Source organism: Pseudorca crassidens, chromosome 13 (genome assembly GCF_039906515.1).
Source record: "Pseudorca crassidens isolate mPseCra1 chromosome 13, mPseCra1.hap1, whole genome shotgun sequence".
Taxonomy (NCBI): Eukaryota; Metazoa; Chordata; class Mammalia; order Artiodactyla; family Delphinidae; genus Pseudorca; species Pseudorca crassidens.
The window spans coordinates 37,605,086-38,086,381 of NC_090308.1; the positions used below are offsets into that span (position 1 = coordinate 37,605,086).

General features: G+C 35.9%; 1 protein-coding gene and 1 long non-coding RNA gene across 18 annotated transcripts; one reads left to right on the top strand and one right to left on the bottom strand.

Moving 5' to 3' along the window:
- Positions 1–55,967: 55,967 nt before the first annotated feature.
- TRDN (triadin) lies at positions 55,968–429,046 on the top strand. 17 transcript variants are annotated; one of them, XM_067702203.1, is made up of 42 exons: positions 55,980–56,404; positions 109,072–109,281; positions 134,582–134,743; positions 135,788–135,820; positions 152,457–152,516; positions 162,319–162,372; positions 165,791–165,850; positions 174,148–174,330; positions 180,247–180,306; positions 218,101–218,178; positions 236,054–236,113; positions 237,198–237,257; positions 280,413–280,466; positions 285,202–285,231; positions 294,666–294,695; positions 295,420–295,437; positions 298,636–298,668; positions 298,787–298,813; positions 303,631–303,657; positions 312,759–312,806; positions 325,605–325,652; positions 331,782–331,814; positions 341,490–341,540; positions 347,075–347,125; positions 358,145–358,183; positions 379,380–379,406; positions 379,838–379,867; positions 381,437–381,466; positions 383,118–383,144; positions 383,530–383,562; positions 385,289–385,336; positions 386,589–386,606; positions 388,631–388,675; positions 390,381–390,401; positions 392,479–392,505; positions 393,244–393,282; positions 393,898–393,933; positions 394,668–394,712; positions 397,474–397,497; positions 421,394–421,435; positions 423,259–423,294; positions 426,110–429,046. In XM_067702203.1, the coding sequence occupies exons 1-42, from the start codon at positions 56,383–56,385 to the stop codon at positions 426,247–426,249; spliced, it is 2,199 nt and encodes a 732-aa protein (XP_067558304.1). In that variant the 5' UTR covers positions 55,980–56,382; the 3' UTR covers positions 426,250–429,046. The 17 variants fall into 17 exon arrangements, with proteins under 17 accessions (XP_067558312.1, XP_067558315.1, XP_067558311.1 ...); XM_067702204.1 differs by having other exon boundaries at positions 397,477–397,497; positions 423,256–423,294; XM_067702205.1 differs by having other exon boundaries at positions 397,477–397,497.
- Positions 211,499–235,400, bottom strand: LOC137204575 (uncharacterized). The gene is made up of 3 exons (XR_010933725.1): positions 235,266–235,400; positions 214,497–214,557; positions 211,499–211,604 (listed from the first exon to the last, which is right to left on the bottom strand). It is a non-coding gene; the product is annotated as an uncharacterized lncRNA (long non-coding RNA).
- Positions 429,047–481,296: the final 52,250 nt, after the last annotated feature.

The window sequence follows — 481,296 nt, forward strand, 5'->3', positions numbered from 1 at the left end:
CTGATATCTCAAGCAAAAACGTCATATTTGGAAGACAAAACTGTATGTGCTAATGGTATATTTCTTCATTTTTTCATTTATTTCTTTTTTCTTACATTTTTAGCTTGATGAAAAATTTTTACAAAGTCACCTAACAAATGGAACTGTAACTTACGTAACACAATTTTATTCAGCTGATTTGATGCATTATTGAATTTTATTTTTTATTATGTTTCATACTGTTACAAATACTCTCTTTTCAAAACGTCAGACTGTGAATAAAGGGCTAAGGGTGGTGAAGAGCAGGAAAATAAAAGGTTTTAATAGATGGGCAAAGGTGTGTGTGTGTGTGTGTGTTGTGTGTGTGTGTGTGTCTGTGTGTGTACACTACTGTTTCATTGCATTAAAGAGTGTAATTAATTTAGAATTAAAAGTTCTATTCTGGGAGAGTCATCTCAAATTGACCTGTTCGGAAGAGTTGATTTTCCAGAATTGAAAAGTCAATATTTGTCCTCAGTGTCCTCTCTTATGAGTGAATTTAAAAATTAGTCATCTTGCCTTCCTGCATAAGGCAAAATAATTCTGCATTTTTTTCCAAGAATGAGGTTGCTGTTCTGGGTTTTTTTCTTTTGCAGATTTTAAACAATATTTGTCCTTTATCTTTTTATACTTAATAATGTCCACCAATTTAGAAATATCTCTATTGTTGAAACAAAGAATATTTGTGCAATGTCCTTTCTGCATGTCCTTCCGAAACAATAGGCACTAACCTCCCATTACTCTGGCAATGCAAACCTTTCTATTCATTTTCTCCTTTGGTTTTGTTTCTGATTATGTTTAATGTAAACCTTCTATGACCTTTTCTAGAGGCCTCTCAGGCCTAATACTATTGGCAGTGATTTTTCTTACCCTTAATTGTGCTCTTGACTTTGGTTTAGTTTGTCCCTCTCTGCTCCAAGCTTCAAGGTTTATTATTGCAAAGTATTTATCCATCTGCTGGTCACTTTTTTTCACACTTTGCATAGGCATTCATAAAAACATCTCTAGTTATGCTCTGACTTTTGTTCTTTTTCTCTCTGGGTCTTAGTCTGGAAGGAGAAATGGACTGTAATCTTTCCATTATTTTTGGAGTGGGAAGCAATAAATGTTCCTTTTACCACCTCTGTAATCCATCTAAAATACTTTACCCTCAATCGCACTTAAACTCTCCTTATTTTTTAGCTGGTATTAAGGAAGTACTACTCATTTTCATTGATTTCTTTCTCTCTTTGCCCTGACAGCCCTTCTTTCTCTCTATTTTCTCCTCCATCAGTTATATATAATTATATCTTTTTCTTCCTTCTTTTCATTAAAGTCCCTTTCTCCCTCCATTGTTTTTAGATCTCAGAGGTATATCTTTCCTTGTCATTACCTTTGCATAGGCTTCCACTGAACCTAATTTGGGAGTTCTAAGCTCTTCCTGCACGCTGGAATTACCTGGGAACTTAAAAGACCATACCAATTTCTGGTACCATACCCAACCAAATAAATCTGAATCTCTGGGGGTGGATTTAAAAGCTTCTCAAATGATTTTAATGTGCAGCTAAGAATGAGAGCCTTTGATGTACTATTCTTAGCCAGTTTGTTTTCACTTGTTTTCCTGTTTCAAGTAAGGGAAATCATTGAGGATATCCTTTCAATGCTTTTTATTTTGCTGGTGATAAAACCAAAGAGCATTTGCAAACAGTACTGAAATCTCCACCCAAACATATATGACATTTAAGTGTTACATCATATTTTCTGTCACTTAATTAAAACTAGATAAGGCAGGAAAAGCAGAGGAGAAGATAAGGTGAAAAAAGATAAGTAAGTGGTAGGAGGAGGAGTAGGCTGGGAGACACATAGAAAGTAAGAGGAGGATGCAAGCGTGCCTGAAAGTGATAATATCACCTGGGATTGCTTGTTGCATATGTAGATTCCATCTGTTCCTAACAGACAGGATCAGCGACTCTGGGGGGCCTGGGCATCTCTACTTTAATCATTTTGAGATGATTCTATGCCTCCTGAAGTTTGAGAACAATAATAATGGTTAACAAAAGAATTGAAATGTAAATTTAAATTCTGAATCCCTCTAGAAGTTATCACTCCTACTTTTTAAACACTTTATACCATTAATAAACTGCAGACATGAAAAAATTCACTGAAGGTTGGTTTCTATACAGCAGAAATGCTGTGTATAGGTAAGTGACGGGCAGATGAATAGGTTTGCTTGTGGTTGTACATAGTACCATATTTTGCAGTATTCCCCAAATTTGTAAGATCACAGGATTACCTGGACCACTCATTTAAAATTTAGATTTCTGAACCCCTCAATGGGCTCAAAATGAAGATTTTAGTAGGTCGAGTGTGGACTCCAGGAGTGTGTGTGTGTCCCTACAAGTTCCATCAGTGATTACTGAGGTAAGGCAAATCTAGAAAACATTGATCTTGGGCAATTTCAGAAAAACTGGGAAGATCCCTTTGAGCATTAAATAGATTTAAACCTGTTTTTTAGTGCCAGAAACTCTTATATAAAAGGTCATTCATTCAATAGTTAGATATAAAGTATAGATAACTGGTATCAGATTACATACAAACACTACAAAGACATGTTATGCTTTCTTTGGACTTGTGCTTGGCTAAATGGATTAGCTTCAACAGCCAGATCGATGTTCTGGGTGAGATGAAGAACTGACTATGGGCTTTGGGTAACTGGATGGGGAATATTGACAGTCCAGCTTCATTTTCAGGGGACTGTGTGGAGGAAGCAGAAAAGCTATCTCCCTGCCGTGCTTTCAGCTTGAGTCTGTAATATGTTTCGCTATGTGGAGGCCCAGCGTTCTGCCAGCCTCTCCTCTGCTCCTCTCCCAGCACCCACATGCCTAAGAAGCCCTCTCCAGACAGGGAGTTCACTTCCTCTAGACTGCGGGTCTGATTGTTTAGCCTGGGGATGAATGCAACTCCTAACAGCCAGGGTTTCATATGTGAGGAAGGAGAGGAAATACTGCTTGGCCTACCAGTTTTGCTGTGGATAGTGCAGTTATTAATTGCTCAGATGACTGTACTCGAAAGCCAGTTCTCTTTCCACTTGTACTCTTAACTATGAACATCTTTGAATCTGCTCTTACTGTGAACATTTCTAATGGTTTCCTCCTGAGCATCATTTAAGCTTATGGGTTCTTCTACTCTTATCAACCCAATGCCATTTAATTTTCTCTCTTCTAAGAATATTTCCTAATTTATTTGATGTTGGTTACATCCTCTATTGATTGTAAATACTTTCTGTGATTTTAAGGGATTAGGATGAGAGGAAGGGCAGAGAAAAATAAAACCAAAATTGATCAAATACTGTATTAGTCAATAAGAGAAAGGAAACAAACCCACAGACTTCTGATTAATTTAAGCTGAAGTGAAACCTATTGAGAAGATATTAGGAAGCTTGCAGAATTGCCCTAAATCCTGCAGAACCAGTTTCAGAAATCTCCATTGCATCTTGTGCTCTAGAATCCAAAGAGGCTAAGAAAATGAAAATCGGATACTTTGAGCTTCGATAGTGGGAAGATGGCACTAAAAGCTTTTTCAAACTCTTATAGTCTATCAGTCACCTTGTAGATTTACCTTCCTCTGTGCAAACATAGACTAACTTTCCAGGGACGCACTCGTTACCACCTTAAAAAAATCCTTGTATATTTAAACTTGCTTTGTGGCAACTGGCTGATCTTCAACGGTAAATCACTCCACTATCTGTTTTTCAGATTTTATTCCCAGGTTGCCAGACTTTGCTGGATAAACTCTCAAAATTATGCTGACTGAAAATTCATGCTAACGTAATTCTGAGTCATGAATTTGTCCATGTTTTTTCCCTTGACCTTCCTTTCTTTCTCTTCATTCTTTGTCCCCATAAGCTGTAGCGTAAATGATGGAGCAGGAAACTGCAATGGGAAGGTCTGATTTTAACTCTAGGTTCTGTTAGTTATTAGTTGTGTGATTTAGGGAAGGACTCTTCATTTCATTCTGTCCCACTCTTCATTTCATTCTGTCCCATTTTTGTCTGTGACATGGGGATAATACTTAAATTACAGGATGCTTGTGATGATTAAAAGAGGTATTGAAATTAGCTTCCAACCTACACTGTGCTCACATATGGTAGCTATGATATACTTAAAATGCAAAGCAATCCAAAAATCTTTATTAAAAATACTTACTTGCTGATTTTGTTCTGTGGACGTTCATTTCCAGCTCTTCCTGGACAAACAGTTTGAAATCTCCACTGACACCTCAAACTAAAATTATCTGTAACAAGTCACCTCATTTTCTACCAAAACTTCTCTTCTTCATGACTTAGGGTAATACTAGTTAGTTAAAAGAGATTCTTCAGTATTACATCACCTTGTTATTTCATTCCCATCAAACTTGTATCATGACATTTTTAAACATCTTTCCCTCCACTTCACTTTGACCAAGGGCATAATATTGTGTCCCGTCCGTTTGGTGCTACCAAGCAGAAGCTAGGAACCTTGTTTTGTGTACTAATTCACCACTCAAGATATGCTACAATCCCTGGAATAAGCAGAAAAATCTAAGTAATCCAGGCTACCTAATCACTTTATTAATTTATTTTTAATTTCAATAAATCCTACAATTCAACTCACAAGCCCATTTGATTATATTTACGTAACAAATATTTTTATATCTCGGAACAGATAATAGATCATTTTACTTGTGTTTTCTTCATATCATTATTGGAATATCCATCTTATATTGCTTCATTCTAATAACTGTATCTAAATTCTGTGATCTTTATTATTAAAGGCTCTCTGCTCTCTGGTGCTGACATTACTGTACACTTGCAGAAGACCCCTCTACCCCTTGGGATCCTTGCTTCAGTATGCTAAATTGTATTAAATGTCTGATACTTCCTCCCTAAAATCCTCTCATTAAAATCAGAAGGAATGATTCTTATAAACCAACTATAGAAGCAGGATTTGCTTTTCTCGTGTTCATGACTGAGAGGTGAAAAATTCTGCTGCAATGTAGTGTTTAGAGTTTTCTCTTGTGAGAGTGCAGATGGAAGATGCAGCTGCTTTGCTTCAAATCAATTTCCTCCCATTGGTCTTCTGTTATTCCTTTTCCTGGAGAAATTTCTTGTTTTCTAACAGTGTATTTTTCCACGCAATCTAAATTATTTTTGTACAATCAATTCTTGAGTTTTAATTTTAACACTTAGTTTTCATACCTTCGACATTAGCATTTAGCCAAGAATGGAGGTAACTTGTTAGGTCAGGGACACAGAATCACTGAGATCCATCTGGTTTGTGTCACAGACTTCCGTATAACGTTTAAGAGAACATACAGTATTTTTACTTCTCCTACTAAAAGTGAGACCACATGTATTTTAAAGTAATTATTTGGTTAAAAAATAAGTGTAAGGGCAGAAGAGATGGTAAAGGTCAGAAGGAGCCTGGGCTTCAATGATGTAATAGCACCAGCAGTGAGCGGCCATCAGTCTCAGGCTCTTGGTACCTGGGGTCAACCAGTCAGGCTACAAATATGTATTGTTTCTAGGTGTTGGAGATACAGAAATAAAACAGACTGAGCTCTCTTTCCAAGCTGCTTAACTAATTGAAGGGAACATATAGTGAACCTGAAAATAAATAAGATGATTTCAGGTACTGAAAAGTATTACGAAGAAGATAAATAATAATAGGGAATGATGCTTTAGCTAGGATGATCAGGAATGGCCTCTCCGACAAGGTACAACTAAGAGTTTGAATAATGGGAAATGGGTAGCTGCGTGAAGATCTGGGAGAGAGAAGTCCAGGTAGGAAGAACAGCAAATCCAAAAGCCCTGATCCAGGAAACAGCATGATGTGTTCCAAAGATGAGGGAAAGGGCCAGTGGCTGGAGAGAAGTAGGTAAGGAAGAGTGTGGAAGGGCATGAGGCCAGAAAAATGGCTATGAAAAGATCACAGAGGACCTGGTAGGACATGACACAGAGTTCAGATTTTTATTGAATAGTAATTGGTAGCCACTGCAGTTTAAAAAAAGGTAGTGAAATGATATAATTTATACTTTAGAAAGATCATTCAGGCTGCTGTGTGGCAGACATACTCTGGGGACAAGAATAGTCAAGAAGATCAGTAAGTGGTGCTACTGAAATCCAGGGAGAAATGATGAAGGTACGGACCAGAGAAATAGTAGCAAAGATAGTGGGGAACCACATATGTGGAATCTATTCAGAGGAAGAGCTGACAGGACATACTGATGGGTAGAAAATAGAGTGTACAAGAAAAGAATCACGACTATTCACCTCTCTTTCCTCACTTTTTTTTTCAGAAGTATTATATTAAATATAGAGAAGTAGCTTTTTCTTTCCTCCTCCCTACTTTTCATTTCTTCCCTAACTGGTTCCATGACCTGTTTTCTTAGCTTTGTTTTTGGACATCACAGTACAAGAATTCAAAATTTTTTTAAAAAGCAAGTTAAAAAAAACATGCTTTTTGTACTATCAGCAAAGAAAACCATTTGTGTTTATCAACATTTTTTCTCCTTGAAAGCTTATTTTGGCTCTCCTCTTCCACAGTGAATGAATAATGAAGCTTGAGGACAGAACAGTTGCATGCGTAGCATCTCCTATCTACACTGACATTTCTAATATTAAGACTGGAGGTAGGATATTACATTCCTTTTTCAAGTGAAAGCTAATTGTTGGCTTGAGGCTAAGAAAACTACACGAGAAATAATAATGGCGATTATATTTTGTGTGCTTGCTTTGTGCCTGGCATGGTTATTCATGCTTTATGTATGTTAACTAATTTAACCCCAAACAATACTATGATGTATTTTAGAGATGAGAAACTGAGGCACTGAGGTGGAGAAACTTCCCCAAGGTCACAGAGTTAACACATGATAGAGCTGGTAATCAGTTCCAGGCAGCCAACTCTAGAGGCTGTGTACTTTAGCACTCTGTATTGACATCCCTTCTCATCTTGGTGCAGTTTTAGAAATCATGCAAGAATGGCTACTATTTCTACACCTCTGTAATGGTAAGGAGACAAGCAGCACAGCCTCTTAATCTTTGAGACAAGAGGAAAAACCCCAAATGCTCATTGACCTCTCATGATGGATAATATAGCTAATTGTACATGCTGGCCTTCCTAGTGTCTCTAAAAATAAGTTTATTCTAATTCTCTAGCATAAAAAAACTCCTCAACAAATATTCTGAAAATGTAAATCTGAGTTCTGGGTGTAGGAAGTGACACTTCCTACACCCAGACTTTTGGTATGTTATCACCTTTGGTAGACTTTTGGTATGTTATCACCTTAAAATTTCACTACACATCTCATAATATAAGTAGTATTATCCTGGGGTTATGAATGGGATTCAAAAAATATGAATTTGCCTTGAGTCATCAAACAATGAACTTCAGAGTTAAAATGACTACTTTGTATACATCTAAATCCCCATGCACTTTCCAAAACAATGTGCTATGTTAGTAGTTAATTATAAGAGACCAAACACTCACCCAGTTTCAAATATCATACTTAAATGATACTGTGTTTAACTGATGTAAAATAATACTTCAGTAATACTTTGAAGCCAATAATTTTGGTGTAAAAACATCTGTGAGAATAGGGTTATTCCTTTGGGTTTTTTTTTTTCCCATTTATATTAAACCTTGTAATAAGAAACTTGAATGGTTCTTTCAAAACAAGACCACAGTAGCATAAAATGATATAAAAGCATGAAATCATTGTTCTGAAGACAGAAAACCACAGAAACAATACATGATCTACCATCTTTCATGATTCATCAATCTAGAGTTCTATTTTTACCTTTTTGTCCACTCTGATCTCTGATATGTATGTTTTCTTTCCACATGACTGATTTTTCTATATTTCATCCCATAATTTTGTTCTATGGAATTTTCTTTGATTGAGTGGCTTTTGTTTTGTGTATGTGTGTTTTCATTGCAAAGATAGAGCCCTGCAGTAATCATAAACTGATAAATCTAGTTTAATCCTACTGAAAATGGAATTTCCCAAAGACTTGGAAAATAACTTTAACCCAAAAGAATGAGTGTTCTGTATCTGAGGACAAAGAAAAATCATACAGTGGTGAAATGTGAAGCTGAACTAGAACTAGACAGAAGGCAGCTTCAGACAGGACTCTGCAAGGTGTGCTGCTTAACTGGTCTCACCATTTTGACCATTAGATTCTTAATTTCAATTGACCAGTTGGGTTAAGTACATCAGATCCAGACATCAACATAACTCAGTATTTTATAAAATAAAAATAACAATTAGAAATAAACTAACACTTTAGATTGAAAAAGTATATATAGTTTATATATAATTTGTTTTATATATTAGTTTTATATAGGACCCCTTGTTCCAAGTTTGGAATGCTCTAGCCTGTCCCGGTTTGGCCCTAATATATAGGTAATTCAAGCTTTCTCTGCCACCACCCTGATATGTGCCTGGTGATTCCCACAGTATTTCTGAGCATCCTGGGATGTGATTGGAAAATAATGACATCTTAAGACACAGAGAACCAATCAAGTTGTTACTTACTCATACTATAGCTGAGTGAAATTTCAAGGCTCTGGTAGCTCCCTGGTTCCACTGTGTGACAGGCAGCTGGGTCAGACTAGTTGTTTCCGTGTTTGGGAACGTTAAGTGGTTTCTCTGGATGCACACAGCTCCTGGGAACTTGAACACTGACTCCTCAGAGAATTCTCCTGATCTATGATCTCTGCCACTTTTTCATCCACAGACTGAATTTAGGATGGCTTTCAGAGATGGGGCCAAATTATCAGAATCCTACAATTTTTCCTGTCCTCTTTACCCAGATCTCTTCTGTATTCCTTCTCTTCCAGGTCTTCCTGGAATGTGTCCCAGCCTTCTCTGCAGAAATGGTGTTCCAATGCTTTCTCAAAGAGCCACTTTAAATTACATTACTCTCTCAATTCTGCTCTGACTTTCCAGCCCCTAACCAACTTCTCCAAAAACCCTTTTTATGCCTTAAAGAAGAAAGGAAAAAACGTCTGTAAGGTTTTCTACTTCATATACATGAACTACATATTTTAGTAGTTTTAATCTTAATTTCTAATTCTTCATTAGAAGGAGGTAAAAGATGGGCCGAGTTTTCCTAAGGACACTTTTTAATACATTTAATCTGGTAGCTCTTGTGGAATTGGCAAATAATTGTCATATAACCTGAATTTTATGGTAGAATTATCATATAATAAATGCACATATGTAAGTTATACAATTTGGTGAGTTTTGACAAATACAGGCACCCATGAATTCATTACCACAATCAAGTGAACATTTTGTCACCCTCCCCAAACTTTCCTCTACTTCCAATTCCGAGGGAACTACTGATCTAATTTCTGTCACTCTAGGTAGTTTACATCTTCTAGTATCTTATGAAAGTTAGCCATGCACTATATACTCTTTTTTGTCTAGCTTCTTTCAATGAGCATGATGATTTTGAGATTCGTCCACATTGTTGCATGTATCAATATAGCTAGTTCTTTTATTTCTGAGTAGTATTCCACTGAATGAATATACCACAATTTGTTTATCTGTTTACCTATTGATGGATATTTGGGTCATTTCCAGTTTGGGACTATTTCAAATAAAGCTTCGTGAACATTAATGCACAAGTTTTTGTATGAACCTATATTTATACAGTAGGTTTATTTTTAACTTTTCAAGAAACTGACAGACTATTTTCCAAAGTTCCTGTGACAGTTTGCATTCTGACCACAAGTGCCTAAGAATTTCAGTCTTCACTGGCTGAATGGATACAAAAACAAGACCCGTATATATGCTGTCTACAAGAGACCCACTTCAGACCTAGGGACACATACAGACTGAAAGTGAGGGGATGGAAAAAGATATTCCATGCAAATGGAAATCAAAAGAAAGCTGGAGTAGTAATTCTCATATCAGACAAAATAGACTTTAAAATCAAGACTATTACAAGAGACAAAGAAGAACACTACATAATGATCAAGAGATCAATCCAAGAAGAAGATATAACAATTGTAAATATTTATGCACCCAATACAGGAGCACCTCAATACTTAAGTCAAATGCTGACAGCCATAAAAGGGGAAATTGGCAGTAACACAATCATAGTAGGGGACTTTAACACCCCACTTTCACCAATGGACAGATCATCCAAATTGAAAATAAATAAGGAGACTCAAGCTTTAAATGATACATTAAACAAGATGGACTTAATTATATTTAAAGGACATTCCATCCAAAAACAACAGAATATACTTTCTTCTCAAGTGCTCATGGAACATTCTCCAGGATAGATCATATCTTGGGTCACAAATCAAGCCTTGGTAAATTTAAGAAAATTGAAATTTTATCAAGTATCTTTTCTGATCACAACGCTATGAGACTAGATATCAATTACAGGAAAAAATCTGTAAAAAATTCAAACACATGGAGGCTAAACAATACATTACTAAATAACCAAGAGATCACTGAAGAAATCAAAGAGGAAATCAAAAAATACCTAGAAGCAAATGACAATGAAAACATGACAACCCAAGACTTATGGGATGCAGTAAAAGCAGTTCTATGAAGGAAGTTTATAGCAATACAATCCTACCTCAAGAAACAAGAAACATCTCAAATAAACAACCTAAACTTACACCTAAAACAATTAGAGAAAGAAGAACAAAAAAACCCCAAAGTTAGCAGAAGGAAGGAAATCATAAAGATCAGATCAGAAAGAAATGAAATGAGGGAAATAATAGCAAAGTTCAATAACACTAAAAGCTGGTTCTTTGAGAAGATAAACAAAATTCATAAACCATTAGCCAGACTCATCAAGAAAAAAAGTGAGAAGACTCAAATCAATAGAATTAGAAATGAAAAAGGGGAAATAACAACTGACACTGCAGAAATGCAAAGGATCATGAGAGATTACTACAAGCAACTATATGCCAATAAAATGGACAACCTAGAAGAAATGGACAAATCCTTGGAAAAGCACAACCTTCCAAGACTGAACCAGGAAGAAATAGAAAATATAAGCAGACCAATCACAAGCACTGAAACTGAAACTGTGATTAAAAATTTTCCAACAAACAAAAGCCCAGGACCAGATGGCTTCTTCTCCTGGTTAGAGACAATGAGTACAATTGATGGACAGAGACTTGATAAGAGGTAGAACATCTTGGACATCACCTTGTGGTCTGTGTTCTGAATTCCTTAGAATAAACTTTGGAGAAAAAGAGGATTGGACAAAAGTGTACAACTAGAGTTGTTGGAAACCAAGAACAGGAGCTAAATGTGCCATCAAGGAAGATTTAAGTGGGATATAGGCCCTGGGAACCAAGAAGCAGGATTAATAAGACACCACAGAAAGAGAATAAGCAGAGAACCAGTCGAAAGCAAATACCTGGAATATTGATCATGGAACTGCTTTGTGTTTTTAGGGCAGTATATGGAAGGAACAGTATTTAAAGTAGCAAGATAGACACTATAACTTATAGTTATTGAGTGCTCACTCCACATGCCAGATACTGCCCTAAGCACATAAAATGTGTGGTTCTGAAGTGTTTTAATCGATAGATTTCAAGGTAACCTTCAGGCTATCTGTTGCAAGTATCACAAGCTTGTGAAACCCTCCATGCTTTGTGACTCTCACTCTTTCCTTTCTAAGAGGTCTCATAAGTTTTATGAGCACATATTTACCTTTGGCCCTTTTGACAATATTGAAGCTTGCAAATGCAAAATTCTATATTGGATTTGACCTGGGTAAGGTGTCTTTCACTATACAACAGTCACATACGTTCTTACACTTTCTCTGCATCATTCCTAAGCTGAAGACAATTTAAAGTTTTACTATTTTAAAAATATTTTATGCCAATTTTCTAAGAAAGCTTATTTAGAACTGAAGTGATCTTCCTTAATGGAAAAATGCTGGGAAATGCTGGGAAAGAACTGCTCTGGACCTCAGTGAAATTTATGAATACATAGAGATTCAAGAAAACCTCTTCAGCAGCAGTGCAGTATCTGAATTTTCACTAAGCATGTCTACAGCTGTATTTTCTTGGTATTTAGAATTGCTTTGGTTGATGAATTGAGAACGCAAGTTGGCAATATCTTCTCTAGGGTTTAGTTCTTTGAAACTATTTACACAGAAACAAAGGAGAGTGCTAAAAAACCACACTGTTTTGGTTCCTGTTTAAATTTTTAGATATTTTCAGAAGATCCACTTCCACTCTGAGTTCTGAAGAGAGGAGAGTATTGTATCATGATTAAGAGTATGGAATTTGCAGTCAAATTTGGGACTGCATCTGCTTGAATTTTTTTTTTTTTAGCTTAGCAATTATTTTAATTGCACTAGATTTCAAAAATTTATAAAATAAATTTTGATTTTACTTACTCTTTATATGGATGGTGGTCAAATTTCATAATTTTCCCTTGTAAGTAAAATGATAAAAACTATTAATAATGATAAAAACTATTAAATAACTATTAATAATAATAGTTATGATTAAGCTTACTTATCAATTACTATGTATATATTACTATGTATATAAAATGTATTTTCAACCTCACTACAGCAGAGTTACCTGGGCGTCACTGTGAAAGAACGAAATTAGGCTCAAGAGGAAAAGAAAAGAAAGAAAGAAACGTGCCCAGATTGATAGAGCTCATAGATGGAACCGGGACATGGAATGAAGCTGTTTGATTTCGTGTCATTTGCTATAGCGTCTTCTTCATTGACTTGGGCATATAGTAAGCAGGCAGAAGTAGATTTACCAAGAAGCTAAGAAAGCTAAGCTTCAGGGACCCTCAATTGCATGGACTGCTTTCAAAGCTCTGTCCCTAAACCTGTATTTATACCTTTGCATTTCTTTTCTTGCAAATCGTTCCACAAATCATGCAAGTTTTTGGCCTCACTAAACCTGGATCTGCCTCAGCTAGGCGTTCAATAAATGTTAACTCTTATTATTGTAAGCATTCACTTACTATTATAATAATCCCACTTACTACTTATTATAATATTCATGGAGTTTGCTTGTGCTGATGTTGTAACTTCCCAGATACTCATCTCTTTTCTGCTTCTTGTTTGCCAGCCCCATGTACCTTCTGTTGATTCTTTGTTTACCCAGTATTCTCCATAAGTCTCTCCTAGCTATACACTAACTTAAACAGAGATATATACATAAAAGGCTTTGTCAAATGTGAGTTGCAAAACATATATGAGTTTTTATTCCTGCTGTCAGTAGGCACATGCTTTTGAGAAGTGAGCAGACATTCTGGAGAAATAGGTCCTCTAGTTGCCTTTTTCATTTCACCCCTCACTGCTTCTACAGTCTACTATTTGTGATACGAAATAAAACACTTAGTGTTCTATGGATTTAACATGACCTTGAAATCTATATAATTTCCATGATAAAAACATTGAACATCATTATCATGACAGTAATTATACCAGAAAAGGATTATTGCTTCAGTCACAGGCTTAGTGTATAGCCTACATTAATGATGTTATTTGATAATTATAAAACCTTGTGAGTTTAGAATTTTATTCCCAAATTACAGCTAAGGAAAACAATGTCTTGGAGAGATTAAACGACTTGTCCAAAGTCACAAAGTAGATGGTAGAGACAAGACTGGAACTCAGATCTGTGACCCCAAAGCTCTTGATCTAACCTCTACTCTCTCTGGGTTCCGTCTACCCAGCATTGCTCAGACCACTAGCACCTTGGTTCAGCTACATTAAGTATGGGTATAAGTAGTAAATTGATTCATGGGGGGGAAAAAACCTCAAAAAACTGAAATCTTTATGTCTGAAGTATTCAGACAAATCATGGAGTTAATTATATATTCTAAAATTATGCAAAGGATCTTTTTAGCTGTGAATTAATCAATGTTAATCACTTGAAAAATAGATTTTAAGTTCTTTTTTTTTTCTTAGAGATGTGTCAGAGTAGTTGAAATTCTCTTAGTAGGCTTCCTTTTTAAAAATTACTCTTTTTTTTCCTGGAAGATGAAGACTACTTGAGTTATTTTGGTGTTGAGCAACAGTCACAGTAGGTGATTAAATTAGAGGCAGGTGTAAACCCCCAAGAGTTACCAGGGCTCTGTTTTCTGATCCCTGGGTTATGGATCAGCAGTAAATTTCTGACACTTCAATCCCTTTCTTTTGTGTAAGGGCAAAAGATACTAATTTGACCTGCTATTTAGAAAGAGGAGTCAATAAAGAAATAGAATGAATATTGGATGAGGAAGATATGGTTCCTCCTCTTATTTGAATTCGAAAGCAACACATTCTCAGCTGTGGGTATTTCAAGTGCACCAGTTAAGAAAAATGCAAATAGAGCAAATGAAATGGCAATCCTCTTTTCTTATCAGCAAACAGTAAACCTAGTAACTGTCTGTTCTTTTTCAAAAGACCTTAATCTAGTGATATTAAGTAAAGTTTCTGAAGGTTCTCTAGTGAATGAAGCTCGTTCCAATTTGTTATTTACCTTCTTAGTTTTCTAAAAACAACGGAACTGCAAGAATACCATTATAACATGGGGGAAACGCTCCAAACCCATCGTGAAAGGGATATTTAACTCCTGAACTACAGGACATCTCAAGTTGTTATCATTTATTTATTTTTAGGTATGGTTAGAGATGTATTTTCAATCTGCTCCATGGATATATATTTTTTCCTCCTAACTAATATATCAAAGTACTATTTGTAACCTGAAAATTCTTAAAATTTATTGCTTATAGTCATCTGATGGTTTTTGACAAGTCTATGATTTTTCCTTTTCACTTCCAAATACTGCATTAATTTGTTCTTGTAAAAGATGTTCTTAAATGTAAATCTTTGTTTCTTTTTGATGGTTTTTGCATTCTATGATTCTTAATTTCAGCAGCTTTATATGGTTTGAAAGGCAGATTGATACTCAGATATGGTGTGATTTCTCCACAGAGAAAAGGATATGTGGTGGCTTATTTAAATCCCCTGGTTTCATCTTACTTTCTTAGCTTCCCAAGTGTCTCCATCCCTGAGTTCAAACAGACTGACTAGATATGCCTCTTGCTGAACTGGCAGATACTCTGTCTCAAGCACATTGTGATTTTTGAGGTTTCACAGAATATTTGCAAGCAACGGTAGCAGACAGATCATGTGGGCTAATTTTTTTTTTTTAAATGTATGATTTTGGCTAAGGAATATGTGCAGTCAAGCATACATCTCAGTAGAAAGTTACTGCCAGTCAAAAGGAACAGGTATATTGGTTCATGATTTTAGTACTTTTCTATGTATGAGAAGATGCAAGAAATCCAGGTTCATTAAATTTTTTCCTGAAATTTATTTAACTGTCTAAGGAGCCTATTTTGCCTGTTTTCCCAAAGCACAGAGTACCTTATCCTGTTCTTCATCCTGAATTCCTTTCGGGGTATACTGTAGGTCAGGGACTGCAGTGGGTAATGACTTAATCCTTGTAGAGCTAGCCAGATGGTAGGCAATATTCTTTGTCTTACAGCATTTTGCAAGGTACGTTGATTCCTTCCTCCAGTTGACTTCAACTTTGCTTCCTCTATCTGTTGTGGCAGGTGTCCTCCTCATAGTTTATATAGTTCCATAACCATTCAAAAGCCCCACTCCTAATATAGAACCCTCCTTGCTATATAAATAATTCTAGAATTTGTAGTCAAGCTATGCACTGCAATTGATTTCTCCTAGAGACAACTTGGCAGCCAGGACTTTTCAAATGTCCACATTCTTCACTCATCTCCAGGGAATCCTAGTGAGTAAACTTTTCTCAATTTCTTTACAAAATAAATAACCATCGAACATGTTGTCTTAGAAAAGTCAGTGTTTTCCAATATTTTGAATAGACCTTTTACATTGCAGAAATCCAATGATAAAGAAACAGTAAACTAGAGACCCACAATGTGGTGTGATTTAAAATTTTAATACTTTTTCTGATTTATGTCAAAATACATTGCATGTCAAAAGACCAGCTTCTGGATTGTGTTACTTTTATCACGATGAAAAATGCCATTAAATGAGTCATTGAAAATTAAGTAATGAAATTATTTGACATACGAAAGAAAATTTTAAAACAGTAGTTTTTCTTCTAGCTGTCACAACTCATTTAGATACCAATTGTCCGCAATTCCAGATCTCTGAGTTGAAATGTCAGCAAATGGCTGCCTGTGGTGGGGAAAATGTCTCTAAGTTGAATATGAATATTAATTGCCAGAGCTGTATCAAGAAAGACTTATGATTGGTTTATTCTTTTATTAGGATTAAAACTATGCACAGACATTGGAGAACTTGGCAGAAATAAAGTCCCCAATTCAAATCATCCCCAAGAATATTTTAAGTGTGATACTACTCTGAAAAATTTTTCCTTGCCCATATGTTACATGACATACGCTCCATAAAGTTTCCCAATACACTCCTTGAGACATCAGTATGTCAGGAAGAAGGGGGAAAAGCTAGAAGAGAAGTACTCACTTCTTCAAATTGACCTGCCTTTGTCACTATGTCACAGTCTTATTATCTCAGACACAGGCTATTATGTGTTTAAAATGGTATTTTGGGGGCATAGTTTTGTAGAAGAAAACTACTGTAGTGTTTGAGAATGTGGTCTTGACACATTTTGCCAAGCTCTTTTGTAACTATTATGGGCTACTGAGATACCCAAAGGATAGGCCTTGAGACAGAGGTACTTGAATTTCTTACAATAAAAAATACTAGCTCTATTAGTTAAATAAAGATATGGAAAGTATTACACATATACACAAAAAGGGATAAATATACCTTCATAAGCTTTTTAAAAATAATAAAATAGGAAAAATATGAGATTATAGAAATAGAGGCTAAGCTAGTTTTAGAAATTTTCATATTTTATGATATAAATTAATTGAATACCTAGATGAAAATAGTTTGCTTTTATTTTCAAGCATAGAAAAGCATTTGAGATAATCATACTTATTTTTTATTGTGAAATGAGTGATTAATATATGTAAACTACATAATGTTGGATTTTCACAGTATGCATTTAAATCTTTTATCAGATGATTACAATTCCAAGCTGGCTGTCGAGGGCATTATTTCACATTGGAAAAAATATTCCCTTTTCAGAAACAAACATTTCACATTTACAAGGGAAATAGAATATTCTTTAGTACTAACGTTTCCTCCTCCTATCTTACCCTAACTCCAGAAAGCAGTAAATTTTATTAGCTACCAATAGTTCAAGATAAAAGAAAACTGTCTCTGTTGCTTTGTCTCTCTCTTTTTCTATGTAGCACCCAAGGGTCTTACACCAGACCTACCCTCCAAAACATAAGACCATTAGAGAGTTTTGCCTGAATCCTTTCTTCCTTGACACAAGGATAAATGGAGGTTCGAATATACTGGAAGGTCAGTTGGGATATGGTTGTAGTGGGTTGAAAGATGGCCCCCCATGGATGTCAGATCCTAATCACTGGAACCTGTGACTGTTTCCTTATATGGTAACGTGCTTTTGCAGATACGATTAAATTAAGGAATTTGAGATAAGTAATTATAGATTATACAGCTAGGCCCTAAATGCAATCACATGTTTCCTAAAAGTGATGCAGGGGGAGATTGATACATACATGGAAGGAAAGGTGAAATGCAGATGGAGGCAGTGAATGGAGTGATATAACCGTAAGTCAGAGAATGTGGGCTTCCACTAGCAGCTGGAAGAGCCTCCGGAAGGGGCCTGCCCTGCCAACATTTGTTTTGGTTTAGTGGAATTGATTTGGGACTATTATCCTCCAGAATGGTGAGAGAATGAATTTATGTGGTTTCAGGTTACCAAGTTTGTGGCCATTTGTTACTGCAATCTCAGGAAACTAATATACTTGCCATCAGTCAAAATATGGTATAATAAATATATCATGAGCTCATATTTTACTAATCAAACTTCTGAAAGCAATCTACTGTTATTCAGAATTTCTTTTGAAACTCTTTGCCAGTAAGATAGAGAAATGAACAAGAAAATAGAATATTACATGATTAAAATGTACCAAAATGTGATTCCTTTAGAATGTTACATTAGCGATATGGGAATAGCCATCTCAAAATAAATAAAGTAAGGCTACTACTAGAGTCTACTATAAAATTACATAAATATCATATCATCTAGACCAATTTAACTTATCATTCATCATAAGTTCTTGGATTACATAGAAAAAAAAGCTTTATCTTTTCATAGCATAAAATATATGTATTCAAGATTGTAATTTTAGACATAATCTTCAAAACAGTAAAAAATAGTATAATTTATCTCCTCCAGTATATATTCTCAATAAGTTATCTGAAATAAACCGGATTTCCAAATAATTTTTAAAAATAACTTTATAGTTTCTTTAAAAGAGATCTGCTGGTGGCGCAGTGGTTGAGAGTCCGCCTGCCGATGCAGGGGACACGGGTTCGTGCCCCGGTCCGGGAAGATCCCACATGCCGCGGAGCGGCTGGGCCAGTGAACCATGGCCGCTGAGCCTGCGCGTCCGGAGCCTGTGCTCCGCAACGGGAGAGGCCACAACAGTGAGAGGCCCGCGTACCGCAAAAAAAAGAGATCTGGCAGAAAGATAATGAGAATTTTATTTATAAATGTACAAATTTTAAAAACATTTATAGCGTATACATCATTTTTTGAAAGATGTTACACAAAATAATATTTGGTGAGGTAAGTTGATAATAATTATTAAAATACTTAAAGAAAAATATCAGTTACAGTAGAATTGTGAAACTGAATAAATAACACTAGAATAAAATTCCATTCAGCTTTTATCAAACCTAATCTTTAATAGTTTTAAGAATTTTGGATATAAATCTTTGCTTTGGCTCAGACCGTGTTTTAATATATTGAAGATTTGATTGATATGAAATGATGGGGTGAGAAAAAAAATACAAAATTCATTATCATACCAGAATATTTACTGCATTCACAAATACAGAGACTTCAAAATAAAGTACTACTAAATGGGATTAATTGGTTTATTACAAGAATAATTATACATGAACAAAATATTTTGCTAGAAATTCTCAGATGATTTCATTCTAAATGAGAAAAAAATGTTAAGAAATAAATGAAAGTTAAAAACCATAAATATACAACTTTGGGGAAAAAAGAAACAGTTAAAAAATGAAAGGAATAATCACTATAATTATTCTTCAAGAAAATATCAACTAAAACAACATCTCTTCTAATTTATCCTAGCAAGTTAGCTATAATTTTTGCCTTTTAATTGCAAAGACTCAGTGACAGCAAGTGTGTCATGAGATACTTATGGGAATATCATTTAGAACATACTCTGCTTATGGGAATATCATTTAGAACAACATATTTGGAAAGTTATTTGGCAATAGTTCTTAAGAATAATAAAATATGTATATCCTTTGACCCAATAATTCTAGAAATCTCTCCTAAGAGAATAATTTAAAATGTAGATGCTTTTTGCTCAAAGACATTCATCACAGCATTATTTGAAATATTTGAACTGTGGAAATAGTTTTATGTGTTCTAAACAGGGAGATAGGTATAGTATATCACATTCTTTTTTTTTTTTCTTTTTTTGGTAGTTGTTGGGTGTGGTGTATGAATTAAAATTTGCATTTGGTAGAACAAAATGAATAGTTGGGGTAAAGATATGGATATTACCAAAAGAGAAATCAATGTATAACAGCAGAAAGAGTCCATAAATGTACTATAGGAATTAGCTAAGAGAATAAGTCACTAAAATATGTAGTTGGTTAAAGAAAGGCCCCCTTCCTAATAGGTTCACTTCCTAATTCCCAGAACCTGTGGAAATTACCTTTATGGCAAAAGGTTCTTTGCAGATGTGATTAAGGATCTTGAGGTGGGGGGTTATCTTGGATTATGCAGAAGGACCAGTCTAATCACAGAGGTCATTATAAGAGGGATGTGAAAGGAGTCACAGAGAAGAAGATACAGGATCACAGAAAAAAATGTTTAGAATGATGTGCTTTGGAGATGGAGGAGGACCCCCAAGTCCAGGGAAAAAGCCCCTAAAAACTGATAAAGGCAAGGAAACAAATTCTCCTCTCAAAACTTCTGGAAGGAGCAGCTCTACTGACTTCTTGACTTTAACCCCTAAGAACTGATTTTGGAATTCTGTCCCCCAGAACTGTAGAAAAATAATTTTTGTTGTTTTAAGCCTCCAAGTTTGTAGTAATTTGTTATAGGAATAATAGGAAACTAATACAACATATACCCAAGCATGTCAGTGAAGTCTTAAATATGAAGATTTCTACTCTTCTAACCATCTCTCCTCTCACACAGGAATATCCTGGGATAACTGAGTATGTGTAAAATTAATATTTTTTTAAAGAATTCTTTGGGGAGATCATCAGTATTCTGTTTACAAAATATGTGTAATAATGTCTTAGAAAGTCAGGAAGCAGTAGGAAGCGTGAGGGATATCTTGTATAGAAGTCTTTGGGGAACCTCTGAGAATGTGAATAAGCTAAGTCTAGTAGCATAAAGTACTCTTGTAGGCTTTCTGGATTAGGTATTGAATAAATAACTGCTTAAAATGTATAAATATTTTCATTACTTTCATGAGCCCTCAAATAGCCTAGAAAGTGCCTAGAAACTAAACAATTCATTAATTGGACTGTTTACAAATCCATGAAAAATATGATTATAAGGTAATTATATAAATCATTATTCTACTTTACTAAATCATTATTAACATTAAGTGAAAATGCAAGAGACAAAATTATATGTACAAATGATCTCAACTAAATTATAAACATGTATAGATGAAAGACTAAATGGAAAATGTAACAGTAATTCTCTCTGAGGATTGAGATTATCAGTGACCTGCTTGGCTCCCTAATTATGTACTATTTCTCACATTATCTAAAATTAGTATGAGTTTTAAGAGTCAGAAATTATGATTCAGTAAAGCATTTAAAAAATAATTTAGTTTAATTTGTGCTGCAAATTTCTATATATATACTTGCTTTACAATTAATATTTATATTGAGACTGAAGATAATTACAGAATTTATTTTATTTTATTTTATTTACTTTTTTTTTTTTAATTTTTTATTTTTTTGCAGTACGCGGGCCTCTCACTGTTGTGGCCTCTCCCGTTGCGGAGCACAGGCTCCGGACGCACAGGCTTAGTGGCCATGGCTCACAGGCCTAGTCGCTCCGTGGCATGTGGGATCTTCCCAGACTGGGGCACGAACCCGTGTCCCCTGCATCGGCAGGCGGACTCTCAACCACTGCTCCACCAGAGAAGCCCCAAAATTCATTTTATTAAACAATTTCCATGAAATCAACTTTATAGCCACAAACAATGGACATGTTAGTAGTCCATATCTAAAGAAAGTTGAGATCACAGGCATCTGAAAAGAAAGTATACAGCAAAATTTTAATAATTAAAATGTACTAAATTCCTGTGTGCCAGATGGTAGAGTTTAAGTATTTCATATAGTCACTTGTTTAATCCTTAGGACAATCCTATAACTGTCACTACCCTTATTTAGCAAATGAGGAAATTGAGGGGCAGAGAGGTTAAGTAATTTATTGAAGGTTTATACAGCACATTAATGATAGAGTCAGGATTCAAACTCTGGCAGTGTAACTGTAGCGATGCATTTTAACCGCCCGTACCTCTTAACTCTAAAATCTTTGCAAATACAATTTAGAGCAAAAATTTAGAAAAATATTTTTTTTCAATTATGAAATTTTATGATGTACATTAATTTTTGGTGCTTTTGTTTGCATATAAAGTATATAAGAATTGTACAAGAGTTGGTTTTGTTCTTGTCAGTAATAAATTATATAAATCCTATATACATATTTTATATGTACATACATACAAACATACACATAATACATTTGTTGTATCTGCTTTTGGCTATTGGTCATCATTTCATAGCAAATGTCATAAAAATATTCTGCATGCACAAATATTCTGCAGAGGTAGAAATATCCTGCAAGCTCCACCTGTTTTGTGAACTAATTCTGTACATGAGTGTGTCCCTGGGGCAACTTTACCCATGCAGTGCAAATCAGTTTCTCAGCCCAAGAATTTTTTTTTTTTTTTTTGAAAAAGCTTTATCTTAAAAGATGCCTTTGGACCTAGCTGAGGTCCCATAATAGATAAGACACAGAACGAGCTGGAAATGCACTTGAGGCTCTGCCCCCAGATCATCACAGCTGGAGGGTGGTTCTTGGTTCTGACTCCTCTGTCTTGATGGACTGTCCAGTCTGTGTGGGCTTCATTGGCCCCTAGACAATGGGGATGCTTCACTCTGTGTCTTTGATCTTGAGAATATTCTCTGCATGGCTGAGTTGCTGGTTCTGAGCTAAGCTAAAGCAAAAGCAATCTTTTTTTTTAATTTTTATTTATTTTTATACAACAGGTTCTTATTAGTTATCTCTTTTATAGATATTAGTGTATATATATCAATCCCAGTCTCCCAATTCATCCTACCACCTGCCCCCCTGCTATCCCCCCTTGGTGTCCATAGGTTTGTTCTCTACATCTGTGTCTCTATTTCTGCCTTGCAAACCGGTTCATCTGTACCATTTTTCTAGATTCCACATATATGCATTAATATACGATATTTGTTTTTCTCTTTCTGACTTACTTCACTCTGTATGACAGTCTCTAGGTCCATCCCACGTCTCTACAAATGACCCAATTTCATTCCTTTTTATGGCTGAATAATATTCCATTGTATATATGTACCACATCTTCATTATCCATTCGTCTGTCGATGGACATTTAGGTTGCTTCCATGACCTTGCTATTGTAAATAGTGCTGCAGTGACCATTGGGGTGCATGTGTCTTTTTGAATTATGGTCTTCTCTGGGTATATGCCGAGTAGTGGGATTGCTGGGTCATATGGTAATTCTATTGTTAGTTTTTTAAGGAACCGCCATACTGTTCTCCTTAGTGGCTGTATCAATTTACATTCCCACCAACAGTGCAAGAGGACCTAAGAATTTGAGATTGGAACTCAGTATACATGAGAATTTAAAATCTAAGAACATGTTGGGCCTTTTGAGGCTACTGTACTTAGAAAACCAGATACCATCAATCTGCTGGCAGAGAAAGAATCAAGATGTGAGTGTGCAGAGAACCAGAGATCAGAGGCGTTTGGGAAGCAGATGGGCTGAGAGTTCTGCACTGACAATTCCTCCAAACTTGCCCTCTCCCTCCACCTTAAACAGACCTCTGCTTTCTGCTCTAGACTCTCAGAAAGTGACTTAAAATCTTTCGGATAAATACTGCTCTTTCAAGCTGTGTGGCGTTCTCGTTGCTTGCATCTAAATGATCCCAGATTGAAACAATTATATTTTGGATAAGAAATGTTTATTTTAAAGAACTATAAAAAGAATTTGAAATAATTCTGTCTTGCCAGCAATCTTGAGAATTCTACATTCTGTTTTAAACTGTTTTAACAAAAAATTAAATAATATGTCTAAAGATACCTTAGAGGGGTTTTCTGTTGGCTAGTTCTTATTAAGGAAAGTCATAGGTATATGTTTTGTTTTTAGTACATTTTAACATGTATGTAACAGATAATGAATGGTATTTTCACACATTTTTTTGAGAGGGGGTGGATTTAGAAGTGCTTTCATTGATGTTATTTTTGAGTGTAATGAAAGGTTTTGTGTCATAAGGGAAACCTGATTTAAAAGATAGATTTTGTTTTTTAGACCTAAGGTTATTTGAGAAGTAGTTTAATACATTTTTATGTACTATATATAAACCTTATTATAGAGGTATAACATTTAGGAATTAAAATTGAAAGAATTTATTTGCTTTATAATGTCCTCTGTAGTTTTCACATCAGAAAATTACATTCATATAGAAAATTAGGAAAATATTAGAAATAAAATGAAAGTCATATATATCCCATTCACAGAGAGATGAGTTTATTTTAAATAATTATTATTTTAGTTATTTAATGTATTTCCCATCAGCCTTTATTCCTAAGTAAATGTGTAATCTATTTAATAAATACTGGTATTGTAGAAATTGTTTTAATCATGCTTCTTTTTCACTTAATATAATTGTGAATGCTTTCTCATATTATTATTTTTTCCTGTACCACATATGTTATTAAAACTTCTTAAAGATTCAGTTCTACAAATGCATATAGTTTTGAACATTTATTTGGTCCAAAACTGGTATTAATGCTTCAATTAACATCACTATATATGAAGAACCATCAACATAAGATACTTTGCTTTTAACTGCTTCCACTGTAATTTTTGTTGTTGTTTTGGCAAGTTTTGTTTTGCTAAAGATTGGGAATGTGTATATCAGAATCCTTTGTCTTATATCATCTAATCCTAGAAAAATTCATACCTATTTTAGACCACTGTAATGTTTAATATTTTCCTGAAAATCATGCCATAATGAACATTTACAAAATTTGGCATGGGTTTCTATTTATTTTTATATTTAAAAATATGTTTATTCCCTTACCAGTAAGTGTCAAATGCTGTCATCTGGTACAATTTATGGTAGGCTTTAAGATCCTCCTGACCAGATACCCTAATGTTTGCCAAGTAAAAAGATAAGATTAACCATAGTCTACAATTAAAATGAATCTTTTATAAGTATCAGATTACTTTAAAAATAGGCTAAAACATATGGAAAATCACAATGCATCTAATCCATTCAGTTGCATTTTATATATGAAACATTGGGACTGTGTATGATAACAAAATAAACTATTGCATGTGAAAAATTAAATTGATATTAGAACCCTAGTGCCTAAGTTTGGCTTACCTCTTCCTTTTCGTTTCTTGGAAAAGATGATTCAGTCAGATAAGTTTTATTGTGTAGCTATAAACTGAATGTCTTGAGTTTAATTGATAGTCTTATGGACTATCAAAGGGAAAGTTGCATGAGCAAAATTGGAGAGAATCTGAGAGGTGCCTGACATACCTTTATATTTTAAATAATTTAAGTAGTATTTGATGATAATAGACAATCTATAGGACATTCAATACAGGGAATGAATTAAGTTACCTATACTACCATTGAGTACTTTGATCAGGAAAGTATTCAGTGGCACTTGTTGGAAGTGCTATGGTATTGGCAAGTGATACATTTACTTTTAAACCTGGAACTCAAAAATGGAAACGAATGTTCTACTAAAACAAAGATTGTTAAATGATTTACCCATACTACTGGGTATGCTAAATTATTGATCTTAGGTTGCTCAGGCTAGAAAAAAAGAGCTGTAGCATCGCATATCCATTTTTGTTAAGAAATAAAGCAAGTACCTAGCAATTCATAATGGACTGGAAAGAAGAAAATCTTTTCATGCACTTCAATTCATAATGATCCAGTATTTAAAATAAATTTTGGTGAAAGACTATGATCTTAGCAACTGGCCTCAGAAGAGAATGATATCCAATTGCAAAACAAAAGGGAACTCAATGTTGATAATATACTGAAAATGACCAGCAAACAAAGGCAAAGAAAAAGGACTAGGAGTCCAAATTGAACCAGAGTAGCAAGCCCTGATGCACTTTGGTTAACAACTATCATCTAGTTATTAGTAAAGGAGAATAGAAGTTTATATCAGAATTCCATTAAAGAATATTTATGCTGATTTGTAGATGCATAATTTTGTAAAATATTTATATACAGAATTATATGTGTGCAAGTGTGTATACACACACATACGCAGCTCCGTAATTTACTTTGCTAAAAAACGTGGAATGTATAAAACCAGAGTTTTGTTTCACTCATTATCAAGATTTATTTGTCATTTTCATAAAAACTACAAGTTAAGGAAATATTCCAAGCCTTGTTATATCTGAGAGTTGAGCTGCTTGAAACCCACCTTAGTGAGAAAATCAAGATTCCAATGTCCAGAGCAAGCAATACTTGTTAAGCTGCAAATTGTGAAGAGTGCTATATTATGGCAATTGACTCATTAACAAGAACTGTGTGTTCCATGAGAATGGTGAACATTCATTGTTTTTGATCATGCAATGGCCTTCTCCCTTTTATCAGGAGCTGCATCCCCATATAATTTTGGGGTCTTTATTGTAAGCAGTCTGTGCCCTGTTCTTTCCAAGCATGGCAGACAACTAACCAAAGCCTGGACAAATGGCACTTGTGTTCTGTGACTTCAACTTTTGATTGGAGAGACATAAGCATATGAAAAGAAGTCAGAGCGCATTCATTCTAACCACAGTCAGAGTTCAGGAATGTATGTATTGTAATCAATGTATGTATTGAAAGTCAGTATGCTGACTTTCAATAGCACTGGCATAAAGATGTTAGGGAGTTACTGTCAGAATTATAGATTTTATATCACTCTAATACTAAGCGTGCATTCAATGCCTGACTGTTAATTAGGTAGCCTTCAGGAAAATGAACTATTCAAAGAAGAAAATAGTAACAACACAGAAAAATGGAGACATGATTAACAAATCCCTAGTTTCAAGGCATTTAAAAATGTTAAATATTTCCTGCCAATTGACATTTTAGTTCAAGAACACTGGAAAGACCCATTATGCAAGCAGATGTTCTGAGCTGGTAACTTTGTAAAAAGTTAATAGGTAAGAAGAGGAAATTTTACTCACTCAGATTACTTATTAACATTAATGGACAGATTCAAATAATCTTTGTATGATTCTTATAGTTTCAAGTGTTCCTTTTCTCTTCTAAAATAATTCCCCAACTTATCTATTATGTTAGCTAGCTATTTGTGGTATCTTTAATACTTTGAAAACATTTTTTCTGCCTATTGTGGACTATGAACAACAAAGTGGAGTCACTTATGTCAAAGGGATCAAAAATGAAGCTAGAAGGCCATTAGGGAGACGGAGCTTACACACATCCACCAGTGGATGCAATATAAACTTTTGACCTGGTCATCCTCAGCCATCTGGAACTCATTTTCTTTACTGCCTAGAAACTGCAGCTTAGCAACCAGTCTGCTACTGACAAGTGAGAGTATGCCTGCCAGCACCAATTGTAGTTCTGTAAATGTAACCTCCTATGTAATTTCTCCTGAATGTTTTTGTCTGTTGTCTTTATAAACCTCTGTCATTTTCTACACCCTTCAGAGCATATTTGAGGTGCTTTTTGAATGGTCCCATCTTAATTGCAATTCTTAAGACCCCAAATAAATTCTTTTTTCTTATTAACAGTTTTCTGTATTTTTAGTTGACAATACATGGTGTCAGAAGTGGGATACAAAACAACCTGTGTAGTCTCTGCCTCCCTCCCAACCCTGCCTCCAACCTCTGACAACTCCACGGATTCAAGTAAGGTATCTACAATAATCCATTGTTCCCTGTCATTTCCTTGGTGGCCCCAGATTGTGGAATGAACCCTCTGTCTTGGTAGAGGCTCTACTTTATTTGGGTGTCCTCTGTGCTGGCTTCTGTTTTTGGAACTTTGTTTCCCATTTTGGCCTGGTGATTAATTACTCTTGGAAAAAGGAAAGTTCACTCTCTAAGGGTAGGGCTGTGGAGCAGCCTCCTTCTGGAACTCCTGCTGGTTTTACGTATAAGCACTATGGGCCCTCGTCCTATGAGTATTTGTCTCACTGTACTGTAGTATCCAGAATGATTTACAATTAAATTGTCCAAGTTAGGCCTCCTTGAAATTCCTTAATTAGTTTATCTGCATAGACAATTAGAAAAAAGTGTAAGACAAAGCAGCCTGAATGGGAAGCTTATTTCAGTTGGCATTTTGAGCCCTCAAAACAAGTTGCAATTCCAAAATTGCTTCCCTCCAGTATATTAATTCCAAATGATCTGAGGCTAATTCTGAATCGTCTCAGTGACTGACTAAACTAAAAGAAACTTCTAAATGTTCTCCTAATGCCCCCCTGCTGCTACTTTCTACTCCTGCCAGTGCTGCACCTGCCTTGCTCCTCTAAGCCCCTTCCCCCTCTGACCTTCTCTTGCCAGACTTCCCTTTTATAACTCCTATCCAGATGATTCTGAAGCCAGTCTAGACTCTCCTGCCCTAACCAAGCCAGTCTACAGCCCTAACCAGAGTCACCAACTTGTTTCTTACATTGCCTGGACTAAAGCTGAACTCCTTGTAATTGTTAAGGACTTCCTAAGCCCCAAGGAAGATCCAGTGGGTTTTTGCACAGGAATTCCTTCTTACGGTTCGGACTTATGAGCCAGGATTTTCTGATCTTTATCAACTTATCCACATATTAGTAGGGAAGGTCTTGCTAAAAAATGGATTTTGTTAGGTGGTGGGGATGAACCAAATATTTTTACCTGTAAGGGACAAACTGCTATGCACGAGCCTCTAAATTAACAAAACAGCTTCATGATAAAATTTCCGAAGCCTTCTCTCAAATTATTGACTGAAAAAAAATCCAAAAGTTATCCAAAAACCTGATGAATCCGTCTTTATTATAATACAATTGAGAAAGGCTTTAAACACTATTCTGGCATAGATAAAATTAATGATAAAACCTCAACACTTTTAAATTCTGCCCTTGAATGTTTATAGGAAGATCTTGGACAACAAGTTAGAAAATTATACCTTAATTGGGCCACCGTGCAACCTCATGATTTAGTAAACTATGTTGAACTGCTCTCCTACACTTGATCTTAGCCAAAAGGCCAAGAAGCGATTGAACTGCTCTCCTGAGCTATTCAGAATGATACAAAAAAGAAAGCTGAAAAAGCTTGAAATGCTCAAGTTCAGGCAACCCAAATAATGCATTTACAACTACAACTTTCTGCTAAATCAAACCCTCATTGTCCCCAAAATAAATGACAAATAAAGGAGGTTTGCAGTTACTGTAAAAGTCTCAGCCAATGGAAAAAAGACTGTTTTAAATTTAAACAATTACTGGAAAATCAATAGCCTAGAAATGACAGGCATTCTCACAAGTTCCTACCTGGCTGTTCTCAACAATAGGGCTTCTCCCAGGACAAGGGGGAGTTTCCCCATGCTCCTAACAAATTCTTTGGGAAAAATTGACTTAACCATTGGGAATGAGGTTACTAAGACCTTAGTAAATACAGGGGCCACCTTGTCAGTTCTTAACCCCATCAACCTGTCTGTTCCCCTTCCTTGGAATACTGAAACTGTGAAAATGGTGGCAGTATCTAACAAACCAGTGACTGTTTTCAAGTCTCTTCCAGTCCCTTTTCAATTAGAGACTATTGAAGGGACTCATCCATTTCTCTTAGTCCCTTCTGTCCCCATCCATCTATTGGAGAGAGATTTCTTAGAGGCTCATAAAGCCTACATTTCCTTCTTCCAAAAGGGGGAAATATTTTTACATATTGAAGGAGACCCCGATTCTCACAATTCTCCAGGTGACTCATCTATTAAAATTCCAGTTTTCTTAGTCTCTATGGCTGATTCTAACCCTCTCTTAGATACCATCCTTGATGATCTGGTCTAAGAATGCTATTGACATTGGTTACATTTACTCTGTAACACCCATAAAGATTCAGGTAGATGAAAGAAAGCCTCTGCTAAATATTCACCAGTATCCCATGAATGCAGAAGCTATTCAAGGATTCAAACCCATAATTAAAGAATATATTAAACAAGGTTTGATTGTTCCACGTACAAGCTGTTTTACCACTCTCATCCTCTCTTAAGTTTGTTCAGGACTTAAGAGCCATTAACACAGTTATACCCCGATGCCCAGTTGTGTCAAATCCTCATATCCTACTTTCAGCCATACCTCCAAAGAGCACAACCTTTACAGTGATAGACCTCCATAGTGCCTTCTTTAGCTTCCCTGTTGACCCCGAGAGTCAATACTTGTTTGCCTTTACCTGGGAAAACCAACAATTCACTTGGACTGTTATACCTCAAGGCTACACTGAAAGCCCAACTTATTTTTTGCAAATTTTAAAGGCTGATACTGCTGATGTCACCATCCCTCAAAAATCTCCCCTTTTATAATATGTGGATGATCTTCTTCTCTGCTCTCCTTCAGAGGAAGCATCCTTGGAGGATAGCCTCCATTACCTCTGAGAACTAGCAAAAAAGGACAGAAGTTGTCAGAAAAAACTCCACTTTTGTAAACATAAAGTCAAATATTTAGGCCATTTAATTACTGAGCAAGATCTCCTTTTAGATCCAGATATGATTCAGAGTACTTGAACTTTTCCTTGCCCCAAAACCAAAAGATAACTCAGAGTTTTTTTAGGACTGGCAGGACACTGTAGAAACTGCATCTCCAATTTTTCTGCCATGGCTCAGCCCTTATACTCCCTCCTTATGGCTGATCAGACCAAACCTCTTATTTGGACAAAAGAAATTCAAGGAGCTTCTACCTTATTAAAGGCAGCCTTCATTACCCATCTGCCTTAGGTCACCCTAATTAACAACTGCCCTTTTTTCTTTTTTGTCCATGAAAGAAAAGGAAATACCCTCAGTGTACTTACTCAGTGCCATGGGGACCACCATAAACCTATAGGATATTACAGTCAACAAATAAACCCAGTAGCTAAAGGTCTTCTGTCTTGCATGAGAGCCATTGTGGCCACTGCCAATTTATTGCAACATGTAGAAGAAATTGTAATGGGGTCTCCACTGACCATTTATGTACCTTACTGCATGGAAGTCTTGCTTAATTCTCACCACACTCAGCATCTTTCCACTAGCAGACTAACCTCCTGTGAATTCTTCTACTGTTTCCTTTTAATGTGACTATGCCCCACTGCAATACCCTGAATCCCACTACCCTTCTACACTCTCCAGTGGATGAAGCCCCTCATGACTGATGCTGACTGACCAACTCCTGATGATATGCAGGAGAAGCCTCTTGAAAACACTGAACTGATCTAGTTTACTGATGGTTCCTATTTAAAAGGTAGTAGTCAAGACTGTGGTACTGGGACAAAAACAGAAATATAGATCAATGGAACAAGATAGAAAGCCCGGAGATAAACCCACCCACATCTGGTCACCTTATATTTGACAAAGGAGGCAAGAATATACAATGGAGAAAGAACAGCCTCTTCAATAAGTGGTGTTGGGGCTTCCCTGGTGGCACAGTGGTTGAGAGTCCGCCTGCCAATGCAGGGGACACGGATTCATGCCCCGGTCTGGGAAGATCCCACGTGCCACAGAGCGGCTGGGCCCGTGAGCCATGGCCTCTGAGCCTGCGTGTCCGGAGCCTGTGCTCCGCAACGGGAGAGGCCACAACAGTGAGAGGCCCGCATACCACAAAAAAAAAAAAAAAAAAAGTGGTGCTGGGAAAACTGGACAGCTATATGTAAAAGAATGAAATTAGAGCACTTCCTAACACCATACACAAAAATAAACTCAAAATGGATTAAAAACCTAAATGTAAGGCCAGACACTGTGAAACTCTTAGAGGAAAACATAGGAAGAACACTGTTTGACATAAATCACAGCAAGATCTTTTTTGACCCATTTCCTAGAGTAATGGAAATAAAAACAAAAATAAACAAATGGGACCTAATGAAACTTAAAAGCTTTTGCACAGCAAAGGAAACCATAAACAAGATGAAAAGACAACCCTCAGAATGGGAGAAAATATTTGCAAATGAAACAACAGACAAAGGACTAATCTCCAAAATATGTAAACAGCTTATGCAGCTCAATATAAAAAAAAAAAGAACCCAATCAAAAAATGGACAGAAGACCTAAATAGCCATTTCTCCAAAGAAAACATACAGATGGCCAAAAGTACATGAAAAGCTGCTCAACATCACTAATTATTAGAGAAATGCAAATCAAAACTACAATGATGTATCACCTCACACTGGTTAGAATGGGCATCATCAGAAAATCTACAAACAATAAATGCTGGAGAGGGTGTGGAGAAAAGGGGACCCTCTTGCACTGTTGGTAGGAATGTAAATTGATACAGCCACTATGGAGAACAGTATGGAGGTTCCTCAAAAAACTAAAAATAGAATTACCATATTATCCAGCAATCCCACTCCTGGGTATATATCTGGGGAAAAACATGGTTCAAAAGGATACATGCATCCCAATGTTCACTGTAGCTCTGTTTAAAATAGCCAAGACATGGAAACAACCTTAAATGTCCATCGACAGACAAATGGATAAAGAAGATGTGGCACATATATACAATGGAATATTACTCAGCCATTAAAAGGAACAAAATTGGGTCATTTGTAGAGATGTGAATGGACCTAGAGACTGTCATACAGAGTGAAGTAAGTCAGAAAGAGAAAAACAAAATCATATATTAACGCACATATGTGGAATCTAGAAAAATGGTACAGATGAACTGGTTTGCAAGGCAGTAATAGAGACACAGATATACGGAACAAATGGACACCAAGTGGGGGAAGGGGAGGAAGGATGAATTAGAAGATTGTGACTGACATATATACACTAATATGTATAAAGTAGATAACCAATGAGAACCTGCTGTATAGCACATAGGGAACTCCACTGTACAATAGAAACTAACACAACATTGTAAAACAACTGTAACCCAATTAAAAAAAAAGAAATAAATGAGAAAATATGTGCATAAATGGTTTACCAATTTGACTCCTATGAATTAAATTTCCAGTTTATTTCTTACTACTCACATCCTTTATAGGACTATCAATTCCTTTCTTCTTTGACATGACTATGTTGAAGTTTCTTGTGCCTGTGTAACTTTTTATATAAATCAAAAAAACAGAGTTGAATTGAAAGAGACTTATCAGGAGTCAGAGATTCTCTACTTCAAATAGTGGCATGGCCTTGTGCAAATGACTTCTTATATCTGGGCCTCTGAAGTGACATCAGATAACAGTGCTACCTGCCTCTTTAAGACTATTTTGAAGGCCAACCTAAATAATGTGTAGAAAAGCTTTTAAAACAATAACGTACACAAATAAAATATTTTAAAAAATAAAAAATAAAAGATGAGTCTGGTTGCTGCTGAGCCAGCTATTCTATAGTATTTTTAACTGAAGTCACTGAGGCTGACACCACACCAGAAGCTACTTCTGCACAACATGTAGAACCTTATGCATTAATTTGAGTTTTATTTATAGCAAAAGATAAAACTATTAATATATATACTGACAGTAGGTATACTTTTGGTGTTGCCCATGATTTTGGCACACTTTGGAAACAAAGAGGTTTCTACCTCCTGAGGACAGAAACTCACAACAGTTCTTATGTGGTAAGACTCTTAGATGCCATGCAACTGCCTAAATCCTTGGCAGTAATTAAAACTCATGGACAGTTTTAAAAATTAAAACTCAACAGACATGGAGGAAAGTAAAGGAAGCCATTTGGCTGACACTGCTGCCAAAATAACATTCCTCCAAAAGTCCAAAATCATAACTTGTTTACCTGTAAATTCAGAATATGAATTAATTACTAAAATATTAGAAGCAAAACAACTCTCCATTTGGAAAGATTGAAAAAATTGGATCAAACAAGATTTTACACATGACTCCAAGAGAAACCTTTGGTTAGGACCAAATGGTAGACCTGTTCTCCATAAATGTTTGTAAAAATTTATCCTAGAATATATTCCTAATCTGATTCACTGGAACACTAATATGATGGTTCAATGGGGAAAACATTTTTTTTTTCCAGTTGAAAGAACATAGTTTTGTATTTTCACAAAAAATAAAACACCTCACCTTGGTTCCCAGTACAGAGAGAGAAACCACTGTAAACCGTCTCTTAAAAGGGCTTGCCACATATACCAAAGTTGTCAAGTTTGTCCCAAACGTAACCCAGGAAAACCCATCCAACTTCCATGGGTTATTTTTCCTTATCCTCCAGACCTTTTGAGGTGTGACAAATGGATTTTATCCAGTTGCCACCATCTCAGGGTTATAAATATGTATTGGTAATGATTTGTATGTTTTCTCATTGGATGGAAGATTTTCCTTGTCACAAAGCCATGGCCACAGCAGTAATTAAAGTCTTACTGGGAAAAGTTATTCCCACTTGAGGAATACCCTCTGAACTCCACAGTGAAAGAGGTTCCCATTTTACTGGACAAGTGAGTCAATCAGTTTGTAAAATTTTGCCTTCTTTACAACATTTCCATGTGCCTACCATCTCCAGTCGTCAGGACTGGTGGAACACCCTAATGGAATTATAAAAGTTCAATTAGCCAAATTTGTTGAGTCATTTAAGCTGTCTTGGCCTCGAGCACTGCCTTTAGTTTTACTTAACCTGAGATATATTCCCTTTGGGAAAATTAGGTTAACACCATTTGAAACCTTTACTGGCAGACCCATGAGATTAGATGAAGGTGTGTATGAATTTGTTAAAAGGAAACCTCTTACCCTACTATATGGAACTTATCAAGGCCTTAAAGTTAACTCACAGCTTATAGAGCAATCTTTCCACACTGTGCTCCTGGGAGATAAAGACATACAGCATCATGGTCTCCAACCTGGAGGCTATGTCTATTGGAAATGACATCTTCATAAAGATGCCCTCCAACCTTGTTGGAAGGGACTTTACCAGGTATTGTTAACTAACTCTTGCACCACTAAACCAAGGGACCTTGACTCATAGATTCATGTTTTTCATTTAAAGAAGGTGCCACCTCCTACTTGGACTTCACAGTCATGTAGAGGCCTGAAACTAAAATTAACCAGACAAAAGCCAGGATAATGAAGCAGATGATATCTGTTGTGGATAGCTTTCCCAAGATTTGGGACTAGGACTGTATAATCCTTCTTTTTATTTCCCTCTTTCCACATACCAATGCTTTTGATTCGAATGTTTTTCTCCTATGGGCACAGTCATATTCGAATTTAGAAAATGAATCCAACTGTTGAATTTGTGGACAATTGCTCTTGTTCAGTACTTCTGGGCTACCTTGGTTAGTGTCTCCACTATAAGGATGCAACTGATGAGCTTTAGGATGTTTCATTTTAGAGGAAAGAAATGCCAGTGGAACTTCAGAAACTGGAGCTATCACTTTGGAACCCATATGAATGGCCCATCAACCAAACCTTAAATGACTCTGGACATCGGTATTTGTTTTCTCTTAGGGTTACCAAGGTCCAATCTCAGGGAAGAACTAAACCAGAATTGAAAAATGTCATGTTTTATATTTTAGGGGATACCATTCCCCAATATAAGGCAAGTTCATATGGTTAACTCTGGGTTATGGACATCTAAATACCAAAGCCCCTTTATGTTGGGAACAGTTTAACCATATAAAAATGAACTCATTGAATAATGCCTGACGCCTTGGATGGGCACCACATGTTTCTTAATACATATTGCTGGAAAGACCAATATTATATGATGATGGTTTGGATATGAGATGTGAGAGAAAGAGAAGATTCAAAGATGACATGCTAAGTTTTTAGTGTGAGCAACTTGGTAATTGGTGTGCTATTTATTAAATTGGAAAAACTGAAGGAGGAATGGGGTTGGTGGTAAGGATTGAGAATTTGTTTTACATGGCTTAAGTTTGAGATGCTTTTTAAACGTCTAAATAGGTTCAAGTGTTGGGAGAGTGAGAATAAAATAAATTGGTGCTAAAGATGTAAATTTGGGAGCTATCAGAAAATAGGTGGTATCTAAACCCTTAAGATTTGTTGACATCACTTAAGGAATAAGAAAAGAGAAGTTTAATCATTCAGCTCTGGATGCTTCCAAAATTCTCATTCAAATAGAGGTGATAGAGTGGGAAATTGATGCTGATAAGGTAGGAGCAAATCTAAAGATGTGTGGAGTTCTGGAATGCAAGTAAAAAAAAGAATTTCGAGAAAGAGAGAATGATCAACATGTGTCAAATGCTGCAGAGGGATCAAGGAAAATGAGGACTGAGAATTATTCATTGATACTTGGCAAGGTGTAAATCATGAGTGTTTTCACAGGGAAAATTTTTATGGAGTGGTGAGGATGAAACCTTATTGGAAGGAATTAAAAAGAGAGAATGAGAAGTAAGATAAGTCAGAATATTCAACTCTTTGGAATTTTGCCAGCCTGTTAACTGCCTTCTACTTTACATTAACATTTACTTTATTCCTTACTTTACTTTCAGTCCACCATATGATCACAGTTTCCAACCAGTTTTAATTAGCTTGCTATCTTGCGTTTTCATTTGAATCCTCAAAAACCCCCAAATCTTGTCCAATATAACTACCATTTTTTATTTCTATATTCAGGCAGATGAGCCCTACTGAAGGAAGCCACAGACTTAACATACGCTGGTGCCTTGAAAAATTCATATCATCAATACCATCATTCTCCCTGTGTTCTTCTGGTTATTTTTCTCTCCTATTCCACACATGTATAATTTACTTGGTCTACACATATTCTTTCCTTTCATAATCCTCTCATGAGAAACAAGTGTCCCTTCTCATAATTCATCTGTCTCAGTCTTACATAGCCATTCCTTCCACCTCCTCAATAATCTTGCCCCATTAATTAGTTTTGCCTATATCTTCAAAACCACTCTCCTCACTGGTTCTCTTCTATCAGCATCTAAATATTCTAAGTTACTTTCCAACATAAACGAAATATTTCACCATCTCTCTTTCTACTCCAATCTTTCACTTGCCTCACAACAATGGCTAAATTTCTTTAAAGTATTTTCTCCACTCATTATTTTCTCCACTCATTATGGCCGTATTTTGCCTCCCATTTCCTAGTCAGGTTTCTGGAATCACTTCCTGGAACCCACTTTCATTTTCACCACTCCATTAAAACGTTCTTGTGATTGTAACCAGCAACTTTACTAAATACCATGGGCACTTTGGAAACCTAATCTAATTTGAGATCTTCCCTACCACTTGACACTGTTGAATAGTTACTCTTAGTGAAATGTTCTCCTTCATTGGCTCTTGTAATTCACACAGTTTGTTTTCTGCCTATCTTTCTGACTGCTCTAACTAGACATCATAACTGGCCCTTTCTCCTTTAAAAAAAAAAATGTATTACATATTGGTGTTTTATAGGGTTCCACCTGAGTTTGCCTTCTTTTATCCCTTTGTTTACTATTGCTGTATGACCTCAGCAACTCCCATGACTTTATCACTTCTAGGCCACCTCACAAATGCATCTTCCCAGACATGTACATCCAATAGCCCCCTTGGCTCCACTTGGCTGTTCCTCTGACAAATTAAGCTCAACAAGAACATTGAAACCTGCCTCTCCTCCAAGGTCCTCTGTCAGTTACTGAAGCCACCATGCATCCAAATGCTTAGTAAGGAAAATTGGGTAAAAAATACTCCCATTGTTCATTCTCACGCCTATTTAACCAAGTCCTATTGTTTCTATAACAACTTTGAATCTCCTGGTTTATCCAATTCCACCCATCCCCTGTGGATCTACCCCAGTTGAAGAATGCTGTTATCTCTCCCCGGGATTTCTTCAACAGCTCTCCAACTCAATTCCCGGCTTTCAGTCTCAACCTTCCCACTTATTTGTCATGCAAATATGATGCCATTACTCTGTGTTTCACTGTCTTTCATTTTTTTCTTGATAAATGTCAAACCTCTTTGAGCTTTATATATTCAGTTTAATTGGGGGGAGGGGCTGGGATTGGCTTTTCCCCTTCATCTCTTATTCTTCCAGAATCTGGCTATATCTTACTTATCTTTGAAATATTAGCTAAGATGTCATTATTTCCTGGGTATTTCTCACTTCTCAAAATTTGAATTTATTCCCTTTGTAGCATGTATCATAGTGAATTGCGTAACTCATATATGATGAGTTTCTTTAGGCTGTTTACAATGAAGTTACAGTAACATTAATATACATTTCTTGTTTCTGCCCAACACTTGTACCCATAGAAACTCTCCTGCTCATTCTTCTCTCATAAATGAGTCAGTGCATCAATCAGCAAATATTTTTTGGAAGACCCACTGTGAGAACAGGCAATACTTGAAGCTCTAGGAATACAGAAGTGAAGAAAATGGAATGCCTACAGGATTATGGGACACTCAATAAGCACACAGACATGTGCATAATTTCAGGTACAGCTGAATGGTAAGAGCAGTCAAACAAGAAAATGAGAGGGTGTTATTTTAGTTTAGGGTATTGTGAATTGAAGCCTGAATGGTGAGGAGAGGGCAACCATACAATGATTTGGAGGAAGAGAATTCCAAGCCAAAAGAACACACTAGTATCTTGGCATGAGAACAAGGCAGGCATATTTGAAGGCAGAAAGGAAACTCTCATGACAGCAGCATTAGTCATAGGGGTAAAAAAGAGGTGTACAGAGAGGTATTCAGGCCCTGTCATGCAGAGACTTATAGTCAGGGAAAGAATTTGGACTTTATTCTGGTTGCAGTGAGAAACCATCAAGGGCTTTGGGCTGGACAGCGATCTAGTTTGATCCAGTTCATTAGTTTCTGTGGGGTAAGGGGAACCCCATGTTCTCACACACTAACCTCTCCCATATAGTCAATGTGTGGGTAAAACTCTAAGTCTTTGTGAGCCTTCAAAATGAAACAGCTGAAAGACTTTGAATTTCTAATCACTTCTCAAAAACGGACTCTTTTTTTGTTATATGTTAATGGACTCCTGCCCTCTAGGAGTGCATGTGGGGTAAAGACACAGGGAACCTCACAGGTTTCACCAGTGTTAGTCTAGTGCTTCTTCACAGGCCCTCATCGCTTTGAAGCTGGAACTGTGACTTGTTCAACATTTTATCCCCAGGCCTAGCACAGTACCTGAATAGGACTCAACTACTCTTCGCTGAAGGAAGGAGAATCTATGGAAGTAGAATGGTGGGAAATTTTAATGTCTCTCCATAGGACTCTTGGATCTTCATGGTGGTTCATATTTGTATGCCCCAGTGACCATCACCCATTTCCTGGAAAGAGTGGTCACAGCTCATTACAGTCTCCCAACATTCAGGACAAATTACCATATCTCCTTGGAAGATGTGAGCTTTCATTTTCTGAACGAAAACTAGGTAACTACTTGCTTTTGTTTGTATGTCCTTAGATCTCATTGCAGGGAAGAAAAAAAAACACCAAACCTAGAACTAATTAAAATGAACTTGAAGATTGGATGTTTTTCAAGATTGGATGTTTTTTCATTTGCATTTAGAAAAGCGAGTGACAGGATCTAGTGTTATAGGATAGGATGATGATTGACAGTAATGAGTAACAATTCGGAAAAGAGAAACATATTGCTAGAGTCACAAAACCTCTTATGTCCCAAACGTTTTCCTTCTTTTAAAAATTGGCCCTTTTTGCATTATCTTTTTTTGTAAGAAGAGTTGTAGCTGCCATTCTTAGCTCAGTTTCTTTTGCATTCATGCTTATGAAAAATCAGAACTGCAAAGCACAAAAGCTCTACATTTATATGTTCAGATGGATGAAAGGCTGAAATCCCAAACACAGAAAGATATTGACAGCTCTGACAGACCCATCTCTGGCTTTAACAGTCAAAGATGGTTGCATGGAAACACTAACAGTCAAAGATAACTCCTTTTGTTACAGAAAAATAATGAGGAGGAGATGAATTAAAAGGCTCTGGGGCCCAACTGAGTATCACCAAGATTTTTCTAAAGTTTTGGACCTGACATTTTGTCTACTAATTTTCATTCTAAAATTTTTCAAAATGAGCCTCAGAGAAATTTGCTTCACAGATTGCTAATTTAAGTTTAGAATAGAAAACTGTGACTTTTTCACAATGGTACTTTAAAACATTTAATTATAATTTTTCCTGCTGTGATTGATACCCTGAGTCTTACCTTAACTCTGTCACCACCTTTCTAGATGGAGTGCAGAGAGTTTCAAATCAGCTTTTCAGTTCACTTTCTCAACTCTACTCCCATCATTGTCATAGAGAGAGTATTTCTGCAACAGAACTCTCATTTTTTTGCAGTGATACTTTATGCCATAGTTTGATTAAAACAGAAAGCAGGATGGCTAAAGACTTAACGGCAATTTTTAAGATTCTGGATGTAGGCTCAGAGTTATAGTTCTGTGAAACCATCAAACTGACTATTTAGAAAAGATTTTTAAAAGTGATTATTTAATGGAATTTTTTATGTTCCAGTGAGATATATTGGTAGCCTATAGCAAGCTTTGTTTCTCAAAAAGTTTGACTTGTTTGAAAAAAATGGACATTGTCACAGCTTAAGGATTGAAATTCAGCAGAACTCATTTCCCCATATCTATAAATAACTGTTTATTGAAATCTACTCTCTTACAAATTCTATTTCCTTTCTACCTACAAAGCTCTGCCTGAAAAGTGCCCATCTTTCATTAATATTCATTGGAATTATTTAGTTCCCTAATTTTTTTTTCTATTTCTTTCTCTGTTCTCAAAGCATACTGTTGCACCTTGAGGGAACTAAGAGTCATTAATTTTTGAGCTACCTTTGAAATTTAAGCTGCTTTGTGCACTTTCCCCAAACTGATTCTGTGACTTGTTTTTTATTGGCTCAAACTGAGCTTACTTCAACAGAAAACAACAGTCTAAATGATGACATTTGTTTAATGAGTTAGCATTTCAGAAGGTAAATAAAACCTGACACCACGTGCTCCCCACACTGGCCCTCATTCTTATAAAAAAGAGCCTGAAAAATTGTACAGTTCTAAGCTGCTTTTAAAGTGTAGCAACGTACTGTGGTATAATTTTCAAATTAATTGATATAAATCTGTATTTTTAATTCAACTATGTTTATCAGATATTAAGTTTACTTGATCTGACCCTCACAGGAGTCCTAGAGTAGCGTGAATTACAGTAGTGAGACGGAATCATTTGAGTGCGAGAACTCTAGGAGGTTTTATTGGCTGCTTGGCATATCCCACACAACAGGAATCACACTTAAGAAAAGAGAGGTTTCATGACAATTTTGTAAGGTCCCCAATTATACTGATTTCCCTAATCTTCTACCTTTAATTATATCTGTCCTCTGAACACAATAATCACAATTATGTGGAGGGCATATGCTCAGTAGAAGGAGTCAGAGCTAATATCACCCATGGGAGATCACCGGCTGTCACGATCTGACTGCCTTCGCTTACTCTTGCAAACCGGCAGGTGGAGTGTAGTTCTGTCTCTAAGAGCATGGCTTCTGAGTTTGAACTGGGTTCGAACTCAGGCTTTACCATAGGTTGCCTGGATGACCTTGGGAAAATAAATACTTTCCTCTGTGCCACAGGTTCCTTCTTAGTAAAATAAGGGATAATTATGGAGTCTACCTCATAGAGTTTTTTTTAAAAATTATTTTATTTATTTATTTATTTTTGGCTGCGTTGGGTCTTTGTTGCTGCGCGCGGGCAGCGAGCGGGGGTCTACTCTTGTTGCGGTGCACGGACTTCTCATTGCGGTGGCTTCTCTTGTTGAAGAGCACGGGCTCTAGGCACACAGGCTTCAGTAGTCGTGGCACACGGGCTCAGTAGTTGTGGCTCGTGGGCTCTAGAGCGCAGTCTCAGTGGTTGTGGTGCACGGGCTTAGTTGCTCCATGGCATGTGGGATCTTCCCGGGCCAGGGCTCGAACCCGTGTCCCCTACATGAGCAGACGGATTCTCAACCACTGCGCCACCAGGGAAGCCCCCTCATAGAGTTCTGTGTGGACTAGATCAGTTAATATAGGTCAAAGCACAAAACAGTGCCTGGTCTGTATTGATCCTGTCTTCATATTTGTTCTTTGTTATTGATCTTTTTTTTTTTTTTTTTTTTGCGGTACGCGGGCCTCTCACTGTTGTGGCATCTCCCGTTGCGGAGCACAGGCTCCGGACACGCAGGCTCAGCGGCCATGGCTCACGGGCCCAGCCGCTCCGCGGCATGTGGGATCTTCCCGGACCGGGGCATGAACCCGTGTCCCCTGCATCGGCAGGTGGACTCTCAACCACTGCGCCGCCAGGGAAGCCCTATTGATCCTTTTGATATTTCATTCATCCTGAATTTTTTGCATTGATACTACTTCTTTAATACATTAAAAGATTATTTACTTACAGTTAGTGAGTTTTTTGCCCTCCCTTAAAGTTTGCACCCAAGGTGAGTGCCTTGCTCATCTCATCCTAATCCTGGTCCTGTCCTTAAATCATTACCATTACTAGCTTTCTTGATGCCCCTGGTCCAGTTTGAAAAATTCTCATTTATTTTGTTTTAAATATTGTAATTATTATACAACCACTATGGAAAACAGTATGGAGTTTCCTTAAGAAACTAAAAATAGAACTACCATATGACCCAGCAATCCCACTAGTGGGCATATACCCTGAGAAAAGCATAATTCAAAAAGACACATGCACCCCAATGTTCATTGCAGCACTGTTTACAATAGCCAGGGCATGGAAGCAACCTAAATGTCCATCGACAGAGGAATGGGTAAAGAAGGTGTGTGGGGCTTCCCTCGTGGCGCAGTGGTTGAGAGTCTGCCTGCCGATGCAGGGGACACGGGTTCGTGCCCCGGTCCGGGAAGATCCCACATGCCGTGGAGCAGCTGGGCCCGTGAGACATGGCCACTGAGCCTGCACGTCCAGAGCCTGTGCTCTGCAACGGGAGATGCCACAACAGTGAGAGGCCCGCATACCGCAAAAAAAAAAAAAGGTGTGTGTACATGTGTACAAAGGAATATTACTCAGCCCTAAAAAGGAATGAAATTGGGTCATCTGTAGAGACGTGGATGGACCTAGAGAGTGTCATACAGAGTGAAGTAAGTCAGAAAGAAAAACAAAGCATTGTATATTAATGCATATATGTGGAATCTAGAAAAATGGTATAGATGATGATGTTATTTGCAAAGCAGAAATAGAGACACAGACGTAGAGAACAAATGTATGGATACCAAGGGGGAAGGAAGGCCTGGGAGGAATTGGGAGATGGGGTTGACATATATACACTATTGATACTATGTATAAAATAGACAACTAATGAGAATATACTGTATAGCACAGGGAACTCTACTTAATGCACTGTGGAGACCTAAATGGGAAGGAAATCCAAAAGAGAGGGATATATGTATATGTATAGCTGATTCATTTTGCTATACAGTAGAAACCAACACAACATTGTAAAGCAACTATACTGCAATAAAATTAATAAAAATATTTTAATTATAAAATACATAGTACATGTAGAAAAAATATATATGTGATTTAACACAAAGCAAATAAATGCTCATGCAGTGATCACCCAGATCAAAAAATAGAGCATTTTCAGCATCTCATACCCCACCCCTCATTGTCCATAGTAATCCTTTTCTCTTTCTAAAAGATAGACTCCTTCTAAATGGCAATTGCTTCCTTGATTTATTTGATAGTTGTCCACCTAAGCATGCATTCTCAAGTGTTATAATTTACACTTGCCTATTTTTTAAATTTATACAAATAGAATGATGCCCATATGCTATGTAGTCTTTCCTGTCTGGCTTCTTTTACTCAACGTTAGGCTATGAAATTTATTCATGTTGTTGCACATAGTTGTAGTTTGTTCAGTTTCTTTACTGAACAGTAATCCAGTGTATAAATATACCACAATTTTTCCATTCTACTGTTCATGAGTATTGGGTTTGTTTTCAGTGTTTGGCTATTACTAACAATACTGCTAGGACCACTTTTATAGAAATCTCTTGTGGCACATATGGTGCATGTGTTTGCATTTATATTGGGTATGTGCTTCAGAGTAGAATTATTAATAATACTTCTTTGCCAAAGTGACTTTATAGGTTTTTAGCTATTAAACTCACTTGTTAATTCTAATAGTTTATCTGCAGACTATTGTATATTTTCTATGTGCACAATCATGTCAGTGATGATTAATGACAGCTACATTTCTTCCTTTCAAATCTTTTAACATTATATTATTTATTTCCTTATTATTTATTATATGCTCCAGTACAATATTAAATAGAAATGTCTGTGTTTTATTCCCACTTTTGCAAGGAAAACTTTCAACATTTCACAGTTAGATGAGTTGGTTGCTGTAGGTTTTGTGTAATGGTCATTTGTTACATTAAAGAAGATTCTTATTATAAACACCCACACATACATGAAAGAATATTGTATTACATAAAATAATTTTTCTATATTTATTGAGATGGTCATATACTTTTTCTCCTTTATTTGGTTACAAATTATATCAATGATTTTCAAATGTTAAACCAAATTTATATTCCTGGAATCAATCCAAATGGGATATAGATGTATTATCCTTTTATATATTGCTGGGATGGTTTCTTAATTTTTGTTTAGAATTTTCACATCTATATTTATAAAGAAATTGGCTAACTTGTAATTTTTCTTTCTTGTAATGTTCATGTCTGGTTTGATATCATGGTTATCATGAAATTTTTTTATACATAAAAGTCACCTGTTAGTCTCAGCTGATGCATCTTTTAAGGTAAACTTTCTAGTCTTCTGTTGCTATATTTAAAACTATTTTTCCATTTTTATCTCTGGTTTTACTGATGTGCCTGAGAGTGGTTTATTTACTTTTTTTTCAGGAAATAACTTTTTATTTCATATTGAAGTATAGTTGATTAACAATGTGGCGTTAGTTTCAGGTGTACAGCAAAGTGATTCAGTTACATATACATGTATCTATTCTTTTTCAAATTCTTTTCCCATTTAGGTAGTTACATAATATTGAGCAGAGTTCCCTGTGCTATATACTAGGTCCTGTTACTCAGCCATTAAAGAGAGTGGTTTATTTGCATTCATTCTGCCTGAGGTTCTTCAAGCTTCTTGAATTTATGGCTTGATGACATTCTTCAAATTTGGAAAGTTATCAGTCATTATCTTTTATAATATTATCTGTCTTTTGAGAATTCCATTTGTACACCTGATAGACATTCTCTCAATCATCAATGTCTTATACACCATCATTTATGTTTTCCAGTCTTTTCTCCAGACTTCAGCCTTTGGCTGTGCCTAATCTGCTCTAAAACCTATCAAATGAGTCCTTAGTTTCAGTTACTGTGTTTTTTCAGTTCTATGATTTCCATTTTTATAGTTATTGGTTCTCTTTCAAAATTCTCCATCTTGTCTTTTATCTCCTTGAAAATAGTAAACACAATTATCTTAAAATCAATATCTGATATCTCTAATATCAGAGGATTTTGTAGACTTTTACTGATGCCTGTTGTTTCTGCTTCTGCTGGTTCGTGCTGTCTTCTGTCTCTTTGCCTGGATATTTTTAACTGTGTCTTCCAACTATCTTTGCAAACACTTGGTAGAAATAATCTACGCCCTAGGATATTACTTTCTTCCAGAAAGGATTTATTACTTATTATTACTTTGGCCAGGTATCTTGGGGAAATAGCTTTTCAGAATTATCTTAATATAATTTTTAGATTTAATATTATATGAGGCTGAGCTGCAGTCCCTGTGGAAGACTATTTTGGATTCACCCTTTGGTGAATTTTGGATTCACAGGTACTGCCTTTCAGTGAGGGGTGTTCATCAAGTCTATTTTCTTTCGTGAGAGCCTGTGCTCCAAATCTCTGTTTTCCTAGTGCCTGAAGACTGTCAAAAGTGGAGCTCAGCCTAAGCTTCAGTTACCCCTTCTGAAATAACACATAACCTCAAGGAAAGAGACGCTCATAAGCTGAGCCTCCATCCTCACTGTATTATACCAATCTTCATTGTTTTATTAGTTCTAAAATATAAGCTTTTAAAAATACTTCGTCCAGCTTTTCTTGTTGTCTTGGTGGGAGAATTGGTACAAATTACCTCATCTGACATTACTAGAAGTGGAATTACTTTTCATATATAAACCCATTATACCAGATAAGGAAGAAAACCACTGAAACTGAATCCAATTTCTTGAGGCATGTTTGTTTAACAGTAATATTCTAGTTCAATTAGGGAAGCCTTTTGACAAACATAAAACCATTCAAAATAATCCAAGCTTAAAAGGTTCAAGTAAATATTGGGAAAGAGATGTCATTTTATATTTTTAACCCAAGTTCATTTTCAGTTCTATTTCAATCCTTATATTATTTCCATTATTACTCATACCAAGGCCCTGACACTATGCTAGGTATTAGAGATACGATATGACTATGTGAGCAAGATAGACAGAGCCCTTGCTCTAATGAACCTTAGAGAAAAGTGGAGAAGACACCTAGGATAAAATGAGGTAATCTGTGAAAAGCACTCAGCACAGTTCTTGCTGTATAATACATGTTCAAATACTATTTCTATTAATACACACAGTCTTTTCCCAACAACCTGCAGTTCCTAGGCCTCTGTGGGCATCTCCTACTGGGTGGAATTTTTGGGGTAAGCAATGGTGTGCAAATAGATGAGGCAGTGGGGGCTTTATAGATAGTCCTGGGGTTTTTTTTTGTTTTTTTGTTTTTTTTTACGTGGGCCTCTCACTGTTGTGGCCTCTCCCGTTGCGGAGCACAGGCTCTGGTCGCGCAGGCTCAGCGGCCATGGTTCACGGGCCCAGGTCCTCTGCGGCATGTGGGATCTTCCCAAACCGGGGCACGAACCCGTGTCCTCTGCGTCGGCAGGCGGACTCTCAACCACTGCACTACCAGGGAAGCCCAATAGTCCTGTTTTCTTGAGGAAGCTTACTGGGACATAAAATGATGGTAATGACAAGAAAAGGGATAGTAAAAGCATGCATTTTGGAGTAAGGAGGAGAAAACTTTTGGAAAAAATAATGAGAAGTAAGAAGGACACCCAAAACTCCTCCAGGCCTTGAGGTCCAAGAGAAGATCCTGTGCCTACTTGACAGGCTGTGTGAGAAAAGGTGTCTTCAAAGGAAAACCAATCCTTGAGAAAGCACAAAGGTAAAGGGAATACAGAGAAGAGGATGAGGATTTTGCTAAGGAGAGACTACAATCCTAAGATGGTATGATGGCACCATTAGTGTGTTATTTTCAAGGAAAATGGAAACAACAAATTAGTCCTTCTTCCCTTCCAAAGTATGCAAGATATTCTGGACCAGGGACAAACTACGTTACTTCTTTTCATTTTAAGGAGGTTATTCTCTTCCCATCATTATATATTGAGTATAGATTATTTAAATTTATTATTTAACTTTAGACTCATAATTATTAAAAAACATATATAGACCAGGTTAAGATATTTCTCATCACCTGGAGATGAATCAAGTGACATGCTTTTTTTTGTTTAGAGGAAGAGGTGGGTGTATTTTTACTTGTACATGGGATAGTTGTATTGGTATACATATCTGGGAAGAAGTATGTATGACTCTGTGTGTGTGTGTGTGTGTGTGTGTGTGTGTGTGTGTGTGTTTGCAGTCATAGTCATGAGCAAGAGGAGACATTTATTTTGTTCAGCTTAGTATTCCTCACTGTCTTCTGACAATAGCATCTTCCTCCTTGGGCAACTGCTCCTCTGTGTCCCCACCCCTCCCATATCCTGGAGGCTTCTGATGAGGCTGCCAATTATTGTACTGAGCCACTCCAACCACAAAAGATTGCTTTGGGGCAATCAAAGTGTCCCATTCTCCTGGTCACAAAGATTAATTGAGGATGTGATTAAGCCAGACCAATAAGAGCCCTTCCCTATAATATTTATGTACACACATTGGGAAAAGACAACTGTCTCTCTTCTGGGGTCATAATCTTGATTGATCTGAGTGAAGTGGGGACTATTTGCAGCCATGCCCATGTGGAAAATGCCCCTTCAATCACATGAGAGTGAAGTAAATATGTATTTAAGAACAGAACTGAAAAATGGAGAAAGTATTGGTGATACTGTTACATTCCTGGATTCCAAGATATGTAAGACCATCCACCTCTTTTTCTGGATTCAGAATAGACAGAGGAAATTAGGATTTATGGTAAATGGGGCTCTAGTTCAAATCCCAAAAGGCTAGATATGGAAAAAAACCTGGATAAGGAATATGTAGGTAGCTCTGGGCTGAGAGGACAACTGGATCCTAGTTCAGGTTTTCAGTAATAAAATATGTGAATGTAAACAAGTTATTTAGTCTTTCCAACACTCAGTTCTCTCCTCTGTAAAATGATAAAATTAGCTTCAGCTATTTCTAAGATCCTTAAAACTACAAACTTGCATGTCCTACACACCACTAAACTAATCACATTTTGAAATAAGTGCCCTGCCTGTGAATAGCTGCTTAATAATTTTTTTCTTATAATAACATTTTTTTCTTTTCCATTCCTTTGCTTTTAAGCTTTCTGTTAAAAATAAAAAGTATGATGCTACTAGATTAATCCAGTGGAATGTAAATGCAATCAGTGACTAAATCAAACGTGTCTGTAGTCCACAACATTTCCAAAGCAAAAACAAAATTATATATCCTTCTAATTTGAACCAGCTGAAGTAACTGCTGATTTTTATAGTTCCAATGAAATAGTGAATTGTCAGAATTGATTGTCTCTGCAGATTATAATGCTGAACACTTATGTACAGAAGCCCCTAAACCAAATTTAGAGGTTCTTGAAGTTTGGCATTGGAAATGCCCCTGTTTGTCCTTCCAGTGGGGTCTTAACCCTCTCAGTCCATCCCTCTGAATCCCTTGCCAAGCTCATGGCATGGCTATTAAGTTCATAAACGGGGCCAACTAGGAGAAACTGTAGTGGCTACATGGAATGCTGTATTGGAGAGGGTTACAGACTGTATCCAGGCTTGGGGGAAAAGATGCTCTGATAAATAAGCAGTGCTGCAAAATGGCACAATTGTCAAAAAATGTGGCTTTTCTGACTATGATGGATATGTGTCTTCCAATTGCTAACTTGATTTTGTATTCCAAATGTTATTTGCCTTTTAATAGAAAACTTTAAATTCAATTTTAAATGATAGGACTGAACCTTTGATTTGTATATAACAGGCTTCCCTACTGGGTGATACATTTTGGGACCAGGATACTTTCTATGTTATTCTTTTTTTTCTTTTTTTTTAAAGAAGATGTTGGGGGTAGGAGTTTATTAATTAATTAATTTATTTTTTGCTGTGTTGGGTCTTCGTTTCTGTGCGAGGGCTTTCTCTAGTTGTGGCAAGTGGGGGCCACTCTTCATCGCGGTGTGCGGGCCTCTCACTATCGCGGCCTCTCTTGTTGCGCAGCACAGGCTCCAGACGCGCAGGCTCAGTAGTTGTGGCTCATGGGCCTAGTTGCTCCGCGGCATGTGCGATCTTCCCAAACCAGGGCTCTAACCAGTGTCCCCTGCATTAGCAGGCAGATTCTCAACCACTGCGGCACCAGGGAAGCCCCTATGTTATTCTTTATATCTAGCCATATATTCAACTTACTGACTATGCCAAGACAGCATGAATTTATACCCCCGGTGTCTTTCACAACTCCAGTTTGTTCCCAGCATGAAATACCGCTTATATTGGTTTGAAATTCTATTCTAAACTTAGAGCCCATGATTTCTGTGTGGGGTGTAAAGTTGACAAAACACGTACTTTCTTCCTAATGCAAATCCTACATGTCTTGGTTTCCAGGTAGTCAGGCTGACACTGTTGGGGGCATGTAAGACAGAAAGTAACTCCTGTTAAATAAAAGGGTATGGAGTGAAGAAAGAGGAATGGATCTATTTTGTTAAATGGAATTATTAGAGGCACAGAGCAAATGGTTCTGTTTTGTTTTGAAGGAGATTAAGAATAAAAATAAAATATTTAAAATGAGAGTGAATGCACGTTAGGTCAAGGAAAGCTGACAATCTGCTGTTTGTGACAACATTTAATAATATTCAGATTAATTATAATATTGGAAATGGAAAACTCTGACTTCAAATGAATAATGAATAGCAAAACCAGACATGGCTCTGAGGTGAAATGTGATTTTCATGAGGATGGGAACATTTAACATTTATACAGCAGTTCATATTCTCAAAGTCATATATCAGTGACAGCTGTAAAATACATCTTTAATTTGAATTGATGAAATACTCTGCAGGGGCACATTTGGATGGTAGTACTCTCCCTTCCCCAAATAAAAAGAGAGAGAGAGAGAAGAGATTCGGATAAACAAATGCTTAAAAACTGCTTATCAAAATGGAAGTCAAATGCCCTGATATACAATCTTTTGAAATGATTTAATCTTGGTAGGTATGTCTTTGTAATTCATTCACATGAATATTCATAGTATGTCACAACTCTTCATGTATTTAGCAGTTCAGGGTAATACACATTCTGAATGCAAAAAGATTGATTTATAAACATGTACTGTAATCCTTAGACACTACTTAAAATAAAAGCCTTTTCAATCATGTATTTTCTCCCAAACTGTCATCTCTGTACTGCACTCCCCATATCCTTGCCTTGGCTTAACTGTAGCTAAAATTTTCCTTAAAGGCCACACTTGCCCACAGATTTCAGTCCAACTACCTACTTCTCTGCTCCAATGCTCAACTATTGACATGGCTCCAGAGAACTCAAAAATAGTCCTGTGGTGGAGATCCAATCCAAGGAATAGGGTTTTAGAAGGATGTCATGGGCAGCCCCAGTTCTACCCCCTTGCAGTTAGGTATGACCAAGAATTAGGTTCTCACCATGGAGTAGAAGCAGCAGTGCTCCATGCTACTTCCAGCCTTAACCCATATAGCCTTGCAAGCCTTTGCCAGCTGGAGTATCAAGAACCAGAACAATTATGGAAGCCACATAAAGATGACAGAGCTGCCATTATGGATGCCCCCTAACCTGGAACTGTTAACCTGAGAGAAATACGTTTTTATTTTTATTTTAGAGGAGGTGTATTTGGAACTCTTTTTGTTTTTCCCTTTTTGATTACACTAACTAATATAAATGGATTTGTTACTGCAAACTATGGTCTATAAACCTCGCTGGCCTCTCAGTAGAACACTGCACTTCTTAAGAAGCTGCCTCTCTCTTTACTTCTGCAGCCTTTTGAAACCTTTAGAACTTTCTTCAAGATGTCATTCTAACCTCTAACCCTTTGTTTCTCAGCAGATGATATTGGCTCACAGAGAAAATAATGCCATCAGGCATGAATTCCTTTCATTTTTCCCCTTTCATAAGTCAAAAATTATCCGTATTTGTCCCATTTTAATTATTTTTACTTTACCAAGAATTTTATTTCTTTTCAAAAGTACTGTCCACATTAGCTCTGACTTTACACTTCCATTTGCTTGAAGATTTTTCTGTATTCCTTATCTTCCCTCTCTCCTAGATCATTAATCACTCCTCCCTCATTCCTGTATTCCTTCCTTTAAAGGAAAATATGATTGAAGCTTTTTGATGTTAAAAAAAACTCCTACTGTACCTAGTGTCCCCCTCTAATTCCTAATCCATTTCACTCCTTTGCTTTTTATATAAGCTTCTTTGAAGTATATTCTAGATTCTCTTTTCATTTTATGATTTCTCATTTGCCCCACATTCTGTAATCTGGCTTCTATTTCTAAGGCTCGTTTGAAATGGTCTTAAGGAAGCTGTAATCATCACTGTTGTTGACCAGTATTTCTAAAAGGTAAATTTGATTATTTCATGTTCTTGCTTCAAATACTTCAGTGTCATACTAAATTAGAGTTAAGTCCAAAAATCTTAGTATGGCTTATAAGACACTTAAGTATCTGGCTCTTTTTTATTCTCTTGTTTTTTCTTGTGGAGCTCCCTTCTAAGTACCCTGTGAAGGGATTACTGAAGTATTTAAAGTTCATTATGTTTAAACCTTTATAATATTTTTGGAGTTGTTCCCTCTTCTTGGAAAGTATTGATATGTCCTCAATTGATCATTTATTTAAATAATTTCTTACACTTTAAGACCCAATTCTAGTATTTCTTACTCTTAAAGCCTTTCCTGTTGCATTGAAACTCCTTTTCTGTCATCCAATGCAGTGTTTACTGTACTTGGAACTTACCAGTCTCATCATAATTTTTCGTATACCGTTTTTACTCTCCTACTAGACTGTGAGTTCCTTGAAGACAAAACCTTGTATTGCTTATCTTGATATCACTAGAACCTAGCCTAGTGCTGAGGACACAGTAAAGAGTGTGTGTGTGTGTGTGTGTGTGGAGAGAGAGAGAGAGAGAGAGTGCACAATGGAAGTAATGAGTTTGTTATTTCCTTACTTATAAGTAAGCTCGCAAAGTTAGTGACTCTAGTTGGTATTCAGTTGTGATATACAGGTATAACAGATTATATCATTGATAATGCAAAACATCAAAATGTAAAGAACGAGATGATGATATTGTGAATTTTTTCAAAATTAGCTAATAGAAATATCCATTTATATTATTTTTAGAGAAAAATTTGTATCTAAGAACTGATCAGCAAATAATTTATCTTTTATAAGAAAAGTATTGATGCTTTTATAAGAAAACAAAAAAAACATAAATCATAAATTGCTTTTGAATAGCAACCAGGACCACAGAGTGAAGGTCATGTGTGATAGACTACAGAGCAGCGAGCAGTAGTCTGAATTATGGACTCCACAGGGGCCACCTACTATGGGATGTTGTCAGTCCTCATAAAGAGGGCAGTGGTAGTGGACAGAAGCCAGCTCTTCAGAGAAAGGAGTCTTTAAGAACAAAGGAGCATCCATTGCCTTTCTCAATTGAAGACTGGATTGACGTAGGCAAATTTATGAGAGAAATGTTTGACAGAGCCAAATGTGTGTGAAGCCTGATATTGGAGACTCAGCTATTCATGAGTCAGGGTTAAAGAGAGGAAAGTTTTTTAATTGCACTGGAAGGCCTTTTGTCATTTGAAACGAGCTGGATTACACGGTTCCTAAATAATCAGTTGGTAAAGCCAAACCTATGGAATGGCTTTCAGCCTTTGGTTAAAGCAGCGAGCACAGGCCAGTTAGAGAAAGTAATGAGGACAGAAGGAGATTTTCCATGGCACAAACAGAACACAAAACAATTTAAAATAAAGTGAACAGCAAAGCTGAGATCAAGTAAGATTAATGAACTAATAGTTCAATTGAGGCTTTTCTTGTGATTCTGAAGACTGTTTATCAAGTGAGCTTCAGAGGAATTTCTAGGTCATGTGATGGGATTTCAAGGGCAGATGAAAGTAAATACAATCCAGTGGTCCCTAAGTTCACTTTCAATGATCCTAGTTTCTTCTATATTTGTTCATCCTAAAGTTTAATCCAGTATTTATTCTTTCCATACCTAGTTTTCGCTGTTTTTCTTCGCCTACAAAGTTAAAAGAAAGGATTTCTCTTTTGTATATTTCCCCTGAAAGGTACTTCAACCAAGGCAGTATAACAGTAGCTGCCCCCCTTTTTTCCCAAAAGCATTCTAGTTGGTTATTTATTTTTGTCTTCTATTAAAATGAACCCGAAAAAAAAAATGAACCCAAAAACTTAGACACACATAAAAGTTATACCTATCACTATTTTAAGATCCAAGGAATGAGCACTTTCTATCCTAATTAAATATCCATAAATTTACTCCCACTCAGTTTAAACATATAATATTGTACACATTTCTTACTGTTTTATTTCTGTTTAACACCAGTTTAGGTATAGGCTTTTCAAGTATAAGCTGTTCATGTCTGTAAATTAATAAACAGAAGATCTTGAGAAGTAACCCTAAAACTTCACTTTCTTTCAAAAATCCCTAGTCCTTGAAAAACAGGTGACTGATGATAAATAGCTATTTACCTCTATTTATATCTCTCCTCACTGCTCTATAAAAAACACAAATTGGCACTGAACAAAACAATGTAGTATGGTCTTAAAATAATTTTTTTAAAAATTTTGTTTTATTTTATGATTTTTTTTGGTGGAAACCAAAAATCATCAAAAAACTTCTTTCCTTGCCTCCTGAATATTTTTACATTCTGAAATTCAGTTTGGATGAAAATATCTTGTTCATAGTCAAATATAGAATATGTCTTACTGATTGTTAGTTTATGATAATAGTTGACAGAGCAGCCAGATTTTTTTTTTTAATGCTCTAAGAATGAATGTGTTTGGCTGCTAACTTGAATATTTAGAATATCTAGAGAAAATCACAAGGCGTGATGATCAGTATAATCAGGTTGGAGAAGCGGCTTGGACAAAATGAAACATTTTCTAGGAGAACAAGCTTTCATGGTTTGCCATTGACTTATAAAGACCAGGCCAGTTAATAATGCACACAGGAACAAGTGTCCCTATATGCAAAACCAGGATAAGCCTATCTGTGCTGATCCTACAGCAATGTGAAAGTACATCAGAAGCTATCACTGAGAAGAGAGAACCACCACTTTTAGGTCATGTTGAAAGATTCCAGTGAACTGGTGTTCCTTTAAAGTGAATACCTGTTTAAAATGAAGAAGACCAAAAAAATGAAGAAAGGCAAATGTATTATTTGTAATATTTTGTTCTTTGTCCTGAAGAATGAGATGTGTAGTCTTAGAAGAATGTCAGTTGCTTCACTTTGGAAAGCTTCTCAGAGTTCCATTTGAAACGCAAACACAGTTTATGAATTGGGTTTCAAATAATTTGAAAGAGTTCTAGTAACTTTTCTAAATGAGAAATATACTGATTTCTTAATGTCTAAGAAAATTCATAAACTCATCCAATAAATGGGTTAAAACTTGTTATCCTATAAACATGTTTAGCTAGAATGTTTTTACTCTTCGTTTTCCTTCTAGTCTGTATGACATGAAATTAGTGTTTGGGAATTTAAGAGTAACATCAATCACTGGTCTTGCTCTCTAGTCTTGTTTCAACTTTTTAATTTAAGTTCTTAATGAGTTACATAAGGAATTACTATTTCATCAGTTAACTACAGTGAAAGACTATGAAAGTGACTGCCAAATGGAGATTCAAAGCACAATGTTTTCTTCAAATTGGAAGCACTGTGGTGATATTGAATGGAGATGCCTTTGGGGGCAAAGTGAGGAGAGCTCTGCTTTTGGGGGCTCCTCATCCCCACCTTAAAAAGTAGGCACCAACCCAGGGCTCCAGGGGGTTGCTGCTAGGAGTTTGCATCTTTCCATCCATTGGTGGACCTAATTTTTCGTGGTCCTCCCTTTGCCTACAAATGGCATTGTCTGCAACAAAGTCTCACTTCTCTGGAAAGGTATCAGACTTGTAGTCAAAAGCCCCAAGCCCAGCCCTAGGTGTAGAATCTTGTATAAATCATGAGAGTTACCCGGAATTATTTCCTCTTTTGTGAATTAAGATTGCTTACTTCCTAACCCATTTATTCAGCTGGTATATGAGCACTTCCTGTTGTAGGAATTGTGGAAGCAGATACAGAGCTGCCAACACGTAGGCAAAGGAAATAGCTGTTGTAGCACTCTCCTGAGTCTCAAATATTAAAACAACATGTGTGACTTTGTTTTCTGATCTCTGAAGTACCATGCAAATTCAAGAGGTTCTGACAATCAAAGCCAGAAAGTTAAGGCTAAAAGTTTAAACCACAAACATTTGTTAGGTTGAATATGAGAGTAAAATAAAAGGTAAGTGTAGTCAACCCCTGATTATTCACAGATTGGCTAGAGTGTGTGATTATCAATGCCCTTTGATACTCCTCCTTCTGACTGCCAGCTATTGAATATTTCTCTGCTCATTAACACCTGTCTAGTAGTGGGAAGGTGAAATGCTAATCAGCCAATTTGGCTAATTGTTAGCTGCTATGATCCTTTTTATTTTATTTTTTTGAAGTTGAAATAGAGAAAAGTTGAAATCTTTTACTAAAATACGAGCTGTAGACTTCCAAACTTTATGCCACCTTCCCTTTCTTTTACTTCATAGATAAATTCAGGTACTTTGTTTTCATGAAAGTATTAAAAAGAATGAAGAATCTAGTAATTCATCAGTTCTCAAGTGTCAATATAACTTCACATTACATATTTCTTATTAGCCAGTGTTTGGACGATCTTAATCTCCTACAGGAAAGCCTTAGGATTTAATAGTTGCCACTTTAAGTGTAGCCCAATATAAATAACTGCACTTGCCAAATGGATTTAGACCAATAGGGAATCAACTTGGAGAAAATGACAAGACTACCCTCCCCTTTGCCTTGGGTAGACATTACAGGATCCTCCCCACACCAAATAAGGGGATGAGGAATGTTCTGAGCTTTAAGGGCACTAAGAATAAATTTGAGCTATCACGGATAAGATTACTTTCAACTCTTTATTTCGTGTTTTCTGACATAGACCCCCAAATCTGTAATTATCTTAGGGAAACTGTAGGGGCTTAGACGGTACTTTCTGGTTCCTTTGCCTTTTCTTGGCCTATCTCTCTTTGGGGCTGGAGAGCTGGTGTGTGTGTGTTTCCCTTAGAGTGCCAAAAAAAAAAAAAGTGCTAAGAGTCCTAGGGAGATGAAGCTATTTTTGTTCGAAGCTGATACTTCTGCCTGAGCCACAAGTGCTGCTTGGAAAGGGCTCAGGTTGTTTCCAGGGGGGAAGAACTCTGCAGAGAAGAGACAAAGTTCAACAGGACAACAAAGGAGCAGCAGAAACAGCCAGGAAAAGGAAGAGCCCTCACGCTTTCACACAGAGCCCCCTATCAGAGTTCTCCAAACCTAAATTATTCTGCAAAGGGCCACTTGACCGGAATTTTTGCCTGCCTTTTCCTTTCTCCAACCACCATGACTGAGATCACGGCTGAAGGTATTGCTAGCATTTTCCAATAGTATCAACTAGGAAAACAAAAAAGAAAAAGGTAGAAATTGACAGTCCCATTGATGGTCAATATGTCCTCTTAAAATGTTGCTTTTAGATAGTTATCTTGGTGGATGATTCTATATGGGATCAAAGAAATGGGTTTGGGAGCTGAGAGGCTGTCAGATGTGTGTGTTGGGGAGTGAAAAGAAGTTTCTCTGAAATTTTGCATGTGGAAACTGCTATTTGTGATGCCAAAGGCCCCACTAGTTAACAGTTGTCACCCATACCTCTATAAATAGCTATGGTCATGCAGTGTTAGGGCTGATATCTTACCTAGCAAAAATTACAAGGTTTGCACGCGAGGCTGGAGACCACGATGAACTTAAAATGTTGCATTTAATGTTGAAACTTAGAGAACTGATTTTGAGCATTTTGCTTTATGACATATCAAATTGGAGATCTTAAATTTGTTTTCCTTTCTAACTCGAGTGTATAAATATGCACACACACATATAAGATTTATATACCTAAAAATTGTGTGTGTATGTTGGTGGGTATTCAGAGACAAGGTTTGGAATTGCACAAAATCACTTTAAATCAGTATGGTTTTAAAAATAGAGTAATTAAGCTTTTGATTCTGATTCTTTTCATGCACTCATGTCTTTTACCTCTACATGATGAATCTATATTAAATATTTTCTGTTTTCATGCTTATTCTGAAAAGCTGTATGCTTTTCTGTTTTAAAGCTTATTCTGAAAAGGTATGTACCACACCTTAAAACATTTTTATTATTCGACCATGATAGCAATCATTTTGCCCAAATATAATATATGCAAAATATATGTACATATATAATTATATATATATTTTTTGCTATCTTTAAGACAACTAAAGAGTTTTGAATACAGGCACAATCCATTTCTAGCTGGGGTAAAAATTTGGGAGGTGGATCTAAAATTTGCTTCTGACAGCTGTAAGCAAATCAGACAGGTGGTGCTCTCCACAGCTTCCAAGTCTAATGCTGAGCTGGTTTGTTTTTAATCAGACAACTGAAAAAAGAGAATGTGTGGTTTTGGCTCTTTGGGTAGACATTAGTATGGGCATATGGTCATTTCACAGTTTAAGATTTTCAGTCACTACTTACAAAGAGAATTGTCTTACTTGCATCTTCCACTAAGAAATTTAGTCTAGTACCCCCAAATTAATAGAAATAATTACTGAGAGATTTCTATGTATCAGGTATTTTGCTCAGGACTTTATGTGTGTGTACTTATTGAAACCTCACAGAATTCAATTAAGTTAGCATTATTATCTCCATTTTGCAAAAATAGAAACTGTAACTCTGTTATTTGGAGACTTGCTCAAAACCACAGCATTGCCAAGATTAGAAGCCAGCTCCCTTAAATCTAGTTTGTGTTTTTTCATTTCTCTAAGAGGATATCAGGTTTCCTCTTTACCAATTTTAGTTCAGAATTTGCTAACTAAATATAAATAGCATTTTTTCTTATTCCTTAGATATGCTGCATCATGTGACCTTTAGATGGTCTTAAAGACAGCTATCTATAAAAATGTCTCACTTAGCCCTGCACAAGTTATTAAGATACCTGTGAATATGTTCCCTGCCTCTGCATGGGGCGTGAACTGCCAGCTGATTCGGGTCACTTGGCCAAAACATTTTTCACTTGCCTGTGGGTTACGCTCTGTAGACCTTCGCACTTGATTCATAAATGTTTTTACAGGAAAATTCCAGATTATGGAATAGAACTTATGTTTCTGTCTTCCCCCCGTGGAGAGTTTAAAGGGTGCTTGGAAGACCTCTTGTTGTCACCTCTAAAAAAAAATCATTGAATTAGTAATGAATTAAAAATGTAAAAACGCCATCTAGTTCCTAGGTGATGGGCATTTCCTACTCCCTGGTCTTAATAGTTCATAGGATATATGTCATCTGAACATCGCATTAGTTATGTACTTTTTTCCTTTTCTGGAATGATTTGTTAATCATATTTCTCAAATGATAATTAGACTGACAACTCAGATGAGCTTACCTTTTAAGGTTAGTACCACAGTCATTCTCTGTGTTCATCCAGAGTTTCCTGCATGCTGCTCTACTACACACCTTTCATTTTGTCTTCGTGATTCTTACTTTTTGTGCGCCAGCTACAATAGCCTTCTTTCAGTCTTTTATAAGAGGTGTACTTGGTACAAGTTGAGAGCCTTGGTACAAGTTGTTCCATCAACCTGGAATATTCTTTCCTCTCATCTGTTATATTTCTTTTGCTGCCACATTATTGAAATGTAAGCACTGCATCAGTAGCCTTAGACATATACTGATGATTCTTCTCATCCATTGATCACAAAGCAAGCAGACACCTTGTAGTACTTAAGACAGAGCTGGAGTAGCCCCTTAGAAAGCTTAAGTCCACTGTCCTCACCTCAATTTTTATAAAACTGAAGGTCATGAAGATTATACAACCCTCTCGTGGTCACTGATAATTGGGGGAGGTCTGAGGATACAGTTCATGTTTCTTGTGGTGCTTACTCAACTATAATGCACGGCATATCTGTAAACCTTACTGAGTTCCTCACATAGATTTTCAGTGCATATTCCAAGCTGGCTTACTTCATCTGACAGAAGAAAGGAAGTAATGTTAGATATGGAATTGTGTTTCAGGTACAGAGCAACAGATGAACTAAAATTAGAACAAAGTTGAACGCCAAAGGACTTTAGGGAAACAATATCTTTGATTCTAGCTATGATAAATTAATAATTATAATGATAATGACCACTGATATTTATTCAGAAGACGTTATATGTCAAATGTAACATGACCATTTAATCCTCAGGACAGCAAAATGAGATAGATACTTTTATTATTGCTATTTATGGAATAGGAAGCTGAGGTTTAGAGAGGTTAGAAATTTGCCTGAATTCACACAGCTATTTATGGTGTAGCTAGGATTCACACTCAGATCTCTGACTCCAGAGGCATGTTAAATACTTCCTTTTGCTGCGTGAGACTAATAGTCAGCCTGGTGTTAATTCAGAGGTTGGGAGGGACCTGTACTAGACCCCTGTTCTGGTTTGGCCCCTGCTACATTGGGTAGGTTAGATCAGGCCCCAGACTGGATCTGACTCAAACAGTGCTAAGGTTTAGAGTTATAAATAGCCTTCTGCCTTCTTTCCAGAGGCCCAGTTATTCCTAGACAAATGCCATAGTTAGCTTCCCCTTCTAAGGTTCATATGAACTTTCGACTACCAATTTCATCATCTATTTGACAGAATACATCACTATGTAAAAATACTTTTTGAGTAATTTTGATGACAATAAAGTTTAGTTAATTCTTAATAGCTTTGTGAAAAACATGGAGACTTTTAAAAAAGTTGGTAAAATAGATAATGTTTTCAAATTGCCAATTAACTAACACACAGTCAAATTATGTTTTACAATAACATTCATATAATTGTGTTCTCTGGGTCCAACTACCTCCAGAATATAGGAAAATACAAATTTTTCTGCAATAGATTCAAGTTGGTAGAGAGCCTATATACAATTAAATTAGCATTTACTAGAATAGGTAGTTAAAGGAAATTCTTTTTTTTTCAAGTTAGAGAAGTGATGTCAAACTCTCAACTTCTAAGCTGTTATACAACCTCAGGGTTCAGAAGGGTTATTGTACTATGTAAGGAATTCTTTCCTATTAGTTTAACCACATTTTACTGCTTCTGTCACAAACATTTGAGAGGGTTTGACGTTCAAAATTTAGAGCAAAAATGGTCATTTAGTTTATGCACTGCTCTGCTTTGCGTAAGAATACCCATCGTTGCTCTCAAGAAAAAAAAAATTTTTAAATTCACAGCCAGAATGTTTAATAACTATGCACACAAGTTAGATAACCCAGAGCAACAGATGATGAAATTAAGACCAGGAGAAGAGGCAACCTCCATATCTGTGTTTATCTTGCCAAAACCAGAAGTGGCTACTCTGGCCTAAGTGGAGATGACTTGGGGGTGGGGGAGGAGGAAGAGGATGAAGCACTAGATTCAAAGCTTAATCACTTCTGGGTTATGTTCTCCTGATCAAGAGAAGCAATGACCACATACAGAATATCATTTTTAGTCCCAGGAACACATTTTAAAATTGGCATTGACAAGCCAGTACATTCAGAAGAGGAGAACCATGATGGTAAGAGGCACAGTGAAATGAAAAGACTTGTGCTCAGGTCCTTTAAGATTGGATTTTCTCATTATGTAGCGATAGAGGGCAATGCAAAGACCCATGGGTAAAAGTCTGGAAGCCACAAAAAGGCAAAATGTTGGTGAAATATAAGGCAAAACATAACCAACCATTGAAATGATATCTAGGGCTTCCCTGGTGGTGCAGTGGTTAAGAATCCTCTTGGCAATGCAGGGCACATGGGTTCGAGCCCTGGTCCGGGAAGATCCCACATGGCGCGGAGGAACTAAGCCCGCGTGCCACAGCTACTGAAGCCTGCACTCCACAGTTACTGAAGCCCGCGCGTCTTGAGTCCATGCTCCGCAATGAAGAGTAGCCCCCTTTTGCCACCACTAGAGAAAGCCCACACACAGCAATGAAGACCCAACGCAGCCAAAAATAAAATAAATAAATTTATTTAAAAAAAAAAAGAAATGATATCTAGAACTGACTCTTCTGACTCAAAACAAAACAGGGAAAAAAGCAAAAGAAAAATAGAAAAGAAAACCAATGAAAGAAAAATAACACCGCCTTGGATTTTCAAGCAATAGAAGGATGAGGACTGTGTTACAAATTACACCATATTATGCAGTCAGCAAAATCCAGGCTATGGTAACCTCTACAGCACTAACAACCCAGTTCCTTCAAATAAGTTACTAGGAAGATAAGGAGATGCCAGGGAATCCTGTGGATGAAAAGAAACGTAAGAACAGAGCAACCCATTACAAGGTATAGAATTGTTAGATCATGATTCAAACAAACTTTAAAAAATCTATGAAAAGGGGGCTTCCCTGGTGGCGCAGTGGTTGAGAGTCCATCTGCCGATGCAGGGGACACCGGTTCGTGCCCCGGTCCAGGAAGATCCCACATGCTGCAGAGCAGCTGGGCCCGTGAGCCATGGCTGCTGAGCCTGCACGTCCGGAGCCTGTGCTCCACAACAGGAGAGGCCACAACAGTGAGAGTCCTGCGTACCGCAAAAAACAAAAAAAATCTATGAAATAATTGGAAATTTAATAGACTCTGGATGTTAGATGATATTAATAAATTATCATATTTATGGTGGGATAATAATCTTGTGGTTATATTTTATTTTATTTTTTTAATAGTCAGAATGATTTATTATCTTTTTGAAAAATACCAACATGTTCCAAAATAAGCATATATGTTTCTAACAAGCAAACACATTTTCAGTTTATTCATATTTTGTCAAGATTTGACAAGACTTCTTATTTGGCAGAATAAGTTCAAATAATGTCAAAAGAAGGATTTTAGCCAGATTCTTATATTCTTTTTTTTTTGAATTTTTGAATTTTATTCTATTTATTTTTTTATACAGCAGGTTCTTATTAGTTATCCATTTTATACATACTAGTGTATATATGTGGTTATATTTTAAAACTGCTTATTATTTGGACATACACGTACTCAAATATGGATGAGATGATATGCTTGAAATTTGCTTCTACAGAGTATGCCAGAGAATAAAGTAGATGAGGTGTGGGTGGGGTAGGATTGGCCAGGAATTGATTACATTGGGACTGATGATGGGTACATGGAGTTTCATTATAATTTTCTGTCTACTTCTGCAAATATTCAAGCTTCTCCATAATAATTAGAAAGGAAAAGAACAGAGCTGATGTAGTGAAGTAAATAACTTTAAGAAAAACAATTTTTGTAATGCATGTAAGGTCAGTGACTCTACTGGCCACCAAATTTATTCATAAGTGCAAATTACCCCCTAATTGAACAGTCTGTAGTTATTGAAATGGAAACCAAAAAATGCTCATATTAGACAGAGGGGTCCAGAAATCTACATTTCTACCAACAGACCAGGAAATAATGATTTTCAAATATGTTCATTATAATGTGGGAATCTGTTGCTTAGTTTCATAACATTTCTCAATATTATTAGTGACATTAATTAGAGAAATTAGTGAGCAACAGATCATTTTTGAGATGGTCCATGTGAAAACCTGAGGAAAAATTAAAAACCTAAGGAGTCAACATGATGCAAGAAAAATAATCCTAAAAATTGCTATGGTCAGGAACATCATGTTTATTAAGTGCCAACGTCTTGCAAAAATATGTCTTTTAAATATCACAGAAATTCTGAAAGGCTGAAAGGCAGATATTACATAAAACTGATCAGACCGACTCTAAACATCATCTTCTTTACTGGTCAAGTTGAATTTAGAAAAGAGAAGAAAGTGTGAAAAACAGTGACTTATATAGTTAATTAAAAATCAGAGAGAAAAAGTAGTGTGGAACTGAGGGAAGTCAGCATTAAAATAATTAAAGGCAGTGTGATAAAGTAGGAAGTGTGTGGAGTTTCAAGTCAGAAATCCTGTTTAAGCACTAGCTTCACTACTTAACCATAGGTTAAGTGGTCTGGGGCGGGGGGACATAAACTAGTTGGCTAACCTCGGTTAATAGTGAATAATATGACCAGAGGAAATTTTCCAACTTTTACACGGTCGTGCTAATTGGCAAATTATATATATATTTTTAGCTGTTCAAAGCATCCATGATGCAAAATAGGTAGTGAAAGTGGACAGAAAGTATATCTTTGTAGTGTTAGCTCTAGTTGGGTTTCATTACGAAGCTTTTCCGTATAGCTTTTCCTTTCCTTCCTTTTGTTATTATTTGTAATATTGACTCTTTCACCCTCCCCCCAGCCCATCTCTAAGCACACAGTACCCATGGAAAATGTTCTGTTAGCTTAAATACTTCTTAATTTTTTTCCTATTTATTTTTGGTCATCACTGGGACTGTAATTTAAAAATCATTCTACTTTTACAATACAAAAATGAATTGAGGCTATTCCAGCTATTATTCTAAAGGCTTAGGAATCCTTAGAGAGTTAAAGCCTCCAATGCTGTTTGCATTTTTAATCAGTTAACAATGTTAAAGATGAGAGAAACCTAAAATGGTACAACTAAGCAATTTTAAAATCATCTACATTGACCTTTGGGTTGAATATATCAGTTTGAAAGAAAATGCATAGATAGTTTAGATTTTCCAGCTAAGTTTTTGGTTTTATATTTACAGAGTTTAAAGCATTATTATTTTCTTTTCTTCCTTCAAATAAAAAGAAACGCTTTGGGGACATGCTTAATGTATTTTAAAAATGTATGTTATCTAAAGTAACACATTTAGAAAGAGCAAATTAGGGGGAAAACTTCATCTGGTGACTATGCATTAACATCATACAATAATTCCAAGTTTATGGAGTTTAGGTTCTATTCAACTTAAAAGTTCTAGGAAGATCCATCAAAGTTAAGTTTTTTGCTCTCCCCAGTTCCTATTTTCTCTGGATAATATGAATACCATGCATAATTTCTGATAGAAAGCACTTATTTGAATGTCACATAAAAATGTATTGCCCCAAGTGAGGGTTATGCAGAAATAGATGAACTTGCTCGTCCAAAATGATAGTATTTTCCATCTTCAAAGGAAGTTGAAAAGAATATCCTTGGCAAATGTGTAATGAATAAAGTCCTGCTTCTCTTTCTACAAGTTATGCTCTCTAAAGATCAAACATCTCCACATCTCCGTGCCCAAAGTCAAGCTGTCAAAGGCTCATGGAATTTATGATTTTGAGAGATCCTTTGGGATGTAAATGAGCTGTTTCCTCATAAACCACAGAGTCTGTCTCTCTTATAAAGTAGTTGAATGTTACATTTAAATATATATCATTTAGATAGTTTCTAACTTAGTTTCTGTGACAGGGGCTGCGGCATGTGGTCTTTCCTTAAACAACTTAAAGATACAATCTTTTAACCTAGAAGAACAAAGATAATTATTGTTTGGCAACCTGCTTTGTACAGGGGAAACTTGGTTTGTTTTTCACACAGCATGAGGCTAGAACTCACTAGACCTGTTTTATCCTTGCTACTCATTTGTTGCATCATTTCCTCTCCGTGACACAGGTTACTGAAACGTTGAAAAAAATTAAAGAAAGAAAGAGCTCTTAATATTTAAAATTTTGTTTTAAAAATGTTCGAGGGCATTAGTGAGCTTGCGGATGTGAAAGAATCAGTTTCCGCTTATTTATACTACTTTCAAAATACATTTTTAGCAAGATTTCCTTGGAAAATTTATTGTTGCCTTTTAAAATAAAATCATCATGTGATTAAGAGAATTTTCTGTTTGTGGTAGACATTTGATACAATGTCACAACAAAAATGGCAAATATTAAGTGACACTTTGACATTCAGCGCTAGAGCTATTATTTTTGTCTGTGGTTATTCTTATTTAACTTATGTATAATTGCCTGGGGGAAAAAGAGTGTACTATAAAATCTGTAAGTTACCATAGGATGGTAAAACTCCATGCTTATGAATTTAAATCTGTAGAAGTATTAGGGGTTGCATTTAGAGAAAAGCAAACAAAGTACATCCATTTGAAATATAACAAAATTTTAGACTCCGTGGTATTAACTATCAACCTATAAGTAGATGTATAAAGCAGTAGGTCATATCGAAAGCTCAGTTGTAGTTGATATTTTAGCACATATTACATACCAGGCTGAATGCCAGACAATGGGGACATGAAGAAGAATAACACAAGGTCGCTGACTCTAATATGGTAGATTAAAAAACAAGCAGGAAAGAGAAAAACTAAGAGTAGACAGATTTAAAAACATATGACTTCAGTAAGGATTTATGAATGATGAGTGTTTAATTTGGTTTAACAAAGTCATGCTATTGTTCATATATCTTATGATCAGTGAGCACACATTGAAACTTGCTGAAAATAACTTTAGAATGATAGTGTCCTGTTCTTGACTCTGATCATTTACAGTGCACATGCCGTTGTTGGGAAGGTGAAATGGCTGGCCAAGAGGTAAGGAGATCAGGAGTAGGTTTGCTCAATGTAGAGGTGAAGAAAAAAAGAAATGGGTGGTAGTTGAGAATTAGTGGTTTGCGGGATGAAACCCTAGGGTGACCAAGGTGTGGAGTTACCTGGCTAAGAAATTTGGTAAAAATCCCCTGTTTTTGTTAAGGGACCCTATTGCTATAGTATTGAAAAAGTTGGATGTCTCACGTGCCTGATTTATTTTAAACTAGTTGTTTATTTTGATCCCTGTTTTTTTGGGTTTTTTCTCACCTATTTAAGTGGTCTCCCACTGTTTGTATTTCCATTGTTGCTTTTGATCCTCAAACACTCCACTTTGAGCTTAGTTTGTATTTATGGAGCCCTATTTCCAGTTCACGAAGAAATAATGAGATAATGCTAACTGTGAGACAGGTATTCACTAAATAAGTTTCTTCAGGGTAATAATGAGAAATCAGCTGTAAAGAATTAATTCTGTGATCAGTGTTGTTCTAAGTACTATAAGAACTAGTGTTAATAGGCCGGTGGTCTTGTCAAGGTGTATTATAAGGCCAATGAATTAAACACTGAAGCGAGGCAAGAGGGTTTTAAAGATGCTAGGGAAAAGCTTTTTTCAAGGAAAGGATAAAGAGACATGATCCTTAGTCCGAGGTTCAGAAGCTGTGACCAGGAATTTTTAATCTAGATATAACTAGATTGAAGCAATAAGTTCACAGAACCCTTTAGAGACTTTGTTCATAGTGACTGGAAGAGTTGTATTAGAAATAATAATATAGTTTTGAAAGTTGCCAGATCATTTCGGCTATCTCTTGAATTAGGTAGACAGGTTTAACTATTAAGTTTCTGCCCAGTCTCTCTAGATTTGAAATGTCTTGTAGGTCTTGGCTAGAATGATTCTAGCATGGGTCCCTATCTTTGAGTGACACAGGCTGTCAGTACCCAGGTGTTTTGGAACAGGATATTTTATCTTTGTCCCATCACTCTGTTATTCAACTGTGGATGCAGAGGGGCAAAATTTCTTATATCTTGAAGGATGTTTATTCATTTAAGAAGTACTTACTTGTATATATTTGGGGTATCTTTGTTAGGTCTGAGGGTGAAATGTGAAATATATATAAATCTAGTGCTCAAGGAAAGATGAAATAATTGTATAAGTAACTATATGATACAAGTTCGGAAGTTCTAAGTTGCCTAAAGGAAGTACAGATAAAATTATAAATATAAAAATTGTGAGATAGATTTTTTGGTTTCTTCTTCAAATTTAAAGTAGACAATATTTACATATATGAAACAGCTAGAGAATAAATTAATAGATAACAAATAAACAAATTAGGGTTATGAGATATGATTATCCAGGAAATCTGAGAAGCAAGAGAATAGATGGATTTGGTTGACCAGGGACTGTTAAAAAGAAGTAGAATTTAACTTAAAACTTGAAAGATCTTTCTAAATGAAAGGACAGGAACATAAAAGAAAAGCAAATAATGAAGTTTTTCACCAAAATCCCTAGATGCTAATAGCCCCAGTTTCATTTATTTAACAAACAATTATTTGATATATTTTCATTAAATAAACATCTTGCCCTCATGATCTATGCTGGGGAATCAAAGCTGGAGAAGACACACTCTACTGACATTTGGGGCAGGAAAAGCCTCTCCCAGACTGCAGGACAATTACCATACAGTAGCACCCCTCACCATAATTTTGACTGAACAAACAATCCCAAACATTTTCCAACAGAGATGCTAAACCACACCCCAGTTAACAACAAACAAGAATCTAAGACAAAAGTGAGCAAAGGTGCTAATAGTTGTGAAGGAGCTAGCATCAGAGTACTCAATTATGAGAAATTCCTGGCTTAGTTATCTTCCAGTTTTATACAGAAGATTCTTTTTAGGTCAATATAAAGGATTTGCATTGCTAGGAATGTTTTCTTAATAGTCTTTAATCAGTTACCAACTAAGAGTTATTATATCAATATTAAAGATAGCCATCTTGTTCAATGATTAGAAAGTTATTTGGAATAGGATGAAATCCTTTCTGAAAAGGAATTATGTTTGGTTGCCTTGATTTGCTATTTGTAATTCTATAGTAGAAAGATAAAAACAGGATAATTTTAAGGAAGTGTGGGGCAAAGAGATTCACAAACTAAATGCAATAACACAATTTCCCCTTGAGAAAAATCAGTGAAAGGTGATGGCTTATTTTGTATGTCCTTGAGCTAATGAGTTGAGAAATGACAGCATAATTTGAGGAGAGGCACAGGTGGAAGCAGCTCTAATGGGTAAACTGAAAGTCAGTACTTTGCAAATTGCCTCATATAGTTTAACAGAAGCTAAATTATAAACTTGAGGGTGGATTGCATTTTTTTACCTGATAGTCACCCTACATCGTGGCATATTGAATTCTGAGTCTGCTTAGGGACCTCCGATGTGTTTTTAATCCTTTGCTACACTACCAAAAGGGCAAATGTGTCTTCTAATCATGTAGGAACTCACTTAAAATTATGTTGTTATGTAACACTGATCTAGAAGCCAAAATGCACAAGAGCACTATCTACAGGTGAATAAATAATTAGGTAACTGTGGCAATTTTTTTTAAACACCTTTATTAGAGTATAATTGCTTTACAATGGTGTGTTAGTTTCTGCTTTATAACAAAGTGAATCAGCTATACATATACATATATCCCCATATCTCCTCCCTCTTGCGACTCCCTCCCACCCTCCCTATCCCACCTCTCTAGGTGGTCACAAAGCACAGAGCTGATCTCCCTGTGCTATGCAGTTGTTTCCCACTAACTATCTATTTTACATTGGGTAGTGTATATTTGTCCATGCCACTCTCTCACTTCATCCCAGCTTCCCCTTCCCCCTCCCCGTGTCCTCAAGTCCATTCTCTACATCTGCGTCTTTATTCCTGTCCTGCCCCTACATTCTTCAGAACCATTTTTTTTCCTTTAGATTCCATATATATGTGTTGGCATATGGTATTCGTTTTTCTCTTTCTGACTTAATTTTTTGAAAAATATTGTTCCACTTGGTTTTCAAAAGACACGCCATCTCATCCATTCAGTGTGAAAAGAAATAACATGAGTCATCACAGTTTTTTAAATGTTTTTAATTTTTTCTTTAAAATTCTTTTGTAAAATATAGACATGGAAAGCTATAGACATAAAATATAGACATAAATCATATATGTTTATATAACATTTACTAAACATTAATGGAGTTGACATCCACAAAACCAACACCCATATCAGAAAACAATACTGCCATCACCTCTGAAGCATAGTCCAATCTGCCCACCAATAGACTGACTCTCACTGGCTTTGCTTCCCAGTCGAGACATCTATTTCTCCAGCCCTTCTCCCATAAGGAAAAACTATTCTTACTCTTTTAATAAAAATCTTCTTGCTTTGCTTTATAGTTTTATAACCTCCACATCTATAAACAATGCAATTTACTTCTGCCATGTTTGTACTTTGCATAAATGAAACCCCACAGCATGTGTTATTCTGTGTCTTGCTGCCTTAATTCAACACTGTTTGTATGACTCATCTGTTTTGTTGTATGTAGCTGTACTTTATGTTATTATTGCTGCACAGTATTCCATTGTATGAATGTCATAATTTATTTATCCATTGGAATTTTTTAAATTTGGTGCTTTTATGAGCAATACTGCTATGATCATTTCTCTTTTTTTAGTTTTATTATGCTATGGCTCTACTGACAATGTATATTTATTTCATGGCACTATGCTCTGTGATGAAAAGGTGAGTTAGGCATGAAGAAGATACCTTGTTCACTCAAATTGTGTAGCATGTGTATTATCATTTAGCTTATCAAATTCTATTATTATCTAATTGAAAAACATGGAGAAAGGATTACCTCAATGGGCATCTACTAGAAATGTCCCAGCTTGTTTTTCAGAAGAAATTGACCTAGTCCTATGAGATATATATGATGGGTATTTGGAGGAGCAGGGAGAGAATAAGTAGAATATAAGGACTTCTGAGAGATAAAGAAGTAATCCCCTAAAGATGATGTGGTACATATTTACAATGGAATACTACTCAACCATAAAAAAGAATGAAATAATTCCATCTGCAGCAACATGAATGCAACTAGAGATTATCATACAAAGTGAAGTAAGTCAGAAAGAGAAAGACAACTACCATATGATATCACTTATATGTGGAATCTAAAAGATGACACAAGTGAACCTATCTATGAAACTAATAGAATCAGGGATGTAGAGAATAGACCGGTGGTTGCCAAGGGGGAGGGGGGTGGGAGAGGGTAGGAGTGGGAGTTTGGGATTAGCAAATGCAAGCTGGTATATATAGAATGGATAAACAACAAGGTCTTACTGTATAGAACAGGGAACTATATTCAACATCCTGTGATAAGCTATAATGGAAAAGAATATGAAAAAGAATGTATATATATGTATAACTGAGTCACTTTGCTGTACAGCAGTAATTAACACAACATTGTAGTTCAACTATACTTCAATAAAAAATAAATTAAAATTTAAAAAAGAACTAATCCCCAGTTATCTGAGGCTGTATAAGCAGCAACTCAAGAATTATCATTTAGACCTGGCATAACCTGGCATAAAAAATATTCAAAAATATTTATTGAATATTATGTCTCCTCATTGCCAATCGTTGTGCTTGGAGCTGGGCTAGTAACAACAAAAAATAGTCCCTGTTTTCCCAGAGTTTATGCTGACGTAGAAAACTTACGTCTGATGACCAGAATACTCATCCTCACCAGGTTCTGCATGTTGATCTCCTTGCTGGCACGGGTGAGGATGATGAAATTCTTGCTGGTTGGGCTCCCTTTTTCTAGGATTCCTGGTACATTCCTATTCATGGACTCAAGCTTTAGTAAGTCTTTAATGACATTTATTCAGATATTGCTATTTTTCACATTCAGGCAAGACTTAAGTTTCCAGTTCTACTCTTCGTGCTTTTAGATCAGGACCTCCTGTCTTTAAAGGTAGTCTGCTTCAGAGATTTAATTTTATCCATTTCATGTTCATTTTGTCATCTGAAACTCTCAAAAATGCTTAAAAAGTGTACTGGTTGTGGCCAGGGAATTTAAACAACTTTCAATGTTTAAGATCCCCACACAATACTTTGCTCTACTAAGCAGGCCTGAGCGACACTTTGTATTGAGAAATGCTCACAAAATGTCTACTGATAAAGAGTAGAGAGAATATTAGTTATGGTATGCAAAATAATGGCCCTCAAAGATATCCATGCCCTAATCCCCAGAACTTGTGAACGTGTATTTAACAGGGCAAAAGGGAATTTGCAGGTGTGATTAAATTAGGGACCTGGAGATAAAGAGATTATCCTGTATTAGCTGGGCGGGTCTAATCTAATCATATGAGTCCTTGAAAGTGGAGAATCTTTCCTGGTTGTGGTCAGAGGGATATGTGATGTTAAGACTTGACCAGCCACTGTTGGCTTTCAAGTTGGAGGAAGAGGCCATGAGCCAAGGAATATGGTAGCCTGTAGAAGCCAGAGAGTGTAAGGAGATGAATTCTTCCTGAGAGCCTCTACAAAGGAATGTAGCCCTGCAAACACCTGGACTTTAGCCCCTGGAGACTCATGATGGACTTCTGTGACACAAAACCCTAAGATAATAAAGTTGTGTTATTTTAAGCCACTGAGTTTATGGTCATTTATTATGACAGCAGTAGAAACCTAATATACTGTGTTTATCTGATTACTGCAACTCTCTCTTATGCACTAAGAGACACATTTTCAGAAGGCTTATAAAAAACTGACATAGAATAACCGCAAATTTTTTCCACAAGAATTTTTTATAAAAGTCCCTTTTTAAATTAAAAAAATAGGTCTCCCTTTTGTATAAGAAACCTGAGGCTAAAAAGGAGCCCTCTTTCCAAGGTTACAGAACTCATTATTGGGACAATTAACAATTGTTAATGACTAACTGGCTTATTTCTGATAATGAATAACTGGCTTATTCTTTCTGTAGAAATGTATGCTGACTTTCCTTCCAATAAATGGAGTTTTCTAGTAAGTAATATTTTCCCTCTAATAATCAGCAAATATAGAGAGGCACTTCATTTTGGTTCATATTTTTCAGAAATGGATAATTGAAAATCTTAGGAAAGAGGGTTATAGTTTGTGCAATATTTATTTCTTCTTAAAATCTCTACAGTTAGTCTGCTTCCATTCAATTCTATGCCATTTATGAAACACAAAATATGGCTTTTTCTATAATCAGTAGCATTTGCATGTATGTATATTTAATTACCTATACACAATATGTAAGACATATTGTCCACACTGCCTTGAAAATTATAAAGTAAACTTCTTTAAAAAGTTCTCTTGGTTCTTAAATCAGGACACTTTGCCCTTTTTGGAATGGGTATTCTTCACCTTTCCAGGTTTGCACACACTAGGAAGCTACATTTTCCACTGGATAGAAAGCTGACACTGCTGCAGTAAAAAAAGAATCAGGTCAGAGATTAATTTCATGGAACCCACAGTCATGTCAGCTAAACATGATCTGTTTGAGGTAGGTGAAAGATGTGAGATTACTCCGCTTGCTGTCCAAACTAAAATAAACATGCCTTCCTTTTATATTCGGATTTTAAAACTTTCCTTCTTTCATTTGAGACTTCTAATGTATCCTTGCATAAAGTTTCTGCAGATTTTAAACTACTGACACAATCTTTGTGCTGAAACATCTTCCAAATAAAACCCATTAAAGAAAAGCGATCACATGGTGGGATTCAAGCAGATATTAAAAATGATGTAATTAAAGTTCTTGAAGTTGTAAAAGTTAGAAAAATAAAACTTGGAACTAAGTAAACAAAAGTTAGATTTGCGTGAAAACGAAGTTTTCCTTAGTTTGACCTGAATGTCCATTAAAGGGCAGAATGCTGGTGGTTGTATCTTTGTTGATAAATATTAAAGGACAAATTTTAGAAAGTAAAGAAAGCAACAGCAAAGCAAAGTTGTGAGAAACCATAAATACATAATATTTATACAGAATTTATACAGTATAAATTCATATGAATAAATACAAAGTGTACGTGTATTTATCTTATGATGCAGAGAATAAAATGTGAATTTAAAGTTTTAATTTTAATTAATATTGAGTTCCTAGTGTCTCATGAGACACTGTGCATGAAGCAGTAAGAGAAAGTATTTGGTAACTGTGTCATAAAAAATTATAATTTCATGATAGAGAGATGTTCTTTGATAAATGTATTTTAAAACATTTATTTTAAATATAATAGTAGCTTAAGTTCAGAAGCAAGTCATAATATTTTTATGTTAGAATAATTTTGTAAATACACCTCATTTTTCTAAATTTTTCATTTATCTTTGAATTAATATTAAAAGGGTCAACTTGAGGTTATTTAAAAAAATATCTAGGTATTGTCCCATGGTAACATTCGTATGTTCTTTGAATGGTGGAGAGTTTGAAGTGAAGGCACTTAAGCCAGTGCCTCCCAAACTTCAATGTGTGTATGAGTCACTTGAGGATCTTATTAAAAGGCTAATTCTGACTCAGTAGGGCTGGGGTGAGGCCTAAGAATATGCATTTCTAACATGCTCCAGATGATGAGGATGCTGCTTGTACATGGACCTCCGTTTGCATAAGAAGATCTAGAGTATTTTAAGGGATGATTAGAGAAAAACTACGCTTTTGGTTTTAGCATCTAATTTTCAGCTGAAGTGAATAAACCAATGGATATCCTGTGAGAGAAGACCAGAAGGAGAAAGAATTTTTTTAAATTTATTTTTTCTTTGACTCTTTAAAGAGTGCATATGAATCTTTATAAGAAGAAAGGTTCATAATGCTGGGTTACTTGTGTGCCGTACAACTCATATTTATTATCTGTATATAGTGCCAAATAGTTTCAAACCTGACAAATCTTAAAAAGAATTGTTTCACCCTTTAATGATATTTCTATGTTGTTAATGATGATTTAGATTTTACAAAGGGATACAAACGTTTATTTAGATGCTTTTTAACACTTAAAAATTAATAATTATTACCAATTTATATTTATTGAATATCACTGGGTGTTTGGCTTTAGGTTTCACACTTTTAAAAAGATTAGACATGTATCTCTTTATAATACACTGTAAGCTGTCTCTATGCTTACCTTTTTTAAAAGCGTTTCAATCAAACTGAATAAATGAGGTTATTAAGCAGATAAAATAGTTGATTAATAATGTTGATGACATTAATTGATTAGTGCTGAAAGAGATTATGTTTTCTCTTTAAGATGATAAGTTTTGAATTCCTTATAATAATTAGGAAACATAAAACTTGCAAATATATATTTAAATACATTTATTTAAATGAATGCTAGGAAATCTCTAAGTTTATTTCAATTGGAACTAAAAATGTTCCTGATATAAATGTAGATTGGGACTTTCTTCATGTAAATTCTGGCATCACTTGCCCATCCTCAAATCATGAGTCTTTTTTCTAGGACACATGTGTTGGCACCATATGAGCCTTAGATTTGTTCAGTGTCTGACATTTTCTAATACCTCCGTAAGTGAAGAATGATGCTGTTGCCTTTCATAGTTGTTTTAGGTCATTATTCACCAAATGTACCACTTTTCCTTGTTATTCAGTGCATCTAATTTTACCCTTATCCTGGATTCAGTTATTGATTTTATTTCTATGATGAGAAAGAAATACCATTATGATAAAATAGAATTGTAAGAAAGTAGAATTGAAACAGTTTTTAAGGTCATTTCAAGCAATTTCATGTTAAAATACAAGAGTTATTCTTGTTATAAAATTATGTGCCTGGAAACTACTTCAAGTCTTTCTCCTGTCCCTAAGCAGAAATATACTATAAGAAATGTCAAAGAAAATGAATATCTATCTTATAGTTAAATATTTTCATGCAAGGGTACTCAACATTTTCCTTAGCTATTTTTATAATAATACTTGTGTCAAGATGTCCTCACCTAAATCTCTCCTATTAAGATTTAACACAATTTCCTCTTCTATTTTTGAACTTGAAAATAGCAGGTCACCATTCTCTTTATAGTGACCCTTTGTCTTTTAGAACACTAATTTTACATTGTTCTCGGCTTTTTACTTAAGTTGGAAGAGCCAAGAAGAGAAAAAGATGTTTCTCCATATGCTGTACACTATTTTTCAGCCTTTTAGTCATATTAATTTCTAACCTGTAAATTTCAAATAAAACTATTTTTTGAGAAGGTGTAGATGTGATATTTCAAACATGTATTTACAGACAAAGCAAAGGCACTGACATAAAAATGAACACCCCAAGCCAATCAGAAGGAATGTCAGCCTTGATGATGTGTTTGTGCTTACTAACTACCAACTCTGTGTATTGAGAATGTTTGGTGAAAACACTGTATAAGATCAGAGAGTCATAGATTTAAACTCTTACTCTCCCTTGTACTCACAATGTGACTCATCTTTCTGAAGTGCAGTTTTCTTATCTACAACAGAAAGATAATAATGACAGTTTATAGGGTGTATACAAGCATAGCTCATTTTATTGAGCTTCACTTTATTGCCCTTTGCAAATTTGCATTTTTTTACAAATTGAAGATTTCTGGCATCCCTGCATCAAGCAAGTCTATCAGCACCATTTTACCAACAGCCTTTTCTCATGTCTTGTCTCTGTGTCACATTTTGGTAACTCTCACAATATTTCAATTTTTTTCATTATTAATATATTTGTTATGGTGATCTGTGATCAATAATCTTTGATGTTACTATTGTAATTATTGTGGGGCACCACAAATAGCACCTATTTAAGATGGCGAACTTAACTGATAAATATGTGTTCAGACTGCTCCACTGATCAGCTGTGCCCCAGTCTCTGAGACATAACAATATTGAAATTATGCCAATTAATAATGCTACAGTGGCCTCTAAGTGTTCAAGTGAAAGGAATGTCTCTCACATTAAAACAAAAGCTAGAAATGATTAAGCTTAGTGAGGAAGGCATATTAAATTCCAAGACAAGTGGAAATCTAGGCCTCTTGCACCAAACAGCCAAGTTGTGAATGCAAAGGAAAAGTTCTGGAAGGAAATTAAAAGTGCTACTCCAGTGAACACATGAATGATTGGAAAGCAAAACAGCCTTACTGCTGATATGGAGAAAGTTTTAGTGGTCTGGATAGAAGATCAAACTAGCCACAACATTCTATTAAGCCAAAGCCTAGTCCAGACCAAGGCGCTAACTTTCTTCAATTCTATGAAGGGTGAGAGAGGTAAGGAAGCTGCAGACGTCTGAAACTAGCAGAGGTTATTCATGAGGTTTAAGGGAAGAAGCCATCTCCATAACACAAAAGTGCAAGGGGAAGCAGCAAGTGTAGAAGTACTGCTGCTGTTGTCCAGAAGATCTAGTTAAGATAAATTCATGAAGGTGGCTACACTAAACAACAGATTCTCAGTGTAGACTAAACAGCCTTCTATTGGAGAAAGATGCCATCTAGAACTTTCATAGCTAGAGAGGATTAAGTTAATGCCTGGCTTCAAATCTTCAAAGGACTGGCTGACTCTCTTATTAGGGGCTAATGCAGCTGGTAACTTTAAGTTGAACCCAATGGTCATTTACCATTTTGAAAACCCTAGGTCCCTTAATAATTATGCTACCTCTACTCTACCTGTGCTCTATAAATGGAACGACAAAGCCTGGATGACAGCACATCTGTTACAACATGGTTTACTGGATATTTTAAGCCCACTGTTGAGAACTACTGCTCAGAAAAAAAAAAAAAAAACCTTTCAAAATATTACTGTTCATTGACAATGCACCTGTTCACCCAAGTGTAGAGAGACGGAGGAGATTAATGTTGTTTTCATGCCTGCTGACACAACATCCGTTCTGAAACCCATGGATCAGGGAGTCATTCTGACTTTCAAATCTTACGATTTAAGAAATACATTTCATAAGGCTATAGGTGCCACAGATATTTATTCCTCTGATGGATCTGGGCAAACTAAACTGAAAACCTTCTGGAAGGGATGGACCATTCTAAATGCAATTAAGAATATTTGTGATTCATGGAAATAGGTCAAAATATTAACATTAACAGGAGTTTGGAAGAATTGATTCCAACCTTCATGGATGACTTTGAGGGGTTCAGGACTTGAGTGGATAAAGTAACTACAGATGTGGTGAAAATAGCAAGAGAACTGGAATTAGAAGTGGAGCCTGAAGATGGGACTGAGTTGCTGCCATCTCATGATAAAAGTTGAATGAAAGGAGTTTCTTCTTACGGATGAGCAAAGAAAGTGGTCTTTTGAGATAGAATCTGCTCCTGGTGAAGATGCTATGAAGATTCTTGAAATGACAACACAGGATTTAGAGTGTTACACAAACTTAGTTGATAGAGCAGTGGCAGGGTTTGAGAGAATTAACTCCAATTTTGAAAGAAGTTCTGAGGGTAAATTCATCAAATAGCACTGCATGCTACAGAGAAATCATTTGTGAAAGATAGCACTAAGAGATTGGTCAAATTTCATTGTTGTGTATTTTGAGAAATTGCCACAGCCATTCCAGTCTCCAGCAACTACCACCCTGATCCATCAACAGCCATCAACATTGAGCCAAGACCTTCCACCATCAAAAATATTACGACTCGCTGAAGGCTCAGATGATGGTTAACATTTTTTAGCAATAAAGTCTTTTTAAATTAAGGTATGTACGTTGTTTTTTCAGACATAATGCTGTTGCATATTTAATAGACTTAGTGTAAACATAACTTTTATAGACACTGGGAAACCAAAAAATTCGTGTGACTTGCTTTATTGCAGTGGTCTGGAACTGAACCTTCAATATCTCTGAGATATGCCTGTATATGAAAGTGCCCAACACTGCCTGACACATACTAGGACAATATAAACATTAATTTATTTTCTCTTCTATCGATCAAGCAACTTTATGGGAGCTCCAAAGAGTCATACATCTGTGTTGGTGTATGTATGAATCATACACACATGCAATCAATAATATATAAAAATTATTTTGTTTCACTTTACTCAGCTAATAAAGATTATAATATTCCTCTAACTTATACAGATTACAGTAGGGACAGTTGTTTCATTGTTCTTTTCTTCCCCCCTCACATCTTGTGAATATAGTGTAACTTTTGTTCTTCTCAGTCTGGTTTTCTTGACAATTTTAAAATTATTGGCATTTTTTTCAGACTTAAAATTTACAGTAAAACCTACAATTATACATAAAGTTTTGACATTTCAATTTTCTTTCACATACTAATCTCATTTTCATATTTCACAAGAATTATGAAATTCCTAAAATAATTTAATTCTTCCAGCTCTAAGAACTTGTACAAATAACTAAGGTAAATTGCATCTTTCTAGGTTTAATTCAGCTTAGCAGGCCCTTGTTTTACTTTTCTGCTGCTGTGTAATAATATTACCACAATCAAAGTGGCTTAAATTATCATATACTTATTATCTCATAGTTTCTGTGTTAGGAGTCTGGGCATGATTTAGTTGGATCTTCTACTTCAAGGTCTCTCAGACATGCAATAAAAGTGTCAACAATAGCTGAGGTCTCATTTGAGGGTTAAATGGGGGAAGGATCTACTTCTAAACTCACAAGGTTATTGGCAGAATTCATTCCTTATGACTGCAGGACTGGCCTCAGTTTCTTGCTGGTTCCTGGAAGAACCTGTTGTCTGGAAGTTGCTGTCAATTCCTAGGTGCTGTTTTTATATCCTTGCCACATAGGACTCACAACATGACCACCAGCAAGAAAGACAGTCTCCTAGGCAAGTCAGGTGTCACAATCTTATGTAAGGTAGTAATGTACACATCCCTTCACTTTGCTGCCTCCTGTTGGTTAGAAGTTAGTTCCAGGTCATGTTTACACTCCACAGGAGATTATGCAAGGGCATGACTATCTGGAGATGGATATTACACAGGCCATCTTAGAATCTGTCTGCCACAGCCTCTGCAGTTCAGGATCTGCTCTTCAGTTGAATAAGTCAGAAAGCTGTTTATTAATCAGGCTTAGTTGAAAGACTTAAATCTTATGAGGCTGAGTTAAGACGTGAAATATGCTTTTGTTTAATTATCTATAAATGGTTTTGCTTTTCCAGGGACCATAATATTTGGATTCAGTTCATTTCAGTCCCTTCCAACATTTAGGTACATGGAAAATTTAATTAAAAGAAACTTTAGTGCTAGAAATAGGACAACGGAATTTTCACAGTTCCGAGGGATGTTTCACTCTGGAAATGTGAGATTCTCATGGATTAGGACTTGTACCACTAAAATACAGTTTCTACAGTGACCTAATTGTGAGGATTGGCCAGTTCTGTACAATTATGTAGCGCTGAATTAACTAGGAAAATTGTTTTCTTGCTCTACTTTTTCTGGTTACCACATCAAATGTTTCATGGGTCATTTCATCAACATTTTTATTTCAAAACATTTTCAAGTTGAAATCTGATTTCCTAGGTGTGTTTGGACTCCAGGAGTCCCACCTGGATGGTCAGGGGAGGGTGACAGTTTTTCTTTTGTCATATACTATGAAAAACCTTAGGGACTAGATTTTTAACCTTGTTCCCAGAAAGTCCCCATACTTGGGTAAAAAGAAAAAGTAGAATTTTGTGTCCTTGTTATGAATTAAATTCTACTCATCCCTCAGATTTTATCTCAGTTGTCCCTGTCTGTGATTATGTCTACATTATAGGGTCTTACAGCATTCATATATCTCCTCTGGAGCATTTATCACAGTTGCAATTTTCCATTTGTATGGTTATTTAATAGATGCCTCTGTTACTCACTAGTCTTGGCCCAATGAAGGCAGAGGCCGTAAGGAAATTTGCTCACTTCTTGATCCCAAGTACCTGGCAAAATGCTTGACACATAGTATGGCTACTGTGTGTCAATAAATCATTGCAGAGTGAGTGCATATGTGGGCATCTGGAACGACAGTTATCAGACTGAAAGCTCTCCCTATGCCACGTGAGTGATGTTATCAAGCTGCAGGAAGCAGCAGAGGGGCCCTGATTTGAAGCTGAAACCTGTGTTAAGGAGAAAGAGAATTCACAGTGACAATGGGCTCCTGGCTATGACTTAGCTATGGTGCTCTTTGATGTGCTCATTTTCAACTCTTTCTTATTTAACATTTTCAATACCTTGGCATTTACCAAGGTGTTGTTAGAAATGGCACTTGTTAAACTTTAGTATATTTTTGGATACCTTTAATAACTATTACATGTAAGGAAGCATTCTGTTAATAGACAGAATCAACCAGACAAATAAAACTTAAAGCTGTGTGTAAGAGCATTTACAGTTTTCACTTAACACTTTATTCTCCGGTTTGCAACATTAATTAATTGACTAATTGATTTTGTGACTTTAACTTATTGAAAGAAGTTTTTTTCATGATTTCTAGTATGAATTTTGCTCTTTCATTTCAAAGTTTCTTATATTTCATCTAGCCTTTGAACAATCATGTATTGAGCACCTCTTTTAAAACTAGATATTGTAGAATGTGATAGTGATAGAGATTAATGGGGAGAACAAACAGGAATTTTAATGTAGTATAATGAGAAATATGAACTTTATGTAAGAACGATTAAGATTTCTGCATATAATACCATGATAGCATATAAATGAGATACCAGCCCATAGTATAGCCAGAGACCAAAGTGGGAACATTGCCAGGAAAGGATTCCTTTAGAGGAGATGCTTGAGGAAAATCATAAAGAACCAATTACAAGTCAGCTGGGAGAAGAACAAAGGGGGAAGTGATTGATTTCCCAATTTTGCCTCATCTGTGTCTTATCAATTTTTTAAGCCTCTAATGTAATTAATAAAGTGTCAAACACTTTAATTATTTTGAAATAATACTTTGACATTGGCAGGATAAATTTCTTCTTTTTTAAATATACAAGTAATATATTTTCAGGTATAAAAGTAAGGAAATAAAGGTAATATTTTGAGTAATGTTTTGTAATTTGATTTCTTTCATAAAAATGTATTGAGCATCTTTTTCTTGCAGTAAATATTTTCATCAGCATTTGCTTGGCTGTATTGTGTTTCATTACATTGTTTATTTAGCCAGTCCTTTTATGTTGGGTATTTAAATTGCTTACATTTTTTTCATTGTTATAAACAATATGGAAATAGTAATATCTTTGCTCAGCATAATTCGTAATTAATCCCTTTGTTAATATTTAAATTACTGGTTCAAAGGTATGTGATTTTAAGCTTTTGATGTATATTGACACATTTTCCTCATTTAACCCAACTTTATTTTATTCTAATTTTTTGAGGGAAACTATTGTATTATAGATTTATTTCTTATCCCATTTTGTTCTAATATTTTCCAGGTTTTTAATTGAAGTATAGTTGATTTACAATATTCTATTAGTTTCAGGTATACAGCACAGTGATTTAGTATTTTTACAGCTCATACTCCATTAAAAGTTATTGCCAGATTATGGCTATAATTCCCTGTGCCATAAAATATATTCTTGTTGCTTATCTATTTTAAACATAGTAGTTTGTATCTCTTAATCCCATACCCCTAAGTTGCACCTCGTTCCCTCTCCCCTCTGGTAACCACTAGCTTGTTTTCTATATATGTGAGTTCATTTCTGTTATAATCATTTGTTTGTTTTATTTTTTAGATTTCACATATGAGTGATAACATACAGTATCTGTCTTTCTCTGTCTGACTTATTTCACTAAGCATAATGCGCTCTAGGTCCATCCTTGTTGTTGCACGTGGCAGAATTTCATTTTTTATGGCTGAGTAATATTCCATTGTGTGTGTGTGTGTATACAACATCTTCTTTATCCATTCATTTGTTGATGGGCACTTGGATTGCTTCCATGTCTTAGCTATTGTAAATAGTGCTGCTATGAACATTTGGGTGCATGTATCTTTTCAAATTAGTGTTTTCATTTTTTCCAGATATAGACCTAGGAGTGGAATTGCTAGATCATGTGGTAGTTTTATTTTTAGTTTTTTGAGGAACCACCATATTGTTTTCCATAGTGGCTGTACCAATTTACATTCCCACCAACAGTGTACAAGTGTTCCCTTTTCTCCACACCCTCTCCAGCATTTGTTATTTGTAGACTTTTTGATGATATCCATTCTGACTGGTGTGAGGTGATAACTTGTTGATTTGATTTCCATCTTTTCATGTGCCTGTTAGCCATCTGTATGTCTTCTTTGAAAAAATGTCTAACCGGGTCTTCTGCCGATTTTTTTTATTGAGTTGTATGTTTTTTTGATATTGAGTTATATGAGCTGTTTATATATTTTGGATATTAACTCCTTGTTGGTCATATCATTTGCAAATATTTTCTCCCATTCCATAAGTTGTCTTTTTGTTTTGTCAATGGTTTTCTTTGCCGTGAAAGATTTTAAGTTTAATTATGTCCCATTTGTTTATTTTTGCTCATATTTCTTTTGTCTTAGGAGACAGAGCCAAGAAAATATTGCTACAGTTTATGTCAAAGAGTGTTCTGCCTATGTTCTCTTCTGGGAATTTTATGGTTTCAGGTCTTATATTTAGGTCTTTAAAAGAACAATTTTTAAAATATAATTTTTTCTCTAAGCTTTCTACCCTGGAACTTTTTCTGAGAAGTTTTCTAAAGCTTTTCAAATTTGCATGTTTTAAAGTTTTATTTTAATATAAAATTATTTATTTTATTTTTGGCTGTGTTGGGTCTTCGTTGCTGCGCATGGGCTTTCTTTAGTTGCAGCGAGTGGGGGCTACTCTTCCTTGGGTGCACGGGCTTCTCATTGCCGTGGCTTCTCTTGCTGCAGTGCGTGGGCTCTAGGCGCGCAGGCTTCAGTAGTTGTGGCCCACCGGCTCTAGAGGACAGGCTCAGTAGTTGTGGCACACAGGCTTAGTTGCTCTGTGGCATGTGGGATCTTCCTGGACCAGGGCTCGAACCTGTGTCCCCTGCATTGGCAGGCGGATTCCCAACCACTGCGCCACCAGGGAAGCCCTCGAATTTGCATGTTTTAAAAAACATACTTTGATTCTTCATTATTCTGTGATAATCAAGTACACTAAATATAAGTTGTGTTAAGGAAGACAGAATATAAGAAATAACTCTTCACGTATTTCTGAGCACCAGTCCATAGATAATGTTTACACTAGTTAGAATTGGAAAAATGTAAGTATAGGGAAATCACCATTTACTAAATGCTTGAAACATGAAAGCAATGAAGTCTTGAAGGCCTGACCTAGTGATTCACCACTGGACGATACTCTCCCATGGATTCACTGGTATTTAGTGACAATAACCTAATGGTGAAAGTATTTATATGTCACTTAAGGGCTTTCCCTGACATTTTCATATAAGGTCCTTTTTGATAGTACTTGCAATGAACTAGTAAGATAGAATGGGTATTTTTATGTTGACTTTTTTTACAGACAAAACTGAAGCTCAGATTAGTTAAATGTCTGATTCAGTAAATAATGATGATAATGATAATAGTCCTATTTTGAGCATTTATGATGTACCTGATGCTGTGCTAACAACTTGCTAGATATTGTCTCGTTTAATCCTTGTAACAGCTCCATAAGATAGCTACTATTATTGTCATGATTTACACACCAGAAGCATGAATGTTGAAGAGGTGTGATGATTTGCCTAAATGGTAAAAGCTTGTGCTCTTAAATACTACATTTATCTCAGGCCATCATTATTTTCACTTGCAGTCAGTAAATTTGGGGGTATATTTTGGCATCTTATTGGCACTTACCTCTTTATAGTAAAAGCTATTTTGAAAGCATGGACCTGAATATGTCCCTAATGAAGTTAGATGTTTAGAACATATTGGGTTGGCCAAAAAGTTCCTCCAGGCTTTTCTGTAACATCTTACAGAAAAACTTGGACGAACTTTTTGGCCAACCCAATAATAGGCTGTGAAGTTGTCGAGCAACTTATCAGTAAACAAGAAATAGGATTCAATATTTTCTTAAAAAATAAAAATATTTTCAGGTTGTAAATCAGAATTTATGATATTGGTGTATAAACATCATTCATAAGATGTCATTTCTATATGGGAAGCATGTGATATTTTTGAGAATCTTGCTGAAACAAGACAAATATAATAGGATATTTGTGAATTCAAACACAATTCATGTAAAGAGAGATTGCAGGCTCTGTGGGAGACCACTGATGCTTGCTTGTCATAGCAGGTGGCCTTATCCTGAAACTACATTCCGTATATGTTGACATAATATTTTATAAATTAATATAATTTGTGTGTGGAGAGCAAGAATATGATAGCAGTTTTGAGTCCTTTTTGAGGTCCTTCTGATTTTCTCCATAGGCATATATCAACATTGACAGCCTAATTTATCTTTTACCAACAATAGGGAGTTTATATCCATCTAGCATGGATGCTCCTTGTATAAGTCCAGTTGAGTTAGTCTGTCAACCATATTTACTTTCTGATTTCCAAATTAGCAGGATTTGGAACCACATACCTTACAACAGAAGCAGAAATACATTAAAGAAAAATTCATGAGAATGAATCAGTTAAGTAATCTCTAATTAATATAATAATCCAATAGTACTATAACTGAAATAGTTTGTTTTTAAGAAGCCACTGGTGGCTGTTTCTAAAAACTTTGTGATGTTTGAAATTATTTTATAAGAAGAGAATTCTCCAGACCCTTTCAGTGGAGGCAGAGGCAGAGCACAAGCTTATCCAGTGCTGCCTGGGGCACTCCCAGAGACCCCAGTGTTCTAGTGCATCTTAGTGTCTGGTCTAGTATTTCGCAGTATGTGGCACATGTACCACTAATGGTACACAAGATGATTTTACATTACATAAAGATTAACATGTCTATTTTAATAGTCATACACTTATTACAATACTTATTAGAACCAATGTGGCTAGTACATCTAACTCATATTTTATAGACTTGATTGGCTAGATGAAGCTATATTCTTTGAAAAATTGGGTTACGCACGTAAAAATATTTGTAAATAATATTATAGATTATACATATTACAGAGATAATATTTCAATTAAGATAAAAATATATTATTTAATACATAGTGCATGGAGCTGGTTATATATCCAGCAGAATATCAGTGAACCCTCTGTTTATATTATATGCAAGAGTAAATTTCAGAATAACTAAAGACTTAAATATAAAAAATAAAAAAGGCTTGATCGAAAACCTAGAAAACTATATGTAAAGCCTAGTGGTGAGGAACTTCCTAACTAAGACTGAAAATCTAAAATTTACTTTTTAAAAAGATGGACATAGTCATATTCATATATATATAAATCTATGAGACAATAAATAATACCACAAACAAAGTAAAAAGGAAAACAAAAGCAAAGAGAAAAACATACTGTATTTAATAAAAGTCTAGATTTGGTCAGATGTGTGTATGCATTTGTGTAAAACTCATGTTTATGTGTGGATGGGTTATACAATTAAATTAAAATATTTTTCAGATATATAATAAGTAGTATTTGATTATGTTTAAAATAATAAAGCTTATATTTAAATTATTAAAATATTTCTTTTTCTGTTAACACTAAATGATTTCTTTTTTAAATGTCCCCTTTTTATCTTGCTTACATTATAAATACATTCAGCAAATTGCTTATTCATGGAAAACTTGGACATAAACTTAAGTTTGGTCACATTGACCTATGACCATGACCTTTGAAAGGATCTATTTTCCGTTAATGAGCTTTTACTGGGCTTTGTCTTTCACAGTGATAATTAGCCCATTCTCCCTGTGTCACCGAAAGTTAAAATTGAAAGTTTTACTCAATGACATTAACCATCAAAAATAAAATAGGAGGCTTAAAACATATTGTGGCATAAAAGTTTATTTAAACTAAGGTCAGAATTTACAATTACTTATTTCTTTAGAATGCAATCTTTTTTCTTTTTTATTAAGTAGGTTTTATTTTTACTGTCAGCATTAAATGGTTTTGAAGCATATAGTCTAAAGTATTATGTCAATCATTCCATGCTCTTTTCTAAAATATCAGCTTATTCCTCTCCAATATGTTCAAAGGAGTTTTGTACAGCATTGAAAAGAGTTTATATATACATACATATTTTTTGCATGACTTTAATAGAAATAGTGATTAAAATCTTTATTTTGATAAAGGGTCTTTTAGAATGAAACTGGAATAGAAAGCAGCATACTATCTGGCTACTTGGTTACGAGTCACAGTGATGGCATCTTACTGCTCAAATTTAAAACTTTGTAAACCAGCGGTCCCCAACCTTTCTGGCGCCAGGCACCGGTTTCATGGAAGACAGTTTTTCCACGGATGGGGTGCTGGGGGGTGGGGGTAATGGTTGGTTCAGGCGGTAATGCGAGCGCTGGGGAGCGACGGGGAGCAGCAGATGCAGCTTCACTCGCTTGCCCGCCGCTCGCCTCCTGCAGTGCGGCCCGGTTCCTAACAGGCCGCAGACTGGTAGCAGTCCGTGGACCGGGGATTGGGGACCCCTGTTGTAAACAAATCTAGTCAACAATGATATATACATTGCATCCCCTTATACGAGCACTGAAATATATGTGTATGTGTGTAAATGTTTGGCATATTCATTAATAATTATAAAACGCTAAAAGCTAAGATATGACCATTATTTTCTCCAAATAGTTATCAAGCTATTCTTGTGACTGTTAATGCATCATTTCCCCCAGCAAACCTGCTTCTTTTCCTCAATATTCTGTCTTGGTGACTGACACCATCTACCTACTTTCTAGAGCTAGAACTCTAATAACCAAATCATTGGCCTTCCCTCCCCTCTAATCCTCCCCTCCCCACGACTCTAACCACCAAAGCAGTCAAATCATGCAGATACTATTTCCTGAATATTTCTGAATTCCTTCCCTTTCTCTCCATTCCTCATACCATCCCCAGAGTTCAGCCTCTTTTCAAAGAAACCTGGATTTCTACAAAATTTTTCATTCAGTTTCTGGTGCTTGCCTCAAATCCTGTGCCCTGCTAACATAAACTTTGCAAAATGCCAGTATGATCAAGAGCCTTTTGTGTAGAATTCAGCTCTGACCTACAGTGTTATTTGTTATAAAGTACAGCTTCCTTATTCGGGCAGTCAGACATTGTAAATGTATTTTTTGCCTTCCTATCTCTGTCTTCTCTCTTCATTTTGCTATGAGTGCCTTTGCCTCCAGCTACACGAATAGAGCTGCAGTTTCTTAAGTATAGCCTCCTTTCATCCTCTAAGCTTTACACATGCTGTCCCTTTGCCTGGCTTAGGTGTCCTTCTCACACTAAGTTCTCACAGTGGCTTGTGTAAGACACCTTCCCACAGTTAGAAAGCAGAGGTGTGATTGTGGTGCCTTGTCTGTTTTCCTCAACACTCTCTAAGCAACGGAGGACAGGACTGGGTCTTGTCTGATTTTATCTCTAACACTTGATTCTCATGGTAAATGCTCAATATACATTTATCAAAAAAATGAAAGAGGAGGAAATTATGATAACTGCTCAACAGTTAACTTTGTTTAGCAATGTTCTGAGAACTCAGCAATTTACTTCAGATAGATGCAGTGTTTACTCTTTTGATAAAAGCATTAACTCTAGTCTCATTTTCTTTAATAAGATATAGAAGAATATCAGTAGGGTGGATACATTATTGCAGTTGATGAATTTAAGAAAATTAATACCGGATACATTTGAATTGATAACTTCAGTTCATTCCCAATGTTACTTTCAGAAATGTGTGCTTCAAGGTAAATATTTCTGAAAAGATCCAAATTTTTAAACAAAGTTGCAAAGTAGATACACAAGGGAGTTTCCAGTTACCATCTCAGCAAGGAGTTCAGAATCTGTGGAAGATGGACAATGGCAATAAGAAAAGTGTAAAAAATGTCAAATCTTTACAAATTAGGGAGAGCAGAGTCTAGATCCATCTTTTGTATTCTCATAACATAGAACAATGCCTGGAACAAAGTTAAGTGCTAAACAGACATTTGATGGAGGAATGTACGAATGAATAAACACAGAATATTGGGGGAATAATTGAATGAATGAGTGAACTAAGCTCATATTATAATATTAAGCTATGAGGTAAAATAAACCAAATATAATATCAAAGTAAGACAGCTTGACAAATCATGACAGACCTTAATACAGAAAGAAACAAGTATAAAAACAAAGAAAGAAATTTTGGAAGGAGGGAAATAGCTTTAAACATAGTTTATTATACTAAAATGTTAGTAGAAGATAAGATGTGGATTGAATTTGGTCTGAAAGACAAAATCAAGTGGTTACATTTTTCCTAACGGCCTCACAGATAAGACTAAATAAGGCTGTTCATTCCTAGTTCCAGATGTGTGTCTGTGATCTTAGTTTAGATTATGTTTACAATTCATGAAAAATCAAATTTGGACAGAAACACAAGCATGCTTCTTTTCTATAATACCTTTCTAATTTCTTTTGGGCTGACTCACCATACAAGAAAAAAAAAAGTCAAAATGCATAGGATTATGGTTGTGACTGGATTTCAATAGCCCCATGAGCTATCAATTTTGTTATACATTAGCCTTTCGAATAACAAAGATGTGAGTTCTAGATATCTGAAATTTAAATAAGAAGTGATGCTAAATTGAATAATACATCCTAAAGCCAAATTTTAATTTTGTATTGCTGTATAGTTTTATAAATTTAAATTGCATGCTTATTTTAAATATAATCACTGTCCTTTGGCTAAAGTAATAGTCTGAAGTCATTGTTATGGGAGAAATAATATAATGACTAAGTTTTGCCTTTGTTGCTGTTTTGAGACTTTTACCCTGGACTGTGGTCGCCAGTCCATAGGGCATATGGAAATCATGAGAGTCTTGTTTTGAAAGCTGCCCTTTCCAAAGTCTACCTTCATAAGTGCTGGGTGGGGGAAGTTTATAGTAAGTATTACGACTTTATGGAGCTCAGTTTCTCTTTGTTGCCAACAGCATCTTCATTCCTTTTCCTTCATTTGGCAATAGATTGACGCAGGGTAACTCCTGGAGTTAGCTGTGTTGGGGAAGGGCAATAGGTTTAGTTAAACTTGGACCTTTTCTTTTTATTCATACTGACCTTGAAAACATATTCAAATGTACTTTCACTTCACTAGAATATAGACAGCATGAGAGTAGGGACTGTATTACCAGCCCTTAGAACCAGTGCCTGACATATAGTTACCTCAGTAGATATTTGCTATTATTGTTGATACTCTAGTTCAAGCTGATAGAACTAAGTCTAACTATCTGTGTTCTAGTCTTGACACCACTGTTTTGCAGTACTTATCACATAATCTCTCTGAGCAACAGTTTTCTCTTCTCTCAGCTGAGAATGGGATTAGCTTCCCAGTCTCCCTCAGGAAGATCAGTTGATAATAATACATGTGAATTTGGCATTACAAATTCTGAAGTGTTGCACAAAATATGATATTGTTAGCCCAACAAACAAATAAGAACTTTTTGAATGGTTATTTATTACCTTCTGACCTACAGTTCCCCTGTCCATATTGACCAAGACTGGGACTGCCACAAGTTATGCCCTGCAGAAGAATACCAGGTCGAAGAAGCAAGAAAGGGTGTTATCAACCAAGGAACGCATAAGGCTGCAAATAAGAAAAGAGTTATTTGATAGTCTTAGGAATTGCGATTTGGGAAATACAGATCAGGTAAAACCAAGAGTGTTCTGGGGAAGAAAGAGTGAGGGGCTCATAAAGGCAAAAGCCACAAGGTTGTGAAAGTTGTCTGACAAGAATTACGATTGACTCTGATGCAAGAGAAGACATATTTGTCTTTAAGGGATAGATTATGATGAGTGATTTAGGGTAAGTGTCCATAAGTATCTGGAACACTGGGCAGATGTTCTGGATGCTTGCTTTAAGACCATAAGTGGACAAAGCTCAGATTCCATCCAGGCTGAGAAGTGCATAAGTCATACACTTCCTCAGTGGCCTCCGCGGGCCTCTCACTGCTGTGGCCCCTCCCATTGCGGAGCACAGGCTCCGGACGCGCAGGCTCAGCGGCCATGGCTCACGGGCCCAGCCGCTCCTGCGGCAGGTGGGATCCTCCCGGACCGGGGCACGAACCCGCGTCCCCTGCATCGGCAGGCGGACTCCCAACCACTGCGCCACCAGAGAAGCCCCTGGCTCCTTTTTAAAGAGCTCTCTTACCAATACCAACTCCATTTGGATTTTCCTTTCAAAGTATAAATCTAGCGTGTTCTCTGTTCAGTGTGCCCTGAGCTCTGGTGTAGCAGTTGTGAATGCTTAGAAGGGACACTTCTATTGATTAGCACAAATGTGTCATTTAGAGTAGCTGGGACCCTGGCCAAGACCACCATTCTTTGATTCTGTTACACTTGATTTAATGTTGAAGAAACGTAGTCCCTGTCATGATGAAACCTGCTTTCGAAGGTGCAGAAAGGACTGCAACTTTATTCTTAAATCCTTGTGGCTAGGCATGTAGCAAGGGTGAGCAGAAGTGTCAACGATGGTGTAACAAAGCATTATGTTGGTCTTAAAGAGCTGATCGATTTTGGCCCTTAGAAGTCAGAATTGCCAATGGCAATGCATGTTTTTACTTACACAATGAGAATTCTGTCTATGTTGTACATCCAGGAAATGTATAATTTTAGTACTAAGATCTTTATTAAAAGTCTATATACAAATATTTAATATTCATCATCTCAAATTTGATTATGCTATACTTCAAATAGCCTTTCATAGCCAGCCTTGTATACTAATGCAAATAAACTTTTCAAGTATGGTTAGCAAAGAGAGTGAGGAAAGGATAAGGAATCAAGTGGATGTAGCACAGTTTTTAAAAAATGTTTTCATATTTGGAACTTCTCAGTTGTGTTCGTTTTATTCAACTGATAAGTGCAGTACAAATAATAAATTATTTTAGTCTTAAAAAAAATTTATAAAGAGCCATAAATGCATATAATAATATCCAGTAGAAAAAATTGTGCTGAACTGAAAATTCTGCTCTCCAGAGTTTATATTTAGAAAGCAAAAAAGGGGCACTAGAGTTAGTTCTGTACTTATGAACACCTCCCAACAATACTTATAATTATCTGTGAACATGACGGTAGTTGCTCTCCTTCCTCAGCCATCTTCTTCACCACCAGACTTGTTAATATTTTTTACACAAAACTCTGTATTTTCTTCCCATCCCCATATGTATGTCTCCACCTAAACAAGACTCAGGATGCAAAAGAGCTGAGAACAGCTACCACCCTCCTATCCCCCCAATCTTTGTTTCCACCCCTCCCTCATTTTCCCATAACAAAGCCTCCTTGCCCTCTCCTTAGCCCCCACTGCTAGGACTCTCCACCCATTCACTCCATTGTTGACCCATTGTTGGCCCACTTTGTCTGATCCTAAATCCCTTCCCTGTCCCCCTCCTCACCCCCACTGGTGCCCTTTCCAGTAAAGCACTCCACTGTTCTGGGGTCCCTCCTCCTGGAGAGCTGCAGGCAGTGGCGGAGGTTCATCTGTGTTCATCCTGCAGACCCCTTGTGGGTTCAGGGGGAAGGGAAGGCATTGTTTCTTGACGTGGCAACAAGGCTTCAGACGCTGTGATAATCTGGTGATAAAGGAGCAGATGCAAAATGTGCCCTGGGAGCAATGGCCTGGGCCTGAGAACACAAAGGGCACAGAGGGGTTCATTCTCTCACACAGCACACGAGTTTGGAGCATCTCCAACGTAAAAAGCACCGTGAGGCGTTTGATATTCAGGTCGGCACATCAGTTCACTAATACTTACCCAGGGCTGGTCATTGCTCTGGGCACTAGAAGTAGACAAATGAATATGAGAAGCTTCAAGGAGCTTACATTCTAGTTGGAGACTCAGAAACATAAACAGGCAACTGCAATATAACATAGGTAGGTCTTAGATAAATGTACAAAGAGGGTGATCTGAAAGCATCCAGGAGGGACATTTAAGTCACCCTGGAAGTTGATATCTAAGGCTTTCTGAAAGATCTGAGGCTTAAACTGACTAGACCCTCATGTAGGTGATATACAAACACGTTAAAAAGCATGAGGATGTCTACAGTTTTATTTGTACAACAGTTCAGCTGCATAATATTAAAAAGGTTTTGATTGGCATACTGAGACCATAACCAACCTTCATAATATTCTTTAATTAAAATGGGGAAACACATTTGTGCTCCAAATAACCACCTTATGAAAAAATCCTTTGGGACCTAATGCCTGTTTAGAATAAAGAATAGCACCAAATTATGGCAGAGGTAAACAAAAACTGCAATACTGTGCTTTTTGTAATTGGTGGTGAATGCATTAAGAACATTATGGGTTTTTCATATGAATGAAAATGCATGATTTTATCCATTATGCATTCTGAACATTCATTGGAGAAATACTTTTCTGAATTGTTTACATCTCTTGGCTTTATTATAATGGTAGCTATGAATGAGTTGAACATCAGTTGTATACTTTGCAATGCAAAGTCTCTTCAAAGAAATGAACCTCTAAGCCTCCAGGGCTTACATTCTCAGTTATATAACCCCAATTACCATATACATGAAAAAGCGGTTTAATCTCAGTACTTCAGAATGCCATGTACAGAGCTAAAAGAGTGATGGAGCTGAAGTAATTTTCCTCCTAAGAGACATTTTAAGAAGCCATATTTTTATGGAAACATATTTATCACTATTATCAACAATACATTAAAATAAGGAAGGTTAGTTATAGAGGGAAAAGAGTAAGCTATTGTGCCTAACACTGTGCTAAAAACTCCATTCTTCATGACAATCCTGTGAGGTAGTTTTAATGATTTTGGTTTTATAGGTGAACACTAAAGTACAGTTGCCAGTAAAGACCAAAGCCAGGATTCAAAGCCAGCACTGTTCCATCTACACCCTACTTTTATGTCACTATGTCATATGCCTCCCCTATGCCTGATTAGTATTTTTTAAATGCTAGCTTAAATTGCTTCCTGATTTTAAAACCACTTAACATATATTTTTAAGTTCTTACTTTGTCAGTTACCCTCGTCAAAGAGAGGGGATTGGCGAACTTTTTCCATAAAGGGCCAGATAATAAATATTTTAGATTTGGTGGGCCAAATGGTCTAGGGTACAACTACTCCACTCTGCTACCTTAGCAGGAAATCATAGAAATAGACAAAAGACAACACACAAACAAATGGGTGTGGTTGTGTTCCAATAAAATTGAGTCCTGCAGAGGGAGTAGGGGGTAAGGTGGACAACTGGATAAAGTCATTTCTGTCTTAGGCTGCAGACTACTCACATTCACAGAGGAAAGAACAGACACAGTGTGTCCCAGGAATCACAGAAATTTTGGGTTGGCCATAGTATATAAATTGAAGGGATGAGTGATGGGAGACAGAGTTGCCTGAGACTTGGTGTGTGCGATTCTTTGTACTCATGCTTTTTGTCATTATTAAGGTTAGGGTAGATAACAGAGCCTCAAAGGTAGAGGTGACAGTGATATGATCTGTTGGTTTTGTGTCACCTGCATAAAAGCCCTTTTATTCCACTTAGGACTACGCTATAGGTCACATTCCCTTCATGGCACTTACTGAGCACTACAGTTAAGAGTATCACTTTTTCACTCTCAGCTGGTCTTGTTCATTGTAGGAAGGGAAGGGCGGTCCCTGATTTACATTTGCAGAGACTGACTGCCTTGTAGACAGGTGGAGTGACACCCAAGAGGTCCCTCAGTCACCTCTGCTCCAGTGCCCAGTTCATGCTCCATCCCCAACCTTTTGCTATTGACCTGTGGTATATTCTTTATGTCTTTAAAAAGATAATAATCTGACAAGTCCTTTTCTGATTACTCTCTCCTTTCAGAAGAACAAACACCATCTTTAAAAAAAGACAAAAAGAAAAAAAATTTAAAAAAAAAAAGACAAAAAGAATACTTAAATGCTTTTTAATTTCTCATTTAGGTTTGCAAATCTATTTATGGAAAGTCTCCTTAGCAGCTATTCAGTCTTTCATCACGATCCATTGCAGGGCAAATTGATTTTGTCCCATTCACTAATGGCTTGCTTTACAGGTCATAGAATCTGAGGATTATGTGACTATAGAAAGGGCCATATGAAAAATAATAAAATACTATTTCATAAGAGGCACGAGAATAATGAGTATTAAAAAAGACTTTTATTCATAAGGTCTGTGAGAAGTACAAATGAACAACTGAATAAATTAATAAGTGATTTCATTAAAATGTTCTGCTTTACATAATTAAGACAAACTTTATAGATTAATTTCAATTTCATGAGAAACAATTTGTAGGACACCAGGAAATGTTGCTATTTTGCTATAAACATTTTGGTAGTACTATGGAGTCTATGGGTTCAAAAATTGTCATTTTTATAAATAAGGAATGGTGGTTCTCACAGACTGTACCTTAACACTTTCTGTATTACATAGGCATATTCTGGGCTGGGATCATATTCTAGACTTATTTTTCTTGTTTGTTTGTTTTGGGTTTTGCAATTTTTAGGCCTTCTTGTTAGAGAATGGGATCTGATCATTTGGCAACTGAGAATTCTTCACGATTGAGTGATAAATTGAAAAGCTTTTTTTTTTTAATACTAAAGATATGTTATCTAAATAATACTAAAAAAGGTTCAAATCTATTTTTTGACCTTTCACTGTATGACTTTTAAGCTGTTTATTAACCTGAAAGGATTCCCCACATTGTGGGTACTGAGGGTGGTAGATTTTGTTGAGTAAATTTTCTTAGGATCAATCAGCAAATATTACAGCCAGGATTTTATTCTGCTTAATTGCATTTATGCTTCCGGCATTTTTAAATTATTGGAGCGAATGTTTTCTTTTTCTGGGATTGGTGAAGGAAGGGGTTATTCTTTGAAGAAACATTTTTACTGTAAATATTTTAATTTAGCAATCATTAAGTTTTTTATGACATGTTATAATTAAATCATACAAAGCCCATAATCAACAAGAAAGTTTTCTCTGAAAGCATAACATTCATACATGTTGATTCTTTTGGCAAAAAATAAAATGTGTAGTCTTTATTTACATTATAGTTTATGGATTAAGGCATAGAGGATAGAATTATTTAACAGTTAAATATCTGATTAAAAGGATCTAATATTTCAAGTTAGTGAAAAATGAATAATTTGGACAAGTAATTAAGTATCTGACCTAATTGCAGTTACTTTGGGTTTTGATGGTCTATCATTTCATTAAAATATGTAGATGGCATATGCTTGCCTAACCTACCATATTTGTGTGTGTGTGTATGTGTGTGTGCGTGCTTAGTTGTGCATACAAATTTCAAAATACATACACATACACATATTTTTTAATCTAACATTTCTATAACAGAAGAAAAACAATCAAGAACATTACTACCAGAAGCCATCACTTGAACAATTTCACAGTGACCTTTGGAACTTTGGAACATAAGTGCTCTTTTTGAGTCACTGTGGCTTCTGAAATGACTGAGTTTTCCACAGGAAATTTTATATATAAATAAAATTATATATATATATACATATATATATATACACACACATACATATGTATATCCAGAAAATCTGGCTTGTGTGAGTGTCTTTAATTTTATCTTTATTATTCTAGACTTATTTTGCTAGAATATCTTTAATTTCCCTGGAGCAGAGATGCTATATATGCCTAAAGCAACATAATTATGATCAGTTTTAGGACTAGGGTATTAACCATTATGATTTTCTCCTGAAAATTGCCTTAGCAAATTTTTTTGTGATCTGATTCTTTTTACAATCTGTGGAGTCTTTTTAGGAGGCACACTTCCTCAGAAGTAAGATGCAGAATAGAATTGATGCCATCTTTGAAGAACCTCCTTTAATACTGAATCAAAGGGTTTAATATTCATATTTGAATATTTAATGCTTTTTGTTATAAAATTAAAGAGGAAAGTGAGTTTTTTATGCAAGAAAAATGATCCCTAAATTGTTTCTCACCTCTCTTCTCTTCTACAACGGAGGGAGACATTGGATGGCAAGCATCTTGTAGAGCATAACTGTAGAGCTATGTTACTCAAGGGAAAGCTGCTTAGTAGTTTCTAAAAACGCATGCTATAGGGCAAACACAATTTTATAAAGCTTATTTTACCAAATTCGCTATGACTTGGTAATACTAATGCAGCTGTAATGCTTGAATAAGCTTAGTCAAATAAAGCCTATAAAAATGCTCACTCCACCGAAATAACTGCTCTGGGTGATCTAAGGTCAGAAATATGTGTCTGTCAATAGTAAAATCCTATTTGGATAAGCTTTTCAAATGATAGGTTAGGGAATTTCACTGTTCCATGTAATACTGACAGTTCCAACACCTAGAGTTGACCCTGGATTGACTCTGAGGGAAGTGGCTCCACTCTCCTAGTGCTTAACACCAAAACCAAAGTCAAGTGCACCTGACAGTAAATACCAAGTAGGTTCTTAGAGGACAGTGACCTAATTTTCCATTTATTTCTTACTCCTTGAGGTACTGAGGATATAATTTTATCTCCAGAATACTCGACAAAGTGACTGCTCTTCTGCTCAATAAAAACTGAAATGTTGATGGGTGTGAAGGGGCTAGAAGGAAAAAGTTCAACCATTCATCATTTTGTTTATCTGTTTGCTTTTTCAAATTGTTTTGTATCAGAACTTTAATTTCCCAGAGAAATTAGTTGCCAATGAGTGGCATCTTCTTCACATACAATTTAAGATCAATTTTAGGTCTATTTGGACAAACAATTCAGAGGATGAAGATGTTAGGGACTAAGCAATACATAATACTTTGAAAACTCCAATAATGAGTAGACTTCAGAAAACTGGTTCTCTTTAACGCCTCTGTTTCAGTTTCCTTTCATGTCATGTGTGCAGCTTTATCAGCTGTTTCAAAAACCCTATGTGCTCCTTAGAAGAAAGATTTGTATAAAGTATTATTTGTGTTTACCTAATTGCTTGCATTTTTGAAATATGGGCATGGATACCTTAATGTTCTTTTCAGAAATACATAAAAGAGCTTCAAGCTCATTTGGAAGTCTTTTGAAAGGCACAGGAAGCTGCTTTTTTCCCCCTATAGATTAGATGATTTAAAAAAAAAAACCACACAGCAAATCTTCTCTCTCTAAATTTTCAGGCTGCATTTTCTTCATGCAATATGTGTATTTTCTTCATGAGATATACAGACTTTGTTCAGAAAGATGAGGGTTTGAGCTAGATTATTCTGATCTGTCTAAACCTTTCAAATAGCTTAATGAAGATTTGGGTTCAAGTTAAACAAAATATAGTAATATCCTATTATAATGGTCTCCAATTCTAAGCATATATTTTTTCTCACAAAAATTCTTAAATATTTTACTTTATTAGATATTTAAAAATTCTAGACAGAAGAATGGATAAAGAAGATGTGGTACATATATATAATGGAATATTACTCAGCTATAAAAAAAGAACAAAATAATGTCATTTGCAGCAACATGGATGGACCTAGAGATTGTCATAATGAGTGAAGTAAGTCAGAGAAAGACAAATATCATATGATATCACTTATATCTAAAAAATGGTACAAATGAACTTATTTACAAAACAGAAATAGAGTCACAGATGTAGAGAACAAACTTATGGTTACGGGGGGGAAAGGGCAGGGAGGGAGGGATAAGTTGGGAGATTGGGAATGACACATACACACTACTATATATAAAATAGATAACTAATAAGGACCTACTGTATAGCACAGGGAACACTTCTCAATACTCTGTAATGACCTATATGGGAAAGAATCTTAAAAAAGAGTGGATATATGTATATATATAACTGATTCACTTTGCTGTACAGCAGAAACTAACATTTTAAATCAACTATACTGCAATAAAATTTTTTTAAAAATCTATGTGTCTGGGCTTCCCTGGTGGCGCAGTGGTTGAGAGTCTGCCTGCCGATGCAGGGGACGCAGGTTCATGCCCCGGTCTGGGAAGATCCCACATGCTGTGGAGCGGCTGGGCCCATGAGCCATGGCCGCTGAGCCTGCGGGTCCGGAACCTGCGCTCCTCAACGGGAGAGGCCACAGCAGTGAGAGGCCCGCGTACCGCAAAAAAAAAAAAAAAAAAAACTATGTGTCTGCTTTTAATCCAATTATGGCAATAGCATTAATTCTGGAGTGACTATAGAAAGTGTCAATTTATATTACTAATGAAAATAAAGGTATTTCATTATAAGTTTTATTTTAAAAACCCCTGGGGTACTCAATGAAATCAGTTATGTCCCTACTTAATGGTTATATACTCTAAAATATCCTTGTTCATATACATGTACATATGAAAATATTACTGAATATTATGAAAATATTACTGAATTATCACTACTTTTCCATCCAATGGATACAAATTTCCTTATAACTAGAAAGCACAAATCTAGTTTTATTTATATTTAAGTATATCAAAAATAAAGCAGGTTGATTCATGAAACAAATGCCTAAAAACTCACCCAGAGAAGTAAACTTGAAAGAAATTTAGGTCTTAGTCCTTGTGTTTCCTTAAATTTCCAGAAAGTAGCTGATACAACATGAGAAACCAATCATTTTATATGACTATAGTTTTAAGCAGAAACAATACATGAAGTCCTTATTATTATTACCGAGTACATTTATATGAAAAGAGTATGAATATGCAGTGTGCTCTTTTTGGTTTGGGGAGACTGTCACACTCTCTTAATGGAAATAAAGTAGAAGCTACTATGACACCAGAATGACAGGATTACTACTCCTTGTGGGGTAAAAGCAGCAGATGATTAATTCTCAAGGAAGAGTTAATTTCCATGAAAATGTCTGTAAGGAAAAGAAAGTAAAAAACACACATTAGGGCTTCCCTGGTGGCGCAGTGGTTGAGAGTCCGCCTGCCGATGCAGGGGACACGGGTTCGTGCCCCGGTCTGGGAAGATCCCACGTGCCGCGGGAGCGGCTGGGCCCGTGAGCCATGGCCGCTGAGCCTGCGCGTCCGGAGCCTGTGCTCCGCAACAGGAGAGGCCACAGCAGTGAGAGCCCCCCGTACCGCAAAAAAACAAACAAAAAAACAAAACAAACAAAAAAACACACATTAGAGCCAACAAATCATGGAAAGCTAATGATTTTGAAGCATTGAATTTAGAATTTTTTTCCAAATTGAAATAGCAGGTCATTACTCAGTCCTTTTCTATTTCACTGGGTTTGTAATTCAATGACAATGGGGCAATTTAGCAGGAAGACTGCTGGGGCTAGGTAAAAGCATTTCAATTATGTATATTTAGCGCAGGAAGAAAATGTGTCAACCCAAATGTAAAATACTAGAAAGTTAATTTCTCAAAAGAACTGAATATAGTTCATGGATCTTATGTCTGTCCTGTTCAAATCATATTTGCTAGGAACCAGTGTCTAACTTTTCTTTGCCTAAAACTGAATCCACAGAATTTGGGAGATTTTCTGTCAATTCCATACCCAAACTTCAAACTCAGAAAATCAGGCCCTAAAATGATTTATCTTCTTGCATGAGACTTTCTGGGTTCATGACGTCAGGATGGATTATTTTCCTAAAATGAATCTGATTGAATATGTCAAAACCATTGTCATAAAAAAAGTCACATCATGGGTCTTGTTAATTAATTTCCATCCCTAAACTACCCCACTATGTGTAGTACACACTGACATTTTGATTTGGGCTACTTGGGCATGTACTGGTAGTACGGCTCCATGGCCATGATTTCCTTTAATTTAGTATGAAAGATATAGCTCTATTAAAATAACTATGGTTATTACGCTTAAATATATTAATATTCTTTTGAGTAGTTTTTAAATAATCAGATGGAAACATGCATGCTACGGACTGAATTGTGTTCCCCCCCCCAAAGTCACATGTCAAAGCCCTGTTCCTCAGTGTGATGGTATTTGGAGATGAGGTCTTTGGGAGGTAATTAGGTTTAGGTTAGGTCATGGGGGTAGAGCCCTCCTTATAGAATTAGTTCCCTTATACCACGAGACAGTAGAGAGCTTACTGTGCTCTCTCTGCCATGTGAGGACACAGTGAGAAGACAGCCATCTGCAAGTCAGGAAGAGAGTCCTCACTAGAATCTGACCATGCTGGCACCCTGACTAAGACTTCCAGCCTCCAAAACTGTGAGAAAATAAATTTCTGTTGTTTAAGACACCCCATCTGTGGTCTGTGGTATTTTTTGACGGCAGCCCCAGCTGACTAAGAAAATGCACCGTCACGTGTAAATTGATCCTCAGCATTTTTATTCATCTGCACATTTATTCTGCCTAATCTGGTTGTAGAAACCTCTCCCGGTTGTTGCATCTTTTGGAGATTTATCAACCTTAATAATGTTCAAGATGCTAGTTTTAATTGCCTCATTAGAAAGGAACGTCTCTGCTTAATTATTGACATTATTTAGTAGATACATGCTTTTTTTAGTCAAAGAGATTGCACATCTTTTTCTGTGCCCCACTAGTCTTTTGTCCTCTGTGGAAGACTTAATTTTGTTGACCAGCTAAACTTCCCACTTCTTATGAGATGTACCTGAACAGATGTGTTTTTTTAACTTTAATTTTTATACAATTTTTAAAGATTATACTCCATTTATAGTTATTACAAAATATTGCTGTATTCCCTGTGTTGAACAAAACAACCTTGAGCCTATCTTACACCCAATAGTCTGTGCCTTCCACTCCCCTATCCCTACATTGCCCCTCTCCCCCTTCTTCCCACTGATGACGACTAGTTTCTTCTCTATATCTGCAAGTCTTCTTCTTTTATGCTATATTCACTAGTTTGTTGTATTTTTTAGATTCCACATATAAGTTATATCATACAGTATTTATCTTTCTCTGTCTGACTATTTCACTTAGCATAATGCCCTCCAAGTCCATCCATGTTGCTGCAAATGGCAAAATTTCTGAACAGATATGCTTTTACTTCTATCAGTAAACGTACATCTCAATTCAACATTTTATCATGTCATAAAAATATTTTTTCATTTGTATTTATTTTTCTGGATAGAAATCACTGCCTACCACACATCCTTCTATATGTAGAAATAGATGTTATTTAACATGACACTTTCTTTAGCTGATTCCCTTAGCAAAACTTATGAAGTTTTTCACATTTAATAAGTGTTTGTTGGGGCCTCGCTGTATAAAAAAGTGCTGTGCTAAGTTCTATGAAAGGGTAAATGACTTGCTTCCAACCTGGGGCTTTGTTGAAAACCAAAGAACTATACAAGAGTTGGGATAATTTCACCCATATCATTGTATTAATCAAAAAATGTTATAGAATCATAGGGAAGAACAGTAGTGTTCACTTCAAAAGAAGTGAGGCATTTGAGGCAATTCTTGAAAGAAAAGTTGGCTTTTAAAAGTGGAATTTCAGTAAGACCATTTTTTTTTTTAAAGAAAAAAAAGGAATTCATCAGAAATCCTTGCCCAAGTTAGATTAGTAAAACCCAATGTATTTTACCTGTAATGTGTTAAGAGTTCAATACATATTGTTTCAGAAAGTGAATTCTAGTTATGCACTTACCATTGCTTTTCACCTTTAAATTCAGATTACTATTTGTAGGAAAACAATTATCCTGAATGGGGAGTAACTGCTAAGTTGAAAATGAAAAGTTCAAAAGGTAGGGGAAACCTAGGCTTACCGGAACTAATACAAGAAGAGACATCTATTACTTGGCAGTAAGGAGTACTGGGAAGTGGCTAGCAGGTCACAGCGAGGGCCCACTGCCCAGGGAGGGAGATATCCTGCCTCTCACTCAACCAGAACACAAGTGAGCTCTTCCTAGAAGGAGTACTTCAATATTAGAATCTGACCTTGAAAACCCCCCAAAAAACTCATTTCGTTTACGACCAAGACAACACAGCCACTCAAAAAATAAGAGTGAGATCTGAGATTTTCTTTCAAAAATGAAAATAATTTTTTTTATAAAAAGGAATCTGGATATTTAGATCATTCTGACTGATCACCCCTCATGACAGAGATGAAGGAAAATAATTATTTACATTCCTAGCAGAAGCAAGAGCATCAGTCAGAACTTCTGATGGCTGGTAATGCAAACACAACCAAATTAAAGGAGTTTTTATATTCTCATATAACTGGAAGTCCAGAGATAAATCTGACTGTAAACACAGCTGGCTCCGTGAACCCACACAGTGGTATCTGGACTCTACCTCTTTCTATCTTGCAGCAGATTCTTCAACTGGTGGGCTAGAGGGCTACTGGTAGACCCCACCAGCTTGGTAAACCAAGCAGAAAGAGAGTATAACTCCAGTAGTTCCTAGAAAACTGAGGAGGACTCTGATTGCCCCATCCCTTCACAGTCTTAGGCAAGAGGGAATGTTCTAAGTGGTCAGGCTTGTCTTAAAGACCCATCCCTATGGTTGGGGGTTAGGGGAGTGTTCACTTTCTATCCCACTACTGGAAAAAGAAATTCACTTCCTGGAAGGGTAGAGGGAGCGAGTGGGTAGCAAGGAGTGCTAGATAACGCAAAATATAGGTGTATATCTCTTCATCTTTGCAGGTAGATTAGGTGGCCAAATCATCCTCTGAAATATTACAATAATCACATACCCTAAATCTGGGGAAAGAGATGGCAGTTTAGGGCTTTCATGATTGAAATTGGCAGGGGGTCCGTTTCCGGTTTAAGACAAAAGCAATTTTTACCTTGAAAGAGAGTGAATAGCTTTTCTTTAAGTGCTTAGAATCTGGATTCTTCTAAAAATTTCTCTAGGTTACTTCCTATGGTTTACCAATATTAGATACATATCAATTAGAATGTCTAGGATTATTTTGATAAAGATTGTTTTTGTGAGTTGTCATGATTTAACTTGCCTCTCAAAATCTATTTTCATTCAGTTTATACTATAAAAGCATAATTTAGTTGTCACAGATTTCTATGTATATGATACATAGACATTCTTTTTCTTTATTGTAGTGTAGTTGATTTACAATGTTGTGTTAGTTTCAGGTGTACAGCAAAGTGATTCAGTTATACATATACATATATCATCTTTTTAGATTCTTTTCTCATATAGGTTATCACATAATATTGAGTAGATTTCCCTGTGCTATACAGTAGATCCTTGTTGGTTAGCTATCTTTTTTTTATCATTTATTTTCATAAAGTTTATTTGTCCTTACAGAGGTTGACTTCCTAAAATCAAGTTTAGTCGTTTAGGTTTTCTCGTACAACAAGAAAAGAGCACTTGAAAAATTCTCAAAATGAAACTAATTTTTTTAAGTCTGTAAACTACTGTTTTGCCAGCATGGATTCATCACATCTGTCAGGGGAAATACAGCAATGGCAAAAGAGTATGTGATCCTAAAATGTAGCAGAAGCATCCTATTACCTGTTTATTCTGCATAGTTCACTACAAGTAAGGATTGCATCATATTAATAGGTTCATGTCTTTCCTGTAAAATAAAAATATTTTAGTGGCTGAGATAAAAAACTGTATAAAGAAAATTTCATTCCTCACTGATAATCTTATAACTTGCTACCTATAATTTATCTGATAAAAATGGTGTTGGCAATCTAAGCAAACAGCTATTGTAACAGCTGTGCTATCTTCTCACTATCTATCTTAAATATAGTAGTGTGTGTGTGTTCATCCCAAGCTTCTGATTCATCCCTCCCTGCCACGTTTCCCCTTTGGTAACTATAAGTTTGTTTTTGCTATTGATACACAGACATTCTTCAAACACTAGGATTAATAAAATATGCAATTTAAAAGGTGGATTCTTCACTTTTCAACTTTATTTGCTTAAAGATCTTTTCAGTAGAGTTTCTCCAAAATTCTTACTTATATGCATGTTTTCTGGAACACTTAAAAATATAGCAAAGGTCATTCTTGTGACTGGGAATTACATTCTTAATATAATTTTGAAATAACTTTTTTTTTCACTGATAGTATATACTGCCCTGCTCTCCTTTGCTCTCTAATTTTTGAAGAAAAAATTTAGTGTTAGAGTATTCTACAAACCACATTGCACAGTTAACTGTGAAATTCAAATTAATGCTTTTATGAAATGAATATGCAATATTTTATTTATACCATTCTAGAATATAGGTGTCTTCCTTGAGCATCCTAGAAGAGCCTGTATTGTATTATTCCCATAGGAATAATAATGGGCAAGTGGGCATGGCACTTTCCTCATCTGATTAATAAGGCATGATGAGGTTAAGTGAATTCTTTCAGGAGACTTATGATTTATTCTCCAATGCATAACCTGGCTGTGGTCTTTGGAGCTACTACATAAGCAGCCGTAATTTTACTTTATGGAGCAGAGTCTCTTGGCCCTTCAGCCAGATCCCCACTTCTTTTTTGTTTTGAACTATTTGTTTTTAACTTTTTATTTTATATTGGAGTATAGCCGATTAACAACGTTGTGATAGTTTCAGCTGCACAGCAAAGCGACTCAACCATACATATGGTACCTATACATACCTGCAACCATACATATGCAGGTATCCATTCTCCCCCAAACTCCCCTCTCATCCAGGCTGCCACATAACATTAAACAGAGTTCCCTGTGCTCTACAGTATGTCTTTGTTGGTTATCCATGTTAAATATAGCAGTGCAGATCCCCACTTCTTTTGAAGCTGATTCTGGCTACCTGGCAATCAAAATAATTTGTATGAAATCAAAACGAATGGAATGAAAAAGTAGGCATGGAAAGTACTGTCACATATCCTCGCTGCTCTGCTCCAGTTGTGAGACACCAACTTTCAAGAAACATCACCCAGGGCTTCCCTGGTGGCGCAGTGGTTGGGAATCCGCCTGCCAATGCAGGGGACACGGGTTCGAGCCCTGGTCCCGGAAGATCCCACATGCCGTGGAGCAACTAAGCCCGTGCACCACAACTACTGAGCCTGTGCTCTAGAGCCCGTGAGCCACAACTACTGAAGCCCGTGTGCCACAACTACTGAAGCCCACGTGCCTGGAGCCTGTGCTCTGCAACAAGAGAAGCCACCACAATGAGAAGCCTGCGCCCCGCAATGAGGAGTGGCCCCCGCTCACTGCACCTAGAGAGGGCCTGTGTGCAGCAGCAAAGACCCAATGCAGCCAAAAATTAAATAAATGAATAAATAAATTTATAAAAAATAAACATCACCCATATCAAATTTCTCGGTAATATTTACCTCTCATTTTTCCACCATATCAATAACTAGCTGTTTTCATCTCCAAAGTGCTTCTCAAATATTAAATAATCTCAGATTACACACTCTATTCTTTACATATATCTTGACCAGCTGTCAGAGAAGGCAATTTATTTCCCCTCAATTTTATTCTTCTTGGCACTGTGTGGCTTCTATAAGTAAATCTGAATGGAAATTGAAAGTTACAACCTAGTGTGTTTCCATAACAAAGGCAACACATAATTTTCCTTAAGCAGGGTAACCTTCAGGTTACTTTCAAATTGCTTATGGTTTTGCTGTTGGATACTCAGAATGTTTTCATCACCTTGGAATCTTGATTAATTCTTAAGTGGAATTTTTGAGGATGTGAGGATGAAAAAAAAATAGAAAAGATTTAAAAATTGTTTAGTGTTAACTTTGTCATTTTTATTTGTTTAAAATATTGTACCATAATTGTTTTGGCAGGACTGTAAGGTGAAATAAAATTTAGAATTTATATTAAAATCAGTTCTTTAAAAAATTAAAAGTCATATTTTAACTCTGAACTTGCATTACTTCCTGAATTTATATACTCTCTCAATTTCCTGGTAAAAAAGGGAAAAAATGTAGAAATTCTTATCCCATAAAAATTTTTCTTTTAAAAATGGGACCAGAATTCAACTAATTTTGTATCAAATCTCAGTAAGTTTATTTATTCAGTTTCAAGATACCAAGCAGGTGTGTATGTTATTGTCTGCAGAAATACTCTCTTACAGACAGTTCACTGAAGTGAATCTAAAGAGCAAAAGCAATTCTTCCCATGTTCTCTATATGGCGATAGTAGGAAGCCTTCCAGAAGTTAAAAAACTGGAGTTTAGCAACATATCAGCTTTCACGTGGGCCTCTCCTACACACTTATAATTCACTTACTGTCCTGCGAATCATTTGATTCACTTGTAGCCCCACTTGAGTCTTGAATCGCATTTCAAAGTATTTCTATCATTCATCCATTTTCAGAACTGCCATTAGAAGTGATGGGAATTTGGCACGAAATTCAGTGAGAGGATATGATATGAGTTCTTTCTAATTTTTCTTTCTTTGAGCACCACCTCAGGTACAAACTGAAATCTGTTTTTTAAAGTTATTTTTCCATCTTGGTATCATTTCAACTAAATTGAATTTTAGAGCTTGGGATATGTATTCACATAGATTTTCAGAGAAGAAAGGAGATTCATTGTTACTATTATTAATTTATACCTAAAGTTGTTTTAAAATTTTAATTAAATGATTTTACCACTGATGTTTCTCATCAGCTTTTTACTCTTAAAAATACATGCCTAGATTTACCATTGTCATCTAAAAATAGTTGTATTAGTTATGTTTGGTTATTATTAATACCTACTAATATATACACTAGAATGCATTTGATTTTCTTTTCCCTAGTCAGTCTAGAATTTTATGTCATTTATTTTATTTCTATATAGGGGAGGAAAGTACCATTTTATGGGTAAAGAAATGAAGCAAACTTTATTAACTAGAGTACTTAATTTTGCATGTGGTATTTTAATTTCTTCTGTCAACAACTAAAAATTGTCTTATGAACTGAATTTATACTTTAAGTACGCAGTGCACACATCTGTTTGAGGGTTCAAACTATTTTTGTACTTTAAAGAATTCAGTTACATATCTGATAACATTTGTACAATAACAAAATAAGTTTGTTATCAATCATCTCTCTTAATTTTGTTAATGGGGCAAAACAGGATCCATTAATATGAATAAATTACAGTATGTGTCCCTGTTTTCCTGTATTACAATAAATAAATTGATTAGGAAAGACATGGAGGAAGTCATAGCATTCTTTTTTTGGTTCCCTGAAACTGTCTTAGCCTAATGTATATGCTATTAAGTGGAAATAAATGTCTGCATTTATCGAGGAGTTAGTCCCTCAGCCTTTGTTTCTAAGTTTAATCTTGCACTTCTAGCCCTTCCTTATCATGATAGTAGTGGTTGTAGTCCTACCTGTAGAAGTAGTGGCCAAAGTAACGATGATAGTGATGATGATAATGGCGAAGATTATTCTAAGAGTAACTCCATTTAGGTGAAATTCATTTTGTAAAAAATGTCAAAGAAGTTTCCGGTTGGGAGTGGAAAAAGTTGTTTTTAATTTTTAATGTCAAAGAAGTTTGAAAATTTGCTTTTTTAAAAAAATTTAGGAATGTAATTTAGAGATAAAATTGAAAATATTTACTTATGTATATTAGAATGTGATTAATCAAAATTTTCTCTTCCCTGATATGTAATTCTTTAATTGTTGTAGACAAAGTAGCTCATATTTAAAGTATATGAAATATATTGTTAAGCTGTAATTTTGGCAAAAATATTTGGATTGTTAGGGGTATTTTTTCTCTTTAGTACTCAGTTATTTACTCCACATCTGTGTAATTTCTGGTTGGTCTTCAATTGTTCTTAAATGACACATGATATATTTGTTCCAAATAATCTCTAAGTTTCCTCTAGAGATAACTTTCTATGAGTCAAGGCTTGTCAATATAGTCATATATGCCTGCTCTCCATTGAGGGGACGCTTTCTAGTTATGCAAAGGCAGCAACTTTACAGAAGAAAAATGAGTTACAAAATTTTTAAATGTTTACTCTATACATAAAAATATCATAAAAAGGGCTTCCTTGGTGGCGCAGTGGTTGAGAGTCCGCCTGCCGATGCAGGGGACACGGGTTCGTTCCCCGGTCCGGGAAGATCCCACATGCTGCGGAGCGGCTGGGCCCATAAGCCATGGCCGCTGAGCCTGCACGACCGGAGCCTGTGCTCCGCAACGGGAGAGGCCACAACAGTGAGAAGCCGACGTACTGCAAAAAAAAAAAAAAAAGTCATAAAAAGAAAAAGTAAACAGTTGAAGGAAAAAAGTGCAACATAAGTTTAGATAAAGTGGTACTATCCTATATGTGTGTGTTTATTTATAAGCATATATGTATACACACATGCATACATGTAAGTACATTTACACGTAGACACACTCATATATGTATATGCACATATACAAAATATATACATATACATTATGTATATATGTATATGTGTACAAAACTTTATAAACCACCAGAAGGAGGTTTATAGAAAAATGAACAAAAAACTTCACAGGATAAGAAATATAAATGAAAAATAAACATATAAAAAAGCTTATCTCTAGCAATCAAAGAATTGCAAATGAAGTAGAATTTTCCTCCTGTGTGATTGAACATATTTTGAATACTGGTAGTACCCAGGGTTGTCAAGGATAAGGAAACAAATTATTTTTATTTTCAAAAATAAACTAATTTTCAAATATATACATATATTCTCAAAAGATATAAAAGTGATTATATTATTTGCCCAGAAATTCTATATTTAGGAAATTCTCCTTATACAAAAATCATTAATATGTGCTGAGAAAACTTCTGCCATGTCCCAGGGTAGAAAGCTGTTCAACTAAATTATGCGTAGCCATGGAATGACGTGCCATGCAGCCACTTAAGTGGTATTTTATGGAATATGTACAGCAAGAAATCATGTTTATTATATATTGCCTAGTAAAAAAAACTAACGGAGAGTGTGTTGATGACTTGTCAGAAATAAATAAAACATATTTATGTATTTACTTGCCTGTACAGAAAAGTAGGTATAAATAGAAAAATATGTCAACAGTTCTTTTTGCATGGTGAGAATACAAATAATTATCGATGGTCAATCTATTGTTTAATAAAAAACCCAAATAATTATCTATTTATTTATTTTGCTATTTTTTATATTTTTTGAATTTTCAGTCATGAACTGAAAGTGTAGACTTTTGTAAGCAGAAATAAAAAGTTTCTGGATATAATAAGATTTTCCAACATTAATCTCTTAGATCTTCTATGCCCCTTTCACAAATAAAAATTAATGGCTTTAATAGAGGGTCAATTATGCTGTTAAACCAGAATCCAAAAGAAATTTCATCCATTTGAACTATTTTATCACTGATTTTGTTTCTCTCCCAGAGGGGATATTTTTGCTTGTATTTAGACCTGACATATGAACCTAAATAAAAGAAAAAGGTTAAAAAGCAACTTGACCAAAAAAGCCATTGCCCTTGATGGTATTGGGTATATGAGGCAGTAAGGGACATGCAAAAATGATTGAAGATTATGACATAGTTTGTGGCCTGGCTGGCAGTACTTATGGAACTTGGGAGGCGAGGAATGCTGATTATGAGGGCCTATGTGTATCAGGGTGGAGGGTAAATGCTGAGAAAGTGAAATGTGGTAGCGGGCAGGGAGTTTGGCTCTACCACTAAAGAGGTGTATTCTGCCACAGAAAATACTATAAAAGAGCTATATATACCTATACAGTCTGTGTTTTGTGGGGAAGGGGTTTTTGTCATCAGTATTTGACATGAAATTCCAAATTGTAATTCTCCTTTTCCAATGTTCGATTAGGAAATGCATCTACGACCACAACTGTGATAGACAGCAAGAATGGATCTGTGCCCAAATCCCCTGGAAAAGTGATAAAGAGGACAGTCACAGAAGATATAGTGACAACATTCAGCTCCCCAGCAGCCTGGCTTCTGGTCATTGCTCTGATCATCACGTGGTCAGCTGTGGCCATTGTTATGTTTGACTTAGTGGATTACAGAAACTTTTCAGGTAAGATCCATGAAGTTTGGCTTTTCTTTTTTTTTCTTAATTAATCTTTATTGGAGTATAGCTACTTTGCAATGTTGTGTTAGTGTCTGCCGTACCGCAGAAGTTTGGCTTTTAAATGGAAAGAAACAGAGTTCTCTCCAGCTCTGGCTTTGTTTCTCTTCACCCTGCAAATAAACAAAGCATCCCACAAACATGCTTGAGGGCCACTAAGGGCTAGTTCCCATCTTCACATTTCCTTCTAATCTTTGCCTGTTCTCATAGACTTCAAATGAAACCTGATTTGAAGAGCTGAACAAAAGCTCAATGTTATAGTTTCATGAGGATAACAATTCCAAAGCTTGGTGGATATTTGGTTTGGGAATAGGGACTTTATCAATCATTAATAAAGGATAATTTGTGGATTTTACACTCGGCTATATAAAACCAAACCCAACCCAAATAAAACACTTTTGGACAAATGGAAAATTGTGTATTTTTAAGTCCCCCACTATCTGGCTCCAAGTTTCCTTCCCAGACATTCTCTTTGCTCCTCCCATTAAAACATCCTATTTTGATTTCCTAAAAATAAAGAATGTTAAAAGGAATTTCGAGGAATTACTTGTAATGCGATACTACGGCCAGCCATGTGTTCTTATAGATTCGCAGTGAAATAGGAATATCACAAGTGAGGAAATTTAGATTTTCATTATGGCCTATCCAATCTCTGAGTATATTGTTCATCTCTTTGTTCAAGGTCTTTCTGTTTTTTTAAAATTATATTTGTCTATTTCCACATCTGACATGCTCTATTGAGCATGTGAGTTCCTTGAGAGAAAGAATCGGTCAGGTGCTCAATAATTATTAAATGAATAGATGAATGAGTTTATGCTTATGCCTTTGTATCATAAGCAAAAACATTTTATTAGCTTCTTAATGTGCTCGTTCATATTTGCCCTGTGCACCCTGCAACCTACCTGTTCTTTCTTCAGTAAGAGTGGAATCGGTAGAACTCAGAAACTATAAATACTGTAAGTTGCATTCTATATACTGAGAGATCCTCTACTTCCCATTATGGTATTTTACTCATTCAACAATTATTGTCAAGTATCTACTACATATGCCAGGAAATGGCTATGTTAAAAGAAATGCAAGTATGAATAACACAAAGTCAAAAAACTGTATAGTTTGGGTTTATTGATATGGAGGTGTGACTGAGATAACTCTGCCCCCTGTACCGTTGGTAGCTGGGTTAAAGTGAGCATCATCTAACAGGTAGAGCTAAGTCTCATGATGTCAACCAAAGCAAAAGGGCTATTTATCCAGAGCCATAAACCTCTGCTTTAAGTAGGCAATAGTTTTGGTATATTGTGTAATGCAGACTCTTAAAAGAATATACAGTTGAAATGCCTATAATATAAAATATGACCTAGAATTTTAAGTGAAAAACAGTTGTTTACATTACTCCAGGAAATTTCATTTCCCTTGAGCCTATATTGACTGATATTTTTCATCTGTTCTTTTTTAGAATTTTATTCATTCAAATTTTAGAACCAAATATGGTCATATAATATAGTTCTTCAATTTTTACAGTAGATGTATTTTAAGAATTGTGTGTAAATCTAATATTTGTAAAGTTAATATTTTAATAAGTATACTAAATAAATTACTGATGAATTTGTTCTTAATTATTTGATAAAATGAGCAGCTACCTATAATTAAATTTTCAGATTAGATTACTTAAATGTAAGGCACATAGTCCACAGTAGAGCTTCCTTGGACCATTGTAATTAGTTACTATGGATAATGCCTATGTTCCTGGCATTTCATTTGATAGGGGAAAAATAACCTCTGTATTACTACTACTTCACTTCTTCTTTCAAGAAGTGTTTGCTAAGTACATCGTCTTTGTGAAGACTCCTCCTCCAGTTCTATATATTTATTAATGACCTAACCATCTATCCATTTCCTGCAAAAAGAAACCTGCAAGTCATCTGTTAAATCTGCTGGGCACCTGATCAGTTACCACACTGTATGCCAGCCAACCCTCTTATGCCTCATAAATTTGCTCCCTCCTCTTATTACCACAGTCTCCATTACTACACTTCAGACCTTGATTCTCTTTTGAGGGGGCTAATGCAGTTTCTTCTTGTCTGCCTCATCCAGGCCTCTCCCCTTTAACATTGCCCCCAAGGTATCTTCATAAAACATAAATTTCATTGAGTATTTCTGCCAAGTACAAATTCCTTGGCATGAAATTCAAGTCCTTGGCTTAGCCCTTTATTTTCATCTTGTAATTCCGCTCATGCACCCCGTTTTCCAGCCATACTTCCTGTTGCTCTCACCGGTTTTCTTTGCCTGGGAAAGCATACACTCTCACTCCTCCCTGCCTCTGCTCATACCATCCTTCCCTCGTTCCCTGATCCAGTATAGCAGAAAGTGTAAAAAAGTAGTTAAGAATGTGAACTCTGGTGCTGCATTTCCTTGCTATTAAATCCAGATCTTGCAACTTTATAGCCCTTGTGATATCAGAAAAGTCACTTAGTCTCTCTTTGCTTCAGTTTCATCATCTATACAATAGTACATATGTAATAAGATTAAGAGAATTATACAAATGAATATATTTGGAGTGTTTAGGACAGAACCTGGTTTATCACAAGTACTGTATACATTTTATTTTTTAAATTTTATTTATTTATTAATTTTTTAAACATCTTTATTGGACTGTAATTGCTTTACAATGGAGTATTAGTTTCTGCTTTATAATAAAGTGAATCAGCCATACATATACATATATCCCCGTATCCCCTCCCTCTTGCGTCTCCCTCCCACCCTCCCTATCCCACCCTTCTAAGTGGTCACAAAGCATCGAGCTGATCTCCCTATGCTATGCAGCTTCTTCCCACTAGCTATCTGTTTTACATTTGGTAGTGTATATATGTCAACGCCACGCTCTCACTTCATCCCAGCTTACCCTTCCCCCTCCCCGTGTCTTCAAGGCCATTCTCTACGTCTGTGTCTTTATTCCTGTCCTGCCCCTAGGTTCTTCAGACCCTTTTTTTTTTTTTTTTAGATTCCATATATGTGTGTTAGCATATGGTATTTGTTTTTCTCTTTCTGACTTACTTCACTCTGTATGACAGACTCTAGGTCCATCCACCTCACTACAAATAACTCAATTTCGTTTCTTTTTATGGCTGAGTAGTATTCCATTGTATATATGTGCCACATCTTCTTTATCCATTCATCTGTTGATGGACACTTAGGTTGCTTCCATGTCCTGGCTATTGTAAATAGAGCTGCAATGAACATTGTGATACATGACTCTTTTTGAATTATGGTTTTCTCAGGGTATATGCCCAGTAGTTGGATTGCTGGGTCGTATGGTAGTTCTATTTTTAGTTTTTTAAGGAACATCCATACTGTTCTCCATAGTGGCTGTATCAATTTACATTCCCACCAACAGTGCAAGAGGGTTCCCTTTTGTCCACACCCTCTCCAGCATTTATTGTTTGTAGATTTTTTGACGATGACCATTCTGACGGTGTGAGGTGATACCTCACTGTAGTTTTGATTTGCATTTCTCTAATGGTTAGTGATGTTGAGCATCCTTTCATGTGTTTGTTGGCAATCTGTATATCTTCTTTGGAGAAATGTCTGTTTAGGTCTTCTGCCATTTTTGGATTGGGTTGTTTGTTTATTTGATATTGAGCTGCATGAGCTGCTTGTAAATTTTGGAAATTAATCCTTTGTCAGTTGCTTCGTTTGCAAATATTTTCTCTCATTCTGAGGGTTGTCTTTTAGTCTTGTTTATGGTTTCCTTTGCTGTGCAAAAGCTTTTAAGTTTCATTAGGTCCCATTTGTTTATGTTTGGTTTTATTTCCATTTCTCTAGGAGGTGGGTCAAAAAGGATCTTGCTGTGATTTATGTCATAGAGTGTTTTACCTATGTTTTCCTCTAAGAGTTTTATAGTGTCTGGCCTTACATTTAGGTCTTTAATCCATTGTGAGTTTATTCTTGTGTATGGTGTTAAAGAGTGTTCTAATTTCATTCTTTTACATGTAGCTGTCCAGTTTTCTCAGCACCACTTATTGAAGAGGCTGTCTTTTCTCCATTGTATATTCTTGCTTCCTTTTTCAAAGATAAGGTGACCATATGTGTGTGGGTTAAGCTCTGGGCTTTCTATTCTATTCCGTTGATCTATATTTCTGTTTTTGTGCTAGTACCATACTGTCTTGATTACTGTAGCTTTATAGTATACTCTGAAATCCAGGAGCCTGATTCCTCCAGCTCTGTTTTTCTTTCTCAATATTACTTTGGCTATTTGGGGTCTTTTGTGTTTCCATACAAATTGTGAAATTTTTTGTTTTAGTTCTGTGAAAAATGCCATTGGTAGTTTGATAGTGATTGCACTGAATCTGTAGATTGCTTTGGGTAATATAGTCATTTTCACAATGTTGATTCTTCCAATCCAAGAACATGGTATATCTCTCCATCTGTTTGTATCATCTTTACTTTCTTTCGTCAGTGTCTTATAGTTTTCTGCATACATGTCTTTTGTCTCCTTTGGTAGGTTTATTCCTAAGTATTTTATTCTTTGTGTTGTAATGGTAAATGGGAGTGTTTCATTAATTTCTCTTTCAGATTTTCTATCATGAGTGTATAAGAATGCAAGAGATTTCTGTATATTAATTTTGTATCCTGATACTTTCCCAAATTCATTGATTAGCTCTAGTAGTATTCTGTAGCATCTTGAGGATTCACTATGTATAGTATCATGTCGTCTGCAAACAGTACCATCTTTACATCTTCTTTTCTGATTTGAATTCCTTTTATTTCTTTTTCTTCTCTGATTGCTGTGGTTAAAACTTCCAAAACTATGTTGAATAATAGTTATGAGAGTGGACGACCTTGTCTTGTTCCTGATCTTAGTGGAAATGGTTTCAGTTTTTCACCATTGAGAACGTTGTTGGCTGTGGGTTTGTCATATGTGGCCTTTATTATGTTGAAGTAAGTTCCCTCTCTGTGTACTTTTTGGAGGGTTTTTAATCATAAATGGGTGTTGAATTTTGTCAAACCTTTTTCTGCATCTATTGAGATGATCATATGGTTTTTATCCTTCAGTTTGTTAATATGGTTTATTACATTGATTGATTTGCGTATATTGAAGAATCCTTGCATTCCTGGGATACACCCCCACTTGATCATGGTGTATGATCCTTTTAATGTGCTGTTGGATTCTGTTTGCTAGTATTTTGTTGAGGATTTTTGCATTTATGTTCATCAGTGATATTGGCCTGTAGTTTTCTTTCCTTGTGACATCTTTGTCTGGTTTTGGTATGAGGGTGATGTGGCCTCATAGAAAGAGTTGGGGAGTGTTCCTCCCTCTGCTATATTTTGGAAGAGTTTGAGAAGGATAGGCGTTAGCTCTTCTCTCAATGTTTGATAGAATTTGTCTGTGAAGCCATTTGGTCCTGGACTTTTGTTTGTTGGAAGATTTTTTTCTTTTTTCTCTTTGCGGTATGTGGGCCTCTCACCCCTGTGGCCTCTCCCACTGCGGAGCACAGGCTCCGGACGCGCAGGCTCAGCGGCCATGGCTCACGGGCCCAGCCTCTCCGCAGCACGCGGGATCCTCCCGGACCGGGGCACGAACCCGCGTCCCCTGCATCGGCAGGCGGACTCCCAACCACTGTGCCACCAGGGAAGCCCTGTTGGAAGATTTTTAATCACAGGCTCAATTTCAGTGCTTGTGATTGGTCTGTTTATATTTTCTATTTCTTCCTGGTTCAGTCATGGAAGGTTGTGCTTTTTTTGTAAGAATTGGTCCATTTCTTCCAGGTTGTCCATTTTCTTGGCATATAGTTGCTTGTGGTAATCTCTCATGATCCTTTGTATTTCTGCAGTGTCAGTTGTTACTTCTCCTTTTTCATTTCTAATTCTATTGATATGAGTCTTCTCCTTTTTTTTCTTGATGAGTCTGGCTACAGGTTTATCAATTTCATTTATCTTCTCAAAGAACCAGCTTTTAGTTTTATTGATCTTTGCTATTGTTTCCTTCATTTCTTTTTCATTTATTTCTGATCTGATCTTTATGAATTCTTTCCTTCTGCTAACTTTGGGGCTTTTTTTGTTCTTCTCTGTCTAATTGCTTTAGGTGTAAGTTTAGGTTGTTTCTTTGAGATGTTACTTGTTTGTTGAGGTAGGATTTTATTGCTATAAACTTCCCTCTTAGAACTGCTTTTGCTGCATCCCATATGTTTTGGGTTGTCGTATTTTCATTGCCATTTGTTTCTAGGTATTTTTTGATTTCCTCTTTGATTTCTTCAGTGATCTCTTGGTTATTTAGTAGTGTATTCTTTAACCTCCATGTGTTTGTATTTTTTACAGATTTTTTTCCTGTAATTGATATGTAGTCTCATAGCGTTGTGGTCAGCAAAGTTACTTGATACAATTTCAATTTTCTTAATTTTACCAAGGCTTGATTTGTGACCCAAGATCTGGTCTATCCTGGAGAATGTTCCATGAGCACTTGAGAAGAAAGTGTATTCTGTTGTTTTTGGATGGAATGTCCTATAAATATCAATTAAGTTCTTGTTTAATGTATCGTTTAAAGCTTGTGTTTCCTTATTTATTTTCATTTTGGATGATCTGTCCATTGGTAAAAGTGGGGTGTTAAATCCCCTAATATGATTGTGTCACTGTCAATTTCCCCTTTTATGGCTGTTAGCATTTGCCTTATTTATTGAGGTGCTGCTATGTTGGGTGCATAAATATTTACAATTGTTATATCTTCTTCTTGGATGGATCCCTTGATTATTATATAGTGTCCTTCTTTGTCTCTTGTAATAGTCTTTTTTTAAAGTCTGTTTTGTCTGATATGATAGTTGCTACTCCAGCTTTCTTTAGATTTCCATTTGCATAGAATATCTTTTTCCATCCCCTCACTTTCAGTCTGTATGTGTCCCTAGGTCTGAAGTGGGTCTCTTATAGACAGCATATATACGGGTCTTGTTTTTGTATCCATTCAGCCGATCTATGTCTTTTGGTTGGAGCATTTAATCCATTGAAATTTAAGGTAGTTATCGATATGTATGTTCCTATTACCATTTTCTTAATTGTCTTGGGTTTGTTATTGTAGACCTTTTCTTTCTCTTGTGTTTCCTGCCTAAAGAAGTTCCTTTAGCATTTGTTGTAAAGCTGGTTTGGTGGTGCTGAATTCTCTTGGCTCTTGCTTGTCTGTAAAGGTTTTAATTTCTCCATCGAATCTGAATGAGATCCTTGCTGGGTAGAGTAATCTTCTTTGTAGGTTTTTCCCTTTCATCACGTTAAATATTCTTGCCAGTCCCTTCTGGCTTGCAGAGTTTCTGCTGAAAGATCAGCTGTTAACCTTATGGGGATTCCCTTTTGTGTTATTTGTTGTTTTTCCCTTGCTGCTTTTAATATTTTTTCTTTGTATTTAATTTTTGATATTTGATTAATATGTGTCTTGGAGTGTTTCTCATTGGATTTATCCTGTATGGGACTCTCTGCACTTCCTGCACTTGACTGACTCTTTCCTTTCCCATGTTAGGAAGTTTTCAACTATAATCTCATCAAATATTTTCTCAGTCCCTTTCTTTTTCTCTTCGTCTTCTAGGGCCCATATAATTCGAATGTTGGTTGTGTTTAGTGTTGCCCAAGAAGTCTCCGAGACTGTCCTCATTTCTTTTCTTCTTTTTTCTTTATTCTGCTCTGCGGTATTTATTTCTACTATTTTATATTCCAGGTCACTTATCCATTCTTCTGTCTCATTTATTCTGCTGTTGACTCCTTCTAGAGAACTTTTAATTTCATTTATTGTGTTGTTCATCATTGTTTGTTTGCTCTTTAGTTCTTCTAGGTCCTTGTTAAACTTTTCTTGTATTGTCTCCATTCTGTTTCCAAGATTTTGGATAATCTTTACTATCATTACTCTGAATTCTTTTTCAGGTTGACTGCCTATTTTCTCTTCATTTGTTTGGTCTGGTGGATTTTTACCTTGCTCCTTCATCTGCTGTGTGTTTCTCTCTGTCTTCTCATTTTGCTTAAATTATTGTGTTTGGGTTCTCCTTTTCGCAGGCTGCAGGTTCGTAATTCCCATTGTTTTTGGTGTCTTCCCCCAGTGGGTAAGGTTGGTTCAGTGGGTTGCGTAGGCTTCCTGGTGGAGGGGACTAGTGCCTGTGTTCTGGTGGATGAGGCTGGATCTTGTCTTTCTGGTGGGCAGATCCACGTCTGGTGGTGAGTTTTGGGGTGTCTGTGACCTTATTATGATTTTAGGTGGCCTCTCTGCTAATTGGTGGGGCTGTGTTCCTGTCTTGCTAGTTGTTTGGCATAGGGTGTCCAGCACTGGAGCATGCTGGTCATTGAGTGGAGCTGGGTGTTAGCATTGAGACAGAGATCTCCGGTAGAGCTTTTGCTGTTTGATGTTATGTGGATCTGGGAGGTCTCTGGTGGACCAATGTCCTGAACTTTGCTCTCCCACCTCAGAAGCACAGGCCTGACACCCCGCTGGAGCACCAAGACCCTGTCAGCCACAAAGCTCAGAAAAGGGAAAAAAAAGAAAGAATAAATAAATAAATAAAATAAAGTTATTAAAATAAAAAAATTAAAAAAATATTAAAAATAAAAAAATTCAAAAGTAATAAAAGAAAAGAAAGTAAGAAGGAAGAGAGCAGGCAAACCAAAAAACAAATTCACCAATGATAACAAGCGCTAAGAACTATACTGAAAAAAAAAAGGATGAAAAAAAAACAGAACCCTAGGGCAAATGGTAAAATCAAAGCTATACAGACAAAATCACACAAAGAAGCATGCACATACACACTCAGAAAAAAAGGAAAAAAAAATATATGTATATATTAAAAAAAAGGAAGAGAGCAACCAAATCAATAAACAAATTTACCAATGATAATAAACTCTAAATACTAAACTAAGATAAACGTAAGATCAGAAACAAATTAGATGAAGAAAGCAAACCCCAAGTGTACAGTTGCTCCCAAAGTCCACTGCCTCAATTTTGGGATGATTCGTTGTCTCTTCAGGTATTCCACAGATGCAACGTGCGTCAAGTTAGTGTGGAGATTTAATCTGCTGCTCCAGAGGCTACTGGGAGAGATTTCCCTTTCTCTTCTTTGTTCGCACAGCTCCCGGGGTTCAGCTCTGGATTTGGCCCCGCCTCTGTGTGTAGGTCGCCTGAGGACATCCGTTCCCTCCCAGACAGGACAGGGTTAAAGTAGCAGCTGATTGGGGCGCTCTGGCTCACTCGGGCCGGGGGGAGGGAGGGGTATGGAATGCGGGGCGAGCCTGTGGCAGCAGAGGCTGGAATGATGTTGCACCATCCTGAGGTGCGCCGTTTCTTCTCCCAGGGAAGTTGTCCCTGGATCACGGGACCCTGGCAGTGGCGGGCTGCTCAGGCTCGAGGGAGAGGAGGTGTGGATAGTTACCTGCGTTTGCACACAGCCTTCTTGGTGGCTGCAGCAGCAGCCTTAGCATTTCATTCCCAGCTCTGGTGTCTGTGCTGATAGCCACGGCTCACGCCCATCTCGAGCTCGTTTAGGCGGTACTCTCAATCCAGTCTCCTCGTGCACCCCGAAACAGTGGTCTCTTAGGCAGTTCCAGAATTTTTCCTGGACTCTCTCCCAGCTAGCTGTGGTGCAGTATCCCCTTCAGGCCGTATTCATGCAGCCAACCCAAGTCCTCTCCCTGGGATCCGACCTCCAAAGCCCGTGCCTCAGCTCCCAGCCCCCACCCATCCCGGCGGGTGAGCAGACAAGCCTCTCGGGCTGGTGAGTGCTAGTTGGCACCAATCCTCTGTGCGGGAATCTCTCCGCTTTGCCCTCTGCACCCCTGTTGCTGCTCTCTCCTCTGTGGCTCTGAAGCTTTCCCCCTGCCACCCACCCCCTGTCTCCACCAGTGAAGGGCCTTCCTAGTGTGTGGAAACCTTTCCTCCTTCACAGATCCCTCCCAGAGCTGCAGGTCCTGTCCCTATTCTTTTGTGTCTGTCTTTTCTTTTTTCTTTTGCCCTACCCAGGTACGTGGGGAGTTTCTTGCCTTTTGGGAGGTCTGAGGTCTTCTGCCAGCGTTCAGTAGGTGTTCTGTAGGTGTTGTTCCACATGTAGATGTATTTTTGATGTATTTGTAGGGAGGAAGATGATCTCCACGTCTTACTCCTCTGCCATCTTGAAGGTCTCCCCTGTATACATTTTAATATCACTAGTAAGAGATTCATTCCTCAGTTTTCTTGAAGGATGAATTCATCCCTTTTTTGTGAAAGAATTCCAGATTTCCTAAGAAAAATTCACTGTACCATGCTTTCATTTTCTTAGTCCCTTACAGGCACCTGTATTATCAGCAGTTAACACATTGTATTGTTAATATCTGTTTACTTGTCCATCTCACTCAAAAACTTAACCTTATTCAAGGAAGAAATTCTCTTATTCATCTCTGTACATGAGTGTCTGTCACATAGCAAGTTTTCTGCTATATATTGCTTAAAGGAATGAATAATGGTGATATTTTGATTTTGAAACAATTCCTTACCTTAGGAAGAAAGAAATATTTATCATAAAATTTTTATTTCATCCAGTCAAACAGGTTTTGACCCACTTTAAAAACTAATAAGTACATTTAATAAAATTAGAATGAAAAAAAATATGTTTATGAAATGATACTTGTCGGGCTTCCCTGGTGACGCAGTGGTTGAGAGTCCACCTGCCGATGCAGGGGACACGGGTTTGTGCCCCGGTCCGGGAAGATCCCACATGCCGTGGAGCGGCTGGGCCCGTGAGCCATGGCCACTGAGCCTGAGCATCTGGAGCCTGTGCTCCGCAACGGGAGAGGCCACAACAGTGAGAGGCCCGCGTACCGCAAAAAAAAAAAAAAAAAAATGATACTTGTCATATTTTGTAATGGTCATCTATGGCTGCATAGTAAATTACCAGAAAAGTAAGAGGTTTAAAAAAATAATAAACATCTATCACTCCACACAGTTTCTGTGGCTTAGGAATTTGGGAATGGCTTATGTCGGTGGTTCTGGCTTAGGGTATATCTTGATGTTGCAGTGAAGACCTCGGTTGGGGCTGCAGACATCTGAAATTTTTTTTCTGGGGTTGCGGACCAGTTGGCAAGATGTCTCACTCATTCAGCTTTTAAGTTAATGCTGGTGTGTGCTCACATCATGGCAACTGGCATCGCCTAGACTGAGTGACTCGAGAAAGAGCAAGGCAGAAGCCACAATGCCCCTTATGACCTACACTTTTAAATCCCACACTGCCATTTCTGCAAAATCCTTTAGGTCATAACAGGTCAACCCTATTCAGTGTTGGATGAGACTATACAATGGTAGGAATGCCCACAGGCAAGAATCACTGGGGGCCACTGTGATGGCTGGCTACCACATATTTTACTCTCAGAAAGTTATATTGCCAAGTTATGTATCTTAAGATAAATACTTAGATCTAAGGAAGTACCATTCAGTACTCTAATTGACAAAGAAAGATTGTAATTACAACAGGTGCAAAGAGAAAGATGGTGTGTTGGGATGGCTGGCAACCTGAAGCCATATTTCAGAAGACAAATATTCTCCAATGGATTTGAAATTTTAAAAAGTCTCAAAGCTAAAATTCTTCCAGACATATATATTAATTCTTCAAATAAGAAATTCAAATTAAAATTTGAATGATCAACTTCTAGAACCAAAAGAGTATAATAAATTCCAGGACATTATATAATTATAGCATAAAACCTGTATTAACCACTGGTTGAATGGGATACATCCACTTGTATTAAAATTCTGATTTCTTTTCTCCATTTATTAAGTTTTAACTTGCCTTTTTAATGTTTTTTTCACAGAAAAAATACCATTTGCTTCATTAAGAGTTTCAAAATGTAAATGATCCTCTTATGTTTCTAATGCTATTTTTAACTGATACATTTCAAACATTTACCAGGGATTAATATTATTACCATGATGAGCCTTTTGTACCACATAGTAGTCTTCGAAATATGTATCGTTAATGTTTAAAAAACAAGGTTGGTGGTACAAGAAAACATACTAGAAATAGTCGCTCTGAAAGCCAGAGAGAGCACCTGTCCTTGGGCTCTGACACTTGAGAAAAGTAGGTGAATGCTTCCAAGATATTAAAAAATGTTTACATAGAAATGAAAACCTATTTTCATAAGCAAGTACTATATGGGATTGAGAAGAATGATTCTCCTCTAGCCAATCTTCACAATTCCCTATTTTCTGAATTTGATCTGGTTGATCTGTATACAATCTACTTGTGAAGCACTAATAGAATTGGCTTATTTCAAAAGACTTGGGTTCACTCATATGCTTATTTCAGAAGACTTGGGTTCACTGATATCTCTATAACCTACAAGTTAGCATGACTAAGAAATTATATTTTCTTGTCTGTAAAATGGGGATGGCAGCTTGGTTTCTGGTCTGCAAAATTTGTGACTTTACTTCATCTTTTCAAATAAGACAAATTTTAGGACACAAAAATCAGATACTAGGAAAGAGATTCCACCTACCCTTCATTTCTTACTAAACATAATGTTAAAATACTATTCGAACAATGCTATGGTCTATCTGTCAGACTTTGATGAGAGTAGAGTCACTGTAAGTGATGTAAAATAGGGAATTTATTTTGTATGGCTTATGCATTCATGGGAGCTGATTAAGCAGTCTAGGTGAGGCTGTTGCAGTTTATCTGGTACAGGGTCAGAAGTCAGCAGAGTGGAAGATAGTGTAGAGGAGAAAAAATATCTTTTTCCTCTCCCCTTCTAAATTCTAGGCTGGGGCCCCTCTAACAAAAGACAAATTAATGAGGGAAAAGAGCTCATGTTTATTTAATATAAGCTTTATGGGACATAGGAGCCTTTCTTCATAAGGAAGTGAAGCCCTTAAGAGGCAGTTAAACCTGAGCATTTTTATGCTAGGTTTGGTGATAAGTGGAAAGCGGTGAAAAAATGTGACACGACGAAAAAGGGTCTGAGCTAAGTGTAGCAGATTGGGGGACACAGTAAGTCCTGTTCATTCAGATTCCTCTGTGCATTTGAGGATAAGGACATTCCTTTCCTCTGGGTGTAGGGAGGGCCTCTGTCACAGGAGGGCTTTATGACCTGCTTTAGGGGAGGGTCAGAAGGTTCTTCTTGCACATGCTATTTCTTCCATTCCTTCAGCTGAAAATATTCAATATGCTAAGGTGCCACATTTTGGGGTAGCATGTCCTGAACCCCATCACTGAAAAAGGCAGATGGAAAAAGAATAGGGGAGACAAAGGACAACCTGGAACCCTCATTTGACTCTCACCACCTCAAATTACGATGACGTGGGCGAGCTGCAATATAAGCTGGTGCCCTCCACCTGCTGAAGGAGATGCTGAAGGAGGAGGGCCAGTCATTGGGAACTGGAAGAGATGCAGCCTGCTGCTGTCACACATCAAGACCAGCCAGCATACCTGCCATAATGTGCATGAGAGGTGACAGCACCTGCCCTATATCAACCTTCAGAGAGTAAACAATGGCTATTACTTCTATTTTGCCTTCCAGAGCTTGTGCAAATTTCTCTTGTACCCAACTGTTACCTGGAACATTCATGTAAGGGAATTCTGGGAAATGTAATTCAAGTTTAGTGACTTGACAGCACACAAAACCACCCCATAGGATGACTATATAATTCATCATCCAAAACAGGACACTTGTGAGTGTGAAATGGAAAGCTATGAATATTTACCTCAGGACAGTAGGCAAAAACCAAGGTGTCTGATCACCTGGATACTATGTCTTCCGAAACCCCAAGTTGGGGTGGAGGGGCAGAGTAATGTTCATTCCTTAATAACTGAGCCTAGGCAGTCACAAAGGCTGCTAGAGGCATCGCCCCCAAGCTTCTGTAGACTCAGCCAGGAAGTCCTTCCAGAAAACGGTGGGGTGCTGTGATAGTTTAATGATTCTTTCAGGGTCAGAATTCGTGATCTTTTGTTGACATTCCTTACAGACTTCTTTGCCTTATTTACAAAGAGACAACTTTCTCTCTAAACAATAAATGCGAGCAAGTAGGATTTCTAAAGAAATGACTACAAACTTAGTTATTGGTGCGTGTTAATGATTTTCCTCTAGGTCAGAATGTACGTGAATAAATTGTAGTAATTTGTGGCTTTTCTTACCTAAAAACAAGGGTCATAATTTATTAGCATCTTCATCCATAAGAAGGGAAGATCATTATATGGCTGTACCAGGGGGTCTCAAAGCACGTTTAGTAATTCTTGCAGGCATTCCGCAAAATATACTTATTTCAAAACAATTTTGAAAGAATTAGATAAGATAATCTATGTAAAACATACCTGCCTGGCACATAGGAGGCACTCATTAAATGCAACTTGAATTTGAGTCTTATTACCAGGAAGTAAGATCAGTAATCTGAGAAGAGAGCAGCAAGAATATGATGGTCGGAAGCATCAATTTCTTATGAAAGTCTTGCAGACATCTCCTGATGTGCCTTTTAAATAGACTTTCTAATGAGGTGTGCCATTTATCTACTGCTCTTAAAAATTAATTTCCCTGATATTTTTTTTCCTCTGGCACTTAGCCCAGTAAAACAGGTGTACTGTTTGTCAGGCTATGAGTTTAGAGGAGCAAAGTGATTCAGGGAAGACCCAAAGTCAATCAGAATGTTTAAATTTAACATTTAATGTTATATATATATATGTATATATGTCTGTGTGTGTGTGTGTATATAGAAATGCCTGTGTGACTGCATATGTGTGAATATGTTATTACATTTTAGGAGACTTGGAAAACTGGGACACTAAATGCAACATTTTAGACTTTATCAGTTCTCATGTGTACTGAGTTTTCAAGAATAGCTGATATTTTTGTGCTTCTTATTCTGATTCAAGTCTTATCTCAAATCCTACATTTTCTGTTCAATGTCCCAGGCCTATTTGGTCTTCTTGGTCACTACATCTATAAGGATGCATTTCATTACCTAATTCCAATCTGCTTATAAACACCTCAAGGAAAGAGAAGTTTTTATAGTCCAATGGTTCCCAGATCCTAATCAGAGTTTGTTGATTCTTCATGAAATGAAGAAAAAGATAAAGAAAAATATATCCACTTTAAAGATGTGTCCTTAATTCTATTGTTCCTACGTTTTTGGTCGTAAAATTCTCTTTTGAAATGATGATAATGACAGATATTTCTTCTGTTACAGTTTTTAAATGACATTTTCTTACAAAATAAAAAGTTGGTAATTCGATGTTGGGCTCCAGGTTTTTGCTGGTGGCAGATTTCAAGGTCAAGAAATCCAACTTTGATACCAATGCTCTATACCACTCATTTGAACCTTAGCAAAGGAGACTTTATATTTATACATGTATCTAGATGGATACAATTATAAATCATACCGTACGTTAATACCCCACTTTTTGATGGTCCAGCTATTAAACATCTTTTAGTGCTGTGTTTGGATTCACTTCCTTAGAGAAACCTTTCCTGAACTTTCAGTGTAAATCAAGTCACTCTATCCTAATTCCCCATTATATCATTTACTCTTTACACACAGCACTTATTCCAAGTTACATACATTTGATTGTGTGTGGTTACTTATTTAATATCTTTCTTCTCTACTGATCTGTTAGGTTTGCAAAGAAAATGACTGTCTATTTTATTTGCTTGATTTTTCTAGTGCTTAGAAGTGTTTAGCACTGTGAGCTCAATAAACATTTGAATGAATGTTGAGATGAAAGAATGAATAAATAAGTAAATAAATAAAGGAAAAGGTGGTAGTGTTTTTTACACTCTGAATGCTAAGTAATGAGCAGTCGTTCTTTATAGTTTATGATGATTTTGATAGTGTTAAGATTTACTTTTTAAACCTCTATTTCTCTGATTGAACCTTAAGCGTCTCAAAGGTAGGATTGTCTCATTTATCTTAATATTCCTGTTAACCTGCTTATTGCCTGGCACACATTGTTTAGTAAAATTTGTATGAGCTTAACAGGAGTTATTTGCTAAGCATATACAGCAAGCAAACAAGCAAAACTACACAACAGTAATAATAAAAGAACACGTGGACTTCAAGACCCAAGTGAATTAGTTGAATGCAGGCGCTGGGGGCTAAAGTACTGGGTTGAAGTCCTGACTCCAATTAGTAGCTGTGTAACCTTGGGAACATGACTTCCCTGTGCCTCAGTTTCATTCTCTGTAGGCAATAAGAGTATCTGTTTCATATGGTTCTGTGAGCATTGAATGAGTTAATATATACAAAACATTTGGAATTTTGAATGGCACATAGTAATTGTTAGATAAATTGTAGTTAGTATTATTTTAATTTATTCTTCATGACTTTAAGCTTATTCAATGTTTCAGAAAGATGAATAGTCATATTTCAAAAAGATGAATTGACTACATGATTTCCAATTTTAAATATCATTTGAATATACATAGATTCTACCAATTACACAATAGTAATCCAATGATTAAAGTATTCTATTTTATTTTCACATTGAGGGAATGTTCTAGCCATTCTGAAATGGCTTATTATTTTTATATGATATAGTAAGAACATAATTCATGGCCCTACATGCTCCATTTTAACGTGGTTAAAAAAACTTTAAAATTATTTCTTTGAGGACTTCCCTGGTGGCACAGGGGTTAAGAATCCGCCTGCCAATGCAGGGCACAAGGGTTCGACCCCTGGTCCAGGAAGATCCCATATGCCCCGGAGCAACTAAGCCCATGCGCCACAACTACTGAGCCCACGTGCCATAACTACTGAAGCCTGTGCCTGGAGCCCATGCTCTGCAACAAGAGAAACCACTGCAATGAGAAGCCCTCGCACCACAATGAAGATTAGCCCCTGCTCTCCGCAACTAGAGAGAGCGCGTGCACAGCAACGAAGACCCAAAACAGCCAAAAATAAAAAATAAATAAATTTATTTTTAAAAAATTATTTTTTGGCTAACACTGAGCAATAGAATAACTAAAGAGAATATATAATATAGTCAAGAGTTTCCAAAACCAATCCTTGACTTGATGAAATACATGTTTATTCAGTACGTAGTCAGGATATGCTAACTGCTGTATGAATCCCAAATCTAATATCTTTCTTTTTCACTGGTCTGCTAAATTGATAACATAATGATCCAAGTAAGTCATCTAACTGGAGTACTATGATATTTTGACTGTTCTTGTGCTACCAGGAAATTAATCCTATTAGCTTGGAAACAAATCTATAGAAATCTATAAATCTACAGAAAACTTGCTTTCTCGTTCCTTGTTAATACATGTAACACTGGGATTGTATTTATACTTAAGATATACATTTTTAAGAGGAGGAAGGAAAGTTAATTTTTCAATTAATATAATAACATCCACACCATGATTATTAATAAAATTATAGTAAGACTCTTCCATTTTTATACAGATGCTTGACATGAATAAAAGAAGCCAAAAGTTGTTTGTGATTTTTGTTTCAGAATGTAAAATGCCCTTTATTTGACATGGGTCTAGCTCCAGCTAGCTGGAAATATTCCAGGCTTAAACACCTGCAACACAGTTTTGCCAGCAAAAAATTGGTTGATTGGGGTCATATTGAGAAAGAGAGGTGAAATGTACATTTATTTGCATTAATGCTTCTTATTGCCTCAAAAAGTAGCAGTTGAGGAACAGCAAAGGACAACTTAGAAACATATTTTGAAACTTTTAAATATTGAAATAGTCACACAATTAAAACTAAAGATGCTTGTGTTTAATTTCATTAGGGTTCCACACAAGTGCACATTTCTAAAATACTGAAGTTAGTTAATAGTAAAGATGAGTATGGGAAAATTTCAATTGAGAAAATGTTAAAAATCAGAAGGAAAATGCTCATGCCTCAGATGTTGAATGGCAAGGATTGGAGCTACACTATGACTATTCAAATGTAGATTAGAAAACTGACAGTCATTTCCTTGTGCAGTCAATAAAACAATTAGCTCACCAAAACTGCTTTTAAATCAGGATTCTAGTTTTTCTTTTCTTTAAATTCATCTAAATATCTAACATCTGCAAGGATTTTATTTTTTTCAAAATTGTAATTCAAATGGGTTTTATCTTTTAGAATCTGATGCATTTCAAGAGCTTTGTGTTCACCCTTCATTTTATTTTATTTTTTGTATGATTCTCACTGAAGGATGGAGAAGCCTGATCATTGCAATCTAATATGGGCAGTATCCGGAGATCAGAGGTAGGAGAGAGAGGGGAAGAACATAAGAGAGATGGAGAGAGAAAGAGAGAGAAAGAGAAAATGACAATGTTTTGGGAATCTGTGTTTATCTGGGATATTAAAAGATAAACTGAGGCATATCCAGAATTTTAAGAATATAAGCAAAAATTGATTTGTATCAGGCAGCACCAAACCCAAAATGCTTAGGGAGCACTCTGCTGACAGGAGTTCAGGAAAAACTTTTACAGAGAAGAGGCGGAAGCAAAGCAAGGAAATCATTTGATTGGCTACAGCTTAAGTGTTTGCCTTATTTGGGAAAGGCTAGCTGGCTCTTTGTGACTTGTTGTCCTAGGTTTGATTTCTTAACCTTGAGACACTTAAAGGCTTAGGTTTTGTTTGCTGTCAAAGGCTGCTAAGGTATTAGAGCCACCTCAGTCTAATGGCCTCCTTGTTTAATTAATTTAACAGAGAAGTACAAGTTATTGCTTCAGGAAGATCTTGTTTTATAAAAGGGCTTATCACTCTTAAAGAAATATGTGGGGGCTTCCCTGGTGGCGCAGTGATTGAGAGTCCATCTGCCGATGCAGGGGACATGGGTTCGTGCCCCAGTCTGGGAAGATCCCACATGCCGCGGAGCGGCTGGGCCCGTGAGCCATGGCCGCTGAACCTGTGCGTCCGGAGCCTGTGCTCCGCAACGGGAGAGGCCACAACAGTGAGAGGCCCGCGTACCGAAAAAAAAAAAAAAGAAATATGTGTGTCTGGGTGTGTATGAGAGGAAAGGGCCTCATGAAGGTATGCTTTCAATGTGGCTCCTTCCTGTATCTTCACAATCTCCCCTCTATTCCCTCCTTCCTTTCTACATGTTTATGTGTTTTCTAACTTGGAAAAACCAGCAAATTTCCCTCACCTCCCTATATCTCTATTTAGCTACAAACCTTTTTGTTTCTATCCCTCTAGCCAAGCCCCTCAAAGAGACAATCTGACACTATTCTATCACTCTGCTGAAGTGTCTCAAATACACACTTGACTTCTTAATGAAGAAAATCGAACAAATGAACAAAAGAACAACTTGCATGCTTAACATCTTCGTCTTGGTTAAACTTTTCAGCACTAGAACTGTTGACCAGCACTTGCTTATTAAAACCGTGTCCTCTTATGACTTTTATAACTCTTCTTTGACACCATGAGCTTCTTGCCCCTCTTAGACAATATCACCTCGTTCCATTGCTTTAGCTGCGATGACTTTGTGTTGCCCATACAAGTGATGAGTAAGCTGCCATCATACTTAGCCTGCTTATCTTTAATATCTGTCTCTTAATCTAATAACAGGATCAACCCTTCTCTAAAATGGCCAGATAGTCAGAAGCAGAGGCCAAAAACAGTGACACGGTTCAAAACAATTAAAGCATGCAAGATAAGTTTTAGGAAAATGCATTTTTCCCACCATGGGAGTCAGTAAGCTATTGTATTTTGAAAAAAAATCAGCTCATCAGCATTTTTATTTTCCCCTTAATTGACCTACTCACCCAGAAGTTTGCTTATAACTGACTTTCACACATAATGACTTCCCAGTCCATATCTTTAACCCTAATCTCTCTCCATTTTTCTAATTGTGTTGACATTCATTTGGAACATCAAACTCAAAATTCCTAACTGAGCTGGTTATATTGGGTTGGCCAAAAAGTTCGTTTGGGTTTTTCCATACAATGGTACAAAAACCCGAACGAACTTTTTGGCCAGCCCAATATTTCTTTCCAGGTCAGCCTCCTAGATTACAAATCCAGTTTCTTAAGTCAGAAAAGTGGGACTCCTCACATACTTTCCTCTTTCCCCACTACCCATGAACGTTCAGCGATCAAAAAGAACTCATTCTACTTTCCAAACATCTGTTGATTCTGTTCTATACTCTGTACCTTGTCTCTAGAACTCTTGCCTTGGTTTCCCCAAAATTGTTACACTAGCCATATATTTACTCTTTGCCTCTAATCTTGCCTCTTCCTCCTTTCTCATTCTGTGGCCAGATTACTGTAAATGCCAAATCTCATTTTATTATTCCCCTATTTAAAATTTTAGATGTCTTCCTTTAAATATAAATATGTATATGAAATAAATATATGAAATAATGAAAGTATAAGCCAAAATTAACAAAATTTAGGTAGCTGTCAAAAGAAGAGGACAGTATAGCGAGGGATTAGGATGGCAACAAAACTTTTCTTAATATGTGCTCTTAAATGGTTTTGACTTAGGGAACTTGTAAATGTCATTTTATAATTTAAAAAATTTTAAATAATTAAAATTAATCACTAAAATTTGAAAATGCCCTGAAGCAAATGAACCTAAATCTATATCAAGTTATTTGCATAACCAGAGAAAATAATTACTTTAAATAACTTTAAAACATACAATTCTGACTCTCTGTCCTTAGTATGATATAGTTCAATGAGGAAAAGAAATGAAAAGAGATCTAAAACTCTATTCACCGTTTTTATTGTTATTAGTAGTATTGCTGTCATTTTATTTGAAATTGTTATTGGTATACTGTAGGAAAAAATGAAGTAATTAATTAAGTTGATATCATTAAGAAATCAGATTTTCAACAGAAGAGAAGAAATGTGAGTTTAATAGCAAAAATGGTGTGTGAAAATTCCAGATTTTACTTGGAAATGTCAGTGTAAACACATGACTGAAATTTCATATTTCTTGGCCAAATCCAACTCAATGAGCACCCCTGCTGATCAAATTTTGGTCTCAAAATACCATTTCCCAATAAAAGGAGCTGTGATTCCTTCAAGAAGTGGCTGATTCCATACTTGGCAAAAGAAAGATACAAAACTTACTTTGGACATTTTTTTGTGCCTCAAACAAGAAACTATCAAACAAATTATGGAACAGACATGCATGTTGAAGTATTTATGGATCTGGGATTAAGTATTTAGGTATCTAGGATTTGCTTTAAAATATTTACTAAACTAGAAAAAAGAAAAGATAAATGTGGGAGAGAAGAAATATAAATAAAACTGGTAAAATGGTAACTATTGAAGCTAGGTGTCGTGGATTTGTATTGTGTCATTTTGGCTAGGATAAAACCATGTTTTCTAGAATTCCCTCCCCTGCATGGTTGTGGGTTTGTGTGAGACAGAAGGATCATTGTGTGAGAGATTTGAGAGGCAGAGGCAAGCATGACCAGGGAGGTCATTGCAGGGGACCAGGGGGCAGTTGCACACGCCTGTTGTCACTGATCCCTTGACTCACCTTGTTGGCATGGGACAACAGCTGCTCCTGCAGCGACCCCAGCACCTCCCAGAGCTTCCTTTGGCTTCTTCACTCCTGGCCTAGGTACATATTTAACTCCATGAGGAGGGTTTGGAGGTCTTAGGACTGATGCAGTTTCCAGTGTGTTCTCTCAACCCTCACAGGCTCCAGATTCCACTGCTTCCTTTACTTTTCGCCCATTTTTTCTTCCTGAGTACCTCTTATTTTGTCCTCAGGCCCCAACACCACAGACATAAGTAAAAATCTTTCATAGTGTGATGAATATTAGAAGTACCATGGGAATTTTATGAATCCAGCTTTTTATTTTGCCATATTCTGAGGAGTGTTCACTGAGGGTAAGGATAAAAGGTTACAGGGAATTTCAACCTCTGTATATGGTCTATGTTAAAAATCTAGTGGAAGGAAAATCTATGCAGAGACGCTTGATTTTGAAGTTAACTCATTTATGTAATTCAGGGCAGGTGATTACATACAACTATTTTTTAAGTTTTTATACTTTAAAAATATAATATCTGTTATTGAGTATGCCAATATCCTGGTACTCACTCATTTATAAAAGAAAGCATTTAAACATAGCAAAATGAGGACTTCCCAGGTGGCGCAGTGGTTGAGAGTCCGCCTGCCGATGCAGGGGACACGGGTTCATGCCCCGGTTCGGGAAGATCCCACATGCTGCGGAGCGGCTGGGCCCGTGAGCCGTGGCCGCTGAGCCTGCGCATCCGGAGCCTGTGCTCCACAATGGGAGAGGCCACAACAGTGAGAGGCCCGCGTACCGCAAAAAAAAACCCAAAATAAACTAATGCAAAAATCTGGGATGAACGAAATATCAAAATTTTAAATAAAGACAGAAGCATTGTTACTGATTTTTCCTTTTGTCTCTGGCTTCAGTATGGCATGGTTCAGCGCTAGGTAGGAGAGCTGCACTTGACTCAAGTTCTTTCATTTTTAGCCTTTGCCTTCCTCAGTGAGTCAGTCCTCATGGTTATAAGCTGCTATAGCAGTTCCAGGCTTTATATTCTCATGCAGCAAAGTCCTTGTTCCCCCTTTTAAAAGCAAGAAAAGCCCTCCCAGAATCTCTCATCAAACATCTTACTACAGAACCAATTGCAAATTCATGGTTTTGTTTGTTTGTTTGCTTTTTGATTGCAGTATTGCATAGTAGTTGAGTCATACCCTGGATGGTGCAAAATCTGGCTCCGTTACTTACTAGCTATGCAGCCTTAGGTATTTTATTTAACTTCCCTCTGTCTCAGTTTTCTTATATTTAAAATAGAGATGTCTACCTCATTGGGTTTTTGAAAGGAAAAAGTGAGTTAGTATACATAAAGTTCTTAGAATGGTACCTGGCAGGTAATATACACCCTAAAAGTGTTAGCTACTACCATTTTTATGATGATCCTTGTTTTAATGTATGTAATTTAACTCATGGAAACATGAAAGGTAGAGAAGTACAATTAAAAAAGAAAACATCTATAAAAGGTTTAGTTGCATTGTATAATATTATCCCCACTGTTATAATTTAGATGTGATGTCTTAGAGAAGGAATAAGAATTAACTTGAGGACTACTATCTTTTTAAAGATATATCTATATCCATATCTATATATGTTTTTAAAGTTGTTTTCCATGTGCCTGAAAATCAGAAGCTGGTCTCAAGGTAGCAAAATATTTTTTTCATGAAAATACCCTGGTTTGACTATCTTAGAACCAGGCAATATACATGTCTGCAAAGTGTATATATAGTGCATTTAAGCATAAGGATAATTAAACTGATATCTATTTTGTTGGATTTTATTGTTAAGTTCCTCAGTGAACACTTAGAAAGAAGAGGAATGGGGAAATGGTCTCAATCTATTCAGATTATAAAAATCCCATTTGCAATATTCTTCCATTAGATATAAAATATACTAGTGCTAAAAATGCCTTTAATGGTACCAGTCCAGTCCAGTTCCTTACATATAATTCTTTTAAAATTCTCAAATGCAATTATAAAATTCCACTTCATTTCCTTTCTCTAAGGTTTAATCTCACCTTTCAGACTACCATACCTTGCTCCCATGACACTCTCCAGAATGTAGTGAAATAAGGTCCAAAGAGTAAAGTTATGTTGTCACTGAATCATGGAGGTAGGTTTCCCTGAGACCAGTTGTAACTTGGCATCCTTGTGATGGGTCATGAATCCTCTGAAATTAAAAATTTCCCCAGAAATCTTATCTCTAATATTATTTGTCCCTCTCTATGGCATCTTACCCATCAACATAAAAATGGAACGTTCTTCCCACTTGAACAACATAAGCAATGGAAACCCCACTATGATTCTAGTCCTTCAACTATTGCCCAATCTCTGTCATTTTACAGTAAAATATACTTACTACCTCTAAATTCTTCCCATTTACTCTTGAATGTATTTCACTGAAATTGCCCTTTGAAGGTCACCAGTGACATCCTCATCATTAAATCTAAAGCTCTGTTCTCAGTCTTCATCTTTCTTGACCTATCAGCAACATTTGCCAACTGCTCACTTTATCCTCACAGAAACAATTTCTTGACTTGATATCTAGTACATTATACTCTCTTTTTTTCTGCCTCTCAATTAATCTCCCTCTGTGTCTCTTTGTCTCTGTCTGTCTGTCTTCTCTCCTCAGAAGCCATTGCTGGTTCTTCCTCATCTCTCTGACTTATCTCACTGTCTTTTAAATGTTGGTGTGTTCCTAGGTCCACTCCCTTAGTGATCATATTCAGTGTCATAGCTTTGAATGCTTTCTATTCTTTATTGAATTTCCAAGTTTCCGTCTTCAGCTAGAACTTCATTTTTGTAGAACATATTGAGCTATACAAATGTCTACATCTCCACATAGAGTTCCAATAGACAACTCAAGTTTAACAAGTTTAAAACTCAGCTACTTAAATATTCTGGGCAACAAACCCTGTTTCTCTCCAGTCCTCCCCATTTCAGTAAATGGTATTTTCATCCTTCCAGTTTCTCAAACCAAAAACCTTGAAGTTATTCCACACCCCTCTCTTTCTCTCACATCCAACAGCCATATTGTCAGTCTATACATTAATTCTATCTTTTAGATACACTCAGAATCTGATCACACCTCACCACACAAACTGGTACCACCCATATAGAAATCACCATCTTCTTTCCCTTGGATTATGGATTATTTCATTTGGCTTCTTACTGATCTCCCTGTTTCCAACCAGGCATTCTTTCAATCTTCAACATGGCAAATGTTGCATAAATCAAATCACTTTTTCCTCTGCTCAGACCTTCCAATGACTTCCTATCTCAATCAGAGTAAAAACCTAATTTTGGCATACTTAACCCTTAGAAAGTATAATATGTTGATATAATTCTAGTCCCTTAAGATGTCAAAGGGAGAAGAATCCCTGAAAAGCTTAGATTTTAAAATTAAGGAAAACATAAATCTAAAAATTTAATTACAGATTGATGAAAAATCAGGTGCAACTTAAACCATATTTCTAGATATATCACCTCTTCAATCAGATCTTAAAGGCTACCCTTAACCCTTCAGAGCAACTTTCATGTAACTAGAATGAGAATAACAACATATTGGAAATCCCTAATGTGTCTGTTTTCTTGCTTGCATTTTTATTATTTAATCTTTTGTTTCACAAACAGTTTATATCTCCTAGGATATAAGAAAGGGAAGATTTACAGACTTCAGTTTTTCCTAATTCTATCCATTGAAGTTACTAGAAGTAACTCAAATGTGTTAAAAGAATGAATCAGGAAAAGCAGCTTTTCTTAGTTTCTTTGGGAATGATTACAAAACTTCTCTTTGTTTTTAATTACTTTTAGCAAGCTCTATTTCCAAGATTGGCTCAGATCCTCTAAAACTTGTACATGATGCTGTGGAGGAAACCACGGACTGGGTCTATGGCTTCTTTTCTTTGTTGTCTGACATCATCTCGTCTGAGGGTGATGAAGAAGATGATGATGGAGACAAGGACACTGATAAAGGTACAAAGAGCATAGAAATATATCTAACTGCTAGGACCGATGATTGATACGCATTACAATAGTTTGCTTAAGTTTAAGCACACATGAGCACTTGGGTCAGGCTAAACCAAAATGAATACACGTCAGAGTGCAAATAGCCTATCAACAGGCTGCCAAACTCAGTAAATTGGTCTCTATATGGCTTTCATCTTATAGCTTATCTGCCATTATGGCAAAGATGTCAAATGCTGCATTAGAGTAGCATTATTGTAGAGAGGGACTTATTATATGATCCTACAGAACCACAATAGAAACACATTTATATGCTTCTTCAGGAACAAAAAATTGCTGCTATTTCCCAAATTTGAAAACTAAATATACGTATAAATACGTTATACATGTAATTCATATTTACAGTCAAATAGAGAAGGCAATCCTACTAAAATCACAATGAAAGTTAATTAATTGAATCAAATGGAGGTGTAGAATGGAGGGACACATTCTAAATGTCACAACAATTATGCAACGAAACTATTTACTCTCTAGAATGTATTGATGATCAAAAGGAAATAACAAACTTAAACCACATGTAAACTGCTATTGAGTGGATGTGAAAAGAACAAAGCGTTGTAATTCTGCTTTTTAGATGGCATTTTTAAGATCAGCCTTACTCATCAGAAATTACATATTCAGCCTTGACTACCAGGAAAGCTCTTATTATTTTAGTCCTTTCTGACTTTGTCTGAATTTGTATTCTTTGGCTCCTGTGAGAGGTCGAGATGAACAATAGAGGACTGAAATGAACATGATACACGAACTATAATGTATAATTTGGATCACTGCCACAATTTTATTGAACTCATAAAAGTGAAACTATCTCAAATAAATGTACATAGGCAAAGTGTATACTTAAAAATTGGAATTTGGAAGGCAAAGTAATATATGAACTACTATTATCAAAACTAATAGATGATTTTTTAAAAATGAATGAAAGAAAATGGGAAAATAGGCAATATTATGCTCTGCTGAAAGTTTTTCTAATTTACTGTTTTTGCCTTGGTTTAGGAGAAATAGAGGAGCCTCCCTTGAAAAAAAAAGGTTAGTTGTGTTGACCTTTGAAAAAAAGTATTTTTCTTTTATGGTAATGTTGATTTTCACCATAACTTAAATAGATTTTACTTTGTTACAGATAATTTATTTTTAATGTAGAGTTTCTGTTTAATGGTTAGATTAAGATTTATAGTTAAGAAAAGAAATACTCGATTCTTTCCAATGAAGCTAATCCCATCATTTTTAAGTTGATTATTTAATAAATACCTTCTTCAGTAGATGTGCAAATCAATCTACACACTGATCAATGTGAATTTGAATTGCAGGAATGAGGGGTGAGTTCTATAGTTTTCTAAATGGCCCAGAAGATGAGGATGCCCATGATCTTTATTATTCTCACTGTGGCCAAATATATAGATTTTAAATTTTTATTCTTTTTCTTATGTTATTGTCAGTATTATTTTTCAATTTTAGGTGATATCTATTGGACAGGGAGCTGAGATAGTGTGGAGGATAATAATCTTGAAGGCACAGGCATATGCAGTCAGTATGTACTATGTGTCATCCCAAAGCCGCAGAGTCATCTGGGTGTGCTTGGCTGTGGTTTACAGGGATTCCTTGAAGGAATAAGCAACGTCGTCAGTCACTGAATGGAATGATCATAAATCCAAAAGATGGGAGCAATATGACTGGGAAAAAGGGCAAACTGTGGGGCAAACTGTGGGGCAAAAGCCTCAGAGATTTTTACAGGAAGGGGTAGGAATTATGTCTAGAAGGAATAATAGGGAGCAAAGGATACCATCCTGAGGTATATTTGGTATGAGATAGAAACATAAAAGCCAGACTTAATACAGTTAGTTATTGCTGCACATGTTGGGCAATAGCTCTTGGGAGTATTTATTACAGAGGAGAACTTGCTGGCCTCTGTTGCTATCTCCCTAGACCTACTGTGAGCAAGCAATAGGATCCAAATTTGGAGCTTCGGCCTTGCCTGACAGATGATGATAACCTCACTGTTTGGGATAAAATCTACTTAGTGTATGTTAATTTGGAAAATTTGTATCTGTAACTTGCCCAGTAAAAGGTAAAGTAGTGAAACTCAAGTGTGGAACCGCCATTCAGAAATGAAAGTGTTTATGAAGCTATTGAGAGCAGAAAGGATGGGTTGCCCTACTCACAAATCCATGGTGAGAACCCAAGAATTCAAGACATTCTTAAGTCATCAAATCCAGGTATGGAGAATCTAGACTAGTTTATAAACTTCTTGAGGTAAAAAGCAGAGTCTTTTTATAGCTGATCTCCAATGGATACTGCCCAGAACATAGTCAAAGTTTAAGCTAATGAGTTACCAGTGATGGTCTGGAAATTACAGCTTTTATATATATTTATTCCATTTGGATATGGAAGAGTGAAAAACAAATATTTTCTTATTTATAAAATAAATTCTACAAGAATATCATATAAGATCATATTCTCCATAAATCAATATCTAGTATTTAATATAGAATCTGTTCATTGCTTTTTATTTGAATTTTCTGGTGGGATTATTTTAAAATTAAGTTTTATGAAATGATTAGCATAAATTGCAAATACACGCAAAACTGTTTAATTACTGTTTTTAAATTATTGTATTGCTTTACCAAATCAACAGAAAAACTATTAAATAGTTGTTTAAGATACTTTTAAAAAATGTCAGTAATGATCATTAGTTAAAGCAGTCTAAAGGATATATATATTTAAAACGATGTACACTAATGTCTAAAAGGAGAATTGACTAAAATCACCTGAATATATTTTCTTAATATTATTATTTACAGAGTTACATGAGAAAGTGGACATTTAAAGCAACATCTTATACATCCTACCTTGGGTACAGAGGCTGTAATAAACATTAGTTATAAAAGAAATATATTTAATTACAATTATTTTTTATTTAAAACCTTTTCTTTTGTAGAGTCATAGAAACAATGAATTTTAAATCAGTATGTGATATTTTACAAAGCATTTCTAATACATATTCTGCTTTTAAAAGTATATTTTTAATGTTATTATTAGGGAAGAGATTCCATGAGCTTATCTCTATCTGATGATGAATTATTTTATAAATTCTATATTTTAAAATTGTGGTTTAAGAAGTTTTTTAGGTTTTTTTTGATAATCTAGAATTATATCCTCTTAAAATATTTGATTTTCACCTGTCTAAATGAGTCTTTATTAGTCTCTTCATTAGTACTCTTTCCCATTCAGACACATTCAATGATATTTAGCCATTTTATATTACCTAATTATCAGGCTGTGACATTGTTTATTCGACTGTCCTGTATCTATATGAAGCATTTTATTTAAATGTGCTTAAAATGTTGGTTTCATTTGTCCAGTTATTGCTATTTTTACCAAAATAAAAATTTAGCTACCTTGTTATTTATGGGTGGAGTTTGCAGTTTTAATTTGGTATGGAATAACAGTACAGTCAAATAATCTCAGGGTTGCCTGGTTGATTATTAAACAGATTATTAATATGGTTGAAATTTTTGAATCTGTTCTTCTGTGGCTTATGGTGTTATATATAAATATAGCTTTAGGGTATTAAGTGTAGTACCTAGCGTCTTTACATTCTTCATGCATATTTACTTTTCAGCTTGTCAAAATTTTTAAATATTAAATTCTATTTCAAATACTCCGTGATGCAGGCTGAAGGCACTGAATCATTGTAAAATATTACATTTTTATTGTATAATTACTTAAAACATAACTATGAAAACCAATACCATTGTAAATTATATATTCTGGAACAATTCTTTGCTATGTAGGGTGGGTGTGCTTTGTTTACCTAGAATCAGCCTGTTGAGTAGCATTCTTCACACCAGGGTACCTATCATGGACATGTTAACACCACACTTTCCAAGGGATAAACGAGTGAGGATAGCATCAAAGGAATCAAATTACATTTGTATTCTTTCCTAAAATTGATCTGCCTGAGAACATATCCAAGGTTATCATAGTAATTCTTCTATGTTACGAGATAAAGAAGTGTCTTTCACACATCTTCACATTGCTAGAATGCCAACCAAAGAGACCAATAGGCCTTCCTGTCCTATCTTGCATATATCTGCTAAAGGAGAGGCATGGTGCTGATACTCAGGTGTTCTGTATCATGATGGGATGTTCTGAAGTCAGAGATAAGGTAGAGCGGGGAGATGGGAACAATGGCAAGTTTCATTTAATGGTTTTGCCTTTTATTTAGCTGAATAATGTGAAAGAGTGCATTGCTCTTGAGGGAGACTCCCTTGAGAGCAAAACAGAAAGAACATCCATAGGAAATACTGAAAGCTAAAAATGGCTTTTAAAAATTTAAATGTAAGCAGTTCTTTTCAGTTATTCTCAATATTTGTTCCTAGGAAGTGTCACTGGTTTGAAACTACTTTGAAACAATCAAAGCAGTGTAGGTTAGTGACACTAATTCTTTTAAATATAACTGAATATTTCTAAGGCAACCAGACTGTTAACGATGCATTGAATAAACCCATGGATGTCACATTTCTGATGCATTTCAGAATAATTCTGTATTGTTCAAAAAGAAATTTAAAACTTACCTTATGTAATTAATTATATTATGAAATACTTAATCTAACTGATGTCAAACCTTATCATATATCATTTAATATAAAATGTTTAATATTTTGTACCTCCTATTGACAAAAAATTAAATTATATACTATTTGCAGAACCATTTCACTATGTGTATGTATATATATATAGATGTTTGTATGTATATATATACATAATATATTATGTATCATTTATTCATTATATGTTTTTTATTATATGTATTTTCTACCTCCTACTAACAAAAGAAACCCCACAATATGCCAGCTGGCTGCTCAATAAATATATATATGTAAATGTATAGATTTAATATATATTCTACTTTGCCTATAAATTATAAAATTTTATCATGATATCTAACAAAATTATTGGAGTTATTTCTTTTATATTTGCAACTTTAAAAATTATTCCCAAAAGTAAAACATCAAAATTTGGTATCCCCCTAACATGTATATTTCAGGAATATCAAATTTTTAAAAATACTCCTAGCTCCATAAACAACTAAAAATTTTACTTATATGGTACCTGACATTAGTTCAAGTAAAATAATGTGCAGCAGAATATTGGTTTGTCTTGTTTTATAACTTATTGTAAAATAAACGTATTATATTAAATCCAAATAATTTAAATATGTTGCAAAATTTATTACTTTCATAATAATTTCCTCAAAATACACACTAAAATTTTTTTTAAACTGAAAAGCAAAATTATATTTTTTTGAAAAAGGGTAAGTTTGATTTACGTAAGAAGTTTGAAAACAAAGGCTGGCTTTGCCCATTAGTTAACATGGCAAACATTTTCAAAGTAAGTGAGCGGCAGCACCAAAGTTTAGATGAAATATACCTAAAGCAAGAATTACAATTGAAACATAAAGCAATATCATTTTATCCTAAATTATTACATTATACAATTTTTATTCAGTTATAATTAACATACAATATTATATTAGTTTCAGGTGTACAAAATAGTGATTCAGTATTTTTATGCATTATGAAATGTTCACTGCAGTAAAACCAATTACCATCCATCACTATACACAGTTGCTACAAAATTATGGACTATATTCCCTATGTGTACATTACATTCCTGTGATTTTTTGTTTTATGGCTGGAAGTTTATACTTTTTAATCCCTTTCATCTATTTCGTCTGGCCCTCTCCTCGCACCACCCCGGTAATCACCAGTTTGTTCTCTGTATCTCTTGGAATCTAAAAAATAAACAAACAAAACAAAGCAGCAACAACAAAAAACAAGCAACCAAATTAAAAAATGGGCAGAGGAGCTAAATAAACAGTGTATTTTAAAACGAAGTTAAAAATATATGTCTATTCAGCATAGGCAGCTTAGCATTTTTCTATTTCTTTTTCAAAAAAAAGATACTGGTTTCTCACAAACCTAATACGATTTTTCTTTCATAGTTCTGTATTAACATTCATGTGATGTGGACTTTCCAGATTATGTAAACATTCATAAAAGTATAATTTTTACTGGGGATAGAGCTTTTTAATTTTTTGTACTAACATTTCTAAGTGCAACGTAATGGATATACTTATCTCTTTTTACAGTTTATTCTTACTTAAACCTTAGTCTATAATAAGTCTGTATGTAAGAATAATCATTACAGCATTTATGTTCTTTGAAATATGTAATTTTAGGAGACAATAATAGTCTCTTAACAAGAAATTACATTTATAATGTCACTTTCTGACATCTAGCTTTAAAGTTAAGAAAGAATACTTTTAGTCCTTCGGACCCATACATACTCATTTTTTTGGGAAGGAAAAATTGATCTTCAATTTTGGGGACATGGTGGCCTTATGAGCTAAATTATCACTTGCCTTTGTGGAAAGAGCCAAAATCCCCTGTACATTATGTTGAATTTCCTTGCTTTCCAACTACTTGCTCTTTGAACTAAGGAACCATCTTGAAGTTTGAACAGGACCCAAATATGAAGGCTGATATTCTGTGAAATTGTTCCTGATGCATGCCAATGGCAGAGGAAGAAGCTCTTCTTTACTTAGAGCAAAACAAATTACATTCTCCTTATAATCGTGTTTTAAGATTTCCCTAAAGCTCCTGGGGTTGAAAAGAGCCCAGTAAATTTAAACTCAGTTCTTTCATTGTGTATTTTTCTCACTTTATTGAAATCCACATTAGCTCTTTGCAGTCAGGGTGAATAAGGAAGAACCAGGGAATCTGAGCTTCATAAATATTCAGGACTTTAGGATTAGGCCATTCAGAAGGTTGTATCACGTCACTGGGAGTAAGATAGATGGACATGTTTCTGTGCCAGAGATTTCATTACATCCATCTTTGTTGGCAGCTTCGGTGCCTTACCCCAGGCAGAACTTTAAGTGTCTGAAAAATACTGTGAGTGAAAAAAGGAGGGAGAATGGAAAGGTGACTAAACTTGTTAAAATTCGTAGCCTCAGAATACTGGTTACCAGGTTGGCCCTAGTAACACTGTTAAGTAGATACATTAATCTTTGGACTACTCCTCTAAATAAGTCTAGATTAAAACTCAGCTCCATAACTGCACTGCTGCATATTGCCCTCAGGCTGCTCAAGGAACTCACTGCTTTATCTTCTGGTTGTCTTTCCCAATATTGATCAGACCTGTGAGGACAAGGGGCAAAACGCAGAGAGAGCAGACAGTGAGGCTTGGTGATGGGATCAGAATGAAAAAGGCTGAGGAGAGATCTGATGAATGATCCAGAGACTTACTTCTCTAAGGAGTTGCAGCTGTAGTGAACCCTGGGCCCAAAAGAGCTCATTTCTATCAAGGCAAGCAAACTGGAACCACAGTGATGGAAATGATACTGGTAACACTGGAGCCTGAAGGAGCAAGCCGATGAAAGCAAGGGATTAAATTTTGGTGCCAACATCATGGAGAATAAAAAGGCTGAGACAGGACTTCCCTGGTGGCACAGTGGTTAAGAATCCGCCTGCTAACATAGGGGACGCGGGTTGGAGCTCTCGTCCAGGAAGATCCCACATGCCGCGGAGCAACTAAGCCTGTGTGCCACAACTATTGAGCCCGCGTGCCACAACTACTGAAGCCTGGCGTGCCTAGTGCCCATGCTCCGCAATAAGAGAAGCCGCCACGATGAGAAGCACATGCACCACAACAAAGAGTAGCCGCCCACTCTCCGCAACTAGAGAGAGCCCACGTGCAGCAACAAAGACCCAGCACAGCCAAAAATAAAATAAATTAAAAAAAAAAAAAGAAAGGCTGAGATAGCTCCACTCAGGCCCAACCATTTTAAGTAGCTCCTGTTGGAGCAAGAATAATCTCAGGGTTGCTGCATTCCTATCTGGAAATAAGATTCGGTGTGTAATTGAGAAGCCTGTGAATGAGAAACTGTTAGGTTTATATGTATTCCAGATTCTTTTCAACTCTGTATGTTCCGTTTTTCAAAATCACGAGAGTTTGGTCTCTTGTGGAAAAAAGTAAGTCCAGTTAAGACATCATTTGAATCTGATGCACGGAGTTGAGAATCACTGGTAATTTTTGTTTTGGTTTTTTTTTTTTTTTTTTTTTTTAACTACCTAACATGTAGAACAAAAGAAATAGAAATTTTGAACCCTTTCAAGTTAGGTGGAATAGCATATCCCACTTTTAACTCCTGTCCCAATATTTTTCTATAGAAATGAACATGATATTTGACTGTCAATATTTTATTATAGGCATAATTGTCAATTATATAATGTCAATTTATAGTTGATATATTTTATATAAACATCTATGGATAAGTTAAGGCAAAGTATTAAAAGTGCACAGTGTTTTAAATTTTATTATTATTTAGCTTTACAGTGTTCCAGAAAAACAATATTAAAAAACCCTAACTTATTGGCACCCATATTGATCACTGTAGGAAGAAATACTTTAAAAATGCATTGGTAACATGCTTTTAAGTTTCCTCCATGTCTTTTCATGGCTTGATAGTGTATTTCTTTTTAGTGCTGAGTAATATTCCATTGTCTGGAGGTACTACAATATATTTCTTCATTCACCTACTGAAGGACACCTCGGTTACTTCCAAGTTTTAGCAATTATGAATAAAGTTCCTTTAAACAAACAACAAAAAAAACCCTACTACCTTTTGTACAAGTGTTGCAGTTTACAATACCTTTCACGTACATTTTTAAATTTCCACAAATAGTAAAATTCTGCAACTTTCTCCAACATTTCTAATAGAAAGTAAAAAGGTTGAGAAATGCAACATTTTACTGTCCCAAATTTTCAACCACACTCATTTTAGTGTTTAAATCATTTGTGCGTCGTGTCTTAAAGAACTGGTGAGATACTATCTACCACAACTTTCTATATTGTGCAAGAGTTGATAGCTTATAATCTTGCTTAAACATTTATTTTTTAATTCAGTATATATTTATCGAGTGGTTAGTATATACCAATTATTATTGAAAATTTACTGTGGAACAAAATAGACATAGTTTTTGCCCTCATCAAATTTAGAATTTAGTGAGGGAGACAAGTAATAATAATAATAGCCAATATTTTATATGATGCTTATTAGATATCAGGTGCTGCTCTAAATCCTTTACATTTTAACTTATTTTAATCCTCATGTAAATCTATGTGGTAGGTACTATTATTAACTTCATTTTACAGATGAGGAAGTGAAGTTCACACAACTAGTAGGTATGAGAATTAAATTTGAATGAAGCAGATTGACTCAAGCATTAGTTATCTTAAACACTAAGCTGCATTTTAATACATGCCAGCGATGACAATATTTTTGTATAGATCTTTTAATAGCTTATGTATGTCTAGATTTTCTGAACGAAATGCATTTTTTTTTTTTTTTTGGCGGTACGCGGGCCTCTCACTGTTGTGGCCTCTCCCGTTGCAGAGCACAGGCTCCGGACGCGCAGGCTCAGCGGCCATGGCTCATGGGCCCAGCCGCTCCGCAGCATGTGGGATCTTCCCAGACCGGGGCACGAACCCGTGTCCCCTGCATCGGCAGGCGGACTCTCAACCACTGCGCCACCAGGGAAGCCCACGAAATGCATTTTTAATTACACTAGAATACTATTGATTTATGCCATCTTTTGTACGACAATTCAAATAATCATTTAATGACCATTGCAATCCAGAAATAATGAATACTCTAAATAATACTAGTTTTTTATTTTTTCTCAGCAAAACAATGCATTATTATATCTGCTTCTCTTGTTTCCCAGCACTTCACAAGTCTGGTGCTGAGACTAATACCTCTTCAGAGACATTGGACTCTAACCCAATTGCTTATTTGGCATTAGACTTTAGAAAAACAGCCTGATTTAGGAGGGTATATTTTTTGGTTATCACCGTTGAGTTATAAAGCATGAAAACCAGAGTTTAAATTCTTTGAGTTCCTTTAATTAAAAAAATGCATTAAATTGAGTTATTTGTAGTGAGGTGGATGGACCTAGAGTCTGTCATACAGAGTGAAGAAAGTCAGGAAGAGAAAAATAAATACAGTATACTAACACATATATATGGAATCTAAAAAAAAAAATGGTTCTGAAGGACCTAGGGGCAGGACGGGAATAAAGATGCAGACGTAGAGAATGGACTTGAGGACATGGAGAGGGGGAAGTGTTAGCTGGGATGAAGTGAGAGAGTGGCACTGACATGTATACACTACCAAATGTAAAACAGATAGCTAGTAGGAAGCAGGGGCATAGCACAGGGAGATCAACTCGGTGCTTTGTGACCACCTAGAGGGGTGGGGTAGGGAGGGTGGGAGGGAGATGCAAGAGGGAGAGGATATGGGGATATAAGTATACGTATAGCTGATTCACTTTGTTATACAGCAGAAACTAACACAACAATGTAAAGCAATTTTACTTCAATAAAGATGTTTAAAAAAATAATAAAATAAAGCCTAGCATGATGAAGTATTGGTTTTAGAATGGGAGATGAATAATAACAATAAGTATCTAAAAGGAGACTTCTACTCTTTTCTCCACTTCTCATATTCACATATACTTCCCTACAGATAATGAGAAAGGGGATAGGGGAAAACCAGGACTAGTGAAAGAAGTCAGAATACACTTCCCATCTTCTTTGGAAGTAACTTGCCCCTTCTCTTGAGTGCCCCTCATATCATAATGAACAGAGTAAACACTAGTGGAGTTATAGGTAAGGTTACCAATAACTCAGGAAAACAAAGGGATCCTTTTCATTGCTTCCTGACACATTGAGCTGTCACTCTTCATTTATTTTTCCCTTCTCCATTTATCAAAATTCAAATTGACCATTGTACCTTTAAGGACCTTGGACAGTCTCACACTTGGATTGAGATACTTTGACCTCTGTGCTTTCTAAGCCACAAAACAATCTTTGAGGTTTACTGTTACCAAAATGGCTTATCATTCCAACTAGAATCTGTTGCTGAGACTTATCATGTTCTCAGGTTGGACTCTAACCTATTGGCAAAGCACATACATTTGGAGGTAAATAATGACCACTTTGACCTTCTTTGTCCCTTGTATCCAGAATTGGTTCAGTTTAAGTGAACTGTTCTTAAAGAATGCAAAAGATTAAATGAAATTTAACCTACTATACATTACTGTTATGTTGCATAAGATAGAGGCATTTACCTGTCCATAGAAATTATTGAATAACTAGAAGATAGTATTAATATAAGAAATTTTATTTTTCTTTGAAGTTTGCCGAAAACCATAGGGTAATAAATTTCCACTTACTGACTTGACTCTTTTACATTTAATTTTCCATTCTTACACAAATAGTTCTTTGCGGGCAAGAATAATTGAGGGTAAAAAATTAGGCATCATCTGCTTATGAGAAAAATATCCTTCTGAAGTCTAAATTGGTATCATGCTGTTACTCAATTGGGCAGGAGCCTGAATGGTCATCATTTCCTGGCTAAAGTGTAAGGAGACAGAACTAGCACACTGTGTAGAGGCTACATTGGATTCTTTGGGCATCTGTTAGCCAGAGACAGTGACCATAGTGATGTAACACAATCCCCAAAGAAAATGTAATGTTGCAATAAAACATGCAGAGACATTTAATTTATCCTTAAGTTTGAATTGTAGGCGCAGAAAATTTTTCCTTCTTCCTGTCTAGGTTCTATGGCTGGTCTAATAATTAAATTGATATAAGACAGATTAACGGGAGAAAAATAAACATTGTTCATACATACGGGAGCCACATAAAAATATGAGACTTAAAGGGCAGCCAGGTAATTGAGACATATATAAATAACATCCTGAGCTAAGGAAAATAGGAGGGGTCTGAGTATACAAAAGGAAGGAAGGCTATTTCACAGGAAGGGAGAGTAGGCGTTTGGAAAACAAAGAGTGTCATGTTATGCAGATAAGTTTCTTGGTATCTCTGGTAATAGCTCTCTCCTTGGTACAGGACCCCTTTCCAATGTAAATTTAGGCGGTTGAGGGGAAGATTAACAGCTTTTCCTGCTGGGCTTTTTCTTTTTTTTTTTTTTTTTGCGGTACGCGGGCCTCTCACAGTTGTGGTCTCTCCCATTGCGGAGCACAGGCTCCGGACGCGCAGGCTCAGCGGCCATGGCTCACGGGCCTAGCCGCTCCGCGGCATGTGGGATCTTCCCAAACCGGGGCATGAACCCGTGTCCCCTGCATTGGCAGGCAGACTCTCAACCACTGCGCCACCAGGGAAGCCCCTGCTGGGCTTTGATTGCATTTAGCTGAAAAATAATCCTTATGCCAAAGAGATATATTTTGAGGTAGTGAAATCTGCTCCCTTTCAGAATCATCAGAAATAAATTTCTTTTGTCTTCTGTAAGCAAAGAAATGTATGTGTGTATGACTTTACAAGGTTAGCTGTGCTTGTCTGCACTTCCTGTACAGAGATACTAACAGTCTTCAAGTAATCATCAGTTAAAAATAGTTGATGATGTTCCTGCAAAACAACGTCTATGTAAGTCATTATATTTCATCATGAGCTGTAGAGATTTGTGTCTGTGTGTGTGTGTGTCTGTGTGTGTGTGTGTGTTTTAATCCACAACTCCCACTTATAAGAGATCTGAGGGGATCTGCCCAGAGCAGTGGGGCTGTCTTAGTTTACATAAAGCTGAAGTGCAGAATCAGGAAAATAGAAAGTTGGGACTATTCTTGAGACTGTGAAATTGAGCAGGACCCTGGGGGAACTTTCGAGGTACAAAAGCCCCAGCCCCCAAAATTCTGAAAGAGTAGAGGAATCTCAGCACGTGTTTCCTGCCAGGATCCTTGTACCGTGGTTTGTACCCAAAGCACAGAATCCCCAGTGCCTGCTTTTGTTGATGTCTATAGAAAATGCTGGCTGGTCTGGACACATTTGCCCCAAACTCCAACTGTGCATGAAAACTTCAGAATATTTTAAAAGTTCAAATTTATTTTCTCTTAGGAGCAGGAAGAAAATACTCCTTGAGAGGGTGTTAGCAAAGGAAGGTGAGGGTAGGGAGAACCTTAATTTGGATCCTCTTTTAGTTGAAATGCAACCTTTAAGAAACTTTTGACAACCATTGACCAGAACTTTATGTAAATTGCTTCCCTATATATCAGCTGTTTTTGGAAGAAAAACCCATCCACTTCTTAGAACTGTCTTGATTTTTCAGCAATTTAAACTATAATATAGTTCTGTGTAGAGAATGTCACTGTAGTTTTGGGTGTATATGTGTGTGGGTGCTGATAATTTTATATTTTCATTGGGAGTGGAAAAGGAAAACAATTCAAGGTGAAAAAATTATTCTTAAATATTCATTTTTATAAAACTTATTAAAGAATTTTGTTATAACAAAAAAATAAACACTCTGAAATATATTGTCATCATTTTTTATTTATTTTTATTGAAGTATAATTGATTTACAATGTTGTGTTAGTTTCAGGTATACAGCAGTGATTCTGCTGTATATACATGTATATACAGGTATATACATGTATATACATGTATATATATATATATATATATATATATATACATGTTCTTTTTCAGATTCTTTTTCCTTACAGGTTTTATAAACTATTGAGTATAGTTCCCCATGCTATACAGTAGTAGGTCCTTGTTGGTTATCTATTTTATATATAGTAGTGTGTATATTGTTAATCCCACAAGAAAAATCTCTAATAAACAACCTAACCTTACACCTGAAACAACTAGAGAAAGAAGAACAAACAAAACCTAAAGTTAGTAGTAGGAAAGAAATCATAAATATCAGAGCAGAAATAAATTGAGACGAGGAAAACAATAGAAAAACTGGTTCTTTGAAAAGACAAAATTGATAAACCTTTAGCCAAACTCATCAAGAAAAAAAGGGATAGGGCCCAAATCAGTAAAATCAGAAATGAGAAAGGAGAAGTTACGACCGACACCACAGAAATACAGAGGACCATAAGACACTACTATAAACAACTATATGCCAATAAAAGGGACAACCTAGAAGAAATGGACAAATTCTTAGAATGGTGCAATCTCCCAAGACTGAACCAGGAAGAAATAGAAAATATGAACAGACCAATTACAAGTACTGAAATTGAATCTGTGATTTAAAAACTCCCAACAAAAAAAAGCCCAGGACCAGATGGCTTCACAGGCGAATTCTATCAAACATTTTGAGAAGAGTTAACACCTTCCCTGTTGAAACTATTCCAAAAAATTGCAGAGGAAGGAATACTTCCAAATCATTCTGTGAGGCCATCATCACCCTGAAACCAAAACCAGACAAAGATACCACAAAAAAGAAAATTACAGGCCAATGTCACCAATGAACATAAAAATTATCATCATTTTTTAAAGTCTAATTCTCCTTTACTTTCATCTATTTTTATTTTTGCTTAAGTGAAACTTATTATGAAGTGTAACCAACATTCCTGGACTTACCTCCCACTTTAAGGTTACCTCCCTTTCGTGTATTTGGGGAAAAGTGGAGGGAATATGTTTCCCTCTTGCCTTTTCCTGAGTGGTGATCTGCATCCCAATCTTTTTGAGATTTGTCTTCTTTCACTTTATGTTTTTCCCCTCCAGGATGGATCCCTGCTCATTACAATTCTGGTCATAATCTAGAACTCATTCCCTTTTGGTCGGCTGCTGCTGGGTGCACAAGAGCTAAGGCTAAGGGGAACCCAGGTTTCTTCTACTACTGTTATTTTTTCTGTTCTCTGATGTGCAAGCTTTCACCTACCTTGCAGGAAACCCCATCATGAAACAACATGGATTGTCTAATTCCATAAATCACCACCTTGTCTAAACAGTGTATTTCCCCAGTTAAGTTAGGCTAGGAGGCTCTGACAGGATTACCCAGGCAGAATGGCCTTTTGAACCTAATCCTTCAGAAGATTCTAACTCGTGTCTGATCTTCCTGTATGAGTTCTAGAATCTCTCTTTTATTCCTCTGAGTACCCAGTGGATATCTGTGGAATATAAACACACACACACACACACACACACACACACACACACCTCTAAAGGAAAAATATTATTCTCAATGACATATTTAAGGCCTTTTTCAATCACAATAGATGTAACATTTCATATAAATTTTTAATTTAGAAAATTTCATCCCATTTCTATATTCAAATTAATCCCTAACAGGAGTAAGAAATTATTTCTTAAGGATGATTCCCTTAGCACATGCAAAGACTACTCTAAATCTTTGGCATTTTACTTACTTTATCAGGCTGAGTTATACAAGGCCCCAATCTTCTCCATAGCTTCTGTTTGTTTAAATAGGAGGGAGGAAGCAGAATGGTATTGGCAGGGGAGAATTCTGAGGGTTTTTTTAAATTAACTTGTAGAAGATTTAACCCTGTAGATGACCTGAAAAGGTCATTTGCCCACCCCTAGGACCAGACAAGTACTGTCTAAAACTAGTATAATGTGAGCCACATATGTATTTAAAATTTTTTGAGTAGCCACATTAAAAAAATGTAAAAAGAAGAATACAAAATTAATTTTAATAACATGTATTATTTAACCCCAAATATCAGTCAGGGCTTAACCAAAGAAGCAAAAGTAGGAAATTATACAGGTATATTAAGACATTTATTACAAGGAATTGGCCTGTGTGGTTGTGGGGACTGGCTGAGCCAATGAGAACCCATAGGACAGGCAGTCAAGAAGTGAAGATCATGGGTGAGCTGGAGCCCACGGGCATGGACCAATGCTGTCATCCACCCAAAGAATTTCTTCCCTCTCCCAGGAAACCTCAAACTTGTTTTTGAGACCTTCCAGTGGAGTCAGACAAGCCCACCCAGATGATCCAGAACCACCTTATTTAAAGCTAATGAACTAGGCATTTTAATTACATATGCAAAATACCTTCACAGCAACTTCTAGATTAGTGTTCATTTGAATGATTTGGGATAGTAGCCTAGCCAAGTTGACATATAAAAACCATCACACTCAATATGTCCAAAATAATATCATTCTATATGTAATTAATATAAAAATTATTAATGAGGTATTTTACATTCTTTTTAATATTAAGTCATCATAATTCATTATGTACTTACACTTATAGCACATCTCAATTTGGACTAACCACGTATCATGTCTTTAATATGTACACGTGTCTAGTGGACACTGCATTGGAAAATGTAGGTCTAGACAGTGACAAAGAGTGATTGGACTGTTGCTCTAAAGATACAAGTTCCCAACAGGAGTCATTTCACAATATCTAAAGACATTTTTTATAGTCATGACTGGGGATGGGGATGGGGGCTAGAAGCATCTAGTAAGTAGGGATGCTGCTAAATACTCTACAGTGCGCAGAGTAGCCCCACTCCACCTCCAAGTAACAATTTCCCCAATCTAAAAAGTCAATAATGCTAAGATGAAGAACCATGCTTTGGAGTAGGATTTGGAGACATAGGGAGGAGATTACTAATAATAATAATGAGGAGAAGGAGAGAAGCTGGAAGCTGGATGTTTCTAAGCCCTTGGGATATCTTTCCTGGTACCTTGAAGTCTTTTTTTCACAAATGTAATTGAATATCTTAACTCTTTTGTATCTCTATTGCCATTTTCAAGGTCAAGGATGAGATAAGGGTAGAGGAGTGGCCTTATAAATAGTATGACTGATTAATGGGGAAAATGAGGGGAGGAACTCTTCACAGTGGTGATTATCTCTTTAACTGGTGAATGAAAGTCAGTAACTGTCTTTTCTGAAGATATTTAGGATTTTCCTATAGTTGGTCTTGATTTTAGACTTCTAGAAAAATTATAAAAATGCAAATTCAAATCTACAAATGGAGAATTTAGAATATATACAGTAATTAGCACCATCTCAGACCATCTGTGGAATAAAGTTGTGATAAATAAATAAGTAAAACTCATTAACATTTTTCTAAGAAAAACCATGGTATTTAAGATTAAGTCACTTTTCAGAGGTAGTAATCATATTTGTAAACTCTAATCTCAAATTTACTTCTATCCAAATTAACTGCAACTTCAGAATTAACTTTATTTTCTAAGCCTTGGCAATGTATGTTTACTGAAACCAGCAGCAGATTGAATATATTTGTTAAAACCTGATATTTAGAAAAAATGTAACAACTAACATTCTATGAAATGTGTCATATCTTCATGCAGTAATTATTGGTTAAATGCAATGCCAAATTTTGATTATAGACATAGCTTAGAGTCAATACTTCTGAGATATATTTCCTATTAGATAGTTGTTACAGTTCATTTCACAAATTCTTAATTTAATATGTAAAAACTAAATCTTCCTAAATCTAAATGATATTTTTTACTAAGGAGTCTTAATATGCATTGAGAGTAATTGAAATAGAACATAATTATAATTTGTGATCAGATTCAGCACTGAAAACAGTGGCAACATTTATTGATTTAAGTTTTTAAGCTTTTTCAATAACTAAATTTTAGGTAACTCCAATTTTTTCCTTGTTTCAATAGATGAGGGATTTATGTGGCAGTATGTTACAATGACTCTTTCCTTTTAGATACCTTTAAATTTGTTGGCTAAAATAATTTAGACTTCATGCTGGAATTATAATGGTTAGGTCATAGCTATGATTTATATTTTGCACATTTTCAAAAAGAGTTTTTAAAAGTATATCCTATTTTTTCCTAGAAATACACAAAGAAAAGACTGAGAAGCAGGAGAAAACTGAAAGGAAAATACAAACTAAAGGTAAGTGTTAAATTTTGTGTTTATTCTTATTCTTATTCAGGATATATATTTTGTATATTTACATGAGAAAATGGAAAGTTTTCATATTTTGTGCTCTTTTGCTTTAATTGTTGATAGTGTTTAAGTAAGTTTACTTCTAAGTAAACCGCAGGTATAAATATATAATATTTAATTACTGGAATCAAAATAACTTCAAAATGTGTTACAATCTTTCAGTTATTTATTGATACAGTTGGCTTTTGCTTACTGAGATAGTACCACAAACATATTTTTTGACTTATTAGCAAACATTTTTCCTTCTTTAATCAGTTAATATAATAGATCAGAGTTCAATTTTTTTTAACTGGAATTTTTTTATGCCATGCTGTACCTTTAAAATCTTTGTCATAGAAATGCAGTCATTATACTATCTCACTGAAGACTGCTATGGCCCCAGAGCTTGCTTACTCAGCCTCAAGGGGTAGATGGACAGTGACAACATTATGATTAATATCCTTTTCAACTCAACTAAATCTAGTAACTGAAATCTTGCATTAGAGGGACATTACTAATGGCCAGCAATGTCTTGCTCATCTTACAAGCATCACTTTTCTAAGAGTGACCCATGTAGTCATAAAACTTAAAAAGAAAACTCACAGGAAGCACAAACATTCGATAGGACATGTTTCTAAATATGCCCAAGTTTCCCAATGGCCAGTCTCACGTGATACCGGGTGAGTTAAGACAAAAATTAAAGTCTCATTATTACTGTATTTGTGTGATAGAGCTGAAAATGAAAGAATTTTCCTAGGATAAAAATTGAACGTTGTCTAATATTTATTATGTCAAAAACTGACTAGTACAAAATTACCTGCACCAACATCAAAGTTGCCAGTAATAGTTTCAAATAATAGAAGTTCTAATTAACCTGAAATTATACCAATACATGAACCTACATTAAAATACCATGTTTTCTTTTTTAATATACTTCATGAACTTCCTTTTTGTGAAGAGCTCAAATCATTCTGCAGATATTATGTCTTTAATCCTAATATTTGAATTAGTTCCAGATTGGTCAGCCAATCCTTATACAACCAGGGACAATGAAGTTTACTCAACTGAAACCTATTTATATTTGTACTCAGGGAACTAATGTCTTATTTCTGTTCCTTTTCCCTTTTTTTTCGTTCTTAATTCCTTTGGTCAGGGAAATTGGACACAGCTCTTGGGTACGGATTGACTAAGCTAGCCATCACTGAACTGGTTATGTGTTTCTATCTGCTGGAGGTTAAACAGAAATTCAATTGGTTCCACATGATTGGGGAGTCTGCTGTTTTATCTTGCAGACTGTACTACTAATTTAATAGCAATGCTCCTGGAGTGGATGTTGTGATGCAGATGGTACCATTTGCGTTTTGGACTTGGCTCTATTAGAATCCTGCTGTTAAAAGACTGAGCAGTGGGCTGTAGAGAGGGTTTTTTAAACTAGTGAGTCTTGCATAATTAAAACAGTGCATTTGGCTGAAGTTTAAAATAAATTCCTCAAAGGCTGGGCTAGAGATTGGTACCTGAATATATTTCCTGAATAGATCAAATATAGTTTGGGAAAGTGAATGTTTCTCAAGAAAGAGAAAATGGAGCTTCAGCTGTTCAACAGTGAAATGGGCTTCAGAGATACTTTTTTCCACATTTTTTTGTGTGAATATGAACAAAAATTTCATTTTACTGCTTAGTTTCCTCATACAGGTAGAATAGAATAATGCCTGCTTTCTATTCCCAAGTAGTTCAGTGAAAATAAATGTGGTTTTATAGCTGTTCCTATGTCTAGATAAATACATGTTTTCTCTATGCCACATTCTGTCAGTTATGGTTATATATGATGGATAGTTAGGAATTTAAGTTGTTATCAAAGCATTTTGAACTCTTATAAGAAAAGATACACTATATCCAAGGTAATAGTAGCCCGAAATGATTATAGAGAAGCCAGCAAATATCAGAGTATAAAGAGATCTATTATGCAGAAGCTGATGTATTAACTTCTATCACACAAAATGTCTTCATCCTTCCGTATTCTTTGTCCTGAAAATTAACATCACGATTCACCCAAGTTATTCAAGCTAAAAAGCTAGGAGTCATTTTGGCCAGTAGTGGTACTCAATCCTGACTGGACTTTAGAATCATCTGGATAGGTTTAAAATATATATATATATATATTCATGTGTGGACTCCATCCTGGTTCCATTAATGTTTGGGAGGTAAGGCTAGAATTCAAGTCAACCTCTTCAGATGAGTAGCCATCTCATTAATATTCTCAATTAAGCACCTAGCCTGGAGTTCAAGTATATCCCACAGAGGTTCTCTTTGACCAACCAGTATGTTAACATAACTTATACCTGGATGTCTTTAGGTGGGACCTGCACCAATCTCCTCCACTCTCATCACTACTGGAGTAGACATTTATTTATCTGCTTTATCTCTGAAGGCATTTGAGTTCCAATCCCTGCCATAGACTTGTTGGTCTCTTTCAATACCAAAGTCCAATCCTGCATGGCCCTTTGTCATCCTCTCTCTTAATTATAATTTAGTCTATTCTCACCTCTCCTCTCCCATTACTATCCCCTCTACAGTCATCTCCCAATTAGGTTATGACAGTTACTTCTTAACTGATTTCCCTGCATTAACCCCTGAAAGCCATGCTAATCACGCTCCGGGCTTAAATCCATTTGTTGTTGTCACAGTGCTTTAGAGATAAAAGCCACACTGTCATGACATAAAAGGCCCTTATCATATGATCACTGATAGATAGCCAGTGGTCAGCTTTGTCCACTTTGCCACTTACCTTCCCTACTCTGCAAGCTCATCCACCTCCTGCATTCCCAGCTCTCCCCCTGCTCCCCTCACCACCTCACTCCACATCCCACCAACACCTCCCATGCCATAGGCAGGCTGAACTTTTGGGCAGCTCCTAAGCCAGCACTGCTGCTGTCTCATAACTCTGTGCTTTTATATACCTGTTCTCTCTGACCATCGGCCACTTGGCAGGCTTCTGCTCGTTTCTTTGATTCTCAGATGGAACATCTGTTCCTTCAATAGGCCTCCTTTGCTGTCCCTCACTCTGTGGGCATTCAGGTACTCCCTCCTTGCTACAGTTACATCCTTGCTTTCAGCCTTTAAAGCATTTTGACACCAAATTTTAATTGTGAGTATATTGATCTAGCTCACTGAGGGCAGGAACTGTGTTTGTCTTTTTATATGTTCTAGGTTGATGTTGACATTTACGATTGTGTGTTTCCTTATTCGTGAACAAAGAGATTCAGGCTCGGTGGTCTCTCAGCTTTCTATCAGCTCTGAATTTGTGTCCTTATATTAAATTAAAAATCATTCTAATATCTAGCAAAGTGCCAAACAGATGAAACACATTCAATGCATGTTGAAATAATTAATGAATGAATTAATAAAGCATTCATTTCCTCTATTTTGTTAATATTTACTTGATTCCTATGGAGAACTCTTCCTTTGACAATCTGTGTTTATTTTCAAGTGTATACAATTATGTGGCTTTAATTGGGCCATTGTACTGTCAAATTTATTTGGTCAGAGGCTGAAGAATTTGGCAGTGAGCTCCATATTAAAACAAAAGCTATCTGTAACATGTAATCATAAACACCCACAATAAATGTATAATAGTATAGGTTAAAGTAACACAGATTACTTTGGACAATTTGGAAAGTGCAAAAAAAGAAAGATACAAGCAAAACTCAGTTCTCCAGAGAAAAATAGTAATTTATTTTTTTACTTTCCTCTGCTTTTTCCCTCCATGTGGTTACTCTTTTATTGCATATTGTCTTGTTTCTTTTTCAATTGCAAATTCTATTGTTGGTTTCAGACACCGTTTAGGCTTCTATTTAACTATTAAACATGTCAGTATACTCATAGAACAGAGTAAACCAGAAAAGACTAGAACCTGGTGATAAACATATAACTAGATGAGAGAATTTTGTCTCTCTAGGATGGCTCCTAGCCAAAAGTAGGGCCTTTTAGGCATTCAGAGCAGTAGGTGTCTGCTACATCCACCTAGGTTATCAGGTGTTTCGCTGAAGAGCTGACCCCTCAGGCACAGTGAGGAAATTTACACAGCAGAGTGTGTGCTGATGAATGGCATGTAGTTGACATCTGAGTGGGCCAGTTGGTGGGAATGGGGGAGTGTCCTGGCAGACAGATGGTGTAAATAGAAAAACTTGCTATAGCTGTTAGGCAATAATACACGTTAATTTATTTATTGCACTTACTTTGTTCCAAACACCATACTGGGAACTAAGATGCCAACTCAGATGGCTAGGTCAGGGGTCAGTCCTCAAGGAACCAGGTGGGAACTTGGTTAAAGGAGCACAAGAGAAGCCCAGTGACTAGTGTTAGTGTTCGTTTCCTAGGGCTGTTGTAACAAAGTACCAAAAACTGGGAGGCTTAAAATAACAGAAATGTATTGTCTCACAGTTAGAGAGGCTAGAAGTCCAAAGTCAAGGTTTTAGCAGGGTTAGTTCCTTCAGAGGGCTGTGAGGGAGAATCTGCAGGCCTTTCCCAGCTTCAGGGGCGTTTGCTGGCATTCACTGGCTTGTAGATGAATCACTCCAGTCTCTGCCTTTCCCTTCAAATGGTGCTCTCCCTGCATCTCTGTCCCTTCTTGCTGTGCATATTTGTCTCTGTGTCCAAATTTCCCCTTTTCATAAGGACACCAGTCATATTGGATTAGGAGCCACCCTACTGACCTGATTTTAACGTGATTACCTCTTGTAAAGACCCTATTTCCAAATAAGATCACATTCTGAGGTACAGGAGGTTAGGACGTCGGCATATCTTTTCTCGCTAACGTAATTAAACCCATAACAGTATCACATGCACAAAGTCAGGGGAACATTTTTCAAAAGGGTTAATAGAGAACACTCATCCTGATTGACTGGTTTAGGATCCTTTCTGAGGGACAATTAAAGGACCGGAATCATAGGCTGGCAAAGGCATAGGGCTGAAGATGAGGCTCAAAAGCCAAAGAGGGCAGGACGTTAAAATGTGTCTAAATATCCTGGAGCCCTTTGTGAAAATGCTCTCAGAGCCCACAGGTTAATTTAGTTAGCCTGTGTTGTATAAATTTACTTCTGCCTCCTCTCAGCTGTACTTAATTTTCTCCGTAAAGTACAAAATATATTTTATTTTCTTCTTTGGCTGCTGTGAATGATAAACCTGTAAAATGAGAACGGAAGGCCCTATACAAAGCTATGTATCTCCTTCTGCATAGCGATTGTTTGCTTATGAGGAAATCATTATGGTTCTGACTATGGCCATGTAGCCCCAGGTGAAGGGGCAATTACCCATACAATTACATCAGACTTGAAAGTAAAACTAATCCTTTAGAATTAAAAAAATCTATTTTGTGATTGAAAGCATATGTATCAGATGAGCTTTGTAACTTTAGGTAATTTGCCTAATCTTCACTTTAATACATAAACAAATGTAATTTTATTATGAAAAAGAAGTGTGTGCATTATTGTAGGTTAGATTGTAGATAACATGCTTGGAGAATCTAGTCAGTACACTTCGGCTCATAAGAACAAGTCTGCCCAGGATGTGGGATGGACAAGGCAGCATAATCTTGTGGGGAGAGTACTAGTTTAGCAACATAATAACTGAATTCTTCTTCTACTCTGCCATGGACACTTATGTGGCTGTATTTTCTTATCAATGGACAAAGAACTTCAGGCTAATAGATCTCTTAGGTTCCTATCAGCTCTAAAATTGTGTACTTATATTAAAGTAAAAATGATAAATTCTTCCTTTAAGAAGAATGAATAATACAATCTTTGAGAATTTTCTCTACTCAAGAATGCTTTTCTACTGAGTTCATCATTATCATATAAAGTGTGTAGATCATTTTGTCTTAGCACAGAATGGAAATTCGACAAAAAAAGAAAAAAGAAACACAGAGATATACACTAACCAAGAGTACATCTGGCATTTTTGTTTAGTGGTGGCTAAAGGATAATTATTTTAAATGGTTTAAAATGAATATGTATCTTGCTCTTTCATAAAAAATGATGAATTGAAACGTGTGTATATGAATTTTATGAAACTGTTTAAAATGTTGACCTATTTAAAATTTATAGACCACTTCAGGGCTAATACCTCTCTCAACAGCAGTGCCAGAAATCTGAGAAACAGAGAAATTAATTAAAGGAAAAATCAGCAAAATCTATTACAGGTAGCTGTGCTCCCCAAAGTGTTTTCTAATGCAAAGGTGTAGTTGTTACGTGCTTATCTATCCAATTCCTTTTGCTTCATACACTCAAGCTTAGTCCAGTCCAATAGCTCTGGAGTCAAATACGAGGTTCCAGAGTTTCACTTAATTAAATTTTCTTGCTAACCATCAATTGAAGAATAGAGTAGCCTATACAAATCAGTACTTTAAAACTTTTGATGCCAACACTTTTGAGTTTTGAACTCAGAGCAGAGAGATCTGCAAAGGATTCTGACAACCTGGCCCCTAATGCCTGCTACTTGGCCCCTTGAGCGTGTTTTGCCCGTTAGGAACCCAGGGTCAGGCACACTCTGAGCTCTGATACACTTCAGAAAAGGACACAGAGCCCGCCTGGGGGGTTGCCAGGGCCAAGAGCTGTGAAAGCACAGAGCACAGCTGGCAGAGTACTGGAGAGAGAACATATGGGGAGGGTGAGACGTGCTTCAGAGTTGAGCTGAGCTGAGTGTTCTGGCCAGGGAAAGGTCAGAGTCTGGGCAAGTGCAGGAACAGCAGGGCCATGCCAACTCAGATGGCAAACATCAGGGCCATTCCAACTTGTGTATTCCATTTGTTTTTAATTATCAGCATGCCGAAGGGAATTTTGTTTTTTGTAAATAAGGATGACAAACAAAGTAAGCTCTAGCAGGTGCAACAAGCTTATTTTGTCCTGAGCTAAAACTATCCTAGCTAAGATGTAACTTACCAAACAGAGCTGGTGACGAGGAAGGTACTTTTTTCTCCTTTCATATGAAAACTTCTGTGAGTTCTAAGCAAAGAGATGCATGAGCAAATGTAATTGTTGCAGCAAATTATTTTTGTTTTAGAGGGATTATTAAGGCAGTTATTGATGGTGGCACTATTTTGATAAAAGCAATTTCAAAGCTTAGTGTTTGAGCTCAGTCTTGCCAAAGTTTGAAGTTTCCATCCAAGAAGCTTCAGTGGCTCCCTGCCATGTTGAACAGCTCCCTAGAGCATGTGGTTCCAGCTGCTTCACTAAGCAGTATTATGGTACCATTTCTGAGGAGGATAATGAAATTCCAGCATACAGCACTGTGTCTGTAAATCAAAACTTCGACTGCGAGGAACTGGATTTTTCCCCAGGGTAACAGGAATAAGGCATTAATATGCTAATTTGAGCCTGAATTCAGACCCCTTACTCTTCTGATTTTGTATTAATTCTCCCATTTATACCCATGCACACGTCAATCGGAAAATCCTTTAGTGGAATGGACAACCAGCTGTTGGAGGTGGCTGAGGTCTGGTCCTTCACAGAGGCAGAAACACAGATTAGGTTTTCTCCTGGGGGTCTTGCCAATCAGCTTTTCGAAAGCACAGCTTATCTCATGCAAACTTCCTTTCCCCTAGAGAAACTTTAAAAGAGGCTTTGTTTTTGCCAAGATTTTCTTTTGCTTTTCAGCTTAATTAATAGTGAGCCAAAAGAACCGAAGTAAGCTATCTGTGGCCATGTGTGAGTGCTGATGTCCTGCTCTTATTTTGTGAGATTTTTATATTGAACTTAGAAACTTAGAAAACCCAGAAGAACCATTGAATGCGGAAAGGAAAAATAATGTCTAGATGATCTACGATTTTTTTTTCTCTTCTGTTTCTCACTGGGTTTAAAGAAATTTTAACAAATTGTAAAATATTTAAATGATTGGAAGCAAGCAGTGTGTATTATATCCATACAAATCATCAGTAAATAGAATTGTACTAGAAGATGAAAATAGCTCTTCTTATAATATTTTAGAATTTCCCTTGTTCAAGAATATCTATTAAGAGTCCACTGTGAGTCAGACACCATGTGATGAGCCAGGATACAAAAATAAAACAATATGGCATAGCCCCTAAAGAGAGTTCACCTTCTTGGAAGTCAGATTTATGAACAATTGCTGTATTATTACTTAATGGATAAGATAGAATTATGCACATGGTGCAGTTGGCATATGGAATAAGTAGAGATCAACCAACCCTCTGCAGAGGAAGAGACATTTGAGCCAGGACTGAAAGGGTACATGGAACAGAGGAAATGTGGGTGTGGGAAATCTAAGTGAAGGCACAAGCAGACAGAGATGCAAAGGCATTAGGAGGGCATGTGGCATGTTTATGGAATCCCAAACATTTTGTTATAACTGGAATGTAAAGTTCAAGGGGAAATTCCTGGTAGGTAAGATTGGATTGATAAGCAAATGTCAGATCACTAAAACAATGAAATATTTTTATATTTGATATAGCACCTACCATGTGACAGATTACCATGCTAAGCAATGAGGGAGATACTAACACTTGTATCAGATCAATGGTATGATCAGATTTTCATGTTAGAAAGGCTACTCTGAGACTCAGAAAACTCAAAATATAAGTGTTCAAGACACTATTCAGGATATTAGTGTAATAACATTTATAATAATAATATGCCCAAGAAGGACATCATAGTCCCACTTTTGAAGTGGTCTCTTTCCCCTTTCTCCTTCCTACTCCCCTACTAGGTTAATTTCTTCTCATCTTTCACATCCTCAAATATCATTTCTACCAGCAGACCTTCCCCAAGCACACAGACTAGATTGGGTCTCATTTTATACATTGATATGCTACCCTGAATATTTTCTTCACAGCAATTATTCTAACTGCGATTAACTACCTTTGGGATTATTTGTTTAGTATCCATCATCCATTAGCTTGTTGACATCATAATGATAGGGATGAAGTCTGTCTTGCCTAGCGAAGTCTTTAGCACATAGCTGGTGCTCTTTCTATATTTTCATGTAAATAAATGATAAGTAGGGAGTGTAATATTGGATAGAAGAAGATGGGTAAAAGGAATATTTAATAGGTAGGATTGCAAAAGCTTGGCAAGTGGACAAAAATGAAAAATAAAAGATGAATCCTGGATGAGTCCCAAGTTTCTAGTTTGGATAATTGGAGGTACCACTGATAAGAGCTATGACTGAATTATGGGGGAAGATTATAACTTAAATTTGAGCCCTACTATATTAATTAATTGAATCATAGCTCATATTGAATTAAATTTTGTTTTCTTTGAAAGGGTTTGGTGTCATTCCAGTTTCATTCCAGTATATTTTCGAAACCTACTTGCATGGAAATCTCCTGTAGAAGATAAACATATACTATGTAGGTTGAGTGTTCTTTGCCTCAGGTTCAGAAGATTCTTTCTGTATTTTTGTCTTCACAGTTTTGGTGTTCCTCCAGTATTGAGCTGGGCTTCTTTGGCAGATAGCATAATACATTTTAAAACTTTTCCAATTCATTAAATTGAAGTTAAAGATTTGGAAAAGTTGAGGGGTAGTCTTTGCAATCAGACCTGGTTTTGGTATGAGTTTGTCCTTGGTTATGAAATAAAAATAGAAATTTAAAATATCTATAATTATTTTAACATTTAAACCTGTGTAAAACCTCATGCTAGTTAAAGAAAGATTTCCAAAGGCAGTAGATAAGTTTTTGACATCAAACACTGCCATTCAATCATCTTATCTTTTATTCTTTTTATTTAAATGAAAAATATTGTGTATTTCTTTCCAGTTACACACAAAGAGAAAGAAAAAGACAAAGAAAAAGGAAAACCTGAAAAGAAAGGTATGGAGTTATTCTTATTGTGGTTTTTACTCATTGGTCTGTCACCGTTTGACCATTTCTTCTTTGTGTCCAAACTTAGATGACCATGAATTAATTTTTAAAAATTGTATTATGATAATTTTCCTTAGAATTGAATGTGAAAAGAACAATTTCTTGGTTGAAGGAAATAAAATACTTAAGACTCTCAAACTGTTACCAATTTACTTTCTGGAAATGTATCAGTTTTTCCCCTGGCAATTCTGAGATTGCTTTAGCCAACAATGAGGATATTATTTCAGAAAATAATTGCCTATTTGATAGGTAAGGAAGTGTACTTTATTACCTTAACTTGCATTCTGTGATTATATATTAGACTGGACTTAAAACTGTTTTAGTTTTTATTTGTTTAGAATAAGCAATGCACACTCATTGTTTAACACATAAAGGTACCTTGCAAAAAGCTTTCTCCTGCCTTGCCCACACACTCTGATCCCATTCCTTATCTACCGACACATACACACAGTAAACCGCTTTTATGAGCTCTATGTGCATCTTTTCAGAAATTCATTATGCATTTAGAAGGCAATATACATTATTGTCTCTCCCTATTTTTACACAAAATTTAGTCCTATGTTCTGTCTTTATAACAATGTACCCTAGAGATCTTTCCATATCAGTAAATAGATATTTCCCTCATTCTTTTTAAAAAGCTGCATAGTATTTAAATAGAGATATTTTCTTCCACTATATCTTTTAATTGCTTGTTATTTGTAGATTGAGGGATCTGAATGTGATTTTTAGTGATACATATTTCTTGTATAACTCTTCACACTCACTGCCCATTTCTCCTGATGATACATGTATGTGTCATTTGGGTGTACATCACTGATCTGTTACGTTTACAAATATATTTCTTTTTTTTTTTTTTTTTTTTGCGGTATGTGGGCCTCTCACTGTTGTGGCCTCTCCCGTTGTGGAGCACAGGCTGCGGACGCGCAGGCTCAGCAGCCATGGCTCACGGGCCCAGCCGCTCCGCGGCATGTGGGATCTTCCCAGACCGGGGCACGAACCCACGTCCCCTGTATCAGCAGGCGGACTCTCAACCACTGTGCCACCAGGGAAGCCCTACAAATATATTTCTTATATAGTTAGTTTTGTAGTTAATGTAAGGGTTTCTATCTGTGTGAATAAACATGTGTGAGTGCATATGTGTGATATATGTATGTGTTTTAAGTTCTTAAGTTTTTATGGGGCTAGATATGATTATATTTTCTTTTGGTATTTTGTGCTCTTGAGTCTTCATCCAAGGATTAATTCAGTAATTACTAATATTCCTCAAGTTTAAAAAATTAGGCTTATATTTCACATTTAACTTTAATTCATCAAAAATCTATTTTAACATATGATGTAAAATAAAGTTCTAACTTAATTTGATTGCTCTTGTTTTAGAATGGATCACATCTAGGATATTTAGGCTAAATTTCAGCTGATTTATGTATCCACAATACACATAACCTACTGAGAAATTTTATTTTGTGAAACATTCCACTTAGCTAGAATGTTTTACAATGCTTAGGAATCAGATGAGTTGAAACATGCTTCATTCTTCCTTATTCTAAACTCACATTTGAAAATATGAATTACATAGTTGTTCTTTTATTAATGTTTATTTTGTGATAATATCCATGAATTTCAATACAGCCATCTTCTTTGTTCTAGAAACAGGTGTCCATTTCCTACCTGCTATTGACTTATATAGAATTATCGGCATCAGGTTCTGTGTACTCTGACTAAATGAAATAATCTGATATTTCTTGTGATTTCTTTCCATCTTTACAATGGCTAAATACTTTTCATTGAAAAATAATTGAGAATTTGTTGCCCCTAAATTATACATTTGAAGGAAATTTGTCCAAATTCAAAAGCAGAAACAAAACACTTGTGTCCTTTTATTTACTGTATACCAATTAAAGGAGTTTGCTTTTTATGAGCTAAGTTATACTGTAGCCCAATGACCTTGAGTGAATTGTGCCCTCCTTCAGCGAATATTGTCCAAACTGTTACTCATAACCCCAAATGGTAGTGGAGATGACTATGGGCCAGGCTGAGAGGTGGAAAGGCTGAAACCCTGGAGGGGAAGGAAACTGCTGTCTTGGTAACTCTGCAGCCGCCATGATCTCATGGACTTCAACTGGACATTGTGCCCTAAGCTTTCTATGAGGCTTACATCATCTTTCCAAAATTCTGGGGAAACCATTCATAGACTGTATTTTAAAAGAATAATTATTTAAATACATATTTTAAGCACATCATTTTCCTTTTATAATACAAGTAAAACTGATTGACATTAGTATTTGTATTATATAGTTAGAGAAATGAAAATAATTAGGGCTCCAATTTTTCACTCTAATAATTTGGCTCTTTCCTTAACCCAACTATTTTAATTAAAATCTCTTATCATTTAATTTTCCATAATTTCTTTAACTCTCATTATTATTCTCTAATAAATACTATGTAAATGTTGAAATATGTATGGTGATTTGGGAAACTACTAAACCGCGCAGTTTAATACATTTGAGATATGAGGATAACCTGCTCATACTGTTGTACTTCTCAGAACTCCTTTACTTAAACCATTAAGAGACACAAGATTTTACTAGTCTATATAAGTAAAATAGAAGTTGATAAAATAAATTTATATTGTTTTATAACCAATTATTGATTATTGTTATTAATCTATTACATAAACAACTAGAAGGTATAATGTTTCAGGTATCATGTGAAGTACCATTCAGTTAAGAAGTTGCACTCAATCAGTAATCTTTGATGGTTACCTTATAACCCATTAGTGGTTCTCAACCATAGGTGCTTCCCTTAGGAAGTATTTGGAAACATTTTGGTTGTTAAAATGTCATTGGAATGACGGGCATTTGGTAAGTGGGGACCAGGGAAGCTAAGCATTTTTTCAGTGCATAAGACAATCCCTCATACTGAGAAATTGTTCCCTAAAAGTCAATTGTGTCCTTGTTGAGACACAGTGTTCTTAATCAAAGCTGTAGTCCTGATAGTTATTTCTTTTAATTGTAAAGACAGTGCTTCCTCCTGATAAAATGATGTATCTTTCAACAAATTCTTATAAAATTACTCTCTCTGTTTGTCTTTCCTGAAAGCTGTTATTCTAAAATTCTACTTAGAATAATAACTTTAAACAGGAGGGTGAGACTAGCTTTCAAAATGCTTTCTAAGTCTTAATGCCAAGTCTTTTAAATTAAGTTTTATACAGTTTTTATTAAATTAATAATATTTTATTCCTGAATTGGGCCCATTAATGTCATCAATCTTCAAACTAGCTTATGATTTTGGTGGCTATAATACTGAAGTAAAGAAAATGCTTGAAATCTATTAAGAGTGTATACTAATATAAAATTTTCTGTTAAAGCAATTCACAAGGAAAAAATTGAGAAAAAAGAAAAACCAGAAACAAAGACAGTGGCAAAAGGTAAATTATACTTTTTACTTTAAAAGATTACATTTTGAGTAACAGGTAGCTGGATGATTGTACGCATTCACCATTTCCTTTACATAAAATTTAATTTGGCCTTACACTTAAAATTTAATATCTAAAAGAATAATAAAACTGAATACTTAAAATAATAGAGCATCTCCAAATGTGAGAAGAAAATGAAGAGCTTTCCCATATGTGGGGGGCAGAATTTTGGTCCCCATTACCTTCATCCCTTGGTGGCATCCCCTGAGCTAGGTTACATTACATGGTAAAAGGAGTTTGCAGAAGTAGTTAAGGTGGATCTAAAATACGGGGATTATCCTGAATTATCCAGGGCTCAGTGTAATCTCGCAAACCTTTAAAAACATAGAGATGGGGCAGAAGAGAAAGATTTGAAGTGTCAGAAGGACTTGGGCCCTCACTACTTGCTTGGAAATTGAGGGAGGTACATGGAAAGTGTGAGAAGGGAATGAATTCTGCCAACATGTTGAGTAAGTGTGGAAGCCAACTCTTCCCCAGAGTATCCAGTAAGAAATGCAGCCCAGCTGACAACTTGATTTTAGCACTGTGGACCCTAAGCAGAAAACCTATTTGAGCCACATTATGGCAAGACTTTTGAACCGTGGAAACCAGAAGATATTAAATGGTTGCTGGGTTAAGCAGCTAAATTTGTGGTAGTTACTATAACAAGAGGAAACCAGTGCAACATATCTGGTTTACAGTTTGGATCAGTATTACACCTTGAATTTAATTTTAGAACACTAAAATTAAGGATTTCTTTTTCCAAGAAGGATAATGCATCAACCTGATCAATATTTTAAGCATTGAGGGCCTTAACTGTCTTGATAATACACCAAAGAAAAAATCAGTTAGAATATCAATGTAATGTTATAAACTTTGGAAGATTACATCAACTAGTTTTTATTCTAAGTTTGTCTACAAATCGTTTGATGTTAGAAAAATACAGGTTCTGATAGTTCAGTCTTATCTACTAAATTCAAATTGCTTCCTCATATTTTATTTATATATATATTTTATTGAAGTATAGTTGATTTATAATATTGTATTAGTTTCAGATATACAGCAAAGCAATTCAGTCATAAATATATAAATATATTTTTCTGATTCTTTTCCATTATAGGTTATTATAAGATATTGACTATAGTTCCCTGTGCTATACTGTAAATCCTTGTTTATCTAGTTTTTATATAGAAAAGTATATCTATTAAATCCATACTCCTAATTTATCCATCCCCAACTTGCCCTTTAGTAACTATAAGTTTGTTTTCTATGACTGAGTCTGTTTTCTGTTTTATAAATAAGTTCATTTGTATTATTTTTTAGATTCCATATATAAATGTCATACAATATTTGTCTTTTTAATATTTTTATGTTTTAATTTTAATTAAAAAATTTAATGTTTTTTATAGAAGTATAGTTGATTTACAATATTATATTAGTTTCAGGTATACAACATAATGATTCAAAATTTTCATAGATTATATTCCATTTAAAATTATTATAAAATATTGGCTATATTCCTGTATTGTATCCATGTACCTTATTTACTTTACATGTAATGGGTTGTACCTCTTACTCCCCTACTCCTATCTTGCCCCTTTTCCCTTCACTCTCCCAACTGGTAAACTACTAACTTGTTCTCTATATCTGTGAGTGCCCCACGTTTTGTGTTTTTAATGTCATGTTTTACATTTTCATGCTTATACCTTAACCATTTATTGCAGTTATAGATGAATTCATGAGTTTTTTGTCTTTTAATCTTTGTACTAGCTTATTTAAGTGGTTGATCCACAGCCTTTACTATACATTTGCCTTTACTAGTGGGATTTTTCTTTTCCTATAGATTATTATTTCTTGTAGCTTTTTCTTTTCCACTTAGAGAAGACCCTTCAATGTTTCTTTTAGGGCCTATTTAGTCTTGATGAACTATTTTAGTTTTTGCTTTTCTGAGAAGTTCTTTATCTTCCTTCAGTTGTAAATGATAGTCTTGCTGGATAGAATATCCTAGGTTGTAGGTTTTTTACTTTCAGCACTTTAAATATATCAGGTCATTCTCTTCCGGCCTGCAAAGTTTCTGCAGAAAAATCATCTGATAGCCTTATAGGGATTCCCTTGTACGACTCTTTGTTTTTTTCTTGCTCTTTTAGAATTCTCTATCTTTAATATTTTCCATTTTAATTATGATATGTTTGGATGTTCATCTTCTTTGGGACCCTCTGTGCTTCCTGTACCTGGATATCTGTTTCCTTCTTCAGGTTCAGGAAGTTTTCAGCCATAATGTCCTCAAATACATTTTCGACCCCTTTCTCTCTTCTCCTGGGACCCCTATGATGTGAACACTGGGTTGTTCAATATTGTCTCAGAGGTCCCTTAAACTGTTCTCATTTTTTTAAATTGTTTTTCTTTTTGCTGTTCTGATTGGGTGATTTCCATTATTTTATTTTCCAGATCTCTTAAGCATTCTTCTGTATCACCTAGTCAGCTGTTAATTCCTTCTAGTGTGTTTTTCCTTTCAGTTATTATATTCTTCAGTTCTGATTGGTTCTTTTTTATATTTTCTAGTTCCTTGCTAAAATTATCATGGTGTTCATCTATTCTTTTCACTAATTCAGTTAGCATTCTTATTACTAGTGCTTTGAACTCTTTATCTGGTAATATTTATCTCTGATTCATTTGATGTTTTTTCAGAGTTTTTTTCTTGTTCCTTCATTTAAAACAAATTCCTCTCGCTTCTCAACTATCTCTATGAAATTAGGTGAAACAGTAACCTATCCCAGTCTTGAAGGGGTGTCTTTATGTGGGAGTGCCCCTATAGTCTGCATGTGCCAAGTGGCTTTGGTGGGAGGGCTGAATCTGACGTGAGCATGAGTCTCATCTTCCCCCATGTTGTGCAGGCAGCTCTCACCGTGGTAGGATGTGGAGCTGGAGGTGGAGGGTCTACGGCCAGAGCCAGGTGTGAGCCTGGGCTTCTCCTCTGTTCAGAGGCTAGCACCACCCTATTGGGGACTGGATCAGGTCCCAAGTTGCTGGAGGAGAAGCCCTGATGTTTGGGACCAAGCTGGCTCTGTTCCCTCTAAGTGTGTGCTCTCCCTGCTCTGGGCATTGGCACCTTCAGCACAGAGCAGAGCAGTGCTGCAGCAAGAGGGGCTGGAGTGTGTACTCAGCATTATTCAGGGTGCAGACTGGAGTGGTCCCAGCACCCCAGTCAGAATTCTGGTCCACTCCCCATCTGCTGCCTCCATAAGTGCCAGGAATGACTGCTGTCACCCAATTAAGATGAGCCGGCTCTATCCTTTATAACCATGCACTCTCCTCAGCTGTGGCAGCCTTTGCCCTAGGGTAGAACTGCACCACAGAGCAAACTTGGCTAGAGTGGGTGCTCAGCTTAGGCTGGGGCATGAGCTGGGGTAGTCGCTGGAAACCGGCTAGAATCTCAGACAGTTCAGTTTGCTTCCTCTGCTTTGTTTCAGGAGTAAGTGAGCATGTGTGTACTCTTCCAGAGCAGAGTTTAGGTTTCTTACAGCCCTGCTGTCAGTCCCACTGGTTTTCAAACCAGCTAAGGGGACTGGTACTCCTGGTGTCGGACCCGAGGACTGCGGTGACTGCTATGTGTTTCGAACTGCTCACTCCCTAGGGGGTTATCTGTAAGCCTAGTTAATCCTTCTCCTCTTCTGTGTCCCCTTCTAGAGGTACAGGTCACAACCTAATTGCTTCTCTTCCTACCTGATTTTGTGTGTATCTTTCTTAGAGGCTTGGTTGTAAAAAAGTCTTTCTGCCAGTCTCCAGTTCGTTTTCAGTGAGAATTGCTCCACATGTAGATGTACTTTTGATGTGTTCATGGGGGCAGGTGAGCTCTGTGTCCTCCTACTTGGCCATTTTATCTCCTGCTCCCTCCTCGTATTTTAAAATATAGGTTTTATGTGATCAGTATATTTTAGAAATCTAGTATATATTCAAGGGTCTAAGCATGTAGATAAAAATTGGAATGTATTTTCGAAATTTAATGTGTTTATCTACACAATGTAAAATAATTAGATATTTGAGGCAGATATATTTTTTACTAAATGTTTCCGTGAGGTAACCAAACATCATTTTATTGAAGTTAAGATGGATGAATTGAAACTTAAAGCTAGAAGGGATGTTAGAGATTATCCCAATTAATTACCTAACTTAACAGATGAAGAAATTTACTTCTGGGGAGAGAAAACAATTTGTCTAGATTATAAAGCTAGTATGTAATTGAACTAAGACAAAACCCCAAGTGAATATAAATCAAGTATTCTTTCCAAAGATAATTAAATAAAGTCCTTCAAGCATCCATTATTCCTTTAACAAATATTTACTTAATACTGTATTAATTATTTCTTTATGTGTAAAAAATTACCACAAATTTAGTGGCTGAAATCAACACACATATATTATCTCACAGTTTCTGTGGGCCAAGAATCTGGACATGGCTCAACTCAGTCTTCTGCTTTACAGTGTCTCACAAAACTGAGATCAATGTGTTAGACAGAGCTGCAGTCCCATCTGAAGTCTCAGCTGGGGAAGAACTATTTCCAAGTTCATTTAAATGACTGTTGGCAAGATTCAGTACTTCAAGGCCTGTTGCATGAGAGTCTCAGTTCTTCCTGGCTTTTGGCAGGAGACCATCCTCATTTCTTGCCACATGAGTCTCACCAATATTGCTGGCTTCATCAAACCAAGCAAGAGCAAATCAGCTAGCAAGAGAGCAAATTAGCTAGCAAGACAGGAATAACAATCTTATGTAAAGTAATCATGGAAGCCACATACTGTGGGTTAGCAGCAAATTCATAAGCCAGCCCATATTCAAGGGGAGAGGATTATACAAGGGTATGCATACCAGAAGGTGGGAATCATTAAGGGCCATCATGAGTCAGCCCAGCCTGCTGAAAATCACAAATACTTTAATAAGAATATAAGTGAGAGAGAGAGAAAGTTAAGCAACTGGTAGTTCCTTAATGAATGAGAGTTGAAATGGGTTATTTCCTAACTCCCAAAATGTATAGTATGTTAGTATGTTTATTGGGTAATGCGGTTTCCCTACTTTAAGACATTTTGATTCTGGTTCAGATGCTAACAGTTATTACTAATTCCAAAGTTGGATCAAATATGCTGATGTCATTCTTTTGGTTAGACCATTTGTTTTCCATTTGATAAAAGTCTTAAATTAAATGTCTCCCTAAACTGAGCTGGGTGATTTGAACATGACAATTCTTTTTGCTTTTTTGTTCCTAAATGAACTCCTAAGTGCAGATGTCACTTAAATTCTTTTTGAGAAAAATCAGGAAAAGTATTTGGTACAAAATTTAAGAACACCTACCCAGGTTGATAAAAATAAATATAAGTTGGGTGTTGCTTTAATTTTATGGTATTTTCCACATTATAGCCACATCATTGTTGAGTTCTCACCCATTTTTATTTAAATGTGAGGCAACATTATCTGTTTCAAAGATGAAGATCACTAAAAATGTCTAAAATAGATAGAGAAAAATTTGTTATTTTTATACTTAAAACCACTGATAAAAATGAATTTGTTTTTTAAAAAAAGAATTTGTTTTAGATGTAGTCTTGTGTTTAAGAAAATTACCTTTACTCATTTATAAATTATAATGGCACTAAAAGTAGATCTTAATTTCACATATCTTTAATTTCATAGTACAAAGCTAAGGTTAAATCAACTGCTACCTACAAGAAGTAGCTAGGTGCCATTTAGGGTAACCAAAATAATAATTTCACATATAAAAAGTATAAGCAAAAAAACAGTTGGCAAATTTTCCAGGTTGTTTCAAGCCCATTTCTAAACACATATTTACATATGTAATCTATATGTCAGTATGTTGTACACATGATCTGAACATAGTGAAACAATTACTGTTTTCTCTTCTTGATTGTTCATTCATAAACATGAACAAAATTGTTCATTCATAAACATTTATTCTTTGTTTTCTCTGAAAAAAGCACTGTGTTAGTTAGACATTATGTTGCTACAAAAATGAATAATATAGTTCCTATCCTCAAGTTGCTCTCAGTATGGTAGGGAAGACAGATATGTGAACAGCCATCTGTAATACAAGATAAATAGTAGGGAATAACGTGTACCTAAAAAAAAGTTGAGACAAATTTAATCTCGGGTGAAGAAATGATTAATTCCAATGGCAGAGTCATTTGCTGCATATGAATTGAGCACAAAGGGATTTTATATGTGTGTAAAATATGAAAAACATAGACAGTATAGCTTGGTAATATTTGACATGTGGAAAATACATGAGATATTTTTTAAAAAAGAAAGTAGCCTACTGGAGGAAGAAACTTTTGGAAAGATGCTATGAGAGGAGAAATGATGAAGCCAGATATCAGAGGGTTTTGTGCTTTTGTTTTGTTTTCATATTTTTTTAATTGGGTATCACAGGATTTTAGTCAGCTCTCCTCAGATAAGAACATTGTCCCGCCAATCTTCAGACCACTGGCAGCAGGCTCTGAGCCTAGGTCATGCTAGGCTCTCTGGAGGGGTTTGTTAGGTGAACATATGTGGATTGTATGACTCTGAGGTGCTGTTGGCCATCTCAGAGGAACTTTCTCTCCAAGCAGAAATGAATAAATATTTTGGTGTGGGGTCCTGGAATGATGTTGATTTAAAGTCATTTGCACAGAGCTGATGGTTTCAGTCATAGAAATGTATGTGTCCGCTGTAGGAAGGAGCAGAAAGCAGTAAAGGAAACTTAGAAAAGGTTTAAAGGAAGTAGAAGAAAATCCCCAGTTGACTGTAGTCACAGAAGCCACAAAGATGTTGGAAGTTTGTGGAGTAATTGGGTGATGCTTCTATGAGAGTTTTATGGTCAGTAACTTTGGGAAACAGTGGGTAGCATAATCTCCCTCCTTGAAGATTCTTAATGCACGTTAGCTTTGAGAAATTCCATAGTAAAGAAACCAGTTTAGCTTAAGTGTTTCCCAATTTATTTTGATAGAAATATCCCCTACCCCTAACACAGCATCAAGATTTCCCTGCGAAGTTTAACAGTGCTTTGGGAGGTGTGAGTCCATTCAGTTAAATGCAGCACCACAGGTGATATTGTGGTTTCACAAGCATCAAGCATTAGCATTTTCATTCTTCTCTTTGCAGGACTTCATAATATTATCTTGTCTTAGTCACAAATCCTAGCTTAGTGTACTAAAGTCAAGAGATTTGATTATAATATTTTCATCAGATTCTTCAACATGAGTCACAATAAAGGCTACCCATTACATGGGCAAATGACATTAGAGGGTCCAACACTATAGTAGACTTACTATGAAGTCTAGTGATTATGTGTGATCCCATAGAATAAATAATGTCCAATATGCAACTTCTATTACAAACACTTTCCACAAATGTGTACTATATTATTATTGCTTTTTTAAAATAATTGAAAGATTCGCAGACTGATTAGTTCACATTCCCAGTTCCCTTCCCCCCAATACATGTAATAATATCAGAATAAAATATGAATGTATAGAATATATGTATATGTATCATAATTCATATATATTCACATATATGCTAATTTATAGCACTTTCTGTTTTCTAGGATATATTTAAGGGCTTTAAAAGTCACCTGAATTATTATTTTTCAATTAAGATAAGCAGGAGCCAACATCTTAATTTTGCTCTCTTTCCATCGCTTTAAAGTCACATCATTAGAGACTGAATGTCTGAGCTATCCCTTAATGGATTTTATTGTTTTGTTTCTATTAGTCATTACCAGTGCAAATAATTTTACATTTGCCTTCATAATAGTTACCTTTAAAAAATATTGTGTTGACAATTCAGTTTCTTGAATGACTTTTAAGATATTTCAGTTGTGGACAAAAATGATCATATCGTTTTAAAAGGTCTCTTATTGGGCTCTTTGGTATGGACATGGCTTTTCATTGAACATGTCTATATATATACTTCCCTCCAGAATCCAAATGCTTCCTTGTTGATATACTTAGTTCCTGACTACCTAAAAAGTAATGTTTTCATGTACAAATTAAGAAAGAGTCCAACTTTCAAGTTAGTTACATTTTTTTAGTAATCTAACATGCCACTTCATAAACTATATAAAAATCAAATGATAGTCACAAGTATTTATGTCAGTGACACAATTGTTTTGTTTTTCTGTTCTCTTTCTTTTAAAAGTGTTCTTAACAACCAATGAAAGATGAAATGCTGCATTGGTTAAATATATATATATATATATAATTCAACTTTTCTTTAACTCATACAGAAGAGAAGAAAGCTAAGACTAGAGAAAAGACTGAAGAAAAGATTAAAAAGGAAGTGAAAGCTGCAAAACAGGAGAAGGTGAAGCAAACAGCTGCAAAAGTAAAAGAAGCACAGAAAACATCACCTAAGCCCAAAGAGAAGGACAAGAAAGATGCTGCAGTGGTGTCCAAGCATGAACAGAAAGGTAAACATTCAGAGGAGGTGGCCAGAGGTTCTAGGAGAGTATTGGGCAAGAAACAGATGCAGTGAAATTAAAAACTGAAAAAAGACCAAGATCAGACTTTACGTGGGAGTAAAAGACTTGTATAAGTGAATATACCTGAAAGGAAATACAATAATTTGGGAATTAAAATTTGTTTATAGAAATACTAAACTATGTTCACATACCTAAAGATGCATTTTGAAACATTTTTAAAAGAGGATTTGAGTTAGTATCTGAAGTTATTTAAAGGACACATACTCTGTCCTTTGTGTACTCTTTGAAGAACAGCAATGCAGGAAACTGACAATTCTCAAGGAGTTTATTAAGGGGTGTATGTTCAAATGATATACAATAAGTATCATAAAAAGTATCCACACATTCCTGTAGCTCTGCACGAGCATATAATTTAGAATATACATTGAATTATTAAATCCAGTTTGTCCAGTGACTAAATTTATCACCATAGAAAGCTCTGTATCTTACATATTGTGCTGCTTTTCAATAAGAGTGATGTAAAACTTAACATCCGTACTTCATAGAAATAGAGCATTTACATGGAGGTGGAATGTAAACCTGATATTCTTTAAAGAAAGGTACTTGTAAGCATAAAAGGGTGGAGTTTTAAGAGGTCAGCTGAGGGCTGTATTGTCACACATCTCTGGCCCTTGTTGAATCTTTCCTTCCCTAAATCCACTCCTGGTTCCAAGTTGCTACAGTCCTGAGCTTCCCCACACAGAATGTGGGATTTGCTCTGTATAGACTATTCCTATAAATGTTTTTTAGGGGTGTTGCAAAATAAAATTTGTCCTTATTCTGAGAGTTTTAATAATTTTATTTGAGGGCTAAAATTAAGGAATTGTTTCCATAAGATTTGCATTAAAGAAATTAAAAATATTGTTACTGAGTAAGCTATTTGGACAGTGAGACTGATAATTTTCCCCACTATAAGGTACAAACAAGATATGAAATTTGCAATCTATACTCTTTGTTTAAGATTCTACATACAGGTGAAATTATATGGCATTTGTCTTTGCAATTCACTCTTGTATATTATCTTTGAATCACTTTTTCCCCTGAATTCACAAGTAATATTTGGAAACATTTATTTATATGAGGGAAAAGGTGTATTTTTTGAAAATTATTTTAAAAAGGAAAAGAAGGAAGGAAAGAAGAAAGGAAGAGATTTTTTTTGTAGTAGTCCACAAAAATTTTAATTTAACTAATTTTCTTTTATTTTAAAGTAATACTGATATTTAAAGCATATGAGTGATTAAATCTTTGGAGCCCAAAAACCTTTCTTCAATTTTAAAGATGATTATATTGCCTTGAATCAATTAAAAATATTAATTATCATCTCTAACAAAGCTGTATGTTATTTATGCAATAATTTGAGTAGGAAAAATATAGTAAATAAAGAGAAAATATTTTGAATGGACTATTTTATTGTGATAGAAGACAGGAAAATTAATCTTCTGATTCACTTATATGCTTATTTAAAATTATTATCAAGATCCTAAAATACTTTGCATTTTAGATTGCCTTTTAAGAAAGAAAATAATCACACAAAAAAGAAAATAATCACATGAAACCAGATTAAACGTACCAAGCATATTTTTATTTTTTGTCCATAAATACAGTATGTAAAAATTCATTCCAGTTATATATGGGAGTACCAAAATACTTATCTAGCAACTAGGAATATGAGTACACTTTTGGATGTTCATTTTTACTATCTTAGTTATTTGGGGGCCATATTTTATTGATGAAGACACATCACTAAAGTATTTCCAAATAATATGTCTGGGTCACATATACTATATTTTATTCCTATCAGTAATCAGTATTGAAGATAGCATTATATTACCTTTCCATTTTCAATCTACTGTTTTCATTTTCATATCAAGAGCTATTTATCTATTAAAAGACATTCAGATATCACTTAGAGTTAAATAAAAGCACAAATGTGATTTTATCAGCTAAACAAATGCATTTGCTAAATTAAGGCTCTCTATTGAGATCTACCATCAATTAGATAAATGTATTATTAGGTAAATAATGAAAATGTTACCTCAAATAGCTGATCAGACACATAAATATGTCATTTTAAAAAATTTAAGCTATGATTTAACAGCATTTGTTTATAAAAAAACCTAATTGCATTATAGTTTTAACTCAAACATGATAAAGACATAGTGCTTTCTAAATAATCTACTTGTGAGGTGACTTTGATTTTGAGACTCTTGTATTGATGATTTAGTGAAATTGTTGTTGGTTCTCCTTTAGACAAAGGATTATTTATTTGCTTAGCTTAAGTTAGACCTAAAGAATTTGACATTCTTTTCCTATAGATTTCTAATAGTTCTTCTTAAATAAATTGCTTCTATAGGTCTTTTATTCACTGGACACAGATTTTTACATGCAGCAGTACACTTATTGGCAATTATTTTATTATATAGTATACATGCATATACATTCATATATGGTTATTTTTAACATTGTATATATAAACACTATTTCTACTAAAGCATCAGGAATAAGATTCATATATTTGTACGTGCCTACTGTAAACTTAAACACACTCTAATATATTACCTAATCTGGTTTTTATGGACCATTCTTAATCTGTTTAAAGTAGGGTAAGAAGGGTCAGCACGATCAAGTATTGCTCTCTGATTTTCTGATGGTCTCTGGCAAATTTGTGGGGAAGGAAAAAAATCAAACCTCCCCACTGCTATGCTCATTCTTTCTTTTCTTCCTTCTTATTTTTTTTTAACAACAGTTTGTGGCAAGCAGAGAAATTGTAGCTAATGTGAATCTGCCATAGAGCACCAGACCACATATGCCCCATTCTCATTAGAGGTTTTTTAAAATTTATTTTCTGTTAACATTCTACACCCTGAATGCATTTTCTCTCAGCTGCTACTCCACAGGGAATACCAATAAGGCAGCAGCTGAATGACATCCATCAGTGGTCCCTGAGGATCAGGAAGGGGAGAGATGGACAGCATGTGGTATTCCTAGAAAGATGTTCATTAGGGGAAAAAAGTAATAAGAAGTGGTGACGAGATATGAAATTACCTTATGTGAATTATTGTCACATAACAATGAAAGAATGATAGAACAGTTCAGATTTTCTTTAGGAAAAAAATGTCCTGTTTGAATATTTGAGTTGGATTTAAAGAAGCATTTCTTTAAAATGAACTTTCCAAAATCAGGAAGACTTGGTTTTGCTTTATCCTTAGACAGATGAAGCAGACACACTGGGGACTGCCCAACACATACCTGCCTAGAGTTCTTACACATTGTTAAGGTCAACACACAAGACAGGTGGAAATGGACATCCTAATTTAAAATATTTGAAAATTCTTAACTTTGGGAATTCCCTGGTGGTCCAGTGGTTAGGACTCCATGCTTCTACTGCAAGAGGCACGGGTACTATCCCTGGTGGGGGAATTAAGATCCTGCATGCCTGTGGTGCAGCCAAAAAAGAAAATTCTTAACTTTAAATTTTGTAAAAATACTCTCTATCTTCCTATTGATATGTTGGTGCCATTAGAATGCAACTTCACAGCATTATTTAAATATAAAAGAAACCTCCTACATGGTGTAACTCAATTTTCTAGATTAAAAATATTAACCTTGTTTGAGTTCTTAAGAGATTTTCTTTTTTAAATTGGAAACTTGTAGGACTACTGGTGCATTAATTAAACAAATGACTTTGGATCCAGAAAATATTGGTGTAAGAAATATAAGCATTTTACTTTGGTAATAATTTGGTAATAGCATCATTACACTCTTAGCATTCAGTTAAAGAAGAATCTCTGAAGCATGAAGATTTTAATTAATTCAATAAACTATTCCACATGTTATGTATATAAACATTCTATCACAGCTTGGGGCAGAGCACAATATTTCATTTTGGGGGATAGTCCAAACCCTTCAAATTTCAAGAAGTCCCTGCATTCTAAACTTCTAAGGTACATACTTTCTCCATTGCTGTTGCTGAGGGCTATGATACCACTAGAAATGTTGTGAGAAAAGAAATTTTGAGCAATTTTAGATCAATGATTCTGAAAGTGTGGTCTAATCTGATTCCTCTGAGGAGTCGGTCAAAAATGCATATTCCTAGGGTCCAGACCCATCGAATTGTAAGGTTTTTTTTTGCATGACTAGGCCAAAATATCTGCATTTTAACAAATTCCTCATCTTTTTGATATTTAAATTTCCCTTTGAGAACTACTTCTAGAGTTGTAGGAAGGGCACATCTAAAATGATCAGTCACATTAACTACGGAAACAAAGGAGAAAGCCTGCTGATTTTAGGAAGTCCTCCTTGCCCAACCTCAAGTTTGCCATTTAAGGGAAATACAGTTTTTCATCTTAGAGTCAAATGGCTCATTCTACAATTTTGCTAAGGAAAAGGTTTATGCCCAGAAAAGAGAAAATACTCTCTACCTTCATCTTCTCTCCTGTATCATAGGATTCCCAGGTCCTGGGATCAGAAACCCCTGTTATAACTGCCAGTACACTGAGGAGCAAATAAATTCTTGGGCTGATCCGAGAGCTAACTCCCTCCCACTCCCCACCTCACACGTGGGGAAGTGAGACCCAATTCAACAATCAAAATCCATGCAAATTTTTGAAACTTTATGAGTTTTGGCCTACTCATTAGGTACTAATGAAAAGAATTATATTTTTACACCTTCTGCAATAAGTACATTTTTTTCAAAGGTGGAGTCTCATAATAAAATGGATTACTCTAAAAATACTGTAAATACTCTAAAAACAATGAGGTTTACAAAAATCCTTGTGTGTGTATTTATATAATAACAGGTTTCGTTATTTCATAGGTTTGATATCCATAATTTAAAGCACTTAAGGGTATGTCATATTGTATAAATTCAATAAACTCTCTTGATCCTAAAGCTGCCTTTGGATTTATTGAATTAATAAGATGCCTATTTAGAAACATTTAACTGTAAATCATTTTGAACAAGATTCATTTAATAATCTGCAAGCTTTAAAGAAGATACGGTAAAGCTTATAGAATGATTCATCAACTGAAATTTGGATTGGAATGACCTCGGCAGAATCTAAAGTTATATGAAAATTTAAAGTTCAGTACAATGTCTTTAGTTTAGAAGGAAATGAAAAAACAAACTCCTGAAATAATTTTTGACAAAGTCTGCCTCAAAAGCTCAAATCCTATGCTGTTTCTCTTTTTTTTTTTTTTTTTTTTTTACTTTTTCCATGGACCATATACTAATCAAGATCATAAGATGATCTTCTAATAAAGATTACCCAATCAATTACCTTAAGAATCATGTTATTTAGTGCTGTAAGTCTGTTCTTCTGGATTTCCTCTTCTAATTGAAGAGAATCTCCACGTAGAAGACCCCTGACAGGTTGCAAAGGGGTTAGCCCTCCTGCTTGCCTTTTCAAGAAACATTCTGTGGCTTCATTTAGACAATGAGATGAAGGGTTGGGAGTGAATATTTGGTAAAACATTCCAAGTTGGAAACAATTTCCTCTTGTGAAACTTCTGTTTCATTACTGGAAGTATATATACAGACAATGAGAAAAATTGCTTAAATATGATGACTAATAATAAATTTGATGAAAAAGGTTTTGATTTTTAAAAACACTATAATATTACTCTGAACTAGTCTGTTTCAATTTTTAAGGTTATTCTTTTTGTATGGAATAAATGGAAACTTAAATTTATTATTTTTCCCGTGTGTTCATATATGTGCAAATTATTCCTTCACAGAAAATATTGTAGTAATTAAAATAGAATTATGCTACTTTGTTTGTTTTGTTAAGCCATCTTTCCCTAGGAAAAAGGAAAGGTGTCCATGACATTTTTTTCACTGCTTTTTTTTCTTTCTACTTTTGTCAGATCAGTATGCATTCTGTCGATATATGATTGACATATTTGCCCATGGGGATTTAAAACCAGGTATTCAAACAGTCCTTTTATTTGTCTCTTTTAATAGTCTGTTTCTAAGGTTGTCTGTTTTTTATGTACTAAACTGTTATGCTCATTTTTGAAAAACGTTGCATAATGCATGTGCAGATCTAGAATAAAACCAATGAAAACCAGAAGTAATAACTGGCATTAGGGCCTTTAATATTACTTGCTATGACTGCATGGCCTGTTGCAAATAAAGTCGGTTGAAAGCAAAACGTGCTAATATCTTTATATACAAAAAATGCTAATATCTTTAATAATATCTTAGAGTGAAGAGGTGAATCATCTTATTTTATTCTTGGTAAACTTAGAATAAAAGACATGTGACAATGAAAGCATTCTTCTTTTTTTGGTAGTGAACACAATTCATATTAAAATCCATCATATTTCAAATATTTAATCTTTTTTGATTTTCTCACTTGCATATGATCTTGGGTTAACCACTCCAGAGAACTACTATTGATGGAGATAGTCAACCCTGGAGTTAATAGTCAACACAGTGGGGAAGTATTTTTACTTAAAGGAATTTATCTATCATCTCTCCTGTCTTTACATGGTGCCTAGAGTGTAACAGGGGATTCTTACTAACATCTTAATTAAGAATTAATTTGATTGCTTGTACTCTGCCTTTTTCAGATTTAAAAACTGATAGTCTATGTTCATGTTTGGGGAAACATTTCTAGGAAGATGGTATTGTTAAGGTAGGAACTAATTTACATTAGAATAATTGAAGCTGATTGTTTAAAGCAAACTATATTTTGTTTTCTTAACTATTTTTATGGAAATCGTTCTAAAATGTACAATTATAATTCATGCATATAATGGCAAAAGGGCATGTTATATCTAAAATATATATATGACACATCTAGGTCCTGGAAAATTAGAAGATCGTGAGAACTTTGGCTCTCAGGAAAACTTAATTTTAGTAACTCATTCAAGTTAATTTCCTCCTCTTCCTCTACTTCTTTTTTTACTTTCTTATCCTTCTTTTTTAACTTTCTTATTGGGTTAGAAACTGAAATGAGAAAAACACTGAAAAGTAAAATTACTCATTTGGTAGAAATGATTAATATTAACGTATGTGTATAGTATCATAATAAAATTAGATGGAAGCATTGAGGAAGGTAGTTTAATATAGTGAAAAGAGAGGGCTTTGGACACAAATACAGATATAATTCTTGACCCCATCCCTTTCTAGCACTGGACCTTCAGCAAATCATTGAACCCCATCTGATCTTCAGCGTTCATACATTGGGATTACAGTAATAAACTTACAAAGTTGTTGATAAAGCATCTAATAGATGCACAACAAAGTGCTATTATAGCTTTATTCTCTAATTCATTTATTTCACCACAGCCCATCTGGGCGAGCATCCCACGTAAAGTGAACGTATCAACATTGACAGGTCCCTATCTCTATATACCATTAAGTCAGTTTTAGGTAGCAGGTTGTTGCCCATTTTTTCAGCTGTGATGGTTTAAGAAATTCATACTCTACACATATTTTGCTTTTTTAAGAGACCAGACTTGAAGATATCAATTAACTATTTACTTACACACAAGATGAATCTATGTTCTTGATGAGCATGAGTTTTTAAATTCCATCATCTGAAGAAAATAATGTGTTCTTTGTTGCACTTAAATTATTCATAGTAGCTACTAATTGATTATACAATACAGTTTCTAAGAGAACCACAGGGCACAGATAACCGTGCGTTATCACAGGCAGTGAGTTATGTTCACAGTTTTGGAGTCACAATGCCATTCGTTTCTTTCTGAAAATTCAACAATGGATTAAGTTCAGAAGGACCAGAAAAAACACCTCTGCATGAGTTAAGGAGAATTTTGCTGTTGTTGGGAGGAAGGAAACTTTCCTTTACCCTCCTAGGTTCTTCTAGCTGCTATAAGAATTGAATTGACATGAGAGAGCTTAACAGAAGAAAATCAAATTATTTCATAAGCATAGGAACCCTACACGAGACGGTCAGAGACAGAAAGGTACAATGAGGTATACATTGCTATCCTGAACTAAGAAATGAGTTAGGGGCCCGAGGCTCTCGAGGGCAGGAGCGTAATTCACAGGACAATTTTAAAAGGAGCAGATATTGGTCACTTAGGTGTTTGCCCTGCCATACAGATGGGGCCACTTACATAAAGTTCTGGTAATAACTTTTTTTTCTGGGAAAAATCTCCAATTTAAGTCCTTGTAGGTAGCTAAGGGAGGAGACGTAGTTTCTCTTGAACCTGTAGGATCTCTGTTGCCCTAGCTCAAAATAATCCATGTGCCAAAGTGGCACATCTTGGAGAGGTCTGTTCTGAACCCCCAGGGTTCCCTCCTTTGGAACTTCCCCAAGAAGTTTCACAGTTCAGAATCTGAGTTGATAGATTGCTCTATCTCATTGAACCACCCTCTTGGTCCTGAGAATAGGTCATCTCAGTGAAACAGTTGTGTCTCATTTCATGAGGCTCCTAAAGTTAGGCCTATTGTGAAAGCAATCAGATATTTAATAAGAGACAAGTATATAGAAAAAAAGAAAAATAATAGTGATTGGAGTAGACTATCGGCCCAGTTTCTGAATGCAAGCAGTTGAGAAAGTTTCTAAGCATCCAACTTGAGACATCTTCAGATGGAGTGGGGGCAGGTAGTGACAATCTGCTAGATTTTTTTCAGGTTTGCAGTTTGAATATGTCTAGCGATCTTTCTGATTGGCCATAGCAACAGGCATGAAGATTGTCAGTGCATGAGCTGTTATGGTGATTTCTGTGTTTATATCAAGTTGTCCAACTTTAGTTTGCATGGCTTTGGGAAAAGGGCAGTTTTAGTTCTCAATGATTCCAAATCAAAAGGGTGGAAGAAAAACTGGAAACCTTAGTTTGGAGAATTGTAGCCAAATATTGGTGAAAACTAGAAGAATTCAGGAGCAGTCAAGTTTACAGGTAGAAAATAAAACTTTAAAAGACAATGGACAGCAATAGAATCTAATAACCACAAAAGTGTGTCACTGAAACATAATTTTCCTCTCTAAAAATCCCCCTCATATCTATCAAATATAGACAAATTAAGACTAATCTGTTCGCAAAATAAGTCTAGTTTCAATAAACTTGGTCTGATTATTTACATAAGTACAGTAAGAATAGTGAGTGGTCATATAGACTCTTTTAAACTGCTTTGTTGGAACTTTTCATGAGAAATCTCTAGATTGAACTTTTAAAGGCCTCTTGAAGCCAGGATAGTCAAGCCAGGAAATTGTCATCAGCCTTCGCCTGAAATCAAATATAGATTTGGGTGAACTCCTCTCTTCTCAAGGTCCCCAAAATATCTTGAGATTCCTGCACTTGCCAGGAAGTGACCTTCCTTACTCACCCGGTGAGGCTGCTGACAACCCTGTAAGTAAAGCACCAGGCTGTTCCCAGGAGCTTTACTGGTTCCCTAAAGCAAATCTTAGCTCCTTCAAGTGGCCTGGTCCTATCTGAGTCTATGCATGTATCCCTCAAATATGAGACTCCAATCAAAGCCCTGGTAATATAACCAATGTTTTCAATTTCGTCCTGTTAGAAAGAGAAAAGATTCTTATTGAAGTTATGCAAATAACTATACTGCCATTAAAAAAAAAATCCTTAAAATGCTAAGAGTTCCCAAGTTCTGGAGCGATTAAGTAGGGAGAAAAAGATAAATGTTTTAATTCTGTTTATGATTTACCAACTTGCTGTAAGTCATAAGTAGCAAAGTTAAAAAATTCTTTATGTCTGGAAGACAAATGATTAAAAAACAGTAACATTTTAGACAAAAAATCATAAAAATTATAATCATATTCGTCAGCTCATTCAGTCTTATGTAATTAATTCATGCTCTGCTTGAGTCTAGTTGTTCCATTAGCTCTGTCAACCTTGCTTGATGATTGAGGGTGATAGGGATGGTGATAATTCCAAGAAGTTTACAAGGTTTTCACTAAGGCTCAAATGATTTGCCCAGTGAAGTGGACAAATCACTTGATCACCAGAGACTGTGAAAGGTATACCCCAAGTGAGAAACACATTTTCTAACGGTTTCTTTGCCACTGTGAAGGCATCAGCCTCGTACCAAGGGAAGGCTTCAACCCATCCTGAAAACATTATACGATAACAATAATACACTGATAACCCATACTAAGTTGCAGTTGAATGAAGTCCAGCTGCAGATGTTTAAAGGGTTCAGTGTGAGGAGGTCTGAGGCCTCTGACAGGTCAGACATTGCTGGTAGACTGTTTTCACAATTTCATAGAAGTCTCCCAAGCAATGTGTATTTACAATTTGAGTAATATTAAACGCACTATGGTGGGTGAAGGAATACAGAAACCAAAAAATGGGGTTTGCCACAGAGCCACAAAGGACCAAGTGGCCATTCTGAGTTTCCCGTAGCCCTAAATGTTTATATAATTTACAGCTATTGTTTACCCATTTTTACTTCTCTGATTCAGGAGCAACTATTAGCATGTACAAGGACATTGGAATGGCAAAATTCTGGCAAAAAGAGGTCTTTTTTTTACATTAACATTCTGTGGATTGGCAAATTTATGAATATATTTCATAATTTCTAAAGACGTATGCTACTTTATATACAATCCTTAGATAAAGCAGAAGACATGTTTACTAAGAAACCCAAACATCTTTAGTTTCTACATTATAAAAAGACAGAAGTAGATAAAACTATGTTGAGTAATTAATGCTCAATATTTTATCTTATTTGGAAATGATCTAGGTATTCAGTGAATTTCCATTATTTAACTTAATTTAGCAAAACTCTAAGGTTTCAAGTCACCAGAGAGATTTGGGAAACTATTTTAAGTAGATGTACCGTAAAACAATCATTGTTTAAAAGTTATCTAAAAATTCTTATTCATTTATATCCATTCAATACTTTTGTTCTTAACAATCATACTTAGATTACTCATGAAAATTTTAGGAAACATTAAAGCAATTAGCCATCATCTTCGGTTGTTTCTGTTGAAGTTGTTTGTCTGGCAAATTTAGTACAGAGGTAATATGACCTTATTTGACTTTTAGTAAACCTCAGTAGAACAAACGTATAATACTGTGCTTAATGCTGATAACTCTAAAGGCATGTCTGTATTAATTAAATGAGCAAACTTAAACTAGCTTTTATTTACCAAAAATTATCTAGCTCTCGTGAACCTGAAAAACATTTGGCTTAGTTTCTACTATATCTTTGAGACTATTCTTAAATAGCGCTTGTGTGTTTTTAAGCCAGTTAAATTGAGCTCATTTATAATTAATTTTGGTAATACCACTCAGAGGCAGAAAAATACCGTGTCTATAATATACATACATAAATATATATAAATAGACATAAAAGAGATACCTTATAGTTTTCATTAAAAGTGTTTTTTGAACCAGAATTTTGGGCAAGGGTGCTTATACAGCAATTTGTATTTTAAAAGCCCCCTTTCCATTTTTTAAAAAATTCAGTATTAAGAATTGGAGATGAAAAAAAAAAAAAAGAATTGGAGATGGTCTAGATAAGAGTTCCTAGAGAGATTACTAGCCTTTTGAGTTAAATAGCGGAGGTTTTGGGGATCTATGGAAAGGAATGGGTGGAATGTGAACTTCCTCTAGAACGGAATTTCCAGTTTTGCAAAGATTTGTAAGATTGTAGGCTGATCAACCATCCAACTACATCGTCCTCAATTTGCTTCTTTATATCAGGAAGACTTCTGACTATGATTTAAATCAAAAAATTTTTATGCTCTGCTCAGGCAATTTTGTTGGCATGTCCAATTAATATTGCTTGAAGGGTAGATTGTTTTACAAAACTAGGTAGGGGAAACATTCCCCAGTAAGATAAAATGACCATCCCCATAATACAATCAGGTAAAAGAGATGCAATTGTTTTGTATAAAGCCTGTTCAAATATATCAATTCCCCTGTAAAATTTTATCTTAATTCCATTAACTCTTACATTACTAATTATAGCCTCCATTAAGATTTCATGAGTAAGTTTTGGTTTTACAATATTGGGTGGGGGAAATTTTCCCAGCCAGGCATAATAATACTATTCCCATAAAGCATTCAGGTAAAGTTGGCATAATTTCTTTACATAAAGCTTTTTTAAAGATTCAATTTTTTATAATCCTGTCAACTCTTACATTTCTATATTCTTTCAATCTAAATGTAGCCTGAGTCAGAACTTCATCAGTGGGTATTGGTACCAGTTCGTAGGGTTACCATGTCAAGGGGTTCCTGGAAACTTCTATTTTCTATCCCCAGACCATTTTAGTCACTCTTCTGCAAAAGGCTTTGGGGCCCCAATGAGGGGTTAAGCCAAGGAATCCTGGCTCCTCTGTCAATCTTTAACTTAATTAACTGGCCTGTTGCCCCTAGTGATTGCTGATCACAATTCTCATAGTAATCGATGTCTTTCAGCTTTTCAGATTTCTCCAAACTGGGATAAATAGACGAACTTATTTGGATTTCTTTAATGTTGGTGGATGAACAGGGGGCCGCCTTGGCCACCCAGCCTTTGGTAGCGCTATATTAAAACCTTTATGGTAGGGCTTCCCTGGTGGCGCAGTGGTTGAGAGTCCGCCTGCCGATGCAAGGGACACGGGTTCGTGCCCCGGTCCAGGAAGATCCCACATGCCGCGGAGCGGTTGGGCCCATGAGCCATGGCCGCTCAGGCTGCACGTCCGGAGCCTGTGCTCCGCAACGGGAGAGGCCACAACAGTGAGAGAGGCCCGTGTACCGCAAAAAAAAAAAAACCTTTATTGTAACCCCATCAATGTCTGTTTTATTCGTCCTGATGCTGGATGGCTTTATTAAAGGTTCAGGGTCTTGTTCTACCTGTCCAAAAAGAATTTTGGACAAGGAATGCAATGGAAAACACACAGAGACTGAAGCATAAAGAAAAACAAAGAAGCAGTTTATTAAGAGGCGAAAGTATGCACTCTGAGAAGAATGTGGGTGTCCTCGCAAGTGAGGAGCGCCCCGCGGGTTTTCTGATTTCCCTTTTTATTCCATCTTAACCTTTGAATAGGCATGAGTTTTTTCTATTAGGTGCAGAATATTCATTGATGAGAAAGTTGAGGCGGGGCGATGATCACATCCATCCATTCTTGTGCACTGGGCTCCTGAAGCCACCACACGTGCATCCTGAGAGCTATTTTCCCTTAAGGTTTCCCTTACCAGTTGAGCGCCACCCTGGAACGTTGTATAGTGGTCATTTGAAGCCTGGACATTTTTACTGCACATGCTCGGTCTTGCTCTGCGGGTTTTGTGATCAGGGTTCCCTATTCAGATGTCACAAAGCTTAATCAGAATCTAATTTATGTTCTTGGGGCTGATGCCGTTCTTCCATGTTTCATGATCTCATTAAGTGCAAGACAATGAAGTGGCTTTGCCTTTTTGCCTAATGCCTATACATGAGTGTCACCGGAGAGTAGGTTCTTGTCTCATCACAGAAAGTATTCAGAGAGGAGACAGGAAAGTCGAGAAAGCAAAGCTAGGATTTATTTAAGCGATAGGATGCTCTCAAAGGAAGAGCAGACAGTATCAGTTGAGTAGCTGTGCTGTTTACAAGATGTATGGCTTCCTGTCATTTGGCCCCTGTCTGCTTTCTCTGTTTATATCTAGCTATCTGCCTTCTCTAACATTACCCCTTCAAGGAGTCTGGACCCTTAAAATCTTTTTTTTTTTTTTTTTGGCGGTACACGGGCCTCTCACTGTTGTGGCCTCTCCCGTTGCAGAGCACAGGCTCCGGTCATGCAGGCTCAGCGGCCATGGCTCACAGGCCCAGCTGCTCCGCGGCATGTGGGATCCTCCCGGACCGGGGCACAAACCCGTGTCCCCTGCATCGGCAGGCGGACTCTCAACCACTGCGCCACCAGGGAAGCCCCCTTAAAATTTTTTAAGGGGTAAAGCATTGGTCCATCTTCTGTAACTGCTTCAACCTGAGCATGGGCGTTGTCCCCTCTGCCTGTGGGTGCAGATCTCCTTGCTGTCGGTCAGAGATAGGGGTCTTGGGGATTTTACGGTGGTGGAGATAGAGTGGGGAGTAGAAGGAGGCAGCACCCTCATGCAGTGGATGTTGATAGTCCTCATCTTCGGGTGGGATGGGTTGAAATCCTTGTTGCATCATCATCTGAAGTGGAGTTTTCTGAAGCCATGGGTTTGTTTCCCTTGGTACCTCAGGTTTCGATACAGCAGTGTTAACAGGGAGAAATTGGAGTATATCTGAGTATAGTTATTAGTTATATTAAACATTAGTCCTGAATATTGTCTAATCCCTATGCTGGCTTTCTCTTGTGTATTGTTAACTATTATTGATATTATGCTTTTATTGTGAGTTTTAGTTTTCTTTATTCCAGTCACTAGGTTCTTCCACCAGACAGTGACATTCCCTACATATTGGATATTGGCAGTCTGGTTGGTGTCTGTTACCCAACTGTGATTACTGAAAACTAGAGTTTGATTGTAGTATGTTTCATTCAGCCATCGTAATTCTTGTCCCTGGATGCTAATACCAGTAAAACAGAGGCTAGCTTTGCCTAAAAGCTGAAATATCCTTCCGTCCGATTTGGAGGAGGGTTATCTGTTCCAGAGAGTTTGGCTTCCAGTTGGTTCCTGCCCCAGTCCTTCCTTCCTTACCACACTGGGTGGTAAATGAGAACCCAGCGTATTTTGCTGTCAGCCCCATCAGGTCCCTCAAGAGGTGGGGAGTCCTAAAAGAGACGTACGTAGGTCCTCTGGGGAGGTGTGGTTGTGGGGCAGATCCAGCAGTCAGATGAGTTAGTTCCTTTAGCAGTGACATTCATGGTGTCAGATAGTGGGTGTTTGTAAGCTGGAGCTGTGACGATGTGGATAACAAGGAGGACCATTAGGATAGAGTCATGACTTCCTGAGAAGCAAAAGAGCAGAGAAAAAGAGAGTTTACTGGACAGGGAGGGTATTGACACCTGGAAGGGAAGTTATTAGCCTCTTTTAAGGTGATTTTTACAGGACTGACAAACTTTGTTTTCCCTGGGGTTCCCTGAGCCCAGACCTGTGGATCTATAAGTTGTTTTTTGTTTTTTAATTTGGGGGAAGTATTTTGGGCTGGACTGTCCATAAGGCATAATCCAGCCTTTAAAAGGCCTTGGTTTTAATTTTTAGGGCAAATAAGACTGAGAGAAAATCCCTTCCCAATAAATAGGCTGGGGCATTTAGGCATGACAAGAAACTTGTGAGTTCCAAGGGTCCTTCCCCAGGTGCAAGTGAGAGGGGTGGTGAAGTGTTTTAGCCTTGGCCTACCTTCTACCCCAACAGCAAAGCAGGTTTTGGGGGCAAGGGGCCCAGTGTGAGAAGTCAGGACAGAGTAAGTGGCTCTCGTGTCCACTAGAAACTGGACAAACTGACCTGCCATGTCAGTGGTCACCCATGGTTCCTCCCGTGCGATGATGACTGTCTTCTCGGGAGCCTTGGGAGGTCCCAGGTCCTGTCAATCAACCACTGCCATGACCAGCATGGGGGAATTTCCTCGCTCCCTTTGGAGCTGGGGGCATTCCCTCTTCCAGTGGCCCATCTTCTTACAGAGTGGGCATGGCATCTTGGGTGGAGGCTGGGAACTGTTTCCCGGGTATTCCTTGCTCCAGTGTTTGAGGCTCCCATAGCTAAAACAGGCTCCCTTTCCTGGCGGAGGTCTTCTGGTACTTTTGGGGTGACCAGGAGGTGGTTAGGTCTTGTCGTGAGAGCTGCCAAAAGCCTGGCTTGCTGTCCTTCCCTTCTTAAGTCATGCTGTTCCTTCCTTTCCTCCTCAGCCTGGTCTCTATTGTTAAAGACACTGAAGGCCTTATCAATAAGAAGGTTGAGAGGGTTTGCGGCCCCATGGCAAGCTTTTGAAGCTTCTGATGGATGTCAGGGGCTGATTGGCTGGTGAAGTGGGTTGTAAATACAATGTGTCCCTCAAAAGGGTTTGGGTCTACATTCATATACCCTCTGAGGGCGTCTACCAATCGGGTCTGAAATAGGGCTGGATTTTCATCTTGGCCTTGGGTTATCTCCTTAACCTTACAATAGTTAACAGGTTTAATTATGCATCAATTCATCCCTTCAGTAAGGCAAAGGATTATGTGGTCCCTTCTAGTGATACCAGGCTGACCCGGCTGATAGTTCCAATTGGGTTCCCAGTTGGGATCCATTAGAGGTACTGCTGTCATGCTCACAGGGTGCTGATGAAGTTGGGCAACGTATAATCCATCAGCATGTTTGACCGTGTGCCCAAATATGGGGTCTTTTCCTCAGTGTGGCAGCAGTGGGAAAGGACAATATTTAGGTCCTTCCAGGTAAGATCAAAGGAGAGAGTCAGTCCCTGGAATTCTTTGGTGCACCGGCTGGGGTCCTCCTGGAATCTGCCCAAGTGAGTGAGGCACTGGTTGAGGTCAAAGAAAAAGAGGTGTAGACTCTGGTAATTCCCTGAGGCCTGCCTACTGCTTCCTGAAGGGGGCAAAGCAGCTCTGGCTGCACTTCTGGTACAGAAGGGTCAAGAAGCTTATAGGGCAGGTGAGGGGCTGAAGATGGTAAAAGAGTGCTGGGGCTTGGGTCGTCTGTCTGGGGCTTGTGTTCCTCCAGGGGTGCCACGAGAGAGGGCATTTGTACAGCCTGAAAGGCTCCCAGCTGGCAAGGTTCCCTAACGTAGGACTTGCATAGCTCCAGGTTCTCTCTTAGGGCCATAAAAGCCTGAACCTAAGGAACTTCTACCCATTTTCCCTGCCTTTTGCAACAATGTCTAACTGTAAGATGGTATTATAGTTGAGGCTTCTTCCATTCTCTGGCCAGGCCTCATCGTCCTCAGTGGGGCAAAGCTGTGTTACAAAAGAAAATGTGCTTTTTTTCTTTTAAAGCATCTAGAGGAAACTTGCCCCAGTGACTCAGAATGCACCTGAGGGGTGAGTCCTTGGGGATGGAGGTGTTTCCCATAGTTCCTTCAGGGAGAGAGTGCTCCTGTAACAAAGAGGAGCACTAGCCTTAGGAGGTCCCGTGGGGGCTCCCTAAGATAGGGCTGGTTCCAGGCCTCCCAGCCCACGCAGTCCATGGACCCTAGCCAAAATGGGGATTAGCTACCCCCGTTATGGCAGTCCTGCTGGGGCCTGTGTCCTATCCTGGCATCCTTGGTACCCAGGATGAGTAAGCCTTCCTTGAAGGCTTCTCTATAGATTTTTTTTTTTTTTTTTTTTTTTTTTGCGGTACTTGGGCCTCTCACTGTTGTGGCCTCTGCCGTTGCGGAGCACAGGCTCCGGACGCGCAGGCTCAGCGGCCATGGCTCATGGGCCCAGCCGCTCCGCGGCATGTGGGATCCTCCCAGACCGGGGCACGAACCCTGTCCCCTGCATCGGCAGGCGGACTCTCAACCACTGCGCCACCAGGGAAACCCCTTCTTTATAGATTTTAAGTACAATGATTAATCCCTGTGTTCCAGGGTACGTTCCCATGGAACAGACAGCCTCATTGTTCTAGGACCTATTTAGTCAGGGAACAATCCTTTCTCTCAAAGCGTGGTAAGTTTATGAAAATAGGCCCTGGGCCTTAAGGGAGGTGGTGTGTGAAAAGCTTCTCTTTTTTCTTCCTTTTTTTTTTTTTTTTTTTTTGCGGTATGCGGGCCTCTCATTGTTGTGGCCTCTCCAGTTGCGGAGCACAGGTTCCGGACGCGCAGGCTCAGTGGCCATGGCTCACGGGCCCAGCCGCTCCGCGGTATGTGGGATCTTCCTGGACTGGGGCACGAACCCGCGTCCCGTGCATCGGCAACCGGACTCTCAACCACTGCGTCACCAGGGAAGCCCTTCCCTTCCCTTTTGTGGGCAGCGCCCCTGGGTCTCAGTCCCGCCGCCCCCTCCATCCAGTGGGCCAGGGCGGAGTGGTGCAGGGCGGGATTCGGTGGCATCAGGCAGAGGCACTATATCTGCACTTAAGGGGACAGAGGGCCCGGCGGCCCTGTGAGGACACTCCCAGTCCATCAACCCAGAGGAGGAAAGCGCAATGGGGACACCGTATCCCCTGGGCGTGGCCGTGTGCGCTACCCACCCCTGGGCGAGGCCCCTGCCTCCCAGGGCGAGGCGGGGAGCGGGGGCAGGGACAGGCCCAGTTTAGGGGAGGGGGCGGAGCCCCGGGAGCGCGCACTGAGGCGGCGGCGAATGCTGGCCACCTGGACGTGCTCCCGTAAGCGCCGCCTGTGACACCCAGACCGCCTGTGGCCGAGGGAGCTCCCGAGGGGACTGCGGCACCGCCTCGGTGCGAACTCTCCTGCAGTGTGAGTGAGGCTGCATTTTATATCGCCACACAGTTGAACCCGAGGACCGTTAGTTAAATGGTGGATAAGGCAAACCCAGGGGGCAAAGCTCCTGTGTTTCGGGTCGCTAGCTGCCTGTGAGAAGGCCCGGAAACTTTTCCTGACTTGCCCTGCACAATGAGAAGTGCAAGACCTAGCGGTGAGGTTGGAAACTGCCTGGCAGATTTCTTTCCCCCCATTTCCGGCCGAGTATGGCGCAGAAGGAAAAATGGAAAGAGTGAGATAGGGAGGCAGAGACGGTAGGCGTAGGTGGACCGATAGTAATCCTGTAACGGGAGCCGCGGGGAGGGGGCGGTGTTATGCCTTTACCTGTGTGCCGAAAACCCTTGCGTGGCAATTGCCTCGAGGTGGGCGGACAGACCTATCCTCTCTCCAGTCCGTTCCACGTCTGACTCATCCTCTTGCGGGAGAATTCTCGTGGTGACTGTCCTAGTGGCTTTTAGAGCTGGACCTACGCGCACATCATGGCAGCAATGGTCTGAAAATGCGACAGACAGTGAGAGAGAGAGAGAGAGAGAGAGAGAGAAATGGCGGGAAGTCAGGCAGAGCCTCTCAAGCGCAAGGGAGGCAAGAGGCTGAGGCTTACCGAATTCTCCTGGCTGTTCCTCGCCAGAGATGTTACTGGAGGGTAGGTTTTGTCTCATCACAGAAAGAATTCAGAGGTGACAGGGAGGTCAAGAAAACAAAGCAAGGCTTTATTTAAGTGGTAGGATGCTTAAGATGCTCTCAAAGGGAGAGCTGGCAGTATCAGATGAGTAGCTTCTCTGAGCTTCTTTTGGCAAGCCGGTTCTGTGGGGTGTAGAAATGAAGGGGCAGAATATTCATTGGGGAGGGAGGGTTTGGGGGTCTTATTCCCTGATTTTCATTCCTGAGGGGAGGAGGGATTTTTTTCCTTATTTAATCTTGGTGGGGCGTGTTATGGCATTGGTGCATGATGGGAACTTCTTATCGGCAAGGCTAATTTTATTGTGATGAGAACATACTAAGCAAAAGGTTACCTTGGGATGCCAGAGAGTCCCGCCTTTTCCCACATTTCTTTGTGTGCCTCCAGGACACTTATCACCCCAAAATGTGTGGTTTCCTGTCAGTCTGAAGGTTCCTGCTTTTCTTTGTCTGCTCAAGGACCCCCACTGTTTATTATTTACAAGATGTATGGTTTCCTGCCATTTGGCCCATGTCCCCCTTTCTCTGTTCACATGTAGCTATCTGCCTTCTCTAACATGAGGAGCCTGTCCTTGGGCCCAGTCCTATCTTTCCTGCCTCAATCTCAGTTTTAATAACTATCTAAAGATTTCCACGTTGCAGGGATGAGTCCTGTGACGCTTCTCTTTCTGATTTCTCTTTGTTCCATCTCTTTCAATATTTGCTTTATTTACTTTATTTCTTAATAACTCTTTAAAAAATTTCACCTTGTTGGGAAGAGTCCCTTGACTCTCCCCTCAACCTCTTTTCATTATCTTGTTAATTAACATAATATTTTTATTAGCATCTGTAAGATCCATGAGGGAAAGCTGAGACAGCTTCTTGAAACTTTTTTTTTTTTTTAATTAGGGTAGTTCTTAAGGCTAGCCTTTATATTTCTTTGTATTCACTTTTTAATTTGGTCTTCCCATAGGTACCAATAAAACATCTGTTTATGATGACAGCTCTCTAAAAATTTACCAATTTAGAAGTTTTTCCAATTCAGAGGACCCATAATTGGCAAGTAGTATCTTAATAGTGATTGAAACCAATAAGTCTTTCTATGGTTTAACCATAGATGCAAGAGGTGTCCCCAAAGGAGAGTGCAAAGAGATGCAGCCCTCATAAGATCCAAAAAGTTCACTCCCAAAAATCATCTAAGAAAACAAAGATCTTTGTTGCACAGGCAGTAAGGATGATGTAGTGCCTGCACTAACAAAGCAACAAAGGTTGAGATGAAAATGGCTCCTTATGGACTGGGACCCTTATGATAAGCTCCCCTGAGAAGTGGCATGCCTGGACAAAGAGATGCTAGTCAAAGCCAAGGTTGATACCTGTACTTAGGACCAACTGGCTACAGCTGCTCTAAATCCTAGTCTGTTTGACTGACTGGCAAATGCATGTAGGCACATCCACCTTATATTGATAGATGGCAGAACCCAGAGAGACTATTCTCACTGGTCATAAAGCCAAATGAGCTCTCAGGACCGAGAATAAGACAAAAGGAGACAGATACAAATTAAAACAGCGCCCGTCTTTGGGAGGAAATGGATCAATAAAGTCAAGAGTTCTCTGCCAAATTTACTGGTCACCAAGTACAAGGAACTAGCTCTACAAATATTTTCTCCTGCTAATTAAATTTTTTTTTTTTTTTTTAAAAGAGTCTTACCATTTGTTAGATGTTTCAGGATCTCTCAGCTGCAGCAGCCTTGGAGCGAGCAGAGTCCAGCAAGGGAAGTTTATGTTACCAACTAAACCAACTGGGAAGAAGAAAACTTCCCTCTAGCCTTCTAGGTTCTAAAAATTAAATTGACATGAGACAGATTAACAGGGAGACATCAAATTTAATTTCATACATACAGGAATTACCTGCCCTGCCACACATACTCACACAAGAGGCTCAGAGACCTCACATACCGGAGAGTTCACAGACAGAAAGGTAAAATGAGCTATATATTGCCATCCTGAGCTAGGGAATGGGATAGGGGCCTGGGGCTCTCAAGGACAGGAGGGTAATTCACAGCACAATAAAAAGAAAAGCAGGTATTAGGTAATTAGATGTTTGTCCTGCCATACAGATAAGGACACTTAGATAAAAATGATCTCCTATAAATAACTCTTTTTCTGGGGAAAAAATCCCAATTTAAATCCCTATAGGTTGTTAAGGGAGGGGCAGTAGTTTTCTCTTGAGCCTATAGGATCTCTGTTGCCCTAGCTCAAAATAATCCACATGTCAAAGGGGCACATCTTGGGGAGGTCTGTTCTGAGCCTCCACACTACTAGCCATACAGAAGGTTCCCTTCTAAAGTCATATGTAAACATTCTTTAAACAGTCATGAGTTCAAATCTCTAGCACTATGTAATATTCAGACTCTTGAAAATAATTCCCAAGTGCCAGGGTTTTAGATTTCTTGATACCATTTATTGACTTTCTAGTTGCCTTCATAATTTATTTCATCTACCTACATTCATGATTTTGAAGGTTTGTTGCCATAATGTATAAGAAATTAAAGAATATGTAATCATTAAGATGCAAAAAAAAAAGAAAAAGAATGTGTACATCGGTATATCTTATCTGGGAGGGTGGAATGGAAGAAGTTAGAGAATGGAAACCTGTATGGTATGCCCATTGTTTCATATAAAAAATTATATAAAGCTTCATAAGTGTACAGAAGGAAAATTAATAATATTATTTTTGTTGGTGAGACAATACATAAGATGAAGTGAGAAAGCACTAAATATGGCTTGCATTTTGGAAAATAAGGAATCAGAAACAAGATTTAATCTGGGCATGTTAATTTAGAGAAAATGCAAGTGATAGACTTTGACTGACAATTACAGAATAAAACAATTCCTGCCAAGTTTATTGCTCTGCATGTATCCAGTATTTATAAAACATTTGTGCTGCCATCTGCTTCTGTTTGGGATTAGTGGAATACCTGTTATTATTTAGTTAGAGTTCATTATTAATTATTGGTAATGAGTTTTTAAACTACAACTTGATTTTACCCTCTGGGATGAAGTTTCCTTTTTTTTGGATAATATTGTCCCACCCTCAAAAGTAGCCCAAATTACAGTTCAGATTTGAAAAACCTTGTTAAATGTGCTAATGCCATGATGTCTCACATGTCGCTTTTTTTAAAAATTAATTAATTAATTAATTAATTTTTGGCTGCGTTGGGTCTTCGTTTCTGTGTGAGGGCTTTCTCCAGTTGCGGTGAGCGGGGGCCACTCTTCATCACGGTGCGCGGGCCTCTCACTATCGCGGCCTTGTTGCGGAGCACAGGCTCCAGACGCGCAGGCTCAGTAGTTGTGGCTGACGGGCCTAGTTGCTCCGCGGCATGTGGGATCTTCCCAGACCAGGGCTCGAACCCGTGTCCCCTGCATTGGCAGGCGGATTCTTAACCACTGCGCCACCAGGGAAGCCCTCACATGTTGCTTTTTTATCTCATCAAATAAAATACTTCTGACTAATATTGTCTTAAAATTTTTTAGCTATCTGAAGATGAACTGAATTGCTCTTTCTCTACAGTAAATATGCAGTATTCTATGGCCAGAAACAATCCCCACCTCAATTACAGGGACCATCTTAATTAGGCAGAATGAACTATAGGGATCAGATCATTTTGTTGTATCTAGTTAAAATTCTCTTATAGTGACACACACTATATTAAGTTGAAAAATTAAGAAAATTCTGTTTAAACCTGGAAAATTAGTGTATGCTACTAAGGCCAAAACTATGAGCAACTGGAGTAGACATATGTCTACAATGTGTAATTTTAGGGATATTATGGACATTGAAGAGCTCCTTTCTTCAAGAAATACTTTCTCTGCTGCCCTTCAATAACTAACAACCCCACCATTAGATCTCCTGAATGTGTAGATGTTCAATGTAATAGGATGCATTTTGAATAGCCCCTAACCTACTTTAGGGAGGAGGGAGGGGAAGAGGAAGAGAGGGAGAGACTGAGAGAGAAGGAGAAAGAGACAGATCCCGTCTTCACATGGGGGCTGTCCTGAAGCTGATGACCCCCACTTTTCCTCTAGGGCTAAAGTGTCTAGTTGTCATTTTCTTTCTTTTAATTTATTTTTTATTTTTCAATTTCTATTGAGTTATGATTAACCCACAATATTATTATATTAGTTTCAGGTGTGCACCTTAGAGATTGATATTTTTATACATTATGAAATGATCACCACAGTAAGTCCAGTTAGCATCCATCACCATACAAAGTTTTTGCAACACTTGACTATATTCCCTGTGTGTACATTACATCCCCATGACTTGCTTATTTTATGGCTGGAGATTTGTACCTCTTAATCCCCTTCACCTGTTTCGTCCATCCCCCAAACCCCTCCTCTCTGGCAACCACCAGTTTGTTCTCTGTATCTATGAGTTTGTTTCTGTTTTATTTTGTTTGTTCATTTGTTTTGTTTTTTATATTCCACATATAAGTGAAATCATGTGGTATTTGTTTTTCTCTTTCTGATTTATTTCACTTAGTATGATAACCTCCAGGTCCATCCATGTTGCCTCACATGGAAAGATTTCATACTTTTTTTTATGTCTGGGTAATATTCCATTGAATATATATATATATATATACACCACATCTTCTTTATCCATTCATCTATTGATGGATACTTAGGTTGCTTTCATATCTTGGCTATTGTAAATAGTGCTGCAGTGAACATAGGGGTGCATACATCTTCACAAATTAATAGTCTTATAAGAGAACTATTAAAACTGGTCAAAGCAGACTTTGGTGGCAACTCTGAGACTCAATTTACAGTGTCTTTTGTCTTTTTGTTTATTTTTATAAATTTATAGTACAGATGGTCAAGATAGAAGCCTTTAGATTTATTAATCTTTATCAACTTTCCAGTAACTCCAATTTCCTTTTCCATACTTTGTGGCTAAGCACATTTTTCTTAAGCGACAGCTTACTGATAGTTTCATTCATTTAGGTAGACTCTTAAAAAGAGACATCATGATTTTGCTAGGCATTTTCATACTCCCTCTTCATCAGCTTCCACTTGGGCCAAATAAATTGCATGCATTACCGGACAGAGTCAACGAAATTAAACAAGAGACACATTTCTAGGAGTAAGAAATCACATGGCTCACAGACCCCTTTATACTTACTATAGATAAAGAAATCAATTTAAATGTCCAGTACAAGGACCAGGGCTAGTGTGCTTTCGCTTAGTAATTTTAACACTTTTTTTCAGCTTTTCATCTCTGTAGCCATTATGATTAAGGTTCAATACAAGCTAAAGTTTATCCCTTAGAAATTATCCAACTATTGAAATTCCAGCTACTGTCTGACTTTTACTTGAGCCAAGAATTTATGTCAAGGTAATTTATTCTTTCTGTGTCATTTATTCTCTTAAAATTGAAGGTATTCACCTATCAAAATCTTTTCTGACTATAATAAGGTATTCTTTGGCAGCCCACATTCCAATTCTATGGGTTTTAAGTCCATAGCTAGAAAGAGCCTCAAGGAATAAGTTAGTACTCTCATTTTATTAAGATCCTTTTCTTGAACTTCAGTGGTGCTTAACTGCATTTTTGGTTTGATCCTGCTGAGAAGAGGTCAAATGTAATTGCGTTATAGTCACTGTTATTCAATGGTTTAATGTAGTGTATTTCAGAGCTCAATTGGCTGTATTGGAGAAGAGTAGGTAAAATTTAGCCTTGCTCTGCTCTTCTCCAAAAAATCCTGCTACTAAAAAACATACTCACTTTAGTTCCAAACATCTAATTATTTTCACAGAACAAAAGCTTTGGGAGTTTTGATGTTTACTCAGTAAGCATTTGTTGAATCCTCTCTATAAGCTGATAATCCAGAAAAGAGATAAGACATAGTACAAATAATTTTATAACTAAGGAAAACTTGATAGGTATGCAATAGAGGTTCAGAAAATGTACAAGCTAATCTCAGGATACTACAACAAATAGTTATCTCCACTTATCATTTGGACCTCTTAATGTTTTTAATAGTTTAAATCATTTAAAGATTGTTCACAGAAGTAAGATTAAAGGAATGGTGAAAATTGTGATAAAAATTTAAACATAGCAAAGTTAAATGTTTATTTGATCAATTACCTCGTTTTGAAGGTGTGTACACTCCGAATTGGAAACATCTTCCAAAAGGAACTAAAGCCACTCGTCAACTATCATGCATAAACCTACAATTTATCCACCTTGTAGATACCAGTTCCAGATTTCAAACACATCTTTAATAGACTCTAGGATGCTATTACTTCAAATTCTTTCAGAACTTGCATCACCAAAATGCAACAGCTGAATTTTTGAAATTTTTGATGGCTCATAATTTTGTTGAAAAGAAGATGTCATCTTGATTCCATAATTCTAAAACATTTTTATTATTAGATTTATAAACATTAATTGGAATGATAAATCCAATAATTGAAAAATTTATACATTATTAATCCTTCTGACTTCCTTAGCATTTGTACACTTAAAAAACATAAATTTTGGCACTCAGATTTTATAAAAGATGAATGAGTACTATAACATAACCTTTTAACGAAATGAGATGTTTCACGTTCTTGCCACAAATTATTGCATGATAAAGTCCCAGTTGAAGAACTAACCAGATGAGAATACCATATTCCCTTTTTGTCCTTTGAAATATATTGTTCACTCATTGATTGTTGGGTTTGAGAAAATTCATTGTCATGTGAAGTTTCATAGTTTAAAATTTCACTTGAACAGTCAATTTCAATTTCACCCTAATCATTAAGGTTTAGTGTATTGCTGTCTGTCTTTTTGCATTCATCTTCTGATTCACCCAATAAAATCTTTGTGTGTCAGTATTCTTCTCTTTGCAGTAATGGATGGAAAATAAAAACTCTAAATTCTAAACTGTATTAAATGAAACTAAAAGTAGACCATAAAAATGTCTCCAGGCTTTTATACCGTCTTGAATGATGATGCAAAACTTTAGTCAACACAATGAAAAAACTGAATGATGAGATAATGATGATTTATCTTACAACTACATCATCCTTCTGGACAATTCCATCATTATTCTATTTTCTTAAATTTTTTCTCCTTAGCATTGTTGGGAATAATTGACGAGTAATGATGAAATAATTCCTTAGTTGATGAAATAGAAAATGTTCAAGATATGAGAAAAATAAGATCATGAGTATCCCATAATGTGTGATTTTTAAACTGTCCAATGGTGCTACATGATAATTACAAGATAGAATGAGTTTTATTGTTTAAAAATTATTAATTTTAGGGCTTCCCTGGTGGCGCAGTGGTTGAGAATCTGCCTGGTAATGCAGGGACATGGGTTCGTGCCCTGGTCTGGGAGGATCCCACGTGCCGTGGAGCAACTAGGCCCATGAGCCACAACTACTGAGCCTGCACGTCTGGAGCCTGTGCTCTGCAACAAGAGAGGCTGCAATAGTGAGAGGCCCGCGCACCGCGATGCAGAGTGGCCCCCGCTTGCCACAGCTAGAGAAAGCCCTCACACAGAAACGAAGACCCAACACAGCAAAAATAAATAAATTAATTAATAAACTCCTACCCCCAACATCTTCTTAAAAAAATAAAATAAAATAAAAAATTAATTAATTTTAATTATTGTTTAAAAATAATCAATTATAGATCTTCTTTGGAAGCTCTATAAGAAAAAATAAGACAAGGAATATTAGTCTCTACAAATAGTGAGAATAGCTCAAAAAAGAAACAAAAAAACTAAGATTGGCTTCAGTGGACCCAGATAGTACACTGGGACCCAATGGAGAGAATGTAAAGGTGGGGGCCACACAAGCCAGGATTTAAATACTTTGCTGTGGAGTTTTGTTTTGGGTCTTTAGTCTGGAGAATTTCTTTGTAAAATTCATTTCTTAAGATTCTTAAAATGATAATGTATGTACATGTCCTTCCCCAAATTTTTTTGCTTTCTCTTTTACTATGGAAATTTACTGCAAAATGATAGTGCTCCTAGTGTGAAAGTTCAGAGAAAATCTTGTGGAAGAGGTAAAAATTGAAATGGACCTTGAGAAATTGGTAGGATATGCCTATATCAAGTTAAGGATAAAGACATTTAAGGCTAAAGCGATAATAATTAAGGCACAGAATCACAATATATTGAAATGTTGTTTTGTGATTGTCAATTCTTGAGTATTTACTTTTTGCTAAATCTTATTTAATCCTTATAAAACTTTGAGAGTCGTGTGTTATCATCCTTGTTTTACAGATGAGAGAACTGAGGCAGAGAGTTCAAGTGTTTTGTCCAGGTCATACACTGTGTGGACAAAGAATTTAAACCCAGGTCTGCCTAATTCTAAGGCCCTCAGGATTAAGATGAAATCTCTCAGCTTCCAAGACTTAGGGAACTGTCAGTGGTTCACTCTGATTGCACTTAGGGACCTAGAAAGAGAAACAAGATTGGAAATGTTGTGCAAGATGGTTCAGAGAATGAAATAGGAAGGACCAATTAGGGTAAGTCCGAGGAGAGGAAGTAAAGCTTGACCTTGGGAGGTAGTATGAAGGTAACTTAAGTTGATTTTAGAACTATCACAAAAGTAGACATATGGGATTTATTAATATTGATACCATAGAAAAGTAAAGTAAAAGCTTATTCAGAGATTGTTGGCCTGAAAACCCAAAAAGATGCCCTAAATAGGAAGTAAAGGAAGAGAGTGCCCTCTAGAGTGGGCAGAGCTGGAGAAGTAGGAGACTGAATTCACTTATTCTTTTTTTTTTGCGGTACGCGGGCCTCTCACTGTTGTGGCCTCTCCCGTTGCGGAGCACAGGCTCCGGACGCGCAGGCTTAGCGCCATGGCTCACGGGCCCAGCCGCTCCACGGCATGTGGGATCCCCCCGGACCCAGGCACGAACCTGCGTCCCCCGCATCGGCAGGCGGACTCCCAACCACTGCGCCACCAGGGAAGCCCTCACTTATTCTTAAAGTCACATGTGGTATTCAGTTGCAAAAGGGGAATAAGTGAAAATTCCAATCCAGATGTCATTTGATAAGCATCTGCTAAATACTAAGGTTCATTCTGTATACTTTCACATACTTTATTCATTTAATTCTCACAGAAAGCTCTGAAGTAGGCAGTTAGAGAATCAAGTGTGGAGCTTCCGGGAGAGGTCAGTGGTGGAGATGAGGTTGCCTGGAGACAGAGTGAAATAAGGCAAAGTACAAGCACTGAGTATCTTCTGCGTGCTCAGCAGTCCCAAACTGAGCACAATAAAGGACATAAGAATACTAAAGATGATCTCTCTTTTAACAAGTGGTGTGGATGAAAGAGAAGAAAGGAACTAATTAGTAGAAAAAAGTTTAAACTTGAGAGATTGCATAATACAGGCACTAAATGTTACAAGTTTCAGAGGAGAGACATCCGTGATTTCTGGTGTCAGGAGAGATAATGTGCATCTAGAACTTGAAAAATGGATATTATTTGACTAACTGCTGAAGAATACATAGGGCTTGCTTTGTGTATGAATGAAAGAGAAAATGAATGAGGACATAGGGCATGTGAAATTGATATGTTTACATGACAATGATATCAGACTGGATAGGGGATAAATTAAGATTAGAAACCATTGGGGCATAAAAAGTGATGTTTGTGGTGACAGATTACAGACACTTGGTCAATCAGGCACGGCTGATATCTGGCATGGAAGAGAATCTTTGAAAGATTTAAAGTAGAACAATGACACAAAACCAGTATTTGAGAGAGTGTGATCAGGCAGCCCTCTGCTTAAGGTATTGAAAACAAGAAAATTTGTGCAATAGTGCTAAAGTGTTGAGTCTAAAACATGGTTTGGAAGGAAGTTGGGGCATATTTCACAAGCCATTTTTTCATGGGGGTGGTGATGGGAACTGTGTGTAAGTGACTTAAGAAATTAATATTGCAACTCAAAATACTGCAAACTATCTTGACAATTTAAGTTCACGCAAGAGGTAGAAACTTAAATGAGGTCTAGATATAAATAAGAAAAGTGAAATATGTGTGACTGTTGGTCAAAACCACAGTGTATGAAGGAAAGTGCTAGAACCAGACCTGTTTATAACCTAACAGACAGTAATTGCTTCCTTTTCTTCTTTGGCTGATTTCTGTTGTTTTGCATTGTTTTATTTTGGTTCTTCAGAAGTAGCCATTTAATGCATGAACATTACAGGCAGTGAGAACAGGTGGTTAGGCATACAGACTCCAGAGCCAGACTGCATGGTTTCAAATCTAGGCCCTGACACTTGCTTGAAATTATAACTTTAGTCAAGTTAATCAATCTCTTTAAGTCTCCATTTCCTCCCCTGTCAAATGAGGTGGATAATGGGATTGTTGCAGAATACATGAGCAGATGGTCAAAGTGCACGGAAAGGCCAAAGCTTTCCAAGTGCTTAGTTTTTTAGAACCACATCAACAGCATACTACACCAATTTTGCCCATTCTAGTCATCTGATGTCTTCTATCCTTGGTTCTACTATCTATATAATGTGGGTAATAATACATAATTTATAGTGTTATATTGAGGTTCATATGAAAAAATCCTGCATTATATGCATTAATGAGTTTGGTTTAAGTGTCATCTAGATGAGTTCTACGAACCACGTTAGATTCTGTAGATATAGCAGTGAACAAGTATGCGTGATGCCTACTTCTCCTTTAAAATAGGATAATAGATATTACTTTATAGGGTAATAATGGAATAATTCATGCATAGACACATATACTTAGAACACTACCTGACTATAATACGTACTATTTAGATGTATAGTGGTAGCAGTGGTGCTCAAATACAGCAAAATTACGGTTTTCTACCCACCACTTCTTATTATCTTTCCGATTTATCGTATATTATTATCATCCTCTCCCTAGCAAGTCTTCCTTTACTGCCCTATATACACCTTCAAGAAACATTTTCCTTGAAATCCTTGTTGCCTCATACCTTGCCAGATACATGCTATGTTTATTGAATTGAATTCATGATGTATAATATTTATGTCACTAAAAAAAATTACTGATGATCATCCCAGAGCAGCCCTCTTTATTCATTCCTAGAAATAATCTTGTTATTTAGAAAGATGACAGGTTTCTAAGCATTGCAAATAGGCCTTGTGTAAAGATTCTTAAAGGAGTTATTGGTAGTATCTCTAGAGACGGAGGCTCAGAATTAACAAAGCTGGGTTTGCTGTGTGTGTCAGTAAACTGCAGGCAGCATATAGAATTACACAGAAGTGAGAAAAAAAGAGAGAGAGCCTACCCTTCATTATAGGCGTGCATAGTTCCTGGACTTGGCCCCATGAAAGGTGCCTTCTGATTATTTGAAGTATGGGGAATCTATTTAAGATAAATGTATCCAATTTTCATAGTTGTCTCAATCAATCCATTAAACATTCTAGTCATTATAAATAGCTAGAATGTGCAGAAATAGATACAAGCACTTCTGAGTGGCCATGATTTCTCTGATGCTGCTACTACTCTCTCAGTCAGCTTCATTGTGATAAAGGGCATTAGGTTTGGGGAGAAGGCCAGTAAATAAGAAGAATTCTCTCCCCACAGTATAATGTTCATATCACTTTACTTTCTCTTTGTACATGTAAGGAGAACAAACTGAAGACCTAACATTTCATTTTTCTTGCTTTCTCAGAATTTGTCTCCAGCCCTTTTGAAAGAGGTGTCAGATTCTAGAGGAATGTCTTTGCTGTGAGGGAACTTTCATTACAGTGTCGTTTTGGTCTGGCCTTGTCACTATTAATGGCATGGACCTGCTGTCAGATAAGAATAAATTCCTTCTCAGGTAGCCTACCGGGACTATTCAAAGCTTGTTCTAAAATAGTCTGAAAAGGAACAAATAATACAGAGTAATTTGAATTGCTGAATGAGAAGCAAGGAAAATTAGGGCTTAATCAAAGAATTATCAAACTAATTAGGTGTTATTTATTAATGTGTCATGTCTTTTAATAATCTTATCTGTCGTTTATATGCAAGAGTGCAGATTAAAAAAGCATTCTAGTGATTATGTAAATATATTCCCCTAGTGCTATTCTAAGGTTCATTTGGGTGGCCCAGAAGATAAAGAATAAGGAATTTAGGGCTTTCTAACCATTCAACTAAATGCATAGTTCTTAACCCTTTTCTTAAGCAAGTCTTATTTTATTTTTTAGTTTTAAAAGCAGCCCTATTTTAAACATAGAAATAAGTATGCCCCATGCCTATTTTGATATAACTAATTATAAACTAAGTAGTTTGATATAGCTACTTTCAGAGAGACCTAATTTGGTAAACAAATATTCCTTGTCCATAGCTTTTATTCCCGTATAGGATGTTTGTGCAAGATGAAGACAATAATGAATTTTGCAATATTAACATTAACGTTATAGGCTGAAGACTGTTCAACCAGTCACTCAGGATTTTTTGATCAGTTCTATGACTGCTATTCTAGCCTAATGTATTTTATGTTTTGGTTTTCTAAAATATTCTATGTTGAGGCACTAATACTGTTTATTCCCACATAGTAGTAATAATTATTCCACATTTGAAGATAATATGTTTTGCCTCTTTATCTCCTCCTCAGCATCCAAGTTGATATGCTGAAAGTCGTCCTGTCAGTCTCCCAGCAGTTACTGAACCCCTCGTATGTACTCATTGCTGGTGGTCGTAACATGAGTTTCAAAGTAGAAGGAGGTAACGATCTAGTCAGAAGTTATTACAAATAAAACAATGAACAGTGTAAAGAAGCTTGGGGAGAAAAGTGGAAGAAGGTACTAATTAAAGACTAAACCAAAAAAAAAAAAAAAGACTAAACGATATGATGCAGATTATACTCACTTATAAACACCTAGAGGAGAAAGAGCCACAGAGGCTGGAACAGGCTTGATAAAGGTGAGGTCCTAGTATTTCATCAATGTTTATCTTCAGCTTTATTCTGATTGTTATTATTAGTTGTTTACGATGAGTTTAGTATTTATCCTTATTTAGGTGGTCAATTTTTTCAGCCCAAGAGGGAAAAGGTAGTGATATAGTTAGGTATACTTTTTTTATTTACAATACCTAGTGAGAAATAAATACAGGAGAAGAACTGAACAAAGTAATGTCTCATGTAGTTGTTATCTATACCGCACTGTGTCCTTCCAGATTAGACCCCATTATACTTTAGTGTCTGTCCTTTGTCATGCACACTTAATTATTTATATTACATTTCTCAAATCCCCACTACTCTCTTTTATTCAATATTTCTGCTTTGTGGTTGACATGGTGCTCTCCTGAAGAAAAAACTGTCACCTATAAACCATTTTCTTTCCAACCACTCACATTGTTTAGGTAATGAGCACGTGTTTGGTAGACAAGGTTTGTAACAACTGGAATCTCTTAGAAATAGACATAGGAAAAGCACCAACACTCTCATATTGAAACATCCGGTGAAAAACAAACTGATGATTTAATCTTGTCTTATATGAGGTTACATAAGATGTAAACCTTTTCCATTTTCTATTATTCATGACAATGATTTCATTAATAATGATTTTTTCCCAGAGGAATATTTTTTGTGTAAATTATAAATAGCCTCCTGGCAGACACTGGATAAGCAGTGTGTATTTTTTTAAATGACAAAATAATATCAATTATACACAATTTAAAACAGGAAGAGAAGTTGGATGATTTCCAGATATGTCATTCGTTGAGAATGTATTTGTGAATTTAATTGTGGTGTTAAGCCTATTACATAATAATTATTAACATGTCTCCATTTTATCCTTTATCTATTAAGCACAAGCATTGAAATATTTAAACTTATGTTACCTGCCTGTAGTTGAAAAGATACGGAGTTTTATCATCTTTATTAAAGCACCCAGTAGAAAATTCTCCACTAAAACAAAATGTCAACCCCTTTTTTCTCTTCCTGAGGTAAATTCCAAAACCAGAAGATTCTTTATTAATTGACTCTAGGTTCTTCCTTAGGCTTTTCATATCTCTTTGAAATGCTTGTAACCATGGACTACTTTCATGTGTTAGAGACAATATGGGGGAAAAAAAGGAAAGAAATTTTCCTACAGGTGTACATAAAGAATAGGACAATGGCAGCATTCCGTCCCTTTGCCAAGTTCTGTGTAGTGTGGAAATAGCTATAGGGGGTGGTTGAAAGGTATCATACTGATTCTATTTTGTATGTATGAGATCTCTGTATAAAAGAGAAGCAACACTGTTTTTCAAATGCCATACAATAGCTTTAAAAAGTACCTCCCTGTATTTGAAGATAAGGAAATACACAATGAACCTTGAAAAACATGGCTTGCCTAGAGCTGAAGAAAAACTCAGGAAGTCATCCAGACATTATTCTGTGTCTAACCTTAAAAGAGTTTGGGGGACTATTAGAGATGGTGATGACAACATTGACGATAGAAAAGATTTACCACTTACTGAGAGTTAACAGTGTACCAGGCACTGTGCTAAGTGCTGCACATGGAATTCACTGAATTCTCACCAGAACCTAGGAGGTGGGTTTAAGTTTCCCACCTCATAGATGAGGAAATTGAACCTAGAGGAAGTTGCAGAATTTGTTCGGATAGATGCTTATTGTCTCTAGCACTATAGGGAGAATTATAAATATTTTTTGAAAAGGGAGGGTCACTGCTTCTTAGGTTTTCTTTTTCCCTTCCTTTTCTCTACTCTGTAATTTAAAACAAACTCACAATTTCTATTTCCATTATAGTGTAAATTTGACATGTACTCCTAAATCTTGCCAATACAACTGCCAAAGAAAGCAGGCAATCTGCTGCTAACTATTAGCTGCCTTTGTTGGTTTGTCAGTGAAGGGAATCTGGTATAGAAAGTGTAAGCAGAGTGGACTGTGACTCCATACTCAAGAGATCAGATGGCTTCTCACCAGAATTACTGGAGGAATCTTGGATTATGGTTTACTTTTAAATTTCCTGGGTGTCTATTAAGCTGGCCATAAGGCCTGAAAAAATATCATCCAATTCCATCATTACATTTTTAGGTGAATTTTATTCTTAGTGGTTAGAGTGACAGCAAATTGAGATGGAAGAGAACATAGAGTAGATTTATCTCTAAGGTTGTTGGTAGGTCCTGATGTTATTGAGAATGAAAACAACAGATTCTAGTAGTTTAGGAATTGAGTTAGCAATTGACTGTGCCAGCTATTCTCTGTCAATAACATCTTTGGTAGAATCCTCAAGTCAAACAACCATAAAAGATATGAGACGGAAGGAGACATTATTTATTTTCCATGTTTAGATAGTTTACAAAAATGTCAAGCCTTCTACCTCTTAAGAAGTGAATTTGTTATTCTACTTGAAAGTTATTTTAATGCATTTTGTAAATGTAATGATTTTGTCTTGGGAGCCATCTTTTCTCTTATTTTCTCAACTTTCTGTTTGCTACTCACAGTCCCAATGATCAATAATTTGTTGTGACTTGATTTGCAGTCTTTGAATAAATCAATAAAGTGTGTTGGATCTCTGAAAAGTAAAACCAAATATAAAACCTGAAGTATTAAATTTTGACTTGAGAGCTATGATATATTGAATGTACTCATATTTAGGGATATGACATGTTATAATGACCTGGTTGGTAGACAACAACCTTATTAGAACTGATACTTTTGTTTTAGTAGCAATGATCAATTAAATTAAGTGAATAATAGCTCATTATTCATTAGTCAGAAAGTTAGCATGTGATGGGGGTAGGGGCATGCTTAGGGATATAAATAAAACTTGAGATTTTTAACTCAAAATTTTATTGAAATTTTGTAATTTTTCTTAAAAATTATCCATTTTTAATTCTATTCAATTATGTCCTTAAAATTTTAAACATAATATTTTGAATATATGTCATGGAAAAATTGATTTCTAATAAGATAAGCCACTGTTATACTTCTGTCACTCAACTCACTTAGAGAATAGGCATCTCCATTTTGATAAAGAATGTTAAACATGTTTGACATTGGAGAACAGCATCTCAGAGACCTAATTTGAATTAATTGTAACTTTGAAAATTGAATTGACATAACTGATGGTCAAAAACATGTGTTAATTTGTATTTCAAATCATCTTCAAATGAAACAAGGATTAAAACATCCATTAAAAATATCATTACGCCATAATATAGGATACTGCACTTAAGATCTGTTTTCTTTTAATTATTATGAATGTCATTGACTATAGAATTCTAAAGCATAATATAACAACATAACATTTGTACTGAATTGAAATTGTTTAACATTATTCTAGATTTCATCATATATTTTGTTCATTGCTTGTCCTTCTTTGCTATCTCTAAAATAAATGCAGACAGAAAGACAACATGCTGCTGTGCAGAGCACTACATTGGGAATCCGCACTCATGGATCCTACTTATGTGTCACTTAGGTGAATTTAGCAAGTTGTTCATTTTCTTTGGGTTTCAGTGTTCTCAGTAAATTCTTGTTTCTTCTGGCACTAAAATCCTATTCAAGTTACATATGTAGGGACATAATTCTTTAAGCTTGAAGTATATACCACAATGGGTAATTTCATAGTCTTTCCACTTGAGGGTAACTGTAGATTCAGAATATATTGCAAGTGTTATATTTTGATTGAGCTGTTTAACTAGTGAAGCTACCTTTCTAAATCTTTGAACTTTCAGCTCAGTTTTTCCCACTAATCGTGGATAAAAGTGTTAATGTTTCACTTTCATTGAAAGATTGGTACTCATAAACAACTTGGTAAAGAGTCTCACAGAAAGAAAATGAATACTTTGGTCTGGAACTATAAATAATTGAAAAATAGAAAACCAAAAAATAAATAAGTAAAATTTTATTATTTTTAATATTTTGTTGAAACTATTTTGTACTCTACCAAGAGCTAAAAATACTGTGATTTGCTCTGTTCATATTCAAACACTCTAGAAACAGTATAACAGAGTAGCATTTAGCAACATTCATTTATTCATTCATTCATATAATCATTCATTTTCTCCTTTATTCATTTTCCTTTACCAAATATGTATTGTCATTCCAGATTCTGTTCTCAAGTTGCTGTAGTCGAATGAGGATAAAAAAAACAAAAACAGCAACAATAACAAAAAATCCCAGCACAGACTTGTAAATAAACAAATGTATTGAGAATCAGACAATAAAGTGTACACTGGGTACTCTGGGAGCATAAAGGTTGTGAAGGGAGTGGGTAGAGGGAATCAAAGAAGAGACGAAAGACATTTCATTGGATGACTCCATGGCAAGTAGGATATTTGCATCCTAAGTACATGAGACAGTTTTTATTTTTATAAATTGAGACTGCAGTCCATCTGATATGCCTCATTAATCTCTTTTCCTATCAGCTTTGGCCTTTGTACTAAAAGAAAAACATACAATTCATATTACCTATTTGTCTGTTTCTCCCATCTTTACTGTCTGCCTGTTGCCTCACCTTATGTATAAATATGATTTGCTCTGGGGTTGACAGAGATATAATTTGGATAGCTAGAAGGGACTATTTAGGAAAAGTGAAGAAATAGTAATTCTGAAAGTCTTGAAAACCTTCCACTAGACAGTCTATCTAGAATTGTCAAAATGAGGTCAGGTAACTAAATGTGCTACTTGAGGTCAATTTAGTACCTAATTAAATAGAACTTGACCACTGAAGAAAACTATGAGACTTTTCATCTTAGGAAGTGAATATTTAAAGATCTTCTAAGAGTTATGAGTCATTTATGCCAATAGATAAAATAATTAGCATTTATCTTCACCTTCCAAATAAATATTCAATAAATAGAAAAATGAAATGGAGTGAAAAACCTTTATCTTAAATGCTCTTGAAGCATGACCTTGGTTAGGCCACCTTTCCTTCTAGAGACCATTTTTTTCCACCTGAAACATTAGGGTGTTGGAATAGCTGATTTCAAAGATCTCTTCCACACCCCAAAACTCTATGGTTATGATTCTGTGCATTTATTTTTGTTAAGTCCCAGACATCAGGTATTCTGTCATAATCAAGGTACAAGGATAAATGGAACAATGATATGATCTTGAATCAATCTTATTTCCTTTCTTTAGTTGGCTTTTCCATGGAAGAATTATTTCTACCTTATAAATTGGAGATGAAGAAGAAAACATACTAATACTATCTTTATCACTTTTAATCAAGAGAATGTATGGGCCTTCCCTGGTGGCGCAGTGGTTGAGGGTCCGCCTGCCGATGCAAGGGACACGGGTTCGTGCCCCGGTCCGGGAGGATCCCACATGCTGCGGAGCGGCTGGGCCCGTGGGCCATGGCCGCTGAGCCTGCGCGTCCGGAGCCTGTGCTCCGCAACGGGAGAGGCCACAGCAGTGAGAGGCCCGTGTACCGCAGAAAAAAAAAAAAAAAAATGAAATATGTATTTGGCAACTATTCCTTGCTTTTCATCAAAGCGAATATGCAAATATATAATAACACATGAAAATATTAGGGAAGGTTTTTATCAGGATGCAAAGAAACCTTTCCAGTAGAAACATTTTGGCCTGGAGGATGCTCTTTGATCTAAGAACTTGAAGCTTATGGTGTTTTAAACACCCTATAGTAGGGTTGCATAGCCAATTTATACTAAAGAATCCATTTGCTTAAAATTTTTCTAAAATCATGAAAAACATCTTGAAAATTAATTACCAATATGATATATTTTTGCAATAATCCAACAAAGTAACTATGGCTTCAACTTCAGTGTCTTCTATATAAGTCCTCTGGCAAAATTGAAAACTACATAATTCAAGTGACAACAATGACTAAGTAATTAGTCCATAAACAGCATCTAGCTGAGTAAACAGGAAATTTCCTGCCCTTATCTGAGTATTACTTTTCTCATTCATTCCCAGATGCTCAAGCCAAATTGTCAGTCATCCTTGATTTCTTTCCCTCACTTACCATATCAAATTCATTTAAAAATCCTATTGGGTTTGTGTCAAAATGTACTCTGAGTCCATCCACTTATCTATAATTTCTATGTTTTTCATTGCCCATATCTTTAAAACTGCCACCCGTTACTCTAAATAGCATTCCTTATTACCCTTCCTTGATACATTTTTAATAGGATACTGATTTCCATTTTACTTATTTCGTTGATATTTTTTCTCTCTGCCCAGTAGAATCTCAGCTCCACAAAATAGGTGATTTTGTCTCTATTGGTCACTGCTATAACTCCATATCCTAGGAAAGTGCCTAGTACTGAGTAGGTACTCATGTACATTTTTTGCGCAAACAACTGAATCTCCACTGCAACCACCTAGACCAAGCTCATGTCATCTCTCACCTGGGTTATTTCAATAGTCACCAATTGATCTTCTGCTGCCTCTCACAAGCTTTCCTCTGCAAACATTGTGTCTCTTCACACAGCAGCCGATGATCTTTTAAAAACCTACATGTCGTACTAAAACACTTCAAAAGCTTACTGCTGCCCTTAGAACAAATCCAAACTCACTGGAACAGCCGAGAGTGCTCTAATATGAGCTTGCCTCTGCTTTCCAGCACCAATGACCTTTAAGCAAGCCAGGCTGGCTCCTAACTTGGGCATTTTGACTTGCCTTTCCCTGCCAAGAATCTTTCTATCGGACCTCTTCTGAGGTTTGCTTCTCTGTGTTCAAGTCAGAACTCAAGTGTCTCCCCCTTGGAGACAGAGCCACTTCATACATTACGCACTTGTCCTGCAGTTTGTATACTTACACAAAGGCCCCCTGCTCTTCTCTCCTCCTCAAGACTCGGACTGGAGCTGCAACTGACCAGGGTAAGAGCTGCCTCTTAATTTTGCACTAAGCAAGCCCTCCTGTTCAGACTTTGCCACCTTGGACAGCACATACCCAGAAAGGAGACTTTTTCTAATTCGCACAAATCTTCATAGGTTAGTGGAGTCCTGCTCAGTACTGACCCCATTCTTCCTTTTCTAACCAATTTAGTGTCATCTCTTTCCCACAGTCATTGTCTGCCTCACCACTCTGTTTTGATGTCCCTACCTTTCTGAGGTCAGAAATTATCTGTCTTGCTTGTTTATCGCCTGTCTCCCTTCATCTTTAATGTAAGCTCCATAACAACAGGGTCCTTCTTTGTCTTCCCTGTGGTCCCTCACTGATGTCATTTGTACAGTTATGCCCAGGAACACTCACAACAACCCAGCTGGAAGAGACATTACGGTTCTTGTTTTACCTTGAAACAACTGAGACCTCAGTTAAGTGATGATTGCCTGTTTACGTATACCCTTCACAAGATTGAGTACAAGGAATGCAAAGTGGGAGGTATAAAGATGCCTATGACTGGAGTAAAAACCTTGATCCATCCACCCCATACAAACTCCTGAACTTCAGATTCCTAATTCCTCATTTCATAGTCAGATTCGCGAGTCTGGGATTATTATATTAGTGGTGTCTTAGTTTTGTTTTAAATAAATAGGGTGGGAAAGGGAGGAGTGGTTGACGCTCTAAATTCCTCCGGTCCCTTCTCTCCATTTTGTAAGTGGTCCAAAAATCCAAGGGAGAGAAAGAGACACTCAGTAAGGAAACTTGAAGATCAACGTGTCCCTATTTTAATAAGGACGCTAGCACAATTACATGTATCAGCCTAAAATATAAACCATATTTTCATTTTATTTTAGTATTTGTTCAATGCTAAACTTTGAAAATATTATTCTATATGTTACAAAAAATGTCAGTCTAGGAACCTTGTGCCAATAAATAAAAGTAATACTATTGCTTTAACACACTTGACAATAATTTTCTTACTAAATTCAGATCTTCCCATTTTATGTTCAGTCACAGATTCACAAATGATTTAATGATGCTGACAGAATGAATTGGGATAGGAATTTGTAATTATTCATACTTTTTAATTTTTCAAGATGTAAATGAATTTTAACTCAGCAGTCATTTACTAGAGTGACACCTTCTCTGTCACGAGATCTATGGCCATTCATTGTTTGCAGCACAGGAGGCCTTTCAAAGAGTTTGTAGTCTTCTGGGTGAACTCAGTACCTCTAGGAAAATGCAGTGGAGGCCCAAGGTAAAATAACTTTCATGCATTAGCATAAAAAAACTCCTCAACATTTGTTTCAAGATTTAGTTGCTAGACTTTAGTTGCCTAGAAATGGTTTAGAACGAGGAAATCTCCTTTGATAAAAAACTGGGTAAATTAAACTTTAGTGTAGTGAATTGCTTTTTCCTTCACATTACCTGAATTCTGCTCACAGCCTCCTTCTTGACTTGAGATTCTGAGTAATTCCATTCATCTTTTCTAGCAAAGTAAAGAAAACATCTGTAACTTAGAATATTAGAAGGAATGCACACTGTATACTATCCCCAGTGGAATTTGACTAAACAATCATAACAACTTGGGTGACAAAAAACTCAGAACAGTAAAATATTGGCAGCTTACAAACATGCAATTCAGGTATTATGGAAATAAGCCAACCAAAATCAGTCAAGGAACAAAAAGCCATTCACTATGTTTGAATGTCAGAGGGGTTTTCGGGTAATAGCTTGTAAAATGAAGGGCACCTTTAGAGTTCCAATGTAAGTTTCAACAACCTGAATTCTCCCTTCAGAGAGTAACAATCTTCAGGAATTCCAAAGAAATATGTTCCTAATAAAATGATAAGCCTCTTTCCTGTAAATGAGTTCTGCTATTTCTGTCATGTTTAATTTTATCTGTTATGTCTTTGTTTTCTTACTTCAAAAGTCTGTTTCAAGTCCTCTTGTATAATTAGATGGAATATAAATTGTAAATACATTGTAGGAAAAAGAATATTCTGAGTATTTACTATGTGTTAGATGCTTCATCACTTAATCCTCACAACAGCCCTGAAAACTCTCCTTATTTTATAAAGGCCCATAAGGCTTGGGTACTTCATGAAATTTTCAAATTCACACAGATTGTAAGTGTTGGAGCTGAAACTCTCATATTTATCTATTTGACTACAACCATGTAGTCTTTATACTAAACAACATTGCTATCATTATAAAATTCTATTATTAATGTAACATTATATTCATATAAATTCATAAATTATTATATTCATATAATATTGTATATATTCATTCATATATCAAAATGGTCTCTGATTTCAATAGCATTCTCTGATTTCAATAGCATTCTCTAAAGGAAGGCTTTTCTGTAAGTCAGTACTGGAGAGTCATGTGTCATTCTCAAGTATGACATGCCTGATTTGTTTTGGTGACCCCTAGCAAAACAATAACTTTTCCTGAGCTAGTAATTCCCCTGCCAGGGCTACCTAGCACTGTCACTATGGAGGCAAATGGACATCTGGCTTTTTCTTTTTCTTGTGGTGTTACTTCCCGACTTCATCCACTGCGTCACCATCATGCAGTTAGCCATTTTAGGGAGTGTAATATCGCTGATTACAGCGAGAGAATTTCTCTACGACTGATTACAGTCGTAGAGAATTTCTGATATAAACTGGATATTTTACTTTATGCTGCAGAAGCACCAGTTTGATCGTTTTAATAGTTCTATGTATTTTGGCATCCAGGCCTTTTTTTCACCAGATACTCTCTGTCCGGAATCCCTCCCTCTATTCCTCCATTCTTTACCTGGGAATCTCCTTTTAGGCCTTTAAATGCGAGAATCTTTCTGTGACATCCCCTCTGTGTATATTATTTCCCATCTTCACACTGTATTATAATGATCTGTCTGTAAGTCTATTTTAGCCATTATATTGGGAACTTCTTATAGGCAGAGTTGGGGTTTAATGGTTCTTCAGTGCTGGGATATAATAAGTGCTCACTAAATTTAAAAAAAATATAAAATAATGACCTCATAGTTCCTCCAGGAAAATATAAGAATATTTTGTAGTCTAAATTATGAATTATTCCCTGGGGAAAGAATTGAATACATTTAAAAATAAATTCCTATATTGCTTATGAAGACTATGATTATACATCACTACTGTTCAAGAAAGTATTTGACAAGAGAGAAAGCAGTTTAGTTTGAACAGGCAGGATTCCATGAAGATACTTTTGAAAGCCTTAGTATTCAGAAACGATTTATATATATTCATGGTCACTTGTATTTTAAGCTTTAGTTATTTAATTGACTCCTTCCTCAATCTTTTGATAGATTCTCCCTAGGTTTTGCAAACTACAAAATACCATCCTATTTTAGAAACAGTTTTTCAAGAACAGCTCTCAAGAAAGATTTGGGAGTGAATTTCCCCAAGTATACATCCATTTGACTTACAAAGACGGTGGAAACTCAGGGTGGAAGCTCCATGCCTCTGTCTCTCTCCAGCTGCAGAACCCCTTATATGTGATGACCCCTTACATGTGATGACCCTTTGCCTGCCTTAGGAAGTCTGAGAGGAGCTTTCGGCACCTCAAATCCACTTCTTAGGAGCTGAGCACCTGAATCCCTGTTCACTTCAGTTTAAAACTGCAAAATGAAAATTATACCTACATCCTAAGCATCTTGTAAAAATTAAATGACAGTACATCAAAACTGTTTGGCATCGTTCTAGGCACATAGTAAGCAGTATATAAATGTTATCCAGGGAAAAACAATGTGGCTCAAACTCCTTTTTTAGTTTGCCCATCCTTACCTTTGCTTACTGAAAAAGGAAATTCCATGTTGCATTATGTTTCCATCAAATCTTTGCTTTCATGAGGAAAATAATTAATACTAATATGGATGGATACTTTTCTAGGTATATGGCCTGCATGTCATGGAACAATATGCTTTGCTTTTGTGCATACTTGAACATGCTCAAGAATCAACCTGGATGGGTCTAACAGCTAGAAGAAAGTCCTATGATGAGTGGAGACTAACCTCTTCTACTCAGCTTGACGGCCTGGGATTCCTCCCTTCTCGCCACCACAGACGGTGGTGTGTGTGTAACTCAGGTTGCTAATGCACAATTCACCAAAGCAAACTAATTTTGACAAATTATAAAAAAGGAAGACTTCCAGTAAGTAGGCAGGTCTGCTGACATTTGATAATATCTAGTTGTCAGTGAGATTTTAGAAGGTGCATATGCCCGCGTTGATTCTTGGACTTAAAAGAAACACACAGCAGGAGTTTATGGAATGAAAATGAATGATAAAACATTTTGTAAGCATTTCATATGAGATCATATGTTAGTTAATGTTTACAGTTCATGGCTGGGATGTTTTTGGTTAATTAAAGAAATCACTTGGGATAAGGAAGTACTCAGAAACGATTGTGGGTTTTTATGGTGCATAATAAGCCCAGAGACTTGAGGCAGGCTTTCAAGTTTCTATAAAACTGAATATATTTTCCCTTTGGCCCATTATTTACTTAACTGCAGGTCATTTATTTCGGCAGGAGAAAATGTACCTGTTCAATATCAAAAGGCCTATGAATTTTAACCTTCTTTCATTCCTTTATTATATCATTTGAGAATTTTTAGCTAAATGAAAAAAATGGTGATTTTTCTATATATTAGGATTCCTCTTAGCTTCTGTGATTTTAGTTTCCATAACTTGAAGTGCATATTGAAAATAAATTGCTTTATTTGATTGCATGTAGGTTTTCCATTAGTGAAGTCCAGTAGATGTATTTGACATTGTGTATACATCTAAGAAAAGAAATATTTTCAGAAATGGCTCTGAAGATAACTGAATCTTTGTATGTATCCACTTAAAGATCTCACCTAATAACAATTTTCTTATTGCATAATAATATGAATTATACTTTGGATTATGAATTATGCATGTTGGGGACAGATCTAGAGCTATTTTAGTTGTGCATATTAAATTTATTAACACTTTTTGTTCAATACCTACTCCTGCATTGTGTGCACAGGACAAAGCCCAGCCATACCACCTCCATTACCAACACAGCAAGCTTCTGGACCCACTTTGGCATCACCAGCTCTTGAAGGCAAGTATTTTATTTTATTTTTCGAAAGATCGTCTCTATTGTAGATAAAATAGAATATAGAGAAACAAAGCAAAATAGCAATAGCAGCAACAACAAAATCCATATTTTCTCAAATAGTTTTAGTATGTCTAAGCTACAGTTTACTCTTCCAAAAAATTACAATTTGCTCCTTTTTAGAACACCAAAAATTTCCTCCTAAGATTTTATATTGGTGACCATCACCTTCCAGAAGGATGACCTGCTTCATACCCTGGAAATCAAGCCAGAAAGTATAGGGACAAATGGACAAGGATATGCCTTGCAATTCCTGTACATAGAACTCAAGAAAATATCATATGATCATTATCAGGAATCATACACTCATGTAACCTATTCTCTCCTCTATACCTTATTTATCTTCTCTCCCCTAAACCCACTCCCAAATGAATCTCCAATAACTACGAGAAAACGGCTGAGATTTTCAGTTCATCTCATATATCCTCCAAACCCCTCCTATAAAGATGACCCAAGCCCCGTTGATAATTTCTTGTTTCTTAGAAAGATGGTGGTAACTCTGTGCCTTGGAAATAATATAGTGATTAACAGCCTGTGTTCTACAATCAAACAGATCTGGGTCCAAATTCTGGTTCTACCCTTTTCTACCTGGATGACCTTAATGTGATACCTAAACTTTCAGGCTCTTTATTAGTGAAATACTGATACTCATAATACTACCACAGAGAGGTGCTGTAAATGTAGAATAAAACTATAACAATTGCAATTTTTATTATTATATTTGATATTGATGAACTTAGAATTTCTTAAATGTATTTTATTGGCTTAACACAACTGTCCCCAAAGAATAGTTTGTAGATCACCAGCATTAAAATCAATTGTAAAGCTTGTTTAGAAAATGCATATTCCTGCCACATCTTAGATCTAGTGAATCAGATCTGGCAATTCAGAGAGGAAAATTTATATTTTTAACAAACTTTTTAGTTGAGCCTTGTACACATTAAATGTTAAGAAACTTTGATTTATATTTATGTGTAAAAATTATTACAAATCCAACCGTTTTACACCAAACATCTGAATTTGGTAGCCTGCTTCAAATAGTTTATTTATTTATAAATTAAATCTGAATGCCTTGGTAACAGATGCATTGTCTCATTGACCACAGACCCAACAATTGATTGGCTATACGTTTATATTTTGGGCAATACATTTATTTATATTACAGTCAGCAGCCAGGGAAGGATTTTAGAAGCTGAGCAGGTGAAGTTTTTCTAAGTTTATGTTATAATACCAGCATGTTCTATCTACTTTTCTGGCCAGATCCTGACCAAATTATGCCTGTGGCTGTGCTCTCTTCAACTCACATTTATTTAGAATATTATTATGTTGGCTTTACTTATATGCATTTCACATTTGACATTTCAAAACGCTTTGAAGTAGACATTATTAATGATTAGAAAATCTAAGCTTGCAGTTTTTTTTTTGCTAAACTAGTGAACAGCAGGACTGGGATTCTAGCCCTGAATTTCTAGTTCTATACCCAGAGATCCTTCTATCATATTACTGTGCAGACTTTGGAGTTAGAGGATTCTAACTTCATGTCTTCTGAGACATCAGCAACTTTGGTAAAATGAAGACATGACATTTTGTGCTTTAGATTCCATGCAGTTCTGTGATAGAAATATCGTGTTCTGATGTCAGTCAAGAGTACGCTAGCAATGTTTATCAAAATCTAATGTGCACACAAATAACCTGGGGATCTCTGACAATGCAGATTCCGATTTGGTTGGTCAAGGGTAGGGCCTTAGATTCTTCATTTTTACCCAGTTCCCAAGTGTTGCTGCTGCTACTGGTCCAGGAACTCATCTGTATAGTAAATCCCTAGTGATTTAGGAGGAAGGTGGAGAGCAATTGAATAATCCTAAAAATACTTTCAATTTAGTATTAGTTACCTAAATGACCTATTGTTGGCCAAATGTCCTTCAGAATGACTGGAATGACACACATGGAGAAATTCTGACTGCTAGTTGTCTGGGAAAAAGCAAAAGGTTTCAAGCCACATACCTAACTAAGCATTGTAGAAAGGCTCAAAAGAGAGCAAGAGAAATACCACTGGGAATTGGGGGAAAGGTTACATTATACTTGTAAATTGTAATAACCTATTATATAGTATGTAAAATATTTTGATTTGGTCAGCTACAAATTGAATGAATTAGCAGTTGCAAGTTTCAAATAAAAATCCCATACAATCTGCAGGTTAGTACTGTGTCAATACCAATCTGAAGAAAAGAATTTGTTTGGTTATTAGAGACCATGATTTAATGAAAAGTTCACGTAATGTCTCGCTCCAAGAGTCCAAATCAACAATGCTTCTTGAATATTTAAAGAACAGTCCAGATATAGTCCAAGGTTTGAAACTTTCGTCTCCCATCCGAGTCAGCTAAAGACACATTTATTTGCCCCACACGGGTCTTTTATTTATTGATTTTTGAATGTGATCATCTTAGATAGGGTGAGCTTCCCACTGTCTCCATTGGCTTTCACCCCTCCTTCTCCCATTCACTCACTTGGGTCCAGACTTACTTCGTGTGTGTGACAATTATGTAAAGACAGTTTCTTCTTAACATAATAATTTCTTAAATTCCTGATCAACCTTGGTGTCTTAGTCTGCAAGGGCTGCCATAGTAAAATACTACAGACTGGATGGCTTGAACAACAGAAGTTGATTTTCTTACAGTTCTGGAGGCTGGGAGTCTCAGCTCAGGGTGCCAACATGATTAGGTTCTAGTGAGATCATTTCCTGGCTTGTATATGGCCACCTTCTTGCTGTGTCCTCGTATAGCAGAGAGAGCACTCTGGTGTCTCTTCCTCTTCTCAGTAGAACACGAGTTCTGTTGGATCGGGACTCCACCCTTATGATCTCATTTAAGTTTAATCATCTTCTAATCCAGTTACATGGGGGTTAGGGCTTCAACATATGAATTTTGGAAGGACACAATTCAGTCCATAGCACTTGGTAACCTCTAAGCTTAGTTAATGTATAAGTAAAGCAACTTAAATATTTACCTCATATAATTTGTTTAGTTTAATAAGCTGTTTAAATATTTCTTTTCCAGTAATCAACGATTTTGCCTTTTTCATTTCTGTGATACCTGATTTTCCAACACCATAAATTCCCAACTTGCATCATCTTCTGTACATGCTTATAATTGATGAGTTAAATATTTAAAAAATTTTAGTATTAGTTACCTATTTTTCTTAACTGAACTCACATATCACTGAGCTTATACTGAAGGTAATAAGCTTCAAAAACTCTAAGTACTCTCATTATTGACTACCGACGTGTATCATTTATCTAGCTAGTAAGTAAATGACTTGGAAAAACTTTATAGTCGGAGAGAGAGAGGGAGAGATCAGAGTTATATTTCTTTTAGCATTTGGACTATAATAGCTTATGTGACTTGAGATAATTAGACAAAAAACTGACAAGTGACCATCTCACTGCCCAAATATTCACAGAACAAGAGATAGCCTATAAATAATAGTGTCACCTTTAAGTTTCATCAGATTTTAATTCTGTTGTTGTTGTGAGACAGACATAAATCAGGGAGCTCCAATTCCCCAATTTGAGGCAGATTTTGATAGATTATTCAAATATTTGACCCTAGTTTACCTCCTGGAAGAGATTCATAAAGCACCCTGTAGCAAATGTTTTGCCTATCAGTCTGTCACTTGGAAAAGAATGTGTCATTTGTTAAGTGGGACCCTTAGGTTCTATTGTTAATATTTAAAGAGCAGTTTTATTTACATTTCATCCTGGAGCCCAACACTACAGTTTAAGTAAATAACCTAACAGTGTTGCAGGATTACAAGGCTTTTGTCAGTAGTATCCACTTTTTATCTGCAGAAAGACACAGTCTGCCCTGAGAGTGCTGGTACTAAGCAGCTTCCCAAGGAGTCCACGTTATCAGGCAATGCTGAGATCATGGGCTTTGTCAGGGCTTGCAGATGTGCTGCCTGTGCCTTCATTAACATAATTGATTAGGAACTAGGACATATTTAGTATTAATCAAGCTGTTTTTAGTGAGGCTGATTACGCACAGTCCTTGATGCACTATTTTAGTCTGGAACTTCCTTAGGACCAAGTTGCAAGAAAATGGCATTATGTAAAAAGGAACTTACATGTGGCACTAACTTATGCCCTTTGATTTGAGGAATACAGTTATAACAGGTCAAAATGTGGGAACTTAAATGTATTTTGCATTTTAATGTTTTAAAGAAAAGGAGGGCTTATATATAGACTAGATTATTAAGTTTGCTCACAGGAGATTGGAAACAATTTAGGATTTTATCAGCATAAATCTAAAAAAAACATGGACTTTGTTATGGGTGAAAGCATTCTACACATCTCTGAAGCCCTTAAAAGCTTCCTTTGTGCTTTCATAGCACTTAAAACAATAAGTTTCTCACAACACTGGCTTCATTCTGTTAAGTATCTGTGCACTTCTTATCTTGGGTCACTTATCTAATGCCTGGAAGTTGTGTCTGGCCTTCCTAGAATTTCACTCCTCTCCGCATACCAGACACTTTGTACACTGTAATGAAATTCTATTGCTTTGAATCTTTGGGTATAAAGACTAATTGTATATTAAATCAGTTGTTTTCTTTGACTCCTACTACTGTATGTTTTAGAATATGTTTGGCGTTTGGCCAGGGAAATTGGCTACAATAGCATTGAAAAGATCTTGTATAATGACCACCCCAGGCAATCATTTTGGTCATTGTTGTCAATTTGCATTTTATTATGGACATAACTTAACTGGAACTAACTTAAATAGAGAGCCACCTTCAATATAATAGTAATTCTTACGATCTTTCACAACAGTGTTAAATTTTGTGACGAATTAATTCTTCTGTCTATTGTGAGCTCTCACTGGTCTTGAAAGGCTTTCAAGTTCCAAAGGCCACTATAGTTATCCATATATTCCACAAATGAGACAGATCTATGCCCCCTTCATCAAATGGTGCCTTATTATATTCACATCACAGGTGGTTTCAACCCTTAGCGTGAGAGCCCGTTTATCAGCAAATGTTTGTCAGAACTGTATTTCTTAGGAGAGATTAGTTCCTGACTGCTCTCCGAGAGTCCTCAGTGATTAAACAAGACAGCTTCCGGCAACATTTTCCATCCCCTCCCCAATCATCAAAAAAGCTGCTTCATTAAATCTTTGTATAAGTACGATTACTGGATATCATCCTGTTGTCCTGTAATCAACAACGCTGGAAAACTTTTCTTTCCTCCTAGTCAACACAACCCCCTCCCCCACTACCAAACACCACATTTTATGTTGTTGATTCCTGAAGAATTAAAGACTTCCATCCACATGTAATTACTGGACGTTCAATGTAAAATGGCCACACCTCATCTATTGTGGCAAAGATGTGGAAAGAAGAGGTTATGTGATCTCTTATTAGTTATATATCTTATACTTAATTACTTTTAATATTCCATTACAAACATATAGTTGGCATTAATGGAGCCAAATAAAGTAAGGTGAATGAATACTGTATACCCTATCATCTTCTTGAATAAACATGTAACTGGTACTAACTTAGTATTGCAGTCGTGAATAATATAAATGCCATCACCCAACAGTGGGCAAGAGAACTCTAGAGAGAAGACTAAAATCCCAGCTTCCAACTGCAACTTTGACACTAATCAGTTGTATTATCTTTGACAAATCGATTCACTTTTTAGGGCCTCCACTTCTTCACCTGTCAACTGTGGGGACTGAATTTAAATGGTCTTTTCTGCTTTCACACCCAGATATTTCAAGCTTATTTTTTTCAGGTTGGTGCATTAGTAGTAAGCTACATTAAGAGCAGAGTGAAGACTCCATGGCTTGGCACAGTGTTTAAATAGCTGCCACAGATGTGTGAGGAAGGTATGGCCATGGCTTAGATAGAGATGTCCCACTTGGGCCAACCAGGCATGTCCCTATGAAATGGATAATACTATGAAGCATTATTTTCTGGAGTTCAGAAGTGCGTGGTACAGATAATAAGGGCTATAAAAGTTAGGAGGAAGATGATATACGTGTGAAGCAAGGCTATGAGGTGAAATCACAAGATTTGCATTGGGCCATAAAGAGTAAGTTGGTAGGATTTGTGCAGAGGAGAAAGGAGCAATATAGGAGACTTACTACAAGATGATTTCTTACCGTAGGGTGCATTCGAGGACAGTGTTCTACAGGAGCTAGTAACGTTTTATTTACAGTTCTATTAAACTGAGAACTTTATTGTCTTAGCTCTTCATTGAGACATATCCTGAGAAGCAAAAAGCATAAAATAATAAAATTGAATTTTGGCCCAGGTTCTTATTCCATTAACTCTATAACACAGTTAATCTTGAACTTTAGGGCAATGCAATATTTTTCTTTGTTTTGAGGTGAAATAAACTCATATCCTTGGGCAATTTTTAATGGGATTGACCTTTAGTTATAAATTTTGATAATATAGATAAACCATACTACTTTTAGTACCTATTTTACTTAGAAAGTTGCTATGAGGAGTGAATGAAACAAGGTATATAGCAACTTAGCACAATTAGGTACTCAGCCATTAGCTACTATTATTATCATTATCATTTTTTTAATCAGGAAATTTCTCTTGTATATATAGTAAATCATTAATTTTTATGTTAATTCTTTATTGGTATCTGTAAAGATAATATGGTAATTTCATTAATGACATTAGTCAGTAAACGTGAAACTCTATATAATTTCTTAATATAGGACCCCAGTCATATCCTAAAGAATTTTGTACACACAACTGAATCATTTACACCTCCTCAGAGACTGCGTGAGCCTGCTGAAACAACTGAGCAGAGGGGTAGTATGATTAGATTTGCATTTTAGATCATTGTGTCAGCTATAGAAAGTATGGATGGTGAGGGGTGGGGCTTGGGGGTTTGGAGACAAGAAAAACTTAGGAGGCTACTGCTCATGGGGGAAAATTATGTGACTTTTCTCTTAAACAATCATATTTAACCCTCAAAACAATTCCAAGCAGTGAATATGATTTATATCATTTTACAGAGAAGATCAGAGGAATCAAGTAAATTGCCCAAGAAAACACAGTCCTAACAGTGGTATAATTGAAATTGGAATCCAGGTGTGTCACTCCCAGGATCAGTCTATTCCATTATCGTAGACTAGCAATAAAAGTTAGGGCTGAGCATAATTGCTAAAGCCTTATCTGACCTGGATAAATGAATGGCACTTAAGAATAAGAACAGGTTTGGGGAGATGATAATGAGTTCAGACTTGCTAGGTGCATCAGCGTCCCTGGACCATTCAAAATGGGTGATTAAGAGTATTTAATGAATGTAGTATTTATAAAGGTTTGAGCAGAGTTATGGTGAAGCACCCCAAGGCTAGCCAATGCAGGAAGCCTTTACCAGCCCTAGGCCTGAGGAGGCAGGGGAATAGAGTGGTTTATAAACCCCCAAACCTTGTAACTCTAGGAGAGAGATGCCCAATCAAAACTATGTCCTTTAGTAGAAGAACACATCATGAACAATCTGTAAAATGATATATATAATATTCTCAGTGAGCCAGGGTGGGTAATTGGAGAATACATGCCCAACTCTCTCTTTTTTTCCTGCTCTATTATCTCTTGATGTTGCTCCCATTGGCCAAACTAACCTGAATCCAGAGGTTGTGTTAATCCTTGGTTAACACAATCCATAAAGGTCAGGGTGGATATTGGACCTGGAGAGAAAATGAAGACCCTGCCACATGTCAGGCAGCATGTTGAGTGGGATTCACACAAGTGGTCATCTCCAGCAGACAACTGAAGATAGAAGTCTGGAGTTCACAAATGAGAGAGATGCAGAGGCTGAAGTCATAAGCTTATTCCAAGCATAGCATTTTCCTGAAGTATGTTATGGGGAATTCTAGTTCTATGATATTGTTAGTGAAAAAAATTTATAACATAATACTTTGGGTCCACATCATATTTTCTTTTTGGACAGTCACAATGTACACAAGTATGTTAAAAGAGCCGTGAAATTCTTGTCAGAAAACTGTTTAATTCTTTTTAAACTCAGTGGTCACAGAAACATTTCTTTTCCCAGTAATACTTATTGAGCTCCCAAGGAGCAATTGATCTTAAAAATACCCTGTATCATACAAATCTTAGTTTTGGATATAACTGAATGGCAGGTCAGTCATAAGTGTGAGTGAGGTTTAGTGCATCCAAGAAGGAAAATGTGGGGAACAACATTGTTTTAGTCAGAGTTCTCCAGAGGAACAGAGCCAATATGATGTATGTACACACACACATACACGCGTGTGCACACACACACACACACACACACACACACACAGCGGGGAGGGGAGGAGGGGGCAGGGGGAGAGAGAGAGTTATTTTAAGGAATTGGTTCACATGATCATGTGATTTCGAGGGCTGGCAAGTCTGAAATCTATAGGGCATGCCAGAGGCTGGAGACTCAGGGAAGAGTTGATACTGTATTCTCAAGTCCAAAGGCAGGCTAGAGGCAGAATTCCTTCTTCCTTAGAGGACCTCAGTCTTTTTTCTTAATGCCTTCAACTGATTGGTTAACTACTTTAGTCAGAGTCTACTGATTTAAATGTTAATCACATCTAAAAACTACCTTATAGCAACATCTAGACTGGTCTTTGACCAAGTGACTGTTAACTATGGCCTAGTCAAATTAACTGTCACAAACACCATCAGAAGACAGACTAGAAAACCAAGGATGAAAAGATGAGGGAGGAAAGGGAACAACAGGGCCAAGAGCCCCAGGGAGAAGAATAAGACAAAACTGGCCAGAAACCTTTCGGCTTGTCAATTAGAAGATCATGGTGACCTACTTCTGCCTCTAAGTTTTCTCTCTGCCACATATAAATGAGGGTATAGCAATCAGGAGTTCTGAACTAAAGATTCAATTGTTCATATTAGTTTTTTAACCTGAGACTCAGCTTCTTCAACTGTGAAGTTACATTTTTTGAAATAAATGATCTCAAAAGTTTGTTCCACCTCCAAAATTTTATCATGCTCGAGGCTTTTATTTCACTCATTTTTCCCCTCTACATATTTATTTCATTTCCTTTGGGGCTAATCACTACTTCTAGGGGAAAAATGAATCCTCTATTTTAGAGTCTTGAAATATTTCCAATATTTTGTTGTTTTTAAACTTTTTATTTTCAAATAATTTTAGATTTACAGAAGAGTTGTAAAGATAATATATAGAGTTCTAATACACTCTTCAGCAAGCTTCCTCTAATGTTAGGATTTTATAAAACCATGATTCACCTACCAAGACTAAGAGATTAACTTTGGTACACTAGTAACTAAACTACAAACTGTATTTAACTTTCACCTTTCAGTGATTTGTAAAAGTGTTTTTTTAATTATTTCTTACATGTGTGATGAGGACACAAATATTAACATAAGTATTCACAGCTTTTCTCCTCCACTTTATTGCCTAAGGAATATTCTAGGTATGCCTGGTCAGCTCCTGAGTGTTTATGTTCTGCTCAGGACTCAGGATATGCTGGGTGAGCCAAAAAATTGGAAGGGGCTCAAATAATTAATTAATTCATGTTTGAATAGGAAGGGTTATTACCCAGAAGAAAATATAAGATTTAGACAGTGAGAAAAAAGGTCAAGAGAAGGGAATAGGAGAGTCAGCATAGGCTGAAGTAAGTTTTTAGCGTGCCCTTGGGAGAGAGAAGCTTTTGGGAGGAAATGCTGTGATGGATTGGGAAGCTCCAGTAAGGAGAGAACCTTTAGAACATTTTGCTTTGGGTCATACAACATTAGCTATTTGAGAGACTTCAAAAAAGATTTAAACTTATCTTCAAACCTCCCTGGAATTTTAGACTCTCATTTCTTTTGATTGCAGCACTGTGCAGAGCTAGGCATGAGGTAACTCAGCTCTGGTGGGGGTAATAAATATGTTAGAACAAGGGTAATTCAGCTTAGAATCATGGAAAAGTAGATAAGTCTTAACAACTGGCTGTTGAGAAATTAGGGGGAAAAAAGAAACACAAAGACAAAAAGGTGGAAAAGTGTCAAGAAAAAGGAAAATGTAAAGAAATATATTCCACAGATTATGAACTATAAATACATTTTAGTAGACATTAAATATATTTCATTAGAAACTTGCATCTCCAAACTTAGAACTTTTCTCTCTTGTTATAATAGTCTCGATTTTCCATTATTGATTAAAAATAGTTTTGGGGGAAATCATTAGCTTTTTCCCATAATAAGAGAAAGAAGTTTTGTTTTTCTTCCCCTATACATCTGACAGTATGGCGAGGGATGTCTGTCTGATTTGACTGTCTAGTAGCAAGAAATTTTTATTCTGGAGATCAAGGGATGACAACCAAGAATCAGGGAAGGGTAAGGAGCTTTTTGTTGATCAGGGCCAGCTTCCTTCTTAAGAGATCTTTCATAACTTTCATGCTGGTATTAAAAATTAGGGTTTTTCCCCCTACATTTTGACAAAAGAGAAAGGGATGAGAAGTTTTGTGAATAAGAGTGAATGTGATTTTTAATAGCTTTCTTATTATGAAATTCTAGTTGGAACCCTCTTGTGCCAGCAAACTTTTCTCCTGAAGTATTTTATAAGAAAGAACCAGGTCCCTCCAAAGCTCTAGTTTACAAGTACCAGTTTTTCTTTATAAAACATTTATTTGCTATTTGTGTCAGCTTGACCTAAATGTTTCTATTATATAAGTTTATTAGAATTCCCAATGAAATTATTCATCCTCTCTAGAACCGATGAGAAAAGTGGCTACATCTTTAAAGCCAGATCGGTTTTATCCAAATGGAGTAAGGGGTCTTGGCAATTGTTCACATAATAAACAGTGACAGATATTTGTTTCAATTATGTGAGAATTTTGTGTAAAAATTTTTAATCTACTAGAATAGACCTTATACTAGGAAGAAGACAAAAATTGTGTTAATGGTTTGGTATAATTTATGAAAGATGAGGGAATTTATGTAGTCCATCATTTGAAATAAACCTGAATTCAATATATTAAAACAATTACAACTAGAAAAGTTGTACTCTTTGAATGGGCATTTATTTCCTTTATGAATATTGATATCTATTGGGCATATTTTTAAGATAAAAGTCTTCAATTAAGAATCAGACTTATAAATGTGCCCAATATACCAGTAACTTTGGGTAATTGAGTCTTTCTAATTTGTTTAGTAACTCAAACCCTAAATTCTCAAAGACCTGTTATAAAAATAGCCATATCTTTGAAATGATAGTTTAGAGTAATGTATATTTTGATTTTGAATGATAACCAACTTTTTCCCTAAATATCAATAATTTAGTCACAAAAAGGAAAAGCTCAATTTTCTGATGTTTCTATTCATTCTTGACATTTTAAATGCAACAAAGTACTTTTGCAATTCATTTCCAACTACAGAGAAATGTAGAAAAAGCATGTAGATAAAAATATGAAAAAAGTAATTATATGTAAATAATATGATTTTGAAAATGAACAGCTATTAGAAATGAATCTTATATTTATATTTTCCTTACCCTTGTAGAAAGACGCATTAGAAAAGTTTACAATAAAAGATCTTGAGCAAGCAATGGTTCTGCATAAAAAGTAAATTTTACTAGGGTTAGAAGAGTTTTTAGAAAATCTCCAAATGGCTGCAGCACCCAAAAAAGAAAAAATCCAAGAAAAACAAAATACAAAATGCTCTCTTTGGAGCTATGCAGAGATGAGTTGTGTGGATTGAGAGCTTCTCACTTGAGCGTAAAGGTCAATAAACTTTAATTGAGCATTTGCTTTCTGAAATGTAAAAGCACTGAGAGGAAAAATAAATACCGGAAAGAAAAAGAAGAGCTGTGGCCACCTTCATTTATATAAACTTAATCCATTCAAAAGTAATGCAGTCACTTATCTAAAAAGCTTTTATCATTTTTGAAAGGTTTGGGAGAAATCTACCTTATCCACTTTAAATATGAAGTTTAATTAACATAAGAAACTTTTTTTGCAATTTGAAATGTATCAAATAATCTTTCTCTTTGCATTCCCTTTTGCATACTAAATTCAGAAACAGAAAAAAATAGTCGTTATATCAGAGAACTTTGGCTTGAGAGAGCTGAAAGATAAGTGTCACAAAGAGAGGGTAGAAAATGGCACTTTTCTGTCTGTGCCTCAGTTCGTTTGCAATTTTTTGTTAGAATAAGTCTACCTCAAACTTCTTATTCCATGTTGTAGAGGAAAGATCAGAGTTTGCAGTGATCCTTAGTTTTAAATCCTTGTCTGTCACTTATGTGATTTGTGAAGTTGAGCAAGTTACTCATCTTTCCTGAGCCCATTTTCTCATGGGTTGAAGGATGTGTTGACTTTTATCTCAGAACTAAGTATATACTAATGCATGTAAGGTCATGTGCTGTATTCTGTTAATAACATTCTATTACAATATAATTTCCTATCACCTTAAAATCAGTGTGATTAAACCAAAACTAATACATTTTTTTTCTGCCTTGCTCTGATCACATAAAATAACTATTGAGATCACTTCTCCACAATCTTTTTTGAAACTTAAAGAACTGTATGTAGTCTGGTATCTTGAAAACGTTTGGATTTACACTGATTAGCTCTGGAGTTCTTTGGGACATTTACTTCATGAATGGTATTGTATCACTAAGAGTTGTCAGCCTTTATCTGCAGGACAGGACTGGGCACTCAGCAGGCACCTCAGTCCCTCCGGCCAGCATTGATAGTAACACTTGCCATACTCAGTTCAGAATTCACATACCGTTTTTCCCTGGAGCAGCTCTCACACTTTTTGCTCTTGGGTTTGGGCCTCTGCTGTCTCCCTTAGACTCCGACTTTAATGTCCCTAAGTCCATATTGTAATTGTAAACTTTATCCCTTCTTAGTCTCATACCTAAAATTCCTGGAAGGAATAGTTTAAAACTCTAGACCCTGGCAAAGGGTTTGACATAAGGTTAAATAAACATGTGTTGATTAAGTGAATAAATTGTTTATGTAAAAGTCTCTGGGAAGTCAGTGGAAGATGCTCTACAAGTTCTGGTTGTGAATTTTTTGTTGTTAGTAGCTGATAATGAGAAGAGCTGACTTCTAAGAATAATTCAGCATTCCCTAAAGGAAAAGTCAAGGCAAAGACTGGATTCAGGTTCTGAAAAACCAGTTTAGTTATGCCAGATAACTCAAGTGAAGTCCTTGAAGAGCTTTGCTGTTGTAGCAACGTAAGCACAATGTAAACTGAGGTACTCCCACCATGTTTCTATAATGTTACATTCTTTCAAGAGTCCCAAATAAAATTTAGAGGAAATTTTTGGGAAAAAAGAGGAAAACATGAAGAAGGATATTTGTACTGAATCCTTTTACTTTCTTAGTCTTCTTCATCGCAGTGTGATCAAAAAATCCAGTGGGGTACTTGGCTCCAACCAGTCAGCAACAGCCAAAGTTCCTCTTAAAACGTAATTTATCACAGTATAGTTACTCTGCTTGAAACCTCTCAGCAGCCTCCTACCTTACTCACAACAAAATGGAAAATTCATATCATGAACAAGAGTTTGTGTGATTGGCCCCTGCTACATCACTGGCCACCCCTCTTCTCACTCTCCTCCTGCATCCTCCGCTCCAGCCGCTCTGGTCTCCATGCTCTGCTTTGAATATAGCTCGAACGCTTCTCTTTCAAGGTCTTGGCAGATACTTTTCCTCTGCAGGAGAAGTCTTCTCCTCAATAGCCAAAACTCTTCTACTTTTTTTCAAGAATCTTTTCAAATGGTACTCATTCAGAAAGGCTTACTCCCGTTCCACCTTAAAAGAAAAAGCCACTTCTGATCTGCTCCCGCATGCTCTAATCCACTAAACCAAGCTTTATTTTTTTCTGACCCTTATTATCACTTGACATTATATACACATATATATGTATTCATATATCCATGTGTGCATATAAACATATTCATTTTTAAGGCTTAAAAATGGACTTTTCTCTAGCTTTAAAATTCTTTAAGCCATAGCAAAGCCAGAGAGTGTACAACAGCTATTTACAGATTTAAAGCTTTTTACGTTAACTGTTCTCAGAAAAATTAGGAAATAAATACTTCATTTGGGGAATAAAGGCATAGACAGGCGAAGAGGGACTTAACTACATTCTACTCATTCCCCTGACTTTTGTGGTTGAAGACAGAAGATTCCCTTACAGTTGCATTAGGCAAAAACTACTAATTATAGCAAAACTGAAACCGGAATCCACTTCATTCCAGCACAGTGCCCCTTCATAAACATGTTAATGCCTACTTGAGTATTTTTTTCTTAAAGTTTCACAATATAAAATATTCCTGATACAGCCTCCCTCAACACAGAAAAATAAGAATTAATGTGCATTTACTCAGATTAATAAATGTCACACTTAGAAAAATTACTGAAGAGTACATGTAGGCAGATTTTGATTGTTTCTAAAATATAGTAATAGCTAGTTATTGCTATCATTATTTTTTTTGAACATCCACTTTGGTCCGGGCACTTTTGCTCAGTTTCTTCACAATAATCCGGCAAGGTAGATTTTACTATTGCATTTTTTAAAAGAGGTAAATGAAATTCAGTGTGTCACAGCACATTGCCAATGTCACAACCAGAAGGGGTTAGAGACAGAATTCAGACCAAGGTCACCCATGCTAGCACCAGTGCTTTCTCTCTTGCTCCATTCCCCTCTGTAGATAACAATGGAGAACTCTGATAATCATTGGTGTAATTGAACTTATCTGTTTATGTGAAATTTTCCATGATCATACTGTGACTGGGGTTCCAGGCCAGCTTCTGCCACTCTTTACAAACAAGGTGACAGTGATGAGGTGTGCTAGAATGAGTTGTTATGAAGGGAACCTGACTAGGACCAAGAATACATCAACCCTGGCCAGAGTGAGTTAGAAGAAAAGCATGTAAATTTTGGATAATCTGTACAGTAGAAAGGCAAAAAGGGAAGGAACAAACATAAGATGAAAATGAAGCATTTGCATTTGTTTGCTCGGTTTGCTAGGAACAGGCATCTTCAAAAGCTTAACAATTATAATTAACTATTGTGGATTCTCTGGCTTTGAGATGGCATAAAAACATTTAAAAGCAAGAGAAAAGCCCATTGTAAGGGCTTAGAAAGTAAAAAGTAAGTCATTTAATTTTTCTTTCATCTGATGTTAATTTATGCAGAAGCTAATAACATATTTGTGGCTCAGAGCTGCTCATTGTGGAGAGGATTTCTCTCTCAGCCAGCCCTTCCTGTGATCCCTGCCAGATAGAGCCGTCATTTCCGGGCTTATGACACTTTTCTCAGAGAAAGGCAGTATGCTGATAAGTTCACACTCTGTAGACGCACTTAATTGTGAACCCTCTGAAAATCAATGATATAAAATGTCCTAACTCTTCTCTAGCTGTTACTAACAAAACAGCAAACAAATTGGAGGAGAGGATGAGGAGGAAATTGGATATGTGGGTGCACAGTCAAGTGGAAAGGGAGGAGTATTGTTGACTGTTGAAGGAGAAAAAAGTCAAGGGAAGGAGAGTTTTCATATAAGAAACATGGGTTACTTTTATATCCAAGTAGGATATAATTAAATTGTTGTGCCTTATATAAATGAAAAGCATCATTTCACTGCTGCCAAATCACCTAAAGAATAGACAGGCGTGCTTGAAGAAATGCATGAATCTTCAGAAGTTGATGTTTTAAAATGAATTAACCACGAATAAAGAAAGTCCCATAATGACGGCTTAAAAGTCTAATTCATAAAAATGTTATTAAAGTACATTATTTATACCTGCTTTTTGTGGATTTCTGTTCTTATTCATGACTCCTTCAGTGTATGGCCATAATCACAGGCAGAGTGTATAATGGAAGCATTAATCAGTCTGAACTAAGGCAAGAATACTGTATCACCACAATAAAGTCCCAGCTATATTAATATAAAGGGTAGAATTTATTACACAAGACAATTCTCTTTTAAAAAAATGAAAAGAATGTCTTCCATCTTCTGGCCTCAAATACCTGCTTTCCTTCTGAAGTTTAATATAAGATTAACTAATTGGCACGAACTTTTAAATGAAATATTTATTCATCTACATTATGAAACTTAGAGACTCGGATACTAAGTTGGATACTAAGTTGTGATCTTATCGTGGCTATGGCATTGATTTTTAATATAGGCTAAGAAATATTTACAATTAATCTGTATTTTAATTAACTCCTTTCCTAGCACATGACATCAAATGGTGATGTTTAGCAAATGCCAATTCAACTGTCTGGCATATGCATTTATTTAGATAAGATGGAAAAGTCCTTGCTACATAAAATTTCTCCTACAGAAGCTGAAAGTAATGATACTTAAATCAAAAGTATCTTTATTCAGAATTTTAAAGACGTTTTCCATATTTAATATGTATAAACCTTTAGGAAAAGGCAAAGTAGAATTCCATTTGTTTATTTCTAACTCTAGAACTATCAAAATCTAACTTCTTGACTTTCTATTTCTGACTGGATGAGCTGTAAATGTACACAGAGTGTGAAAGGTAAAGGACAGAGTGTGAATATATTTCTCCCTACAACACTAACTTATCTCTAGGAGTCATGAAAAGAGGTTCTTTGTAAATTACACTTCTGACACTGCAAGGAAGTGTTGGCTTTGATCTCATAGGTAAAAAATCTCTATACCTAAGGGAATGAATTAATTCCTATATTTAATAAGATGCCATCGTTAGTAGGCAACTTAAGCATTGATACTAGAAGTACACATTGAATTTCTTCAGCATAGTAACAATCTCATAATAGTTCTGGGTAATGAACATCTTTGAATGCCTGGCATTTTATACTTGAGTTGGAGAGACAAATGGCAAAGAGAAAAGTATTTCATATATAAGGTAAATCGCATTACTAACTGAAGATAAAAATCCGTCAGTTTCCAACATTAACTGTGCTTGTAGCTGCCTCAAACCTAACAGTACTGAATATTCCATTTCAACAACTGTGTACTTCTACATGACTTTGTTATTTAAAATGAGAACACTTACCAGAAAAATGTCCGGGGATGTCTAGTTGTTACATGGCTATTGCTGGGCAGCATTTGAAGTTCCCTCTGCCCCTCAGACCAAGGTTTTCTTAGATCTCTGAAACAGAAATCTTCCATAAAGAAGTCTAGAGTTACCACAAACTGTCAAACTGTTCTATGTGTCATCCAGACTTAACAGCAACCTCTGGGTGCAAATATAGTCTGAGCACACTGGTTGATATGGCCACTCAGAAAGGGCAGTGGAAGTTATGTCCCCAATATGGTGCCAGATAAATGTCACCAGAATCCAAATGTCTGTCGACAAGAGGCAGATCTGAAAAACAGTTAAATCAAAATAGATATTGTTAATGGCCTAATGTATTATTTCTAATGAAACTGAACATATGAAAAGAAAACAAAAAATAATTCTTTTAGCTTACCTGCAGCATTGTTTCTCAGAAATTATATTTTAATTTTCAACATTAATATCTTACTTTAGACAAACGTTTGGTTCAGAAAGCTCGAACTATCTTATTCATTTTTTGTAAACAGTATTAGCAGCCCACAATTTTATGCACTTACTGTGAGCCAGGCACTGTGCAGAATGCTTTGAAAACGTATCTAACTTTGAAGGAAGTACTGTTACTTTACAAATGAAGAAAATAAGGCTTAGTGAGATTAAATCACTTGCTCAAAGTCACAAAACTATCTGGAGGCAGAATTGACTTTAATGGTAATCCTTCATTCAAAACTTCATTTTCCTTTTGTACTAAATTTTCCTAAAGGAAATATTTTAAATTTCTTCTCTAGAAAAAGAAGAAGAAAAGAAGAAAGCTGAGAATAAAGTGACTTCTGAAACAAAAAAGAAAGGTAAGGAATTTAAAAGCTAACACATAAATTAATTAGTATCCATTTGTAATATTACTGGTAAAGCTACTGTTTTCTAGGAAAGAAATCCCCTTAACAATTTTATTGTCATTGTTACTAACAAATTTATATTTATATATTTATAAATATATTATATTTATATATTTAATCTGTTTGTTAGTATTCCAAAAAAGTAGAGATTGATAAATTTTTAAAGAAGATTCAAGCCTAAACACTTAAAAATTTGTTACTGATTATTTTTTTCTTTCTTAGGAGTGGTGCTCAATTCTACTTCATTACTTTACTTGATTACATATATGAATATGAAGTTTACTATCCAATTAATTTAGTTTAATAAAATTGTCTATCAAAAGAGCAAATTATTGGGCTTCCCTGGTGGCACAGTGGTTGAGAGTCCGCCTGCTGATGCAGGGGACACGGATTCGTGCCCCGGTCCGGGAAGATCCCACATGCCGCGGAGCGGCTGGGCCTGTGAGCCATGGCCGCTGAGCCTGCGTGTCTGTAGCCTGTGCTCCGCAACAGGAGAGGCCACAACAGTGAGAGCCCCACGTACCACAAAAAAATAAATAAATAAATAAATAAAATAAACTATTGAATGTATGGGAAAGAAAGTAGTTAGTTGGTTTGCCATGTTTTGTTCTTTTTTGAATGGTTATTTTCAAACAGCACATCTGAAGTCCCAAATGAGCCCAAGAGATTTCTCAGCTTCTGACATGCTTGCAGTGGCCTGATAGCCCAGGGAACATTCAATATATTCCTTTTAATGTCCTTTAGAAAAACTGTTGAATTGTATCATCATTAACAATGCCATCTAATGTTCATACTGTCATGAAATTTTTTTTTTTTTTTTTTTACCTTAGCAAAAATTTGCTCCTTCCCTGAAGGGATAGCACACCAAAACCAATGTTCTGTTACAAAGGTGCTAGTTCACTCATATTTGACATGACTATGACTCTAATGTAGAATCACTCTATACAAGGTGAATTGGATGTTAATGGCAGTAAAATGTGCCCTGAAATATATGATAATTAAACAGATGTTTATAATTTTCTCATTTTACTACCAGAAAAAGAAGATGTCAAAATGAAAACTGAGAAGGAAACTGCCATGGATGTAAAGAAAAAAGGTATTGTACTTTCTTTGCTTCCTTAGTCAGATTATGTTCAGGATGTTTGTTAATAAAGGAATCTTGGGGCAATGTAAACAAGTTGAATATAGGTACTTAAGTCTGTCCATGTCCAGGCTGTCAAAGCAAAACTTGCACTAGACAAAGTTAAACACGCAAGGCAGACTTTATTCAAGGCTATTGCAATAGGGGAGAGAGACCAGAACTCATTCTGAACTCAATTTCACTGAAACAAAAAGCAGAAGAGTTTTTAAGATCTGGAAAGGGGTGGGAGGATTGTAGGCCATCTGTGTTTGCTGACTGGCCTTACTCAAAAGAAGAGAAAACTTTCTCTTATTTTCATGTCAAGAGTGTAGTTTTACAACTTGGAGCAAGGCACCCAAGGGAGTTAGGTTCCTACCCTCCCACAGAAACTGGGAGATAGAAGTACTATCTTTCTTGATGATTACATTTCAAAGGGGCAGCTCCCAGGCCTCTGAGAAAGGCACACATGGGTTGTAAGACTGGCAGGAGGCTTTTAAGAAAATTTATATCTTGAAAGATCAGAGAGAGAATTTACAAGTACAAGTTTCCTAAAGTAAATGCTCTAAGAAAAGGGAGGTCAGGAGCCAAAGGACAAGAAGATGCCTGTCTAAGTTTGGTGAAGGTGAAGAGAACTTTAAGGCCATCTTTTTCAAGACATAATGAAATTGAGTTATACATGGTATAACTTCACTTTGCAAAGATAAGAAGCAAAGAATGCAAAGATAATAATGCATTCCATTAAGAAACAGCTTAGATTTTTGCCTTAAATTTAGTTCTGCTTTTACTCTTGTTCAAGCATGAATATCTGCTTTTATTCAAGTTAAGCTTAAATCTAGGTGAAAAGATATGTAGTTGTCTCAAGTATTATGGTTTGGTGATAAGTATTTTCACCCCAAATATTTCCTGCATTAGTGTCAGTGATGCTTGAAATTCCACCATTAGAGATATTCCATTCCTTTGAGTATGAAAGAATTGTCCTCTATTAAAATGCAAATCTCTTAGGGCCTGTGTGCGTGGGGTAACAAATGAATTCCTCTCAGCTATTAACACTTAAAGTGAATGAGACTTCTAGATCTTCCCTGTGTGATAATAAGCTGAAAACATTGTCATAGAAACTGAGTCAATAGGTAAGCTTAAATGAAGGTGAAGTTGAAGAGAGCTTCAAGGTAGGACATGGTGTGGAGAGGGCAGACTGGGCTGGATGCCATTAGTGAAAACTTCCCTTCCTAAGAAGTAATAGCATACGTTGGAAAAAAAATGTGGTGAAGGACGCTGAATAAGAAGGTCATAAGATGGCAAACTAGACATTGATTACTCTTAGTAAGTAGCAAATAGGAATTACAGGAAATCCCTACATCATGCTATAAGTGGGGTAAAAATATTGTAAAATACTGAGAGTTACATGATTGCATGGCTCATAAAATATCCAGGAAGAGACAGCCATGTGTTCTCTTGAGTTTGGGACTTGATTACTGATTACTTTGCATTGGAATTATTATTAATTTTATTATTGAACATTCATTTATTTTGTTTATTTAAAACATTCTTTATTCTCCTGGTGAAATATGTACCTTATCATAAGAAAGTGAAAACACAATTCTGACCACGTGATCATGCTGAGAAACTGGTTGCTTGGGTCATTGTATCTGTGACAGCTATATGATTGAGTGCTAAAGAGAAACAAGTTTTTCCTGGGCCATCAGTTTTACTAAAGTATTTGCAGAGGAAAGTTTTGAATTGTAATTGTCAAAGTATTTATCATAGGTGTGAAAATGCAAAATCATGAAAAATGCTTTTGGCAAAACACAATGATGTGTGTGTGGTGGTTGTTTTCATTTGAATTTTGTTTTTGAGGGGAAGGGCACAACACTTTTCTGTTCAGAGAGTGATGGGAAAATCTGATACTTCTCTGCTACTGGGAGACCTGTGATATTAGCCCAGCAGTCATGTCAGAGTGAGATTGTGCACCACTGGCAAGAGGAATGATTATGCCAATATCCCTTCCTGCAAGGCCAGTGCTTAGCCATTGAAGCAGAGACTGAACTGGGTGATTGCACAGCACATCAGGGGAGGGCTGCTCAGCAAGTGTTGAAAAACAAGCTTGTCCTTCTTGGAATCAGTTTTCAGTTTGTTTATATGTCATTTTTACTTTTAAATACACAAAACCATTGGCTCTTACAAATCAGTTCAAATTCCTGATTAAAATATGCATAAATTATTAGTTTGCAAGCTCTTAATTTCCAAATACTCAAAATTGTGTGTGTGTGTGTGTATGTGTGTGTGTGAGAGACAGAGAGATTCAATTAGTGTTGATTTCTAACTCATGTTTCTTTTTAGAGTTTAATAATTCTCCAACTATATTTTCATGTGAGAGCAATATGCTTTAGAAATAGCCAGTTTGAAACTTATTATGAAAGTAGTAAAAATTTCTAGAGGTTACGCGAGAAAATTGAGAATTACCTGAAATCTTGAGGAGCCGTGATACATATGTTATTTCTTCCTAAAGTAGTCAGAGGAATATGGCAGAACATCTGATATCATTACTGTAGTCCCAAATAGTAGCAAATTTACAAGACGTAAAATATGCCTAGATGCTTATTTAATATATGGGTTTTATCATGGCATTTTATTACATTTATAATAACTTTCATATTATTTATGATTATAGAACATATAATGTATCTATTTGTTATATTATTATTTTATTTTACTATATTTATATTTTATTATTATATAGGTGCAAATGAATCTAAGGCTTAAGTTCTAAGGTTTGATAAAAGAGCCTCTGCTGCATGAAACTTGTAAATCACACTTTGGTAGTGATCTGTTAGGGAAAATGTGGGTGGGGTTTTATAGGATATAAAATCGCCAGTCCATGAATTGAAATTGGGTAAGTGGTACACTGAGATTCATTATAATAATTTCTTGTTTGTATATATTTGAAATTGTCCATGGTGAAAAAAAAAGCCCAAATATGTCGTTTAAAAACATTGAGAGAAATGAAAAAAAAAAATCACCAAGATATTTTTACAATGTTATGCGGTATGTTTTACCCTGAAGAAATGCTATGAAAAAAAAAAGCAAACAAGAAAGGAAATAAAAACTTTTAAAAAACATGTTCCTATGTTTGTATCAGACTTCCGTGCTAGATATACAAACCACTCTAGATGATGTAAGCAGAGAGACTTCTGTACAGGGAACTGGATGCACACACAACTGTTGAAAGGGCTAGGAGGATTGATGTCAGGAGACTACACCATTATTGAGCACCCAGGACTATCCATTGGCCAGGAAGCTGCTTTGTTCTTTAAAGCTGCCTCCACACCTGCCTCTTTGCACCCACAGACTAGATACTGAAAATGTTGAGGCCAGCCTCAGCCACTTACTCCCATCAAAGCGACCTTGTTTGCTAAAGCATTCCTGCTTTTCAGTCTCCTATAGGTGCATCTAAATGATGAAATTAAACATGCTGGGAGTCTAGAAGACAGATTTTTGGCATTGCAATTTTTCCAACTGGAGGGAGGGTAGAATGGAAGTAGAAAGAGGCTATCCAAGGTATCTATAATAAAGACACTTTCAGAAACGTTTTAGAAGATAAAATTCATGTATGAAATGGTTTTGAAGACCTGAATTGTACAATGACTAAACCTATCTTTGAGTTCCCCTAAAAGTTGAAAAAGATGGCTCAATCAAGCAACATGATACAATTTGGCAATTTAAAGTGCTCAGAAGACACACAAATGTAGTTTATGTTGTTCTTTACCTAAACTGTAGCAGCATGATTTTTCCCCCAAGAATTAGCTAAATAAAAGTATAAATGATAAGAAGGATCCTGAAAAACCAGACTAGCTTTTCTGAAATAAGCTGCTAGAAAAGGACTAATTCACTCATTCATTTATTCTTGCATGCTTTCCTACGGGAAATAGTCACTAAATGCCTATTATATTGTGCTAGGGGGTGAGTACACTTAAAGGTCGATAAACCAACATAAGCCCTACTCTAACGAGACCTGCAGTTTGATACGGGAGGCACACAGTGACTAAGAAGACATAATGTCGACAACTCGGGGTAAGGGACACGGAGGAAACAAATTTGGGGCAATGACAATGGAAACAATAGGTGGGGACAGCGAGCTATTTAGATAGAAAGATTGTTACAGCAGGCTCTCTCAGAGACATTTAAATTGGAATTGGATGTATTGGAAGGATCCAGCCATTGGTGGGGACATCTTTGTGTGATGTGTGAATATGGTATGTGCATGTGTGTGTGGTATGTGTATATGTGTGATTTGTATGAGAAGACATACAAGGGGTCAGGATATGCAGGGACATGTGCAGGTGTTTGAATTTATTAAAATTGTAATGGGAAACTCTTGAAGGGTATCAGCAGTGGAGAAAATATTTTGATTTGTGTTTAATACAAGTATATTCTCATTTAGATAATTGTTTGGAGGGAGAAAAGAGAATAGGTGCACCAATGAAAATGTGGTGTCATTTATTGAAATAGCGAAGCCTATACGGGAACAGCTGTGATGGAAAAAATTCAGAGCTTCCTTTTGAGTGTGTTGTTTCAGGTGTATGTGATGCATCGTCCAAACTTTGTATCAGGAACTATTTTAGGTGCTTTACACATACTAACTCATTCAATCTTTATGATAAATCAGGAAATAAGCTATTGTAACCCTCATTATAAAATTGAGAGGTAGTAAATGTCAGGGCCAGGACATTAATCCACAGCCACATACTCTGAACAGTCAATTAGAGATGTGGTTCTGGAACTCAGAGGAGATTCTGAAGTGAATCCATAGAGAGAGTTATCCATATAGATCACAGTTATTGTTCTGGGAGTAGATGAGATCACCCAGAGAGATTGTGTCAGAAGAAAAAGAGAATAGAATACAGAATCAAGACCTGGGGAATTCCAACATCTAGACATTAGATAATGGAAAATCAAGTAAGAGGGGCTGAAAGGAATTGCTAGAGAGGTTAAAGGAAAAGCAAAGGAGTTTGGTAATAGAGACATTTCAGAAATGTATGTTTCAAGAAGCAAGAAGTTATCAACTTGGTGAATATTACTTAGAAGTTGTAATGTGAGGGCAGAAAAGACAAGCACAGAGAAGAGATAAAGCCAGATTGGAATGGAAATCCAAAAATGAGAAGAAAGTAGTGAATTTCTTTCTTTTTTGGTGTGTGTGTGGCTGTATAAGGAATAAAGAGTCTTTTTTGTTTAGTTTTGCTTTGGAAGGTGAATTTATGATAAACATAAACAGAATGTGAGAGATTGATGCTTAAAGGGATGAAGTATAAGTGGAAATGTAAGAGATAATTTAGAATTCATTGTTTGATGAGCTCATGGGGGAAAAAAATAATCTGCATTTTTCTGAGATAACAGCACAGACACTCCAACAGTAAAAAGTTGGTGTTTTCCAGTTATGAATAGGAATTCGTCTAGATCATCTTAGAAAGATATACAATATAAGATTAAGAGGCTGTTGTGATAAAACTAAAACTCCAATACTAAATACATTCTGAATTGAAAGGCTCAGTTTTAGAAAAAGATATATCTAAGTGTTGTTGATGTTCACTTAATGGCAAAAGGTAAGTTTGTGAATGTATTGTAGCAATGTGTTTAAAGAATCATTCATTCAGTTAAAATACCCCATGACAACTTTACATTAAAATATCTTTGTGGCGATAAGTTAACCAGATCAGATTAATCCAAGTATAAAGCTCATGAAGCTTGTGCTGTTTAAATGACACAATCATATCTATTACCATAGAATATTTTCAGTTACTGTATGGGGCAGATACTGTTAAATCCTGAACAAACTGAAACCTTTAGCTACTTGATTCTTCTATATAGGATCTTCTTTTGTCATTGAGAAATTGCAAAAAAATCCTTTATAGAGGCTTATAGCTTTGAACATATCATTAAATTCTATGCCTACCAGACATAGACTATCATCTGTTTTACTTTATAAAACTTTTGTAATAAGTTGTTCTAGCTACTAGAGCTCAAAGTAATTTACATGGCAGATTACAGACCATGAAAATACATTGATTTGTATTTAAAGGTAACTTTTTGAAATATTTATATGTACAGATATAATTGGCAAGATAATATATAGTATCTTTCATATGTGTTCATGGTTAAGTTTCAGTTTAAAAGAGTAAAATTCTGTTTTCCAAACTTGTATTTTGAGAAGATTATAGCTTTTTATTCTCATTCCATCTTTTTCTATTTGAAAAGCACTTGATTGTAGAAAGTTATCTTGTATTTGAATTTTGTACATAAGCATTTGGGCAAGATTTGACAAATGCATCAGCTTGTCATTATTTGTTAGACACTTTGAAATCTAGAATAATTTGGGGGGGATTCTACATATTCTGTGGTAATCTCCCAGTTAATATCAATTATAATATACAGGTACTTCACACACTTTTTACTGATATTGGGCAATTATATTAATGTATATTCTAGATGAAATTATTTAAAAAATTGTTCAACAGGTAAATAGTCGGGAATTTGGCACAAATAGGACCTAATCTACTTAGTAATTCCAAGCCTTGATTTCGGGGTGCTCCAAAATTACAGGGCAACGGTAGATTACTTTCAAGTTAGCTTTTAGTTCCCAGATAGACTAGACTGCAAGTCAGAGTTCAGATGATGGCAGCTTGACTATATTAAAAACATTTACAATGCTTGAATTTCTTTGAAGGCAAGAGAATCCATTTTCAAGTGTTTTTTAGTCATAGAAATCATGTAAGACAATAGTTGCTTATTCTTTTGAGGGTAAGTGATTTTGTAATGAAACAATACAGCAAAGTCGGCTGACTTGTTACTTACTATGATCCTTGATTACCTCTTATATCACATCTGGATTAGCCGGATAGAAGCTAAAATGCTTCAGAGATAGTAAAAGGGATTTAATGTCATAATGTGCTGTGGGATCTCTGAGATAATCCCCCATGTTCTAGCTTTGGGTTTGAACAATGAAAAAGTGTGTTTGGGCTCAATGCAGAAAGGACATAAAGGCATTTTGGTTTAAAAAAGAATTTTTAAATACATTTTAAAATTCAGAAAGGGAAAATGTTCATATTAAAAATTATTCAGGCCTGGAAAAAGTAAACTAGTATACAAAGTGACTATTTTAATAGTCTTTTTGATGCTTATTATGGAGAATCCAGACTGCCCTCTCACTGAAGACAGAAACAAAATCAGCCCTCATACTTGAGTATGAGGGAGTTGTGTTATGATTTGTGAAGTATTTTCAACAAGGAGGATTGAAATACATATGAGGAAGAATGAGTAAATAGACTATGACTATTTCTTCCCTGTATGCATCCATAATGATATTTAAGTATTTCCTGTACCCGTATTAGATAAATTATTTTAATTGCAGTTTATATTCAGAATGAAGTATTTTCTGGAAAAAAAAAGAAACAAAATAATTTAACGTTAAAGCAAAGTGGTCTTTTGCAAACACCATAAATTAAATTTTAATGAGAAGATTACACAGAGTGGTACAGGAAGTGAGATATTAGAAACAAGTTTTTCTTTTTTTAAAATTTTAATAGATGGGAGGATTTTGACCAATTTGTTGGGGAATTACATAGCCTGAGTTTCCCTTGTGGCCTGAGATATACATTTAAGCATATAGAAGCAAAATATCCAGTAATTTTTTTGTATTCTGTGTCCTAAAAGCCTCCAAGATTTTTCTTTCAGTAAAAGTAAAGCTTAAAAAATTTCCAAATAATATCTCCTTCAATTCCAGCCTCTCCTGGGATTCCAAAAGCGTATTTTAAAAATAATTTAGCAAATCGTGCCAATATGAATTCTTTTTATCAAGATATTTTAAAGTCATAGTAATAACAGTTAAATTTATCCACTGTGTTCTCATTTAATACTTACAACAACTCTTGAGGTAGGTATTACAATGCCCATTTTATAGAAAGGGAAACTCAGGATTGGAGCAGTTAAGTATCTTGGCCATGCTTACCAGTTAGTGATGGAGCAAAGTCAGTACGAAGTTCACCAAATAAAGCTCGCTGTCTTTAGCAACCTGCAAACGTTTTTTTTTTCCAACTCTAGGAAACGCCGATTGTAGATTGCCTTAGTGTCTTTTTCTTTTCTTTTCTTTTCTTTTTTCTTTTTTTTTTCCTAATTCCTTTGAGATCATATTGCAGACAGGGATAAGAAAGGAGGAAATAAAGAACATATACTATAAGTCTGATTCTCTTTTTTCTTGTAGAAATTATGCTTTCCTTCTTTCACTCAACAAATATTTAATAAGTGCATAACATTTGCAAGTAAATCTGCTAAATATTGGAGATAGGTCAGTATAAAAGACATGGCACTTGCTCTCAAAGACCTTAGAAAAGAGGCAAATAGACATTTATAATATACCATGTCCACTATCACAATAGAGCATGTACAAGGGCTCACACTAAGATCACGGCATGAGTCTAGAAATTGTGTCTCTTTTGGTAGATTGGTATCTGTTAGAAATTTAGAACAGGGATGCTACAGACTTATGTAATAAGGTATTTGACCTAGATGCATTTAACATAGTTTTAAACAGGCTGGAAACTGGAACTCATAAAATTTTAACAGTGCTTTATCACTGAAGATATTTGCTTTCACAAATGGCAGACCATCTAAAATAAGGAATTTGTTGGTTTATCCAAATACAGTTCTAGAGTAAAGTGTCTTCGAGTTCATTTGACTCAGGGGTCAAATGATATCATTAGGATGAGATTTATCTCTCCTCACTTTTAGACTCTGTTTCCTTGATATTGGCCCATGTGATTGCAAATTGGCCATATCAGATACTGCCTGCCCTACATCCTCTCTTATTCATGTCCTATGAGAAAAAGAATAGATTGGCTTCCTGAGAGCTCAAACAGAAAACCTGAATTGAGTCATATTGGTCCTTGTGGACCGGTTCCTGAGCTAACGTTTGTGGTGAGAGTAAAGGAATAATCTGATTGTCTTAGCTTAGGCCATAGGTCCTATCTTTTAAGCAGAACAATTAAATAAACTTTGTCCAACATATTTGGACTGAAATTGGAAGGGTGAAGTTGATTCCCTCGAAGTTAAATTAGTATAATAAAATCACAATAAAATGGAGTTGTTACTACATGGGAAAAAACCCCAACAACGTAAGAGTTCTTTTCAAGCAGTCATTTTTTAAAAATTTATTTACAGAATAGTATAAGGGACAACTTTTTTAGCTACCATCCATGGTGAAACTACTTAAGTATTTTAGAAAAGCAACTCAACATAGGATAAGGTAATATAATGTAGGCCCCCCAAAAGCAAATGAAATTGCAGATTTCATTAATCAAAATATTATGGTCCTGGGGCTTCCCTGGTGGCGCAGTGGTTGGGAGTCCCCCTGCCGATGCAGGGGATGCGGGTTCGTGCCCCGGTCCGGGAGGATCCCACATGCCGCGGAGCGGCTGGGCCCGTGAGCCATGGCCGCTGAGCCTGCGCGTCTGGAGCCTGTGCTCCGCAACGGGAGAGGCCACAACAGTGAGAGGCCCGCGTACTGCAAAAAAAAAAAATTACGGACTAGAGTGAAGAGTGAAATCTTTTCCACTATACCTTGTAGTTTTAGACTCTCACTTGGATGAGAGTCTTTAATTGAAGCAAATATTTTTTTAAATAAACCAGATTATATTCAGAAGGGAGTACTTTAGATATGTAGATATGTAATATGGAAATGAGAAACCAGGGTGGGCATCAACATGTTTATAACTTTGATGTACCCTCTTATTTAGGTGTACTTACTCTTTATTATCCCTGAGGGTTGGGACTTAATAGTTGAAATTAAAAGACACTATGGAATGGTCAAGATTATATAGGGAATCTTTTCAGTCAGTGAAGTCTACTATTCCAAGTGTTCAAGCAGAAGAGTGGGTATCTCTCTGAGATTTAATCCTATAAGAAGAATAATTATATTAAATTTAAGGAGACTTATAAGACTGTATTTTTCCAAAATTAAATATCAGGCTAAATGAAACTGATGTCTGGATTAACTTTTGAAATGAAGTCTTTTTATTATTGTGATTTTAATTTGGCCATTTGTCAAACTCCTAGCTGATTTAAAAAAAAAAAAAAAGACTTGTCAAGAGTTGATTCCAGAGTAAATGTTCACTGTCTTTAATTGTATATAACCTAAATTCACACTCTTTCTACTGTCTATCTACTGTAGCATAAAACATTATTCTGAATCTAATCAGAGCATGTTTTATTAATGTCTGAATAAACCCAGGACACTATGAGAAAAGGAAATAAAATATATAACATATATTGAAAAATGATTAATTGCCCTCAGGGTAAAGAAATACCTTGAAACATCTCAGAAGGAAAACTCCAATGACAATGAGCTTAAAGTAGAAGAGACAGTACAACAATTACTTATGATGCAAAAGTCAGGGAAAAAAGCTTTCAGACAGCAAAAGTTTTCAGGCTGGAAAATAAGAATTGTGATTATGTTTTAGGAAGTTTGTCTGTTACTTATGAAGGAGGCATGGAGGAGCATATATAATACTTCTGTAATCAAAAGAAGCTTTTTTTTGTTCCAGAAATGATTTCAGTTTCAGGAAAAAAGTGGAGCAATTATCTTAGTCAATTATAGTCCTGTTAGCTCTATTAATCTTAGAACATAAAGTCAAAAAGATGAACGAATGAAAAAACTAATGCTAAAATACATCAGAAGCAGAGGCAGATAAAAATAATTGTCCTGAAAGATACTATGGTGATGTAGAGGTGGGTAGGTACTCAAGTTATACAAATCAAAGGACAAATTAAAAAAAACCAAACATGGCATTGAACATGTGAAATAAGTTTATCAAAGAATAGATGAAATAGGCCCTCTTCTCCCTAAAAATAAGTATATTCACTAAATTTACATTTATATTACTAGGAATTTATATTACTTGTTATTATTGCTCTACTATTCCTCATATGCAGTGCCTTGGTGGACATTTTTCAAGTAAATAGAGTCTTCTGAAATGGCGCTGCCAAGTGATTCTGTTACTTTTTAGGAATAGAAACCTAAGAGTTCACTCTCTCCTTTCTGAGGCTACTATTTCCCTGTTCCCCTTTTTACAATTGTTCTTCACCTTTTCACCCTTCTCTATCAGCTGAATACCTTGCTTCCTCGTTCCCTTAGAAAATAAAAATTAGAAGACAGATCTCATGAGCTCTGACCATGGAATCCACTGACATTCTTCATTCATCTCCTTATGGCCTCTGCCTTCTTGGCTGAATACAATACAATACAATACAATACAATACAATACAATACAATACATTAAAATGTTCATACTTACAGGAACAATTTTTTCACTTGTGCACAATATGCTATTTCCGTCTGCTAACTCAGGGATGTGTCTCCAGCAATTCTTTCCTCTGCAAATTCATTTTGACTTCTTCTACTGGTCATTCCCAGTAGCCTACAACATGCTATAACATCTCTCTTTTTTTTTTTTTTTTTTTGCGGTACGCGGGCCTCTCACTGTTGTGGCCTCTCCTGTTGCGGAGCACAGGCTCCGGACGCGCAGGCCCAGCGGCCATGGCTCACGGGCCCAGCCGCTCCCGCGGCATGTGGGATCTTCCCAGACCGGGGCACGAACGCGTGTCCCCTGCATTGGCAGGCGGACTCTCAACCACTGCGCCACCAGGGAAGCCCTATAACATCTCTTATATATTAAAACACGCATCCTGTTGATGGCAGTTTGTCTCAGATTATTGTCCCATTTCTCAAATCCCCTTTAGAGCTAAACTCTTTATGGGTTTTCTACACTCTTCTTCCAGTCTTTCATGTACTCACTGTATTTAGGCTTTTGAACCCACACAATTCTTGTCAAGGGTGCTACTGACCTGCACAATACCATATCCAAATGTGAATTCTCAGTACTCAAGAGCATTTGACAGTTGATCCCTCTTTCTTTACTCAGCCTCTTGGACAATACTTTCTCCTTTTAACATTCTGGTCACTCTTTCTTGGTCTTCTTTGCTTGTTTCCTCCCTTTCTTTCTGGCATCTAAAAATGGAAGCAACCCAGGGCTCAATCCTATGTCTCTTTCTCTGCATTCACTTCCTATGTAACCTCATACAGTCCCATGGTTTTGATACCATCTTTAAGATAATGAGTCTCCAATGTATGTCTCCAGTTCTGATATCTCCCTAAACTCTACACTCATCTATCCACTTTCATATTCCGCATCCCCATTTAAATATCTATTAGACATCCCCAAATTAATATGGTTTATAAAAAACAAACTCAAATTTTCATATACACATACCCTAGAATGTGTTCCCTACACTCAGCTATCTTCCTCTTATCCATAAATGACCATATCATTCTTTTTTCTGCTTAGGCACAAATGTCTCTAATCACTAGTGACTCCTTTATTTCTCTTCCTCACCCTACTATTAAATCCTGTCACCTTCACCTTTGACGTAGAGGACCCTTTCTCACTATCTTTAAGAACTACGCTCATTCAGTTACCATCATCTCTTATTTCTGTAGGCAAGGTCATACTGTAACAACAATAACAACAACAACAGAAAACCTAAAATTTTCAGCAACTTTGACAAAGTTTATTTCTTGTTCATACTACATGGTCAAAAGGGGCTGAACACGTTATAGCTGTGGAGGCACGCAGGCCAATGGAGATCCTACCTCCCTCTGCTTCAAGCTTTATTGAGGCTTCCATCTCACTCAGAGTAAAATCTAAAGTCTCCACAGTGCTGTAAAAGGCTTCATGAACTGATGGCTGCTGATAACTCCAGGGCAGCCCTTTTGTGCAGCAAGGTCATTAACTTGAGGTTCTAACCACATGTTCTTGCCATTTCTAATCATTTGCTTTTTGAATAAATTTCTTTCATTTCCAACAGTTTCAGCATTTTGGTTTTATAAGTATGTGCAAATTTTAATTTGTGGTTTCAATTGAATTTTAGCTTCACTCAAGTTTTTGTCAAAAAGACAGCTACAATCAACATGTGATGTCTTTTAGCTAGCAAGTGGTTTTAATACAATCACAGACAGAAAGCCAGTTAATGTATGAGTTATTCTTCCTTACTTGTAGAGAGCCTGTAAAAATATAATGCAGATGAAAACAGCCACGATTTTAAACCTTTTCTTCTCACCCTGCTCATTTGGTGAATGATTCTCCCCTTTAATTTTGATCACATAGCTCAAATGAGGGTTCATATCATCATCACTGATGTACCTGCCACTCTACCCATGAGTGTGGATGCATGATCCAAGCTGAACCAGAGTCTTGTCCATGGACATTTTACAAAGGACAAAAGAAAGATGGTCTCTTCTTTTAAGGTGGTCAGCTTAGGTAGTGTGAGTCCAGGAAATGTCATTGGTTATGTTTACACCCTTGTTGTGACAGCCCATCTTGAAAATAATGCTGACACATAGAAGCAAAGGATGAAGGTAAAATTTTAATGGTATTTCAACCCTATGATCCACGTGTCCCTGGAAACAACCATCCCCTGACCTCCTGCCATTAGGTTATATCATTTAGTTAATTCCTCTGTTTGTCCGAGTTAGTTTATGCTGGGATTCTGTTATTTCCAACCTATATGTTCATTACCAAATGAAATTTCCATACAGATTTAGAATAGGTATAGCATTATAAAAGCTATCAAATCAAGCAGGTAGATAAATTGTATCAAGGATTTTGTGTTTGATGGATCTCAGGTTGCTGCATGAATTCTTATAAGAGGAAAATAATTTTTCTCTGGTATTTCTTAAGTGCTTGTTTTATGGTAGTCTGCTTTAGAGAGTGGAAAACAATATGTATATACTTAACCAGACTTAGAAAGGAAACTATATTTGTCTATTCAGCACTTGCTTGCCAGAAAACATCGTGTTGATGTAATTTAAATTGTTTCTTTTTAAAAGTAGGGGTGACTCTCATTTGTTTTATTTTATAAATAAAATAGAAAACAAACCCAAATGATTCTTTTAATTTTATTATGAGTTTAAACCTGCCTTTCTTTTTGATTTTCAACTTGAAAAGATGTCATTTTATAGCTGGAATATAAAATTAACAACATGTTTCTCTCTCCAAACTGTTAATAAACACAGTGAGTCAGCCCAAGACAAATTAGAGATAATACAACATCCCATAATGCTTTCACGTGTATTAGCTTCTCAAGTAACTGCAGTTAGAAAGAGTTCACTATCCTTTCTGTTACATAATAATCTGTACTTGATTCCTGTTACGTCTTTTTGCTATTTTTTTTTTCCTGGAAGCCCCTTGAAAACACATATCTTCTCTGTTATAATTTGCACTATCTATTATAGATCCAGGAGGTGTTAAAACCTATGATGATTGGCATTACTGAGGTAAACAAAGGAAATTAGAGGGGTTTGTAATCTAGAATTTAGCCTTAGGGAGTAAGTACTGAAAACATCAAATGCTTCTTTTGTTAGGTCTAAGTTTTGTTACATAACCTTGCACAATTTTATTCAACTATTTTATCTTAAATTACTCTTGTGTAAACTGTGAGCAATAATGATTTGCCATTACAACCTTCATGTGAAGATCATGGGGACTTGAATTATTTAATTATTTAAAAAATATTTGGAGTACCCACTATTTTGTGGGGAATATTTTAATTTTAATTTTGATTCATCATGAATTCAAACTAGTTTATAATTTATTGGATTACTTTCCTTGGGAGTCCAAGGGGAGGAATAAAGGATATTATCATGGCTTTCTCTCTTGATCTCTTTTTTTCCGTCTCTCAGCAGCTTATAGCTTACCTATAGTCTCATGTAATCTCTCTACACCTTGTTGCAAGATTATTTTTTGTAAGCTTAAGGCTTTAAACACTGAATCCCAAGGAAAATCATGTAACTCAAAATTCCCAGGGAATATACTGTTTGGCAAAACTTGGGTCACATGCTAGATGTGTGGGCAGAACTGGGTTATGTGTTTCCCTCTGGTGGCTGAGTTCCCCTGAAAGGGGCAATATAGGTTAGGTGGAAAGAAGATGGAGAAAAGTCCATATAAAGCATGGAGAGAGAGCAGAATGGGGAAGAAAGGGAAGTAAAATTGGGAAGCCAGGTACTGATTAAAAAGGAAGCTGATTATTAGCTTTGAGGGCATACCTAACTGACACTTCATTTAGCAGATAATGGAGAGCCACTGAAAGTGTAAAAACAAGGGATTGACATGATGATGTATGTGTATGTGTGTATACATAGCATACAAATATTAACCTGTCAGGTGGGAAAGACCAAGAGAAATACTAGTTGGAAAACGATCTTAATAAATACTATAGAGTTCAAATCTATTAAAATAGTGCTGGTGAGAGATAAGGGGGAACCTGACCCAACATGATGTATTCAGAGAAGATAGCCATTCAAAACACTATAAAGAAAAATGACACACTGTATGGCAACCAAGGTTCAGAGCAAGACAAAAAAGCCGTATCTGCTAAAACATTATTTTAGCAGATAATCTTCCCCAGAGAATTTTGAGATCTCTGTTATTTCCTCTCTTTTAACTGGAAGAAGAATATTGTAGTAGATGAATATAAAATAATTACAGGGAAATGGATTTCTTCTCGTTATGATGACTTTAAATAACACACTTGTTTTCATGTCAATAAGTTGGCTGTTTAAGTCAATTTTGTTAAATAATGTTTTGGGGAAACAAAGAATATTTCCCTTTTCTCGTTTGTTGACCACAATTAAAGTTCTTTTCATTAATTTTTAATGTGATTTCTTTGTTAATCAGGTTGCCTCTAAGCTAAAAAAAGAAAAGAAAAAAAAAAAAAAAGAATAGAGACCATATCTGTTTTGTTCAATACTGAACATGCAGAACCTAGAATAATGCCAGTATAAAGCAGATGCTGAATACATTTGTTCAATAAATAAAGGAAGCATCTTCTGTCAAAGAGAAGTATTTTTAGTTTTATTTCCTTTAAAAAGGATTTGCCTTCTGTCAGTGAGGCAAATCACTTTGTCTTTCTCTATTCACTTTTGCTCACAGTGGTCATGTAGAGAAAAGCTAAATATTGTATTCCCAGTCTCCTCTGCTGTATGTGGAGTCTTAATTAGCTTCTCAAACACATTGCAGATAAAGTCTATTAATCCTCTGACCTTCACTGAATTCAAAAGTTTTTGTGTTAATTGTTTTGAGAGAATAATAGACAGTTTTGCTGTTAGAAAAGTCATGGCATCTCCTCTGGAAAAACAGTAGAACCGGAAAGAAGGCTTGAAAGGATACTCGTATCTGAGCTGCTACCCTTTGCCATCATTACATGACAGAAGGAGAGTCACTTCTAAACTTTATGGAAACCATTTGTTTTCTTACAACTATAAAAACTGACTTTAAAAATGATTTGTCCAAAAGCAGCACAACAGGAATTAGGTTGCTTGAGATAGTTGTAATTTTATATATTAAAGCCATAAGAGAAGAGAAATTAACATTGATATCCACACATTATTATTGCTTGCATTATTGCCTTAAAACTTCAGGATTCCCCTTTATATATGAGATTGGCCCATTCACATCAACATTCATTTCTATTATAATGTTTTAACCACTCAGGTACTAAAGACAAACGGACGAAAATTACCACCCACGTTTTACAGATGAGCAAAGAGAATCACATATTCTTTTTTTTTTTTCAAGAGTAAAAGATCCTACTGCTTATACAAGAAGGGATCAGAACTTGAACTCTGTTCTGATTTCAAAACCGGGGTCAAAGCTTCAGTGATCGTCAGCAACTGGGAGCAAGGGGGTGCTTCAGGATCACTCAAGAGCAAGGTGACATACATATCAGTTTGCATCTGTTGTAATGGTATAGTTATTAATCACACTCCCTTTTATTCTCAGAAATATTCAGTATAGACAATTGCATCCCCATCTAGGCAGGTTTTTAAATCATACTTTCCCAGAGATTTAGATATGTTGAGCCCCAGACTCTATCACCCCCTGAGAAATTATGATTCAGCTGGCTTGGTATGGGGCCCATAGGTGATTCTAGGGTGATTCTGTGCTGCCATATCTATTAGTCTGCTCGGGCTACCGTAACAAAATACCATAGACTGGATGGCTTTAACAATATAAATTTATTTCTCACAGTGCTGGAGGTGATGAGGTAAGATCAAGGTGCCAGCAATGTAGATTTCATTCTGAGTCTTCTCCTGGCTTGCAGGCAGCCACCATCTCACTGTGTGCTTAACATGGCCTTTCCTTAGTGCATATACATGGAGAGAGAATGCTCTCTGGTGTCTCTTCTCATAAGAGCGCTAACCCCTTCAGATCAGGGTCCTAACCTCATGGCCTCATCTAACCCTGATTACCTCCCAAAAGCCCCATTTCCAAATATCAACATTTTGGGGGTTAGAGCTTCAACATAATGAATTTGGTGGGGGGAGGCATAAGCATCAGTCCATAACACCAAATAAAGAAAGCACTCATTAAGGCCCATGAAGGAAGTAGCCATGAGCAATGAAACAATACTCTCCTGGCAGTTGGAAGACTAAATGTGAGGTCTACTCCTGCCACTGGCTGCATGACCTTGAACAAGTCCCTCATCATTCCAGGCTTCTGCTTTTTCTTTTTAAACCAAGGAGTTGGAATAGCATCCATGGCTCTTGGTTGAGATTGGGGGTCAGCCTGGGGAAAGGAGTATCTTGGGAGAGGACACTCTGTCAAATGACACGAGATTTCAGTAGGCACCTCCGTGGAAGTTGGGCATGCATGAAGAGGTTTCTCTTTGACCATCACTGCTTTTAGAGTGTCAGTGTTGGTGATGGAAGAATGTCATCATCATCACTTACCTTGAAGCTGGAAAAAGAAAAATTTGAAAACTTGGGTAGATAATCCTTAATTTCTCTTTCTAAAGCTAAACGTTTTTTTAAACTTTATGACTGGATTTAGCAACTTCTTGATTAAATAACTTGTCTGTCAGCTGCTTGGTTTGACTACCCACAGACAAACAACGCACACAATATGTGGAACAATAGCTGAAGACATATTTGATGATGTGAGCACAAACTGATTTTTTTAGTCCCTTTCCTACTGAGCTGCTGGAAGACAATAGTGTGAGCATCCACCCTTCCTTGCCAGCTGGCTTGTATTCCTAGACCAGGAAAATAACTGCCACAATTACCCTACCCATTATGACAAGTTGCCTCTGGTCGAAATTATTACAGCATGTCCTTATTAGTGTCTGAACTCCACTTGTATTTGTGCATTACACCTACCCAGTCCTGGATGAGTAATTTTACTTGTGAGAGCCAAATAAGCAGAATGTAGAAATAGCCTTGGACAAAAATAGCTGCTGTTACAAACGTGATTTAAGGGCCGAAATGGTTCAGATCATCATCCTTGGTGTCTTTGTTTAACAGAGGTGGCTAGGAGGGGTTATTGGTCTCAGAGGTGGAATATAGCTGTTGCTCTGTTGGAAGAAAATTCGCTCCTCTGGCGACTTTTGTCCAGAAGGTAAATACTGTAATATGAGAAACTGGAGAGGCGGTATGTGCGATAGGCAAGTTCAGCATTGAAAGCTCTTGGCAGGATTTTTCTTTCTGCCCCTTGTCAGCTGTCCTTTAGCATAGGTTGAAGGCGAGCGCTTTGCCTTTGACATTGCACATTTAAATGCCAGCCTATGCAATTTACAGTACAAAAGGGCAAAGATACATGGGGGAATGAGGGAAAAAATCTTCTCTCTTCCCATTGGTTGACCTTTTGGTTCTGCTTTATATAGACATTAAAAGAACCCCTATGACCATATTTCCAATCTTCAAAACAATCACAAAAATAACTCCTCATGCAATGTTATTTATATACACTGCTCCTCCTAGCCTTCATGCATTAGAATATAAAGCCTAATTTTCATCCCTAAAGACAGCCATTCCTGACTCAGCTGAAAGTAAAATCAAATTGGATTCGGTGATGCTGGTGATGGGGTCAAAAAATTTAATATCTGTAAAAATGTGTAAAAATAAAACCACAATTGCATATATAGGAGTTTAGGCCAACAATACTTGCATCTGAAATGTATGCTTAACCTGCTTACCTCAGGTTAATTTAGAAATTTTCAAATTTTAAGAGATCAAAATGAAACAGGTATAAAAGAAAGTAAACCTGTTGATGGCATTGGTGCAAGGCAAATCTGCACTCTTGACAAATGATTTCTGTAATTCCTTCTAGATGTTCGTTCACTCATTCATTCGTTTATGTGTTCATTTATTGAGTCTTACCATGATAGTCAATCTTCTAGATGCTAGGCAGTAACAGTGAAAAGACCAAGCTGTTGCCCTTATAGAACTTCCCAGTCTAGTGAAGGAAACAGACAATAAGTGGTACGTGTTATAACATCTTTGAGTGATAAGTGCTAGGAAGAATTATGAGGGTAAGGGAATAGAGAGGAAGGTGCTATTTCCACAGGGTGGTTTGGAAGCCCTCTCTAGGGAGCTGCTATCAGAGCAGAGATTTGAATGAAGTGAAAGAGTGAGCTGAGCACAAGGCAGTGGAAAAAGTTCCATGTGAAAGAAAGAGTAACTGAAAATGTCCCAGAGATCAAGGGACTGTAAAAGATGCAGTGCGGCTGGAATGGCATGAGCAAGGAGGGAGCGATAAGAGGTAAAATCACCAAGCTGTGGAGATCTGGATTGTAAAGTTTTTTTTTGTTTTGTTTTGTTTTTTGCGGTACGCGGGCCTCTCACTGTCGTGGCCTCTCCCGTTGCGGAGCACAGGCTCCGGACCCGCAGGCTCAGCGGCCACGGCTCACGGGCCCAGCCGCTCCGCGGCATGTGGGATCCTCCCGGACCGGGGCACAAACCCACGTCCCCTGCATTGGCAGGCGGACTCCCAACCACTGCGCCACCAGGGAAGCCCTGGATTGTAAAGGTTTTTAATCCCAAGTCCAGTGGGGAGCTTTCAAAAGGTCTGAGTACAGATCAGTTTAAGCAATTACAAAAGTGAAAAAAAAAATGAGAAGGAATGATAAACATACTAGTCATGTCCTCTGTTGGCTAGAAAAGTCGTTTAATTTGCCTCTTGCTCTGTCCCCTTGCCTCTAGTGACACTGTAGTCCCTGAATTTTGCATACAAAATTCTTCTCTTCAGAAAAGGAAAAGGCTAGTGCCATCTGATGGCCACACTTGTGAACATCAGTCTCAGAGTATTTGCAAAAATGAAAGCCTTCAGGACTAAGGGTAAGGAAGCTTTCAGTAATACTCATCACCCTAGGTAAAGGTATCTACTGAGTACATATAAAACTAGAACGAATTTAGAAACTCTGCTAAAATAGTGGCTGATGCTATTCTGCGCTACCTGCAATCTTTTAGTTGAGTCCAACTGATAGTTATTTTTGTCTATATATGTAATTCCATTCACATAGTGGGTATTAGACAAATTCTTATTCAGTTGAAATGAATCTAATGTATATTCATCAGTGACATACCATCTCTCTTTCCTAAGTATATGACTATAATCCCCTTGAATCCAGCGAGAGACCATATCGTGTTCTATTTATTGTAGTAGTTATTGTTGGAGTGTGATTATTTGGCTAGCACGTGGATTTTTTTACATAGTGTTTACCTAATAAATGTAAATAAATATAACTAAATTTATAGGAAAGAAATAACTATGTTTTAATGTTACATAGAAGTTTATCTCAAGGGTTGTGGACTCAGGCTGCCTGGATAAAGGTCATCCATATGACCTTATGGGTAAAACTTAGTTTCCTCATCTGGAAAGACACTAACAGTTCTCACTTCATGAGGTTTTTGTGAAAATTAAATGAGAAAATGTAGGTCAGATGCCTAGTGCAGTATCTGGTATATTATAAGCAGTCAATACATAGTTCCTGTATTTATCATTATTATGAGTCTTATTTATTCTGCTTGACATTCTGAAGGTCAGATTCTGTTTCATGGAAAAGTTACGTATGAAAAAAGTAAGTAGCTCCTAAAGATGGTTTAGTTGGATCATTCAATACGCATTTGATTGAATACCTTCTTTGTAGTAAGCACTGTTCTGGCATGTCCAACAAACATGGGCTTTACTAAGAAGAATTGAAAACTCCATGACGGCAAGCTTCTGGGGGTTTAATCACTATGTTTCCAGAGCCTAGAGTGGCATCTGGCACAGAGTACATGCTCAGTACATATTTGCTGAATGAATGAATGAAAAAGAACTCCATAGATATTAAAACTCTCTAGTTTTACTTCTTAGTCGTGTAACTATTGAAAAAGGAACTTGATATAAATTAAGGTTTCTTGTACGTAGATGTATACAAAACTGGAATGTGCGCAAAATTATATTATTGTCATTATATTTTTGCTTAGGAGAAGGATATCAGTATTAATGCTATCCTGAGGTACTGGTTTTTCAGCAGTGATCAAAAGATTCTTGCATTACTAATTGGGAGAAGGATCCTTAAAGAGAGGAATTTTGGTACAACTATTATGCAGATTACTCAATTTGTTTATGTTGACTTTTTCCCTAATATGTACATGTGTATTAAAATGTAACTCACATGTATACTTTCTTATTTCCTATTCAGCCAAAACTCATCTCCGCAGCATATGTGCTCAAGGATTCATTTTTCTGAGACTTAAGAAAAGCTGATATTTGCATATACATTTACTATCTATTAATAATCTCAGGAAAGCATCAACTACTTGCTAATATTCAACATATGTCCATGGAAGTACCCTTTTAAACAGTGAACTTCAGACTATCAGAGCAATGTGAAAATTTTTATACTTTAACTCACATATTTTCCAAGTACTCCTGCAGATCCTGTACAGTGGTTTCTTATATAGTACTTATTCTGCATTTTAATCATGCTTCAGTGGTCTAGAATTTTTTAAAACTCTGAATAAAAAGGATCTTGTAACCTTAATGTTAACCTTGATCAATATTTCAGAAAGTATTAGGAAAGGATTATTTATTGTGACCTAGGGGAAGTGCTAATCACAAAGACCCAGCATGGGTTCACCAAAATCAAATAAGGCATGTAAAATTAACCTTAATTCTTTATCTGGTAGTGAACTGGAAGATTAGAGAGATTATGTACACTTGGTGAATGTGTAGCAAATCTTTTGAAAAGGTGCCTTGTGATATGTGATTAAAAGGGAGAGAATGGACTGAATACAAGGGACAGCTAGTAATCCTTTGGACTTCTACTTACCAACTCAATAATAAACAACTCTTCACCGGCAGAGATCTCTAGGGATGTGTAGAGACCTGCACCATTACTTGGGAGTTTCTGGATTTAGTTAATCCTTGATAAAAAAGGTCGAATTGTGGTACTATTACGTATTTCTTTATTTGTAGAAGGCTCATTCATGACTCATCAATGTTTTATGATACATTTGCTATCACAATAGGCCAGGACATCTTCAAAGTCAATAACATTTATAACAATTTTATGTGGAAGAATGCTTGCTGGGACCTATATTCACTTGCCAGCTGGCTATAGCAAACACTACTCTGTCTGTTGTTGAGTGCTTTCCGTACAGTGCCCTAGTTATTCTTGCAGAATTTACTTTTTTCAAGTCTGTGAAGTCATCAATTCAGTCGTATCAGAAAGAACTAATGCTTCTTTCTCAGTGCTTTAGTTACTCCTAAGTAATCTCAAGTCACAGCATTGTACTCTTAAAAGAAAATTCTCTCTTTTTCTTTTTTTTGTAATCAGTATTGTCTGGTACGTCACCAAGTTATTATTTCAGATATAGTCTCAATTAAAGTGGTGCCCATAGTTTGATGGTTTGATGTCAGAAAGTACAGGTATATACAGGTCTCTGCACTTGAAGCACTTCTGATAATCCCTTTAGGAACAAATGCAGAGTGGTGTGTCCAAGCTTCAACTCAGCACACTGTCCCCTCCCTCAGCTCTTGCTCCAAGACCGCTGATTTAGCAGCCTGGGGTGCTTATGTTATTGCCATTACTTCCACCAGCGCCCTTAGCACTGAGAATTTGTTGAACACTATGTGATAAAACCCTTAAAATGATGTTTTCAGAGTCTCATTGCATAGATTACAAACTTTGTAAAGATTTTTATTTTTTAAAACACATTCCTCCATGAAATACTATTTATTAACTCTTGATTTCTTAACTCTTTTACTCTTTTTTTCTGTGCTACTTTCTATGTAATGTGATTTTTTTATCCCCCAACCCCATCCCCCATCAAATAAACATACACAATGATATGTTTTAACTCAGAGAATTATTAAACATTTTAGACAATTTTTGCATTCTAGCCTACTGGAAGCAGTCAAATTTTAAATTAGCTAGTTACTAATATCACAATTATTATTTTTTCTTTATTTCTTATTTTTTTTTAATTTGTTTTTGGCTGCGCTGGGTCCTCGTTGCTGTGTGCGGGCTTTCTCTAGTTGTGACGAGCCGCGGCTACTCTTCCTTGCGGTGTGCAGGCTTCTCACTGCGGTGGCTTCTCTTGTTGTGGAGCACAGGCTCTAGGTGCGTGGGCTTCAGTAGTTGCGTGGGCTTCAGTAGTTGTGGCACGCGGGCTTCAGTAGTTGTGGCTCATGGGCTCTAGAGCGCAGGCTCAGTAGTTGTGGCGCACGGGCTTAGTTGCTCCACGGCATGTGGGATCTTCCCAGACCAGTGCTCGAACCCGTGTCACCTGCATTGGCAGGCGGATTCTTAATCGCTGAGCCACCAGGGAAGCCCTTTATTTCTTCTTATGGTTTTTCACATTATATAAACTTTAAAATCTTTTTCTGATTTATCGTTATAATTTAATTTTTTAAAAAATGGTATTATTTTACTTAAACTCCTAAAATTTTTACCACAAAATTTCCATTCATGGAAGTTATTAAAAGGTTTATGTTAGAGTTTTGTTAGTTTCTGGCTGAAGCCTTTTAAAAACAGCACATGATCTGTTAGTAAAGAGATGTAATCAATAATGATCAGATATTTTGCTCAAATATTAGGAGACCAAGAAGGATGTTTACAGCCTCACCAGGAAGCCTTACCACAATGACTGGGGGATTTGGAAACCTAGAAAGAAAAATGTGACGTTTCTCAAATTAGATAGTCTATGAGCACTGTTCAGCTAAACATTCTGTATTGATAGAAATGTTCCATATCCACATTGTTGAAAATGGTAGCTACTAGCCACATGCGTTTTCTAACTCTTGAAGTATGACTGGTGCTACTGAGAAGCTTAATTTTAAATTTTATTTAGTTTTATATTTGAATAGCCAAATGTGGCTAATGGTGCCCTGTTGGCCAGCACAGCTTACTCTTTTAGTTTACTAGATCCTTCCTTTACCCGCTCCCCACTCCTTTATTTATCTGAGAACCCAGACACAGAAAATAAATTGTAGTTTTACTTAACACAGGGGTCAGTTAGGATTCCTGTGCTTCCTAAGAGCTGGGTAAGTTTCCATGGAGTGCTGGTAATCTCACTCTTGGGGAAAAAAGTATAGCACTGAATTAGCATTTGTTCATTTCCATGGTGTAAACAATCCCACCATGACCATTTTGAAGCTACCAACATGAAATCACCCAGCTGGAGAAATTTCTAAAAATTTGACTAGTGGCTCTCACAAGCTTGTACGAACTGGCTCTAATGTACTTATGCCCTGTGAAAGTCCAAAGCCCTCCCACCTTTGCTTCAGAATCCCAGAGCTTTGTATGCTCAAGATCACCTCTGGCTGTGAGCCCTGCTCTTACTTAATTGGTTCAGTTAGTAGGTTGGCTTGTTAATCCTCTTGATTCTGTCCTTTATTCTCACCACCACTTGTCTTTAATTTGCACAAAATCCATTCACACAAACTATTTATGTAAAGAGTTGAATTTTAAAAAAAGGAGTTTATGGATGGTAGAGCATATGTGTGTGTGTGTGTGTGTGTGTGTGTGTGTGTGTATAATCAATGGTAACAAATACAGATTGAATATTGGCTATCTTTGCTATTTAATGCTCTCTGGATATTGTCTGTTGTCCTTTCCCAGGTAGTCACTAGCCTCAGGTCATCTCTCTGACTCCTTTCCGACTTTTTTTCCTCACTTGTCCTCACCCCCTTACTTTTGGATTGCCCCCAGGAATTCTAAAATTCTCATTGTCATTAAAAGCAGTTTAGGTCTTTCCAGTCTCCTAAACTCTCCTTTTAGCATCCAAACTCATCACTTTGCTTAAAGGGCCCCAGGATCAACCTTCCTTATAAAGCAGTTATTCATAAATTCAACAGTTATTTATTGAATACGGATAATGTGCCAGGCACTCTTCTGGTTGTAAATATCAAATCTGGCCCTCTATTACATTAGTAGTGAGTGTAATCATTGTCAAAATGCCTAGCACAGTGCTGAAATATGTTTGCATTCAATAGATATCATGTTATTATATATATTTTAAGCAAAATTTAGAATTATTTAGAAACATTAAGGGAAAGAAATAGAGGATGTGATCTTCAGAAATATTAAGCTTTTCATTTCTTTATTTCATCTGTTCCCCATAATTACACATCCTATTCCACCCCAAAGCCTTTTCAGTCATATTTATGACCCTCAGATGTATAGAGACAATGATGTAATCCACTATCGTAGCAAAGTTGTGCATTTTTAATTAATACAAGCATATCTTTCCATTGACCTGTATTTGTTTGTTGTTGTTGCTTCTGCTATAAATTTTCTAGCTGTACATTGTGGGTACACAGTAAATATGCACTGAAAACACTTTTGGTTTCAATGAATGAGAAACTACAATAAATGAAAAATACAGTAAGTGCCGTAGTCATGCTTAATAATATATTTTGGCTTATTTTTTTTCTTTGATCATTCTTTCAGCTTTTACTCTAATATTATTTGGTAAATTTTGCAAGTACATTGGGCAATATTTTATTGCCCCGATGCTAGGTGCTTGTGGCAGAAGAGGATATATACAGTGTTCTGTGTTAATACGCTTGCTCATCCACTCTGTCTCTCACACCTTCCCACTGTTTTAGGCCTCCGCAGCCTCTGTCCTAGTCCAGGCTGCCATTACCTTTAGTCTGGAACACTGTTTTATCCTTCTTGACTGGCTCTGCATAGCCTGTAATTTGCACCACATATTTTGCAGTGCGTGGATTCATAGCCTACACATCTGGTTATTTTACTTTCCACTTTAAACCTGCTGAAGCTTTACTTTGTCCTTAGGATAAAGTTCAAATTTAAGGGTGTCAGTGCCTCTCCTGCTCTGTGTCTAGTTTCATCTCTTGATAACTGCTTCGCCACACAAAATTCTCTCCAGTCATTTAAAGGCATTCCATTCTCTGTTACACTTTCTGTTCTTTCAGAGGCTTCTTTCTTTGTTGAAAACCTTATCTTCACCTCTCTGTCGCTTATGTTTTGAATAACTTTTATTCATATTAAAGTATCCAGTTATTATTTCCGTAAAATATCATCCCTTCCTGCCCCTCTGGATAGGAAGGTATTTTGTTCCAAGAGTTCCCACTAAGTCTTCATCTCTTACAATGGAACATAGTGCACAGCACTGGGTATTTAATCGTATCTCACCAGATCAGAGTCCTGTTTTTTTAAGTAGGTTTCTCTATTTTAACTGACAGAGCTGGGTACAACGTAAAATGAATATCATGCCTCTGTTCAAAATTAAGGAGAATTAATAAATGCTATCCATAACTAGGAGATTTTGTTTCTCAGCTGGTATTCAAAAGTGACTAGGAAGAAAGCATACATTTGCAAGTATCCATTATGTTCAAAGTATTGTGCTCAGTACTTTACATATGTCACCTCATTTAATCCTCACAGCATTTGAGGCTTTGAAAACCTAAGCATGCCCAAGGGTATAAAATACTAATTGGCAAAGCTGGGATTCAAAGCTTGACCTTTCTGAATACAATATTTATGTTCTTTTTACCAATTCGCATTACTTTTGAGGGTCTATGAAAGCTGAATTGCTGACTACTATCCATCTTGTTGGCTGAATTGAGGAATATTTATTAAAGAGCTTTGTAAACTGTAAATATTCTACACACGTACAAGGAGCTATGGGTATTCCTTAAGCATCTCTTAAATACATAACTAAGTGACTCTGCAGTATTAATAGTGTCATTAGTGTTAGAGAGAAGCAAAAAATATTTATTCTTTTTATTTCTAAGAGTAACATTGCCCAGTGTGTATTCCTCTGGGATACAGAGGAATGTTATATTAGAGAAGAGTTCTATCATCAAATATGTTTAGGAAACAATGAGCTTAAATTGGTTTCTCTACTGTAGAATTTCAGTGTGGAATATGTTGTCATTTTAAAATCTTAGAAAGGTAACATCTTTTCTGCATGCTTTTCAGAGTTCTTGACCCTGAACTCTTTTTGTGGGTAAGAGCATCTGTCAGAACTAGTATTCTATGGATCCCACTTGTAAATTAGTTGTAAAATTACTCATCAGAGAATGTTACTCTTAAAAATGTGTTCTGCCGTGTAAATTCAGACAAGGATTGTGGATGGCTATTTCTGAGATGGTAAGTATGGAAGTTAATTTATATATGTGGGTTGCAAAATAACTCATTAAGTTACCCCTCTAAGAAATAGATATGAGAGTTTCCCACTTTATATTAGATGATATAAAATATGACTTCTTATTCGTGTGCTTAATTAGTATTATGCATACTGAGATGCTTCAATTAAATTCAGAAACTTTGATGATTGAATATTGTGCATACAGTGTTGTGATGAACCAGATGAACAGCACAGAGCACATGGGAATTACATACTTACTATCTGCCGTCTTCTAAGCATTTTCAGAGTATTAGCTCCTGTCCTAATGTGAAACCAGGTACCATTTTTAATACATTTTAAAGATGAGGAGACCAAGCAAGAGAGCTATTGAATTATTTCCCAATGTCACACAACTAAAAATTGGTTGGGATTGGATTTGTAATTAGGCTGTGTGCCTCTAGGGCTTATGTTATTAACCCCTATGTGATACAATATTGCCACTTCCTTATTGATTTCTGATGGTGAAGTCTTTGTGGAAAAAATAATTTCTTTGTACAAAAGTGTACTTGTATTACTATAGTTTTCAAGATTTACAGCAGTTTTGAATGAAGTAATCACAAAAGGTAGCAGTCTTTTACCCTTCTTACAATTCATTTTTACCAAATAATTAATACTTTACCATGCTTCTCCCATGTTCTTTCATCCTTTAAAATAACATGTTTTTATTCAACAGATTTACTATTTTAGTCCATCATTTAGCTTGTGGGGGGTATATTATGCATATCCACAGAGAGGGGATGGCATGAGGGAAGAAAAATGATGCATTTGGAAAGTCTGTCCTCACGGCATGTGTAGATTCCGGAGAGAGACAGAAATGTATGTGAACAATGAAAGCACACATAGAAGGTATAGATGCCTTAAGAAAAGTCCTGGTGAGGTGCCATGCTGGCTCAAAGGACAGAGAGAGGACTTGCACTTGGGGGATCAGGGAAGTTTCCAGAAAATGATGGTATTTGAGGTTGGATGAAAAAGAGTACGCAGTTGGATGTGAAGATAAAGAGAGAAGCAGACAAGCACAAATAAAGGCATGGGGAGAGCCCCAGTGCTAATTTCATGTCCAGAGTTACTAAAACGTGCTGTATTCAGTTGGGTGTAAGCAGAAAGCAACTTTGTTCTTTCAGTGACTACCACTGCAAACCTCTCTTTAGACCTGCTTTTCTCTACCCCTTGGATGAAATCCGAAAAAGACCCTATATTTTTCCTGGTCATGCTCAGATAATAAAACAATGATCTTTTCCCCCAAGCATTTAAAACTTCCAAATCCAATGTAATATCAAAGCTCCCAACACCCATCCCAGTTAAAAAGTTTCCCATTGCTCAGCTTGAGCTTGCCCTGAGCTTGGAAGCCTGTAAGTGGGTGGGGTGTCCTGGGCTTCCTGTCCCTTCTCCTCACTCTGTTCCCAGGCAGCTGATTGCCATAACCTCCAGGGTAAGAGCAAAGGGGAGGGAGCAGGGATGAGGGATACAATCTAACTTGACTGGCTCAAGTATTACCTGAGTTTGGTGCCTTCTGTCCTAGTGTCAGATGTCCAAAACTGATTTGCACACCAAAGATAAGTTATACCATTGACAAGTTAATTTAATAATTCTAACACTAAAAAGCTTACTATAAAATTTTCATGTAATTGAAACAAATGCATGTTATTTTTAGGACTGTGCCTTTTTCATTTTATCTTTTTTGTGTAAAGGAATATACACATTTTAACTTTAGGAATCAGGGACATAGGGGTTAACTACCACCTGAAACCATCATGTAATTTAATTTTTAGAAAAGAATGCCAAGGCCTGCTCGAATGGGATTGGGAATGCCACAGTTTAAATTCTTTGCACATCAAATATATGTATTACTACCTTTAGATCTGTTTCATATCTAACCTGTTTTAAAAAAAATCTTAATTTAAAATCAACTATATGGCCCCAATTGTAGGATAACTTATGAACATTTGTGTGTGTAGCATGCTGTGTTCTGCATGCATTTCTTTGCTATTTGCCATTTGTTGAATTCATAGGTACCATTGTCCTTATCAATACACAAGAGAAACTCATTCTCTGTTTTCAGTTATTCCTAAAGTGTTAGCTCTCAGGAGAGACTCTGAAAGATTCTGTTCCTGTTTTTGAGCCCAGCAAGTTCCTTTTAACTGAGACAGTAATTTATAACACTGAATGTAAATGACATGGAATGATTTTTCTTAGACCAAATTAATTTGTTTCACTACTTTGACAATCTTCTAACATATAACAAAATCTAGATTTTTAAAAAATTGTCTTTAAATGATCTGATTCCAAAATTACTAAAATACATTAAAGACTTCAAATATTTAAAAAGAAAAATTCTGAGAACAATTCAAAGATTAAATTCACATAAAGGCAACCAAACTCAATAAAAGTAAATAAATTATAAATCCAAAGTTAACTAAAAAAAAAAAGAGTAGAACTAGATTTTATTCTTCTGTTTTTGGTTAATATACTTGTTACTATTATTTGAATATTTTATAAGGGTTGATATTTTAAATATTTGAAGAATTTTGGGGTAAATATATTCTCTATCAATATCATTGTTTTTGTTTATAATTAATATTCTTGTAATACAATATACTAATTTACCATGATACTGCAATATTAACACTATTTCTGTGCCCGAGATAAGTAATTAAAGGGCAGCCTTGGAATCCTTCTTTTCTGGTCTTCTTGTTATATGAAATAATGCATTTCTTTCTTGTTTAAGTCAAATAATATAGGATTTTCTATACATTACTCTATAGAAATTAGCTGTTAGTACTGCCATTGTTGTTATTTTTTTAAAACTCAGAACCGTTTGTATAAAAAGATTTGCTTATGTTTACATATGGCTATCAAGAAAAAAATGACATTATTTTGAAAAGAGTTGAAAAGGCTTTCTATGTTGGAAACATGCTGGACTAGGAATCCGAATATTTATGACTTAGCCTAGGCCTGCCTGCCTGTCTGATAGGGTTATGACATAGATCTAGTGAAATAATTTATGCAAAGGACTTTGGAAATTCTAAGGATGCATACAAATTAAAAATTTCATTCAAATACAGAATAGTTCAGAGTAAGATTTTCAGTATGTTGGTGAGGACTTTCTAGAACTTAATGTGTTATACAATCTTGATGTCTGTGAAATACAGTTTTGTTGAATATTTATGCAGAATATTCATAGGTTTTGTTTTTTTTGGTCTTCCATTATTCGATTTTGGCTTTTTGCTTGGTTTTAAAAATTTTCTGATTAAAATTTTAATCTGTACATTTGAAGTTATCTGATTTTCTAGAAAATTCAATAAATGAAGGATGAGGAATCAATAAAATTTTTAGAAATTTGAGTAGACATATATATTCCAAGGACTGATGTAAAAAGTCAAGTATGGTCACAAGATAAATCAGTATTTTAAACATTTCAGCACAAAATACTGAGGCACCACCACTAAGTTTCTGCTTACTGTTCAAGAGATAGAACATCCTTCTTGGTATTAGTCATCTAATGAGTGTTCTCTGGTTCTAGTGCTTGAATACTTGGGTTAGATTGCAATTAGTATGGGACCATTGGTGGAATGATCAACCTTCCTGTGATAGCATTTTGCAGTAGTTTGCCATGATATCAGTGTGTTTTTGAAACTAAATTGACTTTTAAAATTTCCCATCATCATGTGAGCTTGTTTGAGAGATATTTGATTATTTACTAGTCTCTGGTCTGAGGATTTACCATGGTAACCTCTATTGCATCCTTACTTTTGGCCTCCTCCCTCCAGCCTCATCGTATAGTACCGGAACTCATTCTGTCTGCTTTTGAGATTTCTTGTCAATGTTAAAGTTCTCAAAAAAAAAAAAAATATATATATATATATTTTGCATTACACGGGCCTCTCACTGTTGTGGCCTCTTCCATTGCGGAGCACAGGCTCCGGACGCGTAGGCTCAGCGGCCGTGGCTCACAGGCCTAGCCGCTCCGCGGCATGTGGGACCTTCCAGGACCGGGGCACGAACCCGTGTCCCCTGCATCGGCAGGCGGACTCTCAACCACTGCGCCACCAGGGAAGCCCTCTCAAAAATATTTCATGCTCCATAGTCAATTGTAGTTTCATTCTTAACATAGATTTTTCAAACTGTTCTTTGGTTTCTGAACTCAGATATGTACAGTAGCTCATATTTGTAAAATTTTCATTGCCTTCACATGGGTCATGTGGAATCCAGTCCATCTGTGAGATGCTGGGGATGGGCTACTTGGAAACCTTATAGTTCTAAGAGTGGATTTCAGTTCAGTCATTTGTTGGAAGAAGATTAATACCTTGCCTTTTACCAAAGTATGTGGGAAGGTGTTTTCATGTACTAGCACTCACTCATTTGCTCTCAAATACTTCTGTGCACATGGCTCCAGTAATTGAAATATTAACTCCCTTATTTGTGCATATGAGCGTGGATTTTGAATATTCAAAGGTAGAGACTGGCTGCTAAAGTAACCTATTATGCTTCATTGTATGGTCCCAGGGAAAGCAGTACATTTGCGCAATATGTGAAAGTGTGGGCTTCAGAGCAATGTCAGTCCTTAGTAACCTCAGCTTGTCATTTTGCTGTTAAGAGAACCTCTAGGCTTCCTGCTAAATATCAATTTAAGTTTAAGTCTGCATGCTTGACATTGGGGACTACTGTTCCTGAGAGGTGTGCATAATTCCCTTTAACATTGATGGAAAGGAGAGCACGACGTGGTGAAATATCCTTCTTGGGAGGACAACATTGTGAAGCTCATTTATTTCTCTAGATCGATTATGTGTGAACTGACAGTTAAAGCATTTGAACTCTTAGAGCTGTGACACAAATTTGTGCTAAAAAACAGATCATCACACATTACAATAAGTCCACAATCCCTAAAATTAGAATAAATAGGGACTGTTATCTATGACTCATTCAGTGACATTTCATCTCAAATATGTAGTGCATATTTTCCCATACATCCCAGAGGTAACAAACAGCAAATAATATCACCTTCATGTTTAAACAAACAACTGCATACTTTACATATTAGATTAGGGGAAAAAACCTCAAACATGTGGCAGCTATTATAGTACATAGCTTCAAAAATTAGATCACTTCATCCAAGTATTTTGTTCTTCATGAATGTTAGTAAACACCCAAGAAGGTTGAAATCTTCATATCAGATAGAAGAAAATAATCAAATATTGCTTTCTGGCTTTATTAGATCTGTTAACTATTTGCCAAATGGTCCTCTTTAGCTTTAGAGATAAAAAAGGTTGCCCTATAATCTTGATATATCAGAATACCTACATATAATATTTAATAGCACAATTTTATGCATTAGAAAACCTGAGTCATTTCAATAATAAATTTCATTTCTAATATCTTTTCCCATTTTTCCCTCAACTGTCATTGTTTTTTATCACAATTTACTGCTTGTATTCACATTTTTTTCAATTCTTCTCTCCAGTAGTTTTTTCTCTTTATCCTTTTCTCTCTCATATTTTTCCTTTTTAATAAAATTCCATTTTCAGCTAAATTGAATGTATTTTGAATTTGGACGTCTTCCTTGTACTCGTCATTGATCACAATATTACCCTTACAGGAAATAGTTGGGCGTTGTTGGCATTTCAATAGGGTAATTTTGATTTCCAGAGGAAGAGATGCCTTTCTCTCCACCATCTTGGGATCTTTCTACCTTAATAGCTTTCGCACCTCCCGGACTTTTTAATATTTTTCTCTCCATCAGGTATTTTTCTGCTCTCTTCAAATAAAATGGAGTTTCCTATTTTGAAAACAGCGTTTGCTTGATTCTCCTGCTACCTTCAAGCCACATTTTTTCTAGTGCCTTTTACAACACTTGTCAAATAAATGACTTACACCCTCCACCTCGATTTAGTCACCGCCCACCTTAAGCCCCTAAAGACAGATGTAGTGTAAACCCTGACAGTTGGCTTTTTTTTTTTTTTTTAAATGCCAGTGCCTGACTTAAGCTTTGGTTTCAGAGTCATCCACTTCAAACCACTTCCTAGATGGCTGTCTCAGATAGGCACCTTGACCACTTCCCAGATGGCGGTCTCGGATAGGCACCTTGACCACTTCCCAGATGGCTGTCTCAGATAGGCACCTAGACCACTTCCTAGATGGCTGTCTCAGATAGGCATCTTGCCCCAGCCCCCCACCTTCCATAGTCCAGGCTTTTTTTTTTTTAGAGATCTTGGTTTATTTTGATAACCGACCGCTTGGGCCGCTTGCTTTTTCTCTTCCCAGGCTTTAAACTCCCACTCTTACGTTTTTCATTCACCAGTAGTGAGTCTGCAAAACCCTAGGCCCAACCCTTGACCCCAACAAAGGCAGAACTCCAGGCCTGCTAGCTCTCTCTTTCTCTCCGTCTCCCCTCAAGAACTTGCTTTGTGGCCTCCAGGTGTGCCATGTAATTTCCAGGACCCGTAAGTAACCTCTTTTGTTTTTATTGCTGAGGGTGTCTTGCAATCATAATAAGAATACAAGGCCCTGTCCAGATACAACATAGGTTATTGATAGGCTGAGACCAGCACAGAACAATAGGCTTCCTACTATTTGCATCCCAATTCCAAAATCATGTTCAAAAATGTTGCCAGGGACTCTCTAGATATAAAAACAAACTCTCTTTGTGTTTAATCCTGAGGTTTATTTCTTCATTTTTTAAACATCCTCTTTCCTTGACCTTTGCTGAAATTAACATCTGAATTTTTCTTATACATTTTCAACCAATATTTTTCTCAAGCCAACTTGAGAAAGCCAACTTCTGTTTGTCCCTTGGAAAAACTGTTCCTTCTTCCTCTCATAATGTTAACTTAACCTCTATGTGGATGATGTGAGAATCTCCATATGTCTTCAAAGGCCATATTTTTTTCCCAATGTCTACTTAATATTTTCACTTGAAGTTACACCATTGTCTCAAACGCAATATGTATTTCTGTTATAAACTTCAAATAAATTATGTTAAAACAAATTCTGTTTATCAGGTCCTAAACCTGTCATATTTGAATAAACAGCCTTCTTTTTCCTCCTCTGTACATGTCAAACACATCTACAGAGGAGGAAAAAGAAAGCTGTTAAATGTCTAACTAATTATTTTCTTTCCACTTTCCATTCCATGAACACCTGCCTAGTTTTACACATTATCATTTTACAACTAGAGTATTTCAGTGACAATTTACCTGGTTTCTATGCTCCCAGAATAAGCCCTTTCTCTTGACAATCATGGAAAGTTTATCTCTTCGAAACATTGCTGTGTAACTCCCTTGCTCAAAAGTGTAATGGCTCTTAATGTTCTAAGAAAAAAGTACATCTCATTCACTGAGATTTCAAGGTTAGTTTTTTTGCCCATAATTTACTTTAAACAATTTAAAATTTTTCATTTTTACTTCTCATTAACACAAAGGGGACTCTTGCTCCCCAGCCAGATAGATGCATAATCCACGGGAATACTTAACCAGTCATTCACTTTGTAACTTTCTTTCCCTCACCCCTTTGTGGCTCTGTACTCTCCTTCAAGCCTTACCTATTTCCTGCCTCCTTTAAAATTGCCAAAATCCAAAACTCAGATTACTGTGCCCTTCATTTGGCATTTTTCCTGTAGTGTCCCTAACCAGACTGTGTGTGGAAATAGTCCTTACATTTAAGTATTGTGCCTGCCCCCAGTAAGCATGAATGCAAACAATACAGAAGCAAGAGTGAGTGATAGAACTCAGTAATTATTTGGAGAAGTATTTTCTCATTTAATAAAATTGAGTTGTGCAACCTTAAATTGTCTGTTAAACCTGAGGACAAAGTTTAGCTGAAAGCGTTTCTTAAAAAATATAACCCTGAATTCTTCCTTAGATTGCTTTGATTTAGGACTCTCTGTTAAGGATTCCTTCTTTTTGGAAATCATGCTAATTTTCCAGTGTAATAGATCTGCATTTTATAAACCTAGCCATTTTTTCAAGAAATGTAGATTCTCTTTGAAGCTGATTATAACATCTTCAGATTTTGGCATGTGCAGTATTATAGAGAAAAAAAAGACTCAGTGAGTCTGAACAGTTTTATGAGGATAATCGCTACCTATTTGGTTTAGAATTTCAGGCAGATAACAATGACTTTTTTAAACATTCTCCTAATCATTATTCATGTACCCATGCAAAAACATTGACTGGATGCCTTCTTAGTGCCAAGAATTGTGTGAGAGAATGAAAATAAACCATGCTTTGCTCTCAGTTTTTGCTTCCACTATCCTCATTTTTTTTTTTTTTACATTTTTATACGGTTACTTTTATGCTTAACAATTCTGTTTGTTTATAACATTCCCAAATTGGGTAATGAGATAAAAGGGGGCATGTGTGTGTTTCTTATTGTCTAGAAAAGTGAAAACCAGAATGGTAATATTCACAGACACTGTTTACTAATGTTAGAACAATAGGGGCTGGTGGTTTTTAAGGGCTGAATTAGATCATGATGCTCTATGGTATCATTTAGTGAGGAAATCACTCCTCATAGTATGTATAAGTTCTGAGTTAAGGGACCTACCAACAGCATATCACTTAATTTTTAAGACTGAAATTTTACTTGAAAAATATGGCTGAACAGCCAGAAATTTTGTTTTTTTGATATGTATGCATAATATACATAATAAAATAGCTTGTTTTCTAAAATAAACTCTTGACTCTTTAAATTTTATTTTGTTTCACTTAAAGAGCCCAAATCGATCTTAGATAAGGAAATAAATCACTCATATTGGGAATGCAATAATTTTTCCAAATCATAACATTTATTTCAATAAAAGTCAAGTTTCTACTTGAGTCCTAATTCTTCTAGGAAGCATGTTTCTCCTAAGAGAATCCATCCAGTTTGGTGGTTAAAATGCTTGCTTTTAAAACATGATCAAAGAAAAGGGGGTAATTATTTTATGGTAAGGGAGGACTACCAAGGTAAGCCTCAATAATAAAACTAAATAATCAAGAAATTTTCCATCAAAACATAGGTATTTTTTTTCAAATTCGCGTATCTTTGTTCATAGTCACGGATTTTGGAAAGGTGTTACAGAAGTAGAAAGGGACCTGAAGTGATCATCTGGGGCTGCCTCTTTGCTTTAAGCAGATACATTGAGGACCCCTCGAAAACAGATATCTATCTGGCAACCCCAGGAATGGGACCTCACATCTTCCCATGGTATCACATTACATTGTTTTATTAGCTGTATGGCAGAAGGCTTTTTCTTAATCTGACTGGAATCAGCCTTCCGTTTAACGTGCCAAATATTTTTTTTTCTTTGTTTTTGTTTTTGTTTTTTTTTTAACATCTTTATTGGAGTATAATTGCTTTACAATGGTGTGTTAGTTTCTGCTTTATAACAAAGTGAATCAGTCATACATAAACATATGTTCCCATATGTCTTCCCTGTTGCGTCTCCTTCCCTCCCACCCTCCCTATCCCACCCCTCCAGGCTGTCACAAAGCACCGAGCCAATATCCCTGTGCCATGCGGCTGCTTCCCACTAGCTATCTACCTTACTACGTTTGTTAGTGTGTATATGCCCATGACTCTCTTTCGCCCTGTCACAGCTCGCCCTTCCCCCTCCCCATAACCTCAAGTCCGTTCTCTAGGAGGTCTGTGTCTTTATTCCTGCTTTACCCCTAGGTTCTTCATGACATTTTTTTTTCTTAAATTCCATATATATGTGTTAGCATACGGTATTTGTCTTTTTCTTTCTGACTTACTTCACTCTGTATGACAGACTCTAGGTCTATCCACCTCATTACAAATAGTTCAATTTCGTTTCTTTTTATGGCTGAGTAATATTCCATTGTATATATGTGCCACATCTTCTTTATCCATTCATCCGATGACGGGCACTTAGGTTGTTTCCATCTCCGGGCTATTGTAAATAGAGCTGCAATGAACATTTTGGTACATGACTCTTTTTGAATTTTGGTTTTCTCAGGGTATATGCCCAGTAGTGGGATTGCTGGGTCATATGGTAGTTCTATTTGTAGTTTTTTAAGGAACCTCCATACTGTTCTCCATAGTGGCTGAACCAATTCACATTCCCACCAGCAGTGCAAGAGTGTTCCCTTTTCTCCACACCCTCTCCAGCATTTATTGTTTCTAGATATTTTGATGATGGCCATTCTGACTGGTGTGAGATGATATCTCATTGTAGTTTTGATTTGCATTTCTCTAATGATTAATGATGTTGAGCATTCTTTCATGTGTTTGTTGGCAGTCTGTATATCTTCTTTGGAGAAATGTCTATTTAGGTCTTCTGCCCATTTTTGGATTGGGTTGTTTGTTTTCTTGTTATTGAGCTGCATGAGCTGCTTGTAAATTTTGGAGATTAATCCTTTGTCGGTTGCTTCATTTGCAAATATTTTCTCCCATTCTGAGGGTTGTCTTTTGGTCTTGTTTATGGTTTCCTTTGCTGTGCAAAAGCTTTGGAGTTTCATTAGGTCCCATTTGTTTATTTTTGTTTTTATTTCCATTACTCTAGGAGGTGGGTCAGAAAGGATCTTGCTGTGATTTATGTCATAGAGTGTTCTGCCTCATGCCAAATATTTTTTAAAGTGAAAGGCCAAATCATGTCTCATTCATACTTTTCTTCTTATTAAAAAAAAAAAAAGTTTTCTTCTTTTAATTGTTTAAATAAATCTATACCTTGATCTTCAACTCTAAATTCTAAATTGTTAAATGTTTAAGAAACCTGCCATTCTTAGACATTCAGAGAGCTAGATGATGCCATGAGGGGAAATGCCCGTTACTCTAATTGTAAATATTCTCACTAATGTTTTCCAGTTTCTTTTCTCCCTAAGCTTACTTCTCTTCAAATAATATAGGAAAAATGTGATTCCATGTGTAGAAACTGTAGGTAGATTTTGACTTATATTTAATTAAAACATCAAAATTATTTTTTTCAAATTAAGAAATATTTAGAATAGTTTTTATGGAAAACATAGTCTGTGCTCTTAAAGATTAAGAAAAAAATCAGGAGAATATTTTAGCAAACCTTGAAGAATCTTTTTTTTTTCTGAATTAAACTCTATAATGCTATGATACTAAGTTAAAGGCTATTTAGATTCTAAAGCAAATAGTGTACAAAATACATTCCTCGATCAGAAGATTTTCTGGAAAAAAATAGTCTAGCTAAATTATGCTACCTATTGTAAGCAATGCTGCCAGCTTATTTAGATTCTTAACCTCTAGCAATAACAGATTATTTTGATAAATTATTCATATTTCTGCACTGTGCACCTTTTGCAGTTTGCATATCTGGCAGCAAATAGGCTCTCCTTTCAGGCTTCAGTCCTCTTGGTCAGACAGGATGGCCGAAGGCTGCTTCATGATTAATTTCATCTCAGTGGGGTTATTATCATACTGAAATTAGCAATGCCCCTGAAATATGCTTTCCTGGAGCTACAGGCACAAGAGGCTTAGTTAGTTTAAGAGCTTTTAACCGTATAGTAAGTTTTAGCTTAATTGTTAACCTTTCTCTATTTGGGGAGTATGTACACCTAAAAATAATACTGGATTTTACAAGACTAGAAAACAATAATTTAGAGCTTGATTTAGCAGCTCATTGGATTGCAGGATAATTTGTCATTAGTTTCTAGTATCTTATTTAAAAAGGATGTATACTTTTGAACAATCAAGGAGGTTTTTATATTGCTGGTTCAAAGTTTACTGCTGAATCAATAAATATTAATTTTTCTTCCGGTTTGTGTAAAAGTCATTCAACTTTTCTATATTTAGTTTTCTCACCTAAGAACAGTCTAAATGCCTTGTACCATTGCAGAATTAGCAAGAGATGGCTTTTAAAGAAATGTTTCCGGAAAATATTTTAAATTCAGTGATTTGGGGTTGGGAAGAACTGTAAGATTTCTTAGAAAATATTTAAAATGTAAGTGTGGTTCTCTACAATGCTATTATTGTTCATCTGCTGTCCGTTAGTCAAAGACCAATACTAGACACGCAGTGCAGCAATCTGCTTGCTGTTAAAGTTATGTGAACCCTACATTTGAAAACTCAGTGGATTCACACTTCACATTAAAAGAAGTCAGAGTATAAACAGAGTCCTGTAGATGAAAAGTTCATGATATTAAACTAATATTTAAACCTATATGCAAAAATTGATTTCTTAACAAAGTAGTTGCAGACTCAATATATTTTCAGTTTGTTAAGTCAGACTGTTTCATGCCTAAGGAATCAGAAGACACTAAAACATTTGGCTAATCTGATTCATGACAATTTGTTTATATAAATACAACATGTTTCAGGAAGCTAAGAATACTAACTATTCTGATAATTTCCTGCTAAAACATTCCCAGGAGACATATACTGACACTTAAATCTAGGTCCATCCTGTCTCTGATTTTGAGCTCCAAAATATTATTTATGGATTTCAGAATTATTATAAACTTCAGTTGAATTTTCTTATTGTCCTCTGTTCTTATTTAAATCACTATTTTATTTCAAAAATGTAACTATAAAAATTATCTAATAAAAAATTGAAAAAAGGAAAAATTATTTGATATAATAAAATTTTCATTTGGGCTGCGTGTAGTAGAGGCAGTGAGTAATACAGAGGAAATAAGACTGGCCATCACTTGATAATTTTTGAATGGGTGTTGAGAGCACCAATGAGGTTGGAGCTTATTATACATTCGTTATTTTGTTATATATTTGAAAATTTTCCTAGTAAAAGGTTGGTTTCATTTTCAGTTGGCAGTAATCAAAAGGAGAGAGAAAATTATGTATACTGAAAACTTGTTTGTAAAGATTTAATGTGTTTTCACTCGTGTAGTGTTTTTTTACCGCTCACTGCTGTGGCCTCTCCCGTTGCAGAGCACAGGTTCCGGACACGCAGGCTTAGCAGCCATGGCCCACGGGCCCAGCCGCTCTGCGGCATGTGGGGATCTTCCCAGACCGAGGCACGAACCCGTGTACCCTGCATCGGCAGGCGGACTCTCAACCGCTGCGCCACCAGGGAAGCCCTGTCTGGCCTTCTTAATGTACATTTATGGTCTCAGAGTTGCTTCCTTCTTAAAGCGTTGGTTTTGAAAATGGAAATACTGTACACTAGCAGATGTCAAATCTGATCACCTCTGCATGTGTCCTCAATAGATTAGAGGCTGACAGAGGAACAGAATGATCAATGGGAGAAGTTATTAATAAGGCCCTAAGAAAAGCTCTCCATAATTCACAATTGGGTATACCGGGTGGTCCAACAGAATCGTAGGCATGGAGAACTCATTTAGAATCAGTGGTCTAGGGATTCCCTGGTGGCGCAGTGGTTGAGAGTCCGCCTGCCGATGCAGGGGACACGGGTTCGTGCCCTGATCCGGGAAGATCCCACATGTCACGGAGCGGCTAGGCCCTTGAGCCATGGCCACTGAACCTATGCGTCCGGAGCCTGTGCTCCACAATGGGAGAAGCCACAGCAGTGAGAGGCCCGTGTACCGCAAAAAAAAAAAAAAAAAAAAAAAAAGAATCAGTGGTCTAAGAAGACATTAAAAAAAAAAAAAAAGAAAAGATGGGGGAAATTTGAGTATAAAAATGCTAAGGTACTTTACTGACAACTATTTTTAATTTTTTTTTTTTTTTAAATCAGAACTACTCTACAGTTCTCTGATATGTTGAGATCTTTAAGTAGTAAAACACCTAGGCAGTTTAGGGTACTTTTGATGATCTTTCCTATGTATTCTTGTATCCTTTCATCCACCTTTTCATTCACCAATTATTTATTAAATACCCACTAAATGCTAGTTATAGGGTAGAGTAATACTTAGAAATGTATTAGTTAGAATTCACTATGTGTAAATCTTGATTAATTCTGATTTGAGACCAACTATTCTAGATGTGACAAAGGTAGCACTAACATGATAGTTGCATGTTCCTCCAGGAATAAAAGAAATTAATAATAAAAAGATCATAGGTAGAATGGACTCAATTTAATTTTGACAAAAGATATTTTGTCTTAAGAAATAAATTTAGGAATAAAGTAAACCATATATGTGGATAAATAATATTTCTTTTATACAAAAACAGAATGAAAAATTACTATTTTTGTATCATGATTATAATACAAATGAATAATTATCTCACCAACAAGAGGTAAAGCATGAATTAGAAATTAAACCTCTGGTGTTTGGCCAATGAAACATTGATTCTTTGCTTATGATTCTTGGCCAAGTTATTCTGATGCAATCTTGTTATTTTATAATTCTAACTAGGATTATAATATTAACCTGTAATCAACATTTGATGATAATTAAATGAAAGATTATAATATATGTGTGTATCAACTACTACATTTACACCTAGCTTAGTACATACAAATAATAGGTCCTAAATAAATATGTGATAAATGAGCAAATAAAGATTAATACCTAAAACAAATGAGCAAATCTTCCTTCCCATGTTGTTAAATGATAATTCAATTATTGAAAACTTAGTAAAGACAATCATGAACGATTATTTAGTGAAATGTGAAATGATCCATTGCTTTAAAAATCTTTATTTCTCCTTTATTTTCATGCTAATTAATCAAATAATATATTTAAATGTCTATGGTATAAGTGAGGTTTTTTTGGTACCCCGTTTCTTTGAAGAGAACATTCTGAACAAAGAAAAAAAAAAAAGCCAACGCAACCCCCCTAAGGCAAGAGGGAAGAAAGATTCAAAATGAAACTTGCTCATACTCTCACAACACATATTGTTGTCCAGGGCCATGGTTATAGTTGATGGGCACCACAGCAGTGTAGGGAATGACATTTTAGGTCAAAAGCTTATCCTGGAATTTGGTTGTTCTGGGCTTTGTTCTCTTATTAGTTACTCAGTGACCTTCAGTGAGCCACTTTATTTATGTCTTAATGCTCCATGCATTTCAAAGGGCTAATCATACAGAAATAATATACAAAGAATTCTGAGATTTTCAAATTCAGGTGCTAAGGGCTTCCTCGGTGGTGCAGTGGTTGAGAATCTGCCTGCCAATGCAGGGGACAGGGGTTTGAGCCCTGGTCCAGGAAGATCCCACATGCCACAGAGCATCTAAGCCCATGCGCCACAACTCCTGAGCCTGCACTCTAGAACCTGCAAGCCACAACTACCGAGCCCATCTGCCACAACTACTGAAGCCTGCACACCTAGAGCCCGTGCTCAGTAACAAGAGAAGCCACCGCAATGAGAAGCCCACACATCGCAATGAAGAGTAGCCCCAGGTCACCCCAAGTAGAGAAGGCCCACGCGCAGCAACAAAGGCCCAATGCAGCCAAAAATAAATAAATAAATAAAATTTAAAAATCAAATTCAGGTGCTTAATGAATGCAAAGTATTCCATGGTCAGTTAACAGTGAAGCAAAATAGTTTTGGGAAACTTTATTTTATGATTTTATTTGGTTCAGTTACTTTATTTCTGTCTCGGTAAGCCTAATTCTCAGTGGTTCTCCTAATAATTGTGTTCATTTCTTAACAAAAATTCTGAGTGCCAAGGGCAGTGTTTTTATGTTTGTGTTTTTATAATTTTTCCTTTTTTTGTTGTTCTATATCCTTCTGAAATAGTACTTCATGGTAATTTATTTATGTCTCTTTTTTTTTTTTCCCATAAGATCCTGGCAAAGTCCCAGAAGCCAAACAAGGGACAATAAAAGTTGCAGCACAAGGTAGGCAACAAAACACTTAAAAATTCTATTGCTTTTAAAAAAAAACTTATAGTAGCACTTTATTGACAATAGCCAAAGCTGTTTATTGCAGAATAGCACCATCTGCTGGGTTATTATAGAAAACATTTTGTTGTTGCATGAAGATGCACATTTCAAGAATTTATTTAGTTATTGGAGAAAGTGCAACTGAGAGTAATGCCACATTTGCAGAGGAGACACTGAATGACCCAAGAATTCGTATCTCGACTCCAGGTTTGTCATTGAGCTTTTACTTGTACATCCAAAAATAAACCATAGATTAATTGATACATAGAAGATAATATGATGGACAGATAGAGATACACAAATATATAAAATTTCCAATGTTTTTAGTTATGCATTTAAATTTGTGTCATACTAGAAAATTCAGTCAGAATGTTATTAAATTAATACTACTTCATCTGTATATCGAGACTGCAAAAATCAGATATGACTACAAAGTAATTATCCTAGCTTTTATGAGCCATCTGAGAAAATTTGTTTTATCACTCACTAATATCTTTGGGACATCAAAAGTGGTTTTGTTTAAGAGAACTTTAGAAAGTATATTGATTCTTTAAATCATCGATTTGGGAAAAGTACTTCTTTAAAATAATTTTCCTGTAATGTTATTTTTAAACTATCACCTGAAATCACATCCTTTGAGAAAGCTACTCTAACTCCATTTTCCACTTTATAGAACACTCTTAGGAAAGAAAAAGTAAAATATTTACTGGAGAAAATCTTTATTTTTTCTCCTTTGCCACATTATACAGCATTGACCAATAAAGGAGATGCATTTAGGTGGTGGTACATTTGTTTCTGTTCAGAAGCCCCTTGTAGCAGACTTTGAGAAGTCTGCTGAGCACATGACATGATTCCATCTGATCCAAAATTTTCTGTTACATTTAATCCTGGACCCAACGACATACAGAATCATCCTAGTAAATATTGGTAAAATGGGTTGACTAGCCATTTGACCCAGTCATGTTGTTTATAAAGTATATGTGCTAGAATGGTTAAGAACTACGATACAAGGTTTTAGTTTTCATTTGATCATTGGGTTGATCAACAAAACTGATTCTTCTTTAGAAGAGTTCTCATCAGGAATGTCATTAATATTATGGGAGGTAGAAAAGCAGGGCAAATATTATCATCACTTTTGTGTTTTCTATTCATGAAAATGCAGCTCAGAGCGGATTCCTTAAGTGAATGACTACCTAGTTCAAGAATTATTGCAGTTAATGCATATATGTTCTCATAAAACACAATAGCCTGGCACAGTCTGTTTTAACTGAGGCTTCTGAAGGTCATGGTAGGTGTGGAACTATGACTCGAGGCAGGCACTTAGTGTTACTTCAGCCTCCTATTAGAGGAGTTTAGGGGAGAGAATTGAAGAGGCATTTGGAAATCTGCTTCAGATTTGAGCTCGGGGCCATGGGCTTTTACATTCCAAGTACATTGGATTAGGCAGACTCAGAACTTAATGCTTTCCGAATAAAGCATTTATTGTTGAGTGAATAATCAGGTAGAGTTTCGAAGACTTGTAAAACTATCCTTTTATGAGATTAGATGAAAGTGCTGATTGAGAACAGTGTACAAGGCAAGAGTTAGGGGCTATATATACATATGTTCACAATTTAAATTGTAATGACACATCAAAGCAGGGACACACCAAACAGGGATAAATGTCACTTGTGTTGTGCACATACTCAGTAGACCTTTCGTAGACAGGTTTTATAACACCACAGCTGCATAATTAAATTATGCATAGAAGTAATTAATATTTGCAAGTACTCCATGTGGAGACAGCTTAAACACAATGGCAATACTGCTATAGCAGAGACTGATAATTTTGATAGATACAGTGACAGAATTGACAGTGATGTTTATAGTGGGATAAAAGTTAGAGTATATCTCTTCATTTATTTATTTTTTTTACTTTTATAACAAAGGAACTATTTAAACCCTAATTTTATATAAATTATGTATATATGTACATATTAATTATAATTCAGATATAGCATTCTTTTTTGGAAGTACTTAAAAAATTATTTTAACAAAGAGTTTGGAGGCACTGAGAAGACGATGACATAAATGTCTTTATACTACAGGAGATTACAATTTGGAGATATGAGAAATTTAAGTAACAACACAAATTGAATATCTTGTAGTGCTGAATTGAATTGTAGAGATAATAAATGCCAAAGAATTAAGACAAAGTGATTTTCAGTAAGAGGGATTCCTCATGGATGAGGGGTGACTTGAGTTTGTAGCATGACTAAAAAATAAACTGGAAGAAAAAAAAGCATTGCTAGTAAGTGAATGACTTAAGTAGATATAAAGAGCGATAATTATGAAAGGTTGTTGTCATCATCAAGACATGAGACAATAACCTCAACTAGGATGGCGCAGATGACTTTAGAGAAATGTAAGTAAGGTGAACATTTTGAAGACATAATATTTGATAAACTGTACAGATGAAACAAAGAAAAAATAAAAATGGTACTGAGCTTTCGAGTGTTGGTGAATAGGATCATTATAATTGTCATAGTGATAAGTCCCAGGGGAAGGAAGGAGCTTCAGGGAAAAGAAGAGGATTCACTTTTGGGCAGGTTTATGTTGAGCAGACGGAATGTTATCCAGGCAATGATTTTTCTGTAGCCAGTTAGAACTTAGATGGGATATCAATCTAGTTAATAGATATTACACAATAAGTTGTGGTGCAGGAATGGAATATAGACCAAAATGGAGGAAGGAAGGAGAGAAATAAGGAATCATCTTTTTTTTTTTTTTCGGTACGCGGGCCTCTCACTGCTGTGGCCTCTCCCGTTGCGGAGCACAGCCTCCGGACGTGCAGGCTCAGCGGCCATGGCTCACGCGCCTAGCCGCTCCGCGGCATGTGGGATCTTCCCGGACCGGGGCACGAACCCGTGTCCCCTGCACCGGCAGGCGGACTCTCAACCACTGCGCCACCAGGGAAGCCCAGGAATCATTTTTTAATCAGTTAGTTGTAACAGCTAGGAAGACACCTGTTGAGAATGAAATGCTCCAGTGAGGACAGGAACCATAATGGAACTCGCCTTAAAAGATGGGTCTACATCAAATATTTCCTAAATCCCCATCTCAAGATACTGCAGTTGATGCTCTGGTGTGGTGCTGCCACTTATCTCTCATGATGTACCAGGGTATTGGATCTTACTCTGTGCATAAATCTAGGGATGTGCCTGTGGAGTCCTGTGGGTGGGTGGGTGTACATTTGGAAAGGGGGACAGTACACTGAGCCAGGAAGATGGTATTTCTATTTCCTTTCAACTACTGAGATGATTGTAGATTCACATGTTATCTTAGTTTGGGCTGCTATAACAATATCATGCGTGGCTTAAACAGTAAACTTATTTCTCATTTAAAAAAAAGATGGGTCTATATGCATCTGTGTTAGTGTATTTCGGTGTATTTTTTTTCCTTTTGGTCTCAAGGCAAACATAAAAGTATCCCATCTATTAGAGAACAAAAAGAACAAAATAACTAAAATATTAGCCATTGCAGTCTCAAGATTGCTTTGGAAATTCGGGGTCTTTTGTGGTTCCATATAAATTTTAGGATTATTTGTTCTAGTTCTATAAAAAATGTCATTGGCATTTTGATAGGGTTTGCATCAAATCTGTATATTGCTTTGTGTAGTATGGACATTTTTACAATATTAATTTTTCCAGTTCAAGAACATGGGGTATCTTTCCATTTCTTTGTATCATTTTCATATTGCTTTATCAGTGTTTTCTAGTTTTCAGAGTATAGGTCTTTCACCTCCTTGGTTAAGCTTATTCCTAGGTATTTTATTCTTTTTGATGCAATTTTAAACAGGATTGTTTTCTTGCTTTCTCTTTCGATAGTTCATTATTAGTGCATAGAAAAGCAACAGATTTCTGTATATTAATCCTGTATCCTGCAACTTTACTAAACTGCTTTATTAGTTCTAATAGTTTTTTGGTGGAGATTTCAGGGTTCATTACAGTCTCATTACAATGTGAAAAACAAGAGCTAAATAGTTAAGAATCACTCCCACTCAGTAAATCAGTCATCCAGCCATTGTAATCCAGTTAAATAGATTAGAGTCAGGTGAGCTGAATTGAGTGCCAGCAGTGGGACACATGAACAAAAATTACAAAACCATTATGGAAACAGTTGGACCCTGAAACCCTGGTTTTGATTAACTTCTGGGCCAGAATCCAGCTTGACAGATCACAGGGCTTTCCAGATGACAGTGAGTAAAACCCACCAACCTTCAACCACCCATCAACCTTCAATTATAAACTGGTATATAATTCTTCGGTAACTAGGCACAGATAATTTATGGACTCTATTTTTTGCGTAGATCTATTCCTTTTATTTTAGAAGTAATTGTGGTTTGGTCGGATATAACAATTACAAACCTAAAATGTAATTATGCTAAACACATACTTATTATTTTAACTTCTTGTCTGTGTAACAATATATTTTTATTCTCCTTTATTGGTTTTATGTTTATATCTGAATTAAAAGAAAAACTTTATATGAAATAATATTTTCAATTCTCTTGTTTCAGATTTGGATGAATTAATTTGTGCATTGATAACCACTAAGTTTATGAATATATGCACTACATCCTCATATTCTCAGTTTTCTGAGGAATGGCTATTTAATATGTTTTAACACTATTTTCTTTCCCTTATTTCAGCAACAACTAAAAAAGATGAAAAGAAGGAAGGTATGTTTTATGCAAAGTTCCACTGTGCTTTTTGTGTGAACAATTTACCAATAATCAGAGTTGAATTTTGACTGCCAGCTTGTCTGTGTTTACTTTGGAGCTATTATGTGCATACATTTTGTGTGAATGTGTTTTTTCTAGAACATCACTTCACACTAAAGGGTGAACTACTTTTTTAAAAAGTAATTTTAATCTAATATTTCTCAATATACAGGGGGTAAAACACAACCTCTCAAAATCCTGGGCCTCCTATTTCATTAGCAATTTTATCGAATTTCAAAAATACATAAAATACAGACCAATTTTCTCATATTGACTACTTATATCTCTGACACTGACAAGCAACTGATGTTATTTTGTTCTATTATGTTGAAAATAAATCATAGTCCATCACTTGCACTCCACGTCCTTTTGTCAGGATGTCTTGATACGGAGCCATTTATTCCCTGCTGTCAAAAAGAGACTGCACATGATGGACTTATACAGGCAAGAGAGACTTTATTCAAGACTATTGCGATAGGGGTCGAGTCTGTTTACAATAGGAGAAATTGAGCTCAACTCCGCTGAAACAAAAATGAGAGTTTTAAAGTTCTGGTATGAGCTCGTAGAAAAGCACTGGAGGATGTTGGTGGGTTTGGAGTGGGAGCTGGTCAATGTGATGAGGCCATCTGGGTTTTTTAATTTCCTATGAAATTAGGCTCCTACCCTTCCACAGAGACTGGGATATAGGACTGCTCTCTCCTTTGATGATTATGTTTCAAAGTGATGTCTTGCAGATCTTGAGAAAGATATTTCTGGTTGTAGAAGATTTATGTTTCAAAGGGACAGAGAAAGAATTTACAACTGCAAGTTTTCTAAAGTAAATGCTCTGCTAAAAGGGTGGTCAGGGGCCTATAGTCAAGAAGAAAACTGTCTAAATTTTATTCAAGTTGATGGGAATGTTAGGCCTTCTAAGTCACTGTGACTCTATTTAGAGATGTTTCTAATGCACAGCCTGACTACTCTTAGATAGGGTCTCTAGCTATCACTACTGTTTATTAATCTAGGCAATGGCATGTAGATATAAGCAATCACTTATGACTTTGAAAATGACAATTATATTCTAAATTAGTGTTCATATGATCTGAGAAAAAATAAGAAAACAAGTGTTATATTTTATATTTAGTATCATCAGAATTTTACATAGTCCTGATAGCTTGGGAGTCACATTCTGCTTCTGTTAAACAAGAATCTAAGAGTCAATAGATCTGAGAAGGAGAAAATATTTTAGTTGGTTATTACTTACCTAGGAGAGAAAAACATAGTATCATAAAAGTCAACTAATACATATCACTGTGTTTATTGTAAAGGCATAGAAATCAGTATTAATTCCCCATATACACATAGCAAATATTTCAGTGCATTTTGGAAATTATATCATTTATATGATCAACATTGTGGTGTGTATACAGAGACCTTACAAGAAAAAAGAGATAGTAAGTTCCTGATACAGCTTTTGACAGATAGTAAGTGCTCAAAGATGTTTATCTTCCCTCCATCCTTCCTTCTTCTGAATAAAGAACAATTTACCATTTGATTTAGGTAAAGGAGTAATAGGAACAGTTATTTTTCCACTCATTGGCATTCAAACCAAAGTATTAGAAGACTTCTGGGTATATGAAACAGTAGCCGTAGCCAATCACAATTCACAGCTATAAGCTTTATACGTATTTTTTTCCCCTCGTTGCTATGATTGGTTCTGTTTTTCCTGAATTATGTGGCTTTTTTCACTTTTCTGAAAAATTGTCCATATGCGATGGACAAGTTTTGGAAGAGCCTGGGGAGCCCAAGCAGAGCTTTGCCTTTGGAGACTCAAGTAATCCAGTGTACATCACCAGCTGTGAAATATATAAAACATATACTCCTGACTATTTCTTAATATTGTCATCACTATCATCATCATTATTATTAAATTGTCATTTCCAAAGGGTTTTATGGATTATCTCTCATCTCTTGTTTGGAAAACTTTTTTTTTTTTTGCGGTACGCGGGCCTCTCACTGTTGTGTCCTCTCCCGTCGCGGAGCACAGGCTCCGGACGCGCAGGCTCAGCGGCCATGGCTCACGGGCCCAGCCACTCCGCGCCATGTGGGATCTTCCCGGACCGGGTCATGAACCCGTGTCCCCTGCCCCAGCAGGCGGACTCTCAACCACTGCGCCACCAGGGAAGCCCTGGAAAACTTTTTAAATTGGTAAGATGATGATATTTAACGTAAAAACTATTCAGCGTAATTTTCATTGCTCTCAATGTATAGCAGGAGAATAGGCTTAATGGCCAGCTATTCTAGGCAGTGGCTTGATTTTACATTTCACGAGTTCGTATTTCCCTCTCTGTGTCTTCTGTTAAGCAAAGCAGAGGAGGTATATGGACTTAAGCTTCTTGGCTCTTGTTTCTTATTTTCAATGATCTCAGTAAAGATTATAGAAATCTTTTCCGTAGAGGCAGGAAGCACATTTTTCCTCAAATGAGGCAAGTTTAATACAAATCATCAGGTGGCATACAATTTGGATTTTCAGTATTTTATTTTACACAAAGTTTATTCACGTTCCACCTTTTTGGATATAGTCAAAGATACTAAAGGTTGACAACTTTCCTGAAAAAAAAGAGAATAAGGGGGGTTTCAGGGATTTAATTAGAATGCTCTTGAGAAGTTTTTGTGGTGAATTTTAAAATACAGAAATAAAAGTGCATATGAACTTCTTTATGATAAGCAGGCATCAGGCCACAAAGAACTTCTTGCATTAGTGAACTCTGAAGATTTGCTGTTCATATTAAGATCTTATTACAGCATGTCTCGTCAAATCTCTTTCACAAAACTTAGCAAGAGAGACCCTTGGCTCCATTGAGCTTTGCCCATCAAGTTCACTGTCGTTAGCAGTTTTGGTGTCAGAGCAAGCATATCTTAGCCTAAGTAGAGTAACGTTTCTGAATAAATGTTCAGCTGAGGTCCTTCTGTGAGAAGCCTTTTTCTACTGAAGTTGCCACTCTTTCTCCCTCGGCAGACACTTTCCTTGTGATTTATTAACACACGTTCCTACTGTCCATCAGGTTCCCAAAGTCAAAGTCCTAATCAAATTATATTTTTCTTTATAAACATATGCTTATTCCTTTATTTCTTCTTATAGAGTCATCCCATTCTCTTTGCAGACACCAGGACTCAAATTGTAGTGTAAACTTTGACTCCTGTGTTTCCTTTGCCACTAAAATTTAGTCCTCCGGAATTTTTAATTTGACTAAACTCTCTTGTCTAATCCATCCTAAAGTAATCAGAAAAGCTAATCTTCACTCACAGCCTCCATTCCTTCAGTTGCGACCTCACATCCTCATTTGTGACCTCATGTTGGTCTTACTAACCTTTTGCGTGAACCAGGGAAACGGTCTTGAAAATCAGAGGTTCTCAAGATGTGGTCAAGGACTACTGGAAGTACCTGAGGCCTTTTCAGTGGTTCTGCAAGATCAAAACTATATTGATAAAAATATGGATTTATCATTTCCTTCTCACTCTCATCCTCTTATGAGTGTGCACTAGAGTTTTCCAGAAGCTACACAGTGTGTGATATTGCAACAGAATGAATGCTTAAGGAGATATGCAAATCCAACTATCTTTGCCAGACATTAAGGAGATTCACAAAAGTGTAAAACAAAGTCCTTCATCTCATCATTTTTTTGGTATTGGAAAATATATTTGTCATAAAAAGTATATTTATGGTAACAGGTAACAGGTTTAAAATTTTTTGATTAATAAATATATATTTAAAAATATTATCAGCTTTATTTTTTAAAATTATAAATGTCATAGATAGAATAAAAGCTGTTTGGGGTCCTTTACAATTGTTAAGATTTTTATAGGAGGCCTTAGATAAAAACGTTTGAGTATCTCTGACCTAAATAATCATTCTGCCTGTAATGTTTTCCCTAAATATTTTCTTCCAAAATACTGAACTGACTTCATGAAACACTTTATGTCATTACCTATTTAAAATAGTCAGTGGCACCACACTGACCACAGAACATAGTCTACAAGCCTTAATCTGTAACTTAAGTCCCCACAGAGTGTTTCCTGACCTCCTGTCAAGCACATATCAAGGCAGAGTCAAAGCCAAGGACTGACAAATTCCACCAGTAAAAATACAATGATCTCTTTTGAAATTGAGACAGTTTATTACTTTCATGGCCAGCAAAAGCAAGGGTATCTAAAGGTGCCAGCTCTTCATTGTCCTTGTCCCACACACCAAAAATTCAACACACCAGATAATTCAGCACAAGTTAGGGACAGCTTTTTGCTGAGGACTCAAATCTGGACTACAGCCAGTGGTCTCCAGGTCTGTTCTCAAAGGGTTCTAGGCAGGAGAACCCAGGAGGTGATGAGAAGTTGTCTTATGACAACCTCCAGGAGAGACAGAGAGGCATGTGGAAGATGACCTCATAGAAAGTCCTCATAGGCCTCCCATCCCCTTAACGTTCTTGAAGGATCACAAGACATCCTGCCGGACTCAGAATTAGCTGTGGTTCAGATCTTTGCCTGAATGGCATATATGGCTAGTGCAAAGCCACCAGGGCACCGTGGTGGAACCTGTACCCTACTCTCCCACCCAGTTTCTTCCTTTGTATATTATGTGTTTCATCCATACTAAGTCACCTTCAATTTTACAGATACAATGTGCTGTCTAGCCATTGTCCCTTCTATTATCATAATAGATCTTACCCTTTCCTTTTCCTTCTATGAATACTCAGTGTTCTTAGGGCTCAAGATAAATTCTCTTCCCTCTAGGACAAGGGTCCCCAACCCCCCGGGGAACCAGGCCGCACAGCAGGAGGTGAGCAGCGAGCGAGTGAGGGAAGCTTTATCTGCCGCTCCCCATTGCTCCCCACCGCTCCCCATTACTTGCATTACTGCCTGAGCCATCCCCCACCCACCTCGTCCATGGAAAAATTGTCTTCCATGAAACCCGTCCCTGGTGCCAAAAAGGTTGGGGACCACTGTTCTAGGATGTCTGTCTGAACCTCCCAATTAAATATTTTTTCTCGGGGCTTCCCTGGTGGCGCAGTGGTTGAGAGTCCGCCTGCCGATGCAGGGGACACGGGTTCGTGCCCTGGTCCGGGGGGATCCCACATGCCGCGGAGCGGCTGGGCCCGTGAGCCATGGCCGCTGAGCCTGCGCGTCCGGAGCCTGTGCTCCGCAATGGGAGAGGCCACAACAGTGAGAGGCCCGCGTACTGCAAAAAAAAAAAAAAAAAATTCTCTTTCATTTATAATCTCCCTTCAGAGTTTTTGTGTACTTCCTTAGTATTGTTTATTTCATGCCCCTTGTACTTCATATTACTTGCATCATTTTCCTTCTATTCTACTTGACTTTAAGACTTTTGACTAAAGGGACCATGTCTAATTCACTTTCATCCCTTACAGGAACTAACACATTTCCTTAGTTTGTACATTGCTCAACAAATATTTATTCTGTGAATGAATCAGTAATATCTAGGACTCTTAAGATAAATATTATAGCCACAAGAAGTAAGAGTAGGCACTCAAATTTTCATATCCCAGGCAAGAAACGATTTTTTTTTCAAATTGGGAGTTGTATTATAGTGAGCTTTTTAGGTCTGGGAATTTATAGTCAGTTACTAACAATTTTATCTTAAGTGTATATGATCGTTAGCTGCTACTTGAGTTGCACTAGCAGATCTAGGTAGATCTCATTCAACTAACCTCAGCTTTGTTGATGAAATCCTAGGGGTTGGAAAGCCTGTGGGGTTTTTTTTTTAATAAACTTATTTATTTTATTTATTTATATTTGGCTGCATTGGGTCTTTGTTCCTGCACCCGGGCTTTCTCTAGTTGCGGCGAGCGGGGCCTACTCTACATTGCCTTGCATGGGTTTCTCATTGCGGTGGCTTCTCTTGTTGCAGAGCACGGGCTCTAGGCACGTGGCCTTCAGTAGTTGTGGCTCGCGGGCTCTAGAGCTCAGGTTCAGTAGTTGTGGTGCATGGGCTTAGTTGCTCTGTGGCATGTGGCATCTTCCCGCACCAAGGATTGAACGCATGTCCCCTGCATTGGCAGGTGGATTCTTAACCACTGCACCACCAGGGAAGTCCTCAAGCCTGTGGGTTTTTCAACACAGGTTATCTTCTGAAGGATACAGCTCCATTGAGAACTAGCCAGATGAGATTTATTATTTACTGTAACTTAGGGCAAGACCAAGTAGAGTTGAATGCATGTGAGAATTAGTCCTAAGTTCTAGGACTTCATCATTGAGATCTGAAGAGGAATCATGCTGAAGAACAATGCAAAGTTTCTGTTGTAATTGAATAAGGATGCCAATTGGCAAGTCACACACACACACACACACACACACACACACACACACACACACGGCATACTTCATTACCTGATTTATTAGACTATCAGAGAGTTAATTTTTCCCTTCAATATGAATTGGTATTTCATTTTCCTCTGGCATCATTCATGAACATAATAGACCATACCTGATACATCGCTAAAGTTGAGTGAGTGATGAATTAAACAGATTGCAAACACATCACTGCTTTTCAATCAGCTGCTGTGGGTCTCAATGTTCTTAATAGAAGACTGTTGTTCAGATTATTGGGCAGATGGCCTTTAGGGAGGTATATTCACCAAGTAAGCCTTTATAATATTTTTAAGCCATTTCAGCAGAGTGCTGGGAGCACGTAATGAAGTTTAATAGCATGAGTATTAAGTGCTGGGACTAATAGCTCTTTAGGGTCAGTATGTGATCTTTCAATTTTAAGCATTATATATTTTGGTTTCTCAGGTATTTACTTGTGTAAGTCTGCTACTCTGTTGACTCCTAACCAAAAGACGTGAAATTATGATGACATTTTAAGTGCATTTCACTACAGCTCCCAGTTCTTACAGCAAATATATTGAACTTTAAAGACCTGCTTGATTAGATCATGACTTGTTTTTTTACATTTCTACTTTATGAAATACTTTTCTTTATCTCAGTAAGTGATGTACTTTACCTGACCCTGGACTTCATATTATTTTTATTCTTTTATTACAGAACAATGGATATCTAATACAATATTTATCAATTCTTATTACCAGGGAAAAGAAAAACAGATTAAAAACAACAGTCATTCCAGACTTACATATATTGTATTAAGCTTTTTGCCCCTACCCCATGCCAGCATCTAGTTGAAAAATAGGGGGGCTGGAAATAATCTTGTCCTAATATGCCACATTTTAGCCTCTGTCTGTTCAAACATTCTTCCCAAGCGTTACCTTCAGTTGTATTTCAACTGTAGGTGCCCACCATAATATGTCTGTGTTTTGCATATTGGCTGTACTCTGGGCTCAAAAGATTGCTCAGCAAGGATCACAGAACCTCTTGGACAGGCAGAAATCCTATCCCAGTATACTGCAGCCAAACTAATTGATAAGTCGTGCTAGCCATTGAACTGTACACTTCAGACTTTCATCTGTTGTGGTAGGAGAATCTGTATCTCCAAAAGAGTGGCCACTGCATATTATTAATAAATAGCTAGACATATGAGTAAGGTGATAGATGACATTTATCACATTCTTATATGGAATTGTTTTATATAATATTTTTCTAATATTTGAATTACCTGCTTACCTAATTAGGATAATTACTCATCAAGGAAACAAATGAGAAATTGCTTGCAAAGCACATTTGTTTTAGATCATGAATTTGGTCCACTTCATTACAGTTCCTGATGAGAAAATGAATAGCAAGAAAAAGATTGGGTTTTTGGGGTGAGGTGACAGGTATTAAGAAAAATTTAGTCAAAAATTCTTCTTACTAAGGCATACTGGACATAATAGTGTTTAATAAATGTTTACTCAATAAGTGTTCAGTTTCAAGGATATATTATTTTAAAAAATAAGGTTTGTTTTTTCTCTTAAACGTGAAACAAAACCCAATTACAGAAAAAATAGAAATTCAGAAAGAAGACGTTGCAAAACATCATTTTAATGACTATGTTTTTCTATTATGTGGATATACTGTGAATCCCATGAAGAGTTCCCCTACTGTACGGAGGGTACTGGTTAATATTCCCCTTATTTAGAGGTATAAAACAATGTCACAAAGCATCTTCGTATAAGATTTTCTTATGACAATTTTGCATGTTTCTCCTTGGAAATCTAGAAGTTGAACTACTGTGTCAAAAAGTATGCTCATTTTAATGACTTTCTAGATGTTTTTCCCCAAGTTGCTCTCCTAAAATGTGTTTTCAGCTTCTACTTCTGTGGAAGTAGGTTATTACTTTCACCACACTATTACTGTGACTGATTATCATTTTCTCATAAAACAATTCAGTTGAGCATCTAACTGCCTGTTGTGAACAGTCTCCTACTCACTGTCATCTTCAAACATTTTAGGTCCATTACTTCATTGTGGAACTATAATCATGATCCATCTACAACACTATAAGGCACACAGATTCATTAACTTCCAAATTGTTAGTGAATATCTATTGCTCTAGGTTCTAAGCCATATAATTGTCAGCCAGAGAACAGTTTATGTTTTGCAAGCATAAATTCATAGTTCATTATTTTGATTCTAATTTCAGTAATATTCAGATAATTTCAAAACTAAGTTACAGAAGAGGTAAAAGAAAGAAAACAATATACAGAATGAAATATTCTAAGCAAAAATTTAAGATGCCTCCATTCTAAAATAAACAAGTTAAAAAAACACTTGTTTTTAATTTCAAGTGATAGGAACAGAGAGTTTCATGGTATAAAAATACTGGAAATAATAAATTTCTCAGATATAGGCTGAACACCCAAAAGACTAAAAATTGAATAGATGGCTTTTGACCACTGAATGCGTGTTACTACATAGCAGTTACTAAATAAATGATATGTTCGTCAGTAACCCATGAGCCATCATCACCTGTTTCTTTTTCATTACAATATGAATAAGTTAATGTTTGTACTGGAAATGCATCAATTATTCAAGGAGAGTACAATACATTTCACCAGGATTGCTATAGATTGAACAAATGAAGAAATTGCCAACTAAATTCATGGATTCCAACCCATCTCTATAGAAACAGACAGTATATCTGCCCAGTTTGACATTTTATTAAAAGGTCATTAGCTGCTATAGACACAATGTAATTTCTATGCAAATTAGATGTGGATATTTTCCTTTGTATTTTTTCTATATTTTATACATCAAAAGTTTCTCACTTCTTGCCTTAATCTAATACTCCTCCTCTCAAAAACAGAATAATTTATCTTTAAGCCCCATATTCTAGAAATACAACATGCAATCAATCCATTTCATTGAAAATGATTTCAGAGTGTATGGACATTTTGTTGTGAGCTTATCCGTCGTTGATTTTTCTTATCTGCTTTGTCAGTAATTTATATTTGTATTTTCAGATTCCAAGAAAACAAGAACAACTGCAGAAGGTATTGGGAATATTTCCTTTTTCTGTCTTATATTTAATGAACCCCCAAGCAGCATTCCTTTTTAAAGGAGTCACACCAAAGAAAAAACTTAATATGGGATAAAAGAGAGAGAGAGAATATTGAGAAAGAAAGAAAAAGAGAGAGAGTCAAATCTTTCCTGACAATAATGCTATGAGAAATATTTGGCAGTGATAAAAATAAATACTGCCTATGTTTACCTTTCACAGTAATTATTTTCAAAGAAACGTTTGCTGGACAAGAAATTGAACGATGTTCAGTAACAAGCATTTACTTTGCTAAAAAGCATAAATTTAATTAATCTTGGATATACCAGCATCGATGGAACTGAGTAGTTCCTTTAAGTCTTGAATAAAATCATAAATCATGTGGCAAGTATACCTGTGTCTTTTGTATTTGCTCATAAGGGTTTATGTGTACAGGGTGTTTATGTGTTCATATACATTTAAGAAGACTACAAGATATAAGTCATTTAAAATAGTTAAACAGTATAATCCTAGGTTCATTGTCAAATAATGTTTTACAATTAACTAATGGAAACACCTATGATAATCAGCAATACCTCTGAGCAACACTGAGAAATTTAAGGGGAGAGAATGGGAGGAGGCGTAGGAAACATTACAGTGTAATCAATGTGTTGAGGGAGTATACTTTATCTTTGAAAGTTTCATGAGCAATGGCTTTCTGTTTATATTTCTTTCAACAGAACTACCCAAGGGAAAAAGTAAGGAAAGGCATGCAAATTATATATTTTTTCTATTTACTGCTACTACTGTCCTGCTGAAATACCTAGACTTGCGGTTTTGAATCTCCCTTTTCTATATTTTATGCATGTGAACTCTATTTTTTTGGTCAGAATGAAAGAATATACAACCTGGGGAGGGGGTGATCAGAGTGGACTGAAAAGCATGGCACTCTTCCTTAGAGTCCTTTTTCAAAATCATGCAATCGTCTAATAACATTGTCCACAGTCTTAACCAAAAAATATAACTTCATTCCATTAACCAAAACTGTATTATGTTAGTGGAAATATAGTCTCTGTAATCTGGTTAGTTCTGTAGCTAGAATATAGAACAGAAGTTCTTTTTCAGGTTAGTTTTACAATCTCTTTTCTGTTTTCTTTGTTCTTGTAATCCATAAATATTTTGGCATGTTCACATGATATATGACATTTTGTCCATAACAGTGTCCTTTTTCCCTACAAACACTATGAGCTCTGTGAAACTGCATTGCTTGGGATGCATAACTTAGGCAGCATCCACTGTTGCTATAACACATTATTAAAGCTTGCTTGCTAATGATTCAGTAAAGCTTGATGCTTTGAGGTTGAGTCTTTTGCAAATGTGTACTCTTCTCTGAAGAAAAACAAACAGAAACAAATAATGTCAACTTAACCTTATTCAATTAGCCATTAATAATCATTCCATTTCCAGGTATGCAGAGCTTTAAAAAATCCTAGTGAAATTAAGAACATGTTTTAAAATATATACCAATTAAAAAAAAGATTTACATGCATTTTGGTCCTGCAAAGTCAGGACATTTGACCTTTTATGTCATAAAAGTGCTCTAAAATGTCCTATGGAGAGAATCATGAAGGTACACTACAACTCAGCCAAGGGGAGCAATCTGTCTATAGAGAACTATGTGGTATTTCGATACCAGATTTATGTGTGTGCACAGCTGCTGATATGGGCACTGGCACACTGATACAGAAACCACTCTATAAACCATTGCACCAGCAGGGAAATGGAGGACAACTGGAGATTTGAAAAATGGTATTTAAATAATATATATGTAACCTTAAGGCCCTTGCTTTATTACAGTGTATATGATTAAAATTTCCCACAGACACACTGCAGCTCCTTGACAATCTTCAGAGTATTGATATATTTAATAAATAAACATGCCTTCCCAGGCATTCATTTAACATTCCAACTGCTTCCCTCCTTGGGAAGTTCTGTGGATTGACTTGGGCAGTAATAAGGACAAGAAAAAGAATTTTCCTCTAAACAACTACTAATTCTTTTCAAATTAACTTATTTGCTCTAGTTTATCATCTGGACCTGCTTTTGTTGTTATTGTCGCATCTTTGAATTTGCTGTATTCAGTTGTTGTTGTTTTTACTTTAAGATTGCTTTATTCAGTTATACATCTCCAACCCTATATTCTTATTTTGCTTTTTCTTTTCTAGTTACCACAACTTAAAAGTTGGTTGTTTTTGTGTTTTTGGTTTTTTTTGCAGTCTAAAACAAATCATGGTAGGGAAAACAGGGAGAAGAGTACATGTATTTATGTATACATGTACTCTTCCTGTATATATTTTTGCTAACTCTAGTGAGCTATAATTTTTTCCAAATAAAAAAATCAATTATAAGTATGATTTGACAGTCCCTGTAGATATAAGCATGAATTAATTTGTATTTATTAAGGTAATTCAATAATTACATCTTGAATTATCCCATAAAATAAATGGACTTGACAGCCTTTTCTTGCACATCATCCCAAATTAGCACGGGTATTTTTCTGCTTATACAGTTACTTTCTGATATGATTGGAAGACCCTTATTTTAACTTTGAAATCTCACAGATAGTTGGTAATTGATTTTGGTGCATACCCAAAGCAACTTCCAGTATTTTTTTTGATTGTTATTACTTTACAAATTTCTTAGAAATGTTTTGATAATTGGTGGTTCAGTTCAGCAATAAATTAAGCAATGCATTTAATTACTCCATGTTTTCCAGGCAGTTTTTAATGTTCTTACCTGTGTTTAATTTTAGCTAAGTCACGTATGCTTCTTCCCTTTGACTTGTAACACTTGGTCAGGCCATTCGTTTTATTTGTTTTATTGCCTGCCTGCTATCTTGGGAGTGAATAAATTGCTCATTATACCTTCACAAGTACAAGCGTGGTAAACAAAATTGTACACTTGAGAGACTGATGAGATAACCATAGGAAATTCGATGACACTCTATGTTTCTAAAATATAGTTCTTAGAATTCTTTCAGCATAAACATCTTCTAGTCTCCAAAATATATTCATTAAATGAAACTTGAAGAAATCTCTTTATTTTTCTTTAAAAAATCAGATAATAATGTGTCTATGTTAAAGTATTTCTTGAAAATCATTTAAATTAATTTGACAAGCTTGTCAAATTTTGCTTGTCAAGGCAAAATAAGTAAGAATAGAAATGTAGAAAATAGCACTTCATATAAAATTAGTACCTACACTTCATATAAAATTAGTGCTTATTATAATACAAATGTCAGCTTAATTTTGAGGCCAGAATGATTCTTCATCTCATATAACATTGGCAAAAGTGGGTTCTTAAAAAGGAACACTATATGAAAAATACTCTATAAGGAGCATTTGTCCTAAAAACAAGGGAAGTGTGTTTTGCTTCCCCCTGAAAATTCTTAGTCTATTTTTAGCGTCGTAAATCTGCCTCAGCAAAGACTTTGTCTTAGCTAAACATATACCTTTTCAATATAAGAAAAGTTCACCTTAGAAGAGAAAGTCCAGAGGAAATCTGTTCATCCTTATCTGAGAATTATTTTAAAACAGATGTAATAATTATCCTTTATGCTTACTTTTTATCCCAAATTTATTTCATGTTGATCTAGTAAGAAAGGAAATTAAAAATTTTTCCATCCTTTATAGACCCTACTTTATCTTTCTAGTTTATTATCCATGAAAAATTTTAATTCCTCTAATATCCAGAATAATTTTTATTGCTGCTCTGTGAGGGAAAACAAGGGAAGATTGGAAAAACTCTTTTTAAATATGTGTCGGATATTAGTCTTTTCATGGCAGCTACTATCAGTGCAATACAGCACTAGACATATATGTTTCTTTGTGTTAGGACAATTAAGTTGTGACACATAAAATTGGAAGAATAATAATAACAAAAATAATATGTTTCAGAACAGGAAAAGAAAGAAAAACATATAGAACCAGGTAACTTTTAAAATTCCTCTATCCTCTTAATTTCAAGATATAAAACTTGCAATTGAATAATGAAATGTGATCAAATGGTATAAAATGTTGAATTTTTTTCTTTTCTTGTTTGATACAGCAAAGCCACCAAAGAAGGAGCATTCAGGTGAGTCAGACTGGGGTTGCTGGGGTCTTTCTACCTGATGTCCAAGGTTTATTAATGATGTACCCTCAGACGGGGGTAAGGGCCATGACTGGAAAGGGCAGGAAACCCTTCCATCTTATGAGATGTCTTTTTTCCAAGTTCTTGTCATACGGTTAACACCAATGCCATGTTAGAAAATGGAAGCCAAATAGTACATTACACTCTTGCTACTCACTGTGTGTTCTGTGAACCAGCAGCATTAGGAGCACCTGAGAGGTTGTTAGAAATACAGAATCTCTGGTCCCACCCTAGATCTACTGAATCAGCATCTGCAACTTCCTAAGATCCCCAGTGCATTAGTCAAAGCAGTGTTTGAGAAGCACTATTTTACAGTTTAGGGTAGAAAACAGAAACCAAAATAAAAACAAAACCCTTTCTATTATAAGTGCATCTGACATTGCTTTGTTTTGAAAATATGAAATATTCAATTCCAGCAAATATTCTCTCTCTATTCAAAATGTTATTTAATGACACATCTTGAGTACTCAGGGGAGTTGCAATGAGAGTAGAAGTAGATTTTGTCTTCAGTCAATTTACATTCGAATGAGGGGAAAAAAGTGAACTGACAATCAGACAAGCAGAAAAACACATATACAAACAAACAGAAACTAAGAATGCAGTAGGTGTAGATACCAAATGATTTTCTTAAAGGTTTCTGGATTTAACTTGCCCTATTTGTTGTTTCAAATGAAAATAAATGCAACTCCTGCTCAAGGAACTGTACTGATTGTGTGTGTGTGTGTGTGTGTGTGTATGTGTGTGTGTAAGCTGTCATAACCTCATATAATGTCCATTAGTCACCCCTCCGATCATATTATATTTAAATGGAAATAGCATTTACATTGGCAATACATTAAAATAGCAATTACAATATTATGTAAATACCCATGCAAATCTAGCTCAACTATACTCCCACCCCTGTCACAGACCACAGCAAACTGCAGATTCGAAACCACATTTCTTATTCTTCTTCCAGGTTTGTAAAACTTCCTCAGAAAACCCTAATCCATTTAGGAGTTTCTCCAGCTAGTTCCCATAGCATCATTTTCTTTTCTATATAAAAACACTTAACATACTCTTATAATTATATTACCTTTTCTTTTTTCCACTTTAAACAGTCAGAAATTAGAATATGAAAATTGTTTTTTATATCTTTATCCAAGAGTGCCTATCATAATGTCAGGAACATTTTAGGAACTTGAAAATGTTTGAGTGGATGAAAAGAGAAATATCAAATAGGATAATCATATTTTTAAAAAAATATAAATATGAATGACTTTTAAATAATTTGCAATATGAAATAATCACACATTTCACACTTCACATTAACATTGATATTACTCACCTATGGGAAGGAACGAATGTTTTTGTCTACCTTACAGAGAACAGAGAACAGATTATGTGTTTGGGGGTAACATTCCCATAACTGAGCCATAACACATATTCTCACTTACGTACATACGCAGAAAGCTGAAATAGAACATAATCAGAGAAACATATAATGGGGAGACATAAAGAATGACTATGGGTCTAATCAGTTTTAAGAGTGTTTTTTTTTTTTTGGTTAAATGATTTTATTTTTATTAAAAAAAAATTTTTTTATTGCGATATTGTTGTTTTACAATGTTGTGTTAGTTTCTACTGTACAGCAAAGTAAAGTAGAGTTCCCTGTGCTATACAGCATGTTCTTATTAGTTATCCATTTTATACATATTAGTGTATATATGTCAATCTCAATCTCCCAATTCATCCCATCCGCCGCCCCCTTCCACTTTCCCCCATTGCTGTTCATACGTCTGTTCTCTATATCTGTGTCTCTATTTCTGCCTTGAAAACTGGTTCATCTGTACCATTTTTCTAGATTCCACATATATGCGTTAATATACGATATTTGTTTTCTCTTTCTGACTTATTTCACTTTATATGACAGTCTCTAGGTCCATCCACATCTCTACAAATGACCCAATTTCATTCCTTTTTATGGTTGAGTAATACTTCTTTGTATATATGTACCACATCTTCTTTATCCATTCATCTGTCGATGGGCATTTAGGTTGCTTCCATGACCTGGCTATTGTAAATAGAGCTGCAATGAGCATTGGGGTGCATGTGTCTTTTTGAATTGTGGTTTCCTCTGGGTATATGCCCAGTAGTGGGATTGCTAGGTCATATGGTAATTCTATTTTTAGTTTTTTAAGGAACCTCCGTACTGTTCTCCATAGTGGCTGTATCAATTTACATTCCCACCAACAGTGCAAGAGGGTTCCCATTTCTCCACACCCGCTCCAGCATTTATTGTTTGTAGATTTTCTTATGATGCCTATTCTTACCGGTGTGAGGTGATACCTCATTGTAGTTTTGATTTGCATTTCTCTAATAATTAGTGATGTTGAGCAACTTTTCATATGCCTCTTGGCCATCTGTATGTCTTCTTTGGAGAAATGTCTATTTAGGTCTTCCACCCATTTTTTGATTGGGTTGTTTTTGTTTTTTTAATATTGAGCTGCATGAGCTATTTATATATTTTGGAGATTAACCCTTTGTCCACTGATTTGTTTGCAAATATTTTCTCCCATTCTGAGTGTTGTCTTTTTGCCTTGTTTATAGTTTCCTTTGCTGTGCAAAAGCTTTTAAGTTTCGTTAGATCCCATTTGTTTAGTTTTGTTTTTATTTCCATTACTCTAAGAGGTGGGTCAAAAAAGATCTTGCTGTGATTTATGTCCAAGAGTGTTCTTCCTGTGTTTTCCTCTAAGAGTTTTATTATAATGTCTGGTCTTCCATTTAGGTCTTTAATCCATTTTGAGTGTATTTTTGTGTATGGTGTTAGGGAGTGTTCTAATTTTATTCTTTTACATGTGGCTGTCTAGTTTTCCCAGCACCACTTATTGAAGAAACTGTCTTTTCTCCATTGTATATCCTTGCCTCCTTTGTCATAGATTAGTTGACCATAGGTGCGTGAGTTTATCGTTGGGCTTTCTATCCTGTTCCATTGATCTATATTTCTGTTTTTGTGCCAGTACCATATTGTCTTGATTACTGTAGTATGAAGTCAGGGAGTCTGATTCCTCCAGCCCCGTTTTTCTTTCTCAAGATTGCTTTGGCTATTCAGGGTCTTTGTGTCTCCATACAAATTTTAAGATGATTTGTTCTAGTTCTGTAAAAAATGCCATTGGTAATTTAATAGGGATTGCATTGAATCTGTAGATTGCTTTGGGTAGTATAGTCATTTTCACAATATTGATTCTTCCAATCCAATAATATGGTATATCTCTCCATCTGTTTGTGTCATCTTTGATTTCTTTCATCACTGTCTTATAGTTTTCTGAGTACAGGTCTTTTACCTCCTTAGGTAGGTTTATTCCTAGGTATTTTATTCTTTTTGTTGCAATGGTGAATGGGTTTGTTTCCTTAATTTCTCTTTCTGATCTTTCATTGTTAGTGTATACGATTGCAAGAGATTTCTGTGCATTAATTTTGTATCCTGCAGCGTTACCAAATTCATTGATTAGCTCTAGTAGTTTTCTGATGGCATCCTTAGGATTATCTACCTATTATATCATGTCATCTGCAAACAGTGACAGTTTTACTTCTTTTCCAATTTGTATTCCTTTTATTTCTTTTTCTTCTCTGATTGCCGTGGCTAGGACTTCCAAAACTATGTTGAATAATAGTGGTGAGAGTGGGCAACCTTGTCTTGTTCCTGATCTTAGAGGAAATGCTTTCAGTTTTTCACCATTGAGAATGATGTTTTGCTGTGGGTTTGTTGTATATGGCCTTTATTATGTTGAGGTAGGTTCCTTCTATGCCCACTTTCTGGAGAGCTTTTATCATAAATGGGTGTTGAATTTTTTCAAAAGCTTTTTCTGCGTCTATTGAGATGATCATATGGTTTTTATTCTTCAGTTTGTTAATATGGTGTATCACTTTGATTTATTTGTGTATATTGAAGAATCCTTCCATCCCTGGGATAACTCCTACTTGATCTTTGTGTATAATCCTTTTAATGTGTTGTTGGATTCTGTTTGCTAGTCTTTTTTGAGGATTTTTGCATCTATATTCCACAGTGATATTGGTCTGTAATTTTCTTTCTTTGTGACATCTTTGTCTGGTTTTGGTATCAGGGTGATGGTGGCCTCGTAGAATGAGTTTGGGAGTGTTCCTTTGTCTGCAGTCTTTGGAGGAGTTTGCGAAGGATGGCTGTTAGCTCCTCTCTAAATGTTTGATAGAATAGTTTTAAGAGTTTTAATAGCTAAACATTATTATCCAATATTAAATTTGACAAAATACAATAATTTAAATTTCTTGAAATCATTATCTGTTCATTTCATGGTGTGATTACAGTGTAGCAACTTAGCTGTAATTCACTATGTTTTTAAAATTGAAACAATTGGATAATTTATCGATTCACTTCCTTCTTTTCATACCATTTTGTAGACTTTAAGGAAACTGCATTGGCATATATATAAAACCAATCAGATTCTTAAATAATTTAAAATGGAAAACAAAATGAATGAGTCATGAATGAGCATTCTGTGTTGGGAGAAGTTATATGAATATCAGAAAAGAAATCTATGGTTCATGGCATATATTTAAAGTTTATCAAAGAAAATGGCACAGCGTTGTATTTTTTCTTCCTGAGACCTACATTTTTCTTTAGTTTCCAAGGTTATAATATAGTTTTTTTGAAAAAAAAAAAACTATTTTAGAAAACTATTTTAGAGAGAGACCCAAGGAGACTTGTAACTGACTTAGACCTTATTATTTCTTGTCCTTAACAGCTCCAAGTGAAAAACAAGTTAAAGCAAGTATGTTGACTAAAACTTGAGAAAACAAAAAGCATATTTCAGCAGCTTACTCATTTAACTTCTGCTATAGACAGTGCTAATGCTAATATTTTAGGCTGACTTATCAAATGTTTCTTGCTCTGATTATTTGTTGTGTTAAACTGATATGCATAATTATTCAACCTTGTCTTTTCTGTGAATCAATTCTTATTAAAATTTATCTATAGAGCTTTCACTTGTAAATGTTAATTTGTCCAGGTCATAACCTCTTTTTTGAGTTGTTTATATTTTTGTTTCCCATTTTGCAGAATGATAAGTGATGTTTTCAGTTTCTTAAACACATTAGAAAATTTTCCTAGTGATTAATCACTTGATCAAACCAGGAGGCAACATAATTTGTCTACTATGAAAGTTATTGTGTCTTTAATGAAAAGGAAACCCCCAACAATTTTAAGTACTGCTCTTGCAATATCACAATTTTCTTTTAAGACTTCTATCCTCAGATTTAGAATAAATATTGACTGACAACTATAGTATACCATGGCATTTGCATCATTAGTGGCTTTGACAATACGTTAAAGGATAAATGCTTTTTTTCTTTGTTGGTATTTCTCAATTCAATGAAGTATCTAACAGATGGCCATTCATGAAAATTTAGGCATAATGGCGTATATTTGAGTTTAGAAAAAATATTCTTTTAGCTTCTCTAAGCTTTGTATATAAGATTTAAGATCAAACCTCATTTCTGTGCATTATGTAAATATGTTTACATTTTCCTTTTGATTTAGAGTTGCATAAGTATTAATGATGGTACTAATACAAAAAACAAATGCATGTTTTATTTATTGTCAGATTTTTGAGACAGGGTATATCATTGGTGAATATATCAGAAAAAATTGGAAAATATAATATTGAGTAGCTTGGTGTCTTTTAAAAAAAATTGCAGTTGGAAATGTTTACGTAGACATTGTAGACCTTAAGGAAAGGTGTAACATGAATCTAAAATTCCAGTTATATTTTCATGACAATTTTTAGTTGAATATAAGCTGATTAGAACTTCATATTACAGAGCATTTAGTATGCTAATACTTAGTCTGTAGAAATGCATAATCAAGAAAATATATAAAACAAAACCGATAATTTTGCAGAACTGGTAGAGGACTCTAGATTGAAGATTACTCTGAAAATGAAAATTTTCTTCCTAGAAAAATGTGACATTTAGATAAAAATATTCATTTGCAATAAAAAAAAAAACCCTGTAAGTTCTGCTATCTATGAAACACTCTCCAATCAAGTTTTGAAGAGATCAGCATCTTTTGCAGGAAATTAACAAATTTAGGTTGCCAAATCATCTTAGACCCAGTATAAAGGTTTCAAAAGAATTAATATTCAATCCCTTGTATGGTTGAACGATTTGGACTTGACATGGGCATTATCTCCCAGTACAAAAGTTAGAGATAATTCATAAATTGTTTAAAATCTCTGCTAGCAATGTGACCATCCATTTCCCCAAATAAGAACTGGTTTTTTTTGGTCTTGAAATCATACAACAGAAGAATATTTACATAGCTTTTATATACAGTGAGCTATTTATAAAGTTAATGCCTAAGGCATATCATTACAAATACTCTTGAAAATTCCTTCTGTCACCCACATAGTAAGGACACATAGTTTTGTGTGTATAACCTGAATATTTAGGATATGATTTTACATTATCTTAAATTATGAGAGCAAATGAGAGAGTGAGATGTATAGTTTAATTAACATAAATTAAGTATTTATGTGATACAATTTCATGGTATTGAATTAAAAAGGATAGGTGAAATTGACAGGACTAGAGCAAGTCCATGGAAAAAGTAAAAGGTAATTTGTCTTTAGCACTCAGTTAAAGAGATAACAAGAATGTGAATTGAATTTGTGGTGTGGAACTGTTTGCTCTAGGTCTTAAGAAACCAAAATCACTGTAAGAAAAACACTAGAGGACACAGACTAGTTTGGGAACTGTATCAGTACAGGGTGGATGTTCTCATGGTACCATGAGCTTGAAGAAAAGGGAAGCCCTTCATGTTCAATGATGTAGCAAGCACTACAGAGGGCACTTAATGACTCCACTTGTAAAGTTATTTGTCAGGGATTATGGGGATGGAGGAAGAGTGCCTTTGACCAATAGAGATGCCAAATCTAGATTTACTATTTCCGCAAGTCAACACAGATTCCTTTATCATCCTGTGTACAGAAATGCCTCAACACACCCAGTTCTCCCTGCAGTCCACTGCACACACACTCCCTCACCCCCACCGCCACATTGGATAGAGACAGAGGGGTTGATGATATGATTAGTCATTTCCAAGGAGGAGGAGGACCAAGACTCACAGGCATTTCAGATCTTTAACACTCCTCTTGGTGAATCAAGAGGGAATGTAGTAGACAGTGCTTAGCAAATATATTTGACCACATCACCCTCTTTTTTCCAAAGAACACTTCAAGGACCAGTATTCGTCAAAACCTTGGGAAGCACTACCATACATTACTTGTTCCTCATATCGAGGACCATAGGGCTTTGATCATGCATTCCATGTGCATGTTTGACCAGCCTGTGGTCAGTTTGAATTCTGAGTGAAAAAGACACCAAAGACCAGGTCAGGGGCCAAAGTCTAGTTATTTTTAATTGTGGGCCTAAATTTGAATTAAATGACAATGGTCAGGCATTTTTCATTCCTTGGTTTTAACACTACACTAGATTTTTGTGGTACGCTCAGCCACCAGGCCTGACTCTGCTTATCACCTTAACTACATTTCAATACCTAAATTTGTGAGTCACATATCTATCTCTTGATCTAGTAATATATGTCAGATCATTCAGGAGAAGCCAGTATGCAGAATTTAAAAATAAAACCCCTTTGGATTTATTTAGTTTTATGATGTTAGAAGACTATTTGGGGACAGCTTATGTTAGTTAGAAAGTGGCATGGCTTTTTCGACATAGTTTAAATATTCTGTCATGGAAATTGCTGGGGGGAAAGATCTATGGGCCTGAACTAGTAGATCTGATATCAGGGGTGTGTGTCTAGACCACAGGTTGGATGACATATATGACAGGTATCTCAGTTGTTTAGGGAAATCTGGGTTTATTCATATTATTCTGGAATAATTATTACTAACACCTTCTTTCACCTGCTTAGTTTGGATAATAAATTATATGATCACTACCCAAATCACAGATGATGCTGACTGAATGAACTCAAAATAGTACTGATACAATGCCAGGGGATGGTTTGGGGAGGTTTAAGTGCCAGGAAAACTAGACTGTGAGAAACCTGGGACTGACTTAGATGTTAGGCCAAGATGTGCTGCTTGTTCAATCCCACGTATAGATCCAAGGTTGATGTACTGAGTGCCAGCACAAAATTGGAAAAATGTCATGGTTTGGAGCTTAAGAACATTTATCAAGTTTGGTTCAAAGAGATCCAAGCTATATAGATGAGAACTTGCAGAAGTAGAATCTGAGTTCAGTTTAGACATTAGGAAGTAGAGAGGAGGAAGAGAGAATTTCAAATAGAAAATCAGGAATAAATTTTAATATTGTGAAAATATAATAATGAGTACAGCAAAATAAGTATGAAGTATGACTATTGAGACAAGTACTTTGTGACCTGAGTCTTATTAATAAAACAGTGTCATGATACTGTGTTTTCAAGGGAGCATGGTATTGGTGCAGATCTAAACAAGTTTTCCAAAGGACAAACAGGAACAAAAAGAGACCTAAAATGATTCCACTTGAGCAAAAATCTGATATAAGAAAAAGCAGCCATTTCAATAATTAGAGAATAGAGAGATTATCTTAAAATGTTGCTGATGTAGTTGGTATTCATTGCCAAAATAAAAAAAAAATGTAATTTATTCCTACTTTGTACAATTCCAAAATATCAACTCCAGATGGTTCAGGGACTTAAATGGTAAAAATAAAACAAGCCATTAATTTCAAGAAAAAAGTATAGGAAGATATATGTATATATTTTCTTGAAGTATGGTTGGATCATAAAAATTATATATATAAACTCAAGCTGTAAACAAAAAATCTAATGTACTAAAATGATTACAGTAAAATTTAAAACTCATCAATAGATGCCATAAAGAGATAAAAGACAAGTTACAATTTTGGAAAAGGTATTTGTAGTATATATAAGTAACTAGAGGTTAGTAATGAAAAATAAGTAACTCTAAAAATAAAAAACAAAAAGAGAAAGAACTTGATAGACTAATGCATAGAAAAAATGAGCAAAAGATATGTTAGGATCAAAAAGAAAACAAAACAAGACACAAATTGCCTATAGACATATCAAAAATATTTAACCTCTTAGTAATAATGAAAATGTACTTAAAACCACAATACTATTTTACATATATCAAATTGACCAAAAATGGAGAAAAATGTTCATTGTGGTGATGGTGATGATATGAAGCAATAGAAACTCTCACATACAGTGTTAGTGTAAAATTTTGGGGAAAAATATGGCTTTTATCTAGTGAAGTTAAACAGAGACACATGCTATGTCCTAGCAATTTCACTTCTAAGAAAATTCTTGCACATTACACCAGGATTCATATACAGGAATATTCATAGCGGCGTTATTTTATAACACATACAGGACATGACCTAGTGTCCATTGGCAGGAAAATGGATACATAATTTGTAGAATACGTACAGGTGGAATACTATACAGCAGTTAAATCAATCAACTACAGTTCCTCATATCAACGTGGCTTGTATAAAAAGTTAAACAATTTATTTAAGTAAACAATGAATCAAATAGGGCAGTAACAAAACCGATAAATGATGAGGGGCACTCCACCATTGGGGGGTAGGGCAAAGGTTTTTATAGAGAATACATGGAAGCAAAGCAAAAATATATGTTTAACTGACTATAACATATATTGTCTTATTTGGGAAAATTAGTCATTTGGCTAAATAACTAAATAATTTAGTTTGTTTAGCTTATGATAATTGCTTTTGAGTATCACTCAGATTTGAGATAAATCTAGTTGACTCTGGCTTTGGTTTGTTTAGGTAGACCACCAAAGGCACTAAAGCTACCCAAGTCTAATGGCCATCTTGTTAAACAGTTTTAACACTGAGTCTCAGCACACGTTTTAAAGGAAGCAAATTATAAGAATTAAAAAGTATAAGTCAATTTATATAGTTATATCACTAAACAATATAATTCAATCTGTAAAAAATGTCCTTAGCTTTGTTTAGAGGTAAATTCATGTAATAAAAAATGTACAGGAAAATAAAGAAATTATTAATACAAAATATAGGACAGTGATAATTCTGAGATGAAGAGAGAGGTATGCAGTGGTAATAGGACAAGTAAGAGGTTTCAAAGTCTTTGGTGATATTTTATTACTTAAGTTTACAGGGGGTTACAAAGATGTGCATTTTTTATTGCCATTCATTAAAATATGCACATATGTTATCACATATGTTATACACCTTTATGCCTTTCATTTATATTATATCTTTCACAATTAAACAATCTTAAAAAATAGAGAATGAGAAGATAGAAGTGGTGACACAGAGTATAGCAGCTCTCTGGAGACCATGGTGGACCACAGAGAGATGAGGTAGTTGAGGTAGGGGACACGTAGGAGCGAAGGCCGTGGTGGTCTGAAGTTATAAACGGTGACATTTTGTGTTTCTGAGCTGATGTGAAAGCATCAGTGAAGTGGAAAGCAGATGAAGTAGCAGAGAGAGGCAGTACTTGCAAGAGTAACGTCATTGTCTATGCAAAAGGAGTTGGGATGCAGGGCAAATTTGGAGGAATTGGTATTAAATAGGGAATGATGATCCTATGGGTGTGGAAAGAAGACGAATGGTGCTGGTATGTGCTGATGAGGTGGTGAAAAGATGAGATAGCCTAGTCTGCTTCTACTTTCTCTGTGAAGATCCCAACAGCAACTTGCTTTTATGTTACAGGATGTTGGAAGTTTGAGAAAGGAGGGGTATTCATGAACCACTTGACTAGAAAAATGAGAAAGTAACTTCACTAGGTCTGTGGTAGTATTGCTGATCAGTGCTGGGCACTCTGTTACACACTGTGACTAGACATTTGAAGTCAGATCTGCAGCAGATGAGGGCCTTCCTGCAGTTTGGATGGCGGCTCAGGTGGCAGGCATAGAGTAGGTTTGCTGTTTTGGCACATGTAGTGGATAGAATTGCATCCCCTCAAAAGATATGTTGAAATCCTAACTAGTACAGTACCTGTGAATGCAAGCTTATTTCAAAAATGGTCTTTAGTGGTGTAATCATGGTAAGATGAGGCTATACTGGATTAGAATGGGCCCTAAATCCAATGACTGATGCCCTTTTAAAGAGAGGGAGATTTAGAGACACAGACATATTCAGAAGGAAGGCAGCCGTATGAACATAATGGGAGAAATTGGAGTGATGCAGCTACAAGTCAAGGAATGCCGAAGATTGCTGGCAACCAACAGAAGCTAGGAAGAGGCAAGGAAGGATTCTTCCCAAGAGCCTTCAGAGCAAGTTTCGGAGGGCCTTGGCAACACTTTAGTGCTGGACTTCTAGCCTCCAGAACTGTGAAAGAATAAATTTCTGTTGTTTTTAGCCACCTAATAACTTAAAGGCTGCCCTAGAAACTTAATATACCAGATGACTATGGAAACAAACAATAAGTGAATGATTTAACCATGGTTTATTTAAATATAAGCTTGAAAGAAGAAAAGTGAGGACATAAGGGAGATCTGGAGCATTGAGAAACTGGTAAGGTCAAAGGAATGAAAGTATTGATGGGGTCAGAAACTACTTAGAGGAGGTTCGTGAGTAAGTGAACTATAACAGGAAGAGTGGTGCCAGGGAATAGGAATTTTGAAATCAAAGTCTTGGCAGCAAAGAAAAAGTCCAAGATACTTTTTCTTGGTAGTTGATCAGAGAAGTGGGGTCTCCAGTTTTCAAAAGTGAGAAGGTCAAGGAAATGAGAGATCCCATGGTTGTATGGATTGTGTCTATAAGTGACTCCCAATCCTGGTTAAATAATAGAGTATCTTGACAAGCTTACAAATAGACAGATAGCCAGGCCTACCTTATCCCAGACTCATTAACTCAGAATCTCAAAGCTCTGTAGTCCTCCCCAGATCTACTACGTCTGAATCTCACAGGCTTATAAAAACTCCCCAGCTTGGTCTAGTGTGAAGCCTGGGTTGAGAGTGGTTCCTAATGAAAAATCACAGTAGTAATAGTGGAGCAGATAACTATGTATAGAAATATTCAATAATTAATGGGACACAGGCATAATGCTGGTTAATGGCAGCAGTAGAGCAAGACAGAGCCGGTGCAACCTGATACTGTGGACTTCAAAAGAACTGAGATTTGGAGGAAGCAAGGAGATAACAATCCATCAGAAGTAATAAGAAGTAAGGAGAAGTCATAAACATCATTTATTAATTTAGTTAAAAAGAAGAAGTAAATATACATCACTTCCAGACCCTTTGGTATATAGGGGAAAAATGAACTGTCTCTATTTTGGAAAACCATTTGTAAGGGATGTAGTGTCCTTAGGGAACTAGTTTGGTTAAAGGAAGAAAGTCAAGTGCACACTTTGAGAAGAGGCTGAGCATTTAGGGATGTGTGCTATGATAGAGATGACTCAGTGGAAGGACTTTGGAAAAGAGTCTGTTTTTAGGAGAAATACGAAACCATATAGACTGTTTTCTGCTGGAAGCCTAGGCTCATGGTAGTACCTGAGGCTAACAAGGTTGGGGATTTCAGGGACATTAGTCCTGATTGTGTATTAGGGGAAGTGTGGTAATTAGTTTCCAAAATATGGCCAAGACCAGCAGCATAAGCGTCACCTGGGAACTGGCTAGAAATGTAAATTCTTAGGACGTGCCCCAGACCTACTGAATCAGGCCCGTATCTGTGTTTTAACAGCCCTCCTGAGTGACTCTGATGCATGCCAATTTTGAGAACCACTGGTCTAAAGTCTTTCCTCAAAGCTATATAACAGCCAGGGATCTGCTTAGTCCTGGAGCTCCAGGTCTTGAAACAGCCTGAAGAAGTCTTATTTACATGACTTCTTGCCTGAGCTCAAATAGTGAAGCTTGTGGTATCTAATATTGTGAAATTAAAACCTGAAAGTGATGTGAAGGTCTCCTGACATCTGATCTCTCTCACAGCCCAAGGTCTATGGCACAGGGAGGACAAGGGGGCATGAAGACCCCTGTTTACTGGTTGTTCCTAGAGCCTCAGCTGCTGAGTGAGTGCATATGAGTAACAGGGACTATACACATGTACTAGTAAGAATAAAACTAAAAATACAAATACAGGTGTCCAAGGGCAACAGCCTTGAATAATCAAAAGCTAATAAAATGAGTAAATAAACTTTGTAAAAATTTACCAGCTCATTGTCATTTTCTAATTTTCGTATGGATCAAAGAAACTTCCACTTTAATTAGCCTTGATTTGAGGTCTAACATTTTGCACTAGGACCAGCATTTCAGATTATATTTTTGGAAGAGCTCTCCTATCTTCCTGTCTTCCACACTAGATATTCAGAGAAACTCCAGAAGCCATTTTGGCCTTTTTCAATTTTTTTCTTTTTCTCTCTCTTCAAAGCAATATGCAAATGGAATTTTCTGTAACATTATGGCTAATATTTTATATTATAAAGCAAATTGATTGAGGTCAATTATGGCTTGCCCTCCCCATAGTTAAAGGCTAAACAAAGAAGTCTTTTCAAGTGCTCTTCCCCACAATTTATGCATTATTTAAGATTTGACTATAAACTAATAAATTAGTATTCCAGTGTAATTCTGTGGAATAAGCCACCTTTTTTATGGTCACTACTTATATAAGCATAAAATTTAGTACCACCAGAATTGTATCTTGAAAGAGAATTTCTGCATTTTTATTTAAGGAAGTTCATTAGTTACAAAAAAATTCAAGCTTATTCTAGCGTGGTTTTCTCTACTGCTTGCTTTGCTCTCAGGTGCCACATACGTTTTATCCTTTGGGCAGTTTTAGTCTTGTCTGACTTAGAATACTATAAGATATTGACCTCACATGTCTGATATCCGTTTCTCATTTTCAATCTCTGAATTTACAGAAACTGAACGAGCCAAAGAAGAGGTTGGTGCTGCCTCAACTAAAAAAGGTAAGTGCAGCTTAAAGAAAAAGATGTCATGACTATAACTTCTTTATGCTAACTCAATGTATTGTTTAGTGCTTAAGAAGAGCTCTGTTTATTGATTTTACTATTTCACTGATATGGAAACCCACTTTTAGTTTTGAAAAATTGAAGAAATGCTGCTGTGTAAGCTCAATGGGATCCCAGTCATCTGGAGAGCATCATATTCAATATACTGATCTATAAGGTTAGCGTTTGAGCAAACGAAACTTTGACTAGTAGAACTTACATGAACAGTGTTTGCTTTGTGCAAGAATAGTATCAAATTTAAGTTTAAATTTAAGTTTTCAAAGCTATGCCTCTTGTCGTGTCTAATCAGAAGCAACTATTACGTGAATATTAACTCCTCTCAGTAGACACTCTAAAGAATATCTTTAAGAACATTAATACATGTTAAAAATATTCAATATGATGAAACATTTACATATTCTCTATTCAAAACAAACTGGAACAATTTTGAAATTTGTGATTCTGTTTTACACATAGAAATGAAATCAGTAATGTATTCAATGTCTTTGGAGGAATCTCAAGACACAGTTTAACAACCCTATCCTCAACATGCACTCATACACACACACACACACACACACACACACACACACACACACACACACAACAGGAGTACCCTTTCACATACATGCCACTAAAATGGCATCACATTTTTCTCCTTAAAAAATCTTTTATTGCATTTGCTCTATAAGAGAATATATATCAGGACTATAGGGAGTTATAAAATATATATGATACATATCCACATTCTCAATCCCAAGCAACATATATATGGATATAAATGAATACATGGATATAAGTTTATATATTAATAAATTAAAATATAAATTAATATATATTAGTTATATAAAATAATGCATAAATTAGTACACATGTATATCTAATGAAAGACAAAAAATTAAATGATACTTAAAGGAAAATATAAACTACTATAAGATAATATTTAATTAGAAGCAATTGAATTATTGAGATTAATTGCTTCCCTTTTTCAAATACAGCTCTATTTATTATTCTGAATTTATAGTAGATAGGAATAAAATCTGTCTCCTAGATAGTTCTTTTCTTAGTAATGTAATATATGTGTGATGTCATTTTTGAGGTAAGTTATCACGATACATGTTTCATTGACATCTTTTACTAGGTATCAGTTTTTCCATAAGTAGCAGAGCCATGAATTTATCAGAAGTCCCTATTAATATATCTCATTCTTTTATGGTGTCTTATTTTGAAATCAATTTTTCTTGTCAACACTAAATGGAATGTGTGGGTAAAACTTGGGTGCTTCAGGATGGATAATGCCATGGTATCAATGACAAGACTAAGAGTCTAAATATAGATTCAGAGGAAGTCACAATCTAGGCATGGATACAGGGTATATGGATCCAGTAAGTGAATGTAAGGTCAGGACATCTATACATGTTGAAAGCAAGAACAAAAGTGAGACAAAATTGTGTTCAAGATCTTCAGCCATGGGTGAGACCAGTGGATGTCCAAATAGCAGTATATGGGTTTCATCTGGAATTAGATTTCAGATACTGAGCCTCAGGGAATCCTTGATTGTGAAGACGGTCTGGAGACAGAGTTAAAAAGGAAAGATTCAATAACCAGTAAGTGACCCATGCACAGACTCTGAATCACTTGGAGCCTAGATATTAGGGCAGAAATACAAGCACACATAAATTGGAGTTTAATCAAGTCAAATAGGAGTGAGCAGAGATACTGAATTGATATTGAACCATCAGTTAGTGAATTCACTGGAATATTCAACCAAGAATGGTCTCTGAGTTTAGAGTAAGGCCAGACATATTGGTTGGGATTAAGTAGACCTGATTGCTAGGCTTAAATAACGTTTTATGAAATTAAACTATTGGCATTAATTACTCTGACTCTAGTTTGTCTTAGATCTCATACCTCAATCATTAATTTAAATATGACTGCATATTAGATTTCCTCTCAACTGTAGAATGAACAGAAACAAGTGTTCCTTCCAAAGCCATCATAAATATTTTGAAACTCAGGTAGAGCTTTACCAATTTGACAAGTTACATATAAAAGTCAAAGGAGATGCTTCTCATTGGTCAAGTAGTTTTCATTTCTCCTCCTCCTCACTGACAATCAATCACACATGAAAATATATATTACTTCATCATACATTTAGTAACCAGTCCCTAATCTCCACAAAACTCCGTATATGTTACAAGATGTCCACCTTTTAGTCCCTTTTAAGTAAGTAGAATAAGATAGTGATTTGGGTTTTCTTTATTTGTTTTTAAGATACTGGAAATTGTTGTTCTACACTGAGGCTTGAATTAGGGACCATGTGTGCAATGTTAAGTGGAAATTACTGATTTTCTGATTGTTTTAAAATTTTCAAAGTTAAAAGATAATATTTTAAATTAATTACAGTGTGCCAATTTATATCTAGTATAATTATTTGATCTTAAGCCTGCTTTTAAGTCGTATTTTCTTCGGAGATATATAGTATTTAATCATCAATATGATAATCCTCTTACTGTTTTATATTTGGTTTGCAGCTTTCAAATCATTTTCACTTTCATTCAACATGTATTTATGGATCACATACTATGTGAAAACTTAAGGAAATATTCAGATGTTAATACTATTCTTGAGCAGTTAAAGATAGGGAAAAATATGAATCTTTATTGAGTCCCTGAGTTGTTTGGACCTTAGTTTTTGCTATCAGCTAAAGGTTTTCCATATTATCATAGTTCATGTTTGAAAGCCAACAGGGTAAAGAGATAAATACAGATAAAGAGCCGTAGGAGTTTAAAAATTATTCTTACCTGAGGAAAAGCAAAACATTTATTATACAAGGTGACTTTAGAGTCAAGCCTTAAATAACATTTAGAATTTTGTTATGTAATAATTAGTTGGAAGGGTATCTTGGGCATAGGTAACAGAGGAAGGCAAAGTGGTGGGAAATTGCAGGATGTGTATGAGGAATAACAAGAGTCTCAAAAACACAGTATGAATTAGTACAACCTGTGCTAATAATTCAGTAAAGGGGCCTGATTTTTAAATTGGACTCTACTGCATGGACAATAGGGAGTCAATGAAAAATTGTAAGTATAGGAAATAACACTCAGGTATTTGCTTTAGGAAAGGGCAGGATAGTTAGGAAGCTTTGGCAATAATGTAGGCAACGTGCATTAGGACCTGATATTAGTTATGAGATTGGAAAGAAGGGATATTTTATAAGCACTATTATAAAGTAGATTCAGTGGAATTTGACAATCGACCAGCTTTGGAAGAGGAAAAGTCAGAAAGTATTTAATGACAATAATAAGTTTTCAGACTGGGTGCTAGAAGAATATTGTTGGTATTTATCATAAAAATGAAGAAGAAGGATAAAAATAGTTTGGTGAGAGAAGACAAGATTAATTTTAGACATATTTAAATTATAGTACTGTGGCACATGCAAGTAGCAAGTAGGTGGCTCTAAATGTCAGACTAGAGCTCCAGAGAGTGACAGAACTGGAGATATATCTGTGGGTGTCCTCTGCGTGGGTTAATGGTGGAAACGGTAAGAATCCATGAGCTTTTCATGGATTCTGTTCTCGAGAGAGGACAGGTCTGGGATGTTCTCTGTTCTCGAGAGAGGACAGGTCTGGGATGGAATGCTAGAGAACATTTGCAGGAAGAAAAGCAAGGAGAGTCAAAGAGAAAAAGCAGAAAATAGTGACTGGAAAGATCAGAGGTTAAAAAAATGTAATTGTTATAATTTCATAGTAACCAAGGAAAATAAACGCTTTCAATGACAAAGTGGTTGTCACCAAGTCACTGGATTTGTCAACTAGATAATTATTAATGATGTTCAAAAGAGAATTTTCTGGGGGGTGGCACAACTAAAAGCTAAATGATGACAAATTGAGGGATGATGAAGTGAAAGATACAGACACTGATGCTGAAGAATATTGGTTAGGAATAAAATGATAAATAGGATAGTAGCTTGAGGTTCTTGTTTAGTCTATATCAATTTCTATTTTAATCTCCGAGGTAAAGTGTTTATCCTCCTCTTCAAGACCAGTCTCTCCATTTGGGTCCTTCTTGATCAGTCATTCATGCTCTTTGGTGGCATTATGTTCTTTCTCCTTATTGACTTTTTTTTTTTTTTGGCGGTACGCGGGCCTCTCACTGTTGTGGCCTCTCCCGCTGCGGAGCAGAGGCTCCGGACGCGCAGGCTCAGCGGCCATGGCTCATGGGCCCAGCCGCTCCGCGGCATGTGGATCTTCCCGGACTGGGGCACGAACCTGTGTCCCCTGCATCGGCAGGCGGACTCTCAACCACTGTGCCACCAGGGAAGCCCTCTCCTTATTGACTTTATTCCTAATTTTGGAAATATTATTCTCAGTTTAAAATTACTTTTTTCTAGATTCCCATATCTCTGTCTACTATTTTCTCTCCTCTGTATCTTAGCCGGTCTTCTGGATGTTGGAGTGTTAACACTGCTTCTTATCTCCCACAAAGATGAGGCTTCTGTTCCTACTGTGCTTCCAATAATATGGCCAATGCTGAAGACATTATCATTGCTGAACCAATGGAACCATTCCAGTCCTCACATTATTGGATGTCTCAGTGGCATTTACCACTTTGTCTTTTCTCTAAGCGTCTCTCCTGTTGGGTGAGCATGACAACAGTCTCCTAGTTCTCACCATATTCTCTGAGCTTTATTTCTGACTTCTTTGTGTGTTTTTCTTTGCTTCCCCTTAATTATTGGTGTTCCCCAGATTCCATCATTAATCCTCTGAACTTCTTATTCTGTAGCCTCTCTTCGTGAGATATGCACACTCTCAAGGTTGAAACTCTGCCTTTTAGCCTGAAGATCTCCAATTCTATGTCTTCATTTCAGGACTTCTCTGGCAAAGAGCTTTTCCCTGAAAATTTCAGGCTTGTATATTCAAATGTCAAATAAACACCTTTAAATTCAATGTGTCTTAACTTATACTCTTCATTTCCTTTTCCCAGCTTGCTTTTAATTATCATTGGTGAAACCACAATCCACCCTCCACTTCCCTAGAAATCTGAGGGTGATTAATTTTCTCTTTCTAGCCTTCAGGTGATTATTCAAAGAATCTTCAAGTTCTGCTGATTTTGTTTCCTAAATATTTCTTGAGTTTACTTCCTCCTATTCATAACTATGACTTCCATGTTAATTCAAGCCTTCATTATCTTTTTCTTGAACCACTGTAATTATCTAAACACTGTCCTCACATATTTATTTTTATTTCACTAATATTCATCCTAGCAGAAACCCCTCAACATAAATTATCAAAGTCATAAAACTGAATAAACCACACTTAATTTAAAACTTTATTTTTTCCCAGTTTTTTATAAAATAAAGTCCAAACTTGTTAAAATGATGTAAGAGTCCTCCAAGATCTGGCTCCTATATCCTTTTCCAGTTTCATCTTCAGATACTTTGTATGCTACAATAATACCATATTGTTTATAATTCCAAATTTACTAGAAGTAAGATTCAGGGAAAATGATAGCCGGAAAGGATGGCCTTGTGACTAGATTGAGTTGTTAGCATTGTCTGAGAAATGATGAGAAGCCTCTCTTTCCTGTCTCTCCACCTGAATATGTATCCAAGATTTAAGACTTCGTCTTCCACAATCAGTGATTTATTCCATTGTTTCAGTCATTGACATCCCCAGGCAATAACCCTTGGGCAGGTAACATTACATTCTTACATCCTTGGAAATAATAGTTTGTCATGCTAATCCTATAGATGTATATACCAGAAGTAATGTATGTGTCATATGGGTGATATTTCAAACTGCACAATATTTCCTTACCACTCTCCACTCTTTACCAGAATTCTAACATACCCCAATTCCATAGAAGCCTCACTACCCAGGCAAGCCCCTGTAACTAATGGGCATATGTTGAGTGGTGTTAAGCGGAAAGAAAGAATTGAGTCCTCAAGGAAAATTGAGGGAAACATAGTGAAATAAGAGCCTAGAATGAAGCAAGCGATGTCAGCATCACAGCAGATAAGATGCTTCCTTGTCTCTCCCCTTCAATCTGCAACCTGTGAAATATTAACAACTCAACAATAAGCCTCTGCCCAACCCATCAGAATGCCAGAGAATTCCACATATCTGTACATCTAAAGGTGGATGGACTGGAACACATCGAGGAGGTAGAACTGGGGAAACAGTGGAGGCAGTCCCTGCAATCGTGGCCCCCTGGCTGTGGCAGCAAAGCCTGCAGCCCCAGAGAACCCAAAAGCAGCAAGGGAAGCAATACATAGGACTCTAGCCTCCTGAATGTAGTGGTGCCCGTGGCCACAGATAACTGGGACCCAGTTCCTCCAGCCACAGAGCCATCCACAACTCCAGCCCCGTTCCCTGCCTGCCGTGGTGAAGCCCACAAATCTGACAATACCTGATATAGAGGCACTTGCAACTCCAACTGCATCCCACCCACCCCTTGGAGCCTGCAAATCAGGACAGCCCAGGTGTGGCAGAAGCACCCACCATCCTGATGCCCCAGGTGGTGGTGCCAGCAATACCAACAGCAGCAAGGTACCAATTACCCCAGAGGCACAAGCAACAGTAACAAGGGCACTGGGTGACACTTCTGATAGAGGTGGTGGAGGGCAGAAAATGCTGACTCTCAAATAAAACCAGAGGCAGCACAGGTGAGAGAAACCAAAAACTTGTTCTATAGTGCCACCTACTGGAAAACAAAAGAAAGCCTACTAATTTCTAACCTGTAGAATCCTTAGAATTAAAAAAAAAAAAAAAAAGCTTTACCCAAACAAGAATGATATTCAGTACTTCAAACACACTGGCAGAGGAACAACACATCAAGCACCATGAAGAACCACAGTAACACAGTATCAGAAAAAGAAAATGATAATTCTCCAGAAACCAAACTTAAAGTCACAGAATATTGCAATCTAACTGATTGAAGAAACTGAATGAACTACAAAAAAGCTCAGAAAGGCAGTTCAATGAGCTTAGGAATAAAATTAATGAACAGAAGGAATACTTTAAGTAATTGAAACTCTAAAAAGGAGCCAAACAGAAATTCTGGAGCTGAAGAATTGAATAAATGAGATGAAGAATGCATCAGAAAGCATTGGGAAAGAGAATATGATATGGAAGAGAGAACTAGCAAACTCAAAGATAGAAATCCAAAGAAGATACAAAACATCATAGAAAACCATCAAACCCACATGGCAGACAGAAACACAAGGAAAAGCGGGAACCCAGAAAACAAAAGATAAAATGGCAGAACTAAGTCCTCCTCTGTAAGTAATTACCCTAAATGTCAATGGATTGAATTCACCAGTCAAAAGACACAGAGTGGATGGATGGATTAAAAAACAAGACCTAGCTATATCCTACCTCTGGGAGACTCACCTCAGCCCTAAATATAAACATAGGCTAAAGTAAAGGGATGGAAGATGATACTCCAAGCAAATGACAGTCAAAAAAACTGAGTATATTCTGTGCTCATGGATTGGAAGAATGAACATTGCTAAAATGTCCATATTATCTAAATCAATTTACAGATTCAATGCAATCCCAACCAAAATCCCAAGGATGTTTCTCACAGAGACAGAACAAAAAATTCTAAAATGTATATGGAACTACAAAAGATTCTGAATGGCTGAAGCAATCCTAAGAAAAAAGAATAAAGCTGGAGGTATCACATGCACTGGTTTCAAACTATATTACAAAGTTATAGTAATTAAAACAGCATGGTATGGGCAGAAAAACAGATACATAGATCAGTGCAATGTAATTGAGAGCCGAGAAATAAACCCACACATATGTGGAAAATTTTACAAAAAAGGAGCAAAGAAACCTGGAGAGCCACATGCAAAAAAAATGAAACTAGATCATTACCTCATACCTTCCTCAAAAAAATGAACCCAAAGTGGATTAAAGCCTTGAATGTAAGACCAGAAACCATAAAACTCTTAGAAGAAAATATAGGCAGTATGCTCTTTGACATCAGTCATAGCAGTATCTTTCAGGATGTGTCTCCTCAGGCAAGGGAAACAAAAGAAAAAACAAATAAATGGGACTCATCAAACTAGAAAGCTCCTGAACAGCAAAGGAAACCATCAACAAAATGAAAATGCAACCTGCCCTACCACCAAGTGTGAGAAGATATTTGCAGATCATATGTCCAGTTAGGGGTTAATATCAAAAAAATATAAAGAACTCATACACCTCAAAAACAAAAAACCAGAAAACCCAGTTAATAAATGGGCAGAGGAGCTGAATAGAAATTTCCAAAGAAGGCATATAGAAGGCCAACAGGTACTTGAAAAGATGTTCAACATCACTAATTATTAGGGGAATTAAAATTAAAACCCCAATGAGATATCACCTCATGCCTGTTAGAATGGCTATTATCAAAAAAGCAAGAAATAACAAGTGTTGGTGAGGATGTGGAGAAAGGGGAACCCTCATGCACTGCTGATGGGAATGTAACTGTGTAGCCACTATGGAAAACAGTATGAAGATTCCTCAAAAAATTGAAAACTAGTGCTACCTTATGATCCAGTTATCCCACTTCTGGGTATTTATACAAAGAATATGAAACACCAATTTGAAGATACATGCACCCCTATATTCATCACAGCATTATATACAATAGCCGAGATGTGGAAACAACCTAAGTCCCCATCAACAGATGAGTGGATAAAGAAGATGTGGTATACACACACACACACACACACACACACACACACACACAATGGAATAATAGTCATAAAAAATGAAATCTGGCCATTTATGACAACATCAATGGATCTTGAGAGTATTAGGCTAAGTGAATTAAGTCAGACAAAGACAAGTATCTTATGATTTCACTCATATGTAGAATATAAAAAAACAAACAGAAAACCAGAATAAATGAACAAACCAAACCAAGCAAAACCCAACATGTAGATACAGAGATCAGAGTAGTGGAAAAGGGCAGGGGAGGGTGAAATGAATAAAAGAGATAGTGATGGATAGAAACTAAATTTTTGGTGGGGATCATACTGTAGTGTATATAGAAGTAGAAATATAATCTTGTACATATGGAACTTATATAACGTTATTAATCAATGTTACCTCAATAATATTATGGTAAGATATAAATACTAAAACCAATAATTTTAATTTGAGAAAGCATCTTTTTGGTATCCTTGTAATAAAAGTGAGATTGAAGTTTGGTATAAGCTGGAACTTTGCAGGTAAATTAAACAGCGATAAAGAAATTAAAAAAAAACCCTGGAATTATAGAAAACCAATTTATCTCCCTTACAGTTTATCTCAGGACTATCCATAATCCAGGCATCATTTTATAAGAATGTTAGCTACTTTGCTTCCTTAATATTAGTTGCGGTCACTGAAGGAGTGCAGCACAAATCTACATTTTTTTCTAAAATAAACACCTCCAAATGTAGAACAAATGGAATTTCTTATTTCCAGCATGAAAGGAGGTTTCAGGTACCCTATAGCATAGAAGGAGAATTTGATTAAGGTCTTCCTTTGATTACAGGCAATTAGAAAATCCACTTACTTAGATGAACTGTTTATTCCTAATACTCTCCATAGAATTAGGCTTGATGAATTTTATATCAGAATCAGAAATGAAAGGGTCATTTCACGTAAAATGTTTTCTTTTCTGTATAGATAATTGGTATTTTCAGTGACCTTTTCTGAATTAAAAAAAAAAACTGGTTTAGGGGACTAGCCTCCTCTACTTAATATAAGTGCAAGGAGTTATTAACTCACCACTGGAAAAGAAAAACTTGGTCTTTGTTGTAGAAAAACTTGGTCTTTGTGTGTAAGTCACAATCCAATGTTTTCTGAAAGATATTTACTCTTCAGAAGATTAAAACAAAATAATTGAAAAATACATATTTCCTATACAATATTCATACTGAGTTTTCAGAATAAAAGAATTATGAATAAGGCTATATGCCCAGGGCTCTATTATAATTAAAAATTATCAGTGTTTGATTTTCACATTGATTTGAGAGAGAGCATTCATAGAGGAGACTAATGTACCACACACCTTACTAGCTCCTTAAAGTAATTATAATAAAGTCTAACTCTTTAGTTTGGAATTCAGGGGCTTATGCAATTGACCTAATCTATTTTTAGATTATTTCATATCTCTTCTATGGGAACCCTCTGCTCCAGCTATACTTGTTCACTTCCTCTAGGCACACACAAGGCTTTCCTGCTTCTTTACCTTTTTCGTGTTTCATTGGCTACACCTAATATCTCTCCTCTTTCAGGAAATATACTAATACCAAAACTGATCTCTCTAACTCAGAATATTTATTATCAAATCTCATTTTTCAATTAATACACTTAATCACCAAGCAAGTATATATCGATCACTTGCTAGGTCCGAAACAGTGCTAGGTGCTGTAAGAAATATAAGCAATCATCTCTGAATATCCCATGGGCCAAAGAAAAAATGACAGTGGAATTTTGTAAATATGTTGAATTAATCTATGATGAAAATATCACACTGAAACTGGAGATGCTCCTAAACAGTGTTTACCTGAAATTTATACTCATTAAAAATATTCATTAGAAAAGAAGAAAGGCTGAAAAGCAAACATTTAGGAAGAAAATAATTTTTAATTTATGTTAAAACTTTCATGAAACCCAAAGAAAGAAGAAAGAGAAATAAAAAATGTAAATGCAGAAGCTAAAGAAATAGAAATTAAATAGTACAATAGAAAAAGCAATAAATCTAAATTAGATTCTCTATAAAAACTGAAAAAACTGATAGACCCTTATGTAAACTTATTAAGAAAAAAAGAGAAGACACAAAACATTAATATCAGAAAATTAAAAGGAATCATCATTACAGATTCTACAGATAATTAAAAAATAGAAGTATTTCCCAGTGAGTTTGAAAATTTTAATACAATTGACATTTTGAATCTTTAATTATATTTTTTCACCAAAGTAAAGTCTAGCCAGGTGGCTTCACCGGTGAATGTTTTTCAAACATTTAAGGAAAAATTAACACCAATCTTGTACCAAACCTTCCAGGAACAGAAAAAGAGGAAACATTTTATGGAGCTCATTTTATGGAGCTAGAATAACCTTGATACAAAAACCTATCAAGGAACAAAAAAGAAAGGAAACATACAGGTTAACTTCTCTTGTGAACATAAGGGCACAGATATAAACAAAATATTAGCAGATCTAGTCTGATATTATATGAGAAAGACAAAATGGAACCAAGTTGGTTTTATTTCTAGACTGCAATTTCAAAATTCAATGTAATTAATCAGAATAATAGAATAAAGGGAAATTATACTTATCATAGAAGATGCATTTGATATATTTCAAATTATAGTAGAAAGAAACTTCCCTATTCTGATATATACCATTAGCAAATATTATACTCAATGGAGAAAAATGGAAAGATTTCTCCCTGAGAATTGGAACAAGACAAGGATGTCTGCTATCAGCACTTCTGTTATGCATTGTACTGGATATTCTAACCAGTGCAATAAGGTGAGAAATAGAATTAATCAGTACAAGAATAAAAAAGTAAAAAATAAAACTATTCACAGGTGAAATTATCTGCTTGAAAAATTCAAAAGAATATACAGTTGAACTATTACAACTGAGTGAATTTAGCAAGTTTTATATAAAAAAGTCATTTTTTCCCTTACTCTGTCTCTAGTTCATGTCATTAACTTTTTGAAAAGATCATGATCATTTACTCTGTAGACACTTGATTTATGTAATTGTTTCTTCAGAATATTATTTAATATGTTCTCTATATCATATATTTGATTAACCTGAAAGCTTAATCTTTGGCTTAACTTGATTCCAGTTGGCTCCTTTGGCAAGAATACTTCAGAGGTGATACAGTTGTACATCACACTGCATGTCATGAGGAAGCACAGAATGTCTGGATGTCCTGTTGTGAATGAGTGGCTTTAAGTTTCCTCAGTGGGTTAAGCTGGTGACAATCACTTTTCTTCATTTCCACGTTGCAGTTTTCCCCATGCAACTCTTGGGGGTGATACCTGGGTATGGCGGCAATATCCAGTTCCCCATTCATCCTTCATCTAATAGTTGCTAATGTCCTCTGAAGATCCTTACTTGAATCAGTTATTTCAGTACACTGATTTTGTATGAATCATTTCTATTTCTTGGATGTATAACAAGGTAAGCAGATAATACTCCACCGAGAGTAGTAAAATCTCAGTAGTTCATGGGAAACAGCACCTAAGTGATAATTCTTATTTCTTTTTTGGTTACTTGTGATTTGGAATGACTTCATTTAATATTTAAGCAAATCTCAAGCATGACTACACTGTCCTTTGAGTTGATTAAGCAACATTAAGCTTGAATTTAAGGAGCATCTAGTTGACATTTTCAAGACGCTAAGTGGCTCCAGCAATTATCTGGAATGTAAGTCGATTAATCATAATCCTGTCAAGCGGAATTCTTCATAAAGCTTGTTTATCAAAGCAGAGTATAAAAGAATAAGATAGAAAACAGTGTGCAAAGACTAGTAAGAAGAGGGCAAGGGATTATTTTTTTCTCTAATTCTTTAAGAATAGATTTATAGTAGTAGGTTTCGGTTGGATTTTAAAGAAGTGAGAAATATTGAAAAAGCTTTAAAATAGGTTGTTTAGAAGAAAATTTTGGCATTGAATGAGTTACAAAATGCCTTTTTGAGCAGAAGCAGCATTTACATCTGGAATTTTATTTAAACCTTATCTCTGCTTTGCAGCTGTACCTGGAAAGAAGGAAGAGAAAACAACCAAGACAGTGGAGCAAGGTAAAAAAAAATGAAGGAGGTTGACATTATCTTTAGAAAGACAACCACATGAGGAGGAAAGCACTGGATTCAGACAGGCGGACGACAATAACCTTTAAATCGATTGCTCTCTTTCACTGTCCTTGCATGTTTTTCTGTGCCAGGGAGAATGTGAGGTGGCAATCTGGGTTTTTGTTCTTTTGTATAACTAAACTTTGAGTGTAAGTTCAGAACAGGAAAGCTCCACAGACTGCTTAATTACATCAAGAGAAATGCTGAAGATTGTTGGGAATAAGGAAATCTTCCAGGGCAATTGGTAGACATTTTTTTCTGTTTGATTTGTGGTTTTAACACCACCTGACTGATCATAATTTAAACAATAGAGGTGACACAATTCTGTTTATGCAAAAACAATTTCTACTGCTTGAAAAGTAATATGTTAAAGCAAAAAACCAGCAATACAGGTAAATTACTTGTGTTTATATTACAACTTCAGCAGTTGATTCTCCCAAGAGGTCTAAAATTTCAGTGTTATAAACCATAATGCCATAAATAATGCATTTTCTTTTTTTAATGCAGCTATATAATAAGTATATCATTTTAGAATATGCTTGAGAAAAATGGTACAGCAGAGTAGAATAAAAGCGTTTGAAGTGATGTTGGGCCTTCTGTCAGAGCTCATAGTGCTAATAATTTTAATTTTTGTTCCCCCCACTCTTTGGCTTTTAATATATTATAATATTATAATGTATTATTTATTATAATAAATAGATGAAATCGGAACTAGAAATAATTTTGTCAAGAATGAAATCAAAATCATTTCTCCTCTTAAATTTGAGACAAATTCCAAATATCAGAAATTAGATATTTTTACATATATATATCAAGAAAATCCTTCAAACCCTCACATTTCAGATTAGTAAACTAAGGTTAAAAAATTCATTAAGGATTTATTTCCTTTGGTTTTTCAAAAGAAAAATCACATTAAATCACACTGAATAAGTTTTCAAATTCATTTTGGCTTCTGTGGACTACCTGGACTTTTAGAATTCAATAAAATGTTTCTGTCAACTTCTTTTTGAGGTGGATACTTTAGTCTCTGAAATATAAAGTAGAGCTCTAGGAGCACAGATCCCAGTTTCAACTTGTTGACCTAGACAAGGTTCTGAGCCTAAATTTCTTCTCTAAAAAATAGAGTTAATTATACCTGACCTACCTGTCTGACAAGATGTGGAGTTCAAACAAGAAAACGTATGTAAAAGGATATGAAAAAATATAAACTCCTAGTTAAGTATATAGTATTTACTTAGGCATTTTTCCTTATAAAATCAGCTTCAATATAAATGAGAATCAAAACCTTTTGCTTTCATTAAGCTTCATAGTTTTTCTCCCCTCTAGTATACAGGCATTGGTTACTCATCTTACAGCATTTGCAGATTGTTTTTATAGCCACAGCAAATTAAGAGAAGACTGACTAGAATATAAAATGTCCACATTAGTAATAGTACCTAACATATAACTGATTAAGCTCAGATTGTTTATGTGTTCTTACCCTCATGTTGGTGTCAGTTTCATTAATTCTATAATGTTGCCTCAAATAGTTTTGAGACTGGAAATGGCTCTTAGGGATGTGAATTTACTCCTTCAGATTATTTTATAATTCATTCTTTTTAAATCATAAGAAATAAGGTATTTGGATAACTTGCATACTTTTGCGATGGTATATCTGACTAATAATTTATATGAAAATATATATTTTGTGATTTTAATAAATCAAGGAATTTATGTGATAATAAATCAATTACATTCTACAGATTTCATCATAATATTCTAATATTTATACATAAGATGATGCTTTGACTATTGTGTATTTCTCTTCCTTATATAGTTTTTAGTTATTTTCAGAAGTATAAATAATCTAAAACTAGTTCATAATTCTTTGAAGTACAGTTAAATAGTTTATAAAGAGTTATTTTCATTTAAGGTTTAACTTATGGACTTGTGCTAGGGAAAAACTGTGACACTCATAATTCTTAATAGATTTCAATACACTGTGTGATCTATATAAAACTGTGTACACTGAAACTCTGAACTTAGTCTGCATTATAATTGTACTTGGGAAACATCGATTAAGCTAAACTTTATGGAAAATTCATATAGTGAAAGGTGAAATAAATGTTATGTTTATGTAATTTAGTGAACTAGACCTCATATCGTTTAAGAATTAGAAATTTAGTTAATCTAACCTCTGCAAAAGTCCAAAAAAGTATCTCTATTCTATCTTTAATTCATGATGGATCATGTGGTTTTTAGTTATTCTTCTCATAAAGATCTTAAATTGGCTAGACCAGAATTTTGAGTATTAAGAAACTCTTTATAAATTTTCCCACACTAAAGCCACACACACACACACACCCCCACACACACCACAGACACCATTAACGATTTCTCTTGTTTAGAAAGCAGTTACCTAGAAGCATCAGGAGACACAAATATTTTCCACAATACATGTTGCTCTCCTTATAGTGAGAGCCAAGGAATGCCAAAGATAAAACATCACAACACGTGCTACTGTATGAAGATTTGTCTTTATATATTTGTATATTATATCTAGAAAGAGTACATCACATTTAATTAAGCTTGGTTTATTTATTGTTTGATATTTAATTTCTCATTTTTAGTGTACTTTTTCCTCAGTATTACTTTTCAAAATTGACCTGTCCCCCTAAATCCAATTTCCCTCTCTCTTTTTCAATCTTGTTTTCTCTCAGAAGAAAATTTTTCATAGTATTTGCTTTTTACTAGCCAGAGGATCAAAGCAGTCACTCTAGGGAAGTGACTTCTTACTTACTGTGGCAGGGAAGGAGACCAGTCAAGACAACTAACTTTAATGATATGAGTTGTAGATTGGAGTCCCAGCATCTCCTTGTTTCTAATATTTTTCCTTCAAAGTGATTTCAATCTAACAATGAAACGGTGAAGAAAATAGTAATAAATCAAATCATTCGCATATCATCTTTCTTTTTCTTTCATTCACACCTGTGCATGATATTACTTAAAGCTTTCTTTAAGAGTTTGTTCTAAGGGCCTGTAACAGTGCTGGCATGTAGGAAGTGTTCAAAAAATACTTGTGGGTTGAATGAAAACATAGAGGAATTGTTGAAGAAAAGAATACTAGGTGATCCAGATATCGATGATCTGCGCCTCTAAGTACTGTACAATTAAGATATTTTAGTAAATCAAATGTGATTTCTGATAGCAAAGATTGCCAGATATTTCAGAAACCAGGATAAGTGATTAAATCATCTAACTACTCTCATTTTAAAGTAAAAAAAGTAGAGCAATTAATAATTAAATATGCATTATTCATTAATTATATCATTATTATGATCTTTGTAGATGGTACTCTTACATAACAGAACAGCATGTGGTGAACCATCATATGGATAAAGACATCGAATAAATTAAATTTAGCAATTGCACCTTCTATATTGTAAATTTAAAAAAATCTTAAAATGAGAGAAAATTTAATAATTGCCCAATTAGGCCAATGTATGTCTAAATATAGAAACATAAGGGCTTATCCTCACTTTTCTTGGTTTTACATTATAGAACTGAATTAGATGATCTTCTATTCCTTTGAATCATAAAAAATTTATGTTCAACAAAGTTTTTAAGTAGTGTGTCCCTTATATCAGAATATAAAGGCTCTTCCTGCTATAGGAGAAGGCTGGTCTAGAAAGACTTTTATTTCTAGGATTCTAAGACTCAAATGTTAAGGGAAAACACACTTTATAAACTTGGATATTTTAGTATCCCAAAATTAAACTGAAAATTTCATTACAGAAACATTAGTTATAGTCTTCCATCCTCTTAACAATTAAAAATCACTTCAAAATCCACTTAAGTACAAACATGACAAAAATATTCATGAAAAATGATTAAATAGAATTTGAGTACCTATTAACCACCAAGAATAAATTTGAACACAATTAGTAATCATTTTATTAAGGGTAAAATTGGAGCATATGGATCATAAATGTGTCAAATGCAGTTCATTTCCTGTAATAAAACTTATATTTTGCTTTAAATTAAGAAATCTTTTTAAATTCACAAGTGCCGTAATTTGTGTCCACTTGAAGACTTTCTGTTTTTCTTTGCCTTTGTTGCTATTTTGTAAACAATGGTACCCTACATAATTGTATTAGTGTTTTAAATTGTCACAACAAGTGAAACCCAACTGATATTACATGGTTTGTGTGTTTGTCATTGTCCTCAGACACTTTTCAGATTCTTCTGTTCTTTGTACATGTACTGGTCTATTTAGAATCTGCGATGTGTATTTATTGTAGATTGATCCCATACTTTCAAGTGAATATTAATAATATCTAAAAGTAATGATTTCTCTGAGAGAAACGTATTTATTTAAATAATAAATGTTTATACTTCATGATGTGTCAACACTATAAAAAAAGAGAGAAACAATTTTACATTTAAGATCAATGTAGTAAAACTGAAGGTGTAGTTGATACATATTGTATTTAATTATTTGCTTAATATGTGACTATAAAATAACCTATTTGCACATGTGGACTAAGTCATGCTGTTGACCCTCAATAAATGTTAAAGTATAATAACAATAGTATTGATTCCTGTGAATTCCAAACTTTTGACAATAGTTTGTGCTCTGGTTGTTTAATATTTATTGAGCGCCCACAACAGACTAGGCGCTGGGAATGGGTGTGAGGAGTATCAAGTGGGCTTTGGAGAGAAGATGGTCTACATACAGAGCTCATGCAACGCTTGTAAAAATGAGTGTACTCTGCTTGCTTACATATTTTATATATTTTCAAGAGAACTTTTTGCAATTTTCCACTATCTCACTTGCTCACATAACACATTTCACTACTACTTCTTACTTTTATTTCATTTAATACTTTTAGAATGTTCTCATAATCATACGATCTCTTGTATGGAAATTTCTTTCTAGTCCCTTCTTTTTCACCATGTTCCTCCCCATTCCTTTCATCACTTTAATAAATAGACAGGTATAAATCCTACCTATCACAGCTGATTCACAACACACTCAAAAAGTTTGTATTGTTGCATTGATCTCCTACAGGGTACCACCTCCTGCCATGCAACATTTGGTTCATGTGATTCATTTATTGGTAGGAATGTCATTGAATGCTAAAGAGAATTTCAGCCCGGTAAAGGAGCAATGTGTGCCAGTGAGGTTGGCAAGATTTGGAGGCAATGCTAAAAGATGCATTCATGCTGTACCTTTCCCTCAGAAATTAATGGTTCTTGTATTAATGATCCATTTTCTCTAATAAACTAATGTGTAACTTGATCACTCTTATTTTATGCAGGATATACTATAGGCAAGCACAAGTCACACAGAGAGATAATTGTAATGCCCACATTCCAGTTTCCGTCATGCATAATTCTGCTTTTCAGTCATGAAACTGAACCACTCCTCTGCTTAATGTGACCTCTGTGCCTATCTTTTTCTTTCCTTTCCTTAGAGACTGTGGCCATTTCATGGAGAAGAACAGTAAAACTATAACATTACCCCAGGAACCTTCCCCTGCGTTTCATACTGGGGTCACTACTTTTACCACCAGGTTACCTTTTAAACTCTGGAGTCAGAGGAACTGGCTGTTAGATGAGCTAAATTAAGTTACCTGACGTTGCCAGAACACGCAATTTACATAGGGGTAGTGTGTCACTCCTACTCTGTTTATATTCTATCCCTTCCATGATTCATCAAAGTAATTTCTTAATAGCAATTGTATCCATCTTTTAGGTTCTTAAAAGCAACAAACTTTTTACATCATGCATGTGCTCTTGCTTCATCTATCTTATAATTCTAAAACTTTGTCTTGATATAATGTCCAACAATCTTTATGTAAACTAATGGAATGCAGTTATAAACCATTTCCTAAAGCCCAAATTGTAAATATGAAGAAAAGTTGTCATATGATTTCTGAATTTAATGACAATGCGCTTCAGATAAAGTGTATTTTTGATCATTGTCTACATCTTAATATTAGATTGATGGTTCTTTAAGAAATCCTTAAATCTGCGAAAGACCATTTTCATCCTCTTTATAATGAAAACTCTTACAAACCTTATTTTTCCTCATAGAGAATTTTCATCACCAAAACCAGGATTTGGCAAGTAAGAACTATTTTAATTACTCAGTATAGATATTTGAAGATTACAATTTTGTTCCCCAGAGAGAAAAATTGACTTTTGTTTTTTCCTTTGACACTCTATGCTAGATTATATAAAAGACTGCAGAAGTGCATTGTAGTGTTTACCACATAACACACCAAGAAAACACCTCCTTGCAAGTTCAAGGACATTAAACTGCTAATTATGTCTCTTTTTTCTGTTAATATTTACTTTCACTCCTGCTTTTATTCTGAAACCACATATGGGTTTATTCTCTTTTTTCCCTTAGGGATTTTTAATAGAAAGTATATTATAAGCTGCTCTGTTACAAAGCTAAGTGGCCAGAACAAAGATTGTTTTGGGAGAATTTTTTTATCCCTTTTTTACTGACTTTTTTCTTTCATTTATAAATTGATTTTCTGCTAAAGGCCTATTTAGGGGGAAAAAAAAGAGTTGGAATACAATACACACTATCTTGAATAAAATTGCTTAAAATCAATTGCCATGTCATATCCTGGAACAAATTAATGGAGTTTAAGCTACAGTCTCTAAAAATCAAATTGCAGATATTATCTTAAATCATTAGCCCTACATAAAAATGCATTGTTACTTTCTTCTAATTGTAAATTAAAGTACACATTATAGGTCAAATAATTTCAGGAATAAACATGAAAAAATTTTTCATCATTCTACATAAAATTTACTTGCACCTTATTGATTATTACTGCCCCAGTTTTTCATAGAATGATGATGTATTATATGCTAAATAAAAAGCAATTCTTAAAACCTGAAAATTCAATTCAGATACTCCTTTGGAATTATGAAATGACAAAATATAAGTTAGAAAATTTCTTCATCATTTTGACTTGCAAATTTTGGGTTTTATTTCACTTGATTTTTATATAAGTAAGAGAGATACTAGGTCAGATAACTCATAAAGAGCATCTGTAGTCTCGTTAAAAGTCTTGGCAATAAAAATCATGGTCAACAATTCTTAGCTTGGAGTTAGCACTTGTATTGCTGGTCCTTGAAAAGAAATAACTGATAAAAACTGATAATGATTAGAAGTATTAATCTGCTTGAATAATATAGTACAGTTATCTGAAAATAAAACTTAAGGCTTGGTCTATCTCTTCCAGTAATTTATTCTGTGACATTAGGGTATTTACTTTTTTCATAAATCTCCTTTTGTAAGCCAAGATTATTTTACTAAGCATTCTCTACAGAACTTTCCAGTCCTAATATTGTCTAATTCTTATTTGTAAGAAATGTCTCCCTTGCCTGAGACGTTTCCAACTTTGACCCAAATGCTGAAGAATAAACTTACTTTTCTGATTGCAAGTACAATCTGTACCAAAGTATAAATAGAAATGTCAGATTCAGATTCTAAAATGAAAATATTTCTAAGTATTATATAAATCTACTAAATAGAATTCTAATATTTGAAGTATTTACTTCACTTGAATTTCAATATATACACTTAAATTATACTTAAGTTTCAAAAAGTACATTGCTGGAGCAAAGCATACTATTGAATATCCAATGAAATGACATGAAGGTTCTCTAAATATTAATTTAGCTACAAGGATCACTAATAATGGAACACAAGATGCAGAAATTATGCCCATGACACACATGTACAAAAGAATTTATAAAAAATGAAACAGAAGAATATATTGTCTCAGGAGACAGGAGAATGTGGATAACAAACTGTGGTTGAATTATGGTTTCAGTTTTGGCATATTTCCAAACAAAATAACAATGACTTTCTAAGTATTGTCAGTCAGTTCAGTATATATAATATTCTCTTAAGAGCAAAAGTTTAATTTCATTGACACAATGACTGAAAAAAATGTTTGGACTAAGGATCTTTAAAGACTCCTTATCATTGGAAGCATATAAATTCAAATTCTCTAGCAGGGTACTGCTGGTTTCTTTATCACCATCCCTCACTGTGACTTTCCAGCCTTGGCTCACATACTTCTCCCCGACTTTGTACATCCAGTGAGGCAGCCACATGAACTTTCACACTCCATTTTTCCTTATGTTGTTCCTTATGTTGGAGATGTCTTTCCAATTCTTCTTTGATGACAAATTTTATATCCAGTTTCAGGATTGATCACAGGTGCCAGTACCTCTGTGAGGTCTTTTCTTATTGCATCAGGTAGTTTGTCAGTCCTGCTATGAGCTCAGAGCCCTGTGTATGTGTCTCTATCATTGTACTTAATCTGTCTACGTGGATGCCTTTCAGCATAGACTGAACTCCATGAAACCATCTTTTCTTTTTTTTTCCTCAGCTCTGAGCCCAAAAGAGACATTGAATAAATATTTATTGAATGAATCAAGTTTACCTTTTCAAAATACAAAAAAAATGTATTCTTCTTCTGACATATTGCTCCCAAGTGAAGAAACTTAAATAGACGTGGGGTTCTTGTTCTGCAGGGTGATCACTTTGTCACACTGCTAAGCACTGTAGGAAGGACAGTTTCTAGTTTTGTTAAAATGGCATTGGCTTTTGCTTTTACTCTAACCAAAGCCTCTTTGAGAGTCTCAGACCTCAACTTTCTTTTATATGCACATATCCATCACAAAGTTTAAAGTGCTGTTAAAGATTTCAAAAAATTTCATTGAAGTCTAACATATTAGTAAATCAAATTAAATAGTGTATATAAAGAATTATATACCATGACCAAGTAGGATTCATTCTAGGTAAGCAAAACTGGTTTAACATTTGAAAATAAATTGATGTAATTCATTACATCAACCAGATAAACAAGAACCAAAATCATCTCAATAGATACAGAAAATCATTTGACAAAATCCAACATCCATGTATGATAAAAACTCTCAGCAAACTAGGAACAGAGAGAAACTTCCTCAACTTGATAAAGAACATCTGCAATAAAACCTACTGCTAACATCATACTTAATGATGAGGCACTAGAAAATTTCCCACTAAGATAAAAAACAAGGCAAGGATGTCCCCTCTCAGCACACTTATTCAACATTGTACTGGAAGTACTAGTTAATGAAGTAAGACAAGAAAAGGAAAGAAAAGACATACCAGTTGGGAAGAAAGAAAACTGTCTTGAATGATATGATCATCTATTTAGAAAATTCTAAAGAATCAATAAAAATCTCATAGAACTAATCAGTGATTATAGCAAGGTTGCAGGACACAAGGTTAATCTGCAAAAGTCAGTTGTTCTCCTATGTACCAGCAATGAAAAATTGGAATGAACAAAATAAAAAATGCAAGACCATTTACATTAGTGCCCAAAAAAGGAAAGACTTAGATATAAATCTAAGAATAATCTATTCTATATTCATGGGTAGGCAGACTCAAAATTGTTAAGATGTAAGTTCTTTACAAAGTTATCTATAGATTCAATGCAATCATGATAAAAATTCCAATGGATATTGACAAACAGATATTATGAATATCAACAAACTGATCCTAAAGTTTATACGGAAAAATAAAAGGCCCAGAATAGCCAAGACAACATTAAAGGAGAAGAACAAAGTCTGAGGACTGACACCCAAGACTTATTATAAAGCTACATTAGTCATCACACTGTGATGTTGGTGAAAGAATCAACAAATAGATCAATGGAACAAAATGAAGAGCCCAGAAATAGATCCACAAAAACAGTCAACTGATCTTTGACAAAGGAGCAAAAGCAATTCAATGGAGAAAGGATAGTCTTCTCAGCAAATGGTACTAGGACACTCACAAGCAAAAAGAAAAAAAAAGAATCTAGATGCGAATCCTACATCCTTTTCAAAATATTAATTCAAAGTGGATCATAGACCTAAATGTAAAACATAAAACTATAAAACTCCTAGAAGAAAACATAAGAGAAAATCTAGTTTATCTTTGGAGATTACTCTTTAGATACAACACCAAAGACACAACCCTTAAATGAAAAGTTGATATGTTGGGCTCTTTTAAAATTAAAAACTTCTGCAAAATATACTGTCAAGAATATTTAAAGACAAAACACAGAATAAGAGAAAATATTTGTAAAATACATATCTGATAAAGGACTGTTATCCAAAATACACAAAGAACTCTTAAAACTCAACAATAGGAAAATGAACAAATCATTTTAAAAATTGGCAAAAGGTCTGAACAGATACCTCACCAAAGAAGATATACAGGTGGGAAATAAGCATATGAAAAAATGCTCAACATCATACATCATTAGGAAATTGCAAATTAAAACAATGAGATACCACTACACACCTATTAGAATGGCTCAAATCCAAAACAGTGAAACATCAAATGTTGGGGAGGACGTGGAGAAACAAGAACTCTCACGCTTTGCTGGAGGGAATGCAAAATGGTACAGCCACTTTGGAAGATTGTTTAGTGGTTTCTTATGAAACTAAATGTACTCTTATCATACGATCCTGCAGTCATACTCTTTGGTATTTATCCACATGAGTTGAAAACTAATGTACACAAATATTCCAGCTTTAATCATGGTTGCTAAACTTGAAACCAACAAATATTTCTTCAATAGGTGAATGGATAAATAAATTCTGGTATGTCCATACAAAAGAATTTTCTCCAGTGATAAAAAGCCATGAGCTATCAAGCCATTGAGGAACATTAATTTCTATTTCTAAGTGAAAGAAGCCAATCTGAAAAGTTTACATATTATATAACTCCAACTACATGACTCTTTGGAAAAGGCAAAACTATGGAGATAGTAAAAAGTTCAGTGGTAGCCAGGGGTTTGGGGGAAGGGAGGAATGAATAGGTAGTGCACAGGGAATTCTTAGGGCAGTGAAGCTATTTTATATCCTACTATAATGGTATATGTATGTCATTATACATTTGTCAAAATCCACAGAATGAACAAAACTAAGAATGAACCCTAATGTAAACTGTGGATTTTGGCTGATAATGATGTATCAATATTGGTTCATCAACTGTAACAGACATAAAACATTAATTAGGGATTTGATGATGGAGAAGGTGGGGTGTATTAGGGGAAGACATATGTGGGAACCCTCCGAACTTTCCATTCAATTTACTATAAACCTTAATCTACTCTAAAAATTATTATAGTTCATTAATTTTAAAAAATGGTATGGAAATCTTAAATTAGTCTTTAACATATGAATATCAGGGTGAAACAAACATCCCATTCATAGCAAGATTTTATGTAAAAGTGTCTAACCATACAAAACAACACTTCATCATTATATGTAAATACAGGAATGACCACGACCTAGCTTTGCCTGCCCTCAAGGAAATTACAGTCTTGTTAAAAAGATTTTTTTCTTGAAGAAAACATGGGAAATTTGATATCTTAAGTTGAACGTGATTATATGAGAAAAATTCATAGCTAATAAAGTTTTCTTTGAAAAACAAATTCTTTAGGGATTAGAAAGCAAATTATTTGCCTAGGGTGTCCTAGTTTATCTCAGCTCCCAAATATATAAAGGAGTGCTTAATTTATTTTTTAAATAATTGCATATTGCTGATCTTTCTAAAAGAGCCGATTACAGATAAAGTAAAATATACCCCACTGAGGTACAGTCCAGAATTCTGAAAAGTATTCTCTTCTTGCAGCCAAGCTACACAGAGTAAAAGCATCATAATTATAAAGTTTTATCAGAATTCAGTAAAAGGAAAAGAGTATTTAGATGATTTCAGGAAGTACCTCAGCTAAGGTAATTTGAAGACCTATATTACTATAGGAAAGAGTTTGTCAAAAGGACTAGAATACTTAGTCCATTGGACAAAACTTCCATCTCCGTGGTGATTGCAAGATACACATTAGACAAGTTCTATATCTGTTAGTTGTTTTGAATTCCTATGCCATGCTCCATGTCACAGTCTTAACATGTTAACACAGCCCAGCTTGCCTAGAACAACACAGTGCTTGAGTAATTGAAGGAAGCTTCTCAGAGATGCATATACAAAGTGTTATATAGTATTATATAATTGGTGCTTTCAGAACTCCACAACTCTCCACATTCTGTATTGATTATTAGCTTAACTTTCAGAAAACATTCTGAATTCCCTTATTTACAGTTTCTTGAGAAATACCTTACCATAGTCTTCAAGTACTAACAACACTGTTAACATGTCATTCAAAGAAATTTTATATTGTACTCTTTAATTAGAATGTCCTGTTAGAGGATAAGACAGGTTGCAAAATTATATTCTTTTTTTAAATTAAAAAATAAAGACTAAGAAATACAATGAAGTTCCAAGTTTTTTAAAAAAAAGACACCAACATATAAATATAATTGAATTGGAGTTGTTTTAAATTAAGAATTTTTAAACAGATTTTTAGAGAAAAATATTTTAAAATGTTAAAAATATGTGTGCCAGGTTATTTAGTCTATAGACCAGGAAATGATTAAATGCATCACTAAGGCAAAAAGGAAGTTAAAAGTGGTGTCCCGACCAAGTCATACTTAATTACAAAGTTAATGGACAATGTCCTGAGTAAAATTAAACCCTGACAACATCTTTTCAGGAGCATTCAAAGTTAGTATTGCATAAAATATCAAAATATTTTATTTTTTCTCATGGGGATTATAAACATAGAATGCTAAACCATTTAGACTACTTGAAAATTCTTTTCTCTGTATTTATTTATGAAACATATTTTGGAGTTTGAAAAAGATACAAAAATGCTATAAAATACCTTTTCTAAAATATCCCTGATTGTCAAAATTATGTCCAAATGAACATAAAACAATGACAGAGGCATGTAGGGCATTCACATATTAAATATTTAAAAATCATGCAACTAATCACAATTGAACCACTCTAGGAACAAGGTAGTATCACTTTAGGATGCAACAGAGATGTTATGAAACAATTTTGACATTTTTGGTGCTGTGTGATGTACATTAATAGTCATGATCTGAGGAATTATCTGTCATTGAACTTACGGATAGAGCTCTCCATATGGTTCTTTAAAGCTACTCTTCCATCAGAAGAAAAATCCAAAAAAAAATTGATACTTTGATCTTATTCATTATACTCATGAAACAATATCTCATATCAGCAGGCAAATTACATATCTTCAGAAAGAGGAAAGAACCACAGTTTTTGAAGTGATACTTTTGAACACTTCAGTAGAGCTAGCTGGGAAAGAAAGGTTAAGAATTTTGAGTTTGATTCTTCACACAGCCAGGAAATCTGAGCTGCCTGATGATTCTGTTAGGATCTTTTACACCCTCCAATTTCAGTTTCTTTTTTACAATCTAGCTACACTTGACATTGACATCAAGCCAAAACACTTCAACAGAAATATTTTTTTTAATATCCTAATGTCTCTAATAATAAATTGATATTGAATTTGATCATTCAGAGCAATGAGTAATAACTAATAGCTAGATCAAAGATATTATTAATCAATACCCTTTCCTTTAAACACATTGTTTTTGGGGTTCAAAATATTTATGTGCTGAGGAGGAACTCCAGTGCTGATTTCTTTTGTTACAAGATTGTCCATTATTTCAGTTTTTTATTTTGTCTGTTTCATAGGCCTTTTACAAAAACCTTGTAGAAGGAAATACTATTATTATATATACATTTTATCTTTTAGAGGATAATGTTAGAAGAAAAAGTAAATGCTATTTTCTATTTCTTTTTATTGGTTAGATATTCAGGTTCCTAACTTTAAAAAAAAACCTGGATTTATTGAAATTGAATATTTTTCTCTTTAAATGAATAGTTTTTATCTAGTAAATTATTTAAAATTTAGCTTGCTATTTATAGCTCTTTTGATCACACTTTTGTGTGGTATTCATTTTTAAACATCTGGCAATAGCAAAATTGATAAAATTTATATTACCAATATATGAATATATATCAATATAGGCAAATTATATGAGATTGGATTTAAAACATGCAGGTAAAAAGTAACACAGGACATCAGTTTTTCTTTTAATTTCATATGTTATTAAGAAAACAATTTTTAACTTTCGGATTTATTTTGCCTTTGTATACTTAGTTTATTCACTAAATCAAGTTTACGTGATCAAAGCAAATAAGATTTGTTTGGGGCATTCAAAAAAATCATGTTACTGGTTGTATTGATAGCTTCCATTTGTAAATGAGACTTCAAGCTGATTTGCTTCTGCAACACTTGCATGTAATGTGTACTTCGCCCGTATTTCCAACTGTTTGCAAGACATTTCCTTTTTGGGTATCTTGTTGACACATGAAGCACAATTTATTCAAAACAAAGATAATGTCTTCCTCCAAAGAACTCTGTTACCTATATTCCATATGTCAATTGGTGGTAGATTATCTTTCTGTGAACCAAGTAAGAACTCCAGGAGTTCTTTTTTTGTAAGATCCTCAGCTTTTAAAAACACCTGACTTACATCCTGCACCCTGATATACTGTCAAATTGTTATTTCCTGACCAGTGAAATTCTAGTCAGCTGAGGAACCTAAACCCAAATGCAGTAAAATCCTTCCCCAGTTTTAAAAGTAGAATTAATCATTTCTCTGTTATCTGTATAGCTGTACTGGAGAACTTATATTGTGCATGGTACAGTATTTTGTTGTTTATTAGCTGTTTCATGTGCTGTTTCTGCTTACAGACCACTTCAAAACTTAGTGATATAAAACAACAGCTGATTTTACTTTGCTCATGATTTAGAGAATCAGGAGTTCAGGAGGGATCAACTGAGCAGTTTTTCACTTGGATACCTCATGTGATTACAATCAGATGTCGGCTTGGGCTGCAGACATCTAAAGTAACTGACATCTGGATGTCCAAGATGGCTCACTTAGATGGCTGGTAGTTGATGCTAGCTGTTGGCTGGGAGCTCAGCTGTGGCTGCTGACTGGATTGCCTGTATTTGGTCTTGCCAACCTGGCGGTGTCAGTTGGAGTACTTATATGGCAGCCGGCTTCCCCCAGAGCTAGAGAAGCAGATAGAAACTACATGGTTTTTCCTGATTTAGCCTAGGAAGTCACGCAGCAACACTTCTACTGTATTCTTTTGGTTACAAGTGACTCACACACCCAAACTGACAGACTGTCCAGCCCATGCCTCCCCATTCTCTCTTCTGTCGTAAAATGTCTTTTCAGCTTCATTTCTTTTGGTCTAATTCCTTTCCAGCTTTCAAGCTCTTCTTCAGTACCACCTGCCAAAGCCTTTCCTGATTCCATCATTGAGCTACCAGAGCCAATATATTTGTGTTTGAGTTCAGAGAGACATTAGTTCAAATCCCAGATTTCCCGTTTAAGGGCTACATGACCTTGGGAAAGTTATTTAATCCCTTTATGTGAAAAGTAGCAATAATAACAAGACCTACCAACCTTAGAGGGTTATTGTGAACGTTGAATGACTAAACAGTAGAGAACATTGCCTGTGACACATAGTAAGTAGACAGTGTTAGCTATAACTCTTATCATACCTTCTTTTTTCCAAAGCCCGTGGTATTTTATTTGTACATTCTTGTATCTACCATAGTCTGCCCCTTGTAATAATTTCAGGGCTTATTTTTATCTTCTGTATACTTAGTTCAATATGTTACAAGCAATTTATCCCAGTAGACACCTGTATCTTGAATACCAAAGCAGAGCCCCTCTGGTTCTTTAAGCCTCAGTAAACATAACACATAAAGAACTTGCCTTTTTTTCTTCATTATTCCTTGTAACCTTTCCTCCCTATGATTCTTCTTGCAGAAATTAGAAAAGAAAAATCCGGAAAGACATCTTCAGTTCTGAAGGATAAAGGTAATAGAGTCAAGTTAACATAACACAAGAAATTTATTAGCAAAAATATCTGAATGTGTCCACAGTACATTAGTCAACTTCTTTGCAGGTTTGTGGGTCAGAATTGCACAGGACACCCTCATATATTTGAAAACTTTTATTTATTTACCTGTCTGTTAAATACTTTCCTTCAGTTCACTGTGACTTAAAGTGCTCTGATTACAATTTCTGAAAGAAAAAAACAGAAAAATGATTTTTTAAAAAGAGTGGAAGGGATAAAAAAAGATTAGAAGGAAAATAGAGTATAAGAAGGGTTTGCTTCCACGCCTTCTGGTTCTCTCCTTTCTGTCCTTCATTAACTATATATTTAGTGCATAATCTTTCCAAACACTTGCTAATCATTGGCAAAACAAAGATGGCAAAGCTAGGAATAGAGAGGAAGACTTGGAAATTGGAGTTCTGAATTCTGCTGTCTTCAAAGACTCCTAGTCATGCTCTGTCTGCTTTTGTCTTATCAGGTTCCTTATTGCTATGAAAGAGCATGACATTCCTATTTAAGTACCATTCAAATCCCAGACCTCTTTCTAAGAATAATGTCCACATAAAGCATCAAGCCATCTCTATCGACTTCCTAATCAAGTCTGGGGAATCAGAGAAGGCTTTCCTGAAGAGTTATATTAAATTCAAGTATGATGCATGAAGAGTTAGCCAGACAAAGGTGTGAGGATTGTTTGGGAGAAGCACAGAAGCAGGGCATCTGCTCTTTGCCAGACACATTGCAATCTACTTTATATATTTTGTTTCTGCAAGTTGTGCTTGATATCACCATTTCAGTAAAGGAGGAAGCTGAGGTACATGTAATTTAAATTACTCAGTGTCACACTATGGGTAAGAGGCAAAGGCAATAATCAAAGTCAAGTCTGTTGGATTTTAACACCCATTTATTTCATTTTAACACAGATACTGCTTGCTCCTTAAAATAGGGCCCTTGTATTTTTTTTTTATTTTTTATTTTTTTGCGGTACGCGGGCCTCTCACTGTTATGGCCTCTCCCGTTGCGGAGCACAGGCTCCGGATGCGCAGGCTCAGCGGCCGTGGCTCATGGGCCCAGCCGCTCCACGGCATATGGGATCCTCCCAGACCGGGGCACGAACCCGTGTCCCCTGCATCGGCAGGCGGACTCCCAACCACTGCGCCACCAGGGAAGCCCTGTATTTGTATTCTTCAAAGCACCTTTGCTTTGAGTGCAGAGCTCATTACGTAAGTTAGAAAATCTATAGACAAACTGGATATGCGATGTGGAAAATAGTCTTAGTCCTTTTACTATTGGGGTGACTTTCCTTAATTCCCACAGAGGAGCTCAGTCCCTTTTTTCACCAGTGATTACTTGTTCTTTGAGAAAGACTCCTTCTCACCTCCATTCTCATTTTATCTGACAATTAACAAAAACATTGTCCTTGTTTGTGTGAGAACTAAAGGTATTATTGAAACACACTACCAGGAAAATCCATATATACATGCAAAATCTAAACCTTCCCTCCTTCCAATGCAGTATGAAATATACTTATTTTGGTGAGCACTTATTTCACAGGAATACTTGAACCATATATTATTGTCCACTATGAAAACAACTCAACAGAAATTTGGGTCTTACCTCTAAAATGACCTTTCAGGCAATGATGATTATCAAAAATTTAAACTACTACTTAAAGACTTCACTTGTGCTGAAGCCTAAACTAATTGGAAATGGTACTTGTAAACATCTGTCCCAGAAAACATTATCTGGGAGAATTTATTTATTTTTTGGCACATGGGCTCAGTAGTTGTGGCTTGCGGGCTCTAGAGCACAGGCTCCGTAGTTGTGGAGCACAGGCTTAGTTGCTCTGTGGCATGTGGGAACTTCCCAGACCAGGGATCAAACCCGTGTCCCCTGCACTGGCAGACAGATTCTTAACCACTGCACCATCAGGGATGTCCCTATCTGGGAGAATTTATATCCACACTGACCACTTTACTGAGTAGGCTCCTGTAATTTCTATTATTGTTGTTGTTGTTATTAATGTACAATTGCAGACAATTTCCTAGGGAACACTTTTTCCTCAACGTTAAATTCTCTACTATTTGCAAGATGTCTCCACAGTCACTAGAAAATCATGTATATAAAGGTCTACTACATATCATCATTGATTTGGAACTATTTAAAATGAACCTCTTTTTTTATTCAAGCTGTGTTAATGCCCTCAAATATCTTTGTTATATACAAGTTGGGTACAATTTTAGAAGAATTATATTGTCACTTTTCCTTTATTTTCTGAATATAATTTTCATTATACACAAAAATCAAAGAAAAAATTGTAGTATTACCTATAAAATTTCAGTGACCTTAACCTCTGCAGTGTTATTGTTTCTGGAGAGGATTATTGAAGCTTGCTGCTGAACTGTGGCAGAATCAGAATGCAGCAATTCCACTTGCTACATAGCCTCTTATTTCACTGGAGCAACTTAAAGATTGCCTACCTTTGCTGGTCTCTTATAGACTCCACCTGCATGTATATATTAGAACCCATACTGAAGCAATGCTACATTTCAAAAATCAGAATTATTACACGGAAATCCTTTGGGGCTATATTTACTGGGGATGTGATAACCATGAGTAAATTAGACATTTAAAGAAACATCATTAGGCTTGTGTCTTTATTTAAGGAGGTATAGAGAGGGCTAAGGATGATTATTCCAAAGTCAAAGAGCAAGAGAAAGACACATCTTGTTGCCTTTTGCTGCTGATTCAGCTACTGACTTTCCTGGGCTAGTGGACTCATGTAAGCCCTCTGTACACACTCAAGAGGGCAGAGCCCTGCTTATGCAGCCCTGACCATCCAGAAACCAGGCAACCCTATTAGTTAGCCCTATTATTGGTTATATTCCTTCTGGCATCCACCACTATCCTCTCGCTACTTGCTTCTTATTAGTCTGACTTATCTGAGGTTGCAAGATTCACCCATGGTCCAAGAAACTGCAAACCAAATCATAACCAGGCAACAAGGAGGTTAACTAATTACCTTCTATTGAGAATGCAATAGTAGCACCCTTAGGTTCCTCTGGCATCGGCGTAATATGATGGACATTAGAATTATTGACTAGCTTTGTGACTCAGGCTTGCATATGTTTGGATCTAGTGCCAGAGAATTCAGAGCAGAGCTTATCTTCTTTCATATTCTGATGCTCAGGACCATGCACCTGATGATTCCCCCAGCTTCTCTTTGTCTTCACCATACTTTTTCTTGGCCGTTCCCACTCATCAAACAAAAGCTAGAGCTAAGAATAGGGTAAGTTGGCTGATGACTTTGAAACTGATCCCCAGTGATTTATTCATCACGAACACTCACCCTAGTTCATTATTGCCTTTGTGTCTGGGAGTGGTGTAAAACCTGAAATGATCTGCCTATTTCTTTGTAAACATTTTCTCCATTACAACCTCCTACCAGATTATTTTGAGAGTTCCAAGAAATATCCCAGCACCTTTAAACATATTCTAGATCCTGATAATCAAGATTCATAAGCCTCCCTGTAGGCTGTTGGTCAAATGCAAAGAAACTACCATATTTGTAAAAACAACACACACAAAAAATGTGCTCTCCAATGCTTTGCTCCTGACAAACAAGATAGATGCATTGAAAAAGGCCTTAATAGCTGACCTAAATCAACGATGTTTCAATCCTTACTAATACAGAAGTGCAGAATTCCCATATAACACTGTCTCCACATTTTTGGTCATATTTGGTATCCCTGGGTAGTTAGGGACACTCAGACCAGTCTGTGGACTTCTTAAATCAGGTCAAAACCCCTTGAAGTCAAAAGGACACTGAGAAGAAATGAGATGCAGGAAAGTTGGTGCAGGAGATGACCCAGCCTGGGAGCAAAGGTATCTTCCTATTAGCAAACTAGGAAATAAAAATTATTTCTATTTTCTGAGGACTTTCTTCAAATTTAAGGTGCTGGATTTACAACCTTCATATACCCTATAAAAGTATATCTGTTTTTCCACCCCTTCCTTCTTTTTCCACCAAAATCGAAGCAGTCTGCAGGCCCTCTCTTTAGGTCTTGTTCTTTATAACTACTTTAATCTCACACAGTCATGTACAGACACCCATTTAAATCAACATGCTGTATCTTGAAATGTGAAGTTCCAGGCGTTGTGCTCTCCCACCCCACCAGGAATCTGTCCCCCCCACCACTTCTCATTTCACGATACATTAATTCTTTTGGTTTAGCCAATGCAAAGCAGTAAATTACCCCTGTCAGCCTGAAAAAAAAAAAGTTAATGAAGCTTCTCCGTGTGTCTATTCAATTCATAGTTCTTGATTTCATCTTCACATGCTGAAATACACAGAAAAAATTGATCTTATTTATTCTTAACACAATAAATAGCAACAGGGACACTCCTTTGCCACCAAAGCCTCTTTTAAAAAGTCTACAAGCCTATGGATATTTAAGGCTCTAGTTTATCTATCAAGAAAATCTTGCTCTGAGGGACACAGCATTTTCAATGTAACACCAGAATACATTCTTGACACAATCCAAATCCACCCGAACTCAGTGGATTCTAAGCGATTGCTTGGAGTGGCATGTCCATTCACAAGCACCACCACCGTATTTTTTGCCTTCCACCCCAAACCTCAGATGAGAAAAGAAAAAAGGGCTGGAAGGATAGATTGCTTTCTTTGCTTCCTTCCTCACTGCATTATTAATCATTTTTGTCAGTAAAATAGATACTGAGATTTAATGTTGCAGAAAAGGCAGAAAACTGGTTTTAGCTTTTATTTTTAATAGGTTAAAAATATAGTTTATATTTCATCATATATTTTATCAAATTTATCATAAGTATGATAAATTTATCATATTTATCATGTCTTCCAGACCCATATATATGTCTGGAAGGCATGATATGATTAGAATCATTTTGTATTTGAACCTGGTAGGATAAATGAGGTTTTACTTGATTTGCTTTAACTAAGGACCACATGTTTAAGACATTGGGAGTTCACAGATGAAACTGTCTCAAAATTTATTTTAAATCTTATTCTTGAAATTTGTTTGACTTGAGTCTGATGACTAAAACACCACATTTACATGATATATGCAGAGTTTTCCATTTGATTGTTTATTTTTTTGAAAAAACATAGCCTGAAAGAAATAAACAAAGTTAGTGCTGATTATAACAGTTTTGGAAGACTTCTAGATGCTGAAGTCATGTGTTTTTTAAAATTACAGATAAAGCAAGTTCCTATTCATCCAAATACACGTCCCCTTAAATGAACAAATAGATTGTACCTCATTCAACAATTTACATTTATTTTAAATAGAAGTGATTAGAGAACAGCTCATTGTACTCTATACTGTTGTTTCTTTGTCTATGATTAAAATTATTTTTGAAAGAAAACATCATATCATTTCCATCCAGGTTCACCTTACCGCTAGCTCATTGACTCCATTGTATGTGTCTTCTTACATCTTTTGATACTGGTTTCAAATAAATGTTCAATGTTTCTTTCCAGAGCCTATTAAGGGAAAAGAAGTGAAGGTTCCAGCTTCCCTAAAGGAAAAAGGTATTACTCTATAATGAAATGTGAAAACACATTGATCTGCCTATTGCATATTCAGTTATTTGAAATAAAGTAGTATATCATTATTTTTCATATTCTCAAAACTCTAATTTTTATATGCCCTCCTCTGTTTTTGAGCAAAGGAAAAATTCTAAATTGTACTATGAAACAACAAAGGAAAGAGTGGCCGTGTCAGAAATACTAAGAAAGCTTTGAAAAATGCCTATGCTATTCTGATTCCGTGAGTCTGTAGTGGAAAATCTACATTTTGTAAATATCCCAGGGTAGATCCTATTAGGAATAGCCATGGGAAACCAAAGATTTAAGATACAAAAAAATACTTAAAATTTCTCAGTGATAGCTTGCCATTCTGTAAGTTCAGATACAGTAAAATCCTAACAAATTTTATAGCTAAGAGTAACTTAGTGATAAACTATAGTCCAAAACCATCATCTTGTAGGTAAATAAAACTGAAATAGTCAAGAAACTTTTCAGTTATTGTAATTTGCCCCAGAGCCAGCCTGAGAACGCTGATCTCCAAATCAAGCACTGTGATCTTGCTAAGGTGCATCTTATTGCACCTCTGGCCTTCCTACTATACTAGGCTCAGAGGAATGTGGATTCTGATATGCCATGCAACAAGTTATGTTCCCTAAAACATAAGTAAATATGTTAAGTCCAATGTAATACATTTAGTTTCTAATTATCCCAAGACATTCTATGGGTGTGGTGTCATCCTCCAAACTGTCTAATATTTCTTGTTGTCAAAATGAACATATTAGTGAAGCAGTAAAACCATGAAGTATACCTGCTATGTTGAATGTTCAAATAGAGCCTGTTTCTACATTTACCCAGAAGAGAAGATCTACGTGAACTATTGACAAATATACAGACACTTAGTGGTAAAAATTCCAATTTACTGGAATTTTTTATTAAAGAGAAAAAAAACTTTTGGGTGAACTTTTATAAGCATGCGCTGGAGTTGGAGGAGATGTGGGAGAGTAGTAGGAGGGGAAAGCTGACAGGAGACTCAGTGAGAGCAATGAAGGACTCAAGGAAAAGCTCCATTAGTCAGTGTAGCAATGTATAAAAAAATACCCTAAAGTCATATTTTTCTAACTTTGCAATTAAATTTAAATTAAACAAAATTGTTATTTAGTGAAACATGAGAGCATGGCATGATTTTTTTCTCAGCCATGTATGTACTTAATTTTTTTAAGAAAGTATTTCAAGCAACATGGACTCCAAACCTATTAAGGCATTTATGTTTCACTTCAGAAAAATATCATCATATCCAAAACTTTATTTTTATTGTCACCTAGGTAGTTATTTTGGTGCTATATACAATTTTATGTTTTTCAGGCATAATATGTAAATTAGGATATGTTGCTTGCAAGAGAATTTTTACGGTTATGTTAAATGTTCAATAGGCAGCAAAATGTTGTTACATTGTATTATTTGAAGAATGAATTAATGTGAAGACTAATGACATTCCTTTGGATTTAGCGAAACTGATTTATTTCTTTAAAAGAACTGTAGATTTCTTCAACATGATCTGACTGTTGATTGCAAGGGACATGTATATAAATATCTAAATTGAAAAGATTTGATGCTATCAAGTAATTCAATCATTCAATGATGTTACAATTCTTTTGCCAAACTAAGATAGAAATATCAAAAATGAGGGACAGACAGGCATATTATAAATTTCCACATTTTTATTAGGAAGTGCAGTGCAAAATTTTCCCCAGTAGAAATGTGTGTGGAATGTATATATGAATGAAAAACAATTTAGGTTTCCACTAAAAACACGTGATGATAATTTGAGTCTTTGAACACTGGAAATATCTACTTAAGAGTTTCCTCTCTCTTCTTTCGTCCTTCCAGGTATTGTTTTTTCATCATCCCATTCCACATGGTCAGTGTAGCACCAGCCAGTGTGTGGCCACAGATAATGGTGGTGGGGAAGGCAGCATGTGGAAAAGATGCATTTTTTAAAGTTATATTCTCATTTCATTAGTATTGAATTTTCTACTTCACTATAGGTTTCAAATAACCACTTGAGTATATTTAATGTGGTTTTTCTTTTACCATTTAAAGCAACAATGATCTCTCTTAGTAATATGCTGGAATATTATTAGTGCTTTGCAATTTTATGCATTGAATTTCATCATTTGTTTGCCACCGAACAACCAAAATTCAGGCCTGTGGTGCTGAATGTAAATGACAGTCCTAGGACATTTTGAAAGAAAGTGTAACATGACGTGCAGACTTTCACTTTCACCTCTGAGAGGTGGTGTCACATTAGGCTTTCTTTCCTTAAAGGGGGTCACTGTCATCTCACATATATCAGGAGAGCTACAATTCAAAAAATTCTTACTAAAAAAGAAATTAATTTTAACAGAAGTCTTGTTAGATTAAAAGTTTAGCATATCTTCTTTTAGTAAACAGAGGGAGTCTTAAAAGTCTTTATTTAATATCCAGTCAAAGAGCGTCAAACAGAGCGATAACATCATGCACACTTAAATGATAAAATTCACAAATACATAGAAATTGAACAACATATTCTTGAAAATCTAATAGGTCAAAGAAGAAATTAAAAGGAAATTAGAAAATATCTTTAGACAAATGAAAATGAAAACACAACATACCAAAACTTACGGAATGCAGCAAAAGCAGTTCTAAGAGAGAAGTTCATAGCAATAAATATCTACATTAAAAAAGAAGATGAAAGATTTCAAATAAACAGCCTAACTTCATACTCCAAGGAACTAGAGAAAAAAAGAACAAACTAAGCCCAAAGTTAGAAGGAAGGAAATAATAAAGATTAGTGCAGATTTAAACAAAATAGAGAATAGAAAAATCAACAAAACCGAGTTGTCTTTTGAAAAAATAGACAAAAATGACAAAACTTTGGTTAGATTTAAAAAAAAAGAGTGAAGAGCCAAATAAATAAAATCAGAGTTGAAAGAGGAGACATTATAACTGGTGCTACAGAAATAAAAAAAGGATCATAAAAGACTACTATGAATGTTTATATGCCAACAAATTGGACAACCTAGAAAATCTGAATAAATATCTAGAACATATGATAGCCAAGACTGAATCATGAAGAAACAGGAAAGTTGAACAGACTAATAATAAGTAAGAACATAATCGAAAACCTCCTAACAAAGAAAGTCCAGGACCAGAAGGCTTCATGGTGAATTCTACCAAACATTTGAAGAAGAATTATTGACAACTCTTTTCCTGAAGAATTGTCTAAATAAAAATTATACCAGTAATAGTAGCACTTTTACTCTACGTAGCAACTGACAGTCTAACACTTTTCCGGTTGTGCCCATCAGGCCAAAATGCCAAGTTGTTAGCATGAATGGAAAGGGGTTACATTTTGGAAAGAAAAGTAGTTGAGACTGCCAGAATTTTCTCTTAATAATTGGCTTTCCAAAATTAATGTATCCAAGTACTGTGAATTTTATTTCCTTCATCCAAAAAGTTAATGTACAGCAGTAATATATGTGCAACTATATGCATGTAAAATATATGGATAATTATAAATGTAAAGCCCCAATATTCCTTCCTTGGTATTCTCTCCATTTAAGCCCTCAAGAGGATGACTCACTTTCACTCTGCATGTTCATTTTTCTTGTCACTCCAAGCCACATTATGCAAATATTCTAATGTGCTTCTCTCCTTCAGGGGAAATTTTTTAAAATGTCATAGTATTTTATTTATTAAATAAATAACTAGCTTAAGTAAATTTAAATAAAATTGTTATTTTATTTTTCTTGTACCATTTTTAAAAAGATTTAAATGTTTAAATCTTTAAATTTAAAAAGTTTTTCATATAAGGTCATCTATTATTTTTATATATTTAACCAGTTGGAGGATGAGCCATACCTATGACCTCTGACCTTTTATTCACGTAATTGATTATTCTCACTTCAAGTTAAAGAAAATGAATTCTGGTGCTCAGAAACATAAGTAGGAAAAGGTGACTCTCTCGATAAGGGAAAAAAACAAAGAATGTCTGCTTATTTACCTTGGCAAGTGATTTTTGCACAACTTTTTGAACCATTTGAATGCTGTAAAGTCAACTGGTTCATTACCTGAAGTATATCCAACCAGCTCTCCTGCCATCTTCAAATAACATCACAGGACCTTGTTCTGACTGACTATTCTCTGTGTGACCTACAATATGTTCAGCCTCCTCCAATTATTTCTTACTTCTTTCAGTGCAGACTCTTCATGTTGGGAAGCTTCAGGGAAGGACAGAATAATGAGGCACACTAGCAAGGCATAAAAGAAAGATTAGATAAAGACAGAGTGACACTCTCAGGAATGTGGGACATTGTATTTAGCATATACAAAAGACAAAGGATCACGAAAATGAAATGATGACAGAATGAGGCACAGAATATGTATGCATTTATTCTGTGCTGCAAAGAGAGAATGCCCTCTGGCTCATTTTGTGTTTTTACTGTCCACTCAGCAAACTTTCTTTGTGAGCATCAAAGTCCTACGGGAATCTTGCCAAGGAAGGGTTGCAGAATCAGGACTTAGTCATAAAGCATTGAGTCATGCATTAGTGTTTGTATTGCGAACTACAGCTATTTTAAAACTATACCTATAGAAGCTTATAAAGCATAATTGCTTTTCTCGTTGACCTAAAGGGAATAAGAGGTGAGAGAGAGACAGACACAGATATAAACACAAAGAGAAAACGGGTGTGAAATTACCAGATAATTATCTGAGGATAATGTACACCAATGTTGTGTATCTGGTGGGTCCATTCTAAATGACTTTTCCACCCATGTAAGGTTTTAGTTAATGGGACAGGTATTCCACTTTACATTTTGGTCTAAATCATCTAAAACTGAAACTTGTAAATTTGATTTTCTTGGCATTTTGAAACCACATCTTAAATTGTTTTGTGTCAATAACAATTTTTTCTTAAAATATTTATTTATTTTATTTTTTTGGCTGCATCAGGTCTTCGTTGCGGCACACGGGCTTCTCTCTAGTTGTGGCAAGTGGGTTTTCTCTCTGTAGTTGTGGTGCTCCAGGGCATGTGGGCTCTGTAGTTTGTGGCACAAGGGCACTCTCATTGAGGCACGTGGGCTCAGTAGTTGTGGCACGCAGGCCTAGATGCCCCGCAGCATGTGGGATCTTAGTTCCCTGACCATGGATTGAACCCACGTGTCCTGCATTGGAAGGCAGATTCTTTACCACTGGACCACCAGGGAAGTCCCGATGTGTCAATAACAATTTTTGAGTGTTAGTATAATATTCTGGGGATATCTTAGTCACTGAGGCTCCAAAGATGAACAAGACAAGATCCCTGTCCTCAAAGATCTCACAGTACTTGGGAAGGAGAGCTGGGAAAGAGTAAAAGTGAAGTGGCCTCCAGTGGTGACTTAGACAAAGCAAACCAAAGTCTTCATCCAATCAATGGATATCTATGATATAGGTATTAGTACATGAGCGCTCAGGAAATATTTATTCAGTTATTCAGTCTAATCTCAGCCACAGATACATCAGCTAAGTGTCATTTCTCCCATTTCAGAAGGTGAGAAAATTAAAATTTAGAGTGTTTTAGATGCCTCACATTAGACCATTTGGTTTTTAAATAGGGAAATAAATTTCATACTGAGAGATTTTTTTGTTCATTTGGTTTGTGTCTGTTTTTCTCCAGTTGCAGTGCAAAAAATGATCTCTTGCTTTGGATGAAGTTGGGCAATTACTTGAGAACATCATCACCTTGCCCCTTTATTATGCATGAAAGGATTCCTCAGTTTACAACCAAAGATAACATCGATTTAGAAACTCAAGCAGGAAAAATAGGAGCATAGAGAATGCATGAGGTTTCATAAACATATGAACATGGTTCAATAAGAGGAAGGAAAATATTAAACAGTCCATGGAATATTGAAGGAAAGAAATGTAGGCAGAGATAAGATGAAAAGTTGTGGGGTAGAGGCTGTCGGGTGTTGGTTCTCTGTGTAACTTCACCCAAACTCAGGACAGTTTTGTCTTTTGGAAAGCTGTGAACTGAAGACATTTCAAATCAAACTGAAAGATAAGCTTGTCTTTCTCACAGTTGTGTTTACCAGTGTCACAAAATAATGTGTCCACAGCAGATGAAATCAAATGCTACCTATTAAAACAGACCTCTTATTTGCAAAACACTTTCTCTTAAGACATAGTTAAGAAGAAACATGTGTTCCCTGATGGTTCTTCCAAATCCCAAATTGTGTAGCGAGCTGATTGGAGTGACAGTAGTGCTCTACCCCATCCAATAAAGCCTCATGCAGAGAACAAAATATGAAAGTGTGTGTGTGTGTGTGTGTGTGTGTGTGTGAGTTTTGCAAACCATTTGTTGTTAAATAATACAATGAGGACACAGTAAAGTGTAAATGTATATATGTATGTAATTATAATAGTAGTGGATTTTCATCAAAAAATGCAAATGATTACTCAAATGATATAAAAATCATGGGTTTAGAATAAATTTATGAATATTACTTCATTTAATACAACTTTAATTGCTTTATTTAAATATATTTATATTTATATTTTATTGAACATCTTGGTAGAAAAATATAAGAAAAATCATTTCAAATATCAGTAAAGAGACTAACATCCACTGTTGGCCTTGTGTCTGATGCTAAGTGCTTCACACGTAGTGTTCAATTTCATTTTCACAGCAATCCTTTTTTTTATTAATGTGAAAATTGAAGCACTGGAAGTGAATTGCCCAGGTCACACAGCCACCTGAGGTAGATTTGGGAGTCATGCCTGGCAATATGACCTGCCTCCTTTGCCAGCAGGCTTTCCAGATTCCCTCAGACCAGAACTCACATACAATTGCCTAGGGAAAACAATGCTGAAGTTCCTTTGTATATTTTATATAAATAGGTTTGGTGACCTGCTTTTAAATGTAAAATCTTGCCACGCCACTAAATATTGAATACTACTCCAGCAGTGAGTGAGAAAGCTATCAATTTTCTATCCATGTTCAGTATATTTACCTAGTTTAACCAGATTAATTTAGGAAACTGTTTATACGATTCATGATTTAATGACTGACTGGAAAAGAATAGAAACCTCAGTGGCTTTATCATTCATGCTAATTACAATCTTAATGACTCTGTTAGTAATTTGTACCTATAAGATGTAGCACGTGGCTTACTATGTAGTTTTTATGCATGAAATATTTTAAAACTTTCATTCTGTCTGTATCAACAGTAGTTATAGCAGTGTGCGTACAAGTGTTTAAGGCTTTGGAGTTTGGAATAAATCAATATTCAAAGACCAGTTTTTCCACTTACTAGGGAGTACATACTTAGACAAGTATTAAGCCTCAGTATTATTATCTGTAAAGTGGGTGTAATAATAGTATTTACTTCATAGAAGTGGTAAGTGAGGATTATATAATTGTTCATTCGTGTAACAAATTTTGTGCAACAGATATTTATTGATCCCTAGTCTGTGTAGAGCACTGATCTAGACACTATCATACAGCAGAGAAAATGAAAATTCACCCCAGGACTCATGAAATTTGTATTCTACTGGGGTTAGAGAGCTAATAACAATGAATATTTAATATTATATAAATAAATTATAGATAATGCATATAATACACTTACTTAGTGCCATATATAAAATACAAAACATCATTAGTTGCAAAACCAAGAATTATTATTATTATATTTTATTACATATATAAGGCTTCTATGTGCTGAAGAAGCAATTTGATAATGATAACAAAAAAGATTGGGAAAAGAAAAATCAGTGGCATTCAGCTTCTAACTTACAAAGTATTTATAGTGGAGATATTCTTAAAAGAATGCACATTCTCGGGATTTATGTATTGCATAGATTTCTTTCTTTTCAATTTATAAAGACAGAATAGAGACTCCTAAACAAAGTTGATCCCCACTGCTGCCCTTCTCTAATTCAAGCACATGCATGTTGAAGTTTTGGTTGGCCTGCTTTACTTGAGAACACAGTGTTGATGACACTGAAAAATCATTAATGAAGCTCTCCTCCCCAGACCCACCAGCAATTAACATTTCATAAGTAAAATCAACTGCCTGGAAAAGTCAGTGCTGCATATGAAATGGCAGGCTGTCTGCTTCAAACACTCAGCTTGGGGATTGCTTGATTCTATGTTTCTGCAGTGCTTGTGAGTTGAGCCCAGAAAGGAAGGGCTCAAGTGAAAATAACCAGATATTTTATTATACAATAATAATCAATGGTTAAAAATATTTAGCAGTATAGACGGGGTGAAAATAAAAGTTCCCGTTCTCTTTTCCCGGCTTCCAGATCTCAGTCTTCAGCATCAAATACTGCCCTTAGTTTCCTGAAACTTCTCAATGAAGACTTTTTTTTTTTTTTTTTTTTTTTTTTGCGGTACGCGGGCCTCTCACTGTTGTGGCCTCTCCCATTGTGGAGCACAGGCTCCGGACGCGCAGGCCCAGCTGCTCCGTGGTACGTGGGATCTTCCCCGACCGGGGCATGAACCTGTGTCCCCTGCATCGGCAGGCGGACTTTCAACCACTGCGCCACCAGGGAAGCCCTCAATGAAGACTTCTGACTAAACTTAAAAAAAATATATATATATATAGACATATATATTGTTGTTGTTATTTGACTATATATACATATATACATGAAATATGTCTATATATATACATATATATTGTCATTTTTATAAGACTAAGAACAGGCATCCATATGTGACTCAAAAACTAAAGACACACTTCAGTAGAAATGCTGTCTACAAAACGAGGGCACCAAGTTCTTAGTGACCAAGTAGGCTAATAAAAGAGATGTCCACCTTAGAAATCCTCACCTATCAATTCCTGCTTTGCATATTCAACAGTAAAGTTCCCGTTCTGTAAGAACAAAAGAAAATTACCTTGAGAGATCATGTAATTTAAGTTCATGAGCATAATTTTAAAATAAGTAAGCTTTTTCCACACATCACTCTTAATTCTCACATCAATTTTACAACATTATTTTCTCCATTTCAGCAATGACAAAATTGAGACTTGAGGATTTAAGTAATGCCCAAGGTCACAAAACTAAGTAAATGAGCTTGCTTAAAAAAGCCAGATTATAGATCCAAGAGCCCCCCTTTCCACGCTTCCCAAGAATTCATAACTTGTGTGGTTATCATGTTAGTGTTGTTTACATAACACCAAAAGTCAGTAGTTCTCACATCGTGAGAGGGTCCACAGCCACATGCATGCTGAATGATCATAAGAGTGGTTATAAAATTTCATGAACAAGGTAGAAGTTGGTTCTGATTGTATTGTGCTCATAGCTGATAAAAGTATTCCCCATAACTTTTATTTTTTACAGAAGGTCTTTTGACAAACATTAAGTCTAAAATGATTCCACTTCAAGATTACATGGCAGTGTGATTGACAGGGGAGAGAACCAGGTGTAGAGTGAGAAGCAAAACTCTTTCAAATTAGACAGCTCTACATGATGAGCAACATGCCTATGGATCCTGTCCTAGGACATTGAATGTTTATCTCTAACTCTAGAAGCATGAATCAGTTTTTCTAGGACTACAGATACACAGGAGGGAGCATTTCATATTTCTCTATATTTTTTGCTCTATATTTCATTGTCTGTATTTGTTTTGTTCAGTCATTCATTCAACAATATTTATTGATCATACACCACGTGTTAGATATTTGACCAAATGCTGATATTTGAGTAGTAAACAAGGCACAACTCTTGCCCTATGGAACTTAAAATCGAAAGAGGGGATACAGACAATAAACAAAAATTAATTAAAAATCGTATAACGAAATTTTATACCACATTAAGGCACATAGAAAATATTAAAATAATGTACATCCTACCTGGTTAAGTGAATGCGTCAACTAAAAAGAGAGAAATATGTGCCAGGGAGTGTGGAAGTGCAATAACAGCGCTGATATCCCTTTTTACAGGATGTGCATTCAAGTGGTACAGGAAGTAGGGTGTGAATGGCTATGGAATTCTCTATTACATAAAATTCTTCAGTTAAGCAAATGAGCTTTATAAAAACTTGTAACTCTAGGAAATAGACTCCATTAGGCTAAGACCCAAATAAAGCTGGTTAGCACTACCCCGACACAAAGTCTGTACTCAGTAATATCCCAACCACAAGCTCACTTTTTCTGCGGTTTGAAGGGAGGAAAAATTGTAATGTACCAGAGCCCTTCTATTAATCAAAACAAGACTTTATGCCGAGAGAGGAGAACAATGAGGCCAAGGCAAAATTGTTTAAATAAGAGAAAGGACTGGGGAACATGAAAATATCCGTTATTGCAGTTGTTGGGGTAGTGTCATGAGTATTACTTGGATAGCTCAAAAAACTATGTATTTATCCTATACTGATATTAAGTTAGAATGCAGAGTTTCTAGACAAAAGCCATTGTCCTAGGAAATAAGAAAGCACAATACTTTATTTTAATGTGTTTATACTATTATACTGAAGTTAATCCAATTTATTTTATAAAATTAATAACAAATACTACTGAAAACAATAATTATACCAGTTTGAAATGATTAAATTAACCACCAGGTGGAGCTCCATGAATTCAACGTATGTAGTCAGAAGTAGAAAATCGCTTAAATTGGTCAAATTAGGAAAAATTACAACACATTTTTTTTCTGAGCCATTTTGGCTAATTTCCTTATTTGCAATGCTTAGAGAATTTATGAATTATAAGAGATGGGCTCTTATTAAAGACAAAATGCCAAATTACTTGATTAGTATAAAACTTTTTAGCAAACTGGAATTTAAACCAATGTCCGTTGCTTAAGTTACTTTATAGTTTACTATAAATACATATTCCATTGTATACTGATAAAAGTATGTAACTATAATTGAAACTGAGGACAAATGAGAAAAATCTGTTCAACCTGCCTATTATTCTATTTAGTACGGATTTTTAAAAATGCTTATTTTTTCCAATTTGTTTGTTTGTGTGTGTGCATGTGTTTGTCTCACTCCAGAACCTGAAATTAAAAAAGATGAAAAGATGTCCAAAGCAGGTAAGGACACTTTGTAAGATTTACGTATAAGTATATATTCTGTTTATAATGAACAAGGCCAGTGTTACAATCCGGCTGTGTAAGGCCTTGAAATGCTGAAAACATTGAAAAAATACTTGTGTACCCCAAATATTTTAATTGTAATAAGCCATACACAAAAGTATGCTAAAATTAATATAGCTTCTGTTTTCTGTTAGCAAATTTCAGATACGTTTGTCAAAGCATTGGAACTGTTAACATATGCTGCTCCTTATTTATCTACTGGGCAACCGAACATTGTTTACAAAGTGCTAAGGGGACAATTTCAGTTTCAGAGAATTTAGCCGGATTGTGACAAATGCCTAAATCTTATTCTTATAATTGGTTGAACCTTATGGAATCACCTGTACTCGAACATCTTTTACCTCAGAAACAGTAGTTTCATACAGTTCAACATAACAGATTCAACTATTTTCTTTCCCGCTAATTAAATATCGAAATACTCTTTGGAGGAGTAATCCATTGCCTTACTGACCATTAATTTGAAAATTGGAATACTTTTACAAGAGACTTCCTGCAAACAGGTTCTGCGAGAAAGGAAGACAAGAGATTAGCTGGTCACTTTTAAGACAGGTGTTAAAAGTTAGAAGAAGAAACATCATAGAATAAAGTTCAGGGGAAAAAAAAGACTAAAATTCTTGAGGAAAACTCCAATTAATTAGTCTTTCTAGGGCTAACCCTATACCAAATATTTTATATCTATATGAACATATTTACATGTCTGTATCTACATACGCAAAAGGTTATATCTATATCTCTCCCTATAGTGAAAGTGATACTATGTACATGCATTCATATCGTTGGTGTTAAAATATTTGCATATACTAATTCTCACAAATTTTAACCTACATTTAAGTAATTCTTGCTTCATCCTTCTGTGTATAGGTTAAATAGTAACCCAAATTATTGTCACTTCTACGAAAAGTATTTTCAGCATATCAAAAGGGATTGTTTAAGTGTTTTTGTATTTTTAGTGAATGAAATAATCATTTTAAGTGACTTTATAAAATCTGAAAATATGCATTCTCTGGAAGATAAATGGAAAAATCAACAATTTTAAACAGTAAGAAAAATGCATGATAAAGACAAAATGATACATTGAGTCTTAACATCAAAAGTTATAATTGAACTTTAGATATATCTGAAGAAAAAGCAAAAACTATGTATATAAATTACTTTACTGCTGTTAGCACCCTTACTGGGGTCAGCGAAAAATCGCTGGCCAGATAAAAGGTGCATGATGTCACCCCTTCCTGTAAGCATAGCATTGTATTTTATGCTTTATTTTACTTTTGGTATATAATGGAAAATAGTAATATATGCACTATAAATTTCCTATTATTGATTGACATTAAATAATTATGCCTGTTTTTATGTTATATTTATTTTTCTCTTCCTAAAAGGAAAGAGAAATCAGCACTAAGGGCTATTTTATTATGAAACATAATCAATTAACAATTTATTAACAACATATATTATACTAATATCACTGCCATATGTCAAGAATTGTGCTTGTTGATACAAAGTTTAGAAACAAGTGATAAGATATTGTTTCCATCCCAAGAGAATATGCTCAAGGACATAGACATGAACTATTGAAAGATGGCTACCAAATAATTAGTTACATTTGTAAAGAGTGCTCTAGGAGTCTAGAGAGAGGGGACATTGCTATAGTCTGTGTCAATCAGTGAAAACTTCAGGGAGATGATGGATTAAGCTGGGATTTTAGGAATATGCAAGAGCGTCTGAGGCAGGAAGGTGATTATAAAGCATGGCAGAAGTCAGCTTTACAGTAGAAAAACATGAATTTGACTCTCTTTGCCACTTGCTAGGGGTGTGACCTAAATTCCTTAACGTTTCTGAGTTTTAATTTTTTTGTCTATTGAATACTCACCTGGTAGGGTTGTTATAAGAAATCCAGTTGATGTTTGCCATTTGGTTCAGATTCAATAAAAGGGAGCTCTATTTAGGAGTTAGCCCGGAGGCAAGGATGAGCATGGCATAAGCAGGAGACAGTGAGGAGAGGATCAAGGACCAAAGGAGATTCCAGGGGCTACATGAGGAACAGAAAATGGCAGGACTGCAGCAATGACGTCTGCCCATATGAGTAAAACCTTACTTTTATAGTAATCTAAGAGTCATAAAGGTGGGAGAAATTGATAGGGAGAGGTAGAGAGGCAGCATTAAGGAAGTGAATTCTGTTTACTTTAAATATTATTTATAGCCATGACTAATATTCTGTGTGGAATTATTAGGAATTAAGTTTTTTAAATATCACAGGACCTAGCAACCCACTGAAAAATACTAACAGCATCTTGTTATATACCCTTTCAGTTATATGAATACAACAATCACAATCATACTCTCTGTACTGTGGTATCACTGCTTCTGTAATCGTCAAGCTGTTTCACAGGAAAAGGCTGGAAACTGATGACATTAGCTATATATGACTCTAAGGTCTCAAGCACGAAAAGATGAAGAAGGTGATGAAATGTAGAAGTTGCAAAGGAAATGCAGGTGGTGTGGACAGAGGTGTCCTAGAGACACTAGGAAATCGGGAATATTCACTCTGAATCCTCACACAAGGTTTTGTATCTATGAGCTTAGAGGTTTAGAGTTACAAGCCAAAGGAGAAAAGGGTTTCTTCAATAAACAGATAGATAGAAAAGAGAAGGGAATGAAAGGCAGCTTCTTTGGAAAGTAAAAGAACTGGTAAAAAGGAAAGTGTGTTACCTGAAAGATTGGGACACACAGTGTATCAGTATCCCAAAGCCTGGACACTTCCAAGAAAAAGTAGAAAAATCAGCAGTCTCAATGTCTCAGGAAAGTCAAGGGGCATGATGACTGCGAAACAGCCATTATATTTGACAAAAATCTGTCATTTTGTGACCAAGTGGAGAGCATTTTTAGTAAAGTGGTGGAAGTAGAAAGAAGCTTAGAGGAATTAATAAGAGAATTTATCAGTAATAAGTGGACGCAGAACAGCAATTACTTTTTTCAGCAGTTTGCTGTTAAAAGGAGACAAGGGCTTCCCTGGTGGCGCAGTGGTTGAGAGTCCGCCTGCCGATGCAGGGGACCTGGGTTCATGCCCCGGTCCGGGAAGATCCCACATGCCACGGAGCGGCTGGGCCCGTGAGCCATGGCCGCTGAGCCTGCGCGTCTGGAGCCTGTGCTCCGCAACGGGAGAGGCCACAACAGTGAGAGGCCCGCGTACTGCAAAAAAAAAAAAAAAAAAAAAAAAAGGAGACAAAATACTGTATTCCAGCAGGTGGAATCAATGAACTAGGTTTGTGGTTTCCACGTTTATGATAGGGTGGAGCATTCCAGGGAGAGGAGGAGCATGAAATCTGTAGGGAGATATTAATTTGGAGAGAACTGCCCCAGATATGACAAGTGTTGGTATACACACTATAGGTGGAGGACATTAGCTTAATTATGAGGAAGAAATAAATCCTCCCCTTAGCTTTGTAAAAACAATGAAAGGATAGATTAAATTAAAGCTGAGTGTACATGAGGACGCTTCTGGTGAGCAATCTTTTCTCCTAAAATCTCTTCTGCAAAGGTGACCACTAACATGTCCGTTGCCAAACCCAGAGGATAGTTTTCTTGCTTCATATTAGACCTCTAGATAATATCTGACCATGTTCGTCATCTCTTACTCCTCAAAAAAAAAAAACAAAAACATTTTTCTTTGACAGAAACGAAAACATTTAACCCACAGAGTTAAAAATAAAACAACAAAAGATGACTACAATTTAAAAAACTGAAGCAACATTGTAGCAATTAGTTATTTTTGACATGGCATATTATTAGCCTCTAAATTCTTTGTTTTTTACCCCCTAATGAAAACGATGGCAAACAGGGCATGCATTTCATTAGGTAATTGGAGAATAGCTAAGTGTTCTTTTCAGGAAGCAATGGACATTAATTATAAGTAGTAATGTAATTAAAACCAAAAAAGACTTGCATAAGTAATAAGCAATAATTTACTTTTCTTATTTATCAAGAAAATTGATATTCATAAACAAAATCTTCAGAGTTCTGTAACTGCATTTCTAACTGCCTCATCAAAATCTTCACATCGTTAATCTGCCTGGACACCACTTTGTTTTAAAATTGAACTCAATATCCCTTAACATTCACTTTTCCTTTTGTTTCTTATCCCAAAAAATGGAACTCATGACTCAGAATTCAGTTACACTGACTTAAATGTCCGAGTCATTTGCAGCTTTCCCTTCTCTTTCAGAACCCAACATCCAAGTACATACTAAGTTATATGTTTCCCAAATTTGGTCTTTCCTTTTTTTCTCTCTCGGTAAAAAGACCCTAGTCTAGTTCTCATCATCTCTTGCCTGAATAAATATACAAACCCATGACTTAATCATCTTGTTTCCATCTCCTCTTCAAAGATCTACCGAAGCCTATGCTAGTTACATTTTCTAATTGGGTATGTGTAGGGGCACAGTGTTAGGTTCATTGCCACTGCATTATATTGCCACTGCATTATACTGCCCCCAGCGTATTTCTTCATGTGGCTTCCATTTGTCTAATCCACCACCACAAAGACATTTTAAAAAGGTTACCAATTCTGTGGATTTTCGTCTATTCAGTGACTTTTCAATATTTTCCTTTCATGTCAGGTCCATATCAAAAACATCTTACCTGTTTAACTTCCCTCCATTCTTTTTTTTTTTTACATCTTTATTGGAGTATAATTGCTTTACAATGGTGTGTTAGTTACTGCTTTATAACAAAGTGAATCAGTTATACATATACATATGTTCCCATATCTCTTCCCTCTTGGGTCTCCCTCCCTCCCACCCTCCCTATCCCACCCCTCCAGGCGGTCACAAAGTACCGAACTGATCTCCCTGTGCTATGCGGCTGCTTCCCACTAGCTATCTACCTTACGTTTGGTAGTGTATGTATGTCCATGCCTCTCTCTTGCTTTGTCACAGCTTACCCTTCCCCCTCCCCATATCCTCAAGTCCATTCTCTAGTAGGTCTGTGTCTTTATTCCTGTCTTACCCTTAGGTTCTTCATGACATTTTTTTCCCTTAAATTCCATATATATGTGTTAGCATACAGTATTTGTCTTTCTCTTTCTGACTTACTTCACTCTGTATGACAGACTCTAGGTCTATCCACCTCAGTACAAATAGCTCAATTTCGTTTCTTTTTATGGCTGAGTAATATTCCATTGTATATATGTGCCACATCTTCTTTATCCATTCATCCGATGATGGACACTTAAGTTGTTTCCATCTCCGGGCTATTGTAAATAGAGCTGCAATGAACATTTTGGTACATGACTCTTTTTGAATTATCTTCCCTCCATTCTTGGCAACTTACTTTCCCACCCACCCCTTTTCTCTGTCTTTAAACACACAACATGAATTATCCAGCCTTGGTCTGTTTGCACATGTTTTCCTCTAGCATATCATGTGATAGCAATGTTTGTTGAATGGGTTTCTTCTAACTTTGTGTCTCAGCTCCTATATTATCTCTGCTGTGAGCTGTGCAGCCTTTTCCTTCTCAGAGGAGACAGAAAAATCACTCAAAAGCCACCATAGCCACAGCAGATCAACAAAATTATCCTCATAGAAAGGGAGACATTGGTTAATGATTATTTTAAAAAATCTGTTTTTGACATGTGTCTTGCATTTGCAGTATAGCACATGCAGAGATAGTTTTTTAAATGTAAAAGACCAACAGAGGCAGGATGGTTTAGAGAGAGGAACCCTAGGACAATAGGTATGGAGTGACTTACAACAAATCACTTAAGTTCTGAGTCCTTCATTCTTTACCTGTGAAATAGAGTTCCCATCAACAATGTATTCCATGCTAATCTAACAGACTTATTGTGAAATCACATGATATAACGTATGTGAAAGTGCCTTCAAGAGCTATGAAAGCAGAAAAAATTAAAAGGCTATCATCCATATCCTTGCTATTCCAAGGGTGGTCCACAAAACAGCATCAGCATCACCTGGTTGCTTGTTAGATACGTAGACTCTTAGGTTAAAATTTGAGAAAGAAAATTATAGAATTCGTAGACATCTAAGATTGCCCTTATCTCCAGGGAAGAAAAATATATCAAGCTTCTCTCTATACATTTAGCTAATGCAAAGTGTACATGTGTTTTTGAATGGTTGCTTTCTAACTAGAAGCAAGGTCCTCACAATAACTAAGCACTGGTTGACATTGTCCATCTACTGTCTCATTTGGGTGATTTCTGAACTTTGGTCATCCATGAAATGACTGAGGAATCAACCCTTCCTTTCTTGCGACACAGCACAGGCAAACAGGCACTGCTTGTACCTGTGTGTTCATTTGAGCTTAAAAGGAATAAATCCACGTATTTTGCTTGAAGTACCTGTATGTCAAGGGTAAACTGTCTTTTTATTTTACCAGCTGGCTGAGATATTGATACAAAGGTGAATGACTTAGTGAAAGAAAACAGGATGCCCTTACACCTATCAGTCATCAAAGTATCTCTAGCCTATATCTTTTAAAGAACTTAGTTCCAATTGGTTATTCTATTTAATTTACATCTATCATAGTATAAAATAAATACAGTTCAATATCTATTTCAAATTTACCATAGTGATCCTGCAAGAGAAATATGTATTAACCTTATTAACTGGATCTTAATAGATTATAGAGAGAATTTACATTCTCTTTCTCTCCCTCCCTCCTCTCTCTCTCTCCCTATTTCTCTCTCTCACACACACACACATACATGTTCATGTGTGCACGCACACACACACACAATACTTTATGTACATCTTTAAGTTAACCAGAAAGCATTGGATATTTGAATATGCAGGGCTCCTATAAATTGTAGAGATAATTAAATCTCAGTTTCATTAACTAAACTAAGTTATAGTAGGATCAATGGCTAAGTTTAGTTTAATAAGTATTTATAGAATTTCTACCATGCATTAAATACTTTGCTAGGTTTTAAACTCTCAAGAAATATATTTTATCTAGGCAGAGATCAGTAAATAAAGAGCTAATACTAGCAAAAAAAGGACTAAGTAATTAAAATCAAACAAACAAGAAAAAGTTGTTCAGAGTGAATTCTGTAAACAGAGGAAAGTTTTATTTTTCCAGCCTATTGGTTCAGAGAAAAATTCCCAAAGGAGAGAATAGAAGAGTAGTCTCAAAGTATGGGTGAAGATTAGCCAGGTGAAGAAAGCCTGGGGAGGATATTGCAGACAAGAGAGAGTAGCAGAAGCCTCAGCTAGAGGAGGGAAGCAGTGAGGAACATTTAGAGCCACGAGTGTTTCACCTTCACTTCAGCAAAAGGTCTGCGTGGAGGATAGGAGTAGGTGAGGCTTGAGAGGAACAGCTGTGTCCCGAGTAAGGGTTGTGTCCTTCTTCCTAAGGGAAATTGGGAACAACTACAAGAGTTTAAGCAAAATGAGATACAACTTAAATTAGAATTTCAAATTGCTCAGTCTGGTTAATTACAGAGACTGATGATACAGAGGATGTCAATAGTTTCAGGAAGTCTGTTGGGGGCAGGAGACTATTGCACCAATGCCTCTAGAGTTATTAGATTCTCATAGAGCACTGGTAGGAAGGAAAAGAAGAGAGCTATTACAGAAGTATTTAGGAAGTAAAATTGCCATACTAAGGAAAAGGGAGTGGAGTGGAGAAAACTTCAGGATAACTCCCAGGTTTCTCTCTTGGGATAGTGTGTGGACAGTAATGTCATTTTCTGGGATTGGAATTTTCAAGAGAAGTGCAGATTTAGCAAAAGGAAGCTATATGTGTTATGTAAAGTTTTGACATATTTATTATACAAATTTTTGTCGAGCAGTTATTATATTATAGGGGATATTGAAATGGAGCAGGACCCTATGGTCCTGGGCCCCATGTCCTCAGCCTGCCTTTTGTCTGTGGAAAAACTTTAGCCAAAGAATAAGTTTAATTAGAGAAGTGAGAAAATGCAGAAACAAAGGAAAACAGTCAAAGGAGACCAACTAATAACAGTTTAATCATTAAGCAAAGTCAAGGACCTTTAGTTCCTCCTTAAGGACTACAGATAATATTCTGAGCCATATCCCGTGAGCTGTCTTATAGATACTGACACCCCTACCAGGAGGAAGAAGTTAACTACATGATGACCAGGCTGTAGCCATGACATAAGCTGCCACAATTCCAAGAACTGGCCTCAGAGAAATGGGAACAAACCCTGGAACTAAAGACTAACTGTACTTAAAACAACCAAGATGACTCCGATCAGACCACCCCATTACTGATTGCAAGATGGCTGTCAGAACTACCTGTGCTGTTCTGCTCCCTCCCTCCGCCAATACAAGCCTGAAACTCCCCTTTAAAATCCCCTGTCCCGGGGCTTCCCTGGTGGCACAGTAGTTGAGAGTTCGCCTGCCGATGCAGGGGATACAGGTTCTTGCCCCGGTCCGGGAAGATCCCCTCACATGCCGCGGAGCGGCTGGGCCCGTGAGCCATGGCCGCTGAGCCTGCGCGTCTGGAGCCTGTGCTCCGCAACGGGAGAGGCCACAACAGTGAGAGACCCGCGTACCATAAAAAAAAATAATAATAAAATAAATAAATAAATAAATAAAATCCCCTGTCCCCTGAACAGCAGTTGGGAGTTGGTTCTAGGACAGGAGAGTCCACCCTCTCCCCAGGTTGCTAGCCTCCGAAATAAAGCAAGCTTTCCTTTCCTACCAACAATGTTCTCTAGAGAACTGGCTCTAGAGTGGCAAGCAGCCAGACCTGGGTTCGGTAACAATTTGGTAAGTGCAGACACCCATTGGTAAACACAGTCAAGTTCCTGTCCTCCTAGAACTTATAATCTAATTGGGGTAGAGGTGTGGGAGAGACATGTCGAATTAGAGGTACCTGTGGGATGTGCATTGAAGTGTGTTTAGCAGGCAGCTGGGGAGAAAACACAGTAGTTAATTCGGAAGTTTCCAGCAAAGGTGTGCTGGCTTAAATGATGAGAGTTATTGACATCTACCGAGGGGAGTGTGTTGGGGAGGAGCAAGGACTGAGGAAGCAACCAGGAAGGACACTGATATGTAAAGAGTGAATGGAGGGGGAGAGGGAGACTCTGAAGGAGTTAAAAAAAGAGAAAGAGGAGAATTCTCTTAGAAGCTCGAGACATTGTCTCAGAAACCATGGAGGAAAGAATTTCAAGGAGGAGGAAACTGTCAAAATGTCAAACATAGCAGAAATTTGCAGTAAGATAAAGACTGAAAAGTATTCTTTGGAATATATAATATGGAGTCACTGATGATCTTATGAGCAATTTTGGTGGAGCTCAATGGGTGGAAAACCAAATTACTATATTTTGAGGCCTTTGGTTGGAAGTCAGAAATTGGGGCTAGAAAATATACATTGTATATTTTGTATACATTGTAGACTATTAGTTTAAAATCTTGTCTGAAAAAGGGAAAAGAGAGTGCATTTAGTTAGGAAAACAGCTGGGCAGAGTAAAAGGAATGGGAGCTGTGACATCAGGGAAACTGTAGTTTGGTTCCTAATCTATCAAACAGAGATTTCACAGCTACTGTCTTTACAACTTTACAGGGTTACAGTATCTATAAAGGCAATAATACATGGAAAAATGCTAAAAACTAAGGCATACACTAATTCCAGTGTTAAACACCTGAGAGATAAGGGAATTTATGTTCATAACAGCTAAAGCATTTCATTTTGTTTAATTACCATGGAAATCAAACAATTTCCTTTTCAATATAGATCTCTCATTTGTTACTTAAGTTTACTTGTGTACTATTTCCCTACTTGTGTAATAATACCACTTTTAATTTTAAAACCTTGAACTAAATCCTTCTGCCTTTAAAGACCATATAATTTTATACAGTTCAGCTAAGAGTAAAAATCAATAACATTATTGTTATAGAGTTTTTCTTTCTAACTGTAAAGGGAGAAGTGTTACTGCAGTATAAGTTATTTCTTACACTTGTATTTTGAAAAGTGTTTTGCATAGAAGACTAGCCATAATTATTGATACATGAAAGAGTTTTGAGATTAAATAAGTCTGGGAAAACCTCTTGGAGTTCATCATAGATATGAACACATTATGAAAATCTGATAGTAAAAAACCTGCTGAACATTTTTCCAGCCAATGTTTCTCATATTTATTCAACCATGTTATCTTTTCTGTGATGTAATAGTGGTGTTCAGCTGAACACACTTTGAAAAATGATGTCTTACACATTTACTTACTTAAAAGATTGGGGAAGCAATAGAGCAAAGATGATAGAATTTTTTAAATTAATAACAACATATATTTTAAAAAAGAAGAAAAACTAAATAAGGAAGACTGGAAGCAATGTTTGATTGTGTTGCAATTAGAACGATGAAGATATGCTAACATGAATAATAAATTTATGCCCAGGCATTGCTATCTCAAAATTTCCTTTTATTTTTTTCCCCATAAACAAGAAGACAAAAAATTGTACTGTAAATTCTTGGGGGAGGAAGCAATCATTCTCTTTTGGGATAAAAAATTTATTAAAATTATGTTGACATGGAAAATTGAGTAATTGCTGGCAAGTGGCATTGGTGTTAAATACTTCATAAGTATCCCTACAGATAGCCATGTAAAGGCAGTAGGTCAACCATTGTTTCTATTATAAACTAGTGTTTGCTGATTAGTCACTAGGTATGTGTCATTATAATATGCTGAGAAGGATTATTACCACAAAGAAACTTACAATAAATCAAGAAAATTGAAATAATTTTTACTATGTAAGTTCAAGGGCATTTATTGAATGCCACCTAATCCAAATCCTGGAAAATGAAAAAAATAACGAATATTGGTAGAGCTATTAATTAATCAAGAGGATTTATTCACATACATACATAATTGGATCTCATAAAATCTTGTGATTTAGGTTTCATTATTTTGCCCAAGTTACAGGCAAGGAAGCTGAAATAAAGATGAAATGAATTCCCAGGTTACAGAATTCATAGGTGGGATGACCTAGCTTCTTTCAACATATCAATGACCACACTCGTATACTCAACTTGATTTCTAAGGCAGTGAGCAAATGACTTACAATGTCACAAGTTGTCCTCTTTGACTTCAAGGTAACATAAAATGTAGTGTACCTTCCTTTTGCCAATGTATCATGGATATAATTTACTGCCAAATTTAGAACCTCAAATATAATATTATCATTCTATTCTCAGAAAAATATAAATAGAGATGATGGGGGCAGTGGTGGGAAAAAAATGTTGGAGTGGTGATACACCTATTTTGAACTGAACTGATTATCTAAGTAATCCTTAGATAAATCTGGATGATACTATAACAAATCAGAGCAGTAGACCATATGTTCCTTAGGGCAGGATTTTTGTTGGTTTATTTCATTCTTACTTGTGCCTAAAATAGTTTCTAGCACATAGTAAGAGCTCAGTAAATGTTTTTGAACAAACAAATGTAGTAAGAGTTTAGTTATTCAGTCAAATGGACCTGGAAGCCTGTCTAATAATTTGTTAAAATGAGAAATTGAGCTCATGAGGGTTACTATAAATATTAAAGTATTCTATTTAAAATGCTTAGTCTGGTTCTGGGCACAAAATAAACTTTTAGTGTGTTAGCTATAAATTATGCTAATAGGTTCATGAGACAATTTTTCAGAATTAAAATTTGGTACAGTTTTTCAAAATCTGAAAGAGATGAAATCATTGGCTTTCATTTAAGCAATTTTTATTTTGTGGAAAAAATTTTATTTTGTGGAAAAACGATATAACCCTTTTCCTGCTTGACCTTTGAATGTAGACCACTTCCGTACTAAAATCTTCTCTTTTTATTTATAATAATGCCTTGAGTACTGTAGCCTTAAGTTTTTCTGGTCAAATGTATCTTCTAGAGATGAAATATTTCTTAGCCAATTCAATCAGTCAAGCACAGTCCCATTAGTAGCTTCTGAATCAACCTGTGATAGGTACAATTTTTCTCAGCTGGCTTAAAGGAGAGATGCATGGTCTGTGAATCCTAGGAAAGTCCTCTCTATCCAGAGAAAAAGGAGGAATAACGATAGCTTCATTTAAAATTACTAAACACTACTTATGCATGAGTGTAAACAAAGAGCCAATAATTAGATAGTTCATCTCCTTTAGATATTTCTTCAATGGTATGCATTTTAGACTCCTTCAAAAGACATAATTTTTAGTTTTTAGGTTTTTTTCAGAAAGATTTTCTTCTTTCTGTAATTTATGGGAATAAAAAATGTTTTCTTTTTGCCCTTTATATAAAATTGTCATTGAAAATTCTCCTTCCCAATTTCAACCCACTCTAAAAACTAATTGAGGAAGAGCTTTCAGTGTGGCAAAAGCAACTCACTAACCAAGACTTTATTACTTGCCATAGAGGAAGCTGATTATCTGATTATTCTAAAATAAAAAAACAAAAAAACAAAAAACACAGCTCCAGAGCTTTTTAGACACTTGCCTTTAAGAAGACAGCTCGATTAGAATGGTTTCTGTCTCCAGGCTAATTTGTGAGTTACTCTGATATTACAAAATTTACAAAAATTCAGTTTTTCCCCATGTTAATGTATTGCTTAGTTTTTATATCTTTCTTGCTATTCTAAACTATAGCTTTATATTAGCTATATTAATTATAATTAATTAATTATAGCTTTATTAATTACTTGAACCTATTCTGTCTCCTTTTTTCTTCTATGAATAAACATGCTCTTATACTATTTGTAACACAATATATCGTACAGTTTTAAAAAACAATGCTTTTAGCTAATTTTTGTTTTGTTTTTTGATTTAGTAGATTAACACAGTGATATTTATATATAGAAATATTTCTCAAGCCAGTGATGAAATGTTCCACACTTGTGGAATGCTTAAAAGAGGGTGTATATTTAATAACTGAATCATATTCCAGAGGAAAATATTTCAGATCTCTCTTGTGGACAAACATAAGGAATCTTCTCTTTTCTTTCATATGCTGTTCAAATTTAGCTCCCAATGACACAAAACATCTTAAGAAAGGAAAATGAGACTGTTTATGTGGGTGTAGTAGAAACGAAAAGAAATTATATTAACTACTATCTCTTCTATTCTCACATCCCTGATTTCAGAACAGAATATCCTAGAGCTCCGGAACTGAGATTAATGTGACCAATACCTAACATGGCAAAAATAATGGTTCCTTTGGGGTCATGCCTCCCTACTTTAAAGAGGCCAATCCAAACTCAGACATTTTACTGTGCTCTCCTCCTCACAAACCCTCCACCACTAAATCATGCCCTAATCAAAGCCCTGACCTTTAAACTAAGGATTGAATCTCACTGAGGCTACATCATAGTGGGGGCTCATTTCTTATTGCCTCATTTTTTCCTAAGACCCACTTAAAGGATCAGGATGTGATGGGGAGGTGTTTAGGGTAATATAGTAAATCTTAATAATTAAAACATGCTTGTGCCTGGTGGTGCTAATCAATTTAAAATGCTCCCCAATGCATTTTATATTCCAGGCGAAAACTACACAATAGTCACAGCTAAACATAGTATAATTTCCTCCTTTTCTTAGATGAAATGATCACAACATTAATAATAAATCCCATGCACAGACTTTCCCGTGTTTTATTTTCATGTATCCCAAAGCAAGGTGATCACAATACAATTGTGAAAAATATCCTCTGTAGAGAAAAAATGGAAGATTTCTGTTGATAATATGTTTTATTGAAGGGTCACAGAGTTAAAAGAGCTCTCTTTTTTGCAACCCCTTCCCAAATATTTTAGCAGCATCTTCGATGGGTCATCAGTGAGAATGTATTTAGTGTACGCATTACTCAAGAGAGCAACCTTCCATTGATACAGAGTTATCACTTGTTCATTATTATTGACTATGTGTGGACAGTGAACAAGTGCAAAGGATACTAAGGTGATAGTTGCAGTCCCTGACTAGTGAACTTACCAATTTATTTGGGGAAGGCAAATGAGTAAATAATTAAAGAGTATTGCAAATAATTACGATATACAGGGATAATAATTTACATTGGATAGGGAGAGTACAGATTAGGGGCATTTAACCCATCATGGAAAGAGGTCAAGAAAGTCTTCATAAGAGAGACAACAGCTGAGCTGTCTTAATAAATGAGTGTGGTACAGTGAAAGGTGATAAGAAGGGAAAGGACATCAGGTGAGAAAGGAAACTGGAGGGTGAAAATGATATATTTGAGGCTATAATGGAGGCAGAAACTGAGGAGGAAATGAACGAATGGAAGTACACTCAAGGTATACTTAGGAAATGGAATGAACAGGACTCTGAATAGGGGTGGCAAAGCATGGAGAAGAATGTTGGATGGCTTCTAGCCTCCTGGTTGGAAATGTAGGTGGAAGGTAGTACCATTTACCAAGATAGAGTACTTGGTTACAGGAGAGAATAATAGATCATGATTCAATTTTGAATTTATTAAGTTTGAATTTACTGTGGTATATACATTTTTCTTAGAAAGTTAGATAGTTGGAATGAGTCCATTTATCTCTTTATAGTCTTCTCCAACTTTTCAAAGGATATATGTCATATCTGGAATTGATATAATTTTCTATGCCCTTTGAAAGAGATGAACGTAGCATGGCATTTCAACCAAATCTAATTTCTATGACTGTCACCAGAATTAAACTCGTCCATAATAATTCAGTCTCAATTAATAGGTAAGCCTTATAGACTAAATATTCTTGGGAGAGTGAAGTGCTTAGCATGTACTAAATGCTGAGTCAACACTTGCTGAATGAATGATTGAATAGTTGAATAATTATGGTGTGATATCAGCACTATATTAAATTCTATATTAAAAAAAAGACTTCAAAGTAATGTTTCTGATTAACCTCCTCTTTCTACTGCTTCTCTCTTAACTTAACTTTAATCTCTTATACCTGGTCATGGTGCAAACAAAGCACTTGCTGCTAAACAGTTTCATCAGCATCACTTTAATCCTTTTTGAGCATCAAGAAGTAGGACTCAAAGGGTCCCTCACCACACAGTTGAGGCAAAGTATGATAGCTGTCTGGGAGGCATTGTGAGAACAGAATTGTCAATGCTAGTATGCTTGAATAACTAAAAAGATTCCATAGAAATTTATTGTTAGTACAGCCTCAAGAAAGTTAACAAAATAATTGGTGCCTAGAAAACTTAGTACAATGCAAAGCCAATGAGGCTGAAAAAAATCATTTCTGTGTATAAATTTCACTGGGTTCATGTAACCAGGAAGCTGCATAACCACCATAGACCCTGAAGAACTTTCCAAACACTATCTCAATATACTGCCAAAGTATTGCTGCTTTTAAATTTAAAGGATGCCGTGAACAATATTTTTTACTTATCTTTCAGACTGCATTTCTCTCTATTATAATATGAAGTAAATCTCCCTTTTAAATGATTTACTATTTAGATTTAAATTAATATTTAGTGTAAATATATTATTTTAGACCTGGATGAGATCTTAAAAATCACCTAATCTAACTTCTTACATTTATTTTCATTTTGGAAGATGAGAACCAAACAAGTTAAATGGCCATGTCAAGTTTCCACAGTAAATGAGTGTCTGAATGAGAATTTGACCCAACACTTAAGATATCTTTATCTACTGCTTGTTGCAGCGTACTACGAAATAAGTAGTTTCTGATTGTATAGGTCAAAATTTTATTAATTTTGTCTGACATTACTTTCAAAATTCCTTAATATATATAGATGTAGATAGGCTATTTATTCTTTTATGTATGTAATTTTAAACTGCTATGATTTTTATCATTCATGTGTCTAATATTTTAGAATATTTTGGCTCTTAATTTTTTTCCTTTTACTTTCTTTTTTTATTTGTTGACTATGACCGTTTATTCTTTTAAGTCTATGCAGTGTAAGGGTAGAAATGGGAAATACTGCATTGACATTTTGTTTTAATACAATTCAAAATATTTAGAAAATACAAAAGCTATAATAGAAACAGAAAAAACTAAAATCTCCATAACTAAAATGAACAAATATATTTATGTATGTATATACTTATTATATTGCTACTTACTATTGAACTGTATTCTTTGAATGTGGAGCCAATTATCACTTCCATGAGAACATCAATGTTACAATGATTTGGTTTCCTTTCTAAAAATAAAATATTCTTGTGTTATATAAAGTAGATTTCACATCACATACTTTACAGATCTCAATCACAAACATCTGAATATACTATTACTGTCATCTATATTGAAAAGTTGACACCCTATAATCAACATAAGCATGTTCTGTTTTTAGCTTTATCCATTTATGTCTCAGTAGATTAAAGGCTTTCTCTGATTTTAATTAAGCCATATTTGCTGAAATACGACATACACGATTAGATGGAATTCAGAATTGTAAAAAATAACCATAGTTTTTTGTTAAATGAATGCTGTTAACAAATGTCATGGTTATCAAACAGTGGTTCTCAAATTTCAACATGTGTCAGATATACCTGGTGGGCTGGCCCATGCCTAGAGTTTATGATTCTGAAGGTCAGGGATGGGGCTAAGAATTTACATTTTTAAGTTCCCAGGTGATGCTGCTGTTTGAGAACTACTGCCTTTACAGAATTCTCCTCCAACAAACATTCTACACTTGTCCTTATGCTTATTGCAGCCTAAATATGGACCTTAGGAAATACATAGTCTTAGACCATGTATAAACAGACATTTACATGCACTTTATTCATTCATATATCTGCAGATATGTTTGCCTGTGAAGTTTCATCAGATTTTAAACTGATATTATATACTCTTATAACTGAATGTATGAGATCATGAAACTAGGAATATAAAAGAGCTAAAGAATATTTAGGACTGACATTAGCAAGACGGTGATATAGGAATTTCCAATGTTCATTTCCTCCCAGGACACATCAATTTGAACAACTCTTTGTGCATGAAAATACCTTCACAAGAGTCAGGGATTCCAGGTGAGGTCTTAAAACACCTGGGTGAAGAAAAGAAATAAGTAAAGACACACTGACGAGAGTAGGAAAAATAGATCCGCATTCCCGCCATTCCCCTTCCCCAAGCCCAGGCAGCCCAGCTCAGAAAAAGACACCATCCTCATGGGAGAAGGAGAGTGAAGTGAGCACCCAACTTCACCACAGACCCCAGAGCTAGTCTGAATACTAAATGGGATTTAGCCAGATGAAGAAGGAGGAAGAATGTTCTAGACAGAGAGATAAACAGTTAAGACATCCCAGAAGAAAAAGAGACCTTAAGATGGTTTTTAGAAATACAATACTTCAGTATAACTTGAACACAGAGTACAAAATAGTACAGAAGAGGGTGATGAGATATGCAACAATTAGATTCATCAGTAGCCTTATAGAGCAGGCAGAGGCAGCTGGAGTTAATAAAGGCAGTACGTGGTTTACACTGAGATGTGATATCTGACATAACCAGACAGGCATCCTAGAAAATCTCTCTGGCTTCAGAATTGAAAGAACAATGGAAAAAAGCCTGTGTTTGCATGACCAGTGTGGATGTTCTTGGTAATTACAAAGAGAAACAGTGGTGGATTGGATTAAAGAATTGTATTGTTTCCTAGGGCTGTGATAACTATGCCAGAAAATGAGTGGCTTAAAACAGAAAATTCTTCTCTCACAGTTCCTTACACCAGAAGTCCAAAATCAGGGTAGGCAGGACTGTGTTCTCTTTGAGGGTTCTGGAAGAGAATCTGTTCCATGCCTTTCTCTCAGCTTCTGGTCTTGCTGGAAATTCTTGGTGCTCCTTGGCTTCTAGGTGAATCATTCCAATCTCTTTGTCATCACATGGTATTCTCCCTGTATCTTCATATCATCTTCCCTCTATGCATGTCCATTTCTGTGTCTCTTCTCCTCCTTTTATAGGGACACCAGTCATACGGGGTTAGGGCCCAGCCTAATGACTTCATGTAACCTAATTATATCTGCAAAGACCCTATTTCCAAATAAGGTTACATTTATGCGGTACTGAGTATTAAGACTGCAACATTTCTTTTTTTTTTTTTTTTTGCGGTACGCGGGCCTCTCACTGTTGTGGCCTCTCCCGTTGCAGAGCACAGGTTCCGGACGCGCAGGCTCAGCGGCCATGGCTCACGGGCCCAGCCGCTCCGCGGCATGTGGGATCTTCCCAGACCGGGGCACGAACCCGTGTCTCCTGCATCTGCAGGCGGACTCTCAACCACTGCGCCACCAGGGAAGCCCTGCAACATTTCTTATAGGGGGACACATTAAAACCATAGCACAGAATACAGGAGAACAGCAGAATAATTAGTTGTTAGAGGACTGCAATTGAAATTAAACTTGGAAATAAGTATATATGGGAGGGCACATGAAGAACCAGCTCTGAAACCCAGATTTCATTATTGAACAGCTTTGTGGGAATAGATAGTTATCCAGTATCTGTCACAACCTGATTGTACGAATTAGCAGAACTTTTAAGTCAAGATTTTCTTAACCTGGTTGGGTTTGAAGAGCATAATTGAACATCCTTATATTTGTACACAATTTGTGTGTGTATATGTTCTCTTATTGAACTGTGCTTGGTCCATGTTGAGAGCAGTAGGCAGAGTCCTATGAAAACTGTTACATAATTAGGGTAGGGATATTGTCGAAGATGTTATCTGCTACATTATACTGCATTATAGTTTTTTTTTTTCTGAGAACCCATAAAACAAATTTATCTCAGGTAATATTACCAAGAATTGTTGTGCTTCTCTTAAACAACTTATTTGCTTACAACTTAAAACAGTGTGAATTGTATAACTGATTGCACATTTTATCTTTGTCTGGGTACCAGAAAGCTGAGAGGTGAATAGTCATGTCAAGTCAAAGAAAGCCTGTAGTAATTTTAACATTTTTTTGTGTTCTAATGTAATTTCTGAATTCACATATTCTCCTACATTCATTGACTCAACTTCTCCATTTATTTACCTTCTCTTGTTTTCATTAATTATTTCATTTATTTATCTAATGAACAAACAATAATTGAGTGCCTATCACATAACCATGTATTGCACCAGCTCTCTGGATTCAATGATGAATAAACATGATCTCTGTTCTCAAATATCTCACAGTCTAGAAGGGAAGGTATTCACTTAAGTTAATATTTACAGTATATTGTGAATAAGATATCAAAAAACAATGATCAAGATATCAAAAAAATAATGTTGGCACATAAAGGGGAAAAGTTGTCCAACCATATCAGAAAATGCTTTCTGAGGAAGAGATAGCTGAGCCCTAAATAGAAATTAGCCAAATAAAAAGTGAAGGGAAGAAAACTCTGATTAAAAAAAAGAATCAAGGAATAAAAATCTCTACATAAATGGTGAGATATTCTATGTTTGTGAAGTAGAAGATTCAACATTAAGATGTCAGTTCTTCCCAACTTGATCTATAGATACAATGTAATTTCCATCAAAATCTCAGCAAGTTATTTTGTGGATGTTGACTAAGTGGTTCTCAAGTTTACATGGATTGGGAAAACACCCAGAATAGCCAACACAAAACTGAAAAAAAAAAAAAGAACAAAGCTGAAGGACTGACACTACCCAGCTTCAACACTTACTATAAACTGCTACAGTATTATTACTATTTCTTTCTCTACCTTAAGTAGTTTCGTTGTGCGCATAGGCTGGCAGTGCTCATCTGAAGACTTGAGGGAGCCTTCCACAAATTCTCCAAACTTTTTAAAATCTTTTTTTCTCCCTCTTTCTAATCTCTTTAGCTTCCTACTTTATATTACTCTGACCACTGATCTCTCGCTGTCTTGGTCTCTCAAGACACCCAGTTCAATCTCATCAAATCAGCTCTATTCCTGCACTAACAGCCTGCAGTTTTCTCAAGGCATTAAGCTGGGATAATCATAGAGCACACCTCATTTGTTTTTCGTTACTTAAAAATCACTGTCCTTTATTGTCTGATGTCCAATATCTTTAAAACCATGTTTTATATAGTTTTTTCTATTTCCTGTAGTTTCAAGTGTGAAAACTAATCAGGTGCTTGCTATTTTATTTAGCTAAAAGTGGAAGTCACTAGGACACTTTTGACAATGAAGAGGATGGTATAAATGTTTATCTTATTACAGTAGAGTATGTTATGTACATCCTTCCCAGAAGCCAAATGAATAGGAATTTAAAAAGAAGAAAGTGATCAACATAGTTACATATGTTCGTTGATACTGGAAAGTAAGGGGGAATTAGTTAGTGATCAGAGATGCCTGATAAATATAATGTTGGGAATAGAAGCTAGATGATAGTGAATTAATGATTAAATGGGAGTCAATAAATGGAAAAAACAAGTAAAGGTAGCATTCTTAAGAAGTTTAGTAGAGCAGTTATGGAAAGGTATTGGATGTTGTTAATCTAGGAATTCAGAATCAAAGAAAGGTGCTTTGTTTACTGTTAAAATCTTTGTTGAGATAAAAAAGAAAGAAAGTTAAAATTTCCTGTGGATAGGGCAGATGTTGGCAAACCATGGCCTGCAGACTGGCCACCAGCTTCTGTAAGTAAAGGTTTATTAGAACACAGCCATTTCTATTCATTCACATAATGCTTATGGCTGCTCTGTGCTACAACAACAGAGCTGAATAATTGCGACAGAGATCATATGGCTCCAAAGTCAAAAAATATATATATCTGAACTTTCACAGAAAATTTGCCAACCCCTGAACTAGGAATCCAATATGCAATAGAAGCATATGGTATATTTTGGGTCATCAAGAATTCCAGATTCAGCAGCAGTCGCTATTTAATATATTATACTGGAACAGATAACATATTGATAATGGAAATGAAAGCAGTAGTCTTGAATTTTTCATCTTGGATAATGAAAGGCTAAAAGTAATTCTCAAAATAAAATTGTATCTTCCATCTTAACATTAGATTAAACAGTTAACATTGCACACGAGTTTGTGAGCAAAATTTTAATGGTGCAATGAAATTAAACTGTTATTGTTTTAAATGATTTTTCAATTAGTAACTTGGCTTGGACATTAAATTACATATCCTGTAAAAATTTCAATAAAGAAAGATAGTTGGGGTCTATAGTGTTTGATTTTCAAATATATAATATTCTACCATATACAATGTTGATCCAATAACAATGGAATGACTCAGTTTTTAATAATTTTTAAACTTTTTCTAGGCAAAGAAGTCAAGCCCAAGTCTCCACATATGTTATACATGCCAAAAACAAAAAACAAATCTTAAATGCCTGCTTTACTCATCCTCTGATTCTGTTGTTGAGTGTGTTTTGCATAAAGTCAAAGGCTTAACTATTTTGTGCAGATAATGTGCTGGTTGTCTTACTTGTGTTTCTGAGAATTTGCTATGCTGATACTTTCCTTTATACTTCATTCACTGGGTATGATTGCATTAACTTTTCATTAAAAATCTTAGTTCATGTTTCCAATTTTTCTCAAAAATTCTTATTGTGATTAATAATGAGGAACCTTTACTTGTGTGTGTATTAATCTGCTGCAATCATAAGAAGAAAATTAATATGGAAGATTAAAGAACAATAATATGTAAAAGAAATATGCATGAGTACAGGAAATAAATATTTTTATATAATCGTTATTACTAATGTTTACTCATTTTTAGAGCCACAAGTAAAAAAAGAAGATAAGCCAGGTATGTACATTTCATTCCATATTTATAATGAATAGCATAGTTTTTTGCAAATGTGTTCTAGTGCAAATATTATACTAAAATTTTATTCTTGAACAACTTTTTAAAATAAAACAAACATAACATATGTTTAGCTATACTACCTGTTCCTAGGAAAAAACCCTATTTACAAAGTGAAACCGCTGAGAAATTTATATAGTTCAGAAGAAACAAATGACTATTTTTTGCTGATTACTATAGAACACAGACATCCTGTCAGAAAAAAAGCTGCCCACACTCTTCTATTTTGTGGGGGCTCCTGAGTCAGATGAACATTTCTGAGGGCTATAGCAGGCAGCAAACAGTTTTTTAAAAGAAAACACAGCAATGATTTTCAAAACAGTTAAAATTTTGATTCATGTCTCCCAACTGTATTGGTGTTATGGGGCTGCTGTAATAAAATACCAGAAACTAGGTGGCTAAAAATAACAAATTTATTCTCTCACAGTCCTGGAAACTAGACATTCGAAATCAAAGTGTCAGCAGGGCATGTTTCCCTTGTAAGGTGTAGGGAAGAATCCTTCCTTGCCTCTTTTGGCTTCTGGTTTTTGTGAGCAATCCTTGGTATTCCTAGGCTTGAAGAGGCATCTCTCTAATCTCAGCCTCTGTCATCACATGAACCTCTTCTCCCATTGTCTTTATCTCTGTATCTTTTCTCTTCTTCTTCAAGGATACCAGTCCTACTGAATTAAGGATCCTCTCTACCCCCATATAACCACACCTTAACTAATCATTATAGCTTAAAACAACAAAAATTGATTTTTTCACAGTTCTAGAGGATGGAAGTCCAAAGTCAAGATAGAAGCAGAGCCACACTCCCTTTGAAACCTGTAGAGGACAATGTTTCCTTATCTCTTCTAGCTTCTGGTGTTTGTCAGCAGTCCTTGGTGTTCCTTGGCCTGTAGTTGGCTCACTCCAATCTCTGCCTCCATCATTACACAGCCATCTGCTCTGGTGTGTCTCTATCTGTGTCTTTTTTCTTCTTCTTATAAGGACACCAGTCAGATTGGATTAAGGGCCCACCCTACTCCAGCGTGGCCTCATTTTACCTTAACTAATCACATCTGCAAATAATCCTATTTCCAAATAAGGTCACATTCTGAGTTATTTTCTATTAGGGCTTCAAATATTTTTTTGTGGCACACAATTCAAGCCATAACACGGTCTAAATTTCTGAATCACAATTACATATATTTAAGAAAAACTCTTCCAACTCCTATCATCAAGTAATTTATCTTATGTGGACATTAGGACTATTCTCCACAACAATAATCTTGAGAAAACAGAAAATTCAGGTTGAAATCCATTAGCAGTAGCAATAACTTAGTGACAGACAAGTACATATCATGATTTTCACTACTGTGTGTTCAATAGTCCAGTACTGACAAGCCAGTAGGAAACTAAAATAATTTTTACTAAAATTCTGCTTTTTCAAATTATGGTAAATGAAATAAAATAGTGTCCAAAAATGAATTTGTGCTGTAGTTTATTTTTTCAGATTTAAAAATTTCTATCTTTTGTTTTCCCCTTCAGAGTCACAAGTTAAAAAGGAAGCAAAACCAGGTAACAATATTTTTATTCTTAGTTAACAGAGCTAATGTTGCTGTTAGTTTAGTACTAAAAAAGGCTTACTACCCACCAATGGGGAGTTACACAGAGTCTCCCAAATCCTCATTATTTTCCCTACTCCATTGCTCAATATGGTTTCACACTACTGGATTAGGTGAGAATGGGGATATTCCATAGGCAAAAACATCTGGAATATGGCTTTAAGGGAACCTCAGCAGAGATTCCAGGTTTCAGGAGACATTTCTTGGAGTTCTTCAAAGCCTAGTATAATCATGTTTAATCTGTGAGTTTATTTCTGATAACACACCAGAGTTATAAAATCATGAAATCATAGGCTACTGAGATTTGAAGGGAAAGAGGACAAGAACTTACCAAGCATCTGCTAGAGCTGAGGAATAGCATAAGATTCCATTTTCATCCCATCACTAGGAGAGACATGCAACATGACAATTATTACCCATGTTTCATATCTGTGGAAACAGTTCAATAGACAAAGTTTAGAAAGTTATTTTTCCAAGATTTTCACGTTAATAAATATTGGAGCTAGAATTGTGTCCAAGTCTGGTTTACTCAAAACCCTGGGTGATATCACTAGGAGATTGTCCCAGACTAACAATCATTTTATTAAGAGGCAACATTGATCTAAAATAAGGGCAATCTTTCCAAGTTTACTCTGCTATTTAATGTGTAAGTCCTAGTTCTGGTACCATCTAATTACTCACCTGAGGCAAGTCAACAAAACTCTCAGGCTCTATGGATGCTATTTCTTCATTATAAAAAATTATGTAGGGCTTCCCTGGTGGCGCAGTGGTTGAGCCTGCCAATGCAGGGGTCACGGGTTCGTGCCCCGGTCCGGGAGGATCCCACATGCCGCGGAGCGGCTGGGCCCGTGAGCCATGGCCGCTGAGCCTGCGCGTTCGGAGCCTGTGCTCCGCGGCAGGAGAGGCCACAACGGTGAGAGGCCACAACGGTGAGAGGCCTGCGTACGGAGAAAAAAAAAAAATTATGTAGCAGGATTCTTAAATAAAAACAAATTCAAGAATCCAAGTCTAGGGCTTCCCTGGTGGCGCAGTGGTTGAGAGTCCGCCTGCCGATGCGGGGGACACGGGTTCGTGCCCCGGTCCGGGAAGATCCCACATGCCGCGGAGTGGCTGGGCCCGTGAGCCATGGCCGCTGAGCCTGCGCGTCCGGAGCCTGTGCTCCGCAACAGGAGGGGCCCCAGCACTGAGAGGCCCGCGTACCGCAAAAAAAAATTTAAAAAAGAATCCAAGTCTAGATGTATATACAATACTATCTTATTCCTTTAATTCTTACCAGAGCTTACCTGACAACTGATCATAAGCTTGAGTCTAGTTTTTCTTGTAAATAATGTATCTTTTTAATGTATCAAGGCTTAAAAATGCCTAACTACTATCTTATTATTTATTTTCCCGAGTACATTTATTTGCTGCAGATGAGTATGTGTTACCAGATATGAACACTTTGCATTTTACCTCTTTTTTTTTTTTAATCAGAAACCCAATACCATTTAAAACTTCTATTTAGGCCTAGTAATATTTAAAACTTTCATTTATTATTATTAAATACTACAATTTTGCAGGTGATTTAATTGAAATTTTTATAATTATGAATGTTTATTTTCTAGCTTCATCTGAAAAAGCTCAAATACACAGTATGTATCTTAATTTTATCTATAAAGTTGATACAGAATTTTTACAAAAAACTTAAATATCTTTAATAATACATATTTGCAATCTATACCTCAGTATTTATACTTTATTACAGCCTATGCTTTGGAAATTATAGGTGCTTAAATGTAAATAAGAATTCTTTGTATATTGTTTTCACGCAACCAAAACCTTTAAGTTTTTTATTTAAACTACATGAAATGACATGAAAATTAAGGAACAGTTTTTCTCCATGGACACATTTGTTAAAATCTGTTAGTTTTTTTCTACTAAACAAATCACTGGACCACAGTCACAGAGAAAATTCGCCATATGTTAATTTATAAAGCTTCTAAATATCTGAAAAGATTTTCTTTTTATTATTTTCAGAACAAGAAAAGACTGTTTCTCATGGTAAACCAGGTATTTTGCAGGTGTTATTTGTACAGTAGTATCAAATTGTCTCTCAATGTTCTAGTTTTAACAGGATGATGAGCTTAGAGTCAAATCTAAAGTTATTAGGGATGGTTAATAGTTCATGCTGAGAACTTGACCTGCCAGATATAACTACATAGCTCGTGATCCCTTCCCATCAGACTTAGCTTAGCACAAAGACCATCTTTGCCAGCATTCAGATGAATGGTCTCTATATTTCGTTTTGTTTTGTTCTGTTTGGGGCAAGACATCACTAGAAAACTTATAATTCAGAATGGCTCATTCAAACATGATCATCTTGAATTCCAAAAATCCCAAGAAAAGGAAATCAATATTTCCTCCTGCTTCCCTTCATCCTTCCTTCTTTCCTTCATCTTCTTATTCTTGGTACTACATTTTGTAGAAAGTAGAGGTAAGCCAATGGGCTTTGCCCATAAGGAGAAATAGAGAAATTACCAAGACTAGCTTAATAATTAGTTTTTATTTAAGAATAGAAACTTTATTTAAATTTTAATTTAAACCAATTAAATATGAATTTAAATTTGAAGTTGTGTCAAGCCTCAGTTATTCTGTAGAATATTGTCCTTTATTGTTTCCCTGATGTTGTGAATATAGTTAGGCCAGAATCTTTACAAAGGTAAAAGCATACTTTCTTTAAACGTATCTTAGGAAACTTTTTGCTTATATTTTTAAAATTTTACTTTATACAATCTGTTTTCAATGGATTTGAGTCAGTTTGATTTTACTTGTTTACGCTTTAAAGAATATGAGACACCAACAACAGAAACCATAGAAATAAATAAAGCGGAAGCAGACTATGGGGAGGTGAGAAAAGCAGTCTGTATAGACATAAGCAAAACTTTAGAAACAACTTTTAGAACCTCCTGATATAATGAATAGTAAACCCCGTTACTTTCTTTTCTGTGCTAAATAGCAACCATTTTTGAGGTGAGATACTGAGAGAAGGAGAGAGTTTAGTCTCTGAGTGTATAACAAAGGCATTGCCCTCTAGCCACATCTTTCTTTTATTTCAGTGATCACATTCATACTCTAAATTCTGTTTCCCAGTGAAACTTTCTAATCAGGATATTTGACTAACTGATTCATTCTCACTGCTGAATACTTGAAAAGTTTAATTTTATATAGAATCATTTTACTAATCCCTCTGCTTTGACCCAAATCTATTTGACTATGTCTACAAAAACATACAGCACAGAAGACATCCCATAAACGCACCACCGTTGCCCTTCCCCAGCTTTGCAACATAAAAACTTGGATTCCCAGGCTAATCCTGGGTTCTCAGGGAGGTATCTTGCTCAAGAAAGATAAAAAATTGTTTCTTCCTATTCTTATTCAATAATGAAAAGGGAATACATGTTTTATGTGTACTTCAGTGTAGATAAATACACTGAAATACAGTGAAGGCAAAGGATAGAATATACTTTGGTTAGGGGTTAGGGGACCATTTGACTTAGGAAAACCTTTATGGCAAGAAAGCTGCAAAGGACATATGCAGCTGGACAAATTTTTTTTTTGCTTCCATCCAATTTGAATAAAAGATATCACTTGCTGTTTTATTGGGAAAACAGCTAAGTTTGTCTCAATATTGGTGTTATTTCAAAGAAAATACAAAATATCAAGGTTGAAATGTGTCACTGTTTTGTACTGATACATTTAAAATTTCCACTTGTGTTAATATTTTTTCTTATCACAGATGAAAAAGTTATCAAGCAGGCAAAAGTTATCACAATAGAAAAAACAGGTAAATGAGCTATTTTAGATTTTTCTTCTATGTATCTGTTTTATGTTATATTGGCACACACCCACATGTGCACAAACACAGACACACACATCTTTACTGAAGTATGTGCACTCTTAGTGCCATAAATTCTAAGATTCTTGATTCTTGTAAATAACTAAAAGTTATACTCAATCAAAATTAACAGTGGAAAACTAGAGTGACATACTTTAGTTTTTTAAGTGTGATTGACCTAAGCTTACAGATAATTCACAAGGAAATTTATGTCATGCATTGATTATCATGTACTATTTTTAGGTGTTTAATCTCATTTTCAAAACACATTTCCTCAAATTTTAAAATCACAGAAATTTGAAACCGTCTGCTGTTCATGTATAGATGGAATAATTTCCATTCACGAGAGCTCCGCAGAGACTTATGTGATTGTGTAACTTTTAAAAATCTGCCTTGAAGAATGATCAATAGAACATATAATATCAAAGCAAAAATATCAAACCATCATTTCATGTGAGAAAAAAAAAAGGAGTGTACACACTCTTGAAATTCTGAAGTTCTTTCCTAAAACGATGAACAAAATTAAGTCTCCATCTCAACTGACATCTTGAAACACTGTATCTCCTCCCTTCGATCCCAAGATGGAAATCCTACCTACCTCCGCCATGAATGGAGTCCCATTTCTTACTAAAAATAATTCCAAAGGAAAAGGCCTGTGAAATAATTTCTTTCTTTTAACTGAGATAGTCATGATAATCGGGATTTGAATACAGTTCTCAGAGGAAAATATAATAGATTTCAGGAGATAACTAATTATTTATAGAAATTATAGACTGTATTTCATGAGAAAGAAACCCTATTTTCACATTACCCCATACAACCATTGTACTCTATTCCAGTCATTGCCTTAGCTCATAATTTTAGTTAACATTCCTCTAATTTTCACCCTAAAGTGTTAAGCATCTCACTTAGTTATATGGGTATTTGAAGATTATGAAGAAACTAGCCCAATGTATTTGTGTCCCAAATATATAGATTGTTTCAAATTTTACATAAAATTTTGTGCATCTTAGTTTTTCAATAAGCAGTGTGTTTAATGTATTTGCTGACAGTGAAATAATAGTGTTCAGAGAGAATGGATTAAGCTTAAGATAAGATGAGAACTTAAAATGAAGAAGGAATACATACAAATGCTAAAGAGTTATTTTTTCCCATGGTTTGTATTCATCATATGTCATTTGCTTTCTTTCATTCTCCACAGTCAAACCCAAACCAACAAGTAAGAGATGAAAATAAAATCTGGAAAGTATCGCTTGGCCATTTTAACTTTAACAATTTGCTCGGTTTTTTTCCCCAATTGTTATTTTTAGCATTGCCCAAGGCTAAAGTACCTCTATAGGTGATAAATTAACGTTATTGCTGCAGCTTTGATTTAACATCTTTATCTTTCACTACTAATTAATAATTCAGTATAATTATACAGAAGAAATCTTTGGATGTTGTATCACTATTATTAATACTAAAAGAATGAGTCCATACAGGCTATAAAATAACACTAAGAAGTTAGGGTAAATGGGCAATCTTTTAAACATACATAATGAATAACAAAGGAAAATGAAATGATATACAATTTTTGGTGTTATGAACCACATACTGTTTTTAATCTGTTTCCTATAAGCAGCATTAATTATATGGTAGTTAGTTTTTGGTATTAATGTTATTCATAATTTTATGAATTATAAACGTTTGCCATTTGTTTATTAAAATCATGGAATTTCCTCATGAGTATAGATTTTAAAGGTTGTCCATTTTATTGGTCAGGAGTCATACAGATGTTACTGGTGTAGAGTTTAAAAGGTGACTGTTGGGCTCAGAAAAGTGTGAATATTTGCCCATTGTCACAGGTAGTAAATATGTCCAAAATTGTGTCAAAATTGTGATATTGGTTCATACATATATGTGTGAAACAGAGGCTTGGATGAAGATATGAGTGGCTTTTGTCGAATATTCTCTGGTTCATGTATGAAAAATGAATTGACAAGGTCCAAAGATGAATTTGGTGAGACCAGTTAGGAGGTCATATTAGTGATTCAGGAGATACGGCAAAATATAAGGAGCCCAAAAAGAACATAATCACCTCCCAGAACCTATTGCATGTATTTTGAATATATATTTTATATTATTTTTACTTTAATTTATTATACTTTTGCAGTGTTGTTATGACAGTTTAATAACTTGAATATTGGCTTCTTTTATTGTGCATGCTTATTTAACACTAAAATTTATACAACTTAAGTTCATGGAAGTTCATTCTTGAATGCTATCAATCCCTAATTTACAAATATCCAATTAAACCTTATGACAACATAGGTCCCACATCTCCCCACTTACTTCATTGTTGATGCAAGATGATGGGGAGGAAATAGTAGTGATTTCAGAGAATCTCCAAATTCAGGATGAGGGAAGGAAAGGACAGGTAAACCAGAACAGTTCAGGAGGACTAAATCTGGAAGTGATTAGTAAGAACTAACACTTGGCAGTGATCTGCTATATTTCCAAATCTTCTCAATTCCATTCAAAATATCCTACCCTACATAGCTTTATTTGAAATTCCACTTCTGGTGAAAGAGAGAGATCTAAAATGTACTTTAATTCAAATATTTTTCAAAGGGCTGAGAAGAATATCAATTCTACATTTTGATTACAGCTGTCATGTCCTTGATTTACTTGAGATTCATCTGTGAGAGTTCTAACTGAACCTGAAAAGAGAGGGTGTTCCAGAAAAATGAAAATACAAAGTGTTGCACTTTCTGGAATAAGGCAAGTCTAGGTTACATTTTCAACAAGAAACCAATGACTAGCACCAAATTGCTTCTGACCAGCACCAAATTGCTTCTGATGTGGCAAGAAAGGAAGTAGGAGTCAGAGAGGTAAAAAGGGAGCTTGTAAAATGCCAAAGGCAAATGTCATCTGGTTTGAAATACCCTCAAAGAATGATTCAACCTTCAGCAAAGAAAGAAAAATCCTCTTATTATTATTCTCCTTTTTGTCATATTCTATCTTCTTCTTACACCACATGGCCCTAAGAGGGCTAGCGCCTTCGAAGTATCTTACAGGATGTCCTGAGAATGAACCTGACCTTGTTTATGATGTGTTTCTATGGCAATATGTTTTCTGTATTCCAAGTTACATGCAAATGACTTTGGAGGCATGCTGAGGATCACCTGCAAATATGTAAATACTAAATTGCTTGCTATGCAAACAATCTACAGAGTGCCAGTTAATTTTGATTTCTCTCTCTAGAAAAAACTGAACATCAAGAAAAAGAATCTCCATCTATAAAAACAGGTGTTTTTGCCTTTCTGGTTTATATTCTGTCCTAATTCACTATTTTTATTAAATTTGAAAATTAAAGCAAAACATATAAATACCTTTCATTTTATTTCTTCGTAATGTTTAGTCTTGTGGTTTTGTGGTAGAATCTAGTTTATCTAATATAAGGCTAAATATTATAACCAATATATATGGATTGCTAAGCATTCTATTATAATACAGCAGTATTAACAAAATAGTATTTGCCTTCATGGTTCATAAGACCCTTCCAAAATATTCAGTATTTCACTGATGTCAATATTAACATCATTTATCATACTGGTAATGTTGACTCACTGTTTATATACTGTAAAATAGCCTATCAAATTGCACATATAATATTTCACTGAAAACTAATCATGAATTTCTACTTGGTTTAATTGCTTAAAATAGAAGTTATCCCATTCTATAATAGCTTAATACTTTTACAACTATTATTCAATTTAAAAAATATATAATACTTGACATGGTTCAACACTAAGGCATATAGGAGGCTAACTGTGAAAATATCCCTCCCTCTCATCTTTTTTCCTATTCTACCAATTCTCATTCCCAAAATATCCAAAAATGTCTGATAGGTAATCATTGTTATTTTTTAATGTCTCCTTCTAGCAATATATGTAAAAGACATATACACATATGTATATACAAATTATATATATTCCCACTTTTTTTACACAAATCATGACATACTATAAATAGCTTTGTCCCTAGGTTTTTCTATTTAAGAATGTATTTTTGAAGATTTTTTTATATCAGTACATAAAGCATTTCTTCATTAATAGTATTCTATTGTATAGTTGTATACAGTTTACTTAACTAGTTTCTGATTGACCTATGTTTAAGTTATCTAACAAGCTTTCTTTAATGATATACAATAAAAAATATACCTACCTGTCTAGTTTTGTAAATTTATCTTTGGGGTAAAATTAGTAAATTTTTTTAGTGCAATGATACATTCAATGTAATTTTTATAGACATCCCTAATTCTTTAAAAAATTATATTAATTTGTATTCCCACCATTAATGAATTAGTTGACCTAATTTTAGATGATTCAAATTCTTCGCAATCATGATGAAATGTTGTCTAGTTTTTTTATGAATATTTACGTGTAAAACTGCATAACTAATGCTTTTAGTTAATAATTTCAGAAGACAAGGTATTTTGGAGAAAAAAATCATGTATTTAGATAGTATAGCTTTGTGTTTTTCACCCACCATTCACTTATCTTTCCTGAGATTTTATAAAGTCAGCTTCTTTATTCAAAATACTGGATTGGAAGAGTTTAAATAGTTAATATTAATTAATATTAATATGTATTCTGAAAAGACATGGCAGAATATACCTTTTATGCCATTCAGAAACAGTAAGGAGTTCAGATTTATCCTGAGCATTCATTTTTCATAAAATGAAATATGAGGCTTTACAGGGATAAGAAGAGGCCAAGAAGACCCTATACTTTCAAGCTTTACAACTTCTTTGAGGAATTCATTGCAATATGACTTAAAAATTACTCAAAATGCATTGCCTACTGCTCATTTTAATATAAGTTTAGTCTTTTCCTATTTTAACTCAAACAAACAGAATTAGGAAATATAAAGGGCTGGTATTTTAGCTATAGCTAGAAAATGATCACTGACTTTTTCTTTTCTTTTCTCTCTTTTCTTCTTTACTTTTTAGACAAACCAAAACCAACTCCACGTAAGTGTACTATTCTAAAATTTTAAGAATTTTCTATTTAATTAATTTTAATTTTATAGTTTCTTTAAATTGTACATGCAGTAAAAATTAGTATGGTATTTCGTTAATGCAATAGATATTACACCATTACCTATATAAATGATTCTTACTGACAAAGAATATTTGTGTGTATTGTATTCATTAATCCTTAAACATGTATTTATTGAGTGCCTATTAGACACATTACTCTATACCAGGGTATGTGAAGAAATGCCTAAAATGACTTGTGTTGTCATTATCTGTGTAATTAACAGAGTTACCATAACTAATACCTGTGCAAAAAAAAAAAAAAAAAAAGGTGGTTGCATCTCTCTTTTATGTACTGTCAGTTTTTTGTTAGGGTTTATTGAGTAAACACAGTGTGGAGATTCCTCTTATTGTCACTGCTGGGTTAAAAAAACGTTCAGAAGGGCTTCCCTGGTGGCGCAGTGGTTGAGAGTCCGCCTGCTGATGCGGGGGACACGGGTTCGTGCCCCGGTCCGGGAAGATCCCATATGCCGCGTAGCGGCTGGGCCCGTGAGCCATGGCCGCTGAGCCTGCGCTCCGCAACAGGAGAGGCCCACGTACTGCAAAAAAAAAAAAAAAAAAAAGTTCAGAACACAGAATACTTGTCTTCAATTATTTAATCTTAACACATTAGCTTTTTATTTTCATATTTTTTCAAAAGCTGAAGGTGAGTTGTTTTAGTATTTCAGAATCACTGTTTTATTTTGGCATTTCAAATGGTAGTAAGAATGCAACAATTTATGAAATTTTTGAAAATTTATGAAATTTTATGCAATTTCATAAAAATGAAACTGTTTATTTAGTACTATTAAATTAAGACCCAGACATTATCCTGGGGGGAAATATTTGCATATCAATCGAGAGTGTATCTAGAAGTTATGCCTAAAGTTTTTCTTTGGGTTGGCAAAAATCTCTAGTATATTTAGTTTGTGTAATTGCTACTAATATGAAGGGTATTACAAAAATTAAGGGCTGAAAGTCAAAACTAGAATACTAATATGAAATATCAGCATAATTATTGGCAAATACTGTTTAGTTTATGAAACATTATTTTACATCTTCATTTTTATAAAATGTTTTAACTAGTTTTCCTTGAACTTTGAAAATAGCTTCCACAAAAGTTATATTAGACTGATAATTAAATGTATCGGTTTTATAGAAAATATTATCATTTGAACTGATTTGTGAGGAAAGCTATATTTTTTAAAGCCTGCCATGTTATATTTTTAAAAATAATTGTTCTATGAATTTACTAAAAGAGCAAAATGAAGGGTTGGTTCTACATTATCATAGGCTAAGACAAATAACATTTTTATGTTTTGTCTCACTACTCTGACTGTAGTCATCATGAGTTGAGTTTACTTCTGTGATATTTTAAAATCTCATCTCTCAACACCACCCATTGCACTCAATACATCTTATACATGAAGTTGCTTTATAAATATTTAATAAATGCATGCATGCACATGTGCAGATCGTGTTAAAAATTTATGTAATGGAGGGGCTTCCCTGGTGGCGCAGTGGTTGAGAGTCCGCCTGCCGAGGCAGGGGACACGGGTTCGTGCCCTGGTCCGGGAAGATCCCACATGCCGCGAAGCGGCTGGGCCCGTGAGCCATGGCTGCTGAGCCTGCGCGTCTGGAGCCTGTGCTTCGCAACGGGAGAGGCCACAACAGTGAGAGGCCCGCATACTGCCAAAAAAAAAAAAGAAAAATTATGTAATGGAGATTTATAATTGTAATTGAGAAAACCACCCAAAGATCTTCAAATTGATTCTTTCTACCATATATGAATCGACTGTTTAAGATTAATTTGTAGAGTGGTTCTATTTCCAGAATAGATTCCAGTTAGTTTTCAGAAATATTAGTTACCAGTATGTCTATTTGCCATTTTGTGTATGTGTTTGTTGTCATTATTATTGGAATTTAATAGGAAATACATGCAGATGAAGTTCAGTTGTCTGCTACTGAAAAACAAAACTATTCTTTCCTTTTATTTTTCTTCCTTTTTTCTATTTTTTTTTTTTTTCTAAAGAGGAAACATCAGAAGTAACAGCATCAGGTAAATATTTACTTTCCAAGAGGAGGTAACATAGATTTGTGGGAACAGTATTTAAATTTGAGTCTCTGTCTGGCTGTGTAACATTTGGGAAAATACCTTAACAGCTCAGATTCCCAGTTTCCTCATCTATTAGACCAGGCATAATGACTTCCCAAAAGACTTGTTATAAGTATTAAATGAAATAACATATATAACATTCCCACTACATACATTGTTGTCATCATTAAATATTGGTTTCCTTCTTACTCTTGTCTGATAAATATAGTTGAAGAAAAGCATCAACCAAAACTCTGTTTTAAAAAGTATGTGTCCACATTTTGCCCAGAGATATATTGTGATTCTTACATTTTTTTTACTCAACAGTTTATTTACCGAGCATCCATAGCACCGATCAAATTCCCATTTCCTACAGATAACAATAAAAAGTTTAGAGTTTTTTCTGTTACTCATTTAAACTTATTAATAAATGCATGGCTTCCTCTAGCTTTACTTCAAAGCATGTAAAAAACAAAAACAAAAGGAGGGGGCTCTGCCTTACAAAGCCAAGTAACCAAGGGTAACAAAAATACGTATGTTCTCACACATGGGAGGGAGACTTTCTCTTCACATCTTGAAAAAGTAGAGCCTTGACCCCCTTTCACTTATGGGATTAAATTTCAACTCCAAATATTTACTCCAAGATTGAGTAAGAAAATTATGTTTTATAAACCAATGGTTTCTTGTTATTTTACCCTCTAGTGAAGAAGAAAATTGAAAAATCTGAAAAGGAAAGTAAAGGTAAAGACGTCTTAAGACATGTATATCAAATTAGTGACAAAAACACAGGAATTGGGCTTCCCTGGTGGCACAGTGGTTGAGAGTCCGCCTGCCGAGGCAGGGGACACGGGTTCGTGCCCCGGTCCGGGAAGATCCCACATGCCGCGGAGCGGCTGGGCCCGTGAGCCATGGCCGCTGAGCCTGAGCGTCCGGAGCCTGTGCTCCGCAACGGGAGAGGCCACAACAGTGAGAGGCCCGCGGCGTACCAAAAAAAAACACAACAAAAACAAAACAAAACACAGGAATTCAAAAATATGTAATTACACAAATTATACTACTTAAAAGCAATTCATGAAAATACGGATGCTGATTTTAAAGCATGTGTCAGAACCGCAGCTCATTTTGGTGTTACCCATGCAACGGGTGTATGAATTGCATTATTATTTGATATCTAAAGGGAACAGAAATTTAGATCTAAAAGCAAACTCCACCTATTATTGCTAAACTAGCACCATAAAGTTCTTTTCATATAACTCCTGAATTGTAAATATTGACTACAAAATATGTAATTCCAAACCTTAGGAAGACTTATGAATAAATATGTATATGATTCTAATTACCATTTTATCTCTATAGAAAAAGCAGAAATGAAACATCTTAAAGAAGAAAAAGGTAATTTTTAAAAGATTGAAAGGCCCTGAGGTCAAAATATTTTGAGTCAAAATTTATTTCAATTTTAAATAAAACTTTTGTTTATGTATATGATGATTGCTGGTCTGATTAAAAAAAGAAATGTGGTCAATAATCCTGGCTATGTGGTAATGGCAGTGTCAAAGGAGCAGTGGATGGCAGGCCACTCCTTCAGTATGCAGTCATGTGTTGGGTCATTGGTGAGCAGCTAGTTAGAGGCTGCATTGTAAGTTGCTTTTTTTCTTAACATTAGGTTTATTTATTTAGTAAACTACATAATATAATATGATAATCACTGATTTCCATGTAGTTATCTAAAAAACTTGAAAAGGCCTTAATCATCAGAGAAATACTCTATCGAGTCATGAGGAAAGCATTTTTAGCCATACCAAAAAGATTGTTAGCAACAAAAGATGACACTTTTTTTCTGGTTTATACCTAAATTCAGTTAATCGTAATGACCCATTGTCCATGGGCTCTAATTCATTTTAGTACCCTGAAATCACTGATTATGTTATATCTTTGTTTATGCAAACAAAACAGTCATTTATTTTTGTTAGGTGTTAGTAGAAAGGAAATTTTTTTTAAAGCCTCAAGAAAATATTTACAACATTTAAATTATTCTCACGTTGCTAAAGCTTAGAGATGAAGTGAACCAAAATTTTATGAACATCTTTAAAAATTCATATTTTAATTTACATTTTCTTTATATACAGTGCCAACTAGAAAAGAAAGTCTTCAATTACACAATGTGACAAAAGGTAATCTTGAACTTTGTAAAGATTCAAATGCTATGTTGATGTGGAGGTGCCTGAATTATGTTGGTGTTTAATATTAACACTAAATTTTTTTAAAGCAAGGAAGTCTAGCAGGTATACACTACTGCTAACAGCAGAGGAAGTGGACAGGTAGGAAATCTAGCAGAAAGCTTACATTTCAGTGGAAAACTAGGAAATGTGGAGAAATAGAAACTATTAACAACCTAAACCTTCATAAGATATTTGAGTACATACCAGAAGAAAAATCTCTTTTATTGCAAAAGATTTTCACAGCATGACTACAGTCAAGAATGAGAGAGTAGTAAAAAGAGGAAGCCGAGATGCCAAGATTCATTTTATCTATGACTACATAAAATGTAGCTAATATCATGTATATATTTTTATTATTTATATACTGATCTTTGAAATTAATTCAATGTAGATGCAAAGTGGGTAGTAGAAGGCAGATGCCAGCATGCACATGTCAGGTAGATGTTCTTTACCTAAAATGAAAATGACCTATTTTGGTGATATTATCATAAAACTATAAGAGTACAGCTGAATTATGTAGTCTGGGTCATAAAATTTTAGGCGAATCTAATTAATCCAAAATGTAACAAAACGTAAATGCCTTAAATTTTAAAGTGCTAAATAAACATACCATAATTGAGCAAGAATTTTCATTCATAGTAAATACATAGATCTCTAGTGTGTGTGTGTACCGGGGGTGGGGTGCAGGTGTTGGGGAGGAATCTTGTTTTTCACTGGTTCCCTGTTGTTTCTTACTGTAGTATGTATACTTGCAATGGCAGGGCATATCTAGACACAATTATCAGTAATATTAAGGGGTAACATTTAGAATAAGAGAAATATCAAATTTGTACAAAGATACAGGAACACAATTTTTATATTGGAACTTTCTGCAAAACTTGATACCTTTTAAGATATTTAGCCAGAAGAATGAAAAGAAATGGATTATTTTGAATACCTGTAGCTATATCCTTTCCTATTATTAGCTCAATTTCCTCCTTAGTACAGGACCAATTATCATTCCCAGTTTAAAGCCGAGTTAATGCTAGATGAAGGGAAGTCTAACATCTCAGTGTTTACATAATAGAGACAGGAATTGCCTCCAAGTGGATGTGACATCAAAGACTTAAGCCCATTCAATTACATTTCACTATCCTACCACACTGTGGCAAATATAAGGGAAAGCTTTCTACCAATCAGAGCAGCCCAAAGATAAAATGTACCCCACTTTGTCCCCAAGGAAGTGGTCTATTAGTGCTAAGACTAGAGGGCTGCACAAGGGATTCTAGGGATTTGGACATTGGATGGATACTCCTTTCTTACTCTATTCTGTGAGTCCATTATTTCTAAGATCTTCATATTATGAATACACAGAAGGGAAAAATTGTTACATGTGAAAGCACAAGTCCAACCTAGAGCTGGTTGAGAATACAGGCACATTCTTATTCATTCTTTCACTCAACGAATGGTTCATTGCATCTCAATAAATGTTTATTTTATTCCTTTCTAAGTTCCTGTCTCTTTAGCCAACGCTAGTATTTTTAAAGGAAAAATTATAACATTAGCTTTACTAAAGCATTTTTCTGAATTATTTTGTTTGTTTTGCAATTTTATACATGTGCTGCTATAATATCACCGAAAACATAAGTATCCCCCCCACAAAAATAAACCCTTCTGTTGGCATTAACCTAACTTTTCTAAATTTGTAATTCTTAGGTTTATATCAGAAACTCTACAAGTCTCAAAGTAAAACATGTTATGCAGATTCCTTAAAAATTATATTTTCAAACCTAGCCCTCTAAATGAGACTAATGTTAATGGAATATAGATGTTACCAATCCTCTTTGTTTCAGAAAGTTAGAATGTCTGCTATACTATTTGGGACAATCATTCCACTTTATATCTTTGTCCTACATTCATACAGTTTAATGGAAAAACATATTTGAAGAATTATAATCCCTCATTGAAACTAATAAATAAATGATTATGAAAAATTAAGCTGATTTTGCATGTCGCTTTTTAAGATTTATATTTTATAGTCTAATGGGTAGTTATTTGTCTTTATTCATCTTTGAAAGGAAAATAATTCTCAATAATATATTTTATGGAATTTGGAAACTGTATAGCAAATATTTAGATTAATTACATCATACAAAGCAATTTCACTGGAGTTAGGTATAATTATAGTTAAACCAAAGCAATTTAAAAAAGATCCTGCTGATTTTAATGAGTGTTTAAAAAGCATAAATATGCTGTGAAACACATAAAAGCAATTAAGTTATTCAAAGATCCATTTTTTTTAACATCTTTATTGGAGTATAATTGCTTTACAATGGTGTGTTAGTTTCTGCTTTATAACAAAGTGAATCAGTTATACATACACATATGTCCCCATATCTCTTCCCTCTTGTGTCTGCCTCCCTCCCATCCTCCCTATCCCACCCCTCTAGGTGGTCACAAAGCACCGAGCTGATCTCCCTGTGCTATGCGGCTGCTTCCCACTAGCTAGCTATTTTACGTTTGGTAGTGTATATATGTCCATGCCACTCTCTCACTTTGTCACAGCTTACAAAGATCCATGTTATCAGGCAATAGAGTTACATTTCTTCACCAACTCCTAACAATAAGGAAGAAAGTCTAAAGATATTAGATACATTTATATAGCCTATTGATGTATATATAATTTCTTTGCATTTTACCTGAGTTAAGCAAGACTTTTTTTCTTTATTTTTAGCAGAAAAACCTGCAAGAGTATCAAGTAAGTACTGCTTGTATTGATGATAAATTCTCTTTGGCACACAGTATGAATTTCAAGCTGAAATTCATGAAATATTTATTTTTTAACGTGTTCAGAGATTGAGTCATTTCGTACTAAACCCTCTGACAGGAATTTGATCTTATTTCATCTTATTTATGTTGAAACTCAAAAAACTAAACTACGTTATTTGAAATAACTTGTAGCAGAAATACATGTTCTTGAACCTGAAGATTAAAGTGACTTGCATTCAATACATGTCTTTTCAGTGATTGAGGTAGAATGGAATAAATAATCCTGCTTCTGCCTTAAACCCTCAGTCACTAAAAATTTGCTACAGAGCATATATAGTTGAGCAATAATGTTTCCTTTGCTGTTGTTTTCTAATGCTCATTAGCTTAATTATAATTATATATCTGAGAAGAATACATAGTAAGGAATGGATCTAATCTTGTATATAACATAAAGAGACCAAACTCTCAGAAAATACTCTCTGAAATGCCACAATCTGGGTATGGATAGCTCAAATTATACAGGATACAACTATAAATTTCCCTATAAATTCTAAAATTCTGGGAAATAGCAAATTTCCTTCCCATGTTTCTGGATTTAAGAAGACAAATCATTTTAAATCAGTGCTATATAATGTAACGTCATGTGAGCCACATGCATAGTTTTAAATTTTCAAGTAGACACATTTAAAGGGTAAAAAGAAACAGGCGAAAACAATTTTAATTTTATTTGTCTATATACAAATATTATTTCAAAATGTAATCAATATAGAAGTATATTGATAATTTACATAATTTTAATTGAGCCTTTGAAATTGTGTGTGTATTTTACACTTAAGTCACATTTCAATTTGTACTAGTCACATTTCAATTCCCTATAGCCCAGGTGGTCGGTGGCTACTGCATTGGGCAGAGCAGATCTCAGTGTTTCTTGAGTGCTTCTGCTATGTTCAACATTTAGTGAGTACTGAGGACAATACAAGACAATTGGTAAAGGTGGTACTTGCCATATATCTCATTCAAATTTTTTTGACTGCAAGTAATAGAGCCCCACATGGACTTGCTTCAGGCGTTTATAAAAAGGAAAATAATTACAAGGGTACAGAATTGTCTCACTGATTCAAGAGCAAAGCTTATATTTCATGCTCAGGAAAGCCCTCTGAAACTATCCCACTCCGTACTCTTACCCTACAGCCAAAGGTAGTCAGGACAGACTTCATATAGGAGGTAACTCCAGGATTTGTATTTAAAAATGGTTAGGATTGGATAATTGGAAAAAGAGGGTATAAAGAAACTCACTGCTCCTGTGTGTTTCTCCATTACTCTCACGCTACTACCACACTCCTAACACTTCTGACACCATGCAAGTAGGATTGTTTTCACACCAAGTAATTCTCTGTGACACCAGCTAGATGTCTTACAATTCAATTCATTTCTGATACTAACTGGAGTTAGCATATCATAGGTTAAGGACTCAGTCCCATGAGATTGCTCCTCAAATTCAGATGCCAGTCAAAAATAGTAGGTCCCCTGGTTATCCACAACTTCTGTCCTACTTGGCTACAAGTTAGACTCTCCCATGACATCCCTCCCTTGTATTAAATTATTTGGTAGAACAGATCACAGAACTCAGGGGAAAGCTTACTTAGGTGTACCAGTTTATTATATAATAAAAGATATGATAAAGGATACAAATGAACAGCCTGATGAAGAGATACGCAGGACGACACCTGGAAGGGTCCGAGCACAGGAGCTTCTGTCCCTATGGAGTTGGGGTGCACCATCCTTCTGGCATGTAGATGTCTTCAGCAACTCAGAAGATTCTTGAACCTCGTACTTCTGGGACTTTTATGGAGGCTTCATCACATAGGCATGATGGATCCTTAACTCAATCTCTAGCACTCTCCCCTTCCTGGAGGGTGGGGTGTGAGGCTGAAAGTGCCACATTTCTAATCTGGCTTGGTCTTTCTGATGACAAACCCCTATCTAGAGGCCCACCAAGCATTGCCAAATTAGAACAAAAGACTCTCCTGTCACCCAGGAAATTCCAAGGGATTTACGAGCTTTATACCAGGAACTAGGAGCAAAGACTAATATATATATTTTTCTATTATTTCACAGTGGGCAAACAAGCATAGTATATAGAGGCAATCAAAGGAAGAGTTGGCTGGAGTTGGGGGCTTGTGTTTTTTAAAAATTTTTCTTGAAATATAGTTGATTAACAATGCTGTGTTAGTTTCAGGTGTACAGTGATGTGATTCACTTCAACACATATATATATATATACTTTTTTTTTACATTCTCTTCCATTATATGTTATTTCAAAATATTGAGTAGAGTTCCCTGTGCTATACAGTAGGTCCTTGTTGGTTATCTATTTTATATATAGTAGTGTGTATATTTTAATACCAAACTCCTAATTTATTCCTCCTCCCTCTTTCTCCTTTGGTAACCATAAGTTTGTTTTCTATGTCTGTGAGTCTATTTCTGTTTTGTAAATAAGTTAATTTGTATCCTTTTTTTAGATTCCACATATAAGCAATATCGTATGATATTTGTCTTTCTCTGTCTGGCTTACTTCACTTAGTATGATAATCTCTGGGTTCATCCATGTTGCTGCAGATGGCATTATTTCATTCTTTTTTATGGTTGAGTAATATTCCATTGTATATATATATACCACATCTTCTTTATCCATTTTTCTGTCGATGGACCCTTAGGTTTTTTCAGTGTCTTGGCTATTGTAAATAGTGCTGCTATAAACGTTGGAGTGCATGTGTCTTTTTGAATTATGTTTTTCTCCAGATATATGACAAGGAGTAGGATTGCTGGGTCATATGGTAGCTCTATTTTTAGTTTTTTAAGGAACCTCCATACTGTTCTCCATAGTGGCTGTATCAATTTACATTCCTACCAACAGTGTAGGAGGGTTCCCTTTTCTCCACACCCTTTCCATCATTTATTATTTGTAGACTTTTTGATGATGGCCATTCTGACCAGTGTGAGGTAGTTTTGATTTGCATTTCTCTAATGATTAGTGATGTTGAGCATTCTTTCATGTGTTTGTTGGCTATCTGTATATCTTCTTTGGAGAAATGTCTAGTTAGGTCTTCTGCCCATTTTTGGATTGGGTTGTTTGTTTTTTTGATATTGAGCTGCATGAACTGCCTGTAAATTTTGCAGATTAATCCTTTGTCAGTTGCTTCATTAGCAAATATTTTCTCCCATTCTGAGGGTTGTCTTTTCATCTTGTTTATGGTCTCCTTTGCTGTACAAAAACTTTTAAGTTTCATTAGGTCCCATTTGTTTATTTTTGTTTTTATTTCCATTTCTCTAGGAGATGGGTCAAAAAGGAACTTGTGATTTATGTCATAGGGTGTTCTGCGTATGTTTTCCTCTAAGAGTTTTAGAGTGTCTGGTCTTACATTTAAGTCTTTAATCCATTGTGAGTTTATTTTTGTGTATGGTGTTAGAGAGTGTTCTAATTTAATTCTTTTACATGTAGCTGTCCAGTTTTGCCAGCACCACTTATTGAAGGGACTATCTTTTCTCCATTGTATATTCTTGCTTCCTTTGTCATAGATTAATTGACCATTTGTGTGTGGGTTTATTTCTGGGCTTCCTATCTTGTTCCATTGATCTCTATTTCTGTTTTTGTGCTGGTACCATACTGTTTTGATTACTGTATCTTTGTAGTATAGTCTGAGGTCAGGGAGCCTGATTCCTCCAGTTCAGTTTTTCTTTCTTAAGATTGCTTTGGCTTGTGTTAGAAAGTAGTGAAAAGTAAGGACATGTAGGGTGAAACTATGAGGTAGAGAACCTTCAAGCCAAAAAACTTTAGACTTATTGCCACAGAAGGCCGTGGCTTATTTTATATAAAGGAGTGAAATGTGAAGGAATTGTCAGAAAGTCTAATCTCACAAGAATAGTAGTAATAGAAGTAGTAAGAATAAGAGTAGTAACTGAAAAGAGAAAGGTGTGAGGAAGAAAGTATATTGCTTCTTATGGATAATAAGATATAAATGTCCAGGGCATCATGGAATGATACATTTTAATAAGTTGGTTTCTAAGTATATGAAAATTATATTTTTATAGCACATATTTTTTGACATGCCTTTTTACAGGCAACTATCAAAAACTGCCTCAGGTACTTATTAAATCGAACATACTAAAGATCATTTAAACTAAAGAACCATTGTTCTTTTCCTGAACCTTTTCCAACATTATATAATTTTTCTTTTGTCAGACTTCTTATTTATTTTTCAGTTACTTATTGTCTTTAGCTAAAGGAGGCTCAAGAAATAGTTCCTGCTTTGAGCCTATTGCTTCCTTCCAACCACATTCTCTACTCTAGTGCCTGTATCTCTTGTCTTCTGAACAGGATCAGGTCCTCCACCTCTGATAGGTCATTTTTTCTGCTTTGGTGCTGAATGCACAGAGAATGTAATTCATTACCAGATTTTTTGGTGGGGGTGTGTGAGGTTGTTAATATGTGGGAAAAGACTGATGTAAAAGAGAGGGGCAGTATCTCTTTCTGAATTCTCGTGGCTTGCTCTGATTGAGATTCTTGAAACCATCCCATGGGACTGGATTCTCAAATACCTAGAGTTTTATTATAGGGATAAAAAAGAATCAGCAATGCAATAACATTTCTCTATTACATCAGTGAAAATTACATTGCAAAATCAAATTTTTCATGATTCACAGACTATTATGGATTAATCAATGCCTGTTTTTGTAGAATTTACTTTTTCAAAGGATGTAGCTTTTTTATTTCTAAATAGTCATTTAATTTTCATTCTATATTTTTTCTTTGTATATATGGTAAATATATAATGAATAATTACCTTTCCATGGAGTTTGCAGGAAGACATCAAGAGGCATGAGATTGTATTATATTTAAGATCTATTACCTTAAAAATTAAAAGCAAAAGAAATATTCATATTTTTGAATTTTAAACAGTGCAACCATTTCTTATTGATATTAATATTTTAAGTCTTTGGAAAACTTTTTCTTTGAAAAAAAAACCCTTGTACATCCTAAAACATCATTCCCCAGGAACTTGCCCAAAGGGAATACATGAAATAAAACAAAGAAATGAGAAAATACATTATTAAAAAGCAAATGGTGCCAAGGGAAGGTTTGCACCTAGAAGATTTTCAAGGCTCTTGACGTAGCTGTGACACTGACAATATATTTATCGTAGTGGGTGTTGGGGTATCAAGGAAAAAGATTTTATAGGAATCCATAGTTCTTTTGTTCTTAGTATCTAATAGTCAACATTTAAGTAAAGCTAGGTTGGCTTGCCCCTCAAAATGAGTATTTTAAAACGAGTGATGTAGTAAGAACATTTCTTGAGATGATTCTGTGCTGAAATTTAACTTGGACATCTTTTTCTGTAATATTTTTCTCTGATAGTAAATAGTGAGGATTTTACTGTTAGCACCTCACCAAAATTATCTGCATAGACAGGTTTGGATCATTATAAATTCCCTGAGATCTAATTTTGCTATTAAAATAATGAATTTAACTTTTTAAGGCTATACTGATAAATTTAATCTGTTATAGAAATTAATTACTTTTTAATAAAACTTCAAACAAACCCAGCAGAGAACTAGTCAGGATTTCCATGTTTTAGACAACTTCCTTGTAGCTTACATTTGCAATTTGTTTTTTAATACTTTCTAACTTTTAAAATGCTCATTCATTTTTTTTGGTTCTGCATTTTTTTCTTGTATAAATATGGTAAATTAATAAGTAATTTGCATCAATATTAAAGTATGATGGATATTTTAGATATCAAATTCAGCTACCTTGGAAATTTGTCTGAAAATTTAAATAAGCACAGGTAAAATTAAAATGTCTATGGATGTAAAGGCTAATAGTCTTTTTCCTAATTTACATGTTTGGTATATCTTAGGTTAAGGACTTCTTTTAAAAGATTATAATTAAACATAACCGAAGTATACCACCTGTCATTAATAAAAGCGTAACCTGGGCTTCCCTGGTGGCGCAGTGGTTGAGAGTTCGCCTGCCGATGGAGGGGTTATGGGTTCGTGCCCCGGTCCGGGAAGATCCCACATGCCGCGGAGTGGCTGGGCCCGTGAGCCATGGCCACTGAGCCTGCGTGTCCAGAGCCTGTGCTTCGCAACGGGAGAGGCCACAACAGTGAGAGGCCCGCGTACCGCAAAAATAAAAAACAACAAAAAAAGCGTAACCTGTTTTTTATTGATTGTATGTCCAAGGAGTGAAACTTTTTAAGAATTTTAGAAAGCCAGAATTTCCTAATAAGCATGTTCTTGCCATTTGAAAGAAGATTTCACTTTTTCAGACAATCATGAAACTATTAATGAGTCAGTGAATTATAAAATGATAACCTAGTGGCAAAAAGAATGAATTCTCTTAAATTCTTAAACACAGGAAGAGTATGCTTTGCTTTATGTTGATATTATCTGTAATTTCCTTTTATAAACAATTAAAATAATGATCTTTTCTAAAGAGATCAAATCCAACCTAAAAGTCCCATAAGAGTTAATTCATGACTAAATCATATTATTTATGTTATCTCAGGCTACTTAAGTTGCTAATAAAAAATAATATGCAATTAACTAATGGTAGCATATCAACACTTTAACTTTCAAATAATTGAATCAATTTTGTTACTACACAACATATGCCAGTCACATTTCTAGCAGTGCATGAGAAAACGTAATAGTCTGATTAAGATGCAGCTGTAGAAAAAGTCTTGAAACATTATTTGCTTAGTTTTAAAAATTAGTTTAAATAGTGTTAATCATGCCAGTTATATATTGAATTGATTTGCCTAATGTTGACCAAAATATTTTCCCCCAAATAAACTAAATTGCAGACACTTAAATTTTAAGACTATTAAATCTCTCCCTGTGGTCTATAAAAATTGTTTGACCATTTTTTTAAAAAGACATCTTCATTGATTTAAATAAATTATTATTTTTATAATTGCCTTTTTCATTGTTTAAGCCAAGAGATTGATTATATACTTAAAAACAGAAAGAGAAAAAAAAGGACCTTCCCATTTCTAAAATAATTCCTCAGGAAATGAAGATTTAACAAGAGAGATGATTATCCTTTTCTGTAATTTAACTTTGCATACAGATTAATGTTAGAATTTGAATTTACTTTTCTCCTCCACAAACTCAAATTGTTCCATGAGTGTTTGTTCTTTAAAAGTATTTTATTATTTGATATTGTACATAAACAAAATAACATATATGTGTATATTTAAAAACTAGACACTAAAAATAATGTGACTCTACCTTTGGACTCTCCCCATCCCATCTCTTGATTCCTGGCAGAGGTAACTAAAACACTGAATTTTGGTGTGTTTTTTTCAATTCTTTTGATTTTTTTTCTTAATTTTATCACCGGTTCATATATATTTCATATTATAAGACGTATTCTGAGATTTTTTACTTAATGTTATGCTTCTCAGATTCATCATTGTTTCTGTGTAGTTATAGTTCATTCATTTTCACTGCTGTAGAGTATAGTACTTTGTGAATAAATACATTTTAATCTATTCTATTAATGTATATTTGCTTTGATTCTGATTTATTTAAGATTTTTGTGTTCATTTTTAAACATCTTAATATGTATGCTTATTTTATTAGTCTCTACCCTTTCTACACACATGGCAAGCAATAAATTTTCCTTTAAGTGCTACTTCAACAGCATCTCCCAAGCTTGTATATATATAGTATTATCATTCAGTTTTAAGCATTCTTTAATTCCATTGTAATTTTTTAATTATTATATTACATGGAAGTTTTAGAATTTTAAATACTTTAAAATTTCCAAACCTATGGGAATTATAAAGATAATCCTCTTTTAATCAACTTCTAACTTAATTGTGTATTGGTCAGAGAAAATGGTGTATTCTTTGAAATGTGTTGAGCTCTTATCTTATGAACTAATATATTGTCTGCTTTAGTAAATATTCCATATATTATTGAGAATAATGTGCATTTTCTAATAGTTGGAAGCACAATTCTATATCCGTTGAGTCAAGTTTGTGTGTGAAGATACTCTGTATCTTCATTAATTTTTTGAATATTTGAAGTATCAATAGTTGAATAAACTGTATTGAAATCCCCTACTATGATGGAAAGTTATCAGCTTATGCCTATAGTTTTTTCAATTTTTATGTTAAAAACTGTTTTGTAAGTTTTATACTAGTTTAATTATATCTTTCCGGTGAACTGAACATTCATCTTTATATGATAACTTCTGTATTCCTTATAGGGATCTTTTTTTAAGTGTAGTATGTTTGATATTATAATTATTCCAGATTTCTTTTGGTTAGTATTTTATCAGAATTTTTTTTTACATCTTTATTGGAGTATAATTGCTTTACAATGGTGTGTTAGTTTCTGCTTTACAACAAAGTGAATCAGTTATACATATACATATGTTCCCATATCTCTTCCCTCTTGCGTCTCCCTCCCTCCCACCCTCCCTATCCCACCCCTCTAGGTGATCACAAACCACCAAGCTGATCTCCCTGTGCTATGCGGCTGCTTCCCACTAGCTATCTATTTTACGTTTGGTAGTGTATATATGTCCATGCCACTCTCTCGTTTTGTCACAGCTTACCCTTCCCCCTCTGCATTTCCTCAAGTCCATTCTCTAGTAGGTCTGTGTCTTTATTCCTGTCTTACCCCTAGGTTCTTCATGACATTTTTTTTCTTAAATTCCATATATATGTGTTAGCATACGGTATTTGTCTTTCTCTTTCTGACTTACTTCACTCTGTATGACAGACTCTAGGTCCATCCACCTCATTACAAATAGCTCAATTTCGTTTCTTTTTATGGCTGAGTAATATTCCATTGTATATATGTGCCACATCTTCTTTATCTATTCATCCGATGATGGACACTTAGGTTATTTCCATCTCCGGGCTATTGTAAACAGAGTTGGCTTCTTTAAATATATTTTCTCTTTGCCTTTTATCTGCTACAGTTTCACTGTAGTTTATTGGAACAAGAGCTTCTTTTTATTGTGAAGTGCTTCCAGGACACAATTTTTTTTTCTTTTACCAATGTGGGGGATTCATAGCCATTATTTCTTCAAATATGGTGTCTTAATTTATTTCCTACTGCTGATTAGGAATCTGTTATGTATGTATATTATTTGTTCTCTCTTAACATCTCTTTCAGATTTTTCATCTCCTTGTGTCTCGATGCCATATTTATTCTGATTAGAATTTAATCAGTTCTAATATATATATTCACTAATTATATCTTGAGCTCTATATTATTTTAACTAATCCAATGAGCTTTTATATGTTATATTTTTATTATAAATTACTTTTCAAATCTTATTTGTTATTTTCACAATCTCCTATTGCTTGTCCTTATAAATTTATATTCTATTTCTTAAATCATTTCATATATATTAAATTTTGAATTAGAAAATCTCAGTATTTGAAGTACTTTGTGATATAAATTTGTTGTTTGTTGCTTTTTCAGACTGTTACTCATGATGGTCTTTTTGTGTTTGGGACTTTGATTATGAGGTCCTATTTATTTTTCTTTCCCTCATTTTTATCTGACCTTATCTTTCTTTGTCTCTATTGTCCCTGTCCTGCTCAACTTTTATTCCACTCCTAGCAGCTTCTTACCATTTGAGGGGTCCTGCCTTGAAAGTCAACACTGGCTTATCAGTTTCTCAAGGTCATAGGGTACCTGATGGCATCAGCACTCAGACCTCACGGTGAACACTTTATGCTCACCTGCTAATGACTGGGCAAAGTCCCTCCCAGTTTCAACTGATGATCTCAAGTTGTTCTGACTCACTTTTCAGAAAATATCTGTTGGCTCTAGTAGGGTTCCCTATTTTCAGGTATCTCAGAATCCCCATTGTTTCTTCCTGCTTCCTCTTCTGCAAACACTGATACCTGGTGGGTGTTTGACTGGCCAGTTGTCCCCATTCACAAGTACTTTAGGGTTCACTCCATTTTGTAATAAATATTGTCCATGGCCTTTGCTATCTGTTTTTATGGTGGGATTTGGAGGAGATCTGAAAACTGCTGTCTTCTCAGGAGCCCCTGGGACAGTCATATGTTCATCCCACTGTCTCTGACCTAATAAGGGCTTTAGCCCCTGCACCCCCACTTTGCTCCCTGTACACTTAGTTTTTGAGTTCCAGTTTTAATATAATCACTTGTCCTCAGGATGACTTCACTTTTCGTGTATCAGCAGGGTTTTGTCCCCTTCCTGGAGCAGGAGGGAGGATTCTGTTTGGAGATTCCTTTACTTCCTCTGAATGCAGCACTACAACAAAAGATGTGATTTTGTAGTTGTCGTTATTGTCTACCATAGTATCAGAAGTAATAGTGCCTAAGAGTTTTTTTAATGTCACCCACAAATCTTTTTTGTTTTTTGGTTTTTTTTTTGCGGTACACGGGCCTCTCACCGTTGTGGCCCCTCCCACTGCGGAGCACAGGCTCCGGACGCGCAGGCTCAGTGTCCATGGCCCACGGGCCCAGCCGCTCCGCGGCATGTGGGATCCTCCCGGACTGGGGCACGAACCCGCGTCCCCTGCGTCGGCAGGCGGACCCTCAACCACTGCGCCACCAGGGAAGCCCCACAAATCTTGTTTTAACCAAGGTTCATGCCTTACTTTTCTAAATTAAAAAGTAAAATATCTGATAGCCTCGTTCCAAACAGCTGTATAAAATTAAATTTGTTATTAAAACTTTAGACAATCTTAATCATAGAATCCTCAATTTAATCTTCTTTCAAACCAAACCATCCTCATCCTCAGTTAATACATAAAGACACAAACCTTTGAAAAAGGAAAACATGCCTTCTTGTGGTATATATATGAAAACTTAATTCAGGATAAAATGATTGACTCCCTTTTTTATTGGAGGCCCCTTGGTGAAATGGAATCTTATTGGATATCACTTGCTGCAATGGAATGTTGATGGATACTAACATCAGTGTAGTTTTTGTTAAAAACAAATTAGCAATGAATACATGGTAGAATTACGAAAGTCCTCACAGGGTAGTGGCTGATAACAGGGAAACTGGTTTCAGATGGACTGGGTTCCCATCATGACTTAAAAGCTTGGGTAAATTGCTTAACATCTTTGTGCTTAGTAGTCTTATTTTTTTCAATGTGAATAGTGATAATAAAATTACCTAATTGAAATTTGGGGAAGATGAAGTAAGATAAAAAAGAGTGCATAAGTGACTGGTGCATAGTAAGTGATCATTAATTGCTATCTGTGAGGATGATGATGATAATGATGAAAATAGGTTACTTCCCTTGTTAGAGATAGGCTTTGCTTATAAGATTTTGTGTCAAAATGGATGAAACAATGAGATAAAATAATAATTTAAAAATCTCACTTATTTTGGGGTGAACTTAAAACAATCCTACTTTTTTAGAAAATGGGTGCTTAAATTCATGGAGATTTTGTTCCAGGAGAAAAAATAATGGTGCACTTACTTTTGGCCGAAGCCTTCTAAATAGGCACTAGCTGCAGTGCTCATCCCCTGTGATCACACCTTCTAGATCCCAGAGAAAGTCTGTGTATGAGGCATAGTTGGTGAAATGTTTGTCACTGTCCATTATTAGTCTTCGGGTACCAGCAATGTGGCCACGTTCATTTACTGGTGATGGTAAGTTGTTCTGACATTACCCTCAAAACAGTTGTGTCTTATCCCTAGAGTGACGGGACAGACACTCAGAAAGGATTGCATACTTCATTGAATACCCTTGGCTTCACTGTGTGCAAAAGTCCAAATGTGAATTGTTTCTGCATACTTTATTACTCCCTGCGGGCAATTCCAAGAATCTGTGGAGATTGCTCAGTGTAGCAGTTAATTTTCTTTAAAACTCATGATCATTTTAAATAATAGAATGTATAGAAGGAGCATTTCACACCTGACAGCTAAAATAGACTAGCTGTCAAGTGTTGCCTTGAACTACTATAGATTCTTAGGATGTCTTGAAAAACCATAAACTCTTAGACTATAATATTCTTTCAGGCTATTTACAGATAATCTATCAAAAAATCAGCTGAGAAAATAATTTGGAGCTTTCAATATTTCTGCAGACACAAGATGATGCTGTGAATTAGATAAAGTAAGAAGAGTGAGGAAGAATACAAAAATCCAGGCTAAGTTACTTTTGTGTCTGTGCCTAAGGATCCTAGATGCTTACCTATGAGTACTTCCTGAAACTCTGCACAAATCAGAATAGACTGCCAGTAGAAATAAACATGCAGTAACTGCTGGTACATACACATGCATTATTTAGGTAGTTTTTATTTATTTATCCTGTTTGCTAAGAGAATGCAGAGCAAACTGGGCACTACACAGGAAAATGTTATCTGTAAAAATAAGAAAAATAAATTTAACAGTCTATGCTATCAATGTGGATTCTTTAAAATTGTCCTTCTCTCCAAATTACAATCTCTTTTAATCTTTTCCCTTTTTTACCCACCACTACCCTCTCATGCTCAGGTGAAGAAGCATTGCTTCTCCCAAGATTTATCACTCCATGTTCCTCCTTGACTGGATCCATCCTTTCTTGCTTCCCCTGCTCCCTCAATCCCACATCTTCAGTTCTCACTCTAAGAGATCCTCTTCCCCCTGCTGACAAATATCTTCAGATGATTCCCTTGTATAAAATGTCTCTTACCATTTCAATTACTGAAGCTCTTGTGCTTTGGTTCTGCTTCCATTTACACCCACACTTCTGAACTAAGTTTCCCACCAATTCTTCACCACCTCTTCAGTCTTTAATTCCATGAAATCTGAAAATTAACCCTAACAATTTCCAGAAATAGTGCTCTTTTTAATTTTTTTAAATTTTTCTTTCTTTATATGTTCCCATATCTCTTCCTTCTTGCGTCTCCCTCCCTCCCACCCTCCTTAATCCACCCCTCTAGGAGGTCACAAAGCACCAACCTGATCTCCCTGTGCTATGCGGCTGCTTCCCACCAGCCATCCACTTCACGTTTGGTAGTGTATATATGTCCATGCCACTCTCTCACTTTGTCCCAGCTTACCCTTCCCCCTCCTCATATCCTCAAGTCCATTCTCTAATAGGTCTGTGTCTTCATTCCTGTCTTGTCCCTAGGTTCTTCATGACCACTATTTTTTCTTTTTAGATTCGATATATATGAGTTAGCATATGGTACTTGTTTTTCTCTTTCTGACTTACTTCACTCTGTATGACAGACTCTAAGTCCATCCACCTCACTACAAATAACTCACTTTTGTTTCTCTTTATGGCTGAGTAATATTCCATTGTACATATGTACCACATCTTCTTTATCCATTCATCTGTTGATGGACACTTAGGTTGCTTCCATGTCCTGGCTATTGTAAATAGAGCTGCAATGAATATTTTGGTACACGACTCTTTTTGTTTATTTATTTTGCGGTACACGGGCCTCTCACTGCTGTGGCCTCTCCCATTGCGGAGCACAGGCTCTGGACGCGCAGGCTTAAGCGGCCGTGGCTCACAGGCCCAGCCGCTCCGTGGCACGTGGGATCCTCCTGGACCGGGGCACGAACCCGCATCCCCTGCACTGGCAGGCAGACTTCCAACCACTGCGCCACCAGGGAAGCCCACGATTCTTTTTGAATTATGGTTTTCTCAGGGTATATGCCTAGTAGTGGGATAGCTGGGTCGTATGGTAGTTCTATTTTTAGTTTTTCAAGGAACCTCCATACTGTTCTCCATAGTGGCTGTATCAATTTACATTCCCACCAACAGTGCAAGAGGGTTCCCTTTTCTCCACACCCTCTCCAGCATTTATTGTTCGTAGATTTTTTGATGATGGCCATTCTGACTGGTGTGAGACGATATCTCATTTTGTATTGATTTGCATTTCTCTAATGATTAATGATGTTGAGCATTCTTCCATGTGTTTGTTGGCAATTTGTATATCTTCTTTGGAGAAAGGCCTATTTAGGTGTTCTGCCACTTTTGGATTGGGTTTTTTGTTTTTTTTGACATTGAGCTGCATGAGCTGCTTGTAAATATTGGAGATTAATCCTTTGTCAGTTGCTTCACTTGTAAATATTTTCTCCCATTCTGAGGGTTGTCTTTTCGTCTTGTTTATGGTTTCCTTTGCTGTGCAAAAGCTTTGAAATTTCATTAGGTTGCATTTGTTTATTTTTGTTTTTATTTCCATTTCTCTAGGAGGTGGGTCAAAAAGGATCTTGCTGTGATTTATGTCATAGGGTGTTCTGCCTGTGTTTTCCCCTAAGACTATTAGAGTGTCTGGCCTTACATTTAGGTCTTTAATCCATTGTGAGTTTATTTTTGTGTATGGTTTTAGGGAGTGTTCTAATTTCATTCTTTTACATGTAGCTGTCCTGTTTTCCCAGCACCACTTATTGAAAAGGCTGTCTTTCTCCATTGTATATTCTTGCCTCCTTTATCGAAGATAAGGTGACCATAGGTGCGTGGGTTTATCTCTGGGCTTTCTATCCTGTTCCATTGAGCTATATTTCTGTTTTTGTGCCAGTACAATACTGTCTTGATTACTGTAGCTTTGTAATATAGTCTGAAGTCAGGGAGCCTGATTCCTCCAGCTCCATTTTTCTTTCTCAAGATTGCTTTGGCTATTCGGGGTCTTTTGTGTTTCCATACAAATTGTGAAATTTTTTGTTCTAGTTCTGTGAAAAATTCCAGTGGTAGTTTGGTAGGAATTGCATTGAATCTGTAGATTGCTTTGGGTAGTAGAGTCATTTTCAGAATGTTGATTCTTCCAATCCAAGAACATGGTATATCTCTCCATCTATTTGTATCATCTTTAATTTCTTTCATCAGTGTCATAATTTTCTGCATAAACGTCTTTTGTCTCCTGAGGTAGGTTTATTCCTAGATATTTTATTCTTTCTGTTGCAGTGGTAAATGGGAGTGTTTTCTTAATCTCACGCTCGGATATTTCATCATTAGTGTATAGGAATGCAAGAGATTTCTGTGCATTAATTTTCGATTGTGCTACTTGACCAAATTCATTGATTAGCTCTAGTAGTTTTCTGGTAGCATCTTTAGGATTCTCTATGTATAGTATCATGTCATCTGCAAACAGTGACAGCTTTACTTCCTCTTTTCCAATTTGGATTCCTCTTATTTCTTTTTCTTCTCTGATTGCTGTGGCTAAAACTTACAAAACTATGTTGAATAATACTAGTGAGAGTGGGAAACCTTGTCTTGTTCCTGATATTAGTGGAAATGCTTTCAGTTTTTCACCATTGAGGACGATGTTGGCTGTGGCTTTGTCATATATGGCCTTTATTATGTTGAGGAAAGTTCCCTCTATGCCTACTTTCTGGAGGGTTTTTATCATAAATGGGTGTTGAAGTTTGTTGAAAGCTTTCTCTGCATCTTTTGAGATGATCATATGGTTTTTCTCCTTTGATTTGTTAATATGGTGTATCACATTGATTGATTTGCATATATTGAAGAATCCTTGCATTCCTGGGATAAATCCCACTTGATCATGGTGTATGATCCTTTTAATGTGCTGCTGGATTCTATTTGCTAGTATTTTGTTGAGGATTTTTGCATCTATGTCCATCAGTGATATTGGCCTGTAGTTTTCTTTCCTTGTGACATCTTTGTGGTTTTGGTATCAGGGTGATCGTGGCCTCATAGAATGAGTTTAGGAGTGTTCCTACCTTTGCTATATTTTGGAAGAGTTTGAGAAGGATAGGTGTTAGCTTTTCTCTAAATGTTTGATAGAATTTGCCTGTGAAGCCATCTGGTCCTGGGCTGTTGTTTGTTGGAAGATTTTAAATCACAGTTTCAATTTCAGTGCTTGTGATTGGTCTGTTCATATTTTCTATTTCTTCTTGGTTCAGTCGCGGAAGTTTGTGCATTTCTAAGAATTTGTCCATTTCTTCCTGGTTGTCCATTTTATTGGCATATAGTTGCTTGTAGTAATCTCTCATGATCCTTTGTATTTCTGCACTGTCAATTGTTACTTCTCGTTCTTCATTTCTAATTCTATTGATTTCAGTCTTCTCTCTGTTTTTCTTGATGAGTCTGGCTAATGGTTTATCAATTTTGTTTATGTTCTCAAAGAACCAGCTTTTAGTTTTATTGATCTTTGCTATAGTTTCTTTCATTTCTTTTTCATTAATTTCTGATCTGATCTTTATGATTTCTTTCCTTCTGCTAACTTTGGGGTTTTTTTTTTGTTTCTTCTTTCTCTAATTGCTTTAGGTGTAAGTTTAGGTTCTTTATTTGAGATGTTTCTTCTTTCTTAATGTAGGATTGTATTGCTGTAAACTTCCCTCTTAGAACTGCTTTGCTGCATCCCATTGGTTTTGGGTCGTCGTGTTTTCATCCTTTTTTTCTAGGTATTTTTTGATTTCGTCTTTGATTTCTTCAGTGATCTCTTGATTATTTAGTAGTGTATTGTTTAGCCTTCATCTGTTTGTATTTTTTTACAGATTTTTTTCCTGTAATTGATATGTAGTCTCATAGCACTGTGGTCAGAAAAGATACTTGATACGATTTCAATTTTCGTAAATTTACCAAGGCTTGATTTGTGACCCAAGATATGATCTATCCTGGAGAATGTTCCATGAGCACTTGAGAAGAATGTGTATGCTGTTGTTTTTGGATGGAATGTCCTATAAATATCAATTGAGTCCATGTAGTTTAATGTATCATTTAAAGCTTGTGTTTCCTTATTTATTTTTATTTTGGATGATCTGTCCATTGGTGAAAGTGGGGTGTTAAAGTCCCCTACTATGATTGTGTTACTATCGATTTCCCCTTTTATGGCTGTTCGCATTTGCCTTATGTATTGATGTGCTCCTATGTTGGGTGCATAAATATTTACAATTGTTATATCTTCTTGTTGGATTGATCCCTTGATCATTCTGTAGTGTCCCTCTTTGTCTCTTGTAATACTCTTTGTTTTAAAGTCTATTTTGGCTGATATGAGAATTGCTGCTCCAGCTTTCTTTTGATTTCCATTTGCATGGAATATCTTTTTCCATCCCCTCACTTTCAGTCTGTATGTGTCCGTAGGTGTGAAGTGGGTCTCTTGTAGACAGCATATATATGGGTCTTGTTTTTGTATCCATTCAGCTGGTCTATGTCTTTTGGTTGGAGCATTTAGTCCGTTTACATTTAAGGTAGTTACCGATATGTATGTTGCTATTACCATTTTCTTAATTGTTTTGGGTTTGTTATTGTAGGCCTTTTCCTTCTCTTGTGTTTCCTGCCCAGAGAAGTTCCTTTAGCATTTGTTTTAAAGCTGGTTTGGTGGTGCTAAATTCTCTTAGCTTTTGCTTGTCTGTAAAGGTTTTAATTTCTCCATCAAATCTGAATGAGATCCTTCCTGGGTAGAGTAATTTTGGTTGTAGGTTTTTCTCCTTCATCACTTTAAATATGTCCTGCCACTCCCTTCTGGCTTGCAAGGTTTCTGTTGAAAGATCAGCTGTTAACCTTATGAGGATTCCCTTTTGTGTTATTTGTTGTTTTTCCCTTGCTGCTTTTAATATTTTTTCTTTGTATTTAATTTTTGATAATTTGATTAATATGTGTGTTGTCCTGTTTCTCCTTGGATTTATCCTGTATGGGACTCTCTGGGCTTCCTTGACTTGATTAACTATTTCCTTTCTCATATTAGGGAAGTTTTCAACTATAATCTCTTCAAATATTTTCTCAGTCCCTTTCTTATACTCTACTTCTTCTGGGACCCCTATCATTAGAATGTTGGTGCATTTAATGTTGTCCCAGAGGTCTCCTAGACTGTCCTCAGTTCTTTTCATTCTTTTTTCTTTATTCTGCTCTGCAGTAGTTATTTCCACTACTTTTTCTTCCAGGTCACTTATCCATTCTTCTGTCTCAGTTATTCTGCTATTGATTCCTTCTTGAGAATTTTTAATTTTATTTATTGTGTTGTTCATCATTGTTTGTTTGCACTTTAGTTCTTCTAGATCCTTGTTAAACGTTTCTTGTGTTTTCTCCATTCTTTTTCCAAGATTTTGTATCATCTTTACTATCATTACTCTGAATTCTTTTTCAGGTAGACTGCTTATTTCCTCTTCATTTGTTTGGTCTGCCGGGGTTTTACCTTGCTCCTTCATCTGCTGTGTTTTTCTCTGTCTTCTCATTTTGCATAACTTACTGTGTTTGGGGTTTCCTTTTCACAGGCTGCAGGTTTATAGTTCCCATTGTTTTGGTGTCTGCCCCCAGTGGGTAAGGTTGGTTCCGTGGGTTGTGTAGGCTTCCTGGTGGAGGAGACTAGTGCCTGTGTTCTGGTGGATAAGGCTGGATCTTGTCTTTCTTGTGGGCAGCAGCACATCAGGTGGTGTGTTTTGGGGTGTTCGTGACCTTATTATGATTTTAGGCAGCCTCTCTGCTAATGGGTGGGGTTATGATCCTGTCTTGCTAGTTGTTTGGCATAGGGTGTCCAGCACTGTAGCTTGCTGGTCATTGAGTGGAGCTGGGTCTTAGCGTTGAGATGGAGATCTCTGGTAGAGCTTTCGCTGTTTGATATTACGTGGAGCTGGGAGGTGTCTGGTGGACCAATGTCGTGAACTAGGCTGTTCCACCTCAGAGGCACAGGCGTGACACCCGGCTGGAGCACCGAGACCCTGTCAGCCACACAGGTCAGAAAAAAGGGAGGAAATAAGAAAGAAAAGAAAGAAAGAAAGAAAGAAGGAAAGAGGGGGGGAGGGAGGGAGGAAGGAGGAAAGAAAGAAAGAAAAATAATAAAGTTATTAAAAAATTGTTAAAAGTTTAAATGTAACAAATAAAAAAGAAAGAAAGAAGAGAGCTACCAAATCAAAAAACAAATCCACCAATGATAACATGTGCTAAAAGCTATACTAAAAAAAAAGCAAAACCAGAAACAAACAGACAGACAGACAGAACCCTAGGACAAATGGTAAAAGAAAAGCTATACAGACAAACTCACACAAAGAAGCATGCACATACGTCTACAGTTGCTCCCAAATTCCACCGCCTCAATTTTGGGATGATTCATTGTCTATTCCGGTATTCCAGAGATGCAGGGTACAGCAAGTTGATTGTGGAGATTTAATCCTCTGCTTCTGAGACTGCTGGAGAGATTTCACTTTCTCTTCTTTGTTCGCACAGCTCCTGGGGTTCAGCTTTGGATTTGGCCCCGCCACTGTGTGTAGGTCGCCTGAGGGCGTCTGTTCCCGCTGAGACAGGAGGGGGTTAAAGGAGCAGCTGCTTCGGGGTCTCTGGCTCACTCAGGCTGGGCAGGGGGAGGGAGGAGTATGGATGCGGGGCGAGCCTGCGTTGGCAGAGGCCGGCGTGACGTTGCACCAGCCTGAGGCGCGCCGTGCGTTCTCCTGGGGAGGTTGTCCCTGGATCACGGGACCCTGGCAGTGGCGGGCTGCACAGGCTCCTGGGAGAGGAGGTGTGGATAGTGACCTGTGCTCGCACACAGGCTTCTTGGTGGCGGCAGCAGCGGCCTTAGCGTCTCATGCCCGTCTCTGGGGTCCGTGCTGATAGCCACGGCTCGCACCGTCCCTGGAGCTCGTTTAGGCGGCACTCTTAATCCCCTCTCCTCGAGCACCCCAAAGCAATGGTCTCTTGCCTCTTAGGCAGCTCCAGAGTTTTTCCCGGACTCCCTCCTGGCTAGCTGTGGTGCACTAGCCCCCTTTAGGCTGTGTTCATGCCGCCAGCCCCAGTCCTCTCCCTGCGATCCGACCTCCGAAGCCCGAGCCTCTCCCAGCCCCCGCACTCCCCGGCGGGTGAGCAGACAAGCCTCGGGCTGGTGAGTGCTGGTTGGCACCAATCCTCTGTGCAGGAATCTCTCTGCTTTGCCCTCCGCACCCCTGTTGCTGCGCTCTCCTCTGCGGCTCCGAACCTTCCCCCCTCCGCCACCCGCAGTCTCTGCCCGCGAAGGGGCTTCTAGTGTGTGGAAACCTTTCCTCCTTCACAGCTCCCTCCCACTGGTGCAGGTCCCGTCCCTATTCTTTTGTCTCTGTTTTTTCTTTTTTCTTTTGCCCTAGCCAGGTACGTGGGGAGTTTCTTGCATTTCAGGAAGTCTTCTGCCAGCATTCAATAGGTGTTCTGTAGGAGTTGTTCCACATGTAGATGTATTTCTGATGTATTTGTGGGGAGGAAGGCGATCTCCACGTCTTACTCCACCGCCATCTTGAAGGTCTCCCCAAACTAATAGCTCTTAAAAACTTGTGTCTATAGCTCCAATTCAGTGAGTATAAAGAGCTATACAAATGCCAGCCCGTAATACCAACATGTTCAAAAGATCAAAATCGTAGCCACACAGACAAGAACTCCCATTTGTTCAATGACTCTGCTACAGTGGACACATCTGCTTTAGATGGACGGTTGGATTTCCTGATATTTATGATTCCTTTGGAATCTAAGTTTCTATGTAAGTATAGGATGGAGTCTACAATTTGAAACTCAAGATAATACATTTTTATTCTTCATTATTTGGAATATGATTGCCTACATTACTTATAGTGGCTAGGCAAACAGAACAGATATTATACTTTCCTCTTCATCGTCATTACCATTTCCAAAGGCAACAGGGTAACTCGTGTATTCGTCCACACTTAAGGAAAACAGATTGTTGGAAGAGCAGAGGGCCACGCTTAGAGGAACACTGTTTTATCTCTGCTCTGTACAAGTGCATGGCTCACGTGTAACTTTGACTCTGTCTGAGCATGTTGGCAGATACTTGTTGAGCAATATAATGCATAGGTTCTGGAATCAGAGAGTACTGAGTTTAGAAGGCCATTCTCAAAAGGTAGAATGGCATAGTGGTTAACAACACAGTCTCTGGAACCCAAATGCTTGAGTATGAATCCTGATTTCCCCACTTACTAGCTCTGGGACCTTGACTTTCTATCCTTCAATTATCCCTTCTGTAAAATGGGAATAATAATAGTGCCCTCCTCACAGATTTGCTGAGGAGGTGAAATGTGTTACTATTTGTGCTTAGTACAACTGATGGGACATTATAGGTGCTCTCTTTGTGCCATAAATGTAAATCCTCATTCAAGTGGATCTGACTCAGGCAAGTTGGGATTCATGCTCTAGCCCTGCCACTCACTCATTTTATGACCTTGGGCAGCACTTAACCCCTCTCTGATCTATCTATACAGGAGATTTAAAATAAGAGCACCTACCTCAGAGAGGTGTTGTAGGGATTGAATGTGCTATACATGTGAAATTACTTAATAGGACCCAGCATGTGGTAAGTGTTAGGAAATACTATTATTGCTATCATTAAAAGTGATGTTGTCTCAGGACTTCCCTGTTGGCGCAGTGTTTAAGAATCCACCTGCCAATGCAGGGGACATGGGTTCAAGCCTGGGAAGATCCCACATGCCACAGAGCAACTAAGCCTGTGCGCCGCAACTACTGAGCCTGCGCTCTAGAGCCCGCGAGCCACAACTACTGAAGCCCGCACGCCTAGAGCCCATGCTCCGCAACAAGAGAAGCCACCACAATGAGAAGCCCGCGCACCGCAATGAAGACTAGCCCCTGCTCTCCACAACTAGAGAAAGCCCATGCACAGCCATGAAGACCCAACGCAGCCAAAAAAAAAAGAAAGTGATGCCTCAACTCTCCCAGTTTTGTCCATTAACTCAATACACATCAATTCTAAACTTTTCGAGACATCTTGCCTTCTCTGTCTTGCTTCTTTCTAGACACTTGCAATTTCATGACTGGCCAACACCACAACTGAACTCAAAGAAAACGAAACTTTTCATGATCCCCAGCTAATAAGCGCCTCTTAGGTTTCCCTCCTTGCTGGGACTGACACCACTACCTTCCTCCAAGCTCAAATAGTGGATGGTGCTATCCCTTATTGTATTCATCACTTTCACTCACACATGCCCAATTCTATTTAACTCTGCATAGAAAGCCTCATTTACTCTCAGCTCCTTCAGTGACTCCTAGTTGCAGAAATCATGGTTTCTAGGTTGACTATTAAAATGCATTCCCAATTTCTTTCTCTGAATCCATTCTCTTATGTTCTAGCCTTGTTTTTACTAAGTACATCTAAAATATTATTTCTCTCTTGAACAACCTTCATTTGCCATGACATTAAATAGAGACAACTCAGCCTGATCTGTAAACACCTTGCACATGACGATCCTATCCAACCTTTCCAGATGTGGTTCTCCTACCGTCCTCAGCATTTACCGTGCTCCTCAACTATCCTCTGTCCTTTGCTGGATCTAGTCTTTCTTCATAGTCTTTCTAACTACCCCTCCGCCAAAAGCAAGTCACTCAAAATTCCCCTGGCACATTTTCATACTTCTTTTATCATAATGACTGTATCCATTCAGAGTCAAGTATTTTGTCCAAACCACCACTTGCCCAATCAAGGCACAAGTTACAAGAGTAAACGTATTTAGTGCTTTTCTCCATTTTTTGTATTCTGAGTAGTGACAATCGCATGAAGTATTCCTAGATCAGTAAACTGTTACTGTTAAGTTGCTTACACAGAGATTGCATGTCTACGGCAATTGCCCTAGGCTTACAGTTTACCTTGTGCCTCTGTTCTCCTGGTTAGCCTGAGTGATTGACGTGTGACTCCGTTCTTGCCAGATTTTATCACCTGGAGCTAGTTTACTCTGGTTCAGAATACTGATTTTGCAAAAGAGAGGAAGCTTACGTTGTTATTCTATCCATATTTATTTCCCCATGAGTAACAAATAGATCCAGAGAATAGGTGCCTTAGTTTTAAGTGTGCTATTACCTACAAAAGTAAAATCTATATTTCTTGTACAAGTACCTTGTAACATTTTAATTTTGTAAACATCCTTCATAGAAATTAGCAGATTTTGACTGCACAATTAAATATAGTTATTACTTGATTCATCTAAGAACTGATATCTTTAAAAAATAAGTATTATTTTACTTAAAAATATCATTTAATCATTCCCTGATTTATAATTGTTGATAGGACAGTTTTAGGTCACTTAATTCAGTATTTAATTGAGTTAAGCCTGTATTTAAATATTTTAAAAACTAATTAGGTTGAAACTTTAATAATTCACCATAAAAAATGCTAGCAATTTTGTTTCTTTTTCCCATTTTGTTCTTTTACATAGTAACATCTCTTCCTGAAGGTCACATTTCTTCCCTATTAGAGAAAATTTGTATACTAACTTATTTTACCCCTTTTGTATTTGTGGACAGCTGGTATGCAAAATCTGAATAAACAATACAAAAATGACCCTCTTTCCAATCATGACAAGTGCTAAAAAATTGATATAAAAATTTAAAGATCATTTAATTATATTAGAATGATCTCCGACTTAAAGTTACTCCCGCATTATTCCACTATGTACCTTTTAAGTAGACTACACAAAAGACCAAGCGATATACCTAATGCACCTGAAGAGTCATCATTTATATATTTGAGTTTTGTTCAGCTTTTAATGCCTTTTCATTGCCTTTACGATTGTCAGAAGTCAGTCAGCTAATAAAATACATGGGCAGAGATTTTCCTCTTGATCTGCCATATGTGTATGAATTTATTTACCTCAAATTCCCGAAATTCCAAAAGTGATTGTGGTTTCGGGAAGCAGTTTTAGGAGTCAGAGGAGGACAAGCATGTTTGGGAGGGTCACTGCAAGCTCTCCTTGCCCTAGCCAGACTTCGCTGGCCTGCTGACCACAGTCCTGGCACAGCATCTATTTCCTCCCCACCCTCTGCCCAAGTCAGAGAAGTTACCTTATTTATCACAAAGTTCTTATTCATAGAGACACTTCATGCTGAGTTTATAGATTAAGAGACCCTCTAGCTCTTAAAAACCTTTAAATACAATATTTCCTCTTTGGGAAATCTGAGAAATAGATCATGAATTGATATGTCTTTCTTTACTCTCTAGGAGAAGATTCTGAAGATGTACCAGCTTCAACGAAAGCTAAAGGTAAAATTGTTATCTTCAGTTCACTATGAGTTTTCTCTTAAGTCTGCAATATTTTTTCTGTTTGTTTTATTTAACTATTCTTGATCTGGTTTTCAGCTTTACCTAAGCAATGTTTAGAGGTAGACTTACTTGTAAACAAACAGTTTTTATACGTTATTTGGAAAACATATATATGTATATCCATATATTGAAACCTAACTGGTCACTGATATATTTACAAGTAATTATTGAATAATTAGTTGGCCAATCTGCTTACAATAGCAATATTTCAAAATTATCATTTCACCAGGGATTGGGGAGATGTTATTTGACAGCAGGAGGTTCACATAAATGTTCAAATATGAGATTGATGTGTTTATTAAGAAAAATTAAGATAACTTGCCTATGCTGGCAACAATAGCATAGAGGAAAGATGGAAGGAAGGAAGGAAGGAAGGAAGGGAGGGAGGGAGGGAGGGAGGGAGGGAGGAAGGGAGGAAGGGAGGGAGGGAGGGAGGGAGGAAGACAGATCTCAAACCTCCGAAAAATTTGCTACAACCAGATACATGACCTTAGGCGAGTATTTCCAGGACTAAATTTCCTCATCTGTATTGTAAGGTTTTCAACTAATTTAATTTAATGCATTTTTTTCCTGAAGGGTTTCCTGGCTTCCTAGTTTGGCTTGTTATGTGATAGATATTTGCTATTCTACTTCGAGACTTGCCTGTGGACAATAAGAGTTTGCCTAAGAGGTGTTCTTGTCATCAAAATATAAGTGTTGTGGCAGTGTCTGGAATTAATTGACAGTGTGGAAAATAGCACTTTGAGAAAAGACACAAGAGAATAGTTTTCTGATTCTTATGAAATGATTTACACTCGTCTTAAGATATTTTTGAATACTAAAATTTTTAGATTTTTTAAAAATTGAATTATTAAGAACTATAACTTTTAATATATTTTTTAAATTTCTAGACCATAGCTTCTCAAACAATTTTATACACAAATCATTTGGAAATCTTGTTAAAATGAAATAAGTTGAGGTTGGGGACCAAGAACTGTGTTTATATCAGTTTCCCAAGTGATGCTGAAACTGCTGGCACATGGATCACACTTTGAGAAGGAAGTTTTTTGAACTCATTTAGAATTTGATGAAATCTAAAACCTGCTTTAGATGAAACACACACACACACTCATATCTTAACATTTCATAGTTTTACAGGAAACTCGCAAAAGTTCATCTGTGGACACCAGTTAAGAACTTCTAACCTGGGAAAGGGGGTTCAAATGGATAGTGTCAAATTATCCTTTGTGAGATATACACATGGTGCATGTCACTCAAGCAAAAGAGTCCTTGAATCACATGAGGGAAGGAAAGGATACAGAATACTAGCCTGCTGCTATTCTTTCAGGACAAGGATGATCATTAAAACTTATGTCTCTCACAAATTTAAAATTATTTTGACTAAAATGTTTGTTTCACAGCCAGATTCCATCCTTACCATATTATAACTCTGAGCATCAAAAACCTCTTCTGAGAAAGGAATGGGTGTCAGCTAGCCCTCCATTAACATCAGGACCAGTTTCTATCTGAACAATCGCCTGTAACATTTCCCATTCTTTTCTTTCATTGCCTCCTCTTCTACTCCTGGATCTTACCTACTAAATTTTGTAGTTAAAGGCTGAACAGAATCTGAATAAGAACCTAGAGTATGTTCTAAGGAGGGCAAGTAGCTCCTGTTTCTTTCATACTGTGCATTTTTTGGCATTTTTCAGTTCCCTACATATTTGTATAATAGCTGTGAATGTACAAGTTATTTACTTTCATATTTTTGTATCTACTAGAAGAAGCTGAAGATGTGTCTTCCACAAAGAAGCAAAAAAGTAAGTTTTTTTAAAAAGATTAAAACTACTGAGGCATTCTGTAGATGGTATATATAAATTGAAACTTTAGACTCCCTTAAGAAGAAAAAGAAGAAGATTTTTAGCACAGACATGAAGAATAACATTACAGTAGGTCTCTTACATTTCAAAGAGAAGTTCTGCATTTTTTGCGTCAGGCAAGTGGCACATATTTGGAGGAATTACAAAGCAATGATGGAAGTGGCACTTATTGCAAACCGTTCTACACGGCTCTGACCCTGAGCACTCCAACCGAATCTGTGCTTAAATGCGTGCTACTGTCTGCTTTGTAAAAAGACAGCTGAAGTGATATGCTGAAATTTTTTATATCAAAAAGAAGAAAATGTAGAAATAGGTCTCAGCAATTCAATTGCTTAGAGACTCATTCTAAGAATGAAAGTTCTTTTGGATTGTTCTCGATATATGGCAGGCTCTTAATGTTCAATCTTTGGGATCGTGGATTTTAGAATGCAATCAGTATTCATATGCAGTTACAAAATTCAATGTCCAAGATTCTCATTATTTCAGTACTTCTAAATTAGATATTTTTCTTCAGATGGTAAAGCAATACATCTTGAATTCACATATGCATAAGAGTGATTGCTGGACAGACTAAAGGAAGCAATTTTTAAAATAGGTGTAACCTAAGTTTGCTTCACATAATGCTTTTAAAGTAAAGAATAGACATTTATCTGAGGAAATGATGTCAATCATGTTCTCTGGGTTTTACAATGTTTCTTAGATGTATTTCTGAAGGAAATTAGAAAAATGTCCTCTATAATAGAAAATGCCTCCTGTTCTGTATTAATACTTGAATTATTGAACAAATATTAAGTGCCTACTATGTTCTAGGCACCATTTAGATGCTGGGGCTTCTGCAACAGATAAGAGGGATACTCATTATAACCCTTCATATAATCAGGTTATGTGGAATATAAAGAAATAAGCAGTTTTAATACTTTCAGATATGGTTGCAAAATCCATAAAGTCAATCTGGGCATGTTTCTGATTTATATAGCAATGCTTTCCCAATTGTTAACCTACTCATAACAAATTGTGGCTTTATCACATAACACTCAAAATCTCTTATTTCATAAATAAATATTAAAACATAATGAAATAGGTGGATTATATTAATGTCAGTTTCATGGTTGTGATATTATAGTATAATTTTGAAAAGATGTTAACCATTGGGGAAAACTAGGTGAAGGATACGTGGGCTCTCTCTGCATTATTTCTTACAACTGTATGCGACTCTACAATGATCTCAAAGTAAAAGGTTTAATTAAAAAGAAGTAAATAAATAAAATAATTCCATTATTTTAGTAAAAAAAGCACCAAGGTATCAAGTACTTTAAGTTCATTTTGGGATTTACTTGTAGCAAAACAATATTTTCTATTTTCATCTTACCATGAAGCAATTCTATAGTTTGATATTCATGAGCCTTTTATATAAGATCTAGAATAGGCAGCTATGATGGTATTTTCACTAATAACTATTTGACATCAATAAAATAAATGTCAGAATAGTGCCTACGGATCAGAAGGTTCAGCTGGAAAGTAGCCTGTTGTTGATGGACTCTTCGCCTTTCAGTACTGGTGCTGCCGTTTTCTGCCATCCTTCTGTGTAACCGTCCAACACCCAGGGGTGAGGGGGGTTGTGTTCCTGCCTCTGTCTGAGGCTAGAACAAAATAGAAAACAATTCTGGATGAGATAGAGTGGAAAGGAGAAGGACTAAACTCAAGATTTCTCCAAACTTTTCATCACTAAAAACCCAATGATTAAAGTCAGCTGACATCATGGATGATGAAATCAGAATAATCCCTTGTTGCTTTCCTTGGCTTCTTTCTACACACACTTTGCTTTATTCTACTTCGTAAACCCTTAGGCTCACATGGATTTGGCCAGCACGCCCCTCACCCCCATATCCCACATACCGCTAGCTGCAATTGTCATTCTCTTTCCTGGCCATGTGCAAGAAGTCTGTGGTTGGTTGACAGAATGCAAATGGATACGATGGACCACACTGAAGAGTCAGTAGGGGTCCATCATGGTGAGGAGGGGCTAAACTCACCATCTCTTAACAAAACTGCTACCTGGAAGCCTCGGCTCACTGGGCCCAGAGCTCATGCCGTATCCAATGCGCACACTGCCTCGCTGGGCTTTAAGTCCTTTCCTGTGTTGTTTTCTACTCTGACAACAGAGCTGCTATCTGGAGGCACTGCCCTAGAGAGTAACTGTGCCATCTCAGGAGAGTGCTTGCCTCCAGAGTAAGGGCAAGTGGAAAACCTCAAGACTTTACAAATCACAAGACTCTCTGTGGTGTTATTAACACACGCACGCGCACGCGCACACACACACGCACACACACACACACACACACACACACACACACACGAGTTGGTTACTTTGCATATTGATAAGCTCATGTTTTGAAACCTGTTACTACATACCAGTTTTTCCAAATACTGTGCACATCTAGATTCCTATAAACTAAACACTTTGACTTTCTATGCCAGACTTTTCTTATTATCATTTTAATAATGGCTTATTATGTGCCAGGAAGGATTTCAAGTGGTTCACATATATGAACTTATTTAATTTCCACAATATTTCTGTGAGGTTTTTTGTTGTTGTCTTGATTTTACATGTGAGGAACTTGCTGGTTGTTGCCAAGGCTATCTGGCTGGAGAACCCATGTCCATATGTATTGTATTAGACTGCCTCACAGTGTTTTACCTCTGTTCCTAATCACATTCTACTTGTTTTAATAAATCATCATCCTCTATTCTTTAGGCCCCATCAGCTTCTTCCAATGTGTCTACTTGGATGGATACAATGGCTATGGATTTCAGTTTCCTGTCACTCCTGCACACCACCCTGGAGAGAGCTCTGGCCAACCAAGTACTCCGGAACAGAAGCAACAAGGACGATAAGACACATATACACAGCCCTTACAAGTGCTTTAAGACTGAAAATAGGATCTTCTGTTTGTCCAGAGTGGCACGTGCAATTGAAATCATATAGTCCAGGGAATTTCTCTGAAAATATTTTACCCTCCTGCCTGGTGTAGAAAGAAAGAGTGAGCAAAGGGATCGAATGATAAGTAGACGAGTTGGACGGTCTGGCACTCAAGAATCTGTCATTTGTTTGTTGCTGGGTGTGGGTACTTATATTTTTCTATTTCCACTCGCTGTAGGGTTGTTCACAAATTAGGTTACATTTTACTTAATAATGGTCTTTTAAACATAATTGACACAATGACAAAATGAAATTTCTGGCTTCAGTTAGATATTTACTTTGAAGTGAAAACACGGACTATGCTTCAAGTTTAAAGGGTGTAGGAGCTCATACAAAGGCTGCTCTTTTGCATCATGTAGGTGTCTAAACTCAATTTACCCAGTAAGCTGATGTTTAATAGTTTGTTTTAACATCTTTATTGGATTACAATTGCTTTACAATGGTGTGTTAGTTTCTGCTGTATAACAAAATGAATCAGCTATACATATATCCCCATATCCCCTCCCTCTTGAGCCTCCCTCCCACCCTCCCTATCCCACCCCTCTAGGTGGACACAAAGCACTGAGCTGATCTACCTGTGCTATGCAACTGCTTCTCACTAGTTACCAGTTTTACTTTTGGTAGTGTATATATGTCCATGCCACTCTCTCACTTCATCCCAGCTTACCCTGCCCCCTCCCCGTATCCTCAAGTCCATTCTCTACGTCTGCGTCTTTATTACTGTCCTGCCCCTAGGTTCTTCAGAACCATTTTTTTTTTAGATGTTTAATAGTTTGATTTGATTTCTGTCTATCTCTATTTTAGTTGTGACTATGCTCTAAAAATGAGTAACAGTTGCACCAAAGAATGCTTTAAGTTCCTTATGATGCTCTTTTAGAGCTCAAAATATCTCTGACCTTTAGACATGATAAGATGGAGTAGAAATGTTTGATGAATCTTATCTCTAAGATTTGTCTTGAATTACTATTAGGACATTCACTCCAGTGGAAATACACCATCCAGTTAGGCAAGTCTGGTGAATCATTTGTTTAAGTATAAGCAAATGAGATGTAGAATTGTCAGATTTCTGCAGACTGTGCCCTAATGAAAATGTCACCTGGGTGAAATTTTAGATCAATCACTAAATTGGGGTGACAGATACAAGAGTATTTTCATTTCACTTTAATAGGATCATTCTATGGAGTTAAACAGGTTTTATTTCTCAAAAGAGAAAAATATGAATGTCATTAGAGGTGAAGGAATACGTTTTAACCATAAGTGCTTCACGAGATGTCTTACTTATTTTTTTAGGTAATTGGTTACCAGTGTCAGTGAAATGAATGACAATCTTTAACTTATTTTGATGATGCATCATTGGGAATAACTACTATAGTTTTGCCATCCTTTTGTCTCCCAGTGATATCAACACTTGTGTTTTTTACCACATTTTTCTATCAACTCTAAAAGTCATGCCAGGGAATTCCCTGGTGGTCCAGCAGTTACGACTCTGTACTTCCACTGCAGGGGGGAAGGGTTCCATGCCTGGTCGGGGAACTATGATCCCTCATGCTGTGTGGCGTGGCCAAAATAATTAAATAAATAAAAGTAGAAGTCATGCCACTGTGACCTTTATCATGTTTACAGTTGCAATTCAACTTATGACACATTAACTCAGGAAATAAATTGAGTTATTCTTTCTGGCTTTATAATTATCTTCAGCGAAGTCTGAAGTAGACAGAGCCGACACTAGCCAAGTCATTTATTTTCAAGGACTGCAACTAAGTTTTTTAGCTCCAAGATGTAGAACTCTGTTTTACTAGACTATCATTAGGGTAGGACATTAGTAACATGTTAATTATTAATAATGAATTTTCAGTGACTTTTGTGAAAAGTTGATCTTGGCCACAGGCTGGTGGACCTAACTTACACCACAAAAGCCAATGGTACAATGAACCAAGATTAATGACACTCCTTACGTGGGGTGCCTAGAAGTGTGTAACTTCAGTACTGACCAGATGGTACCATCTTGTAAAGCCTCTTCATGTAATAATGAAAACTTGTGGAAAGGACAGTGGATAAAGTTTATTGCTCAACTGCTGCCCTAGCTTGTCCAGTTTAATGACTAAAGGAATAGAGAGCAAATATGACAGTTTTCTCAATTTCATAGAGAAGAATGGTTTCATTCTTTTCCTTCAGTGACTATTGAGCATTTACTCTTTCTAGGGCACTGTGTTAGGCACTGGACTATATAAGAAAAATATCAGCGATAAATTCTTTTCCCAGCGCTATCCTGACACAATATGTGGCCTTGGAAAATTTGCTAAACATACTGCGCTTGTTTCCCTGTGTGTAAAATAGGGATTTCAGGACAAACAACCTTATACCTCACAGATGTACTGTGGAGACTGACAAAATATCTTAATACAGATATGACATAAAAAACATTTTCTGAAATAATACTTTTGGATGTGGCAGTACTTTTCCCTCTGAGTGCATTTCTATATTATTTTATTGTTTCTTTCACGCTCATTATGAAAACTATTTGATAAAAAAGTTAAATATGACAATTTCTTGTAATTAGAATTAGACAAATGAATTATGATGTTAACGATATTAATAATAATTGTTAAGGTTTATCTGCTTAAAGTTACAATGATAAGAGCACATGAAAAATATTAACTAAACTCATCTGTTCGTATGAGTCCATCAAATAAAGTATTTCTAGTCCTTTCATGTTTGTGCTTTACATTTTAAAAGGAAAAGATAAATGGTTGGTTAAAAGTCATTGTCTTTAGTAGTTCACCTATAATTCATGTCATATTGGTCATGAACATGTAAGTAGTTAATAACTGTTTCAGTTCTTCATTTTGTGTAATTGGTATGAGCTACCCATCCCAACTCTTTACTCTGCCCCACACTTTACCTCTTATTAATAGATGAAGGTCTATAGAAAATAACTACCTAAGGTTTTAAATTTACATTTAGTTTTCATAAAGCCTGATAATGGGGCAAAGCTTTTTCGAAATAATTCCCATGAAAAGTGCTGGTATATTGTTTCCTTCTGGTACATCCCTGTCAAAACTCCTCATGGAAATATTGTGGAAACTAAAACTGTATATTGAGGGACTCATATTATTTCTTTGAGTTATTTTACTGGAAAAATCAGAGAGAATAGCCAATATTATTGCTGATTGAAAACTCAGAGACCATCTAGCCCAACTGGCAGTACAGAAAACAAACCTAGTCCCTATAGAAATGCATAAATTTGCCCAGTCACCAACTGCGTCAAAGCCAGGCCTAGAATATTAGTCTGCTAGCTCCCAAATGCCTTTAACTTTGTACTCAGGGTGCTATTGCAAATCTTGGCTACTTTATCCAGCATCTCAAAATTTATTTTTAAATTATAATCGGTGTTAGAAATGTAATCCTGTGTGCAAAGACTTACTTTTTTCTACGTGAGAGCCTAAAAGGACCTTAAGTTGCATTCATTTGCTTTAGAGATAAACTGAATCTCAAAGATGTTAGGTGACGTGCCAAAGGGATTGCTAACTAGTAACAGAACTAGATTGAGAACCGGAATCTTCCATTTTCTAATCCGCTGCATATAACCCACCCGGTGTGACTCCATATAAGTCTCCACCATCATCAACTTCCTATGTAATTTACACACTCATTAAGATGTGGAAACAGCACAATTTTCCAGGAACAGGGTTTCAGACAGCACTCTTTGCCCTACTCCTTTCAGGCCAATACTGCTGCTACCCTGTACCTGTTCCCCTTCAATAATCATATATGACCATAAAACATTTAGAAATTCCTGTGGATGCTTCCCTGTGTGTATAAAAATAGTTTTATTTTTCCACACAGTTTAACTGTAAAAAAGTCAAAAGTCACTGAAAGACCCCAAATAAAAAGAAAACAACTCTCTTTAAATTAATCTCAATGCATCCAAAGATGCAGGTTAACAAAATAAGTAAGAAAAAACAGATGCTAACAAAAACACATTTAGACTCTAAAGGAAAGCTCCAAATAAATGATGAATTAGTTCATATTAATAATTAGAGTCATACAAATTTCAGAAGAAGTGCACGTTAATAAAGTGGTAATAGCAAAAAAAAATATTGGTTTCTCACACAGCCATGTTCAGTTCCAGGCCATGTGCCCTCTTCAAGATCATCAATTTCTGAGTCAATTCTCCATGTTGAAATTTTAGCAAGAACTAACTGCTTGCATTAGGTCATTAGGGCATTTTACTTTTTTTCCCCATTACATCCAAAGCTCTCTTAAATAAGTTAATAAGAGGTTGGGATCCCTCTGAGTAGGAGGGATCCCTCAGGATCTCTCTGAGTAGAGTTTCCAGGTCAGATGTGTTTTCAGAACAAGTCTGCTGTGGTAGAGAGCCCTGTGGCCTAAGGTCCTCAAACTTGAGGTCAGATTCTAATTCTAGAGTAACTCTGGTCATTCATCTCCTCTGTTCCTCAGCTCTTCATCTCGAAACGAAAACAAATGTTCCTGCCACACAAGGTCATTCATCTTTGGTGAGGAAAGTTACAGGAAAGTACCTTGGAAAGTAATATTGGTAAGACCTTTCAAACTCCTTCTGGTTTTGTTATTAAATGGTCCAGCTATGCTCTGAACTGGAGACCTAGCATTGCTAAGTGTCATGAGCTAAAACAGCAAATGAAAGCCAGACCGGCATGAGCCAAACGCAAAAATGGGAACATCACCACTGGCAAAAAAATGTTTGCTTTAAAAAAATTCACTGTTTTATGTTCTTTTCATGGAGCTACTATCAGTGGCAGCAGAATATTCTTCAAACCATTGAGTCAGAACCCACGGAGCTTGTAAGATATCTGTGAAAAGGTAGTGCTCTGAATGTAAAGCTGAGACAGAACACCAACTGACTCTTGTACCCTAGACACTGCCACAGAATCGAACATTTGTTAGAAGGTCTGAAGGTGTTTCAGCAATGTAAGTTAGTGAAGGCGGTGTCAAAATAAATACTACTGCATCTTAAAACAAGTAGTCTACGTCTTGGCTTAGAAAATAACTCTCTCTCTCCCTCTCATATTCAGAATTCAATGGCAAATCATTTGTATATTTGTATATATTTGATGCCATCATGGACAGAGTTGGGATGATCTGAAAGGAAAGTACATTCTTTAAAAAGGAGGCACTATTTTATAGAAAAGACAAGACAGCTGTGAATTCCAGCAATTTTGAGGGACAAATGTAGCAAACAATTCCATTTTTTCATCTTTGGAACATCTACTCATGAAAAAATATTTTTAAAATTGGGAATACATTAATGTTGCTCAAAGTCAAAATGGTATTAAAGGTATACATCGAAAGTATCATCTCACCCCATCCTCGTTGCTTCAGTTTCCCATCCACTCCTTTACTTCCCACAGCTAATCACATTGACAGATTCTTGTGTTTTCATCCTATGAAAATACAAAGGTAAACTAATACATGTTCTCATTTTGATACTTCTCTTACACAAACAGTACATATCATAAACATTGTTCTGTACCTTCCTTTCTTCATCTAATGTATCTTCAATTATTTGTTTATGTCAGTATATACAGAGCTTCCTTATTAATATAGACAAGTATAGATAGATGTATTTTTTGCGCACATCTTGAGTGGAGAGCTGGAGGCATGTATTAAACCACCACTCAGGTCAAGATATAGAACCTTAACAGTGCCGCAGAAGCCTCATTCATATCTCATCAAGTTAATATCCCCGGATAACCACTATTCTGACTTTATCATCAAAGAACTGTCTTGACTGTTTTGACCTTCATATAAATGAAATCATAAATTATTCATCTTTATATCCAGTTTCTATTCTATGTAATTATCATTACACAGGTCAGACTCATTCATATTGTTTACATTCTAAAGAAGTAGTTTATTCATTTTCATTGTTTTATAGTGTTCACGTATGTATATACCAAAGAATTTATTTATACATTCTATTGTGGGTGGGTATTTGGACATCTCCAGTTTCTGTCCAGTGTAATAGCACTGCTATAAATATTCTTGTTAGTTTCTTATATTGCATACATATGTACATGGGTCGGGGGGGTGTTATAGCTCAGAGGTGAATTGTTGACTTATAGAGTATGTGAATGTTCATTTTTAGTAGATAATTCCAAACAGTTTTCTAACCGGTTGTAACAGTTTGCACTCCAACAACAGAGTACGAAATTTCCAGCTGCCTCAATCCTTGCTTATACTTCCTATTGTCATTTTGTTCATTTTAACTTCTAGTGGGTATGTAGTCAAACTTCATCACTCTTGTAAATTGGATTTCCCTGATGACCAATGATGTTGAGAACTTTTAATATATTTATTGATCATTTGGAAATCCTCTTTTATATAAAACTTGCTTAAATTGTGTGGACTTTTGTTAAGTAGATTTTTGTCTTTTTTTTTTAAAGGAATACGTTTGGCTTCACATAGACCTAGTTTTGAGTTTTCATATTTTCTTTGTTTGCACGTTTTGCTGAAGATACAAGAGTTTGGACCTTTCTAGTTTGTTCATTTATTTTGTTTTTGTAGTTGTTCCATGTAGTTTCCATGAAGTGTCAAGATTGGGAACTCAGCATACACCATGTTTCTATTAGAACCAGAATAACATTCATTTAAAGAAAATAAAATTATTTTTGAAACTAGAAAATAAATTGAATTAAATTGACAGTTCTAAATGGCAGTACTCTATTGCTAATGCCAGAATAGTGTTAAGTTTTTTGATGACTGAAATATAATGCACAGACTTTTTTTTTTTTTTTTTTTTTTTGCGGTACGCTGGCCTGTCACTGTTGTGGCCTCTTCCGTTGCGGAGCACAGGCTCCAGACGCGCAGGCTCAGCGGCCATGGCTCATGGGCCCAGCTGCTCCGCGGCATGTGGGATCTTCCCAGACCGGGGCACGAACCCGTGTCCCGTGCATCAGCTGGCGGACTCTCAACCACTGCACCACCAGGGAAGCCCCTGCACAGACTTTTATAATTAATAATCATTTGTTTCTTTTCAAGTTAAGTTTCATTTGGTGTGGATGAGGAAATTAAACTTTTTTGAGAGATGAAGAAGTTTTAATTTGTAACTTACTTTCTTTAATTCTGAGGATGGTTAGGCAAAGAGTTTTCAATGGGTCATTTTGAGTAACAAGAGTCTGGTGCCTACATTTCAGATATCTGGAAATAATGCCCACTTTTAATCTCATTATGAGTCATATAAAATATTTTAAAGAAATCAAAAGGTCATGATTCATATCATTAACACCCTCAGCTTTAAAACTGCACCTTTGATGTAAAGCAGTCTTTAGTTCTTCTTAGTTCAAAGGAATCTTTGCTTGAAATTGATGATAAATCCCATTCACATTTCATTTTATTCAGTCCCATTAGAGCTTGTAACTAACCCCTTGTCTAGTGAGGAAAGAACTTATCACATGTATGCCTAAAATGACTTAGCTAGACTGCTTACCTCTGCTAAAGCTCTTCAAAATGAAAAGGCTGAAAATGACTTAAATCCATGTTGTTAATATACATCTTACTGAAATTTGCAATTATAAATCCAATTACAGAGTATTTTTTCATCTGTTGAGTGGGAATTGGTAAATGTTATTTGTCTCATTGGTTATTTCCTATTACTTTCTCCTACAACATTATGCTAAAACAGAATAAAAATAAAGCATATTTAGTGTGATGATTGCTTAGAGCACATTTTGAGAAATAATATAGAAATCATGCTTTACATTTTGTGTAAAATGGCCAAAAATAGCATATTTTATATAAAATGGAATGTCTACAGTAGAAAATGGGACCACAACATAGTTACATTTTCTGTAATTTAATTTCAGTGGTACCACCTTTAGTCAAGTAATGAACAGCCTTTTGAAATAGAGAAAATAATTTTGAAACAGAGTGAAAGATTTTTATTCTTTGATTACCAGGCTAATTTTTTTTGTATATAAAGATACTTTTCATGTATCTAAGAGGGTAAAACTCAAACCAGATTAAAATAATCACAATATTTCCATAGTAGATTAATAATAGAATATATTAGAAATTAAATTAATAATCAAAAGAATCAAGATACTAGCTGATAGTTAATGAGGAGATTGTTTTGTAAATGAAACATCAACTTGATAATGACAGGAACAAGTAACTTCGTCTTTCAGAAATGATTGGTTACCTTAAATTTTTAAAAAATGTATGTTTAAGAAACTTGCTTATTATGCATTTCTTTTTTTATAAATACTTATTTGTTTGGTTGTGCTGGGTCTTACTTGTGGCAGGTGGGCTCCTTATTTGTGGCTCCAGGGCTCTTTAGTTGTGGCTCACCAGCTTCTTAGTTGTGGCATGTGAACTCTTAGTTGCAGCATACTTGTGGGATCTAGTTCCCTGACCAGGGATCGAACCTGGGCCCCTTGCATTGGGAGCTTGGACTCTTATCCACTGTGCCACCAGGGAAGTCCCTGTATTTCTTACTTATAAAATAATATTGATTTGAAAAACAATAAAGTAGTTATGAATAGCTTTAAATGCCTAGAGAAAAATATTGTGAGTATAGAAACTTTGGGTTTGAAGAGATAAATCAGTAATTTGACAAACAGGATAAAGTTCACAACAGTTTATTGATTTGCCTAAGATCACAAGCTTGTTCCAAGCAGAACTGAAATGTGATGTGAATTTTTTTTTTTTTTTTTTTTTTTTTTTTTTTGCGATATGCGGGCCTCTCACTGTTGTGGCCTCTCCCGTTTTGGAGCACAGGCTCCAGACGTGCAGGCTCAGCGGCCATGGCTCACCGGCCTAGCTGCTCCGCGGCATGTGGATCTTCCCGGACCGGGGCACGAACCCGTGTCCCCTGCATCGGCAGGCGGACTCTCAACCACTGCGCCACCTGGGAAGCCCCGTGAAGCGATTTTTGATAGCATATAGCTAGCAAAATGAAAATCAAGTGATCTACCTAATTTTACTTTCCACAATAATATTAACTTAACGATATGAGTATGATTAAAGATTTGCTATATTTTATAAAATTTGTTATTAAAACCAATTATTTATACTGTGTTTAAGATGTTCACTGCTGGGAATTCCCTGGAAGTCCAGTGGGTAGGACTCAGCGCTCTCACTGCCGGGGTTCGATACCTGGTCGGGGAACTAAGATCCTGCATCCCACATGCCACACCAGGCAGCCAAATAAATAAATAAATAAAATTTCTTCAGTTTCTTCTGTTACATTTACTGTTCCCTTCTGTTAAATAATTAAATGATATGTTCTTTATTTTAAACTTTAAGACAAGGACCACTGTAGTGTTTTTTTATTGGTCACAATTGTGCATTTTTCTTAAATAATCTTGCAGATAGGAGCCCTCAGTCAAGGAGTATTTTGCAGTAGAGTGAGTATGAGCATGATAGCCATGCCTATCTAATAACCCACTTGTGATGAAACTTCAAGTTCCGCTGAAACTCACTCCAAAATCAGGAAATGTTACGTCAACATTTGGAAGATAAGTATTCTTTTTTTATTATTTTTGTCTTTTTGGAGCCTTCTTTTTTTCTAATTTTTATTTTATTTTGGAGTATAGTTGATTAACAATGCTGTGTTAGTTTCAGGTGTACAGCAAAGTGATTCACTTATACATGTATCTAATTCTTTTTCAAGTTCTTTTCCCATTTAGTTTAATACAGAATACTGAGCAGAGCTCCCTGTGCTGTACAGTAGGTCCTATTGGTTTATCTATTTTAAATATAGTAATGTGTATATGTCATTCTCAAACTTCCCATTTATTCCCCTCCCACCTTTCCCCTTTGGTAACTATAAGTTTGTTTTCTATGTCTGTGAGTCTGTTTCTGTTTTGTAAATACGTTCATTTGTATCATTTTGTTTTAGATTCCACATATAAGTGATATCATATGATATTTGTCTTTCTCTGTCTGACTTACTTCACTTAGTATGATAATCTCCAGGTCCATCCATGTTGCTGCAGATGGCATTATTTCATTGTTCTTTTTTTTTTTATTATTGGGATCCTGGAATAGAAAAAGGAGATTAGCAAAAATGAAGGAAATCTGAATAAAAGATGGATAACAGTAGATAATAATGTATCAATATTGATTCATTAATTCTGACAATGTGCACATTAATGTAAGCTGTTAATATTAATAGTAGGGAAAACTGGGTATGTGCTATATGGGAATTCTATTATCTTTGAAATTTTCTGTAAATATAAAACTATTCTCAAATTAAAATTTTATTAAAATTAATTACATCAAAAAAAATCTATCAATTCAAAGTAATCCATATCAAACTCCTCAAAGGATTTTCCCCCCCACTGTCAATAATGCCAATTAAAAAAATTTTTTTTAATTGGGGTATAGTTGTTTCACAATGTTGTGTTTGTTTCCACTGTACAGCAAAGTGGAGTTCCCTGTGCTACACAGCAGGTTCTTATTAGTTATCTATTGTATACATATTAGTATCTATATGTCAATCCCAATCTCCCAATTCACCCCCCATCCCACTACTTTCCCCCCTTGTTGTCCATACATTTGTTCTCCACATGTGTGTCTCTGTTTCAGCCTTGCAAACCGGTTCATCTGTACCGTTTTTCTAGATTCCACATATATGCGTTAATATACGATATTTGCTTCTCTCTTTCTGACTTACTTCACTCTGTATGACAGTCTCTAGGTCCATCCACATTTCTACAAATGACCCAGTTTTGTTCCTTTTAATGGCTGAGTAACATTCCATTGTATATATGTACCACATCTTTATCCATTCGTCTGTTGATGGGCATTTAGGTTGCTTCCATGTCCTGGCTGTTGTAAATAGTGCTGCAATGAACACTGTGGTACATGATTCGTTTTGAATTATGGTTTTCTCTGGGCATATGCCCAGTAATGGGATTGCTGGGTCATATGGTCTTTCTATTTTTAGTTTTTTAAGGAACCTCCATACTGTTCTCCATAGTGGCTGTATCAATTTACATTCCCACCAACAGTGCAAGAGGGTTCTCTTTTCTCCACACCCTCTCCAGCATTTATTGTTTGTAGATTTTCTGATGATGCCCATTCTAACCAGTGTGAGGTAATACCTCATTGTAGTTTTGATTTGCATTTCTATAGTAATTAGCGATATTGAGTATTTTTTCCTGTGCCCCTTGGCCATCTGTATGTCTTCTTTGGAAAAATGTCCATTTAGGTCTTCTGCCCATTTTTTGATTGGGCTGCTTGTTTTTTTGATATTAAGCTGCATGAACTGTTTATATATTTTGGAGATTAATCCCTTTTCAGTTGGCCACATTGTTTGCAAATATTTTCTCCCATTCTGAGGATTGTCTTTTCATTTTGTTCATGGTTTCCTTTGCTGTGCAAAAGCTTTTAAGTTTAATTAGGTCCCATTTAGTTATTTTTATTTTTATTTTCATTGCTCTAGGAGATGGATCCAAAACGATATTGCTGTGATTTTTCTCAGAGTGTTCTCCTTATGTTTCCCTCTAGGAGTTTATGCTTTTGATCAATTCTGAAAATTTTAGTCATTAGCTCTTGCCAATATTTTACTGCCCTTCATCCTTCTGAGACTCCAATTACAGATTCATTAGACCACTTGATTTTGTCCCACACATCACTGCCACTCTGCTCATCACTTTTAGGTATTTTCTTTCTATGCTTCCACTCAGAAATTTTCTATTGCTGTCCTTACAAGTTCACTGATCTTTTCTTCTGCAATATGTATGTGCTGATAAACACACAGTGATATTTCATTTCACATATTTTATAATTCTTCTTTAAGTATTCCTTTTTTTTTTTTTTTTTTTTTGCAGTATGCGGGCCTCTCACTGTTGTGGCCTCTCCCGTTGCGGAGCACAGGCTCCGGACGCGCAGGCTCAGCAGCCATGGCTCTCGGGCCCTGCCGCTCCGCGGCATGTGGGATCCTCCCAGACCGGGACACGAACCCGTGTCCCCTGCATCGGCAGGCAGACTCTCAACCACTGCGCCACTAGGGAAGCCCCCCTTTTGTTATTTTTATCTTTCACATTTTCTTTATCATTATACTAATTTTTAAAATCCTTTAGCATATTTAGTATAGCTATTTTAAAGTCTTTTTCTGCTAATTCCATCATTTCTTGTCATTTCTGGGTCTTTTTCTGTTGACTGATCTTCTGATATGGGGCACATTTTTTTGATTCTTTTCAGGTCTAGTAAATTCAATTAATGCTGGATATTTTTTGCCTTGTTGAGTTCTAGAATTTTTGCCTTCTTTTAAAAAAGGTTCAAGTTTTTTCTGGAAATCAGTCAATCAAATTGGGTCAGCTTTTTCCCTTAAGGCTTATTCTTAACTTTCATGATCCATTATTTTAGTCTTCTACTGTTTGTAGTCTCCACTAAATGTTCTGGGTGTTCAGTGAGCAGTCTCCACTCTAGCTGGTCAGAATGCACTGAGAACGCTCAGGGAATTGCTCAGGTTACAATGTTCCAGATGTTATTTACCCCGATTATAGAACTCCATTCTATGTAAGCATAAATTAGTATTCAGGAACTGACTCCATACGTATTTATTGAAACTCTTTTTCTTTGTACCTCCTCCTCTCTGATAGTCTACTGTGCAAAGACCTGTCATTTCAGTCTACCTGAACCTGTTCTCTTTTCCTTAATGCAGCAAACCTGCCATGTTCTCCTTGGGTTCCCCCTCATTCACCATTGCTCAGAAAATTCCTCCAAACAGAATAATGTGGTGATCACTGTTCTTATATCATTTGCTTCCTTCCTGTCACGAATCAGTGTTCTGCTAAGCTTGTTCTCCAATTTCCAAAGACAGTTACATCATACAGTTACCCCAATAAGTTTGGAAGTGGAAATACCAAAAACCCTTTCACATTTTTTACAGAATGTCTGTCAGCATCACCAGCCCAGCCTCTGTAGGCCTAAGTTTCTTTCATCATAGCCCTATGAAACCATCTCAGGAGGGAAATGACTTGGTTAACAGGATCACAGAAGGAAAGTGATATGAGGATTGGATATAAGAAGATATGAGGGCTGGGGGAACAGCCAAGGTATGCTGTTTTTCAGGCTAAGCCTATGCAAATCATTAAGGTCTAAGAATGAGATGAGATAAAAATGGATTCTCATTCATACAACACCCCCAGTTTTCCTGTGGGGTAGGAGTGGGGCTAGAAACAAAACTCAAAGTAAATATTAAAATTTGCTTTATAAGAGAAAAAGAAATTTAGAGATAAAGTCACTTGGTGATAACTGTCTGTGCCCTGAGATGAATTTATTGTTTATTAAAAACATATTCACTTAATGGGAATAGCATAATTAGCAAATTTATAAAAATTAGAATGCTGAAGAAAAGTATAATGGCTTTTATTATAATTTACTGTATAATAGAAATTAAAAGTAATTGGTTTAAATATGAAATTTTGTGAAAAAACTTTCTAAATGGTGCTATTTTTTCAATAATTTCACTATAATTTTAACCCTGAGATAATAAATTAAATAATAAAACGCTTTTATGGTTGCATACTAAACAGAAGATGCCCAGGGGGGAAAATGATTTGAAGAATTATCCAGAAGTTTTTGTCAGATCGGAATCTATGTATGAGGCTTTAGCTGGTCATGAGTTTCCCAAGATCCAGCATCACCTTTTAATTTTCTTGGGCACGGGCCAAGGCTTATGCCGGCCCACTCCTCTGCTCTCACAGCCACATCTTCATGGTCTCAAGCCCACCTTCCTTTCCTGCTTCTGTCTTCCACCATTATTGCTTCGACTTCAGCAAACTTGAAAGAGGAAAATGGTAAGGACATTTTCTTTCAGAGATAATTTGTATTTTTTTTTCCCGGAGCTAAGGAATCAAAAACTCTCCCAAGAATTAAGTCCAGGAACAATAAATTATTTTAAAGAAGGCAACTTACCTGTGTTCCAAAAATAATGTTGTCTTGGCAGTTCCCACTCAGCATCCTCCTGAAGTGACCTTGTCACAAGGAAGCAGGTCAGAGAATCTAGCAACCCTTCCCAATACAGTGCTCAAGAGCATTTAAGCTTTGGCAGCAGAGAGAACCTCTAATGTGAAAGACCAAAGGAATGTAGAAAGGGAGCAGCAAAAATACACATGCTTCTTGGGCCTTGTAGATTGTTTTCCAAAAGAGTAAGTATTCCAAGATATCTTCCTTCGATGCTCTCCTACTTGGACTTTAACTTTTTCAGCTATGTATAATAATCAACTTTAAATTTAGGTTAGAATCAATATTCCCATTCTTCTCTAGAAGTTCCATCCATCTATCCTTTCAATCTTAGAGACTCTATTGCACCTTAACTTTTTCTCTCAACTTCTGGAGATGCTACATTCTCTTGTCTGTGCTGCCCTTTCTAAAGCAGGTGCCATGGTGAAGCATTTTCCTACTGATTTTTTTTATCTCCAAAGAAGGATAAAACACACACACACACACACAACAGGGCTTATCTCTTCTGTGCTGATAATGATTTTTCTTGTTAAGTTCGCAGAGTAATTGGATGTGTTTGCTAATTTAATTTAAGTAAACCACTTATCTGTCTCATCATTAGCATAATAGAGTTTCCCCACAGCTCTGTAGAAATTGAACCAAATGGGGGGGGAAAGGTGTTTTTAGGAGATGGCATCAGAGGCAATGAATTGCAAGGGAGCAGAAAATGACACATGCTGATTAAATTACCTTATATTTTATCTAGATAGATGAGATGCTGATAAATTTTGAGTAATTTAGTCCCTTAAATTACTTTCTTTCCATGCAAAAAACTCCATTCTAATTCAACATTTTATATCTATATGCTACTTATTCAACATTATATATGTTATATATTCGACATTTTATATATAGATAGACATAGATGTATCTATAGATATAGATGACATAGGTAGAGAGAGACAGAGACAAAAAGACAGAGAGAGAGCTATTTATATGTACATGTGTTTTCACATTATTTAAGATAAATTTTGGTTTATTGGTATGCTTTTGGAATTATTTAATAGGGAGGAAACAAAGTAAGAAGAGAGAATAAAACTTCAAAAGCAATGTCTTTAAATGAGTGAGAAGGGATGGGACCTACAACCAAGTGGAGGGTTGGGTGTAGTTGCAGGAGGAGTTTATCCCTTGAGATACTTTGTCTCTTGTTATTTCTACTGTCCTTTTCAGATAAGGTGAGATCACCAACTACAAATGGAGAGAGAGAATTAAGTATTAGAAGTTAGAGGAGAAATGGTAAAATTATTATGTCAGAAAGTAGCAAACTGAACTAACTAGGAAACTGTAGGATTTCAGTGCCAAGGGCTACCTGAAATCTGTGGTTATACGTTTAAATTGGGAGTGGTCCCCTAGGTTTTTTTGTTTTTTTTTTTTCAATCATGGAAATTTGCTCCAGCAAATAATTGGATAAAACTATGATTGGTATTTTGTCAGAGAATTGTGATGGAGAGAGAAAAAATAAGTGGAGACAGGTGAATGATTCCAGTGATGGACTCTTATCACTAAATCATGGGCTTCTGGAGGTCATGGATTTTACTTAGGCTGTTTACTGCTGGCCAGTTTTGGATGCTCCACAGATATTTGTTGAATGACTGAGTTAATAGAATCTAAGACAAAAAAGTGGGGGGAAATGATGACACAAGTGCAGTGATAGAAAATTAGAATTTGGTAACAGCAATGAATGAGAGGTCCTGATAGGAGTGAAGCATTGTCAAAGTGGGCACAAGAGTAAGATATCTGAAAATCTCAGTGGAAATCTGAGTGAGAGATGTTTGAAATCACAAATTTGAATGTGGTATGTTTGCTATTGATAATGACCAGGAGAGAAGGAAGCTGAAATGGAATGCGGGGGTATATGTGCACACACACACATACGAATGTGTACACATACATACATATGTAATATTCTATATATGTTTATAATTTTTAATTCATCAAGAATGATGACAGGAGAAATGATGGAATAACAAGACAGCAACCCAGATCCCCAGCTTTTCAATTAGTAAGTGGGAGTGTCAGGGAGGTTGGCAGAGGAGTGGTAGCAGGTAATATCTCCTGGTAGCCTATACATCAAAATATATGAGGGCTTTTAGAAGCAAGGATTATTCAGGGGGCTTTATTCTACTCTTAGGATCTCTGGTACATAGAATATGGGAGAAAAAGTTGACACAGATCACTTGTCCGGAGAGGCTTCTGGACAAGCAGTGTTGTTAGTGGACAGAGAGTAGATAAGTCCCAGGGGAAAATCTGTGAAGAAAAGAGGGTGAATTTATGGAGGAATTCCTAGAGGGCTGATGAGAGTTCTAGAGGGTCACAAATCTTGGGTGTAGGAGATCAGGGAAGAGGAGATTAGAAAATGTACAGGAGTTTGTGTGGATAAAAAGCCTGATGATGATAGATGAAGGAGACTGTGGTCAAGAGCCATGTAAGGCAAGGTGACATTGTTCCTGATGGTCTCTTAGGGAAAGGCAGGTAATCATTCTAATTACATCCTCACTGCTAAGCCTGGTCTTTTATTTCATTTGGAGTGGTGATGTTGGCTGTATTTCTGCCATCTCCATTATTAGAGTGAAAGATTCTGCAGGGCTGATCTGTGTCTAGTTCACTTTTTATCTTATATTTCTATACACATAATATGCACTCAATAAAGTTTTCTTGAATGAGAACTTGACTGAGTCATTCATTCCAAACATAGAAAAAACATTTTTACACAAAGAAGCTGGGCTGGATGCTGTCCTTTAGTCATATTAGCTATAGGAAGGCAGACATATTAGGGTATATTAGTATATATTCGAGACAGGACATAAATCAGATTCAAATTTGATTTTTTTTTTTTTTTTTTTTTTTTTTTTTTTTGCGGTACGCGGGCCTCTCACTGCTGTGGCCTCTCCCGTTGCGGAGCACAGGCTCCGGACACACAGGCTCAGCGGCCATGGCTCATGGGCCCAGCCGCTCCGCGGCATGTAGGATCCTCCCGGACCGGGGCACGAACCCGTGTCCCCTGTATCGGCAGGTGGACTCTCAACCACTGCGCCACCAGGGAAGCCCTCAAATTTGATTTTTTAAAATAATATCTGACATTAAAAAATAATAGGATTAAACACATGTAAATAAGTTGCCTATCATTTGAGATAGTCAGTATGCTAACTGATATAACAGTTTGGCAATGATTAGGTCAGAAGCTCAGGGGCTGAGTTATACCACTTTCCAGCTTGTAAATAAGAGTGAGATGCTTTATATGGGACAAAAAGTCATATTCCTTTCTTACATCATGTATAGAAATAATCTCTCACTACAATGACTTAAATGTAAAAATATTAAAATATTAGGAGAAAAGTTAGTAGAATATTCATATAATTTCAGAGTTGGGAAAAAAATTTTAAGACATTTTGGAAACCTGGAAATAATAAAGGAAAAAAAAGTGAACAGGTTTGAATGTATAAAAAGTTTTTATGTCTCCGTATGACACAGATAATGCTAAAACTTTTTCTATGTCATCCTAAGGTCAAATAAATGTTTAGGTCCTGGAAAAAAAAAAAAAGAGTGAGATGCTTAACTTCACTCTTCATTTCCTCATCTGAACAAGATGATGATAAAAACCATTTTATGAGATTGCTGTTGGGATTAAATTAGAAATGTATGTAAAGCACAGTACGAGCACAGATTAAATAATCAGTAAAGTTTCAATTAATTTATTTGTTATACAATCATTTTACTGCTTTTTCTCACTGGAGGGCTGTTCATTCCATGCCTACTTGTTTATCACCTCTACTTTATCAAGTGGGTGCGTTACCTGGAGCCACATAACTTTGCAGCATGAAACTTCCTCATGTAGGAGGAAAGCTTTTCTTTCCTACTCGACACCACACAAATCTCCTTGGTCACCCTGTCAGGTTTGCACCCACTTCTTGTTAGGAAGCCAATCCGCACATAGCTGTAAGAGTGCTAAGATATGGGGACATGGCTGTGTCTGTGTTGCCTTGACAAGTTATTTGTCCTCTTCATACTTCAGAGGTAGTTAACATCTTCTAGCTATTCTGGAAAACATAAGAGAAAAATGTGGCATGAAAGAAACAAAGAAAAGATAAATGGGGAGGGGCTTTCAAAATTAGATAGCCACTGAGAAATTTCCAGGCAGAAAAAAAGAAAAAGATGTTGTTTGCATGTTATTAGTGTTCACATAACTGCCCCCAAACTGGCTGATTTTATTGAATAATTAAAACCTGAACAAATTGCTAGTATTAGTTTATTGTCCACCTTATCCTCCTAGAATATAATATCCATGAGGGTAAGAATATTTTCCTCCAGGTTTCTTGCTGCATTCGCAGTACCTGGAGAGTTCCTGGCAGGGAGTTGATGTTTCCTGAGTATCTGATGATTCTGTTGACTGAATACAATTGGCTCTGCAGAGTACCACCTGGGAGAGAAGTCCTGATAGGTGTATTCTTATCTGAATTTACCAAAACACTCATAGATTTTTTTTTTCTTTTCTGTCTTCATAGAGGTTGTATGTAATCTCAGTATGAATAGAATCATAGATTTAATTTCACAATTTATACAGCATGATTCCATCTGTTTTTGAAGAATTCGTATGTTTCTAAAAGCTATAATTGTTATTTATTAGTTTTTTGTTATTAGTATTATTGCTGTTAACAACAGATCAAGGTAGGAGATCTAAAGATGCAGAACTTTGATTTCTAGTACTGTTTTACAAGACTAAATTTGGTAAAACTAGGTAATTCAAATTTGACATAAAGATTAGAAGCTTTCCAATTTCTGAGGGAAAAGAAAATTAGTTGTAAAAAGATTAGTGACCATCAACAAAGCCAAACTTTTTAATAATAAAGAAAAATTCTAGGGCCTGTTACATAGGAAAAAGTAAATGTTCTTTGAATAATGAGAGAAGAGCTCCAAGTTTTAGTTTAGACACTTGTTCGTGATTCATTCTTAAATGTTGTACATGAATTTCTTTGAGATAGGGAAACCAGTTTTCCTGATCTTCAATTTATATATACAAAACCGAGTTTTAGAAATGCTTTAATACATCTTTATTTTTTTCAAAAGTTATTTATGTATTTATTTATTTTGGCTGCATTGGGTCTTCGTTGCTGCGTGCGGACTTTCTCTAGTTGCGGCGAGTGGGGGCTACTCTTCATTGCAGTCCGTGGGCTTCTCATTGCGGTGGCTTCTCTCGTTGCGGAGCATGGGCTCTCGGTGCACGGATTTCAGTAGTTGCAGAACGCGGGCTCAGTAGTTGCGGCACGTGAGCCCTAGAGCACGCGGGCTTCAGTAGTTGTGGCACACAGGCTTAGTTGTTCCACGGCATGTGGGATCTTCCTGGACCAGGGTGCGAACCAGTGTCCCCTGCGTTAGCAGGTGGATTCTTAACCACTGCGCCATCAGGGAAGTACCAGAAATGCCTTACTACATTTTTAAATTCTCAAAGATTGTGTTTGTTAGAACTATAATAAAAATTGAGTATTAATTATGCAACAAAACTGATCTTTGGTCATCAGTGTGCTCAATACAGAATCCGATGATCATTAGCAAGTTCTAATTTACTTGTAATAGTGAGTGGAAAAAACCTTCTAGTTTTGTCATTACACTCTATCTCCACAAACTGTAATATATGCAGGTATTTCATGCAATTTTGTAAAATTTTAAATAGGATGACAAAAACATATTGAAGAATAAAATCTGGTTTTCAGCTTGTAAGTTTAGCTACTGGTCCAGAATCCAAAATCCAATTCATATATGTGAAAGAGCAATGAAATATATTATCATTCCATCATAGATACCCATCTTAAATATAGTGACAATTAACATTTGTATAATCATTTACTGCCCTTTGTTTTCATGTATCTTACCTCACTAGATGATGTGAAGTAGGGAAGTTATTATCATTGTACAGATGACCACACTGCGGCTCAGAGTGTGTATGCCACTTTTTCATGGTCATAAGGCTGTGGAGACAGGAGAATTAGGTTTGAACTCATGCCTTGCAGTGCTGGGTGCCCTATTTGTTCAAACACCGAGGTGCTTCCTCCTTAAAAAGAAGTCTGCTATTTGTTGTTGTCTATATGATCCAATTCTGTCTCAGGAGAGACCATCTAAATTTGATTTTTTGTCTGTTTCTGCAAGGTGGTCTGTTGTCACCGCTGCCAAAAAGCCTGCATGTTAAAAGCAGTTGTTGGGCTTCCCTGGTGGCGCAGTGGTTGAGAGTCCGCCTGCCGATGCAGGGGACACGGGTTCATGCCCCGGTCCGTGAAGATCCCACCTGCCGCAGAGCGGCTGCGCCCGTGAGCCATGGCCGCTGAGCCTGTGCGTCCGGAGTCTGTGCTCCGCAACGGGAGAGGCCACAACAGTGAGAGGACCGCGTACCGCAAAAAAAAAAAAAAAAAAAAAAAAAAAAGCAGTTGTTCTCTGGACTCCTCGATCTGATACCTCTCCCACAACAAGCTTAGTCACTTTTCCCAAAGGAGGAGATTACAGCTCTTCCCTTTTCAAAACACCATGGCTGTTTTCTCTTCTATTTCTACAACAATTGATCAAAAACCAAGCACTCTCTTCAAATAAATGTATTTAACAGTCTTGGCGTATCTCTCAGTCCCCATGACAGTGCCAAGCGGTGAGATTTATGCCAACATTCAGCAGGTTCTGTTTGCCTAAATGTCCATTCAAAGTTGCATCTGAGCTGCAAATATTTTAGCAGAGAATGACCAGGCACTGAAGGCTCTAGAAATGATGAATGTATTACATATGACCCCCAGGCTTCTAGAAAACCTACTGAGAAAAGTTATTTTTTTTTTAATTTCCAAACAACTCAAGACCCTAGATATAAAACCAAGAATTAATCCACACAGGAGTTCTCAAGTGTAATGTCAGAGAAAATAATAACTGTATAAGTATTTTTGTGATAATATAGCACAAAATACATATGATCAAGGCTTAGATTGTCTCTTTCCTCAGGGAGTTCAGACAGTTGCTAGTTTTAATGTGTCCTTTAAGAACTACAGGGTGATTGTGTGTCATATATAGGAGGTACTCACCATTGTTATAGAGGCTGGCTTTGAATCCCAAATCTGTCTCTTACAGCTTATAGCTATGTGGCAATGGGCAAGTAACTTCTTCATTACACATGTTAGTTTCCTCAAGAGTAAGTTTCCAATATCAGCTACCTCATTGCATATGCCCAGTGTTGTGAGCTCAGGAAATAAGAAAATGCTAAGCACTTTCTACTGACTGACCTTGACACTGTGTAAGTAGGAAGTGGGTTTTGACAGATGTACACCCACCTGAAGTCACCACCACTACAAATAAGATTCATAACTTTTCTATACCTCCTAGAAGTTTTCTCATGTCCCTTTTACTCTGGATTTTAAAGTTCATTTCTACCATTTTTCTTAAAATACTTTTGTAAAATCCCTATATTATCTGCTCTCTGATGATTATCTTTGAATGAAGGCAATTCTGTTTAAGCTATCTATTGCTGAAACTGTGAGTAGGAAAGAATCATATCAGCCTGGTTGTGATTACTTTGTCTCAAAAACTCCTTAACAGAATTCTTACTTGCAGGTATATCTCATCTCCAGAGTCTGAGAAATTCTACTAGATTCATAATAGAGTTCTGAACAAATTAACATAAACTTCTCTTCCATTGATAGTCATCAACATCTGCATAGGTGATTAGCAAACACATATATCCTTCACGCTGTCAAAATAAAAGCCCACGATTTGCAAAATCATTTATCCATGTGACTATTATTCAGCCCTGCCTGACCAGCTAAGGGATCTCAGATATACTTTTTAGCCTACCTACACCTCAGACCTTGACATCTGAAATCAATCATCATTGATCTCGCAACCTAGGGCTTACTGTTTGCCTTTGGAGACCTCTACTCGTTGATAAGATTTGCAGATATAGTCACATATATGCAGACTGTAGTGTCCTAAGTCTGATCCAAATTTGAATTTTTGGCCTTCTTCAAAGGTTAGGGTTAGGGTTACAATAAAGATGGAGTTTTTCATCTTTATGTTTCATTTTCTTCCTGCTCAAAGGTAATAATAGTTTAAAATCCTTTACTCAGCCATCTTCTGCTCCCAAGCTATATCCAGAATTCAATTTGAAATTTGATCAAAGTATCTGAAATAACATGAAGCCTTTCCTAATCCCCTTTGGAATAATAATTTTCTTTCCTCTTAACTCCCATAACTTTTTATACATTCGGCATTCAGCATACTTCGGAGATATTTGTATAAATATCCCTCTTTCCCAGGGAACTGTATTTTCAAGATATAGAATGTTTTTATTCAATTTGTACCTGTAGACCTGAGTGTAATGTTTGACATAATATAGACTTTTCTCATGTTCCATTTTTATAAGCTAATTTAATCAATTAATAAGTGATTGAATGAAAACCTTTGTTGTGGACATGATGGAGATGTATATTTTGAAAGACAGTTTAATTATGTGAAAACACATCTGTGTTCAAACAGTGTGATTAATAGAGTGATGACAGTCTGGAAGAGAGTGCTCTAGTGTGTGTTAAAGTCACTATATCTGATTCTGGCCTCTCAATATTTCTTAACTTGAACTTGGTAAATTAAGGATGATTTGTCTTTAAAGCAAGGGCTGATTATAACACAGAGCTGGGACATAGCCATGCAAAGTACCAACATATATTTCAAACAGTTACATTTAAAATAAAGGATAATAAAACTATGTGACCTATTAAGGCAATTGCATAAATATATGAGCATAGAAACATGGCAAGATGTATAGCTAGGCAATGTAAATTTTATTGATGTGTTTTGAGAAAAAAATTTGGTAATATTTTACTATATTTGTATTTCCAACAGATTTTCTCCTACAGTAGTATTATTTATATAATCAGAAATATATTTTTGAAAATATAAACAAACATGAACAAGATTTCTCAATAAGATGGAGTAATGAATTAAAACTAGTAAGATTAAATATGACGAAAATTAAGATAAATGCCTACATTTATTCCTAGTGTGCATTATAGGATCTTGGCTTAAAGAAGACCTATAAGAAAAATAACTTGGATACAAGCATAGTATGAGCCAATGGTGGCTACTATAGCAGTGCTAAAAGAGTATGTGAAGTTGTAGGCATACTTCCAGAAACAAAACATTCAGATGAAGAAAAATACTAGGATTTATGATCTTCATTGTTTATGCTACCTAGAGAGGAACTATTGGTGTTATTTCTCTGTACTATATTTCAAAAAGATATTAACAAACTAGAAGGCATTCACAGTTAGGGTACAGGAAGACCAGTCTAGAAACCAAGGCAAATGGGAAAGATATGGGAAGAAGAAGAAACATGAGGAAGCATGATGCTTGTCAACAAACGTATAAAGATCATCCTGCTGACGAGGACCTAAAAAAAAAAAAAAAAATGCAGATTTGCTAATGTCATGATTGTCTGCCATTTGTTTTGGTTCTGTATACTGGAGCTATATGACACACTTCCACCAGTAAGGGAGACTTCTGCTGGTAGGGATTATCCCCTGAAGGTTTAATTTAGTGTCTCCCTTTGTGGGAGCGATAGGAGTGGGGGCTAAGCATTTACGATTTGAAAAATACAACTAGATTATACATTGACACACTTCTCAGTGATTGTAGTGGTGGTTTAATTTCTACTTGGCTCATTGAGATTACCTGCTTTAAGCACTTACTCTACGCCAAGCATTCTATTTAGCACTTTACATAAATTACCTCATTTAACCCTTATAAAACGCTATGATATAAATATTGTTTTGCTTACTTTACAAATGGTGATACTGAAGCTTAAAACAGAGATTAAGTATCATATAGCCAATAAATTCTAGAATTAGGATGAAAACCTGGATCTATCTGAATACAAACTTTATATTTTTAAACATGATGCTATAGATAGGGTAAACAGAGGGTACAATTTGGCTGAATATTATGGATTTCCTAATTAGGAGACCAGGCATACATTAGATAGAGGTCCTTTCAAAGTAATCCTAAAACGAGTTCAAGAGAAAACTTCTACACCACATGATTCTGAGTAAGAAGTAGATTAATTCTGTTTCAGTTAGGATGTCTTTAACTATATGTAACAGAACACCTGTATAAAAATGTTTTTAAAAATAATGACATCTAATTCTCTCACATAAGAGATTCCAGGACTGATATACTAACCCAAAATGTTCTAAAATACCCAGTATTAGGCAGTCTATGTGTATATGTATTTATTCACCCCGACAGGAAATATGAGGGCTTCTAGATCAGAGAACACACTGCTTCTTCACAGAGCATCTTGCACAGGTTCCCCATCTCCCAATTGTTCATAAGGCAACACACTATGAAGCCTGCTGCCACCTGTGCATACAAGGGAGTGTTTGCACCACAGGAGAGGAAACGGAAATTATGTCTCAAAGTTTATATAGGACAGATGGTTCCTTTGTCCCTTCTCCTCTCTGGAGAGACAGAGGGCCCTTATCTTTTGCTCTGGAATGTAAACAGATCCTCTCAGGGAAGAGGAGGGGAGGGTTCCAAGATTTTATTATCCTTAAAATGTAAACAACTGAGTGCAGGGAAGATGAGTGTCTAAATCTCCCTGGAGCAATCCCCAATCTCTAGTTTCTTTGCCGTTCAGTCGTGAAGTCCAGCCTCTGCAAAAAGGTGAAAATATTCATGGAGCGCTGTCTTCCCAACACCCAGCCCTCTGCTTGCTGCACTGTCCTCCTCATACTAACAGGGAGGTCTTGCCCTCGGGGTTGCCATAGTTTCACATTTTCACTTATTTTCCCACGAAGGAAAGGCCAAGCAGAACAAATAGCATTCTACTTGGATGTCTACCTCTTTCACTAGGAAAGAAAATCTTTCCCAGAAGAATCCTAGTGGAGTCTCGTTATAACTTACTGACTCGGACTGGATCACATAGTCATTGCTAGAACAATCAATGTCAAAAGGGAAATTTATTGCCATATTTGGTATAGATTAGGTACAGGGAAAATGGGCATTCAAACAAAATTAGGTTCTGATTGCAGTATCTGTTGTGTGGGAAGATCTGCTACAACATCTAAGATTCCTTCATTCATTCAATACACTTTTAGGTGGCACCTGCTATGTGCCAAGCGTGGTTAGTCAGAAAAAAAATGCAAAACTGAATGAGAGAGTCTCCAACTTCAAGGGGATCACAATCTGGTGATAGAGACAGATATTTATAAATCTTAGAGTACATGAGGCTACATAACACAAAACAAGTATTAAATATTAAACATTAAATATTATATTTTATTTAAAGAATTTTTATCAAAATATTTTCAAATGCAAATTTTTGTAAATGATTTATTGACCTTTATACCTATCTATGGCACTTTAAATTTGACTAAATACAAGGTAATTACAGGCATGAAATTACATCATACAAATGTTAATTATATAGTGTATGTAACAAAATTATTGGTAATTATGTGAAGAGACAAGGCATAGTTGGTTGTTACTACACCAAATTACCGATTTGTTAACAATAATAATTGTAAATTCAATAAAATAATCAAGGTAGGCCATTACACTTTTAGTGATCTCAGAATGTGAGTTATGTTACAGGGGAATACTGTGGAATGTACGTCTGTGGGAATATTTTGAACTAGGAATAGAAACACCAGTCAGCAAATAAATCATGGTACTTTGAATATATTTGGGCATTTTCTGCCAGTAAGTAGGGGAGGGGTGAGGTGACCTCACAAAGTCCCTTAGTATTAGATCTGACATTTTGCTGTAAATAATTAATGAATTTATTTTGCTTCCTCGATAAGTTTGACCAGCAGTGGAAAAATCAGGCTATTTTTTTTTGAGTACAGAATAAAATGCATATTAGAGCTATTGATCTGTGCTTCTACAAAACACAGTTGAGCCTTACAGCAGTCTTAGATTTTACATATTTAAGCTTTCCTGCCCTCGGGCAAACACATGTTGGACTTTAATATTTTATCATTTTTTTTCCTGCTCTGCATTTCCCTTTATATTCATTTTTTATGTTGCCTGTATTAGTGAGTTTGCCAAAACAGGAATTGCAAGACTCAGAAAGAGTATTAGGATGAGCCCCCAAAGTATGTGGTATTTGAAAAGCTCGTATTACTTAGCAGTTGAAATAGAACACCATTTTCCAAAGTCTGGGGGCTTGAAAATACAGTTGGTAAATTTAAAAAGAAAAGTTTTTCCTCAGTTTACTTCAGCTCCTTATCGTATATATTTGGGCATATCTGCAATTTCAATAGGAGGTTCAGGCTCCGCTTGCTTCCTTTCTGTTTTCACATATGACAACAACATAACTTTTTACTGTATTTTAGAGTTTTTGAAGTCTTTTCACATTATTTTAGGTAGTCTCCACTCAACCTTATCAGTTCAGTAGGACAAGTATTATTCTGATCCTTTAAAGATGAAGAAACTTAATCATAAGACCTCTACAAGGGCATATAGTAGGTATGTGACAGAAGTGGAACTAAAATCTGGGGCCTCTGAGCCTTAGACAAAGGCTTTCTCACTATATTGCATGTTAAGACAGACTCTTAAGGCAATGCAATAAAATGGTAAGCTATAAGAGCTCCCTGGCATCACTTTCTACTATAGATGATCCCTGAGCAGGTTAGTTTATAATGATGGTGCTGTTGAATGGCCATTATAGGTTGATGGAGAAATTATCTGGGTTAGCTACTATCAGTAAAATGTGGGAAGTGAAGTAAGCCAAGAATACACTGGGATTTTAACCAGATGATGGTAAGGTTTTAGAAGGTTGAAATGACACATAAACCTTTTAAGGTTATTCCCTCAGCGGGGCCCTCACCTTATCATAATGGGATTACAATGGGAAAAATGCACAAAATAAAGTAAATATGACATCACAAATGGTCTCCTTAACTCTATGTTGGGGAAAGAATTGGAGAGGAGTTTGGGAAGAATCTGTACCACAGACAAAAGGTAACATCATGAGAAAAAGAATTAAATAAACAAAACTTATTCTGAGATGGCAAATTCCAGAGAACATACGATATCGTCTACTGCCTGGTCAAATATACTTAGAATCAATGTGTAGACGGACTGTCACATTATCCTATATGTCACTGCTTGAGATACACCTTTAAAAAGGTAGAAAGGGAAAGAAAATTCTGACACGTGCTACAACTTGGATGAATCTCGACGACTTTATGCTAAGTAAATAAGCCAGACAAATACTGTATGATTCTACTTACATGAGATACTAGAATAGTCAAAATTATAGAGACAGAAAGTAGAATGGTGGTTGCCAGGGGCTCAGGAGAGGGGGAAATTAGTGTTTAATGGACACACAGTTTCAGTTTTGAAAGATGAAAAGAGCTATGGAGATGGATGGTGGTGATGGCTGCACAACACTTTGGATGTGTTAAATAACAGTGACCTGTACACTTAAAAAGGTTTAAGATGGTAAATTTTATGCTATGTGTATTTTATCACAATAAAAATAATTGGAGCTTCCCTGGTGGCGCAGTGGTTGAGAGTCCGCCTGCCGATGCAGGGGACACGGGTTCGTGCCCCGGTCCGGGAAGATCCCACATGCCGCGGAGCGGCTGGGCCCGTGAGCCATGGCCGCTGAGCCTGCGCGTCCGGAGCCTGTGCTCCGTAATGGGAGAGGCCACAACAGTGAGAGGCCCGTGTACCGCAAAAAAAAAAAAAAAAAAAATGAAAAAAAGTAAATAGAAAAAAATAGACAGAAGTATGAAGGACGAGAGCTGCTTTCATTTCCTTCCTACATACAGATATTAATAAATGATAAGATATTATTATTTTTTAAGGCGTAAATGGAGATTCTTGCTCTCTAGGTGCAGGTGCCCTGTGGAGATGGTCCTAAGGTCAGAGCACTTAAAGCAGCCTGCTACCTGGATCATTCTTCATTCCCCTTAATATGTCTCTGAGAAGAGCTTGGATCCCAGGGTAGGAAGAGAACACAGAGCCATGTTGAAAAGTGCTAATGTAGAAAAGTGACTATATGAACATAAAAACTGGCATGTAGCCTCATTTGTTTATTCAGTGTGCTCGAGTGCACTTTCTAATTGGCACAGGGGCTATTTAAAAGGTAAGCGATTTTCACATAATGCCACTTTTAACAGGGCGGAGATATGCCTACTGTATAGTTCACATTCTTATTAATAATCCCATTTCAAGTTTGTCACTTAGGTATTTATCTAATACTGGGTTTTATTAATTTATCTCTCACTAAATCTGGGAACATTTGCCTCCCCACCCAACTTTGAATGAGTTTTACCATCTTAAATTTACTCTTCACTTTGAAGAATGAATGAATGAATGAATGAAGCTTGTGTCAAGCTTGTTAAAGTCAGAGTATAGACGCCCTGCTCCATTACATCATCTCCCTTTCACTGCTCAATCCACTCCAGGAAAGATTACTGAAAACTCCTAACTACCAAATCCAACAGACACCTTCTACTCTTATCCATTCGTGTAGACACTTTTATACTCTTATCAGGATCTCATTGGAGAATTTAAATTTATTAAACATCTTTTCATTGAAATCTTTTCTCTGTTGATTCCTGCCTCACTTTTCTCTACATATCTTCCATCTGGCATAAGAACCTGCTCTTTATCAATCTTCTTTTGGGCTCCTCAGGTTCACCCAGCCCCATAATATTAATATTTCCCAGGGTTTAATCTTCCTTTCTCATTTCACACACTTTACCTAGCTGAGCTCACTCACAGAGATTCAAGTTGGGAGAAAATATTTTAGTCCAGAAATATTCACCACTTTCATAATCCTTGCCTGAGCTAAGCATGTATTTTTCCAGTTATGTTCTGGAAAGTCCAAAGATACACTATTAAACTCACCATAGTTCCCTAATACTGTTTCTCTGTCCATGTATCCAAATTTATTAAGTATTGTCACTTTTATCCTGGTAGGCCAGAAGATATTACTCTTCATGTAATCAAAATAAGTCAATATTTTTACTCATTTATTTTATCATTTGTAAAGTTATAGAATACTTTTAAAGTTTTCACAAATAGTTAATTTTATTTTTTCATGTTATATGTGTGCTTACTAGTCAATATTTAGTTAATACATATGTGGTAGAATTTAGATTGAGACTTGAGCTAATTATAACTTAACAATGAGGTTTTTAAAGAAGTAGCTAAACCTCATCCACCTTAAAAATTTTCAACAGCTATGTTATCTAAAATAAGCAAATAAAAGCAAGATAAACAAAACGTTAGTGTTCTCTAGACCATATTGCCTCAGTTTAATTCTTAGCATCACTCCCCAGTTAGGCCTCTGAAACACAAGCAAAAGGGTCTAAACTGTAACAATTTCCCTGGGTCACCCAGAAATTTTATTTGGACTTTTCAGAGCTGAGCCTGAGGCAGGGATTTGCATGTACATGATTTATTGAGGAAGTGCACTTCAGGATAAAGCAGCAAAAAGTCAGGGGGAAGAGCCAAGTAAAGATGTAGTCCCAAGTAAAGGCTTGACTCAACCTGATGGTGAGCAGCAGAGTGGCACAAAAAAGCTCTAGACTATAAGTTGTTTTATAACTGTCCCAATTTAGAGAAGGTATTTTGTGCCCCCTTATCATATAATCACCAGCTAGATGAGATGATGGTTACTCTCCAGGCTTCTCCACATGAAGTTGCACCCATCAATCAAGGGCCAGTCTAGGAAGAGATCACATGTGTCAGATGTTAGCCACCATCTAGGCACTGGCTGAAGTGAGTAATGGGTTACTGGTCAGGGTACTAATGATATCCACTGCACTCATCTGAGTCAGAGTAAAATCTATAAATGTGTGTTAATTAGTCCATTCATTCAACAAGTATTTATTGAGAGCATTAAACAAATGTTATGGAAGTTGTGAGGGAAAAATTAGATGTGATTCTTATTTTCAAAGTGCCTATAAATAACATCTTGCCCACAAAAGATAATCAACAAATTTTGAATTGAATTGGAGAGGACAGTAAATATGCATGGAATGAATAAACACAGTCATTAAAACACCAAATCCTGTGGTAGTTTAGTGACTGGAGACACAGATACAAGAGGAAATGAATGAGAATAACTTCATAATTTTCATCCTAGAGGGTTTGGGAATTTGAATTTGAGAAAGAAAGGAATTCTAGGCAGAGGGATTAGCATGAGTAAAAGTACAGAGTAAGGTTTGGGAGCATTGTGTTTGGGTAAAAATAGGACGTGTCTGTTCTTGTGAGGTTTAAATCGTTTATGTTTGGGAATAGTGAGAAATTAATGTGGAAGGAAAGACTGGAGCACAATTCAGATTGTGAAGGGCCTCAAATCCAGGCTGAGATGCTGTATCTTTATTCATAAGCAGTGGGTAGTAAGAGACATTTCTGAAGAGAGCAGATATAAATGTCATTTTAAAAGGATTACTTGATCATAGGCAAATATGAGTACGTACTTGAGTTATTTACAGTTTAATGGCATGAGGTATGTCGTATTTTTATATACCACTGAGGAATACTGTAAGATTTCTAGAATCTTTAAAACTAGGGAGAAGTATAAATGATGTAGATTGTTAAAATAAGGCGGCTGTAATATAGAAACCAGAAGATCATTAGGATAAATACATCAGTGTCCAAAAACTAAGTTAACTTCAATATCTCTCCTCCACCACTTTTTAAACTGAAGCCTCCATTTGCATTTAGTGAATACTCATGGTTGAACAATTTAGGGAATGTGTTTTTCTTTCTTTCACACCGCACATACAATCCGACAGCAAATCCCAGGTTTAAAGCTTACAAAAGCTATTTAAAATGAAGATTTAAAAATGTAAAACTGAATTCTCCCTGTTTCCAAATCATGCCCAAATTCTAGCCCAATCTGCATAGTTTTTCCTTTTTGTTTTTATTTTGGTAAACTACATATAACATAAAATTTACTATCTTAACCATTTTCAAGTGTACAGTTCAGTGATTTAAACACATTCGTTTTTGTTGTGCAACCATTGCCACCATCCATCTCCAGAACTCCTTGCATCTTGCCAGACTGAAATGCTATAACCGTTAAACATAATTCCCCATTCCCCTCCCTTAGCCCCTGGCAACCACCGTTCTACTTTCTGTCTCTATGATTTTAACTACTTCTAAGCACCTCATATAAGTAGAATCACACAGTATTTGTTGCTTTGTGACTGGCTTATTTCACTTAGCATAATGTCCTCAACATTCATCCATGTTGTAGCATGTGTCACATTTTCTTTTCTTTTTTTAATATTTATTTATTTATTTGGCTGCTCCAGGTCTTAGTTGTGGCATGCGGGATCTTTGTTGTGGCATGTGGACTCTCAGCCGTGGCATGCATGTGGGATCCAGTTCCCCACCCAGGTATCGAACCCAGGCCCCCTGCGGGGAGTGTGGAGTCTTAACCACTGGACCACCAGGGAAGTCCCATATTTTCTTTTTTTAAGGATGAATAGTATTTAATAGTATGTATATACCACATTTGGCTTCTCCATTCATCCTTCAATGAACACTTGGGTTCTACATTTTAGCTATTGTGAATGATGTTGCTATGAACATGAGTGTGCAAATGCCTCTTAAAGACCCTACTTTCAATTATTTTGAGTATATACCAAAAAGTGAAATAGCTGGATCACATGGTAATTCTATCTTTAATTTTTTGAGGAACTGTCATACTGTTTTGCACAGCTGCTGTACCATTCTACACTCCAACAGTATGCAAGAGTTCCAATTTCTCCACTTCCTCACCAACACTTGCTATTTTCTGTATTTTTTTGATTAGTAGCCATCCTAATGGGTGGTACGTCATTGTAGTTTTGATTTACATTTCCTTGATTACTAATGATATTGAGCATATATTCATGTGCTTATTGACCATTTGTATACATCTGTCATCTGATGTCTGTGGGAGGATTGTTTCTAAGACCCCAGCAGTTACCAAAATCCACGGATGTTCAAATCCCTTAAATAAAGTGGGGTTGTCATTGCATGTAACATATACATATCCTCCTGTGTACTTTAAATCATCTCTAGATTACTTATAATTCCTAGTACAAGGTAAACAGTTGTAAATACAATGTAAATGCTATGTAAATAGTGGCCCACATGAAGCAAATTCAAGTTTTGCTTTTTGGGACATCCTGGAATTTCTTTTTATCAAATAGTTTTGATCTGTGCTTGGTTGAATTCACAGATGTGGAATCTGTGGATAACAGAGGACCTACTATATGTCCTTTGGAGAAATGCCTATTCAAGTCCTTTGCCCAGTTTTGAATTGGGTTGTTTTTGTAGTTGAGTTTTAGGAGTTCTCTATATGTTCTAAATATTAAAGTATGCAAATATTTTCTCCCATTCTGTGGGTTGCCTTTTTATTCTAATAGTGTCATTTGATGCACAATTTAAAAAAATTTTTTTATGAAGTCCAATTTGTCTATTTTTTCTTTTGTGGCCTGTGCCTTTGGTGTACATCCAAGAAATTATTGCCAAATCCAGTGTCATGAAGCTTCTGCCTTATGTTTTCTCCTAAGCGCTTTATAGTTTAGGCTTCACATTTAGGTCATAAATCTATTTTGAGTTAATGTTTTTATATGGTGTTAGGTAGATCCAACTTGATTCTTCTGCATATGGATATCCAGTTTTCTAAGTACCATTTTGGAAGACTGTCCTTTTTCCCTTCAATAGTCTTGATTCCCTTGTCAGAAATATTTTGACCTGTAGATGTGAGGATTTGTTTCTGTACCCTATTTTATTCCATTTGTCTATGTGTTTATCTTTATGCCAGTATTACACTCTTTTGATTACTTTAGCTTTGTAGTAAGTTTTTAAATCAGGAAGTGTGAGTCCTCCAGCTATTGTTTTGGCTGGTTAAAGATCTCCAGGCCAGATCTTTAAACTTTTAACTCCAGTCTCATAGTCAACTTCCTACTCAACATCTCTACCATGATGTCTAATAGTCATCTCAGACTTAACCAGAAAGTAACCAAACTCCTATTTTCTCAGCACTCCCCATTAGAATAAGTGCCACCTCCATTCACTCAGTTGCTCAGGGTGAGAGGTTAGGGGTTGGGTGGCAGCCATTGAATGGGAAAAGATATTTGTAAACCATATTTGGTAAGGTGTTAATATTTAAAATACACATACAACTCAACATAGAAAAAACAAACAACACAATTAAAACATGGGTAGAGGACCTGAACAGACATTTTTCGAAAGAAGATATAAAAATGGTCAACAGACACCTAAGAAGACGCTCAACATCACTAATCATTAGAGAAATGCAAATCAAAACCACAATGAGATACTACCTCACACTGGTCAGACTGGCTATCGTCAAAAAGACAAATAACAAGTGTTGGTGAGGATGTGAAGAAAAGGGAACCCTCATGCACCATAGGTGTAAATTGGTGCAGCCACTATAGAAGCAGCCACTATAGAAAACAGTATGGTGCTTCCTCAAAAAACTAAAAGTAGAACTGCCACATGATCCAGCAATTCCACTTCTGGGTATTTAACTGAAGAATACAAAAAACTAATTCAAAAAGATATATGCACTCCAATGTTTATTGCAACACTATTTACAATGGCCAAGACATGGAAGCAACCTAAGTGTTCATTCATAGGTGGATAAATCATATATATATAGATATATGTATATCTATCTATATATAAATATTATAAGTCAAATTTATCCAATAAAAAAAGAAAAAAAAGAGAGGTTCCCAAATTATAAAAACTTCAAGACATGCAAAACCTGAAAAAAAAATCTGTCATTGGAAGATAAGCTTTATTTATAAAATATATACCGGTAGATGAATCCCTTAGCTGGAAGAAGAGGGAATGCCTCCTTTTTTAATAGCTATTCAGCAGAATCTACTGCTTTTCTCTCTTGTTCTACTCAGTATATTCTAAGATCCTTAACAGTATCAGTCCCTTGTGTGGCTGAATAAAAAATGATGGTAACTTGATTGCTCTGACTTCATGCTTTCCCATTTCTGCGTAATCTTTTAAAAACTGACTTCTTCTGGCAGTTCTGCTGGGAGGCATAGAAACCTAAATAAACAAAGGAGACTAGGAAACATACAGACATAGAAAGCTTTGACATTTTGCGAAGAGGTTGAAAATTTAGCTGCACAGTTCTTATGTGTGACAAAGTAGGCTTACTCTAGTTGGTGATGGAGAGAGAATGAGGAAGGACCTTCCCCGGAAATCCAGTGAGCCCAGTGTAAGACTAAGAGTTATGATGTTAGTCTGATCCTTTATTGCTCTGTGTCTGTGAGTTTCAGATTCAGCTAGAAAATTAAATTGTGAGTGCTGACCTACTGCTTAAGATTTTGTAAGAAATGACTATTGACTGTGATGACCTCTGCAATAAGGCAATGTTGTTCCAGCATCTAGTCTGTGATATTACTATTATTATAACTGTTATTATTAACAGTTATTAACTGTTTATTCTATTAATACCAATTTCAAAGGGATCTAATTCATGGAAAATTTAAAACTTCTGCTTGTCTTCATTTTTCTTTTGACTTTTGTGCATATCATTATTTATTACTCCATATATCAGAGTGTGAACTTGATAAGAAAAAAGACAAAAGCTAACAGGACTGGTATTCTTTTGGCTGTTGAAAAGGGGTTTTTTGAAGGACAATGGTGAAAGTTTTCCTTAAAATAATTTAAGAAATATAAACATCTAACAAGGTAGTGATTAGCACAAAAGCCTTCCAAAACACTTCCACAAATATGTCTTCACTTTGCCACATACAAAAGAAAACTGGAATTTGTTCAAAATTATGAATAATTCCTTAGCAGATAATACATTTGGTACTAGGACGCAGCGCTCCCACCTCTCTGAAAAATGGCTTTATCTACCTGACCACTGACTTATTAGAAGCAGCCAGGTATTTCAGGAAGCCAGCTTGATAATGACAGGCAGGCTGTCTTCGTTTGACAGCACCTCATTTAACAGCTTTTATTCCTAAGGTATGGCTAGGCAGTTCTGTAGCTCTCAGTTGACACTACTGTATAACTGGTAAACTCTCATTTTAGAAGAAAAAAATACCCTCATTCAATTGACTTCGGGGGATGGGGGCTTATTATGGCTACATACCAATGAACCATCTGTTTTGAAGGTTTCTTTTTCGTCAAGGATGCTAACACTTAAGCTCTGATGGTTCAGGGCATTCTGTCATCATTAATTAATCTCCTATCGCTTGTTGTAGATGACTTGTTACTTTTTTTTTCTTAAACTTTTTCCATTCAATGGGTATTTGGCCTCTAAAGTGAGTTAACGTAATAGATCAAATTTGATATCTCATCATAAAGCCATATTAATGCTCCTTCTTCCTTGTGACATGTCTCTAATTAGAAATTTTTTAAAAAAGCTTTTATGTCAGTTAGAGAAAATACCCGACACTAAAATTTTGTAATTTTTCCTTACAAATATGTGCTATATACTAATGTAGATGTTTTGTTTTTGCTTAATATGTGCTATCATTTATTCCACTTGTAAATAATTTGTTGTGACCATTAATCAGTGAATAAATGAACAGACTGAGAATTGCTGAGTTGTTAACTCAGGGTCAACCTCCAACTGTACCAGTCACTCAATGAAAGGTGTGTCACTTTGAGCATTTCTGCTACTAACAATAGTAATTAACATTACCACTGTGTAGAACAGTTATCATTTATTAAGGGATTAAATGTCTAAAGCACAGTGCTAAGAATGCTACATATATTATTTTATCCCAAAACTCTGACAAGAAGATATTATTATTCCCATTTTATAGAGGGGAAAACTGAAACCAAGAGAGATTATAAACTTCCTCAGGGTTTCAGTTAATATTCAGAACTGATTCCTATGCAAGTCTTTCTGATTTTAAAGTCTCGGTGAGTCATCTAAGCTTTTATTTATAAGATAAATAAAATTGTGTAGGAGTAGACCATCTCTAAGGATTTCAATATTAGAATTCGATAATTCCCTTTCTATTTAGCATATGCTAACACATCTTTTGATCTATACTTTTAGAAATACAGAAATCTCAAGCACTTCTTTTATTTAACAGAGCAAAGTGGACTTAAATTTTCCAGCAATGTTTGATTTTGGATATAGCCAGAATAATGAAGTGTTTCACTCAGTTAAACTGACAGCTTAGACCAATGCTACTTATGAAAAGAGCAAGCAATTAATTTAATTTAGAATGTAGAGGGATAAATATTATTTTAAAGCTTAGACATAGTGCCTTTAGGATTCCATTGAGAGTTACTTTGAGTTTACTTTGTTTTTAAAATGATAAAAATTCTCTGTCATTTTAAAATCTTTTAGAGGCATATTTCACAGAGAATTAAACAAAATCCTCTACTGTATTCAGCTGGTAGTGTTATTCCTTGACTGCCTATAATATAATGGGGTTAATGAGGCAATTTTTTTCTACTGTTTATTATTATTTTATAATACTTAGTTTTACATCTGGAAACTTCTTTATTTGAGAATTTTCATTATTTTACATGTTTTATGTAATTTAATTTCTTTAACAAACATGTACTCATTGACCAATTTATGCTAGGCACTGTTCTAAATGTTGGGAAACAGCAATAAATAAAACAAACCAAAAAAACCTGCCTTAATAGAACTTATATTCTAATTAATAAATGCTCACCTTTTAATAATAATTACATATACAGCTTTATAAACCAGAATTTTACCTTCTTCATAGAATCTTTTCTGAGAAACCCAGATCATACTATATTTTTCTTTCTAATCATTTACACATTGTTTGAATTAGATCACTTAAATATGCTGGTTTAACATTTTTCTTATATATGTCTTAACTTTCCAGCCAAATAAACTCCATGAAGATGAGACTATGTATTAAAACTTTATACCCTCTCTAGCAGTGAACACCTTTGTATGTGTTTCTTTATGTTCATGTACTTCTTTGACATCAGTATCCTAAATGTTGAGTTGAAAGATAGGTGCATTTCAATTGTATAATAATACTACCAATTGACTTCAAATAAAGCCACACAAATTTCTACCAATCATTCATGTGAGTATCCATTTTCTCTCACTATGACCATCAGGAGATATTAACAAGCTCTTATTTTTCCTAATATTATGAGAAAAAAAAAACATTTTAATTTCCACTTCCCTGATAACTTTTTCATGTTTTTTTAGGAATGTTTACTTCTTTTCACAAATTTCTGTTTTTATCCTCTCTCTTTTTCGATTGGGGTGTCTTATGTTTTACTTGTTGATTTAAAGAGGTTTTTATTCATTTTGCACATTGACTCTTTGAAATGTGTGTTGTAAATATTACTCATATTTTATGACTTGCACGTACACATTTAGTGTATGGTATCAGTGCAATGATGTTTTCAAAAGATCCATTACCCATCCTTCCCCTAAAAACACAGTTCATATTCAAAGTATTATAAGACAAAGCAGCTTATTTTATACATATGTTCAGTTCAAGGGGTTTTCATGACATATTTTTCAGGAGTGTTGATCCCTTTTGGGAACACCTGAAATCTATTCTTTAGGGTCAGCATCCCACTCCACAGATGAGATAAAGGAAGAATTTCGCTCTAGCCTAAAACAAATTTAATTACAGATACATATCCTTAATAATTGCCCTTCAAACTGAGTAGCACCTTGCCCCATCTCTAGTTAGGCCCAGTTGTCAAAATAGCATTTTAGGAATTCTATTATGTAATATATTATCAAGGAATTATTATATTTTAGGAAAACCCAAAACTACTGGGTTCTTTGACAATGCATTTTTCGAATCAAACTGCTATCCCCTCCTACCCTTCCAAAGCTGTCCTGCCCAAGTGATCATGAGAGTATTTATTTCATGGATAATTCTCTGTCCTTCTGAGTTAACTTTCAATTAATTTAATTCTATGCTCCACTGAAATTAAAATACACTTCAGTTTGTGTCCACACAGTGTGGGACAATATTTCCACACCAAAGCCTACCCTGCCTCAGATTCCATCTAGGAAATGACAGGAGGGGGCCAAGTCAGGCTCTGCATGTATTACCCTATTGTTAAACACATGGCTTGTATTCAGTTTCCCAAAACTGATCCCAGCTCAGGTTTTCTCTTTCCTTTCTTTTCCTTTCCCTCCCTTCCTGTTCCTTTCTCTTCTCTTCTTCTCTCTTCTCCTTTTTCTTTCTTTTTTCATTTTATCACTGACAACCCAGTCTTTAACTCATGACTTCCCACATAGCACTAACCAAGCGATCAAAATACAAATTCTACAGCAGTTTACAAATAAGAGCCAAGCTGTGGGACTTCCCTGGTGGCACAGTGGTTAAGAATCCACCTGCCAATGCAGGGGACACGGGTTTGAGCCCTGATCCGGGAAGATCCCACATGCTGCAGAGCAACTAAGCCCCGTGCTCCACAACTACTGAGCCTGGACTCTAGAGCCTGCGAGCCACAACTACTGAGCCCATGTGCCACAACTACTGAAGCCCACGCGCCTAGACCCCGTGCTCCGCAACAAGAGGTTGGAATTCTAGGTTAGAAACATAACTCTGCTTTTGATTATCTGTGTGACTTTGGACGATTTACTTCAATTTTCTGGGCCTCATCTTCCTCATCTTTAAAATAAGGGATATATGACCCATACCATAGGATTATTGCACAGATTAAATATTTAGTAATAAATAATATAGTAAAGCATTTAAAGGGTTTGGCACAGTGCCTAGCTCATACTGCTAAATAAAATGTAAGAATAAAATGGTAGTGGTCCAGACGTGGTACTGCCCACCAGAAAGACAATATCCGCCTCATCTAACAGAACACAGGCACCAGTCCCCTCCAACAAGAAGCCTACACAACCCACTGAACTTATGAACCCACTGAACCCACATTAGACTTATGAAGAAAAAAAGGGAGAAGACTCAAATCAATAGAATTAGAAATGAAAAAGGAGAAGTAACAATTGACACTGCAGAAATACAAAGGATCATGAGAGATTACTACAAGCAACTATATGCCAAGAAAATGGACAAATTCTTAGAAATACATAACCTTCGGAGACTGAACCAGGAAGAAATAGAAAATATGAACAGACCAATCACAAGCACTGAAATTGAAACTGTGATTAAAAATCTTCCAACAAACAAAAACCCAGGACCAGATGGCTTCACAGGCAAATTCTACCAAACATTTAGAGAAGAGCTAACACCTATCCTTCTCAAACTCTTCCAAAATACAGCAGAGGGAGGAACACTCCCAAACTCATTCTACGAGGCCACCATCACCCTGATACCAAAACCAGACAAAGATGTCACAAAGAAAGAAAACTAGAGGCCAATATCACTGATGAACGTAGATGCAAAAATCCTCAACAAAATACTAGCAAACAGAATCCAACAGCACATTAAAAGGATCATACACCATGATCAAGTGGGGTTTATCCCAGGAATGCAAGGATTCTTCAATATATGGAAATCAATCAATGTGATACACCATATTAACAAATTGAAGGAGAAAAGCCATATGATCATCTCAGTAGATGCAGAGAAAACTTTTTACAAAATTCAACACCCATTTATGACAAAAACCCTCGAGAAATTACCTCTACATAATAATGGCCATATATGACAAAACCACAGCCAGCATCGTTCTCAATGGTGAAAAACTGAAACTATTTCCTGACGAGGAACTGGACAAGGTTGTCCACTCTCACCACTATTATTCAACATAGTTTTGGAAGTTTTAGCCACAGCAATCAGAGAAGAAAAAGAAATAAAAGGAATCCAAATCGGAATAGAGGAAGTAAAGCTGTCATTGTTTGCAGATGACATGATACTATACACAGAGAATCCTAAAGATGCCACCAGAAAACTGCTAGAGCTAATCAATGAATTTGGTAAAGTAGCAGGATACAAAATTAGTGCACAGAAATCTCTTGCATTTCTATACACTAGTGAAGAAAAATCTGAAAGTGAGATTAAGAAAACACTCCCATTTACCACTGCAACCAGAAGAATAAAATACCTAGGAATAAACCTACCTAAGGAGACAGACAAAAGACCTGTATGCAGTAAACTATAAGACACTGTTAAAAAAAATTAAAGATGATACAAATAGATGGAGAGATATACCATGTTCTTGGATTGGAATAATCAGCATTGTGAAAATGACTATACTACCCAAAGCAATCTACGGATTCAATGCAATCCATATCAAACAACCAATGACATTTTTCAGAGAACTGAAACAAAAAATTTCAAAATTTGTATGGTAAAACAAAAGACCCCGAATAGCCAAAGCAATCTTGAGAATGAAAAATGGAGCTGGAGGAATCAGGCTCCCTGACTTCAGACTATAATACAAAGCTACAGTAATCAAGACAGTATGGTACCTGCACAAAAAGAGAAATATAGATCAATGGAACAGGATAGAAAGCCCAGAGATAAACCCACGTACATATGGTCACCTTATTTTTGGTAAAGGAGGCAAGAATATAAAATCGAGAAAAGACAGCCTCTTCAATAAATTGTGCTGGGAAAACTGGATAGCTACATGTAAAAGAATGAAATAGGAACACTCCCTAACACCATACACAAAAATAAACTCACAATGGATTAAAGACCTAAATGTAAGGCCAGACACTCTAAAACTCTTAGAGGAAAACATAGGCATTACACTCTATGACATAAATCACAGCAACATCCTTTTTGACCCACCTCCTAGAGAAATGAAAATAAAAACATAAATAAATGGGATCTAATGAAACTTAAAAGCTTTTGCACAGCAAAGGATATCATAAACAAGGTGAAAAGACAACCCTCAGAATGGGAGAAAATATTTGCAAATGAAGCAACTGACAAAGGATTAATCTCCAAAATTTACAAGCAGCTCATGTAGCTCAACATCAAAATAACAAACAGCCCATTCCAAAAGTGGGCAGAAGTCCTAAGTAGACATTTCTCCAAAGAAGATATACAGATTGCCAACAATCACACTAATCATTAGAGAAAGCAAATCAAAACTACAATGAGGTATCACCTCACACCAGTCAGAATGGCCATCATAAAAAAATCTACAAACAATAAATGCTGAAGGGGGTGTGGAGAAAAAGGAACCCTCCTGCCCTGTTGGTGGGAATGTAAATTGATACAACCGCTATGGAGAACAGTATGGCGGTTCCTTAAAAAAGAAACGAAATTGAGTTATTTGTAGTGAGATGGATGGACCTAGAGTCTGTCATACAGAATGTGAAGTAAGTCAGAAAGAGAAAAACAAATACTGTATGCTAACACATATATATAGAATCTAAAAAAAGAGAAAGGTTCTGAAGAACCTAGTGGCAGGAGAGGAATAAGGAGGCAGACATAGAGAATGGACTTGAGGACAAGGGGAGGGGGAAGGGTAAGCTGGGATGAAGTGAGAGAGTGGCATGGACATACATACACTACCAAATGTAAAATAGATAGCTAGTGGGAAGCAGCCGCATAGTACAAGGAGAGCTGCTTGGTGCTTTGTGACCACCTAGAGGGGTGGGATAGGGAGAAGACGCAAGAGGGAAGAGATATGGGGACATATGTATATGTATAACTGATTCACTTTGTTATAAAGCAGAAACTAACGCACCACTGTAAAGCAATTATACCCCAATAAAAATTTAAAAAAGAAAAAAATGGTGGTGGAGATTGGGTGTGGTTACATCCAGGAACTCCAGTTGCTTGGATGCACAGCTTCATTGCTAATTGATTTTTAGCTAAATAACTCATAAATAGCAGTCAAAGGGAACATAGATTTTTGAAGAAAATGTTAATCTTCTAAAAGTTTAACGTGAAAAAATTTAAAATATTTTATTTTATTTATTTTTAATTTTTATTTATTTATTTATGGCTGTATTAGGTCTTCGTTTCTGTGCGAGGGCTTTCTCCAGTTGCGGCGAGCGGGGGCCACTCTTCATCGCGGTGCGCGGGCCTCTCACTGTCGCGGCCTCTCCCGTTGCGGAGCACAGGCTCCAGACACGCAGGCTCAGTAGTTGTGGCTCTCGGGCTTAGTTGCTCCGCGGCATGTGGGATCTTCCCAGACCAGGGCTCGAACCCGTGTCCCCTGCATTGGCAGGCAGATTCCCAACCACTGTGCCATCAGGGAAACCCCAAAATATTTTAAATGTAGTATATTGTAGCACAATGTTTGCTGAAGGGCAGTATGACATATTCTTTGCTTTCAAAGGAGATCATTTATCAGTTTACATATTTTAATGTATTTAATTGTCCCTCTTATATATTATATATGGCTTTTCACATTAATAATTTTATAGAAATCACTTAGTCCTTAATTCTTAGGGTAAGACTATGTAAAGAAATTGAGTCAATTTAAGATCAAATCAGGAAAAAAGTATTAAGTAAATTACAGTACAGGTTGAATTTACTGAATTCAAGGAGAGTGTTGACTTTCTCAGGCACTTTAATATTTATCCCCTTTTCTTACACAAAATTTAGAGAAGTTATGACATGGTTCTTGGCAGCATAGTCCTTTACCAGGGTATCATGCCTTTTGTGAGAAGCATGAGAAATATGAGAGTCAGAGCCTTGGGACCAATTACAGAATAAAGGACAGGACCTGCTCTCCTCTCTGCTATGTAAACACAGGAGTAGTGCCTTCTTGGATGGATGCTGGTCTTCTCTCTAAAACTGTAGTTTAATGTTGAAGAATTATAGTATGTCAATAACAGACCATTTTTCAGAGCCAGCCCTAAGCAAAATTGTGAAATAGATAGTTAGCTTTGCTACTTTTCCCCTCCTTCCTAATAATTATACTCTCTACCTGAGGCATATTTCTTTCTAGTCCCCATAGAGCAGGCTCTCTTAACTGTCACTAACTGAGAAAGCAAGATGATTCCCCTTAAAATATCAACTGTTCAATAGTAACATCTCCCAAGAGTATTATAAAGATTCTTGCTGACCAAAAGAATCTTCAATTCCCAAAGAACATTTCTAGAAGTGCAAGTTAGCACTATCATGAATGCTTATGTACGTATTTTGGGGCAGAGAAACTTTCTTAGTATCAGTGAAATTCTACAATATAGATATTATGTGCTGATAAAGCCAAGTCTAATAGTATGATTTTTCATATATTTAGCTTACTTTCCATCCTGGACAGATAAAAAGCACGCACGTGTGCACAAACACACACACGTTTAGCTGTGGAGAAGATGAATCAGATCCACGTAAAGCTACTGAAAGTAAGCAAGACTGGTATTTCAGAAGGCAAGACAATGATTAAAAAGAGAGAGAGATACTATTACAAACGTTGCTGAGAAGTCTAGGAAGATGAAGACTGAAGTTTGGATTTATAACTATGGAGGTTATTGGTGACCTTGACAAAAGTAACTTTAGTAGAGAGGTGGAGACAAAAGACTGGATGAGTTCAAGAGATAATTAAACAAGTGGAGCCCACAAAAATTCAAATATTTAAAAAGAGATTTATAAAGATTTGTGAGAGAGGACAGTAAAGAATTGGCAGCATATGAAAGGAATATGATGTCAAGGGTTTTTTGACTGTTTTGCTTTAAAGATGAAGAAAACTATAGCATATATGTTTGCTGATGTGAATGGTCCAGTAGAGGAAAAGACAATGATGCAAGAAGTAGAACCTCTGAAGTCCTTGAGTAGGGCAACAGATGCCAGGATCTCGAGCAGACATGAAAAGATGTTAAGAGTGTGGATGATCTGATCCAAAGACACTGGGGAATGAGTAAGTGTCACATTTTCAAGCCACCGAAACAGAACTAAGGATCAGATAGGCCACCCCATAGAAATAACTTCAGAAACTTACCGCATAAGTTTGATTCTAAAATAGTGTGTAGTTTAGAGTAGCCAAAGATATTTTCTAAGCCCACTGTGAGTGAAACAAGGGCCACTGTAGATACATCTTCTTGCATTGACTAAGAGATAAATTTGGACAACTCAATTGGAGCTAAGATGGGTACAAATATTCCATGGCAATATTATTCACTTACCAGTTCAACTACCACTTATATGCATAAATCATTTCCCACTTGGTTCACATGCATCTATAGTTTTAGAAACAAATTTACTATGTAAATAAGGTATACCTGTGTTAAGCTCTGAATCTCTTAATTCCAAATCAGCTCTATTTTATGTACTCAGAATCATTCTTCATGGCCTAGCTCTAGTGCAGTACTCCCAAGGGGTAAAAACTGAATTATCCTGACCTTGAGAAAAAAAACCCAGAAATTTGTTTAGCTCTATTTTTCAGCTAGATTTTTTCCTTTCTTTACACTTAAAATTTCACTTAAAAATTACACCAGATAGCCAAGTAACAATTTTAATGACTATGAAGATAATATCTTCTTAGTGATTTATAAAATAATTTCACCAGTTCTATAATAATGCAAATTGGAAAACTGTGGAAGTAATTTACTCTTCTAGGTTTTACCTTCTTCAGACATTAGGAGACATAAGCCCTGATGATATTAATACATTTAGAAGGAAGTTGCTTACCAAATGCATATTGTTAATTTTGTTACATGGTTCAGCTTCATTTGACTATATTTCTCCCCTAAGGATGGTTTTTTGAAATGATGCCTCACGGCTATGAGCAATTCAGATTGTAAAGTCTTTAATCACAAAGTAAAAATTTTTACACTTTTGAACCTTTAGAGTACATGTGGTGTATAATCTATCTATTTCAACCCTACTCTTGAATTCATTTGGTGTATTCTTTACTAAAGGTCAGCAATGTAATACTAATTGGGTCAAATTCCCTTAAGCACATTCTCATCTCCTTCTGATGTACAATACAATAAAATAGCTTTCATTGTAGATACAATAAAATTTTAAAAAATGAAATAAGGACCATAGCATTGAATATATATAAATTCTGGAATGTTCTTTCCGCTGGGATTCTTCTTGTGGCTTTTTTTTTTTCCTTGCTACTGTGGGTTTATCTGATCATTTTAACAAGGACATTCATTATTTTAAAGGAGGACATAGGTTTTCTATTTTATACCTCCATTTTATCACCCTCTAGTAATGAACTATAAATGATCTATAATTGTCCACTTACAAATAATGCTTAACTATTCCTGGAAAAAGCATAATACTAAAATCCAGAATTAATTCATTCACCATGAATAATAAGTATTTCGCTTCCTGTTAGCATTTGTGGAATAAAGCACTTAGAAACAAATCCGGTTTCATTTCCTTTTAAAATATTTATTGATAATAGGGAGAAGCTCCTTTTCCACAGTTTTTATGTGGGAGGCAGAGAAGGGGCTCTGCATACAATACCATTTTACCTCATTCTCCATGTGGCAAAATACCTTTCCTTGCTCTCTGTTCTTCCTGCCAAGGACCCATGAAGTATACTTTTCCATTTCTCTTCCCTTAACCAAAACACATCAGCCTTTGACACACTCACACCCACACACATACGCATACATATACACATATATATATACATACATTAGTCACATTCATATGTCTTCCAGGTATGTAGACTGAAATACATAAGCTTTCTATATAACATGTGAATTTGGTCAAATACATCCACCACGGTAAACATGGAAATTATACAAATGTAGATGGTACTCACATCCATGAGCCATCCCTAAGAAAAGAAATCATCTTGTCATGAGCAGCCTCTGTGCTAAACAATCTATATTTGTTATTCTAGTTAGTCCTCACAACTGTAGTTATGAAAACCCCATTTTATAAATGATGAAATTAAAGATCAGAAATGTTACGCCATTTGTCAAGATTTAAGTAGCCCAGTTGGTGAATCAAAATTTTAACCCAGGTCTACCTTACTGAGAGAGCTCACAGTGTTCCCATTTATTAATCCATTCAACAAATATGTATTGATCATATATCATGCATCATGCACTGTGCTAGGTGCTGAAGTGTGTGAATGAAGGAGACAGATAGGATCCATGACCTCAAACACTTATCACCTAGAGGGGTCAAATGTATTAAAAAAACAAAAAAACTAGTAGCACAAATAATCACTTAAGACAAAATTTAATAGTGATAGCACAAGGACAAATCCTGCCTGCAAATATATTAATTTGTTCTGCATGGTATTGGCCTGAAGAGTGCTTTTATTATTTGAATTAATTAGTAACATTTAAGATTTTATACTCAGACATACACAGGCACATACACACGTACATACAGAAATCCAGATTCCCGGTTTATCTGAAAAAATCAGGTATGACTCACTGGGCCAGCATTCCTGCAAGACAATCGTTGGTTAGGGCTGAGGAGAGTTTGGTTCTTTAGATGATCATAGGCTCTCTGAAAAAATCACGTTCTCTACCATTTCCTACTATCACCTTATTCCTTAACAAAAGCTTCCAGGCACTGTAGGTTTTTGAGCTATGATCCCTGATTAGATTACAGTTTTGGTAAATGTTAGGATCAGGTAAGATTAACCCAAAGGAAATTACATATCTAAGTGAGGTGAGCAAAATTCTAAGATGACCTCCAAAGCATTACACCTCTTGAGTGTGTGTTGAGCCTGTGAATATGATAGGATGTTACTCCTTTGATTAGGTTAGGCTATATGGCAAAGGTGAAGGAATCTTGCAGGTTAATAAAGTCCCTGATCAGTTCACTTTAGTCAAAAGGGAGCTTTTCTTGGGCTGGCTTCTACTAATCAGGTCAGCACTTTCAGAGCGAGTCCAGAGTTCAGAGACTCAAAGCAGGAGAGCTACACTCCTGCTGGCCTTGAAGAAGCAAACAGCCATGCTTTGGATATAGCCATGTGAAAGGGAATTGTGGGTGACTTTTAGGAACAGAGGGTTTCAGTCCTATGGCCACAAGGAACGGAATTCTGCCAACAACCGGTGAGCTTGGAAATGCACCCTGAGCCTTAGATGAAATCATATCCCAGACTTATAACCTCATTGCAACCTTGTGAGAGCCTAAGCAGAACACTCAGCCACTGTGCCCAGACTCCTGACCCTTGGAAACTGTGTGTTGTTTTCAGCTAAACGAGGTAATTTGTTACACAACAATAGAAAACCCACAGATATGTTTTAAGTACACAGGTGAAGAGAGCATTAAGGATGAGAAGCCGCAGTTTATGGAAGACACTATGGCAGAGAGGAGGGAGGGCAGTGGTAAAGGTGTGTGTACATGTAGGGAGGGTGGACCAGCAGCCGCTGGGGCCCAGAACATTGTCTAGGGCCACATAAATCCTGTTGAGTGGCATAGACAGATCATGACCTCAAAATATCATCAATCAAATCTTCAAGGGATTTGACATACATATCCTGAAAAATCTTCAAGGAACTTTGGTGTTTATGGGTAATGATGAGCTGTTGCTTAGACCCCTGGATTATTTAATCAAATAATAACAGCTGCCTCAAATTTAGTAGCACATCAGAGCAATGGTAAAAGTCAATATGAATTAATAAGAGAAAGCAGTTCAATAAATAATTTCCTGAAGAAGTTATTATCTTTTAGAGGTTTGAGAAAACAAAATCTTACTCCACTTCAAAAATAACAAAACTTAAACTTAGTGTATTATGTTTACTTATTTCACAAATAAGTACTGAAGTATAATTTTATCATACGATCTGGGATGAAGAACAATAACATTTTTCACATCAGAACATTTGATGAAAAATAGTAAATATATATTCAAGTATTTATGTTTCCTGAAAGAACATTATTTAGTTATACAGTCCCAAAAGTGATTAAGCTTATATTTATTTCATAAAATGCTGCTAATTGCTTTTCGATTGAGATTCAAGTTCCCAGTCCCCAAACTGATTAATAGAAGAGAAAGAAAATCAACTTTTTGATACACATTACCTAGATAAACCCCAAGTAGTATATTAGAAATCATATATAGATAAAGCAGGGAACCAGGAAACAATAGATAGGAAACAATATTTGAACCATCTTTACACTCTCCTTTTCTTTTCCCTTTCCAACCAGTTATTTGGTATATGCTACAACCCAGACATGGTGCTAGGTCATGAGAAGAATCAGTAAAGCATGGTCTCTAGCTTTCAGAAGCTCACAGTGTGGTGGATTTATGGCCCAAAGGTCCTGGTTTCTGAATGGTTCATTACAGCTGAACAAATATTAGTTGATTTATTTCAGGGGAAGCTCTCCAGCCTTCCTATTCCTGAATTTGGAGAAAAAAAATAGATTCTATTCCAAAAGGAATACATTATTCTTTGAATTATTAGTATATATATACATATCATGTATTTCATGTATTTCTTGTATGTGCACTTGTGCATGTTTAAATCTGAAACTGCCCAGGAAACCTGCTTTCTTTATGCTCCACCCAAATTTACTGGCTTAGAAACATCCCAGCCTTGGTTATGGAGAAGTACTTTATCATATTTTTACGTTTCTTTGTATAAGAATCAAGTTAAAAGGAAGGAAAGAGACAGAGAGAAAGAGGAAGGAAGGAAAGAAGGAAGGAAGGAAGGAAGGAAAGGAGGGAGGGAGGGAGGAAGAAAGAAAGAAAGGAAGAAAGAAAGACAGTTACTTAACATGAAACAAAAAGTTGAAATTGTTGTGTAGGTTTTATAAAAAAATCAAGTTCAATTAATCTATTCATTTCTTCCATTCCATTCTGTTTCATTAGATTTAGCAAATGTTTGGGAATTTTCTAAGTATCAATGTATGACATTAAGAATATAGAGGTAGGGCACAGTGCCTGGCTACCAAAAGCTTGCAGTTTCATATGGGAAAACGTTAAACAATGTCAATACAATTGAAAAAGTGGTAATATCAAAATATACACAGGATGACATTGAGGTACATAAGGGAAGGTCTAAATCAGATTCAAAACGTACAGGGAAGGCTGCCTGGAGCAGATTATATTTGAGCTGAATCTTGAAGAATAATTAAGAACTATTCAGTTAGAAAAAAGCATTGGAGGAGAGACAACTTTAGTGATTGGCATATTAAAAGGCATAGAAGAAAGAAAGCATAGTGAATTCTAGGTCCTGCAATTCATTATGAAGGACTGAGTGAGGGGTGCATACACAGGAATGCCAAAGGAGGAGACTTGTCTCGTGAGCAGCACAATGAGAGGCGTCCCGTGCTGTGAAAGAATCTCAATGTTATTATCCTTAAGGCTCAATATTATTATCCTTAAGCCTATAAGAAGTGTCACCTCTGATTCTTTGTGTCTAGATTTACTAGCCTCAAGAGGCAAACGACAGAACATGACCTTTCAACGTTCATTTTCATTCCTGGTTGTATAAATTACTCTCCCATTTCCATTTTCCCACATTTAGTCTTCTGCTTTGAGAGTACTGCCAGGTAATTGCTCTACTGAGTAAAATACAGCCGTATGAAAAGCAGGTTTTCTCTAAGAGGAAAATGCAAAAGAATTCAATGAAAGGAAGAACAAACAGATTGAGATGATTTATTTGTATCTGAACTCAGATCCTATCTGCTTCTTGTTTAAAAGCCTCTGCTTGCTTTCCACCTTCCAGAGCAGGAAGGGTACCTCCACGGCTCCCCACCTCCCTAACCCCACCCACCATCTGACCCATTTACCCCTGCAAGCTCGTTACAGTTTGCTTTTCCTGTCTTGCCTCCACACTGTCCCCACCAAACTTCATTTTATAACCACTCTTGGTGGGTCACTATTGCCCAGCAAGAAATATATCACACACAGGTCCTCTCTTCATGACTTTAACCATGCTTTTCCCTAGGCATAGAATGTCTTTCTCCATTAGTCTACCTGGAAAATGATTTTCTCAGGCTTCAAGAGCTGGCACAAACATTACCTCATATCTGCAGCTTTCTGTAATTCTCTTTCAATTCCCAACCCTCTAATCTTATTCAGAAAAAATTGCTTCCTCATCAGTCCTCCCATTGTATGACTCTACCACTTTTCATGCTGCATGACACTCACTGGTACTTGTGCTTCTGTCTCCCTCACGGATCATAAGGCCCTCAAAGATAAAAACTGTCTCTTATTCATATTCATATCCTAGCAACACCCACTAATTGTTAGATGCCCAATGAGTACCTGCTGAGTTGAACTGAAATGAAAGCTTGTCGCAAACAGTGAGTTCTCTATGCCCGTGGGTTTTATTTATTTTGATAACCTACGGAGAAATCAATCATGCAACAATTTGTAAGAATCACAAAGGGGGTTCCCCTGGTGGCACAGTGGTTGAGAGTCTGCCTGCCGATGCAGGGGACACGGGTTCGTGCCCCGGTCCGGGAAGATCCCACGTGCCGCGGAGCGACTGGGCCCATGAGCCATGGCTGCTGGGCCTGCGCGTCCGGAGCCTGTGCTCCGCAACGGGAGAGGCCACAACAGTGAGAGGCCCGCGCACTGCAAAAAAAAAATAAAAATAAAAAAAAGAAGAATCACAAAGGAAGCCAAAGGAGTTTAGCCCTACAGTAATCTTATTATTTTACAGAAATGAGCAGGAGTGGATATGCAAGTTACCTAGATTGGTTTTGTTTTATGTATTTAGTATTGTGATTTCCCCACAATTTAATATTGTGATTTAGTATTGTGTTATTTGATAAAATAACTTTTAAAAAAGGTACTTACAATTAAAGAGCAAATTTTAAAATAATAATAATAATGTAATTGTTATTAAAACCTATTTTTTTCATTTAATAAATATTTATTCAGTATAGACTTAGCTGAGGCACTGGCCTTGAGCTCTTTAATTTCTCATGGACCAAATCATTTAAATCAGGGCAATAAATTATTTTAAATAACTTGATATCAGCAAAGAACCAATTTTATTATAATGCTACATGCAAAAATTATTTAGAATTATTATATAAAATAAAAATGTTTTTTTAATCAAAACTTAGAATGGCATCCTAAACTCCAGGAGAAATAAATACTTTCTTAGAGTGAGATGAAGAAATAAAAATTTCCTATTTTTCAAGGTCAAGGATTATAAACTCTAAAGATTCATATAGAAATGGATAAATCAACATATCCCTCTATGACATTCCTGAAAAATACCTATTTGGACAATGTAAATGAAAATTGAGCTGTCATTAAATAATGCCCTGGATAAATCTCAACAAATTTTAATCAAAGCTTGGAGAGAATTCTTTTAAAGCTTTCCAATATTTCCAGGGATGATATAGATATATATTGTTTCCATACCTCAAATGCTATGGAGAACCACTTATTAATTCAGTCTAAATCTTAACATTGGATTCAATTTTCTAGGTATTTTTCCTTGGATGTTTTAGGGTTTGGGAGAGAAGGAAGATCTGGATTCTTAAAAATTGTCTAAATTCCTTATTTTAACATATAACATAAATACAACATAATTCAATAACATTTCGAATTTTGAAAAAAGGACTATCTTCTTACCCTTTTCTTCTTAGTTTAATAACACAGTAGTTTGACGGAACAAATGTTTAAATACTGACTCACACATCAAAAAAAAAGTAAGTTGTTATAAAATGAAATAAGCATATTTGTAAGAGAGGTCTTAAGAAATTAAATGCTACCAACTCCTCAAAACACTGACCTCTCCAAAGCAGACATCAAGAAGCAATTGCTTTTAGCTATTACAGTCAGCTCTTTGTATCTGTGATTGTGAAACCTGTGGGTTTCACAGAGGGCCAATTGTACTAGCCATAAGGGACTTGAGCATCAGTGGATTTTCGTATCTGTTGGTGGTCCTGGTACCAATCCCCTATGGATATTGAGGGACACATATACTTGTTTTCAGCAATTCTAACTTGTTAGTAGAAGGTGAAATACTGTTTCTACACTCATAAAGACTAGTTTAGAAATCTGTTTAAATACTACAATGAGAAACATTTGAAATAATGACCCTAATTTTCAGTAGAGGAAACTGCTTGTTGCATTTTATGGTATTACTAATTCAGTGGGTAAAAATGAGAAGCTAGATCATTGTGAGTAAAGTCGCAAGACCACGAGGCCATGATAGAATGGACTGCTGTCCAGCTGTTCTTGCTATTTCAATGTACTTAGCTTCAGAACCAATACTCATCATGGCATGCTTCATTGATCTAAAAAAAACCCAGACTGCCAGCCATTTCTCCAGCAAAAATAGGTTTATTACCGAATAAGCAAAGAATTGCATTGTGGGGTCTGCAACCATGGTGAGCCATGTGCAAGGGCCCCATGGCAAGGGAAGATGGGAAAAGGAAGTTGGGAGGGCTATAGTAAACGAAGAGTTCATGCTTTTCATTGGCTGAGCTGTTGCCAAGAAAGAAAAAGAGTCTTTCTTCTTCCTTTTGCTCTCTGCTGTCTTTTCAGGTGTGAAAGCTCTTCCTTCTGGCCTCCCAACTCTATTTAATTGAAGTTTCTGTTTATTAACTTTTTACAGGTTTGATACCACAAACTAGCCAATATGCATTCTCATTGGTTAGGCAGCCTCTCTACTCCTGCCTCACTTATTGTTAAATAATTTCACTATCACCTCTGAATAACATCCTATTAAATTAAGGCATATTAGTTTCATATTTATCAGGAACTGTACAAGGCTATACATGTATATATATGTGTGTATATATATATGTACATGCATTTATATAAAATTTGTACATATACAAATAGTATTTTCATGAAACATATATAGGTATATATCTTGTATATGTTCAATATTTGTATTTATTCCTTAGATCATTCCTACAGGTTAATTTTTTCTTATTTTAAGATAGGAAGCCTGAACCTGTGTCTCTGTGTCACTCTCTAAGTAAGTGATGCAACTACATTTCAAACGCAAAACTTATGCTCTAGGTATTAACAACAATATCTCTCCAATTTATGTTCGGTATATAACAAAAATCATGTTTTGCACTATGTAAAATTAAATGGATATTTTATCATAGTGCTAAGCCTGTGTTTGCTAGAACCTTCCTCCCATGCTGCTGGAGATCCCAGGAGACAACCACTACAGGTGGTTGTGGTGGACCCCACAGGATGTCTCAAGAAGTATTTGGTCCCAGCCATTTGAAAGCCATGGAGAGTTCTGATCAATCCTTTGGGATGTCCACACAATGCAGAAATTTATCTGAACCCACTTACACTTGCTGCCAACATATAACCCCAAGCTGTCCCCCAGTAAGAATCACTTGACTCTCAGTAAAGCGCCATTGACAGCTGCTGCTGGCATTGTTATCCCCACCGCAGCGGGCAACACTCAGCCACTAGAACCCTGGTCCTACATTGCAATTGCTATGCCTTGCTTCCAGATTGCAGCTGATTCCATCAGTTCATATAACCTGCCTTAAGGACACAATCAGAACCAAGGATATGATATCTCTCTTCCCTGTTTATACAGTCACTGCCCAGAGTCCAAGCCTTTCAGATCATTCAATCAGCTCTTCAACTCTTATCCCCACAATGCTGTAAACACATTTTCTCTTGACCCAATGTCTCACTCTAATCTTCTCTCTCAAATCTTCCACAATGACCACTGATATTCCCCTAAATTATCTGTTATTCAAAAATGACCTTAACTGAAACCTAGATGTCCCCAGAAAACACAATTTCCCCTTTATCCTACTCAGGCAAGTTGTTTTTATTTTGTTGTCTGTTTGTTTGTTTTCCCTCCCACACCTCCAATGTTTAAGCATTGGGCTAGGCAGTGGGATTTGTTTCCTCCTGGTTTCCAATAGCTGTATGTGAATCCCCCTATTCTGGAACTTTCAGATGCATATCATCCAGCTTCAGCACTCTCCCCTCCTCCACCCTCCAAGTCCTCCTTGAAGACTTCAGCACATTCTTCATCTTCACCTTAGCTGCTTTAATTATCCAGGTGAATACAATGGCCACATGGACAAACCATCCAACAATCTAGACTCTGTGTTCTCTGAACTTCCTAATGATCTCCTCCACTTCACCTAAGCCACCTACCCCCTCAATCATAACTTGAACTCTGCCATCTCAGGAAACTCAACCACTCCTAAAGTACCCATTTCAGATATCCCACTCTGACCACAACATCCCAATCTTCCAGCCACTTGCCGGGTACCTCCCTCCGTCCCCTGAAGCAGTTATTCATATAACTCATTGAGATCACCAGTCCATTATCACTATCATTTTTACTATATCTAGCAGACTTTCAGGCTTAAAGTCTTTCCCTACACAAGTTCAATTCTACAGAGATTTATTTCTGTTACCATGTTGCAGATGTAACTAATTTCCCTGTCCTTCCTTTATCATTATAGCCAAACGAGAAAATCACAGCTCTAGATGAAACTATAGAACCTCTCTTAAAAGAGCTTTCTACAGTTTTTTTCTTCACATTCACTCTGCAGTTTACTCCAATCTGCATTCTGACCCTAACACTCTAAAAAAATTGCTCTTGTAAATGAAATCAATGACACCCAAATAGTTAAGTTACAGGAAAACTTGTTTGATTTTTCAGGCAGATTCAACAAGGCAACCAAAAGTTTCCTATTCTTGAAACACCTCCTTCTCTTTGTTTCTTTAACAGAACATTTTCCTATTTTTCTTCTTGCCTCTCAGGCAGCCCCTTCTAGTGATACTTGCCAACTACCAGACCTTTAAAATACTGGAATTTTGTAGCGCTCAGATCTAAGCTATCTACATATTTGAATTTATCGTCTTTCCTTAAGTGTTTGTATTTTCTCCTATTCCTTTAAAATCATGAATATAAATCAGATTTATATTTCTATCACAACTTCTCTTCCAAGCCCTAGACCTATAGCCAAATGCCTAATGATATACTACTTGGATATTTCACAAATTGTGTATTTATTTAATTAATGATTTACCTTTAATCTGCCTGAAACTGTTAGATAATAAAAAAGGCAATTAGCTCATGCGTAATCATTTGAATTTCCTGTCACAAATTCTAAAAGTGAAAAACTCCATGAACAAAATATTTTTAACACTCAGTTTATTTCCCTGAACCACCATCAGCCCCTGTAGTTCTTCAATTTATAACAGCGGTCCCCAAACTTTTTGGCACCAGGCACTGGTTT

What these genes read in the sequence shown, in the direction of transcription:
- TRDN (XM_067702202.1), top strand. Translation starts at nt 56,383, where the DNA reads ATGACTGAGATCACGGCTGAAG. An exon ending in CATGGATGTAAAGAAAAAAG is followed by an intron (nt 237,258 to 280,412) that starts GTATTGTACTTT and finishes TTTTCCCATAAG; the next exon opens with ATCCTGGCAAAGTCCCAGAA. An exon ending in TGAAAAAGCTCAAATACACA is followed by an intron (nt 383,145 to 383,529) that starts GTATGTATCTTA and finishes TATTATTTTCAG; the next exon opens with AACAAGAAAAGACTGTTTCT.